The sequence below is a fragment of the Pelophylax lessonae genome (genome assembly GCF_965119305.1).
Source record: "Pelophylax lessonae genome assembly, chromosome: 4".
Classification (NCBI taxonomy): Eukaryota; Metazoa; Chordata; class Amphibia; order Anura; family Ranidae; genus Pelophylax; species Pelophylax lessonae.
Genome location: NC_138771.1, coordinates 154,584,753 through 155,161,468, shown reverse-complemented (window position 1 = coordinate 155,161,468; position 576,716 = coordinate 154,584,753). Strand labels below are relative to the sequence as shown.

The window sequence follows — 576,716 nt, the reverse complement described above, 5'->3', positions numbered from 1 at the left end:
AATAGGCAGCCAATAACAGGTACCAATGAAAATAAAATGGAAAGGCTCTGAATTGTGGTGATTTATCATAATGTGGCTAGAGCAAGAATTTGTGCATTGCCTACATAAGCCAAGGCCTAGGGCAGCCAATATCTAGGGGCTACAGACTGTCTCTTGTTTTACTAATTGATTTTCTTTCTTATATAACTCTGTGGTGGACAAAAACATTAGGAAATTAATATTACATTACAGAAAGAGTACAGTTTATAATATTGCGTGCCCACAAAAATGTCTGATTATAGGAAAGACACAGGTAAAATGAAAGAACCCTGTGGATTGATATATTGAAATCCAACCCAGATTGTAAAATTAGTTAAAAAAAAACAATGGAGAGATGGACAAAATCATCTGACCCCTCCCTTAAAGAACACCAAACGTTATGTTACCTAGAACTGACGCAGCATGGATCACATAGTCTTTGGTTACCAGGTGCATTATTGGGGTTTAACATCATTTAGAGGCTGCAAAATGTTTGTTTTTGGTAAGGTAACACACGTTTTGTTGGTAATTTGACATAAACTTGTACATGATAATTGAGTCAGCAATGTAATCAAGCTTTGTTTGTATCCAATCCCATAAAACATTGTTTAATTAGAGATGAGAGCTTCACATGGTCCTTATAACAAGCAGTATTTGTATAGAAAATCCCAGATGCTATTGTTCAGCAGCGCTGGGATTTAATATACAATGAAAGCAGATGTTTCCCAATACCCTATGAGTATTTAAGTATATGCAAATACAGGATAGATAGATAGATAGACAGACAGACAGACAGACAGACAGACAGACAGACAGACAGATAGATAGCTCTATACTGTTTTAATTATATCACTTCAAAAAACAACAAAATAAAGCTAAAATAAAAATCATAAACTTCACTATTTCGCAAAAGTGTCCGTGCTTGAATACGAATTCAAAAAGTGTCCATGCATTAGAACTTCTGATTTCTCACAAAGTGCAATGTACTGTGCCAGAAATAAACTCTTCCATTTGCCAGATACACTATATTGTCAAAAGTATTGGGACACCTGCCTTTACACGCACATGAACTTTAATGGCATCCCAGTCTTAGTCCATCGGGTTCAATATTGAATTAGCCCACTCTATGCAGCTATAACGGCTTCAACTCTTCTGGGAAGGCTGTCCACAAGGTTTAGGAGTGTGTCTATGGGAATGTTTGACCATTCTTCCAAAAGCGCATTTGTGAGGTCAGGCACTGATGTTGGACAAGAAGGCCCGGCTCGCAGTCTGTGCTCTAATTCATCTCAAAGGTGTTCTATCGGGTTGAGGTCAGGACTCTGTGCAGGCAAGTCAAGTTCCTCCACCCCAAAATCGCTCATCCATGTCTTTGCGAACCTTGCTTTGTGCACTGGTGCACATTCATGTTGGAACAGGAAAGGGCCATCCCCAAACTTTTCCCACAAAGTTGGGAGCATGAATTTGTTCAAAATGTCTTGGTATGCCTTAACAGTTTCCTTCACTTGAACTATGGGCCAAGCCCAAACTCTGAAAAGCAACTCTGCACCATAATCCCCCCCTTCACCAAATGATTTGGACCAGCACAAAGCAAGGTCCATGAAGACATGGATGAGCGAGTTTGGGGTGGAGGAACTTGACTGGCCTGCACAGAGTCCTGACCTCAACCTGATAGAACACCTTTGGGATGAATTAGAGTGAAGACTGAGAGCCAGGCCTTCTTGTCCACATCAGTGCCTGACCCTCACATATGCGCTTGTGGAAGAATGGTCAAACATTCACATAGACACACTCCTAAACCTTGTGGACAGCCTTCCCAGAAGAGTTGAAACTGTTATAGCTGCAAAGGGTGGGCCAACTCAAACCTAAACCCTACGGACTAAGACTGGGATGCCATTGAATTCATGTGCATGTAAAGGTAGGCGTACCAATACTTTTCACAATATAATGTAGTTCATGCATGCTCCAGTGATTCTCCACCATAAAACCAGAAAACTCACAAACTTTCTATGGCCACCCACTACAGGTAAGTCATACAGCATTTGTATTACAGAGGTTTCCACCATCCACAACAAGCTTGGGCTAGGTATTACTCCTCTCCTCACATCAATATATCAATGCCAATGTTTTGGAGGTATCATAAGGAAGACAAGGAAAGCCTCCTTAGTGTAAAACCTATTTATAGTGTTCTATTTATTAGAACACTAAAAAACTCCTCTTATACAAATGCCCACTCACATTTGATAGTGCTATACCTCATATAAAGGTAAACCACTTGTAAACATCATATAGATGTACCAACCCCCTAGGTAGATTCTAGAGATCGAGAGTATAGTTTTGGATCCTTTCTGCTTACCAGGAGGATTGCCAGGTAAATCAATATTGTTCTCTGCCTACCAGAGAGCAGGATCTGCTTGTGAGGTCTGCTCATGGTGCAGCTCAGTTTGTCTGAACTGTTTCACATTGATCCAATAGGGAGGCATATTAGACAGTTGGAGGAAATCTGACAAATTAGTGCACAGGCATTTAGTACAGCCCTGGTGATTGGCAGAGGAGAGTGCCTTTGTGCATGCTGGGATACTGTATAAATGCCAAGAGCACATGTGCTCTGGGTTTCTCAGCTGGAGAGCGGAGTCCCGGAGGGAGGGGCTGGCTGCCTCCTCCTCCTCTGTAGAAGTTGCCATGTGGCCTCAGGTGGTTGACCTGAGGGCCTAAAGACCTAGAGTTTAACTGAACCCGGAGGTTCTGTAGAGCTGACTGGAAGGGAGACACTGAAGGACCTGATTCTGCATATAGTAAGTACAGATCTGTGTCAAGGGGCCTGACCTGAGGGGGGGCCATCCCTGCAGCTAGAAGAGTCAGTGGATGGGTGTCAGTAAAGGGGATGCTAGAGAGTATCCTGAAGATAATTTAGTGCATCAAGTCTGTTGCTGGAGAAAGAGGAAGGAGACTTAACCCTTTCCATACATGTGGCAGTATGGTCTAAGCAGTGTGACTGCTTCCACAAAACCCTGGTGAGGCCAAGTGAGAGTTGTCTTTATCAACTGTAAAATGGTCCAGTTGTAGCATCCCACTATTCCCTTCTCCCATCCAAGTTCCACAATAAATACCAAAAAACTGACACCCGTGGACTGTTTATTGAGTAACAAGCCATTGGGAGTAAGGATAGATTTGTGAACTGTACCCTAAGTGACTGTCTGCAGGTAGTCAGGGGAGGCCCAGCAAGTCATCACACAGAATGCTCTACGGGAACAGTGCTACAGAGAGAGGCCAAGGTAACTGCTTCATAAACAATCTATGCAATCTGCTCCTCATCCTTCCTTCTCGATAATTGTGGATCCTTCTGGATGTATGATTGTCACTTCTGGGTGTGCAACGCCAGATGATGTCACTGTTGCTTTGCTGAAGTGTCTAATGCATGGACACTTTTTATATTTATATTCGAACAGGGACACTTTTGAGAAATATTGAAGTTTATGATTTTTATTTTAGCTTTATTTTGTTGTTTTTTGAAGTGATATAATTAACACAATATAGTGCTATATAGTTAGTTATTTACAGTATTTGTATAGACTTTACCTACACTCAGTGGGCACTGTATGAAGTTCAACTAATACCCATAAAGGGGTGCAATATGTTCAGTAACAATAGGGAGGTAGACTGTGGCATTCAGCTCAGGTGGGACTAATGGAACTAATAAGTGTTAATAAAACGTTCTATACACCACTACCGTTACGGCCTAGGCCACTGACACTTGAAAAGATGGATGCAGGGTATGTGTGTATGTATCCATCAGTCACTCCTGACTTTTGGCAGTTCTGTGGGCAAGATCTCTGGTCATCATAGATTCAGGGAGTGGATGGCAATTATGACCATCTGTACGTTGCCACAAAAATCAACATTCATAAGAGCAGGCAACATTTTTGCAAGCTTTGGTTAATCAATTTTGCTGATCCCACTGCCGATCCCACTGCCCACTGTAGCTTAAATTTGCTGTTCTCAGTGGGTATGAGTAAGACCCAGCATGGTCTGCTGCTGCTGTAGTCTGTGCTCTTCAACATTCTATGCATTCTATGCATTTTTCCTTCAGAAACACCCTTCTACATGCCAAAGATTTGAAGAGTGTTTTTTTTTTGAGCAACTGTGGACTTCCTGCTAACCTTTGCCCATTCTGCTTTGATCTTTCTCACTAACTTTGTTCATCCACAGAACTGCCACTCACTGGATATTTTTTTGTACCTTTTTCCCAGGAGGATTGACAGTTTTCAGATGCTGTAATCACAAACACTGACATTACTTTTGCAGCATGTCAATGCCCCAAACCATAAATGTAAAATATTGCAGCTTACCAGTCCTTGGATTAGGCGTCTACATTAGTTTTAATTTTTTTAGCCTTTTTTTGTTGTTTTCACCTGGTAATCCTGTGAACAACAACCTTTCTGTACCCGGGTGGTTAAGTCTACAGCTACACTGTATCTATGGAGGGAGCCATAGTTGCCATTCAATTTGAACTTTAAAGAGGAGCTCCAGTAGTTTTTGTAAAAAAACTACTAGCTGCTGACTTTTAGTAAACAGACACTCACCTGTCCCAGGATCGAGTGCTGTGCTCAACCAAGCCCTTTTTTCCATACTTCTTCAGACCCCGGTGCCAGCATCTGGCTGTGACAGGTTGCAGCTTCGCAGCTGGATGCTCACTCCACATTGTGAAGAGTTCTGCAATCTTTTGGGACCTGTGATGTGTCCCAGAAGACTGCGGGGAAGGAGAATGAGAGGATAACTTAGAAATTAGGTAAACAGGTAACCACCTCCCCCCTCCCCCAAAAAAGAAGTGCCATTTCTGAAAGAGGAGCGTGGCGGGAGGCCCTAAAGCAGAACCTCCTTTTTTGGGTGAAGCTCCGCTTTAAACATGTCTGCCTTTGTTCATCTCCATTACGGGGATGGGGGTGATGGAATTGGTAGCTTACACAAAAAAGATAACATTTTTTTACTTTCAGTTTATCTCATAGGAAGTGACAAGGATGCTAAGTTGCTGGTAGGATCACCAGGCATTTTCTGTACTTGGTAAATATGTTTTTAGCCTGAAAAATTAAAACTAATGCAACCCACACATATAAACACTGGGTAGCTTCAAATGATTACATTTTTCTTCAGCTATATTTTAAATTGTATATCTTGAATATCTTCCCAACTCTTTTTGAGTGAATAATGACTGAACTCTTGAACATTTCCATTCTAACTGGGAATGTATATCATGATTTTGATGGTAAATACCGGGTTTATGGAAGCAGCTAGCTGCCATAACCCCGTTTTTTCCCCTTAGGCGGCCAACTTTCAGATAAAAATGATCTCAGCTGCAGATTCGCTGCGAGATCACTTTTATAGGTGTTGGCAGTGGTGAAAGGTCAAATAAATAAGAACATTTTTGTTTACATGCCCCATCCCTCTGTGCTTGCTTGCCGAAGCGAACTCATATGTAAGTTGCGCCCACATATGTAAACGGTGTTCAAATGAGTGAGTGAGGACAATAATTCTACTGCAGAGCCCCCTCTTTAAATCGAAACAAGTAACCTGTAAAAATGTTTAAAGCGTCGCCTATGGAGACTTTGAAGTACAGTAATTTGTCGCCATTCCACGAGCGCGCGCAATTTTAAAGCATGATATCTATTTACTCAGGGTAACATCATCTTTCATATTATACAAAAAAAATTGGGCTAACTTTACTGTTTTATTTATTTATTTTTTTAATTAATTAAAGTGTATTTTATCCAAAAAAATTGAGTTTGAAAGACTGCTGTGCAAATGCAGTGTGACATATCGCAACAAATGCCATTTTATTCTCTAGGGTCTCTGCTAAAACATACATAATGTTTAGGGGTTATGAGTAATTTTCTAGCAAAAAAACACAGATTTTTACTTGTTATAAACAACAAATGACAGAAAAGGGCCTGGTCTTTAGCGCCCATTCAGACTAGGCGCGACACGACTTGCTGGAGCGACCTGTGATGTCGCGGTGCACCTCGGCGCAACTTGCAGGGACTTCATATAATTGAAGTCAAAGCAAGTCGCCTCCAGGTCGCCCCAAAGTAGTACAGGACCCTTTTTCTAAGTCGGAGCGACTTGTGTCACTCCTATTAGAACGGGTCCTGTATTATTCAATAGCGAGCGACCGACCGCGACTTGTCAGGCGACCAAGTCGCCTGACAAGTCGCGCTAGTGTGAATGGACCATTAAAGTGATTGTAAAATCTTGTTTTGTTTTTTTCTTTTAAATAACAAATATGTTATACTTACCTCTTACCTCCCGCAGTTGGTTTTGTACAGAGCAGCCCAGATCCTCCTCTTCTTGGGTCCCTCTTCGGTGCTCCTGGCCCCTCCCTACCTTCGTGTGCCCCCACAGCAAGCAGCTTGCTATGGGGACACCCGAGCTCAGCTGCAACTCCATGTATCCGTTCAGACACCGAGCTGGGGTTTGGCCCCGCCCCCTCTCTCCTAAATTGCTAACTGACTTTGATTAACAGCAACGGGAGCCAATGGCGCTGCTGCTGTGTCTCAGCCGATTGAGAAGGAGAGTCCCGGATGGCCGAGGGACTCGAGGACATCGCTGGACACAGATGGGGCTCATTAGTATTAGGGGGGCTAAGGGGGGCTGCCACACACAGAAGTCTTTTTATCTTAATGCAAAAAATCTTCTTCCTTCACAACTCCTTTAAGTGGCTAGCTATGGAAAGTTAAAAGTAAGTGTATCCAAAATCACAGACGAGAGTAGATAAAGTATGTTTTGAAATAAAACTAATTTTTAGGATTCCTGTATAGTTCACCTGGAAAGTATTTACAGCACCTCAATTTTTCCACATTTTGTTATGTTACAGCCTTATTCCAAAAGGGATTAAATTCATTATTTTCCTCAAAATTCTACAAACAATACAGAATAATGACAACATGAAAGAAGTTTGTTTGAAATCTTTGCAAATTTATTAAAAATAAAAAACAAAAAAAAATCATATGTACATAAGTATTCACAGCCTTTGCTGTGGAAAATTGAGCTCAGGTGCCTCCTGTTTCCACTGATCATCCTTGAGATGTTTCTACAACTTGATTGAAGTACACCTGTGGTAAAATCAGTTGATTGGACATGATTTGGAAAGCCACACACTCTATATAAGTCTATATAGTCTATGTAAGGTCCCACAGTTAACAGTGCAAAAAAAGGACCAAACCATGAAGTCCAAAGAAATGTCTGTAGACCTTCAAGACAGGATTGTATTGAGGCACAGATCTAGGAAAGAGTACAGAAAAATGTCTGCAGCATTGAAGGTCCCAATGAGCACAGTGGCCTTCATCATCTGTAAATGGAAGAAGTTTGGAACCACCAGGACTTTTCCTAAAGCAGGGCGTCCAGCCAAACTGAGCGATCGGGGGAGAAGGGCCTTAGTCAGGGAGGTGACCAAGAACCAGATGTCACCCTCGCTGAGCTCCAGCATTTCTCTGTAGAGAGAGGAGAAACTTTCAGAAGAACAATCATTTCTGCAGCGCTCCATCAATCAGGCCTGTATGGTAGACTGGCCAGACAGGAGCAACATGTGAAGGAACAAAGAGAAAACAGTCGCCTCTTGAGTAAAGGCTGTAAAAGTTGTAGCTTGAAAAAGGAGGGCGCTCTGGTTTTTTATCGCAGTGCGCATGCTCTGAAACGCGTCGTAAGCCGCCAAAAGATCCCAGGCGCCACCGTTGCGGCTCACAGTGCAGTCTAGGCCTCGGACCCAGCCTCCTACGTCACTTCCTGCCAGACAGGAACCGGACACCAGCAGAGACTAGCGAGTACAGCCGACCCACAGATAGTGGCCCCATGCCGTTCTAGGACACCAGGCAACCCCTAAACTGCCCTGAAACTGCTTTCATGTAAGTTCTTTATGAACTTTGTTTAACAAACTTTCACAGTCTTTTACTCAAGAGGCGCCTGTTTTCTCTTTGTTCCTTCCCATGTTTGGAGATGGCTTTCTGTCCCCACTAGGCTGGCGCTGAACTAGAGACTGTTTACCCATACATCTTAAGGACTTTAAGGGTGGTCTACATGACCACCTTATGGACATTATCAGTTCCCCAAGCTTGTTTTTCGCGCCACCTTGTATGTAATTTTAGACAGAAGCAACATGACAGCCCACCTGGAGTTTGCCAAAAGACACCTGAAGGACTCTTAGACTATGAGAAACAAGGTTCTCTGGTTTGATGAAACAAAGATTTGTAACGCTCCTGCGTTTTACGTATGATGTGGATTTTCAGCTGCAGAAATATTCCACTTCAGTAGTCATGTAGAGAAACGCTGAGACACCATTCCCAACTCTCAATGACTCATCATGTGTGGATGATCTCAATTCAGCAAGTAAATGCACACACTCAATAAGATGTTTCCTAGAGTGACTTATGTATATAGTAACACAGTGATGATAGGCTGAAGAGACAGGTTGGGTAGAGATGGTAGATGACAGACACTTGAAAGGAAATGTTCTTGAAAGTAAGATAGTAGCAGATGGGATGCAGATAGGTTTAGCAATCATGTATGGTAGTAGATGACAGAGTAGCAGGTGGACATACAAGAGAGATCAACCCAGTGCAAGAACAGGTGGTAGTAGGCTCAAGAGCTAGCAATCTTAGATAATGCAGATGTAGTAATAGTCCTTAGTATGCAGAGCTAGATAGTGTAAGCTTTAGTATAAAGGTTATAGAGGTTTCCCCTGTGGGGTACTTATCACTAATAGCAATGTAGCAGAGGAGAGGTTCGGCAAGAGCGGATGATCCGGTAGCGGGATACAGGGATCAGCGCAGCGTGGTTCCGACAGCGAGGTATGCTTGCAAGCATGTGAGCTTCAAGACAGGTTAGCATCAAGGCACAAAGCAGTTTGAACGAACACATGTGAGTGAGAGCCGGCGATCTAAATAGCCATCCAGTCCGGCGCTCAGTGATGACAGCATCAGTCTTAAAGGTGTATGCGCACCTTACCAAAAGAGAATGGTGGGGCGCATACACTTATGAAAGAGTAATTAGGGTACCCAAAGGTACCAGAACATTACAAGATTGAACTCTTGGGCCTGAATGGCAAGCTTCATGTCTAGAGAAAACCAGGCCCCGCTCACCCCCTGGCCAATACCATCCATACAGTAAAGCATGGTGGTGGCAGCATCATGCTGTGGGGATGTTTTTCAGTGGCAGGAACTGGGAGACTAGTCAGAATCAAAGGTAAGATGAATGCAGCAATGTACAGAGACATCCCTGATAAAAACCTGCTCCAGAGTACTCTGGTCCTCAGACTGGGGCGAAGGTTCATCTTCCATCAGAACAACAACCCTAAGCACACAGCTAAGATAACAAAGGAGTGGCTGCGGGACAACTCTGTGAATGTCCTTCAGTGGCCCAGCCAGAGCCCAGACTTGAACCTGATGTAACATCTCTGGAGAGATCTGAAAATGTCTGTGCACCGACGTTCCCCATCCAACTTTCCGGATTCACTGTAAATTACTATTTTTAGGCAACGTTTCGGTAGATTAAGCACATGGTGGTGGGATTTACCGCAAAGTATATTGTTTTTCTTATAAAAAACAAGAAATATTATCATGTACAATGTATTAGTAAAGCCAGTAGGAAAACTATTATTGTTTTTGTTTCTGACTTAAAGCTGGCCATACACAGCTTGAATTTGAATAGGAATCAGTGAGAATTTGAACCATGAATGGCCCTGTAGTCACCACCGAAGACGAGAAACCCAGAATGAAAGATTGAAGAAGCTGGATGAAAAATTGTTCGCTAATCAGTGATTGCATCCTGTCAGTCAACTGCAGTTGTCTGAATACAAAAGACGGCAGGGAAAATTCCTCCATCCACACTGTTTAGCATGAATGAAGCAATCCTTTAGGGGTTGAATGGAATAAATATAAACCTGTATGGCTAGTTTTAGCTGACTGAGCTAATATACCTATCATTTTGGTTATCAGTCAGGCTATTTGACTATCAGTTTTATGATCAAGTTTATTATGTATTTTACACAATGAATACCAATTGTCTTTGAAATCTAGTTATGATGATTGCATCGTACTTTTTTTGTTTAAAGAGTGAACACAGAGAACATTTTGTGAAGGTGCCCTACAGATCGTTGGCACTACATCCACCCAAGGGAATCATCATAGAAGAAGTGATTGGTCCCTTGGGTAACCATAAAGAATCTACTGCACAAATAGTGTGGTGTAATAACCTGTAACATTACCAATGATGTGGATAAGTGAACTTACAGAGAATGTCTTATCAGTGATATACTATTGTCTATTATTATTCATCACATTCTGGTAAGCAATTTGAAATACATGCTTATTATAACTGCTCACCCGATTTTATTATCGCCCATTACAGAAACGGAAAACTAGAAGATTTGAAAAACAGAATGTAACTAATTCCCTGAGACCCCACTTTTACAGGAGACCACCATCCACTGTCCTTGGGATTGAGTGAACTGAGCGGGAGCAGAGACTTCTGGCATCCAGCCTAGCTCTTCACCTGTCAGCTGGCCATACAGTGATCCGGACACTGTGACTGCTCATCCATCCTTTCCTTGTGACTGCTTTGTGGGTTGTGTGGGCTCTTTCTCATGCGCTCTCTCACTTCTTATTTTATGAGTGTAAAATACAGTGCACCCGGAAACTATTCACAGCGCTTCACTTTTTCCACATTTTATGTTACAGCCTTATTCCAAAATCGATTCAATTCATTATTTTCCTCAATACTCTACAAATATAACCCCGTAATGACAATGTGAAATAGGTTTCTTTGAAATCTTTGCAAATTTATTAAAAATATAAAACAAAAAAATCACATGTACGTAAATATTCACAGCCTTTGCCATGACACTCAAAATTGAGCTCAGATGCATCCTGTTTCCACTGATCATCCTTGAGATGTTTCTACTACTTGATCGGAGTCCATCTGTGGTAAATTCAGTTAATTGGAAATGATTTGGAAAGACACACACCTGTCTATATAAGGTCTTACAGTTAACAGTACAGGACAGAGCACAAACCATATCATGAAGTCCAAAGAATTGTCAGTAGACCTCTGAGGCAGGACTGTATTTACAGAAAAGATTTGGGGGAGGGTACAGGAAAATTTGAGTGGCCTCTCATAAATGGAAGAAGTTTGGAACCAAGAGGACTCTTCCTAGAGCAGGCCGCCTGGCCAAACTGCGTGATCAGGGGAGAAGGCCCTTGAAGTGCCCCAGCTAGAGCCCAGACGTGAGCCTGATTGAACATCTCTGGAGAGTATAAAAATGGCTGTGCACCGATACTCCCCATCCAACCTGATGGGGCTTGAGAGGTCCTGCAAAGAAGAATGAGAGAAACTGCCAAAAATGGGTGTGCCAAGCTTGTAGCATCATACTCAAAAGACTTGAGGCTGTAATTAGTGCCAAAGGTGCTTCAACAAAGTATTGAGCAAAGACTGTGAATACTTATGTACGTGTAATTTTTTTCGTTTTTTATTTTTAACCACTTTACCACTAGAGCATTTTGCTGTCTTACGTCTGGGCCACTTTTTTCGATTCGGCGCCGTGCGACTTTAACTGACAATTGCGCGGTCATGCGACGCCGTACCCAAACGAAATTTACGTCATTTTTTTCTCACAAACAGAGCTTTCTTTTGGTGGTATTTGATCACCTGTGCGATTTTTACTTTTTGCGCTATAAACAAAAAAAGAGCGTTTATTTTGAAAAAATAACAATATTTTTAACATTTTTTTATATGAAATTCCCCCCAAAAAAGATGTAAAAACCAATTTTTTTAAAAAATTTTTGGCCAATTTGTTTTCTGCTACCCATGTTTGGTAAAAAAAATCGCAATAAGCGTATTTTGATTGGTTTGCGCAAAAATTATTGCGTTTACTAACTAAGGGAAAGATTTTTGTCATTTTTGGTGGTTTTTTTTTATAACGAGTAATGGCGACGATCTGAGATTTTTTTGGCGGGACTGCGACATTGCGGCGGACAAATCGGACCCTTGACTGATATTTTTGACACTTTTGGGGGTACCAGTGACATTACTGCAGTAATCAGTGCTATAAATATGCACTGTTACTGTAAAAATGACACTGGCAGGGAAGGGGTTAATTTTATTGGAGAGGGAGGGGTTAATGTATGTCTGGTGCTTACTTACGTGTGGGGGGGAGGTGACTGAGTGAGTCAGGGACAGATTGGATGTTCAGCTATGCTGAACACTCTGATCTGTCACTCCCTGTCACTTAGGAGATCCGCCCGCTCTGTTTACACAGGCGGGCGGATCTCCAAACTGGATTCCCCGACGATTGGGGCAGAGCAGCGGCGATCGCTGCCGCTCCTCCCCTGGCCCGACTCCCGCTGTGAATGAAAACAGCGGGAGCGCGCCTCCGGCGGCGCGCGAGCGCCGCCTACAGGGGAGGAGTCTAGCGACGTAGGTCTACGTTGCTAGACGATAACGAGCCACTGTGCCGCAGTAGCAGCACAGTGGCTAGTGGGAAAGTGGTTAATACATTTGCAAAGATTTCAAACAAACTTCTGTGACGTTGTCTCTATGCGGTATTGTTTGGAGAAATTTTAGGAAAATACAAAATTTAATCCATTTTGGAATAAGGCTGTAACATAACAAAATGTGGATCTCTTTACTACACCAGAGGTCTGCGCTGTTTTCTCTCTTCCCTTGCTTTTGTCTTCACAGGCGGAGTTCCCTCTCCCTGATTACAGCAGCACTCCTCCTAGTTTGTAGTAGGTGTGTTTCTTAAGGCCCATACACACGATAAGAAAATCGTATGAAAAATACCGCTATCGAACAATTGTACCATAATCTGATCATTCGTACACAGCTTACGAGAGTCGATCACAACAGTTCATCCAAAATTATCCAATGGGTCAAACAAGAAAAATTTTCTCGTACTGTACCAGATTGTACAATTTTCACTACAGTATAATACAGTGCATAGAACATATACTGTACAGTATAGGTCCAAAAATACATGTTACATCACTTTCAAATTTTTAATCTGTCGTGGGAGAGTTTTCATAACTTTGGTAACCTCTTCATTTTAGATATGGAGACTAGCATGCAAAAAAAAAGGATGATCATTCATCCTATAAGTTCATTGTCTGTACCAGGCTTAAGTGTTGGGCTACTCGATCAGTAGTTCACATTATTTATTTATTGCTGTATCTATATTCATATTATAAATTTGATGCCATATGCATGTGACACATAGCCTTTTGGTTTATTATGGTCATTCCAGGGAGAGTGTAGCAGCATTACCTGAAAACCCTCCCGGGGAAAGGCTTTTTGTTGTTTTTGCCATTGGTCAAATTATGCCTGGCGGTCATTTTTTCAGGAGGTATCATTGTTTATTTCTTACATCTGAGTTCCCTTTTACTATCCTAAATAATATTACTGCCTTATAATAAAGATAAAGATCCCCCAAGCTGAGACCACCGATCTGTTTCATTCATCATATTATAGAGAAAGCAATTCTAGCTCTCTGACACAAAGGCCCGAAGAAGTAGGTATAACTGCCGATAAAAAGGAGCCTGGTATCTCTATAGGAAGCACTTGGTCGTAGAAAAGTATCCTTAGCAGGGCCTTCATTTTGAGGATTTGTCCCCTCAGAACCAAGTGAAGACCACTCTATCCCACTGTTTGCAGCTGAGCAATGGCAGCCTCTATGTTTCTTTCCTAACAGCAATGGTGTATTTGGGTTTTGTGCTGCCCTAGGCAAGACTAAAATTGGGCACCCCCCTCCTATATAAATTTGCCCCACTCCTCTATTAACGGATGTGAATCCCTCCAAAATTGAAGGACTACAAGTCCCAGCTTGAACCCCTGAGATCTCACGAGAGGGGGGGGGTGAGGGGGGGTTGGAGAGAGAGAGGGGGTGGGTGAGGGAGAGAGAGAGGTGGAGGTGGAGGGGAGGCAGCTTTTTTGCTGCCCCCCTGCAAAGTGCCGCCCTAGGCCTGGGCCTTGTTGGCCTAGGCCAAAATACAGCACTGAGCCTCAGAAAGACATGTTTGTAATTTAAAAAAAAAAAAACATTTTACAATTGCTTTAAGGGGGGGATGAGGTGATGGTAGTTAAAATGTGGCTCATCCATGTCTTTTTGCAGCAGGTGAAAATTAGGCCTTAAGGTTTTCGGTTGGCCTGACAAAAGGCTTGTGCCTGAAACTATTTCTAATATGTGTTTTGCTCTCAGAAATACATTTAAAAAGACCACATATTGAACCTCTGGTCAAGGTTCAGGTTGCTGCTGTTGATAATACTTAAAGCAGGTGCTCTTCAGCTATCGAATGACATATAAACATAAAATATATAAAAGTATAGTTTTTCCCTTTATTGTTTTAAGATTTACATTGGGTGGGGGACAAGCGATTTGAAGTTTGCATCTCTTTAAGGGACATTGTGAAAGGTGGTAATTGGGGTCTTCCCTGGAGGCAGAGACACCTGTAATATGGAGGGAGCTGCTTTGGTGGAGAGCTTAGCCATGCCTGAGAGCAGATGTTGCATGAGAAGCCGCCTTTGGTGTGGGGATGGTCCTTTGCATACACCTCTGAATCAGCACAACACCTGAGGGAGTTCATGCCTCCTGCACACAAGTATAAACACAGTCATGGAAATGATCTTGTTCTGAATGTATGGATGGCTGCATTTGTAAAGATTCAAATCTATCCCAAAGCACATGCTTATGGGGGGAGGGGAAACTCTTCCTTTTGCTTTAACCCCATCTGTGACAGTAGTATGCTCTATCCCACTCATAAGTAATCGGTTAAGAACACTCAGGCTGCTGGTCAATACAATAAACCTACTTCGGGGGGGAGATTAAAACAAGATTACTTCTGAGCTTGTGCCAATATGAGAATCACCTAACCGTAGGGTTGCCACCTCATCCCGTCTAACCAGGACACACATTATTTGCACAGGTTCTGTGGCTGATTAAGGTGGTAATTAAACTCACTTTGTGCCTCATGTGCATTATATTAGCCTCAGAACCTGTGTAATGTGTTCTGGTTTAACCACTTAAGCCCCGGAAGATTTTACCCCCTTCCTGACCAGGGCCTATTTTGCGATTTGGCACTGCGTGACTTTAACGGACAATTGCGCGGTCGTGCGACGCTGTACCTAAACTAATTTGACGTCCTTTTTTTCCCACAAACAGAGATTTCTTTTGGTGGTATTTGATCACCTGTGCGATTTTTTGATCATGCGCTATAAACAAAAAAAGAGCGACAATTTTGCAAAAATAACAATATTTTTCACATTTTTTTATATGAAATTCCCCCCAAAAAATGTAAAAATCAAAATTTTTTAACATTTTTGGCCAATTTGTTTTCTGCTACATATTTTTGGTAAAAAAAATTGCAATAAGCGTATTTTGATTGGTTTGCGCAAAAGTTATTGCGTTTACTAACTAAGGGAAAGATTTTTGTCATTTTTGTTGTTTTTTTTTTTAACGAGTAATGGCGGCGATCTGCGATTTTTTTTTCAGGACTGCGACATTGCGGCGGACAGATCGGACCCTTGACTGACATTTTTGATACTTTTGGTGGGTACCAGTGACATTACTGCAGTAATCAGTGCTATACATATGCACTGTTACTGTAAAAATGACACTGGCAGGGAAGGGGTTAACTTTATTAGTGATGCAGTGGCTAAGTGTGTCCCTAGGGTCGTGCTTCTTACTGTGCAGGGATGTGGCTTTTCATGTAACAGCAGAGATCTACAATCCTACATAGCAGGACCGTATGATCTCTGCTGTTACACAGGGGAGAATGACAGGCGGCTTTGTTTACATTAGCCGCCTGCCTTTCTCCCTCTGTAACGGATGATGGCGAGTGACCGGCGGACATCGGGTCCGCTGGTCACTCGCGCGGAGGTGTCCGTGAACGAGTGGGGGCGGGAGCGCGCCTCCGACGGGGCGCGCTCGCCTGCCCCCTATTGGCTCACAGACGAGTGACGTACCCATACGTCACTTTGCCTGCACGGGGCTGACCGCCGCAGTATATGTACTTGCGGCGGTCGGCAAGCGGTTAAAGGGTTGAGGTGGCAACCCTACCTAAAAGGACATTTTTGTCCACTATGCCGCAGGTCACGGCAGTGCATAACAGGAGCAGGGAGTTTCTCAGACAATATAAGAATTTAACCCTTTTAGGGTTTTCAGATCAAGGGACAAATAATTTATTGTATAAAAACATAGTAAGGATTGTACTCACAAAATTGTAACTGTCTGGAGGCTGGTGGCTCTGAAGAAGAGGAACTCCTCGAAACACGTCAGCCCACAGGGGTCTTCAGTTTCTGTTATATCTGTACATGTTGATACATTTGGACGGAACATGCTAAGATCTGAGATGCGCTTTTAACAATTACAATTTTGTGAATACTTACCATGTTTTTATACAATAAATTTTTTGTCTCAGGATAATGCACTAGGTCGGTGCGCCCTCTGTATGTTCTTGTATGGTTGCAGTGTTGTAGACTTCCCCAAGTCTTTTAGGGCAGCAAGACCATGGTTATCCACTTTCAAGTGTAATGAAGATCTAAACATACCTGTTTGGAGGGGCCATTTTCTTAAGCGCAGGAGGCATTGTGTTTGTGACAGTTTCAAAGGTTTCCAGATGCCCAGAGGTGGGGCAGGGTCTATGATCATATGACTGTCGTGATTGGCTGTCACTGCAGTCACATGATCAGAAAGCTTTCAATTAGCTGCCGGTAACTGTGTCAGGAGTGCTCAAGGCGTGCACTCTCAGCACAGCTGATTTTGCAATACTGAACGCAAATATGTGGCCGCTCGGCGCCAAGGTCCACCCACCAAGAGGCCATATATTTGCGTGCCATCTGTGCCAACAGGTTACTCTACTTTTGTTGAGAAAAAAACATTCCCCCCTGGTTGTTCTATGTGCATTGTAAGAATTTTAACCCCTTGGCACCAGCTGCCGCCGGGACTTTCAGGGATTTGCTATGCTGAGAGGCGCCCATGTGACTGACGTGATTGGCTGTCACAGCAGTCACATGATAGAAAAATTCCCAATCACAAACAGCGATTGGGAACTTTCCGTGAGCCGCTTGTCACTGTGCCTGGAGCATGGAAGGCACGCGCTCTCGGCACAGCACCATTGGCGCTATTGCACATAAATATGCGGCCACTAGGTGCCAAGGAATACCTGTTTGTTTGTCTGCATCCATGTGCACAGTGAATGTAAATGTGAGTGACTTTATAATTATCAGTCAGCTGCTGAATCTGCAGGGCTAATGAGGAAAGTGGCAGAGTCTGCATGCCTTTAGACTATGGTTTCCCCCTCATCCCTTGAATCCGGGACTCAGGTTCTGAGACTAATATAATGCACATAAAGTCCCGTACACACGTACCGATCGTCGGCATACAAACGTCGGCGGACGAAAGATCTGCCGATTGTACGCTTGTTAGTATGGTGCCTCCGACAGCTGTCTGCGCACATTCTTCGGACAAGAGTCTTTCTTGCAAGCATTTAAATTTTTGTATGCCGACACCAGAACGGACGATTGTTCGCCAGTCAGTACAGAATTCTGCCGACAGACCGCAGATTTGCAAGACTGGGCATGCTCAGAAAAGAAAAAACACACGGAAAGTTAACCATTACATGACATCACTTCTGCAGTCGGCTGTAGTCGGCGGACAAAATTCTTGGGCAGTCTTTGCACTTTTCAACAGACACCGACATCCCGGGGAGAAAAGAAGAACGTTTGTATGCCGACGATCGGTACGTGTGTACGGGGCTTAAGGCACTAAGTGAGTTTAATTACCACCCTAATCAGTCACAGAACCTGTGTAATTCATGTGTGTCTTGGTTTAAAGGGATGAGGTGGCAACCCTACTATAGACGTGATTTCCCTTTGAAAGTATCTCCCCAAAAATTACATTTTTGTTGCAGGGGGTGTAACTTGTATCTTACTGCAGACTTCTGGGAAAATCAGTGAGCCAATCACACAAGCAGGAAATTACATTTCTAGGGGTTGTTCCATATACCATGTGTGTACAGAACGCCTCCAGGTTGCCATTTTGCATTTGACAGAAAATGACAGCCCTGTAAAATGAAAAAGGTAGGTCATTATTTTTTAAAACTTGTTTTATTGTATATACACAAAAAAATACAAATAAAACCAAATTAAAAAAAAAAAAAAAATACATGTACATTCACAATGCAAAGTTGTGCTAAATCAAGTAGTTGACAGTATTATCAAATCAAGTGGTATCAAGTCAAACTTCACAAGAAAATACAGCACATATAGAAAATGATAAATCAGCTGTGCAGGGAATTCTGTAGGTGACATATACAATCAAATGATATTCAGTATCTCACAAAATTTCTTATAAATATTTTATTATATCTTTTCATGTGACAACACTGAAGAAATGACACTTTGCTACAATGTAAAGTAGTGAGTGTACAGCTTGTATAACAGTGTAAATTTGCTGTTCCCTCAAAATAACTCAACACACAGCCATTAATGTCTAAACCGCTGGCAACAAAAGTGAGTACACCCCTAAGTGAAAATGTCCAAATTGGGCCCAAAGTGTCAAAATTCTGTGTGGCCACCATTATTTTCCAGCACTGCCTTAACCCTCTTGGACATGGAGTTCACCAGAGCTTCACGGGTTGCCACTGGAGTCCTCTTCCACTCCTCCATGGTGACATCACCGAGCAACGTGGCTCGTTATCGTCTAGCGACGTAGTACTACGTCGCTAGACTCCTCCCCCTGTAGGCGGCGCTCGCGCTCCGCCGGAGGCGCGCTCCCGCTGTTTTCAGTCACAGCGGGAGTCGGGCCAGGGGAGGAGCGGCGGCGATCGCCGCTGCTCTTCCCCGATCGTCGGGAAATCTAGTTTGGAGATCCGCCCGCCTGTGTAAACAGAGCGGGCGGATCTCCTAAGTGACAGGGAGTGACAGATCGCAGTGTTCAGCATAGCTGAACATCCGATCTGTCCCTGACTCACTCAGTCACCTCCCCCCACACATGTCAGTAAGCGCCAGGCATACATTAACCCCTCCCTCTCCAATAAAATTAACCCCTTCCCTGCCAGTGTCATTTTTACAGTAACAGTGCATATTTATAGCACTGATTACTGCAGTAATGTCACTGGTACCCCCAAAAGTGTCAAAAATGTCAGTCAAGGGTCCGATCTGTCCGCCGCAATGTCGCAGTCCCGCAAAAAAATCGCAGATCGCCGCCATTACTCGTTAAAAAAAAACACCAAAAATTACAAAAATCTTTACCTTAGTTAGTAAACGCAATTACTTTTGCGCAAACCAATCAAAATACACTTATTGTGATTTTTTTTTACCAAACATAGGTAGCAGAAAACAAATTGGCCAAAAATTAAAAAAAAATTAGATTTTTACATTTTTTTGGGGGGAATTTCATATAACAAAATGTTAAAAATATTGTTATTTTTTTCAAAATAAAAACTCTTTTTTTTGTTTATAGCGCAAAAAGTAAAAATCGCACAGGTAATCAAATACCACCAAAAGAAAACTCTGTTTGTGGGAAAAAAAGGACGTAAATTTTGTTTGGGTACGGCGTCGCACGACCGCGCAATTGTCAGTTAAAGTCACACATCGCCGAATCGCAAAAATTGGCCCAGACGTAAGACAGCAAAATCCTCTAGTGGTAAAGTGGTTAAAGGGAGTTGCTTGCATCTTGACTATCTAACCAGGCACCCCAAATTTTATAAAAAAAAATTTGGACACCCTCCAGCTTCATAGGTTAGTTTATATAGGGGCAAATGTTGATTAATTAGTTTCTTCCACATAGTAATATGGAGGCATCCTGTGTGTATCCATTGGCGTGCCACTATTTTCCTGGTGTAATATGAAAGAATTTGTAGCAAAGTGTTTTTTGCACGACACTAAGATCAAATATCTTCAAAGACACCCAATAAGCACCACTTGGATTTACAAATATTGGGGAGTTTCTGAGGAGACCAAAAAGGAAAGGTAATTTTTAATAACATTCAATTACAATATGACTTGTGTAGCAATTGTATATGCTATATATATATTTTTATTTGCTATTTTCTTTTTACCCACAAAAATGGAGTTGCCCTTTAAATCATCACTTGATTTGTACCCCTGTGAAGTAAAGCCCCGTACACACGTACCGATCGTCGGCCGACGGAACGTCCTACAAATGTTCGCGGCTGGTGTGTTTGTTGTTTGTCTGTTGAAAAGTGCTCCAAACTTGCCCAGGACATTTGTCTTCCGACAGAAAATGACGTCACTACGTTCCACGCACGTTCGCCGCTACAAAAGAGGAAGTGAGTGTTTGGCCGTGACCCTTCTGGGCATCTCGCGCTGATTTCGGTAGCATTTGTTTGGTTGACGACATTTCGCTATTTTCCGAGACATCGTTCGAGAATTTATTATGGCGACCGTGAATTCGTCCGTTGCTGTCGTTAGTGTTGGAGTTTTGGCTCTGAGACGACGTACGAGCAATAGGAAGAAGAAGCGGACCTCCTGGACGAAAAATTGGTTGCTTAACCGTGATCAATTTTCTCATATGTCCTTGCTGAGGGAGCTCCAGGAAAATAATCCTGATGACTTCAGGAATTATTTGAGGATGACGGATCCCATCTTTTACCGTCTTCTTGCCCTGGTGTCCCCCTATATTCTGAAGCAGGATACTTGTATGCGGCTTGCAATTACTCCTGAGCAAAGGTTAATTGCGACGTTGAGGTATCTTGCAACAGGGAGAAGCCTGCAGGATCTGAAGTTCACCACAGGCATCTCCCCCCAAGCTCTTGGAGTCATCATCCCTGAGACCTGCTCTGCCATCATCAAGGTCTTGCAGAAGGACTATATCAAGGTATGTTTGATTTTTTACATTACATTACATGTATTACTAGTTTCACCCGAATTATGATGTTTTTGGATGTACAGCAATTGACACAGGCCATTATTTGTAAACTACCCTCTGTCCGCATGCACATAGTAGTAAAGATGTAGATTATCTTTAACCATTTGTAAAATTACCCACTAACCACCCCACCATTCTCTCCTATGTGTCCCTAAACGCATTGCCTGTTAACAGTATTTTGAATTTGGGTCATTTTATTGCTTTCCCTCAAACAATTATTCCTTGGCCAATGTTTTAGTACCTAGTTAATGATTTATCTAAAATACATCAGTCCATCCATTCCCACCTATGATTCTGTATGTTTATGTAATGATGTTAAAACCTTCACTGACCACAAGCCCTAATTGATGTATAAATGCCCAGTTTTACTTACCCATCCCCCACCCACATGCTAAATCTCAAAGTCAGCATATACCAAAGCTCAAGTTCAGAGGTCTTCAAACTATGGCCCACCAGTTGTTCACGAACTTCAATTTCCATCATGCCTAGTCATGTCTGTGAATGTCAGAGAATTACAAGGCCTCATGGGATGTGTAGTTCTGCAACAGCTGGAGGGCCGTAGTTTGTAAATCTCAGCTCTAGCTGGTGAGTATAATGGGCCATACACACTAGAAGATTGTCAGAACAATTTATCCTTCCGATTTACCAAAACCAAATAATATGAGGTCCAACAAACACTTTCAAATCCTATGCAATCTGGTAGGCCCTTGCACTACATAGAAAAGTTAAATCTGCACGAAAAAGTCTTCAGAGAATCTTCTAGTGTGTATGGCCCTTTACAATATAAGAACAATAGGAGGTTGAAAAGAAATGTATGTAGATGTTACATCCCCATATCCAAACCTTTGCCTTCCTGTTGTATATTTTTTTAGCAAGTTGCATAAGCATTTAACAGACAACTGTGTGTGTAATTAATAATGTGATGTGCTCAAGCACTAATTTTATTTTTTTTATTTTTTTTTATTTTTTCCCCACAGTTTCCTTCAAACGCAGAGCAATGGCTGGAGATTTCTGATCAATTTCTGGAGAAGTGGAATTTTCCCAATTGTGGGGGTGCTATTGATGGGAAGCACGTCCGCATTGTCCCCCCTCCGAATTCCGGCACATTTTATTATAATTATAAAGGTTTTTTTAGTATAGTCATGCTAGCCATAGTTAATGCAAACTATGAGTTTATTTTTTTGGATATTGGCAAAAATGGCCGCAATTCGGATGGGGGAGTTATTGATCAGACGGAGTTCGCTCGTCGTCTAAAGAACGGCACTCTGAACCTGCCATCCAGGGAGCAAACTGTTGAGGGTATGAGCTTTGTGTTTATCGCAGATGAGGCTTTTGCGCTTGGGGAGCATCTCATGAAGCCCTACCCTCAGAGGAACCTCACCCCAGACCAAAGGATTTACAACTACCGGTTGTCCAGAGCTCGCAGAGTTGTGGAGAATGCCTTCGGGATAATGGCCAACCGGTTCCGGATATTCCTGACGTCCATAAACCTGGCACTGTACAAAGTGGATAATGTGGTCTTGTGTTGCTGCATTTTGCACAACTTCCTACGCAGGAATGCACAAAATTATGTATTGCAGCAACTGGATACTGACCCTGCTATGCCAGGTACAAGTGGAGAGGCCCAACCTTCTAACCAAGTGGAGTCCATGACGTCAATGGAAGTTGGACGGTCAGCATTGGCATCACACAGGGCCCGTCAGATCCGCCAGGAATATCTGGACTATTTCGTGGGGAGAGGAGCTGTGTCCTGGCAGCAATCACTGTCACACACCCATTAATCTTGTTAAAGATTGGACACACAAGATAAATGTCAGAGATATATTATTTTTCAACACATTAAACAAAAATTGCAATGATTCTGTATTGTGGATTATAATCATTTGGGCACATATGCCAAACACAATTATTTGGGTTAATCATGTGTTATATATGTGTGACTTTGGAAGGGTTAATACATTCATCAGTGTGTTTCTTGACTGTAGTCTCTCACCAGCTGATCCAAAGTGATGATGGCCATGTGTTATTTTTTAGCCAGTGGTGTAAATACAAGGGCCTTCTGCACCCCACAAAATGTACACAAACCCTGTCACATTGAGAACTAGGTCACACCCAAGGTTCATCTAATGTCACCTTACATTGGTGTTCATTGTCCAGAAGTTGCCCATACTATATATTTCATATAATACATTAGGGTATTAACAAAGTACCTACACCTGTTATGTTGTGTTCATTTATGACATCCTTCTCACTGCCCACCAATGTTAGGATATGTCAGTGTTATGTGAAACTTGATCATTGTTCATCTCAAAGTGTTATATATATAGGTAATGGAAAGTGAACTAGAGCAACGAACAAGCAATACACTATAGATTACACTGATCTCCCTACACTGATTGCTACTGGCAATATCAATGCCATATTGAATCCTAGGACTGCTAGTACCTTGAGTGTTGAGTCACACTTATGCGATGCGGGAAGTCTGCGACTTTGCAGCCTTCCAGCATTGCATAAGGGTGACCCGCCACTTACTTTTTCCACAGGATTGTATTCCACAAGTGTTAAGCACTGTGCGATCCAATCCAGATACATCAGAAATAAAGGGTCATGTGCGACTTGTATGCGTGTTCAGTGCGAATGTAGCCATACAAAGTGTATGTCTCAATTCACACTGCACATCTGATGGCATGTAATATCGTAGCGCACTGCTCCTTTATTACATGCGATCAGATGTTCATGCGAAAATCAGCTATACAGTTTGTATGGCTCAATTCGCACTGCACTCGCACAAAAGTCGCACATGATGCATTTATTCAGCCGCATCAGGATAGGATCGCACAATCGTTCAAACTTGTGTGATCCGATCCTGTGTGAAATGTCAGATCGCACTGTGATATGCGTTAAAACTGGGGGTATCTTTAACATTTCATTGACACCTCCAGCAACTCGCATATGGCAGTGACCAAAATGCTTTCATTAACATGTAAATATGGGAATAGGACAGCCATCATACATTTAGTGCTTCTTTACACAGCTTTAGACCTCGACCCCCCAACGAAAGTCTAATAAAGAATTGAACACACATTGTTGAATGTAAAAACGTTTTAGTATCAAACATTCACAGGGTTAGGGTTAGGGTTAGGGTTAGGGTTAGGGTTAGGGTTAGGGTTAGGGTTAGGGTTAGGGTTAGGGTGTTGTAAAGTGCTTTTCCCAAACTTGGGTACACTCTTTAACATCTGAGTGTAATTAAAATGCCCTAAAACATTATAAAAAATTTGTAACATCAGGAACATCCCAATACAAACATTAAAAACCTAGTAAAATTGTGGCTTAAAATTTGCCAATCATGTCCACAAAATTGCGCATTTTGATTTGTAATGCCGTTGCAGTCTCCTTTATTTGTTCCAGGTCTGCGCAGCATTGGAGAGCCTCACGGGTCAATTTGGCTAATGTGCAACTATGTAAAACATGGTCTGTAAAAATTAAAAAAAAATGAGTCAATGTGAATCACCTACATGAGGTCATAATAATAGAGAAACATTTGGTGTCCAGGTAATCTTAAATTCCTCTCGAGTTAATACCTACCCTGTTCTTATGCTCTTTTGCCCTAGGCTCTTCTTCTTCCTCCTGTCCTCCTCCGATGCTGTTGCTGATGATTCTGCCGGTCTCCTGAGCTTACTATATATTCATTAGGGGTGTGAACGCATGATGACGTCATTGTGAGGGCATGGTTGTAATGTATATATATTAAGATGCAGAGACCAGAGACGGGCAGAATGCACGGCAACAGCATTGGAGGAGGACAGGAGGAAGAAGAAGAGCCTAGGGCAAAAGAGCAGACAACATAAGAGCAGAAGATTGGACAGCAGAAGAGTGGAGAGGAGAAGATCCAAAGAGCAGAGTGGAGAAGACCGGATGAAGATATTTAAGAACATTTCATAAACGTCTCCTGTCGTTATTCACATACACTTCCATTTATGTGGTTAATGTGTAGGGGTACTATGTACCCCATACCCATTCACATAGTGATTGGGGTCTGGGATCTGGGGGCCACCCTTTGTTAAAGGTTGCTTCCAAAGTCCTAGGAACCCCCTGGCCGCATGACCCCCCAAAACCACCAGACAGGGTTGTGGGGATGAGGCTCTTGTCCTCCTCTACATGGGAGTAAGGTGCTTTTGGGTGTGCGGTGCAGAGGCCCCCTGGCCCAAAGCAACAAAACCCCCCCATGTTGAGGGCATGTGTCCTGCTGTGGTCCAGGGGGTGTTTGGTCCGCTTGCTCGTTCTCTTTCCTGGCCTGACAAGCTGCATGCTTGTATAAGGGTCTGGTAGGGGTTTTGGGGGTAACCCACGCTGTCTTTTTGTTGTGGGCATACCCTCAAACTCAATACCACACACAAAAGGCCTGGTTGTGAACTTGGGGGGACACCCACGGTGGGTTGTTCAATTTTTGGGTGTAGTTCCCCCTCAAAAATCTTCACAACGCAAGTGGCCCCGCAAGTCAGAGCATCCTGATCCGACTTACGGTGCGACTTCCATTCAAATAAAGAGGCTCCCATAGGGAACTAGTGTTGTAAATTGGAGGCTAAAAATAACACTGATAAAAATCATTCTGAAAAAACCTACGTGGGCACACAATTGGCTCTTGGACACTTGGTCCTGGTTCCTCCACAGTTTCGGAACTGGCTTCCATGCTGCTTGGCAAGTTGCCAGGAGATCGGGCTTCTGACCTGGCTGGGGATGCCACATCCTGGCATGATGCAACATCTGCAATGTAAATTTGTAAGGGAATACAAGAATATAAGGTTAAACAATCATTGCAAATACACATATTTCTATGATACCACTACACAAAAATCTGTGACTACCAACCTTCTTGTTGCTCTGGTGTCTCATCACTTGTTGGCTCCACCAGGATTATTTCCGGAATAATGTCTTCATCTACATAATACAAAACATTGGCCATATCATAAAAGTCACAAGAGGTACATTTGTTAGGACATGGTGCCCTGCTTGATAGCTCTTTTAGTAACAAATATGAAGACATGTACATGGTTATCTACGAAAAATATGGTACATTAATGTTTGACAGTGCATAGGAACCAATTACCTTTAGTGGAATCTGTGCCACCTTCTGTGCCCATGTCCTCATCTTGTTCGGCAACTGCCGATGGAGCTGCCAGACCTCTCCTCCTCCTTTCCCATAGTTTGGCACGGAGTTTACGTTTTTCTCCTATTTAAAGGTTTGAATAATAATCTGTGATTAATAGGAATGTTTGCTGAGAAGATTCGTGCAGGAAAGAACGTTCGTTGCAACACAATACATATATTTTTAACTATGGCTTCCTGACTTTTAATGTCATATACTAAAACATCAACAATAGATCGATCAAATCACGACATGACAACTAAAATGAGTAATCTAACTTTTTACATAGACATTATAATCTAGACATGTTAATACAACATACACAAAATTATAAAAAACATATTGCATGATTAAAAAAATAAAGAAAAAATAAAACTTACTTTTTTTCAAAATCCGATGGATTTGGGAAAGCTGATCCTGCTCATGGTGTTTGAGGTCAGACCACCGTTTCCGAATCTGATCTTTCGATCGCTCGACACCGAATTTTTTGACCAAACAGGCCACCACCTTGTCCATGATGCCATCTTTCCTGGCATTGGGCCGATCGTAATTTGCCAACTTTCCATCGTAATCCATTTTTTCTAAAATGGAGACCATCTCCACCATTTCTGGCTTTGACATGGGTGTAGCCCTTGATTTTCGGGTGGCCCAATCACTTCGGCCCCCACTAATTGAGCTCCCAGATTGTTGAGACATGGTTCCTAATTAAACAATGATTATTCCACTGCCTCAGGTGTGAGTGTCGCATGTAGGCCTGATCTTCGGCACGTACACACCCCTGCACAAGCCCGCCACTGGAGGAGGAGTTGACGCCTGCGCTGTATTTAAAGGACGCCAGATCGTTCGGCCGACGATTCGCTAGCGGACATATCGAGAGTTGGAGCACGATCGAGCGGCGAATCACGACTTTTCCCCACAAACAAAGGTACGACTCTTTTAATAGAAAGTGTGTGTTTTGGGCCCTATACAGCTTTTATTAGGAATATCTTTATTATGTGCCAAAATACATGCTATTTTAATATGTTTTGTGTTGTTTTGTGTCTTGCAGGCATATACTGTCCTGCAATATGGTGGACAATTTCACCACCCACAACTTTTTAATAAGTTTTATTGATGAGTTCAGGCAACTGCCCTGTTTGTGGCAAGTCAAGTCCGCAGATTATAAAAATAGAAAACTCAGAAAACAGGCCATGGAACATTTGGTGGCCTTCTACAAGCCCGTCTGTCCTGGGGCAAATTTTGAGTATATCCGCAAAAAAATAAACAGTATTCGCACTGCCTACAGGCGGGAGTTAAAAAAAATAGAAGATTCCACCCAGTCTGGAGCAGGGGCACGGAATGTACATGTACCACGGCTGTGGTACTTTGATAACATGCGGTTCCTGGCAGACACCATGGAATCCAGGCCGTCAATTTCTACACTGCCTTCTACTTCGGCAGAGGGCTCAGTGTCTGTAGATCCAAGCCAGGATGAGGATTTCCTGGAGGAGAGTTTTACTCAGGTATGGCATTTCACAATATATTGTCTGCTAAAATGTAATCATGTAACAAAATTATAAGCTAAACCATAATTGACCCTTTATGTAAACGGGCATAGCAAGGGGTTGGCATGACAGGCAACCGCCAGGGGCGCAGGCCAAGGGGGGTGGGTCACAAAAACATTGGCATTGTTTTATTGTTTATTTTAACAATCCACTCAGCCTGCACACCCCAGAACCCCCAGTTTGCAGGCGGATTCATGCAGGTGTAAAACATTGAGAGCTGCTTCATGCAGGTGTAAAACATTGAGAGCTGCTTCATGCAGGTGTAAAACATTGAGAGCTGCTTCATGCAGGTGTAAAACATTGAGAGCTGCTTCATGCAGGTGTAAAACATTGAGAGCAGCTGAGCCAAAAGACCAGGAGACTGAGACTGCCTCTCACTGCATCCCCAGCACACCTCTGGTCTTACAAACACTGCTGCATCCCCAGCACACCTCTGGTCCTAACAAACACTGCTGTAGCCTCAGCATTCCTCTGGCTCAACCTTTTTTAATACAAAACTAACAGCTCCTGCAAATGATCCATCCATCCTTGCTTCCATGTCTCTGGTCTCTCACTCTGGGTCAGCAAGGCAGGTGGCTTCCTTATTCATGTTTCCCTGCACTGCTTCACCCTCAATGCCCTACATCAAGTCCTCTGCAAGTTCAGGCCCCTCTCTCTCTGCAACCCCCTCCTCTCTCTCTCACACCCCCTCTTTCTCTCCCTCTCTCTAGCTCTCAACCCTCTCTTTCTTTTTCACACCTGAGACAATGATTGCCCACTAGAGAGCTCTACACTGGGCAAACAAGGGGCAAATTAGAAACTTTTAATGCCCTTTAATTTTTTTTTGGGGGGGTGGGTTACAGTTTTACATTGATCTTGGGGGGGGGGGGGGTTGTTGCCAAATACAGCTCCTCAACAAGGGCACTGGAGACCCTAGATATGCCACTGTATGTAAAGTCTGCTATTTGTTCACAATAATATAACAAACATGCATTTTTATATACACTATAACATTCTAATCAATTGTTCATTTCATCAACAGGGAAGTGTCACTGAGGAGGAGCCAGGTTGCAGCCAGGAGCCTGGGGAGCCTGCGGAGCCTGGGGAGCCTGTGGAACTCTTTCCACCACCACCTCCTCCTGCCAAACGGAGGCAAAAGAGGAAGCACGTGGATGATATCACAGACGAGTTTATCCAGGAGGCCACCATAGCCCTACGTCGGAAACCGGAGGCCAATGAGTCCTTCGGCAACATGACGGCAAAAATTTTAGATAAGGTGGACCTCAGGCAGTGTCAGTATGCCAGAAAAATTATTCTGGATGTGCTGCAAAACGCAGAAAACGGCATACTTACTGAGCACAGCCATGCATGCCAGGAGCACCCGTGCCCTCCACCTCCACCTCCACCTCCACCTCCACAACACCCACCACCTCGCCAAATGCCACATGGCCAGTGGCAATATGGCCAGCATGATCCAAACCTGCCCTCATGGCAACCTGATTTCAGTTACCAGCAACTTTAATTTTTGTAACCCCCTATTATTTATTTTACCCCTGTTTGCCAGTTTCTAGTTTAATTTTGTCCAAATGGACCTTTTTTATGTTTAGTTTATTATACGGAAAGTATTAATGTTTGCTTTGTTTTTTTTTTGCTGAGATCCAAAAAATAAAGAAAATTGAAAATAAAAAATGGCCTATCTGAATTTGTTAACATGTTTAATATTGTGCATAACCTGAAAAATATGTTTTAGACATTAATTCATACAAGAATAAAGGGTCATATCAATAGTTAGATCTTTGGTGTGAAAATACAAAAATAATGGTGAAGAGTTCAAATTATTTAATTCTAAAATTTGATAGAACAGATAGAATAGACAAACATTATCTTCATCATAACAGAACACATGCCTTTTTATTAGAAAAGTATGGCATTATGAGCAGCATCTTCCTTCTTCTCACATTTATCAAGATGAGCATGTGCTCCGCATTTCACCTATTTCTTGGACTTCCGCGAGCCGAAAGTTCTTTCTGAATAAAATGTTGAGTTTACTAGAGAAAATTCTTCCGGGAACTCATTTGGTTTGATCATGCGTGTTGGGATTTGTAGCTGTGTGTCGGCAGAATTGTGTACTGACAGGCGAACAATCGTCCGTTCTGGTGTCGGCATACAAATATTTTCATGTTTGCAAGAAAGACTTTTGTCCGCGGATTGTGCGCAGACATCTGTCGGAGGCACCATACTAACACGCGTACAATCGGCAGATCCTTCGTCCACCGACGTTTGTATGCCGACGATCGGTACGTGTGTACGGGCCTTAACACTCCTTCAGTGGGAAACATTTTTAGGGATGCTCCTGTATATATTGTCTTGGTTTTGTTTCACATTATAAAGGACCTATTTAAAGTAAATGTCCAGCCCAAACTTGTTGTCTTAGTTTTGGATAGATTGGGGGAAGATTGGGAATGGATTTTTCTTGGGTGGACACATGGCTGAAGTGGCGGAATCTTTCTCTGAGTACAAGTGTTTGTCCAGTGGTTGTTTGGGTTTTCATCATGTCCATATCTCTTGGTTCAAATATTCCACCACTCATGTGGCCTACATACTGTATATACAGGACACATAACATATATACAAAAGGTTTTTATTAACAGATTGTAAAGACATACAGAGTAGGGTTGAGCGGACACCTAGATGTCCGTGTTCGACGGGTTCGGCCGAACTTTAAAAAAAAGTCCGGGTCCGTGTCCCGGACTTTTACCGAACTTTTCCCGGACACCGAACCCCATTGAAGTCAATGGGGACCCGAACTTTAAGGCACTAAAATGGCTCTAAAACACCAATGGAAAGGGCTAGAGTGCTGCAAATGGCAGCAAAACGTAGTTAAGAGCATGGCAAGTGCTCTGCAAACAAATGTGGATAGGGAAATAACTTAAAACAACAAAAAAAAAACAGAAAAATAAAACAATGTTCTTCATCTCTGAAGGACGAGGCCCATAAGGAGTAGGAGGGAGGTTGAGGTGGTGGTGGATGTGGCGGTGTCATAGGCGTGCGCACAGGTTGTGCCTGGTGTACCTGGGCACACCCTAATCACCTAGGGCACATAGCATTATCGCTCTGTTTGCCAGTGAGGAGATGGGAAAGATCTCCCTCGCACCTGCTCTGCTCTATTTCTCTTTGCCAGCAGGGAGAGTAATGTATCGGGGCCATGTACATGTAGGCAAACACATGCATGTGTATTTCAACTTTGGGGTGCACACCCTAATGCAATAGGCTGCGCACACCTATGGGCGGTGTAGGTGGAAGCGGCGGTGGAGGAGGACCAGGGCCGGATTAAGAGCATCATGGTCTTGGTGCTGAGGATTTTGAAGGGCCTTAAGGGCCGTGCCTTGGCATGCACCCAGAGGAGGAAGGGTGCAGCCATGCATGCCTAATTCAACATGGGATGCTGTCTCTGAAGCCCATAAACACATCCATGCATCGGCAACTGTCCCTCCTTGTCCGGCCTTCGCGCTGTGTGGGGAGGTTCTGAGGGTGCTGCCTGGGGAAGCGAGCATAGAAGCCAGACTTCTGTGTTTACAAGTGACAGAAGAGCGGTCACAGTGAATATGGCCAACCCGGGGCCTATATAAAAGGTAGGGGCCTGCATGGAGCTGCAGCTCCAATAGCCCCTACGTTAATCTGGCCCTGAGGAGGAGGATGAGGTAGCCAACACTGCTTCTTTTCACAAATTTTAAATGAGGGTACACCCCAAAAGAGTGAGAAAGAGCAAAAATGGAACAATGGCTGGGTAAGGTCGGTATCCATTGCTATTCTGCACAAGGTACGGAAAAGTCCCGTGGGATCCATGCCTGGTTCATTTTAATGAACGTGAGCTTGTCCACATTGTCTCTGGACAGGCGGCTGCGCTTGTCTGTTATAACACCCCCAGCCGTGCTAAATACCCGTTCAGATAATACACTGGCTGCAGGGCACGCCAGCACCTCCAAGGCGTAAAGGGCAAGCTCAGGCCATGTGCCCAATTTGGAGACCCAGAAGTTGAAGGGGGCAGACCCCTCATTCACTACATGTAGGCGTGTGCACACATACTGCTCCACCATGTTGGTAAAATGCTGCCTCCTGCTAAGACGTTCCATCTGAGCTGCTGGTGCTGCTGTTTGTTGTGGCGTGCTGACAAAGCTTTTCCACATTTCGGCCATGCTAACCCTGCCTTCTGAGGTGCTGGCGGTGCCCTGGTTGAGTTGGCGACCTCCTCCTCCTCCTCCTCTGCCTTGTGCTTCCACTGTGGCCCCGCTGTCAGATGGGAATGCCAGCAGCATCGCGTCTACCAGCGTGCGCTTGTACTCGCGCATCTTGCGATCGCGCTCCAGTGAGTGAATTAAGGACGGTACGTTGTCCTTGTAACGGGGATCCAGCAGCGTGGCCACCCAGTAATCAGCACAAGTTAGAATGTGGGCAACTCGGCGGTTGTTGTGGAGACACTGCAGCATGTAATCGCTCATGTGTGCCAGGCTGCCCAGAGGCGACGAAAGGCTGTCCTCTGTGGGAGGTGTATCGTCCGTGTCCTCTGTATCCCCCCAGCCACGCACCAGTGATGGCCATGAGCTGGCCTGGGTGCCACCCTGCTGTGAACATGGTTCCATCTCCTCCTCCAGCTCCTCCTCCTCCTCATCCTCCTCATCCTCCAGAACTGTGCCCCTGCTGGACAATTGTGTCCCTGGCGTTTGTGTGTGCAGGAACCCACCCTCGGAGCCCCTTGCGAATGACTGCCCTGAAAGCCTTTGAAATCCTTTGAAATACCTCTTCATCCTCCTCCTCCTCCTCCTCATCCTGTGCCACATCCTCTTCCATCATCGCCCGAATTGTTTTTTCAAGGAGGCATAGAAGTGGGATAGTTAAGCTGAGAACGGCGTCATTGCCACTGGCCATGTTGGTGGAGTACTCAAAACAGCGCAACAAGGCACACAGGTCTCGCATGGAGGCCCAGTTATTGGTGGTGAAGTGGTGCTGCTCCGCAGAGCGACTCACGCGTGCGTGCTGCAGCTGAAACTCCACTATGGCCTGCTGCTGCTCGCACAGTCTTTCCAGCATGTGCAAGGTGGAGTTCCACCTTGTGGGCACATCACATATGAGGCGGTGAGCGGGAAGGCCGAAGTTACGCTGCAGCGCTGCCAGGCGAGCAGCAGCAGGGTGAGAACGCCGAAAGTGCGCACAAACGGCCCGCACTTTCTGCAGCAGCTCTGACATATCGGGGTAGTTTTTAAGGAACCTCTGCACCACCAAATTCAGCACATGCGCCAGGCAAGGGATGTGCGTCAAACCGGCTAGGCCCAGAGCTGCTATGAGATTTCTCCCGTTATCGCACACCACCAGGCCGGGCTTGAGGCTCGCTGGCAGCAACCACTCATTTGTTTGCTGTTCCATGCTCCTCCACAACTCCTGCGCGGTGTGTGGTTTGTCCCCCAAACAGGCAAGTTGTAAAACTGCCTGCTGTCGTTTACCCCTGGCCGTGCTGAAGTTGGTGGTGAAGGTGTTACGCTGTCCGGATGAGGAGGCGGTAGAGGATGAGGAAGCGGAGTAGGAGGAGTTAGGAACAGGAGGCAAACTGAAGCGCCCTGCAATCCTCGGTGGTGGAAGGACATGCGCCAAATTGCTATCCGCCTCAGGCCCATCCGCCACTGCATTTACCCAGTGTGCCGTTAGGGAGATATAACGCCCCTGACCGTGCTTACTGGTCCACGTATCGGTAGTTAGGTGGACCTTGGCACAGATGGCGTTGCGCAGTGCACACCTGATTTTTTCCCCCACTTGGTTGTGTAGGGAAGGGATGGCTTGCCTGGAAAAGTAGTGGCGGCTGGGCACGACGTACTGTGGGACAGCCACCGACATAAGGTTTTTAAAACTGTGCGTCTCCACCAGACGGAATGACAGCATTTCAAAGGCCAATAATTTTGAAATGCTGGCATTCAGGGCCAGGGATCGTGGGTGGGTAGGGGGGTACTTCCTCTTCCTCTCAAGTGTTTGGGAGATGGAAATCTGAACGCTTCCACGGGACATTGTGGAGATGGTTGTTGGTGACCCAGGTGGTGGTGTTGCTGACAGATCGTCTGTTTGCGGGGTGGCAGGTGCCGGTATCACTACAGATGTGGCTGGAGCGGCCGAGACTGCAGCAGAAGAGGAAGCAGGATGAGCCAGAGACGTTTCTTGGTTTTGAAGGTGTGTACTCCACTGCAGCTCGTGCTTTGCACTTAGATGCCTGATCATGCAGGTTGTGCTCAGGTTGAGAAGGTTTATGCCTCGCTTCAAGCTCTGATTGCACAGGGTGCAAACCACTCGTGTCCTGTCATCAGCACATTTTCTAAAGAACTTCCACGCTAGAGAACTCCTTTGAGCTGACTTTGGTGCGCTCGTTCCCTTGCTGCGTTGGGCAGTAGCGGGCGTAGTGTCTAGGGCACGGCCGCTCCGCTTCTGCACCCTGCTCTCTCTTCTGCTGTGCTGGTGGCTCTGTGCGACCACCGCCTCTTCCTCCAAACTACTCAGGTCACCTGCATGACGTTCATTCCATGTGGGGTCGAGGACCTCATCGTCCTCCACATCATCTTCCACCCAGTCTTCACCCCTGCCCTCCTTGTCGGTCTCCACAATGCTGAACGCCGCAGCAGTTGGCACCTGCGTTTCGTCATCATCGGAGACGTGCTGCGATGATCCTTGCATGTACTCATCTTGAGAAATAAGTGGTTGGGCATCGCTGCACTCAATCTCTTCCACTTCTGGGGCAGGGCTAGGTGGATGGCCCTGGGAAACCCTGCTGACAGAGTCATCAAAAAGAAGAAGAGACTGCTGTATGGCTTGGGGCTCAGACTGCTTGCCTGATTTGCAAGGGGGTGAGGTGAAAGACGGTTGGACATCGGCTGCAGGTGCCAACTGTGACCTTTCTGCAGTAGACTGGGTGGGAGACAATGTGAAGGAACTGGAGGCACTGTCAGCAGCAAACCAATCTACTATCGCCTCCACTTGTTCTGGCCTCATCACTTCTAGGGGCGTATGATGCCCTACCAAATACTGATGCAGGTTCTGTCGCCTACTCACACTTGAGGAAGGTGTTTCACTTGTGCGTGTAGCTGGCACAGATCGACCACGTCCTCTCCTTGCAACAGGAGCTCTAGCAGCAGCACCACCACGACCCAGGCCACGGCCCCTATTTGACGCTCTCCTCATATTTCTGAAATTTAAGATCTTGCCCTAGAAAGGTCTTTATTGAATAGCGGAACAAAAGAACAACAGTATCGCACGGGTGTATCTCACAGTCAAATATGCAAACTATGCCGCAATTTAATGTTTTTTACACCAAAAGGGTGTGTATTGAATAGCGGAATAGGATAAAAAACTGTGTATCTCACACGTACAAACACAGACTAGGCCCGATTAAATTTTTTCCTACCCTAAAGGGAGGATGAGGAAGAGGAGTATGGAACAGGCAGCACCCTCAAATCTTCAGAAGTATGAGATGAACCCCAAAAACTTGGAAAGGTGGATCTCACACGTACCGACACAGACTATTCCGCAATTTAATTGAGCCCCAAAGGTTTTTATTGAATAGCGGAATAGGAAATATGATCAAAAAAAAGTGTATGTTTTTCACACGTACAGAAGCACACTAGGCCCCAATTACTATTGTTTGTACACCTAAAAGGATGGATGAGGAGGAGGAGGAGGAGGAGTATAGAACAGGCAGCACCCTCAAAGCTTCAGAAGTATGAGATGAACCCCAAAAACTTGGAAAGGTGGATCTCACACGTACCGACACAGACTATTCCGCAATTTAATTGAGCCCCAAAGGTTTTTATTGAATAGCGGAATAGGAAATATGATCAAAAAAAAGTGTATGTTTTTCACACGTACAGAAGCACACTAGGCTCCAATTACTATTGTTTGTACACCTAAAAGGATGGATGAGGAGGAGGAGGAGGAGGAGTATAAACAGGCAGCACCCTCAAAGCTTCAGAAGTATGAGATGAACCCCAAAAACTTGGAAAGGTGGATCTCACACGAACCGACACAGACTATTCCGCAATTTAATTGAGCCCCAAAGGTTTTTATAGAATAGCGGAATAGGAAATATGATCAAAAAAAAGTGTATGTTTTTCACACGTACAGAAGCACACTAGGCCCCAATTACTATTGTTTGTACACCTAAAAGGATGGATGAGGAGGAGGAGGAGGAGTATAGAACAGGCAGCACCCTCAAAGCTTCAGAAGTATGAGATTGTGTTCACTGTACCCCACAAAGATTGTGTTCACTGTACCCCACAAAGATTGTGTTCACTGTACCCCACAAAGGTTTTGTTCACTGCACCCCACAAAGATTGTGTTCACTGCACTCCAAAAGGATTGTCTTCACTGCACCCCACAAAGATTGTGTTCACTGTACCCCACAAAGGTTTTGTTCACTGCACCCCACAAAGATTGTGTTCACTGTACCCCACAAAGGTTTTGTTCACTGCACCCCACAAAGATTGTGTTCACTGTACCCCCCAAAGATTTTGTTCACTGCACCCCACAAGGATTGTCTTCACTGCACCCCACAAGGATTGTCTTCACTGCACCCCACAAGGATTGTCTTCACTGCACCCCACAAAGATTGTCTTCACTGTACCCCACAAAGGTTTTGTTCACTGCACCCCACAAAGATTGTGTTCACTGTACCCCACAAAGGTTTTGTTCACTGCACCCCACAAAAATTGTGTTCACTGTAACCCCCAAAGATTTTGTTCACTGCACCCCACAAGGATTGTCTTCACTGCACCCCACAAGGATTGTCTTCACTGCACCTCACAAAGATTGTGTTCACTGTACCCCACAAAGGTTGTGTTCACTGCACCCCACAAAGGTTTTGTTCACTGCACCCCACAAAGATTGTGTTCACTGCACCCCACAAAGGTTTTGTTCACTGCACCCCACAAAGATTGTGTTCACTGTACCCCACAAAGATTGTGTTCACTGTACCCCACAAAGGTTTTGTTCACTGCACCCCACAAAGATTGTGTTCACTGTACCCCACAAAGGTTGTGTTCACTGCACCCCACAAAGGTTTTGTTCACTGCACCCCACAAAGATTGTGTTCACTGCACCCCACAAAGATTGTGTTCACTGTACCCCACAAAGGTTTTGTTCACTGCACCCCACAAAGATTGTGTTCACTGTACCCCACAAAGATTGTGTTCACTGTACCCCACAAAGGTTTTGATCACTGCACCCCACAAAGATTGTGTTCACTGTACCCCACAAAGGTTGTGTTCACTGCACCCCACAAAGGTTTTGTTCACTGCACCCCACAAAGATTGTGTTCACTGCACCCCACAAAGATTGTGTTCACTGCACCCCACAAAGGTTTTGTTCACTGCACCCCACAAAGATTGTGTTCACTGTACCCCACAAAGATTGTGTTCACTGCACTCCAAAAGGATTGTCTTCACTGCACCCCACAAAGATTGTGTTCACTGTACCCCCACAAAGGTTTTGTTCACTGCACCCCACAAAGATTTTGTTCACTGCACTCCAAAAGGATTGTGTTCACTGCACCCCAAAAAGATTGTGTTCACTGCAGCCCACACACAGAAAAATGGATGTGGATCACTGACACCTGCCTATCTCCTATCCCACACCACACAGCAATATCGATTGTAGTTTGTAGAACACAGTTTCCCTAAAATTCAGCAGACTCTGTCCCTAACAGGATTGAGAAGAGATCGTAGATCAGGAGAACTAAGTGCAGACCCCACCCCACACAGCAATATCGATTGTAGTTTGTAGAACACTCTGACCCTAAAATTCAGCAGCAGCCTCTCCCTAACAGGATTGAGAAGAGATCGTAGATCAGGATTGAGTGCAGACCCCACCCCCCACACAGCAATATCGATTGTAGTTTGCAGAAGACACTGACCCTATAATTCAGCAGACTCTATCCCTAAAATGCCTACAACTCGCCCTGCCTAAACACTCCGACCTGTCCCTCAATTCTATCCGGACACAAATGGTTTTTTCCTGCCTATCTTTCCCTAATCAGCAGCCAGCACGTTGATGTGTGCTCTGTCCCTGATCTAAGCAGCATAATGACGCCGCTGCGGCTGCCTCGAACTTATAAAGACTTGGTCACATGCTTCAGACGGCCAATCACAGCTACTGAGACATTTGCAGGCATGGCTGGGATGGCTTAAGGCACACCAGTTAAACGATTGTTGATTGGCTGTTGAAAGCCCGCCATGAAAAGAGCGCCAAAGCATGCAAAACCCGGAAATAAAACGACCGAACACGGATTTTTACCCGAATATACAGTAAAGTGTCCGTGTTCGTGTTCGGGTAACAAAAATCCAATTATTCGGTACGAACACGAATAATACAGTCCTTGTTCGCTCAACACTAATACAGAGCCAACTGACTAAGCCAGTTATTCGGAGTGCAAAACATAACTCAGAGAATAGCTCCAACATGTTGGATTTTTCAGCTATTAATGGCTCCATTAGAGGGATTTATCCTGATCTCCTGTCCTGGTAGCAATGTTTTACCATAGGATAGGAAACACAGGGAGCTCACGAAGGTAGTTGTCACTTGCAGTTGGCAGACAGTAAAAAAACACATGGTTTAACCACTTAAGCCCCGGAAGATTTTACCTCCTTCCTGTCCAGGGCCTATTTTGCAATTCGGCACTGCGTGACTTTAACGGACAATTACGCAATCGTGTGACGCTGTACCTAAACAAATTTGGCGTCCTTTTTTTCCCACAAACAGAGCTTTCTTTTGGTGGTATTTGATCACCTGTGCGATTTTTTTGATCATGCGCTATAAACAAAAAGAGAGCGTCAATTTTGCAAAAATAACAATATTTTTCACATTTTTTTATATGAAATTCCCCAAAAAAATGTAAAAATCAAAATTTTTTAACATTTTAGGCCAATTTTTTTTACCATATGATTGGTAAAAAAATCGCAAAATGCGTATTTTGATTGGTTTGCGCAAAAGTTATTGCATTTACTAACAAATGGAAAGATTTTTGTCATTTTTGCTGTTTTTTTTTTAATGCGTAATGACGGCGATCTGCGATTTTTTTTGCGGGACTGCGACATTGGGGTGGACAGATCGGACCCTTGACTGACATTTTTGACACTTTTGGGGTTACCAGTGACATTACTATGGTAATCAGTGCTATACATATGCACTGTTACTGTAAAAATGACACTGGCAGTGAAGGGGTTAACTTTTTTGAGAGGGAGGGGTTAAGTGTGTCCCTAGGGGCGTGTTTCTAACTATGATTGGCTGTGGCTTGATGTGTAAGAACAGTAATCAACGGTCCTACATAGTAGAACCGTTTGATCACCATTCTTACACAGGGGAGAATGACAGGCGGCTTGTTTACATCAGCCGCCTGCCTTTTTCCCGCTGTCACGGACGATCGCGAGTGCCCGGCGGACATCGGGTCCGCCGGGCACACGCGCGGGGGGTCCGTGACCGAGCTGGAGCGGGAGCGCACATCCGGCGGCGCGTGCTCGCTCCCAAAACCCTTACAGGCTAGCGACGTAGCCCTACGTCGCTTTGCCTGTGAGGGGCTGACTGCCGACGTAAATAGTTGTGCGGCAGTCGGCAAGTGGTTAATAGTGTTTTTAACACCCCAAAACTACTCCCCCTTAAGCTGCAAAGACAGTGAAAGGGGTGTACATATAACGCGGCAAAAATTATCCCTGATGAATTACTGCCTGCCAATCGCAACCCATTCAACTGAATGAGAGTGCCCCAGTAACCACATGTCTTGCACTGGTGCGAGGTTAAGCTCCGGTTCACATTAGTGCGATGACAGACATTGCATGTGACTCGGAGAGCACTGCTCTGAAAATCAAATGCAATATCTGTGTAAAAGAAAATTCAGCCATACAGACTGTTAGATTCGGACAGAACACACACAGGACCCTTGTTTGGGTCCGCAGCAGAATCGGATCACATGGTTGTTCGAACCTTTGTGATGCGATTCATGTCCGAACTGACAGTTCGCACTGCGATTTGCGAACTAATCTGGGGGTGTCATTAACTTTGTATTGACATCCCCAGCGATTCACATATGGCACTGTGAACTGCCAGCGATTTGAATGCGATGTGGGAACCCGCAGTGGATTCGCAGGGTTCCCGCATCGCATATATGTGAACCGGCACTTAATCTTTTTGCTGCCGGAGCCGATTTTGCTTTTTTTGCACACAAGTTTAAAACATTGTTTTGGGCCTGAAGATTATGTATAAAAAACAATTCTGCACACAAATTATAAAAATCTAAGCTGCAAGCAAAAAAGTGATAAATGACCCCAAAAACGGGTGTATGTGTATGCTGCACTCCTTATTCAAACTAAAGCCCCGTACACACGTACCGATGGTCGGCATACAAATGTTCCTCTTTTCTCCCCGGGATGTCGGTGTCTGCTGAAAAGTGCAAAGACAGCACAAGGACAGCACAAGAATTTTGTCTGCCGACTGCAGAAGTGATGTCATGTAATGGTTAACTTTCCCTGTGTTTTCTATTTTCTGAGCATGCCCAGTCTTGCAAATCTGCGGTCTGTCGGCCGAATTGTGTACTGACAGGCGAACAATCGTCCGTTCTGGTGTCGGCATACAAAAATTTTCATGTTTGCAAGAAAGACTTTTGTCTGCGGATTGTGCGCAGACATCTGTCGGAGGCACCATACTAACACGCGTACAATCGGCAGATCCTTCGTCCACCGACGTTTGTATGCCGACGATTGGTACGTGTGTACGGGCCTTAACAAAAAATTCATAGATAATGAACTCCAATAAATATCATACAATCAATCAAAGATATAAATATGTGTCGATAAGCAAATAAATTATACTAAATGATTAAGCATAAAATACCAATGTGAAAACAGCAAATAAAGTTAATAAATGCAAAAAAAATAAGGTGCAAGTCCATGAGAAAAGTCCACCATAAATGCTGTATCCATTAAAGAGATGAATCCATGATGCTTTCCTTTTGGGCACACCCTCACCTTCTAAATATGACCCCCACAACCAAGGCCATAATGCGCTTTGATATAAAACACCCATGCCTGTGTTCCCTTCTGGATTGCTTACAGGAGTCCCACTCTCCTCCACTTGTTTGGTTCAACAATCATCAATGGCTCAGGTGGTAGTAGATTAACCAATTTCCCCCAAAAAAAAGACAAAACATGCATAGTGCTCACTGCAACATTTTTGTTAAAGACAGAAATTAATTTCACTTATATAAAACACAGCAACGTTGCTGCTTATCTGAATGGCTGTGTCTGTCTTATGTGTCTATCTATGTTAACTGCAAACAGCTCTCTCTACAGCAGGGGTGGAGAACCTTTTTTCTGCCAAGGGCCATTCGGATTTTTGTAACATCATTAGGGGGCCGTACAAAATGTATGCATAAATGTAATAGGCATTACCTTGCGGCAAAAAACGCTGTAAAAAATTGCGTGACTTTGAGGTCATAAAAGTGTGAAAGGTGCCTTCAGTAATCAAGGTATAGTGTGCCCCCATTCAATGCAGACTGACCACAGTGTGCCCCCTTTCAATGCAGACTGACCACAGCGTGCCCCCTTTCAATACAGACTGACCACAGCGTGCCCCCTTTCAATGCAGACTGACCACAGCGTGCCCCCTTTCAATGCAGACTGACCACAGCGTGCCCCCTTTCAATACAGACTGACTACAGTGTGCCCCCTTTCAATGCAGAGTGACCACAGCGTGCTCCCATCAATGCAGACTGACCACAGCGTGCCCCCTTTCAATGCCGAGAGACCACAGCGTGCCCCCTTTTAATGCAAAATGACCACAGCGTGCCCCCTTTCAATGCAGACTGACCACAGCGTTCTCCCATCAATGCAGACTGACCACAGCGTGCCCCCTTTCAATGCAGAGAGACCACAGCGTTCCCCCTTTCAATGCAGACTGACCACAGCGTGCCCCCTTACAATGCAGACTGACCACAGCTTTCCCCCTTTCAATGCATAGTGACCACAGCGTGCCCCCTTTCAATGCAGAGAGACCACAGCATGCCCCCTTTCAATGCAGACTGACCACAGCATGCCCCCTTTCAATGCAGACTGACCACAGCTTGCCCCCTTTCAATGCAGACTGACCACAGCGTGCCCCCTTTCAATGCAGAAAGCCAGTGCACTTACCTGCAGCGGCTGCTTCTCCTAGAGTCCTCCTGCCTCCTCCTAGACCAATAGCATGTGTTCGCCTTTCGGCCAATCAGGAAGCGGGTCTTGGACCCGCTTCCTGATTGGCCAGGAGGAGGATACGTGTGACAATAGCGAATTTTCATTCGCTATTGTCACACAAATGGGTGGACTCGGGCGCACTGCTCTGCGCCCCGGGTCCACCCTTTTTTGAGACTCACACTGTCAGGACGGAGTCATCGGCTCCGCTGGCAAATACAGGCTCAGCGGCAGGGGGGGGGGGCTGGACGCAATGATTGTGCGGGCCGCATGCGGCCTGCGGGCCACAGGTTGCCCACCCCGGCTCTACAGGATCGCTGTGAACCACGTCCAAACCACGTCCAAACCACGCTCTGGTGCGTGGGGTGGGTCTGATTAATGGCTATCCCCTGCAGAGAATCCACCGATGCCACTGTCTTCTGAAGAGAGTTCCAATGCAGATCGCTCATCAAAGGGCATCACATGTATAAACAAGCCCTAACAGCAACACAGATAGAAATAAAAATGCTTCTGCAACAGAGTAAGGGAAGGATAAAATAAGATCTTCCCTAATTTTCTGTCTGGTGAAATTGTTGTCATCAGAACAGGAAGTGCGGGTAGATCTCTCTAAGGGAGCCCTGCATAGAAGTGAAGATCCTACAAAAGATGTAATCACTCTCCACTCTATCCAAAACTTAAAAACATGTTTTGGCTTGGAATACACTTTAAACAGTAAGCAAGTCTACCAGGGACTGGCTGAATTTCAATCTGTGTGGCCGTCCCCTCTATACAGAAGTTGGTCATTTAACAGGTTGAAAAATGTTTTATGTTCAGATCCTGCAGCGGACGATCAGAGTATTCTGACAGCAACAGGCGCCACTGTCGGAATACAATGTCCATTCAGGGGGGATCCTTCCATCCTCCTTGTTTGTATGGAACGAGAATCCTGTTTGTTTTTTCGTTTGCCCACTGACTGAAATATCCAGATGCTGTGGTTGCAGGACCTAACAGGAAGCAGATATCCATATAATTGCTTGAATGTTTCATTGACTGGAGATCCTACTGATTAACAGGGATGAAGAAGGTGATGCCTTTGAAACGCGTAAGCCAGCAGGGATCCCGGTGAGATCCACATATATTCTGGAGACTGCTGAGTCTTGGATTTATGAGCCCTGCATAGTAGTAGAGATCCTACAAAAGATGTAATCATTCTCCACTCTATCCACAACCTGAAAACATGTTTTGGCTTGAAATACACTTTAAACAGTAAGTAAGTCTACCAGGGACTGGCTGAATTTCAATCTATGTGTGGCCGTTCTCTATACAGAAGTTGGTCATTTAACAGGTTGAAAAACTTTTCACGTTCAGCTCCTGCAGCGGACAATCAGAGTATTGCCTGCATGGGTCATTGACTTGAGATCCTACTGATTAATAGGGATGAAGATGGCGATGCCTTCAAAACACGTAAGCCAGCAGGGATCCCGGTAAGGTCCTCTTATATTCTAAAGACTGCTTGAGTCTTGGATTTCTGCGCTACGGACGAGTGGCTCAACAAGCAATTTTTTTTCATACATTTGTGAGTATATTTTTATAATAATTTTTAATAAAACTGTGGGATAATGCACTAGGCTGGTGCGCCCTCTTTTGTTTGTTTTTTTTGAATAGGGAAGTATCTCCACTCAGTGCTTCCATCCCAACATATCCTTCTAGTAGTGACGTTGGGAGAAAATGTCCCCTAGCCCAGTCCCCCCTAGCCAGGATGGATTTTACTAGCTAATTGTTATTGCTTGCCATGAGACCACAGTCTTCTATAGAATTCCTCCCCACTTAACTACTTGTCAACCGGCAGCAGTACATATACTGTCCCGTGAAACAACGTAACTGAACGTCATTTCGCGAGACTGCTAGTGGGGGCGCCAGCACGCCGCTGGAGACGCGCATATGCGCCGATTGGCTACAGAGAGAGCCAATCAGCGCGTTCAGCTCCCCGTGGAGACAGATTGACGGTCTGCCGTTGTAAACACGGCAGACCGCTGTTCTGTCAGTTATGAACACAGGGATCCTGTTTCCTCTTATTTAGGAACACAGGTCTCTGTGTTCATACAGCAAGTCCATCCCCCCACAGCTAGAAAGCACCCCCTAGGGACACACAGTACATAATACAGTAACAGTGCATATTTTTAGCACTGATTACTGTAGTATAGTCACTGGTCCCCCCAAAAGTGTTAAAAATGTCAGTTAGGTGTCTGATCCGTCTGGCGTAATGTCGCAGTCCCGCTAAAAATCGCTGATCGCTGCCATTACTAGTAAATAAATAAATAAATAAATAAAAATTACATAAATATTTCCCCTAGTTTGTAGACGCGATAGCTTTTGCGCAAACCAATCAATATTCGTTTATTGGGATTTTTTTTTTTACCAAAAATATGTAGCAGAATACAAATTGGACAAAAATTCTGAAAAAAATTAGATTTTTTTATTTTTCTTTATTGGGAATGTTATATAGCAGAATGTGAAAAATATTGTTTTTATTTTTCAGAATTGTCGCTCATTTTTTGTTTATAGCCCAAAAAATAAAAATTGCAGAGGTGATCAAATATCACCAAAAGAAAGCTCTATTTGTGGAAAAAAAAAAAGGACATCAATTTTATTTGGGTACAGCGTCGCACGACCGCGCAATTGTCAGTTAAAATAATGCGGTGCCATATCACAAAAAAATGGCCTGGTCATTAAGGGGGAAAACCTTCTGGTCCAAAATAGTTATTAGGCACAACAATGCAATGTAATGGAAATCTGTCCTGTGTACACTTAAGCCTAGTACGCACCGGACGAATGTTGGATGGCATCGGCCGGGTTCAATAGAAACTGGACGAAATTTGTCATGAAAAAGGTCTGTCGACTGCCTCTATTAGCGCTCTCAGAGTTTCCTGACAGGGGGACCATCCCCCTGTCTGAACACAATAGCACAGCAGGGGAGATCGCTGTACTAACATCGGATTGTTAGTACAGCGGCTCTGACCTGAGCTATCAGTTATTTTTCGTTCAACCCGAAAAAAAAATAGTAGTGTGTAGGAGGGTTCACATGTCTCTATGACAGTAGTACATATTAATGATCATGCAGCAGCCATTTCATGTGTGCATGGTTGGCCACCATCTCAAGTCTGTTGGCACTTTAAACTTCTCCACAGATCCACTGGTGTAATTTGTTTGTGGCGGCCTACCTGCCCCCAATGGGTTGCTGTTACAATGAAATTTGTGGCTGAAATATCCACTGTGGTCCAAAAGGAGCCTTGGAATTTGAGGTGGCCCCTGCATACTCATTACAAATTGGTAAATTGGGTTGGGTAAAGTGGATCACAGTTATGATCTTCGTCTCTATAAGTAACCAACAATGGCCGAACACTAATGAGCTTAAAGTGGAGTTCCGGCCTATTTTGCAACTTTACTGATTCCTGGAGTGCTCGCTATGCTGATCAACAATTGGGCATTTTCAATTTTTTTCGGGGTCCCTTACCTTATTTTCAGGGCATTTTTGATTGTGCTTCCTCCTTCTCCCCCCTCTGTGGCCAAGGCCAACGACATCACTTCCGCCTTTGAATTGCATCCTGGGAGCGGTTTGTCATCACTCCCAGGAGGCTGGAATCAGGAAGAACTCCCAGAACACTCCCTGGAATCAGGAAGAAGGACACAGCAGATTACACTGTGGCTTCAGATGCCCATATCCAAGATGGCCGTGCCCAGACAGCGTTTTTAAAAGTAAGATTTTTACTAAAATCCAATACTGTACACCTTGAAAGTATGAGAATAGCGGTTCTGTAAAGGGCGATGGATCAGTATTATAGGGGTATTTTTAGTTAAAAAAGGTATTTGAGGCCAGAACTCCGCTTTAAGTGATGGTGACAGCATGCCATTGTTATTAGGCAGACCTATAAAGCATTTTTGTAAAGTGTGTTTGTAAGCACTGGTCAAGTAACCTAAAATCTTTGTGCTAATATATGGGATGCTACTTTAGTTTTGCCAGTAATTCTTTTTTTATTGGTCATTTGTTTTCTGATGTTCATCTGTTGCTCACCTTATAAAAGGCTTACTTATAGTAGTCTTCTCATCTTTCTGTGAAGTACATATAGAAATGAATACAAAAGGTGAGGATGGTGGCCAATTTCAGGAACGTGTAATATATATGTTTCATTCAATGACCGTATGGCCTTTGGCTACTGGGTGACAGCTGTCTTGTGGTCTATATTAGTTAATACAATGGCAAAGCAGACAGACATTCACAGGATGTTAAGTGGTTGGTTTCACAGCTGGACAACTTCTATAAAATAAACCATTCAGAAGTTCATAACTCAGTATTTTATTCAGTAGCATCAATTGTAAATACTGGGTTGTGTAACGCCAACCTGAAAATTTGCATTTGACTTCCTCCTCCATTTATGCTGCCAGTGAATGAAACTCATTATAGCTCTCACAACAAATACAATTCAAATTACAACAACTACCTTCAAAGCCATCTACAACGCTTCCCCGAGGCTACATCACCAACCTCATATCATAATACCAACCAAACCATCCTCTTCACTTCTCCCAAGACCTCCTGCTCTCTAGTTACCTCGTCACCTCCACCCATGCTTGCTTCCAGGACTTCTCCAGAGCACCTCCCAACTTCTGGAACTCCTTACCCTAATCTGTCCAACTCTATCCACCTTTAGGCAATCCCTGAAACTCCATTTCTTCAAAGAGGCTTACCCCACCTCTAACTAATAAACTGTACTTTTACTTTCTCCATAAAGTCATCCCCCACAGTTATTACCTTTTTTTCACTTTCCCCTTCCTTTTAAGGCCCGTACACACAATAAGAAAATCTGTGGGGAAAATTCGTCCGACGACCGATCTGTCGATTTTCAGATCGTAAAGCCTCGTACACACTCAACGATTGTTGGCCGTGAATTTTCGGCCAACATCCGATCGGCCGATTGTCGGCTTGTTAGTATGATGCTTTCGACAGCCGACTGCGACTTTTCGGCTGGCAAAATCCTGATGTGCAGGCTATATAATTTTTGCCATCCGTCAAAACAACGTCCGATTTTTCGTCTCATTAGTACAGATTTTGACGGAAAAAAATCTTATGAGCAAGACTAGGCATGCTCATAGACGAAAGAACAAATACAAATCAATCCAACACATGACATCACTTCTGAAGTAGAATTCTGTTGTACGGGAACATTTGTATGAAAATAACCTCTTCACTTTCCACATCAGACTAACATGCCACAAAAAACGGACGACAGATCGTTCAATAATCTGATCGTGTGTACAGGGCTTTAGATTGTAAGCTCTAACGAGCAGGGCACTCTGATTCGTCTTGTTTTAAATTGTATTCTAATTGTACCATCTCCATCCATTTTGTAAAGCGCTGTGCAAACTGTCAATGCTATATAAATCTTGCATGAAAATAATAATAATTAAACACACCTAAAAAGTAGGCCTAGCCAGTGTGCACCATAGAAACATTTAATGGTCAATGAAGGACATTTACGACAAGTAATGAAACATGGCCATAATGACATTTAGTGCAAGCATTATGTTCCTTTATGTGTGAAAGTGGCAGTAAGCATTAGGGATAAATAATATTTGACAGGGTATGGGAGCTTATACAAAATTTGTGTTACATGACCAAATCTGCATTACATTTTGGGAACCAAAAATGAATATATCAGATGTTGATAACCCTCCTTAAAAAGTCCATACTGTAATGAATAATTAAAAAGGGAAAAAAATAGTAGTCACATTCAGTCTCAAGTGGATTTCCAGAAATGTATTGGACAGCTGGTTGCTCCACAATTACAGTGGGCGCAACGCATGGTACTATTAGTCTCTATAGGGAATTTGTGTAGTTGAGAAATGTAATGGTAATTGGCTAAAAAACAAAATGGTTATCATCGGCCCCTTTTTAAGTATAGATATACAAAATGGCTACTCAGCTGCTTGTGACAGAGCTGAGTTCATTAGATGCATCTCATAGGAATGGCATACTGTCCTAAGTGGTAGTAAAGAATCAGACACTATATACTGGGTATGTGAACCCTTCCTTTTTAAAAGTTAATTTTATTGTGAAATATATGTAAAAGATTTAACGATCCTGCAGAATGCTAACTATATAGCCACATGAAGACACGTTAAAATGGAAACGTAAGATGTAGATTTAAAAGACTATGGGCCTCCTACTTTAAATCAAATAAAGGGTAGGAAAAAAAAATTAACAAATTAAAAAAAAATATATATATATATATATATATATATAATTGCGACATTGCAAACTCATATGGTAATTGAATGTTATTAAAAATTACCTTTCCTTTTTAGCCACGTGAAGACACGTTAAAATGGAAACGTAAGATGTAGATTTGAATGACTACGGGCCTCCTACTATAAATCAAATAAAGGGTAGGAAAAAAAAATTAACAAATTAAAAAAAATATATATATATATATATAATTGCGACATTGCAAACTCATATTGTAATTGAATGTTATTAAAAATGACCTTTCCTTTTTAATCTGCAGAACTGTAAATTTCTGTAAAAAAAATGCACAGATGGTGTACAGTACGCCCCCAGATATGTCATTGCCTGCTTGGGTTATTGGCTCACTGATTTTCCCAGAAGGCTACACAAAGATACAAGTCAGATTTTGAGCATTTACTGCAACAGAAATATCATTTTTGGTTAAATCCTTCCAAAGGGAAATCATTTATAAAGGGATGCAGACCCTGCCACTTTCTTCATTAGAGCCCTGCAGATGCAGCAGCTGACTGATAAATATAAAACCACTCCCATACAGATTCACACTGCATATAGACACAGACAAACAAGCAGCTATTCCTTCAGTATAACAAAAGCAAGGAATCTTCAACAAAGTTTGTTATAAACCCTGCAATGTAGACAGATCACTCAGAGGGGAATGTTTTTTTCATCAACAAAAATGGAGTTAGCCCCCGTTTACACTGGGGCGACCTGTCAGGCGACCTGGTTGCCTGACAGGTCGCCGTAGGTCGCCTGGCATAGAGAAGCTATAGACCCCTTCTAATAGAAGCGACACAAGTCGCTCCGACTTAGAAAAAGGGTCCGGAGCTTTTTTGGGGCGACCTGGAGCGACCTGCATTGACTTCAATGTTATGAAGTCCGTGCCGGCCGCTTCGAGGTCGCGGTGCGAGCAGCGCGCCGCGACCTGTGAGGTCACCCCGGGAAGTCGGATTGCCCAGTGTGAACTCTTTAAACATAAATTTGTAAAGAGTCTCAATTTTTTATGTGAAGATTTTTAACTATTTTAATAAATCAGTCTCAGTATATGTAAAAAAAGATACGTAAAATACATAGTAGTAGGTAATTCGGTAAGGACAAAATGACTGCATGTTAAAGAAACTATTTCCCCAGAAAAAAAAGCATATCAGAGGATTTTGGAAGGGATTAAAACAATTTAAAAACACTTTTACATTTTTATTTATGTCAAGAAATCAGCAGTGGAAAATCAGTGGATTTGGCACCTTCTATAAATGGTTGACTCTCTAAAGTGGAAAATCAGTGGATTTGGCACCTTCTATAAATGGTTGACTCTCTAAAGTGAGCAGAATAGAGGCAGTTCTTGGCATGTCCTGGGACTGGACACTGTGAAACTGTCGATGCAGCAACTTGGACAGTCCCTTAACCACTTCAGCTCTGGAAGATTTACCCCCCTTCATGACTGGCCATTTTTTGCGATACAGCACTGCGTTATTTTGGCAATTGTGCGGTTGTGCCACGCTGTACCCAAATAAAATGTATGTCCTTTTTTCCCCCACGAATCAAGCTTTCTTTTGGTGGTATTTGACCACGTCTTTTTATTTTTTGTGCTATGAGCAAAAAAAGACTGACAATTTGGAAAAAAATATATATATTTTTTTAATTTCTGCTATAAAACATATCCAATTAAAAAAAACTGAAAAAATGAAAAGTCCTTATAAACTTAGGCCAATATGTAATCTGATATATATTTTTGGTAAAAACAATACCAAGAAGCGTATATTGATTGGTGTTCACAAAAGTTATAGTGCCCACATGTACATATGTGTTATGTATATTTTTTTACTAACAATGGCAGTGATCAGCGACTTATAGCGGGACTGCGATTTTACGGTGGAAATTCAGACACTGACACTTTTTGGGGATCAGTGACACTAATACAGTGATCAGTGCTAAAAAATATGCAGTGTCACTGAACAAATGACACTGGCTGGGAAGGGGTTAACATCAGGGACGATCAAAGGTCAACTGTGTGCCTAGCCAGTGTTTTACTACAGTGTGGGAGGTGCTTTTACTAGGGGAAGACATGAAACCTTTTCCCTGTTTTGCAGAGACACAGGATCCATGCCTTCCCTTCTGTCAGAATGGCGATCTGCCTTGTTTACATAGGCAGACTGCCGTTCTGTGTCTCTGCCTGATGATAGGCAGGTGCGGGAGGACATCCAGGCCACGGTATCTGCTGATTGGCTCCCGCATTCGTGCCTGCTACCTGGAAGAGCCAGATCACACACATATATCTATATCTATATATATATATACACCCGTTCGGGGCAAAACTGCTATATGGTGGTCAACAATTGGTTAAAGTGTATGTAAGTAAACCCTAGCAATGAACATATTTGCTTCCTTTTGATCTGTTAAATATACCATCAAAAGCATTTTGTTATTTCTGTTTTATAAGTGTGTAGGGCTTACCCCCAAAAGGGCCGCTGATTTGCCACAGGTCTCTTTCCCAGATCAGTGCAACAGCAGCCAAGCACACAGCAGCAGTCACTTTTCTGGCTCAATGAACAGTCTAGGGCAGTGATGGTGAACCTTGGCACCCCAGTTGTTTTGGAGCTACATTTACCATGATGCTCATGCACTCTGCAGGGTAGTTGAGCATCATGGGAAATGTAGCTCCAAAATATCTGGGGTGCCAAGGTTCGCCATCACTGGTCTAGGGTTTGCCTTTTTGATATTTATTGCTGAACAAACTTGGATAGGGCATAGGGAGCTGTGGGATACCTAATTAGCACTGAACAGTAATGAGATGACACTCTTCACCCTGTTGCTACTCCTTAGGTCGCTTTAGTAATGGCTCAGAAAATGGACAGCACTGAGACACAATCAGGGATATTCTAGGCCAGGCATGCACTAGTACTGAAACACAAGGGATGGCAGCAGCAACAGTCACCAGGATCCTGCACTCAGTTATGTACTCACAGTATCCCCGGAATACTTGGATGCCTCCTTCCAATATCAGGGAGATATTTCTCCAATGAACTCTCCAGACCAGATCCTCAGTGAAATCCTTTGCTTAGTTTCAGCAAACAGGCCCCCAGCTTTAGCATAGCTGGGACCTCGATGAACACATATAGAACTTCAGCTGGGCTGCCTGGAAGGACAGCAGCACTTCAGGTCAGGAACATCTACTCCTAGGCAAAAACAGGGCTGACCCAAGTCCAGGCTATTTATGTACTCCCCAGCCACCTACTGGGCACCCTTCCTCAGGGATGTCTGAGACAACATAAATGTTCAGGCTGTCGATTTCCAACCCACCACATTCTAGAATCCTCTAGAAGGCAGGGGAAGCAGTCAAACTTGCAGAAAGTGAAGCCTAGAACAGCCCAAAACAATCACAAGCTGCTCAACTGATTGCAGAGGAGCAAAACAAAATTCACTTAGCTTTTCTAGAAACCCATCTAGGAGGGTGCTACAAGTGCAAAATCTGTTCATCTCATCAGAAATTCATAAATGAACTGTGCTTTCTAACTGTCCTGTCTCAAAGAGACTATTTAGCCCTCTCTGTTCTTATCTTGGACTACAAGTCAATTAGTTCCAATTCCATTGTTGAGGACAAGAAGCAGGTGGGAGTGGCTGAGTAGTTTAGTCAAAGACAGCTGGACAGGCCTGACAACATAGTGCTGTGTTGTCACCCCGCAATAGGAAATTAAGTGCTGATCTTTTAAAGGGATAGAACATGGATAAAAATGTTCATATTTAGCAGGGATGTGTTGCATTTTTTTTATTTTATTTTACCCTTTAAAGTGTGTCTAAACCTAAAATGCTTTTTGTCTTGGATAGAGCGGAGAAGTGGTAAAACCCCTACTAGTTTGTCTATGTTTATGAGGAGATTGGGCAGCTATGTTTGTCTGTACTGTGCCGACAGATCTTCATTATCAATTGTAATTAGATATGAACACTGTCTGTCCTAACAAAGGGTTAAAGGTGTAGCGGATGGACTTCTTATATTGTATGTTAATAAGGACAGATTTGGGACAGGCTCACTCTAACATTGTTCAAAAAACCTTGCAGTCCGTCATAACGGCTCCTGGGAAACATCTAAAAGGTAGGAAATATTTGAGGTTTGTTTTTTTTTAGGTATGCTGTGTGAATGGGAAAACATAAAAAACTGGGCTTTCCTCAAATTTGACTGTAAAGGTGTTAATATGTTTTAAAGTTCCTCTTTGTAACTGCTATTCGATCAGTTTGCTCTGGCTTACTAAGCACAACAGACTATATACTGTATGTGGCTAACTCATTTCATTTCAGCTGATGTCATATGAAGCAAGGATGATGACAACAGTCCCTGATATACAGTATAGATAAACACTCTAAAGAGAATCTACAAATCTGTACATACAATACGTACAATGGATACCATCTGGAAACTATACAATAGAAAGCTTAAAAAATGTGGAAATTGCTGAAAAAAATTATAGTAAACATAAGTAAAAGATTAAACTGGCTTATTTAAGCTCCACTTTTGTTGAGAAAAAAAAATCCCTCTTAGTGATCTATGTACATTACAAGGATTTTACCAAACTTTATTGCAAATTCCTACCTTTTGGTATTCTAAAGAAATCCCTGTGTGTTTGTATGTGTCCATGTGGTAAGTGTATCTAATGGGAGTGGTTTCACAATTATAAATCAGCTGCTGCACTTGCAGGGCTCTAATAAGGAAAATGTCTGTGTCTGCATTCCTTTAGATGTGATTTCCTACAGGAAGTATTTCACCAAAATGGCATTTTTGTTGCAGAGGATGCCTGAGATCTGACTTGTATCTTAGTGCAGACTTCTGGCAAAATCAGTGAGCCAATCACACAAGCATGAAATTATGTTTCTGGGGGGAGTTCAGTAGACATTCTGTGTACAGAACAGCTCCAGGTAGCCATATTGCATTGCATTTTACAGAAAATTACAGTAAATTACAATATGACCTGAGTTCCAATTGTATATACTATAATATTTTTTTTTATTTGCTTTTTTTTCCCCCACAAAAGTGGAGTTACCCTTTAATAAACTGTGCAAGGATAAAAGGGCAAAGTAAATAGGCCAATTTCAGTGATAATCAATCCAAACACATCTTATTGGTATCATATTAGATCATTTCAATAATGCAACAATATATTAAAGTGAATTCTGGTTAGGTTTATGAATTACTGGTGGAATTAAATCAATGAGAAAAAATTAGGATTTGAATAAACGTTTGTTTATGTATTATCTACTGCATTCTATGGAATGCCTGCAGTGTGCTGACTCAGGTGCACATTACCTCCTAGCAACACCTATCCGGTGAATGTGCCGGGCATCTCTTGGGTGACTCCATTCCCATTACTCAGGGATTTGGAGTGATGCAAATGTTACACATATGAGATGCATTTGTTTGTACTGTCAACAAATATTATTTGAGAAAAGAACTTGCTGAATAAAAGAAAATGTAAAGATATAAAGTAAAAAAAATATACTAAAATGTATTTTTCCTGCATCTTACTCTAAAAGTAAAGTTCACACTTAAAAAAATAAGGGTCGTGTAGATGGTCATTTAAAGTGCTAAAGAGCTAAAGCAAAAACTTGTATTTATTTTTTTATGTAGAGCAGTGAGTAATTGGCAAACCTGGCAAGGTTTTATTGAATCCTCACCACATTATTGAGCATCCAAACACAACCTGGGTCTTTAGAGAAAGGAGAATAGTACCTACTGCAGGGAAAGTGAGGGATATGTTTACCACTTTAAGCAGCCTGCAAGATCGATAAATTATAAGGAGAAATATAAGATAGTTAAGAATGTTATTCAAATACATGCAGTATGTATATATATATATATATATATATATATATATATATATATATATATATATATACACTATTTCCCAAAAGTGAGTACACCCCTCACAGTTTTGTAAATATTTTAATATACTTTTCATGCAACAACACTGAAGAAATGACACTTTGCTACAATGTAAAGTAGTGAGTGTACAGCTTGTATAACAGTGTAAATTTGCCGCCCCCTCTAAATAATTCAACACACAGCCAATAATGTCTAAACCGCTGGCAACAAAAGTGAGTACACCCTAAGTGAAAATGTCCAAATTGGGCCCAATTAGCCATTTTCCCTCCCCGATGTCATGTGACTCGTTAGCGTTACAAGGTCTCAGGTGTGAATGGGGAGCAGGTGTGTTAAATTTGGTGTTATCGCTCTCACTCTCTCATACTGGTCACTGGTAGTTCAACATGGCACCTCATGGCAAAGAACTCTCTGAGGATCTGAAAAAAAGAATTGTTGCTCTACATAAAGATGGCCTAGGCCATAGGTGTCAAAGACACAAGGCCCGCGGGCAGAATATGGCTTCCCAGGCCATTTCATGTGGCCCTCGCACCTCTGCTGTAGCTGTGGTACCCCCCTTGTCTCTGCCCCCACCTTGTCTCAGTAGTCGGCAGCAGAGAGGACAAAACTCTTTTGCCAGATCCTGCGCTTCTCTGTGCAGCTGAAGAAAGTCTCTTCTTTGCCTACCCCTTTTCAGCAGTCTGCAGCAGAGAGGTGGGCAGAATTCCTTATATAGATCCTGCACCTCTCTGTGCAGCCACAACACCACCTTGTCTCTGCCTCCCCTGGTCTCAGCATTCAGCAGACTCTGGAAGCTGACTCCAGCCCCTGCACTTTCTTCTTCCCAGATCCACCTGAATCTTCTTCCTGGCAGTAGCACAAGGTAAGGGGGTGCGTTGTGATGTAAGAAACGGTGGGTGACTCTTGACTTATGAACATGGGGGGCTCATGACATCTCATGTATGGGTGTAAGAGAAGTGGGGTGCTCTGGACGTCTAATCTTACAGATATAACTGGCCCTTTGAGAGAAACCATAATTGTGATGCGGCCCATGATGAAACTGAGTTTGACACCCCTGGCCTAGGCTATAAGAAGATTGCCAAGACCCTGAAACTGAGCTGCATCACGGTGGCCAAGACCACACAGCGGTTTACCAGAAAAGGTTCCACTCAGAACAGGCCTCGCCATGGTCGACCAAAGAAGTTGAATGCACGTGCTCAGCGTCATATCCAGAGGTTGTCTTTGGAAAATAGACATATGAGTGCTGCCAGCATTGCTACAGAGGTTGAAGGGGTTAGCCTGTCAGTGCTCAGAACATACGCCGCACACTGCATCAAATTGGTCTGCATGGCTGTTGTCCCAGAAGGAAGCCTCTTCTAAAGATGATGCACAAGAAAGCCCGCAAACAGTTTGCTGAAGACAAGCGGACTAAGGACATGGATTACTGGAACCATTACCTGTGGTCTGATGAGACTAAGATAAACTTATTTGGTTCTGATGGTGTCAAGCAGTGTCTTGCCTACAGTCAAGCATGGTGGTGGGGGTGTCATGGTCTGGCGCTGTGTGAGTGCTGCCGGCACTGGGGAGCTACAGTTTATTGAGGGAATCATTAATGCCAACATGTACTGTGACATACTGAAGCAGAGCAAGATCCCCTCCCTTCAGAGACTGGGCAACAGGGCAGTACCCCAAACACACCTCCAAGATTACCACTACCTTGCTAAAGAAGCTGAGGGTAAAGTTGATGACTGGCCAAGCATGTCTCCAGACCTAAACCCTATTGGGCATCTGTGGGGCATCCTTAAATGGAAGTTGGAGGAGCGTAAGGTCTCTAACATCAACCAGCTTTGTGATGTCGTCATGGAGGAGTGGAAGAAGACTCCAGGGGCAAATTGTAAACTCCATGCCCAAGAGGGTTAAGGCATTGCTGGAAAATAATGGTGGCCGCACAAAATATTGACACTTTTGGCCCAATTTGGACATTTTACCTTAGGGGTGTACTAACTTTTGTTGCCAGTGTTTTAGACATTAATGGCTGTGTATTGAGTTATTTTGTGGGGACAGCAAATTTACACTGTAAGCTGTACACTCACTACTTTACATTGTAGCAAAGTGTCATTTCTTCTGCGTGGTCACATGAAAAGATAGAATAAAATATTTACTAAAATGTAAGGGGTGTACTAACTTTTTTGAGATACTGTATTTTTATATATATATATATATATATATATATATATATATATATATATATATATATATATAAATATACTGTATGTATTTGAATAACATTCTTAAATATCTTATATTTCTCCTCTCCTATTTATATATATATATATCTCAAAGATCTAAGAAAACCAGGATTCATCCATGAAGAGAATGTGAGCATTTGCCCACTCAAGTTGGTTATAATGACGACCTGGAGTCAGGTCAGGTTTGGGCCCCCAATGAGGACGATGAGCATGAGGATGAGCTTTCCTGAGACAGTTTCTGACAAGTTTGTGCAGAAATGATTTGGTTATGCAAACCGATTGTTGCAGCAGCTGTCCGGGTGGCTGGTCTCAGACGATCTTAGAGGTGAAGATGCTGGATGTGGAGGTCCTGGGCTGGTGTGGTTACACATGGTCTGCGGTTGTGAGGCTGGTTGGATGTACTGCCAAATTCTCTGAAACACCTTTGGAGACGGCCTTTTAGTAGAGAAATGAACATTCAGTTTACGGGTAACAGCTCTGGTGGACATTCCTGCAGTCAGCATGCCAATATATATATATTCTTATTTTTATATATATATATATATATATATATTTACACAGTATCTCACAAAAGTGAGAACACCCCTCAGATTTTTGTAAATATTTTGTTATATCTTTTTATGTGGCAACACTAAAGAAATGACACTTTGCTACATTGTAAAGTATTGAGTGTACAGCTTGTATAACAGTGTAAATTTGCTGTCCCCTCAAAATAACTCAACACACAGCCATTAGTGTCTAAACCGCTGGCAACAAAAGTGAGTACACCCCTAAGTCAAAATGTACAAATTGGGCCCAAATTGTCAATATTTTGTGAGGCCACCATTATTTTCCAGCACTGCCTTAACCCTCTTGGGCATGGAGTTCACCAAAGCTTCACAGGTTGCTCAATAGGGTTTAAGTCTGGAGACATGCTTGGCCAGTCCATCACTTTTACCCTCAGCTTATTTAGCAAGGCAGTAATCATCTTGGAGGTGTGTTGGGGGTCGTTATCATGTTGGAATACTGCCCTGCAGGCCCAGTCTCCAAAGGGAGGGGATCATGCCCTGCTTCAGTATGTCACAGTACATGTTGCCATTCATGATTCCCTCAGTGAACTGTAGCTCCCCAGTGTCGGCAGCGCTCATGCAGCCCCAGACCATCACCCTCCCACCACCATGCTTGACTGTAGGAAAGACACACTTGTCTTTGTACTAATCACCTGGTTGCCGCCACATACGCTTGATACCAACTGAACCAAATAAGTTTATCTTGGTCTCATCAGACCACAGGACATGGTTCCAGTAATCCATGTCCTTAATCTGCTTGTCTTCAGCAAACTGTTTGTTGGCTTTCTTGTGCATCATCTTTAGAAGAGGCTTCCTACTGGGACGACAACGATGCGGACAAATTTGATGCTGTGTGCGGCGTATGGTCTAAGCACTGACAGGCTGACCCCCCCCCACTCAGGGCTGTTGTTATAACTCATGGGGCCCAATACAGCCTACCTTTTGGGGCCCTTTTGACCCGCCCTTGATCCCACCCCTGGCCCCTCCCCTGTCCTGGCTTTCAACATGTAATGGAATGAAACATGACAGGTCCTCTTCATGGAGAGATCTGGGGTCTATTGGACCCCAGATCTCTCCTCTAGCCTTCAAAAGCATCTAATCATATTGAGATTTCTGCTCCTACAGGGCTTTAGAAAGCCCTGTTTGTTATTTTGCAGGAATTAAGTGTAGAGGACCCTGGGCCCCCTGTTAAGCTGATAGGGCTAGGCCCTGTATAACAGGACTGGCTGTGCTGCCTTATCAGCAGCTCTGCCCCCACCCCTTCAACCTCTCCAGCAATGCTGGCAGCACTCATACCTCTATTTTCCAAAGAAAACCTCTGGATATGATGCTGAGCACATGCACTCAGCTTCTTTAGTCGACCATGGCAAAGCCTGTTCTGAGAGGAACCTGTTCTATTAAACCGCTGTTTGCAGCTCAGTTTCAAGGTCTTGGCAATCTTCTTATAGCCTAGGCCCTCTTTATGTAGAGCAACATTTCTTTTTTTCAGATCCTCAGGGAGTTCTTTGTCATGAGGCGCCATGTTGAACTTCCAGTGACCAGTATAAGAGAGTGAGAGCGATAGCACCAAATTTAACACACCTGCTCCCCATTCACACCTGAGACTTTGTAACACTAATGAGTCACATGACACCGGGGAATGACACCAGGGAGGGAAAATTGCTAATTGGGCCCAATTTGGACTTTTTGACTTAGGGGTGTACTCACTTTTGTTGCCAGCGGTTTAGACATTAATGGCTGTACGTTGGGTTATTTTGAGGGGGCAGCAAATTTACACTGTTATACAAGCTGTACACTCACTACTTTACATTGTAGCAAAGTGTCATGTCTTCAGTGTTGTCACATGAAAAGATATAATAAAATATTTACAAAAATGTGAGTAGTGTACTCACTTTTGTGAGATACTGTGTATATATATATATATATATATATATATATATATATATAATATATTTATAATTTACATTACTGGAGGACTAAAAAATACAGTAGTCTTATTAAAAAGGGATGTATTTCTGTGTTATGTATGTGCAGTGTGTATATCTGCAAACACACATATATTTAGTGTGTGTGTAAAATCCATGTTGATCATCATCACACCCCATCAGCTCCGTTAGTAGCTTCTTCTTCCAATAACACCATCCCAAGGGTTAAGAACAATACTGCACTGTCCATGTTTCCCTGACCTCTTTTCCCAGCTTGCAGGATTATCCATGTCAGCTGGGCTGTGATCTAGAAACCTAAAACAGGAGCTGCCTTGCAGAGGGACTCTAGGATAGTGATTGCACTGTGAGGGGGTTGGGAAGACTTGGTCGTAATCCCAGGTTGCTGGCTTTTAGCAATATGATCCCAGCTCTGGCAGACCTTGCAAAAACTGGTCAAACTGGTTTTATTATCCCACATCCCAAATTCCCTTCTGGACACATTTTGTCTGTGGTAGCTCTGTTAGAAGAATCAGAATTCAAAATTCTATGTTATCATTCGTAGCTGGTAACTGAGCCGATATGATTCTGGTATTTTGTTCTGCTATCCTGGTAGTCTGGTTGAAAAATGGTTTGCGTCTCTATATATATAAGACATTGGTTATGGTTGTTTGGATATTTACGGTAATGAAAAGAGTATTTTTCATTTTTGTCTTGCATAATATGTATGTTATATTTGTAGGGAAAGTTTTGTTTGTAGATTTGCAGAAATGTGGTAGAATATAAATATATTTTAACAATTTACGTTATTAGGGTAATGATATCCTTGGTTGGCATAAGCTCAGCTGTTTGGTGTATGTTGCTGGCGGACCCTTGGGAAGTGTCTTGTAAAACATCAGTACCGGATTAGATCAACAGCTCAGTTTAAAGAGTCCTCCTTTAAAATGCATTTTACAACCCAGATATGCAGGGAGCTCAGAATCCTATCCAATAATAAATCTTCCCTTTATACCTTTATATAAATTAAAACTACTGATTGTCAAATAGGTAATATTGTGACAGCTTTACACAGCACAGATATCTTCAGTGCTTCAAGAGATGAACAAACATATTTGCATAATGTGAAAATATTCATTTTGGCAGTTTACAGAAGTCCTGATTTTTTTGAGTGTTGATGCACAGTGCCTTCTTCAGACACAATAACACTGAGGGCAGGGCCGGCCTTTGGGGTGTGCGAGCTGTGCGGCCACACAGGGCGCCATGGGCAACAGGGGCGCTGTGCGGCCATCACAGCTCGCAGATGATCAGGCCGCACATCGGGAGGTAAGCGGCGACCACGGCCTGGAGGTTCAGTGTGGGGGTCTCTGATGTAAGGGGGGCTCTGTGTGGGGGGGCTCTGATGTAAGGGGAGCTCTGTGTGGGGGTCTCTGATGTAAGGGGGGCTCTGTGTGGGGAGTCTCTGATGTAAGGGGGGCTCTGTGGGGGTCTCTAATGTAAGGGGATCTTTGATGTAAGGAGGGGGCTCTGTGGGGATCTCTAATGTAAAGGGGTATTAGATGTAAGGGGGGCTCTGTGAGGGGTCTCTAATGTAAGGGGGGCTATGTTATTAGTGATCATAAAAAAGAAAAGTCAAATAAAGTACAAAAAAGTGCAAGAAAATGTGCAGGGGGGGGGGGGTCACGCGCGCGGTGGGGGGCGCCACAGGATTAGCTCGCACAGGGCGCCTGAACACCTAAGGCCGGCCCTGACTGAGGGCTACTCTCATTCAGTGTTATTGTGTCATCATCATTCACCACAGCCATATTTGCTAATTGTCTTCTGAAATGGGATTCTTTTTTATACGCGGTGGTGCAAAACTACAACGAAAAAACCCGATAAGTGAACCAAAAAAGTGCATGTGGATCACACACAAAAAAGTGCACTTAGGGGTGTGCTTTGTCCACCCCCTGAAGAAGTAGGACCTCTACCCTGATCCCCCGGGGCACAAGGCTCCTGACAGGGACAAAGGGTTTCCAATGGTCTGCCTAGCCAGAAGGCCTGGCAGACCCCGTTCTTCTAGGCAGCCAAAGCCACCCCGAATACTAGGTCGAGGGGCTCCCCCGAAGAGAGACCCCCCAAGGGACAGGGGAGGAAGGAACCAGAAGGCCACACATCCTCCCCCTAGACTTCAGGGCAAGCCCAAGGACTCACACCCTCCATCCGTGAGAAGAAAACACACACATAAGTGAGAAGTGACAAACTTGAGAGAGAAATAAATTAAATAAATTAGTGGCTTGTTTAACATGCTGGAGTAACCTGTACACAATCTCGAGCTGTGCCCATGCAATGCAAAGCAACAGATTTATTTTAATGGTGGCCCAACTAATGATAAACATTCACCTTCTCAGGGCTGTTATTTGGCAATTGAACACTCAGGCGTCCAGTTCTGTTATTTGTTGATGGGGACAGAGTCTTCCGCCCTTTATAAGCTTCAAGAGGTTACACCAGGATCAACCATACCTGGTGTTATTACCTATAAATGTTAGTATCCAGTAAAAATTTATGCATTCAGGAATGCATCCAGCTCTTTTTTAAAACAATCTACTGGGTCTGGTACCCCATCTCTTTTGTCTATCCTCTTTACTCTTGAAATTTTGCATCCCTCTTATGGACCATGTTGCTGCATAGTAATGGTATCATGCATTACATTTTTATTTTTTTGACTTGTTTTAGTATTGCATGTCTTGTATGGGCTAGCCCGCTTTGGGATCTCTGCTGTGGCTTCGGAGTGGGTCACCCCAGTTGCTGTTTTCATTATGTGAGAAGCTGTTTATTTGCTATTCTAAGTTTTGTCACCAGTGCAATATCATGTTCCAGTGATTTCTAGTACTTATGGTATGTCTATCTTGATTTTTTTTTTTTTTTTTATTATTTTATTCTTCTTTGTACAACTTGTACATTTTTCAATTTATTTAAACAAGTATACCAAAAAAAACCCCCCAAAAAACAAAAAACAATCTACTGAATCATGCTCTGCTTGATCATGCTCTGCTTCAGTATGTCCCAGTACATGTTGGCATTCCTGGTTCCCTCAATGAACTGTAGCTTCCCAGTGTCGGCAGCACTCATGCAGCCCCAGACCATGACACTCCCACCACCATGCTTGACTATAGGCAAGACGCACTTGTCTTTGTACTCCTCACCTGGTTGCCCCCACACACGCTTGACACCATCTGAACCAAATAAGTTTATCTTGGTCTCATCAGACCACAGTAATGGTTCCAGTAATCCATGTCCATAGTCTGCTTGTTTTCAGCAAACTGTTTTCAGGCTTTCTTGTGCATCATCTTTAGAAGAGGCTTCCTTCTGGGACAACAGCCATGCAGACCAATTTGATTCAGTGTGCAGTGTATTGTCTGAGCACTGACAGGCTGACCTCCCATCCCTTCAACCTCTCTGCAGCAATGCTGGCAGCACTCATACATCTATTTTCCAATGACAACCTCTTGATATGACACTGAGCATGTGCATTCATCTTCTTTGGTCGACCATTACGAGGCCTGTTCTGAGTGGAACCTGTCCTTTTAAACCACTGTATGGTCTTGGCCACCATGCTGCAGCTCAGTTTCAGGGTCTTGGCAATCTTCTTAAAGCCTAGGCCATCATTATGTAGAGCAACAATTCTTTTTTTCAGATTCTCGGAGAGTTCTTTGCCATGAGGTGCCATGTTGAACTTCCAGTGACCAGTATGAGAGAGTGAGAGCGATAACACCAAATTTAACACACCTGCTGCCCATTCACACCTGAGACCTTGTAACACTAATGAGTTATATGACACCGGGGAGAAAAAATGGCGGATTGGGCCCAATTTGGACATTTTCACTTAGAGGGATTGGGTTGAGGAAGGGCAGAGACCAGGCCACTCTCTTCATACCGCCCGGTAAGTGACCCCAGTATAGGGAATCAGGGTGAATGAGTGTGACATGGAGGACCGGGGTCACCAGCTTCTGACAGGGGCCTGGGGTCACCAGCTTGTGACAGGGAACCAAGGTCATCAGCTTCTGATATGGGACCAGAGTCACCAGCTTGTGACAGGGCACAGGGGTCGCCAGCTTCTGACAGGGGCCCAGGGTCACCAGCTTCTGACAGGGGACCGTGGTAACCAGCTTTTGACAGGAGACCAGGATCACCAGCTTGTAGCAGTACACCGGTGTCACCAGCTTCTGACAGGGAACCAGGGTCACCAGCTTGTGACAGGGCACGAGGGTCACCAGCTTCTCACAGGGGACTGGGCTCACCAGCTTGTGACAGAGGACCAGGGTCACCAGCTTGTGACAGGGCACCAGGGTCACCATCTTCTGACAGGGGACCGGGGTCACCAGTTTCTGACAGGGGACCAGGGTCACCAGCTTCTGACAAGGGACCAGGATCACCAGCTTCTGACAGGGCACTGGGGTCACCAGCTTCTGACAGGGCACTGGGGTCACCATGTCCCAAGATGGGTCATGTAAAAAATGTTACCCCTTCCTAAGCACTCACTGTGGCCCTTTAGGTCTTAAAGCAGAACTAAATGCTCCTACCTTTACAGCAGTGGTGGTCAGGGATGAGCACTGGTGTGTTCAGACGTGAGTTCAAACCATCCTGAGCTATTCCGCACAAAAGCTGTCACGCAGACAGCAAATCATAAGCAGTGGAGGTATCCCCTGCCCTGCAGCCACACATTTTCAAGAGGTGGATATATATGTGACTGCAGGGCAGCTTCTTGGTGGGATAGCTCAGGCGGGTTCAGATTCTTGTCTGAGCATGCCTGAGCTCATCCCTAGTGGTGATCAATTTGAAAATTACAGAGTGCCTCAAGTGCAGCCCCCAACACTTCCAGAGGGCACAAATCAGTGCAATTCACACCTCAGTGCCCCTGCATTTTTATAACAATTCATACTGAAGACATTGAAGTGCAATAGTACCCAACATTAGTGTCAGTAAGTGCAATAATGACCCTCAGCATGCCTGGAACCAAAGGAAAGGGACCAGCGACTGATGGAAAGGTCCCCAGGACCAGTAAGTTAGGAGGGCCCTTCATGGTTTTCTGCGACGGGGCCCTGAAGGTTCTAGTTATGCCTCTGGTCTAAATGCCCCTTCATGTTAGTCTATGTGTCCATGCACACTATAGATATCTACAGGGGTTTAGAGGATGGGGCAATTAGGGGTAGAAAAAACCCCACCAAAATTGTTCAGGAGAAGAGCTTTTGAGAGGAAAAAATGCCTGACGTGCCTAAAAGCAGGTAAACACGTCTAAACGTGCCTAGGTGCTAGGCGCATTTAGCTCTTGAGTATTTTTTTTTTTATTTCAATGGCCAGAATAAATTAGAATTCTGGCCAATTAAACAAATAAACACCAAATTGCTTGACGTGCCTAAAAGAGTTTGCAAAAATGATGCTTAGGCAGCCCATAGACAGTGCAAATTTCTTACCTGCAACCCATGGTCGCAGGAAAGAAATTTGCATGATTCCCCCATCAACACAGACAGTGCTGCCAGGGGAATTGTCTTCTCCCGGCGGGGAGGCTGGGAGGCGGGGGTGTGCCAGGGAAGCTGTCCCCGCTGGGAGAAGACAGTGATTATCGCTAGTGGTTTTAGCAAGCGTTTGCGATAATCGGAAGGTAGTCGGGTAGGCTGGTTGTACCCAAGTTAATCCATCATTCAACTTAGTACATTTATCATGCCCATTATTGATTTGAACTGTGTATGGCGGGCCTTAGGCACGTTTTTGTAGGTGTTTTTCTCCCGCCAGGATAAAAGCATTTATAAAATCCCCAGTGTGCATAAAGCCTTGTGTACTGGTGTATCTGGGGTATTATATCCATGCATATATCTTTGGACCTTCATAATTCATTGAGGAAAATACAACTATGTCAACTGAAATAGAGAAATATATTTATACAACTATGGTTATTCTACTGTTGTTGATGCCTGAGAATGTGATCTGTATTATATGTCTTTTTACCAAAGTTCTTGCAAAATAGTAAAGTATTTTTGTCACCAATGGCCGCTAGGAAAAGAAAAACTACTTCTTGAAGAATGAGAAGATTAAGAAAGGTGGAAAGATCTCTGCCTGTTGCCTGTGCAGCCAGAACCTTTGCCTGATAATTGCATGACCTGCTTTAGAGACTGAAGAAGTGCATGTGCTTTTAAAACCTTCCTCTCCTTTTCTTATTGAGTTGAGCAAGCTGGAAAATTGCAGTTAATGATAATAAGCAATTCTGATGTCTCAATGTGTTAGGACATGTTCTGCCTGTGACATGGGAGAGCCACTGTAGATTTCCGTTGTAATTTCCAGCACATTGCAGATTGACCTATCCATGGCTGTATGCAGTTTATAGTAGAAAAGGATTTCATGGCTTTCTAAAAATAATACGGTCTTCCCTTTCTACAGATGTTGCCATGTAATGGCATCTGACAAATGCGCAATTGCCTCTGTGAGCAATATAATCATTTAGCAGTTACATTATGCACCCAAACAACATACAATGAAGCTTGTGGATCTTTGAACCCAGCCAAAAACAGCTGGTGAGGGATGCACGTTGTCTACGTCGGCCTCAAAAAGAGGCAACCAAATTCATCAGTAGAGACAACTACATTAATTATGCCATTTCCACATCTTTATGTGAGTAGAGATTCTGAACTTAATGCATTGAGGAAATTAAAGTGGTTCTAAAGGTTCTAAAGCTCCCCAGACCCCCTCCCCCTTTTTAATTCCTGAGCCCATACGGTCCAGCAATATGCATGACTGCAGCAGCTCCCGTCATTGTCTCTTTCCTCATTGGACAGATTGATAGCAGCAGGAGCGATTGGCTCCCATTGCTGTCAATCAAATCTGATGACACAGGATGGGGGGATGGGGCCAAATCCCGCTGTCTGTGTGAATGGACTCAGGAACGAAAGCAGCTTTCCCTGGGGGCACCCGATGAAGAGAAGGGGCCTGGAGCACTGGCGGGGGACCCCTGAAGAAGAGGATTAGGGTTGCTCTGTGAGATGGTTTAGAACCACTTTAACCACTTGCCGACCACCGCATGACTATCTACGTTGGCAGTCAGCCCCTCACAGGCAAAGTGACGTAGATCTACGTCGCTAGCCTGTGAGCCTCTAGGGGGCGAGCGCGCGCCGCCAGAGGCGCGCTCCCGCCCCCGCTCATTGCCTAACATGTCCATGTGAGTGACCGGCGGACCCGATGTCCGTCGGTCACTCGCGATCTCCCCATGGAGAGGGAGAAAGGCAGGCGGCTGATGTAAACAAAGCCGACTGTCATTCTCCCCTGTGTAAGAGCGGAGATCATACGGTCCTGCTATGCAGGATCGTATTTCTCTGTTGTTACACAACAAGCCACATCCCTATACAGTTAGAAGCATGCCCCTAGGGACACACTTAACCCCTCCTTCTCCAATAAAGTTAACCCCTTCCCTGCCAGTGTCATTTTTACAGTAACAGTGCTTATGTATAGCACTGATTACTGTAGTAATGTCACTGGTAACTCCAAAAGTGTCAAAAATGTCAGTCAAGGGTCCGATCTGTCCGCTACAATGTCGCAGTCCCGCAAAAAATCGCAGATCGCCGCCATTACTCGTTAAAAAAAAACAACAAAAATGACAAAAATCTTTCCCTTTGTTAGTAAACGCAATAACTTTTGCGCAAACCAATCAAAATACGCTTATTGCGATTTTTTTTACCAAACATATGTAGCAGAAAACAAATTGGCCTAAAATGTTAAAAAATTTTGATTTTTACATTTTTTTGGGGGGGAATTTCATATAAAAAAATTTGAAAATTATTGTTGTTTTTTCAAAATTGACGCTCTTTTTTGTTTATAGCGCAAAAAGTAAAAATTGCACAGGTGATCAAATAAAACCAAAAGAAAGCTTTGTTTGTGAAAAAAAAAGGAAGTCAATTTCATTTGGATACAGCATCGCACGACCGCGCAATTGTCTGTTAAAGTCTCGCAGGGCCGAATCGCAAAATAGGCCCTGGTCAGGAAAAGGGTAAAATCTTCCGGGGCTTAAGGGGTTAATGAAAACCAAGTTCAGCATTAGATATATTACACCAAATAAACAAACTTTTTCAGACACAAAATTCTGTCAAGGTTTTTAAAATCAAAATAAAAATACATACTTAAGACTCTAATGTAACAGGTAAAATAGATATAACCCTCAAATAGTTTTAAACATTTTGTTGAAATAGTAATTTCTCTCGGTAATACTGTATATAATATTTTCCCATGATAAGGTATACTTGTTCACCTAAATAATAGCCATGTATCAGGTGATATCAAAACTATCAACAATAAAATATCTTTATAATATACACTTTATGAATAACAATAACATAAATATGAATAAAAAGAAAAGGGGTTAATTAACCCCTTTTATTTATGGGGTAGTGACAGGTACAGTTAGCTTAGCATAAGTATTATAGGACCAGGGATATTTATAGGGAGTTTAAACCGGTTAGCTCATCCTTGAGCTGATTGGCTGTTCCTTTTACTAGCTGCCCCAGTATCCAGGCAGATTAGGCTTCCTACCTGCTGCATCCCGTTTTTCCCGCCTATTTTCCTCATCCAGGATTGGTTCGGAGCCCTCCTTCAGCCTCACTTAAGGGACCTCTCACTGACTGGACTTCAGTTCGCCTCAGGAAGACGAAGCCGAGCGGTTCCCCCCCCCCCCCCCATCCCTTGTTTGTCGCGGTCAGTTTATTATTTTAGGGTCACCTTTGCATGCTGCAAAGGAGGACGTTTATTCTTGTGATTGTATGTTCTAAGTTCGTTTGGATAATTATTTTGAAGTTTTAATTTTGCTGGTGGCAACCTGGGTCGTGGTGACTGGGTTGTTTTATGATGTTTTATATTGATATCTAAAGTTATTGGTTAATTTAATAAATAATAAACGGCCGCGGCCTCTTCAATTTCCAACCTTAAATTATTGTGGTGTCATTTATTTATCTTAGTTTAAGTTATTTAGCTATCCAAGAAATCCTGTCTACTACCCCATAAGAATAGCTAGTAGTAGTTAGTCACATTTAAAGTGGAACTTCACTCTCCCAATCAACATTGAATATTTTTAATCTTAATGCTGCTAGCATTTGTAAACAGATAGCAAAGTATATCATATTTACTTGTTTTAACCTTTTTTTTTACATTTCTTCTTGGTTTCTTGCCTAGGCAAATGATGTCCTACATCTCAGGAGTCTTCAGGAGAGGAGGAGGGGTCTTCCCATCATTCGCCCTTACTCAAGATGACCATGGCCAGAAATGCTAGTGGTTTGTTTTTCAAAGTGACTTCTCAACATAATAATGCATGGAGACATGAATGGATGAGGGAATTTGCTTTAAATATTTAAAATTAATTAAATAGTGTTTTTGCTTTGTGGTGCTATGATGCAGTGAAAATCCGTTTTAAGGTATTTCGCAAAGTATCCAAATTGCTTCTTAAGTTCTTAAAAATAGTAATTACAGTGAGTACAAAAGTAATTAAGTGAATACACATATTTGTATTGACTGATTACTGTTAGTTTAAACACTTGAGTACTAGCCTGTATATACCATACTCATTGCCGTTTTTTAGCGCTATAAAAGTTTGACTAACAATTACTCAATCATCCAATAGTGTACCAAAATTAATTTTGAATTATTCTTTTGAGACTTGATTAAAGAATTTAGAATTCCGCGCTTATCCTTGTGTTAGGGTAAATAAATTAATTTTGTAGTGTCGCCATCAGTTTAGGTATTGTGCTTAAATCAAGTGTGTAGTGTTTTGTGAGGCGCTACTACCTATAATATGTGATAGATAAAATTGAAACTAAATACAAAGTGCCTGTGTGCTTGATTAAGAAAAAAGTGCAAAAGTGCATTCAAAATATCATGTGCAAAATAAACATATACAGTATCTGTGCATGACAAGATAATAGATAAATGCTTATAATGTATACTTGAAATAATTTTTTAAAACTTCACGTAAAAGTATATCATTTATAAGTCTCTAGTGATAAAGAAAGAGGGGGGGGGTTATCCTGCATGTCCCCAAAAAGTGCTCCGTGCTTAGAACCACTAAAGTAAATGCCACTGGTTTATGTCACTTCCAGGCAAGGCCGCTACAGGTAGCGGCGTTTCCGAACATTATATACACAGGATTTTAAAGTTAGTGCTACTGGAAGCACTTGCAAATGTGAGTTTTTATATATTTTATTGGAAAAATAAATAATAATAATTTAAATAAATGATATCTGCGCAATGATCATTTTTAATTTTTTTTTCATGGGAATTCTAAATATTAACCGACGATTTGGCCAGCCACATCTGGATTGCTAAAACAAGCCCATTTACTGCTAAAAGGTGAAATATCGCTATACCAGAGAAGGTACACTACAGCTGTTTAGGTCCTGGGGGCCTGATTTGTTCTGGTAAGTGGCCATTACTTACCAAGGTGGTGGAGCACGAAGCACTTATATATCAACACTTTATTGGTTCTAAGCACGGAGCACTTTTTGGGGAGAACCCCCCCCCCTTCTTTATCACTAGAGACTTATAAATTATATACTTTTATGTAAAGTTTTAAAAAATTGTTTCAAGTATACATTATAAGCATTTAACTATTATCTTCTTATGCACAGATATATATATTGCACATGATATTTTGAACGCACTTTTAAAGCACGTTTGCACTTTTTTCTTAATGAAGCACACAGGTACTTTGTAGTTAGTTTCAATTTTATCTATCACATATTATAGGTAGTAGTGCCTCACAAAACACTACATTCTTTTGAGACGGACAGGGATTTCGTTTGGTGGTATTTAACAACCACTTTTGTTTATTTTTTATATGGGGGAGTTCTTCAAAACGTTTCTGCACTTTTTTAAACTCTTTTTATTAAGAATTTCATCACTTTTCTACATAGTCACCTTCCTTTGCGATGCATTTTTCCCCATATTGTAACAACTTTTTATTGCCGTCATCAAAACTCCTCCTACCCTCACCGTTTCCAACGAAAATATAAAAGTGCGGAAGCTTTTTGAAGACCCCTTTGTATAAAGAAAATAGCCTGAAAGTTCTGAGAATAACTAGTTTCCTTACTTTCTGTTATAAAACATTTTTTAGTAGTTTAAAGTAATGAGAAAGTAAAAAAGTCCCACTACCTGTCCCCCCCCCCTCCCCCATCCTCTCTCAATCTATGGGTCTATGGGTGCACACTCCTGTTGCTGTGGTATGCACAAAGCTGTTGCCTACGTCCTCCCCTGTTGGCGCCCTCCTCTCCTACGAGTGCCTCCTCAGCTAATTGTGTGCTGAGAGGGCATTTGTGCAAGCGCACTTCCAACTCGGGCTGTGTGCTTCCACAGAAACACACTGCCTGGTGCCATCCTGCCCCCCCCCACTCCCTTCTCACTGGATTTGACTGACAGCAACAGAAGCCAATGACTGCCAGTGCTTTGAGTGGAGCCTGTGAATGCAGGAAGAAAGGAGTGTGGGGCTGCCAGTGGGTACAGCACTGGAAAGAGATAGGATGCAGGTAAGTGTTTAGGAAGGGGGAGGAAAGAGCAAGTAGTAAGTCATTTTTTTACCCTAATGCAGGGAATGCATTAAAGTGGTAATAAAGCTTATTATTATTTTTTTTTTATAACAAACGTGTTATACTTACCGGTGGTTTTGCACAGAGAAGGTCCGATCCTCTTCTTGTCGGGTCCTCCACCAGCGCTGCTTGCTCCTCCCCCTTTGAGCAGTGCCACCAGAGAAAGCCACTTGTCCTGGGGGCACTGCTGCGTGCTTGCTCCCAAGCCACTGCTCTATGAGTCCATAAGACACATAAAGCCATGGCTCAGCCCAGCCCTGTGCTCTCTCCTCATTGGCTCACTGGCTGTGATTGACAACATTGGGAGCCAATGGGCTCCCGCGGCTGTCTCAGCCAATGATGAGGGAGAGTCCTGGGACAGTCGAGGCCATCATGAATATCGCTGGATCGAAGGGAGCTCAGGTAAGGATTGAGGGGACTAGGTGAGGGGGGGGGGGTGCTGCACACAGAAGGTTTTTCATAGAATGCATGAAAGTAAAAAACCTTCTGTAAGTCTGTATGCACATGGGCAATTAGCAGCTGGAATGAGAGGTATGTGCTGTGGCTATTCTGCTCATACAATGCAATAACAGGCTGACCGCAGTCACAGGTATCCATGATTGTTTGCACAACCAGGAATTCTGTTAAGGAAGGTAGTCTATTCATTTTGAGTAAAACCCTGTCAGCAAACCACAAAGCAGGTTTAATGCACTTGCACCTATTTTTTATTAATGTAGTACACCACAAAACATAGACGGTTCACATACTGAATGTTTGTCATGGTGCTCCAATACCTATGTATATTTTGGTGTGCTGTGTATGTGCATTGTGGTCCTGCAGCTAATAGCAATAAAAAAAATAATGATTACTAATCACTGAGCTGGGAGATGCTGGGAGCAGCTTCTAACTACAGCCCAGGAACTCAAACTGACAGTGGCAACTCCTGCTGGAGCCCAGTGAACAAGAAAGCAGGTAGTATGAGGTACAGTACATCTCTAACATAAGGGAGAGGTGTTCTGTAGTCCAGCAGGGAAGAACTCAAGCAGGGCTGCCAACACTGCTTGTGGAATTTCAGTGCAGCAGAGGCAGTGTTGTCAGCTCACTATAGGAAGTTGGGAGCTCCCTAAATTTATGTAAGGATGATCTCTACTTTTAGTGTTTTCAAAAGTAACAAAACATGGGGAAATGTGTATGTATTGCAGAAATGTACTGGATGTCACATACATAATTTCTGATTTTTAAGATATAGTCAACAGATTTTCAGATTTTAGTTAGGAGAATTATTCTCACCATTCAACCAATATCTAGGTGTCCCAGAGCAGTCGAAAGTTGAGTTTCAAGAAAAATAATTTTCTGCCTAGTTTGGTGAACAGCCTATGCAGCTGCATGTACTGAGATGTTATGTTCTTGCTGTATGTTACAACATAGTGCACAGAGATTGAGTGAGAGAGAGAGAGAGAGAGATAGGCACAAAGGACACAGCTACTGCTGGGCTGCTTCTTTAGAAAACCTGGAATGTTCTGAAAGTGCAGTCTCATAGGTGCACCCTGTATTGTATGTTTATTCATACGTTTTTTACATAATGTAACAAATTATATAAATCACCCATTCAAAAAATTAACTAAACTGTTACCCTTTAAGATGACAGCAAATCTGAGAAGAATGTATGCTTTTTGCACTGGTCCAAATCATTTGTTGGAGGGGGGATTATGGTGCGGGGTTGTTTTTCAGGGGTTGGGCTTGGCCGCTTAGTTCCAGTGAAGGGAAATCTTAAGGCATCAGCATACCAAGACATTTTGGACAATTTCTTGCTCCCAACCTTGTGGGAACAGTTTAGGGATGGCCCCTTCCTGTTCCAACATGACTGCGGACACCTAAACCTTGTGGACAGGCTTCTCAGAAGAGTTGAAGCTGTTATAGCTGCAAAGGGTGGGCAAACTCAATATTGAACCCTACAGGATAAGACTGGGATGCCATTAAAGGTCATGTGTGTGTAAAGGCAGGTGTCCCAATATGTTTGGTGATATAGTGTATAAAAGAGTAGAGCAGAAGAAGGAAGAAGAAAAGAGAAGGGGAGGAAGGCAGGAGGAAAGGATCCCAGAGGAAGATATGACCACTGGTAAAACATCTGATGGGGTTTAGGTATATCTTACCGCTACCACGGCATAAGGACCGTCTTTTTGAAGTCTGATGGTAAGCAGTGTTTTATTAACGGCTGCCAAGAGTACCTTTAAGTCCTCTTTTTGTGTTGATCAGATCAGAAGTTTATTTAATGGCTCAGTACCATAAAGGGCTTTATCATAATAAGTACCACCACCATGTAAAGCTAGCCACTGTAGTGTAGTGGAAGCAGGATACAACCACCCTCAGATATCGATGCCAGCCCACATTCAAACACAAACATTCACATTGGACGATTACTCATGTTAGACCTTTGGGGGAGGCCAGGGGAGGTGCCCTGTGCCCTAAACCTTGGTAAGCATAGTTTTTAATATTTTTAAACATCATACACCAAGCTTTTGGTGGGTTACTGTGTTCTAAAAAAAGGACAATCAGTAACCTAGAAAACCGGCAGAGTATGATTTCAAGTGTTTTTTTCAATTTGTGAAGCAAATTCTACTAAAATGATTTAACCAATGAAACTGCATACCAGTGGAAAATGAATTACAGTTTTGCTTAAGGAGACTTCTAGAAAAGATCCCTTGGAAAAAAAAAACAAGTTTATGCTGCAAAATATACACCAGCTTCATTTCAATAGGTGTCCATGTACCAGTGTAAGAGACATGTGTTAAGCTGCAGAAACCAACCATCTCATTTCACCATATCATTTACACAGTCCTGAAATGTAGACACAGCATCACCAGGATGTTCAGCTATAATAAGCAATAAATAAAAGTATACTGTATCTAAAATATACCTAAACGCTAACTGAATGACCTAATGTTTGGTCTGGTTCTGTATTTCAAATATAACATTTTGTCTTAAGATACTTTTTCAGATTTTATTTGCTTCTTAAGGCTTGTACACACTTGACGAAAATCGGACGAAATATCCTCCGATTTTCCTCTCTCATGCTCAGCGGTCATTACCGTTTTAGTTGACAGTGCATAATGTTCACGAAATTTCTCGTCCGATTTCGTCCGGGTCGTCAGAAACTTCAGATCATGCACGGTCTTTCGTATCCGATTTTTCGCGGACGTACTGCATACACATTAAGCGAAAATTGGTTGTGCTGGGGACGGACGATAAAAATTTTGGTGTTTGTCCCTCCATTTTTTTTTCGTTGAAAATGTCGGCATTGGCTGCTGAAAGTTGTGTACACACTAGCCGAAAATCGTACGATTTTACCTCGGACGGGAATTTTCGGCAGATTTTCTACTAGTGTGTACCCCACTTTAGTGCTGCTGATCTCCTTCAGCCTCACTAGGCCACTTGCTGTCTGAATGGACTTGCTACATTATCAGCTGCACATAATTGCTCTGACCGGTTACTGATAACGGTGGACCATATCTGCACAATTGGAAGACTGTTGTCACCTCTCATCAGGAAGTGAAAGGATAAGAAATTTCATAACAGGATTCTGTGGTATTATTTCAAATAAAGATGCATTTTTAAAATCATTTAAAACAACGTTGCAAATAAATATACATGCAAAGCCTTGATGATTTCTGGATTAAATATACTCATGGTTGGATAATGATACAGTAAGGTACTGAAAGTAAAGCAATAAAACAATAAAACCCATTATTCGATGCACTGTGTGCAGTCATGGTACATCATATATAGCATGTTTATTTGTTAAAAGATTTTTAATTAAATACTAAAAAACAAATATAAAGCATTGGTTTTAAAATGTATACATTTAGAAAATGAAAAGAAACCATTTAGTTTTTTCTTAAGTATCTGCCTCTGAATCTTTACGGATTGTGAGTTAACCTAAAAAATTATCATTGACATATTATTTAAAATTATATTTTGTTTATTAGTTATTTATTATTCATGTTGATGTTTCCTATGTACTAAAAGTCTAATAATCCTGCTTTTTAACTGCCTGGTGCAAAATCCAAGTAGTTTTTAATACTTTACAAAATGACAGCATTTAGATGCATTTGTAGGACTGTTGTGGTCCAACGATGTGCCTCATTGCATGCATACAGACTACAGGTATCTCTATGGCTGTAATCGATAAATGGATAGGTCACAGTGCGTCTCATTGTGCATAGGAAGACACGCTCTTGAAAATTATGCATGCTGAGTTATTCTACTACATTGACCCACATTACAAAATACAAACTGTATGCAAGCATCAATGTGCTTCTTCAGCATCAAGCCTGCTGTATGCATTAAAGTGCTTGTGTAAAGATGCAACCAACACTAAAATTAAAATAAGGTGTGTAAGTGAAGATACAAGGGATAGGCCAGATAGTGCAACCTAGCTATGGAATGTTTTTGCCCTTTGATTCCAAAGTTTTGTTTAATTCCATTGAAGCAGAATATGCAATAAAAGCAATATACAACATAAACTAGGCTAAAAGCTGCTCTTTTAGTAAATCAGTCATATTCTTTGTGTTGCAAAAAATAAATAAATATAATACTGTAAAATAAATTAATGAAATAGAATGTTCCATGAATTAAAACGGACAAGGAATACAATTAAATTATACAGAATTGCATATTTATTATTATTATTATTTCAGGTTCTTATATAGCGTTGTCAATTTACGCAGCGCTTTACATATACATTACACATTCACATCAGTCCCTGCCCTCAAGGAGCTTACAATCTAAGGTCGCTCACATTCATACATACATAGTAGGGCCAATTTTATACAGGATCCAATTACCTACCAGCATGTCTTTGGCATATGTATGGTTTCCATTTTTTTCATAATATGCACAGTATATTGTGAGTATACACTATTTATGTTAATAGCCATTCTATTTCTCTTAATAAAGAATTATTTTAAATAACAATATTTTGATGGGTCCTAACAAAAATGGCACTACCCTACAAAAGAGAAGCTGGAGATGAAGGATTGTGGGAAAGCTCAGGTTAGGTTCATCTTTGACAATACTAATTGCTTACTTTATAGATACATCCTGGCGCACCTTAAAGGTTCCTAAGGATCCCTGCTGATCCTTTATTGTTCCCAAATTGTATGTTATGTCACATTCTTGTCTAAACATTCATGAAGCTGTCTACTTCTTTTGTTGTAATTTCATGAATTTTTTTTTAAAAATGTATGATTTATTTATTTTTTTAAATATGTTTATGCAAAAAAAAAAAAAAAACTTTTATTCAGTAAAGAGTCTTTCAGTCTCCTATAGTGTTAGAGTGTATGGATACAGTCATGCTGATTTATTCTCTGCAGGGGCCAACGTCTTGTAATGAACTCCTTGGACACTATGTAAACTGTTGGTGTTATACTACCTGCTCCAGACTCCATTTAAAGGAAACAAACAGAGCTCTTGAAAGCTGCCCCCAGAGTTTATTGAAGCTTTTGTGGAGGGCACCTGCTGTGTACATGGGAGCTGGTGTAAGAGGATAGCACATGTCATTATAAGGCTGAATTGCAGATGCTGTATATCTGTCACTTTACTGGTGCCCCCTCCTTTATACTTACTACAATAACTGATAGCTGCCTGGGCTACAGCTCAGACTTACAAAATCCTGCATGTGCTATTTTCAGAGTTCACTCCTATCAAAGAATTCTAAAAACAAAACACAAAAATAAAGCATATAGTGCATCTAAACTGCTGATTAGATTTTTCCTATGCTGGCCATACATCTAACAATTATTAGATAAAGTGAACATTTTAACTCAAGAATCATTTCAAAATGAGTAGCAATAATGGATGGTTTGGTTAATTAATAGTCCATTTATTGAGCACTCTTGCTTTGCAGTACCATGGCCAACAGTGTGAATACTACCTACATCGAGTTTGCATGTTCTCCTTATTTGCTTGGGTTTTCTCCAGGTACTCTGGTTTCCTTTCCAAAGACATGCTGGTGGGTTAATTGGCTTCTGTCTAAATTGGCTCTAGAATTTGTATGTATGCATGTGAGGTAGGAACTTTAGATTGTAAGCTCCTTGAAGGGAAGGACAGATGTAAATGTACAATATGTATATAGGGTGGCACAGTGGTGTAGTGGTTAGCACTTTCACCTAGCAGCAAGAGGGTTGCTGGTTCGAATCCCAACCACGACACTACCTGCCTGGAGTTTGCATGTTCTCCCTGTGCCTGTGTGGGTTTCCTCCGGTTACTCTGGTTTTCTCCCACACTCCAAAGACATGCTGGTAGGTTCATTGGATCCTGTATAAAAAAAAAAAAAAAAATTGGCCCTACTGTGTATGCATGTGAGTTAGGGACCGTAGATTGTAAGCTCATTGAGGGCAGGGACTAATGTGAATGTACAATGTATATGTAAAGCGCTGCGTAAATTGACAGCGTTATATAAGTACCTGAAATAAATAAATAAAAAATAAATAAAAATACTGTATGTAAAGTCTTGCATAAATTGTTGGCGGTATATAAATCTCTCTAATAGATAAAATAAGGAAACAACTGGTCCTAGCATGAGGTATAAACCTTAGATTGTAATCTCCTTGAGAGAAGGGACTGATGTGAATATACAATACTGTACGTAAAGTGATGCGTAAATTGTTGGTGTTATACAAATAACTGCAATAAATTAAATAAGGTAACAACTGGTCCTAGCATTAAAAAAAATCATCATCACATTTTACCATGTTCTGTTTTTTGTGCTGTTGATCATTTTCAGTAAATTCATAATAACATTTGTGAGTTTATGGTGTGTGTGTGGGTAGCAATAGAATTGACCAGTAGATGAGTCAAATTTGCTAGCAGATACAATATGTGGTGAAAGGGACGACTAAACCACCAATGCAATTCCTATACAAATGGGAATTAAATTAGCGATTGGTAAAGGCTAGTCATGAACATTAGACATGTTTGTCAGACTTGGGAAAGCATGCTCATATATATGATTTTTTATGCAAACAATATCAATATTTTTTACCATAAATCCTATTTGTTTAATAAATTCCCATATATATATATATATATATATATATATATATATATATATATATATATATGAAAATGTACATATAAATATATAATTTTACCAGGTAACATAGAAATTGTTCTTCCTGGTACGAAAAATATGCATGAGAATTGTGTATGTCTGGAAAAAAAAGACAGCAAACAGATTTTGTGTCTTGCAAAACAGATAGCAAGAAACATTTATTTATAGAGTTTAAATTTTCTATGTGTATCTAAGAAAGCTTTTTCTTACCCTCTCCTTTGGAGCTCATACATGATGCAATTATAGTAATAAATTAATTATATGATATCACAATTGAGGGAGAAAGTCAAGAGCATTTACAGTATGCTCATATTTGATAAATCTTTGATTAATCTAGCATTACTGATTGATCTGACCAAAATTACTCCAATAAAATGCAATCAAAGAATTTACCATCTACTGCTATCAAAGTTGTATGTGAATCTCAAATCATTTTTTTTTTCAAGCTGCCAATTGCTTTTGTTGGGACTAAAATATTTATTTTCACATTAAAAAAAAACACGTAAAGGATTTTCTCTGATTCATTATGAATCTGTTCTATTAACAATTAATATGAACCTGTTTCTGTAAGGTTTGTGTCTCTGAAGTGTTTTCTTTTTTTCTCTTGTTTGCATGGATAAAGTTTATTTTTATGTCCACAGATATCTTCTTTTGCCATGGATTTCTAGCTTAAGCTCCATACTCACTGAGGATAGATTACTATCTGGATGCCAGGGTGCCTATGCTTTGGAATACAGAAAGATTTAACTAATTTTGGAAATTTTGGATATTTGACCTTCTAAAGTGAAAATGGCAAAAAAAAATCTTCTAAATTATTTTACAGCCAAGCAAACATTTCTTTGTCAATTTGATACATCACTGCAATTGGATCAAAAAAGATCATCTTTAGAATGCTTTGCTGGAGAATTATACATTGGGGTTGATTTACTAAAGACAAACATACTGTGCACTGCTAGTGCTCTTGCTCCAGAGCTTAGTAAATGAGATAAAGCTTCACTTTGCAAATAATTCTCACATGCAAGGAAAATAAAAAAGGAGCATTTTTGCTTGCACATGATTGGATGATAGAAATCCACAGATCTTCCCTTCAGATCTAAAGCAACTGCACTTGCAGTGCACAGTATATTTGTTACTAGTTAATCAACCTCATTGTGTTTAAGGCTGTTAGAAAATTTGGTTATGTATGTTCTCCTTTAGACATATGAATATTGGAATCACCCGCTGTCTTAGGTCTATGATTAGCCAAATTTGATCTAACAGATCAAATCCAAGAAAAATCTAAGATTTCACAAATCTTTTCTATAGATGAAAAATATGGCAAATCAAAATTGCTGATTTCCAATATATTAAAAAGTGTCACTTTAAAATAATGTAGGAATATTTTTTTAAACTTTTCTATTAAGTCATCAGCAAGGTCACATACTAGGTCATAGACCTAGAAATCATTTTACCTAATAATACTATTGGCAAGTAATCATTACTAGATAATCTGCTGTGTTGATGCTTTACATTTCTGACTGTGCAGTAGAAAGCTGGAGATTCACAACACTCCTCTGTGCCTCAGCACTGGACATAATTAGGCCCAATTTACCCATCCATAAAAAAAAAAAATGATTTACGGACTCGAACGCAACTGCATTGTTTTCAACTGAGACATTCACACAGTTGTATAAAAATGCACTGCTTTCAGATTTGTAATAAAATCCAAAAATCGCCATCCGGGTACATGTATATACACATCTACCCCTGACAAAAAGAACAGGACAATTTTTATGCATTTGACAACAGATTTATTTACGCAGAAACTCTTGTTCCTTGCCTAATTATCAGTAAAATTTTACGGCTGTCTTATGACTGCGTCAATGAGGCCTTATTTAAAACCATGAAGGCGTAACTGAACAATGACTAAAATCTAGAATTGAGCTTTTAGAGGTTACTTTATTGGACTGGCCAAATGTTCCATGCTTTTTAAAATTATGTAGACAAACTATAAAGAGTTATTTGGGTATGATATTTAAGAAAAAATAAAAAATAAAATATATATATATATATATATATATATATATATATATATATACTTTATACTTTTTTTTCTTTGTGTCTAAATAAAGCTGTATTTTAACTGTAACTGTAAAAAAAAATATATATATATATATATATATATATATATATATTATTTTTTTTCCCCCTTTGTGTCTAAATAAAACTGCCACTATAAAAAGCAGGAGAAAAAAGAAATCCCCCCCCCCCCCCAACCCTTTTATGAGTTTTGGTTTAATATACTTAAAAGGAAACCCTGCTTAATGCACCTTTGGTTTAGTATCCAACAAAGCACACTCTTTATATAGATGAATGGTAAAACATGTAAAACACATCTAAAAAGACACTGCACTACAATCTTTTTGCATGAAAAATACAGAGATGTGACATGTAACAACAGGAGCTCAGCATTTCTGATAACCACAAATAGGTAAGATGGTTGCCATTTCTTTATATATAAGGTCTGACTTGACAAGCACACTCTAACATATCACATGGGGTGGATTTACTGGTCCTACAACCAGGAAAATAGATGTTAAAACTAAGGGATGAAGTTATACCTCGAAGATAAATACGCCCCAAATTCTTAGCTAGCTTTGTTTGTGTTCATGTCAAAGTTCATGATATAAAGGTTCAAATAAACAAACCAAAACAAAAAAGAAAAAAAGATTTCTCAAATGACTAAATTATTACTAAAATAAATAAATGAAATAATAAATAAAAAAATGTATAAACTAATTAATAACATATGTTTTTTCCTCTTTTATTGTTTGAACTTTGCGTAGTTTTTTGAACCAGACAAGGCAACGTTGTATGTAATTATGTAATTAAAATTAAATAAAAAAATACACAATCAATCAAAAAACAAATAAATAAATAATTGCCTAAAAAAAAAAGAAGCTTTTGAAAAGCAAATTTTTGTCCCATGTTCAAATGTTATTCATTGATGCGTTGCATGTCATGCCATTTAATTGTTGTTATTCTTTCATTCTTAATTTACCGGGCAAGTTTAATATGAGCGGATCTGAGTGCAGAACTCACAAATGACAATGTAGTTTGACAAGCTAGGTAATACATCATATATTCTGGAAGATAAGGCTGACTCAATACAAAAGTGATATTTCAGTTATGAATAGGCACTGGTAGATTAAAGGAATTTGTTTACTGAAAGAAAGAGAGAGATAGAGGCTCCCATTGATGGCCTCTCTTTCTGGAAATTTTGGTTGGCCAGTACTTTCTGAGTCACTGAGCCAGAATAAGTAGGCAGCCCAGGGCTTCTGACTTCACTTTGACCCTACCTACTGCATGCTTGTGCCAGGCAACTAGCATTACAAACACAGAGCAGCAAAAGCAGTTTGCACACTTCTCTCGATCGCCCACTGGCTCTAATATTTCAGTGCATATCATCTTCCCATAAAGCCATATTGATGATGCCACTCTCTCATATGAAGATCCCCCTAGTGTGTATATATTCTGCATTACATAGAATCCATTATAGCGTGACTTCTTATTTTTGGCCTTATAATAGGCACAATTGATGTTTCTTGGTGGAAAATCTATCCACTGGAGCCCTGGTAAGAAGCCAGGAACTTATTTAAGTTTCCAGCAATCAGGGAATAAAATAATATATAGGTTTATGGTGCTATTGGCCTGTAAATCGGTAATAAACCCAAAAACTAAAATTTACTATATCGCAGTTTACTTGCCCTTAAAGTGGAAATAAATCCAAAAGAAAATATTTATTATATTCCGGATTACCAATTCTTAGATGTGATGGCTGTATTCATTTTCTTTTTAAGCTTTCTTTCTTTTTTATTTTCATCTGGTGTTCCAGCCAGTAAGTATGTAGTTTTTCACTGAACAAGCTGTCCTGCAGATATAGCAGTTAGAGGGTTGAGACAAACCAATTAACGCTGTCAGGGGTGCCTACAATGGTCAGCTTTTATTTATGTAAAAGCTTTATCCCAGAATAAAAAAAACTGTTTACTGCAACTGTTTAAAAAGCATTAGGTTTCTTTCACAAGGGCATTCTGATCAGGTACACCTGTCAGTTTTTCAGGTGGACCTGATTGGAAGCCCTACGGACATGGGGGTGTAAACAGACTTGTATTCATTTACATCCGCCTACCCCCGAGTCCATCCAGTATGAAAAAAACAGATCAGAGTTAGTTTGATGTAAATGGACAAGCAGAGTTCGTACACATCCAACCGCCTATAGAGCTGATGAGGATCCGTTCATATCAGTTCTGCAGAAACTGAATGGGCATGGATGTGACATCTATCCAGTTTGGCTCCGATCAGCAATGGATCTGCTCACAGATCCCCTGCTGAGCAGAGTCCTCTACATATGAAAGAAGCCTTAGCTGGATTTTGCTGCAATTTGTTAGTGTATCTAAATCTGCTAGTCCATCTAACACTACCCTCTCCCCACACTAACAATGCTGTTGTCCAAAGATGTCTCTATTGCATTGAATCGCACAATGATACCTGCGAAGGTGGAGGCTATTGGAAAAAAACAGATGCCTAAATTTGACAAAATTTTGCAACCTTGGATAAAACACTTTTCAAAAAGACGGTCTTAATGCTGTGGTAGCGGTAAGATATAACTAAACCCCATCAGATGTATTACCAGTGGACATATCTTCCTCGGGGATCCTTTCCTCCTGTCCTCTTCCCCTTCTCTTTTATTCTTCCTTCTTCTGCTCTACTCTATTATACACTATATTACCAAAAGTATTGGGATACCTGCCTTTACATACACATGACCTTTAATGGCGTCCCAGTCTTAGTCCGTAATATTGAGTTGGCCCACCCTTTGCAGCTATAACAACTTCAACTCTTCTAGGAAGGCTGTCCACAAGGTATAGGAGTGTGTCTATAGGAATGTTTGACGATTCTTCCAGAAGCGCATTTGTGAGGTCATGCACTGATGTGGACTAGAAGGCCTTCGCTCTAATTTATCCCAAAGGTGTTCTATCGAGTTAAGGTCAGGACAGGCCAGTCAAGTTCCACCACCCCAAACTTGATCATCTATGTCAGCCTTTATCTACCTTTTCAACACAGAGGAACCCTTGAAATAAATTTCTGGTCTCGGGGAAACCCCTGCTAAAAATTAAAAATCTACAACTCTACAACTGATACATTAGTGTGACAGTCAGTGGGAAGAATACTCCTTACTCTGGTCATCATTGGGAAGAATTCCCCCCTTACAGATAGCTGAAAGGAACAATGGTGTCATTGGAAACTTATCTGAGAGGCAGAAATCGCCCATTGCTCAAGGAACCCCTAGCAACCTCAGGAGGAACCCTGGTTGAGAAACCCTGATCTATGACTTTGTGCACTGAGCTCCCTTTACACCAAGAGTCACATAGACTATATGTTACATGAGATAATCTTTACTTGTTCTGCTGCAGCAATTCCCAATTTTTACTGTATTTCATTCACTAACCCAACTTTGGTTACTGACTTCTCTCTTATAGGCCTCACGGTTTTTTCACATGATTGATTTATGAATAATGGCTCCTTAATGTTACCTTTGTATACGACCTAGAAGGTTGATTTTATACATCTGTCTCATTGCACCTCAACAACTGGTTGCACTGAACTTATATTGGTACTCAGAGATGTATAGTAACTAAGTAGAACTACTTCACTACTGTACTTAAGTACCGAAAGGCGGTATCTGTACTTTCCTGGAGTAGAATTTTTTTCTCCTACTTCCACTTTTACTTCACTACATTTTTTCGATGATTTCAATACTTCTACTCCAATATTTTTTTTTTGTGCTGCATAGTTACTCGTTACTATTATAAAAATTACCACTGCCAGAACAGTAGATGGCAGGTTTCATGAAGCTCAAAACATGTGTATTATCAGCGCATACGAAAATAAATGCTACTATATGCATAAATAAAATGTTCCTGTCACTGACACCCACTGACAATGGGACATACTTCCTGCCACTGACACTGACAAGAGGGGCACTATTCCTCCCACTGACACTGACAAAAGGGGCACTATTCCTCCCACTGACACCGACAAAAGGGGCACTATTCCTCCCACTGACACCGACAAAAGGGGCACTATTCCTCCCACTGACACTGACAAAAGGGGCACTATTCCTCCCACTGACCCCGACAAAAGGGGCACTATTCCTCCCACTGACACCGACAAAAGGGGCACTATTCCTCCCACTGACACTGACAAAAGGGGCACTATTCCTCCCACTGACACAGACAAAAGGGGCACTATTACTCCCACTGATACTGACAAAAGGGGCACTATTCCTCCCACTGACACCGACAAAAGGGGCACTATTCCTCCCACTGACACCGACAAAAGGGGCACTATTCCTCCCACTTATACTGACAAAAGGGGCACTATTCCTCCCACTGACACCGACAAAAGGGGCACTATTCCTCCCACTGACACCGACAAAAGGGGCACTATTCCTCCCACTGACACAGACAAAAGGGGCACTATTACTCCCACTGACACCGACAAAAGGGGCACTATTCCTCCCACTGACACCGACAAAAGGGGCACTATTCCTCCCACTGACACCGACAAAAGGGGCAATATTCCTCCCACTGATACTGACAAAAGGGGCACTATTCCTCCCGCTGACACCGACAAAAGGGGCACCATTCTTCCCACTGACACCGACAAAAGGGGCACTATTCCTCCCACTGACACTGACAAAAGGGGCACTATTCCTCCCACTGACACCTACAAAAGGGGCACTATTCCTCCCACTGACACCGACAAAAGGGGCACTATTCCTCCCACTGACTCCGACAAAAGGGGCACTATTCCTCCCACTGACACCGACAAAAGGGGCACTATTCCTCCCACTGACACTGACAAAAGGGGCACTATTACTCCCATTGACACCGACAAAAGGGGCACTATTCCTCCCACTGACACTGAAAAAAGGGGCACTATTCCTCCCACTGACACTGACAAAAGGAGCACTATTCCTCCCACTGACACCAAAAAAAGGAGCACTATTCCTCCCACTGACACTGACAAAAGGGGCACTATTCCTCCCACTGACACCGACAAAAGGGGCACTATTCCTCCCACTGACACTGACAAAAGGGGCACTATTACTCCCACTGACACCGACAAAAGGAGCACTATTCCTCCCACTGACAAGAGGGGCACTATTCCTCCCACTGACACCGACAAAAGGAGCACTATTCCTCCCACTGACACTGACAAGAGGGGCACTATTCCTCCCACTGACACTGACAAAAGGGGCACTATTCCTCCCACTGACACTGACAAAAGGGGCACTATTCTATGGCTGATACGGGTCAATATTTGGCCTGTGTGTGTCAGCCTTAAAAGGTAATTTCACTTTTGTGGGGAAAAAAAAATAGCAAATAAAGAAAAAACAATGCAGCGTATACAATTGCGACACAAATCATATTGTAATTGAGCGTTATTAAAATTACCTTTCCTTTTCAATCTGCAGCTCTTGAAATTTTCTGAAAATGCAATGCAATATGGCTACCTGGAGCTGTTCTGTGCACAGAATGTGTACTGACCACACCCCAGAAACATTATTTCCTGCTTGTGTGATTGGCTCACCAATTTTCTCAGAAGTCTGCACTAAGATACAAGTCAGATTTCTAGCATCCCCTGCAAAAAAATGTCATCTTGGGTGAGATACTCCCAATAGGAACACGTCTAAAGGGATGCAGGCCCAGCAGCTTCCGTCATTGGTGCCCTGCAGCTGCTACAGCTGATAGATAATTATAAAACCACTTCCATTTGACCCACTCAGCACAGAGGCACAGAGGAACAAACAATGATTTCTTCAGAATAACAAAAGGTAGGAATCTGCAACAAAGTTTGTTGAAATCCTTGTAATGTACAGAGATCACCCAGAGGGGAATGTTTTTTTTCTCAACAAAAGTGGAGTTTCACTTTAGGCAGCAAAGGTAGCTGTATAGGGTTATACACATGCTGCGAGTGCAATGTTTTGTATGGCGGCACAGCAAAGCTTATCCGCACTGTCAAGTTTGGCGGACAGTAACACCTACCAAATGCAATCCATTTAGGTGATGGGAAGCCATTCCGCAACAGCCCTGCAACCATATGCATTGCATGCAAGGGTGCTGGTTATTTGTTGTTAAAAGAGGCAGTGAGGAGACAACATAACACCTCCTCACCATCTGTGAAACACCCTCTGAGTCCTGGTTCACACTGATGCCATGCGGGAACACTGCGAATCTACTGCAGGTTCCCGCATCGCATTCCCAGCGAAGGCTGTTCACACTGCCATATGCAAATCACTAGGGGTGTCAATTCAAAGTTAACGTCACCCCCAGGTCAGTTCACATATCGCAGTGCTATCTGACATTCGACATGAATCGGATCGCATTGGTGTGAACCACCATGCGATCCGAATTCGCTGCGGACCCAAAAAAGGGTCCTGTGCTTGTTCAGTCCGAATCAGATGCAAATTCAGCCATACTATCTGTATGGCTGAATTTGCATCGGACAGACATCGCATGTGATTTTCAGAGCAGTGCACTCCGAATCCAGGGCTGCTGATAGGGGGGGACCACCAGCCCTCTTGTAGGGGGCCCGAGCACACAGGGGGGGCCCACACAGAGAGGGGGATTAGTGATGGACAACAAATACAGAAATTTTCCTCCAGCATCTGAATCTGATCTGTCCCTCTCCCTGCTATCAGCTTTTATCTGCTAAGAGACAGTTGTCCCTCACTAATCCCCCTCCCTGTGTGGGCCCCCCTCCCAGCACTGGCTCTAATGTTATCTCTGCTCAGGAGTTTATTTGTAACTTTGTTTCTCTCTCTCTGTCTCTCTGATCACTGAGCTCCATCTGCCCAGCCTGCATATTTTTCTCATCTCATCTTCTTTTTTATTTAACATAATAGTGATTTTGTTGTAATTTTAGCTAAATATATCTTTAATATTTTCTTGGGGAGGGGGCCCTGCCAGGTAGTCTGTACGGGGCCCCACGATTTCTAACAGCAGCCCTGTCCGAATCACATGCAATGTCTACCATCGCATATATGTGAACCAAGCCTAAAAGAGCCTAAACTTCAATTTTTTTCAAAGGACGTTGAAAAATAACAGACTTACGGGCCAGATCAACAGGTGAAAATAAAGAAAAAAAGCCTAAAAAATAAAAATGAATGCAGCCACCACATTCAAGAATTAGTAAATTGTAATAGATCACATTCTTGTTTTGGGGTCTAATTTGGTTATAAATGTAAAGTGGTATATCTGTCTACTAATCAGTCCTAGTATTTTATTTTAATCCCAATGTAAGAACTAGTATTAGACCGCAGAATGTGTACATCCCCCCACCCCAGTATGGAATAATCCATCATTCTGTACTATATGTTCTGCACTGGTAGTAGCTCAGCATGAGCCAAGAGGATTAGACAGCTCAGCAGTGTCCAGTGCAGAGTTATGCCATGTCTGCTCCATTCACCAGCCTCTCCTGTACAGGTATCACACATCAGCAGCAACAAAGGAGACCTGATGCCACTGGGGTGCTTGTGTTACATCCCCCCACCCAACCTGACAGACAGCGAGCACAATGGCAGACGTCATGTGGAACAAGCCAGGTTAGGCACACAAGCATGGAGCACATGAAATATTTATGAGGGGCTTTGCTGCTCTCCTGTTCTTTCATTGAGACCTGAAACTCAGATGAGGTTTCAACTTCTCCAAAAGTTAATCAGCTAGAAACAAGGGATGTGGCAAAAGATGGCAGTGATGACTGGGAGTGTAAGGGGTGAGGGACTACTTATCTGATTGTTCCTGATCAAATGTTAACCTGCTTAATGAAGGCAATAAGATCCCATTACAGGTTTTCTTTTCACTTGATGGTAACTGGATCCCTGCAAACTCCTGCCACAGCTGGATCAGGTAGGGGGAGGTGGGCAATTTTTTTTTTCTTTTTTCTTGCTTAGCTTATTCTTTAGAATGATAAACAGCAGGTACATTGGGCACCAGAGAAGGAGGAGCCTGCATGCTTCCAGGGATGTATAAAGGGCCCCTGTAGGACCCCCATACCCCAGCATAGTCCAGGGCATGCCAATGTCTTGTGGATCTCTCTTTCCTCCTATGTGTGGACCTGGATGGGAGCCTGGGACAAGAGAACAATGACAGGTATGCAGCTTGATGGCTGGACAAGTTTCCTTCTGTTCTCTAAAGCCTGACTTATGGACAGCTAATAGGCTGTGTGTCCTTGTACAGATATATAAAGATATATATTGGGATTTTGGTAGCAGACATGGATTTCTGTGCTTTGTAGAGGTCTCTGGGCTGGTAGGGTGTCCCCCCTGGATGAGAGTCGTCTGATGCAGTTTAGACCATCTGGATACAGACACTTGATCCTCCTAAATTGCTGAGCGCAGGAAGCTTCTCTTAAAGAAACAGAGCCTTTGTATGCCATGTACATATGTTGTGTGCTGGGAGGGAGCAGCCTGCAAATCACATTCATTTAAATAAGTGCCATCAGATTTCCCCCCACACCTCTCATAGAGGGGATTTATTATCTTACTACTGCTGACCTACAATATCACAATGTCTCTTCTTTCTCCATCATTGTGTCATAGACCCATAGGAAACCATTGCAGCTCTCTCTGTATTGTATATATCTCTGATGGAAGATTGGCTCTTTGGACCTTAGAAATTTGTTTAGTACAATAGGTTTCATGAATCCCCAATATAGTACTGTTCTAGCAAATTATTAGTACAATGAGTTTCATGAATCCCCAATATGGGACTGTTCTAGCAAATTATTTAAGTACAATGAGTTTCATAAATCCACAGTATGGGACTGTTCTAGCAAATTATTTAAGTACATTTAGTTTCATGAATCCACAGTATGGGACTGTTCTAGCAAATTATTTAAGTACAATGAGTTTCATGAATCCCCAGTATAGGACTGTTCTAGCAAATTATTTAAGTACAATGAGTTTCATGAATCCCCAGTATAGGACTGTTCTAGCAAATTATTTAAGTACAATGAGTTTCATAAATCCCCAGTATAGGACTGTTCTAGCAAATTATTTAAGTACAATGAGTTTCATGAATCCCCAGTATGGGACTGTTCTAGCAAATTATTTAAGTACAATGATGTCATGATTCCCCTAGTATGGGACTGTTCTAGCAAATTATTTAAGTACAATGAGTTTTTTGAATCCCCCAGTATAGGACTGTTCTAGCAAATTATTTAAGTACATTTACAGTTTCATGAATCCCCAGTATGGGACTGTTCTAGCAAATTATTTAAGTACATTTACAGTTTCATGAATCCCCAGTATGGGACTGTTCTAGTAAATTATTTAAGTACAATTAGTTTCATGAATCCCCAGTATGGGACTCTTCTAGCAGAATGTCACCCGGTACCTGGGTAGTTCACCTCTGTACATTTTCTGCTGGAGGCCACCTCTATACTGCCTTGTGTTCTGGTGACAGGTCCGCTTAGTCTGCAGATCCCCACAGCATTTTATCAACTCAGATCAATTATATCAATGCACTTCAATATTATTGGAAGGCGTCTTAATACTAAATGAAATAAAATAATTGTAAATACTAAGACATTGAGAAAAAATATATATACTGAGCTGCCACATACTGGATAATAAAAGGCATCCATCTATGGTGTAAGCTGAGCTGCAAATAAAAAAACACTGTTCAATAATATAGATTAAATAATAACCATCATCATCATCGTAATCATCATAAAAACTATATACAAATGCCCTATAGGACTGAGCACAAAAATTAGATTAATTACAAACAACATTGTTAATATTATTATTCGTAGTAGATTGCTACCCTAAAAATTGCTAGTTTTAATCCATTTATATTTCAGTTATTCACCTATTGGATCAAATCACTTTATAATGTAAACATATTCACTATATTAATTTAGCGCCCCCAATAGAGCAAAACACAGTGGCCGATTTCCCCCATACATTAATGAGTATCATGCACACAGGATTTATTCAACCTTTTTTATTATTATTGTTATTATTATTATTAATATTATTGTTATTATCATTTTATTATCATAATCATCACATAGTACATGCTCCAATGATAATACAAAATTTTCGACAATAGATGTAATCAATCATATCGATATATCAAGAGCCCCTGTGCAATGGTAGAATACCTTACAAGGAATAACAATCATAGGCTTACTGACCCCATGCAACAATAATTGCAAACAGGATGATGATGATAATAATAATAATTCCCCACATATCCTATTATTAGCTCTACTGTTAAAATTATCGGGCCCTGTACAATGAATTATCACCTCACATAACATAAACAGAAGATTGACCCCCTATAATAATACTAATAGACCCCCCCTCACATTGAATTATTGATATTATTGGCATAAATAGATTAACAGAAAAGACTATTGATCTCATAGTAATAATAATAATAATAATAATAATAATAATAATTAATGGGCCCCCTCACACTGAATTATTGATATTATTGACATAAGTGGATTAACAGAAAAGACTTGACCTCATATATAATCATAATAATAATAATAATAGTCCCCACACACTGAAATAATTAACTTTATAGTAATAATACAAGGCCCCTCTTTAGAAGAGTGACAGACCCCATACAGTAAACACTTGGGATTATTCAGCCTATAGACTGCATTCAGTTCTATTATTGAGTCCCTCTACAATGGATTAAACGCCCACATAGAGAAGGAATGGACTATTGACCTCATATAATGATAATACGCATAATAATAAAAATAGGTTTTAGGATTGCCCAGACATTGGATTCATTCTTTATAACGATACAAGACTCAAAACTTTCATTTTACTATCTTATCAGTATTATTTAGCTGTGCTATATGTGTCCCCCCTATCCCCACCCATGAAATAGATAGGTGTACATGTATTCTGTAGTGCAGAGGCCATTGAAGTGGGATGAAGATGTCCTGGCATTGGATTGCACTGTGTAGTGTATATGGACATTTAGCCTAGGCACAGTAGTGACCCAGCGCTGCCATGCTGTAGGGTAACTAATCCCCTCCATCTCCCTCCCATATGCTCCTGTAGAATACCAGTGCTGGCAGCAGGCTGTGCATTATCCGGAGAGCAGTCGTTTATCCCCGGGGCACACATTTCTGAATGGAGCAGAGTTGTTTTCTAGCTGCTGATATTTCTGTGGGAAGAGGAAGGGGGTGGATAGATGACAGATGTGCATAGGCAGCCGGCCATCTCAGACACAATACACTCACACACTGATCTTTGGAGTTCTACCTGCTGCATGAATTCCCCTCACTGTCCTCCATCCAGACCTGCAGGCAGTGTCAGCACCCCAGCCCCATGTATCACTAGAATGGCTGCTAATATGTCCAGCATTGGCCCTGATCTCCTCTACCTGATCCCCTGCTGTGCACTGTGTGCCAGCCTTGGACTCTGTGCCCTGGGAGGCAGCAGCCTCTTGTCAGTGAGCTCTATGCTGGCCTACCTGTACACAATCTGCCTTTGTCCTGATCAGAAAGGTGCCCCTTTGTGGGATTTACTTACTGAAGCAGAACAAGTACAGGTGGATTGTTCACTGAGATCTCCTCGCTAATAGCCTGCAAGTACCAAAAAGCGGCTGGATATATGGAGAGAAAAAAAAAGGGCATGAGCTGGGACATGGAAGGACTCAGGACCCAGGGTCCAAGGAGCCACTGTCTGCTGGGCACACTGCAACCCCAAGGTACCCATCACACCACACATGGACAAGGGGATCAGATAGATTGGCACACTGCAACCCCAAGGTACCCATCACACCACACATGGACAAGGGGATCAGATAGATGGGCACACTGCAACCCCAAGGTACCCATCACACCACACATGGACAAGGGGATCAGATAGATGGGCACACTGCAACCCCAAGGTACCCATCACACCACACATGGACAAGGGGATCAGATAGATGGGCACACTGCAACCCCAAGGTACCCATCACACCACACATGGACAAGGGGATCAGATAGATGGGCACACTGCAACCCCAAGGTACCCATCACACCACACATGGACAAGAGGATCAGATAGATGGGCACACTGCAACCCCAAGGTACCCATCACACCACACATGGACAAGGGGATCAGATAGATGGGCACACTGCAACCCCAGGGTACCCATCACACCACATATGCACAAGGGGATCAGATAGATGGGCACACTGCAATCCCAAGGTACCCATCACACCACACATGGACAAGAGGATCAGATAGATGGGCACACTGCAACCCCAAGGTACCCATCACACCACACATGGACAAGGGGATCAGATAGATGGGCACACTGCAACCCCAGGGTACCCATCACACCACACATGCACAAGGGGATCAGATAGATGGGCACACTGCAACCCCATACCCATCATCACACCACACATGGACAAGGGGATCAGAGAGCCAAACAAACAAATAGATAGATAGATAGATAGATAGATAGATAGATAGATAGATAGATAGATAGATAGATAGATAGATAGATAGATAGATAGATAGATAGATAGATAGATAGATAGATAGATAGATAGATAGATAGATAGATAGATAGATAGATAGATAGATAGATAGATAGATAGATAGATAGATATTTGATGGACAGATATTTTGCCTGTAATAACATATAATATTTCTCCATGCCTGTACACCGAATTTTAGCCTATTTATTTCATCCTGAGCTTCCTTTGTGTTGTCAGACAGAGGCTTTGAATGGTTAAGTCTTTACATTTCGATATAATTGATCAATAAATGTGTTTATTCGTTTAGTTCGTTGGCAGATGATGTAACTGTATAAGGACAAAGTGATCTATGTCATATTTCGGACACATTCGATGAGTAAATATTGGTGTTTTCTGTTTTTCCAGCCTTGGGATAAAGGAAGGGTATTACTCTGCCCTCTTATAGTAACAGCAATGCCAATGTACACCCTGCAATAGTTTTATTTTCTTATCATTTTATTTTTATAAGAAGTTCTCCAGGCAATGATAGTAATACATTTTTATCATAGCGCCTGGGTGGTAAATTAGGGGTTAAATCTTTCATAGGTATCCAAAGGATGCTCAGATGGACAAACAGATCTCCATCAAAAGGCTTTGGAAATTACATCAGACAAGGAGGCTGGGGTTTAGTGGCAGAGACACCCCCATCAACCAATCTGCTGGCAGCTTATTACTAATTAGCATGTGACTGTCAAGGTGAGCCGCCCCCCTCCGCTGCCACCTTAAAAGGCACCTGGGCCGATGACATTGGAAAATGAGCGTCTCTCCCAGGCACAGGCTCTGTCTTGGATTATTTCCCAGGCTGGGGAGGTAAGGTGATTACCGGGGAATTATCTGTGTCTGCTGTGGAACATCTATAGGGACTCAGGCTGGAGGTGGGGTGGGCTGGGGATTTATCCGGGTCACCTGTTGATGGAGGCTAAGATGACAGTGTAGTGACAGGCAGCAGACTCAGTGCTGGGACTGCAAGTCATCCACAATATAGTGCATGGAGGGAGCCAGGCAGGTAACACAGGGCACTGCCCCGGGGCACCTCCTGTCATCTGATACAGGGAGGATTCACTAATGCTGTGCTGATGGAGACTGGGGCTCTTTTCTTTCTGTCTCTCTGATGTTCCTCTGATCTCCGCAGTCTGGGAGGAGGGGGACCAGTCAGACTGGAAGCTTCGCTTTCCTTTATGTTTTATGTCCTGTTCACAGAGGGATCTAGGAAAACAGGAAGGAGGCATGCTGGAGCTGGGAACAGACAAGGAACACACAATCAACTGCTGCTGATCATCCAGAAATATACATTCCATGAGAACAGACAGGTAACACACAATCAACTGCTGCTGATCATTCAGAAATATATGAGAACAGACAGGTAACACAAGATCAACTGCTGCTGATCATCCAGAAATATACATTCTATGAGAACAGACAGGTAACACACAATCAACTGCTGCTGATCATTCAGAAATATATGAGAACAGAAAGGTAACACAAGATCAACTTCTGCTGATCATCCAGAAATATATATTGTATGAAAACAGACAGGTGAGGTAACACACAATCAACTGCTGCTGATCATTCAGAAATATATGAGAACAGACAGGTAACACACAATCAACTGCCGCCGATCATCCAGAAATATATATACATTGCATGAGAACAGAAAGGTAACACACGATCATCTGCTGCTGATCATTCAGAAATATACATACGAGAACAGACAGGTAACACACGATCAACTGCTGCTGATCATTCAGAGATATACATTGCATGAGAACAGACAGGTAACATATGATCAACTGCTGCTGATCATTCAGAAATATACATTGCATGAGAATAGAAAGGTAACACACGATCAACTGCTGCTGATCATTCAGAAATATACATATGAGAACAGACAGGTAACACACGATCAACTGTTGCTGATCATCCACAAATATACATTGTAATAAGACTTTGATCAGATGAAATCTCATACAGCCAGCTCAGGACAGGTGAAAAATGTATGGGGGGTTCTATAGTCTTTTGCTCATCCGCAGATCTTTAGTCAATGTATTTGATATAAATGTGTTAATAGATGTTTATTAGATTGTCCTAAAATGTATATTGATAACTAAGAATGTACACCCTCATGTTTTGTTTTGTGGGGATATGTGAACAGTGGTATCGATGCTTCCATCTCTGAGTGAGAGATGGTTCTCTGTATATATATATGTGGGAATAAATGAACAATGGCAATAATGCCTCCGCATCTAAGATGACTTTGTGTAATAGAATATATGAAAAGTGGCATAGATGCCTCCAGATCTGACTGAGATCATGTATCTGAGATAGCGATAAAAAGAGAATATAAATATATATATATATATATATATATATATATATATATATATATATATATATATATATATATATATATATATATATATATATACATACATATAATATAGATAAATGTACAGTGGCATGAATACCAGAAATCTGAGAGCTAACTATTACATGTGAGGATAAATGCACAGTGGCATGGATGCCTCTAAATCTGAGTGACAGGCGAATCTTTTGTATGTGGGAGTATGAACATGGGGGGTTAGATGCCTCCAGATCTGAGTGAGAATGATTCTATGAGGTTAATATACTAAAGGAGTTGATGTATAGCGCTGTCATGATTGTTCTGGACAATGAGATTTCTCTTTTCGTTGTTTTTTTTGAGAACATCTTTTCCTAATAGACCAAATTCATTTAACAAAAAAAAAAAAAGAATCTTCACTTAATAAATTGTAGTTGCGTTCACTTGAAATACTTAAAATAAACAGGAACCTGGTGTTTATTTGATTGGATAAGTGAAGTGAATCTAAATCCTTTAATAAATCAGCCTATATTATTATTACACATATTATACATATAGTAGTATTATATGTGGGGATATATGAACACCAGAATTGATGCCTTCATATATGAGTGAGAGATGATCCTGGACATAAATGAACAGTGCCATAGATCCTCTATATGAGTGAGAGATTATTCTATCATAGGAGGGGATGTATGAATTGTGGCATCCATGCATTAATGTAATAGTGGGAGATAACTGTATTATAGTGGGGCATATATGAACAGTGGCATAGATGCTTCACTATATGAGTGAGAGCTGATTTTTATTATATGAAGTGATATATGAACAGTGGCATCAGTGCCTCCCTATGAGCGAGAGATGGTTCGATTATAGGTGGGGATATATGAACTAACGCCATCAGTGCCTCTATATGAGTAAATAATGATTTTATTATTGGTGGGGAAATATGAACAGGACTATGTGAACAGCGACATGGATGCCTCCATGTATGAGTGAGAGATAATTATAAATGTATTATATTTGGGGATATATGGACACTGGCATAGATAAGTGAGAGATTATATTTAGGGATAAATGAACACCGGTATAGACGCCTCTAGGTATAAGTGAGAGATTATATTTGGGGATAAATGAACACTGGCATAGATGCCTCCATGTATAAGTGAGAGGTTATATTTAGGGATAAATAGACACTGGCATAGATGCCTCCATGTATAAGTGAGAGATTATATTTGGGGATTTATGGACACTGGCATAGATGCCTCCATGTATAAGTGAAAGATAACTATTATATTTGGGGATATAGATGCCTCCATATATAAGTGACAGATATCTATATGTATCATATTTGGGGATATAGATGCCTCCATGTATAAGTGACAGATAACTATAAATGTATTCAATTTGGGGATATAGATGCCTCCATATGTGACAGAGAACTATTTGTATTGTATTTGGGGATATAGATGCCTCCATGTATAAGTGACAGATAACTACAAAATGTATTATATTTGGGGATATAGATGCCTCCATAGGTGACAGATGTATTGTATTTGGGGATATAGATGCCTCCATAGGTGACAGATGTATTGTATTTGGGGATATAGATGCCTCCATGTATAGGTGACAGATAACTATTACTGTATTATATTTGGGGATATATGAACAGTGGCAGTAAGAGATGATGCTAAGGCAGATGTCTAATCTGCAGTACATCTTGTACTATGCCAGTGGTCCAGTCTATTAGTTGGGAGGCAATCATTACAGGCTGTTATCAGGCTGTGTTAGGTTACATCTTCTCTTGTGACATCTCCAGCCATCATCGGTGATGGGGAAACTGAAACCCATCATATAACATTTCACTCCAGCCTGCAGATAACAGCCTGCCTCCTCTAACACGATCCGACTCCCATCACTAATATTACAATAGTCCAGAGTGCATAGTGCTAATCATTCACATATATGTATGATAAACATGTATATATATATATATATATATATATATATATATATATATATATATATATATACATGTAATCCCAAGTAAGAAAGCAATAGGCAGCTGTTTGATCAAAAAAATTAGGCATTATGTGGATGGTATGGACCACAGCTGTAAATATGTTTTTATTAAAAAACATTGGTAAAAGAGATTCGTTCGAGCAGCAGACAGGCGGATCTTTGGTGAATATTTCATTAAAATACATCCATCATAAATGAATGAATGTATATTGTGTTTTGTCAGGTCACATTTCCATACTGTCTTCTATGTAGTTGTTTATTTCTCCTTGTCATGGTGTATGGGAGTTCTATCCTATAGCTGGGGGACATTTCTGTTGAGCTCTCTTTGCATAACTATTTAAATAAATCTCTCATTTGTTTCTGAGAGCGCCGGGTGTATTTTCTGCTCTTACCTGCCGCAGAATTGGGATTCAAATGAGCAGCTATTCATCGGATGAATGGAGCTCAGGGGGGCTGTGCACACCAGGTGCAGCTCCTCAATGACACAGCCCTGTGCTGGCCCCTGGCGTCTAAAGGGTTAATACAAAGATTATGTACATAGGTGGCTGATCCTTGTTCTAGCTTATATTAGGAGTGCCCAACCAGCACAATGGAGGGACACCTGCCATCGCCTATTTGTGTGTCACCCCTGCAGTGCACCTTCTTATGGGGACTGGTGACTCCCCTGAAAGGAGACTTGGGTCACCCCCGTATGCCACCCCTGCAGTGTACCCGATTATAGGGACTGATGGCTCCTCTGAAAGGAGATTTGGGTCACCCCTGTATGCCACCCCTGCATTGTACCCGATTATAGGGACTGATGGCTCACCTGAAAGGAGACTTAGGTCACCCCTGTATGCCACCCCTGTATTGTACCCGATTATGGTGACTGATGACTCCCCTGAAAGGAGATTTTGGTCACCCCTGTATGCCACCCCTGCATTGTACCCGATTATGGGGACTGATGACTCACCTGAAAGGAGATTTGGGTCACCTCTATAGGCTACCCCTGTAGAGTACCCGCATATGGGGACTGATGAATTCCCTGAAGAAAGATTTGGGTCACCCTCTTATGCCACCCCTGCAATGTACCTGCTTATGGGGACTGATGACTCCCCTGAAAGAAGACTTGTACCCTCTTATGGGGACTGATGACTTCCCTGAAAGAAGACTTGTACCCTCTTATGGGGACTGATGACTCCCCTGAAAGAAGACTTGTACCCTCTTATGGGGACTGATGACTCCCCTGAAAGAAGACTTGTACCCTCTTATGGGGACTGATGACTCCCCTGAAAGTAGACGTGTACCCTCTTATGGGGACTGATGACTCCCCTGAAAGAAGACTTGGGTCATCCCCGTATGCCACCTCTGCAGTGTACCCGCTTATGAGGACTGGTAACTCCCCTGAAAGAAGATTTGTACCCTCTTATGGGGACTTATGACTCCCTGAAGGAAGGCTTGGGTCACTCCAGTATGCCACCCCTGCAGTGTACCCGCTTAACTGATGAATTCCCTGAAAGGAGGCTTAGGTCACCTTTATACGCCACGCCTGTAGTGTTCCCACATATGGGGACTGATGACTCCCCTAAAGGAGACTTGTACCCGCTTATGGGGACTGATGACTCCCCTAAAGGAGCCTACAGCCCACTTATATTTTTTTAACTGTCAGCTGCATTTACAGGCTGGATCTTTACTGTTTTCCTAAATGTTATATATTCTTATAATATATATAGGAGAAAGCACATCCAGTCTAATTGCAGTTCAATGGAACTCTGCTGTATATTTTTCAGCAATAATTCGTTTTGTTGGAAGGATGGAAGAGCGCCATATTTTATAAGGGGGGGTTAAGATAGCAATCATCTTGATTTAAATGAGCATACTGATGATGGTATTGTTATAGTAGCTGATGGCCTGTCCAGCACCTGTACATATACCTGTACATATACCTATACATATACCTGTACATATACCTGTACATATACCTATACATATACCTGTACATATACCTGTACATATACCTATACATATACCTGTACATATACCTGTACATATACCTATACATATACCTGTACATATACCTGTACATATACCTATACATATACCTGTACATATACCTGTACATATACCTATACATATACCTGTACATACACAATGTCTGGGTGTGATGGATGTAGGAGGGTGCAGGTACACACGCCCAGGACTGCAGTGCTGCTTTGTGCCTGTTATGAGAGTGGAACATGGAAGCTGGCTACTGAGGCATCATTAATCTTATACCCACAGGGGGTGTCATTTAATCCTAGTTGCAAAGGGAGAAGGTTTTTTTTTTGTCCCGGCTGATGAAATGATCTGGTGCAATTCTGTGTGAAAGCTGCGTGATCAGCCATGTACATTTCCAGGCTGGAGACCTGGCAGGTCTGAACCCCTGGCAGCAATATAATTGTCCATTCATTCCAGAGGCAGGTGGAGGGACAACCAGAACATTGCTAGGAATGGGAGGGCAGCATACATAGCAGCAGCAACCTGTACACAGAGGGATGCAAGAGTCACCCTTAGCAAATAGTTACTATTCAGCTTTATTCCCAAACCTGTTCTGGAAAATGAATGCGCAACTGATTTATCTATTCTACTTTTAATAACCCCCCCCCCCCCCCCACCCATCCACCCCAGCAGTGGAAAATTCAGGAGTAAATTTGAAATTGTTAAATTAACCTTTTGACTATAGGAAAAATATAATAATAATAATAATAATATATATATATATATATATATATATATATATATATATATATATATATATATATATATATATATATATATATAATAATATTATTAATAATAATAGTAATAATAATAATATTACATCTAAAAACGCAGAAGAGAATTATTATTTCTTGATGTTAGAGGGATTTGATGGAACTAGGTGATTATTTTATAAAAAGCCCCTAGGAGCAGTCCCATGCAATATCCCAGTGGAAATCCGCTTATGTGACTACAGGAGACTGCTAGTTGTCAAGAGGATTGCACACTATTTCTCCCATATTTGTCTCTCTCCTGCCCATGTACATATCTCTGGGCTAACACAACAATGTGATTTCTGCTGCCATTCATGCCCTCTGCCATCTGACATGTGCAATATTTTATAAAGCCTAGGATGTGGCACAGAATTGTAGCCATCTCTGATAATGTGCCCCACTGTGATCCCTAGCATAATATAGCCCAGTGATTGGATCACATTCGATGGCACCTTGGCATTTGATATTTCTGTTTTTGGAAAAAATAATTCTTTGCAGCAGATCTTAGCAGGGATATTGGACAGATCGTCTGCCTTGGAAAGTCTACATAAGATGTTCTATAAGAGTCTGCAAAGTGGGCTGAGATTGATTTAGCATGAGATATTAATGACTCCATTTCCCCGCATTGTACGTCTGCATTCCCGACTTCCGCACCGATAATGTATTATTAACCCCTGCCGCCCCACTGCAGTGCCAGCCACTCACAGGCTAACCGGATTCGTTATGACACAATAATGGCGCATTGCAAACGAAGTGCTTATTTGAACCTCATGCGGGTTTGAAGCATACAGCTGTCACTTTTTTTTTTACTTATATTGACATTGTTCCTTTATTTTTTTTTTATATTATAATGTTTATTAAAAGTAAAAAAAAAAATTCGTTAATTTGTATTTTATTTTAACGAATTGCTTATATAAATCACCCCTAGAATAAAAATCCGAATTACATTCGTTAATTCCAACCAGGAGAGATCTTAGGTCACATATTCTCTTTCTTTTCCTAAATCATTCGGGAACAGGAGAAAATCTAACATACAAGCTGAAATTCTAAACATTGATAGGTGAAATTTTTATTTTAGGGGAGTAGTACTAATCCTATCCGAAGTGCACAGATATGACATTCCCTATGTGGAATTGTATGGAGTAGGAATAAATGATGTGTGTGCAGATGACAGAACAAGGGATAATAGTAACGATTGAACATAAAGTACAAAGCTGGGGGAGGTAGACAGAATGTGCTCCCACTTCCTGAAATATTAATCATCTCTGATCTGCCTAAGTGATCCTAATTGATGCCCTGAGCTAAGCCTGGGATGGGGCAGAAGCTGGGGGGCTCTTGTCTAAGGACAGGCTTCTCTACATCCTTTTGACCCTGACTTCTTTTAGGAGATGTATTGATTGGTCCAGGAAATGTGCGAGAAAATGACCTGCAGCTAAGGGAACAAATGGGATACCTAAAAATCACTTACTGCTCAATACTAAAAGAAATAGTTCTTCTACCTCCTGTATTGTCATAAGACAGGGCTGTTTTGCTTTATGTCCCCAATATATCCAAAACGATATATATTAGCTATAGCAATGGAGGCATTTTTGAAAAAAAAAAAAATATATATATATATATATATATATATACATATATATATATGTGTGTATATATATATATGTATATATATATATCTATACACACACAGTAATACAGTATATACATATATATATATATATATATATATATATATATATATGTAGTGTATATATATATATATATATATATATATATGTAGTATATATATACTGTATTACTGTGTATATATATATATATATATATATATATATATATATATATACACAGTAATGCGGTATATATATATAATACTGATATACTGTATTACTGTGTATATATATATATATATATATATATGTAGATATACAGTATATAATATATATTTATATATATGTGTTTTATATATATATATATATACAGTAATACAGTGTGTATATATATATATATATATATATATATGCGTGTGTGTAATATATATATATATATATATATATATATATATATATATATACAGTAATACAGTATATAATATATATGTGTGTGTGTATGCGTGTGCTATATACATATAAATATATACACTAATACAATATTTTTTATATATATATATATATATATATATATATATATATATATATATATATGTGCCACAGGACAAAAACACCTCCTAAAACGTAAAAGGGGTATTTTATTACAAATATCCCTTCAAAAGGATGGGGTGTTAGATTTGGTACTATGCTCACAATGGTCATATGGCAGAGGACAAAAAAAAACCTGCAAAAAGGGGTATTTATTCCAAATATTTCATTTAAAAGCATGGGGTGCTGGATTTGGTCCTTTGCTCACAATGGTCCTAAATATTCAGCACTGGCTCCATAGAGCAGACCTGTACAAGGTGTATGAAGTTCAGTATCGTTGTGGGGTTATCTGTACATCGTCACTCAGCACAATCCCATTATTTGGATTTGACATTCCCAGACAATCTCCGTTTAGTTACGAGTAAATGACTTTTTCCTGCACGATCCAAGCTCTTTGGACCTTCCAGGCTGACTTTAGATGAAGCTTTTAGATCTTCTGGAGATAAGAAGTGTCAGTCCAACAAAAGGCTTGTTTTACATGCACAGTCCTATTATTTTCCAGCATGATGTGTTAGATTTATTAGATAGTTTGGGGTTTACGATCTCATCTGATCCCCTTCCTAAATGAATTGGCCATGTCCTGATTGATTCCCTACTATCCCACGCCCCTGCGACATTTTCCCCAGGATCGCTGACATTTCCTGCCATCGGATTTGCAGTGATCCTGTGGAGGGGAGCAAGTTGCTCTCTCTGGACCTTCACTTCCTATAATTGTCTCATCATTTGAAGATGTGAATTAGATAATCTGATTATAGATCTGAATCATCTGCAGTGCCTTTCAATGATGAGGCTCCGAAATAAGAAAAGCAAAAAAAAAAAAGCACTGCAGAGTCCGCCATGATGGATCCAGCCTCCCCATAGACGGTGTGTGACGTCATCACTGCCAAGGTCACTCCAAGGACACTGCTGATGGACTCCTCGTAGTAGTTCGATGACACCAGGCTTGTTTTCCTGGCTATGGACGGGATAAAAGCAGATCAGTTAATAAATAGTTCTGATCAATCAAAGATCACATTCCCCAAAGTTTCCAAACAATCCCCCTAACCGATTCAATACAGAGAGCTGGAATGTGGGGGTCGGTACACCCCATTAGCTGGAATATCAGTAGTGTATGCAAAATACACTGAGAAAAAAATGGAAAATGAAATATTTCTTTAAAGAAGTATTCCAAGTAAATAAGATATATCGAAGAGAGTGACATCTGAGAGAGCAGATTTAATAAATGTTCGGAAAAATCAATCAATATTCGGTAAAACTGTTTCAGTTGAAGAATATATATATATACACACACAAATTGTTTTTTTTATTTTGTGTGTGTGTGTGTGTTTTTCTGCAATCAGCCGATCAGATCCGATCTATGCGACTTTTGTCTGATGGTGACAGGACGATGCAATCTGAATTGGTTTAGACGCTATAATGTATAGGACTGCTTTATTTTACCAGACCAACGATAAGTGGAACTTAAACTGGGGAGGACTAGATTGAATACTTTATTTTCCTCCTATTTCAAGTTAGTCCAATTTTATAGCATCCAGGCAATATAGTATTTATTAATACAGCGACACAAACTCTGAAAGCTGTGACCTGACTGGCTGATGTGTGCTCCAATCTGCCCATACACATTACAATCTGAATATACAATTTCTGTACAATCCTCTTTGGATCTATTAAAACAATGTAATGTGAGGACCTACCTAAACTAGCCAATCATATTATATCTAATCAGGCAGACCCTTGCACAATATACAGTACTTCTTGGTGTATCTAAAGGAGATTGTACAATCAAATTGTAAAATGAGTGGTTGGTTTCTGTGGTTTGCTTTTCTTCTCTATACCAAGCCTGGCATTTGTTCTTCTCCCATTAATCCAAATAGAACGTGTTAGCCGGCCATTTCTTTATTGGCATATTATACAATAAAGGAACCATACCAATAGAAATAGTGTGCAATGAATCTGTTATTAACACTGTTATCACCTTACTGCAGTAAAAGCCATATTCCCCAATATCATACAGCACTGCAGCCCAGGAAAACTCCATTAAACCTTTCCGTTCTCAGCTTATTGCAGATTTCCATGTTCAAAGCCTTTAGGAGAACTAATCATTGATACTATACATTGTGTATAAATGTTGCATGTAAAAGGATGTATACATTGTGTAGAAATGTGTATAAATGTTGCATGTATAAGGATGTATATATTGTGTATAAATGTTGCATGTAAAAGGATGTATACATTGTGTATTGATGTTGCATGTATAAGGATGTATACATTGTTTGTGAAGAAATGTTGCATGTAGCAGGATGGATACATTGTTTGTGTATAAATGTTGCATGTAGCTGGATGGATACATTGTTTGTGTAGAAATGTTGTATAGCAGGATGGATACATTGTTTGTGTAGAATTGTTGCATGTAGCAGGATGGATACATTGTTTGTGTAGAAATGTTGTATAGCAGGCTGGATACATTGTTTGTGTAGAATTGTTGTATAGCAGGCTGGATACATTGTTTGTGTAGAATTGTTGCATGTAGCAGAATGGATACATTGTTTGTGTAGAAATGTTGTATAGCAGGCTGGATACATTGTTTGTGTAGAATTGTTGTATAGCAGGCTGGATACATTGTTTGTGTAGAATTGTTGTATAGCAGGCTGGATACATTGTTTGTGTAGAATTGTTGTATAGCAGGCTGGATACATTGTTTGTGTAGAATTGTTGCATGTAGCAGGATGGATACATTGTTTGTGTAGAATTGTTGCATGTATCAGGATGGATACATTGTTTGTGTAGAAATGTTGCATGTATCAGGATGGATACATTGTTTGTGTAGAAATGTTGCATGTATCAGGATGGATACATTGTTTGTGTAGAAATGTTGCATGTAGCAGGATGGATACATTGTTTGTGTAGAAATGTTGCATGTAGCAGGATGGATACATTGTTTGTGTAGAATTGTTGCATGTATCAGGATGGATACATTGTTTGTGTAGAAATGTTGCATGTATCAGGATGGATACATTGTTTGTGTAGAAATGTTGCATGTAGCAGGCTGGATACATTGTTTGTGTAGAATTGTTGCATGTAGCAGGATGGATACATTGTTTGTGTAGAAATTTTGCATGTAGCAGGGTGGATACATTGTTTGTGTAGAATTGTTGCATGTAGCAGGATGGATACATTGTTTGTGTAGAAATTTTGCATGTAGCAGGGTGGATACATTGTTTGTGTAGAATTGTTGCATGTAGCAGGATGGATACATTGTTTGTGTAGAAATGTTGCATGTAGCAGGGTGGATACATTGTTTGTGTAGAATTATTGTATAGCAGGCTGGATACATTGTTTGTGTAGAATTGTTGTATAGCAGGCTGGATACATTGTTTGTGTAGAATTGTTGCATGTAGCAGGATGGATACATTGTTTGTGTAGAATTGTTGCATGTATCAGGATGGATACATTGTTTGTGTAGAAATGTTGCATGTAGCAGGATGGATACATTGTTTGTGTAGAAATGTTGCATGTAGCAGGGTGGATACATTGTTTGTGTAGAAATGTTGCATGTAGCAGGATGGATACATTGTTTGTGTAGAAATGTTGCATGTAGCAGGATGGATACATTGTTTGTGTAGAATTGTTGTATAGCAGGATGGATACATTGTTTGTGTAGAATTGTTGTATAGCAGGATGGATACATTGTGTTCACATTGGGCTGAACAAAGAGAACAAGAAAATATGTAAAAACTGCAGCTGTTACCCAGAGCAACCAACTAAAAATATTGAATGAAAGTTTTGAAAAAAGATAGCTGATATTTGATTGGTCGCTATTAATAGCAACTTGCAAATGTGGTGCTCATTTCCTCTTCTTTAGAAGTCAGTAAATGTTTATTGTTTGCTATTTTGAGGTGAAAATGTTTCCATGTTAGACCATGCAATCAGACAACACACCTTTCTCTTCTATAAAAACATATGCAGCCTTTCTCAGCCAGGCACAGTGTGGACCCCCCTGGGGTTCCTCTAAAATTTCTAGGGGTTCCTTGTGCAATGAGCAATTTCTGCCTCTCAGATTAGTAACCACAGACACCAATAATCTTTTTAGCTGTCTGGAAGGGGATTCTTCCTAATGTCCCCAAATGTAAGGAGCATCCCCCCCCCCAAATAATAGTATAATACTTTGTGAGTGTATCTCAACGTGGGTGTCTATGTGTATATCACTGTATGAGTGTGTGACTCTGTGTGTGTCTATGTGTATATCACTGTATGAGTGTGTGACTCTGTGTGTGTCTATGTGTATATTACTGTATGAGTGTGTGTCTATGTGTATATCACTGTATGAGTGTGTGTCTATGTGTATATCACTGTATGAGTGTGTGACTCTGTGTGTGTCTATGTGTATATCACTGTATGAGTGTGTGTCTATGTGTATATCACTGTATGAGTGTGTGTCTATGTGTATATTACTGTATGAGTGTGTGTCTATGTGTATATCACTGTATGAGTGTGTGACTCTGTGTGTGTCTATGTGTATATCACTGTATGAGTGTGTGTCTATGTGTATATCACTGTATGAGTGTGTGACTCTGTGTGTGTCTATGTGTATATCACTGTATGAGTGTGTGACTCTGTGTGTGTCTATGTGTATATCACTGTATGAGTGTGTGACTCTGTGTGTGTCTATGTGTATATCACTGTATGAGTGTGTGACTCTGTGTGTGTCTATGTGTATATCACTGTATGAGTGTGTGACTCTGTGTGTGTCTATGTGTATATCACTGTATGAGTGTGTGACTCTGTGTGTGTCTATGTGTATATTACTTTGTGAGTTTGTCTCTTCATGTGTGTGTGTCTATGTGTATATTACTGTATGAGTGAGTGAATCTGTATGTCTATGTGTATATTAATTTGGGAGTTTGTCTCTTCATGTGTGTGTGTCTATGGTGTATATCAAGGTGTGACTGTGTCAATATGTACCTTTGTGTGAGCATGTCACTCTGTGTGTGTCTATGTGTATATCACTGTATGAGTGTGTGAATCTGTGTGTATCTGTGTGTATCTGTGTGAATCTGTGTATGAGTGTGTGAATACTTTTAGAGTTTGTCTCTACATGTGTGTGTGTGTGTCTATGTGTATATTACAGTGTGACTGTGTCAATATGTAGGTGTCTATTTATGTACCTTTGTGTGAGCATGTCACTCTGTGTGTGTCTATGTGTATATCAATGTGTGAGTGTGTCACTGTGTATGCCTATTTTATGTTACTTACTACTATATGTAATTGTGTCACTCTGTGAGTGTCAATGTGTGTTTCAATTTGTATATCACTTTGCAAATATGTCACTCTGTGAGTGTCAATGTGTATATCACTTGGTCAGGGTGTCACGCTGTGCGTGTCTATTTATATATCACTGTGTGAGTGTGTCACTTTGTAGATCACTGTGTAAGTGTATCACTCTGTGTGTGCCAATGTGTATATCACTTTGTGAGAGTGTTACGCCGTGTATGGCTATTTATTTATCACTGTGTGAGTGTGTGACTCTGTGTGTGTCAATCTGTATATCACTGTGTGAGTGTGTGTCAATCTGTATATCACTGTGTGAGTGTGTGTCAATCTGTATATCACTGTGTGAGTGTGTGACTCTGTGTGTCTCAATGTGTATATCACTTTGTGAATGTGTGACTGTGTGTATCAGTGTGTATATCACTGTGTGAGTTTGTCACCCTGTGTGTATTTATCTATATATTAATGTGTGAGGGGGTCACAATGTGTATGCCTGTTTTTATACTACTTTGTGAGTGTGTCACTGTGTGTATATTTATTTATCTGTGTGTATGTCACTCTGCATGTTTACTTGTATATCTCTTGGTGATTGTGTCAGTCTGTGTGTGTGTCTATGTGTAATTCATTGTGTGAGTATGTCACTCTGAGTGTGTGTCAATGTGTATATCACTTTGTGAATGTGTCACTCTGTGTGTGTCTTATGCGTATATTACTTTGTGAATGTGTCACTTTGTGTGTGTCTCTGTGTATATCACTGTGTATATGTCAATCTGTGTATATTATTAAGCAGTGAATGTATCACTGTGTGTTTTTGCATAGAACAGTCTTTAGTTTGAGGTTTTTATCGGTAGAATCTTCAGATGTGTCCTATTTACTGACAATGGATTATAAGCGTCCACTTCATCTAATTGGGGCTTGCTGTAAATATGGTGCCATGGTTCTTTGTATGATGTAGTTATAGATCTGCACATAGCAGAAGGGGAATGAGGTATCAATGTCCCAGTCCTGTTCCCTATTACGGGATATGATGTACACAGCAGCCTGTGCCATTACTGTGCTCCAGAGGGAGCTGCACACAGGCCAGCAATGCTTCCACATAATGGAGAGCTTGTTAGGAAATTGAGCATGCTGGAAATGTCTGCCTGGAATACATCATATGATGAGAACTCCAAACATGATTGGCTAAGCAGACAATTTTATTTGTATCCCATTACTGCATATCAACCATGTTATTCATAACCAATGCAGCTTTATGTTATGCACAAATCTGGACTGAGCTAATTGGCATGAACCAATCAGACTGCAACTAAGCAAGTCGGTTATTTTTCAAATCACATTAACAGACCAAACTATGCAGCAAAAGTGTCAATTAGAGGGTTGAAACCAATCATTTAACGCAGCGTTAGCTGGAATTTGGCTTTAGTGTCCAAGGGTGGCACCCTTGCCCCCCCATAGAGTAGGGACACTCCAAGACAGGCAGTGTGGTAATGCCTGGATCACCAAGTGAAAATAAAGGGAAAAAAACAAAGAAAATAAAACAAATGCAGCCACCACTATTAAGAATTGGTAACCTGCAACACATAATATTTTTGTTTTGGGTTCCATACTGGTTTAACTATATATATATGTATATCTATATTGTCAATGTTTTACATCATTGATATGTATGTAGATCGGTAGTCCCGTATCACATGCATAAGACCTATACCATGCACTCATGTCTACACTAGGTGTTATATATTAAGACAAATAACACGCACTCCTGCCTACATTGCATGTTATGTAATAAGAGATTTAACACGCACTCCTGTCTACATTGTGTGTTATGTAATTAGAGATTTAACACGCACTCCAGTCTACATTGTGTGTTATGTAATTAGAGATTTAACACGCACTCCTGTCTACATTGTGTGTTATGTAATTAGAGATTTAACACGCACTCCTGCCTACACTAGATGTTGTGTAATAAGAGATTTAACACGCACTCCTGTCTACACTAGATGTTGTGTAATAAGAGATTTAACACGCACTCCTGCCTACACTAGATGTTGTGTAATAAGAGATTTAACACGCACTCCTGTCTACACTGGATGTTATGTAATAGGACATAAAACATGCACTCCTCTTTTACAGCCTGGTTTACCTGGTAGTAGTATGTATTTCCTATTGTCTTAGAGTAGATAAATGTATATATTTTTAACCAGCTGGTTATAAACAACATCCATTACCACCAATGAGTACATGAATGCATCCAAAAATAGACAACACATGTTGCACAGATGTGAACTAGCACCATTGAAAACAATAGCTAACCTGTTTACATGGGTCAATTGCCATTAAAACACATAGGTGTGAATGGGCCTGTACACTGAGTAGGTATACCCTGTCAGGAAGTTAGGTATTTTTCCTTGTTTTGAAAAACATACAAAATCACATGATAAACCCAGTTTTGTGTGTTTACCATACATAGCAGTGGGCCTGCTTGATGTGCATAGTGTGAACAGCCCTAACTGCACGTGTTGGCTGGGCATTTCATATAGAAATGCTGTTTTCCAGCATCAGTTTCCTATACAGTTCTGTACTATTTATATACTGAAATCATTTTACCAAGGGTAGCATTCTTTCACATGGTTTACTGTAAATAGAACCAGTCCTTAGTAACCCCTTTCCATGTCATGAGCAGTTGGTGCCCAGCTTCTTTTTTACTCTACTAACCATAGTTATGTGTCTTCTCAATGGGCCTGATTTGCTAAAGTTCCCTCTGCCACAGTCTTAAATTACTTTAACCCATTCCACTGATTTACAAAGGGTAGGTGATGTAAATAACTGCATCCCAAAGGACTGAGTTAAGTAGGGTATGGGATGTGAATGACTGCATCTCAATCCAGTGCGTTTAATGGGGTGTGGGATGTGAATGAATGCATCTAAATCCATTGAGTTAGGTAGAGTACGGGATGTCAATGACTGTATCTGAATCCATTGAGTTAAGTAGGGTACGGGATGTCAATGACTGTATCTGAATCCATTGAGTTGAGTAGGGTACGGATATCAATGACTGTATCTGAATCCATTGAGTTAAGTAGGGTACAGGATGTGAATGATTGCATCTCAATCCACTAAGGTAAGTATGGGATGTTAATGACTGCATCTCAATCCATTGAGTTAGGCAGGGTATGGGATGTCAATGACTGTATCTGAATCCATTGAGTTAAGTAGGGTACGGGATGTGAATGATTGCATCTCAATCCACTAAGGTAAGTATGGGATGTCAATGACTGTATCTCAATCCATTGAGTTAGGCAGGGTATGGGATGTCAATGACTGTATCTCAATCTATTGAGTTAAGTAGGGTACGGGATGTGAATGATTGCATCTCAAACCACTGAGTTTAATGGGGTGTGGGATGTGAATGAATGCATCTAAATCCATTGAGTTAGGTAGAGTACGGGATGTCAATGACTGTATCTGAATCCATTGAGTTAAGTAGGGTATGGGATGTCAATGACTGTATCTGAATCCATTGAGTTAAGTAGGGTACGGGATGTGAATGATTGCATCTCAATCCACTAAGTTAAGTATGGGATGTCAATGACTGTATCTGAATCCATTGAGTTAGGCAGGGTATGGGATGTCAATGACTGTATCTGAATCCATTGAGTTAGGCAGGGTATGGGATGTCAATGACTGTATCTGAATCCACTGAGTTAGGCAGGGTATGGGATGTAAATGACTGTATCTGAATCCATTGAGTTAGGCAGGGTATGGGATGTCAATGACTGTATCTGAATCCATTGCGTTAGGCAGGATATGGGATGTCAATAATTGCATCTCAATCCACTGAGTTAAAGCTGAACTAAACTCCCCAGGATACCCACTGCCACCTTCCGGCAATGCAGTAGGTACATCCCTCACCAACCGTTTTTCCCTGATGTTGGGTTTTCGACCTCTTGATTTGCTCGAGGGGGATGATGTCATCCCACGCATGCGCACAGGGGTCAGTTATTCCAGCACTGCAGAAGTGTGCCAGGAATGTGTATGTGCAGCTCAGTGTACAATCATAGAAAAATGCTAGCAGGCAGGTAAGTTTATTGCTGCAGAAGACACATCTTGTCTCTTCTGCAATAAAATGCTGTCTGCTTGTAGTTTTCTAAAATGTAGGTTTAGTTCCAATTTAAAGTAGAACTACAGGCAATTTTTTATTTTATTTTATTTTAGATGTGGAGAGGGTATAGAACATCGGTCAGGCTTCTGTTGCTGTCTGTGCCCCCGTTAAGGAGATGTACCCTCTCTTTTTGTCCTGTTTGCCATTGTCATTGAAAATGAAAGAAAATCCCAAATTTTTGGTTTCCACCAGAACAGGAATAAATGGTAAATCTTTCAGTGGAGTGACAAGATCTTGTGACTCTGGTGACAACTGAGGATTCCCTCACTTTAGATGGATTTCCTCTCACATTCAGTTTTGGCTATAGGACAGAAAGTGAACAGAAATCTCCCAAATCGGACACAGGTGGAAAAAAAAAAACTTACAGGGGTTATAACCCTCCATTTTTCTATTCAAAATAAATACAATGAAAAGTTCTACCTTTATTTCTACTTTATATAGGACATGGGATGTGAATGGCTGCTACCCAATTCACTGAATTGTCTTGAGTATGGGATGCGAATGACTGCATTCCATTCCACTGAGTTAAATAAAGGATGGCTTTTCATACTGTACATCTACACATGAAGATAAGTATCCATTTGATTCTATTCATTTGGGGTGACAGCAAACTCTTCTACACACCCACCACAGAATGGGTGGTAATAAGAATTAGGAGGGACATGCACATTGCAAAGCATGAAATGGCTTACAGATGCCCATTGACTGTGATGGAAACTTTTTAGATTAGCTAAAGCTCCATTGGCCATACAACATGTATAAAATTATTACCCTTACATGACCACCATTTTTTCCAGCTTAGATGCCCAGTCCAAATTTCGCAGCTTCAGTGTGTGTCAGTTACCTTGAAAATAACTCTATGACTAATATTTCAGTTTAACATTGGGCCAGAGAACTAGGAATACACCTAGTTGCACACTCCTAGTTTTCTGCTGGAAAGTTAATGAACATTCTCAAGATAAGGGGAACTTTTCATGTGGACATATAAAAAAAAAAAAACAGCATTGTGGTCACCAAGGGGTTAATGACTACTCTGTTTAAAGCGGTAGTAAACTGTCATTTGTTTTTTAAAAAAACCTGCAAGAAAAAGTTATACTATGCATCGCATCCTAGCACATTATGTGAAACTTACCTTAAAACCAAGCCCCCCAGCGGCTCGCTGTCACCACTGACAGGGCTTCCATCTTCACCCGGTCTTCCTTCCGGTTTGGCAAAATCTAGTCTTTTGATTGGACGAGCCGCAATGACATCACTCCAGCGGTTTAGACTCTGAAGGAACGGCACGGGTATGCTGTTACTTCAAAGCGCATGTGTCGGTGAGGTTGCAAGTAAATATCTCCTAAACGGTGCATGTATAGGAGATATTTACTGTACCTACAAGTAGGCCTTATTATAGGCTTATCTATAGGTAAAAATCAAGTAAGGGAGTTAACCTTCAACTTTAAGAATATATTTCTTTCCTATTACAGTATGATTAAAGAAAAAAAAAAAACGATTTAACTATATATTAAAAACACATTTTTTGAATGGCATATCAGAGTCTCAGATTTGCATACAGTATAAATATATTTATTTTAAATTAAATTAATAAATGAATGCCAATATGTATTCTTCATTGATGCATTTATAAGCTCAATTTACAAAAATAAGGAGGTTATTATCTGATATTAAAGTTGCATTAAAGTACTTGGGAAGGGGGCTGTTACAGCCACGAGGACGTAGGCTTGAATTTAGTAAATTCTCATACACAAGTTGGTTACAGCCATGCTTTTATCACTCACATAAGTATGCTTTATTATAGTAAACCAAATTAAAGTATTCCTTCCTGCTGTCTATCTAGAGTTTGAGGACTTGCTGTGTGTGTCTACGAGTAATCAGGTCCACTGTGTACATTCATGACATGGCAGAAAATATTATATTGCTGGAAAAAATAACTAAAGTTCAACTTTTAGCCATTATATATTTTTATGTAAAATTACTGTACATTTAGGATAAGTGGCACATTTAGAATTTTAGATATCAAAATGTCATAGCTAAACTCAGAGGGGTCAATTAAGGGTATGCTCAATGGATCCATCATCCAAGCCTTAGAGGTATACCATCATAAATCATAAAGATTTGTTTTAATGGACAGTTTTAATGGATCCCAGCCTTAGAGGTATACCATAATAAAACATAAAAAATTGTTTTATTGGATGGTTTTAATGGATCCCAGCCTTAGAGGTATACCATAATAGAACATAAAAAATTGTTTTAATGGATAGTTTTAATGGATCCCAGCATTAGAGGTATACCATAATAAACATAAAACATAGTTTTCAATATATTTTGGGTAGATCAACCCTGCATTTGGACTTTTTTTCCTACCTCAAGCTAAAGTTGTCAGTTAACCTATACCGTAATTGGCATCATAGGGGTTGATTTACTAAAGCAGTAGAGAAAATATATATATATATACCCAAACATTTTTTTTTTTTTGATACATTGGGAAAGGTAAGAACCCCTGTTGGGTTTTATTGCTATCCAGGGCTCTAACATCTCACTTTCTGTTCTATTGGACATTTTACCAGACAGGAAGCAAGAGTAAATCTGAAACAGGGATACAGACAGCCAGGGCCCAGGACAAGGGGTCGGCAGGAGGGACAGTTGCCCTAGGTGCAATGGTTTATTTCAGGGATGGGGGGAAGCCTTGACCCTAACCCTAAGGGAAGGGGGGGGGGCGCAGTTTGGCATTCTTGCCCTGGGCGCTGGATGACCTTGTCCCTGCACTGAAGACAGCAATAAAAAGCTGGCAGAGGTTCTAACATTCACTTTGACCATTATGTACTCCTTTAGTAAATCATCTCAGTTTGTGCCTAATGGAATAATATATGCAGGGCATTTGATGAAGAGATTGTGGTGAATTAGCCTATTACTTATCTATATTTAATCAATCTCTACTATCACAGATTTACCAATAAGGACAAAAGAAGCAGTTATTGTTACTTGGTCTCTGAGCCCTAAGATTTAAAGTGATTCTAAACCTTACATATACCCACTTAAGTGATTAGTATCAGGTGATACACAGAGGTGAAACAAATTCTCCTATATAAGTCATATCCATTTATCTGCAGCACTCTCTTCTCTACAGCCTCCTTACGCACACATTTTACACAGCATCTCTGAGCTTTAGAAAGCAAGGGGAGGGTATCTGATGTCACACACTGCAAAGCATAGCGAAGAGACCTGAATGTAATCTTACACCTGAGTGGAGCGAGAGGACACCACCCCTCCACACATTCTCATAGGGAAACATGCACAGCTGAGGCTGTCAATCACCTTCTGTGTGCTTTGAGCGGGGTGGGGGGTGTAGTTAAAAGCTGTCAATTGAGACATGCAGATAGCAAAGGGAAGAGAAAGCAGATATAAGCCACACTAGGGGCTTTGGATTGAGGCTAGTACACACTATAGAGGGATATGCTTTGTACATTTTTTAATTTAGAGATTTGCAACCTCTTAAAAAAATTCTGATGCTAAAATGACATTCCCTTCGCACATTATTTCAGTATATGAACGTGTGGCTGATCTGCAAACTGGTTTTCTCAACTTTTATTAAACCTATGAAACATATGAGTTCAAAGTCTGTTTATAATAAAAGCAGCCAAACTGGTTTCCATCATGTTTTTGATTAGCGTTTCTTCATTTAATAGCATAGTGCTTCCCAAAACAGTCAGGGACCACGAATAGGCCGCATCTTTCAGATCTCCTGGTGTGACAATGTACTACATTAACACTGTGATCAACCTACGCTCAAAACATAAACTGTTGGTAGTCTTTGTGGATTGGAGAACACTGTTGTTTAAAGCCAATGTTCATGACTAACATGACTTTTTTTGCAGGGTTGCTGGTAAACATCCCTCCTGTTCTGTGTATGGCACTGGTAGAATTCACTGTGAAAACACACAATCAGTGAATTACCATAGGGCCATAAACAGAGCAGAGAAAGAACCACAGGAGGCTCCGGTCATGGATCACCAATGTCACTGGTCATTCTGGTCAGATTGGGCTCACAAATGTACATATCACTGTAATATAATAAATACGTATCCTTCATTCTACATGGACCTAGTCTGACTTTTGTGGTTGCATGTAAAGTGTGTAAATAATAACAAAAATTGGATGTTTTGCCATCTGTGTCTCATTAGGGGGAAATTCCATGTCACTTCCTGTCTTGTAGACTCAACTGTTTATACACACAAGCAGTAGGCCTCAAGTATGAAAAGTGTTCTAAATGGAAAATATTGTCCATAGCAACCGAACAGATCCCTTTTTTCATTGTCACAAACAAACTAAAATTGCTGTAAAGTGGCTTCTATGGGAAACACAAAGCTTAAAGCGTTCATACATGAAAGAAGATTGCATTGTTGCAAGGTAGCTTTCACTTTGACATTTAAATGCTCCCCTTGTTTAACAATTACCAGGGTAGTGTAGGTTATTTATATTTCTGACACAGAGCTGGGGTTCTCAACACTTACCTGTACCTGGACACTGCAGTTAAGTACCCAGAATGGCTGAACCCAGAGTAAATGTTGTATTATAAAGCAATATTCATTGGCCAGATAATGTTACTTTTTGTAATCAGTAATACTGTATGTTGCACATAAGTTATATATTTTAGTTCCCACAGGCTCCTAACCTTTGAACACTTTTCAGACATGAGGTCTATGGTAGCTAACATTATGCCATTGCCTTGTAGTAAGAGCTGTGATCTGTATTAAGAGCTTCTATTTCATTTCATAATAACATTTAGGCTGGGTTCACATATGTACGAATTGGATGCGGGGTTCTCTGCATCCAATTAGCATGACATACAAGTATGACCGCCTCTCAATGGAGCCAGTTCACACAGGTCCAAGGTGGCTGCGGTGCACATGCCAAAAAGGGTCCTGTGTGTTTAGGTCGGTTCAGGTGCCAATTCAGGCAAAAATTCGGACCTGATTCGCAGCTGAACCGGTGAACAGGAACGCACTGGGCTCAATGCTGGAAACTGGGGCCTGACATATGTGAATCCAGCCTTACAAAGGCTCTATATATAAAATGACCAATTTCTATTGACTTTGTTGGAAGACACGGGGATATTTCCCTTAAAGCATAATGAAGGCAAAACTTTTTTTGTTAGAGTAGAGGAGCATTATTATTATTACTATACAGTTTATATTTAGCGCCAACAGTTTGCACAGTGCTTTACAATATAAAGGGAGACAATACGGCAACACTAAAATTCAACACAAGAGGGCTAGGAGGGCCCTGCTCCTGGGAGCTTATAATCTAATAGGGAGGGGCTGGTGGAACAAAAGGTAATAACTGATAGGGATGAACTGATGGGAGAAATAGAAGATTTGGTAATTAGCTGAAGGCAGCATGGGTTTCCCTGAAGAAAGGAGTTTTCAGGGATCACCTAAATGTGGACAGAGTAAGAGATAGCTTGACAGGTTGGGGTAGGGAGTTCCAGAGGATGGTAGAGGCTCTGGATAAGTCCTGGAGACAAACATGGGAAGAAGAGACAAAGGAGATGGAGAGCAGGAGGTCTTGGGTGGAGAAGAGAGGTCGGTTTGGGTTATATTTGGATACAAGATTGGTGATGTAGCTCAGGGCAGAGTTGTAAATGACTTTGTATGTTATTGCTAATGTTTTGAATTTTATTTGTTGGACAATGGGAAACCAGTGGAGGGAGTGGCAGAGAGGGGTGGCAGAAAATGAGTGGTTGGTAAGGTGGATAAGTCTGGCAGCAGCATTTATGATAGACCAAAAAGAGGAGAGCCTGTGAAGAGGTAGGCCAATTAGGAGGGAGTTACAATAGTCAAGGCGCAAGATAACAAGTGAGTGAATAAGTTGCTTAGTGGTTTCATTGGTTCAAAAGAGGCCTATTGTGGAGATGTTACGGAAGTAGAGTCGGCAAAATTTGGACAGTGTTTGGATTTGGGGCTGAAAGGACAGGTCAGAGTCCAGGATTACATCTAGTACCCTGGCATGAGGGGAGGGACTGATAGTTGAATTGATCTTGATGGAGGAGTCAGTGGAGGGGACACAGACAGAGGGGAATATTATGAACTCAGTTTTAAAAATATAGAGCTTGAGGAAGTGGCGTGACATACATGCTGATATGTCTGTTGGTAAGTTAGTAATGCAAGAGGAGACTGAAGGAGTGAAGTGAGGATTAGAAAGATAGATTTGGGTGTCATCAGCATAGAGATGGTACTAAAAGCCATGGGAGTTTATCAAATGACAAAAGGAGGAGATGTAGATGGAGAAGAGGAGGGGTCCGAGGACAGAACCTTGGGGGACCCCTACAGAAAGAGAAAGTAGAGAAGAGGCGACAGAGTTATAGGGAACAATGGAGGAGCACTGTGATAGGTAGGAGGAGAACCAGGAGAGAGCAGAGTCTTGCAGGCCAAGAGGGTGGCGTTTTTTAAGGAGGAGGGGATGGTCAACAGTATCAAAGGCCGCAGAGAGGTCTAGTAGTATAAGTATGGAGTAGTGGCCATTGGTTTTACAAGTTAGAAAAACATTAGTGAGTTTTAGTAGGGCAGCTTCAGTGGAGTGTAGTGAGCGAAATCCAGACTGTAAGGGTCAAGAAGGTTGTTGTCAGTGAGGTAGGAGCTCAAATGGTTGTAGACTAACCGTTCTAAAAGTTTAGAGGTAAACGGAAGCAAGGAGATAGGTCTTAAGTTGTTCAGGCTGGTGAGGGCTGTGAGGGCTTTTTACGTATGGGGGTGATCAGCGCATATTTTAGAGGGGAGTGGCAGGTGCCAGAAGAGAGGGAGAGACTGAAAATGTGAAGGACAGAGCATAGGAAAGAAGAAAAGAGTAACCATATTAGTTATGAGGGAACAGGGTCCAGAGGAAATGTGGTAAGGCGGGCTTCTGAGAAAACTTTAGTGACCTCTTCAGTGATAGCAAGGTCAAAAAAGGAAAGTGTTGAGAGTGGTTTTGTACAGGGTATGTTAAGTGAGATAGATATCTGTGTAGTGGAGATGCCCCCACGAATTGCATCAATCTTGTTTTTGCAGTGATTTGCAATCTCGTGAGTGGTGAGCGGGTTACTGGGGAGCATTAAAGTTGTTGTCTTTTTTTTTTGCCATTTGTGTCTCATTGGGGGAAATTTAATTTCACTTCCTATCGACTCAACAATAAGTGTGAGGATATCTTTGTAGGATTTCCCATCTATTCTTGTTCCCGTGGCAGTTCAAAATTTTGGAATTTTACTCACCTTCTTTTCTGGTGACACTGGTGATTTTCCTGGGGCAATGGAGACAGTGAATCCCCCTAATGAGTACATAGACAGCAATGAAATAGGACATGGGTTCTAACCCCTCAATATTCTGCCCAAATCTAAAAAGTTTTGCCTTTAGTCAAATGCTCGGTAGAATGTAAAAAATATACACCACTTATCCTGGACAGTATGTGCCTGAATAACATAAGGAGTATTTTTTTTATTGAAACCCAATAAAGTTTAAGGCAAATTTGTATTTGTGGGAAACCTGAAACAATGGAAGTATTGTAAAAAATGCTGCTTTTGTAAATCTGCCCCTAAATGTTAAAGCTCCACTCCAGCCAAAGTTTTATACTTAATTCTGGCTAAAGTAGGGACAGCTTAGAGCCTCTGTCAAGTTTTCATTGACATTTGTATCCAAGTTAGGGAAATCGCCACTCACTTTTGGTCAGGTCAGTGGATACACAAAGAAATAGAGTAAGTAAAGAAATAACATATAAATAACAAATAAAGAAAAAACATTTGGCTGGAGTTAGTATTTAACTACTGAGTTTTAATGGCAAAATAACACCTTTTGTTTAATATCTAACAGTGATCTTCTACATTTTTAGATTTGTATTGTTGTTTTTGTAATTATTTATTGCTAGGAAAGAACTCTGTCTGGCCTGCTTTGGCACTAGCACATTTTTGCTTTTGTACATCTTCTTTGAGCAATTATGTGTAGTGCCAATATAGGACATCACAGGATAGACAACAATTAACGAGCCATGGGAGGCATATTGCAGCCAGGATGCTGCTTTAAAACTGCGTAAACTGAAAAATGTATATAGACAGTTTGTGTTTACTGCATGATTTTTGTTACATGTATTAGAGTTTCTTTACTAAGGGAGTGGAGACAATTCATATAGCAACCTGATTGTTGACTTAGATCAGTGGTCTCCAAACTGCGGCCCTTTGCTTGGCTTTATCCAGCCCTTGGGCCACTATTCCTCCCACTGATATGAGGCATCATTCCTTCCACTGACACCAACAGTGGGGCAAAATTCCTTCCACTGACACCAATGATGGGGCATAATTTCTCCATCTGACACCAATGATGGGGCCCCTTCTCCTTCCACTGATATAAACAATTGAAGCACTGTTCTTCCCATTGATACCAGTGATGGGGCACTAACTATTCCTTCCACTGATAAAAACAATTGAACACTATTCTTCCCACTGATACCAGTGATTGGGAACTATTCCTCCTCCTACTAACAGGAGCTATGACATTTATTTAATCCTGCTGACCATCTAAGCCTGAAACCTTGTCTACTCTCATTGGTGCTGGGGCATTTTTTACTCTGGCTAGTTATAATCTGGCCCCCCTAAATTCTGAAGAACAGTAAAATGGCCCTTTGTTTAGCCGGTTTTGGGACCCCTGACTTAGATTTTTTAAAAAGCTGAAGCTGAAATCCATTTATATACCAAATCATATGCCAGAAAAAAATACATAATTTTACTCCTCATAATTGGTTGATTAAAGAAAACGCAACTTCACTGTATTTACTAAGCTCGGTGAAAATTCGCCTTGCAACAGTCTATTTCTTTACAAAATCAAACTCTATTGTCTCTCATATGAACAACTGCCATTTAAAGTTACATCACAGTTTGGTAATACCTTTAATGGTATCCAGGATCATGTGCAGCATGATCTAACAATTTAAGCACTTGTATAATGAACTTTATCTCCCGTTTGCAATGTTTGTTATAATGTCAACCAGTGTATAGAATTAAAATAAGGCAAAGCAGGAGGTTTTATAGGTAAATGGCATGTTGAAAAGTACTGCCAAACAGCAGTAAAGAATCCTGGGTTAATATACCTTTTTGCCTTTCCTTGTGAGACTGGTGCATTTTTTCATGTTTTATGTTGTTTTTATTGATTTTGCAAATAAAAGATTACAAACCGTATCACCCATGCAGGGGCTTTGTAGAACAGATGAACATTCTTAGGTATACCATAGTAGTAGAAAGCAGTGTTAATTTTGTAGAGGAAAACATTTTCGTCATATTTTTTGTCAGCGGTATATTTTCAGTGACGAATATGAAAGGAAATTAACAGACCTCCTGACCCTCCAGAGCACTGTGTGCATTACATGCATCTTCAGACCACCGTCCACAGCACTGTGCAGCATTACAGACCTCATCAGACCATCCAGAGCACTAACTGTGCATTATAGGCCTCCTCAGACCATCCAGAGAACTCACTGTGCATTACAGACCTCCTCAGACCATCCAGAGCACTCAGTGGGCATTACAGGTCTCCTCAGACCATCCAGAGCACTCACTGTACATTACAAACCTCCTCAGACCATCCAGAGTACTCACTGTGATTTACAGACCTCCTCAGACCATCCAGAGCACTCACTGTGCATTTCAGACCTCCTCAGACCATCCAGAGAACTCACTGTGCATTACAGGCCTCTTCAGACTGTCCATAGGACTCACTGTGCATTATAGTCCTCCTCAGACCACCGTCCACAGCACTGTGCAGCATTACAGAGCTCCTCAGACCACCCAGAGCATTCACTGTGCATTACAGGTCTCCTCAGACCATCCAGAGCACTCACTATGCATTTCAGACCTCCTCAGACCATCCAGAGCACTCACTGTGCATTACAGACCTCATCAGACCATCCAGAGCACTCACTGTGCATTACAGGTCTCCTCAGACCACCCAGAGCACTCACTGTGCATTACAGACCTCCACAGACCGTCCAGGGCACTCACTGTGCATTGCGCACTGTGCACCCTCTCAGACCATCCAGAGCACTCACTGTGCATTACAGACCTCCTCAGACCATGCAGAGCACTCACTGTGCATTACAGACCTCCTCAGACCATCCAGAGCACTCACTGTGCATTACAGACCTCCTCAGACCATCCAGAGCACTCACTGTGCATTACAGACCTCCTCAGACCATCCAGAGCATTGACTGTGCATTACAGACCTCCTCAGACCATCCAGAGCACTCACTGTGCATTACAGACCTCCTCAGACCGTCTAAAGCATTCACTGTGCATTACAGGCCTGCTCAGACCATTCAGAGCACTCACTGTGCATTACAGGCCTCCTCAGACCGTCTAAAGCATTCACTGTGCATTACAGGCCTGCTCAGACCATTCAGAGCACTCACTGTGCATTACAAAACTCCTCAGACCACCGTCCAAAGCACTGTGCAGTATTACAGGCTTCCTCAAACCACCCAGAGCACTCACTGTGCATTACAGGTCTCCTCAAACCATCCAGACTGTGCAGTTTGTTCAAACCATAATACTATAAATAATAACATGGTAATAATACATTTTTTTTTCTTCTAGGAGTATATAATGAGTTTGGAAATCCATAAATAATGCATCACAATTAAATGAAACCCATTACATTTTAGTCGACTATGTTGTACTGCAGATTTTGGTAGACTAAATACGACAAACTAAAACAATTGCAGAAGACTAAAATTCAACCAAAACTAAAATGCCATTTTAGTCAAAAGACTATGACTAAAACAAAATCAAAATTTGGCATTAATATTACCACTGGCAGAGAACACCCAGTGGTTAAGTCACACACTGGGCTATCAAGATAAAGCATGCAAAATGTATAGATTGCCCAAGCGAGTCAAGGAGTTGGGAACAGGGGAAAAGAAATGGAAAAAGAAGGTACAACGTTCTAGTAAGGAATAATTGGGTCTTAAAAAAAGAGGGAGGAGACAGAAGGGACAGGCTAGTGACACAGGATACCCCCAATGGCTCAGAATGTAAAGAAGAGTTATGCATCTTAGGTAATTGTGGCAGGAAAACTTCAGAAAAGTGAGTGCATACCCAAATATATTTTTTTCATATTTCCAGAAAGTAAAAAAATATACTGTTTAGTGTCCTAAAAATCCTTTGTAAAGTTGATTTTTTTTTTTTCGTGCATTAACACTACATGAGTTAGACCATCTTATGATGATGCAGCTGTTTTCCATGGAGTCTTTCCCAGCATTGCTCCATAAATTAGATTAAATAAGCATTCACCATTTTCCTTAATTATTTAGGAATATCTAATTACAAGTGGGAAGTGGTGCATTAACAAATTCAAGCATGAAAATTCAATTTACACACGTGCCCAAAATCGCTCACAGACATCATCTTTGTCTTTGAATTTTATACCATACCTATTCTCTGCCTAAACCTGCGGGGTCTAAGCCAATGCAAATACTGACTTTCAGAAAGCCTGCATTTGCTTAGGTAGTTCTGTGAGGTTCAGGTTTGTTTTAAAGGGAGGAACACTTTACCTAATAAAACCAAATTATAGGGGTTGATTTGCTAAAGGCAAATAGGCTGTTCCCTTTCCAAAGGATGTTACACTTTGCTAGGGAATTTTCCCCAGAGCTTAGTGAATGTGGTGAAGTTTCACCATGCAAAGAATACCAAATCAAGTGCAAGGAAAGTAAAAAAACAGCATTTTTGCTTGCACATGATTAGATGATGCAAGTCAGCAAAGCTTCATCTCATTCACTAAACTGTAAGGATAGTTCTCTTGCAAAGTGCAACTTCCCTTGTAAAGTGAACAGTCTTGCATTTTGTAAATCAACCCCATAGTGGCTAGCATCCTGGGGAGAGGTTAGTTTCGTAGTTAAAAGATTCATTTTTAATTTGTTTTTTAGCAACCTATATAAATGTTGCCAGCAACGTATCTTGTTCAATAAATAAAGACAAAATATTAGTCTCAATTCAGTACCCTTAAAAGTAAATATATATTTTATTATTTTACAAAAATATAAAAATACAACAACAATAGGGACGTAGCTGCAATATAATACATATTTGCTTTTGGGTTTAATACTGCTGTAATGCACGTTATTTGCCATGATTATAGTTATTGTCAGCTGTTACTTGCTCGCATTGTTGAAAATAACTATTTTATGTCAAATAATGATAATTATAGCTTAAAGAATTGAGGCCATGTGATCCACATAACATGTAGGTTGCAACTGGGGTCTTTTAGGTAGTTTACACTCAATCTAGATTCCAGTGCTGACACTCTATCTGCTTTGCTCACGTAGCATTTATATACACCCACATACGATCACATAGCTCTAAAAGTAGCGCAATAGTTCTAACATTCTGTCTTCACCAGCACCTCCAAAAGATATCAATAGGAGGAATCCAGTCATCATATTTTTTTATTATTATCCTAAAAAGAATTGACATGGAATGAGTCAATAGAAAGTTGCTGTCCAATGATTGTTTATCAGCAATAGGAAATGTATCACTTGCATTTAAAAAGTCAAGAGAAGCAATTTGGAAATCTAAAAATTGTTTTGAAGCTAAGCGGTGCATTCTCATCAATAACAAGGGTTGAATATTGAGTAATTTTCCATTCAACAGAGGCAGCAAGGCCATCTCTTATCTGTCTGTATTACTTCCACCAACGTCTGGGCTGAGCTATTCATTAGATTAGGGCTTCTCGCCACAAGAAATGGAACCACAGATCAGTGAAGTGAGAGCTAATGGAAGGCTTCTTGGCTACAAATGTGCTCGTAGAGGTCACTCAAGCAGTTACTGAACTCTATTTAAGTGACATATGATGGGCTCAAGAAGAAAGAGATCTGCAACTTTATTGATGTAAAAAAAATCACAATTACCCAAACGCAAACTAAAGAGGGGAAAGCTGTAGATGCCAATTGATAATGCTCTTCATTTGGTTTAAATTCTTTGTATTAACCTTGAGTTGCAGAAGCCCATTTCTTCTATTTTCTTTTTTTAAACCTCTTTATTTGACCACAGTGTTAAGATTTTATTTTTGACTTCCTTGTTTTTTTCTCCCCTTCCTAGAAATCAAGACCTTCATCATGTTTGGAGCCTTCTTTTTACCAAAGGCTATTTTAGGCAGAAAAATAAATATGTTTCTCTTGTGATCAGAACTAGTAACTATATCAGTGTCTCAAAGTTTCCAACAAATTCATTAGGAATATGGAAAAATATTTATATAAGCTGGAGAATGTGACAAATTGAGTTGTTGGACTTGCCTGCTATTCAGATCGCATCCAGATTTTATGGTAAATGTTAGCAGTACGAGAAGACTTTTAATTTTAATTTCTGAATAAACTTTCATAAGTCTGGTCTTAGGGTACTAAAACAGCATAATAACTTGATGGTTTTCTGTGTTGATGTTGTCCACTTTTTTATTTCTCAGGCTCAGGACAGAAAAGATTGACTTCTCCGGCAGTGTTTGGCAATGGTAGAACTCACACTGGTGAGCTATGTGGATCCGGTGGTTCTAGACTTGCCAACTATGGCCTGGGAGGAATGCTCTCGTCAGGACAAATACAATGCTATACAAGCCTCAGCTCATCAGGAACATGGCATCAACGTACTGTTTACAGTAGGAACAACAATGGAAGCCATTTAGTTTTCAAGCCTCCTCAATCAGTGGCTGATGGTAGTGCAGTAGGACTGTTTTCATGAGCTCCTCTGCACACCTGAAGTTACAGGATATCACAGCAATCATTCAAAGAAAAAATGCCATCATTACACTTCAGCTTGTGTCGTGGGAAGGTGCTGGATAGGTTCCTAAGTCTGAGTGATAAGTATTCGGTCTCCTACTTATTGGCATATACATCTCACAGCCAGTAATAATATGATTGGTATACGGGTCAATGGCCATCCAAATCTTAGTGAATCCACATGCTTGCAACTCGAAAGTAGCATGTACCACTTTCTTCTACGCAAGACAACCTTTTCATGTTTCTTTTTTTTTTTTCTGTATACTGTATGTATTTTTCGTTTTTTTCATTTTTTGATTTTGTTCTACTATGTCTTCTTACAGTAATTACTCAATGTAAGGGTCAGCCTTCATTTTAATCATCTGATTTCAATAACTTGTTATAACTAGAAATACTGCAGTGTCTGCAAGCCTTATAGAGTATCTCACCAAAAAGCTGCTTCTATTGCAGAGGATGTCTAAAAATCTCTTTGTGAAGACATTTGAGAAAAGAAGGAAACCAATCACACATCATAGGATTCCTGGGCCATCTAGGTTGCCATAATGCAATATGTATTTTTTTTATTTTCTTGACAATGTTAGGTAACTGCATCTACAGAATGAAATTTATTTTTTTATAACATTACATAATAAAATGGATTCTAAAGCAATTATACTGTAAATGGCACATCAATAATATTGCAAAAGTTGAGCATCCATTTGTCATCTTTAGTTTACATGAGAGTTTAAGAATTAGTAGCAACACATTACCACTTGTTATGTGCGTTACTGCAATGTGGAAGTGTAAATCCAGCCCTGGCTCAGTTACCTCCTAATGTCTTGTTTTTGTCTTTGTAAATAGTCATACTGGTAATGAGCAAGTTTGTGTTGAAGTCCATATTCAACCATAATTTAAAATGATACTGAAATGATTAGAGGAATTAGCATTCAAAATGAATTGGCGGTCAATCCGTCCTAATTTTCCTAAAAACAGCATGTGACCCTTTTCCTTAATGCATATTACTGCAACACATGTAGATGCCATAGTGCGTTGCAGTGCCATTCAAAATGAATGACACTCAATGCAGTAACCCGTGTTACACGTTACTACATGTGGAATTGTGAATCCTGTTCTTCTTTTCCTTTTTTTTTTAGAAAATAGTCTAAGATGCTTTTCATACTAGTACACAGCAAGTGTGTGTTTCAGTTCATATCCAACCACAATGAAAAGTGTGATGCTAGGAAACCTTATGGTGGATTATCTGGCCATGAATAGGTTACTTCTAAAACATATTCACTACCAGTGGTTGGGCCTGAAAATGTCAGGTAACATTTCACCACCTCAGCAGCTTCCTCTATTATCACAAATGGAATCTGACATGACAAATAGTTTGCTTACTATGTTCATACAGGTAGAAGAACATGATGTAAAAATATGACTAGATATTCCTGTCACAGTTCTACGGCACTATATGTAAATATGCTCAGGACAGGGAAACTATACACATCCTATTAACAACATGTGATGCTGGTGGTGCTGTTACGTTTTGTGCGAAGCAGGAAGTGCTGAGACAGCATGATGTGGTGATTGTTGGGAGCTGTGGATCGAACCCCCACTGAGACCATGAGAGGCGGCGGTGGGTGACCAGGGGGACCAAGAGCGGCGGCAGGTGACACAAACCACTGAGAGGGCAGAACGGGAGTGACAGCGGGACTGGGAGAACGGGAGTGACAGCGGGACCGGGAGGCCGTGAGGTAATGGGTTGTTACTGTAGATGTCTATTGACAGGAGAGGCAGCGGGTAGGTGAAAACTACTGACCGGAGGAGGAGTGTGACAGGGAAGTGGCGGGAGCAGTGAGAGGCAGGCTGACCAAAAGAAGCTGCTGAAGTATTGCAAGTAATTGAGTATTGTTGAGTACCTGTGTATTGTTGTGTATTGTTGAGTACCTGTGTATTGTTGAGTACTGTGGCATAACTGAGTAGTGTTGAGTGTTGAAAACTGCTGAGTAACTGTGTGTGACTGAGGAGTAACTGTGTGCTGAGAAATTAGAGTCAGGAAACTAGTAAACAGCTAATCATACAGCGCTAAATTCCCAATTCCCTTTAGATTAGTTGGTACGATGCCCGGCGGGTGTAAAGATGCGACTCGATGCACATCTTGTGGCATGTATTCGTTCCTCGATCATGCGATCGAGGGCGAATACAGCTGCACAAAATGTAAGCACGTTGCTTCCCTGGAAGCTCAGGTTCTGGATCTAGGGAAGCAATTGACAACACTAAGAAGAATGTCCATACTAAAGGAGAGTTGGGAACATACCCAGGAGGTGCCGGCAGGGGCCAGCACAGATGCAGGTGGAGATACAAGGGTGCAGGCACCAGAGCAGAGTAGTTGGTTGACTGTTAGGAAGGGTAGAGGGAAAAGAATCATGGAGGCCGGTCCTGGGCTGGAACATCCCAATAAATACGCCCTGTTGTGTGATGTTGGGGAAACCAGTCAGGGACCAGCATTGCTGGAGCAGATCGACGCCCCTAGCTGCCAGGGTAAGAACTCTTCCAGCGAAGGTGAGAGTGAGGCTAAGGAAAGACAGGTTCTGGTGGTAGGGGACTCAATTATTAGGAGGACAGAGGGCATTCTGTCACAAAGACCGTAAGTGCCGAACAGTATGCTGTTTACCAGGCACTCGGGTTCGGCACATCACGGATCTGGTGGACAGATAATTGGGTGGGGCTGGGGAGGACCCAGCTGTCATGATACACGTGGGTACCAATGACAAAGTTAGAGGAAGGTGGAGAGTCCTAAAAAACGATTTCAGGGACTTAGGAGCTAAATTGAGGAGTACGACCTCCAAGTAAATATTCTCGGAAATACTACCTGTACCTTGAGCCACGCCAAAGAGGCAGCGGGAGATTAGGGAAATTAACAAATGGCTGAGGAACTGGTGTAGAAAGGAGGGGTTTGAGTTCTTGGAGAACTGGGCCGACTTTACAGTCGGTTACCGGTTCTTTAGAAGGGACGGACTGCACCTAAATGGGGAGGGTGCAGCCATACTGGGAGAGAAGATGGCCAAAAATTTAGAGGGGCTTTTAAACTAGGTTATGGGGGGAGGGTCCAGATGTAGAGCTAACCAGCTGGGAACAAGGTTCAGCAGGCAATATTGGGGGGGCAATAATGGTAGGGTGACCAGAGATCCAAAACCCAAGGTAGGTAAGTTGACAAATCCAAAATGCAGCCTCATAATATCTAACAAGGGTATAGTATGGGACCGGACAAAATGAAGTGGTTTGTATATGAAAGCTAGAAGTTTGGCTAATAAGATGGGAGAACTGGAGCTGCTAATGTATGAGGAGGATTTTGATTTTGGGTGAATTTCAGAAACTTGGTTTGACAGCTCTAATGATTGGCTGGCAACCATTAAGGGGTATTCCCTTTATCGCAGAGATAGGGAGGGTAAAAAAGGGGGAGGGGTATGCCTGTATATCAAGAACTATGTGCAAGTGAATATGAGGGACGATATCACTAATGGAGCTGGGGAGGAGGTGGAATCCCTATGGGTAGAGCTTCAAAGGGAAGATACTAAGGAGAAAGTAATATTGGGCATACTGTATGCTATAGGCCCCCCAACCAGAGGGAGGAGGGGTAGGTGTACCTCCTATCACAGCTTTAAATGGCAGCAAGGATAGGAAATGTCATTAAAATTAGGGATTTTAATTATCCAGATATAGACTGGGCAGAAGGAACCGCACATTCGTCTAAGGCTCGCCATTTCCTAAATGTTTTGCAGTACAACTTCATGGGTCAGATGGTGAACGCACCAACGAGAGACAATGCGTTACTAGACCTACTAATTACGAATAATACAGACGTGATTGCAGATGAAAAAAAAAGGGGCAACTCAGGAAACAGTGACCATAGGTCAATTAGTGTCAGTATAAATCACAGAAATGGGAAACATAAGGGAAACAGACACTGAACTTAAAAAGAGCCAATTTCCTGAAACTGCGTTCTATGCTAGACGACATTAAATGGGATATAATCCTGGGAACAGAGAACACTGGGGAAAAATGAGAGTGCTTTAAAAACATACCTAATAAAGGTATAGGCCAGTGCAGTCCGACAGGGAATAAGTTTAAAAGAGCTAAAATAAACCCTGGGTGGCTAAACTCCAACGTAAAAATGCATATAAAAACAAAGGAAAAGGCCTTAAAAAAATACAAAGCAAAGGGGTCATTGGCAGCATTTCAGCACTACAAAGAATGCAAAAAGAAATGTAAGAGCGCAATCAAAGCAGCTAAGATAGAACACGAAAGGCACATAGCAGAAGAGAGTAAGAAAAACCCCAAGAAATTCTTTGAGTATATAATTAGTAAAAAAGTGAGGCCAGAACATATTGGCCCCATAAAGGATGATGAAGGGAATCTGGCTATAAAGGACAAAGAGAAGGCAGAGGTTCTAAAAAAAATCTACTCCCTAGTCTTCACAAAATAATTGGGGGGATACAGTAACCTAGACTGTAATGTTAAAGTTAATAACACATCACAGAAAGCACCCTCATGTTTAACAGAAGACAGACTCAGAACCAAACTTGAAAAACTTAACATAAATAAGTCACCGGGACCAGATAACTTACACCTGAGGGTCCTTAAGGAACTCAGCCAGGTGATAGCCAGACCCGTGTTTCTAATTTTTAAGGACAGTCTACTGACAGGAAAGGTACCAGCTAATTGGAGAAAAGCCAATGTGGCACCAATATTTAAAAAAGGGCCCGAGATATATCTCTGGGAACTACAGGCCTGTTAGCCTAACATCAATAGTCTGCAAGCTATTTGAGGGGATGATAAGGGACTATATACAAGCTTTTTGTAATAAAAACTGTATCATTAGTAGTAATCAGCATGGATTTAAAAAGAATCGTTCTTGCCAGACAAATCTAATAACCTTCTTTGAAGAAGTGAGCTGCCATCTGGATAAAGGAAGGCCTGTAGATGTAGTGTATCTGGACTTTGCAAAGGCATTTGATACAGTTCCCCACAAACGCTTACTGTACAAACTAAGGTACGTAGATATGGACCATAGGGTGAGTACCTGGATTGAAAACTGGCTTCAGGGGTGATTCCAGAGGGTGTTGATAAATGGGGAGTACTCAAACTGGTTAGGGGGGGGAAAGTGGGGTCCCCCAAGGACCTGTCCTGGGACCAATCTTGTTTAATTTATTCATAAACGATGTGGAGGATGAGATGACCAGTACAATCTCTGTATTTGCAGACGGTACTAAGCTATGCAGGGCAATATCTTCTTCACAGGATGTGGAAACCAAAAAAACCTTTACAAAATAATGGGGTGGGTAACTACATGGCAAATGAGGATTAATGTTGAAAAATGTAAGGTAAAACACTCGGGTGCCAGAAATACAAACGCAAGCTACTCGTTAGGGGGAGAACCTCTGGGGAAATCTAAGATAGAGAAGGACCTGGGGGTCCTAGTAGACAACAAGTTCAGCAATGCCAAGCTGCTGCAAGCAAAGCCAAAAGAATACTGGCATGCCTAAAAAAGGGAATTCACTCCAGAGATAATATGATTATTCTCCCACTCTACAAGACTCTGGTCCGGTCGCATCTCGAGGAGGTGCAGGAACTGGAGAGAGTCCAGAAAAGGGCAACAAAAATAATTAGGGTAATGGAGGACATCATGAGGAAAGACTACAAGCATTGAACTTATTCTCTCTGGAGAAAAGACAATTGAGAGGGGATATGATATCAATGTACAAATACCTTACTGGCGACCCTAGCATAGGGAGCAAACTATTCAGCGAAAGGGAATTTAAAAATTGAACAATATAATAGTGTGCCCCCCAATATCTTTTTTGTTTTTTAGGGAATTTAAAAAGACGCGCGGCCATTCATTACAATTAGAAGAGAAGTGGTTTAACCTTATACTGCATAAAGGGTTCTTTACTTTCAGTGCGGTAAGGATGTGGAATTGTCTTCCACAAGCAGTGGTATCAGCAGGGAGCATTGATAGTTTAAAAAAACTATTAGATGGGCACCTTATTGACCACCACATACAGGGGTATACGATGTACTGTTAACTGCAAACATCCATACACACACTCATCATAGGTCGAACTGAATGGACTGGTGTCTTTTTTCAACCCCACTAACTGTGTAACTATGATCACTTTGGAAGCATTAGAAAGTATATTGCACACGATATATTTTGCATGTAATGGGACATCTTTTCAGCAGGCCTTTCAGTGTCCACAATGTAAAAATTAAAATTTTAAGGATGCAGCCATGTTGAATATTTATTCAAAGTGTGCTGGCACAGATCAATGGCAAAAGCTCCCAGCACTGTGTAATTTTCAACTATAGTATTAAATATTTAAACAGAAGGTGCCAGTACCACTGATTTTTCCCTGCTGAATTTTAAAAAAATGAAGCAATGTGAAAATGAAGGGAAATTGTTGGATTTTTCACCAAATGTAAACTGAAACACATTATTTAAATATTGGCTACAAGTAAAGGTGATTTACTTGGAGACAACTGACACACAGACTTGACATGATGTATTCATTCTCCTAATCCAAATTCCTAAACTTACAGATTTGTCACATGGAAAAATCAAATACATCCCAACCCCACTAATTTCAATGCATTAAGTTAGAATCAGGTGTTATTAATTGGAATCTAAAGGTGGAACCTGTCTTATTTAGACCTCAGATATCTAGGGTTCTTTTAGCTCTTGGGGTCTGTGCTATCACCATGCCAAGGTCAAAAGAGTTCTCTAAGGCTCTCAGAAAGAAAGTTGTGAAAGCCTAGGAGTCTGGCAAGAGAATTAAGAAATTACCAAATTATTTTGAATCAATAATTCCACAAAAAATACGTTTGGTCGTTTGTAAAACAACTGCTTGACCATTATATTCAGTTCAATAATTTTACCTTTTGATGCCAAAAGATGTCTCCAAGAATCCCAAAAAGTAATTGCAGGAATTGCAGGTAACTCTTGCAACACTTTGGATCAAAGTTCATGCATCTATGTACAGTCAAAACAGCACAAATTTAATCTTCATGGCAGATGTGCCAGGAAAAAGCTTTTGCTTTTTCCTGGCACACATTTGAGCAGGACCACAGACAGCCATTGAACAAATAAGCAAAGACCAAACCTTCTGGAACATTATAATGTCCACAAATAAATCAAAGATAGATTTGTTTGGCCACAGTAACAGTAAACATGTTTAATACAATAGCATTTCAGAAAAATATCATCATACCAACTGTGAAGCAGGGTGGCAGAAATGTTATGGCTTGTAGGTCCTTTGCTGCTTCAGGACCCGGGCTGTATATTCTATAAACAATTGACAGAATACAAGGGGTTCTGTGAATAGAAAATGAGAAATGGGGATAGATAAATTACATTATCGCGTTCCTGTACGACAGCCACAACTCTTATAGCCGAGGAAGTTAAAAAAGCACAGCACTAGCTGTAGTACACGGCATATACAAATTTATGAATTGTACAGTAAAGAGAAGAGATCCGCATATCAAATACACATGACTAGAGATTACCTTTTTTACACTTAAGAATTTATAAAGATGTGTGTCCCCAGAGTTACACTTTAAAGCAGCCCTGTCATAATGCAAACAAGAGTGAGTAGGCCTGGATCAATTTTTCAAAAACATTTCGAAATTTACAGAAAAAAATCAGCCATGATTTTAATATAGTATCGGGGAGAAGTCAAAAGTTTGATTTGTGTGCCTGCACAGTAGGAATCTTTTTAGACCCTCTGCCTTATCAATGGTAATTCTAGCTGATGTGTTTGCATCTCAAATTAGCACACGATAAGTTGACCATAGTTGGAGCGAATCTCAGCCAGTTCAGCAGGGACCGGCTGAGATTTAATCCACCGATGGGCAGGCTGGTTGTACTGAAGTCAATCCATTGATCGACTTCAATACAACAAGTCTGTCAGATTTTTATCTATAGTCGCTAGCAGTAATCATTGTGTTCTGCCGGCCAGAAAGGCTTCCCGCCGGCAGAACACAATTGGGCTGCAGGAGTAATTCCCCCATCAACACTGCTTGCATTGATGGGGGAATTGAGCAATTTTCTTTCCCTTCACTCGTGCAAGAAGAAAAGAAAATTAAATTGTATAATCTATGGCTTGCTTACTTGTACAGTTCTCACTATTCAGTCCTGGAGGATAATGGAAAATGTAATATCTGACAACACCCATCTTATGCAGTGCACAATCATAAAAAAAATTGCAAAAGCCTGGTTGCACAAAGAGAAGTTGTTAGATTCCAACAAGCCAGCTACTATAAAAAATGACACTGTTATTAAAGTGTTAAAAAACCCAGGACCCTGCATTCACAATATCTGGTCTCCAACGGTTCACATAACTTGGAAATGCAATTATTTTAGTACATATAAACTGCTAAATACCTTTTCTCATCAGCAGTATATAGCGGTCTTGTGACTTTTATCAGTGTCTGATTAAAGATGGTAGGAGCAGTTTTCATTCTGCTCTGACTGTCCTATGAGGCTGCAGGACCCCTGACCCTCTGTCTGGACAGTGTTGATAGGCTCTGTGCTGATCACATGCACCCTCCCAAAAAAAAAAAAAAATGTCTCTCTAGCAATATACACCAAACTGAGCATGTGCAGAGTGACCCCAAAGGATCTGCTCTATCAGGAGATGTATTGGGGGACAATGGAAAAAGAGGAGGATCAAAGAAGAAAGGCTTTTTACACAATGTGCAGAATTAACCCCTTAGGTTCCACAGTGAGTATAACAAGCATGCTTTACTGCATATATAGACAGATTTTACTGTTGTGGATTTAGTAACACTTTAATATTTGTGTCTTTTTTTCATTTGGTAATGATTCTGCTAGGCATAAAGCACCCATATTTGGTGTATATGTATAGAGATAGAAGAACAACACCTATAACCATTACACTTACTTTTAGATCTGTAATTCATAAAACCTTTTATTCCAATGCTGTGTGCGTATGTATGCCTTCCGCCTTTTCCGTACCTTTTCAATGCACTGCCTGCCTAGGGATATTTAGTTGCTGGTTTTTGATTCCTGTAAAGAATGCCCCAACCTGTATGTGCAGTTGCATTGTGTTATCAATATCTATTCCCTTGGTTTTAGGTTGCTGCATCATGTGACTGCACCCTCGTGTTCTTTGTAATTACATCAGTTGTTTGACATAGAACACGATGGCCAATATGCTTGCATGCAGATTAGTGTCAGTGTGTGGAAGGTATCGTATCTGCCACAGGCATAGACACTTTTCATTGTCATCAATAGGGATTTGTGGGAAGTGGGAAGGATGACTGCATAAGAAATCCAACTCTCAGGATAGCTTTGGCATTCTCAGAAGCATGAGGGGATTACCTTTAAAGCACACCAGGTTGTACTGTACAGAAGTATTGTATCTGTATCTGTGTGTGTCCAGCTAGATAGAGTTTGGTAAAGTCTCCCTCTAGTAGCACTGGTGAGACTTTGGATAGAGCACTGGTAGAGACTGTGCATTGATGTTTGTACTAACTCTAATATTGCCTGGTTTAACTAACCTGTAACAGCTAATGAGAGCAGGGTGTATGGTCTATGAAAGCGTGTGAACTAGTCTACTGGAGAGCAGAGTGTACAAACTAATGCCTCGTACACACACATCAATTATTGGCCGGGAATTTTCCGTCTGATCGGCCGTTTTTCGACTTGCTAGTATTAAGCTTTCGACAACCGACTCCGACTTTTTGGCCGAAAAAAATCTGGTGTGCAGGCTATAAAATTTTTGTTGGCCGTCAACACAACGGCCGATTTTCCGTCAGTCAGTACAGATTTCGGCAGACAAAAATCTGATGAGCAAGACTGGGCATGCTCAGAGAAGAAAAAACACACAGAAAGTAAACCAGCACATGACATCACTTCTGAAGTAGATTTTTGTTGGGCCAAGAAAATTCGTGTGCAGTCTAGGCACATTCCAACCAACAAAACACCACTCTGGACAAAAGTCGGACGATCGGTCGGCCGATAATCGTTGCGTGTGTACAAAGCATAAGACTATCAGAACCAAGGTTTCACACCATCTTGTCATTTGTGAGTGGTGGCAGTGTGGATATTAGTGTGTGTTGTTTTTTGGATGCTATCTGCGTCCAGATTGGGTAACTTTGGGTTATTGTTCACCAGTGTCGTGGCCAGTTTCCAATGACACACAATAGATGAATATAAAAAAAAAAAAAGTAAGGTGGAGGTTGCACTCTGTACCAGGCCTGAGAAGCGGAGGGGGGGGGGGGCGGGAAATCTGAAGGCTGTGATGCAAATGAGAAGAGCACTTCCTGTTGTTTTGTTGTTTGGCAGCCATAATCTGGCATGCACAGCTATCGGTACATGTGAGATCCATACCACCGTGAATGGGATAGGTCCATATTGTCCATGCATTGGAGCCAAGCCTGTGTGTCATCTGTATTTGGGAATCTTTACACCAGACCAACGGTTGAAAACGTACCCTCCTTAAAATCTGGTAAGAAGTAATCTCTACCACTGGGTGACACCTGTTAAGTCAAGCCATCACTGTAGTGAGGATTTTTTGGACACTTTATTTGAAGTATATTTCGGTAAGGGGCTACTTTTCTTCTTTTGGATTTGTGTCACGTGGTGTTTGCTTATCACTTCAATGGTTTGAAGACGTCAATCATAGTATTTATCGTGGTGTTTGTTCATCAATTCAAGATCTGAAGACGTCACCATATTATTTATTTGAGAGACTCTCTTGTTAGAAATATTTTTTTCACAACATTTATTCACATATCACTTTGGTGGTTTTGTGTATTTTACAACTAGTATATTGTTTATTTATTATTGTATGTAGTTTTTATTCATGCATTCTAATGCATGGTTTTTGTAGAGCGCACTATTTTTCTATTCACATACACAATAGATGAATACCTTTGCCCATTGCCCAGCCTGTTTCGTCCCTGTACCCTTAGAACCACTATCTGTGAGAACTCGATTCATTTAAAATGGGCTGCCAAAATATGTAAACATATGAGAGAAGGGCACATGCTTCCCCACATAAAAAGAACTGGGTATTGTGACCCAGTGCTGGATTACGAAAAAGGCAGAGTAGGCAACGACCCATGGGCCCCATGCCATTTAAGGGCCCCCTGACACTGAGTCAAAATAATATCAATTTGCTCTTCAAAGAAGATTACAATAAAGCTTTCATCAATTGTTTACAAAAGATAGAAAGAATGAATCAACTCAAAGAAAGGAAAACTTTACATTAAAGACTCAATAAAGAAAATACTGTATTAATGTAATGTAAAAAAAACTGTGCTAAATTGTAAACATGCCCTAAAAACGGCAACTGAGCTGTGAGATGGACACGGTGAAAAGATAAACTATTGCATATAGAGCTGCACTAAACACACATGTGAATAGTGTTAAACCAATCAAAACCAAATTCAAAAAATATAAAACATTGCGAAAATAAAGTCCTAATAATTGAATTGTCCCAAGAGAGGAAAATCTGTACTTGTATATAGGCACAAATGATTATCACATCACCCATGAAACAATATTGAATTTAAAAGAAAAAAAGTGAAAATATGGGAAAGGAAATTCTTCCAGTGTTATGGATATCCAATCCCCACAAATAGAGTGCAACCTCCACCTTGTAAATTGCATGCATACCAGTTGGCAAGGAACCCCTATCACAGAGGGTCAAACAGGCTTGTGGCTTATACACAGCCGGGGCCTTTAATCGTCCTGTTAGGGTAGATGGTATCACACACCACATCAGGATTTGCAATAAGTAGACACAGCAAGGATGGTGGTCAGGATGTCCACAGGGGAACTAGAGGCGAGGATCCTCTCTCAAACAGAAGGTCTCACAAGGGTTCCTGCCCAGCAGATGCAGCAATGTACTGCAGCAATCTGCTGTTCAGGAGTTTTTGCCTGTGTCCCACACCACCATCTAGATGCGTTTCAGTTGGCTGCCTCTTAATACAATGTACCCAATAACAACCTAAAGTACATAAGCCATAGACATCAGGTTTACATTACAAGATAGTGTTATAAATGGTGCCACCTATGGTTGAATATCATATTACAGCTGCCTTCAATTTTGGTGGACCAAAAATTAATATATATATATATAAGTTGTTTTTTGAGGCGCTGTTAGGAATGTATTCAGATCAGCCTTGAACTCCAATTGTATTGTATAATAGTGCAAAAATTATATAAACTCAAAAAATTATACAAACTCAAAATATATAATGTTACACAAAATTCCAATTTTCAACATTGCCCATAACAACTTAAATTCTTCAGATCACCCCGTGTGATAAGTGCTCTGTATTCCTCTTAAATATAGGTACTCCTTATTAGTGCTCCTCCACCTCTTTTCAAAAGGGCCACTCACTGGATAGTTGAGGGTCACCATGACCCGTACCATTTTGAATAGACTCCCTTTTCTCCAAAGCCGACTTAAATGCTCTTCAGTGTAAACCAGCCATTATATTGCCTCCTAGGTTTAATGGCAGGTTGGATGGGTGTCCAATCAGCAGTAGAAGTTTGTCTCCCAGATTTCCCAAAAATATAAAATAAACGGATAATCGCAAAATACAGTTTTATTAAGATAATGAATAAAAACGTTCAGTTAAAAACTCACACATACTTGTGCCTGTATGCAGCACCCCCTTAAGTCGCCTGGTTTATTTGAAATCGCCGCTCTGTGCCAGCGTGTGTTCTACCTGTGTTCCATGGGTCGGACGTGATGAAGTGATGCCGTTGTACTAAACCTTAATGCATTTCACTAAATGACGTCAGCAGGAAGTTGTCTCTTTAACTCTAACATGGGCTGGCAAAGGCCAAAGTTTGTGATCCATTGAAGAAAAAAAATTTCCTCCAATAATGTGTATGGTGTATTCAAACATTGAAATAAATATCACATTTTGCTATCCAGAGAATGCATGCACAATAGGGAAAAGCCTGATTTAACCCTGCACTCTAATTTTATTCATTAGAAAACAGCTTCCATTTTAATCATACTGGCCTAATATAAAACCGTCTTTATCTGACCATGGCAACTAACCAGACATAAGCTGTCTAATTCTAGCAGCTATCTTTTCAAAGGTTAGATAGCTGCTGGTTGCTACAGACCACACAAACTCTTCTCACTTCTCCTGTGTAGATAACGCAGAGCCCGCACTGGTTCATAACATTTTAAGCCCTCTGTAATCCACTGTTATGTTATATTAGAACATAGGATTTTCAGAGAACTTGCTTGCCCTAACACTAATCTTAACAATATTCACTTTCAAAACGTTTTTTATATACAGTATAAGAGCTTTTAGATCTCTCTAATCTCCCATTTCAAACTTTTTTAACATACACCCCCTTTTCTTTGAAATATGCGGTGCGTCATCATCTGCTTCCAGGTCTTGAAATAAAAACAATACCGTCACCAGCATCCCACACACAGCTCATCGGTACTTGCTAAGCCCTTTCTTCTACAGCGTGACTCACGGGTATTTAAGAACAGGCCTTGATAGCGCGATGGCCTAATTTGAAGGAGGCCTTTTAATAATAATAACTAAGGCTGCGATCCTTTGATCTAACGAAGGCTGCTTTACTAATGTATATATTTAAGGGGGAAATATAACGTATTTCTAGTGAACACATTTTGAGTAGTTGTTACCATCATAGTCCCATTTTTTAATGTTTGCTCCTCCATATTTGTTGGATGACCAATAAAGGGGTCACTGTATTTTAAAAGTATAAAAAAAAAAAAACACAAAAATTAGATTTTAAAGGTTGCCACATGTAATCTCATGTATGGAAAGAGGAGTGCCCATATTTTTAAAAGTATAAACGTTTATTGAAACAACATTCAGTATCTCACAAAAGTGAGTACACCCCTCACATTTTTGTAAATATTTTATTATACCTTTTCATGTAACAACACTAAAGAAATGACACTTTGCTACAATGTAAAGTAGTGAGTGTACATCTTGTAAACCACCATCATTAGCTTGTGTGGCCACCATTATTTTCCAGCACTGCCTTAACCCTCTTGGGCATTGAGTTCACCAGAGCTTCACAGGTTGCCACTGGAGTCCTCTTCCACTCCAACATGATGACATCACAGAGCTGGTGGATGTTAGAGACCTTGCACTCCTTCACCTTTCATTTGAGGATGCCCGACAGATGCTCAATAGGGTTTAGGTCTGGAAACATGCTTGGCCAGTCATCAACTTTACCCTCAGCTTCTTTAGCAAGGCAGTGGTCGTTTTGGAGGTGTGTTTGGGATCATTATCCTGTTGGAATACTGCCCTGCGGCCCAGTCTCCAAAGAGAGGGGATCATGCTCTGCTTCAGTATGTCACAGTACATGTTGGCATTCATGGTTCCCTCATTGAACTTTATCTCCCCAGTGCCAGCAGCACTCATGCAGCCCCAGACCATGACATTCCTATCACCATGCTTGACTGTAGGCAAGACACACTTGTCTTTGTACTCCTCACCTGGTTGCTGCCACACACGCTTTACACCATCTAAACCAAATAAGTTTATCTTAGTCTCAACAGACAGCAGGACATGGTTCCAGTAATTGCCTTGAGCAATCTGTTTGTGGGCTTTCTTGTGCATCATCTATAGAAGAGTCTTCCTTCTGGGGCGACAGCCATGCAGAGCAATTTGATGCAGTGTGAGGCGTATGGTTTGAGCACTGACAGGCTGACCTCCCACCCCTTCAACCTTTGCAGCAATGCTGGCAGCACTCATACATCTATTTCCCAAAGACAACCTCTGGATAGGACGCTGAGCAAGTGCACTTAACTTCTTTGGTCCACTGTGGCGAGGCCTGTTCTGTGTGGAACTTGTCCCGTTAAACTGCTGTATGGTCTTGGCCACCGTGCTGCAGCTCAGTTTCAGGGTCTTGGCAATCTTCTTATAGCCTAGGCCATCTTTATGTAGAGCAACAATTCTTTTTTTCAGATCCTCAGAGAGTTCTTTGCTATGAGGTGCCATGTTGAACTTCCAGTGAGCAGTATGAGTGAGTTGGAGTGATAACACCAAATTTAACACACCTGCTCCACATTCTCACCTGAGACCTTGTAACACTAACGAGTCACATGACACTGGGGAGGGAAAATGGCTAATTGGGCCCAATTTGGACATTTTTACGTAGGGGTGTACTCACTTTTGTTTCCAGCGGTTTAGACAATAATGGCTGTGTGTTGAGTTATTTTAAAGGGAACAGCAAATGTACACTGTTATACAAGCTGTACACTCACCACTTTACATTGTAGTTCAGTGTCATTTCTTCAGTGTTGTCACATGAAAAGATATAATAAAATATTTACAAAAATGTGAGGGGTGTACTCACTTTTGTGAGATACTGTATATAAAAAAATCACATAAAAAGCAAATTCACTAAACATGCAAGTCCCTGTATTTTGCCATGGTCCAATGTGAAAATTATACAAAACTGCGTGCATGTGATGCACAATGAACACCTCATGGACTGTAAGGCAGACTCATATTATAGAGTAAAAAATATATATTTTTTTTATTATTTTGACATCAACATCATTAAAATTAAAAGCAAAAGCTTGGAAACAACAGTTTGCCCCCTTCACGGAAGTTCATAGCCGTATAGACAACTTTTTTTTAACAAAAAGCTTTCTAGCATTCCCCTAGACACACATACGAAATTCTTAAAAACCTGGGCCCTGTGGACACAAGACACTTACCCCTCCATGTCCCCTGCCAGTTACACAATAGGCATTGAAGCCCTAGGTTTCTGGTAAGAGTGCCCCTGATGTCCTCCTTCTGCTCTCCTCTTCCTCTTTCAATCCTGTTCTATTTCCCTTCCCCTTTCTTTTCTCTCTGCTCCGCTGGGGAGCTTAGGTACTATGTTTCTTGACTATCTTCTGTACAGGACCTGACTCTCACATCAAATCCAAGAGTGTCCCCCGGTTAACGGCTGAAGCATGATTTACCCTCCCCCGCACTTTCCCTTTCCTAATTATCCTATTGTTGTTCAAAAATTGTGTATTGTTACTGTAAACTTAGCACGCAACATGCCATACATAACTTTACTTTAATCACCATCTCCTATGACTTACAGATGCACTCTGGAATTCTTTCATATATTGGTTACTTTTATACATTTCTATGGGTTCCCTTATGTATCCTATAAAACTTGAATAAAAACTTACTAAAAGTGAAAATAGAAAACATATCAAAATGTTTAAACTGAGAAAATGTACAATTTTTAAGATAAAAATAAAGGTAATTTTGAAATTGATGGCAACGCCTCTTAAAAAAATTGGGACAGGGCCATGTTTACCACCATGTAGCATCTCTTTTTCTTTTAAGAACACTCTGTAATTGTCTGAGAACTGCGGATACCAGTTGCTGGAGATTTGGAAGAGGAAAGTTGTCCCATTCTTGGCTGATATAGAATTCTAACTGCTCAATAGTCCTGGGTCTTCTTTGTCATATTTTTAGCTTCAAGATGAACCAAATATTTTCATTTGGTGAAAGGTCTGGACTGCAGGAAGGCCAGTTAACCACTTACCCACTGGGCACTTAAACCCCCTTCCTAATCAGACCAATTTTCAGCTTTCAGTGCTCTCACATTTAGAATGACAATTACTCAGTCATGCAACATTATACCCATATGAAAGTTTTGTTCTTTTTTTTCACACTAATAGAGCTTTCTTTTGGTGGTGTTTAATCATCATTGGATTTTTTTTTTTTTGCACTATAAATAAAAAAAGACCGAAAATTATGTAAAAACAAATGCATTTTTTTTTTGTTTTTGTTTTAAAATTTTGCAAATTTAGTAATTTTTCTTCATACATTTTGGCCAAAAGTTATACTGCTACATATCTTTGGTAAAACAAAACCCAAATAAGTATATATTATTTGGACTTTGTGAAGGTTATGGAGTCTACAAGCTATGGTGCCAATCATTGAAAATTGATCACACCTGATGTACTGATGGCCTATCTCATTTCTTGAGATACTAACAAGCCAAGAAAGTACAAATATCCTCCAAATTACCCCTTTTTGGAAAGTAGACATTCCAATGTATTTAGTGAGAGGCATGGTGAGTTTTTTTAAGTTGTAATTTTTCCCACAATTCTTTGCAAACTGAAGATTTTTTTCACAAAATTGTCATATTACCAAGTTATTTCTCACACACTTTATAGTGTGCACCCCAAAATACATTCTGCTACTCCTCCTGAGTATGGCGATACTACATGTGTGAGACTTTTACACAGCCTGGCCACATACAGATGCCCAACATCCAAGTAGCACCTCTAGGCGTTCTATGAGCATAAATTACACATATAATTTTCTGACAAACCTATCACACTTTTGAAGTCCCTGGAGCATCAGAACAATGAAAACACCCACAAAATTACCCCATTTTAGAAAGCAAACACCCATCACATAATCTAGGAGGCATAATGAGTTTTTTGAACATGTCATTTTTTTTCCAAAAGTTTTTGGAAAATGTGGAAAGAAAACAAAACTGCATTTTTTTTTTTTTTTTACACAAAGTTGTCTATTTATAACATATTTCTAACACATAGCATGTACATAGCAAAAATGACACCCCAAAATACATTCTGCTACTCCTCCTGAGTATGGCGATACCACATGTGTGAGGGCACTGATAAGCACTGTAGTGGCACTGATGTGTCACGGATAAGCACTGATGTGGCAAGAATGTGGCACGGATGAGCACTGACGTGACATGGATGTACATCATGGACATGATTGTACGCCCTCCCTGAATAAGCTGACCCCGTAGCCATCATTTGGCTATGGCCCAAAATGCTCTAAAATCTGAACATATCTTTAAGCATTGGTGGTGCCTTTCCAGATGTGCAAGCTGCCCATTCCAAACACAATATGCACCCCAGAGATGCGGGCTTTTGAACTGTGCACTGAGAACAAGCTAGAAAATTCATCTCTTCTTTAGCCTAGAGCACAAGTGTCAAACACAAGGCCCGCGGGCCGAATACGGCCCTCCAGGCCATTTTATGTGGCCCTCACACCTCTCCTGTAGCTTCAGGAGAGCTCCAGACCTTATACTTTCTGCTTTCCAGCAATGCCTCCAGCTTCTTCCCAGCAGCACCACAAGGTAAGAGAGGTGCACTGTGATGTAAGGGAGGGTGGGGGACTCAACTTCTGATGGTAGAGAGGCTCTTGACGTCTTATGTAAGGGTAGGGGATGCTCTTGACAACTAGTCTAACAGATACAACCGGCCCTTTTGAGGGCAATCATAATGCTGATGCGGCCCGCAATTAAATTGAGTTTGACACCTCTGGCCTAGAGGATGCTTTCCTGAAGCATTTTCCCAAGTCCCTTCGGAGATATAGTATGCTTTGATCGACTGCTGGAGGGCTTTGCATGCCTCAGAGAGAGATTATAGCTACTATTCTAGAGTTAATGGAGTATACACTAGAATAAATCTGCTATTTGTAGACCAAAGCACCCTAGACCTACTGGCAGACTCCACCATTGATCAAAATACCATCGCTGATCATGCTCCCGTGACCTTATTGCTTACATTACCCTCATATGACGACCAAATCCTGGTCATGGAGACTTAACGAAAACCTCCTGGATGACCCTACGGTGGTTTCGGGGGCAGAGGAGAACTTGACCCATTATTTTACAGAGAACACTAATGGGGAGGTCAGCGATGGTATACTATGGGAGGGTCACAAGGCAGTCATAAGAGGTTTCCTTATTGCTTGGGGATCCAGGATGAAGAAAGAGAGACAGGCAGACTTTCAGTGCGTTCTCAATGCGCTGCAACAATCAGAACTAAAACACAAGCATAGGGCTGACCTGGAGGCGCCTGAAGGAATTACGAGCGCTCTTCTCTAAACTGTTGGATAGACAAAATAGGCGACGGTTACGCTGTGTAGCCCATAAGTATTATGAGTGCGGTAACAAATGAGGAAGAATGTTGGCAAGGGCTCTCCGGAAACACCGTGCATCTGCCTATGTACAAAGGCTCCATTCTTCTTCAGGTGAGCTGGTACATCATAATTAAAAAATTGCGCCACTGTTTTGCGATTACTATGCAGCTCTATGTAATTTAGACTCCAACGTTTCTCGTGTAGATATCGCACAGAAAGGGGCAAACATTGAAGACTATCTCTTCTCATCTGGTTTCCCCAACTTGCCCCTAGAGCGGCAAGCGGATCTGGAGACTCCCATATCACAGATTGAACTGTTGGCTACAATGAAGTCTCTCCCTGAGGGGAAGAGCCCTGGCCCTGATGGCTTTACAAAGGCTTATTCCTCAAATTTTTTTTTATGCAGATACAGGCTCCTATGTGTGCCTTCTTTAATTCCTTAGCTACAGACAGGCTCCTTCCTCAGGGAACATCACTGGCTCACATCACTGTCCTCCTGAAGGAAGGAAAGGATCACACTCTTCCCCAGAGTTACTGGTCAATTTCATTATTGAACACAGATTTAAAGCTGTTCGCTAAAATCCTTGCCAATCGTCTTAAAGCGGAGTTCCGGGCACAAAAACGATATTTTTTTTTTGTGCCCGTCCGCTAGTTCTGCATAATCTGAAAAGGAATTGGATAGTTAGGATTTTTTTTTTTTAAAACTCACCTTGTAATTGAAGATCGTAAATACTCACCTCAGGGTACTTCCTCCCTCAGCGCCGCGGCTCCGCTGTCACTTCCTGTCTCGTGATGATTCCTGGGAGATGAACGTCATCGCTCCCAGGAATCAATGCGACCGCACCGGCCCCGCTCGTCACTTCCGGGCGACGCCGCATTCCCCTGCATGCCCAGAAGCTGTTTAGGAATGCGGCGCTGCACTGGAAGTGACGAGAGGAGCCGGTGCAGGCGCATTCTGGGACAAGAAGACGCGGAAGAAGACACAGAAGAGGACCGCGCCGGCTTCAGCTGCCCACAAGAGAGATGGAAACGCTGTGGAAGAAATTAAATAAGTAAGTATTTCTTCTAAAAGGTAAGTGCGAACTGGGACAGATCAGAGGCTAGCCATTGTGGAATGTGCTAGCCCTGACTGTCCCGGGGGTATGTTTGTTAAAAAATGACTTCTGTGCCCGGAACTCCGCTTTAAATACCTCCTCCCAGAGGGGGCTCATCCCGACCAGACAGGTTTTGTGGTGAGTAGAGAGGCCAAGTATAGTTCCATCTGGGCTTTATAGCTAATTCATTGGGTCTGTACACGCGATTCTCAGCCTCCTTACCTAAACCTTTTCACAGATGCAGAGAAGGCATTTGATTGTGTGGATTGGGAGTTCCTTAATGCGGTACTAGTAAACCTAGTGTAGCACCACCCCCGCAGGAGCTGCTGATTGGTTTATTGGGTCTACACCCTGCCTAACAACCCAATCAAATTGGCTTGATCCCTCCTCAGGCACAACTGACCCAGAATAGGACTGGACTATCAAATGGATACACAGATTGGAATACAATACTCCACTATGCAACAATACCTTGTTACCTTCTTGAATAGTAGTCCTTCTGGGTGACACAATGGAACAGCACACAGGATTATAATTAACCAAACTTAGTTTACTATATATCAAATTGAATAGGGGGAGATACAATATAATACAATACAAGTCCATAAAAGGTTATTTAAAACAGCTTTAAAAAAGGTAAAAGAATACCCCCACACTCCTCCTTCATTAAGGCTAGACACAGTACCAGATAGGTAGGCCTATCTGAATCCCTCCCCCAGAGTTCTCTTCTTTCTTGTTGATCTTCGCTAGCAAGGTTATTGAATAGAGCTCATTTGTAATCCAAATTTAGGAAATGAAGATCAAGAGAGAGAAAAACAACAAGCTGTTAGCTGTCACCGCAGGGTGTCTGCGTAACTGAGCAATAACTTCTGTAAGAGAGATAAGCCTCTGGCGACTCCTTTTCAGACCTTATTGTTTGTCTATGAGTCTTCTGAGAGAGGATGCTGATAAACCCCGGGGTTTTATCACCTCCTGTTGCGCTACCGATATCTGTAGATAAAACTATCTCTTCGGCAGATAAAGTCAGCTATTGGGCATGTGCCCTCTCACCAACAGAAGTTTCCCCTTCGCGCGCTTCCACTGCGGTTTCAGTCCTTTGGCTATGTGCCAGCCGCGCGAGGTCCTTCTGGCGGATGACTTCCGGTCTCTGTCAACAGCAGTTTGACTTCCAGGAATATGCCTCGTGCCTGAGATGGGACGGTTCCACGTCGTCCCTCCAGGCTAAAAGGCTTTGGCCCAATATCCGGCACCAGTCCTTCACTCTCGCTCGCTGGTTCCTCAGAGTCCAGCGCAGAAAAAGGCCCCCCTTCGCGCGCTTCTCTCTTCCTTTAAATAACTTCCCCCATAGTGCCGTGCGATGCAGCCGTGCACCCTGGATCTTGCAAAGCAGCGTGGGAGATGTAGTTTCTTCATCTTGTAAAAAGGAAGTCACAGCCCGGGAAATTCCATGCAGCTACCACTAGAGGGAGCCTAGTTCCTTCCCACATATCAAACAGTGTCTTTAGGCATTTTTAACCCCGCTACACACTCCCCCCACTTGAGAAACTTTGGTCCCCCAAAGAGGTCAACAGTATGTACCCTAGTGCATAGGTTGGCATTATACAACAAAAACATTAACATTTTGCTGAAATAAGTCAATCTGAATATATCCAATTTTTGTATTCTAATAGCAGTGCAACAGTAAAACGATAAAGTGCAATTAATAAGCAAATAAGTGATTTCTACAGTGTTAATATAGTGCTGATTTCTAGTGCTTTTATATAGTGCTCCTTTAAAAAGCACATGTGCATTTACAATTTTTTAAACACTTACATCTTAAAGTTTGTGTTGTAAAAAAAAAACATCAAAAGGTGAGAAAAAGAAAAAAACATATAGTGGGGTCAGAGCAACAAAATGTGCACAAACATTAACTCACAAAGTAAACCAAATTGTGGACATCAAAAACTGTGCTTATTATAATGACCAAACCCAATATCCTTATGTACAAACTTAAATGCAAACGTTTTCTACTTCAATACTTTGTTCTCATGATCTCTCACAGACCCCCCCGAAACTTGGGTGGCTTGTACAGTTGTGCCTGGGGGTGAGCTAGGGTTGTCCCCCACCAAATCTACAGTGGGAGAGCTAGGCTGGTCAGGAGATCTTTTGGAGGTAAAAACAGCTTCTTCCGAACATTTACCCAATTGATCATAGGTCAGTCTCTTAGGTGGGTGAATGACTCTCCTTTCCCTCTGTTCCCGTGGAGGCATACTCTCAGAGGTACTAGGATCAGGCACTTCTGAGGATTCTTCAATATCCACCTCCTCATGTTCCAACACAGAGGAACCTGATGGTTCAAGAGCGGTCAGTTCTTCTTCAGAGAAAGGTGCAACTTGCTCCTCAGGATCTTCATCCTCAGCTGCTTCTTCTGGAAGCATATGAAAGGGTATGAATTCAGGGGCTTCTGCCCGAAGGGCTCCTCTATCAGCCAAGTCAGATGAAGACAGGGAGGCAGGTGTGGGTTCTGGCAACTGAGATGACCACAACCAGTCGGGTACCTCCTCTTCATCTTCCAAATCTTCAGATAGAGAACTTCCCTCTCCCTCATCTGGGAGCGTCGTCTGAGATCTGGTAACCGGTCTGGACCGGCGAGAAGTCGAAGGGGCCTCTGACAAGTCTTCCACAGGGGGCATACGAACCGCTTCAGAGAGAGGCAGCAAATGGTTCCGATGCCAAACCTTCAATGGACCCACACTTCCCTCAGGCCGAATTTGGTACACAGGAAGGTTTGGCAGTTGCTTACAGATAACATAAGGTTGGGACTTCCAGCGGTCTGCCAACTTGTGTTTCCCTGGGACACCCAAGTTTCTCAACAAGACCCTGTCCCCTGGCTGCAGGTCATGGATCCGAACTTTTAGGTCGAAACTTTTTTTATTCCGCAGTCCACGTTGATCAGATGTAACCTGGGCCTTGTCATAGGCCGCTTTCAGACTCTTCCGCAGTCGGTCCACATATCCTCTATGCGATGCTGAAGAGGTATGGTCAGGCGAAATGCCAAAGGCCAAATCCACTGGTAACCGAGCCTCCCTTCCAAACATCAGCCGATAAGGGGAATATCCAGTAGCATCACTGACAGTGCTGTTGTAGGCATGCACGATAGCAGCTACATGCTTGCCCCAATGCTGTTTCTTCTCTGAGCTCAAAGTCCCCAACATATCCAAGAGAGTCCTGTTAAATCGTTCAGGCTGGGCATCCCCTTGTGGATGGTAGGGAGTGGTTCTAGTCTTTTGAATGCCCAACATATCTAACAGTCTCTTGATCAGTCTACTTTCGAAGTCCCTTCCCTGATCAGAATGGAGGCGTTGTGGTAACCCATAATGTACAAAGAACTTCTCTACAAGAACTTTGGCTACCGTTGAGGCCTTCTGATCCCTTGTTGGGAATGCTTGAGCGTATCTGGTAAAATGGTCTGTTACCACAAGGACATTCCCCTGGCCACTCAGATCAGGCTCTAAGCAAAGGAAATCAATGCACACCAGCTCCATGGGTCCCTGGCTTTGTAGATGGCCCATTGGGGCTGCTTGACGTGGCAGAGTCTTCCTCTGTATGCACCGGACACAAGAATGACAGTATCCTTCAACTTCGGCCCTCATACAAGGCCAGTAGAACCTGTCCCTGACAAGCTGAAAGGTTCTTTCGGGCCCCAGATGGCCATGATTATCATGAAGAGCGGCCAGAACTCCCTCTCTGTATTTAGCTGGTAAGAACAGTTGCCACTTCTCCTCCAGATCTTCAGAAGGACCTCTCCGGTAGGCCACTCCTTCTCTGATCTGTAACCGGGTCCACTCTCTATGTAACAGACGGGCCCCCTGAGAGGAGTCAGTTAGAAGCAACTCAGGGCTCTGGATCTCCAAGGCTTCCAAGAGAAGTTTTCCCAAAGGGTCTTCCAACTGCTCCTTCCGCAAGTCCCTTTTGGACAGCCGGGGCAAATCCTCCCCTTCAACCTGGGTCACCTGGCAGTAGCATTTGGGTACTCCGATAGCCGAAACCCCAATCTCTTCTGCTCTTGACCCTCCTCGGGATCGAAATTCAGTTCCCTGATATAGGGCACGCACCCCTTCTGGGGCCAAATGAGTCCATTCTTCCACAGGTTCCTGTGGAGCATGCAACCTTCTGGACAGGGCATCTGCATCCCTATTTCCGATTCCTGGCCGATACTTCAGATTAAAATTAAAGCTAGAGAGGGCAGCCAACCATCGGTGTCCTGTTGCATCCAGCTTAGCCGTAGTCAACAGATAAGTGAGGGGATTATCTGTCTTGACAACGAATTCAGCTCCGTATAGGTAGTCTTTCAATTTGTCAACCACTGCCCACTTCAAGGCCAAGAATTCAAGTTTGTGGGTAGGATAATTCCTTTCAGCAGGCAGTAGGCTTCTGCTCACATAGGCAACAGGTCGCAGATAACCCTCATGCTCCTGATAAAGAACCCCCCCCAGCCCATCTCGGCTGGCATCAACATGCAGTTCATAGGGTTTTGTGGGGTCCGCATAGGCCAACACAGGGGCAGTGGTTAGGGTTTTCTTCAGCTGGACAAAGGCCCCTTCGCATTCCGGGGTCCACTGATCCTGGATGGATTCCTTAGCCTTCCGGGGTCCCATGGTGGACTTCATCGGCTTTACCAACTCAGGGACATCATCTTCTTCATTCTTCTGGAGCTCATTTAGGGGTCGGGCAATCTGGGCGAACCCCTCCACAAACCTCCTGTAATAGGAGCAAAAGCCCAGGAATGACCGGAGTTCGGTCACATTTGTGGGTCTCGGCCAAGAAGCAACAGCATCCAGCTTGTCCGGGTCAGTGGCCACCCCTTCTCCAGACACGATATGGCCCAAGTAATGGACCGAGGACTGATAGAATTGGCACTTCTCAGGAGAAAGTTTCAGACCTTCTTCATGTAGCCTCTTCAAGACCTTTTCCAACCTCTCCTCGTGTTCTTCCAAAGTTCTGCCAAACACGATAACATCATCCAAGTATACCAGTACCTCTATCAAATTCATATCTCCAACGGTCCTTTCCATCAGCCTTTGGAAGGTAGCAGGGGCCCCGGACAACCCCTGAGGCATGCGATTGAACTCAAAGAACCCCACAGGGGTGATGAAGGCTGTTTTCTCCCGATCTTCAGGGTGCATGGGGATCTGATAATACCCACTCTTTAAGTCCATCACACTGAACCACTTCGCTCCTGACAGACTCTGTAGGGCATCTTCGATTCGAGGAGTAGTATACTGGTCTGGAATGGTTCTTCTGTTCAGCGTTCGGTAATCGATACAAAGCCTCAAAGATCCATTTTTCTTCCGGACTACCACTATCGGGGAAGCATACGGGCTCCTGGATTCTCGGATAATCCCGATCTTTTTGAGCTCTGCCAGCTGTTGACGTAGATCTTCTAAGTCACCTAAGGGGACTCGCCGGACTCTCTCCCTGAAAGGTTTGTCCTCACTCAGGCGGATCTTATGAGTGGCACTCCTGGCACATCCAACGTCAAACTCATCCTTAGAGAATATTTCCCTCCATCGAGCAAGTTGTGCCTTGGCCCTCTTCACCCATTCCGGCGGGAGGGCAGCGTTTCCAGAGCAGAGCTCCTCTATAACCGCTTCACCCTGTTCCTTTTCTTTGAAATCAATGGGGGCAACTGGGGTAGCCGGGTTGACTTGGCCCAGGAGCACTCTGGCCGGTACCTTCACCGGTGTAATAGAGGTGTTTCTGACACTCACTAAAACCCTTCCACGGTTTTCCTGTAACACCTTCAAAGGGATCACCTCAGGGATCACTTCTATCCCTCTCTGTCTCTCCTTTTGACCTGATTCAAAGATAATGAAGGGACCCGGCTGTTGCCATGTGAGTTTAACAGAAGCCTTAAAACAGGCCACCTCTCCTGGCTGTAAGACCTTTTCTGCTCTGTCCAGCTTCCAGAGTCGTCCAACTCCTTCTGCGGGGGTCTCTTGCTCCAACACTAATCGTTGGTAGGCCTGCCGTAGCATGGGATGGATCCTTGGCGCCTGAGCATCTTGTCCCTGGACCAGTTGTATCAAAAGGCGCCTTACCAGATCAGTGTTTGTTCCTACGATGAGAGAGCTTTTGTTGGCCCCTGGTGGACGAGGACAGACCACCGCTAAGGTGTCGAAGGTTTCCGCTTCACCAGCCACTGATGGATCAAAGGTCAACTTGATTGGCAGATACCCGTCATAAGGAAAACTTTGGGTCCCGATACCCCATATCTCCAGATCTTCCAACTTCTGCAAAGGTAAATGGGTAAGATATTTATCATAGAAGTCTCTATACAAAAGAGTCACCTGGGCCCCTGTATCAAGGAGGGCTCTTGCGTAAATTCCTTCTACCTGAACCGAGACCACTGGGGAGGGCCCGACCAAATTAGTTGGAAATTCTCTTGATGTAGCCTTGTTATCTGATTCAGTTCTCTGTACCCTGGCCCTCTTCTCTTTTTTCTTCCTTGATCTGGGCCCCCGCTGAACCCGGCGTGCATTGATTTTCCTTCCCTCAGTAACCCGGAGTCTAGAACTGGGGATGTTATATTTAGGCCTGACCCCCTGACTCGGTTTCCCTGATCCTGCACCACTCCTGGAGTCCCTTAAGACTGGCGGACGCCCGGTTGACTCCTTCACCGGTGTCCTCTGAAGTTTCCCGCTGGCTCACGAGGTTTCGTGGCAGCCTTTCCTGAGCTGGGACATACCCTTCTAACATGTCCAACTCCCCCGCAGTTGAAACAAGTTAACAATCTTACAGGCCGTGGCTCTGGATCTGTGCTGAGACTAACAGGTTCATCTGGCCTCTCCGATATACTCCCCTTGGGTAGAGTGGATACCTAACCAGTCAGGATAGACACCATTTCTATCAACTGAGACACTTGGGTCTTTAAGAGTTCAACTTGAGAGTCGCCCTCTTCCACACTTATCACTCTAACCCGGGCAGTTGAGTCAAACTGCCGACTTTTCTTCTTGTTGTCCAACATGACCTCTTCCTCTCTGACCATTCGAATCAGGTCGGGGTATTCTAGAATGCCGCCATCTTGACGAGTTCGTAACAGTATGGCAATGGGATCTAAAGGTTGAGCCCCTTTCAGAACCTGTCGTGCACGAGTCTCATCTATTTTCCGGGGGTCTATTCCTTTCTTTAACAGGATCTGGTGGATAATCCTATCCAGACGTTTAATGAATTCGGACAACTTCTCCCCCTCTTCTTGATAACAGTGGTCTAACTGGTAGAGGAGTTCAGCCGCGTTCTCCGTCCGACCAAACACATCTTGCAGAATGTCCAAATAATCCTGTGCAGTGCAGTTCTTCTTGCTAAGCTTTAGATTACGTACAGCCTCTAATGCAGGTCCCCTTAAACTCTCTGTGCTTCTCTGCTTCTTATGCTGTTCTGGTACCTCCCATTCCTCCAAAGCCTGAGTGGCGGTATCTAACCACTCTTCGAACCCATCTTCTGCCGAAGGCACAGGCTGTTTCCCAGAGAATGTCCGGAGCTTCCTGTATCCAGTCATCAGATAGCTCGAGGAGTCCCTACTACATTTTGCTACAATCTCCCCCAGAACAGCACACAGTTCTGAGCTAAAAGTCGACAAAGGTGATGACTCAGGATGCCCTTCTTGGACACCTTTTTCTTGGCTGGATACCCCAGGAGTAGTAGATGAGGGACCCGCAGTAGGAACTCCTGGATGTATCAGGAAAAGTTCTGTTTGGTCAATAGTTTTTACACTGTTTCCATTGAAATAATCAGGGACCCCTTTCCTCCACTCACACAGTGCATACGTGTGTGGGGCAGTGGTGTCAGTTTTGATGTCAATCACCCAGAATTTCCTGTCTGTGGATAGTGCCCTTAAAACAGGGAGGAGCTTTTCTTCAGTCCAGGCTTCTCCCTTGATTTCAACCACCAGGCCATTTTCCACTATGACATTCTCTTCCTTGCACCACTCAGCAGCAGCGGCAGGATCCATTTCTGCGTGGGAGGGGATTCTGGGGCTGAGAGGGTTGTGTTGCAGGACTGTAGAAATCCCAGACGAGCCCCCACGTGTAGCACCACCCCCGCAGGAGCTGCTGATTAGTTTATTGGGTCTACACCCTGCCTAACAACCCAATCAAATTGGCTCGATCCCTCCTCAGGCACAACTGACCCAGAATAGGACTGGACTATCAAATGGATACACAGATTGGAATACAATACTCCACTATGCAACAATACCTTGTTACCTTCTTGAATAGTAGTCCTTCTGGGTGACACAATGGAACAGCACACAGGATTATAATTAACCAAACTTAGTTTACTATATATCAAATTGAATAGGGGGAGATACAATATAATACAATACAAGTCCATAAAAGGTTATTTAAAACAGCTTTAAAAAAGGTAAAAGAATACCCCCACACTCCTCCTTCATTAAGGCTAGACACAGTACCAGATAGGTAGGCCTATCTGAATCCCTCCCCCAGAGTTCTCTTTTTTCTTGTTGATCTTCGCTAGCAAGGTTATTGAATAGAGCTCATTTGTAATCCAAATTTAGGAAATGAAGATCAAGAGAGAGAAAAACAACAAGCTGTTAGCTGTCACCGCAGGGTGTCTGCGTAACTGAGCAATAACTTCTGTAAGAGAGATAAGCCTCTGGCGACTCCTTTTCAGACCTTATTGTTTGTCTATGAGTCTCCTGAGAGAGGATGCTGATAAACCCCGGGGTTTTATCACCTCCTGTTGCGCTACCGCTATCTGTAGATAAAACTATCTCTTCGGCAGATAAAGTCAGCTATTGGGCATGTGCCCTCTCACCAACAGAAGTTTCCCCTTCGCGCGCTTCCACTGCGGTTTCAGTCCTTTGGCTATGTGCCAGCCGCGCGAGGTCCTTCTGGCGGATGACTTCCGGTCTCTGTCAACAGCAGTTTGACTTCCAGGAATACCAAATCCAACATTTTACCCATCACAATATCTCCAACCCTGTCCTTAGCTTCGAAAGGGGTTTTCCCTTTTACGTGAGCTTCCTCCTCTATGCGTACCTAGGTATCCAGCTCACTGGGAGCCTTGACACACAATTATATTCCCTTACTTAAGAAGATCTGACTAGATCTACAATCTTGGGATAAGGGGACTTTCACTTGGGTTGGGCCCAATTTGGACAATTTTACTTAGGGGTGTACTCACTTTTGTTATCAGCAGTTTAGACATTAATGGCTGTGTGTTGAGTTAATTTGAGGGGACAGCAAATTTACACTGTTTTACAAGCTGTACACTCACTACTTTAAATTGTAGCAAAGTGTCATTTTTTCAGTGTTGTCACATGAAAAGATCTAATAAAATATTTACAAAAATGTGATGGTTGTACTCACTTTTGTGAGATACTGTACCTATCCCCCCATAGTGCTCTCCCCCACCTTCTTAGTGCTGCCAAGCGTCTTATACCTATCCACTGGAAAAGCTCACATATCCCGAGTGAGGGGGAGTGGCTCCGGAAGGTGGGAGACATTATGGAAGCAGAAGATTAGCTTGGCACTTGCAGGGATACCCAAAAAAGATTTGACTCCACTTGGGCTCAATAGAAAAACCACACATTAGACTTGGCCCCAGTATCTTCTAGCCTAGATATAGCCCTAATAGCCTTGGCACACCTTACCTTTAAACAGTTGGTCCAAGCAGACCAAAATCTCACTGTTGACAATCGCTCAGTTACGGAACCAAACTATCTGTGAACCAGGTGTAAGCACTATGACCACGGCCTTATCAGGTGACGTGAGCCTAATCACTAAGTGAGCTAATATTGTTGGCGCTTTGTTTGTTCTCTGAGCTGTACACCCGAGCAGGAATGCATCCAGTTGGGTGGGCTCTCCACTCCTCTCCCAGCTGGGGTAGCAGTTGAGTCTATTGGAGACGAATGCCTGTGACCGAGGAGAACTGCTTTATATTGTCCAGCTCGGACATGGCTCTAAGCACTCACCTGAATTGCGAACGACAACATTCCTTTTTCTTTTCCCTTTCTTCTCTTTGGTGAAGCCCATTGCCTGATCCAGGAGGTTGTGGACACAGACCATCTGCGTTTTGCCCAACATACAGAGGGATACCACCTTGCTAACACAGAAGTTTGTGAGAGGCCACTGGCAAAACCCGCACTACATTTTAACAAAAAAAGGAAAGCGTTGCCTGTGAGTATTACAGAGCCAGTGCTTAAAGGGACCAGAGTCAGTGTTATCATCGGTGCTTAAAGGGATTATTATCATGAGCGCTTAGACATCACAATTGGGCCCCAATGAGCTGGACAGCAGAAACCATTATATGACAGATTGCTGAACTGTGAGGCTATATTACTACATTAAATTACTAGCACACAAACTGTGCCCAGCAGAGATCAGTATTATTTAATTATTAAAGTGTGCAGGGCTCACAGCTAGCTGCTTACAGGTGACAGAAACAGCTGCAGGAATCAGCAGATCACAAACAAACAAAATATTTCCAAGCACACTTACTGACCTACCAGTTTACAATAAAACCAGAAAGTTTTGTTTGCACACATTTGCAAATATATGTGTAAGCCACAATTGCCATGGCCACGCATGGCCACACAATCTAATGGTAATAAAAAGACTTGAGCTGCAACACCAGGAAATCTGTTCCCTGTCTTCAACATCTGCTGCATTGTCTAATGAATTCAAATTGTAGCTTAAAGTTTTACTAAACCCAGGACCCTACATTCACTATATCTGGTCTCCCACAGTTCACAGAACATGGAAATGCAATTATTTTAGTAAATACAAACAGCTAAATACCTTTTTTCTCATTAGCAATTAGAGCTGTCTTTTGACTTCTATCAGTGTCTGGTTAAAGCTTGTAGGAGTTTTCTACTCTGACTGTCCTATGAGGCTGCAGGAATCTTGACCCTCTGTCTGGACAGTGCTGATTGGCACTGTGCTGATCACTTACACCCTCCCAAGAAAAAAAAAAAAACTCTATAGCAATACACACCAAAGTGAGCATGTCCAGAGAGCCCCCAAGGCTCTGAATTGTCAGGAGATGGATTTGGGACAGTGGAAGGAGGGGAGGATCAGAGAAGACAGGATCAAACTGCCTTTTTACACAATGCACAGAATTAACTGCTTAGGTTCCACAGTGAGTATAACAAGCATGCTTTACTGCAAATACACACTGAGTTTACTGTTGTGGGTTTAGTAACACTTTAAAGTAACATTAGAATTAACATTAAAAAAACTGAATTTTTGTAAAATCTTACCTGTAAAATTCCTTTCTCTGAGTCCTCCGACACTCGCCGCCATCTTCATATTCGTCACAATGGGGTATTAGACTTTGCTCCGTAGGAGTAGCTAGGCAACAGAATATGTCAATATTAAAGCTTTTAACATATCCCCACCCCAGGGGGTGGTCCCCTCAGTCTATACCCTCCTGCTTCCTGTTTCCTGCTTCAGTTTCAGTGGAATAGCAGTAGAGTACCTAAACCCCAAAAGAGGGGCGGGGGCGGCGACTGTCGGAGGACTCAGAGAAAGGAATTTTACAGGTAAGATTTTACAAAAGTTCAGTTTTCTCTTACGTCCTCCGACAGTTGCCGCCATCTTCATATTCGTCACAATGGGGACGTCCCAAAGCAGTGCAAACATGAGGGGTGGGAAACGCAGCCGCGCCTAAAGGCAACGCAGTCTCCACATCAAAGAAAGTAACCTTACCAAAGGAAGGAAACCAGCTGGGCAACACGAGAAAAAATTTGCTCAACGGGAGCAATAACCCAGGAAAAAAACAAATAACCCAGGGATAAAAAGAAATCCCAAACAGCCCAAAGGACCAAAACCAGGAACCCTAAGGGACCGCCGCACTAAGAACCTTGCGGCCAAAGGAAGCATCTGCCGATGCTTGAACATCCACTACGTGGAACACCTGGGCCACAGAAGCCCCATGACGACAGGCCCAAGACGTACTCAGAGATCTGGTAAAGTGCGCCTCCACAGGCATAGGGGAAACTTTTCCCCGCAAAGCAGAGGCCTGTTCAATGGCCTGTCTGAACCAATTGGCGACGGCAGAAGCTGACGCCGCTACGCCCTTTCCGAGGACCCCCGGAAGGACAAACAAAGAATCCGACCTGCAAAAAGATTCAGACAATTTTAGGTAAACCCTAATCGCCATGAACAGCATCCAAGGAGTGCAACTCCACCTCCTCCGGATGTTTAGACTACGCGCAAGGCGAAGGCAAGACAATGACCTCACTGAGGTGAAATTCCGAAACCCTCTTCGGAAAAAAAGAAGGGTTAGGTCGCAAAACCACCTTAACCAAGCGAGTGACCAGATACGAACAATGGCAGGACAAGCTGCCAGCTCCGACACTCTGCGAGCCGACGTGATCGCCACCAAAAAAGGTGACCTTCTAGGACAACATAGATAACGAGATCTACCTGATCCGTTCAAAAAAGAACCATGTTGTAACACGGACAGAACAAGATTCCAGTCCCAAAGAGGCAGAGGCACCCTCCTAGGAGGGACCAGATGCCCCCGAACAAAAGTGCCAACCAAGGAGTTAGATGCCATAGGACGTTGAAAAAAGAACGGCCATCGCAGACACCTGACCCTTGAACGTAGCCAGCGCCACACGCTGGCAACACCCTCTCGAAGGAAGGACAACACCCCAGACACCGACTACGGGCGAGGTGAAGACCCCCTGGACTCACACCAGGCAAAATAGGCCTACCAAGTATGGTAAAAGACCTTCCCCGAGGAAAAATTCCTTGCGTCGATCAAAGTGTGAATGACCTCAGGGGAGAGACCCCTATCCCTCAGGACCTCGGTTTCAACAGCCAGGCCGGCAAAGCCAGCGACTGTAAGGCAGGATGAAATATCAGCCCTTGAGACCGGAGATCTTCCCGATGAGGCAGACGCCACGGGGCGTCGACCGCCAAATGCACGAGGTCTGCGTACCAGGACCGGCAAGGCCAGTCCGGTGTCACAAGAATCACTGTGTTTCGGTTCCGAGTCCAACCTGCGAAGGAACCTGGGCAGCAATTGAAAACGGTGAAAAAGCATACATCAGTCGGTACTGATGCCACGGAGCTACCAACGCGAATGACGCGTCTGCCCGAGGATCGCGTGGCCTTGCCACGAACCTGTTCACCTTGCTGTTCAGACGAGACGCGAACAGGTCCACCTCCAGAAGACCCCACTTCGCGCACAACATCTGGAGAACATCCGGACGGAGGGGCCATTCCCATTGGTCCAGGGATTGGCGGCATCTGATAATCCGCCCGCCAGTTCTCCACCCCCGGAATGTGAACCGCCGATATCGCCGGGACATGTGTCTCGGCCCAAGACAGAATGTCGGCCACTTCCCGAGCCGCCCGGGCTCTCTTGGTGCCCCCTTGGCGAAAGACGTAAGCCGCCGCCGTGGCAATGTCCATCTGCACCCGAACCGGACAGCCCTGCAGCCCGTCCGGCCAATGATGAAGGCAGAGATTCATCGCACGCAATTCCAGAATGTTGATCGGAAGGGAGGATTCTGCCTCCGACCAAGTTCCCTGGGCGGACAGAACGCCCAGAACACCACCCCAGCCCGACAGACTGGCATCCATGGTGACCACCGTCCATGGGAGAGGACGAAAAGACTTGCCCCCCGACACTGCCGGGGACTGGAGCCACCACAGAATATCCCTTCTGGTGCGATTGCCCAACGAAATCTGGATCCAGAGATTGCGGTCGCCCGTCCCACCTGGACAGGATCTCCGCTTGGAGACCCCGTGTGTGAAACTGGGCGAAGGGAATCGCCTCGAAAGCCAAGACCATCAATCCCAGACATCTCATGCGCGTCCGGAGTGACGAGCACGGAACGTCCCTGAGGGACCTGACTTCTCCTGAAGAGTCCTGAGTTTGTCGTCCGGTAGGAAGACCTTCGCCTGGACCGAGTCCAGAATCATTCCCAGGTAGGGAAGACGAATCGACGGACACAGCGTCGACTATGGAAAATCAATCGCCCAACCAAACTCCTGAGAGTCAGCATCGTGAAGGACAGGTCCTCCTCCAGACCCTGGCTGGTCGCAGACCGAACCAGATAACTTCCAGATACCCCAGGACAGAGATGCCCTGGGCTCTCAACAAAGCCATAAACCGGTGCAAGCACCTTGGCGAAAAAAACCCGTGGAGCCGAAGCGAGACCAAAAGGCAACGCCACGATTGGTAATGATCCTCAGCAATGGCGAATCGAAGTCACCTCTGGTGACCCACAAAAAAACGGGATGTGAAGGCACGCATCCTTCAAGTCGATGGAAGTCATGAATTCCCCCGGAGCCAGGGTAGCCACCACCGACCGCAGGGATTTCATGCGGAACTTGCGAACCCGCACAAAGCGGTTCAGAGCCTGGAAGTCCAGAATTGGACGTATCCTGTCCTCCTCCTTGGGCACAGTGAACAGATTGGAAGAGAACCCCCGAAATCTGTCCCGATGAGACACCGGAACCACCTGAGGGAAAAAATCTGCTCTCCGGCCGGGAGAGAAAACTCGATCTTGTAACCAGAACGAACGATTTCCTGAACCCACCTGTCCCGAACACGGGTCAACCAGGGTTGAAGAAAAACCGAGCAAGCGTCCCCCCACCCCAGAACTGGGTGAGGGTGCCCCTTCAGGCCGCATTGTTATGGGCAGCGGATCCGGACTGGCCGGACTTATGCTTACCCGACCACGGCTTCTTTTGGGAGCCTTGGCCTTTGAATGGTTCTCCCCTATAGGGCGACCGAAAGGCACGAAAGGACCCCTGAGAGGGCCGAAAAGAAGCATGCTACTTACCATGAGCAGCCTTAGCCTGGTGGGATCGGGGCAGGAGCGTGCTCTCACCACCCGTGACCCCCTTTATCAGTGCATCCCAGGATTCGCCAAAAAGGCGAGATCCATCATAGGGCAGATTGGCTAAGGTCTTGCGCGAAGATTGGGCCACAGACCAACACTTCAACCAAACCAGGCGGCGAGACAATACCGCCACACAGTGTACACGTGCAGCCAACGGTACTATATCCAGGTCCGCATCACACAAATACACGACACCCTGATGGATTTTATCCACCATATCCAATGTCACCGGTGAGGCTGAATCAGCCAAAAGGACGCGCCTGAGTGCCTGCGTCCAATTCGCGACAGCCTGGGCTGCCCTAAGCGAAGCAAATAGAGCCTTTAGCATAGAACCCGTAATAGAGTAAGCATGACGGGCAAGAGACTCCAGCCTCCTGCCCGTAGCATCCCGGAACACCGAGGTATCCTCTGCAGGAATCGCAGTGGACCTATTCATCAGTAGCGGGCGTGGAAGGATAACGCAGCCTGAACCTACTTGGTACAGCAAAAGGCTTGCGTATATTGCGCCATTGTTCCTTAACAGCGCGCTGAAAATCATCAGTGCAGGGAAAGACCTGCAATGTCTTGCGTCTTTTCTGCGTCCCATAAGCTGCCAGGGCAGCAGGAGGACGTGGTTCAACCCGTAAACGCAGTGTTTGCTTGATAGAAGCAACCAATTCATCCATGAGTGCAAGCTCTTCAGGCGAGCCAGGGGGAGAATTATCCACCCCTTCTACCTCAGCCTCCACCTCGGACCCCACAAGACCCAGGGAGGAACGGGACCCCGATAAGGAGACCCCAGCTATAGCAGCCCCATCACCAGCACCCTCTGTCAGAGGGGATTGAAAACTCTGGGTCGTTGTGTGGATTGAACAGCCACAAGCATTAGCACCTGAGCAGCAAGATTAGCCACAACCGCAGCCAAAACCCCCCCTGGGGGGGAAAACAGCCCTTGGTCACCCACCAAGTGGTAGGAAATTTGTGTCCCTGAGAATCCATTGCCCCAATGATAAGCCGGAAAATAAAGGGTTAACTGCCCCTTAAACAAGCGCGGCGAGCGCTGCCCCCCGCACACACACACTGGCACAATTTATACCCCCACCGGGAGAAAAACACAGGCAAGGATAAAGGGATAGGGAGGTAAAAACCTGTAGAGACCATCTCTGCTGCTGCTGCCTCGATCGGTGCACCCAGGGAGAGGAAGCGATGCAACACAGGGCGCTCCATGAAAGCCTATGGAAGGCTACAAGAAAATGGCCGCCCGCAGAGATACCATGCGGCCGGAGCGAGCGCTGCCAAAATGGCGCCGTTTGGCGCCGAAACCGCCGCTCCTCCACCTCAGCGAGGTGGACCAAACATAGCATAGCATGTAAAAACATGGCGGACCGCCGCAGCGGTCGCTGAAAGTGCCCCAAACATGATAAAAATCATGCCCCACAGCAAACAGCCGTTCACACATACACAAACTGACACAGACAGTGCAGCACAGCCCCCCCTCCTTGCAGCCCACAGCATGCAGCCAGAGAGATAGGGATTTCAATAGTGTGAACACAGGCAGGGTTACACAGTCCCAGACTGACACCCCCCCCAACAGACAGGTCCCCACATAGATACACTTACCTCCTAATGGCGTGGGGAACCCGCACAGGCGAACAAGCCGCTGCGCATGTGGCAGGGAGAGTCGCATCCAGGACGCAAAAATCGGGATTAAGAAACCGCACAGCGTCCAGTGAGGTAGCCACCTCACCAATCATCCCTGCACCGAACAGGGATGGGTCGTTCACTGTGCCAGGAGCGTTACCTGGCTGAACGCTCGACGGCAGGCTGGGAAGCCACTGACCCACATCCAGCGACCAGGGGGATCAGCCTGAGACCCAGCCCGCATGATCCTCTTCATCAGAAGAACTAACTAATGCTGACAAAAAGAACAGCTAAGTAAAGAAAGAGAAAAAACTCAAACAAAAAATCAAAAAAGAAGATAAAGGCTGAGACAAAATGCCCCAGCATAGAGAGATCCAGCTACTCCTGACAAGCTAGACATTGAAACTGAAGCAGGAAACAGGAAGCAGGAGGGTATAGACTGAGGGGACCACCCCCTGGGGTGGGGATATGTTAAAAGCTTTAATATTGACATATTCTGTTGCCTAGCTACTCCTACGGAGCAAAGTCTAATACCCCATTGTGACGAATATGAAGATGGCGGCGACTGTCGGAGGACGTAAGAGAAAAGAAGTAACACTTACCTGGTCTATGCTACAATATTGCACAGAAAAAACGGAATTTTTGTAAAATCTTACCTGTAAAATTCCTTTCTCTGAGTCCTCCGACAGTCGCCGCCTCTTCATATTCGTCACATATGGGGTATTAGACTTTGCTCCGAAGGAGTAGCTAGGCAACAGAATATGTTAACATTAAAGCTTTTAACATATCCCACCCTCAAGGGGTGGTCCCCTCAGTCAATACCCTCCTACTTCCTGCAACCATATCTCAGTTTTAGTGGAATAGCAGTAGAGTATACAACCAAACCCCAAAAGAGGGGCGGGGGCGGCGACTGTCGGAGGACTCAGAGAAAGGAATTTTACAGGTAAGATTTTACAAAAATTCCGTTTTCTCTTACGTCCTCCGACAGTCGCCGCCTCTTCATATTCGTCACATATGGGGACGTCCCAAAGCAGTGCAAACATGAGGGGTGGGAAACGCATCCGCGCCGAAAAGGCAACGCAGTCTCCGCATCAAAGAAAGGAACCTTACCAAAGGAAGGAAACCAGCTGGGCAACAGGTGCTCAACAGGAGCAACAACCCAGGAAAAGACAAATAACCATGAGATAAAAAATTTTCCCAACAGCCAGAGGTCCCCATAAGGGACCCTAGGGAATTGCCGCACTAAGAACCTTGCGGCCAAAGGAAGCATCCGCCGATGCCCGAACATCTACTTTGTAGAATTTTGTAAAAGTGTGTACGGTCGACCAAGTCACCGCCTTACACACCTGGGCTACAGAAGCCCCATGACGACAGGCCCAAGACGTACTCAGAGATCTAGTAGAGTGCGCCTTCACAGGCACAGGGGGAACCTTCCCCTGCAAGGCATAGGCCTGTTCAATGGTCTGCCTGATCCATTTGGCGATGGTAGAAGCCAACGCCGCCATGCCCTTCCGAGGACCCTCTGGAAGAACAAACAAGGAATCCGTCTTTCGAAAAGACTCAGTCGATTTAAGGTAAACCCTTATCGCCCGATCAACATCCAGAGAGTGTAATCTCACCTCCTTTGGATGTTTAGGCTTCGCGCACAGCGAAGGCAAGACAATATCCTCATTAAGATGGAATTCCGAAACCCTCTTCGGAAGAAAAGAAGGATTAGGTCGTAAGACCACCTTATCCAAATGAACAACCAGATACGGAGACTTGCAGGACAAAGCTGCCAGCTCCGACACTCTGCGAGCCGAAGTGATCGCCACCAAAAAGGCGACCTTTTTGGACAACATAGACAACGAGATCTCCCTGATCTGTTCAAAAGGAGCACGTTGCAACACAGACAGAACGAGGTTCAAGTCCCAAGGGGGCAAAGGATCCCTCCTAGGAGGAACCAGATGCCGCACACCCTGAACAAAAGTGCCAACCAAGAAGTTGGAAGCCACGGGACGTTGAAACAGAACGGCCAGCGCAGACACCTGACCCTTGATCGTAGCCAGCGCCAAACGCTGATCGACAGCCGTTTGAAGGAAGGACAGCACTCGGGAAACCGAGTAAGTGCGGGGAGAAAATCCCCTGGACTCACACCAAGCAAAATAGGCCTTCCAAGTACGGTAATAAACCTTCCCCAAGGAAGACTTCCTCGCGTTGATCAAGGTATGAACGACCTCTGGGGAGAGACCCTTCTCCCTCAGGACCTCGGTCTCAACAGCCAGGCCGTCAAAGCCAGCGACTGTAAAGCAGGATGGTATATCGGTCCTTGAGACAGGAGATCGTCTCGAAGAGGCAGACACCACGGGGCGTCGACCGTCAGATTCACGAGGTCTGCGTACCAGGACCGGCGAGGCCAGTCCGGTGCCACAAGAATCACCGTGCTGCGTTCCGAGTGTAAGCTGCGAAGGAACCTGGACAGCAACTGAATCGGTGGAAACGCGTACATCAGCCTGTACTGATGCCACGGGGCCACTAACGCGTCCGACGCGTCTGCCCGAGGGTCGCGCGTCCTTGCCACGAACCTTCTCACCTTGTTGTTGAGACGAGACGCGAACAGGTCCACATCCGGAAGACCCCACTTCGCGCACAACATCTGGAAGACAGCCGGGTGGAGAGACCACTCCCCCTGATCCAGGGTCTGGCGACTCAGATAGTCCGCCTGCCAGTTCTCCACCCCCGGAATGTGAACCGCCGTTATCGCCGGGACATGAGTCTCGGCCCAAGTCAGAATGTCGGCCACTTCTCGAGCCGCTCGGGCACTCCTGGTGCCCCCTTGGTGGTTGATGTAGGCCACCGCCATGGCATTGTCCGTCTGCACCCGAACCGGGCAGCCCCGCAGCTGGTCCGTCCAGCGATGAAGACAGAGATTGATCGCACGCAATTCCAGAATGTTGATCGGAAGGGAGGACTCCCCCTCCGACCAAGTCCCCTGGGCGGACAGAACGCCCAGAACACCACCCCAGCCCGACAGGCTGGCATCCGTGGTGATCACCGTCCACGAGATAGGACGAAACGACTTGCCCCCGGACACCATCGGGGACTGGAGCCACCACAGAAGGGCTCTTCTGGTGCGATGACTCAACGAGATTGGAAAATCCAGAGACTGAGGTCGCCCGTCCCACCTGGACAGGATCTCCGCTTGGAGACCCCGCGTGTGAAACTGGGCGAAGGGAATCGCCTCGAAAGCCGAGACCATCAATCCCAGACATCTCATGCACGTCCTTAGAGACGAGTGCGGAACGTCCCTGAGGGACCTGACTTCCTCCTGGAGAGTCCTGAGTTTGTCTTCCGGCAGGAAGACCTTCGCCTGTACCGAGTCCAGAATCATTCCCAGGTAGGGAAGACGAACCGACGGACTCAGCGTCGACTTTGGATAATTTATCGTCCAACCAAACTCCTGCAGAGTTTGTATCGTGACAGACAGGTCCTCCTCCAGACCCTGGCTGGTCGCAGACTGAACCAGAATGTCGTCCAGATACCCCAGGACAGAAATGCCCTGGGCTCTCAACAATGCCAGAACCGGTGCAAGCACCTTGGTGAAGACCCGCGGAGCCGAGGCGAGACCAAAAGGCAACGCCACGAACTGGTAGTGATCCTCCGCAATGGCAAATCGAAGGTACCTCTGGTGACCCCTGAAAATGGGGATGTGAAGATACGCATCCTTCAAATCGATGGAGGCCATGAATTCCCCCGGAACCAGGGCAGCCACCACCGACCGCAGGGATTCCATGCGGAACTTGCGAACCCGCACAGAGCGGTTCAGAGCCTTCAAGTCCAGAATTGGACGAACCTTGCCCTCCTTTCTGGGCACGGTGAACAGATTGGAATAAAACCCCCGAAATCTGTCCCGATGAGGCACCGGAACCACCACTCCCTGAGCCCTCAGGTCCCGCACCGCCAGGTGTAGGTCCCGCAAACGCTCTGGAGACAGTTGAAGATTTGAGGGAAAAAATCTGCTCTCCGGCCGAGAGAGAAACTCGATCTTGTAACCAGATCGAACGATCTCCTGAACCCATCTGTCCCGCACACGGGCCAACCAGGGCTGAAGAAAACCGAGCAAGTGTCCCCCCACCCCAAAACTGGGTGAGGGCGCCCCTTCAGGCCGCACTGTTATGGGCTGCAGATCCGGATTGACCGGACTTCTGTTTACCAGACCAGGGCTTCTTCTGAGAGCCTTGACCTTTGAACGGCTTGCCCTTGTAGTGCGGCCGAAAGGCACGAAAGGACCCCTGAGGGGGCCGAAAATTAGCATGCTTCTTCCCAGAAGCCCCCTTAGCCTTGGGGAAAGGGGGCAAGAGAGTGCTCTTACCCCCGGTGATCCCCTTAATCAACACATCCAAGGACTCCCCAAAAAGGCGAGACCCATCATAAGGTAGATTGGCTAAGGTCTTACGTGAGGACTGGTCCACCGACCAACATTTCAGCCAAACCAGGCGGCGAGACAACACCGCCACGCTGTGCACACGTGCAGCCAACGGAACCAGGTCCAGGTCCGCATCACACAGATACATGACACCCTGGTGGATTTGATCCACCATATCCAGGGTCGCCGGCAAGGCCGAATCGGCCACTAGGACGCGCCTAAGCATCTGCGTCCAACTTGCGATCGCCTGGGCCGCCATGAGAGAAGCAAACAGAGCCTTAAGCATAGAACCCGTAACAGAATAAGTATGACGGGCAAGAGACTCCAATCTCCTATCCGTGGCATCACGGAACACAGGGGAATCCTCTGCAGGAATCGCAGTGGCTTTGTTTAAAACCGCAATTGCGTGATCCACTGGGGGAGGCACACACCACCTTTCATCAGTGGAAGGCGAGAAAGGATAACGCAGCTTGAACCTACTTGGTACAGCAAAAGGTTTGCGCAGATTGCGCCATTGTTCCTTAACAGCGCGCTGAAAATCATCATTGCAGGGAAAAACCTTTTTCTCTGCGTCCCATAGGCCGCCAAGGCAGCGGGGGGACACACTTCATCCTGCAAACGCAGCATTTGCTTTATGGAAGCAATCAATTCATCCATGATTGCAAGCTCTTCAGGCGAGCCAGGGGGAGAATTATCAACCCCCTCAACTTCAGCCTCCACCTCGGACCCCACTAGATCTAGGGAGGAGCGGGACCCCGATAAGGAGGCCCTCGCCATAACAGCCCCATCACCTTCACCCTCAGAATCAGAGGAAAGAGCAACTCTGGGTCTCTTAGTAGATTGAGCAGCCACCAGCATCTGCACCTGAGCAGCAAGGCCAGCCACAATAGTGGCTAAATCCCCCCCTGGGGGGGAAACAGCGGTCCCCTGGCTTTCCACCAAGGCGGTAGGAAATTTGCCCTCCTGAGAATCCATTGCCCCTATAATGCCAGATAATAAACTGCCCCTTTAAGCAAGCGCGGCGAGCGCAGCCCACCGCACCACACTCAAGCACAATGAGACCCCCACAGGGAATATTCAAACTGAACACAGGCAATGGATAGCAAGAACAGAAGGATAAAACCTGAGGAGACCCTCGCCGCTGCTGCTGCCTCGATCGGTGTTCCTGGAGAAGAGGAAGTGATGCTGCCAGGGCGCTCTATGAAAGCCTATGGAGGCTACAAGAAAATGGCCGCCATGCATGTAAAACATGCGGCCGGAGCGAGTGTAGGCAAAATGGCGCCGTTTGGCGCCGAAACCGCCGCTCCACAGTGCAGTAATGCACACATGTCATCCATGTATAAGAACACATGTCAGATCGCCGCAGCGATCGCTGTATAATGCCCAAACATGCCATAAAACATGCCCCACAGCACACAGCTTCTCACACTGACCAGGCTGACACACACAGTGTCACACAGCTCCCCCCCCCTTGCAGCCCACAGCATGCAGCCGAGAGATAGGGAGACAAACAGTGTGAATAGAGGCAGGTTACACAGTCCCAGACTGACACCCCCCCAGACAGACAGGTCCCCACATAAATACACTTACCTCACACGGCGTGGGGGACCCGCACAGGCGAACAAGCCGCTGCACATGAGGCAGGGAGAGTCGCATACAAGACGCACAGAATGGGGGTTAAGAAACCGCACAGCGTCCAGTGAGGTAGCCACCTCACCAATCATCCCTGCACCGAACAGGGATGGGTCGTTCACTGTGCCAGGAGCGTTACCTGGCTGAACGCTCGATGGCAGGCTGGGAAGCCACTGACCCACGACCTGCGACCAGGGGGATCAGCCCGAGACCCAGCCCGCATGATCCTCTTCATCAGAAGAACTAACTAACGCTGACAAAAAGAACAGCTAAGTAAAGGTAGAGAGAAAACTCAAACAAAAATTCAAAAAAGAAGAAAGAGTCTGGGGCAGAAAGCCCCAGCACAGAGAAAGCCAGCCACTCCTGACAAGCTAGACATTAAAACTGAGATATGGTTGCAGGAAGTAGGAGGGTATTGACTGAGGGGACCACCCCTTGAGCGTGGGATATGTTAAAAGCTTTAATGTTAACATATTCTGTTGCCTAGCTACTCCTTCGGAGCAAAGTCTAATACCCCATATGTGACGAATATGAAGAGGCGGCGACTGTCGGAGGACGTAAGAGAAATATATTTATTCTTCTCAGCAGTCTCTGCTGGCACTGTAGGTTCATTTAGGTGCCTCATGTAGCAAGCCGGGTGCTACTACTTTAAAGCCTCATCAAACTTTCAGTGGAAATCAGCTAAATACATCTCAGATGCAACAAAACAAATGCTGTTCATTCTTTTACAGTCATTTTCTTTCTAAAACAGCTACAACCTGAGTAGAAAATCCTGTGTCCTGCCAGCTGCTGCAGAGAGGGACCTTTGCACTCTGTGTGGAAGCAGTGAACTCTCTGCAAAGGGCTAACATGCCCCCTACGGAGTTGGACCTATAGGTCTGCAAATAGAAAAATTCAATTGCCTGCTGAGCTCTGGCATTAACTCAGCAGAAGATACATCAGACCTCTCAAAGAGCCCACTGCTTCCCCACAGGCAGCAAGGGTCCCACCCTGCAGCTGCTGGCAGAGGGAATGTTTTTCTTCTACTCAGGCTGTAGCTGCTGTGGAATGAAAACTAACTATAAATCATTGAACGATTTTTTTTTAACCACCTGGACTGGACTCTTCCTCCTCCCTATTTAGACCTCTGACCAGTGACACCTTCCATACAGCAGAGCCGGAAAGTTTTATGCCCAAGACTTTCCTTACAGCTATATGTCTTGTGATGTGTTTGTTACGTGACCAGAAGCACAAAGTGAGGATAGAAGACTGTTCCACTCTCCTGCATGCGACTGGTCAGATATCTGGTGTATCAGGCTTAAATTTGCATTTTAATGCCTGATGCCAGATCATGGGGTGAGTCCAGCTGACCCCAGGATTTAGTTCAACACAGGACAGTCCTGTGGAAATCAAGATAGTTGGGAGGTATGTCTTCGACCTATGATTTAAGAATATTTCATAGTGGAGGGCTTCCTTGTGCTTTTCTGTGTTTATAAACTGTTTGAAGCCCAACCATAAACAAAACCTTTTGGTTTTGGATAGAGTGGAAAAGGGTAAGGCCGGGTTCATATATGTGTGGCCACAGTTTCCAGCCTGGGGTCCAGTGCGTTTCTGTTCACTGGTTCAGGTGTGATTCAGGTCTGAATTTTTCCTGAATTCACACCTGAACCGGACCCAAAAAGGCACAGGACCCTTCTGGAAACCACACCGCGGCTGGTCACACTCGCATAAGTATAAGGAATAAGTCCTGCGAGCGACCCTGAGGCTCTAAATCAATCAGTTATTTGCCGCAGACACTCCACTTCTCATAATAGTGTGCTTAATTGAAAGAAATATATAGTATTGTGCAAATAAAAAATTATTAAATTAATAAATTTTGTGCTTAAATAATTAAAAATCCAAAATATTCATATGTGACATAATAATTAAAGTGCCAATAGTGCTAATAAAGTAGTAAAATAGAATATAGAATATAATATTCATAGAAAAGAGAAAATATATAGATATAAAAGTCCAGTGTGCAAAGTGCAAAAAGCCAATAAATAAAGTCCAAAATGTAATCCTAAAGTGATCTCTGCTCCCAGAGAGAAGTGACAAGAGTATCACAGTGGACAGCCAGCCGTGCACACCCTTGTGAATGGGTGCTCACCTCAAATCCTTAAAAAGAGTGCATGGATTGTTATCCCAAAAAGATCATCCATCCATATCTTTCAGGGCTCCTCTCATTCACAGGAGTTGCAGCATCAATCAATGCAGTATATATGCAAACAAAGAGACTTGCAATAGTGTATGAAATCCCTAAACAATCAGCTTTTATTAAGTAAAGGTGGATAAATCTCACTCACATTTGTAGGGTGCAACACATGCACTTGGACAATAGCATCAAGTAAATGGTGGAAATCGTGGTGGTATAGTGGGAGAGACTGCACAGCGCCGCCGGTCTCCACAGCGTGCGCCGATAGCGGACAGCCTCACCTAGACAATAGTGTATCGCTCCGTCCGCCCTTGCCACACTCGCATGTCATGCGAAATAGATGCGGTGAAAACCATATTCAATTCGCACATAAGTGAACGCGACCTTAGAATTTCTTTTAACTGAAGTATTTAAATACTTTCTGTGTCCACATTAGACAGCAAACAATCCAGCCAAAGGTTCTATTGATTATATAGCATTCTCTGTGCCCAGTGGGAAAGGCTTACTTTTTGCCCATCATCCCATTGGAAATCTGGATACGGTAAAATTCTGATCATTCTGCAATCAGCTGAATTTGAAATGTTCTCACTGGGAACAATACATAGTTCAAAGTATAGCTAAAGCCAAAACATTTTTTGTCATCTTGGATAGATGAGGAAATGGTAAAAACCTCAGTTATTTTTATTTTTTTGCCAACTGTGTCCTATTCAAGAGATTTCTCTTCAGTAGACACAATAGGAAGTGACAGGTAGATTCTTGAAATTAAGGAAATTCTGTCTTAGAAAGTTGTCAGCTGAACAAATGACCCTATTGAAATATTTCTCATTAAGGCCCCTTTCACACATAAGGACCTTTCATTTCATCAGTTCAGTCACGTTTTTTTCTCATCAGTTCTTTTCAGTCAACATCAGTTTTACATTTGTCACCAGTTTTTCACCCGTTGTCATCCATTTTTCGTCTGATCCGTTTTTTTTAATGGATGAAAAATAGGGCTTGTTGACGGAAGCGGATGTAAACGAATGATCATCCATTTACATCTGTTTTTCCATAGGAGTGCATTAAAGTCCGTTTTTCATCTGTCGACGTAAGAATGAAAAACTGACGAACGGTCCGTATGTGTGAAAGGGGCCTTATTCCTCGTATTCTTATTTCTCTGCAAATGCATTGTAGCATGCATGCCTTCAGTCTTCTACAGAAAGGCTTAAAAAGAACAGTAAGCAGAGTCGCTTAGAAATCTTTTACTAATTTGACTGTAATAAAATGAAACTTTGTGGCTGTTGGTTAATTTGCATTTCACGTCACTCTTGACGTATTTATTACGCCCGATTGTAACATGCTAGTATGATGAAAAGACAATAAAATTATGATTGTTCTTCCCCCCCTCTTCATTTCTGGTAATTTTGCTATTTGTTGCAGGGATTCATGACCCCAACAGATGACTGAAAGGATGGTTGACATTGGGAGGGGTTTTGGATATTTTGTAACATAAGTTAACTTTTTAATTACTCTACAGACCACCTCGTGGATGCTAAGTATGATTGGTGCCTTAGGCCACATGGAACTCCTGCATTTTTTTGGTGCACCTCTTCAGATATTTTTCTGGATGGCCCTTTTCTATTCATTATTACCATGTTTTCTTTTTTCCCAAATATAATTTTTATTCTTTTTTCGAAACACACAAAAATTTACAACGAAGAAACATAAATAAAGGTAAATACATATCAGACCAAATTATCCTCCAAGAAGAGAAAATAGGATCAATTCATCCTGAAAACATTTTTTTATAATACAGATCCTCACTACCCCTGCCATGAACACTCGTAAGCGAAGCTCATTAGATTTACACAACTATCCATAGCAAGTGCTCACGGCAAGGAGCAGAGAACACCCTAGACTTGCCCGTCTATTCCAGATTTACCTCTCTTATTCAGGACATAACAAACAACACCCCTCTCCCCAAAAAAAAAAATAGTCGCCAGCTCCGACCGAGGAAATTTTCTCACCGTCTCCACCTACGAGTGCAATAGAGCCACACCCTCATCAGACATAATAAAGGTATTCCAGAGCTCCCAGGTCTCACAGTATAGCCCCCGTTTACCGTGTGCAGTCATCACCAAATCTTCCATTTTATTGATAGCCTCTACCCTCCGCAGCCAGTCTTTTACCGTGGGAGAAACTGAACTTTTCCGTAACACGGGGATACAAGCCTTCGCTCCATTGACTAGATGGCGTACCACCGATTTCTCATATCTCTGTATGGGGATATCGGATAAGTGGAGCAAAAAAAGGCCGGATCCCCCTGAATAGGAAATTCCGTGAATTGTGAATCATTATTACCATGTTGATAGACCATACTGTATAGTTTCCACCGCTTTTTCTGTATGTATGGTCTTCCTATTTGTATACAACTATGCTGGACCCACCTGAGATGGTTCATCCATGTTGTTGGGATGCTTTTTTTTATTCCCCTTTTTGTGCTCCTATTTTACTGTGTATATAGAGCTATATAAGAATTGTTTGATGCTCTGCTTTGTATTGTTTCTTCATTTTCTCATTTGAACAAGAAAAATCTAATAAAAATGATTGAAACAGAAAATGATGATTGTGCTGTATTTGGTGAACATCACAAGGCAGTCACGTGTCATGTTTGGAGCACTGCCCTCGTTTAGGCAGGTTTTGTGATGAAGCCATTAAACATGCATCTGTATCAGGGTGTCACACTCAGATCATGGCTCCCTCCCAGGCACGCTTGTGGTACACATTACTTAGCTTTGTTCCTCGGCTATTTAAACCTAACTCTGGATTAAACAGAGTTGTACAATGAGCAGAAGGTGGAAGCCAGCAGGTGGGCCTGACCCTCTCATTTAATAGCGATTAGTGAAGATTAAAGTCACCATTCATCTGTAGACAAGGAGACTCCCTACCCCCCCTTCCTCCCCTTGCATACTGACATGTTCAAGCACATATTGTATCATAACATCCATGAACAAGGGTGAGAATAATTCCTACATAAAAAAGGAAGAGTGATGTACACACCCAGGACTGGATATCAGTTAGGTGACCCCCCCAGACCAGTGTTATTGTGCCACCCTTTATAACCACAGATAGAGGAACACAGTTGTGTGTACTTCCAATGATATACTGTACATAGTGTTGGTAAATTATACTGTATATAGTGAAAAGTGTTTTCTTCCTCTTAAAGCTTACAGAAGACAGATATAGAAGAAAAAGAGAGACATTTTGCCTACCACCTAGCACAATTTCACATGTATATATTTTTCCAGATTTGTAGTATTACCCTTTATCTTCTGCAAGAACCATGCCAACTTGTTTCTAACAACAAACCTGAAAAAGGTGATATAAGTCTGCCTGTAGATCTGATACATCCACAAGGGAAATAGGTTTTCTGTCCTGTATAACCAAATCCTAAGATACATATGAGACAAAATAATTTTAGTAGCAGTGGATAACTGGGCATATAGTAAATGGTACAACAAAATAAATACCTAAAACCAAAACGTTTATTACACAAATATTAAAATTGTGTATAGCATCATATCCAATGTTTTGCAAAGTAGGGTTCACAAATTTTCTTTCAATTGAACCTCCACACGTCCATCAGGGGCACATGTGAACAGTATCCGCATAAGGAAACAGTGTAAAATCAATAAGTCTTCATACAATTTTCCAGGGTGGAGATTCTCAATTCTGAAAGGAAATATCCAAGGGGCATAAAGAAGGTAACTCAAGCAATATGCTGTCTCTCCAAAATAGTCCTCTAATTTTGTTATGCCAAAAGCACAAACTCCATAAATAACAAATAATATATTCATACAAGAATTTAAATCTATTCTGGACTACAATTAAACCCAGCCATCCATAGAAGGGAAAGTTAAGCAAACCCAGGTCTTTAGCCCAAACAACAGAGTGTCCAATCCGACGTGTCTGACAACAGATCAAAGTGTTCCAGAGACTCATTCCCCAGGTGTGTCCCATCAAAAAGATCTAAGGATATCCATTTATAGTTTTTTCTGTATACAGAGTTTAACAGAAAGTTTTGTTTTTTTTTTCTAATGTAGGACATAGCTGTTCTAAATTGGCTTTATGTGACCAAAGACTCAAAAATATATCTCCACTATTCATTCATCCATTCACTTGGACTTAAATGAACTGTACCTACACTGTTGGAGAAAAATCACAATAAGGGTATGGGGTGTTGTAACAGGGTGCTAAGCTCTTTAAGCATAGGCCTTATCTCTTGGGTACCTAGCAACAGGCTTGTCACTTAAAATCCCCTCTGATAGGCTATACATAGACAGGTGGGTGAAGTTAGTGAGTTGAAGTGCGGCCTGTGGAGTATGCTGCATCAGATTCTATGTGTACCAGTTTTAGTAAATCCCTCCCATTGTGACAGCTGCATCGTTTGTGTATGTAAAGGGTTAATTGCTCAGTTAACCTGCCCTAGTGATGATCAGTCTCAGTCAGCTGGTAGTTTGATTGTTGTCCTGCAAGCTGGAAAATATCTGCAAAGGGTGAGGCTCAGAGTATGTAACTGTCACACTAACCTAACTAATTTAAAGTGGAGCTCCCCCCAAAAGGGGAAACTCTGCTTGTTTGCACCCTCTCCCCCTCCACTGCCACATTTGGAACATATTGGGTAGGAGGGGGTACCTGCTCCTACTTCTGGCTCAGATCGCCACAATGAACTGAGCTAGAAGTCCCCCCCCCCTTTCCCTGCAGTGTTCTGGGACACATCACAGGTCCCAGAACACTACAAGTCCATTCACAAGGCGCAGTGCGACTCACGCATGCACAGTAGGAAACAGGCTGCGAAGCCGCAAGGCTTCACTTTCGGTTTCCCTTATTACAGAAGCTGCCATCTGCACCCGAAGTCAATAAATAATCGGCTCGGGTGAGGACATGGCGAGATCCCTGGACAGGTAAGTGTCCTTATATTAGCAGGCAGCAGCTACAGTATGTGTGGCTGCTGACTTTTCATTTTTTCTAAAGGAGCCTGGAGCTCCTCTTTAACAAAGCTAATGGTTACAGTACTCACAGGACCCCTGCTAAGTCTCCCAGGATTTTCCCAAGATCCCTTGTGGGTCCTTCCAGTATTCATTGCAAGATCCCTGCCACGATTTCTAGGACCTCCACCAAGAGTTCCCAGTAATGACACTGGGCATGTCCTCTGACTAGGATATTTAAGCTTCAAGCTCCCCAAGTTCTAAAGGCCTTTGATTCTTGCCGACCAAGCTAGACCTGACTACACTTGTAGTGCAAAGATAATTAATGCTGCGCTATGGTATTGAATAAATTATAACCAAAAGTGCTGCTGTGCATAAATCAAAGTGATTTAGTGAATGATAGTGCAAATGAAAAACAGCGCAAAAATGGTGTAACCAACCCCATGGCTGACTACACTTGTGCCTAAAGCTTCCCATGACCTCTGCCTGAATCTGAGTACAGGCGGTCCCTGGGTTACAAACGACTCCAACTTATAAATATAGAATGGGATTGGTGCAGCGCTAACACAATTGAATCCACAGTCCATACAAATGTTCAAATGGATCAAATACAAAAAGTGCAGTAAACAAAAGTTCATCAGAGAGTGCTCCAATAAAGAAGGGAAACTGTCCACCACTTCAAACTTGGAAAAAGCCCCGAGTGCAGGAACCGCCACCAAGATAATAAATGGCCTCTTACCAAATTGCAATGACCCCCATTACAAGGATCAAAGACAGCCTGTGTGATCAAATCAGTGCCCAGATCGACATGTATCGATTCCCAGTGTTCCCTCAGCAGCTCCGACCGGAACAAGTGAACATAAGGAAAAGAGGGACAACTCCAATAGTGAAGTACGTTCACAGGTTTATTCAGTAAAAGCAGAGTGGCAACTCACGTTTGCATGAAGAAATCACAGCATGTCTCGGAGCTATACTCTCAGAACCTTTGTTTCCAACCAATAAAATGGCCGCCGTGTCTCCTTGCTGGCCTCAGCACGACGAACCGCAGGCTCCTCCTCCGACCGGTTTCGTCAACACGTGACTTCGTCAGGGGGTGTGGCCTATGGCAGAACGTCTTTCCTTATATGCTGGGTGAGACAGGGCGGAACTCGCTGCGTCCAATCCGGAGCCAGCAGGAAGAGGTCATCCCAAACCATCAACAGGAAGGAGACCAACGACCCGGAACAGGATGTGTGACCTTTGAATGTCAACATCCGGAGCTAAACCCGGAATTGGAGACCGCAAACAGCGATAAACCGATCAAATATTAACATGATTGCACAAGAGATATATGTGCCTTTATATTTCAAAGGACTTCTAGTGCATATTTGATCTTAAGAAAGAAACCTTATTTAAAAGAGCTTCAAAACGGGTGAAACCTATAGGTAACCAGGGGAACAGTGCTCTACTCTAGCCGTGCTAGACTTTGCAGGGAAACACCGCCATCTAGCGGCCAGAAACAAAAATTCCCGAGAGTGCTCCATTACATAACTTACATTGACATGAAAGGAAAATTATAAATGTAACTAAAAATGTGAACTAAATATGATACACAATATGACAGTTTAATAGCATCACAAAAAATATAGAATAAAAACATTTAAAACTATCCCACAAATAAAAACAAAATAAAATTATGATAACCAACAGTGCAGAACATACTGAAAACCCCTTCATCAGGCATTATTGATAAAGGAATTAATATCCCAATCAATATTTAACCCGTGAGGGGCGTAGGTCTTCAACCGATAAATCCAGCTGGTCTCTAGTTGTGAGACACCTCTGGTACGGTTACTACCCCTCCAACTGCCTGAAAATTTATCAATGCCTAAAAAGACAGTGCCTTTGGGGTCATTCCCATGACATTCATCATAGTGTCTAGAGACACTATGTTTTGGGAATGCCTTCAGTATATTTGCCACATGTTCCTGCAACCGCACGTGTAACTTTCGTATCGTCCTACCCACATATTCACGGCCACAAGGGCAACGTAGTAGGTAGACAACGTGCCGTGTGGAACATGTGATGAACGGCTTGATTTTAACATTACGTTGTGTGGCATTGGAAAAGAACGTCTCAACCCTCCTAGACCTACAAGCATTAACCTTGCAGATGGCACAACCTCTACATGGATAAAAACCACCCCTCTCCTGAAAAAAAGAGATGGTCTTAGGTGGATCCACAATGTTGGGGGCCACTTGAAGCCTCAGCGGAGGCACACCCCTAAAAATGACTTTAGGAGCTTCAGGTAGTACAGGGCCCAGAAGGCTGTCGTTCTTTAGGATGTGCCAATGCTTCCTGATCAATTTTTTAACAGAGAAATGCTGAACGGAGTATGATGAAAAAAAGGCAAACTGAAAATCATCATTACTCTCACGTTCTCGTGGTACCAACAGGTACGCTCAATATATCACCACACACCCGCAACAAGAGGAATACATACCTCCTTTTCAGCCACAGGGACCCTATTATCAGAATAGAGGGAACCAACGGCCACAGACTTCACAGGGATACCACCAGCCTCCATCTGCCTACTCTAACCCTCCTGGGGGGCAAGGCTCATGGAACCAGCTTAATACCCCTTTTCACGGGGGCACCCCAAAAAACAAAAGGCAAAAGGAGGGCAGAGAGGGACTAGAGGGGGGCGGAGGGTCCGCGACAAAAAGAAGTCGGCGTTGAGGGATCGGGGTTTGTTTAATTCGAGTTCAGCTTCTCTTTCGGTTGAAGAGAAGCATGTGTTAAATCATGGACTCAAGTTTGCTCCCCCCCGACCTCTTAACAAATTCGACACTTTCATAGACCTTCAAAAGTTTGTGCGTAAAATGAGCATTAAAAGGCATATGATGGGGAACCCCATCACCCCTAGAGTGGAATATAATATGGGCATCAAGTCCACTTCATTTTCCAATGCCTCACTATTCAACCCCCCAGGTCCTTTGGCTCCCACTCTGACTGTGTTCCGAGATTTGGTTGCCAAGGACTTGGATAAGCTTAGCCTCAAAAAAGTCCATCAAACACATATGTTTGAACGGGGACTTCGCTCCTTAAAGGAGCGTAAGGACATAATTGTGAGGCCAGCAGATAAAGGGGGAGGAATAGTCATTCTGGATACTGTGGCTTATAATGTGGAAATGAATAGGTTATTGTCAGACCGGGACACTTATATTCCCCTGAGGGGTAACCCTACGACATCATACAAAAAAGAACTTGTCGACTTGGTGGAGGATGGCTTTCAGCGCAAACTCCTTACCAAGAAGGAGAAATCCTTTTTGGTACCATCCGCCCCAAGGGTGCCAATAATGTACTATCTACCCAAGGTGCATAAAGATGCGGTGAACCCACCCGGGAGGCCAATCATTAGTGGCATTGATTCGGTTACCTCCCGGGTGGGTAAATACATAGACTTCTTTCTCCAGCCCCTTGTGACCAAGACCCCCTCATTTTTGAGGGACTCTATGAAAGTCATTAATATACTTAAGGATATAGAGTGGAAGCACACCTACATCTTGGCCACTGCTGATGTTTCATCCCTTTACACGGTTATATCACACCAGCATGGAAGGGAGACTGTTGAGTATTTCTTGGGTCAGAGCACTTTGTTAGGTCTTCAGAGTCAATTTATCTTATCCCTGTTGGATTATGCTATGGCCCATAATTTCTTCTGGTTCAATGGCACTTATTACAGACAAAATAAGGGGGTGGCCATGGGCGCGAAGTTTGCGCCAAGTATGGCCAATCTGTTCATGGCCAAATGGGAGGAGGATGTCATCGGTGACGTTCCGAGACCAGAGATAGTTCTCTGGCGGAGGTACATCGATGACATCCTCCTCCTATGGGATGGTGACTCTGAGTCCCTTGAATCATTCATCTCTGCACTGAATGACAATGACAGAGGAATTAGATTGGTGCACGAATGCAGTAGATCTGAAATTCATTTTCTAGATCTTAAAATTAAAGTGGTTGGTAGTTCCCTTGAAACCTCTACTTTCTTCAAGGAGACTGACAGGAACGGATTTATTGACACATCTACTTGCCACCATGTGTCGTGGCTTAGATCCGTTCCTGTCAGTCAGTTCCTCAGACTCAAGAGGAACTGTTCCAATAGAGCGGACTTCCTGCGGGAGGCTAGCTCCTTGAAGTCCAAGTTTTTGGAGAAGGGGTATAAAGAACAGGATCTTGAAACAGCCCTTATGCAGGCAGATTCCCGTAATAGGGCTGACCTGTTGGTACCACGAGAACGTGAGAGTAATGATGATTTTCAGTTTGCCTTTTTTTCATCATACTCCGTTCAGCATTTCTCTGTTAAAAAATTGATCAGGAAGCATTGGCACATCCTAAAGAACGACAGCCTTCTGGGCCCTGTACTACCTGAAGCTCCTAAAGTCATTTTTAGGGGTGTGCCTCCGCTGAGGCTTCAAGTGGCCCCCAACATTGTGGATCCACCTAAGACCATCTCTTTTTTTCAGGAGAGGGGTGGTTTTTATCCATTTAGAGGTTGTGCCATCTGCAAGGTTAATGCTTGTAGGTCTAGGAGGGTTGAGACGTTCTTTTCCAATGCCACACAACGTAATGTTAAAATCAAGCCGTTCATCACATGTTCCACACGGCACGTTGTCTACCTACTACGTTGCCCTTGTGGCCGTGAATATGTGGGTAGGACGATACGAAAGTTACACGTGCGGTTGCAGGAACATGTGGCAAATATACTGAAGGCATTCCCAAAACATAGTGTCTCTAGACACTATGATGAATGTCATGGGAATGACCCCAAAGGCACTGTCTTTTTAGGCATTGATAAATTTTCAGGCAGTTGGAGGGGTAGTAACCGTACCAGAGGTGTCTCACAACTAGAGACCAGCTGGATTTATCGGTTGAAGACCTACGCCCCTCACGGGTTAAATATTGATTGGGATATTAATTCCTTTATCAATAATGCCTGATGAAGGGGTTTTCAGTATGTTCTGCACTGTTGGTTATCATAATTTTATTTTGTTTTTATTTGTGGGATAGTTTTAAATGTTTTTATTCTATATTTTTTGTGATGCTATTAAACTGTCATATTGTGTATCATATTTAGTTCACATTTTTAGTTACATTTATAATTTTCCTTTCATGTCAATGTAAGTTATGTAATGGAGCACTCTCGGGAATTTTTGTTTCTGGCCGCTAGATGGCGGTGTTTCCCTGCAAAGTCTAGCACGGCTAGAGTAGAGCACTGTTCCCCTGGTTACCTATAGGTTTCCCCCGTTTTGAAGCTCTTTTAAATAAGGTTTCTTTCTTAAGATCAAATATGCACTAGAAGTCCTTTGAAATATAAAGGCACATATATCTCTTGTGCAATCATGTTAATATTTGATCGGTTTATCGCTGTTTGCGGTCTCCAATTCCGGGTTTAGCTCCGGATGTTGACATTCAAAGGTCACACATCCTGTTCCGGGTCGTTGGTCTCCTTCCTGTTTATGGTTTGGGATGACCTCTTCCTGCTGGCTCCGGATTGGACGCAGCGAGTTCCGCCCTGTCTCACCCAGCATATAAGGAAAGACGTTCTGCCATAGGCCACACCCCCTGACGAAGTCACGTGTTGACGAAACCGGTCGGAGGAGGAGCCTGCGGTTCGTCGTGCTGAGGCCAGCAAGGAGACACGGCGGCCATTTTATTGGTTGGAAACAAAGGTTCTGAGAGTATAGCTCCGAGACATGCTGTGATTTCTTCATGCAAACGTGAGTTGCCACTCTGCTTTTACTGAATAAACCTGTGAACGTACTTCACTATTGGAGTTGTCCCTCTTTTCCTTATGTTCACTTGTTCCGGTCGGAGCTGCTGAGGGAACACTGGGAATCGATACATGTCGATCTGGGCACTGATTTGATCACACAGGCTGTCTTTGATCCTTGTAATGGGGGTCATTGCAATTTGGTAAGAGGCCATTTATTATCTTGGTGGCGGTTCCTGCACTCGGGGCTTTTTCCAAGTTTGAAGTGGTGGACAGTTTCCCTTCTTTATTGGAGCACTCTCTGATGAACTTTTGTTTACTGCACTTTTTGTATTTGATCCATTTGAACATTTGTATGGACTGTGGATTCAATTGTGTTAGCGCTGCACCAATCCCATTCTATATTGCTATTTAGATCTGGTATTTCTGATTCTAGATCAGGTGCTGGCTGCTTTCATTTGGTCTGTTGACTTTTTATTCATGTATGTTTTTATCTTTACATTTTAGCGCAGCAATATCCCCATTTTTATATTCCAACTTATAAATGGAGGGAGAGGAGACAACAGGAAGTGAGAGGAAATCTACCCCTAGGAAGGGGAAATTCACTCCTGTAAGAGTTAGCATGGGAAAAATGTGTCTCCACCGAAGCTTTATCACCAATCCTTGTTTCCACAACAACCCAAAATTTCAAAATCTAACTGTAACAGGGACAGAAAGTGAGGTGAAATCTTCTGAACAGGGGCACGGACAGCAAAAAAAAAAAAATATTACAGGGGTGTTAACTCTTCCATATGTTATCCAAAAAACTTAAAAATGAGTTTTTTGGCTGGAGTTACACTTAACAAATGTACCGGTTCTGACTTACAAACAAATTCAAATTGAGACCCTACAGACCCTATCTTGTTTGAAACCCGGGGACCGCCTGTACTCTTGTTTGTGGCATCGTAGACAGCCTCTTCGCCAGTTCTTCTCTATCCCAGCAACCGCTTGGTGGGGGGATCCTGAGTCTGAGACCTAGTGCCAGTGCCAATTTGCAGCAAAGAAGACCAAAAACCACTAGGCTTGTAGGTCCATCTCCACCATCGGGAGTTTTGAAGAAGACCAACTGATATTTAGACAACACTAGGTAAAGTCTCCCGTGTAATCACCCTAAAAGTTATTTTCAGGAATTCTGAATTTTTAGCTGTAATGGGAAAATACATGTACTAGAACTAGTAATAACTTATCCTCAACATGTTTCCTTTTTAGTACTGACTGTGTCTTTTTAAATGATAGTTCTTTCAACTGTGAACAAATCATTGAAGTGTTATGAATTTGCAGCATATAAGGAAAGATAAAAATAATAGCACTTGTAATGATATGATGTTTATGATACTATACTATTCTGCATTAAAAAAAAAAAAAAAAGAAACACAAGGATTTTTTTTTTTTTTTTAAAGAATAGAGAACAGTTAGAATATCTATTGTGCTTTCATTGCTGTCTGTGTCCCTGCTTGGTCCAAAAGTGTAAAAAAAAAAAAATTAAGGCTCCATTCACACTACCGCGACTTGTCAGCCTGACAAGTTGCGGTCCCTTGCGGTCCATGCACTGGTACAGGACCCGTTCTAATAGGAGCGACACAAGTCGCACCGACTTAGAAAAAGGGTCCTGTACTTCTTCGGGGCGACTTGCATTGACTTCCATTATGTGAAGTCTGTGCAAGTCGCGCCAAAGTCGCGGTGCACGGGACTTCACAGGTCGCCCCCGAAGTCGTGCAAATGTCATGCTGCTTCAGTGTGAATGCGGTCTAAAGGTTTTGTTTGGAATTCCTTTTTTTTTTTTAAAGTCTATTGGTTCATGACCTCTCTAATTACCTTAACCACTTGCCGACCGCCGCAAGTACATATACTGCGGCGGTCAGCCCCTCACAGGCAAAGTGACGTATCGGTACGTCGCTAGCCTGTGAGGCTCTGGGGAGCGAGCGCGCGCCGCCGGATGCACGCTCCCGTTCGGTCACGGACCCCCCCCCCGCGTGTGCCCGTTACACCGGGAGAAAGGCAGGCGGCTAATGTAAACAAGCCGCCTGTCATTCTCCCCTGTGTAAGAATAGTGATCATACAGTTCTGTTATGTAGGACCGTTGATCACTGTTCTTACACTTTAAGCCACAGCCAATCACAGTCAGAAACACGGCCCTAGGGACACACTTAACCCCTCCCTCTCAAAAAAAGTTAACCCCTTCACTGCCAGTGTCATTTTACAGTAACAGTGCATATGTATAACACTGATTACTGTAGTAATGTCACTGGTAACCCCAAAAGTGTCACAAATGTCAGTCAAGGGTCCAATCTGTCCGCCGCAATGTCGCAGTCCCGCAAAAAAAAAAAAAAAAATCGCAGATCGCCGCCATTACGCGTTAAAAAAAAACAACAAAAATGACAAAAATCTTTCCTTTAGTAAACGCAATAACTTTTGCGCAAACCAATCAAAATACGCTTTTTGCGATTTTCTTTTTACCAAACATATGTTGCAGAAAACAAATTGGCCTAAAATGTTAAAAAAATTAGATTTTTACATCTTTTGGGGGGATGTATTTCATATAAAAAAATGTGAAAAATATTGTTATTTTTGCAAAATTGACGCTCTTTTTTTGTTTATAGCGCATGATCAAAAAATCGCACAGGTGATCAAATACCACCAAAAGAAAGCTCTGTTTGTGGGAAAAAAGGACGTCAAATTCGTTTAGGTACAGCATCGCACGACCGCGCAATTGTCCGTTAAAGTCACGCAGTGCAGAGTCGCAAAATAGGCCCTGGTCAGGAAGGGTATAAAATCTTCCGGGGCTTAAGTGGTTAAAAAAGGGTTTGTTAATTTGAATCCCAACCCCAGCACTACCTTCTTGGAGTTTGCATGTTCTCCCTGTGTCTGTGTGGGTTTCCTCCCCCACTCCAAAGACATGCTGGTAGGTTGCCTAAATAGGCCTAGCATACTATATGTATGAATGTAAGTTAAAGCGGAGCTCCAGTCATTTTTGTGTTCATTAAAAGTCAGCAGTTACAAAAAGTGTAGCTGCTGTCTTTTAATAAACAGCCACTCACCTGTCCCACAATCCAGCGGTGCACTCATCCCACCGTGTCTTCCTTTGGCGGCGCTGGCATCTTTACCATGGGCACCCAGCTGTGACAGCTTGCAGCTTCACAGCCGGGTGCCAAGTGCGCAAGAGGCACTGTGCTCTGTAACTGGTCCCGAAGTCTTCTGGGACCTGTCATGTGTCCCAGAAGACTTCGGGAGGTGGGGGGGGAAAGAGAGAAACTTTGGCTTCCGATCGCCTGAGGCAACTGGAACAGAAAAAGGAGCGGGTACCTGTCAAAATCTGTGTACCCTTTCCCCTCTCCAAAAGCTCTGTTTCACACACAAGTGCCTGGGAGGAGGCATTTTCTTCTTTTGGGTGGAGCTCCACTTAATGCCTGGTACACACTATAAAGGTACACAGAAAAGAAAACATTCAGCTCCGGTTGGAGCTACTGTACTGATTCAGTGTTAGTACAGCGATCTTCCCACTGAGCTCTTGTGTTTTGACAGGGGGACAGCCCCCCGCCATTGGCTTAGAGCGTTGATCGGAAGCCAGTTGGCTGCTGGTTTTCCAGCATGCACATCTGACAGAAGCCAGCCAAATGGCAAGCTTCTGTTGGACCTGCTGGAATACACACTAGCCAATGTCGGCTGGCTTTTATTGAATTGGCCAATGTCTCCCAACATTCGGCCCGTGTGTACGGGGCTTTAGGGACCTTTGATTGTAAGCTCCCTAAGGGCACAGACTGATGTGAATGTACAATATACTGTATACAGTAAACCCCCCTCCATTGCGGGGGTTACGTTCCGGACCCAGCCGCGAAAAGTGAAATTCCGCGAAATAGAAAAACCCTATTAAAATGCATTGTAGGCATGTTTTTTTTACTGTCACTGTACGTGTAAAAGCATTTTAAGATCTTTAAACACACTTTTAAAACAATAGAAACTCATTTAAACACATAAAAGATACTGAGAGACATAGCAAGAGCTATGGAAAACACAAAAATATTTCATTTTTAATGATTTATATAGTAAAATAACATTACAAAAAAAACGCAATATACCGGGACCGCAAAAACTGAACCGCGATGGAGAGGGGTTTACTGTATGTTTATTGTTGGAACTATACACGTATATTTAATAAATAAATTCCCTAGTTTATCTAAAATAAGAAAACAAAATTGGTTTTAGCTAGACTTTAAGTCCATCTAATTAATGTACGCCACAGACAAGAGCCCAGCTTTTTATAGTTTAGCTTACATTTCCATGCCGCAGAAGCTGATAAGGCAAATTCAGAATTCCATTACAAGGCAAGTTAGCAAATCTGACATCACCTCTTTCTTCCAATATTCTGAGGATATATATCACCAGCAGGTCATGTAACACTGAACTTAACAGTTATTTATGAAACATTTGAGTGTTGTCTCTGTACATTACCGATACTACCTCTGCAGCTTCTCAGTGAGGCTCCTATGTAAAAGGCATAGAGGACTGTGTCACGCTCACCTATACACTCAAGTCTGTCAACACAGCACATGTATGTTTATTGGTTGCCCACAGCAGGTGAACCTTACCTCCCTTCACATCACCTGCCAGTACCTGCAAAGCCTTTGTTTTACAGCCTTCCATGGACTGGCAGCTGAGACAACACCAGGCTACTTTCACTTAAATCCCTATTTCCTAAACTAAGGCTTTGAATAGCACATTTTAAAAGATGACATTAGAACATTACGGGTAGAGCTAAACATATATTGCAAACACAATAGTAAAAGTGATTGGAAATCTGTTTGATAATGCATTATAACAAAAGGGAAAAGGTTCTAAACATTGCAATCGTATACTCCCACAAATACAGACCAGCATGTAGACACCACATCTCCTGCTGGTTTGGTCTCCATGGTTTTCAACAGGTAGAGTTAGGGCAATAATGTCACATTGCAAAAGGTATTTCAGAAACTCTTCCTATTATTATCAGATCCTATCTGGATCTGAGAATAAAACAATCTCCATTGTGGAGGTAAAATGTTTTTTCCCAAACAAAAACATACTAGAGAAACCCTAGTCAGATAGATGGGCAAAGACTAAAATAAATATTACAATTTTCTTGATAAAGGGCAAAGTAAAATCTTGGCACATACTGTAGCCCTTGGTAAATATTCTTTAAAGCGGTTGTAAACTCTATAAAAAAAAAAATAAACCTGCAAGACAAAGGCATAATGAGCTAGTATGCATCGCTTACTAGCCCATTATGTGTAACTTACCTTAAAACGAAGCTCCGACACGGACCCCCGGACACCGCTGCGGGCGCTGCCATGGTCCCTCGTCGTCTCTTCCGGGTTCGGCGGCTCCGGCGCGCTGATTGGCCGGAAGAGACGGCTCCGGCGCGATGATTGGCCGGAGCCGCGATGACGTCACTCCCACGCATGCGCGCGGGAGTGATTTTTCCGGCAAGCTCCCGGCAACCGTGCCGGTTTAGGAGATATTATTTGTACCTACAGGTAAGCCTTATTATAGGCTTACCTGTAGGTAAAAGTGTCAAAAAGCGGGATACTACCGCTTTAAGGAAACAGAGAATAAAAATAAAGGAAACTGAGAATAAAAATAAAACAGCTGTCATTGCTAACTTGTATTTAAAAGGTGCAGGATCCAGTACCATTATCCTGCTCCTGTCTTCACTAATTAAGGGTCTATTCATCAATGTTTTCATCCAAGAATACCCAAAATTTCAGTCAAGATTCATATGTTTTTCTAATTGAATCCTACATTAAAAAGCATGCATGACTTCCAGACTTCATGGTTCTTCCAAGTCAGAAATGAATAAAGTTAGTAATGGCAATTCCCACATTTAAATTGCACTTTTAATCACACATATGAAGAGGTCAAATATCATAGCAATGGCAACATTTCATCACTGGTTCCTCTCCTATATGTGGCCTTTTATTTTACTGGGTATTACGCTTTAGAAAAATTGCCCAATAAAACTTGGTAAGGTCATTATCCTCTAAAAAAAATACTTGCTCTTGTTGCATTCCTTGCATTTTATCTCAAAGTAATTGAACAGTATTATAAATGTCCTATCACTGCAGTAAAAATGTTCTGCCTAAAGCCCCGTACACACGCGTCGATAATTGGCCGTGAATTTTCGGCCAACGTCCGATCAGCCGATTTTCGGCTTGTTAGCATGATGCTTCCCACAACCGACTCTGACTTTTCGGCCGGAAAAAATCTGGTGTGCAGGCTATAAATTTTTTGTTGGCCGTCAACACAACGGCCGATTTTCCGTCAGTCAGTACAGATTTCGGCAGACAAAAATCTGATGAGCAAGACTGGGCATGCTCAGAGAAGAAAAAACACACGGAAAGTAAACCAGCACATGACATCACTTCTGAAGTAGATTTTTGTTGGCCGAGAAAATTCGTGTGTCTAGGCACATTCCAACCAACAAAACACCACTCTGGACAAAAGTCGGACGATTGGTCGGCCGATAATCGTTGCGTGTGTACGAGGCATAACTCAACTGGCCTTCACATACTCTTCAGCCCACAGACCAAGACTTGTTGGACTTTGAGGATAGGAGTCAGAGCTCAGTTATTTCTTCTAAGGACAAAGTAAAACAACTGAAACTGTTCCATCGCAGCCATTTTACATCTGATAGATAGCATGAAGTAGTTCTTGGTCCTTCTGCAGTTTTTTTTCAGAAGATGCAGAGATACGGCAGATTTTTTTCACTGCCTCTCAACTGGTCAATACATCCAAAACTTTTACCTAAGGGTCAATTATTTTATCTCTTCAGCTCTTGGACATCACAATATTTCCCATCCTGAAAATCATTTATTGGGTATTATTGGAGAGTTACCAATTTCTAAATATGCTATATTGCTATTACTTACACTTTATTTTTATGCTAGGAAGACGATTCTCCTAACGTGGAAAGGATCCTCTTACCTTTCAATTGAGAATTGGAAAAAAAATAATCACTGACAACTAACCATTGTATAAACTCACATCTTTGATAAAATATGGTGCAGGTAGGTTTAAACCATACATACAATTGCTTCACTGGGATCCAGGGTCCTGCATAGTCCTATATATAATACGGATTTTAAATGCTTTCTCCCGTGAGATTTTTCTTTACCCATGCTATGCTAGTAGCATTTTGATGTTATTATTATTATACAGGATTTATATAGCGCCAACAGTTTGCGCAGCGCTTTACAATGTGAAGGAAGACAATACAGTTACAATACAGTTCCAAACAGGAGGAACTAGAGGGCCCTGCTCGTTAGAGCGTACAATCTAGAAGTGAGAGATTAGTATGACAGTTGAAATTCTTGTTGTACTTTGTACAGGTTTTATTGATAAAAACAATAAATATATCTTAAAAAAGACTGACTTTGGTACAATAAAGAAAGGATCAACTGCAGATATAAATTGCAGGCACCTAGGGGTGTCTACACATACTTGCATATTTACAAAATTGGCTTGAGCTGCTGATCAGTGCATTATAACAGCAGCGGTTGTCAAAATACAACATCCTGGGGCGGGGAATACATCCACCCCATTTGTGATTAAGGTGGAATGTGTTGGTTTTTTTTTCTTTTTTTTTTAACCAGCAAGCTGAACAATAAAAAAAAAAAAACAACAAATAGCTGTATGGCCAGCTTAAAGTGATTGTTAATTTAAAAAATGTTAGGTTTACAAACATGTTATACTTACCTTCTTTGTGCAATGGTTTTGCACAGAGCAGCCTCGATCCTCCTTTTCTGGGGTCCCCCTGTTTCACCCCCCCCTGTCCATTGACACACACAGTGCAGCTCGGCCCCGCCCTGCTCTAGGCTGTGATTGACAGCATCTGAAGCAAGTCCTCAGTTCCTTGCAACACCCAGTCAGTAAAAAGGACATACAAGGAGTATTAAACCCAGAACCAAAAATGTAATATATTGCGTCTTACCAATCATCAAATGTGGTGGCTGCATCAGTTTTCCTTGTGCTTTCACCTGGTGATCTGGCCATTAACACACCTCCTGTATTTGAGTGCCCAGGGGCACGAGTGAGCACAGGGAGCACCTTTGGGCAGCAACATTGTCAGTCTAGTTGGGAGGGAAGTGTTAGATGAACTAGCAGATTTAAAGAGTCAAATCCACATTTTGGAAATCACATTTGTTGTGGATTCCTTTGTTACAGTGTGAATAAACTATCTTCTTATCTTGGGTGTCTATGCATGATTTGCTAAAATCTCACTAAAGTATAAACAGAAATACATTATGCCAGTAATTTTTTAAATGGAGGAGAAAAATAAAGGAGAACATTTGTTAATTTATGAGGACTGCCCCATCTTAGTAAGTAGATTTAGGCTGCCAAAAGACTTGGAACAGGTTTGGATGATAGGCACGATCCAATTGTTCTCAGGGGAAGCAGTCTTTGAAACTGTACAGCATGACTTGTAAACTACATTCACCGGCCACTTTATTAGGTATACCTGTTCAAGTGCTTGGTAACATAAATTGTTAATCAGTCAATCACATGATAGCAACTGAATGCATTTAGGCATCTAGTACGTGGTAAACAGGGCCGGCCCTACCATGGGACCAAGGCGGCACTTAGAGAAGAGCGCCCCCGGCCACCTCTTCTCTTCATCGGCTATTACGTCAAATAAAAAAAAAAAGGTCCACGGCCGGCCTGACATACACACTGCACATGCGCCGCCGCTCGGGAAAGCCGTAAATGTTCGGCTACTTCCGGGAATAGCCAAACATGTACGGGCTTTCCCGAGCGGCGGCGCAGTGACGTGTTGGCGCCGGGCGGCGCCATTTTTAAACCCTAAGGCGCCTTTAGGAACAGGTGAGACTGCTCCACCGCCACACTTCCTGCCATTATGCGGGGCTGCAGGCATACTACAGAAGATGCAGCACTGCATCTCCTGTAGTATGCCCGCAGCCCCGCATTCTCTTGTACCATGCCCACAGACCCGCATTCTCTTGCACCATGGCCGCAGCACTGCATTCTCTTGCACCATGCCCGCAGCCCTGCATTCTCATGCCCCGCATTCTCCTGTACTATGCCCACAACCCCACATTCTCCTGTACCATGCCTGCAGCCCCGCATTCTCCTGTAGCATGCCCACAGCCCCACATTCTTCTGTACCATGCCCACAGCCCTGCATTCTCCTGTACCATGCCTACAGCCTTGCATTCTTCTGTATTATGCCCATAGCACTGCATTCTCCTGTACCATGTCCACAGCACTGCAAGGCACTATAGACAGTAGAAAGCCTGGTGCGCTCATCTGCCCAGTGTCTACTGCTCTGTCCTGCTGTCACTCTGTACACACTCCTCTGACTGCTTTCATAGTCCTATAGAATGTGGGGGCCTCTTGGAGGGCGTGAATTTTTTTTGGGGGGGGGTGGCAAGATTTTAATTTTTGGACCCAGGCAGAACAATGTCTTGGGCCAGCCCTGGTGGTGAAGACGACTTGCTAAAGTTCAAACCGAATTTGGCATGGTTGTTGGTGCCAGAAGGGCTGGTCTGAGTATTTTAAAAACTGCTGCTCTACTAGGATTTTAATGCACAACCATCTCCAGGGCTTACATGGAATGGTCCGAAAGAGAACATATACAGTGAGCTGCAGTTTTGTGGACGAAAATGCCTTGTTGATGTCAGAGGAGAATGGGCAGATTGGTTCAAGATGATAGAAAAGCAACAGTAACTCTAATAATCACTCGTTACAACCAAAGTATGTAGAATACCATCTCTGAATGCACAACATATTGAACATTAAAGCAGATGGGCTACAGCAGCAGAAGACCCCACCAGGTGCCACTCCTGTCAGCTAAGAACAGGAAACTGAGGCTACAATTCCCACAGGCCCACCAAAATTGGACAATAGAAGATTGGAAAAACATGGGTCTGACGAGTCTTGATTTCAGCTGCAACATTCAGATGGTAGTGTCAGAATTTGGCCTAAACATGAAAACATGGATCCAGCCTGCCTTGCATCAACAGTTCAGGCCGGTGGTGGCGTTATGGTGTGGGGGATATTTTCTTGGCACCTTAGTACCAACTCAGCATTGTTTAAACACCATGGTCTACCTGAGTGTTGTTGCTGACCATGTCCATCCCTTTATGACTACAGTGTCCCCATCTTCTGATGGCTACTTCAATAGGATAATGCACCATGTCACAAAGCTCAAATCATCTGACCACTGGTTTCTTGAACAGGACAATGAGTTCACTCTACTCCAATGTTACCAGATCTCAATCCAATAAATCACCTTTGGGATGTGGTGGATTGAGAGATTCACATCATGGATGTGCATCTGACGAATATGCAGCAACCGTGTGATGCTATCATGTCAATATGGACCAAAAGCTCTGAGGGATTTTCCAACACCTTGTTGAATCTATGCCACTAATAATTAAGGAAGTTCTGAAGGCAAAAGGGGGTCCAACCCAGGACTAGAAAGATGTATCTAATAAAGTGACTGGTGAGTGTAAGTTGAAGGGTAGAAAATGGGAAGTGGTGCTGGCTTAACAGTAAGATGGCCAACAGTGATAAGGACAGATCATCTAACTTGGTGACTGTTCTTCACAAGTGATATTGTGCAAGGCTCCTATAGACAGACTGTCACTTGATTTACACAAAAACCATGTATGCAGCATTATATTACCTGGTGACACACACAAATGGGTTGAACAATTTATTTTTTTCCAATGCAGTGGATAATGAATGGGGAAAGTGGGTCAACTGAAATAATCAGCAGGGTACAGTGGTTTGTCATTCTAAAATTCTCAATAAAAACATTTGTGTTGCAGTAAACAAAACACTTTAAGTTATAAGAAAAAACTTTAACACAGATAAAAAAATGTACAAGCTGAGCCTATATGTATATAAATGATTCAGGACAACACACATTTTGTGAAACAAAGAATATCACTTTCATATATGTACAAAATACTAGAACTCCAGAGAAGTCCAGATTGCCTTTGGTGGGTCAGTCAAAGCTGCTGCATGCTCTGGAGTGGTAGGGGCATAGTGGGCACATAATAGGGTGGAATAAATGTGAGGCAGGTGTACAATATCATTTACTCAGGCATGACTAAATAATATTTCAGCCGTTTTCTGGAGCCAAATTAGGATGCAATAAAGATCTACCCAGACACTGGCAAGATACCGTAATTCAGGGATCCTCAAACTACGGCCCTCCAGCTGTTGCAGAACTACACATCCCATGAGGCATTGTAAAACTGAAATTCACAGACATGACTAGCCATGATGGGAATTGTAGTTCCTGAACAGCTGGAGGGCCGTGGTTTGAAGACCCCTGCTGTAATTGTTCTGCCTGCCTTTTATTCTGGATTCACAGCTAGCTTTCCAAGATATACTGTGGCTGTCTGAATTTGACCAACAAGCTCCTGAGTGCTACATAATTTTGTTAACCCTCTTGTTATGATAAAAGTCTAGAACAGATAAACGAATTTGTGACTCCATTTTAAACTGCAGTGTAAACATCCAGCTCCTTTGGTTCCCCTGGTGCTCAGTTCAAATTTGGTATTGTAAGCTCTAACGAGCAGGGCCCTCTAGTTCCTCCTGTTTTGAACTGTATTGTAACTGTATTGTCTTCCTTCACATTGTAAAGCGCTGCGCAAACTGTTGGCGCTATATAAATCCTGTATAATAATAATAATAGAAGATGGCCAACTCTATGCAATGTGCTGCCTGTACACTTGCCATGTCTTGGCCCCATTTAAAAAGATGCTACATCAGATGTGCAATGGACTAAATAATCCACCAGTAGGAAGAGGTAATTCAGTAGTGGAAATTGTATGATGTAATGCGCTCTTCTGACGGGCATGTAGAACTGTCAATCAGAAGCTCTTAACTGCTCTATACACAACTCACTATGAAAAGTGTAGAGCTGCGTTGTGTCAGTGGAGTACATTACATGATATAACCGATGTAGTCGCTTATATATCTAACTCTGCACTCTGGATAATGTGGCCAGAGCTGAGGAAGTGTATCCTGGGAGCATTAGAAATTAGTAAGGGATGGAGAAGTTTAAGCTATTTCCATATGCATAAAGGCTGACCCAGGATAAGAAATGTTTACTGCTGGCAGCAAGTCACCTCTGGGTTTTGATTTACATGGCAGCCATGGGACAGTATTGAAGCTTGCCACTTCTAAGCGCAAAACCTTTCTAGTAAAACGGTAACTCTTGGCCAACATGGAACTTTAAGTCCCCGTTTACACTGGGGCGACCTGGTCGCCTCACAGGTCGCCTTCCATAGGGAAGCTGCGGACCCGTTCTAATAGGAGCGACACAAGTCGCTTGACTTAGAAAAAGGGTCCGGAGCTTCTTTGGGGCGACCCGGAGCGACCGTCATAGACTTCAATGTTATGAAGTCCGTGCCGGCTGCTCCGAGGTCGCGGCGCGCTGCTTGCACCGCGACCTCGGAGGTCGCCCCGGGAAGTTTGATCCCCCCAGTGTGAACGGGGCCTCAGGTTACAGGTGAGATTACATAATTATGGCAACATTCTACGTTCTTACAACAACACTGAATGTGTCTGATATACCACTGCTTTAACCTTAGTACACATAAATGATGCCTCACTTCCGGAGTGAATTTAAAGTATATGTAAACCATCACCTTGTAAATCAACCCATTCAGTTTAAAATAGAAATTACAGGCAAAACATTGGTGTATAGGTATAAAAAAAAAAAAAAAAAAAAACACATTAATACCCTTTTTCTCCTTTTTTTTTAAATAAGTGATTACATAACCTCGGTGGGGTGGGGCATGTCAGCACTAGTCTAATCATTGGACAAAAGCAAGAGGAGTTCTTCGCACAGCTAGAGAACTGACCCCACTGTGCTCTCCTGCTTCGTGTGGTCGGTTTTTAATAGGAAATCTGAGGGACTGGCAGAAACACCAGTTATTTTAAAGACAAAGGAAGCAATAGAAAGAGAACAGGATACTTTATCATACAAATACATGGTACAGCAGGCACAAATCGGGAATATGAAAGGTTGGGTTTACATATTCTCTAAGATGAGGGAGCCTGCAGAGGTCCAGTTGTCACTCTTTGAACTATTATGTGCAAACATTAGCTACCATTCCATCACAATACTTTTGTGATCAAAAATACGTGCAGGAACAGTGTTTCAAGCATTTTTAACATGGTTCATTTTGAAAGAATGGAAGGTGTATTGGAGGATCAGGGATCTCCCTGATCTAAAGGGCTCCTTTTACCGTAAAGCCAGAACCACAGTAATATGGCCCTGAACATATACACTTATGCCTGTGACAACGGATTTGGAGTTACAGTAGGCACTGAAGCTCATAACATGAACCATTATCATAGTGAGCAAATGTTGCACCCAAAAAAGAAACAGGATTTGATTTACTAATAGTGGAGAGTGCAAAATCTGGTGCAGCTCTGTATAGAAACCAATCAGCTTCAAGGTGTTTATATATATATATATTTTTTTTTTTGGTCAAAACTTTACTGAACAAGCTTAATTTAGAAGCTGATTGGCTACTACGCACAGCTACACCAGATTTTGCACTCTCCGATTTTAGTAAATCAACACCACTGTAAACTAGTAAGGATTGAGGAAATTCTGTGCTTTGTCTAGGTTTCCTCTTAGAGCCTATACTGTATATTCTTATGTAAAAAACAGAAAAAAATGAAACCTGACATTTAAAATCAAATCAGGAGCAGAGCAAAAGTTACTAACTCGTAGCAACAATATGTATGTCAATTTGCTTAAAAGAAACAAAAAAGGGTGATCAGTATAAAAATATAATTTCATAATCCTCCTACTCCCTAAATAAGCAGCATGTATATGATAAACATACAAGGAATACGCTGTAAATCAAACTGCAGTTCTGAAGTCACAAGGTTTTTTTTTTATGAGGTCGGATGTGCTTAGAAACAGGGACATTCTTCTCAGATTAGGCAAGATATCCAAGTGCTCATCACCATGGCTGAAAAGAATGTACCATCTCCAATGAACTAGTAAAGTTAACGTTTTCCATTTTTTTTATTTTGACAGAAAATGTTACAGTTTGTTTGTTTTATTTATTAGCAATAAAATAAAAAACTGTCAAGCAGTGCTACCATATCTGGGGTGTGACTTACCAAGTGATGACATTAGAGGTGGTGTGACCAATCAGGTAATATGGTGGTAGACACCTTCTGGGGATTTCAGATTTATTTAAACAGTAGTAATAGCAGGGCCACTGCATGAGCTTATCATCGATGTATAAACTTTTACATATTCTTTGGTTCAATAAATTTTAAACTTACAACACTATGTTGAATCACCATTTTCTTTTTAAATTCTGTGTAATCTATGTAGTCTACTATGGAAATTTCCCTTCTGTTCTGTCACTGTGGGGGTTATTTACTAAAACTGCATGGTGAAAAATATGGTGCAGCTCTACATAGAAACTAATCAGTTTAGAGGTTTTATTTTCAAAGCTTAATTGGGCAAGCTGAAGTCAGAAGCCGATTGGCTACCATGCACAGCTGTACGAGATTCTGAGTGCGCCAGTTTTAGGCCCATTTCACACAGGCCGACCGTTCAGATCCGCCTGTCGGTTTTTTTGGCGGATCTGAACAGTCCCCCCCCATGCATTTCTATGGGGCATCGGATGTCAGCGGAGACATGTCCGCTGACATCCGATCCGTCAAATCTGGACGGATGAAAACCCTATTTTCTATTCGTCCAGCGGATCGGATGAGAATGGACCGACGGTCCGTTCCCATCAGATTTCCCCCATAGAGATGTATGGGGAACTGACGGCTGTGTCTCCGCACACAGCACACAGACACAGCTGTCATTCTGCTCAGCGGGGGATCGGCGGATCAATCCCCCGCTGAGAAAAGCGGAGTCCGTCCGACGGAGTGTGTGAAAGAGCCCTCAGTAAATCTCCCCCAGTGATTCAGGGAATTGCTGTGAACTATAATGACCAACTATCATAGCAATGTCCTTGATTGTCACTAAGAAATTAAGTGAAGGAACCCTCCCTATGCCATTAATTTACAACAATAAAAACAGAGGATTTGGTCTTTGGTTCTACCTTACATCACTGCATTAAAGTTTATGTATAGACAAGATTTAGTCTTTGTATAAGTATATATTAGAACTTCTGTCAATTTTTTATTTTGCTCCTGTCCTGTCCTAGTTAGGTAGATTCTCCATTTCTATTGGTCTGGGTGACCACTGTCAGAGACCAGAATGATGGGAAATAAAAAGGATTTGGCTGAACATACACTTATCCACTAAAGCACAGGTGTCAAACACAAGGCCCGTGGGCCGAATGCGGCCCCCCAGGCCATTTCATGTGGCCCTCGCATCTCTCCTGCAACTGCGGCACCCCCCTTGTCTCTGCCCCCACCTTGTCTCTGTAGTCGACAGCAGAGAGGACAGAACTCCTTTGCCAGATCCTGCACTCCTCTGTGCAGCTGTAGAAATGCTCCTCTTTGCCCCCCCAGGACATGGGATGCTCTGGGCATCTAATCCTACAGATATAACCGGCCCTTTGAGGGCAATCATAATGCTGATGCGGCCCGCGATGAAATGGATTTGACACCCCATGATTTGGCTACCCATAGTCAAAACTTTTTTTTCTCCAGGTTTGGATAGAATAGGAAGTAGATCAACCAGTCAGTTTTAATTTTCTTCCTGGAGATTTTTCCCTTCACTTTTCTTGCAAGATCCAACCAGAGAAAACTCAAAAATAAGGAGTCGTCCCCAAAACTGGTGTTTTCATTGGAAGATTTCCCGCTGTGTCTGGTTTTGCTGACAACTCAAAAGGTTTGCATTTTCCACTATCTGGCGTTGGGAAAGCAGTCAGCAAAACAAATGGAGATGATAAATAATTCCAGTGAGGATATAGATGGCAAAAAGACAGAGGTACTAATGTTTCCCTACTCTTTTCCCAAAAAATACCCCCAAAAACTGCTACAGATTATTTTACATATTAAAAAGGGACGGTCTCCACAAAAATATTTTATTTAAAAAAGGTAACTGCATGTTTACTGTGCCAAGCTAGCCCAAATGAACGGTTTTCTTCAGTAATTCATGCATTTGCTAGGAGCGAGGTATAAACGGTAGGTAGCATCAGCTATACACAGTATCGAGGAGTGCTGTGGTGCAGTAGCCGATTCTGCATACAGTTTATATGGTACACCAGCAGTCACATCTGTTAGTGAAGGACATGTTCATTTGGGCAAACGTACGGCACAGTAAATATGGGAGTTAGGCTTTAAACAAGGAGCCCTATATATCTTGGACACTCCAACAGTTAGCTCTGCCTGCCATAATTCCTGAATCTGTTCCCACCCACCTGACCTTTGAGATTTTTTTTGCCTACCATTGTCAGTTGCAGCTTTTTGTGTCACGTTTTCCATATGTGTAGCTCGGGAGCCATTTTGGCACAGTAGGCAAGCACACTTGGATGGGTGGAAGCCCCACCTCCTGACCTTTGACCTCTGGGACTACACCTTTGGAGGAGATCCCTAACACTATCCCTAAGTCCTGACCTTGGCCTTCCACAGAAAACGGATTGGACCCTGCAGTCTTTTACGGATGATGTCACGGCCAGTGATGATGTCACACCAGCTGACATCCAATCTAATCAGCTGAAAACAGACGGATGGGGATTTGTTCTCTATCCATCTGGTGGTTCTGATCAGATGGCAGTCGGGTGTAAATAGACAGGTGGTCTGTTTACATCCGACCACCTATAGAGGAGAGTGGGCTGTGTCTATGTTCGCTCTACATAAGTGGAGCAGACATGGACCAGCCATCTGCCTGCTCAACGGACAGATTCTCCACTGAGCAAGTGGACTTCAACAGAGCCTGCCCGTGTGGAAGAGGCCTAAGAGAGATCCCAAGAAATATTAGACTGTCAGGTTGCCTAACCACACAACACCTACCAAAAAATTAAATATGGGTTTTGGATGGATTGGGGAAGGCTTAACATGTCAGGTTTTTATTGCGGTCCACATCCCTGTTACACAGGTTAATTCAATTCGTCCTGGTGATAAATCTCCAAAATGGGACACAAGATGGGGGAAAAAAAAGACAGCAGTGCTTTTAATCATGTTTCTACTTTATCTAAGATTAAAATGTTTTGGCTTTAGATATACTTTAAAGCAGTATTAAACCCAAAACCAAAAATGTAACATACTGCAACTGATCAATCAGACATGGTGGCTGCTAGTTTTATTTTTTAGGCTTTTTTTTTTTTTCCACGCAGAAACAAGCCTCCTGTATAAGGGTCCTTTCACACGGAACAGAGCCTGTTCTGCTCAGCAGGGAGGGGATCGATCCGCTGATCCCCGCTGAGCAGGCGGATGACAGCTCTGCCCTTGCTATGTGTGCGGAGATGGAGCAGTTAGATTCCCGCTGTCCTCTATGGGGAGATTGGATGAGAATGGACCGCCTGTCCGTTCTCATCTAATCCCATCCGATCCGATATACGGATGGAAAATAGGGTTTCCGTCCGTCCTGATTTCCCGGACAGGATCGGAATCGGATAGCAGCGGGTGTCAATGGGGATGTCTCCGCTGACATCCGCTGCCCCATAGGGCTGCATGGAGCATCCGATCCGGTCCGCCTGAAAAACTGACAGGTGGATCGGATCGCCCGCGTGAAAGGGGCCTTAGAGTGTCTACACTCCGCATGAAAGAAAAAAGGACACACCTTTGGACAGCAGCATTGTCAGTCTGGGGGAAGGGGAAAGTTCAGATTTAGATACCTGGAGTCAAATTCTGTGGTAATCCCAGTTCCTGCAATTGAAAGATTCAAAAGGTTTTACTCAAACCTATTCACAGTTCCGAAGCCGAATGGAAGTATTTACCCAATTTTGGACTAAAATCCCTAAACAGGTATATGCTTGTCCCCAATCAATCTAAATCCAAACTCCACCTCACACTTTTTAAGCAGTTACAGCATATGTTCTGTTCATTTTGGAAAAAAGGTTTTACATAACTAAAAGCTGATCATTGTAAGCACCCCTGTCAGTGGCAAATGCCTATCTCCAGCAGCTCCTGAACATTACACTGCAAATATGAGACAATGTCACTTATTAAAATGGCAGCAACATTAGAATATAGATAAACTAAAAAAAATACCTAAAAATTAAATGACTATTAGGAATTAAAGAATCATTTATTTAAAAGATTAGTTCACCTTTGGAGGCATGTTACACCCACATTTAGGATGCAACGTGTAACATGCTTCAGCAGCCCCCCCTCCCCCCAGCAGGCGGGGGTTATTCTCCTTTCACCCACTGTCACAATTTAAAAACAGCGTGGGCGTGCGGGGCTCCACCCACACAGCCGCGCCATTCTTTCACATTTTTGTTTACACAGAAATATGTGCATCTATTATTTTTTTTTAACAAAAAGTGAACTTAGCCTTTAAAACAATACAGGTGGGAAAGGCAATATTGTTTTGGATGTAACACCAGCAGCAACAGTAAAAAAAAAAAAAAAAAAACACAAGTTCTCCTAAAACTCTGCATTTTGTTTTCATTCAGCAACCCCCATTCACTTAGTGATACACGTGGACCTGCAATGTTCAACAATAAAGCAAATTATTGCATAGCACCCTCCAAAACTGCAGTTATAGATGTGTATGCGGCTTTCTCCAATACAATGAGTCAAAGCAGGATCCTACATTTTCAAGTCTACAAAACAAAGCATCCGAATCAAGCATTATCTTCTGCAGTACCAGAACAGTAGAAAGACATTACCAGACCAACACAAAATCTGGTGCAGCTGTGCATGGTAGCCAATCAGCTTCTAACTTCAGCTTATTCAATTAAGCTTTGACAAAAAAAAAAACAAAAAAACAGAAGCCGATATCTATACAGAGCTGCCTCAGATTTTGCACTGTCCAGTCTTAGTTTATCAAATAGTCCCATTACATATACAGTCATACTGTCAAATCAACTTCTCGAATGGATGTACCATTGAAATGGGCAAGTTACACAACGCAATGGACTTTACTGCCTAACAACGCAAACTCACTGAAATTTATATGGAGCCAAAATTAATGTAGGTAGACAATTATGACCTTTTATTAGCTTTATGTTCTTTTACCCAAGCTCTGGCAGATATATTGCAACTTTATGTTGTTAATCTACAAGTTTCAGCAGTTAGCAATGTATGAAGGTGCCATTACAAATGCTTACTGGTTACTTTCGATTACAGACATTTCACGGTCCTAGAGAGGACAAAAATGACTCGTTTTCTAAAATTATAACCAATGTGTCCAGGCCTTGATTGCTAAAGTATATGATGAATGCAGCACATAAACCTATTTCAATATTAACATTTTAGTCCAAAAGTAGATTAAAACCATAGAGTCTTTGCTTCCAAGGAAATCCGTCATGTTATCTTTGATGGCAAGAAGCTGCTCCATAAATTAAACATTATCAGTTATCTTTTCCACAGTGTGCTGTGTGTCCCACTGAGTCTTTAAGGAGTTAAAAAAGCTGACTGATGCAAGCGACGCTTGCTTTATTGAAATAAATTAAATGCTTAAAGGGAAAATAGGACCAGTGTATGGGCAAAAACAAACTGAGATAAAGGCTTGGCAATGAGTCTTGTACACAGGAGATCCCTTCAGCGGCACAGGTCTTCAAGCAACAGAGGATGCCTATAGATACTCCTGCTCAAAACACTGAGGAGAGGAGCAGAAAAGGAAATCATATCACACATTTCCCCCTTGTAACAGTCATTGCTCCAAAGTAACCACTTCCACGGCTTGCCCATCCACTGTTACTGTAGAATCAGATATCCTTGCAGTGACAGGAGCCATGGCAACTTGGACGGGTCCATTACCCTGCGTCAGGCTGGTCACCACCGTCTGATACATACTGACAGGGATCTGAACTAGACCTGGAAGGAACCAGAAACATGTCAGTACTGATAATACAAATGCATAGGAATTAAAAAAAAAACTCAAACCCAAATATATGTTTTAAACACCAAAATTTATACTGGTGAGAATTCTTTTACTGGCCTCGAACAAATGTTTTTACATTTTTAATTAAAAATGAAGTACAGTACAAAGTTATATGGCATAGTGTCTATTAAACAAGTATGAGTGAAAAGCTCTTTAGAATAAGATGACACTGCAGAAGAATAAAGATGCATTTTCTGTACACCACAGATTACTGCAATACCTTACAATATTGATGACATTGGGGGCGAGATTCAGTGTGTTGTAGAGACGTGACTGTCTTTTAATAAAACTGAAAGGGTCTTAATCCCTCTCTTTGGATTATGGACATGTGCTGACTAGATTAGCCTAATCAAAGCCCCACGCCTGACCAGATGCTGTGTCGGGACAATCAGAAACCTGATTAATACTTGTCAAGGGCTTAATCGCTCCACTGTCTGTCCACTGAGCTTTAATACAGAGCTCTCTTGCCCTGTAGACCTGTCATTGCTCCACTGTAGGAATGTGCACAGAGTTTGCAATAAAAAGGACTCTTAGCTTTAGGCACATACTGGCAGAATGATCAAAAATGAAGCAACATAAAAGGTGACTACATATACGGTATCTCACCAAAGTGAGTACACCCCTCACATTTTTGTAATTATTTTATTATATCTTTTCATGTGACAACACTGAAGAAATGACACTTTGCTACAATGTAAAGTAGTGAGCGTACAGCTTGTATAACAGTGTAAATGTGCTGCTCCCTCAAAATAACTCGACACACAGCCATTAACCACTTCCGGACCACTTACATTATATTTACTGCGGCAGACTGGCTCATACAGGCAAAACGACATAGGTCTATGTCGCTCGCCCGGGGGCAGCTAGGTGGCGGGCGCGTGCCACCGGCAGCGGGCGCGTGCCACCGGCAGCGCCCTCCTGCCCCCGATCGTCAGCAGGGAATCAGATGTGGGTGATTGCCGCCTGACACCCGCGATCTTCCCTGCTGAGAGGAGGAGGCCGGTCGGCTGTTGTCAGCCTGTCAGTGCTCAGACCATACGCTGCACACTGCATCACATTGGTCTGCATGGCTGTCACCTCAGAAAAAAGCCTCTTCTAAAGATGATGCACAAGAAAGCCTGCAAACAGTTTTCTTTAGACAAGCAGACTAAGGACATGGATTACTGAAACCATGTCCTGTGGTCTGATGAGACCAAAATAAACTTATTTCGTTCAGATGGTGTCAAGTGTGTGTGTGGCAGCAACCAGGCGAGGAGTACAAAGAGAAGTGTTTTGCCTACAGTCAAGCATGGTGGTGGGAGTGTCATGGTGTGGGGCTGCATGAGGGCTGCCAGCACTTGGGAACTACAGTTCATTGAGTGACCATGAATGCCAACATTTACTGTGACTTACTGAAGCAGAGCATGATCCCCCTCCCTTCAAAGAATGGGCGGCAGGGCAGTATTCCAACATAACGACCCCAAACACACCTCCAAGACGACCACTGCCTTGCTAAAGAAGCAGAGGGTAAAAGGTGATGGCCAAGCATGTCCCTAGACCTAAACCCTATTGAGCATCTGTGGGGCATCTTCAAACAGAAGTTGTAGGAGCGCAAGGTCTATAACATCCACCAGCTCCGTGATGTCGTCATGGAGGAGTGGGAGAGGACTCCAGTAGCTCTGGTGAACTCTATGCCAAAGAGGGTAAAGGCAGTGCTGGAAAATAAAGGTAGCCACACAAAATATTGACACTTTGGTCCCAATTTGGACATTTTCACGTAGGGGTGTATTCACTTTTGTTGCCAGCGGTTTGGACATTAATGGCTGTGTGTTGAGTTATTTTGAGGGCACAGTAAAATGTACACGGTTATACAAGCTATACATTCACTACTTTACATTGTAGCAAAATGTCATTTCTTCAGTGTTGTCACATGAAAAGATACAAAATATTTACAAAAATGTGAGGGGTGTACTCACGTTTGTGAGATACTGTATACACACACACTAAAATATTCTATTCCAGACACCTGAGAACTCCCAGGTATCATTTGTGGCCAGTACCTGCTTCATACCCTCCACACTTGGATCTGCATTTATGAAAGGATCACTCCACCATGCAGCCACAGGGCTTGTTAGTCCTTACTTTTAATATAAACCGAGTGGGGTGCCTAATTTGACAGTAAAAAGACTGCCATATGAGAAGATGACCACAATGCAGGTCATACACAAATTTTTCAATAGCAAAAACAAGGAAACCCACTTGCAACAGATGCTATGTATTTAACCCCTTCTCGCTGCTGCCCCCTGGCCCTTTAAGAACTTCTAGATGTTGGGAGGTGGGCAATCGGGTCATGGGACTGCTGTAATTGGCTTCATAGCGGTCACATGATTGGAAAGCTCCAGCTCCCAAAGTGACATAAATGCTGCCTTTTTGCATTAAAGCCCACCCGCCAAGCGGCCGCATATATGCGTACAGCCGGCAGGAAGAAGTTGCTGTGTAACTAACTGAAAAAAAACATTTCCCCATTTTGAATACACTAAGGGAGGGTTTTAACCTGTGAGTTTTTTTTGCTTTTATTGCTGTGTCCCATAGGGGAGATTCCCCTTTATAGGCAAATAGGGAAGTGAGAGGAAATCCCTCCAAAGTGAGGGAATCCCAGTGTGTCATCAGAACTATTGTCCCCATTGGAAGATTTCCCCCCCTATTACTTTTTTGGGGACAACCCAAAATGTGGGTTTTTCTTTTACTTTAACACAGATAGCAATAAAAACTGACAGGCACTAATCCCTCTCCATTCTGTCCAAAACTGAAAAAAAAAAAAAAAATGTGCCTTTAGTTACACTTGAAGTATATTTATATGTATCTGGCAGGGATCCATATAATGGAGAAGGTGAGAAGAAATAATAAAAAGAAAGGTTAAGGAGGTTGACTAATTTGATTGTTTTGTTGAGTAACAGGTTGAAATTTGTAACTAAAAATAGCAAGTGTATGAGGTATGGGGGGGGGGGCACAACAAAACCACAAAAAAAAAAAAAGAGCATTAAATTACATTTATGGGGTAAATCAGCAAAAAAAGAAAAGAAAAAGGAACACGAAAACAAAGGTTTGTTTACTCATACAGCTTTGCAAGTGGTTCAAACATGCAAAAGACTATAAGGGAACGGCAAGGAATTGTACATTTTTATTAACCACTTAAGCCCCGGAAGATTTTACCCCCATTCCGACCAGGGGGTATTTTGCGATTCGGCACTGCGTGACTTTAACGGACAATTGCGCGGTCGTGCGACGCTGTACCTAAACAAATTTGGTGTCCTTTTTTTCCCCACAAACAGAGCTTTCTTTTGGTGGTATTTGATCACCTGTGCAATTTTTTGATCACGCGCTATTAACAAAAAAAGAGCGTCAATTTTGCAAAAATAGCAATATTTTTCACATATATTTATATGAAATTCCCCCCAAAAAAATGTAAAAATCAAAATTTTTTAACATTTTAGGCCAATTTGTTTTATGCTACCTATGTTTGGAAAAAAAACCCGCAAAAAGCGTATTTTGATTGGTTTGCGCAAAAGTTATCGCGTTTACTAACAAAGGGAAAGATTTTTGTCATTTTTGTTGTTTTTTTTTTTAACGCGTAATGGCGGCGATCTGCGATTTTTTTTGCGGGACTGCGACATTGGGGCGGACAGATCGGACCCTTGACTGACATTTTTGGGGGTACCAGTGACATTTCTACAGTAATCAGTGCTATATATATGCACTGTTACTGTAAAAATACACATGTAGTGAAGGGGTTAACTTTATTTGGGAGGGAGGGGCTGTGTGTGTCCCTAGGGGCGTGCTTTCTACTGTGATTGGCTGTGGCTTGAGCTGTAAGGACACTGATCAACGGATCTACATAGTAGATCCGTGTGATCAGTGTTTTTACAGTGAGGAGAATGACAGGTGGCTTGTTTACACAAGCTGCCTGACATCCTCCCTCTCCCCCGCCGATCGCCGAGTGACCGGCGGACATCGGGTCCACTGGTCACATGCACGGGGGGGTCCGTGACCAAGCGGGAGCCAGAGCGTGCCTCCGGGGGCGCGCGCTCGCTCCCTAGACCCTCACAACCTAGTGATGTAGCCCTATGTCACTTTGCCTGTGAGGGGCTGACTGCCGACGTAGATCGGCGTTAGGCAGTCGGCAAGTGGTTAAAGTAAAAATGTGGCTTCCCAGTAAAAAAAAAAAAAAAAAAAATGGCCTACAGAACCTAATTATAAAGGCATACGAGCTCATACGTTTTCAATGTTTCCCTACCAAGTCTTACCAATATTTGTTGAGCTTGCCAGTAACGTCCACTTAAGGATAAATTCACCCTTTTGTAACATGTTACACCCATATTTAGGGTGTAAACTGGTACAGATGGACCGGCCCCTGCACAACTCCCCCCCCCCCCTCCACCGAATTGACAGCGATCAAGCCATTCATTCAGAGTTCTGTGTATGTAAAAACTACAAGTACCAACAAACCTTAGCGGTTGTCCGCTTGTAGTTTTCTATGAACTACCAGGGTGCTGGTAAGCACTCTAGGTAGTTCATTGTGTCCTCCTGTCAGAGTTTAGGATTTTAACTGCCTGCCCATATTGGAGGTACAGGCAGAGAGCTACACAGTCCGCAGGACAGTGGCATTACACCCATGATCTGCTGATTGTGGGTGCAATGCTTTACAGGCTCCTAACAAAAAAAATAAATATATATAAATATATATATATATATATATATATATATATATATATATATATATATATATATACATACATATTTGTTTACCTAAAAAAAAAAAAGTGCATTATTTTTAAAGGTGAACTTATACTTTAATGCAGTTTTCTGTGATGTTGTGGTCACTGCTCCTGCATATTGAGCAGAGCTGCCATTCTCCTGTAGGCTGTGCCTGCCATTATTGTCACGGATGATTCACTCTAGCCTGTAGATTGTCAGTCAGTACTGGGCCACACTTATCTGCTTCTTGGATTGACAGCACTTATTTGTTTAGACTGCCAGGCAGGAGGATTTCATTGTATTTCAGTCCCATGGTGACTTCTGTGCCCAGATGGGTTTGTTCCTGCCCATCTTTAGGCCTCATTACTTGATTAAAATGGACATTTCCAGTCCTCCTGTTGCATCTATCATAATATACAAAATTCAATATACACAGTGGGACTACTCTCAGAACTGCTGTGGCAACTGTGTATATTCAAGAACCTAAACACTGAGATCTTCAAAAAAAATGAAATACTGAACAACAACTTCTCAGCATCTTCCAAAACTGAAATCTCAGTTTGTTATGCATTGACGCTAAGGCCCCTTTCACACTAGTGCAAATTGTCCCGCAATTTTGGACTGCAAAATTGCATGACAAGTCGTTTTACATTATTTTCAATGAGCCCCATTCATATCAGTGCGTTTTGAAGTTGCACCGACTTCAAAGTAGTTCCTGCACTACTTTGCCATGATTTTAATGCGTTTTGAGGCATATAGCCTTGCCATTGCTTTCAAAATCGCGGCAAAGTTGCGTCAAAATCGCGCCGCAAAATCGCGTCGCATAAGTGTGAAAGGGGCCTTAAAAGCAACTATGGCTTTCCAAAAAAGTATTGCACCTGCATTAGAAAACACAGAATACTTACTCCTTGGGTGGTTAGAGTCTGAACTCCTCAACCAGTGGAGTCTCTGGCAAAGTCTTTAGCATTCAACACATTTTCAATTGCTTGCACCCCTTACTGCATTGTTTCCACCCAGCCCCTATGATCCAAGCTAACCAACCAGCAGTTAGGCAAGTAATGTCTTTTATTGCAGAAGCAATGCTTTGCATATTTTTGGGAAGTGACAAACTAGATTTAAAAGTATAACTAAAGATAAAAATGTTTTTTTTTTGTTTGGATAGAACGTAGAAGGATTAGAACACCTTTCATGTTTGTATGGTCTGCATCCCCGTTAGGGAAATGTAACCTCTCGATTTGTCCTGATGATCGGTATTGGAAGAGTCAAAGAAAGAAAACCCACAATTTTGAGTTGCCACCAGAATAGGAGTAGAAACATATGGGGGACATTAGTTCTGCTGACAGCCTGGGTTTTCGTTACTTGGTGAGATTTTTCTTCACTTCCTGTCCTATAGCAATAGCAAGTAGTGAGAGGAAATCCCTCAAAAACAAACAAATGTAAAAAAAAAAAAAAGTCAGGGGTTATAAACCCTTCCCTACTCTATCCAAAAATGTGAGGGAAAAAAAAAAAAAGTTCTGACTTTTGTCCCACTTTAATGTAGACATGCAACAGTTTAGAGCAGAAGTTAACTACCGTGAAACCCACATGTTTGTTGTAAAGCATTTACAGAAGGTAAAATTTAAATATACATTTAGGTTGCCTGTGTCCCTGGATCTATGGATTGTTTTGCTATGAGGGGTTACACTGAAGGAAACTTCTCTCTGAAATGAAAAATGAACAAAGCATATTCTCATATAGCATATACTTGCCTCAGTCAATATTAAGTGTGGATCCTGGCTGCTCTCTTCCTCTGCATGAATCACTTATGACAGTTTTCCCAAAAACTCAGCAATCCATGGTGATGGTTCCACTCCACCCCCCCCCCCCCCACCAAAGCAGGAGATGATTGACAGCATCAGCTGTGCATGTTTCCCTATGAGACTGTGTAGAGGATTTATTTTGGGGGGGGGGGGGGAATTCATTCCTAACACTCAAATTACACTCTTTTCTTCTACTTTGAGCTGAGGGAGTGCAAGGTAAATGCCTGCCCATGCCTGCTGGAAGCTAAGAAATACCATCTAATCAGCCTACTTTGGAAGGCTGTGGAAGAGAGGGCTACAGATAAACAAGGAGAGTTTATATGGGAGGATTTGCTTCATTATTGTGCAGCACCTGAAGCTAGTCACTTTAGTGGGCTTCTGTATACGTTTTTTTCTTTATCATTGTAAAGGGAGTCTGACAGCGCAGAAATATAGAAATTGCCACTGGTGACTAATTTTTGATGGTTTGTCATTTGCTTAGTCACCGACTCACAACAAGCATGTATAAATTAAATGTCTTAGCATCTGAAATGCACCTGTTAATTTCGGATCTGTTAATTCTCTAGGAAACAAATGAAGGAGAAGGATGCCATAGACAGAGTACACCTTAAACAAAGCAGCAATTGTAACTCTTCTGTCATGACAAAATGCCCTTCAAGTAAATCTGTCCTAAACCAGGGCAATTCAATTTAAGTAGACTCTTTTTAAGTAAAATAAAAAAAAAAATCTAATATTTTATTAGGTTTACATTCTAATATAATATCCAAATAAAAATAAAAGTCTTGAAGCTGAACTTCAGGAAAACAGCTTAAAACACAGATTATTAAACCAGAACAAAAAGATTATTTTTGAGCTCTGCCAATTCAGTTCCGAGACATAAGCCTAGTACACACAATGAGATTATTGGATGAATTATCGTCCCTTTATTTTTTTTTTGCATGCTAGTCTCAAAATCGAAAATGAACAGGTTAAGTATGAAAGTTCTTGGACGACAGAATACAATTTCAGAAATGATGTAATGTATTTGTATTGTATTTTCGGACAAAAACTGTACTGGTTAAACGAATAGCTGTGTACTAACGATCAGATTATTGTATGATCGATATCTTTTGCATGATACTGCATACTAATGATCAGATTATTGTATGATCGATATTTTTTGCATGATATACTGATCGTGTATATTATGCTTTACACAGCACAGCCATTCTGGCAGGGCAAGGGAGCAGATTTATTTTTTTCTACTGCAGTTTAGTCTGCTTTAGGGTTTGGTCCCTCTAGCTCGAGACTTGACAATGAAAGGAGAAGTAGCACACGACCAAGTCTTTGTCACTTTGTTCTCTTCCTTTTAGCCCCTTATCACATGAGTAGGGCAGTAAAATGAATTGGCTTCTTGTGCTGCTTTTCCCTCTTCCAGTCTAAACTCTGCTGTACAGGGATTGAAAGAGGCAGATATAAAATCAAGTGTAGGTAACAGCATTGCTTGCAAAAAAAAAAAAAAAAGAAAGTGCAATTTTTGACTGTATTAACGTATGTGTGTAAAATTAGATATATTCTCCCCCCGATTAAAATGTGTCTGCAGCTACTGCTGGTCCTTCTAATCTATTTATGATGAAAGGGGAGTAAAAATGAAATTCCTACTGCACCCTGGGCATGGTTCCAGTAGTAGTAACAATTGATCAGAAACCATTACACACAACCCGCCCTCTACTAACTACGATCCAGCAAGGCACTGTTACAACATAATGCATTAAAAGCACTGCCTAACCGAGACAGGTCTGCAGTGCGGAACAATAGGCTTGATTCATCCTGCTATGTTCTTGCACAGCTGTTTGCTGGCTCTGGATTACTGCAGTCACATGAGCTGCTTTACAGCACAGCAAGCTGTCAGGGGCTGGGAAGGTCATGGGGAGGAGAGGGGAATCAGGACAGACTTGCTCCATCCACTCCGCACTGCGGTATACTGGGAGGACGACAGGCAGATCAAGGCCTGCTCCACACCCATTACAAAAGACTGCAAGCCAAGCTGCAAAACATAATAGTCAGACTAACCTATTGTAAACTGCACAGTCTATACATTGGTACCTTTCGGCACACACTCTAAAACGTACAGAATAATTGTGGCCTTGAATAATTCAAATGAACACTTTGCCAACTATTCTCAATTGCATACATTACCTGATGATGTCCCATATAGAAGTGCAGATCACAGAAGTGTTAAAGGATAAGTTCATCTTTTAACAAATAATAAAATGCACATTTTTTGCAGCTAAAAAAAAAAAAAAAAATGCATTTACTATATTTTGCTTTGGGAGCCTGTAAAGCATTGCACCAGTGATCAGCAGATCGCTGATGCCATGCAGGAGTCCAAAAGATCTGTCAGTGTATCTGCTTACTCGTACTGCCAGGTAGTTACACCGTGACAGGACAAGTGAATGAACTCCCACAGCACTCAAAAGCGCCGTGGAAGCTCATTCAGAACTACAAGCCCACAGCCGCAAAGGAGGTGGGGACTTGTAGTTTCCCATTCACAGAGGACTGTGATTGAATCCGTGGCCGGGTGTGTGGAGTCCTGCATGGCCACATTCGTTTCAAAGAGTGGCAGCAGGCGCCCGGAGAAGATGCCAGCGCACTGTCACTGGGGAGGGGGAGGGTTAGGAGGAATGGCTTCAGCTGCTTGAACAGGTTACATGTTCAACCCTAAATACAGGTGGAAGATGTAACATGTTCGAAAAGGTGAGCTTATCCTTTAAGCAATGGTCAACAATTTGCAAATAAAATGTTTGACCAAAGTGTTTTATAGTGAATGACATGACCAATTATGTAGAAATACCAGACATCCAATTGCATAGAAGAGTTATTGTTACAATTTACCACAGCAACTATATTACCAAATCATTTTAAATATATAGCTGACAGAAATAGCAAAATAGGATTTTTGTATTCAAAATCGTTTTCTTTGAACCCACTGAGGGAAGTCTACAGGAAGATTGAGCATTGGCAAACGGAAAAAAAAAAGTAAGGCAGCCCAGGATAACCCATCCTACTAACCGAATGCCTCAGTTTTGTAGTGAAGCAGTACAGAAATCATGATCATAAATATGAGGGGTGGGAACCTGTGCAGATTAGTGGACTCCAAGCAAAGGGTTTTTACAGAGATTAGGAAAAAAAAAATAGGATTTTTATACTTGCAATAAATTCCTTTTCTTAGAGTCGCTGTGAGGCACAGGTGGTCATAAACTACTGCCGCTTACAGGTTGGAACACTGGCTAACAAAATAAATCTGTAGGTCAGCCAAGGAAATAAATATTGTTGGGACATCCAAAACCCATAGGGGCAACAGCAACAAATTGCTAACAGGCCCAACAAAACAGAGCTGGAGACTGCCTGCAACCCAATAGTCACCTCAACGACCAATGTCTAAATCTGACACGGATTGAGGCTGACCTCCCTGCCAAAATGACCAATGACACTATGAACCAACCTTATCCGCAAAAACAAGAAAGAAAAAAAAAAAAGGCCACGAACTTAACAGGGAAGAGGGCACCAAACCATAGACCAGGCAATTAGCTGGACAGCCTGAACTCACCAAGGGTAGAAAACAAACCACAAATTCCCATTTAGGGAAGGAAAAAATCCACAACCAAATGTGGTTAATGTATATGTCAATGTAAAGGATATATATATATTTTTTTAATATACATGTCGCTTGGTTCATAGCTGCACCGGCTTTAGATATACATGTTCAGGGTTTGCTCCCCCAATTTTTTGCTTTTTTTATTTATTTATTAGGGATGCACCGAAATTAAAATTCTGGGCTGAAACCAAAAATGCAGGATGCCCTTGGCCGAAAACCGAAAATGACTTCTTCCCCCAAATAATTTTAAAATAGATAGAAGAGGGGCATACACCAAAAACAGGCAGCGACGTACACCTGTCGCTGCCACCCTGTCACAGTATATGTACTGTGACTGGTTGACAAGAGGTTAATTACCAATGGTATTTGTATTATGCAGCATGAGGGGGTTAATGTATTGCCACTGCTGGTCACTGATGCATTAGTGACCGACCAGTGGCAGTTAATTAACCCCTTTGTGCTGCATTAGTGCAACCAGTATGAGTGTTAATTAACACTGCTTGCACTGATACTGGTTGCACTAATGCAGCACAAAGGGGTTAATTAACTGCCACTGGTCGGTCACTAATGCACTAATGACCAGCAGTGGCAATACATGAACCCCCTCATGCTGCATAATACTAATACCATTGGTAAGCACGCCTCAGCTTCCCCCCCCCCACTGCCTCAGCGTCCCCCTCGGTAGTACACCCCCCCCCCCCGCCTCAGCGTCCCTCCTCATCCCAAGGATGCAATCTCCTACTCACTCAGCTCCTCCGGTGTCCTTCCAGTTTCAAAAGACGCGCCTCTGGCCGGTGGCCCGCCTCCCGGTGATGTCACTACTACTACGTTCTTGTGCATGAATGAACTAACACCGGGCGGGTGGGCGAGCGGCCGCTAATAGCTATAACTATGTGAGCGCTTCACTTCCGTCAGAGGAGATACCCGCATGATAGGGAAGTGAAGCGCTCACATAGTTATAGCTATTAGCGGCCGCTCGCCCGCCCTCCCGCCCGGTGTCAGGTCAGTTCATTCATACACATAGTCTTAGTAGGGACATCATTGAGAGGCGGGCGACCGGCCAGAGGCAGGACTTTTCAAACCTGCGCTGCGCCCTCCTCCTTTCTCACGGCGGCCATTAATTTCAGCATTTTTAACCCATTTTTGGCCTAAATGGGATAGGCCCATTTTCGGCCGAAAATTTCGGTGCATCCTAATATATATATATATATATATATATATATATATATATATATATATATATATATATATATACATACATACATACACACACATATATATATATATATATATATATATATATATATATATATATATATATATATATATATATATATATATATATAGAGAGAGAGAGATAGATATAAATATGTATATAAATAAAAAAGAAAAAAACACATGTAATGACAGTAGTCAATATTAATGACACAGCTCCTTTTTGCTGCAGTAACATGACCTCTCATCGCTCCTCTCCCACAGCTTGAATGGATGAAGGTAGAGAGCCTGAAGAGGCCGTTCAGCAGCTTCCACCAAATCTGCAGACAACATGGTTCCTCCACCTGTCAATCAAACTGTGGAAAACTGGACGGAGGTGTGAACTCTAAATCAGACTACAGGACTACTGGCAGAGAGTGTTCTGTAGCTCCAAAATAAGAAGTGATGCAAACTGGCTATGCTAAGATGGCTTCCGTGCCTAGCATGGCCAGTTTTAAATGCTAAACTGGCAGGATCACCAGGTATTTAGTAAAAACTAAGATTGACTCCAGGGCAGGGGATCAGCTTAAGTAAAACTAGGACCCCTGAAACCAAACTACTTCTCCTAAGGCATGAAGGACCAAAATAGTGTCCAGCGGTATCCAAACCAGAAGATCCGACTAAAGAAGGAACCACCTGTTCTGGTATTCCAGAATATAGCCCCAATTCTCAAATGAGAGGAACCTCCCAGAAATGGGAGGGGGGGGGAGCCTCTATTAACTGCTTGTTGCGAGACTGGAGTGGAGTGATCAGGTCTGGACAATAGAGATGGGTGAACCCCTGGCTGATAACAGATGGCATTAGGTTAAACGTGCCATAGCCTCCCTTACCATAGAACATGTTGATTGTCACCTACAGGTTTCCGGGGCAAATGCCTGAGGAAATCAGACACAGCTGGATCTTGGAGGTAATTAACCCATACAATGGGAATGTCATGAGAAGGTATAAGGAAAGACACTGGAGCCAATATCCTGAGTACTAGTTGTACAGAGGTGCCAATTCCACTTGAAAGAGCAGGCCAGAGGATCCCTCTGCAGAAGGAAATGAATGGTGAAACTGATGGATTCCAGGTACCATTAGCATCCCTACATGCCCCAATGGGCAAACTGCTGAGGGAGAGGGTGGAGGCCAGGGCATTAAAAACATAATTTGACCAGTAAACACTAGCAAAAAATGCTGGGTAGAAGAAGAGGTTGCTCTAGGCTTGTCTACAGATTTTTTGTTTGCCAATGTTCACTCCACCTGTAGGTGGCATACTGACAGTGCATTGCTTCCGATGTCCCTCAATGAATGAGAAAAAAAAAAAACTATTTTATTTTTTGTCCATTAGGCAACACAGAAGTTTTTCACCTTGAGATGTCCAAAGCAGTCCAACTGGGGGGTGGGGCAACTTTACAAAAACGCTAACACGCTCACCAAAACAAATGAAAACTGGGGACTTCTGCATCTTAAAGAGCTGCTTAAGGGACCTTATGCATAAAGCTGGCATTTGAATAGACCTGAACATTAACCTGGTAGAACTTGTGACATGTGAACAGAAGACCAGATGGCAGCCTTGCAAATCTAGAAAACAGTAGTCCGATACCAAAAAGCCCAGAAGGCAGTCACAGATCTAATAAAGTTTGCCTTGACAGGAAAGGGAGGAATCGGATTCTCGATCATAAGCCACTGAGAAATGGTGGAAAGAGAAGCTGGTGCACCTTTACAGGTACCATCTGGGATGACAAAGGTAAAGCAATCCTTTTGAAGGTTAAGAATAGCGAAGAAATACACTCTCACAGTCCAAACTACATCCAAGCAATGAGGGGAAATGTCTTTCTGGTAACCTGGAGTCAAACAGATGGATGAAAAAACAATAAAACAATACAGAAAAAAAATGGTCCAAGGAGAAGATGCACATAAAATTATGAACTGGCTGGGCTCAGTAGCCAAAATGCAGGGATTTAATATGGATTACTTCCCCAAGAGTATGTCTCTCCCTCTAGCTACTCACAGTCCAACAGCCCTACCAGTGTGTAAAAAGTTCCTCATGGTGTGCAATTAATCTGGATAATGCCAGGATGAAAAATGAAGTTTGGCTGATCGACTCCTACCACTTCTGAACAGTATTTACCACTTTTTGTAGATACTGTCAATAAAAGTACATTACAGTTCTGCACTTTATTGCAATTTCTCAGGTGTTATTCACACTGTGGGGGAGATTTACAAGAAGTAGTGCACGCAGAATCTTGTGGGTAGGAAAGTGCGCTGATTCAATATAGGGTGTGCTGCTACCTTAGAGTGTATGTTGTAGAATAGGTAAAGAAATCAGGTGCGCTGCCCTAGTGCATATGTGCAACATACAAAATGATGTAAACAAATAAACCAAAAATGCAATAATAATGCAAAAAAATGAAAACGTATGCAAATCGTGTAAAACAAAAAATGTCCAGAAGGTGACTAGTGATACACCAATGTGCAATAAACGTCCATATTATAAGTCCATAAATAAAGTGCAAAAAATGGTGACAAAAACTTCCAGCTTGGGGAAAGGTGAACTGTGATTGGAAGGTGCAAAGTCCCACCACCAGCTTGGCCTCTTACCAGAAGTTAAACGTTAAGGGCATATATGAATATGACCGCTCCAAAGGTCATGCAGCCAGGTAGAAAAGTTCCCAGAAATACAGAAGGCACTCTGACACACTCGTGCTCCCTAGACTCTTACCGGACAAAAGCCAAACAAGAAGCCTGGTTCTATGGTGAAGAGTGGTCCTGCCGGGGGTTACTGGACTCTAGGATGGCTGATGTAGTTGCTTGTGTCCAAGAGGAACAGACCCAGTCAGAAAGCCTGACGAAAGAAGATCCTGCCAAAGGTGGCTAGACTCTGATTGGCTGCTGTAACTCCTTAGTCTGGTCGACCTCAATAATAGGGGACACAACAGAGGGGACCGCAATGGTGCATTACCAACAGTAGATTTTTATTAAAACAAGTGGTTGCACTTACAGTTGTGAAGACAATAATAGCGAGTTCCCTCACGGAGGAGCTGTATGGCGGGGTCCGCCTGCAGTGCAGACCGCTGCCTGGTCTAGATGTGATGACGCGGCGCCTCCTCTCTGACGCGTTTCTCCCGATAGGGCATCCACTTAGATAGGAGGTGGATAGATAGATACCTCCTATCTAAGTGGATGCCCTATCGGGAGAAACGCGTCAGAGAGGAGGCGCCGCGTCATCACATCTAGACCAGGCAGCGGTCTGCACTGCAGGCGGACCCCGCCATACAGCTCCTCCGTGAGGGAACTCGCTATTATTGTCTTCACAACTGTAAGTGCAACCACTTGTTTTAATAAAAATCTACTGTTGGTAATGCACCATTGCGGTCCCCTCTGTTGTGTCCCCTATTATTGAGGTCGACCAGACTAAGGAGTTACAGCAGCCAATCAGAGTCTAGCCACCTTTGGCAGGATCTTCTTTCGTCAGGCTTTCTGACTGGGTCTGTTCCTCTTGGACACAAGCAACTACATCAGCCATCCTAGAGTCCAGTAACCCCCGGCAGGACCACTCTTCACCATAGAACCAGGCTTCTTGTTTGGCTTTTGTCCGGTAAGAGTCTAGGGAGCACGAGTGTGTCAGAGTGCCTTCTGTATTTCTGGGAACTTTTCTACCTGGCTGCATGACCTTTGGAGCGGTCATATTCATATATGCCCTTAACGTTTAACTTCTGGTAAGAGGCCAAGCTGGTGGTGGGACTTTGCACCTTCCAATCACAGTTCACCTTTCCCCAAGCTGGAAGTTTTTGTCACCATTTTTTGCACTTTATTTATGGACTTATAATATGGACGTTTATTGCACATTGGTGTATCACTAGTCACCTTCTGGACATTTTTTGTTTTACACGATTTGCATACGTTTTCATTTTTTTGCATTATTATTGCATTTTTGGTTTATTTGTTTACATCATTTTGTATGTTGCACATATGCACTAGGGCAGCGCACCTGATTTCTTTACCTATTCCACGCAGAATCTTGTGCAGCTTCCAGGTTTTATTGTCAAAGCTTACCTGAACAAGCTGAAGTTAGAAATTGATTGGTTATTCTGCACAGCTGCACCACATTGTGTGCACCAGTTTTAGTAAATCTCCCCGTGTGCTTATTGTATGTAGGAATTAATTGGCCTCTAGTTGTTGACAACCTATTTTATTATTTTTAGTGGCGTTTTCTGTAGGGAGATTACCTAGTTGTGATGTACCGGTAATATACAAAAGTTTTGCAATAAATTATTTTTTTTATGCATTATGGTACACAAGACTTTTCTTTATTCAGGTTTCAAGCTCAAGTTGGCGGGACTAGGTTGCACACCCTTGCCTTTATTCACTATAGTATCGCTACATGGAATAAAAACATTTTAGTTGTATTTTGTTGATGAAGGAACGATGTCCAGATCGAGGTGAAAGGCCGAAAGTACCTTAGGTAGGAAGGAAGTTCTGGGCTCAACATCACCTTGTGCAAGACCAGAAAGGGTTCTTTACAGGATAAAACCGCCAGCTCAGACACTCACCTCCCAGAGATGACTGCTACAAGAAGCACCACATTGTTGGTATGAGTGAAAAGGGGAATATCTCTGGAGAGTTAAAAAAGGTATGCTTTTTTTTTTCTTTTACATAAGTTTTATTGAGTTTTTAATAAACTAATACAGTTCAAGTAAAGCAGAAAAGTACAAAGATCTAGCGGCAAAAAGAAAGCACGGCAAAAAGGTGGCAAGATACAATGTGACTGAATAAACTGTCACATAGAAGGTATCCAGTCAAATATTTTTGGCAAACTGGTCTAAGAGCCCATTCACACTAGCGCGACTTGTGAGGCGACTTGTGTGCCCTCAAGTCGCCCTAAGTCGCTTGACATAACAAAAGCAATGTTAATCAATCAGTGCCGTCTTAATTGGCACTACTGAAGTCGCTCCGACTTCAGAAAAGGGTCCTGTACTACTTTGAGGCGACCTGTGATCCGACTTGTCCCATATACTTCAATGGGAGTCGTCTCCTTATCTTAATTGAAGCGACTTGTGATCCAACTTGTGATCCGCCTTCCCATAAAAATGGTCCTGAACAAGAAAAACACCATATTTCTTATAATTTTTATGAGCACATGAATATGGCTTCTCTCCACCTGGCCGTTTTTCTTGCAGGAATTTTTGGAGGCAGGCATGACTTTTTTTGGATTTAGTGTCTGGGGGGTCTAAAAAGTGTACCTGTGAAGTTTCAGCTCTGTAGCATGTCCAGAACCAGAAAAAAAAGACCATTTTTCTTATAATTTTTAGTAGCACAGGCATACGGCTTCTCTCCACCTGATCATTTTTCTTGCAGGCATTTATCGGGCATTTTTGGAGGCAGGCATTACTTTTTTTGGATTTAGTGTCTGGGGGGTCTAAAAAGTGTACCTGTGAAGTTTCAGCTCTGTAGCATGTCCACAACCCAAAAAAAATATCATTTTTCTTATAATTATTAATACAGCAGTGTGGCGGCTTCTCTACACCTTGCATTTTTTTTTGCTGGCATTTATCTAGCATTTTTTTGGCGTCTTTGGAGGCAGGCATGACTCCAAAGATGCCCAAAAAATGCCCGATAAATGCCTGCAAGAAAAACAGCCAGGTGGAGAGAAGCCGCCACACTGCTGTATTAATAATAAGAAAAATGCTCTTTTTTTTCTGGTTCTGGACATGCTACAGAGATGAAACTTCACAGGTACACTTTTTAGACCCCCCAGACACTAAAGACATGCCTGCCTCCAAAGACGCCAAAAAAAACCCCGATAAATGCCAGCAAAAAAAAAAAAAAAAAAAAACAGGAAAGGGAAATTAGATCACAACACATCATATTCTGATTGGCCAAATACAAAGTCGTACAAAGTCGTCTCGCGTAAAATAATTCACAAGTCGCGCTAAAAGTCGCCCCTTATGAGGCGACTTTAGTGGTCGCGGCAGTGTGAACCGGCACTTAAATATAAAACAAATAGTTACATAGTCAGGTTGAAAAAAAGATACAAGTCCATCTAGCTCTAACAATAAAAAACAAAAAGGACACACAACCATACAATCCCATATACACTATCTTAAACCCACAGTTGACCCAGACGATGGCAAAAAACCCCTCAGCAAAGCATAATCCTATTTGCTACAGCACAGGAAAAAAATTCCTTCCTGATCCCCCGAGGGGCAATCAACTTTACCTATAAATGTTAGTACCAGTTATATTATGTATACCTAGGAAAGAATCCAGGCCTTTTTCAAAGTAATCTACTGAGCTCGCCAGAACCACCTCTGGAGGGGGTCTCTTCCACATTTTCACGGCTCTTACTGTGAAGAAACCTTTCTGCATTTGGAGACTAAAACCTTTTCCTCTGGACGTGCCCCCTTTTCCACTGTAATGACCCTAAAGTGAATAACTCAACACCAAGTTCACTATATAGACCACTTAGGCATTTGTACATGTTGATCATATCCCCCCCCCCTTAATCTCCTCTCCTCAAGAGAATAAATTCAGTTCCTCCAATCTTTCCTCGTAGCTGAGCTCCTCCATGCCTCATCAGTTCGGTTGCCCCTTTTCTGCACTGTCTCCAGTTCCCTGATATCCTTTTTGAGAACTGCTTCTCAAAACCTACTGCATATTCCAGATGAGGTCTTACTAATGATTTGTACAGGGGAAAAAAAGATCTCTCTGCAGTCCATGCCTCTCAATACAAAAAAAAAAAAAAAAAAGGACTCGCTGCAGGAGGGGCAAAAAACAGAAAAACTGACAAAATACACTGACACCCCTCTTTGCCTATAAAGTTTGTGTGGCTGGGAGAGCATATAAATTCAATAGTCCTAACATGGTGAGATTAATAGTGCAATAGTGACAAGGAATAAGAGGAGGACATTTGGAGACAGACTGATTTTTATATTTTTTGGCACACCTTCCTTTTAACCACTTAAGCCCCGGAGGATTTTCCTGCTGAAAGACCAGACCCCTTTTTTCAACTTGGCACTTCGTGACTTTAACTGACAATTGCGCGGTCATGCAATGCTGTATCCAAACGAAATTTACGGCCTTTTTTTCCCACAAACAGAGCTTTCTTTTGGTGGTATTTGATCACCTCTGCGCTTTTTATTTTTTTGCGATATTAATAAAAAAAAAGAGCGAAAATTTTGAGGAAAAATTACATTTTCAACTTTGTCTTTTAAAAAATATCCAATATACTCAATTTATGTCATATTTTGGCCAAAATGTATTTAGCTACATGTCTGACAAAAAAAATCTAAATGAGCGTATTTTTATTGGTTTGCGCAAAAGTTATAGCATCTCCAAACTATGGTGTAAATACTGGAATTTACGCAGCTTTAATTTCTGACTGTCATGAAGTGCTAAAATGGCAGGGCAGTACAAACCCCCCCCCTCCCCCGAAATTACCACTGTTTGGAAAGTAGACATCCTAAGGAATGTCCTGAGAGGCATGTTGAGCTCATTAAATATTTCATTTTTTTGTCACAGGTGTTTGTACAAAAAAAAAAAAAAATTATATATATATATATATATATATATATATATATATATATATATATTTTTTTTTTTAGTCATTTTTCAAAGTTGTCATTGAAATGATATATTGCTCACACATGCCATGGGTATATGTGTAATTACACCCCAAAATATATTCTGCTGCTTCTCCTGAGTACAGGGATACCACATATGTGAGACTTTTTGGGAGCCTAGCTGTGTACGGGACCCCGAAAACCAATCCCCACCACCAGAATTTCAAAGGGCGTACATTTTTCATTGCATTTTCTCACTACCTATAACGGTTTACGAGGCCCTGAAATGTCAAGATACCACAAACCGCCCCCCCCCCAAATGACCCCCATTTTGGAAAGTAGACACCCCACGCTGTTTGCTGAGAGGCATGGTGAGTCCATGGAATATTTTATATTTTGCCACACGTTTTGGGAAAATTACAATTTATTTATTTTTTAACACAAAGTTGTCACTAAAAGATACATTTCTTACACATGACATGGGTATATGTGGAATGACACCCCAAAATACATTCTGCCGCTTCTCTTGAGTATGGGGATACCCCATGTGAGAGACTTTTTGGGAGCCTAGCTGTGTACGGGACCCCGAAAATCAATCACCATCTTCAGGTTTTCTAATGGCGTAAATTTTTGATTTTACTCCTCACTACCCATCACAGTTTCGGAGGCCCTGATATTTCAAGATAGCACAAAACCCCCCAAAATGACCCCATTTTGGAAAGTAGACACACCAATCTATTTGCTGAGATGCATGGTGAGTCCATGGAATATTTTATATTTTGCCACAAGTTCCGGGAAATATATATATTTTTTTTTACACAAAGTTGTCACTAAATGATATATTGCTCACACATGCCATGGGTATATGTGAAATGACACCCCAAAATACATTCTACTGCTTCTCCTGAGTACAGGGATACCCCATGTGTGAGACTTTTTTGCAGTCTAGCCGAGTACAGGACCCCGAAAACCAATCCTGACTTTCATGCTTTCCAAGGGCGTAAATTGTTGATTTCACTCCTGACCACCTATCACAGTTTCGGAGGCCATGAAATGCCAAGACAGCACAACCCCCACCCCCCCCCCCCCCAAATGACCCCTTTTCGGAAAGTAGACACCCTAAGCTATTTGCAGAGAGGCATGTTGAGTGTTTTGCAGATCTCACTTTTTGTCACAAAGTTTTGGATATAGAAAAGAGAAAAAAAATGCATTTTCCTGTTTTTCTTAATTTTCCCAAAAAAATGAGAGCTGCATAATACTCACCATGCCTCTCAGCAAATAGATTAGAGGGTCTACTTTGCAAAATGGGGTCATTTGGGGGGGTTTTGTGCCATCTTGGCATTTCATGGCCTTCAAAAATGTGAAAGGTAGTAAGGAGTGAGATAAACAATTTACGCCCTTAGAAAGCCAGAAGGTGCGGACTGGTTTTCGGGGTCCTGTACGCAGCTAGACTGCCAAAAAGTCTCACACATGGGGTATCCCTGTACTCAGAAGCAGCAGAATTTATTTTGGGGTGTCATTTCACATATACCCATGGCATATGTGAGCATTATATCATTTACTGACAACTTTGTGTTAAAAAAACAAAAAAAAAAAACAAATTGTCATCTTTCAGAAACTTAGGGCAAAATATAATATACTCCATGGACTCAATATGCCTCTCAGCAAATAGCTTAGAGTGTCTACTTTGCAAACTGGGGTCATTTGGGGGGGTTTTGTGCTATCTTGAAATTTCAGGGCCTCTGAAACTGTGACAGGTAGTGCAGAGGTAAAATACACAATTTACGCCATTAGAAAACTTGAAGATGGGGATTAGTTTTCGGGGTCCCATACACAGCTAGGCTCCCAAAAAGTTTCATACATGTGGTATCCCTGTACTCAAGAGAAGCAACAGAATGTATTTTTGGGTGTCATTTCACATATACCCATGGCATACGTGAGCAATATATCATTTCGTGACAACTTTCTGTAAAAAAAAAAAAAACAAATTGTCATCTTACCGAAACTTAGGGCAAAATATAATATACTCCATGGACTCAATATGCCTCTCAGCAAACAGCATTATATATTTCTTTAAAGCAGAGGCCCTATAGAACAAAATGGTGGATGTTGCAAATTTTTTTGTCACACGGTATTTATGCACAGATTTTCCAAACGCAATTTCTGCGAAAAGAAATACATTTTTTTAAAATTTATTGCACAAATACACTATATAATTCCAAATTGTTTGGTAAAATTTAAAAGATGATCTCATGCCGAGTACATAGATACCAAACATGACATGCTTTAAAAATTGCGCACGCCTGTGCAGCGGCAACAAACTACATACATTTTTAAAAGCTTTTAAAAGTCTTTACAGGTTACCACTTTAGACTTAGAGGAGGTCTACTGCAAGAATTACTGCACTCGACTTTATTTTTCTTTTTTATGTTATTTTGACACCTTTCCTTTCATTTTTTTTTAAATTATTTTATTGTTATCACAGTGAATTCAAATATCCCCTATGATAGCAATCTGTAGTGACAGGTACTGTTTTTAAAAATTGGGGTCTTTTAGACTCTAGATCTCTCCTCTGACCTTAACGCATCTGACCACACCAAAATTGGTGTGATAAGATGCTTTCCCAATTTCCCAATGGCGCTGTTTATTTCTGGCGAAACAGAAGTCATGAAATGCTCGTAGCTTCCGGTATCTTAGGCCATAGAGATGATTGGAGCCAGTCTCATCTCCAATCAGCTCTATGGTTAGATAACTGAACCACTGGCTGCACTCTCGGTTTAACCGGTGGGACAGGAGAGCCTGAGTAAAACCACGGAAGGCAGCGGTAGGGGGGGGAGAATGCCCTCCCACTGCATGTAAAAGCAGTCTAGCGGCCAATTATCGGCTAGGATTTCTTTTACATGTAAGCCGGCCGCTCGCTGTGAAAAACTATACCAAGGTAATGCCTAAATCTGCAGGCATCATCCTGGTATAACCACTCAAAGTCCAGCAATGTACCAGTACATTGCTGGTCCTTGTTTGGCATATAGTGTAGGTTTTTTTTTTTTTTCATGCAGCCTGTGGGCTGAACGAAAAAAAAGAGAACCTAACAGAAATCATCACAGGAATATTGTGTAGTATTACACACCATTAACCGCCCAAACAGCCACCCACTGATTTTAATGGTGGGTATACATGACAATATTCCACTTATACCTAAAAGGTATTTTAACTGCAGTGGTGAAATCAGCCTACCACAGCTGCTGCCATCAGAGGTATCCATATATGCTGAGCGCAAACGCTGTTTGCGTCAGAATATATAAAATCAGTGTGGCAGGCGACGGGTACCTGCAAGAGAAACAGGTTAACAAAAGAATGAAAAACAAACATCACTTTGTGTATATATAGTCACTGGCGCGGAGGTGTCTGAACGTGCGGAAATGTGCCTCCCGCGGCGCGCGCTCTCCCCCTATTGGCTCACAGGAGAGTGACGTACCGGTACGTCACTTTGCCTGCACAGGGCTGACCGCTGCAGTATATGTACTTGCGGCGGTCGGCAAGTGGTTAAAACACAAGTAGTGTAAGTATCTGAATTTGGCTGGGGATCAGTCTCCCTGTACAGCAGAGCTAAGGCTAAGAGTGTAAGAAGCATTACAATGGGCCAATTAATTTGCTGCTGTGCTCATGAGCCAACAAGGAACATGTTGACAGGAGGAGAGAATAGGCTGCCAAAGATTAGCATGTCAGTCAGTTTCTTCTTCTTTTATTGTCCGATCTCAAGCTGGGAGAGGGACAAGACCTGTGTTATTAAACTGCATCAAACACCTAAAGTACTTATATGACACTATAACCATAACTGCATGTAGGAAACTTTAGATGTGATTGGCTATAGATTTCTTATATTCTCTACCTTTTCTCTTTTCAGAAGCGGGTGTGATAGTGACATAAGAAAATTAATAATGTAACAGGGTTTAAAAATGTCAAGGACTGTAATTAATGTATGTGGACTTTTATAGATGAAAATGAAAAGGAGCACTTTATGTGCAAAAAAAAAAAAAAAAAATCCATGCCATCAAAAAACCTTGATATCATAGATCTTTACCTGAGCAGAAAGAAATCTTTTACTGTACAGGATTTTGTATGGTAAGGGAGCAGTCCTCTGGGATCACTGCCAACTTCCCTTTCATATCATATTACTTTTCCTCTATGATAGCTGCTATCTATTAATTGCTTACAGACATACGATGTACCCACGTCTGGGGAAGGGGATTGTCAGTTTTACAGATTTTTCTCAGAATCATGTTGTCTATGCAGGCTAAGGTGGGTTATTTAGTGTCTATAAGAAATGTAAACCAATCACCTATCCTGGCAAATTGGTGGTGGATTAATAGCCTCTGCTACTTCCCTTTAAAATCTGCTATTTTTTTTCTTTTAGGTTTTTTTTTGTGCCTCTAGTTCAACCTACACTAATTTGAGGCCCATGAATAGTAAAGCATCATTATATATATATATATATATATATATATATATATATATATATATATATATATATATATATATATATATGATAGTGTAATACAAATAACACAGACAGCTGGTAATATGAACTCCCCTGCGACTTATGAAGGTGTAGGTTTTCAAAGCCACCTGTCAAAAGTGTTGCTTGAGATGAGCAATTATTGAGGAGTTTAGCAAAGCATTTGACAAGGACAAAAATATCTAGTACTATACAGATGTGTACGATCTATGCAATCAATATTACAAACAATTATCATGATATCATCACTACAAACTAGCTAAATACATACATTTATTCATATATATATATATACAAATACACACACATACATTTCTCTCTCTCTCTATATTTATATAGAGAAATGTATATATCTATATATATATATATATATATATATATATATATATATATATATATATATATATAAATAAATAAATGTATCTATACACACACACATATACATATACATATATATATATATCTCTATCAAAAAAGAGCGGCACTCATTGGTCTTGAAAGGTGAGCGCACGATAGTGGTTTTAATCAACGTTTCGACGAGGGACAAGCTCCACTATGGTGCGCTCACCTTTCAAGAAAAAAAAAAATCAATATTTCGACAAGGCACAAGCTCGTAATCCTGAGGAAGATGAGCTTGTGCCTCGTCAAAACGTTGATTAAAACCGCTATCGTGCACTCACCTTTCAAGGCCCGTGAGTGCAGCTCTTACTTGATTTATATGTGCTGCAGTCTCTGCTGTGCACCTGGGCCCATTTTTTATCCCCGATTTGTGTGCGATGGCAGCCATTTTTTGTGCATGTATGTATATGTATATGTATATATATATATATATATATATATATATATATATATATATATATATTAGGGATAGACCGATATGGTTTTTCCAGGGCCGATACCGATATTTTGGTCACAGCGCATCGGTATCGGACGATATTCAATCACCCATCCAATGCAGAGTGACCAGTGCCCCCATCCAATGCAGAGTGACCAGTGCCCCCATCCAATGCAGAGTGACCAGTGCTGCCTCCACCCAATGCAGAGTGACCAGTGCTGCCCCCACCCAATGCAGAGCGACCAGTGCTGCCCCCATCCAATGCAGAGCGACCAGTGCCCCCATCCAATGCAGAGCGACCATTGCTGCCTCCACCCAATGCAGAGCGACCAGTGCTGCCTCCACCCAATGCAGAGTGACCAGTGCTGCCCCCACCCAATGCAGAGTGACCAGTGCTGCCTCCACCCAATGCAGAGTGACCAGTGCTACCCCCACCCAATGCAGAGTGACCAGTGCTGCCAACACCCAATGCAGAGTGACCAGTGCTGCCCCCACCCAATGCAGAGTGACCAGTGCTGCCCCCACCCAATGCAGAGTGACCAGTGCTGCCCCCATCCAATGCAGAGCGACCAGTGCCACCATCAATGCAAAGTGACCAGTGCACCCAACAATGCAGATTGACCACTGCATGGGGATTAGAGCGCCAACTGATTACACAAAGAGCAGGGTTCTTCTGCTTACCCGGCGCGGGCACTCTCATACGAAGTCCCGCCTCCTAGATAGACGTCACCAGTGTGCTGTCTATCATAGTTAGGAGCCGGTCCAGGAAGCAGGACTTCGTATGAGAGCGCCCGTGCCGGGTAAGCAGAAGAACCCTGCTCTTTGCATAACCAGGCGGTGCTCTAATCCCCATCCCCCCCTTCCCCTCCGGAGGCAGCCCTACCCTAAGAAAATATCGGTCATATCGCCCAAGTTTGTGGCAGATACCGATACTTTCAAAAAATTGAATATCGGCCGCAGATTATCGGCCAAACCGATAATCGGTCGATCCCTAATATATTAATCAGCTTCAGCTGCTTTGGTGTTAATAAAATTAACAGCTGCACTAGATGGGCAATAATGACAACTCTCAAAACCGGAATGGTTTTAAAAAGGTGGAGGCCTTTCTTTCATGTCATTTTTTCTTATATTTTTTTCACTAGTTTTGCATTTGGCTAGGGTCAGTGTCACTACTGATAGCACTAGGCGATACTTGAACCCTATAGAGGTTGCACAGGCAGTACAACTGCTCCATGATGGCACATCAATACGTGACATTGCCAGAAGGTTTGCTGTGTCTCCCACCACAGTCTCAAGAGCATGGAGGAAATTCCAGGAGAGAGGCAGTTACTCTAGGGGAGCTGGACAGGGCCATAGAAGGTCCTTAACCCATTAGCAGGACTGGTATCTGTCCCTTTGTGCACAGAGGAACAGGATTAGCACTACAAGAGCCCTACATAGTGACCTGCTGGAGGTCATTTGTGTGAATGTCTCTGACCAAACAATCAGAAACAGACTTCATGAGGGTGGCCTGAGGGCCCAACATCCTCTAGTGGGCCCTGTGCTCACTGCCGACACCATGAAGCTCCATTGGCATTTGCCATTGAATGCCAGAATTGGCAGGTCTGCCACTGGCACCCTGTGCTTTTCACAGATGGGAGCAGGTTCACCTTGAACACATGTGACAGACATAAAAGGATCTGGAGATGCTGTGGAGAATGTTATGCTGTCTGTAACATCTTCAGCATGACCGGTTTGGTGGTTGGTCATTGATGGAGGCATATCAATGGAGGGACGCACAGACCTCTACAGGCTAGACAATGGCACCCTGACTGCCATTAGGAATCGGGATGAAATCCTTGCACCAATCGTCAAACCTTACACTGGTGCAGTGGGTCTTGGGTTCTTCCTGGTGCACGACAACACCTGGCCTTATGTGGTGAAACACCTGGCCTTATGTGGTGAGAGTATGCAGCCAGTTCCTGGAGAATGAAGGAATTGATACTACTGAATGGCCCCAACGCTCACCTGAACTAAAACCAATAGAACACCTCTGGGACATTATGTTTCAGTTCACCCGATGCCGCTAGTTTGCATCTCAGTCTGTTTTAAGAGCTCAGTGATGCCCTTGGTCCAGACTTGGGAGGAAATAACCAGGTCTGGACCATTCGTCCAAATGGCTGCAATATAACAAAGAGTGAAAAATTTAAGGGGGTCTGAATACTTTTCGTACCCACTGTGTATGTGTATATATATATATATATATATATATATATATATATATATATATATATATATATATATATATATACACACATACATATACACACACACACACAGTACAGACCAAAAGTTTGGACCCACCTTCTCAAAGTTTTCTTTATTTTCATGACTATGAAAATTGTAGAGTCACACTTCAAGAGGTAGTCACCTGAAATGGTTTTCACTTCACAGGTGTGCCCTGTCAGGTTTAATAAGTGTGATTTCTTGCCTTATAAATGGGGTTGGGACCATCAGTTGTGTTGTGTAGAAGTCAGGTGGATACACAGCTGATAGTCCTACTGAATAGACTGTTAGAATCAGGGCTGTCTTTAACACAGGGCAAAAGGGGCAGTTGCCCCAGGTCTAGTCATTGTTGTGGGGCCCAAAGCAGCTGCCCCTTGAGCCCCCAAATAGTTGATAAGTGGATTCAAGAGGGCCCAAGAAAATTTTTGCCCAGGGTCCAATCAAGAATAAAGACAGCCCTGGTTAGAATTTGTATTATAGCAAGAAAAAAGCAGCTAAGTACAGGAAAACGAGTGGCAGAAGAGACTTGTTTGGGCTAAAGAACACAAGGAATGGACATTAGACCAGTGGAAATCTGTGCTTTGGTCTGATGAGTCCAAATTTGAGATCTTTGGTTCCAACCACCGTGTCTTTGTGCGACGCAGAAAAGGTGAACGGATGGACTCTACATGCCTGGTTCCCACTGTGAAGCATGGAGGAGGAGGTGTGATGGTGTGGGGGTGCTTTGCTGGTGACACTGTTGGGGATTTATTCAAATTGAAGGCATACTGAACCAGCATGGCTACCACAGCATCTTGCAGCGGCATGCTATTCCATCCAGTTTGCGTTTAGTTGGACTATAATTTATTTTTCAACAGGACAATGACCCCAAACACACCTCCAGGCTGTGTAAGGGCTATTTGACCAAGAAGGAGAGTGATGGGGTGCTGCGCCAGATGACCTGGCCTCCACAGTCACCGGACCTGAACCCAATCGAGATGGTTTGGGGTGAGCTGGACTGCAGAGTGAAGGCAAAAGGGCCAACAAGTACTAAGCATCTCTGGGAACTCCTTCAAGACTGTTGGAAGACCATTTCAGGTGACTACCTCTTGAAGCTCATCAAGAGAATGTCAAGAGTGTGCAAAGCAGTAATCAAAGCAAAAGGTGGCTACTTTGAAGAACCTAGAATAGGACATATTTTCAGTTGTTTCACACTTTTTTGTTATGTATAAAATTCCACATGTGTTAATTCATAGTTTTGATGCCTTCATTGTGAATCTACAATTTTCATAGTCATGAAAATAAAGAAAACTCTTTGAATGAGAAGGTGGGTCCAAACTTTTGGTCTGTACTGTGCATATATATATATATATATATATATATATATATATATATATATATATATACACACACACACACACACACACACACACACACACAAATAATCTATATATATATATTATATATATATATATATATATATATATATATATATATATATATAGATTATTTGGAGGGGGGATTAGTGTGGGGTTGTTTTTTAAGAATTAGCCTTGGACGTTGTAAATAGCCGTTTAGGAGCAGTTGGGCGTTTTTTCAGAAGCCCCTGAACCCACCTACATGTTATCTTATCTGTCCATGTACACAGGGTCGTTTACAGTCATTTGCAGGCAGTTGAGTTCAGGGAAGTTTTTTGGAACGCAATTATTTGCTTTCGAAAGTGTGTTTCCCGGTGTTTCAAACGCAAAAACGGGACCGAACGCGATGAAGTACGTTCAGCCACATTATGTTTTTTTTTCTTCCATTCAAAATCAATGGTTCCCTATGGGAGCCTATTGATTTGAATGGAAGTAGCACCGCAAGTCGGATCAGGATGATCCGACTTGCGGTGCAACTTGCGCTGTGAGAATCTTGAGGGGGGAACTCCACGCCAAAAATGGGAAAAAAACTGCGTGGGGGTCCCCCCCAGGTTCCAAAGCAGGCCCTTCGGGTCTGGTATGGAATTTGAGGGTAGCCCCACACCGAAAAAAAAGGAGAAGACCAGAGCGGAGAAGACCGGATGAAGATTTTTAATAAACTTTCCAAAACGTCTGTCGTTATTTACATACACTGCCTTTTATGGGGTGAAAGGAGTAGGGGTACATTCACATAGGGAGGGGGTCCGGGATCTGGGGGGCCCCCTTGCAGTGCGACTTCCATTCGAATCAATAGGCTCCCCATAGGGAACCATCGATTTTGAATGGAGGCAGAAAAAACGCTGCTAAAAGCAACGTGGCCAAACAGTTTAACAGCTGCTTTTTCCCAGCGTCAGAACTAGCTTTGCAGCACGTTTTTTCTAACGTCCCGTGTACATGGAGCCTAAGGCATTAGCAAACCAAGACATTTTGGACAGTTTCATGCTGCCTTGTGGGAACAGTTTGGGGATGGCTGCTTCATGTTCCAACATGACTGCACACCAGTGCACAAAGAAGGTCCATAAAGACATGGATGTATGAGTTTTGGGTGGAGGAACTTGACAGTCCTGCACAGAGTCCTGACCTCAACCTGACAGAACACCTTTGGGACGAAATAGAGCGGAGACTGCCAGCCAGTCCTTCTCGTCCGACCTCGCAAATACGCTTCTGGAAGAATGGTCAAACATTCCCATAGACACTCCTAAACCCTGTGGACAGCCTTCGCAGAAGAGTTTAAGCGGTTATAGCTGCAAAGGGTGGGCCAACTCAATATTGAACACTATGGACTGAGACTGGGATGCTATTAAAGTTCATGTGCGTGTAAAGGCAGGCGTCCCAATCATTTTGACAATATAATGTGTGTATGTGTGTGTGTATATATATATATATATATATATATATATATATATATATATATATATATATATATATATACACATACATACATACACACACACACATATATACACACACACACATATATGTTCGTACGCACGTACGTACAAATCAAGGATAATCCTGGAAAGTTGCTTTTAGCATTAGTATTATGCTGTTTAATACTGTAGACAGCCGTATTTCTAGTATCAGACACAATGACTAAAACCCGTATAAAGCATTAGAATGAAGAAAAAAAGCTAAATTTTACATTTATTGCTCATATAAACAGAAAAGCTAAGCTACAATACACAGTATCTGTAACACACTGTGTGTGATCACTTACACTCTCTCAAGGTGATAATGCTGCTGCATTACAGGCATCCTGTTGTAACATAGGTCAATATTAAAACTTGGCGCTGTGCCCTTGCAGGACTACTTGAAATCCAGGGCAAGTTGACACAACATCCCATCTCTACCTAGCACTAAAGATCCATAACCTGTCGATTCTTCTCTATGTGAATACAGAAACTGATTTCAAATGCGTGTACCCGCTGTGCCAAAAAAAAAAGGAAGCATTCCAGTTGAATTGGATGAAAGGGGACAGGAGAAAGAAGGAAAAAGAAAAAAAAGAGAAACTAAATAGAAGTTTTCATGCTTGGAGCCATTTGCTCTCACCTGAGTAACGCACAGTGTTAGTATAGCCCACTAATATCAATTGTGCACAGCATAAAAAAAAAGTATGCTTCATCCATAAAATGGGTGGTTCAGTTACCATATGCCATCATATAAAAAAAAGCAAAAGAAAAAAAAAAAAAGCTACTCAGCTAATGGTCTTGCTGGATTTATTGAGCCACACCTAGCATAGCTTTGTGTGTGAAGGCTTCACAGACCCAGATACATGGCTTGTAATATGTCGGCTTTATTCTAGTCCTTGTTTCCATTTTATGTGGCATCATTATGTGGCATCACACACAGACAGCAGAGTGCTGTGCACTGATCTGCTTTGTGAACTATATTTAGTGTGGGTTGATGGGCAGAGAAGGACAAATCATTAGCAGAGCTGATCTAGTTGTTCGTTAAGACAAAACACAGCAGTGCTACCAAAACATATCATTCGTTTTTGACAGAATGCTTCCATCTTTATGCTGGTGGACTTTAAGGCTACGTTCACATCTAGGCATTACTATTTTTACAGGTGTTTTAGAGGCGTTTCTTCAGGCGTTTTTAGGTTAAGTGACCAATGAAAAAAAAAACCCTTGTAATCTGCCAAAAAAGAAGCCCGTGTACTTTTTTGAGCGACAGAACACTCAAATGTGAACAGGGACCATTGAAATGAATGCGATTTGTCTTGTTGGGCATTTTTAGAGCTGAGGCTTATAGCAGAAAATCGCCCAAAAACACCTAGATGTGAATGAAGCCTTACTAGTGCTTTGGTTTGAATACAGATCCCAGAGTTAATGCAGCAGAATAGCAACAATTATATCTTTTGAATTTTACATTTATGTGAAAAAAAAAAAAAAAAGTTCTGATTTCTCTGAACTTGGATCAATAAATGTATGGCTAACTTCCTCTCTGTAGAAATATTACATTCTTTTGTTAAAACGGTCATGTGACAGGCTGAAATCCTTTTCTTGGAGCCCACTGAGGGACACTAATTCCTAAACAGTCTGGTTATATTATTTGCCAGAGGATAAAATTAGGCAGAAGTATAACTGGACAGTAAGAGGCAATTCCTGTGTCCCTTAAAAGACAATTAGAAAAAAAAGAAAAAAAAAAAGAAATGGGATTTTTGACTTCCCATAAAATCCATTTCTCTGATGTTCATTGACAGACACAGCTCCTGTCATTCTTGACCATTGGGTTATGCCGCCCACTACAGGAGTAGGACACTGGGCAGAAAAAACTTCTGGCTACACCTATGGGCAGTCCCAGGGTGTATACTCCCTCTTCCTGCTATAGTCACTCAGTTTTGTTACAAGCAGTGTCTGTCAGGAGAATCATAACTCCACAGAGGGGTGGGTGCTGTGTACGTCAATGAACATCAGGGAAATATATTTTACGGCAAGTCAAAAAAATTCCATTTTCTCTTTTGTTCTTTGACTGACACAGCTCCTGTCATTCTTGACCATTGGGACATCCAAAAGCAGTGTTAAACATGAGAGGTGGGAAACAGCAAAAAAATTCTCAAGGCTAAACATTTGCCAACCAGGCAACAGGAACTCAACCAAAACAACTGGAACCCACCTGAAAAAAAAAAAAATACACCTTCAAGTCCTCTTAACAGCAGCCTGCAAAACCTTGCAGCCAAAGGAAGCATGCGCAGATGCCAACACATCAACTTTATAAACCTTTGTAAAGGTGTCCACTGACAACCAGGTGGCCGCCTTGCAAACCTGCGTCACTGAGGCCTGATGACGGAAGGCCCAGGAGGCACCAAGTGCCCTAGTAGAGTGCGCCTTGACAGGGAAAGGAGGAACCTGACCCCTGATGGAGTAGGCCTGAAAGTCAGAGACCACCTAAGGAATGACGGACAGGGGCGAAGCACCACATCCTTGTGAATCACCATGTAAGGTGGACGAGAGGTTAACGCCGCCAGTTCCGACACCCTGCGAGCAAGAGGTAATAGTCACCAAAAAGGCCACCTTCTGGGACAGCGTAAGGGGAATCTGCCAAATATTTTCAAAGGGAGGCTTCAGGAGAGCTGAAAGCACCTAATTAGGATCCCAGGGCAGCAACGGAGCCCGCACTGGAGGAACTAAATGTCGGGACACCCTAAAGAAAAGAACGCACCAGGGAGTGTGGCGCCAAAGGTGGTTTGAAAAAGACTGCCAAGGCTGATACCTGGCCCTTGATGGTACCTAAGGCCAATTTGTGTTCAACCCCCCGTTGAAGGAAGGTTACGATCCAAGCCACTGTGAAGGAGCGAGGATGGAACCCAAGAGACTCACAACGCTAAGTACGTCTCCCAAGTACAATGGCAGATCTTCCTAGGAGGTAGATTTTCTAGCTCTTAACAACATAGGAATTACTGACTCAGACAAACCTCTATCACCTGGCATTTAACAGCCAAGCCGTCAAAGCCAGCAACTGTAAAGCAGGATGGAAGATCGATCCTTGAGACAGCAGATCCTCCCTTAGAGGAAGCTTCCAAAAAAAACGGCGATCAGCAGCACTAGATTAGCGTACCAGGCCCGGCAAGGCCAGTCTGGTGCCACTAATCAGGAATCCCTTCTGCCTCGATCCTGCGTAGGAGTCTGGGCAGAAGCTTGAGAGGAGACAAGGCGTAGATTAGACTATACTGATCCCACAGGGCCACCAGCGCGTCTGTGGCATCTGCCAGAGGATCCCCTTGACCGAGCCACAAACCTCTGCACCTTTCTGCTAAGCCGAGACACCAACAGATCCACCTCAGGGGTGCCCCACCAGAAACCCAGCTGCTGAAACACCTCTGGATGAAGGGAACACTCTCCTTGGTCCAACGCCTGCCGACTGAGGTAATCCACCTGCCAATTTTCCACCACGGGAATGTGTACAGAGGAGAGGGCTGGAAAGAACTGTTCTGCCCACCTTAGAATGTCAGCCACCTCCAGGGCTGCCAGGGCACTTCTTATGCCCCCTTGGTGATTGACATAAGCCACGGCCGTGGCACTGTCTGATTTAATGCGCACTGGGCAACCCTGAAGACGATCCGTCCAATGATCCAGACACAGTCTGATTTCCTCGGAGTTCCAAGACATTGATCGGTAGTCTGGACTCTTCCAGTGTCCAGATCCCCTAAATAGAATGCCTCCCGAGGGCGCCTCCTCAGCCGGACAGGCTGGCATCCATGGTGAACACTGTCCAATACAAGGGGAGGAAGGATTTTCCAAGCCGAAGCGCTGGAGAGCGAAGTCACCATATCAGAGACTCCTTTGTTCCTGGACTCAGCTGGAACTGAATGGACTGCAGAGGCTTGTCCCATTTTGTCAGACTCTCCCTTTGCAGGGACCACATAGGTGACTGTGCAAACAGAACCGCATCGAAGGTAGATACCATCAGGCCCAGCACCCGCATGCAAGTCCGGAGGGATGACCATTTGTTGGGACAGCAGGAGGTGAATTGCAGCCTGCAATTTCCGGAGCTTGTCCAGAGGAAGGAGCACTCTGGCTACAGCTGAGTCCAGAATCAGACCCAAATTAGTCCAGCTTCATGGACGGCACCAGGGCAGACTTCTGAACATTCAGAATCCAGCTGAACTCCCGCAGAGTTTGTGTTGTGATCTCCAGGTTCTCGACCAGAGCAGAGGGAGACTCCGCTCGCAGAAGGAGATCATCCAAGTAGCCCAGTACCACGATCCCTCATTGGCGTAGCAAGGCTAGCACCGGAGGCAACACTTTTGTGAAGACCTGAGGAGCAGAGGCGACACCAAAGGGTAACACCACAAACTGATAATGCTCCCCCCTACACGCAAAGAAGAGAAAACGCTGGTGACTGGCACATAATGGAATGTGAAGATAGGCATTTTTGATATCTATAGAGGCGAGGAAATCCCTGGCGCAAAAATGTCACCACCGTTAGAATGGACTCCATGCTGAACTTCTGTACCCGCGCAAAGTCGTTTAGCACCTTGAGGTCCAGGATTGGACTTGGCTTGCCTTCCTTCCTGGGGACTAAGAACAGGTTTGAGTAAAAACCTTGAAAACGTTCCAAAGTTGGAACCAGAACATTCACCCCTTGAAGGGACAGGTCTTGTACCGCCCCATACACACCCTGTATCCGATCTTGGGACAGGCGCAGGTTGGAAGGAAAAAACCTTGCTGGGGGACAAGAGCAAAACTCGATCTTGTAGCCGGACCAAATGACTTTGTGGACCCACTTGTCTTGCATCAGGGAAGTCCACGGTTCTGGAAACCAGCGAAGACGTCCCCCCCACCCCTGATATGGGTGAGCTGCACCTCCATGCTGAAGGAGCATTGTCCGCGGGTCTGGAGAAGCCCGCTCTCGGCTTACCAGACCAGGTTCGCTTGGATCCGCCAGAGGAGGCCCTGAAAGGTTTCGAACCCTTGCCAGTCAACCTTGAGGGACGAAAAACTTCTGAGCTGAGAAGGAAGGTCCACGTCTACGACGAGGTTCCTTGCCCTTAGTAGCCCACCGAAGAAAGGTACTCTCCCCCCCTGTGAGACCTTTAATGAGGTCATCCAGGGTAGCACCAAACAGGCGATCTCCTAGAAAGGGATGATCAGTCAAGGCAATTTTAGAAGGCAGGACTGAGCTTGTTCTCCCTCCAGGTCACAGCGTAGGAGCTTAGCCCACACTCTGTCAGAGTCTGCGACACCAGGGCAATGGTGAAATAGTGCCAAACCAGCCAGGGTGTACAAATTGCAGGCCACATCCTCCGCCTTCCCGTCAGCTGGGTCCTTAAGGCCGGGGACTTTTCAATCTGAATCACGGTTGCCTTGTTTAATCTGGGAACCACCGGTGGAACAGTCCACTTCTTAAGAAGGGACTCCTCATAGGGGTATCGCCTAGCAATTTGCTTAGGGACCCCAAGGAGACGCTTTGGTCGTCCCAACTCTTCAGTGACCATTCTGTCAAAATAGGAAGGGAAAGTGAACTCCTTTGCCGCTCTGGATTGCTTGTGCCAAAGGGAACCTGCACCTCCGTGGTAGCCACAGCTGTGTCCTCCAACGTAAAAGTCTCAAGCACAGGTACAATCAGTGCGTCGTCCAGCGCCTTTTTGTGCGCGGTTGCAGAAGCGGAAGAATGCTTACTATCTGAGGATTCATGGCGCGTGGTTGCAGACCCAGCAGGGTGATCCACGTCCGCGGCGACCGAATCAGATCAGGATCTGAGGAGACCGATGAGGCAGGGGGCGCTTTTTTGCCAGCCCATCACCCAAAAACAACCTCCACCCAGGACATAAAGGGACTCCAGGACAGCAGTCAGTACATGGATGGATGGATGGGACCCGGAGGGCCCCATAGCCCCAGGGAGGGGATCGGGTGGAGAGAAGTGCTCCAAAGACTCCATGAGTCACCAGGGGGACTCCACAAAAAAAAGTGTAAAACACTAAGGGGCAGCGCCACCCGTTTGCCAGTCACAGAGCACCAATCGCATCCTCAGCAGGAGAGGGAGAGGAACCTACCAGACTCACCACCCTGCAGAAACCAGGCACCACACCACAGTGAATCTGCACTGCACGAGTGGCGATCAGGAAACTAAACTAAAGGGATCCAGGAGTCTGCACCAGGGGATGAGGAGGGGCTCCCACCGCCAAAATCACCGCTCAGAGAGCTCCACTGTCATGGCAGCCGCTATTTTCAATGGCAAACCACCGCAAAATGGCTGCCGGACTACACAAACATGGCAGAAAATGGCAGCCCCGCGCAGCACCAGGAGGGACCCCTAGGCCTCAAGGATAGGCTCAGGCAGGGTGGGGGCAGGATAATCCCCTCAGCCCAGCCGATCGCCAGCAGCGCCCCCAGCCAAGGAGGTGGCCAAACCACCCACACAGCCCCAGCCTAAGTGGGGGGGGGGGGGGTGGGGGCAGTGGGAATGGGGGACAGATGAAGGGGGGTGCCTGATGGGAAGGAGGGGAACCCGGGGGGTGCGACCGTAACAAGGAGGGGCCTACGTCCACCCCAAAACCATCCAGGGGGAGAAGGGGGCATAGCTACTCGCCATACCAGGAACCAAACGGGCACCGCTTCACACAGAACGCCTCTCCATCGGAAAGGGGGGCTGTTGGCCAGGAGGAACGCTGCGACATGGGCTGAGATACGGTCGCGCAGGCCAGTCCCGTCCGGTGGGGCTACGTCGTGGTTGATCCAACGCGGAGCTGAGCCAGACTGTGGTGACCACTGGATCTAGATTATCCAGCCCGTTGCCAAGTCTGGCAGTTGATTGTAGATATCACAGGAAAAAAAACCAGGAGAACATTTTCAATCTATAAAAAAAATTACCGGGACCAGAGATCCCAGCACGGAACTAGGTCCTTACTCCAGACTAGGCAGAAAAAACTGAGTACCTATAGCAGAGAGGGAGTATACCCCCTGGGACTGCCCATAGGCATAGCCAGACTTTTTTCTGCCTAGTGTCCTACTCCTGTAGGGAGCAGTATACACAATAGTTATGAAGATCAGGAGCTGTGGCCGTCAATGAACGAAAGAGGAAAAAAAAGTTTTGCCTATAGTTTTACTTCAAGACAGTCTCAAATTTTGTCAGCAGAATCTTTGAACATCCTCTATAGCAAGGGTGTCGAACTTGATTTCATTGTGGGCCACATCAGCATTATGGTTGCTTTCAAAGGGCCGGCTGCATCTGCAAGACTAGACCACATGAAATGGCCTGGGGGGCCGGATTCACCCCCACCCAGTGCGCTCTATAGGTACAGTAAGATGGATGTTCAAGACTGGAATGCCAGAGTCTTCTACCAGAACAGACCAGTTCTTTGTTAACATTTCTTCCACTGGATAAAGCTCCACAATAATTTTCTCTGAGGGGTAACAATATTTTCTGGATTGCCCCAATCTTTATAGATTGCCCATTCTATTAGTTTATAAATGGGGAATGTCTTTTTTTTGACTAAGTAGATCTCTTAGTACTCAAAGGAGGCATTGCCAAATGGGGGGGGGGGGGGGATATCAGGTTTATAGGAGCCTGGGGGTGGAAAATCTTACACAGTCTCCTCATTCTCCTCTAGCATACCTCTTTCTACAGCAGGCATATCAGGCTCTGACTCAGGAAGAGACGATGGGGGTAGGGAAGGAGCCTGGTGCTTTGGAGCCCTGGATAGGGATTGCTGTATTAAAGCCATCAATCGTCTGAGGAAATGTGACAGTTGCACAAAAATTTGCCTTAGTTAGGTAGGCTGCGTGTTGTATGCCTGAGATAATTCTAGAATCAAATGCAGAGACCGGTGTTAAAATAAGGTCCTTCTCAAGTTGAAGGGTGTCATTAGTCTAGGCGGTCTGAGTATTTTACAAGCCTTTGAGAGAGCAAATGTTTATGGGAGCATTCATGGAGTAGGATGCAAAAATGTGGTAAAAGTGTCCGTAGAAGGAGTACACAGCAACCCGGGAGGTGAACATGCTGTATAAAATTGCATGTGAAAAAAGCGCCTGAGCACGTTATAAAGAGCTCTAGGCAGAAGTGGAGTGTGACCTGTGGTATTTTGTACCACCTGGTCACCCGCCTGTGACAAAACTCTGGGTGGTTGAATTGTATTGCCAAGTTTACAATTTTACACTGTATATGTGTGAATACATTCCAAATTCACAGTTTTCTGACAGTTCTAAGGTCTAAACGTATACTAACCAGGATACACATAAGTAATCTAAAGAGTTATTCAGTCTCAGTTGCTGTGGGACTAAAGTAATCAGAGACACAGGATGACCCTGTCTTACCTCTATCATTTTACTGGTCCCTATATAGGGTTCAGGCTTTGCCCGTCATAGTGGGCATACCCACAAAGGGGGTTTGCAGAATTTGGATTGCACAAGGATTAAACCTGAGCCTGGACTTGTATAGCACCTTGCTGCTAACTACACACATTGCACCAACTGCTGAGGTGAGGTCGGTGTTCTGGAGTGTGGGGATCTGTGGCATTTTTTTTTCTCTTCTTTCTTGTCTTTTTCTCCCTTTTAACCTCTCTCCTAACTTCTAACTTTGATCTGAATTTTTTAGACAGTACATTTAAGAGTGAGCTTCAAGGCTGCCCTTAGCCTTGTCCATACTTGTAAATGTGGTGTTCTTTGGTGTTCTAGTGTAGGCAAATTTGGTTCAAACACACAATTTTATCTCGCAGGACTTCGTTCTCCTCTCCCCTTTTTTTCCCCCTTTGTTTTTCTTCCCCTGCCTTGGAACCAAACACAAATAATGTTTCTGACTTGCCGAACATGTTGATATTCACATTCCTATGCCTGGAGAGAACTACCGTAACTATCTTGACTGTTGCATTATGTGCTCGCATGACACCATTTAACCTCCTTGGGAGGGTTGGTTATGCACACTATGATACGGTATAGTTATATTGTATCCAGAACATGTCGATTCCACTGTAACGCCATGGAGTGATCTGTTTTCATACCTCATTGTTTAAAAATCTTTTTCAATAAAAATTATTGGAACAGAAGACAGTGAATAGTTAATTGACGAATCTGAAGTTAAAATAATAAAAACTAGTTAAAGGAAACTTCACCTTTTGCATTGTACACCTGTAACACGTTCAAGTTGCATGTGTCCAATCATCTGAAGGTACCAGCCTAAATCCCAGGGTCCATAAACATCAAGCCTGTGTCATGTACTGTACGTTTAAGATAAAGAGCTTGATAATTCACATTGCAGAAAGGTTACTAAGATTTATATTTTTTTTTATAAGGAGCCTTTAGTACTAGTAGTACTTGTAATCATTGGGGGGGGGGGGGGGTTTAATCATTACATTTAGAGATCAAGTGTAGTTTTTAAAGAGAAACAGAACTCTGGAAACTGTCCAAAACAAAAAACAGAAAGGCAGGCAAAAGGCAAAGAACTAGTCACTGGTAGTCACATGTGGTCTCCATACAGCTGATCTCTCCCCCATTACCTATAATCCTACCTTGTTCTGCACTGTATCTCTGTGTGGTGCCAAGTAGCCACCTAGGTAGAGGCAGAGTTTTGTATCTGAGATCAATCAGATATCGCCAAATAGCACTCCATTACTTGAGACTAGAATTTAGAGGCAGTAGGGCCTTCGATCTCATAAATTTAAAGAAAAAAATGTGTAAGGATATTGTGTGGAGTGCTGGCCTATGCAGCCGATGGCTTTTGGGCACACCACAATTGGCCAATAGCCTGGAATAGCTCATTAATTGTGTGGGAATAGTTACATATGCACTTTGAAGAGAATTCCCCTTACACTATGTCCTATTGACCATTGTTGTCAATCACTACAGCTACTTCTTTATACGTACCATTGTGTGCTTATATTACAATCTGCACAAAATAAAAGAATACATGTTTTCTGTTTTGGTAGCAACCGCCAGACCATCTAACATGGATATAAAAAAAAAAAAATATGCTTTAATGGATAGGACACAATTTTTTGAGGTGTCAGTCTACAGGGAAATACAGTATAATTTACGCAGACATAACAAAGACCCTCAAATAGATTTGTTTGAGATATAAGCATCCTGTTTTAGGTTTTGCACATTGTGCCTTAGAGAAAGATGTATATAATCAAAAGAATGAGAAAGAAGGCTTGCAGGAGAGATTTATTTAACTTGACTTTTTTATCTGAATATTAGAAAGGTAGAACAATCTAGCTCGTAAATGCCAACATCTTTAATTACGAAAAAGGTTATTTATGAAATTACTAAAAAATTTTGTCTTCGTAGTAAAGAATTTTTGTTAAAGGGTTTAGGCCCTGTTCACACCTGAGTGTTTTTCAGCTTGTAAAACGCTCATCTCTGAAGTCTCAAAATGCCCAACAAGCAAAATCCCATTCATTTCAATGGCCCTTGTTCACATATGAGCGTTTTGTTGCCTGAAGCAGAACGCCTGAAGCTCAAAAAAGAGCTTCTTTATTAGCAGATTACAAGCGTTTTTGGTCAGATGTCATTGCTTGCCTCCAAACACCTGCAAAAAACGCCTGGAAAATGCCCAAAAAAAACACCTGAAAATGATACATTCAGGTGTGAATGGAGCCTTAGGGTTGTCAATGGACATTGCCGTGAGAATCCACATCAAACTGTTGTGTGCTGTGTAAATAGCTCAACACTGCGGATAAGGGCAATAGAATATAGACTACTAGATGGAGTGTGGTTACAAAACTGCACCAGTGTCCACAAAGCTGTAGTGTTGTTAAAAAGCCTGAAATACCTTGCACACATATCTGTCTAGCTAATGAAAAGGAAGGGGACTTGCATAGCGTTCTGTACAATAGCAGTTATAAAATACTGCAGGATGGCCTGCTCTTACCATTGGCATCTTGTACTCCAGTTAGAGCCCCAACAGCTGCAGCCGTTTCTCCTGACAAAACAATTTGTCCTCCTCCCTGAAGTGTGGCTTCAGCTAAGGTGGCTACTGCATGAGCCGCTGCTTCACTATAGTGAAACAAAAAGAAATGAGAGAAGCAGGCATTCTTTTATAGCATAAAGGGATTGTAAACCCTCACCTTGTAAAACAACCCATTCAGTTTCAAATAGAAATGAAAGGCAAACCAGTTGTGTATAGATTAAACAGATAAACATTATAAATACCTTTTTTTTTATATAAGTGATCAAATTCCCACTGTTCTCAACTGTATAAGAGCTAGGGGAGGAAAGACATCAGCACACTGATCTTCCCAGTGAAAGGCTGGGTGTGGGGTATCAGGACAAGTCTGATCATTGGAGGAGAGCAGGCAGAACAGGATACTTTTTCAGTGCATGCTACAGCCGGCACATATCAGGAATATGAAATGTTGGGCTTATGTTTTCTTTAAGTTTATTTTAAACTAAAACTAATAACCACACACAGAAGAAGATTCTTTAGAATACTAAGTACAATTCAATATTCTACAGGTAAACACTAAGATCAATGGTAAAGGATAGCCTATGTCAGATAAATATTGAGGTGTTACACAAGCCAATACTATGCAAATACTTGAATCAGCCATTATATTCCTACCCTCATCAGTGTTCTTATGTGTTTAAAATGGAACTTCCCCATAATGTGTTTACCATTTTTAGGTAAAGTGAGGAAAAGTAGAAACTGGAAATTTGTGCGGTGGGACACAACCATAAAAATCTGTCAAGAGGGGAAATCATCACAACACAAACAGCAATAAAAACCTGACTAATAGTTTTATACTTGCCCAGTCTACCAAAACCGTTATCTATAATGTCTCAATAAAAGGATATTCCTACCATTGTTTACACTCTTCACTAGGACATATATTTTTTACTTTTACTTCTCAACATATTTCATAAATCATCTGTATTCTGCTCAGAGACCCTAACCCTATATAAAGTTTGCCATAATTGTGGCGATTCTTCAAATGTTTTCAATCCTTCTATGCTAGAGTGTATATAAACATTATTGATACGGTACCTTAAAGTGGTCCTAAAGCCTTAAAATTTTTTACCTTTACCCCTTGGCACCGACAGTTCGCATTTATGTAGACTCTCGGAGAGGTGGGCTTTAAGGCCGAAAGGCTGCATATTTGTGGCCCTGTGTAAAAAAACTTACCGCGCTGAGACTGCGCTCCCTGCACACTCCCAGCACAGTAGCCGGAGGGGATAAGTAAGACCCCGATGCATACTTGCAATCAGGAGTTTTCCGATCATGTAACACTGACAGCCAATTACAGTGGCCACATGACTCGAATGCTTGCCTCTGCCTCTTGGCTTTTAGAACTCCTAAAGGGCCAGGAGGCAGTCAGTGAGAAGGGGGTAATGCATTGCCTGCATTAAGGTAAAAAATATTTAGGTAATGTTGAACAGATGATAATTCATTTCCATCCCTTCACCCATAGAAGTACATTGCTGTCCATTTTACATCGGTTGGATGAAAAATGGACAGACGGAACACCCTTGTGAAAGGACCCTTAAGGACTTTCTAGTCTATTCATGTCTCTTAAAGTGGTATTATACCCAAAATCAAAAATGTATTATATTGCAGCTTACCAGTCATTAGATGTGGTGGCTTCATTACCTTTTTTTTCTTTTGGCTTTTCTCCTGTTTTCATCTGGTGATCTGGGCAGTAACACAACTCTGGATAAATGAGCACAGGAGGCACAGCAGATAGCAGCATTATCAGTCGGGGGGTAAATATATTAGCAGATTTAAATACACTAATTGAAGCTAATACTTTTAAATCCGTTACAGCAAATAGTTTTTTTCCTTTTGGGATTTTGCATGCATAAAAGCGGATTTTAAGCACACCTGCCAGTGTTAAATGGTGTGTCTCATCCATGTAAACCTATACATTCTTTTGGAGAGCTTGAGCTTTTGAAAAACAGATTTGCTTGATGGATCAAAAGATAAAAATAGAAGAAAGCCTAAAAATTAAAATTAAATGCAGCCATCACATCTAAGAATTGGTAAGCTTCAATATAATGAATGTTTGCTTTTGGGTTTAATATTGCTTTAAGTACCCTCTATCATTACGGTCTTTAAAGTATAAACACTGCTTTGTTGAAAAGAAAAAAAAAAAAAACAAAAAACGTAAAAATGTGCACCACGATACCCTTCAAACTCAATGTATGCAATAACCTGTGTTCACTGCATGAATTTCAAAACTGTCTCAGTTAAAATTCAGCATGCAAGTGTAAAATTTAAAATGATCAGCATGCAAAAGAATCCAAAGCCAATTTACATTGCACGTGGCAATTTTGTTCTCAAAACTAGACTTTAAAGTTTTCTACATTGCAGAGAAAATAGTTAATTTACATACTGTACATTTTATTACATATTTCCAAGCCAGTCAAAAATAACAGTTAACTTCATGTACAGCTTACCCTAGTGTCCGGCTGGAAAAAAGGGGCTGGCAGGACCTATAGGATGTGTAAACACAAACTCAGAAGAAATAAAAATAACCATTCACATATCCAGCCATTTTCATGTAGAAGGTCTGCATCGGCAGTGAAAGTCAAGTCATAGGCTGCAGAATACTTGTATAATTACCTGTTTAGTGCCATGGTGACTGTAGCACCTTGTGCCATGTCATGTGATGCAGCAACAGCAGCTTCTGCTAGGGAAGCAACAGCTTGAGTGGCTTCAGATGCTTGTGTTGTCTGAATGGTCATCTCTCCACCTTGAAGTGTTGCCCAGTTTTGTTCTACCTGACAGAATAAATGTTGTACATTTCACTACACAATACATATAGCATTTCATATTAGACATCATCAGCCCTATAGCTTACATTCAAAACAAAATTTCTCTGACCCAAGTGCACATTTTAGTAAAGATTATAATGTAAATGTTGTAAAAAGTGTATTTTTAACTGCCCATAATAGTTTGGTTATGTGATCAACGTGTTGACATGTTATTCTCAGCAGAAACACACACACACACTCAAAAAAAAAAAAAAAGAAAAAAAAAAAAAAACCATGCCTTGAAAAGATGTACCATACAAGTGACAAGATACAGACTGGCAATTATGTACTAATGACACTTTGGAATACTATGTCACTAGTCTGTTCTTTTTCATAGTACTAAAATGCAGTATTTTCATTTTTACATACAGTATCTATCACAAAACAAAGAACGTGCATATGCTGCTGCAAACTGTTAATTTCACAAAAATACTTCTTACAATACCAAAGTTTGTGTTGTATGCTTTTGTACATATACAAAAGTGCATGTCTTACCTCCCCATCACTAACTGTAGAATAATTAACTTGTGCAACAGTTACTGTAGTTGGTAGCTCAGAAGCATCTGCCAATGTGGCAACAGTAGCACCTGTGCCAACCTGGGAGGAATGAACAAGATAGATATAAGAATTAGCATAAGAGCATATTACTAAAGTGGAGCCACAGCTCTACTGCCATCTTTGACAAGCTCTGTGCCATGGCCCCAAAGGCCTTTAAAAATGTAGATGCTGTTTGCACACAGACAATAGGTATATAACCTAGCCCTCTAGACAGCAACAGATAAATTACCATATTTTTGGAGCCTGAGACAAAAGGTGGTTTTGGCGCTGCCATTTTCGTGCCTGAATAGTGTTAAATAATGTTAGATAAAAAAACAAAAAATTAATATATCACAGTGTACCAAAATGCATATAACACAGTGCCTCATAATAAAAATGAATATGTGCTAGTGCGAAATGAAAGTGACCAATGCTAAAATATAAACTGTGTATTCCAAAATAGCATAAAGCCTAATGTGATTGGAAATAAACAAATAGATCAATACTGTCAAAATTTAAAAAAAGTGACCAGTGCTCAAAATAATAAATCCTTGTGTGATACAGAAGTGGCAATATTGCGTCCTTAGTCCAGTGTTAAACGTATCATGTATCCACACTAGGAGTCCTTCAAATGGTGCTGCTATTAAAACATTTATTGGTGGTGTTGCGACAGAAGAGAGTTCCACAAAATCATGCAGTGTGCCTGCTGTCTCCACACGTGCCCCCCTCTTGTTGCTTCACTCACCAGCAAGCTCTCCTCTCAAGGGGGTAACCAGCATTCAAAGCTCCACCTGGCTGTATGTGGATATCCAGGACCAGCCCCTAGAGTCTCTCCCCTTATCCTTACTTCAACTGCCCAAGCAGTCTCAAACATGCATGGAATCGCAAAAGCAAGCCCCATAGCGTAATACTGTAAAACGCAGTTTATTAAAATGAATAGTGTTGCACTGACATTTGCTTTAAAAACAATTGTGATGAAACGCGTAGGATGGAGCTACAGCATCATTGCATTGCTTCTGGTATTCAGGTTTGTGAAGCGCATCGTGCCCCGGACTTCATAGTTTCTTATGCTGATTGTTTTTAATGTAGCCTACATTAGGGACTCTTCCCAGGTTTTGGACACCTTGGCAAAATACAAATGGGAAGCCAACTATTCGTGGTTATCCTTAAGACGTATGTTCTCTCTACACATCCATCCCACATGAGGGTGGGTTAAGAGCAGTAGAATACTTTCTGAAGCGGAATACATGCATCCGCTTCAGTCTGAATTTATATGCTCATGTACTAAGTTTGCACTAGAAAGAAACTACTTCCAGTTTGATGGCTCATTTTATAGACAAGTTGCTGGCACAGCTATGGGTGCACATTTTGCGCCTAGCTATGCTAGCTTGTTTATGGGTTTCTGGGAGAAATATTATATCTGGACCCAGAACCCTTTTGCAAAGCATCTTGTTTATTATGGGCGCTACATCGACGATGTGATTATCATATGGGATGGTGACCTCAATTCAGTCTTTGAATTTGTGGCCTATTGTAACTAATCCCTATGGTATTAGTTTTACACATGTAGTCGATGCGCAAACTCTGGTGTTTTTGGATTTAGAGTTATCCTGGGATGTTGATGGAAACATCTCTAAGACACACTTCAAGGAGACTGCAGGCAACTCATTTACATCGTAAAAGTTGCCATTTACCTAAGTGGAAGGAGAATATACCCCACAATCAATTTTGTAGGTTGCGTAGGAACTGTACAGAAGTCTCAGAGTACCTGGTGCAGGCTGATATATTGAAGAGAAGATTCTTAGAAAAAGGTTACCGTGAGGAGCATATTGATGAGGCCATCGATAGGTATGCTATGGGTGGTGAGAGTAGAAGGATTAAGGGTAAAGGTGAAGAACACTCTAATGCTCTGTTCAGTACTAAGTTTACCAATCAACATTGGGCTGTCAAAAGGGCCATATAAAAACATTGGCCCATCCTTATGCAAGATTCCGCCCTATGTAGAGTACTTCCCACTAAACCTAAGGTAGTTTTTAAGCGGGCTAGAAGTGTCAGAAATATTGTGGCACCTAGCCAAATTAAAAACAAGAAACAGTCAGTAAATAGCATCCCTCAGCTTCTTAATATGGTGGGTTCTTATAGATGCAGACTCAGGAGGTGCATGACCTGCAATTTCATGCACCATGGGAAGAAGTACTTTACTGGTAAAGATGGGCGGACATTTAATATTCAACAGTTTATCTGCTGCAGCACGCAATTTGTTGTTTATGGTCTACGGTGCCCATGTGGATTATTCTACATGGGCAGAACAGTGAGGGCTACGAGAACAAGATTTGATGAACATCGCCAGTTCATCGAACAAAAGAAAGATAAACATAGTGTTCCCCGGCATTTTTGCCAAGTACATGGGGGTAGCACTGAGGGGTTAGAGTTATTTGGTATTGAAGCCATCCCTATGACATTATCAGAAGGTGAAAGATTTTCGCGTCTATGTATGCCGAAACGTATTGGATATTTATGCTCAACTCTATGTCCCCCGATGGCTTGAATGAGGAACTGGAGGTTGGCACCCTGATTTGAAGTCTCATGTCTATATATTGTTATATCTTTAAGGTTAACAGTTTGTCAGCATACATTTATATTCTCTTCTACTTCTATTGTTTTTTAATGTTATATTATATATACACTATATATATATATATATATATATATATATATATATATATATATATATATATACATACACACACACACATATACATACACATACATGCACACGTGTATATATATTTACTAAAAGTGTATGTGTGACCATTTATACGCACCCAGTAAATTCATGCTGATGCGTGTTGAGATACACATGCGTACATGTACGGTATATTTGGGTTGGTGGGTGTCATTTGATATTTTTGTTTTGTTTTCCACAGTGTCATGTAATGTATATATTTTTTTTTTCTTTATAGTATTTATTGTATTATGAATTTATTCATTTATTTTTTATTAACTTTTATCAAAATTGTACAATTTATGGATATAAATGTTTTGATATGATTGCCCTTAATTATAGGCTCTTTATTGTCATGTCCCTTTAAGAAACTGAGGGGAGGAGCCGTTATATCGTTATATATATATGAAGGCAAAAGATTTTTGGGGTGTTGAGACCTGAAGGAGGCCACGCCTCCGAAACGTTGTCCTTAGCAACCCCATGAATGTCATGTCCTGGGTCCTGATCGGGGATCTCCCCTCTGTGTAACCACACTGTCGGCTACAGCATCTGGCTCTTGGAGTGTGCAGTGGCGGCTGGACCGTGCGCAGGCGCACCGCATTGAGTTACCTTGAGTCATCTGAGGTGGTTGGCTTAGCCGGACGTTATCCACTCATTAGTGCGGGAACTAACAGCTGAGCGGCTGGCAAGGAGGAGAGTACCCTGTACACATCAGATCGGGGGATGTTATTTCCATGCATGACACTATACATGTGTGTGAGTACCTGTTTTTATGGCTTCTATTATTTTCATTAAATGGTGTTACACTAGGGCGGTGTGCGCTCTGTTTATTTTGTTTTCTGCTTAGTTTCACTGCCTCACAGCCCATGGAGGGTTAAGAGAGCTGCCACGCTTTTTCTTATGGGTTTCACCACTGGCCATACTACAAGGTTCCCCAGCTTGAGAATTAATCTCCAGGATCTGTGCAGGGACTGGTAATGTGCTTCTCTTTTGTGATTGTTTTTAAAGCAAGTGCAAAACTATTCCTTATAATAAACTGTGGTTTACAGTATTATGCTATGGGGCTTGTTTTTGCTATTTACATGCATGTTTGAGACTGCAGGGGTAGTGGAAGCAAGGATAAGGAGAGACACCCTAGGGCCCATCCTGGATATCCAAACAGTCAGGTGGAGCTGTGAATGCTGGAAACACTGGACTAAGGATAAAATATTGTCGCTTCTGTATCACACAATGATTTATAATTTGGAGCACTGGTCACTTTATATGAATTTTTGCAGTATTGATCTATTTGTTGTTCTTCTAATCACATTAGGCTTTATGCTCTTTCGGAAAAAAACAGTTTATATTATAGCACTGGTCACTTTCATTTGGCACTAGCACATATTAATTTTTATTATGAGGCACTGCATATGCATTTTGGTACACTGTGATTTATGAATTTTTGTTTTTTTTAAGTAACATTTTTTAACACTATTCAGGCATGAAAATAGCAGCACCAAACCACCTTTTGTCTCAAATGATCATATTAGACCCTACCTCAGTAGCCAGTCACAGTGGGGGCAGCAGCTACACACATTTATTATCCATAGCGTGGAATTACACAAACATATTATTCAATAATATGGTAACATTAGCACATGGCTCATTAAAGAGGACTGTATGATTATGGCTAAGCTGCAGCACTGCTATTGATAAATGGGGAGAACGTTCCAGAAGCAACATGCAATATATACATGTGTTAAGACAAGACAGCATTCTTCTCTAGTTCTTGCATGTTGCTAATAAAATGTGCAGCCTGTGCTGACAACCAGCAAATTAATAAGGACAGAGATAGAGCTCATCTAGAATATGGAGTTCAGTTTTGGGCACCAGTTCACCGTAAGGATATTGGTGGAACCAAAGAAAGCTACAGAGGAAAGTTGTGCCACCTGCCCCTTTCTGCCAGTCACAGAACTCCTACTCCCACAATGCACCACATTCTGTGAATGGGCAGTGGAATCCTGTCAATTAACTGCTCCACCACTTAGTCAAGCTAAAAATATTTCTACTGCTAAATTTATACCAACACTAGATTATGTGCACTAACAACAAACCTGAATAAGAGATACTGTGCCATCTGGATTGCTGATAGTCTGTACCACAGTCTGTGATGGAACTAGGTGAGCAATGCCATGTGCTGTTGCCACATGTTGCGTCTGCTGATCTTCAAATGCATACAACAGATCTTCCCTTCCATGCTGCTTGTAACAGTTCTTTACGATCGTTCTTAGTGCTTGTGTCCAAGAAACCTGTAAAAGTAGTACAATTCCATTTCTAATCAATAGAATCACTGACCAATATCAGTATCAATGACTAATATCAAATCAAATAGCTGGCATATTAACTTTAAATATACAATAAGGTGTGCGGGTGTTTGTATGTGTAATATAAATATATCTCGCTGAATGTCGCAAGATCGAAACAAAATTTTGACTTTGACTCTATATCCTGTAGTATAATTCAGGACACCAGTTAGTTAGTCCTAGATCCTGGGTTAGATACAGTGCATCCAGAAAGTATTCACGGCGCTTCACTTTTTTCACATTTTGTTATACAACAGCCTTATTCCATTCATTATTTTCAGCAAAATTCTACAAACATTACTCCATAATGACAACACGGAAGAAGATTGTTTAAACTCTTTGCAAATTTAAAAAAGGAAAAAAAATTGGATTTTTGTCTTACCGTAAAATCCTTTTCTCTGAAGAAGTTCATTGACGGACGCAGTCTCTGATCTCCATATCTGTAGGATTATGCTGCCCCCTACAGAAGTAGGACACTAGGCAGAAAAAAGTTCTGGCTATGCCTATGGGCAGTCCCAGGGGATAGGATGTCAGTTTTGTATCAAAGCAGTGTCAGAGAAAAATACCAACCCAACTAAAAATAGAGGGGCGGGTACTGCGTCCGTCAATGAACTTCAGAGAAAAGGATTTTACGGCAAGACAAAAATCCAATTTTCTCTATCGTTCATTGACGGCGCAGTCTCTGATCTCCATATCAGTAGGGATGTACCAAAGCAGGGCCATAAAACGAGGGGTGGGAACCGCAGAAAAATAAGTCCCCAAGGCCAAAACATAGCCAACCAGGCAACATAGGACTCATCAGAACAAGATGAGGCCCACCTGAAAAAAAAACAAAAAACAAAACATTAAACATCCTCAAGGAAGGCTAAGAAGTCCCCTTTAACAGCAGCCTGCCAGCATATCCACCTTATAAGATTTGTGAAGGTATGAACAGACGAACAGGTAGCTGCTTGCAAACCTGAAGCACAGATGCCTGATGGCGAAAAGCCCAGGAAGCACTAAGCACCTGAGTAGAATGCCCCTTAACAGGGAAAGGAGGAACCTGACCCTTAATTGAATAAGCCTGCATTACTGTCTGTCTGAGCCTTCTGGAAATAGTAGCAGCAGATGCAGGCAGCCCTTTCTTAGGGCCATCCGTGAGTACAAAGCGCGAATCTGACTTCCGAAAAGAGTCAGTAGTCGCCAAATACACCCTGATTGCCGGAACCACATGAAAAGTATGCAGTGCAAATTCCTAAGGATGTTTTGGCTTAGGACACAGAGGGTAACACGATGTCCTCATTTAAGTGAAAACTGGAAACCACCTTCGGAAAGGACGGACGGATCCCGGCAAAGTACCACTTTATCCCTGTGAACCACCAGATAGGGAGGACAGGACATTATTCTCCCACTTACAAGACTCTGGTCCAGCCACATCTGGAGTATGCTGTCCAGTTCTGGGCACCGGTCCTCCGGAAGGATGTGCTGGAACTGGAGAAAGTCCAGAGAAGGGCAACAAAAATAATTAGGGGAATGGAGGACATCAGCTACTGTATGAGGAAAGACTACAAGCACTGAACCTATTCTCTCTGGAGAAGAGATGATTGAGGGGGGATATGATATCAATGTACAAATACTGTACTGGCAACCCTAGCATATGGAAAAACCTATTCAGAGAAAGGGAATACAATAAGACACGTGGCCACTCACTAAAAATGGAGGAAAGGCGGTTTAACCTTAAAATACGAGGGGGGGGGGGGGGTTCTTCACTGTAAGAGCAGTAAGGATGTGGAATTCTCTTCCGCAAGCAGTCGTATCAGCAGGGAGCATTGATAGTTTCAAAAAACTATTGGATGGGCACCTTAAAGACCACAACATACAGGGGTATAGAATGTACGGTTAACAGCAAACACACATCATAGGTTGAACTGGATGGACTGATGTCTTTTCAACCTCACTAACCATGTAACGATGCCAATTCCGACACCGTGCGCGCAGAAGTAATAGCCAACAAGAAGGCCACCTTCTGGGATAAGGTAAGGAGAGGAATCTCCGAATACTTTCAAAAGAAGGTTTCTGAAGAACCGACACCACCAAATTAAGATCCCAAGGTGGCAACAGAGGACGCACTGGATGTACCAAGTGTGGCAACCCCTGGATGAAGTTATTCACCAGGGAATGGGTCGCTAATGGCCTTTGGAAAGAGATTGCCAAGGCCGAGACCTGACCCTTGATAGTACTCAAAGCCAACTTTTGGTCAAAACCTTGTTTAAGGAAAGCCAAGATCCGAGCCACCAAGTAAGAGCGCAGGGGAGGCCCCAAGACGATAGATCTTCCTAGAAGTCGCTTTCCTCGCTCTAAGCAGAGTGGGAATCACTGATGCAGACAATCCCCTGTCCTTAAGCACCTGGCTTTCAACAGCTAAGCCGTCAAAGCCATCGACGGTAAAGAAGGATGAAAGATTGGCCCCCGAGACAGTAAATCCTCTCCCTGAGAGGAAGTCTCCAAGGAGCGTCAGTGACCAGCCTGACCAAGTCGACGTATCAAGCTCGGCGAGGCCAGTCCGGAGCCACAAGAATGACCGCAATCCCTTCCACCTCGATCCTGCGAAGAAGTCTTGGCAGCAACTTGAGAGGAGGAAAGGCATACATCAGCTGATACTGACCCCACGGGGCCTCCAGCGCATCTGCCAGAGTTCCTGGTAGTGGGCCACAAACCTCTGCACTTTTCTGTTGATCCGAGAAGCCAACAGATCTACATCTGGAGTGCCCCAACGAAGGGACAACTGCTGCAACACCTCCGGATGGAGGGACCATTCCCCTGCATCCAAGACCTGTTGACTGAGGTAATCCGCCTGCCAATTTTCCACTCCTGGAATGTAAACAGCGGAGAGAGGTGGAACAAAGCGTTCCACCCATCAAAGGATGCCTGCCACTTCTAAGGCCGCAAGGACACTTTTGGTGCCCCCTTGGTGATTGACATAAGCCACGGCAGGTACTCAGTCCAGTGGACTAAGCCGGATAGCGCTCAGCTCCAGAACATTGATCGGTAACCTGGATTCCTACAGGGACAAGACAACCTGCCGAGAACACCTCCCCACTCGGACAGACTTGCATCTGTGGTGGCAATTATCCAATATATAGAGAGGAAGGATTTCCCTTGCTTGAGCATCGGAGACCAAAGCCACCAGATCAGGGACTCCCTGGTCACCTGGCTCAGCTGGATCTGACTGTCCAGGAATTTGGATTCTTGTTCCATTTGAGGAGGATTTCCTTCTGGAGGATCCTTGAAGAAAGAAACCATCAGTCTCAGGACTCTCATAGAGGTCCGAAGGGACGACCATTTGCTAGACAGCAACAGCTGAACCACAGTCTGGAGTTTTTCCAGAGGAAGAAACACCCTGGCTAAGTAAAGGCCAAAGTCAGGCCCAGGTAGTCTGGTCTCATGGAAGGGACCAGGGACGACTTCTGATGGTTCAGAATCCACCCGAACTCCTCCAGAGTTCTCATGGCGATTTCTAGATTTGTCACCAACACCCGGGGAGACTCCGCACATAGAAGCAGATCGTCCAGGTAACCCAGGTTCGATATTCCCAGCTGCCGTAACAGCGCAAGGACCGGAGCCAACATCTTCGTGAAGACTCGAGCAGCAGAGGAAAGGCCAAAGGGCAATGCCAAAAACTGACAGTGATCCTCTCTCATGGCTAAACAGAATCCATTGGTGTCTTGCACAGATTGGGATGTGAAGGTATTCATCTTTGATGTCTTTGGAGGCCAGGAAATCCCCCTGATGTAGGGAGGGCACCACCGTGCAAACAGATTCCATCTTGAATTTTTGAACTCTCAAAAAGCAATTAAGTGCTTTCAGGTCCAGGATTGGATGCACGTTGCTTTCCTTCCTGGGAACCGTGAACAGGTTTGACTAAAAGCCCTGAAAACGTTCCACATTCTACCAGGTCCTGTACTGCCCCAGAGAGCGCCAGCAAGCGTTCCGGGGACAGTCGCACATTGGAAGGCAAAAACCTTACCAGCGGGACAGATCGAAACTCGATCTTTTAACCGGACCGTATGACCTCTTGAACCAATTTGTCCGGTATCCGAGATAGCCACGGGTCCGGAAACCGGCAAAGACGTCCCCTCACCCCAGATACAGGTGAGGGTGCAGCTTAAAGCCGAAGTGGCCTTGTCCTCCGGTCTGGAGAAACTAGAGATTTCTGCTTGCCAGACCAGGGTCACATGAAACCATCCGAGGGAGTCTTGAAGGGCTTTGCCTTATCGACGGACACTGAGGGACTGACCCTGAGGGACGAAAAAACTTCTTGTGTGCTGAAAAGGAGGGACCCCGTCTGCGACGGAGGGTCCTTACCCTTGTTGGCCTGCGGGAGAGAGAGGTATGCTTACCTCCTGTGAGACCTTTGATAATGTCATCGAGGGTAGCCCCAAACAGGCGATCTCCTTGAAAAGGTAAATCAGTCAAGGCCTTCTTTAAAGACTGATTCGCAGACCAGCACTTCAACCATAGTATACGCCGAAGGACCACTGTCGAAACAGACAGTTGGCCCAATATGGGAGCAGCATTCAGCGCGGCATCACCAACAAATTGCAGCCCCTGCACCAGCTCCTCAAAAGGCAGGAGGGAATGGATTCCCCCTCCAGGTCACGATGTAGTAACCTAGCCCATTCAGCCAATGTTTGTGAGACAAGGGCAACCGTAAACACCGCCAGGGAGGATATATTGCGGGTTACAGACACCGCCTTCCTATCCGCTGGATTCTTAAAGGACGGGGAATCCTCCACTGGGATCAAGGTAGTGTAACGGAACCGACGACCCACACTGTACTTGTGGTCTTTAGTCAGTATACGGCTTCCTTGCAGTCATAAACATATACCAGATTTTCCCAGCCGCCCGCATACAAAGCTAGCCAACAACTTAGCTTGTATAAGTTTTGGAACCTTCTTTTATTGAACAGTTTCACAATCAATTTATACACACGAGCACATCCCCCTCCTGATTAAATTACTACACACAGGTCAGGGGTTGCCTTATTACATTATCCTATGCAGATGAAATTGTATACAGGAACAGAATTAAACTGAATTATCTGGCCATCTGGACAGAACAATGTGAGGTCATTAACATTTAACAATGGGACAGGCAGACTTAACACAATCCACATCCCTGCTCAATAGACAATAGGACAAGACTGCCAATGACAAGTCTGTCCATCTACTACATTGAAACACATGAAATACACATCTAGGTGTCACAAACTCCATGGCAACAGGCCACAGGTCTCACAGTGCAAAGTGGGATCAAATCTTCACATTTCTTGAGACACCGTTGACAAAATATCACTCTCCCATCTAAAGCCTCACTCCCAGTGACGGTGAACACCATTCACAGGTAGTTTTATTTAGTCTGGAGACCGGAGGGTCTACTGTAGGTTGCACAGTCCACTTCCTTACAAGGGACTCCTCAAAAGGGTAGCATCTAGCAATCCGCTAAAGCACCCCAGGGGGGAACGCTTTGGGCGGTCCCATTCTTTTTTGAGTATGATGTCAAAATACGCGGGAAAGGGAAAAACCTTTGCCGCTCTGGAAGGCTTGTGAGTGCCAAACGTAACCTGTGACTCAGTCACAGCTACATTCCCCATTTTAGAGTCTCACGCACAGATACAACCAGGGCGTCCACCAGTGCCTTGTCTTGCGCGGCAGTGGAGGTAGAAAGGTAATCCTCACTATCAGAGGAGACAGGGCGCGGTGGCTGAGTCAGACTCAGAATCAGAGACATTAGATGAGGCAGCGGTAGGTGGAGGACCTTTCTTAGCACCTCACCCTTTAAAGGCTACCTCCAGATGGGAAAACAAACGATTCCAGGACCGCAGAAAGTGCATCTATTGAGAGCTGGGATCCGGAGGGCCCTACGGCCTCCCTGAGGGAGTCAGGTGGGGACACATGGTCTGCAGGGTCCATGTTGCGCCAAGGGAACCAGTCAGCAAAAAGTTGAAAACATTTTTTTTTTAAACGTCCCACCGCGGTATAGCGCCCCCAAGAGGTCAGGCAGAGAGCACTTGAGACCCCCATCAGAGAGAGACCCTCCAGACTCACCACCCTACACCAAACATGCCCCAGGAGGCCCATAAATGTCTGTACAAAACGTGTCGGCAGCGATCTTGATCCAAAATGGAGATCTAAAGATCAGCATCAGGGTAAAGGGAGGAGCGCCACCCACAAAAAACGCCTCCAGGAACTCCCATTCCCTGATTCCTATCAGAGAAAAACACAGAATAAAGGCGGTGGGTGTACCAAGATGGCCACCGCTTCATGCAGAGCACATGATCTACAAGAAAATGGGAGCCCCGCGCGGCCTGCGGCGCTACTGAGGACCCTCGTAGGGACCCCCAGCCTCCCAAATGGGATCGATTGGAAGGTGGGCCCTGGAGTGGTACAGAGTGTGTGTGTGTGTGTGTGTGTGTGTGTGTGTGTGTGTGTGTGTGTGTGTGTGTGTGTGTGTGTGTGTGTGTGCGCGCGCGCACGCATTTGCTCACCATACCGAAAACAGGCGGGTGCCATCTCCTGACAGAACCCCTCTTCGCCAAAGTGGGGGAGTTGTTGGCCAAATAGGAATGCTCCGATTTGGGCCTAGACCCGGTCGTATGCGACCTGGCGAGACGTTTAACTCGCAGGGCCAGTCCCCGTCCAGTGGGACTATGTCGTGGCCGACCCAGCACGGAGCTAAGGTCTGCGCGTGCTCATTAGCCGGCTGGGGTGACCACTGGATCTATACATCCAGCCCGTCGCCCAGATCCAGCATAGTTGCTTGTAGACCTCACAGGAAAAAATCCGGAGAAAAGCTAACTTAAAAAAAAAATCATCTAGAAAAAACGTTGCCAGGATCAGAGATCGCAGCAAGGAACTAGTTCCTTACTCGTGACTAGGCAGATTAAAACTGACATCCTATAGCAGGAAGAGAAAGGGTACACCACCCCCTGGGATTGCCCATAGGTTTAGCCAGAACTTTTTTCTGCCTAGTGTCCTACTCCTGTAGGGGGCAGCATAACCCTACTGATATGGAGATCAGAGACTGTCAATGAATGATAGAGAAAATGACATGTACATAAATATTCACAGCCTTTGTGCAATACTTTGTTGAAGCACCTTTGGCACCAATTACAGCCTCATGTCTTTGATGCTACAAGCTTGGTACACCTTTTTTGGGCAGTTTCTCACATTCTTCTTTGCAGGACTTCTCAAGCTCCATCAGGTTAGGAGTGTCAGTGCACAGCCATTTTTAGACGTCTACAGAGATGTTCAAACGTGTTCAAGTCTGGGCCACTCAAGGACCTTCAGAGTTGTCTGTAGCCACTCCTTTGTTATCTTGGCTGTGTGCTTAGGGTCGTCCTGTTGGAAGTTGAACCTTCAACCCAATCTGAGATCCAGAGCGCTCTGGAGCAGGTTTTCATCAAGGATGTCTCTGTACATTGCTGCATTCATCTTTCCCTCGATCCTGACTAGTTTCCCAGTTCCTGCCATTGAAATACATGCCCACAGCATGATGCTGCCACCACCATGCTTCAAAGTTAAGATGGTATTGCAAACAAATAATCAGCCAAGCGCTCACTCCAAAGGGGAAGACTGGCGTGCTGCTTTCCTCAGGCAGGGAACTCCAAACGGATGCATAAAAAAAGAAAAGGAGGCGCAAACACCTAGTGCATTACCCGTGGTACTGTTAAAATTGGTTTAATAAAAATGCTGAATGCATACTCACAAACATGAAGAATAAAAATCGTATTGCAAATTCCCGTCACCCATGTGTTGGACCATGTCCTGGAAATTGCGACCGCTAGCGCGTTTCGGGAGTCAAGCTCCCTTCCTCAGACTTCTGATCTGAGGAAGGGAGCTTGACTCCCGAAACGCGTTAGCTGTCGCCATTTCCAGGACATGGTCCAACACATGGGTGACGGGAATTTGCAATACGATTTTTATTCTTCATGTTTGTGAGTATGCATTCAGCATTTTTATTAAACCAATTTTAACAGTACCACGGGTAATGCACTAGGTGTTTGCGCCTCCTTTTCTTTTAAAGATGGTATTGGCTAGGTGATTGGTGCCTGGTTTCCTTCAGACATGACGCTTGCCATTCAGCCCAAAGATTTGAATCTTTGTTTCATCAGACCAGAGAATTATGTTTCTCATTGTCTGAAAGTCCTTCAGGTGCCTTTTGCAAACTCCAGATGGGCAGTCATGTGCCTTTTACAGAGAAGTGGCTTCCGTCTGGCCATTCTACCATACATGCCTGATTGGTAAAGTGCTGCAGAGATGGTTGTTCTGGAAGGTTCTCCTCTCTCCACAGAGAAATGCTGGAGCTCTGTCAGAGCGACCATCGGGTTCTTTGTCACCTCCCAGACTAAGGCCCTTCTCCCCCGATCACGCAGTTTGGCCAGACAGCCTGCTCTAGGAAGAGTCCTGGTGGTTCCAAACTTCTTCCACTTACGGATGAAGGAGGCCACTGTGCTCATTGGGACCTTTAATGCTGCATACATTTTTCTGTACCCTTCCCAAGATCTGTTCCTCGATACAATCCTGTCTCAGAGGTCTAAAGACAATTCATTGGACTTCATGGTTTGGTTTGTGCTCTGACCTGCACTGTTAACTGTGAGACCTTATATAGACAGGTGTGTGCCTTTCCAAATCATGTTCAATCAACTGAATGTACCACAGGTGGACTCCAATGAAGTTGTAGAAACATCTCAAGGATGATCAGTAGAAACAGGATGCATTTGAGCTCAATTTTGAGTGTCATAGTAAAGGCTGTGAATACTTATGTACATGGGATTTTTTTTGTTTTTATTTTTAATAAATTAGCAAAGAATTCAAACAAACCTCTTTTAGGCTGTCATCATGGGGTATTGTTTGTAGAATTGTGAGCAAAATGAATTTAATCTATTTTGGAATAAGGCTGTAACATAAAAAGTAGAAAATGTGAAGCGATGTGAATACTTTCCAGATGCACTGTATGATTAGATATCGAATTCTCAGTTTAAAAGCAAGCAATGCATAGTAACATAGGAACAGAGAGGGTGTGGCCTGGGTCCTGTGTTCAAAAATATGGAACAGTGAAGTGAAAATTCTTTTAATCCTAATTGTATGGTATAGCATACAGACTGGATATTCATAGACCCTGGGATGTCCCAAAGCAACAGGGGGGTAGTAGGCCACAAAAAGGTGAAGCAAACTGAGCAAACTGGCTAAACAAAATAAACAAGGGTCAAGGGCGCAACTCAGTGCTGCTGAAAGAACCTTAGAACTGAAGGCTGCATCCAGAGGCCTGAACATCCACCTGGTAAAATTTGGAGAAGGTATGAACTGAAGACCAGTTGCTGGCCTTAGAAAGGTGGGCAACAGAGGCTTGATGTTGGAATGGCCAGGAAACCCCCACTGATCTAGTGGAGCGAGCATGTAAGGGTACTAGGAGGAGCCTTATTTCTTAAGCCAGGTACACACAATCTGAACCAGCCAACACTCGGACAGTGTGCACAGCTGCCTCTTGAACAGAAGCCAGTCTAACGATTGGCTTATGTCAAACAGTCTTGCTGGAAAACCAGCTTCTAATGAGCAGCTGATCAGCGTTTGCTGCCAATCAGTGTGTTCTTGTGAGGGTGGACAGTCCCCCTGTCTGAACACAAATGTGAGCGGAGGAGATTTCCACACTAACATCGCTTGTGTTAGTATGGCAACCTAACAGGTTTTTTTTTTAGACGTGCAGCACTCTGGGTTGAATATATATATATATATATATATATATATATATATATATATATATATATATATATATATATATATATATATAAAATAAAAAAACCTTTACATGTTTACCTAGCATTAGAGTATAAGCTCTAGCAATGAGCGGTCTTAATCAACCAGCTATAACGTATTTGGCTGCAGGGTGTTCTTTTCATGACCCTGAGGGCAAGACAAAGGAGAGTGTTATTCTGATAGTTTGTGAGTTTCAGATAAACAATGATAGCGATGACCATGTCCAGACAGAGAAGAGTAATTTCTTTGTGATGCTTAGGAGCAGGGCGCAAAGAAGGAAAGAAAGTATTTGAGGTGGATGGCCAATACCATCTTGGGTAGAAAAGAGGGTCTGGAGGCAAGACCACCTTATCTTTGTGAATTTGGAGATAGACACTAACTTAAATATATTGGACAGATGCGATAGCTACCAAGAAGGTTACTTTGCAAGCAATAAACCAAAGGGGAGTTCCCCAGTGCATTCAAAAGTTGGCAGGGGCAGAGAGAACCAAATTAGAATCCCAAGAAAGCACAGGGTGCTGTAATGGGGGATCTGATTTGTGAGACACCTCAAGTCTTTTACAAAAGGAAATTAAGCCAGAGGCTCATGGAATAAAATAGACAAGGCTGAAACCAGTCCCTTAGGAATACCTACAGCCAAATTCTGGTCAGGTCATGATTGTAGGAAAGTCAAAATGAGAGATCCATAGTAATCCCTGCATTTTTTTTAAATTTGAGCAATGTGGGAAGTGACAAATCAGGGATACCCATGTCCTTCAAGACCTGGGTTTCAATAGCCATACCAGTAAAGCAAGTGACTGAGTAGCAAGATAGAACAGGGCCTTGAGACAGCAGGTCTGACCCGCTTGGAAGAGGCCTTGGGTCATCCCCTAATAGTTTAAGTAGGTCTGTGTACCAGGTTCTTCTGAGCCAATTTGGTGCAATAAAAATCACTGGTTTCTTTTGTTCCTCTGTTGTACAGAACAATGGAGGAAGAATCTGCACTGAAGGAAGGCATACATTAACCTGAACAGAGTCCAGGAAATTACCAAAGCATCTAATACCAGTTACATAGTGTCACAATATATCAATGTACACTAGAAAAACAGTGAAAGAAGAGTCCGTGGAGAGGAAAAACGTCCAACAGGAAGCTCAGGTAGTGTGTTGAATAGATGTGACCTTCACCAAAACACCCAAAGTAATAGCCTCTTACCAGACTTATATGATCCCCATGACAGAGATCATATAGCGCTTGCAACAAGGGCTCCTCACACTCCACAGCACTCCTCGATTCTTGTACATGTAAAGGATCACCTCCAGCAAAGAACTGCCTTAGTACCATCAAACAATATCCTCTCGTGGGGACATATAGTCATGTCACATGTAGGAAAAAGAGACCTCGCATGGTGTAATACGTTCAAGATATTACTTTAATAAGAAGTAGATTTTACACTCACATGTGAATCACGACATATAGGCATCAAGTTATGGTCTTGCGGGGATCTCCAGATGAAATGTGCGGTAGCTGCAGCCCGGTCTCCTGAGTGAAGTAACAGGACACTAAAGGGTGTGCATAAAGCAGACGATCACCGGTCCCCTACCGGTTTCATCAAAATATGACATCATCAGGGGGCGGCGCCCCTGATGATGTCATATTTTGATGAAACCGGTAGGGGACCGGTGATCGTCTGCTTTATGCACACCCTTTAGTGTCCTGTTACTTCACTCAGGAGACCGGGCTGCAGCTACCGCACATTTCATCTGGAGATCCCCGCAAGACCATAACTTGATGCCTATATGTCGTGATTCACATGTGAGTGTAAAATCTACTTCTTATTAAAGTAATATCTTGAACGTATTACACCATGCGAGGTCTCTTTTTCCTACATGTGACATGACTATATGTCCCCACGAGAGGATATTGTTTGATGGTACTAAGGCAGTTCTTTGCTGGAGGTGATCCTTTACATGTACAAGAATCGAGGAGTGCTGTGGAGTGTGAGGAGCCCTTGTTGCAAGCGCTATATGATCTCTGTCATGGGGATCATATAAGTCTGGTAAGAGGCTATTACTTTGGGTGTTTTGGTGAAGGTCACATCTATTCAACACACTACCTGAGCTTCCTGTTGGACGTTTTTCCTCTCCACGGACTCTTCTTTCGCTGTTTTTCTAGTGTACATTGATATATTGTGACACTATGTATCTAATATAGATTGCTCATTTTTTTGTGTTTTCCACCAAGCGCTGCATACTCTTGTTTTCATTCTACTGGGTTGAGGTACAACAACTTTCTTATGCCAGCAGCTGGTAATATCAAAACACTATTTTTCTTTGATCTAGCGCAGTATATACCTGTTTTTATCTAATACCAGTACTAGAGGATCCTTAGAGGGAGATTAGGGGTGCAAGCACACTTGTTTTTAATCTGTGTGCAGGGGACAGGTCAAACAACAGACCAAAAAATTGGAAGTATTCGCCTCCTATGGTAAAGTGCAGAGAACGCTTATGAGGTGGGTAAATACTACCATATGTTTTGGTCAAGCACAGGAATAGCACGGTTTTGGAAGCAAGCATTTGAATGTATTATTGCCTGTCTTCAGTTGACCCTGCCATTGTCCCCGGAACTAGCACTGCTGGGCATTCAAAACTATGAGCAGAGGCCTTGATGTAAGAAAACACTGCTTGCCCTTTTATTGTACTATGCCAAAAAGGGGTTTTCAGAGCCTGGGAACCATAGGAATGAATTAAACGCTTACCTTGGCACTGAGGGCATTGTGTGTAAGCAGGATCCAGTGTTCTAACCAACATTACAGTGGGGGGGATATTATGGTGCCTCAGGCCAAAAGTTTGGGACTTTATGGGCAAGTGATCATGTACACAAGTTTATATATAAAATCAAAAGATAAATTTATTAACCACTTTACCACCGGAGGATTTTCCTGCTGTACGTCCAGGCCACTTTGAGATTCGGCACTGTGCGACTTTAACTGACAATTGTGCGGTCATGCAACGCCGTACCCAAACAAAATTTATGTCCTTTTTTTCCCCACAGAGCTTTCTTTGGGTGGTATTTGATCACCTCTGCGCTTTTCATTTTTTGCGATATTAATAAAAAAATGCGACAATTTTGAAAAAATAACAATATTTTTCTACTTTGACAGTTAAAAAATATCCAATTTTTTCAATTTTTGTCATATATTTAGGCCAAAATGTATTTAGCTACAGGTCCTTGACAAAAAAATTCTCAATGAGCCTATTTTTAACCGCTTTAAGACCGGAAGATTTTACCCCATTCCTGACCAGGCCATATTTTGCGATTCGGCACTGCGTTACTTTAACGGACAACTGCGCGGTCGTGCAATGCTGTACCCAAAAAATTTTTTTCCCCACAAATAGAGCTTTCTTTTGGTGGTATTTGATCACCTGTGCGATTTTTACTTTTTTGCGCTATATACAAAAAAAGAGCGACAATTTTGAAAAATAACGGAATTTTTGTAAAATCTTACCGTAAAATTCCTTTCTCTGAGTCCTCCGACAGTCGCCGCCCCTTCCCAATTCGTCACCAATGGGTATTGACCTTTGCTCCGTAGGAGTAGCTAGGCAACAAGAATTGTTAATACAAAGCTTTTAACATAGACACACCCCTAGGGGCTGTCCCCTCAGTCAATACCTCCCTGCACCAGCATTCCCAACTCAGTTTGGTAGCATAGCAGTAAGAGTAAACAAAAACCCCAAAAGAGGGGCGGGGGGCGGCGACTGTCGGGGGACTCAGAGAAAGGAATTTTACGGTAAGATTTTACAAAAATTCCGTTTTCTCTTACGTCCTCCGACAGTCGGCGCCCCTTCCCAATTCGTCACCAATGGGACGTCCCAAAGCAGTGTAGACATGAGGGGTGGGAGACGCAACCGTAGAAAGGCAACGCAGTACCCACATCAGAGAAAGGAACCTTACCAGAGTAAGAGAACTAACTGGGCAACAGGAAAAACGTGCTCAACAGGAGCAACAATCCCAGGAAAAACAAGCAACCCAGGGGTAAAACACCCCAACAACCAAGGGCCCATGAAAACAAGGGTCCCTAGGAGACTGCCGCACTGAGAACTTTACGGCCTAAGGAGGCATCAGCCGATGCCTAAACATCCACCTTATAGAATTTTGAGAAAGTGTGAACGGATGACCAAGTCGCCGCCTTACACACCTGGGCCACAGAAGCTTGATGCCGGAAAGCCCAAGACGTACTCAAAGATCTGGTAGAGTGCGCCTTCACAGGAAAAGGAGGAACCTTCCCCTTCAAGGCATAGGCTTGTTCAATGATCAGTCTGATCCATTTGGCGATAGTCACAGCCGACGCCGCCATGCCCTTCCGAGGTCCCTCAGGAAGGACAAAGAGAATCTGACTTGCGAAAAGATTTAGTGGACGACAGGTAAACCCTGATCGCCCGGACAACATCCAAGGAATGTAAGGCAACCTCCTTCGGATGCTTAGGCTTCGCGCAGAGCGAAAGCAAGACAATGTCCTCATTCAGGTGAAAATCCGATATCCTTTTCGGAAGAAAAGATGGGTTAGGCCACAGGACCACCTTATCCTTGTGGACCACCAGGTAGGGAGAATTGCAGGACAAAGCTGCCAGCTCCGACACCCTGCGAGCCGAAGTGATCGCCACCAAAAAGGCAACCTTCTTGGACAACAGGGACAACGAGATCTCCCTGATCTTTTCAAAGGGAGCCTGTTGCAACACGGACAAAACCAAGTTCAAGTCCCATGGAGGTATAGGGTACCTCCTAGGAGGGGCCAAGTGTCGCACCCCCTGAACAAAGGTACTAACCAATGAATTAGACGCCACAGGGCGTTGAAAGAGAACGGCCAGCGCAGAAATCTCACCCTTAATCGTGGCCAGAGCCAAACGCTGGTCCACTCCAGTTCGGAGGAAAGCCAACACTCTCGACACAGAGTATGAGCGAGGGGAATACCCCCTGGACTCACACCAGGCAAAGTATGCTTTCCAAGTACGGTAGTAAATTTTACCCGAAGAGGCTTTTCTAGCCTTGATCAAAGTGGGAATGACCTCAGGGGAGAGACCCCTATCCTTCAGGACCTGGCTTTCAACAGCCAGGCCATTAAAGCCAGCGACTGCAAAGCAGGATGGAATATCGGCCCTTGAGACAGGAGATCTTCCCGGAGTGGCAGACGCCACGGAGCGTCGACTGCCAGATTAACGAGATCCGCGTACCAGGACCGGCGAGGCCAGTCCGGCGCTACCAGAATCACCGTGTGCGGTTCCAAGGCTAACCTGCGAAGAAGCCTGGACAGCAGCTGAATCGGTGGAAAGGCATACAGACGATACTGATGCCAGGGTGCCACTAACGCGCCCGAGGCATCTGCCCGAGGATCGCGCGTCCTTGCCACGAACCTTTCCACCTTGTTGTTCAGACGAGACGCGAACAGGTCCACATCTGGGGAACCCCACTTCGCGCACAACATCTGGAAGACATCCGGGTGAAGGGACCATTCTCCCTGGTCCAGGGTCTGGCGACTCAGATAATCCGCCTGCCAGTTCTCCACCCCCGGAATGTGAACTTCCGTTATCGCCGGGACGTGCGTCTCGGCCCAAGACAGGATGTCGGCTACTTCCCGAGCCGCTCGGGCACTCCTGGTGCCCCCTTGGTGGTTGATGTAAGCCACCGCGGTGGCATTGTCCGCCTGAGCCCGAACCGGACAGCCCCGAAGTCGGTCCGTCCGTCCGTCCATCGCAGAAGGCAAAGCTTTATTGCCCTTAATTCCAGAATGTTGATCGGGAGGGAGGACTCCTCCTCCGACCAAGTTCCCTGGGCAGACAGAACGCCCAGAACACCACCCCAGCCCGACAGGCTGGCATCCGTGGTGAGCACCGTCCATGACAGTGGACTAAAGGACTTGCCCCCCGACACCGCCGGGGACTGGAGCCACCACAGAAGACCCCTTCTGGTGTCTTGGCTCAACGAGATCCGTAGATCCAGGGATTGCGGCCACCCGTCCCACTCAGTCAGAATCTCCCCCTGGAGACCCCGCGTGTGAAACTGGGCAAAAGGTATCGCCTCGAAAGACGAAACCATTAGACCTAGATATCTCATGCATGTCCGGAGAGACGAGTGTCGGTTGTCCCTGAGGGACCTGACCTCGTCCTGAAGAGTCCGGAGCTTGTCCTCCGGCAGGAAGACCTTCGCTTGGACAGAGTCCAGAATCATTCCCAGATAGGGAAGGCGAACCGAAGGACACAGAGTCGACTTCGGAATGTTTATGGTCCAACCGAACTCCTGCAGAGTCTGCATCGTGGCGGACAGGTCGGTCGCCAGGCTCTGACAGGCGTTTGACCTTATCAGGATATCGTCCAGATACCCCAAGACAGCAATGGGCCTGAACCGGCGCCAGCACTTTGGTAAGAACCCGCGGAGCCGAAGCGAGACCGAAAGGTAACGCCACGAATTGGTAATGATCCTCCGCAATGGCGAATCGAAGGTACCTCTGGTGACCCTCGAAAATGGGGATGTGTAGGTACGCATCCTTCAGATCGATGGAGGCCATGAATTCCCCCGGACTCAGGGCAGCCACCACTGAGCGCAGGGATTCCATGCGAAACTTGCGAACCCGCACAAAGCGGTTCAGAGCTTTCAAGTCCAGAATCAGACGCACTTTGCCCTCCTTTCTGGGCACAGTGAACAGATTGGAGTAAAACCCCTGAAATCTGTCCCGATGAGGCACCGGGACCACCACCCCCTGGGCCCGCAGGTCCGGCACCGCCAGGTGCAAATCCCGCAAGCGCTCCGGAGACAGCTGAAGATTTTAGGGGAAAAATCTGCCCGCCGGCCGTGAGAGAAATTATATCTTGTAACCAGATCGAACGATTTCCTGAACCCATATGTCCCGAACGCGGACCAGCCAAGGTTGTAGGAAACCGCGCAGACGTCCCCCCACCCCAGAAACGGGTGAGGGCGCCCCTTCAGGCGAAGTGGTATGGGAAGTTGAACCGGACTGGCCGGATTTCTGCTTCCCTGCCCACGGCTTCTTCTGGGAGCCTTGGCCTTTGAAGGGCTTGCCCTTGGACTGCGACCGAAAGGCACGAAAGGACCCCTGAGAGGGCCTAGACGAGGAAGTCCGCTTTCCACGGAAAGACTTATGCTTAAAAGACTGGGGCAGGAGAGTACTCTTGCCCCCCGTAACCCCTTTTATCAGGGTATCCAAAGCCTCGCCAAAAAGGCGAGACCCCGCATAGGGAAAATCCGCCAGCGTCTTGCGAGACGATTGGTTGACCGACCAATTCTTCAGCCAAATCAGACGACGGTTCAGTACCGCCATGCTGGACAGGCGAGCAGCCAAAGGAGCTAAATTCAAGTCCGCATCACACAAGTACATGACACCCTGATGGATCTGGTCCACCATAGCCAACGTGGTAGGCGGAGTGGAATCAGCCTCCAAGGTGCGCCTGAGCATCTTGGTCCAATCAGCAACAGCCTGCGCCGCCATAATGGAAGCAAAAATAGGCTTCAGCATAGAACCAGCCACCATATAGGCATGACGGGCAAGAGACTCTATTCTCCTGTCCGTAGGGTCCCGGAAAACCGGGGTATCCTCGGAGGGCACCGCAGTAGCTTTGTTCAAAACGGCTACCGCGTGATCCACCGGAGGCGCCACACACCAACGCTCGTCGTTGGCAGGCGCAAACGGATAAAGCAATTTAAACTTATTTGGCACAGTAAAAGGCTTCTTTAAATTGCGCCACTGTTCATTAACAGTATGGTGAAATTCAGCAGGGCAGGGAAAAACCTGCGCTGATTTGCGAGCCCTCTGTGTTCCGAAAGCAGACGTCCTAGCAGGATGAGTAGGCTCATCCTCCAAGTGCAAGGTGTCCTTTATGGATGCAATCAGCTCATTCATGAGTGCAAGCTCTTCAGGCGAGCCAGGGGGAGAAACATCAACCCCCTGCACCTCAGGCTCTCCCTCAGACCCCGCAAGGTCCAAAGATGAGCGGGACCCTGAGAAGGGCACGCCAGCCCCAGCAGCCATATCGCCCTCTGAATCAGAGGAAATGGATAACCTGGCCCTTTTTGCGGATCGTTCAGCCAGCAGCATCTGCACCTGAGACACCAAGAAAGCCACTACAGTGGTCAGATCGGCCCCTTTGGGGGGTGCAGCAACCCCCTGGTCCCCCACCAGGGCGGGGGGAAACTTGCTATCCTGAGAATCCATGCCCCAGTACAGAAAAGCAAGAAAGGTACTGGCCCTTTAAAACCACGGGCGAGCGCAGCCCACCGCACACTGCTGTATGCACTGACCGCGCAGGGAAAGACAAACACTGAGCAAGGAATGACAGGACAGACAGGTAAAAACCTGGAGAGAGCACACCAGACTGCTGCCACCGATCGCTGTTCCCGGGGAAAGAGGAAGTGATGCAATGCTGACTGATAGATATAGCCTATGGAAGGCTCCAGCAAAATGGCCGCTCGGCAGAGGAAAAAAGGCTACTAGAAAATGGCGCCGCCATGTGCATGGACAGTATCGCCCGCCAAAATGGCGGCGAATGGCGCCAAAACACGGCGCTGCATTGAGACAGGGCCGGTCACAGTATACAGTCAAATAAAAATGGCGGATCACCGCACACACACATGTCTGTACTCAAACTGCACCCAGAGCATAATAAAACAGCAGAGCAGGATGCCCCCCCCCCCCGCAGCCCACAGGCATGCAGCCACACAGGGATCTGATAGGGAGCCCGCAGTTACACAGACATGGAGGGTAAACACAGCCACAGACTGACACCCATACAGAAGGTCCCCACACAGAAGGTGCTTACCGTACCAGATGACATGGGGAGCCGTCTCCAGCGACAAACCGCTATCAGGGCAGACAGGGAGTGCCGCAGCCAGGATGCTTGTGGACCGCAGTCATGGCGTCCAGTGAGGTAGCCACCTCACAGGCAGCATCCCTGCAGCGAACAGGGATGGGTCGTTCAATGTGCCAGGGTAAAACCTAAGCTGAACGCTCGATGGCAGGCTGGGGATCCATCTGGCTATCAGCCCTGGGATGCAGGGCGGCCAGTCCGAGACCCAGCTCCGCATGATGATTCTTCATCAGAAGATCTGTAAACTAAGGCTGACAAAATAACAGCAAGCCAGGAAAAGAGAAAAATACTTGAAATAAAATCAAAGAAAGGGTAGAAGGCTGAGACTGAGCCCCAGCACAGGATAGCAGCTACTCCTAAGCTAGGCAAAGACAAACTGAGTTGGGAATGCTGGTGCAGGGATGTATTGACTGAGGGGACAGCCCCTAGGGGTGTGTCTATGTTAAAAGCTTTGTATTAACAATTCTTGTTGCCTAGCTACTCCTACGGAGCAAAGGTCAATACCCATTGGTGACGAATTGGGAAGGGGCGGCGACTGTCGGAGGACGTAAGAGAAAACAATATTTTTCACATTTTTTTTATATGAAATTCCCCCCAAAAAAATGTAAAAATCTAAATTTAACATTTTAGGCCAATTTGTTTTCTGCTACATATTTTTGGTAAACAAAAATCGCAATAAGCGTATTTTGATGGGTTTGCGCAAAAGTTATCGCAGCTACTAACTACGGGAAATTTATGACATTTTTAGTTTTTTTATTTAACTAGTAATGGCGGCGATCTGCGATTTTTTTTGCGGGACTGCGACATTGCGGCGGACAGATCGGACCCTTGACTGACATTCTTGACACTTTTGGGGGTACCAGTGACATTACTACAGAAATCAGTGCTATAAATATGCACTGTTACGTTAAAAATTACACTGGCAGGGAAGGGGTTAACTTTTATTGGTGATCAAGGGGTTAATGTATGCCTGGTGCTTACTAACGTGTGTGGGGGGAGGGGACTGTGTGACACAGGCACAGATTGCAGGTTCAGCTATGCTGAATCCTGCAATCTGTCACTGTTTGTCACTTAGGAGATCCGCCCGCTTTGTTTACACAAGCGGGCGGATCTCCACACTCGATCCCCGACGATCGGGGAAGAGCAGCGGTGATCACCGCCGCTCCTCCCCTGGCCCGACTCCCGCTGTGACTGAAAACAGCGGGAGTGAGCCATCCCTTCTTGGGGTTTCTTCCCTTAGTCAGGATAGTTTTTTAGGATGAATGTATGGTTCCAATGGTTTGTTCCAGGCAGCGCAGTCCTAGTCTTTACTGTTCCCTCTCTGCGAGAAAAGGGGAGAAACCCCAAGAAGTTCCCACTACATTGAAGCATCAAGGTGACTGCGACTTTGCAGCATTATCTGCCGCATCCATTGATTCCTGTTGCGATTTTAAGGACACAAAGACGCACACATGAAACAGGCAAATTGATACTGGGTGACTATTCCTTGAGAAAGGCTATAATTTAGCTGAAACGCGTTGGAAAATATGTGATGACCTCTGTGAAAATCTTTCCAAGCCCCCAAGCATGGAAAAACAGATAAACATCCATACTAAGTCACCGTATTCACACCTGTCACGGATTCTTTCCAATCTTCCTTTCTTACCTTTTTCACTTTTGGGTCTCTAACCAACACAAATTATGTGTGTTTATTTGAATTTATGTTCATTACTATTTATTTAATACATTTATCTTTTGATTTTATATAAAACTTGTATAAACACTGTACATGATCACTTGGCCTGAGGCACCATAATATCACCCCCCCCCCACTGTATATATGGACGGAGGCAACCAATACTGTTGTAGCTTTTCAGAGATCAAACCATACCCCCCTAACCAACATTACAGGCCATCCCTACAGCATGGCGTCAGGGTACAGTTCCAAGGCATTACTAAGGTTACACTGATTCAAATGCACTGCTTCTCTTGTTATAGTAGAAGGCAGTAAAAGGTAATTGAAGAGTTGATTAAAGAATTTGAAGTAAAATAAACTAGATGAGGATAGACCTTCATAGGGGAGATGAGATCCATTACCTAAAAACATCATCAAGAGTAGGGTGAGGTTATAGGAGTACACCTAGGGGCATGCCCAGCAAAGCTTTGCCAGTGTCCAATCATCGGAAGGTAGCAGCTTATAAACCGAAGGTCTATGAATATCCAAGCCTGTGTGTCTTGTACTGTACGATCAACCTCTTTGTGCCGAGGGCACCCAAATATGCAGCCTCTCGGCGGTCGGGCCCTGACGCTGAGAGGACGCATATTTTCATTCAATAGCACCGATAGAGCTGTGCCAAAAGTGCACGCCCTGCACATTCCCAGGACAATTACGGGCTGCTAACGGAAAAGCTCCCGTTCGCTGCTTGCGACTGGGAGCTTTTCGATCATTTGCCCGCAGTGACAGAAAATCGTGGTGGTCACATGACCATAAGCCCCGCCTCTCAGCTTTGGGCGCCGGCTCTAAGGGGTAAAAATTAGATAAAAAAAAAAAAAAAAGGGGGGGGGTGGATGGATGGTTGGGTAGGGGAGCCAACTGTAGAAAAAGAGCGTGAGCATGAAGCACAAAGTTGTACTGTGTCATTTAATAAAAATCGCCTTCTTGGTACAGTATAGTTCTATTTTAGGTAAATATTTTACCCTCTGTTTTTGTTCTTCTGTTCGGACATCACTACGGACATTAGCCCAAGGTATGTCATCAGGCCACCAGACAGGTTTACAGCTTTCTTTGCCCCAGCCTGGTTTACCTCGACCCGTGGAATACTTCAGCATCTCTGGAATGAAGGCACGTAACTGGGCCTAGAAGCAAAAAAGGATGGAAGGATAAGAGATTAGAAAGGATGCTTATCCTGGTGGAACATGATTTCTCTATAAAATTAGCTTAATAGCCTAACTGAATACTGTACATTTCGGTTTGTTAAAACTCAGTATAAGCATTACTGCCCTTTTTAAAAATAAAATACTTTTGAAAATGTTTTAACCTTTGTTGCATCCTAGTGCTGCTGATCTACTGCAGCCACTCCTGTCTACATGCATTTTTGCTGCATGTCTTTTTTTTTTAAGTTTAAGCCTGTTTAAGTGGCTGAATTATCACAGTAAATTTCTCTATAAGCAGCCATAAAATATCACCACATGGTGAGGAGAAAAGCCTGGAAAGAAGAAAGGGGTAGGAATGCACACAGGGGTAGGAATGCACACAGGCATTCATGGTAGTAAAGATACGATCCTGATAGAAACTGTCATAGGCTATTGGTCTCACATACGTGCACTAACAATAAAACCACATAGATATCCCCATATTATAGAATGCCCCCTAGACAACAGTATTAATATCGTAATGCTTACAAGGCAACTTTTTCTTTTTTTGCACAATTGTGCTCTATGGTTCACATCATGTCCTTTGCGTTACTCTGATCTGCATAGATAAACGAAGGCTCAAAGCAAGGCACAATGAATACAATAGTTGTTTGAGCATCCTGTTCACCCCACACCATATTGCTGCACTCTGTTGCAGCAAATGCAACTCACTGCGTGCCACCAGAATGTGCTGCAACACACTGCAGTGCATAGAATTGAATGATTAATTTGTGACTTTTCAATAAATTTTAAAAATGATAATGGAATATGCTAAGTAAAATTTGGTGCAGCCTTAGCCTTAACTGGAGATAGCTGGTGCCAGAAGCACCTGCCACCACTTTTGCTGCAGACTTCAGGTCACTCATGCTGCTAAAGTCCCAGCATAAAGTGAGCCCCAATAAAGGAATCTGGCTTATTCATGCTGCCGTGTGGGGTCACATATTCCATGCACTGATGCCTGATCCGCCCCTCTGCGTTCAAACGGTTATGCCCACTGGAAGTTCTGCTTCCACCTGAACAACAGCTGTCCTCTGAGCCTGAAAACTGTAAACTGCCTCACACAGCGCCAACCAGGGAGGGAGAAACAACCCCCCACCTTCCTCAGGGAAGCAAGACACCAGACAGTACTGGCCCTCCCTGGGCACTGAAGAGTGAGTGGATCCCTGGAGCTTCCTCCATCTGTCAGAGGGGATGCTGGGGTGGCTTGACAAAGATACTTAAAAAGACAAAAGAATTAGACAAGTACACCCCAGGACAGCACATGAGAGAAGTACCTTCTCAGTTTCTATGCCTTGGTCTACACTTAGGCTGGAGGAAACACTAGAACTGATGGGTCTGGCTGATTTTCTATAGGCCATAATGAATTCTCTCCTGGGGGGGTCAAGGGAGGAGAAACAATGAGGTACATGCTGCAAAAGCACCCTAGTGGATGTCTTACAGCACAAGCACAAGTCATGCCTGGTTTGCCCGGGTGTTTCACCAAAAACAGCTTTTATCACCAAGTCTGACGTTGATAAATCTAGGGGGCACCTTTGTGCCTTTCCCTATTAAACAGGTACATACTTTGTGTGTACTTATCACCAAGAATTCACAGGAAAGAGAAGAAATTAGATGTTCTTGGTTTTTCAATTTATCACTGGTTTATTAAACACCTCACTAGGGACTTGTCACGTTAAGCGCTGAAATGTCTTATCACACATATCATGTCTGAAGATTTCAAGCCCTGTGCTTGCAAATATTATGCCTCTCTACCCTGCCTCCTAAAACAGAACTTGGTTTGCTGGCCTGAACACCTCTCCAGCTTACCACCAATAAGTCAATCAGCAGGTTGGCTATAAAACTTAGATGCACTCTTATTTTTCAGCAGACATATCAAGTTACTACACACAAATATTAATCATTTTGTAGTCTTTTATACAAGGTATTTTAAAACCACTATGAAACAGCAAAGGGGCTATGAAAACAAAGTATACAAACCTAGTCTTATTTAAGGGCACTATTACCATTCCATGTTATATACAAGCCTGCCAGATGCACATTATTCCCTGGTTCTGGCTGGTGTAATCTTGCTCCCTAAGGTAACTGAGGAAATGCAAGACTGTGGAAAGATTGCACAACAGCATCATCTGGTACATAGCATATGTACACATTTTATATTTTTATTTTGTTATCGTCTTCTCTTATATATAAAGGTTGTGGAATTTCCACACAGTGGTCCAAATTACAAACTGCAAAAAACGGCCAGCGGCAGAGGAAGGTATATACAGTATATACCACAATTACCACATACTGAAGAACATAAACACACAGTATATACTCAAAGTATAATCTACATACAATAGGCAATAACAGAAATACCACAACAAAATATTTTTTTAAACTAAATTAACATGATTACATACTATATAATACAGTATATTAACATTGTAATTTTTATGCACTATAACACTGTGTGGTTTATAAAAAGAGCATATCACTCAGTAGTTTAATATTCAAGTTTTCAAAATGAAATGTTGATTTTTAGGGGAACACAATTTCAAAATAATGTCTGCATGCAAGAAACATGCAGGAAAACCGCACTCGTGAAGAGGATAGTAGTTGCAAGTCAATGCTCACCATCATGGCTAAAAACCCTAAAAGATCAGTTGCTAAATATCAAAATTAGTACGGAATTGAATGAGCATCTCTCTGACCCAGCCTCTACAGAAATTACATTTCAAGTTTCCTAAAATTGGAATGCCAGAGCTGCCTTTAGGAAGCACAACGCTGCAATATAAAAGAGAATACCCTACATTTTACATGCTGATAGATTTATAATCCCAAGCATGGATTTAACACACAGTGGGGGTGGATACCAAAACCGATGCATACAAAAACGGTTACAGCTATGCATAGTAACTAATCCGATTCTAAATTCGGCTTGTTCAGTTTTGACAATAAAACCTAAAACCTAGAAGCGGATTGGTTACTATGCACAGCTGCACCAGATTCTGTGTGCACCAGTTTTAGTAAATCCCCCCCAATAACTGTCGACAACTATGTGGATTCTTAGTATGTGTAGCTTTCACATGGCAGTCATTATACTCAATATTTTGTGCACAAGGTCATAACTGCCGAATAATAGGAACAGAACCATGGGAACTCAGGATTGCCACCTGTCCAGTATTCAACTGGGCAGTCCAGGTTTTGAATCATGTGTCCTGGTTTCAGTCCACCTGAAACCTGGACACCTTATTCAGACCAGATTAGGGCCAAAACAACGAATCGATTAATCGATTATGGAAATAGTTCTCAACCATTTTCATAATCGATTAGTTGGTCAGCCGATTAGTTGGCCTGCATACAGTATGCATTATTTGTTTACTGTACATATGAAATACAGCCAAGTACACCGTCCATACATGTCAGAAGACACAGTGCAGCACACATACAGCTCAGTACACCGTCCATACATGTCAGAAGACACAGTGCAGCACACATACAGCTCAGTACACCGTCCATACATGTCAGAAGACACAGTGCAGCACACATACAGCTCAGTACACCATCCATACATGTCAGAAGACACAGCGCAGCACACATACAGCTCAGTACACCATCCATACATGTCAGAAGACACAGCGCAGCACACATACAGCTCAGTACACCATCCATACATGTCAGAAGACACAGTGCAGCACACATACAGCTCAGTACACCATCCATACATGTCAGAAGACACAGTGCAGCACACATACAGCTCAGTACACCATCCATACATGTCAGAAGACACAGTGCAGCACACATACAGCTCAGTACTCCATTCATACATGTCAGTAAGTGCCTGAGAACTTGTGAATGTGCGAGGAGCAATGCCTCATGGGACATTAGCCCTGGGCAGGAACTTTTACCACTATTGTGCATTATATTTAAAATGATCATATCCATGGGGAAAAAAAAAAAAAAAAAAAAAGAAGGTCTTCATGTCTGACTCCTAGTTAAAATGCCCATATGTCCTACTTCTGGGCTGTATTGGTTTTTAAATATGAAATATTTTACTTTTCACTGTCTCACAGTATAAGTGAACCTCTTATAGTAGCAATTATCTGCTCTTTTTGTACTATAAAGGGCTATTTTTAGTTTTTTTTAATCCCATGACAGGTGATACTAAAAAAAAAAAAAAAAAAAACACATGCAGCTGCTACATAACATCCTAGGCCTGGTTCACACCTATTTTTCAGAAATGTACTACGGTTTATTTAACATGGTTTCCTTATGAGGCACGTTCACATCTATGCTTTTTTCAGCCGCTTTGATTTGGAAATGTGAAGGACTTTTATCAACGCAAAACGTTGCCTTTTTTTTGGTTCAATAGACTTCAATTGGGATGCTGCAGAAGAGCATTTAGTGTGTTTTTGCAGCCATTTGTTTTTTTTAATCTGCAAATTGGCCAAAAAAAAAAAAAGCATAAAAAATGCAAAAACGCAAATCACAGCAAAATCACGTGAGCAAAAACACAAAACAAAAAGCACTGCAGAAACGGATCAAAAGCAAACTGCATCGTTGTAAACTGAGCCTTAGGCTGGCCATAAACTTATCGATTTTCAGATGAGAATATTCATATGAAAAGTTTTTGTACATTTGCTGAATGAAAGATTGTTTGAAAATGGCACTTGCTTTTAACATACAGTTTTGAAATTAATGTAATTTCTGAACGAAAAATCATACACTGAAAATTCCTTTGACCAAGAAGTTTTCTTTTCTGCTCCTTCGAATTTTCCAATTACTGTGGTGGAAAACGAATGCCAATTTGATCTTAAAATTACATTTTTTTTGAAGGAAGACATTGTTTTTGTATGGCCAGCATAAGTAAAAGCAGGTAGGGAGCTTTTGTCAAGCCACCTGCCTATGACAAGGGAGTCTGTCATTATATTTCAGAGTCCTGTCTGAAAATCGGCAGTCTAAAAAATTTGATCTCCGAGTCTGATATTTACCAGATTCAACCTTGAACAGTATATATAGTATATCGCTTCTGTTATTTTCAGCATGGATTAGAGATTTTGCTCCCCAACTATATAGTTGGTTATTTTTATATTTACCACTGCAAATAGATATTTAATTGTTTTTTTTTTTTTTTTAAACTTTACATTTTAACTAAATTATACACCACACTTAAGGTTCTTATCCAATTAATTGAAAAAATAATCGGCCAACTAATCGATTATGAAAATAATCGTTCGTTGCAACCCTAGACCAGATTCTGGCTCCCCATGATTCAAGGGGCCGATGCGGCCTCCCTATCACACCTGAACAGGAGGGGTGGTGAGTAAGCATTTACTAGAGGCCATCAAATGATTTCCCGTTCCTGCTGGTGCCTGCCTGCCAGAAAGACTGAATATGCAGTGGGAGCATGAAATCAACAATTACTTAATTTTAGGCAAGTGCATAACAGAGATAGATGTACCCATCTATCTGCATCCTTTCTCCTCTACAGCCTCCTAAAGCACACATTTTACACAGAATTTCTAACCTCCAGAGGGCAGGGATAGGGAACTAATGTTGTGCACTGCACAGTATAGAGCAGGGAGCGAAGTTAATTCTGAAACACCCCCCACGCTACACAATCTCACAGGGAAATATGCACAGCTGAGGCTGTTAACCACCTATGCTGGAGGGGGTGGGGGAATTATTCAGGATTCTGTGCTGTCAGCATGGCCTGTCAGAAGTGAGGAGTGTTTTTTGATCATTTTAAAGGTTTACAACTTTAAAGCTAAACTCCAGTTTTTTTTTGTTTTTTTTTAAAAAAAGGTCCAAACCTGCAACTTGCAGGTCAGTCTACAATACTCGCCTTCTAATGCTCTCCCCCACAGTAATTCCCTTTTTACCACAAGATGTCTACAGTCTCTTGAGTTGAATGATACACATCATTTAAATTGGAAGACTGAGGACATACTGTGAGTACAGGGTGTCATGGACGCACCTCCAAGGAGCATTACCATGGACCAAGCACTTACAGAGTAAGGATACAAAGGGTGCCTAGTGCTGGAGGGGAAGGTGGTGACCATATGTGTCATAGGACCGTCCCAAAGTCATCTGAAAAATTAAGTTATTACCCGTTAACTTGAATTCCAGGAATCTTCCAGGACAGCTTTATGTGAGAGAGTGGCTTCTCCCACCTAGCACATGAAACACAAATCCACATTAGTAGAAAAAGAAAGGCACTACGCATGGTCGCTCAGTAATAAAATAAAAAAAGGCCTAACATGTACACCCCCCCTAATAACTATTACAAAAACATAGGGTGGGAACAGTCCCGCCCTGGAAGATTCCTGGAAATCAAGTTAACAGGTAATAACTTAGTTTTCCTAAGTCATCTTCCAGGACAGCCCTATGCGACATCATAGAAATACCTGTTAGGGAGGGACTAGTGCCTAAAGCTCTTTTCTCCCAAAAGCTTGGTCTATTGATGACAGAAGGTCCAGACGGCAGTGTCTTACCAAAGTCTGGAAACTTGACCAGGTGGCTGCTTTGCAGATCTGGATTGGGGTAGCCCCTGCTTTCTCTGCCTATGAGGTGGCAAAGGCTCTAGTGGAATGTGCTTTAAGCTTAGGTGGAGCTGGCAGTCCTGCTATGGAATAGGCTTCCTCAATAGCGGATTTCATCCATCTTGTGATAGTGGTTTTTGAGGCACCTAGTCCTTTCCTGGGACCTTAATACAGCAAACACAGATTGGGTAACTTTCTCCATTCTTTGGTTCTTTCAATGTAGCATAACAGGCATTTCATGTCATCTAATTTGTGAAAATAGTCTTTTTAAATTGCTTTCTTGTCCGCAAAAATATGGAATTACCATGTCCTGTGACCTATGGAAATCAGTGGATAACTTAGGGAGGAACCCCGGGTCCAGGGACAAAATTACCTTATCTGGAAAAATGGAACAGTAAGTTTCCGCTACTGATAAAGCTTGCAATTCACTCACTCTCCTGGCAGACACCAAGGCCACTAGGGGTATGGTTTTGTAACTTAGGAGTTTTAAAAAAGCTTTGAGGGGCTCAAACTGCGCAGTACTGCCTATAAGTCCCAAGGGGGAACCTCATCTTCTGGAGTTCTCCTCTTTCTTGAAACGGACTTGATGAACTGAACCTCTTAAGTAGAGTATGATATGCTAATCTTAGGTCTAGGAAAATGGATAATGCCACCACTTGCAATTTTAGGGTGTTGGGTGGAAGAACTTCATCTGTACCATCCTGTAAAAAATCCAGTACGGCTGGAATAATAGACCCGAAAATCCTGCCTTTTTCCTCCTCCAGCCGCAGAACTTTTTCCAAATTTTGTAGTAAATTACATTTGCGGACTTTTTCTACTTTACAATATGGTGCAGATTACTTTCTCTGAGAGACCTTTGCTTTTTAACAGCTCTCCCAGTAGCCAAGCTGTCAGAGAAAGATGGCCCACATGTTGGTGGCCCAATCTTCCTTGAACCAGTAAGTCCTCCCTTACTGGAAGCTTCCAAGGGTTTGAGATAGAGAGGTTCTGAAGAGCAGGACACCAGGTTCTCTTCGGCCAAAACTGGGCTATGACCTTTGCTTCTGTAGTTTGGATCTTCTGTAAGACTTTCGGAATGAGCCTGAAGACAGGAAATGCGTATAAGAGCTTCCCTGACCAGGGGTGGGTGAACGCATCAAACCCTAAAGTGCTAGAATCATTGTGTATCCAGAAGAATTTCCTTACTTTTGCATTTTTTGAGGAAGCAAAAAGGAACACTTCTTGATCCAGACTTCATTATGGGAGATCTGTTCTCCGTTTAGAAAATCTGCCCAGCAAAATATTATCCCAGCTAGTTTCCTGAGGATTGCTGAATGCGCGCCTCCTTGTTTGTTGATATAGGAAACCGCGGCAATATTGTCCGAAATGATTAATGCTTTGCAACCCTGGACAAAGCTGCATCCAGTCTTAGACATTTTTTCCTTAGTGATGAGTCTTCCTCTTTAAAAAGGGAAACCTTCTTTTGAGGCTTTTAGGGAGAAAAACCCTCTTCTCTGACTCTTTCCATTCCTGCAGGATTGTGTCCTTCAATGCTGCATGTACTAGGAAAGATCAAGTCTCTTTTGTATGTAACCCCGCATAAAGTTTGTAATGGATAGATAGAGCCTCTTTCTTCTCCTCTTCCAGCACTAAAGTAACGTAAATTAATTTTAGGAGCTCCTCTGTCTTATCAGAAGGAAAAAGGATCTTCTGAACTCTACTACTTTTCTCTTCCTCGATTTCCTCCTCCTCAGGACTAGATTCCCCGCTTGATCCTTCTCCCATCTCCACCAGCACCTGGATCCCCCTCTGCAGCCGCAGGGGTGGGAATGGGAGTTGCTGAGCTAGAACCGGAAGTTCTAGGTGTAGCAGTAGCCAGGGGTCCTGAATCTAGAGGTGTATTTCAGAAGTATTCAAACATTTTAATCATTTCAGTCTTCATGGTATTTAGAAACTTCTTGAACATAGAGATACTTTCTTTCCTGGCTAAGGGGTCTATGCATTCCTGGCATAACGCTTTTTTCTATGAGGACGACTTGTGTTTACACGAGGCACATATCTTTTTAGGGACCTCAGCAGGCAATGCTCCATTCTTAGCTTCGTGGCTCTTCCCCTGGGGAGGCACAAACGATAAAAAAGGAGCTGATTCAGAGAGCTGCCAGGTGTAAGGAAGAACAAAAGAAAAAAGGAAGGAGAAAAGGACACCCGTGTGACTCCCTGACCTCTCCAAAAAACAAGTTACTAAAACACCCCACTCCGTGCCACCGAGCGGAATGATGCAGTGTCATTACTTTCCTACCTTAGGGCTTGGATCCTCCTGCGTCCCCCGATCCTCTTCCTCTGCAGCAGCCACCTCCATAATGCACATGCAGGAAGTGGAGATCAGCGCAGGGTCCTTTAAATAAGCCAGTAACACCCAGCTCAGCCCATGTCTTCCAGTGGATCCAGGCCTGGCATGTGTGGACAGCATGCATTCCCCCTCCATCCTGCTGGGACAACCTGGACTCCATTCCAGCTTCTGCCCCATCCAATATGGCCACCGTGCGTTCCACGCCGCATCACTTCCGCTACGAGTACATTACTAGCCTGTACCAGAAGTGACATCAGCACTTCGCCCCCAGCCTACAAACCACCAGGAAGCCATCCCTGGCTTCACAGTAACACATAGGGGGAAGCTACAGGCAAGTGCACTGCACTAAATCCACAGGGGAGAGGGTTAGCCTCCTACAATGGCTGCCCTCAGGACCTACCAAAAAACACAGGGGAGCCCAAGCTAATCCTTCCATCTACCCAGGAATACTGCCCCAGGGGAAACTGATATTAGCCCGGGAGGCCCCTGTCATCTAACACAAAGGCCTGAAAGATGATAAGAAAACAAATCTGTGATCCTGTCTGGCCGGAGAAAACACAATAACTGAGAGACAATGCATAGTGCCTGTCTTTTTATATTAATGTGGATTTCTGTTTCCTGTGCTAGGTGGGAGGAGCCACTCTCTCATAGGGCCGTCTAGGAAAATGACTTGCGAAAAGGTTATCGATTTAATAAAAAAAACGCACAGAAGGGGGAGAGGGGCTGCCAGGAAGGTGGATCCTGAAGTTGGGCCTTAACTTATATACACCAATCGTTTTTGTTAGTCATGTTGCACCCAGAACCCACACATAAATCTATTTTTCTGTTCATATTGTATGCGCTTTTAGAGATTGTACACATCACGTACATATAATATCCTCCCACTTATTACCTAGCCAATAATTAGAGATTACCCTTATTGATACCACCACACTAAGATTGTGAAGTAGCAATTACCAGGCCTCAGTAGTTCACAGTCTTGTTAACTACAACCCCTGGAGACATGATCAGCAGCAGAAGCAGTCATACTAAAGCCTGTTCACCTGTAAGAAACTCTCTAATTAATAGGATGGATGATTCACATATCAGTAAGTAGGGAAATATGTAGCACACAAACACAAATTATTCTACATACAAACACTTTACAGAACACAACCTTCTCTACACTCAAACTGCTGCTCTTTAAGAAAAAGAGGGAAAATGGCTAATGTGCCATCAGAGAAAGCAGACTGGATATAGTCAGGGTCACATCTGATCAGTTATTGCTGATATGAAAGACAATGGAATAAGCATGTGGTGTTAATATCACACTCCTGTTTTTACCAGTTTAAAATCCCAAACTAAAATGCACTTCGAGGGACAGGCATACAGATATTGCATTAATAGTCAACTTTGTCTGAGATTGTCAATTTCCCATCTACCTAAGAAAAAGCAGACCCACAAAATACCCAAAATTTTCGTACTTTCCAGGCATCACACACTATACAAATCTCTACTTCCAAGTTATGACATTCTGCAATTCCTCCTGCATGCACTAATACCCAAGAAGATATTTTAAGCCCACCAGTCTTTGTCTATATGATTTTGAAAGCAGGTAAAAGTCTGATATAGTCAGTGCTTTCAGTCTTTAAAAACCATATAGCCCAAGCATACCATTTACATAAGAAAAACATTCCAGGGGTTAATAATGTGAAAGATCTAATGTTTTAGGCGTACAAACACATTGGATTTACAAGCTCATGACACCCTGACAGCTTCGTCTCCCTTAAGACAAGGACAGAAAATAGAGCAATTAAGGTTGTGTCACCTACAGCCAGAATAGCGAACTGCACACCTGAGCTTAACTTCACTTTTAATGAATCTCACTGATGAAAGGTTACTGGCAGCTCTAAAATTGCTGAGTAATCCCAAAGGAAATTACACTCTACTTGAACTCATTCATGGTTTATTTAATCCAGGCTGGACTGAAGACATCAAAATGTAATATTGCTAATCTCAATTCAGAAGTCAACGGTAGAATCCATCACGCTGGTAATACAGAATCCAAACTGCAGGTTTGCCCTCTGGTTCATTATTTTTCTGTTATTAGGAAATACAATCACAAAAAGGGCTCAGGAACTAAAGCTGTTAAAGCGGAACTTTACCCTTAACAACTTGATAAAAATAATGTTCTTTCGCAAGCAACAATTAACAATAATGCTACCAAAATTAGTGGGTGCTGTAAATTGCCTTCAGCATGGTTACGGTTTCTTCTTGCTGGAGGCTGGCATTTTGCTAAAACCCAGAGTTCCTGAAAAGCAGTAAATCTTTTGAGTGTCAACAGATCGGCCACTAAAAATTCAGCACATTGTCTAAAAAGAGCAACCGAGCATGCGCAGAGCAGGGTAAGACAATGTATTACTAGATTTTAAATCGTATAGGCCAGTGGTTCTTAACCTTGTTGGAGGTACTGAACCCCACCAGTTTCATATGCGCATTCACCGAACCCTCCTTAATTGGAAAAATAAAATATGATTTTTTCAAATTCAAAACATAGGTATATATTTATACATAGGTGCACAAAATGAACACAACCATTAAGAACAAAGAACAAAACCATTAAAACATGATTTTCACACAAAAACAAAAACAGAATAATGAATATTTACTGCAAATTAGTGTGACTTCTGCTGTTGTCTTTCAGAGACCAGTTCAGAAATGCCTGGCTTTATCCTGGCAAGTGCCACTCTCATGTCATTATGTCTCATGTCACCTCACCCTGGCCTGCTGTAAGGGGGGATCTATATGGGGGACGGGACCTCACCTCACCCTGGCCTGCTGTAAGGGGGAAGATCTATATGGGGGACGGGACCTCACCTCACCCTGCAATCAGATGACGTCAGTACGCTGTGTCCTTACGACGTTTCGTCACAGATGACGTTTTCAAGACCTTTTGAAAACGTCATCTGTGACAAAACGTTGTAAGGACACGGCGTACTGACCTCATCTGATTGCGACCTGGAAGTGCGGACGAGCGGAGCCGTCCGGCCGGCGGCTATAACTACATATGCTCTGTACTTCCTGCTATACTGTGAGTGTTACTCTTTATTTTTAATAAAATATAACGGTTTTACACTATGGAAGCTGTTTCTTTTTTATGGTGGCGATTACCCTGGCTTTCCTTGGAGTCATTTCGGGTCGGATTTTGCATCAGGTTCTTTCTATGAGGTCTGATATCTCTACAGGCGATTTGATTATTCCCATTGGGTAAGAGGCAAATGCTACTGGTGAAGGCTGGCACTGAATTTAGGTGACACATATGAATGTTCTGCTGCATTTTGGCCCAATTATATATTTTTCTGGTAAGAGGCGAGTTCAACCGGTGGAGGTTTATACACAGAAGATAGAGTTTCATTTAGGACCACTTTTATTTACTTTGGCGTTTAATTTCCTTCGCTTGGTAAGAGGCGATTCCAGCTGGTGAAGGATAGCACATATTTTTTATGCACTTGTTTTCATTCATTCTGGTAAGGGGTACCTATAGGTGTCCCACTGTAAGAGATTCCTTTCTCTTTTTTCTTTTCAATTGTTTGCCTTTGAGCATTCACATTGGTGGTGGTTTTTCTACACAACCTCAATTTTGAATTTACATCAATCACCTATTGGTGTTTAAGTCACCTATTATCATTTGTGTTGGGTTTTACGCTATTGCGTTTTTGTATTTATTTTATGATTCAACGACCACTGAATCAACACGAGTTTATTGGTTCCAGTCTGCTATCAAGGGGACAAGACATATATAGAGAACCTGCACATTATTTTACCATTTCTGGTAAGCACATATCCATAGGGAGCCCGATCAGAATATTGTGATCCTTTAATATATGGACTTTTATGGACTTCATTTTTCTATCATTTATTAATTAGCGTGACTTGTTATATAAATAAGAACCACTGGTATAGGCAGTTATTTTTAATGTTTTACATAGTTTTTACTGCAAAAGTCATCTAGCAGGACTTAATTTCCCGACAGGGGTTCAACTTTAAGGACAGGTTACATAAATAATAGAAAAAGTAGATTTTACACAAACAAGGTCTTAAATAAGAAGAAATCCCCCATAAACAGGCATTACCTTAGAAACAGAGAAAGTAATATATTCCTGTCACATGGCAATAACTATCTTTTACACTAAATTCCTTTTTTTTACCCATTCTACTACCTTCAGTGAAGCTGAAGTAAAACTACCTAATAGTTACCCTAAGCCAGTGATGGCGAACCTTGGCACCCCAGATGTTTTGGAACCGTAGCGTGCATGAGCATCATGGGAAATGTAGTTCCAAAACATCTGGGGTGCCAAGATTTTGCCATCACTGCCCTAAGCCAGAACTTAGCAAGAGCATTTAATCTGGCTATAAATCAGCTATTGGCTGCAACAATGAAAAACCCACTACTTTTTATGTGGCTTGACAAAACGGCATGCTTTTACATGATGCTTTAAGAAAAACACAACTCACCAGAATCATCTTACAGCTGCTGAATTACTATTCTGATAATGGCACCTTCAATTACTTTCAAACAATGACATTTTATTTTAATTTACATATTCATGTGTGTTAAGCACTACAGGAGGGAATGGTATGCTGATAAGAATGGCCAAGTGTTTTGACATGACAGAGCTGTTATGGGCAGAGGATAAATTCAATCAATCATTCTTTCAGTTGTCGTAGAGGAGTGCATTTCCCCACTGTACAGATTTAAAAACACATGGAATGAATATTTGAAGATTATAATATACCAGCAGCAGCCTCCTCACCTGTGTCATCTTATCCACAGATACTGGAATGCCATCTATAGTCAGGGGGGGCAGGTCAGAGTTGATGTCTTGTTGCACAGGCGCATGCTCCGCTAATGCAGTTTCCAGGTCCTCCAGGATCATACTCTTATACTTGCGTACCTAAGGGAATACAGAGGTGGTAAACAGAGATGAGAGCAGCTCTCTTCTTCCCAGCGCTTAGCTACATGGCTGCCCCAGGGTTTAAAGGCACCTCTGGTAACACAGCTGTCAGCTAAAAATATATATTATTCTGTGTCTCTGATGGTAGAATAGGCAGGAAATGATGATGAAATGTTAAGTAATACCATTCTACATTATAGCTGCAAGATGAAGAAAGCAATAAAGAAAATTGTGAAAAAGAAGAAAAAAAAAAAAAAAAAAGATTTTCAAGCTTTTTCACTTTACAATCCATTTTTTAATATAATTCCACTTACAATTAGAAAATGGCAGAGAAACCAGTGGTAGTGCGGTCAGCGCTTCCTCCCACTGGTCATACGAATTGAGGAACTTAATCTCTGGTCCAATTTTCTCCAGCTTGAACTCTGTCCTTGAAATTTGGTGTGGAGCATAGCAAACATTTGGTAAATAATTTCCCTTTTAGAGTCACTAGATAGTAGGTTGGCAATTGCGGACTGCAGAAGCTGCATGGTAGGAGTGCGCAATTGTGTCTGGATAGCATGTCTCAACATTGAAAACCTCCAGCGTATGTTAAATTCAGTGCATAGTTGCTCAGACTTTAAGCGGACCTTCAGCCTCCCAAGGAAGATCCTGCCTCTCCACCCCTCCTAACTTCCTCTGGCTGAATCGGACAATTCTGTAAAAACTTTATTTAAAGTCCGCCCCACTTGTCCATGCATGTCACTCGCCTTAGGCGAATGATGCACACACTGCCCGCTGTGCCTCATGGGATATGTACATCACATATCCCAGGAGGCATAGGCTTTCATTTGAAGAACAGGAGGAGGGGGCGAGCCTATCAGTGAATCATCGAATGGCCCGCACACTGAACCCGGAAGAGTCGGTGGGGCCTCTTAATGATGTCAAATAGAACATGATGGTGCGGGACGGAGCTATGGCCGGGCATGAGATAATCTCAGTGGGTTAATGATGGATCCACTGGATGGGTGAGTATCTGAAATGTTCAGATACCACCATCAGGTAAGAAGGGGGGGGGGGGGGCTTAGAGTTCCTCTTTAACAAGACAATTGTCATACAGTTGTGAGACATACCGCTTTGACATCTAGTTTCTAGGAGCGCCAAGAGGGGGTATTTTTAAGTACACCCGGTATTCAATCTAATAAGTCCTCCCTGTCCCATCCCAGTAAATGCTGGAGCTGTGAGGCAAAGAAGTAGGACCTAGAGTGGGGGATAGCTAAACCTCTGGCATCTTTAGCTAACACCAGTATGAATAATTTAATTCAGTGGTGCTTTTTTCTCCAAACTGGATCATGAAAAAGAGTGCAAACCCTTATATGTACCCAGTGAAGTGACAATCATTAGGCGATACACAGAAATGAAACAAATCATCCTATATAGGTTGTAGCTGTGTATTTGCAGTCATTTATTCTGTAGATTGTTCTGGAAACACACAGAAGACAGGATTTCTCTTTAGTTCTAGGAGCAGGGGCGGGGATCTGAAGTCTTCACATAGCAGTCAGCTCTGAGCCCTGATTGGAGGGAAGGGACACACGCCCTTTACACACACACACACCCCCTTTACATAGCACTGAAAACAATCACAGCTGTAGATAATCACAGGCTGTGCTGCAGCTCCCTCCCTTATTAGCATTTTAATTCTTGCTGCCAGAACTGAGTCATGCTGATAACAGAGGAAGCACGCACAATCAAAAGAAATCTGGAATTTGCTGTAACACCTTTTTTTGATCCTTCATGCAAAAGACATCAGACATGTGGGGTACACTAAAATTTCCCGCTGTAACTAGCACTTACTCGTAATCACCTTGGTGGGTTAGGAGTAAGCGCTAGGCACAGAGTGAAACGCGTAAGCTTTTACTGTACCCCTCTGTGATGTCTTTTGCATGAAGGTAAAGTGTTGCAGCAAATTCCAGGTTTCTTTTGATTGTGTACCGGCAGATGAGCTGTGCCGGCACTGTCACCTAAACCCTGGCTATGCTGTAGATCAGTGGTCCTCAACTCCGGTCCTCAGGGCCCACTAACAGGCCAGATTTTAAGTATTACCTTGGGGAGATGCAGACTAGAGTACTGCAATCACTGAGCAGCAAATGATATCACCTGGGATGCATTTCAGTTATCTTGCAAATCTGGCCTGTTAGTGGGCCCTGTAGGCCATGGTTGAGGACCACTGCTGTAGATTGATTGTCTAATGTGCTCATCTGGAGCGGCTTTCTCTTCAGTAGAGGAACTAGGCAGCAGAGAGAAATGACACTTAGTGCTTTGGAGAGAGAAGTACACAGTATAGAAGGATGTGCCTTTTTTATGTTTCATGTCTAAAGTTTACAACCATTTTAAGAGTAACAATCTTGCACATCTGTGGATATGACCCCTCAAAGACATTTAAAAGTTTGTCCTGTATGAAATTGGGGAGGCTCCCTCAGTAAGGGGTCCAGTAAAGGATCTATGGACAATAAAATAGACTTGCCCTAATAATACAAAAATCCAAATATGTTCCAAAAGTGTGAGATAAACGGCATCAGAGCTGTGCATCACCAAGAAACAGGAGGGCATCATTGGCATAAAGTGCCACCTTGTCCTCTCTCGTCCCCGGTCTCAATTTGCCTGTTAAAAAATAGGTTACAGGCAACAAAGACCTATTGTCATAAATACCTGGGAGCAAGCAATGTTAACCCCTTACTGTCCAGGCCATTTTTCAGTATTGTGATAAATTGACTAACATTAATCGGTAAACCAAAAGTGTACTTGAATAAATTTTATACTGAGTCTGCTTTTGGTCATATTTAATCACCACTGTTTTGTTTTCCTCCCAATGGACACAGTGATGAGTGTTTGTTTATAAATAGGCTGCAGCCCCTAAGTGCCGGTTCACATTTATGCGATGTGGGAATGCTGCGAATATACAGCGCGTTCTCGCATCGCATCCGTACAACAGGCAGTTCACACTGCCATATGCGATACGCTGAGGGTGTCAATTCAAAGTTAACGACACCCCCAGATCAGATCACATATCGCAGTGCGATCTGAAAGTTTGCACAGAATCGGATCGCACTAGTGTGAACCACCATGCAATCCGATTCTGCTGCGGACCAAAAAAAAAAAAGGGTCCAATGCCTGTTTCAGTGCGATTGCGGTGCGAATTCAGCCATACAAACTGTACGGCTGAATTTGCACCGCACAGACATCGCATACAATTTTAGGAGCAGTGCGCTCCGAATTACATGCAATCTCTGTGATCGCACAAATGTGAACCGGCACTAAGAGTGGTTTATCTACAATGGGCAGAAGCAAGGCTGCTGTTAGAAATCACGGGGCCCCGTACAGCCTACCTAGCAGGGCCCTCCAGCCCCCGAATGGGTCAAGACAATATTTTCACTAAAAATACACTAAAATCATAATTAGTGGACACAAACATAACAGAGAACCTATGTGAATCAGCCCTCTTTAATTTTTTTACATTTTTTATAAAATTATATATTTATTTTAAAATGTTAAAAATATGTTTACAACTATTTTATTTTACAATTTTTTAAAATTCTTTATTACGTTAAATTTTATTTTTTTTTACGATCCGTTATTTTTTTACAGGACAGGGAAGCAGAATTTCTTGGCCGCAAAGTTTATGGGGTCCGATCAGCCTTACTGATGAACAGGGCTGCTGTTAGAAATCACAAGGTCCTGTACAGCCTACCCAGCAGGCCCCCCGAATATTTTTAAGACAATATTTTCACAAAAAATACACTAAAATTTATTATTAGTGGACGCAAACATAACAGAGAACCTATGTGAATTAGCCCTCATGTTTTTCTTAATTTAAAAAAAAAAAAAAAAAAACAATAATAATAATAATAATAATAATAAATATATATATATATATATATATATATATATATATATATATATATATATATATATATATATATATATATATATATATATATATATATATTTTAAAATGTTAAAAATGTTTACAAATATTGTATTTTAAATTTTTTTAAAATTCTTTATTACAATGTTTAGGTATTTATTTATTTATTTTTAAAATCTGTTATTCTTTTACAGGACAGGGAAGCCCACAGCACTGTAGGAGGGGGGGGGGGGGTGGCACAGTGAAATATGAATTATTTTATTTTGCATATCTTTTAAAATTATTTATCACAATGTTTAATTATTATTTTACAATTTTTTTTTTTTACAGGCAGGGAAGGCTGCAGCACTGGGGGGGGGGGGGGGGCGCACAGCGAAAGGGGGGCATCGGTGAAAGGGGGGCACACTGGGAAGGGGCGTTCAGTGAAAGGGGGGCACACTGGAGGGGGGGGGGATCAGAAGCAGGGAGAACAGGGAGGGGGGATCGGTGTTGGAGAAGCAGTTACAGGAACAATACCCTGTGTCTACGTCTCTCCCCGCAGCAGGTGAAAGCTGTCAAGAGGGGGGAGGGGGGGCTTGCTTTCTGCTGCTGCAGAGAGCCACACTGGGCTTCCTTCTGTAATTGCCCCTCCGCCCGACCGCACCACTTTCCCGTGCTGTTTGGGCCCCCCTGTGTGCCAGGCCCCCTACAGGAGGACTGGTGGTCCCCCCCTATCAGCGGCCCTGGGCAGAAGGCAAGTGGTTAAAGAAACTAACGCAATAATCCTGATCCTAGCTTCATCACCCTAGAGTAAGCATGTAGCCTGCAAGGTCTTAAAAATCAATGACACAATAGTAGGATGACAGCCTCACTGCCTGCAATTTTGAAAAACTAAGGGTAATGGCAGTTCACATATTTTTAACCTTACAAATCACAAAACAAATCTTTTGGAGCAGGAGAAAAGCTCTTTTAATGCAAGTCAATGTTACAACTGTGAATTCAAAAAGAACAAACCACAAATCATACAACTTCTTTTTAAAAATAATGCCCAATTAGATAACACTGGTAAAATTGGTAAGTAACTCACAACATTCTCCAATGGAGCCGCTCCAAACACTTTGAAGACTGGATTGGGTTTGGAAGGAGAAATGCACAAGACAATGGCTTGCTGCCCTACTCTTGTAGTATACTCATCCAACGTTGCCCTCAGTTTCCTGCCAACAAAACCAAAAGCATGAGAAAAATCCAAAAAGATGCTGTAACAGAAGAAAAAATACTCAATGGAACTTGTATGCATAAAGAATTATGACTAGCAAAAAAGTGTGCCTGCTCCAGAATGGGCAAGATGGGTGATATTAAAAAAAAATGCTAAGGAAGTGTCTTAGCAGGCAGTATGGGCAAGGAAGAAAACCAAGGGCATGATGGTAGGCAGTGTGTGAAGGATGACAGTTTTTGCAGGTGAGAAGTAGGCAGTGCATGTAGGGCAGGGGAGGGGTGTGGAAGGTATGACAGTAGGTGGTACGTTCAGAAGAGAAAGAGGGTATGATGTTGGGCAGTATATGCACAAAAAGAGTGTGAAGGGTATGACCGCAGGCAGTACCTGCAGAAAGAAATTCATGGTTGTTACCAGGGTAGTCAGAACTAGTGTCCCCATCAGAACATTTTTCCTCTATTTGGCTCTGGTGACAAACCAAAATTTGGGATTGTCTTTTACATTCACTCTCAGTGATGACAGTAAACATGACAAATAGAGGGTAGAGTAATTAAAAAAAAAAAAAAAAACTGACCGGTGTTCTAATCCCTCTTCCTCTATTTTTCTTTAGTCATATTAACATTATTAACATATTCGGTTAAGCAATTCTAAACCAAAATATTTTAATTATGAAAGGGTTAAAGCCACCCAGAGTTGATACACTGTGTTTAACCTTTTTCCAGTCAGGGCAACCTGAAAGTATTTTCAGTCTTGAGGCACCCCAGTTAAGGCTTGGTTCACTAAATTGCAATAAAATGTACAATGTCAATCATGCATACCAAATAGTGTACAAACAATTTGAAACAATTTAAAACAAACGAAAATGTGAGTGAACAAAGTCTGTGGTTTCTCTTGCAAATCAATACAACGGAATTTTTGTAAAATCTTACCTGTAAAATTCCTTTCTCTGAGTCCTCCGACAGTCACCGCCTCTTCATATTCGTCACATATGGGTATTAGACTTTGCTCCGAAGGAGTAGCTAGGCAACAGAATATGTTAACATTAAAGCTTTTAACATATCCCACCCTCCAGGGGTGGTCCCCTCAGTCAATACCCTCCTACTTCCTGCAACCATATCTCAGTTTCAGTGGAATAGCAGTAGAGTATACAACCAACCCCAAAAGAGGGGCGGGGGCGGCGACTGTCGGAGGACTCAGAGAAAGGAATTTTACAGGTAAGATTTTACAAAAATTCTGTTTTCTCTTACGTCCTCCGACAGTCGCCGCCTCTTCATATTCGTCATATATGGGGACGTCCCAAAGCAGTGCAAACATGAGGGGTGGGAAACGCGTCTGCGCCGAAAGGCAACGCAGTCTCCGCATCAAAGAAAGGAACCTTACCAAAGGAAGGAAACCAGCTGGGCTACAGGAAAAATAATTGCTCAACAGGAGCAACAACCCAGGAAAAGACAAATAACCAGGGGATAAAAAACTTATCCCAACAGCCAGAGGTCCCTAACAAGGGACCCTAGGGAATTGCCGCACTAAGAACCTTGCGGCCAAAGGAAGCATCCGCCGATGCCTGAACATCTACTTTGTAGAATTTTGTGAAAGTGTGCACGGTCGACCAGGTCGCCGCCTTACACACCTGGGCTACAGAAGCCCCATGACGACAGGCCCAAGACGTACTCAGAGATCTAGTAGAGTGCGCCTTCACAGGCACAGGGGGAACCTTCCCCTGCAAAGCATAGGCCTGTTCAATGGTCTGCCTGATCCATTTGGCGATGGTAGAGGCCGACGCCGCCATGCCCTTCCGAGGACCCTCTGGAAGAACAAACAAGGAGTCCGTCTTTCGAAAAGACTCAGTCGATTTAAGGTAAACCCTTATCGCCCGAACAACATCCAAAGAATGAAGTCTCACCTCCTTTGGATGTTTAGGCTTCGCGCACAGCGAAGGCAAGACAATATCTTCATTAAGATGGAATTCCGAAACTCGCTTCGGAAGAAAAGAAGGATTAGGTCGCAAGACCACCTTATCCAAATGAACAACCAGATACGGAGACTTGCAGGACAAAGCTGCCAGCTCCGACACTCTGCGAGCCGAAGTGATCGCAACCAAAAAGGCGACCTTTTTGGACAACATAGACAACGAGATCTCCCTGATCTGTTCAAAAGGAGCACGTTGTAACACAGATAGAACGAGATTCAAGTCCCAAGGGGGCAGAGGATCCCTCCTAGGAGGAACCAGATGCCGCACTCCCTGAACAAAAGTGCCAACCAAGGAGTTGGAAGCCACGGGACGTTGAAACAGAACGGCCAGCACAGACACCTGACCCTTTATCGTAGCCAGCGCCAAACGCTGATCGACACCCGTTTGAAGGAAGGACAGCACTCGGGAAACCGAGTACGTGCGGGGTGAAAACCCCCTGGACTCACACCAGGCAAAATAGGCCTTCCAAGTACGGTAATAAACCTTCCCCGAGGAAGACTTCCTCGCGTTGATCAAGGTATGAACGACCTCTGGGGAGAGACCCTTCTCCTTCAGGACCTCGGTTTCAACAGCCAGGCCGTCAAAGCCAGCGACTGTAAAGCAGGATGGAATATCGGGCCCTGAGACAGGAGATCGTCTCGACCGCCAGATTCACGAGGTCTGCGTACCAGGACCGGCGAGGCCAGTCCGGTGCCACAAGAACCACCGTGCCGCATTCCGAGTGTAACCTGTGAAGGAACCTGGACAGCAACTGAATCGGTGGAAACGCGTACATCAGCTTGTACTGATGCCACGGGGCCACTAACGCGTCCGACGCGTCTGCCCGAGGGTCGCGCGTCCTTGCCACGAACCTCCTCACCTTGTTGTTGAGACGAGACGCGAACAGGTCCACATCTGGAAGACCCCACTTCGCGCACAACATCTGGAAGACAGCCGGGTGGAGAGACCATTCCCCCTGATCCAGGGTCTGGCGACTCAGATAGTCCGCCTGCCAGTTCTCCACCCCCGGAATGTGAACCGCCGTTATCGCCGGGACATGAGTCTCGGCCCAAGACAGAATGTCGGCCACTTCTCGAGCCGCTCGGGCACTCCTGGTGCCCCCTTGGTGGTTGATGTAGGCCACCGCCGTGGCATTGTCCGTCTGCACCCGAACCGGGCAGCCCTGCAGCCGGTCCATCCAGCGATGAAGACAGTTTGATCGCACGCAATTCCAGAATGTTGATCGGAAGGGAGGACTCCCCCTCCGACCAAGTCCCCTGGGCGGACAGAACGCCCAGAACACCACCCCAGCCCGACAGGCTGGCATCCGTGGTGATTACCGTCCACGAGATAGGACGAAACGACTTGCCCCCGGACACCATCGGGGACTGGAGCCACCACAGAAGGTCTCTTCTGGTGCGATGACTCAACGAGATTTGATGATCCAGAGATTGAGGTCGCCCGTCCCACATGGACAGGATCTCCGCTTGGAGACCCCGCGTGTGAAACTGGGCGAAGGGAATCGCCTCGAAGGCCGAGACCATCAATCCCAGACATCTCATGCACGTCCGCAGAGACGAGTGTGGAACGTCCCTGAGGGACCTGACTTCCTCCTGAAGAGTTCTGAGTTTGTCTTCCGGCAGGAAGACCTTCGCCTGCACCGAGTCCAGAATCATTCCCATTTAGGGAAGACGAACCGACGGACTCAGTGTCGACTTTGGAAAATTTATCGTCCAACCAAACTCCAGCAGAGTTTGCATCGTGACAGACAGGTCCTTCTCCAGACCCTGGCTGGTCGCAGACCGAACCAGAATGTCGTCCAGATACCCCAGGACAGAAATGCCCTGGGCCCTCAATAATGCCAGAACAGGTGCAAGCACCTTGGTGAAGACCCACGGAGCCGAGGCGAGACCAAAAGGCAACGCCACGAACTGGTAGTGATCCTCCGCAATAGCGAATCGAAGGTACCTCTGGTGACCCTCGAAAATGGGGATGTGAAGATACGCATCCTTCAAATCGATGGAGGCCATGAATTCCCCCGGAACCAGGGCAGCCACCACCGACCGCAGGGATTCCATGCGGAACTTGCGAACCCGCACAGAGCGGTTCAGAGCCTTCAAGTCCAGAATTGGACGAACCTTGCCCTCCTTTCTGGGCACGGTGAACAGATTGGAATAAAACCCCCGAAATCTGTCCCGATGAGGCACCGGAACCACCACTCCCTGAGCCCTCAGGTCCTGCACCGCCAGGTGCAGGTCCCGTAAACGCTCCGGAGACAGTTGAAGATTTGAGGGAAAAAATCTGCTCTCCGGCTGAGAGAGAAACTCCATCTTGTAACCAGATCGAACGATCACCTGAACCCATCTGTCCCGCACGCGGGCCAACCAGGGTTGAAGAAAACCGAGCAAGCGTCCCCCCACCCCAAAACTGGGTGAGGGCGCCCCTTCAGGCCGCACTGTTATGGGCTGCGGATCCGGATTGACCGGACTTCTGTTTCCCAGACCAGGGCTTCTTCTGAGAGCCTTGACCTTTGAACGGTTTGCCCTTGTAGTGCAACCGAAAGGCACGAAAGGACCCCTGAGGGGGCCGAAAATTAGCATGCTTCTTCCCAGAAGCCCCCTTAGCCTTGGGGAAATGGGGCAAGAGAGTGCTCTTACCTCCGGTGATCCCCTTAATCAACACATCCAAGGACTCCCCAAAAAGGCGAGACCCATCATAAGGCAGATTGGCTAAGGTCTTACGTGAAGATTGGTCCACCGACCAACATTTTAACCAAACCAGACGGCGAGACAACACCGCCACGCTGTGCACACGTGCAGCCAACGGGACTAGGTCCAAGTCCGCATCACACAGATACATGACACCCTGGTGGATTTGATCCACCATATCCAGGGTCGCCGGCGAGGCCGAATCGGCCACTAGGACGCGCCTAAGCATCTGCGTCCAACTTGCGACAGCCTGGGCCGCCATGAGAGAGGCAAACAGAGCCTTAAGCATAGAACCCGTAACAGAATAAGTATGACAGGCAAGAGACTCCAATCTCCTATCCGTGGCATCACGGAACACAGGGGAATCCTCTGCAGGAATCGCAGTGGATTTGTTTAAAACCGCAATTGCGTGATCCACCGGGGGTGGCACACACCACCTTTCATCAGTGGAAGGCGAGAAAGGATAACGCAGCTCGAACCTACTTGGTACAGCAAAAGGTTTGCGTAGATTGCGCCATTGTTCTTTAACAGCGCGCTGAAAATCATCATTGCAAGGAAAAACCTGCGGCGTCCTGCGTTTTCTCTGCGTCCCATAAGCCGCCAAGGCAGCGGGGGGACACACTTCATCCTGCAAACGCAGCGTTTGTTTTATGGAAGCAATCAATTCATCCATGATTGCAAGCTCTTCAGGCGAGCCAGGGGGAGAATTATCAACCCCTTCAACTTCAGCCTCCACCTCGGACCCCACTAGATCCAGGGAGGAGCGGGACCCCGATAAGGAGGCCCCGCCATAACAGCCCCATCACCTTCACCCTCAGAATCAGAGGAAAGAGAAACTCTGGGTCTCTTAGTAGATTGAGCAGCCACCAGCATCTGCACCTGAGCAGCAAGGCCAGCCACAATAGTGGCTAAATCCCCCCCTGGGGGGGAAACAGCGGTCCCCTGGCTTTCCACCAAGGCGGTAGGAAATTTGCCCTCCTGAGAATCCATTGCCCCAATTACAAATGCCGGATAATAAAGGGTTAACTGCCCCTTTAACAAGCGCGGCGAGCGCAGCCCACCGCACTACACACAAGCACAATGAGACCCCCACAGGGACAATAAAACTGACACAGGCAATGGATAAGAAGGATATAACCTGAGGAGACCCTCGCCGCTGCTGCTGCCTCGATCGATGTATCCTGGAGAAGAGGAAGTGATGCGGCCAGGGCGCTCTATTAAAGCCTATGGGAGGCTACAAGAAAATGGCCGCCATGCATGTAGAACATGCGGCCGGAGCGAGTGTAGGCAAAATGGCGCCGTTTGGCGCCGAAACCGCCGCTCCACAGTACAGTAATGCACACATGTTATCCATGTATAAAAAAAAAACATGTTAGATCGCCGCAGCGATCGCTGTATAGTGCCCAAACATGCCACAAAACATGCCCCACAGCACACAGCTTCTCACACTGACAAGGCTGACACACACAGTGTCACACAGCTCCCCCCCCCCCTTGCAGCCCACAGCATGCAGCCGAGTGATAGGGAGACAAACAGTGAGAACAGAGGCAGGTTACACAGTCCCAGACTGACACCCCCCCAGACAGACAGGTCCCCACATGGATACACTTACCTCACAATGGCGTGGGGGACCCGCACAGGCGAACAAGCCGCAGCACATGAGGCAGGGAGAGTCGCATACAAGACGCACAGAATGGGGGTTAAGAAACCGCACAGCGTCCAGTGAGGTAGCCACCTCACCAATCATCCCTGCACCGAACAGGGATGGGTCGTTCACGGTGCCAGGAGCGTTACCTGGCTGAACGCTCGATGGCAGGCTGGGAAGCCACTGACCCACGACCTGCGACCAGGGGGATCAGCCCGAGACCCAGCCCGCATGATCCTCTTCACCCGAAGAACTAACGCTGACAAAAAGAACAGCTGAGTAAAGGTAGAGAGAAAACTCAAACAAAAAATCAAAAAAGAAGAAAGAGTCTGGGGCACAAAGCCCCAGCACAGAGAGAGCCAGCCACTCCTGACAAGCTAGACATTGAAACTGAGATATGGTTGCAGGAAGTAGGAGGGTATTGACTGAGGGGACCACCCCTTGAGGGTGGGATATGTTAAAAGCTTTAATGTTAACATATTCTGTTGCCTAGCTACTCCTTCGGAGCAAAGTCTAATACCCATATGTGACGAATATGAAGAGGCGGCGACTGTCGGAGGACGTAAGAGAAAATGTGTTTTCCGTGAACAACGCCACCAGAAAAAAAACTAAATAGATGAATGTGCAAATAAAGTCCAGTGTTCATGTAAATTCCAAAAATAATCACTGGTGGCCGTGAGAAAACCAAGTGCTGCTGCAAATCAACGAACGTGACGTGAAAATCCCATCACCTGGTGAATTCACCGCTTACCAGCTTTAAGTAGATTTAGGGCAGATAGACAGAATATGAATCCAAAGGGACCTCTGTAGATAACCAAAGGGAGTGCTATGTTGGAATCCACCCTTGTGTGTGCCGGGGGGGGGGGGGGGGTCTTGGGGGGGGGGGGTGGGTTGGGGGAGCTGCTTACCAGATCCCACTGTTTCCAAACATGTAATGAGTGTAGACTCTCTCTGGATACGTAAATGAGGGACTCCTGGTGTTTCCTGGTTCTTCTCTCGGACTGACACTCATAAGGTGCACCATGAAAATGAGGAAGAGACTAATAGTGCATTACCTTTTATCACATTAGAAATGTAAAGATTGCACTTACAGGAAAAAACGAAGATACAAGTTCTGTCAGGAGAGCGGCGGCTGCCTGCAGTGCAAGCCGCGGCTGTTGTGATTGACGGTGCGACTCCTTCGCTCTGACGCATTTCCTCCCTATTGGGCTTCCACCTCCTATCTCCATGGAAGCCCAATAGGGAGGAAACGCGCCATCATATTCTGTCTATCTGCCCTAAATCTACTTAAAGCTGGTAAGCGGTGAATTCACCAGGTGATGGGATTTTCATGTCACGTTCGTTGATTTGCAGCAGCACTTGGTTTTCTCACGGCCACCAGTGATTATTTTTGGAATTTACATGAACACTGGACTTCATTTGCACATTCATCTATTTAGTTTTTTTCTGGTGGAGTTGTTCACGGAAAACATATTGATTTGCAAGAGAAACCAGAGACTTTGTTCATTCACATTTTCATTTGTTTTAAATTGTTTGTACACTATTTTGTATGCATGATTGACATTGTTCATTTTATTGCAATTTAGTAGCGCACTATTTCATTTATACACCTTTGGTAGCAGCACACTCACATTTATCAGCGCACTTTTTCATTTATATAAGGCTTGGTTCACATTTCTGCGTGTCAGAACAAATTTACGTGTTCCCGACAAGCAGACAAACGCACTGCTCTTTAGCAGACGCACAGGGGCGTCATTAATTCTTAATCGTATCCTCATACAAACTGTGCCTTTTTAGTGCGGCACAATTTTAAATTAAAAGGATCGGGGACTAGGGTTGGTTCATACCAGAATGTGGAGCGGGAGAGGTGTGCTCCATGTGCGTTTCCTGCACCGCAGGTGATTGCACTGCCCTTGAGATCTGCATGTGGGTGTCAATGCATTAATGGCACCCAAAACGCAGATTGCTTTGGAACGCAGAAAAATTAGTACATGCATACTGGTGCGCTTCACTTAATTTACATTTTCTGTTTGCAGCCCATTCAAATGAATAGACTGCAAAAATCACATTGCATGTTCCCCCCCTCTGCATCCCAATCCCACACTGCACACCTTTGGATCCCAATCCCCCAGCTAATCTCTGTAGCCCAAAATCTGATAACCTTGGCACAACCCACCTCTCTACCCCAAACCACCTCTCTGCTCACCTCTGTAACCCAAAAACCCTGATTGCACACCTTTGTACAACACTGTTTGCTAACCTCGGCAAGCCAACCCCCACCTTCCCTTTTTATCCCCTCTATGTACTACTTTCCACTCTAACTAGAGCGTCAGGGCAGAACTGTTCTTCGATTACAATCCACAGCTGTGGGCAGTCCTGACGGAGTGAAAGAGCGAGTGAACTGCAAGAGACAAATGGCTGGCTGCCGGGTTTAGCTCTGCATCAGTCAGAACCAGGGGCACTTAGTAGGATGTATGCTCCCTGCCCTCCTCTACCAGCCCTTTTCCCTCAGTTCCTTTTGAGACAGGAAGTGTTGGCACAGAATGTAAAACGAAAGTGTTTATCCCCGCAGGAAACGGAGGAAGATTAGAGCCTCGGTCAGAGTCTGCATCTTCCAGTCCTGGTAAAAAATAATTTTATTCTATATTAATTGCCCTGCTGTCACAGGACGTTAGGACAAATCTTGCAAATGGGGTAATTAATAGCATCATCTTGAAAAAAGCATGGTTTACTCTTCCCAAGTTGGGCATTTTCAAGCTGGAAAAATAGAGTTTTTGTAAGAACTTACCGTAAAACTCTTTTCTCTGAGTCCTCTGACAGTCGCAGCCCGTTCAGTATGCTTTCACCATTGCGCAATGGCGCCCTCTGCAGGAGTAAGCTAGGCAGTGAAAGGATTTAGCAAAAAACTTTACACCAAGACACACCTCTAGGGGGCTGTCCCTCAGACATTACCCTGAACCATTCAGTACTGTTCTCCAGTTTTGTAGCAAGCAGTACAGGAAGACAATCAACCCCAAAAATAGAGGGGCGGGGGCTGCGACTGTCAGAGGACTCAGAAAAGAGTTTCACGGTAAGTTCTTACAAAAACTCTATTTTCTCTTACGTCCTCTGACAGTCGCAGCCCGTTCAGTATGCCTTCTCCATTGGGATGGGAAGAAAAAAGGCAACGTGTCCAACATGGCAACAGAAGCTCAACAGGAGCCAACCCCAGAACAAAATTCTCCCCAAGAAGAGACAGAACACCACATCTCCTCAAACAACCGCCATGCTAAAAATGTTGCGGCCAAAGGACGCATCCGAGGATGCGATTACATCAATTCTGTAGAATTTTGTGAAAGAGTGCACAGACGATCTACTCCTGACGCTAGGCAGCAAGAAACTGGAGAACAGTACTGAATGGTTCAGGGTAATGCCTGAGGGACAGCCCCCTAGAGGTGTGTCTTGGTGTAAAGTTTTTTGCTAAATCCTTTCACTGCCTAGCTTATTCCTGCAGAGGGCGCCATTACCCAATGGTGAAGGCATACTGAACGGGCTGCAACTGTCAGAGGACGTAAGAGAAATTAAGTTTGTGTTTGAATGAGACACAGGAATTCAAAATAGGTGGGATAAATTGTTGCCTACAGAAGGAGTGAATTCTGACAAACAGAAAAATTGAAAGCTAGCTGCAGTATTAATTGCTCTTCCACTCAGGTTTTTGCTAGTCTCCTAGGAGGATGGATAGCTGTTCTTTAGCTCTGCTGAAAAAAGTCTAATAAATGCAAGTTGTTTTTCTTAAACTTTGTTCTTAAATTTTTCCTTGCGTAAGTGTTTCAGGTGTTTCCACAGAAGTCTATGGGGCCATAAACCTCAAAGACTGCCTCAAAAAGGTAAATCATGCAGATTAGAGCTATGAGTGCTCATATGTGATCACCAATGAAATACATGGGATTTTGGATGTTGTTTTGGAGTTTCAAACTACAAAACTCTTAGGGGTGAATAGAGCCTAAGCCCAGGTTTACACTGCGGCTGTTTTGATATTGTGCGAGTTCAGCTGAACTTGCACGATTATAAGCCGGCATTTCAGTCCGACTTTAGGGGCTTTTTCAAAGACCTCTCACAATGGCGCCAATTCAGAAGGTGCCGTTGCCAGCAATTGGCACCGATTTGACATGTCAAATCAGACCAATGTGAACGTAGGCTTTGTCTAATTTTTCAACTTCTTTTAAACAGAACAAGCTGACCAGCAAAAGTTGCAGTTAGAGGGTTAATACAAACCATTTAACAGCGGCAGGGGTCCTTACAATGGTCCTTTTTTATGTAAAACCTATATCCCAAAAAGGAAATAAACTGTTACTGTAAATGCCTTAAAAGTGTTGGATCGAGTACAGATTTAACTTAGATGCACTAGCAGATTTATGTGGGCTTAACAGTTCCTTGTCTCCAGACTAACAATGCTGCTGTCCAAAGGTTTCTCCGTTGCTCCTCCATCCAGAATAGAGACAAGTTAGGGAAATATGTTCCAGGCTGGATCATCAGGTAAAAATAAAGGACTTAAGCCTAAAAAGGGAGAATAATGCAGCCACCACATTTAAGGATCGGTAAGCTGCAATATATTACATTACATTTTTGCTTTGGGATTGACACCACTTTAAAGTCCGTGGCAACCAGCAGAAGCAGTATACCCTTGTGGATCCCTCCACTCCGTAGCCCCATACTGCTTGCAGCTTCGGCTTGTGTGGAGGTGTATTGCGGCGGACTGGTGCGCAGGCGGACTGGTGCGCAGGCGCACTAGTACTGATACGTAGTGACCCGACGGGGGAGCCGTGAGCAGGAAGTAAGGGAGAGCGGGGTCATAGCGGCGTCAGCTGTGAGAGAGGAGACCAGAGTTAAACTACCTGGAGGGACAGGAGGAGCTGCTGTTATGCCGATATGCTTTTGTAACAAGGATGAAAATGTGAGTGCATTTTAACTGTACTGTTTGTCCCCTAATAAAGCGATATTGCCCGAGGTCTGCTTGCGCTTCCCTCTATTACAGTTTGGAACCTGCTTTTTATCCGCCCCCCAGTGGAGTGTGAGAGGAGCTGCAGTGACCAGGCCATACCAGCTTAAAAGGCATACGACAAGTAGGAAGTGGACACATGATCAGCGCCATAGGCTGGTGAAGTATATCCCTATGTATATGCTGTAATGCAGCATGTGCAGGGGTTCTTATTGATCTCCAGCCATGGGTCTGTTCGAGCTCATACAGCTTCAAAGACTTTTCCACTATATACACTATTTGAGGTATTCTTCTATGTGTACTGAAAGCGCTCTCAAGGGTTCTGGGCACCTGCCTGAGTGTGTTTGAATGGTTTCCCCTTAAAAGAGATTCATTTTTTAAAGTGATCTATTTCCACTGTGGTTCCACCAGTGACCCACCTAACAGGAAGAAAACCAGACAGGTAGAACGTGTATTTACCTTTAAGGATTCTACTAACCTGCAGCTAGGATCCCTCCTTAAAAGGCATCATTCACCAAACTGCCTATGCAGATAAGGGGTGTCTGAATAACTGTGCAGCTTTGACCAAAGTTGAATGTCCTTGCTATAGGTGTGGGCCATTTATCTACCTCCTGAAGCCTGACTGAAAAACTCCCAGAGATAGCAGCATGGAGGAAGACAGGAAGGAATGATGCAAGGATGTTGCTAAGAGACCCAGTGGGGCTATGTCACGGCCGACCTAGTGCAGAGCTGAGGCCTGCGCGTGCTCGCTGGCCAGACTGGGGTGACCACTGGATTTTAAAAAATATCCAGCCCATCGCCCAGTCCAGCAGTTGATTGTAGATTCTCACAGGAAAAATCCATTAAAATTGAAAAAAATTGCCAGGACTGAAAAACCCAGCAAGGAACTAGGTCCTTACTCTTGACTAGGCAGAAAAAGAAACTGAATGACTATAGCTGAGGGTGGGAGTATACCCTCTGGGACTGCCTACAGGCGTAGTCAAGCTTTTTTCTGCTTAGTGTCCTACTCCTGTAGGGGGGCCAGTATAACTCAATGGTTAAGATGATCAGGAGCGGTGTTCGTCATTGAAGGACAAAGAAAATCCTTTTGCTTAAAGGTTTACTCCCCTTCTACAAAAAGGGGGGTGGGTCATTGAGTAGTCTTCTGGGACACATCACAGGTCCCAGAAGACTACGGGACAATTGCTTAAAGGTTTACTCTCCTCCTACAAATAGGGGGATGGGTCCTTGAGTAGTCTTCTGGGACACATCACAGGTCCCGGAAGACTACGGGACAATTCACAAGGCGCAGCAAGACTCGCGCATGCACAGTAGGAAACAAGCCGTGAGGCCTGTTTCCCTTACTACAGATGCTGGCGCCTGCACTGAAGAATCGGCCCAGGTGAGGACATCGCTGGATCCCTGCACAGCTAAGTGTCCTTATATTAAATGTAAGCAGCTACAGTACAGTATTTGTTTTTTCTTAAGGAATCTGGAGCTCCTCTAAGTATAAGAATACTACTTACAAGTATATCTTGTTTAGGGTAATTTTGTACAGCATCAGGGGCACTTTACAGTTGAATCCAACTACAGAGCCATTGTACTATGATCTAGAAAGACTCAAATATTCTGTGAATAAACCAAATGAAGGCATATTTTTGATAAAGTAATCTTTTTTTTTATTCTGGTGGTTATTCGCTAGTTTGCAAACAGCTACTCACCGTAGAAGTCTTGTTTGCTGTCTTTTACGTATTGAAGGGTTGGACTCGAATATATGAGGCCTCTTGCGCTTTTTCCCTGTGGCTACAGCCGCAGCAGCAGCCATTCCCACAGGCCCTACAAATACAAAAAAAAATAAAAAATTACCACAGAGTACAAAATTGAACAGAGAAAAAAAAAATAAATAAAAAAGATCCATTAAGAAAAAGGTTCTAAACCATAAGGGCCAAGATGCAGAGGAGACCTTTATCGTTAAAGGGAACCTGTATTAGGAACATACATAGGCTATCACTAATAAAGTCTTTCGAAAACACAGTGATGCTGCTGTTATATTAATGCAAAGGATTCTATATTTCCCAAGTCCTAAATCGGAACAAGTATGCAGATTAACAGTTCTGATAGTCCGCTACTTTTTGCAAGCTTGTTTGAGATCAGTACCCTAAAATATTGAAATAGGAAAAAACCCACAGGGGGTGCAGCGCTACTTCACCAACAGATTAAAGGTTTACAATATATAAATACAGTCCAGTATTATGCAGCTTTCACATGGAGGAGTTTTTCAAGCACTTTTGCCTTAAAAGCTCAAGAAAAGGCTTCCTTTTAAAATCAATACACTGGGGCGGTGTGCTTCAGTTACAGTGAAAAAAATCCTGCTTGCAGCATTTTTAGAGCATGTTTGGGGAGTTTAAAGCACCTTACCACTAAAAGCAATGGAAATTGCAGTAAAAACGCAACTGCAATGTGTTTTTGGTGCGATTTTTGAGTCACATGTCCTTTAAAAACCGCACCACAAACGCAGTAATAATATGGGAAAAACACATGCGTTTTGCTGCGTTTTTGCAGCAAGTCAGTGTGAAAGCAGCCTTAATATTATTGGCAATGTTTCCCACCATTTTTTTTATTTTATAGTTAGAGAGACAATCAGGGAATAGAATTAGGTTTTATCACATCACCTGTACAATATACACATAGGGATTAGGTCCATCCACACTCAATAACAGAAGGGTCCTTACATGGAAGATGTTAGTTTAGAAGTGTGTATACATATTGTTTTAGCAAGAACTCACTATAATAATAACTTCTATAGAATTGAAAGTCAGGTCACAGTCATATTATGGACCACAAAATGGGGCCAATTTAGGAGTTCACATTTTGGTGTAATAGTTGGGGCTAACTGGTTAAAACCGCAAATGTGATGCTGGGGGATACTTGCTTCTTATGACATCCTTTACAGATGACGAAACATGTTGGGCGGGAACTTCCTGTGACATATCTGCTCGGTGGCACACACGCTTCTTGATTCAGCAGTTCTTCCTGATACAGGCAATCAATATGTACACTGATGTAGGTGCATTCATTTTTTATTCAAAAAATAAATTCGATCCTTTCCTTGGCATTGATCGTTTTACCTCATATGCAGTACATGTGAAAACTCTGAAGCAGATCCCTGGGAGTTACTGATGCTTGATTTGATCACTTGACAAAACAAGGAGTCAATAGTGTCTGGTGAGAGTGGGAGAAGTTGGGAAGACCTTGGAAATAATACAAGCACTGAGCACTTTATTGCACTTCTAATAAGCATTATTATTGTGGGATTGTTTATATATTTATATATATTGTTTCGCTGCACATGGAGTCTAACTGTTGGGGATGTAGCGTTCCACCCCCTTGTGGGGGTTTTAACTATTTCAGCCTCAAAACATTGAGGCCAGATTAAAAAAACTGGGCAAATATTTTTTTTAGAAGGTGGTCAGCAACAGTGGCCTGTGCTTCTCTTGGAGCAGATTTCCTTTAAAGAGAAATAACTAATATACACCAGCAATAGTAATTAAAAGCAGGCATCAGAGGGTTCCTGCACTGCCTAAAAATGCCTTATGAAGAACCCTGGGATCCCTGAAACTCAGGGTTCCCTAATATCCAAATGTTTTCCTCAGACAGGTGATAATTGGCCCCTACCCTGACTAGCTATGAGTTATTCTCCTTGCTGGCTATGCCTATGGGCAGTCCCAGGGGGTATACTCCTCTCTGCTATAAGTCTATAAGTACTCAGTTTTGTTACAAGCAGTATCAGAAGAATTACAAATCCACAGAGGGGTGGGTGCTGTGTCCGTCAAAGAACAGAGAAATGGATTTTACAGTAAGTAAAAAAATCCCATTTTCTCTTTCGTTCATTGATTGACACAGCTCCTGATCTTCTTAACCATTGGGACGTCCCAAAGCAGTGTTAAACATTAGGGGTGGGAAAAGCGAAAAAGAAACTCCCAAAGCTAACTATAGCCAACCGGGTCAACAGGAGCTCAATCAAAACAACTGGAGCTCACCTGAAAAAAAAAAAAAACACAATACACCCTCAAAGAGGACCAGGTCCTCTTAAATAGCAGCCTGCAAAACCTTGCGGCCAAAAGAAGCATCTGCAGATGCCAACACATCCACTTTATAGAACTTTGTGAAAGTGCGACTGCCTTGCAAACCTGCATCACTGAAGCCTGATGACGGAAGGCCCAGGAGACACCAAGTGCCTGGACAGGGAAAGGAGGAAACTGACCCCTAATAGAATAGGCCTGAATACTGTCTGTCTGATCCATCTGAAAATTGTCGCAGAGGAAGCGGATAACCCTTTCCGAGGCCCATGTGTGAGCACAAATCTCACAAGTCTGACTTCCTAAACGACTTTGTAGCTGCCAGGAACACCCTAATTGCTTGGACCACATCCGAGGCATGCAAAGCAATTTTCTTTGGATGTTTTGGCCTGGGACACAGGGAAGGCATCACAATGTCTTCATTCAAAATAAAATCAGACAACACCTGAGGAAGGTACGACAGGCAGGGAAGAAGAACCACCTTATCTCTGTGAACCACCAAGTAAGGTTAACGACAGGATAACGCTGCCACTTCCGACACCCAGCACGCAGAGGTGAAAGCCACCAAAAAGGCCACCATGTGGGGACAGCGTAAGCAGGGGAATCTCCTAGGTTTCTGGAGGACAGAGCACCAAATTGAGGTCCCAAGGCTGCAACAGAGACTGCACTGGATGGGTCAAGTGTCTTACTCCCCAAAGAAAAATTATGCATCAGGGAGTATATGGTCAAGGGCCAAGAAGACCGCTAAGGCTGACACCTGACCCTTGATAGTACTCAAGGCTAGTTTCTGCTCAACCCCCTGTTGAAGGAAAGTCACGATCTGAGCCACCGAAAAAGAGCGAGGATGAACCCCACATACGATGGTAGATCTTCCTAGAAGTTGCTTTCTTAGCTTTTAACAACATTGGAATCACCGACTCAGACAAACCTCTATCCATCAGCCAAGCAGTCTATGCCAGCAACTGTAAAAGCAGAATGGAAGGTCCTTGGGACAGCAGATCCTCCCTTAGAAAAAGCTTCCAAGGAACGTCAGTTACCAGCCGCACCAGATCGGCGTACCAAGCCTGGCGAGGCCAGTCCGTGGCCCCCTAAGATGACCGAAATTCCACCCCGGGAATGTGTACGGCCGATAGGGCTGGGACGAACTGTTCTGCTCACCTTAGAATCCTGGCTACCTCCAGAGTCGCCAGGACACTTTTCGTGCCCCCTTGGTGAGTTACATAAGCCACAGTCGTGGCATTGTCTGATTGAATGTGTACTGGACATCCCTGAAGATGATCCGTCCAACACTCCAGACACATTCTGATCGCTCGGAGTTCCAAGACATTGATCACTAGTCTGAACTCTTCCAGTGTCCAGATCCCCTGAGCAGAATGTTTGCCGAAGAGGCCTCCCAGACAGGCTGGCATCCGCGGTGAGCATTTGCCCAATACAAGGTGAAGAAGGATTTGCCCAGCCGAAGCGGCAAAGAACAAAGCCACCATATCGGGGACTCTCTCGTTCCCCTGCTCAGCCGGATCCGATTGTCCAGAATCTGCAGATTCTTTTCCCATTAGGCCAGAATCTCCCTTTCAGGGACCTCATATGGAACTGTGCAAACAGAACCACCTTGAAGGTAGACACCATCAGGCTAGCACCCGCATGCAAGTCCGGAGGGACAACCATCTGTTGGACAGGAGGAGACGAATTGCAGCCTGCAGTTTTGGGGGTTTGTCCAGAGGAAGGAGCACTCTGGCTAAGGCGGAGTCCAGAGTCAGATCCAGATAGTCCAGCTTTGTGGACGGAACCAGCAGACTTCTGAAAATTCAGAATCCAGCCAAACTCCCTCAAGCTCATATGGTGACTTCCAGGTTTTCCACCAGAGCAGTAGGAGACTCCGCTCGCAGGAGGAGGTCGTCCAAGTAGCCCAGTACTGTGATCCCCCCATTGGCGTAACAATGCTAGCACCAGGGCCAACACTTTTGTGAAGACCCCAGGAGCAGAAGTTAAACCAAAGGGTAACACCACAAACTGATAATGCTCCTCTCCTCTTCTGCACTCACACAAAGCAGTTCAGCGCCTTGAGGTCTAGGATTGGACACACTTTGTCTTCCTTCCTGGGGACCAGGCCATTTTTTTTTTGCAATATGGCACTGCGTTGCTTTAACTGACAATTGCGCGTTTGTGAGACGCTGTACCCAAATAAAACTGATGTATTTTTTCCCCCCACAAATAGAGCTTTCTTTTGGGGAAATTTGATCACCTCTGCGGGTTATTTTTTACACTATAACAAAAAAAAAAAAAAAAAAAGGAGAGTGACAATTTTTACATAAACTATAAAAACATTCCCAATAACATTTTTTTAAAAAAAATACAATTTTTTCACCAACTTAGGCCAATATATATATTCTGCTACATATTTTTAGTAAAAAAGCCTAATCAGTGTATTTTGATTGGTTTGCACAAAAGTTATAGTGTCTACAAACTATGGGATAGATTTATGGCATTTCTAATATTTTTTTAATTGTTTTTTTCTAGTAATGGTGGCGCACAGCGATTTTTAGCGGGACTGCGACATTGTGGCGGACAAATCCGACACTAGGCGACACTTTTTTTTTTTTTTTTTAAGTGCTGGTAAACAAAAAGGACTGTTACTGTATAAATGACACTGGCAGGGAAGGGGTTAACACAAGAGGTGATCAAGGGGCTTAAGTGTGCTCCTAAGGAATGCTTTCCAACTGTGTGGGGGATGGATGTGCTAGAGGAAGAGAGATCTGTGTTTCAGCTTAGCTAAAACACAAGATCTAATGCCCCGTACACACGTGCAGATCGTCTGCGAACGATCGGCCGTCTTTTGTCCCCGGGCTGTCGTGTCTGTTGAAAAGTGCAAAAGACTGCACAAGAATTTTGTCCGCCGACTACAGCCGACTGCAGAAGTGATGTCATGTGATGGTTAACTTTCCCTGTGTTTTTTTCTTTTCTGAGCATGCCCAGTCTTGCAAATCTGCTGTCTGTCGGCCGAATTCTGTATTGACTGGCGAACAATCGGCCGCTCTGGTGTCGGCATACAAAAATTTTAATTTTAAAACAGATTCTGTTCGGCCGAAAGTGCGCTGTCGGCAGCATAATACTAACAAGCCTACAATCGGCCGATCGGTCGTCGGCCGAAGCTTTTCGGCCGACAATCTGCACGTGTGTATGGGCCTTTACTCTTCGTTTGTGACAGAACAGCCATCTGCCTTGTTTACATAGGCAGACGACCGTTCAGTCATCCTCCATGATCGCAGGTGGCCATCTGACCAGCTGATTGGCTCCTGCTGTGACTAATCACAGAAGGAGCAGTGCTCTGGCGGCGCACGCGCGCCCTGAGAACCCCTGCACAAACTCACCTATACGTGATTTTGCTCAGCCAGGCCACCCTGCCACAGTATATTATATATGTGGTGGGTGATCCGGAAGTGGTTAAAGTAAAAGGTCTTGCACATCCCCAAAAAGGAGCCTGTAAGTGGACTTGGGACAGATGCATGTTGCAAGAAGGAACCTTATGGGAGGGCAAGAACCAAACTTGTAGCCGGACTGAATGACCTCATGGACCCACTTGTCTTGTAACAGGGGAGTCCACAGGTCCGGAAACCAGCGAAGACGTCCCCCCCCACCCCAGATACAGGTGTGGGCACACCTTCATGCTGAAGGGGCCTTGTCCGCGGGTCTGGAGAAGCCTGCTCTTGACTTACATAGTTACATAGTTAGTAAGGTTGAAAAAAAGACATCAGTCCATCCAGTTCAACCTATGATGCGTGTGTGTGTTTGCTTTTAACCGTACATTGTATACCCCTGTATGTTGTGGTCTTTAAGGTGTCCATCTACTAGTTTTTTGAAACTATCGATGCTCCCTGCTTATACGACTGCTTGTGGAAGAGAATTCCACATCCTTACTGCTCTTACAGTGAAGAATCCCTTACGCACTTTAAGGTTAAACCGCCTTTCCTCTAGTTTTAGTGAGTGGCCACGTGTCTTATTGTATCTCCTTTCTCTGAATAGTTTGTTCCTTATGCTCGGGTCACCAGTACAGTATTTGTACATTGATATCATATCCCCCCTCAATCGTCTTTTCTCCAGAGAGAAAAGGTTCAGTGCTTGTAGTCTTTCCTCATAGCTGATGTCCTCCATTCCCCTAATTATTTTTGTTGCCCTTCTCTGGACTTTCTCCAATTCCAGCACATCCTTCCTGAGGACCGGTGCCCAGAACTGGACAGCATACTCCAGATGTGGCCGGACCAGAGTCTTGTAGAGTGGGAGAATAATCTCTTTATTTCTGGAGTGAATCCCCTTTTTTATACATCCCAGTATTCTGTTGGCTTTGTTTGCGGCGGCTTGGCATTGCATGCCACTGCCAAGCTTGTTGTCTACCAGTACCCCCAAGTCCTTTTCCATCCTAGACTCACCCAGAGGTTCCCCCCCTAGTGAGTAGCTTGCTTTCTGGTTTCTGGCCCCCAAGTGCATTACTTTACATTTTTCAACATTAAACCTCATCTGCCATGTAATTGCCCACCCCGTTATTTTGTTCAGGTCTGCTTGCAAGGTTTCCACATCCTGCATAGAAGATATTGGCATGCCTAGTTTAGTATCATCTGCAAATACTGAGATTGTACTCGATATCCCCTCCTCTAGATCGTTTATGAACAAATTAAACAGGATTGGTCCCAGGACAGAACCCTGGGGGACCCCACTTTCCACACCCGCCCAATCCGAGACCAAGTTAGCTTGGATCCTCCAGAGGAGGTCCCCGAAGGGCTCCGATCCCTTGTCCGTTGGCTTTGAGGGACGACAAAACTTCTTATGAGCCGAGGAGGGCCCACGTCTACGACGAGGGTCCTTGCCCTTAGTAGCCTGTGGAAGAAAGGTACTCTTTCCCCCCCCCTCCTGAGACCTTCAATGTCATCATCCAGGGCAGCACTCAACAGGCAATCTCCTTGAAAGGGAAGATCAATCAAGGCCTTTTTGGAAGTCTGGCCCGCAGACCAGCACTTGAGCCAAAAGACACGCCGAAGGACCACTGCCGAAACAGAGCCGAGCCACTAGGGAAGCTGCATCCCAAAAGGTATCGCAGATAAGACTGCAGCCCCTGGACCAGCTAGTCGGCCAGCTCAGCAAAGGGGGGGGGGGGGAGACGTACACCCCCTCCAGGTCACGGCGCAAAAGCCTAGCCCATTCGGACAGAGTCTGTGACACCAGGGAAATGGCGAATATCGGCCTCAGCCAGGGTGTACATATTGCGGGCCACAGCCTCCACCTTCCTGTCAGCCGGGTCCTTAAAAGGCAGGGGACTCTTCAACCGGAATCCTGGTGGCCTTGTTTAATCTGAAAACCGGAGGGTCCACCACCAGTGGAACAGTCCACTTCTTAGAAGGGGCCCCTCATAGGGGTATTGCCTTGCAAATTGCTTAGGGACCCCAAGGGGTGGCTTTGGTCATCCCCACTCTTTAGTGACAATTCTGTCAAAATAGGAGGGGAAAGGGAACACCTTTTCCGCTCTGGGTGGCTTGTGAGTGCCAAAAGGGAACCTGCGCCTCCATCGCAGCTGCTTCCTCCATCTTTAAGGTCTCACGCACAGCTACAATCAGTGTGTCCACCAGTGCCTTTTCATGCACGGTTGCAGAAGTGTGGGAATCCTATCTGAGGATACAGGGTGCATGGTCGCAGACCAAGCAGGGTTACCCACGTCCGCGACCACCAAATCTGATTCAGGATCTGATGAAACAGACGAGGCAGGGGAAGGCGGGGAACGCTTTTTGCCAGCCAATCGCCCAAAAGCCACCTCCACCCAGGACACAAAGTACTCCAGGACTGCTGTAAGTGCATCGATGGATGGATGGATGGGACCCAGAGGGCCCCGCAGCCTCAGAAAAGGGTATAGGTGGGGAGATGTGCCCCCACAAAAAAGTGTAACACACTAAGGGACAACCCCCACCGTTCTGGCAGCCCACCCGGTTGCCAGTCACAGAGCACCAATCGATCCTCAGCAGAGGGAGAGAGCCCCACCGGAATCACCACCCTACAGAGACCAGGCACCGCAGCCACCAGGAGAATCTTTACTGCACAAGTGGCGATCAGGAAATGAAAGGATTATGGCCGCCAGACTACACAAACATAGCCGCTGTGCATTGTAGCACAAGGCTACAACAAAATGGTGGTGCCACAAGGCTCCCAGGGACCTAGGAGGAATCCCTAGGCCTCAAGGACAGGCCCAGGTAGGACAGGGGGCCCAGGCAGGAGCCCCACCAGGTACAAGCCCATCGTCCGGTCGCTGGAGGTGCACCTTCCCCACCACCCCCGGCTCCCATCTGCATAAGGCCCTGCCCCCGCCCCAGGAGGTGGACCAGACCACCCACACAGCCCCAGCATAAGTGATGGGGGGGGGGGGGTAGGATGAGGAGAAAGATGAGGGGGGTTCCTTACGGGAAGGAGGGGAAACCAGGAGTCCGACCGTCCCATGGAGGGGCCCACGTCCACCCCGAAACCCTCCAGAGGAAGAGGGGGGACAGCTACTCACCATACCAGGAACCTGGTGGGCACTGCTCCAGACAGTACCCCTCGCCATCTAAATGGGGGGCTGTCCGCCAGGAGAAAAGCTGCGAGATCCGGCCAAATGCGATCTCGTGAGGCGTTTAACTCGCAGGCCAGCGTGGAGCTAAGGTCTGCGCAAGTTCGCTGGCCAGACTGAGGTGACTACTGGATCTACATTATCCAACCCGTCGCCCAGTCCGGCAGTTGACCGTACATCTCACAGGAAAAAAAACAGGAGAAAAAAAAAATCTGAAAAGAAAAAAAAAATTGCCAGGACCAGAGATCCAAGCAAGGAACTAGGTCCTACCTCCTGACTAGACAAAAAAAAAAAAAAAAGTACCTATGAGTACTTATAGCAGAGAGAGGGAGTATACCCCCTGGGACTGCCCATAGGTGTAGCCAGACTTTTTTTCTGCTATATGTCCTACTCCTGTAGGGGCAGTATAACCCCAATGGTTAAGAAGATCAGAAGCTGCATCCGTCAATAAAAGAAAGAGAAATGGTGTTTTTTGGGGGTTTTTCCCCTTGCATGTAATTGAGTAATCTTTGCAAGATAAATCTTCACCTCATTTACCAAGCTCTGGAGCAAGTGCACTTGCAGTGCACAGTATATTTGCCTTTAGTAAATCAACCCAAATGTGTTTTCCATAAAACTTTGTAATTGCAATGTCTTTAGTAGAAAATCTTTGCCGATGAGACTCCATTAAGCAAGTTTATGTTGGATCTGCGCCCTCTACTGGCGAAAACTGTATTAAAGAAACATTGTGAGGCTGCACTTTCTAATGGATGCAACAGCATTTAACAAAAAAAGCTTTCATAAATTGTATAAAATATGTATGATGCAACATTACATTCAATGTATAACTGGTGCTGAAAATATGAACTCTTGTTCAGCATGTGGACTGTGGACTGATCTGCTGTTCACTTGTGACTTTAGTGAAGAGGAGCAACACAGCAGCAAATTACGATAGCTCTTTGGTCAAATAAATGCCATTGCAACAAAATCACTTCATCCGACTGCATTTCATTTGTTTGGTACTGTTACAGATATTAGGACAAACCACTAAACATACAGTTGAAATAGGCGTGAAATGTTTTACCAGCCACAATACTCTTATTTGAGTAGCCACAGTACCAGCTATAAAAACAAGCAAAATTGTAGCGCTAAAAATTAATAATAAAAAAGTCCATAAATGTAAAAAGTCTTTAAGATCAATCCAAGTGTTGGATAACCACGTGCAAATGGAAACGTATAATAAGCAATCCTTTCCTTCAAAGGCCCGCCGTTTGACCAGCCTACCGCTGTCAGCGTACAGCGATCCGGAGAGTAAGTACAATCTATAGCCATGGGAAAAAGTAAGTACACCCCATATAGACTGTTGGCTGAACATGTTTAAACCGGTAACATGCAGTTATTTGGACTCAATCATTCCACTGTAAGGAAAACTATCTACTAGCAGCATTCATTTTAAAAAGACTACTTTGTCCAGGACTAGCAAGATTTAGTCCAAGAGCTAATCATTTAATGGCAAAAGTCTCTAACCCTAAATTTAAATTGCAGGTTCTGCAGGTAATTCTTGCAACAGCCGGTGTCAATGTGCATGAATCTACTATCAGAAAGGGAATACACTAGTTTAACCTGCATGGTAGGTGTACCAGGCAACTAAGATTTTTGTACATACCATTTTTTTTTGTTTTTTTAGAGGGACACAGGGATATAGTAAGTTATATGTTCTGTTGCTGCATTCAAGAGTTCGCCAATGGCAAGCAGAAAATAAAACATTGAAAGTCTGTCTTAGTTTTTTGAGGAAGCAGTGCATAGAGCCAAGACACAGAGGGAGCGGAGCTTTGTCCCTCAATGGACTCCCAAGAAAAAGACTTTACGGCAAGTACAAAAAACTGAATTTTTGTAAAATCTTACCGTAAAATTCCTTTCTCTGAGTCATCCGACAGTCGCCGCCCCTTCCCAATTCGTCACCAATGGGTATTGACCTTTGCTCCGGAGTAGTAGCTAGGCAACAAGAATTGTTAATACAAAGCTTTTAACATAGACACACCCCTAGGGGCTGTCCCCTCAGTCAATACCTCCCTGCACCAGCATTCCCAACTCAGTTTGGTAGCATAGCAGTAAGAGTACACAAAAACCCCAAAAGAGGGGCGGCAACTGTCGGAGGACTCAGAGAAAGGAATTTTACGGTAAGATTTTACAAAAATTCCGTTTTCTCTTACGTCCTCCAACGGTCGCTGCCCCTTCCCAATTCGTCACCAATGGGACGTCCCAAAGCAGTGTAGACATGAGGGGTGGGAGACGCAAACGCAGAAAAAGGCAACCGCAGAAAAAGGCAACGCAGTACCCACATCAGAGAAAGGAACTTACCATAGTAAGAGAACCAACTGAGCAACAGGAAAACGTGCTCAACAGGAGCAACAACCCAGGAAAAACAAGTAACCCAGGGGTAAAACACCCCAACAACCAAGGGCCCATGAAAACAAGGGTCCCTAGGAGGAGACTGCCGCACTGAGAACTTTACGGCCAAAGGAGGCATCAGCCGATGCCTGAACATCCACCTTATAGAATTTTGAGAAGGTGTGAACGGACGACCAAGTCGCCGCCTTACACACCTGGGCCACAGAAGCTTGATGCCGGAAAGCCCAAAACTTACTCAAAGACCTGGTAGAGTGCGCCTTCACAGGAAAAGGAGAAACCTTCCCCTTCAAGGCATAGGCTTGTTCAATGATCTGTCTGATCCATTTGGCGATAGTCGCAGCCGACGCCGCCATGCCCTTCCAAGGTACCTCAGGAAGGACAAAGAGAGAATCTGACTTGCGAAAAGATTTAGTGGACGACAGGTAAACTCTGATCGCCCGGACAACAGCCAAGGAATGTAAGGCAACCTCCTTCGGATGCTTAGGCTTCGCGCAGAGCGAAGGCAAGACAATGTCCTCATTCAGGTGAAATTCCGAAATCCTTTTCGGAAGGAAAGATGGGTTAGGCCGCAGGACCACCTTATCCTTGTGGACCACCAGGTAGGGAGAATTGCAGGACAAAGCTGCCAGCTCCGTCACCCTGCGAGCCGAAGTGATCGCCACCAAAAAGGCAACCTTCTTGGACAACAGAGACAACGAGATCTCCCTGATCTTTTCAAAGGGAGCCTGTTGCAACACGGACAGAACCAAGTTCAAGTCCCATGGGGGTAGAGGGTCCCTCCTAGAAGGGGCCAAGTGTCGCACCCCCTGAACAAAGGTGCTAACCAATGAATTAGACGCCACAGGGCGTTGAAAGAGAACGGCCAGCGCAGAAATCTGACCCTTAATTGTGGCCAGCGCCAAACGCTGGTCCACTCCAGTTTGGAGGAAAGCCAACACTCTCGACACCGAGTATGAGCGAGGGGAATACCCCCTGGACTCACAACCAGGCAAAGTATGCTTTCCAAGTACGGTAGCAAATTTTACCCGAAGAGGCTTTTCTGGCCTTGATCAAAGTGGGAATGACCTCAGGGGAGAGACCCCTATCCTTCAGGACCTGGCTTTCAACAGCCAGGCCGTTAAAGCCAGCGACTGTAAAGCAGGATGGAATATCGGCTCTTGAGACAGGAGATCTTCCCGAAGTGGCAGACGCCATGGAGCGTCGACCGCCAGATTTACGAGATCTGCGTACCAGGACTGGCGAGGCCAGTCCGGCGCCACCAGAATCACCGCGTGCGGTTCCGAGGCTAACCTCCGAAGAAGCCTGGACAGCAGCTGAATCGGTGGAAAGGCATACATCAGACGATACTGATGCCAGGGCGCCACCAACGCGTCTGAGGCGTCTGCCCGAGGATCGCGCGTCCTTGCCACAAACCTTTCCACCTTGTTGTTCAGACGAGACGTGAACAGGTCCACATCTGGGGAACCCCACTTCGCGCACAACATCTGGAAGACATCCGGGTGAAGGGACCATTCTCCCTGGTCCAGGGTCTGGCGACTCAGATAATCCGTCTGCCAGTTCTCCACCCCCGGAATGTGAACTGCCGTTATCGCCGGGACGTGCGTCTCGGCCCAAGACAGGATGTCGGCTACTTCCCGAGCCGCTCGGGCACTCCTGGTGCCCCCTTGGTGGTTGATGTAAGCCACCGCGGTGGCATTGTCCGTCTTAACCCGAATCGGACGGCCCCGAAGCCGGTCCGTCCATCGCAGAAGGCAACGCTTTATCGCTCTTGATTCCAGAAGGTTGATCGGGAGGGAGGACTCCTCCTCCGACCAAGTTCCCTGGGCGGACAGAACGCCCAGAACACCACCCCAGCCCGACAGGCTGGCATCTGTGGTGAGCACCGTCCATGACAATGGACGAAAAGACTTGCCCCCCGACACCGCCGGGGACTGGAGCCACCACAGAAGACCCCTTCTGGTGTCTTGGCTCAACGAGATCCGCAGATCCAGAAATTGCGGCCGCCCGTCCCACTCGGTCAGAACCTCCGCCTGGAGACCCCGCGTGTGAAAACTGGGCAAAAGGGATCGACTCGAAAGACGAAACCATTAGACCCAGACATCTCATGCATGTCCGGAGAGACGAGTGTCGGTTGTCCCTGAGGGACCTGACCTCGTCCTGAAGAGTCCGAAGCTTGTCCTCCGGCAGGAAGACCTTCGCTTGGACAGAGTCCAGAATCATTCCCAGGTAGGGAAGGCGAACCAAAGGACACAGTCGACTTCGGAATGTTTATGGTCCAACCGAACTCCTGCAGAGTCCGCATCGTGGTAGACAGGTCGGCCACCAGGCTCTGACTGGCGTTTGACCGTATCAGGATATCGTCCAGATACCCCAAGACAGCAATGCCCTGTGCTCGCAACAGGGCCAGAACCGGCGCCAGCACTTGGTAAAAACCCACGGAGCCGAAGCGAGACCGAAAGGTAACGCCACGAATTGGTAATGATCCTCCGCAATGGCGAATCGAAGGTACCTCTGGTGACCCTCGAAAATGGGGATGTGTAGGTACGCATCCTTCAGATCGATGGAGGCCATGAATTCCCCCGGACTCAGGGCAGCCACCACTGAGCGCAGGGATTCCATGCGAAACTTGCGAACCCGCACAAAGCGGTTCAGGGCTTTCAAGTCCAGAATCGGACGCACTTTGCCCTCCTTTCTGGGCACAGTGAACAGATTGAAGTAAAACCCCCGAAATCTGTCCCGATGAGGCACCAGGACCACCACTCCCTGGGCCCGCAGGTCCCGCACCGCCAGGTGCAAATCCTGCAAGCGCTCCGGAGACAGCTGAAGATTTGAGGGAAAAAATCTGCCCGCCGGCCGAGAGAGAAATTCGATCTTGTAACCAGATCGAACGATTTCCTGAACCCATATGTCCCGAACGCGGGCCAGCCAAGGTTGTAGGAAACCGCGCAGACGTCCCCCCACCCCAGAAACGGGTGAGGGCGCCCGTTCAGGCGGAAGTGGTATGGGAAGTCGAACCGGACTGGCCGGACTTCTGCTTCCCTGCCCACGGCTTCTTCTGGGAGCCTTGGCCTTTGAAGGGCTTGCCCTTGGACTGCGACCGAAAGGCACGAAAGGACCCCTGAGAGGGCCTAGACGAGGAATTCCGCTTTCCACGGAAAGACTTATGCTTGAAAGACTGGGGCAGGAGAGTACTCTTGCCCCCCGTAACCCCTTTTATCAGGGTATCCAAAGCCTCGCCAAAAAGACGAGATCCCGCGTAGGGAAAATCCGCCAGCGTCTTGCGAGAGGATTGGTTGACAGACCAATTCTTCAGCCAAATCAGACGACGGTTCAGTACCGCCACGCTGGACAGGCGTGCAGCCAAGGGAGCTAAATTCAAGTCCGCATCACACAAGTACATGACACCCTGATGGATCTGGTCCACCATAGCCAATGTGGTAGGCGGAGCGGAATCAGCCGCCAAGGTGCGCCTGAGCATCTTGGTCCAATCAGCAACAGCCTGCGCCGCCATAATGGAAGCAAAAATAGGCTTCAGCATAGAACCAGCCACCATATAGGCATGACGGGCAAGAGACTCTATTCTCCTGTCCGTAAGGTCCCGGAAAACCGGGGTATCCTCGGAGGGCACCGCAGTAGCTTTGTTCAAAACGGCTACCGCGTGATCCACCGGAGGCGCCACACACCAACGCTCGTCGGTGGCAGGCGCAAACGGATAAAGTAATTTAAACTTATTTGGCACAGTAAAAGGCTTCTTTAAATTGCGCCACTGTTCATTAACCGTATGGTGAAATTCAGCAGGGCAGGGAAAAACCTGCGCTGATTTGCGAGCCCTCTGTGTTCCGAAAGCAGACATCCTAGCAGGAGGAGTAGGCTCATCCTCCAAGTGCAAGGGGTCCTTTATGGAGGCAATCAGCTCATTCATGAGTGCAAGCTCTTCAGGCGAGCCAGGGGGAGAAACATCAACCCCCTGCACCTCAGGCTCTCCCGCAAGGTCCAAAGATGAGCGGGACCCTGAGAAGGGCACGCCAGCCCCAGCAGCCATATCGCCCTCTGAATCAGAGGAAATGGATAACCTGGCCCTTTTTGCGGATCGTTCAACCAGCAGCATCTGCACCTGAGACACCAGGGAAGCCACTACAGTGGTCAGATCGGCCCCCTCGGGGGGTGCAGCAGCCCCCTGGTCCCCCACCAGGGCGGGGGGAAACTTGCTATCCTGAGAATCCATGCCCCAGTACAGAAAAGCAATAAAAGGTACTGGCCCTTTAAAACCACGGCGAGCGCAGCCCACCACACACTGCTGTATGCACTGACCCCGCAGGAATAGACAAACACTGAGCAAGGAATGACAGGACAGACAGGTAAAAACCTGGAGAGAGCACACCAGACTGCTGCCACCGATCGCTGTTCCCGGGAAAAGAGGAAGTGATGCAATGCTGACTGATAGATATAGCCTATGGAAGGCTCCAGCAAAATGGCCACTCGGCAGAGGAAAAAGGCTACAATAAAATGGCGCCATGTGCATGGACAGTATCGCCAGCCAAAATGGCGGCGAATGGCGCCAAAACACGGCGCTGCATAGACAGGGCCGGTCACAGTATACAGTCAAATAAAATGGCGGATCGCCGCAGCGATCACCGCACACACACGTCTGCACTCAAACTGCACCCAGAGCATAATAAAACAGCAGAGCAGGATGCCCCCCCCCCCCCCGGGGATCTGACAGGGAGCCCGCAGTCACACAGACATGGAGGGTATACACAGCCACAGACTGACACCCATACAGAAGGTCCCCACACAGAAGGTGCTTACCGTACCCGATGGCGTGGGGAGCCGTCTCCAGCGACAAACCGCTATCAGGGCAGTGCCGCAGCCAGGACGCTTGTGGACCGCAGTCATGGCGTCCAGTGAGGTAGCCACCTCACAGTCAGCATCCCTGCAGCGAACAGGGATGGGTCGTTCAATCTGCCAGGGTAAAACCTAAGCTGAAGGCTCGATGGCAGGCTGGGGATCCATCTGGCTATCAGCCCTGGGATGCAGGGCGGCCAGTCCGAGACCCAGCTCCGCATGATGATTCTTCATCAGGAGATCCCTAAACTAAGGCTGACAAAATAACAGCTAGCAAGGAAAAGAGAAAAATACTTGAAATAAAATCAAAGAAAGGGTAGAAGGCTGAGACTGAGCCCCAGCACAGGATAGCCAGCTACTCCTAAGCTAGGCAAAGAAACTGAGTTGGGAATGCTGGTGCAGGGAGGTATTGACTGAGGGGACAGCCCCTAGGGGTGTGTCTATGTTAAAAGCTTTGTATTAACAATTCTTGTTGCCTAGCTACTCCTACGGAGCAAAGGTCAATACCCATTGGTGATGAACTGGGAAGGGGCGGCGACTGTCGGAGGACGTAAGAGAAATCCTTTTTTCTTTAAAGCCAATTGAGGGACACAGGGATATATTTGTCAACCCAACTGAGGAGTGTGCAACACAAAGATCCAATCAATGTGTAAATCTTACAGGAAGGGTATCTGAAAAAAAAGAATTGGCTGAAAGGCAGGATAAAAAAAAAAAAAAAAAAAAAAAATGAGGGAACAATATTGAAATTACTACTAAGAAAAAGGCACCAGGAAGAATCTGGAGTTCCAGAACAGGACAGGTAGCACCCTTAAGGGAAGCCTTATATAAAAAGGATAATGGACCTCAACAATAAAGTGGAGGACAACCCAGTAACTACCACTGGGAAAACATAAGGAGGTTCGTGAGGTAACGGCTGAAGCCTAAGATACCTAACCCTGGCGCGCAGAGATGGAATGTCAGGTAACTAAAGAATGCCCCAACCAGAATCTGTGAACAGTTGGGGGTTAAAGAATACCCGTAACCCCTAAATGTAGGGAAAGGTAAATTCAAAATAAAAAACAGCCCTCTCTAGAGTAATCTAAAAGGAAGAGCGAGAGTAGAGGAGACATTCAATGCAGGATAGAGAGGACCACATTGAGTTACCAAGAAGCACAGGGTGCTGTAATGGGAGTCTGATCTTTAAGATACCTTGAATAAAGCTTTTTATGGGGGAGAAGCCAAAGGCTTTTAAAATAGGATGGACACAGTGAAAACCTGTGCTTTAAGAATGCCTAGAGCCAAGTTTTGGTCAAGTCTTAAATGTAGAAAAGCCAGAATAGGAGGTACTGAAATGCCTCTGAGGTTTAAATGCCTATGTTTACACAAGACAAAAACCGGACAAAAAGACAATTACCGGAGATGAGGGAAGTTACAGCGATAGCAGAGGAGATGATCGATGTTGCAGCCAAAGTGTTTTAATGTACCTGCCGCAAGTATTACATTAGACACAGTGCCGTGAGAATTTCATGCCCACTGAGCATGCGCACTTGTCAAATTCTTTCATGTTCATTTACGTATCCGGGGCTCTGAGCATGCGCACTGCTCAGCTGTTTCAGACCGGAAGTGACGACGGTATGGTTTCTCCACGGGGTATGGTTTTTTAATGTTACACTGGCCTGTTCGGAAGAGGTAAGGGGTCATCTTCTAAAAGTTTGAGTACATCTGTGTACCAAGTTCTTCTGGGCCATTTTGGTGCAAGGAAAAGCACCTCTTCCTCTATATTGCAGGGCAGTCGAGGAAGAATTCACACTGGAGGTAAGGCATATATTAACCTGAATGGAGACCCTGGGATCACCAGAGCATCTGATAACCATGCTAGAGAAAATCCTTGGTCCTTTGCCACAAACACAGGTAAAATGTTGAACCTGAAAGCCAGGATGTCCACATTTAGGATCTTCCATTTCTACCATAACAGGCTAAATATGTCAGGGTGAAGAGCTCATTCCTTTGAACAGGTTATAATGACTGAAGTAATCTGCTTTTCAATTGTCCACTCCTGGGATGTGGACAGCAGAGATCGCTGGACAGTATTTTTTTGTCCATGAGTAAATCGGACTTACATCCTTTAAGGCTTTCCTGACTCTTGGTTTCACCCCAATGACTGATATAGGTGAATGCAATGACATTGTCTGATTGCACCCCGATATGGTGCTAGCGATTTCCTTGGTTGCCTAAAGAGAGAAGCATAGGGAAGTCAAGCAATGGAGACTGTTTCAGGCCAACAAAATGTTGTATTGGAGGGGCCTTGAGTGGAATTGAGCTTTGAATGAGGCAACCATGACGACTGCAATTCCCTAGCACGTTGCTGCCATTGCCATCAGTGAGGGTATTTTACCTGTGTGGTACTCATGAGATGAAACAAAGCACCCCAGGTGTTGACTGTCTTGTAGCGAAGTCCCCTTGGCAAAGGGCAGGAGGAAGCACATTAGTACATTAGTACCTTCTGGACAGAAGTTGGTGGTAATAGTGCAACCTGTGGTGTGATAAATATCCACCTGAAACTAAGCTCTGAATGGTGAAATATTATTGCCAAGTTAGAATATTTTAACACTTAATGAGTAAATAAAAAGTCACAATTCCTGGCTTCCTGAGTTTTAATCGTAAAAACAAATCCTATTCAGGAGACACCAATAAAAGTGCATGGCAAATAGCGGAGATATTTCATCGGATACTTGCCTTTAGGGCTTCAGTAACTGTCTGATAAAAGGAAGAACCTATCTTACTTATCCACATTGCAACATTACAGGCCACTCCTATAGCAGGCGGTGCTGGTAGGATTCCCAAGGTTTTACTAAAGTTACATTGATGCAGAGGCACTGCTTCTACTGTAGTAGAAGGCAGTAAAGAGGTTGATTGACGAGTTGAAGTGATTTGAAGTAAAAACTAGTTCTGCATAGAAACTTCTCCGTAAGGGAGATGAGGTCTATTACCTACAGGACACTAGCAAAATACAGAGGTCTCAAGGAGTGGGGTAGTTATAGGGGTATGCCCAAGGGCAGCATGTGTAAAAGCTTTGCAAATGTCCAATAACCTTAAGATTGCAGCCTCTGACTATCCAGCCTTTGCCCTGTAGGATTAATATACCAAGTTGTCTAAGAGAAGAGATTTCCCAAGGTAAAGCAAAGTAAATGAACATCTGGTGCAGGGATTTGAAAACAAGAATTTGAGATATGCATTGCATAGCTTATAGACTATTAGACCACTAATACTGTACAGCAGTAGTGAAGGGGGGGGGGGGGTCAATGCAAGATTGACTCGTACATCCAGATAGAGAAGGTTTCTCAATGAAGGAGATGGGAGGGGGTTATGCCCATCCTACTCAGAAAAAACATAAGAAAAATTAGATCTGTTCGATCAAGGACTTTTTGTGCATGGTCCAAAATCCAGAGTCTGAAACTCAGGCTTTATAGCAAAACAAGTACTGATGAATTATATGAAGTAAAGTATGTTAGAGCAGATCACATAAGGGGTAATTAGGATAAGGTTCTTAATACTGAAGAGTAAAGAGGACACTTGGCATCACAGGAAGTTTTCAGAAACCAGGACACTGTACATTTTCAACTAAAATCTATGAAGCGTCTCACAATGGGGAAGCACTGTGACATAAGTGCTGTAACAGAAACTCAAAATGTAGGCAATGTCAATCAACTGTGTAGGTTGGGGTACCAAAATCTTAAAGAAATAAATAAATAAAAAAATCTTCAAAAATCAGTCACCTGGAGTAAAAGCTGCAGGAAAACCAGGGCATTCAAAACGGAGACATGGCTTTATAAATTAAATAAAGACGCTGACAGAATAGGGCAGAGAGTCGCTCCAGCCACCTAAACTGAGACTTGAAACAGAAGTCAAGCCTATACCCTAACTAAGCTTAAACCTGCTCCCACATCCCTTCAAAATTCTATTCTATCTACCCCCCTGTGAAAAGAAGAACACAGTGCCTTGAAAAAGTATTCATAGCCATTGAAATTTTCCATATTTTGTCATGTTACAACCAAAAACAAATGTATTTTATTGGGATTTTATGTGATAGACCAACAAAAAGTAGCACATAAATGTGAATTGGAAGGAAAAATGGGATTTTTGACTTACCAAAAAATACATTTCTCTGATGTTCATTGACAGACACATCCTGATCTTCATAACCATTGGGTTATACTGCCCCCTACAGGAGTAGGACACTAGGCAGAAAAATAATCTGGCTATGCCTATGGGCAGTCCCAGGGGGTATACACCCTCTCTCTGCTATAGGTACTCTGTTTAGTTACAAGCAGTGTCAGAATAATTACAACTCCAGAGAGGGGTGACTGCTGTGTCTGTCAATGAACATCAGAGAAATGTTTTTTCCTACAAGTCAGAAATCCCATTTTCTCTTTTGTTCATTGACGGACACCACTCCTGATCTTCGTAACCATTGGAACATCCCAAAGCAGTGTTAAACATGAGTGGTGGAAACAGCAAAAAAAATTCCCAAGGCTAAACAGTAGCCAACCAGGCAACAGTAGCCAACCAGGCAACAGGAGCTCAACAAAACAACTGGAGCCCACCTAAAAAAACAAATACACCCTCATAGAGGATCAGGTCCTCTAAACAGCAGCTTGCAAAACCTTGCGGCCAAAAGAAACATCTGCAGATGCCAACACATCAACACATATTGTGCCGAAAACCGGACGCATTATTACTGCCCCCCCTCCCCCACGGTGAAAACCCACGGGGGGGGGGGGGGGGCAAGGGGTACGCCAGTTAGGCTTCCTTGATGCCAGGGAACCCCTAAGGTCCGACCATTCCAGGGAGGGGCCCGTGCCCAACACCCGACCTCCAGGGTTAGTGGGGGGACATGTTACCCACCATACCGCTGAACCAGGCGGGCACCTCTCCCAAACAGATCACCTCCCACCAGAGATGGGGGTGCTTTTAGCCAAGGGGAGGCTGTGACTTAGGGCATTCCAGGTCTGCTTCCCAGCGAGATGATCCACTGGCAGGCTTATCCCCATCCATCGGGGGCACTGTCGTGGCATGGCCTAGTTCTATACTATAACCTGCCCGCGCTCGCAGGCCAGGCTGGGAGACCTTAAGGATCAATATATATCCAGTGCGAAAACCACAGCCGGTTGTTGCTTATAGTTCCTCTGGATCTTGGTCGTCAGGAACTAACTAGAAAAATAAAAATCACAAACTTTCCCTGTTACAGCCAAGACAAGTCCCAGCAGGGAACGAAGTCCTACTCCCATCACTAGGCAGAACAAACTGATTATAACAGAGCCTGAGGGGTTATGCCGGCTGGGACAGCCCCTATAGGCATGAACAAGCTTTTTCTTCTGCCTATCCCTAGTGGGAGTAGCATAACCCTACAGTCTATGATTAAGCAGAGCTGTGTCTGTCAATGAATGATAGAGAAACTGACATTTTTGGCCTAAAAGCAAAAACGCTATGTGTGGTGGAAAATGAACACTGTACATCACACTGAACACACCATCCTCACCATGAAACATGGTGGTGGCAGCATGTTGGGGGGATGCTTTTCTTTAGCAGGGACAGGGAAGCTGGTCAGAGTTGATGGGAAGATGGATGGATGGAGCCAAATACAAGGCAATCTTAGAAGAAAACCCGTTAAGAGTCTGCAAAAGACTTGAGACTGGGGCGAAGGTTTACCTCCCAGCAGGACAATGACCTTAAACAAAGCCAGAGCTACAATAGAATGTTTTAGATCAAAGCATAGTCATGTGTTAGAATGGCCCAGTCAAAGTCCAGACCTAAATCCAATTGAGAATCTGTGGAAAAACTTGAAAATTGCTGTTCATAGACGCTCTCACTGCAACCTGACAGAGCCTGAGCTTTTTTGCAAAGAGGAATGGGCAAAAATTTCACTCTAGATGTGCAAAACTGGTAGAGACATACCCAAAAGGACTTACAGCTGTAATTGCAACAAAAGGGGATTCTACAGTATCTACAAGTATTGACGCAGGGGGGCTGAATACAAATGTACGCCACACTTTTCAAATATTTGAAAAACATTTATCATTTTCCTTCCACTACACAATTATGTGCCACTTTTTGTTGGTCTATCACACAAAATCCCAATAAAATACATTTATGTTTTTTTGTTGCAACATGAAAAAGTGAGGAAAATTTCAAGGAGTATGAATACTTTTTCAAGGCACTGTATATACAATACTTATCTTTTCTGAGAGTGATCTGGTACAGTCACATGAACTCCTCAGTGTCCAGTTTCAGTGCAGAGGAGAGATTGCGGACAACCGCTACATGGCCTGGGTGACGATGTCACGCATAGGCTTACTATGGTGCATCCGTTGTCAGTTGTTCCTCCTCTACAGTGAAGCCACCACTAAAAGCTGATCATTGGACTGGACCACTCTTAGAATAGGTAATTGTATACACATCTTCCTTTCACGGGGTAAAAATAATAGGGTTTAGAAGGGGATGGGAGCAGATTTAAGCTTAGTTAGGGATTGGCTAGACTTCTATTATAAAACAATGATCCTGAGCATCAGTGAAGTCCCTAAATGTAACGACAATATTCACCAAGTTGAGATGATGTCCATTAAGATGAAGATTCCACTTACCAAGATATCTGCATGAAAGGGAGACACTAGAGACACATTAAAGTTTGTGCCACTGCTGGAGAGCACTCTGTGGCTGACATGGTACCCAGAGGTCTAAAAAGCAGTGTAATGCAGAGCCCTGCACCTGAGGGTCACATTCAAGTAAATCTTTGTCCCATCCTTGAGCTTACTCAAAGACTGTTCAGAGAGTGTTTAGAGACTGGTACTGGGCTTCAGAGACTGACATAACCTGCGACAGCTAGAAAGCAGTACAGATTTAGCAAATATTGTGCAGAGCTTTTCATGCACGTTTATTTCAGGAATGCATGATTTATGAACTAGGTTATGACATTTTTGGAAATCTGTTCTTTCGTATATGGAATTTTTTTGTAACAAATTCACTTTTAGGTATTAGCACTGCATAATATTTGATACACTTGCACTGTAAGTTGTGTGAAGTTTACACACACTAGAATCATTTTCATTTTGGTTCCTGTTGTATGGATACTTTTTATATTTAGCTAGAAAAGAGTACACTAGGTCCATTGGGAGCACCACAAGCTGAGCCTGGTGCTAGAGGGCCATATTACAAGTAGACCCCTGTAATCTTTGGGCTCAGCAGGTGCCAGTCCAGGGTTCTGGGTGGATCCTGACCATATGGTCATAATCCTTTTAGAGCCTGGACCGGCTCTGTGACTTCAGTCCGCTGTTGGCTGTAAACGGGTCACGAACGAATAGAAATACAGCCAAAAAAGCTTTGACTATACTTCTCCTTCAAGGACTTACATCAGTTTAAAATGTCAATTTTATTTCTTTTTGATGCATTTTTGTGTGCACATTTACATAGATTGATAATAAAGCGACAGATAACCATTAGAGCTCAAGTAGATGGACGTTTAGCTGCATAAAGCTGGACACACACTAGAACCATGGGGTTGCACAAAAAAAAAAAAAAAAAAACACTATCAGCTACGGATTGAGCCGCTATGCTAACAATGCAAGGTTAGTTCAGCAATCTCCCCAGCTGAGCTGTCATGTTCTGAACCCCCCCCCCCCCCCCCGCCAGAACACTCCGATCAGTGCTCTCTGCCATTGTCTGAGAGCGCTGATCGGGAGTCAGTGGGATGTTGGCTTTCCAGCATGCACGTCCGACAGAAGCTGGCTGAACAGACAGACCGACATACACACAGGCTGAATGTTAGACTATTTTTTTTTTTTTTCTAAAATCTTCCGTTGTCTCCCGACATTCAGCCCATGGATGTCAAAAATGGATGTAAAAACACAGATCACCAAATTCCCAGTCTCATTGCATTTCTTTGAATGCAGCAGGTTCTATTGAGATAAATTTGCACTGTAGTAAAATAGGTCAAATGCAGCCTTTTGAATTGAAATGCATGTGCTCGAGCAGTGCTGCATTTGAATGCAAAAGGCAGCATTTGACAGCAAAGCTCACCACACAACTAAAACAATGATATGACTAAGCAGAAACAGCATTTATCACTACTTCGCTCCTACCAGCAGCTGCCAGATGGGCAGTTATCTCATCGGCTGCAGTAGAGTTGAGGATGTCCGAGTCATCATAAGAGGTGTCTTCTGGAGAGGATGGAGAATCTTCATCAGCACTTAACATACTGTGCTCTGTGTATGTAGCAACATGGACTTGCTGGACTTGTTGGGCTACAGAATGAGCCACAGTGTGAGCCACTGTATGCGCTTCAATGGTTGTCAGGTTATCCGTCTGTGTAACTGTATGATCCTCCATGGTTGCCAACTGTCTACATAGATCATAAGATTCTATAATGAAACAACATTACAATTAAGGAAAGTTCATTATGAAACTCCACGAGACAGAAACACCTTTACAATGGGATTATTTACCATAAGGTTTAGGGTATTGGATGCTATAATTTGAGCCTCACGCAAAAATTAGCTTTTTTCACACTGTCAGAGTATCCTTAGGGCTCTCATTCACACTGGCGAAAAAATGCTGTGTTTAGATCTATACAGCAGATAGTTTTGTGCACCTCTCAGTCCAGCACTATAGCAATCAATAAGCCTATGCACACAGCTGCGTCTACATATGAAAATATGAACTGCATTTATACATGCACAAAAAAAAAAAAAAAATAGGACACAGCCGCATATTTTACTCACACACACATATAAATGTGTATAAATGCTCAAACGCAAATACTTTAGGCTCATATTTTATACGGGATCTTTCATGCAGAAAATATACATCTAAATGCAGCTTTTTTTTCTGCCTTTGAATGAGCTCTAGCCCGTCCAGCAAGAACCTCTGTTTCATACAGAAAATACGCATCAAAACGCAGCGTTTTTTCTGCCCATATGACTATGTCCTTAGGTAAGGTGGCTGAATTCATTTTTTTTTGTTTTCATCAGGTAATCCTGTAAACACCACATTTCCTGTGCCAGTCTGCCTGTGTTAATTTCTCTTATTGTATCTATGGAGCAAGCCATGGATGCCCACCCAGGCTGGACCTCAAATGTGTCTGCCCATCTTCATCTATATTACATTGTGGCTGATGGTATTTGTAGTTTACACAAAAGTAGATGAGATAATTTTTGCTTTATTTTCAGCCCACAGGAAAATGACAAGGACACTACATTTCTAGCAAAATCAATGGGTATTTTCTGAACTAGTGGAAATGTTTTTTTTGGGGCGGGGGGGGGGGGGGGGGTTTAGTAGCATATTCTTTTACATTGTCAATCTTTGTTAAATACACACTTGGGATCAGACTTGTGAGACCCCAAAGTTGCGTGACATGTGAAATATCATTAAATCGTGAAGGCTCCCGCGCTATCACTAATGCTAAATTGGATATAATAAAACATATTAACAGTCGTCCAACACCAACTTAGCAAACCCTTAGCTAATAAAGTAAAACACAAAAATATGTATTTGGTACTGCGCTACTAAAGTGATATGCACTGTGTATTACTAAGAATACCTTAATAATGTATGAGAATCTATATTTAGCACAAAAAAAAAAAAAAAAAAGTGAAATCAAAACTGTGCAGTGAAAAAATATATTTAAAAAAAGTGTAAATAATGGGGTATCTGCAAAACTGGGTAAAAGTGAATATAGAGTGACAGATAAATGTGTTACATAGTTACATAGTAGTTGAGGTTGAATAAAGACAATAGTCCATCCAGTTCAACTTGTGTTATACAATGAAAGCAAATAAATTCAAATACTATTAAAAGTGTTTAGTGATAAGTCCACTTGGAATATAAATCATTCATATGGGTACAGATAAGTTCATTCTTAGAGATATAGGACATATCACAATGTGATATGGGTGACTATTACACAGTGACTCCAATAAAAATTTTCAGTGTAGTGACACCTCTGTGCTCACAGGCCACTCACTTATCTTTCTGCTGTAAGGTAACAGCATTGGGTTGTAGATCTTTAAATGCAAATCCTTCGCTCTTAAGTTGTGTTAAACGACCCTAGGAATAGTAAGTCACCTCTGCAGCCCTCTTACCTCCTTAAATGGCTCCATTATATGTGTAGGTATAAAGAGGGATTATGCATTAACGTTTAGTTAATGCATAATGCATTAACATTTAAAGGGTATATTTAAAAGAACAACCTGGGTACTCACTTTTAAAAAACAACAACCATATCATCCACAAAGCTCGTTAGACGTCACTTTCAGTATGCCTGTTCCCTACGCATTACGTCACGTGGCACATAGGGCAGAGGCATACTGGAAGTCTCACTAGCTCGGTGCTTGTGGATGAGATGACTGACACAGAGGTGACATACTATTCCTAGAGGCGTTTAAACACAACTTAAAAAAGGGCGAAGGATTTGCATTTAAAATATATAACCCAAAGCGGTTACCTTACAGCAGTAAGGCGAGTGGCCTGTGAGCACAGAGGTGTCACTACACTGAACATTTCTATTGGAGTCACTGTGTAATAGTCACTCATATCACATGGTGAAGAGAAACCTTGTGATATACGTCTTTCTCTCTAAGGATGACTCCTCTGTACCCATATGAATGGTTTTCATTCCAAGCTGACTTATCACTAAACACTTATTGTTTGAATTTATTTGCTTTAATTGTAGAACAAATTTATGTGTCACTCTATATTCACTTTAACCCAGTTTTGCAGATATCACGTTATTTAAGTTTTGCTTTATATCGTTTTTTCTATAGTTCATTGACGGACGCAGCCCTCTGATGCATATCAGTAGGGTAATACTGCCCCCTACAGGAGTAGGACACTAGGCAGAAAAAATTTCTGGCTACCTTATGGGCAGTCCCTGGGGGTATACCCTCTCTCTTCCTGCATAGGATGTCAGTTTTAATCTGCCTAGTCAGGAGTAAGGACCTGGTTCCTTGTTGGGATCTTTGGTCCTGGCATAGAAGTAATTTTTTTATGTAGATTTATTTTTAGCTAGTCTTTTTCTCCTGAACATTTTTCCTGTGAGATCTTCAAGCAATTGTGCCGGGCTGGATCCCTAAATCCAGTGGTCACCCCAATCTGGCCATCGAGCGCGTGCAGGACTTAGCTCCACGCTGGTTCAGCTGCGACAGTCTCAATTGTCGGGGACTGGCCCTCGCGAGTTAAACGTCTTGCCAAGACACACACGACAGGGTCTAGGCTTATGTCGCAGCGTTCCCGTTTGGCCGACAGCCCCCCCCCCCCTACTCTGGTGGCGTAGGGTCCTGTCATGAGATGGTGCCTGCCTGTGTTCCTGGTGATAAGGAAAATGGAAGCAGCCATTTTATTTATCAAACATGTATTTATGATTAAGCAGATATATTGGATGTATATGTTGTGAGAAGTCATATTGTATAACAGCTGTTGTATTCAAAAGCCATTTACAACTCCAGCTGTTAAGATTGCTATCTCGACCTTTGAAGACCTGTTTAGCCAACAAGCTTTGGAAGTGACACATCTATGTGAAATGTCCATCCACAAATCAAAGAATGTCACCAAAGACTCAGATGTGACTTTAAGGAAACTAGATAGCTAGGTTCCACCCACTTTGGAATGTATAAATTGTATTAGGTGTCCCAGCCAGTTAGAGCAATGTTTATCAAAACAGAATGTATGTACTGAATTGCTCTCCAAACATGTACCTATATGTTTGTCTAAATAAATAATTTTCAATCTGGCTTCAATAGTCAAAATGTTACTGAAACCCATAAGTTTTGGGGTTTCCCTTACACCTTCCAATGTCCGCCTATCCCCAGATCGCTTGCGAGCGCTCTATGGGGCAGTTCAGGACTTGCTACAGCTTTCACGGGTTTTATTCCAACCTGTTCACGGTTCCCAAGAAGGAGGGCAAGGTGCGTCCGATCCTGCACCTATAGGCACTAAATGTGTTCGTGCGCGCTCAAAAGTTCAAGATGGAAACTATTCGCACGGTGGTGGTCTCCCTACATGAGGGGGACTTCCTGGCCTCAAGACATCAAGGATGCCTGCCTTCACATTCCAATCTGTGCTGCTCACCAACAGTTTCCCTGTTTTGCCATGGGAGCGGATCACTATCAGTTTGTGGCGTCACCCTTTGGTCTCGCCCCCGCCTCTCAGGTCGTCACAAAGGTGTTGGCCCTGGTCCTGGCGTTGTTACGACAGCGGGGGATATACTGTCTCAGGGGCCTATCTTCCATCCTGCTTTACAGTCGCTGGCTTTGACGGCTTGGCTGTTAAAAGCCAGGTGCTGAAGGACAGGGGTTTTGTCTGCTTCGGTGATTCCCACTCTGCTAAAAGCGAGGAAGGAGACTTCCAGGAAGATTTATCATCATACATGGAAGTCTTATGTTGCGTGGTGTCCCTTGGGACCCACCCTCACTCCTATTCGGTGGCTCGGATCTTGGCTTTCCTTCAACGGGGAGTTGATCAAAAGTTGGCCTTGAGTACAATCAAGGGTCAGGTCTCGGCCCTGGCTATTTTCTTCCAGAGGCCATTGGCCGCCCATTCCTTGGTGTGTAGCTTCATCCAGGGGGTGCGACACTTTGTACTCCGGTGCGACCTCAGCTATTGCCAGCTTATTGCCAGGGGATCTTAATTTGGTGCCGTCCGTGCTCCAGGGGCCTCCCTTTGAGAATATTCAGGAGGTTCCCTGCTTACCTTGTCTCAGAAGGTGGCTTTCTTGGTGGCTATCACTTCTGCGTGCAGGGTGTCAGAGCTGGCAGCGCTGTCCTGTCGTTCTATCTGGTGGTTCACAAGGACAAGGTGGTACTTCGGCAGGATCAGTCTTTCCTGCCGAAGGTGGTTTCCAGTTTTCACTTGAATGAGGACATTGTGTTACCTTCCTTGTAGGGATGCACCGAAATTTCGGCCACCGAAATCATTGGCCGAAAATGAGCCTATCCCATTTCGGCCGATAATGGGTTAACATTGCCGAAATTAATATGGCCGCCGTGAGGAAGGAGGAGGGCGCAGCGCAGGGCAGGTTTTAAAAGTCCCGCCTCTGGCCGGCCTCTCAATGATGTCCCTACTACTACGATCTGTGCATGAAGTGCATGAATGAAGGGACATACCAGACGGGAGGGTGGGGCGAGCGGCCACTATAAATATAACTATGTGATCCTTCCCTGTCAGCTCAGCGGGACTGTGTGTGAATGAGAACTGACCTGACAGTAGTGCAGGCTTATTCCATTAAGGGTCAGGTTTCACCGTTCCCTGTCAAGGCTCACTCTATTCTGGCACTTAGTGCTTCCTGGGCTTTTCACCATCAGGTGTATGTGCTTCAGGTGTGTAAGGCGACGACCTGGTCATCCGTTCACACCTTTGCCAAATTTTATAAGGTGGATGTGATGGCATCAGCAGATGCCTCCTTTGGCCGCAAGATTTTGCAGGCTGCGGTTTAGGGGGCCCCTTGGCTTCCTTGAGTGTGTTCTCGTTTGTTTTGAGGTGGACCTCATCTGGTTGTTCTGATGAGTTCTGTGTTGCCTGATTGGCCATGTTGGCCTTGGAGACCTTTTTTTCTTTGGTCTACTGTTCCCACTGGGTACTTTGGGTACTGTTTTGGGACGTCCCTACTGATATGCATCAGAGGACTGTGTCCATCAATGAACGACAGAGAAAACTGGATTTTTGACTTACTGTAAAATCCTTTCCTCTTAGGTTCAGTGACAGACGTAGTACCCACCCCTCTAATTTTTTGAGTGGGTTAGTGTACTTTTCTCTGACACTGCTTTGATACAAAACTGACATCCTATGCAGGAAGAGAGAGGTTATACCCCCAGGGACTGCCCATAAGAGTACCCAGAAATTCTTTCTGCCTAGTGTCCTACTCCTGTAGGGGATGATATTACCCTACTGATATGCATCAGAAGACTGCGTCTGTCAAGGAACCTAAGAGAAAAGGATTTTACGGCAAGTCAAAAATCCAGTTTTTCACTTAACAGTTTTGGATTTACCTCACGCTTTTGTGCTATGTGCGCTATATATAGATTCTCATACTTTATTGGGGTATTAGTTATCTTATTCACTTTACTAGCGCAGCACCATATACATATTTTTTTTATGTGAAATCCCATAGTAGTCAATGAGAGCGATCTTAATTAGCACTACAGAAGCCGCTCCGCTCTTAGAAAAGGTTTCTGTACTACTTCAAGGTGACTTCTATCAGACTTGTGCCTCAAAGTAGTACACAAGTCACCAGGAAGGCTCCTGGCAGTCTCACCATTTTTACTTGCATATCCCTTGGCAGTCTATTACTAGATGAGGGATAAAAATTTGGTTTGGCACATGCAAAATTCCAAATTGTAAAATAAAAGGGTGAGGGAATGAAGGCGTGGATTAAAACATCTTAGGGTTAGCTAAAATTTTAACTACATTCCCACAGCACATAGTATTGAGGGTGTTGGGCACTCATCTGGGAGCAGGACAACGGGGGGGGGGGGGGGGGGGGGGAGAAGATGGAGGAGGATACAGAGCAATAACAGAACAGGGGTGGAGGGGATTTAGCGGTATGGAAAGAGGGGGTGCTGTTTGAAGGGAAGGATGGAGGTGACAGAAGAGGGGCAGTATCACAGGCAGTGGAGAAGCTCTGCAGAATGGAAGAATAAGAGTAATGGGGTGTAGTGAAAGGGGAGGATGGGAAATCATGATGAAAGGTGAGGGTATATGGTGATGGCAAAGATGTTCTGCAGGGATGGGAGAAGGGCAGCACAGCACTGCTCGTACACCCAGGACCTTGCTACAACAGAAGCACTAAGCTGACCATATACTCCTGTGTTAACCGAAAATAAGACCGGTCTTATATGAATTTCGGCTACAAAAACCACACTAGGGCTTATTTTCAGAGGATGTTTTATGTCTTCTCTCCCCATCGGCTCAGGAGTCATCATTATGACATCTTTAATCCAAAAAATAAGTCATTGTAAAAATATATAACCTGTTTTGTAAAATGATTATACAATGTCCAGTGTGTGTCGTTTTATAACTTTATAAAAATATTATATAAAGTCCAGTCTTCTTTTGTAACTGTCAAAAATACCTTATTTATAGCACCACTGGGCACTCACGTGATCAGCCAGAGCGCGTCTTCCCTGCTCTGAGCACTGCAGAGGGAAGGGCAGGGATCCCCACAGACGTCAGCCCTGCTCCGAGTACTGCAGAAGGAGGGGCCTCCGGCGTCAGCCGGGAGGAGAAGAGATGATGTTTATTGACGGACACAGCTCCTGATCTTCATAAACAATGGGTTATACTGCCCCCCTGCAGGTGTAGGACACTAGGCAGAAAAAGAATCTGGCTGCGCCTATGGGCAGTCCCAGGGGTTATACTACCTCTCCCTGCTATAGGTACTCAATTTTTTTAAAGTAATGTCAGAAGAATTACAACTCCACAGAGGGGTGGGTGCTATGTCCGTCAATGATCAGAGAAATATATTTTACGGTAAGTCAAAAATCCCATTTTCTCTTTCGTTCATTGACGGACAAAGCTCATGATCTTCATTAACCATTGGGACATCCCAAAGCAGGGCTAAACATGGGCGAGAACAACAAAAATTCCCCAGGCTAAACAGTAGCAAACCAGTCAACAGGAGCTCAAGCAAAACAACTGGAGCCCACATCCAAGCCATGCAAGTTCCTTCGGATATAGAATGGGATTGGTGCAGCGCTAACACAATTGAATCCACAGTCCATACAAATGTTCAAATGGATCAAATACAAAAGTGCAGTAAACAAAAGTTCATCAGAGAGTGCTCCAATAAAGAAGGGAAACTGTCCACCACTTCAAACTTGGAAAAAGCCCCGAGTGCAGGAACCGCCACCAAGATAATAAATGGCCTCTTACCAAATTGCAATGACCCCCATTACAAGGATCAAAGACAGCCTGTGTGATCAAATCAGTGCCCAGATCGACATGTATCGATTCCCAGTGTTCCCTCAGCAGCTCCGACCGGAACAAGTGAACATAAGGAAAAGAGGGACAACTCCAATAGTGAAGTACGTTCACAGGTTTATTCAGTAAAAGCAGAGTGGCAACTCACGTTTGCATGAAGAAATCACTTTGAAGCTCTTTTAAATAAGGTTTCTTTCTTAAGATCAAATATGCACTAGAAGGCCTTTGAAATATAAGGCACATATATCTCTTGTGCAATCATGTTAATATTTGATCGGTTTATCGCCGTTTGCGGTCTCCAATTCCGGGTTTAGCTCCGGATGTTGACATTCAAAGGTCACACATCCTGTTCCGGGTCGTTGGTCTCCTTCCTGTTGATGGTTTGGGATGACCACTTCCTGCTGGCTCCGGATTGGACGCAGCGAGTTCCGCCCTGTCTCACCCAGCATATAAGGAAAGACGTTCTGCCATAGGCCACACCCCCTGACGAAGTCACGTGTTGATGAAACCGGTCGGAGGAGGAGCCTGCGGTTCGTCGTGCTGAGGCCAGCAAGGAGACACGGCGGCCATTTTATTGGTTGGAAACAAAGGTTCTGAGAGTATAGCTCCGAGACATGCTGTGATTTCTTCATGCAAACGTGAGTTGCCACTCTGCTTTTACTGAATAAACCTGTGAACGTACTTCACTATTGGAGTTGTCCCTCTTTTCCTTATGTTCACTTGTTCCGGTCGGAGCTGCTGAGGGAACACTGGGAATCGATACATGTCGATCTGGGCACTGATTTGATCACACAGGCTGTCTTTGATCCTTGTAATGGGGGTCATTGCAATTTGGTAAGAGGCCATTTATTATCTTGGTGGCGGTTCCTGCACTCGGGGCTTTTTCCAAGTTTGAAGTGGTGGACAGTTTCCCTTCTTTATTGGAGCACTCTCTGATGAACTTTTGTTTACTGCACTTTTGTATTTGATCCATTTGAACATTTGTATGGACTGTGGATTCAATTGTGTTAGCGCTGCACCAATCCCATTCTATATTGCTATTTAGATCTGGTATTTCTGATTCTAGATCAGGTGCTGGCTGCTTTCATTTGGTCTGTTGACTTTTTATTCATGTATGTTTTTATCTTTACATTTTAGCGCAGCAATATCCCCATTTTTAAGTTCCTTCGGATGTTTCGGCCTGGGATACAGGGAAGTCAACACAATTTCTCCATTTAAATAAAAATCATCCTTTGCGGGGGGGACATGGGCGAAGAACCACCTTATCTCTGTGAATCACCAAGTAAGATGGACAGGATAATGCTGCCAATTCCGTTACCCTGCATGCAGAGGTGATAGCCACCAAAATGTCTCCTTCTGAGACAGTGTAAGCAAGGGAAAATTTCTCAAAAGGAGGCTTCTGGAGGACCGAAAGCACAAAATTGAGATCCCAAGGTGGCAACGGAGACCGCACTGGAGGAACCAAATGTCAGACACCCTGAAGAAAGGTATGCATTAGGGAGTGTGTGGCCAAGGGTTGTTGGAAGAAGACCGCCAAAGCTGACACCTGGCCCTTGATGGTACTCCAGGCCAATTTCTGTTCAACCTCCCATTAAAAGGTCAAAATTCAAGCCACCGAAGATGAACCCCAAGAGACTCACACCACGCAATGTGTGTCTTCCACGTACGATGGTAGATCTTCCTAGAAGTAGATTTCCTAGCTTTTAACAGCGTTGGAATCACTGACTCAGATAAACCTCTATCAGCACCTGGCGTTCAACAGCCAAGCCATCAAAGCCAGCGATTGTAAAGCATGAATCAAGATTGGTCCTGAGAGCAAGCTTCCAAGGAATGTCAGCGACCATCCGACTAGATCTGTGTACCAAGCCAGGCGAGGCCAGTCCGGAGCCATTAAGATGACCAGAATCCCTTCTGCCTCGATCCTGTGTAGAAGTCTTTGCAGAAACTTGAGAGAAGGAAAGGCGTAAATCAGACGATACTGACCACATGGGGCCACCAGCGCATCTGTGGCATCTGCTAGAGCAGTGGTCCTCAACCCTGGTCCTCAGGGCCCACTAACAGGCCAGGTTTGCAAGATAACTGAAATCCATCCCAGGTGATATAATTTGCTGCTCAGTGATTGCAGCACTCTAGTCTGCATCTCCCCAAGGTAATACTTAAAATCTGGCCTGTTAGTGGGCCCTGAGGACCGGAGTTGAGGACCACTGTGCTAGAGCAGTGGTCCTCAACCCTGGCCTACAGGGCCCACTAACAGGCCAGATTTTAGGTATTACCTTGGGGAGATGCAGACTAGAGTACTGCAATCACTGAGCAGCAAATGATATCATCTGGGATGTATTTCAGTTATCTTGAAAATCTGGCCTGGTAGTGGGCCCTGTAGGCCAGGGTTGAGGACCACTGTGCTAGAGGATCCCATGACTGAGCCACAAATCACTGCACCTTTCTGTTGACCTGAGACGCTAACAGATCCACCTCGAGGATGCCCTACAGGGAACACAACTGATGAAACACCTCCGGAAAAAGGGGCCACTCTCTTTACTGAGGTAATCCCACCTGCCAGTCTTCCACCTCAGGAATGTATACAGCAGAGAGGGCTAGAACGAACCGTTCTGCCCATCAGAGAATGCTGGCTACCTCCCTAGCTGCCAGGGCACTTTGTGACCCCTTGGTGATTGACATAAGCCATGGCCGTGGCATTGTACGATTGAATGCGCACTGGACATCCCTGAAGACAATCCAGGCACAATCTGTTCACTCGAAGTTCCAAGACATTGATCAGTAGTCTGGACTCTTTCAGTGCTCAGATCTCCAGAGCAGAATTTTTGCCAAGGATGCCTCCCCAGCCGGACAGGCTGGCATCCAGGGATACCACTGTCCAATACAAGGGGAGGAAGGATTTGCCCAACCGAAGCATCGGAGAACGAAGCCACCATATCAGGGACTCCTTCGCTCGCCAGCTCAGCCGGATCTGATTGTCCAGAGACTGCATCCCATTTGGCCAGATTTTTCCCATTCTAGAGACCTCGTATGGAGCGGTGCAAACGGAACCGCCTCAAAAGGTAGACACCATCAGGCCCAGCACCCGCATGCAAGTCCAGAGGGATGACCATTTGCTGGACAGCAAGGGGAGAAATTGCAGCCTGCAATGTCTTGAATTTGTCCAGAGGAAGGAGCACTCTGGCTAAGGCGGAGTCCAGAGTCAGACCCAGATAGTCAAGCTTTGTGGACGGAACCATAGCAGACTTCTAAAAATTTCCGAATTCAGCCGAACTCCCACAGAGTTTGTATGGGGGATTTCCAGGTTTTCCACCAGAGCAGTAAGGGACTCCGCTCGCAGAAGGAGGTGGTCCAAGTAGCCCAGTACCGTCATCCCCTGTTGGCGTAATAATGCTTGTACCGGGGCTAACACTTTTGTGAAGACTGGAGGAGCAGAGGCGAGACCAAAAGGTAATGCCACAAACTGATAATGCTCCTCTCCCATGGCAAAGCAGAGGAGACCGACACATACTGGAATGTGAAGGCAAGCATCCTTGATGTCGATAGAGGGAAAAAAATATACTCCTGATGCAGGGATGCCACCACCGGTCAAATGGAATAAACAGGCTACAGCAAAATGGTGGCCCCTAGGCCCCAAGCAGGAGCCCCAACCAGGTAAAGCCCCCCCCCCCACACAGCAGATCGTCTGGTCGCCAGCGGCGCACCCCCCCCCCCACCAGCACAGTGCCCTGCCCCCACCCAAGGACCAGTCCACCCAGAAAGCCCCAGCATAAGTAGATGGGGACAGATAAAAAAAAGGGGGGGCCTGGCGGGAAGGAGGGAAACCCATGGGTCCGAATGACCCACGTCCACCCGAAAACCCTCCAGGGGGAGAGGGGGGGGGGGGGAACAGCTACTCTACATACCAGGAACCAGGCGAGCACTGCTCCAGAACCCTTTGCCATCGAAATGGGGGCTGCCGGCCAGGAGGAATGCTACTCAGGCTGAGACCTGGTAGTTTTTGCGACCTTGCAAGGCGTTTAATGCGCAGGCCAGCCCCCCGTCCAGTGGGGCTATGCCGCGGCCGACCTAGCATGGAGTTGAGATCTGCACGCGCCCACTGGCCACACTGGAGTGAACACTGGGTCTAGATTTTGCAGCCCGTTGCCCAGTCCGGCAGTTGATTGTAGATCTCACAGAAAAAAAAAAACAAAAAAAAAAAAAACACAGGAGAAAAACATTTCCATCTAAAAAATAAAAATTTGCCAGGACCAGAGATCCCAGCAAGGAACTAGGTCCGTACTCCTGACTAGGCAGAAAAAAACTATAGTACCTATAGCAGGGAGAGAGAGTATACCCCCTGGGACTGCCCATAGACATAGCCAGATTCTTTTTCTGTAGGGGACAGTTATAACCCAGTGGTTATGAAGATCAGGAGCTGTGCGTCAATGAACAAGAGAGAAATAATGAATATAATCCATTTTGGAATAAGGCTTAAACATAAAATGTGGAAAAAGTGAAGCGCTGTGAATACTTTCCGGATGCACAGTATACACATGCAAAAAAAACTGAACTCTGAAGTTCTTATACTTGTCCAGAGCCTCAAGTTGTCAGCAGATGCAGTCAGACCGAGAAGTAATAGGGATAGATTAGCTGAATGATGGCAGACTAAGCAGATCACATGTGTTTAAATATGTTGATGATGCACCAAGCGTTATGCCAGATATTTTTACATGCTTCTTCTGTAGAAGTTCTAGCGTTGACATTTAATGCAAACATGCTCATCAATATTTTGTAGCCTGGTGGGCAGGGGTTTTTAATGGGGTTTGTCATCATTGCTTATAAAAGTTACAGTAAAGTTACCACTCTATCTGTGAGCTACAAAATACCATGCATTTTGTATAACCTCCTTAGGTTATGGAGAAGAGGATAGAAGGGGTTGTTTATCTCAAAACACTTACCGGTGTGACAATACTTCCCCACCACAGATCTTGTACAGTGAGTGATTTGTCACCTAGGACATAAAGTGTCTTACTGTCAGTATCATTAGGTGAAGTGTGTTAAAAAGAAACAAACATCCACCGCACTGAAGGACAGGTAATCTGCATTTTATTAACATTTTGATTCTTGGGTTTGGATGTTAAAGTGCATCCTAATCCAAGAATAAAAATAGAATATAGATTTCAGCTTACTGGACCTTAGATACTGTGACTGCATTCTTTTTTCCTTTATTTTCATCCGGTGGTCCTGCCAGTAACACCAATAAGGTGTGCCAGTAAGGTGAAACGCTCGCTCAAGCTGCCTTATGGATATGCAGTGTCTTCACTCTAGGTGAGACCTATAAAAACACATTCCCCAGCCTCTTCTCCATACCATAGAGGGAAGAAGTCCCTTAGTCCAAAGAGAAAGCAAATTGAAAACAGTCAGCACAGGCAGAGATCAATAGAAGTGATTTTGTCACAAGAGTTCTGTAAGAATTAACAGGTATTTTTGCACTAATTGAAGAGATACAATAGAACACATGCAGGGCTTTTTTTCTCAGAAAATAGGTGCAGGAACTCAACCACGACCACACTGTAGGTGGCTGCGACTCTCTCACTTGCAGGGAGATTATCCAGTGAAGGTGTTGGCATCCGCACGGCACCTGCATCCCCCTTGTCCCCATCCTGCACTCAGTAAGAGCCGCTCAGGAGATCCTATCTGTGGGGGCCATTGGGAAGACAACCTGTCTTCTGGACTTCTGGCTTTACAAGTGATATTGTTAAGCAGGGAGCAGAGGGCCTGAGCCAGAGGTGGTGGAACTGAGTTCCACCAAGTTCCAGCTGAAAAAAAGCCCTGAACACATGTATTGGTATATTTAACAAACCAAAAGAGAGAAATTAGGATAAGTTCATACTTAGGAGTTTATATACACTTTACCAGTTCCTGTCTAGAGCAATTGTTTTCATGTTTTCCCCAAACATGTTTGCCTGTCAGACTGTGCTGGAACTGGGCCATGACAGGAAGGTTGCTGTGAGTATGTGCAGATCGGTGTTAATTTTGGCAGCAAATTTCAATTTAGTTTTAGTCTTATGCCTCGTACACACGTACCGATCGTCGGCCGACCGATCGGCCGTCTTTTGTCCAGGGCTGTCGTGTCTGTTGAAAACTGCAAAAGACTGCACACGAAGTGATGTCATGTGATGGTTAACTTTCCTTGTCTTATTTTCTGAGCATGCCCAGTCTTGCAAATCTGCTGTCTGTCGGCCAAAATCTGTACTGACTGACGTACAATCGGCCGTTCTGTTGTCGGCGTACAAAAATTTTAATGCCTGCACGACAGATTCTTTTCGGCCGAAAGTGCGCTGTCGGCTGTCGGAAGCATCATACTAACAAGCCTACAATCGGCCAATCGGTCGTCGGCCGAATATTTACGGCCGACAATCGGTACGTGTGTACGGGGCATTAGTCTTAGGACTAAAATGGCATTTTAGTTTTAGTCGTATTTAGTCAACTAAAACTCCAGTACATTTTAGTCGACTAAAACTCCTTTTAGTCATCTATAATCGAATGGGTGTAGTTCAATTGTAATTTGTAATGCATTATTTAAGCATTTCTCTAAAATTTCCAAACTCATTATATACTACTGCTGGTCCTGGAGTGAAAAATCTAATATGTTATTATATATGGTATTAAGCTTTGAGCATGCACTAGCACAGCACTACACCAGTGTTAATTTTGGCAGCAAATTTCAATTTAGTTTTAGTTATAGTCTTAGGACTTAAATGCCATTTTAGTTTTAGTCGTATTTTAGTCATCTGAATTGTTTTAGTTTTAGTCGTATTTTAGTCGACTAAAATTGTGTTCATTTAGTCGACGAAAACGTTTTAGTCGGTTTTAGTCGACGAAATTAACACTGGTGCAGATAACTCCTGTAGCACGCAGAGCAGAAGATCTTTATTCAGACTATGGATTAAAGTCTAAAGACTAAAGTCAGCTTGCGATGCTGCTCTGCACAATCAACACTGAATCTGCATATGTACAGTTTGTGTGGGTTTTATCACTTTGTTTGCACAACGTATCTGAAACAGCTAACTTTAAATATTGAACAAAAAGAAAAACAAAACTGACATCTGTTGATTACATAAGTACCCCCTTGTCAATACTTTAATAAATGTCCCTCTTGCCTGAAATTACAGCTGTAAGTGCCGGTTCACATTTGTGCGATGCGGGAACTCTGCAAATATGCAGCGTGATCCCGCATCGCATTCGCACCTCTGGCAGTTCACACTGCCATATGCGATACGCAGGGGGCGTCAATTAAAAGTTAACGACACCCCCAGTTGCGATCACATATCGCAGTGCGATATGCAAGTTGGCACAGAATCGTATCGCACAAGTGTGAACCACTATGCGATCCGATTCTTCTGCTGCGAATAAAAAAAAGCCTCATGTGCGAGTTTAGTGCAGATGTGGTGCAAATTCAGCCATACAAAGTGTATGGCTGAAATTTGCACCGCACATGAGATCGCATGTAATTTAGGAACAGTGCAGTCCGAATTACATGCGAATCGCACAAATGTGAACCGGGGCTTAATCTCTAAACAGCAGGAAACTGCAATCAGCCCTTACTCCACTCTCAGCCCAGGATAAATGCAGGACAGTGATGGACAACAAGAGGAGGCAGTTATAGCTCTGGCACTTTTGGGTTTAGAACTTAGGCCTTGTTTTCACTTGCAGGTCCTGCCCTGCAACATCCCATTGCGGTCATGTCTGCCAGACATTTGCTATCTGATCTAAGGACAGGTCTCTGGCCTTTGCAGTGGATGCTTCAAAGACTGTGGGATCTTTACCATTCCTCCTCTGAAACTTCACCCTCATCTACTTGGATCAGAGATGAAGAGAGTTCTAGCGATTCTCTACACATCGAACTTATCCAGAAGGACTTTGCACTCAGACCTCAGACTGTGGACCTTTCCAGTCATCCGAATCTTCTGTCCCAAGGACAGATATGCCACCCTGCTCCTCATTCTAGCTGTTGAAAACCGGGACCTAAGGCAAAGGGGCCTGTTCAATTCGATTATCCCTACTTTCTTAAAAGGTAGGAAAGCATATTCCTCTTGGTGCGAGTAGAGCTGCAGGATTCTGAATAAAATGAGTCAATTTTTTTCGCTTAGAATAAAGATCACAATTCTCAGTCTAACATCTTTCACATTATACAAAAAAAATTGGGCTAACTTTACCGTTTTGTTTTTTTTAATTAATTGAAGTATTTTTTCCCACAAAATTGCTTTCGAAAGACAGCTGTGCAAATATGGTGAGACATATTGCAGCAACGCCATTTTATTCTCTAGGGTCCCTGCTATAAAAACATATATAACGTTTGGGGGCTCCAAGTAATTTTCTAGCAAAAAATATTGATTTTAACAAATGGCAGAAAAAAGCTTAGTCTTTAAAAGATGTATGGCTTGTTTTTTCCCCCAAGTTATACTTACATAGGTGGATGCAGCATCAGTCTGAGCACAATTAGGCTCACACTTAACCCCTTGATCACCCCCAGTATTAACCCCTTCCCTGCCAGTGTCATTTATACAGTAACTGTTCATATTATTTAGCACTGATCACTGTATTGGTGTCACCGGTCCCCAAAAGGTGTCACTAAGTGTCAGATTTGTCCGTCGCAATCCCACAAAAAAAAAATCACTGATCACCGCCATTACTAATAAAAAATAAATAAAGTCCAAAAATCAATCCCATAGTTTGTAAATGCTATAACTTTTGCGCAAACCAATATACGCTTTTTGAGATTTTTCTTATCAAAAATATGTAGCAGAATACAAATTGGCCTAAACTGATAAAAAAAATTTGATTTTTTTTAATTTTTTTTATTGGGAGTGGTTTATAGCAGAATGTAAAAGTGTTTTTTTTTTTGTTTATAGCGCAGAGGCGATCAAATACCACCAAAAGAAAGCTCTATTTGTGGGGAAAAAAGGACATCAATTGTATTTGGGTGCAGTGTCGCACGACCGCGCAATTGTTAAAGTAACGCAGTTACTTTAAGTACCTTTTTTTTTGTTACCTTCACTCTGTAAGGAAAAATTGGAGTTGGCAGCCTTAGAGCCCTTTCACACTGAAAGCCTTTTAAAGCGCTTTGGCGCCAATAAAAAAGCGCCTGAAAAGCTCACAGAAACCAATTCCCATTAAAATCAATGAATGCTTTCACACTGGGGCGGGGCGCTGGCGGGGGTCGAGAAAAAAAATTATGCAAGTAACATCTTTGGAGCATGGTTGGAGCACTAAAAAATGCGCCTCAAAAAAGCCCCCTCCTATGAAATGAATGGGAAGCGCCTAAAAAGCGTTTTGAAAGCACCCGAAAAGCGCTCAGTGTTATTGCAGTTTAGAAGCGTCTCAGTGTGAAAGAGCTCTTATACTGTAAAGAACGTATTCGTGTGATACAAAGACACTAGGTTGTTTTTAGGTTCAGAGCCTCTTTTCTTCGGGGTTCATTTTTTTTTTTACAATAATAAAGACGTCATACCTGCTCTGTGCAATGGTTTGGCACAGAGCAGCCCCAATCCTCCTTCTTTGGTTCCCCACGGGGACTCTCGGCTTTATTTCCCTTCCGAGTGCCCCCCTGGCAAGCCACTTGCTATGGGGGGGGCACTCACGTGGGCTCGATGAAAGTCAGAAGCAGACATGCTGGGATAAAACCAGCGTATCCAATAAGGTAATGAATAAAAAGAATGTTGATCCAATGACACTCATGAACGTAGGGTTACTTGGATGTCACTTGTTTGATTCTCCCTGTACCACAGTTTTCTATCTGTAGCTCCAATTACAGCTCTGCGTGTCTTTTGCACTGTCAAGTGAAACAGGAGATAGATTGGGGAACCAAGATCTTATATCAAATTAGCATTTAGGAGCTGTTTGTGTGCAGCCAATGCCTCTGTCAAGTTAGTGCCAACATATACATGTGGACAACAAGCTTTATGGTAAAGATCTTAAATGTTGGTCACTCCGCCTCATGACACACAGAGTTGTTCTCATAGCCAATCATATTAACATGAGCAGGGACAATGGAGCCAATGTGTAAAGCAAGTCATATACAGCTCATATTTCATCCAAATCCTCGAAATTCAAGCTGTGGGTGGCTCTGCTTACACCAGTCGGCTTAAACTTCGATTGAGAAATTGAAGGTGCTGAGCAGAAAAAAGACAAACACAAACATTGGCTAAACAGTGCCAGAATCCAATCAGCTGCAGTCAATCAGCTTAACCGCTTGCTTACTGGGCACTTATACCTCTTTCCTAAACAGGCCAATTTTCAGCTGTCGCACTTTGAATGACAATTGCGCAGTCATACAGCACTGTACTTGTATGGAATTTTTATCATTTTTTTCCATACAAATAGAGCTTTTTTTTTGGTGGCATTTAATCAATCAGGGTTCGTAACCGCAACCCACACTGTACTTGTGGACTTCCGAATACGGTTTCCTCCCTATCGTGAACGTAGATATCAGATTTTCCCAGCCGCCCCCATACAAAGCTAGCTGACAACTTAGCTTGTATACGTTTTGAAACCTTCCAGAATAAGAACTGTTTATTGAAACACAGGCACAAAGAGATATACACTGTGGGACAACCCCCTCCCCCTTAGCAGCCAATCCACATACACATATACATCCCAGAATAGGTTGATCTTAAGGCAGACAGAAATAAAACAATGGGATATAGGCACTTAATAACAAACCCCACGTCTATGAGAGACTCCAACAATATTCAAGCAATCTGAAAAGTCAAATGGTTTATCTTTATATATTTCTTGAGGGATATTGTTCAGAAATATTATCCCAACTGAAAGAGGCCCTTCATTCTTTCAACACAAACCACAAATAGAACCCAGGATAACCGGGGTAACACAAAATGCGGTGAGGTTGTACAGTGAGTGATTAGTGCAGACCCGACTAGGGTTCTTGGTCACCCTGTGCCCCAAATAGACACAGGGTGACTTACACATAAGAGGGGCTGGGGAAGCTGGACAAGTAGTTTTCCGATCTCTCTAAAGTAATCTGGGTTCCATGAGCCCCCCATCCAAAGTGACTCTTGTCACAGGGTTTTTTGCTAAACAAACTAAATAAAGATGGAACGTTTTAAAAAAAACAAAAACACGTTCTAAGTTTCTGTTATAAATTTTGCAAGTAATTTTTCTCCTTCATTGATGTGCGCTGATGAGGCTGCACCGATGATCAGTGCCCTGATTATCTGTGTGCATGTCCCGTCAGGATTGCCGGTGTTCTGCCAAAAACTACAACCATTTCACTTCCAGTGATTACACCAGGAATAATTGGAGCAGCCTATATACTCCGGTACACGATAAAATGAGTGGACACTGGAGGCGGCCATGTTGTTGGTTACTAGCGGGTGAACTTACAATGTCCACTCATAGCGAAATCCCCAATTATTCCTTGTGTAGAGTCACCGGAGTTGGAGTTTTCGGCAGAACACCGGTTACTGGCACTCCTCACGCTATGAAAGCATGTGAGGAAAGTACTGGCGATAACCAGCAATTCTGTTTATCACGTGATCAGCTGTGTCAAATCACAGCTGATCACAGTGTAAAGAGCCACCAGGACACAGAGATCACAGAGAGCACAGCATGTGCACCCCCAGGAGATGCGCGAAGGGCGTGCTTCCAGGAGGACGTCCTCCCGGAACTAGAGAGTAACCATTCAACTATAAGACGGTAAAGGGAGTGGTTCAAGTGAAATTCCAGCTTACACCAAACTAGCTCCTTTTGCAGCATTTTACACCCTACACTCTATTAACCCTATGTGACAACGAACTGGGGTTCCCTCCCCTATACCAGTTTTCACATTTAAAATATCATTCGCAGCAATTTGTGAATGAATAAACTACAAGTCCCATCTTCCACCGGATTGTAGTTCTCAATGAACTAAGAGCACTGATCCGCTCCCTCATAGTTTGACACTTCCTCCAGCTTTCTAACAGAAAGCCTGTACAGAGGTATGGGCAAGAAGGCTAGAATAAGTGTCTGCAGGAGCCTGACATTACACCTGTGATCCACTGTTGCAACGCTTTGCAGGCTTCTTGAAAAAAAAAACAAAAACAAACAAATGCACATTTGTCTGCAAAAATATCTGCATTTCTTATTTTTTTCCCCCCAAAGGTGAATTTAATTTAGCCTTTAAAAAACTGTCCCCACCCTCCCAACACCCGGTCCAGTCTCATGATCCAGCTCCTCTGTGTCAGGCAGCAGTGGCTTCAGAGGAGAGGGAGTGCCAACAAAGGATGGGCCAGAAAGCCTATAGGTGACATCACTGCTCCAGGCTTTACTAGCTGTTGTCAGAGCACTCTCTCCAGCAGCTGCTGCTGACTGACTCTGGGGAGATCAGGGGACAGGAGTGGCCAGAAAAAATCCAAGTATATACATCTTTCTTAACCACTTGGGCCCCAGGCCTTTTTCTAACTTTTGTATACATGTAAAAAACAGTATTTTTGCTAGAAAATTGATTAGAAAACTCAAACATATTTTTTTTTAAAGCAGAGACCTCAACTGAGATGAAGCGGCACACTGAGGTGCCCCCTAAGGTAATCAGGAGTGCCACGGCAGCCTGCCTGAGAATGTCCTTCATATTCAACTGAGCTCCCACTGCTCTGGTGAAGTGTACATTGGCACAACGGGGGCTCGATCAAGGCAGGTAGAAGGAGCAGCTCTGCCAGTAGACCAGGTGCTGCAACAACCAGGAAGTGACAATCCCGCTGGCAGCAGCTGAGGAGGCATCTGGATGAGCGGGAAGTCCAGGCAGATGGAGATAATGAAAACGCTGCAAGATTTATATGGAGGCAGATGTGATGCAGAGAGCGAAGTTAGAAAGAAGAATACTGACAGAACTAGCAGCGAAACAGGTGGCATCAGTGGTCTGCACCAGGTGAGGCTGATGAGTGCACAGCGCAGAGGTGACAGGCAGGGACAGTGCCCAAGACAGCCTGCTCTGTACTCTCTTACACGGAGGCTGCCATTGCTGTGATAATTAGGTATAGGTTGCTTCAGGTCTGACAGGTGAGGTGCTGGTGGCATGGCAACAGTGAGAGTAACAAAGAAGCTGTGTGTGTGCTTACTGACAAGGACAGATTTATACTTTTACCCCTCCCCACCCCCTTCCTAAGACAACTGTCTTGTGTCACTCTAATCCCCTGCTCAGTATACAGTATGTACAGAATCTCACAAAAGTGAGTACACCCCTCACATTTTTGTAAATATTTTATTATATCTTTTCATGTGACAACACTGAAGAAATGACACTTTACTACAATGTAAAGGAGTGTACAGCTTCTATAACTGTGTAAATTTGCTGTCCACTCAAAATAACTCAACACAGCCATTAATTTCTAAACCGCTGGAAACAAAAGTGAGTACACCCCCAAGTGAAAATGTCCAAATTGGGCCCAAAGTGTCAATATTTTGTATGGCCACCATTATTTTCCAGCACTGCCTTAACCCCCTTGGGCATGGAGTTCACCAGAGCTTCACAGGTTGCCACTGGAGTCCTCTTCAACTCCTCCATGACATCACGGAGCTGGTGGATGTTAGAGACCTTGCGCTCCTCCACCTTCCGTTTGAGAATGCCCCATAAATGCTCAATAAGGTTTAGGTCTGGAGACAGGCCTGGCCAATCCATCTTTTACCCTAAGCTTCTTTAGTAAGGCAGTGATCATCTTGGAGGGTGTTTGGGGTCTTTAAGTTGGAATACTGCCCTGCAGTTCAGTCTCTGAAAGGAGGGGATCATGCTCTGCTTCAGTATGTCTCAGTACATGTTGGCATTCATGGTTCCCTCAATGAACTGTAGCTCCCCAGTCCTGGAAGCACTAACGCAGCCCCAGACCATGACACTCCCACCGTCATGCTTGACTGTAGGCAAGACAAACTTGTCTTTGTACTCCTCAACTGGTTGCCGCCACACACGCTTGACGCCATCTGAACCAAATAAATCCTGGTCTCACCAGACCACAGGACATGAGTCCAGTAATCCATGTCCTTAGTCTGCTTGTCTTCTGCAAACTGTTTGTGGGCTTTCTTGTGCATCATCTTTAGAAGAGGCTTCCTTTTGGGATGACAGCCATGCAGACCAATTTGATGCAGTGTGCGGTGTATGGTCTGAGCACTGACAGGCTGACCCCCCCCCCCCCACCCCTTCAACCTCTGCAGCAATGCTGGCAGCACTCATACGTCTATTTCCCAAAGACAACCTCTGGATATGATGCTTAGCACGTGCCTGTTCTGAGTGGAACCTGTCCTGTTAAACTGCTGTATGGTCTTGGCCACCGTGATACAGCTCAATTCCAGGGTCTTGGCAATCATCTTATAGCCTAGGCCAGCTTTATGTAGAGCAACAATTTTTTTTATTCAGATCCTCAGAGAGTTCTTTGCCATGTTGAGCTTCCAGTGACCAGTATGAGCGAGAGCGATAACACCAAATTTACCACACCTGTTCCCCATTAACACCTGAGACCTTGTAACATTAACGAGTCATGTGACTCTGGGGAGGGAAAATGGCTAATTGTGCCCAAATTGGACATCATTGCTTAGGAGTGTACTCACTTTTGTTGCCAGCGGTTTAGACATTAATGGCTGCGTGATGGGGAGAGAAAATTTGGGACTTTTGAGGGGACAGCAATTTACACTGTTATACAAGCTGTACACTCACTACTTTACATTGTAGCAAAGTGTCATTTCTTCAGTGTTGTACCATGAAAAGATATAATAAAATTTACAAAAATGTGAGGCGTGTACTCACTTTTGTGAGATACTGAATGAATATGTATGTACAGTATGTTTATATGCATGTATGTACATTACATTTTAACCCCTAATCCTGTATAATCAGAATTGCTTTTTAAGGCCTCATTCACAATGGTGGCAAGGACAGTGGATGCTCTGAAAACCAATCCTTGACGGATCTCTTTTCAGAGGAAACTTGACAGAGGGTGCCTCCTCAGTGCCTATTTTATTCTTTTAAATGCAGAATCACCATACCACAACCATGTGCAGTTGCAGGGAAGTTGCAGCATGGTCCCTTTCACCTGGTGGTATACTTCTTGCCGCAGCATGTATATGACCATGGCTGCTAAATTGGAACAGATGGTTAGGGGGAGTAATAACGCCGCTCAACCTTGGGGTTTTACTGCCCCCTAATATCACGTGTGAATGAGCCCTATGTTCACATCTGTGCAGCCCTATACAAAGAAACGTAGGTGGAAGAAGCCACTGACCATTTTTTTAAAATTACGCCACACCAAAAAAAAAAAATAAATAAATAAATCACTGCATTTGCCAGTGCGTGGGGGTACCATTAGGAATAATTGTCACCCCAGCACATCTGGTAAGGAGCAGCGTGATTGTGTGTCGGGAATATGGTACTGTGAACCAAGCCTTGGACTGAGGTGCCCCGAGATTGAAAATACTTTTCAAGGGCGCCCTGACTGCAAAAATGTTGGGAAACACTGCTGCTCTAAAGAATAAAATAATGGGTTTTGCAATTTTTTATGTCACACAGTATTTGCGCAGCGATTTTTCAAATATTTTTTTTTTTTTTTTTAAATACCGGAATTTTAATGCAAACAAAAAACACAATACATAACTACATTTTTGGTAAAATATAAAAGATGATCTTACACTGTAAATAGATACCAAACACGCCACACTTTAAAATTGCGCATTATGTAAATTTTACTATCCATTGGCGGCGCTTCAAAAGCATTTACAGTTTACCACTTTAGATTAACACAGGAGCTCTGGTGGCCATGTTCGAATGTTCACAGTGATACCTCACGTATCACACCTTTGCATGCGAGCACGAGGGGGGAATGGGTACTCAAACAATTTTTAATTGATTTCTTTTTTTTTCCACACTGTTGCTTTATGTTTTTTTATCACTTTTATTGCTGTCACAAGGAATGTAAACATCCCTTGTGACAGCAATAGGCAAGTGACAGGTACTCTTTATTGAGAGATCTGGGTCATCCCTCCTCTGATCTTAAAAGCATTGGATCCCATCAAGATCCGTGTTCTCGTATGCTTTGGATTTTTGAAAATGGCGCTGTTGGCATCTAGGTAAACATGATGTCAGGTCATCTCTTCCGGGTTATTATAGCCCAGAGCCAAACAAAGCCAATCCGGTCTTTGTTCCGCTCTCTGATCAGCAGGCGGAAGCGCTGGCTGGTCGTTCAGGTCACGTCTTGTAAAAGCAATCCAGCAGCTAGTTAGCTGCTAGAATAGCTTTTACAAGAGAGCTGACCACCTGCTCTAAAAAAAATGGTACCAGAACTTTCTGGTATAACCACTTGAGGTATAGTGACGCATTGGTATGACGGTCGGCAAGTGGTTAAGCTGTGTATACAAGTGGTTTTTATTTTTCATCCCAGAGGGTTGAATGAAAATGAAAAAAAAAAAACTGATAGATTCCCACATCAACACAAGTGATGTTGATTCAGGGATCTCTCCCTCTGCGTCTTTGTATTCTGACAGAGGGTCCTCCACCTACCCTGCAACAGAATACACTGATTAGCATTTGCAGCCATTGGCTATATGCGCTGATTGAATGCTGATTTTTCAGCATGACCATTAGACTGACTTCTGTTGAAGAGGAAGAGTACACACATAGCGAATATCGGTTAGTTCCTGCTGAACCAAGTGACTCAGTATGTGTGCACCCAGCTTTACACAGGTTAGTTAAAAAGGAACCAAACCCTCTTGTTTTCAGCCAAGAAAGCTGTCATCTTGGCCTCCGATCTTCAACTGTTATGGTGCTACACATGCAATCAGTTATGACACCAGCAATTTGATGGTTTGACAGTTTGGTTGAGAGCACAAGCAAATGAGACAGTTAGCATTCCCAGAAACTTTTTTTAAACTGTTAAAAAGATGGGTTTAGTTCCACTTTAAGATTGGTTTTGGGAGGGGACAGTTTTAAGGCTAGTTAGGTGTATAGCCAGAATTCCACATTAAGGGCTCGTTCACACCATATGTGCATGAAAACTGATAGGAAATCGGCACCGATTTAATCTTCAGAGACATGAGTTTACATCATTTTCCATGAATGTCAGTTATGTGCCCTGTTCACACCAATGTTGATGTCATGCTGGCTTTTGACCTGTGCAGAAAACTGCATAAATGTTAGATCCCTGTGTAGAAAAAAATCTGCACGTGTTACCATTGTTGTGTGAACAGGGCACATAGAGAACTGTTTTTTTTTGTGTGCCCTTGCAGAAAAACTGATGTCTCTGCACCATGGTGTGAACGAGTCCTAAAGGATAATTCCACCTTCGGGAACATGAGACGCTCCACCCGTTCTTAAGGTGGAACATGTTCCCGCTTGGGCATCCGCTGCCTCTGTGTGCGAGCAGTACCCCATACCAGCAAGTACCCACACGGCTGCATCATTCATTCACAAAGTTCTGTAAATGAACTACAAATACCAACATCATTTGCGGCTGTCAGCTTGTAATTCTCAATGAACTACCACGGCACTGTTGAGCGCTCTGGTAGTTCACTGATTGTGTCAGTGTGAAACTATCTGCACATACAATGTATGATGTACAGGCAGACAGCTAAAGCCCCGTACACACGTACTGATCGTCGGCCGAACGATCGGCTGTCTTTTGTCCAGGGCTGTCGTGTCTGTTGAAAACTGCAAAAGACTGCACACGAATTTTGTCGGCCAACAACAGCCGACTGCAGAAGTGATGTCATGTGATGGTTAACTTTCCTTGTCTTTTTTCTTTTCTGAGCATGCCCAGTCTTGCTAATCTGCTGTCTGTCGGCCGAAATCTGTACTGACTGGCGAACAATCGGCCGTTCTGGTGTTGGCCAACAAATATTTTAATGCCTGCACGACAGATTCTGTTCGGCCGAAAATGCGCTGTCGGAAGCATCATACTAACAAGCCTACAATCGGCCGATCGGTCGGCGGCCGAATATTCACGGCCGACAATCGGTACGTGTGTACGGGGCTTTACACTGACAATCTGCAGGAGACCTGCATGGCATCAGAAATCTGCTGATCCCTGGTGCAATGCTTTCCTGGATTGTAAAAGAAGAAGAAAAAAAAAAAGCAAACGCACTTTTTTTTTTTTACCTGCAAAAAAATGCATTTTTTTTTTTTCAGTGAATCATCCTACCGTCACACACACACACAGGGCAATCTACAGAACAAAACAGTAAATATGCCTTCTATATTTCTTCAGGTGACTGCATTCCACTGAAATCAAGAGGAAATTAGATTTCCACATATATAGGAAATGTCATCTCTCAACCACAGAAGATGTATAAAGTAATAGGATGGAGAGTGCCCCCATGCATTGTGTGACTGTACATTACAAGAGGCCACTATATTCAACAAGATAGAGAAGACTTACAGCACTTCTCTAACTGGGGCCTCCCTTATCCAAAACATGGATCATACTCTGTATATGGGGGAGCCCCATTCCTCCCAGCACATTATTCATCCCATGTATGACACGGAGGAGACAAGCGACCCTCCTGCTGGGGGTACAGCAATGCCTGTGCCCCTATATAGTGCAAGGCCCGCAGGGGTGTCTGTATACTGTATAATACACAGTGCAATGCACACAGGGGTGTCTATACAGTATAATACACAGTGCAATGCAGAGGTGTCTGTATACAGTATAATACACAGTGCAATGCAGAGGTGTCTGTATACAGTATAATACACAGTGCAATGCACACAGGGGTGTCTGTATACAGTGCAATGCACACAGAGGTGTCTGTATACTGTATACTACACAGTGCAATGCACACAGAGGTGTCTGTATACTGTATAATACACAGTGCAATGCACACAGAGGTGTCTGTATACTGTATAATACACAGTGCAATGCACACAGGGGTGTCTGTATACTGTATAATACACAGTGCAATGCACACAGGGGTGTCTGTATACAGTATAATACACAGTGCAATGCACACAGGGTTGTCTGTATACAGTACAATACACAGTGCAATGCAGGGGTGTCTGTATACAGTATAAAGTGCAATGGACACAGGGGTGTCTGTATAAAGTATAGTACACAGTGCAATGCACACAGGAGTGTCTGTATACAGTATAATACACAGTGTAATGCACACAGGGGTGTCTGTATACAGTATAATACTCAGTGTAATGCACACAGGGGTGTCTGTATACAGTATAATACACCGTGTAATGCACACAGGGATGTCTGTATACAGTATAATACACAGTGCAATGCACACAGGGGTGTCTGTATACAGTATAATACACAGTGCAATGCACACAGGGGTGTCTGTATACAGTGCAATGCACACAGAGGTGTCTGTATACAGTATAATACACAGTGCAATGCACACAGGGGTGTCTGTATACAGTATAATACACAGTGCAATGCACACAGGGGTGTCTGTATACAGTATAATACACAGTGCAATGCACACAGGGGTGTCTGTATACAGTATAATACACAGTGCAATGCACACAGGGGTGTCTGTATACAGTATAATACACCGTGTAATGCACACAGGGATGTCTGTATACAGTATAATACACAGTGCAATGCACACAGAGGTGTCTGTATACAGTATAATACACAGTGCAATGCACACAGGGGTGTCTGTATACAGTATAATACACAGTGCAATGCACACAGGGGTGTCTGTATACAGTATAATACACCGTGTAATGCACACAGGGATGTCTGTATACAGTATAATACACAGTGCAATGCACACAGAGGTGTCTGTATACAGTATAATACACAGTGCAATGCACACAGGAGTGTCTGTATACAGTGCAATGCACACAGGGGTGTCTGTATACAGTATAGTACACAGTGCAATGCACACTGGGGTGTCTGTATACAGTATAATACACAGTGCAATGCACACAGGGGTGTCTGTATACTGTATAATACACAGTGCAATGCACACAGGGGTGTCTGTATACAGTATAATACACAGAGGTGTCTGTACACAGTATATGGGCTGTGTGTGTACACCCCTGTGTATTGAAGAGGTGAGAGGCCCTCTCTGCTCATGGTAAGCACAGAGGCCATGCACACTGTTACTCTCTCACACACACGACTTAGGCCTCTCGCTCCCATCCTCCCCGCTCCAGCACAGCATGCGCACAGGCCTAGCGCGGCCTGCAGCCTCCTCCCCTCCTTTTCCGAAGCCCCCAGACGCCTCTCGGCTTCCGAGCTCCCGCTGCGCTGCCCGGCCAGAGCTGTGCGGGGCGGAGCTGCTGGCAGAGCCCCGGAGCCCGAGCTCCGTGTTGCGGCTGCGCCAGCAGGGCTGAGATAGCTGGAGATTGCGCGGTAGGGCACTCACCTCAGAGCGGCTGCGCTACACCGAGCCTGCGCCGTGACACTCTGACTGGGACCTCTCTGAGCTGCAATGGCTGCGGGAGCCCACGCTGCACACGGCCGCGGCTGGAGGAGCTTGCGTCATCGCCGTCATGACGACACCGGCCTCTTTGTGTGCGTAACGTCCGCTCCCGGCAGCCATGTTAGGAAGGTCTAATGTTCTATGGAATGCGTGTCCGGAGATATAAAATATAAGGTTTTCTGTTTTACGCATTCTTTATCCTGATAAACAAAGCTGACAGAGCCGATTATTACAGGGGGCGGCTTCCATTCCAGCTTTTATCATCTAATCGGTCCTGCTGATTTGTTCTAAAGTTCCTGGAGGCGGGGCATCCGCTGTCACTATAGCAACCACTGCAACACTGTAACTTCAGCAACAGTACATGCAGCGAGGAGAACGGCTCCAGCAGTGACAACCTCGGAGAACCCGGCTCTGTGTATGTATTCATCGTATGAGCGATGATGATGGAGGGCATGCAGCTCAATTCTCTTCCCCCAAAATGTATTATATCGCAAATTACCAATGAGCTGGCTGGATGACTTATGCTGGCCATACACGTATAGATTTTTGGACGAGAATATTCGTAGAACATTCGTACGACAATTCTTTGAACATTCGTTGAATAGACGAATGTCGTTCGAAAATTGTCTTTTGCTTTTAACATTTAATTTTAAAATTAATGTAATTTCTGAACGATAACCACATCCACTGCCCGAAAATTTGTTGATCGAGAAAAGTTTTCCCTTCTGCCCCTATGAATTTTCCCATCGCTGCAGTTGAAAAGGGACATCGGTTTAACCCCACTAACGATTAGAAAATCAAACGAATTTTCTTGAAACGAAAATTTCCCAATGAAAATCTATACGTGTATGGCCAGCCTTAAAGTGGGGTTCCAGCCATTTCACTCACCTGTCCAACGGTCCAGCGATTCGGCCGCCCGAAGCCTCGATCCTCTCCCTCGGCGCCGGCATCACTGCTGTTGGCACCCGGCTGTGACAGTTTGCGGCTTCACAGCCGGGTACGCACTGCGCATGCGCGAGTCGCGCTGCGCGTCTTGATTGGCCGGCAATCTTCTGGGACCTCTGATATGTCCCAGAAGATTGCAGGGAGGGAGGGGGAGAGGAGAACTTCTGTTCAGGGCGCCGTGGCGCTCCGAGCGGAAGTGGGAGCGGGTACCTGTCAAAACTAGGTACCCGCTCCCCCCCCCCCCCAAAAAAATGACATGCCAAATGTGGCATGTCAGGGGGTTAGAACTGCCTAAAGCGGAAGTTCCACTTTTGGGTGGAACTCCGCTTTAAGTTAGGGTGTCACCACTCTGATGGAGGGGCAACAGAGACACCTTTGGCTGGCAACATTGTCAGTCTGGGGGGGGGGGGCAGAACTCCAGCTCACACCTAATGACACCCCAAAAGCAGGTCACAGAACACAATTACATAGTTAGTCAGGTTGAAAAAAGACACGAGTCCATCTGGCTCAACCAATAAAAAGAAAGCAGTGTGTCTGCTAGAATCGGATCGCATTGGTATGAACACATTCTGATTCCGGCGCTGCCAAATAAAAAAGGTGCCTGCCCCTTTTTTCGTGCGGATGCAGTGCGATTTAAGCCATCCAAAATGATGGGTTGAAATGGCATCACACAGAAACACATGTGAATTGCACATGATCGCACCGCACCAGTGTGAACCCACCTTTCCTTTCCTGGTAATACAGATAATGATACAATAACCTCCACTACTCATGTCTTCTTAGAGCACACAGAAAAACACCGTACTGGGAACCCCCACAATATAAAGAGAAGAGAGATAGTAACAAAAAGGGTTTACTGTTCTCGGTACAGTGAAACTAAAAATCAATACCTTTATTTCTATGTATCTAAAATATAAACATCCTCAATATTTAATAAAAAGATGTAGGCTCCTGAACATCTCAAACAAGCAAGAAACATTATAGTGTTATATGTACCCCAATCACACTTGTAGCGAAATATTCTAATAATGCACAATAGGAGGTGGAGGTAGACCCACCCATGTAATATATATATATATATATATATATATATATATATATATATATATATATACACTATGATTTTAAGTATTGGGAGGCCTGCCTTTACATGCAGATGAACTTTAATGGCATCCCAGACGTAGTCTGTATGGTTTAGGATTGAGTTGGCCCATCCTTTGCAGCTATAAACAGCTTTAACTCTTCTGGGAAGGCTGTCCACAAGGTTTAGGAGTGTGTCTATGGGAATGTTTGACCATTCTTCCAGAAGCGCATTTGTGAGGTCAGGCACTGATGTAGACAAGAAGTCTCTGCTTTTGTTCACCATATTGGGCTGAGGTCAGGGTTCTGTGCAGGCCAGTTAAGTTCCTCCACCCTCAAACTCACTCATTCATGTCTTTATGGACCTTGCTTTGTGCACTGGTCCAAATCATTTGGTGGAGGGGGGATTATGGTGTGGGGTTGTTCTTCAGGGGTTGGGCTTGGCCCCTTAGATCCAGTGAAAGGAATTCTTAAGGCGTCAGAGCATACCAAGATATTTTGGACAATTTAATGCTCCCAACCTTGTGGGAACAGTTTGGGGATGGCTCCTTCCTGTTCCAACATGACTGCGCACCAGTGCACAAAGCAAGGTCCATAAAGACATGGATGAGCGAGTTTGGGTTGAAGGAACTTGACTGGCCTGCACAGAGTCCTGGCCCCAACCCAATAGAACACCTTTGGGATGAATTAGAGCGCAGACTGCGAGCCAGGCTTTCTTTCCAACATCAGTGGCTGACCTCACAAATGCGCTTCTGGAAGAATGGTCAAACCTTCCCATAGACATACTCCTAAGCCTTGTGGACAGCCTTCCCAGAAGAGTTGAAGCTGTTATAGCTGCAAGGGGTGGATCAACTCAATATTGAACCCTATGGGCTAAGACTGGGTTGCAATGAATGTTCATGTGTGTGTAAAGGCTGGTGTCCCATTACTTTTGACAATATAGTATATATATATATATATATATATATATATATATATATATATATATACTGTATATGTGTTGAAGATTAATTTTACAATGAACACACCACATAAGTGCATATTGCTCTGTGTTGTATGCATCCATCAATATATTTATAATAATTTATAATACATTGAAGCATCCCTCAAGGCTGCAGACTAAGCACTTCATCCCAGAGGGATCCTTGGATGCACATAGAAACATAGAATGTGTCGGCAGATAAGAACCATTTGGCCCATCTAGTCTGCCCAATATATCTGAATCCTATGAATAGTCCCTGGCCCTATCTTATATGAAGGATAGCCTTATGCCTATCCCATGCATGCTTAAACTCCTTCACTGTATTTGCAGCTACCACTTCTGCAGGAAGGTTATTCCATGCATCCACTACTCTCTCAGTAAAGTAATACTTCCTCATATTACTTTTAAACCTTTGCCCCTCTAGTTTAAAACGGTGTCCTCTTGTGGTAGTTTTTCTTCTTTTAAATATGCTCTCCTCCTTTACTGAGTTGATTCCCTTTATGTATTTAAAAGTTTCTATCATATCCCCTCTGTCTCTTCTTTCTTCCAAGCTATACATGTTAAGGTCCTTTAACCTTTCCTGGTAAGTTTTTTCCTGCAATCCATGTACTAGTTTAGTAGCTCTTCTCTGAACTCTCTCTAGAGTATCTATATCCTTCTGGAGATATGGCCTCCAGTACTGCGCACAATACTCCAAGTGAGGTCTCACCAGTGTTCTGTACAGCGGCATAAGCACTTCTCTCTTTCTACTGCTTATACCTCTCCCTATACATCCAAGCATTCTGCTGGCATTTCGTGCTGCTCTATTACATTGTCCTCCCACCTTTAAGTCTTCTGAAATAATTACTCCTAAATCCCTTTCCTCAGATACTGAGGTCAGGACTGTGTCAAATATTCTATATTCTGCCCTTGGGTTTTTACGCCCCAGGTGCATTATCTTGCACTTATCCACATTAAATTTCAGTTGCCAGAGTTCTGACCATTCTTCTAGTTTTCCTAAATCCTTTTCCATTTGGTGTTTCCCTCCAGGAACATCAACCCTGTTACATATCTTTGTGTCATCAGCAAAAAGACAAACCTTACCATCGAGGCCTTTTGCAATATCACTTATGAAGATATTAAACAAAATTGGTCCCAGTACAGATCCCTGAGGTACCCCACTGGTAACATGACCTTGTTCTGAATGTTCTCCATTGACTACAACCCTCTGTTGTCTGTCATTTAGCCACTGCCTAATCCACTCAACAATATGGGAGTCCATGCTCAATGACTGCAGTTTATTGATAAGTCTTCTATGTGGGACAGTGTCAAAAGCCTTACTAAAATCTAGATATGCAATGTCTACTGCACCTCCACCGTCTATTATTTTAGTCACCCAGTCAAAAAAATCTTTAAGATTTGTTTGACATGATCTCCCTGAAGTAAACCCATGTTGTTTTTCATCTTGCAATCCATGGGATTTAAGATGTTCCACAATTCTATCCTTTAATAGGATTTCCATTAATTTGCCTACTATTGATGTCAGACTCACTGGTCTATATTTGCTCGATTCCTCCCTACTACCTTTCTTGTGAATGGGCACGACATTTGGCAATTTCCAATCTTCCGGGACGACTCCTGTTACTAATGATTGGTTAAATAAATCTGTTAATGGTTTTGCCAGCTCACCACTAAGCTCTTTTAATAATTTTGGGTGTATCTCATCAGGACCCTGTGACTTATTTGTCTTCACTTTAGACGGCAATCTTAGAACGTCTTCCTCTGTAAAGACACATGCATCAAACGATTCATTAGTCATCCTTTCAAGTGGAGGTCCTTTTCCTTCTTTTTCTTCTGTAAAAACTGAACAGAAGTATTCATTAAGGCAGTCGGCTAGCCCTTTATTCTCTTCTACATACCTTCCGTCCTTTGTTTTTAATTTAGTTATTCCTTGTTTTAATTTCCTTTTTTCATTTATATATCTGAAGAATGTTTTATCCCCCTTTTTCATAGACTGAGCTAGTTTTTCTTCTGCCTGCGCTTTAGAAGTTATTATAACTTGCTTGGCCTCTTTCTGCCTAATCTTGTAGATTTCCTTATCTTCATTTCTCTGGGTTTTTTTATAATTACAAAATGCTAGCTTTTTATTTTTAATGATTTGGGCCACTTCTGCTGAGTACCACAGTGGTCTCTTCCTTTTTTTGCTTTTACTGACAAGTCTAATGCAATTTTCTGTTGCCTTCAATAATGCACCTTTTAAGTAGTCCCATTTCTCCTGGACTCCATGTAATCCGTTCCAGTCTGATAAGGACTCATTTATGACTAATTTCATTTTTGAAAAGTCTGTTTTTCTAAAATCTAAAACTTTTGTTTTTGTGTGGTGTGACTCTTTCACAGTTCTTATATTAAACCAAACTGACTGGTGATCACTAGATCCCAAGGTTTCGCCTACAATGACATCATATACCGAATCCCCATTTGTGAATACCAAATCCAAAATGGCCTCCCTCCGGGTTGGCTCCTCAACCACTTGTTGCAGAGACAACCCCAGTAGGGAATTTAGAATATCTGTACTCCTGGTAGAACTTGCTATTTTGGTTTTCCAGTTTATATCTGGAAGATTGAAATCTCCCATAATGATAACTTCTCCTTTCATTGTCATTTTAGCTATTTCTTCAACTAGTAGATCATCTAGTTCTTTACCTTGACCAGGTGGTCTATATATCACACCTACACGAGTTACTGCATGATTAGCAAACTGCAACGTAACCCAAACTGACTCTATGTTGGCCTCACCAACTTGTATTAGGTTAGATTTAATGCTATCTTTCACATATTGTACTATTCACAAATACTGTATCCCAGTGTTGGGTTGCAACAATGTATTATTTCCACAATTCAGAACCTATCCAGACACAAATGCAGCTTTGTCATAATATGCAAACATCACATAAGAACACATTGAAGTAGTAGTTCAGCACATGCACACACAACAGTGTATTTGTAATCACTTGTACCATGTTGGAACATCCCCCAAAATGAATGCATGTAATGATTCTGGAATCTTTTAGACCGACTGCTCAGTTCTTATCTCCGGGAGATTCTTGATGTGTATATGGTAATATCAACAATACAGCGACTATTCACTATGGAATTGTATGCTGGATACAAAAACACAACAATGTTTGTCAAGAGAAGCCAACCTGCCTCAATGCAGTGTGACAGATGGAGTGAGTCTGCCTAGGAGACGCCAGAAAAAGAAAAGTAACAAATGTATCATGTAAATTTGCTACAATTCTGGGAAGACTGGAAATCATTTGTTACAAAAGTGATTCTGGAAAATCCACAGGCTGATACTTTGTCAAATATCCTCTAACAAGAAACAAGAGTTGCTGCTCTGAAATATAAATCCTCTTTTTTTTCCTAATTCTCTGGGTCAGACCATAGTTATTAAGCATTGTCTGGAGCAGTGGCGGCCGGTCTATAGGGGGCGCAGGGGCGCCGCCCCCTAATCTGTGGCCAAAGAAAAAAAAAAATTACCATTTTCTGCCCACTAGGGGCGCCGGACCTACTGGTGGCTATGGGGGGGTGGGGTTTTGCACCCCACGTGCGGCAGGCAGAGGCGCCGATTGGCGGCCTTCTGGGGGTCATCGGGGCGCAGAGTAATGCGCCCCAACACTCCCCACTTTAGTGCTGTCCTCGCTGTGATTGGTCCAGACTCCAGCCTGGACAAATCATACAGGAGGACATCCCGGCTGACGTGACGTGTGGGGGCGGTGTGTGCATCAGTCACTCACCGTCCCAGTGTCACGTCATCACCTTCCCGCCCGCCGGCGCCGTCAGACCAGAGAGGAGGGCCGGCGCGGAAGAAGACAGAGGAGGAGGTCATCTCGTGTTCGTCTCAGACTCAGGCAGTAGTACTCGGGCCGACTCCCGTCAGCACTCAGCAGCAGCACGCGGTGACGGCACCAGGCAGTGTGTGAGGTAAGTGAAGTCAGTGATGCCTCAGGGGGGGGGGGCCCACACACTGCTTTGAAGGGGGCACGCACACTGGTCTCTGCATTGATGATGGGGGCAGACAAGCTGGTCTCTGCATTGATGATGGGAGCAGACAAGCTGGTCTCTGCATTGATGATGGGGGCAGACAAACTGGTCTCTGCATTGATGATGGGGGCAGACAAGTTGGTCTCTGCATTGATGATGGGGGCAGACAAGCTGGTCTCTGCATTGATGATGGGGCAGACAAGCTGGTCTCTGCATTGATGATGGGGGCAGACAAGCTGGTCACTGCATTGATGATGGGGGCAGACAAGCTGGTCACTGCATTGATGATGGGGGCAGACAAGCTGGTCTCTGCATTGATGATGGGGGCAGACAAGCTGGTCTCTGCATTGATGATGGGGGCAGACAAGCTGGTCACTGCATTGATGATGGGGGCAGACAAGCTGGTCTCTGCATTGATGATGGGGGCAGACAAGCTGGTCTCTGCATTGATGATGGGGGCAGACAAGCTGGTCTCTGCATTGATGATGGGGGCAGACAAGCTGGTCTCTGCATTGATGATGGGGGCAGACAAGCTGGTCACTGCATTGATGATGGGGGCAGACAAGCTGGTCTCTGCATTGATGATGGGGGCAGACAAGCTGGTCTCTGCATTGATGATGGGGGCAGACAAGCTGGTCACTGCATTGATTATGGGGGCAGACAAGCTGGTCTCTGCATTGATAATGGGGGCAGACAAGCTGGTCACTGCATTGATGATGGGGGCAGACAAGCTGGTTACTGCATTGATGATGGGGGCAGACAAGCTGGTCTCTGCATTGATGATGGGGCAGACAAGCTGGTCACTGCATTGATGATGGGGGCAGACAAGCTGGTCTCTGCATTGATAATGGGGGCAGACAAGCTGGTCACTGCATTGATGATGGGGGCAGACAAGCTGGTTACTGCATTGATGATGGGGGCAGACAAGCTGTTCTCTGCATTGATAATGGGGGCAGACAAGCTGGTCACTGCATTGATGGGGGCACGGCACGCTGGTCATGTCTAAGGCCTACATACACAGGGTATCTGTGGCCTATAAATATTAACAGCCTGTGTACAGTATATACTGTATATCTGTGTTGGAGTTACTTCATGTGCAGACCTTTACTAATTTATGAGAATTCAGTGTGCAGGCTCTAAATTATTTTACTTTTTAAATGGCATTGCTTTTTATAGGACAAATACTCCTCTTCAGAATATTAACTTTCTGTTTTAATAATTTTACTGAGTTTTATACCATCTTATACCAGGCCGCTGTGTGCCATTTACTATTAATAAATATATTGTGCCAGGCCAGCAGCCTGCTTAGCAGTGAGTGTACACAGTATAAGACAGTGCAGGCCAGGCCAATTACATTGTACATCAGGTAAAGTGCTATGCTAACTTAGCATAGCACTTTACCTGTGTACAATGTAATTGGCCTGGCCTGCGCTGTCTTATATTGTGTACACTGATAAGCAGGCTGCTGGCCTGGCTGGCACTATATATTTATTAATAGTAAAAGGCACACAGCGGCCTGGTATAAGATGGTTCCCAAGCTGGTCAAAGTCACGCAATTTTTTACCGCGTTTTTTGCACTCCCCCAAAAATTTTGAGCACCAGCCGCCACTGGTCTGGAGAACCGGCCGTGGCCATTTTTTTTCTTTCAGATTTTAGCAGCAGATCTTTTTAATGCAGGGGGGCACATGTGCCGCCGCCGCTCGGGAAAACCCGAACATGTTCGGCTATTCCTGGGCAGGCGGCGCGTCCACGGTGACGTAATGACGCCGGGCGTCGCCATTTTCAAATGGAAGGTGCCTCAAGGTAAGTGAGACTCGGACTCCTCCGCAGCAGATGCCGGTGCTGCGGGCATGGTACAGGAGATTCTCCTGTACCATGCCCGCAGAACCTGCATCGGCTGTACTATGCTGCCCACAGCCCTGCATCTTCTGTATTATGCTGCTCAGTGCCCACAGCCCTGCATTTCCTGTACCATGCTGCCCAGTGCCCACAGCCCTGCATCTCCTGTACCATGCTGCCCAGTGCCCACAGCCCTGCATCTCCTGTACCATGCTGCCCACAGCCCTGCATCTCCTGTACCATGCTGCCCAGTGCCCATAGCCCTGCATCTCCTGTACCATGCTGCCCACAGCCCTGCATCTCCTGTACCATGCTGCCCACAGCCCTGCATCTCCTGTACCATGCTGCCCACAGCCCTGCATCTCCTGTACAATGCAGCCCAGTGCCCACAGCCCTGCATCTCCTGTACCATGCTGCCCACAGCCCTGCATCTCCTGTACCATGCCCGCAGCACCGCATCTCCATGTCTGCAGCCCCTGCACTATACCCGCAACTACTGCATCTCCTGTACCATGTCCGCAGCCCCTGCAAATTGCCAGCAACCCCTGCATCTCCTGTACCATATCTGCAGCCCCTGCACTATGCCCGCAGCCCTGGAAGATTTTCCCCCTTAATGACCAGGCCATTTTTTGCGATTCAGGACTGCATTACTTTAAAGGACAATTGCACGGTCGTGCAAAACTGCACCCTAAAAAAATGAATGTCCTTTCTTTCACACAAATAGAACTTTCTTGTGGTGGTATTTGATCACCTGTGTGATTTTTATTTATTGCGTTATAAACAAAAAAAGAGCAACAATTCGGAAAAAAATATATATTGTTTTTCACATTCTGCTATATAACATTCCCCCATAAAAATTTAAAAAATTTGTCATCCTTTTAGGCCAATTTGTATTCTGCTACATATTTTTTGGTAAAAATCCCAATAAGTGTATATTGATTGGTTTGTGTAAAAGTTATTGTGTCTACAAACTAGGGGAAAGATTTATGTCATTTTAATTTTTTTTTTTACTAGTAATAGCGTCAATCTGCCATTTTTAGCAGGACTGCGACATTGCGGAAGACAGATTGGACCCCTAACTGACATTTTTGACACTTTTGGGGGGACCAGTGACATTACTACAGTAATCAGTGCTACAAATATGCCCTGTTACTGTAATAATGACACTGGGAGGGAAAGGGGTTAACCCGGGGTGATCAAAGGGTTAAGTGTCAGCCTAGGTGGTGGTTTCTAACTGTATGGGGGAGGGGCTTGTGAAATGACCATAGAGACCTGTGTTCCTATATAGAAGGATCACAGGCGCTCTGTGATCATTTCAGGGAGAACAACGGTCAGCTGTATTTACAACAGCAGGCCGTCATTCTCTCTCAGCGGGGAGCGATCGCGGGTGCCCGGTGGCAATTGCGGCCGCTGGCCCAGTGGATTGGCATCCCCGCTGCCTAGTGGGGGCCCCCAGGAGCGCTCCCACGAGCCAATGTACCCCTACAAAACAACAAAATATACAAGTAGTTACTTTGTACCCACTTTTAATGTACAGAGAGGAAGAGGTGGAGCCTAAAGAGGAAGGGGTGTGGTTTAAAGATGATAGGGCGGGTCTGAAACAGGAAGGGGTGTGGCATTGACAGGAAGGGGTGGGTCATAGGTAAATTAGGAGGTGCACGAGTTTAGTCCGGCCTAGGGCAGCACAAAATCTAAATACACCACTGGTAACCACACCAGCCCAGGACCTCCACATCCAGCATCTTCACCTCCAAGATCGCCTGAGATCAGCCACCCGGACAGCTGCTGCAACAATCGGTTTGCATAACCAAAACATTTCTGCGGAAACTGTCAGAAACCGTCTAATGGAAGCTCATCTGCATGCTCGTCGTCCTCATCGGGGTCTCGACCTGACTGCAGTTTGTTGTCGTAACCAGATTGAGTGGGCAAATGCTCACATTTGATTGGCGTCTGGCACTTTGGAGAGGTGTTCTCTTCACGGACGAATCCCGGTATTTACTGTACAGAGCAGATGGCAGACAGCATATATGGTGTTTTGTGGGTGAGCGGTTTGCTGATGTCAACATTGTGGATGGAGTGGCCCATGGTGGCAGTGGGGTTATGGTATGGGCAGGCGTATGTTATGGACAACGAACACAGGTGAATTTTAGTGATGCAATTTTGAATGCACAGAGATACCGTGAGGAGATCCTGAGGCCCATTGTTGTGCCATTCATCCATGACCATCACCTCCTGTTGCAGCAGATAATGCACAGCCCCATGTTGCAAGGATCTGTACACAATTCCTGGAAGCTGAAAACATCCCAGTTCTTGCATGGCCAGCATACTCACCGGACATGTCACCCATTGAGCATGTTTGGGATGATCTGGATCGGCGTATACGACAGCGTGTTCCATGTTCTGCCAATATCCAGCAACTGTGCACAGCCATTGAAAAGGAGCGGACCAATATTCCACAGGCCACAATCAACCACCTGATCAACTCTATGCAAAGGAGATGTGTTGCACTGCGTGAGGCAAATGGTGGTCACACCTGATACTGACTGGTTTTCGGACCCCCCCCCCCCAATACAGTAATTAGAGTCCATTCACACTAACGCGACTTGTCAGGCGACAAGTCGCGGTCCCTCACGGTCCATTGACTGCTACAGGACCCGTTCTAATAGGAGCGACACAAGTCGCTCCGACTTAGAAAAAGAGTCCTGTACTACTTCGGGGCGAACTTGCATAGACATTCATTATATGAAGTCCGTGCAAGTCGCGCCGAAGTCGCGGTGCATGGGACTTCACAAGTCGCCCCCGAAGTAGTACAGAGTTGTGCCACGGTAGTGTGAATGCGGGCTAAAACTGCAAATTTTAGAGTGCCCTTTTATTGTGGCCAGCCTAAGGCACACCTGTGCAATAATCACACTGTCTAATCAGCATCTTGATATGCCACACCTGTGATGTGAATGAATTATCTCGGCAAAGGAGAAGTTCTCACTTACACAGATTTAGACAGATTTGTAAATATCATTTTGAGAAATAGGCCTTTTGTGTACATAGAAAAAGTCTTAAGGGCCATACACACTATAAGATTTTCTGAAGACTTTTTCCTTCAGATTTACCTTTTCTATGTAGTGCAAGGGCCTGCCAGATTGCATAAAAATTGTAAGTGTTTAGGTTTGACCTCATAGTATATGGTTTTGGTAAATCTAAAGGAAAAAGTCTTCAGAAAATCTTATAGTGTATATGGCCCATTAGATCCTTGAGTTCAGCTCATGAAAAATGGGGGCAAAAACAAGTGTTGCATTTATAATTTTGTTCAGTGTATATGAGGACAATAGATTTGTTGAAGGCATATGCATATGTAACTCCAGAAGGCTCCTTTCAGTATAGGGTAATGGCCTGTGGCTTATAAAATGCCACAGCTACTTTTCCTGGTAGAGCCATAGATCCTATGCTCCAACAGAAGTATGTAGCTGCGTATCTGGACAATGCCATCATTCATATTTCTGACAGGGCCCCCCACATACCTATACCTACCTAACTGACTGAAAGCAGTTTTAGATGCCTTACATGAGACTTGAATCACTGCAAACCCACAGAGCCAGAGGAAGCCAAATAATTGGGTTATACCACTATGGGATGATAATATTTCAGACACCATCCAGAGGTGGCCAGATCTTGCCAATAAGAGGCAGATTTGGGCCTTTTTGTGTATTGTGGTGTACTGTAGAATATTTACAGACTTCGTAATGATTAAGTGCAAAGCAGCCATTTGTAGCCAGCCAGTGTTCTATTTTACTGATTTAAAAAACAGGTATTGTCTAGACCAGTGGTGTCCAAACTTTTTTCAAAGAGAGCCAGATTTGATGAAGTGAACATGCGTGAGGGCCGACCATTTTGCCTGACATTTGAACCATTAAAATTAAATATACACACACACACATATATTTTATATAAATATATATATATATATATATATATATATATATATATATATATATATATATACATACATACATACATATACACACACAAATATATATATATATATATATATATATATATATATATATATATATATATATATGAAATAATAAGCATCAGTGCTTTATGAATAAAATCACTTACAGAAACAGGCAGTAGGATTGTAGAAGTGACACCTCCTTGGTCAGCTCCACAAGATCCTTGGTCGGCTCCTACAGGTGGCTGTGTGCTGTGAAGGAGAGAAGGCGAGAAGGCATGCAATTTTCAAATTCATTCCGCACTCCCGCGCAGTCATGGGTGGCGCCGGGCAGATAGAGCCAAGCGGGGGGCGGAGCAGGACTCGGCAGGACTCGGGAGCAGCCGAGCTGCCGAGGGAGGCCAGAGGCCCCGTCCCCGAGCCATCGCATCGGGCGGAGATGTGAGGAGTCTCAGAGAGAAAGGCATTGACAAAAGTCAGCTGTGTCTCAGGGGGCCATATAAAACTGAAGGAGGGGCCGCAACTGGCCCACGGGCCGGACTTTGGACATGACTGGTCTAGACTAATGCCTCAGATGTTGGTTTGGGGTGGTATTGTCCTATGTACAGTACAGAATGGAGAACATTATTCCGTAATCATTTTTAGTAGAAAACTAAACAAGCATGTGGGAAATGATGTAGTCTTTGGAAATAATGGTAATCCATCAAGGGGTGTTGGATCCTATCTGCTAGGAAGATAGTGTAAGCTGGTGACAGATCATGCCTCTTTGAAGTGGGTGGCCCAGATAAAAGGAAACTAATAGATGGATAAAATGCACTACAGGATTTTAGCTTCACAGTTTAAAAAAAATGAGAGAATTACACTTGCTACTCACCAGCTGTATTTTAACTGGTCCCACCTCAACATTTGTTTCATATTTTAGCTCTATATTTCTTGTCATTACCATGACCCACCATCCAAAAAAAAAAAACACCAAAAAAACTTCTCCTACTCCTGATATTTGTGGCAATGTCATATACACTATATTACTAAAAGTATTAGGACACCTGCATGAACACCTTACACGCACATGAACTTTAATGGCATCCCAGTCTTAGTCTGTAGGGTTCACTAATGAGTTGGCCCACCCTTTGCAGCTATAACTGCTTCAACTCTTCTGGGAAGACTGTCCACAAGGTTTAGGAGTGTGTCTATGGGAATGTTTGACCATTCTTCCAGAAGCGCATTTGTGAGGTCAGATACTTAATGTTGGATGAGAAAGCCTGGCTCGCAGCCTGCCCTTTAATTCATCCCAAAGGTGTTCTGTGTTCTATGGGGTTGAGGTCAGGACCAGTGGCGGCTGGCGCTCCATGGGCCGGCAGACGGACCACACCATACCCCCCCCCCCCCGGACCACACCAGGCTGCACATCATAACCCCCCCCCCCCGGACCACAGAGAGACAGGACAGGGGAGACAGGAGAGGACCCGACCCCCCTCACTCACCATGCCTGAATGCAGCAGCAGGCGGCGGCTTCGGCTTCTTCCCACTGTCTTCTGCGTCTCCTCCCTCCTCCTCCATGCCCATGGGCATGGCTTCTCCTTTCGGCCAATCGGGAAACGGGTCTCAAAACCCGCTTCCTGATTGGCCAGGAGGAGGATCCGTGTGAATTTTCATTTGCTATTGTCACACAACTGGGTCGCCCCGAGCCCACCCTTTTTTTTAGCCTGTGAGAGCCTCTGGCTCTAATCACATGGTTTAAAAAAAAAAAAAGCCCCATTGACCTCCATTCGTTCCGGCGCCCCGCATGTAGATTAGGGGGGCAGCACCCCTTCGCCCCATATATACCAGCCGCCACAGGAAGGGGTTATCCCCAAATTGTTCCCACAAAGTTGGGAGCATGAAATTGTCCAAAATGTCTTGGTATGTGTATATTATTTGATGTTTGTGCCCATGGAAGGGCCAAGTAACAATAGTGTGTGCTTTTTCTTCTAATTTTTTAATACTACCTAAACACACTGACACTAAATAAAAAAAAAAAAACAACATTTTTTTCCTAAAGTATTACTAAACAGTAAAATCAGTCTGTTTATGCAGTAAAGAATGCTTGTTATACTCACTGTGGAACCTAAAGGGTTAATCCTCTGCATTGTGTAAAAAGGCTATTTGATCCTGTATGCACAGATCCTCCTCTTCTTCCACTGACTCCAGAACATGTCCGGATAAGACTGTTACTGGAGTCAGGCTACACATGCTCAGTTTGGTGTGTATTGCTAGAGAGTATTTTTTTTCTTGGGAGGGTGCATGTGATCAGCACAGGGCCAATCAGCACTGTCCAGACAGAGGGTCGGGGGTCCTGGATCTTGATAGGACAGCTCAGTGCAGTATGAAAACTCTTTCTACAAGCTTTATCAGAAACTGATAGAAGTCACAAGACTCCTCTAACCGCTGATGAAAAAAGGTGTTTAGCAGTTTTTATTTACTAAAACAATAGCAGTTTTTATTTACTAAAACAATTGCATTTCCATGTTATGTATACTGCAGGAGACCAGATATAGTGAATGCAGGCTCCTGGGTTTAGTAACACTTCTTTTTCGTACAACCAGCGTGTTGAATGAAAAGGAAGCCCAGCATACTGAACGAAAACTGCACTGTATTATGACAGCGGGAACTCAACCCCCCAAAGTCAGAATAGACTGATCAGCACTGCAGCCATTGGCTGCACACTCTTGATCGAATGCTGGTTTTCCAGCAGGACTGTTCTAATGACCGGCTTCTGTTTAACAGAAAGGGGTCATATTTTACACACAGACTTTTTTGTTCTCAGGCTAGGAGAAAAAGATACAATGGGGGGGGGGGGGGGATATACCAATGCTGGAGGAGACAGAATCTGAAACAGCTGTGCATAGTAACCAATTAAAGGGTAATTCAACTTTCGTGGGGATAAAAAAATAGCAAATGAAGAAAAAACAATATAGCATATACAATTGCGACACAAATCATATTGTAATTGAATGTTATTAAAAAATTACCTTTCATTTTCAATCTGTAGCTGTTGTAATTTTCTGAAAATGCAATGCAATATGGCTACCTGGAGCGGTTCTGTACACAGAATGTGTACTGACCACACCCCACAAACATAATTTCCTGCTTGTGTGATTGGCTCCCCAATTTTCCCAGAAGTCTGCCTAAGATACAAGTCAGATTTCTGGCATCCCCTGCAACAAAAATGTCATTTTTGGTGAGATACTCCCAATAGGAACACATCTAAAGGGATACAGGCCCAGCAGCTTCCCTCATTAGAGCCCTGCAGCTGCCACAGCTGATAATTATGAAACCACTCCCATTTGACCCCCTCAGCACAGAGGAACAAACAATGATTTCTTCAGAATAACAAAAGGTTGGAATCTGCAACAAAGTTTTTTTAAAAACCTTGAAATGCACAGAGATCACCCAGAGGGGATTTTTTTTTTCTCAACAAAAGTGGATTTACGCTTTAAGTTTTTAAGATAAAAGATAGAAGCTGATTGGTTGCCATGCTTAGCAGCTCCAGATTCTGTCTGCTCCAGTCCTAGTAAATTCTGTATCTTTTTCTCCATTCAGAAGGAGAAAACTAGTACAAGGGTGGGTTATCACTGTGATAACCAGTCACAGGTGAATAATGTGATTGGAAACCAGTCCTCCTAACTCCCGATTGTTAGTAGGGGACCTGGAGCTGTCGATGACAACTCAGTCTCTGAGCTGGGAGCGTGCTTCCAGCATAAATGCTGATGTACAAATATGCAGTGCCTCAGAAGAAGGCCCAACTGAACTGGATAGCCTCTGAACTGTCCCGGGTCGCACTTACCTGTAAGAAGAAATACTTACCTTGAAAAGTTCTTCTCCAGCGCTGCCATCTCAGGTGTGGGCAGCTGAAGCCAGCGCGTCCTCTTCGGTGACGTCGGAGTCCCACAATGCACTGCAGCGGCCCTGCTCGTCACTTCCGGTGCAGGCGCGGCATGCCTGCACAGCTTTTGGAAGTGACGAGCACGGCCGGTGCAGGCACATTGACTCCTGGGAGCGATGATGTTCAGCTCCCAGGAGTCATCGCAAACCGGAAGTGACGGCACGGGCCACGGCCGCAGAGGGAGGAAGTGGAAGGAAGGTAAGTATATTTTCTTCAATATCAAGGTAAGTGACCAAAAAAAAAAAAAAAAAGATTTGGAGCATCCATTTCTTTTACAGGTGGCCCTCAGCAAGCGGATGTCCCAAAATCGATTTTTTTGATTTTGAGGCCGGAACTCCGCTTTAAGAAAAAATAATGCTTTGGGTTTGTGACGAGACCCTTGCTCGCTCCGTCCGCTCTCCCGACACTCCTCTGTTTCTAGTAAGTCAGCTTGCAGATCACAACGTCTGATGGTTCGGTCAACCAAGGATCCGGGATCTGAACTACAGCTATGTGCCGTCCGGAATCCATTAGAACAAACACCAAGCAAGTTGTATGTAAGTTCAAACAGGAAGACAATTTATTGGAAGAACACAGCACACTTTTATACAGAATTTGGAACATCCTGGCCCCAACAACCGCTTTCCTATTGGTCAATTGTAAAGTACCTGCAGTTCCCATTCAGGTCCTCTCCAGACATGCAAATGAGGGCTCGAAAATGAGTCAGTAGTGATTGGTCAGATAGCTTTGACCAATGCAAGGAGACAGAAGCCCCAGGGGGAAATCAATGTACACAATAGTCAGACACCGAACAATGGTTCCCTAACGAGCCCTCAATACAAATTCCTCTGAGTGTCAATACCTCCCATAGCAGACAACAGGTGAGGTCATTAGCACACCCGACAATAGGTGAATGGGGAGCCACCTTAGACAGTCCGTCTCTTCAGAACTTCCTGGGATGACCATATTAGGAATGCACTTCCTGCTCAGAGACCTCATGAGAAAGGGAACAATTGAACTTGCTGACAAATATGAAGCAATTCAACCTATCACCCATCTGTCCTTAAATTCCAGTGATGGTGAACACCATCACAGGGTTAAAAAGCTTTCTGTCTATACAGACTATTTTAATAGGAGCATCTAATACAGCTGATGCATTTTGGGGGAAAGAAGCCTCTCCCTTCTTCGAGGATCGAACAGTCAATGTTAAAAAAAATCACAACAGAATGTGCTAAGGAACTTTTGTTAAAGTGTTTGTAAAGGAAAAAGTTTTTGTTTTTACCTTAATGCATTCTCTGCAAAAAGGTAAAAAACCTTCCAATATCAGTGCCCCTCTGCAGGCAGCTTGCAATGGGAGTATACAGAGAAGAGGAGGAGCCAAGAGTGACAGTGAAGGACCCCAGACAAGGAGGTTCAAGGCTGCTCTGTGCAATAAGATTGCACAGAGCAGGTAGGTCTAATGTTTATTTAAAAAAAAAATAAATACCCTTACAATCACTTTAAAGTCTAGTACACACCATGAGTTTTTTTTTTTTTTAATTCCACCCAGTGGGTTAGTACAGCGATCTCTCCCCGCTGAGCTGTTGTGTTCGGACCGTGGGATGGGATGCCCCTCCCCCCTCCACAAGAACACTAAGATTTAGCGCTCTCAGCCATTGGCTAATGCCTCGTACACACGCAACGATTATCGGACGTCTTTTGTCCAGTGTTGTTGTGTTGGTTGAAATGTGCTCTAGACTGCACACTAATTTTCTCGGCCAACAAAAACCAACTTCAGAAGTGATGTCATGTGCTGGTTTACTTTCCGTGTGTTTTTTCTTCTCTGAGCATGCCCAGTCTTGCTCATCAGATTTTTGTCTGCCGAAATCTGTACTGACTGACGGAAAATCGGCCGTTCTGTTGACGGCCAACAAAAATTTTATAGCCTGCACACCAGATTTTGTTCGGCCGAAAAGTCGGAGTCGGTTGTCGAAAGCATCATACTAACAAGCCGACAATCGGCCGATCGGACATTGGCCCGAAAATTCACGGCCAACTATCGATGCGTGTGTACGGGGCATAAGAGTGCTGATCGGAAGCTGGTTTTCCAGCATGCTCGTTCGACAGAAGTCGGCTTCTGTCGGACCAGCTGCCATACACACAGGCTAAATGTCGGCCGGTTTTTAAAACCGGCTGATGCCGCCCAATATTTGGCCCGTGTGTACTAGGCTTAAGGCTTGGTGAAGACTAGCCTCTCCTGACTGCCACATAGAGTGACACTGGCATCAACTGGTTAACTTCTCCCTTTTGTTTCCTCCTACTTTAATTTCCAAAGATGAATTAGTTCTTTTAATTGTATTTCTCATTTTAATTCATAATTTTCTCCTAAAATCTTCAGTGCAGGGAAATAAATATTTATTTGATGAGAAATGTGGTTATTTTTTAAGTTTAACTGTTGAAAGACTTACATTATTTTCTCATAAATTTCTTTTAGTATATCTTTATCACCACCTCAACAGGCTCATTTTCCTGCTTTCCTTGGCAGACTCACTAAAACTCACAAATATCACCAGGCTGAATCTAGCTACATATTAAAGTGGTAGTAAACCCAGGATTTTGCTTTTTACCTACAGTTTAAATAAATATCTCCTAAACGTGCAATGTTTAGGAGTTATCCGCCTGGCTGGCAGCCAATGACATCACCAGCGCATGCGCTCTGAAGGAACGGCATACCCACACCATTCTTTCAGAGCCCTATGCCGTGGGCATGGCTCCCGCGTGCATGCGCGGGAGTGGTGTCATTGCAGCTCGGCCATTTAAGCGGCCATTTGAAGCTGGAAGGAAGACCAGGTGAAGATGGAAGCTTCTGCAGCAGTGATAGACAGCGTGCTGCTGGAGGGCTTCATTTCAAGGCAAGTATTTCATAATGTGCTAGTATGCGGTTCATACTAGCACATTATGCCTTTACCTTGCAGGGGAAAAGTTTTTTTTTTTTCCCCTACATGTTTACTACCGCTTTAAAGTGTATGTCAGGGCAAAAAGGAAAAGAAAAACAGCTCTGCAGTGCTTGCACCTTTCCCCACTGTTTTCCAGTGTGCTCCCGACTTCCTGTTCAGGCTGACAACACAGTGTCTTTGCTGCACTAAAATTTCAAACATCGTTGTCAGCCCTGCCTGCCTGTACTACAGAATTCTACCTATCCCCTCGCCTCTCTCCTTCCTTATCCACATGCATGCATTTCTTTCCCAACAACACAATGTTTCTGACATTGCTTGAAAACACCTGAGTACACACTATATATAGGGTAAGGGCTCTGGGGAGATATACTGTAGTTCTCTGTAGGCAAGAACTGAGCTCCGCAGCTGCCCCTGCACAAAGCCTGCAAATGAAATCACAGCGAGTAATAAGGACAGATTCTTGCCTCAGGAACAAGGCAAAAAAAAAAAAATAATAATGCTGGAGCATGCTCTAGTGTGGGGAAGGGGGGAGGCAGGGGCAAATTGGGTAATGCCCAGACATGCACTTTAAAAAGCGATAAAGCACGCAATCGTTTAAACCCTTGTTCACACCAGGGCGACTTGTCATGCGATTTGACAGTTCCAAATTAAATGACAAGTCACACCCCATTGCCTGCAATGGAACCGCTCACATTGCACTGACTCATGTCGCAGCGATTATGAAAAAGGTTCCTGCACTACTTTTTACCAATTTAATTGAAACTTGCATAGACTTCTGTTAATTGAAGTTGTAAGGTGCAGTGAAATCGCCAGTGCAAATCTCACTTATGTGCTGCTTTTAAATCGCACTGAATTAGCACAATTTCAAAATCACACTGGTGTGAACCAGGGATAAACCAGGCTTTTTTTTTGTTTTGTTTTTTTGCTTTTTAGTATTTAATCATTGTATAAATCTTTGTCAAAAAAACACCAACATCTTTATAATCCATACTTTACAATATATGTATTTACTATCAGCTCAGAATAATTTTTCTCCTTTTTTTTTGCAGGAAGTGGGATCATAGAAATGTAAAACCTTGCTCACGGTGTCTTCAGTGTGCTTAACATGGTAATACATACAATGTAGTGACTTTATGTGTTAGTATTGCTTTGTGTTCTTATTCAGCCTCACTTCCAGTAATAGTAAGAACTCAATTAGCCAGTACTACAGTGACTAATTATAGGATCAGCATGGGTACTGGTAGACAACAGGCTTGGCAGTGGCATGCAATGCCAAGCCGCTGCAAGCAAAGCCAACAGAATACTGGGATGTATAAAAAAGGGGATTCACTCCAGAAATAAAGAGATTATTCTCCCACTCTACAAGACTCTGGTCCGGCCACATCTGGAGTATGCTGTCCGGTTCTGGGCACCGGTCCTCAGGAAGGATGTGCTGGAACTGGAAAGAGTCCAGAGAATGGCAACAAAAATAATTAGGGGAATGGAGGACATCAGCTATGAGGAAAGACTACAAGCACTGAACTTGTTCTCTCTGGAGAAGAGACGATTGAGGGGGGATATGATATCAATGTACAAATACTGTACTGGTGACCCTAGCATAAGGAACAAACTATTCAGAGAAAGGAGATACAATAAGACACGTGGCCACTCACTAAAACTAGAGGAAAGGCGGTTTAACCTTAAAGTGGGTAAGGGGTTCTTCACTGTAAGGATGTGGAATTCTCTTCCACAAGCAGTCGTATCAGCAGGGAGCATTGATAGTTTCAAAAAACTATTAGATGGGCACCTTAAAGACCACAACATACAGGAGTATACAACATACAGGAGTATAGAATGTACGGTTAAAAGTAAACACACACACACATCATAGGTTGAACTGGATGGACTGGTGTTTTTTTTCAACCTCGCTAACTATGTAACTGTTACATATGCAGGATTATTCAGTAAAGCCTAGTATACATGGGCCGAATGTCGGGTGACATCAGCCGGTTCAATAAAAAATGGCCCGACATTCAACCCATGTGTATGACTTCTGCCGGACGAGCTTGCTGTAAAACTAGCAGCCAGCCGGCTCCCGATCAGCGCTCTCAGCCAATGGCTGAGAGCGCTGACCGGAGGGAGCTGTCAGACCGCTGGGTTAAACTAAAAAACTAGTAATGTATACTAGGCTTTAGGGCCCGTTCACACCAGTTGAGCCCATTGTAGTGTGTTTACTGAACTTGCATTAGTGTGTATTGTGTTAAGACAGCCCATTCATTAGAATAAGCTGCCCAAAGCACCACATTGTACCAAAAAATAGAACCTGCCCCATTTTTGCTAGTTTAGTGCATTTGTTGTGAAGGTGCATTGGGGTGTTGTGAATAGGCTACAAAACACAATGCTGAAAGCCTTAAAATTTTGTGTTGAGATATGTTGAATGTGCTCCTGGATGCATTGCGTCTTAATGCGTACTAACGTGTGTTGTGGTGCGCTGAGGAGTAAGTGGGCCCTAAACCCATGGCGGGGGCAAAATGCAGCAATTGATAAGAATGTTGTACAAGTGTGAAGGCAGGAAGGGAATTCCATTTGTCTCCCTCCATTTGCTATTTGCGCTGCTTATAGAACAAATCTGCTGTGGACACTTCACAATCCGCTCGATTCTTCCCAAGCCAGTTTTACGGACATAGGTTTTGGTTGGGGATCTATTACAGCTCATATCTGTAGCTTTGACAGGTACGGAAATTTACATTGTATTCAAATATATTAAAATAGGGATATTACATTATATAACAACCAATTATGTAAAAAGAAGCAGTCTGGACTGTAATTGGTGGCATAAGTTCTGGCAGTTGACAGGGCTTCAATTGTGTAAAGTCATGGGGGGGCCTCACGTCTCTGACTTTTCTGCTGGCCGTACATTAGGAGAGTTTTTTTTTTTAATTATTTCATTTTAAGAACAATCTTTTGACGTTTTTAATTATTAACCACTTCAGTCCAGGCCAATTCGGACATTCTTCTCCTACATGTAAAAAACAATTTTTTTTTTTTGCTAGAAAACTACTTAGAACCCTCAAACATATTTTTTTTTAAACTACAAAAATGTTGGGTGTTGCATTTTTTTATGTCACACGATATTTGAAATAAATAATACCCTTTAATCATTGTAAATACACAAAAATACAATATAATACCCAATTGTTTGGTAAAATATAAAAGATGATGTTATGATGAGTAAATAGATTCCAAACATGTCCTGCTTTAAAATTGTGTCCGCCCGTGGAACAGCGCCAAATTAGAGTACCTAAAATTTTTCATAGGTAACCTTTTAAAAGCCTTTATGGGTTATCACTTTAGAGTTACACAAGAGGTCTGGTGCTAAAATGATTGCTCTAGCGTTGACGTTTGTGGCGATACCCAACATGTGTGGTGTGGTGTTCACATTTGCACATGAGCACAAGGGAACGGATGCACTTTTAAAAAAAAAAAATTACATTTTTTTTATTTCCATTTTTTTTCATCAACTTTATTGCTATTATAAAAGGATGAACAACATCCCTTGTAATAGCATGGGCTGTGAGAGGTCCTCCTATTGGAGGTTCTGGGTCTATTAGACCCCAGATTTCTCCCCTAGCCTCAAGTGCAGCTAATCAGACACAGATGGGTCTGTTTGGCTGCTTTATTGGCCGTTAACGGCCACCGAAACAAAGACCCGAAACCAGAAGTGACTAAATCCTCAGCGCTTCCAGTTTCTGACGTCATACAGTAGACGGAACAACATCTGTTCCTCTCACTGTGTGCCCAGAGCTGGATGCCGCTGGTTGCATCTTTACCAGGCTCTCTGATCGCATGGGAGAGCTCGGTATACGTGGTGGTGGTGGCAAGAGGGGGGTGGGACCCTATTCTGCCACCTGTAAAAGTAATCCAGTGGCTTGTTAGCTGCTAGGATTACCTTTACTTTGTAGGGAATCACTAGCCCTAAAAGATGATATCCTGATCATTGCTGCATTGATGACTGAAATATCACACTTCCTGTTCCGAAGCCATTCATAAACGTACTGCAGATGGGAAGTGGTTAAAGGCATAAAAAGCACAGCAACAAGAAAATGTTAAAAAAGCAGGATATAAATTTTTTCTTGAACAAACAAACTTCTAACTGTGTAATCCAGCTTTAAACTTCTCCACAACAGTATCTCGGACCTGCCTGGTGTGTTTCTTGTTCTTCATGATGCTCTCTGCACTTTAAACGGACCTCTGAGACTATCACAGTGCAGGTGCATTTATACAGAGACTTGATTACACACAGGTGGATTCTATTTATCATCATTAGTCATTTAGGTCAACATTGCATCATTCAGAGATCCTCACTGAACTTCCGGAGAGAGTTTGCTGCACTGAAAGTAAAGGGGCTGAATAATTTTGCTCGCCCAATTTTTCAGTTCTTTATTTGTTAACGTAGTTTGAAATATCCAATAAATTTCGTTCTACTTCATGATTGTGTCCCACTTGTTGATTCTTCAAAAAAAAATTACAGTTTTATATCTTTATGTTTGAAGCCTGAAATGTGGCAAAAGGTCGAAAAGTTCAAGGGGGCCAAATACTTTCGCAAGGCACTGTAAAGTGTGCACAGTAAATGTTTGCAAGTATTTGTAAAGCTTTCAGCAAGCTTCAAGCAGAATTGGTAAAACCTTCGCTCAGCTCCTGGTTGAAGACATAGCATAGTGGCAGTCCTGACTTTAACTTTACACCTGAACTCCAGGAAACTGAAGTCCTGCCTTTCAGTGGGCTGTGTCCACACTGCAACGGTTAACTGTTCACTTATGTCTAGGAGACTTAGTAAAACATTTTTACTGACCTGATCCTCCACTACTGCAGACTCCTCTACACTACAAGCCTGGTTCCCCCAGCCCTTCATCCCTATGAGTCAGTGGTCTAAGGTCCTCTGATATTCTCAAGACCGATGCAAGGACCATAGCCCTGCATTGGACCTGAAGATGTTTAGGAATATTACACTGAAGGAGCATGGTGGAGCAGAGGATCAGCAAAGTAAAAGCACATTTACACCCCTAGACATAAACCGTAAGCTCTTACATTGTGGGTGCAGCCCCACTGCAAGGGAGGGCTTTGATGTTTCCTGGAGTTGGGCTTTAAACAAAGTTCTAGCTGGCATTAGTAAACCTCAGTACTGATTGAAGCTTGTTGAAAGCCTACTGCCACATTTCGCAGTGTTTGGGGGGGGGGGAGCGGGTACCTGGTTTTGGCAGGTACCTGCTCCCACCTTCTGCTCAGATTGTCGTGGCAAACTAAGCTGGAAGTTCGACCCCCCCTCCTTCCCCCGCAGTCTTCTAGGACGCATCACAGCTCCCAGAAGACTACGGGGCCATGCGAAGGCTCAGTGCGACTCGTGCATGCGCAGTAGGAAACCGGCTGTGAAGCCACAAGAATTCACTTCCTGTTTCCCTTCCTTTCTATTCTGGTGCCTACACCCAAAGCTGATTGAAGAATGAGCTTGGGTGAGGACATTGCTGGATCCCTGGACAGGTAAGTGTCCTTATACTAAAGGTCAGCAGATACAGTATTTGTAGCTGATGACTTTTTTTTTTGGGGGGGGGGGGGGGAGCCTGGAGCTTTACTTTAAAAGGAGTTCTACTTTAAAGTGACTCCCAATATTATCTATCTTTAAAGCCAAACTCCATCTTTGCTGTCACTTTAAATAGTTTTTTCATTTGGCCAAGCAGGTCCAAACCAACTATTTTCTTTACTAATCCATGTGCCTACTGTCAATGCTCTATAAACCGTACATATTAGCTACATTCAATATAGAGCGCTGTGTTCCAGCAGCGGTATGTCCCATTCCTAGAACAAAAAGTCTGGTTGAGCACTACTCTGCCATTCACAGGAAGCTTTGTATTTTATCGATGAATACAAGGCTTCCTCTGAATGGCTGAGGTGGAGATCGTGATGTCATCTGCCAGTCTCTCCACCTCAGCCATTCAGAGGAAGACTTGTATTCATTGAGAAATTAATTGACTTGATTTTGTTCTGGGAATTGGACGGGAAGTCCCCATATCACTGCAGGAACACAGTGCCACATACTGTATGTAGCGGAGTTCCCTTAGTACATTGTATATGGCGATTTGCTTGAAGATCAACTACAGTACATTATTTAGTGTCTGTAATATACTTGTAAGACTACTACAAGTTGTTTAACAAATGGATTACTTTTTTTTAGCCAACTAAAAGTGCCAAATCGAAGGGGTCTGCCAATCCGAAGAAAACAAAGGGAAAGAAGTCAAAGAAAACAAAGAAGAGTAAAGAGCCCAAACCTGAAGTGGACATACTCAGCCCTGCTGCCATGCTGAACGCTTACTATATCTCTCACAATGCTGTGGACTGTTTAGAATTTCGAGGCTTTAATTGGCCTGGAGCACCAAAAAAGAAAGGGAGGAAAGGAAAGAAAGGAAAGAAAAAGAAATAGTTGTATTGTATTTGGTCGCAACAGTTGAATATTGGTGCCAAAATGATGAAAACTGGATGACCTATGAATTGTGATGACATTTAATCTTCCTTAATGTTATTATTAGATGCCACTCTGGCTTCTTTGACTTTAGAACAATAAATTGCAGTGCCAATTTAAGTATCTGGTGTATTTTGATCATGTTTAGCTTTTTTATATTCAAAGAATTGTTCTATATTTCATTTCTAAAATCTTTCTCCAGTCCAAGGACTGGTTGCATCCTTCTCATCTAAGTAATTTCCTCTTTTATGTTAGCACAAAAAAATTCACCCCCACGGACAGAAAATACGTATAGACTAGGATTGGTAGGCAGCTGGTCCAATTCTGATCAGGTAGGCCTTGTTTATCACCCTTTTACAATTAACGTATATGTAAACCCAATCATTGGAATCTCATATTAGCTTTAATATAGCAATAAGGAGGAACTGGGTCTTTATAGCCCCTGTGTGTATCTCATAGTTTGGGAGCTAAACTTTTCACCAGCCATCTGAAAATAATTAGGAGGAAGAATTAGTCAATTCTAGCCTCAGTCCTGAGGATTTTTTCTTTTTAAATGTGTAAATGCAGGTCCAGTTTTTACATGTACATATTAAAAAAAAAAAAAAAATATATATATATATATATATATACACATATACATACATATACATATACACACACACACACACACACATACCCTTTTTATTGCTTTTTTTGTGTGTTAAGGCAGCAAGATTTAGCTGGGCTGAGTGCTGCTCAGCTATTCATTGGAGGCTTTGTATTCTACTAATACAAAGCTTCCTCTGATTGGCTGAGTTGGTGATATCTTATCAAGCCTGTCTATCCCTCTTAGGCAATCAGGGGAAGCTTTGTATCCATTTATAGAATACAAAGCTTCCTCTGAATCGCTTATTTAAGCACACTTTAATGCATGACGCCAGGTATCATGAATATGCGTGTTTTTGGGCTTTTTTTTGTACAGTCGTGCTACATGCATAGGACAGCCCAATCTTTTCAATGGGCTGCCTTATGTGTGGAAAAGTAGCTCATACAATTTTTTTAAGCTTTGAGCTTTTTTGCCATGCTTTGGCATATTTGTCATGCGTGTTTTTTGTTGTGCAAGAAACATGCGTCTGTTCTACGGTGTTTGGGGTGCCATTAACCACGAATGGCATTGCAAGCACAAAACGTGGGTTTTGTAAACGCACACAAAATTGCGCAATTGTTCATGAAACACTGACACTACAGTGTGAATTCAGCCTCAAAACACATGTATACGCTTTGCTGGCACAGTACTCTGCTGCATCTCAGACACTAGTTAAGTCCCATATAAATATATTGAATATGATGGGATCTCTTCCTTGGGGAGGGTAACAGAGCTCACTTGCCATGTCAAGAATAAAGAGGGGATCTGCGCTTTGTCACTTTAGAGTGTCACTATATTGATATATATTTATTTTTATGTGATATTTAGAGCCGTTTCACATTAGAGCGATCCGACTTGCCGGGGCGACCTCACAAGTCGCGGAGCGCTGCTCGCACCGCGACTTCGGAGCGGCCGGCACGGACTTCATAACATTGAAGTCAATGCAGGTCGCCCCAAAGAAGCTCCGGACCCTTTTTCTAAGTCGGAGCTACTTGTGTCGCTCCTATTAGAACGGGTCCACAGCTTCTCTATGGCAGGCGACCTACGTCACACTGGTCGCCTGACAGGTCGCCCCAGTGTGAACTGACTCTAAATGTGTCACAACTTATATTTCGGATTTATTGTTATCCACTTATTTATAAACATTTATTGCCCATTACCTTTACACATCTTGAGGCAGCGCCAATACCTTCCCCTTTTTGTTTTCTTGTTCACTTGCCATTTCACCTACTACAATTGATAAATCTCAGTAGAAAATGTTCCCCTCTGCATGAGATTACCATCTCATCCAAGGACTAGTGTATAGCTGGCCACTAAGAGAGATCTTTACCTGCTATTAACAGATTGGAGGTTGTATATTAAATCCGGTTTTGGATGATTTTAAACAAATGTGAAGAAAATTGACAACAATTTCAGAATGCTGCAGTCGGTCATTGGGTTTCATGTTTTTTTGTATACATAAGAAATTTAATTTTAACACGGTTTTCAACAGCCCATGTATGGTCACTTATTTTTATCTATTTCAATTGTTCTCCAACCTCTCCCTCCACATCCAAAACAGCAGAAGCCATTTCTCTGATTTGTGCAACATGTAGGGCTGTTCAGAAAAAAATAAAAACAAAGGCTTTAAAATCACTTTTATATTAAATCAAAACTTCACATTTCTAGAGTTGCTTTACACACGTAATGTGGAAAACACACAAAAAGACAAGTTTATCTGACAAACTGCTATAAACCAAAAGCTTTACACTGATATTAGCACTAATTACCCGACTAGTATGGCATCCTAATAAGTCTAGGCACTTGAATCAAAGGCATCAGGTAATTGGAGCCTGTGGACGGGATGCATGTCATCAAACAGATCTGTTCCCACTAAAACAGAGCGCTGGCAAAAACCAGAGTCATTCCACTTCCGTGCAAATAGAAAAAGGACTCTGACCTTTCCAAAGCTCTCTTTTCTTCAAACTAGACCCATAGCAGAGAAAATGCCTGCAAGTTACTCATATAACTCTGAGTTTTCCCTTGTTGCACAGTGTCAGAATAGCACCATATAGTACAACAAGATGTGACTTAATGGCTACATTTGGCAGTCAGGAATACTGCAGTAGTTCTTCCCATTGGATTGGCCTGGAGAACACTTCTCTTTCAAGCCAGAGCTCATAGGTATAATGAAAATCGTCTGGGAGCTCAATCCTCTGGCCCAACACGCTCTGCAGACAGTTGTCTACAGGGGCAAACTCCCAGTTGGGGTTTTTCTCATATCTTCGGCTGTTAAAGCTCTCTATGTTACCCCGTAACGTGCACTCTTCTGCCTGGAAGTCCCAAGGTCGGGCATCGATATCTAAAGAAAATATAGTCAAAGAAATCATAGCTTTAAAAACCATATTAAAGATAACATATGTAACAAATGAAGTTTATGGCAGGAAACTGTATTGATTATTTACCATGGCAGACAGTTCACATTACAGTGCTACTCCAGCACTTACAGTAGTTTCTATTGGTAACTAATCTAATCATCAACCACTGAGGTAGGGAATCTTATCATACATTTTTAGGGCCTCCACTAAGAGACAGTACATAGCTCTATTCATGCATCTGTTGCAGCACAGGCACCACTGTAATCACACGTGATGAATTGGTAAGGTAGCCAAAAAAATTAATAATTTAACCAATCAAAATGATTATTATTTTTTTTTTTGTTATTTAAAGTGGTTCTACAGGCTGAAGGTTTTTTTTTTTACCTTAATGCATTCTATGGATGAACTAAACTGTGTGCAGCAGCCCCCCCCCCCCAATCCTTACCTAAGCCCCCCTCCAATCCAGCAATGTTCACAATAGCCTCTGCTGTCCTGGGACTCTTCCTCCTCCAAACAGCCAGTGAGCCAATTGAGAGTGGAGGTGGGGGGGGGGGGGAATGAAGACACATAGAACACGTGGCTCGGTAGTGAGCAGGCAGCGGTGCTCCCAGGGCAAGCGGCTTTCCCTGGGGCGGCACTGCTTTTTTTTTACCTTAATGCATTCTATGGATGAACTAACCTGTGTGCAGCAGCCCCCCCCCAATCCTTACCTAAGCCCCCCTCCAATCCAGCAATGTTCACAATAGCCTCTGCTGTCCTGGGACTTCTCCTCCTCCAAACAGCCAGTGAGCCAATTGAGAGTGGAGGTGGGGGGGGGGGGGGGGGAACGAAGACACATAGAACACGTGGCTCGGAAGTGAGCAGGCAGCGGTGCTCCCAGGGCAAGCGGCTTTCCCTGGGGCGGCACTGCTCGAGGGGGGAGGAGCCAGGAACCCCCGGTGGGGGACCCAAAAAGAAGAGGATTGGAGCCGCTCTGTGCAAAACCACTGCAAACAGCAGGTAAGTATAATATTTTTGTCATTTAAGAATAACAAAAAACAAAGCTTTAATACCAATAACTTTGCACCCCAATCTAAAACTACATTATGGCCAAAAACGGTTTTGTTCTCCTCCATAAGGTTTTTTTTTTTCTCCCCTTACCTTGCGAAGCAAGATATTCTCACTCAAGGCCTCCCCAAGGTCCCACACCACTGCACTCATGCAGCCCCAGATCATGACATTCCCACCACCATGCTTGACTGTAGGTAGGAAACACTTGTCTTTGTACTCCTCACCTGGTTGTCGCCACACACGCTTGACACCATCTATACCAAATAGGTTTATCTTGGTCTCATCAGACCATAGAACAAGGTTCCAGTAATCCCTGTCCTTGTCTTCAGCAAACTGTTTGCAGGCTTTCTTGGGCATCATCTTTAGAAGAGGCTTCCTTCTGGAAATGACAGCCATGCAGACCAATTTGTGCCAGTGGTTTGAGCATTGACAGGCTGTCCCCCCCACCCCTTTAACCTCTGCAGCAACGCTGGCAGCACTCATACATCTATTTCCCAAAGACAACCTCTGGATATGACGCTGAGCACGTGCACTCAACTTCTTTGGTCGACCATGGCGAGGCCTGTTCTGAGTGGAACCTGTCCTGTTAAACCGCTGTATGGTCTTGGCCACCATGCTGCAGCTCAGTTTCAGGGTCTTTGCAATCTTCGTATAGCCTATGCCATCTTTATGTAGAGCCACTATTCTTTTTTCAGATTCTCAGAGTTCTTTGCCATGAGGTGCCATGTTGAACTTCCAGTGACCAGTATGAGAGAGTGAGAGCGATAACACCAAATTTGACACACCCGCTCCCCATTCACACCTGAAACCTTGTACCACTAACGAGTCACATGACACAAGGGAGGGAAAATGGCTAATTGGGCCCGAATTGGACATTTTAACTTAGGGGTGTACTCCTTTTGTTGCCAGCAGTTTAGACATTAATGGCTGTGTGTTGAGTTATTTTGAGGGGACAGCAAATTTACACTGTTATACAAGCTGTACACTCACTACTTTACATTGTGGCAAAGTTTCACTTCCTCAGTGTTGTCACATGAAAATGTATAATAAAATATTTACAAAAATGTGAGGGGTGTACTCACTTTTGTGTGAGATACTGTATATATATCTATATCGGACCAAAGTAGCGCATGAACTGCGGCTGCAACTTAAGTTGCATTAATATGAACAGTACTCAATGGGAAACATGGGGTGCAAATTGTCATGTGACGATAATGTCCAAAGTCACACGACAAGTTGCACAAGTGCGAATGGAACCTAAGAACAGTAACCAACATTATATACCCCGACATACTATGGAGGAGTTCTTTCCATGACCTGTATTATAAGCACTTTGCCTGCAGTGTTGTGATTTTATAAAAACACAGGAGTACCTTTGTTAACTTACAATATACTGCAAGGGTGTGTACATTTATGCATTATATTCATTCTGAAAGTTAATTCACAAAGGTAAATGTATGATGTATTATGGGTTTTACTTACCATTGCCATAGGCCCAGTCATCATTCATTCTATGCCGCACCATTTGGTAGATAGCAGACATAGTTTTCATATTGCTCTTTCTCCACTGTCTCCCCAGGTACTTGGTCTGGAGCTTCAGCAGCCTCAGCACATATAACTGCATCATGGCCTGCTTAACCTTCAGTGCTCGTTTTAAGATGGGAGAAGACTTGAACACCACCAGCATCTATAACGAAAAGTAACATCATATCTGGTTACACTTTAAAATACAGTAAAAATGGGACAAAAGCTTGTATCCAATTCACAAAAAAACTGCATCAATAACCAAACTCTTTTTCTTTGTTTTGAATACAGTATGGATGGGTTAGAACCTCTGGAAAGATTTTATTGTATTAAGGAGATTTACAGTCTTTTTTGGTCACAGGGGCAGACAATGATGGAAAAGTCAAAACGTTGTCACTAAAACAGGATGTTAGGGAAAATGTTCCAATTGAAATACCAGCTCCAGTGACAACGGTCTAAGAGTGGACTCCCCCCCCCCCCCCCCCCCCCGCCCAAAAAAATACACAATGTATAGGAGATTCTAATTGGCAACTACAGATTTGCTTTTAGATTTAAAGCTCCTGTTTCTAAATATAGCCACAGTCCAGAGCAAAAATACTACGGCACACAAACTTCCAGTATTAATAGACACCAGGTTGTTTTCATAAGGCATATGGAAATTGATATATGAAATGAATGCAAAAAGAATATGTGACAGCTTCAAATGCACCAATATACCCCAGGACTGAGGAACAACCCTACTAAACATCCATATGGATGGTTTGCAGGATTTTACATCATTTATTTCTGCATGCAGATGGATAAAATTAGCAGGTATTTTGCTGTGTTTATCAGTAGGATTTGTGCATGGATCATTTAGCATGTGCAATCATTTTCCAGATTCTTTGAATCTAGTGGTGCATCCTATGGTCTTTTGGTTGGACGCTTACCATTGTCCGGGAATGTTTCCACTTGGTGAGCTTGTTAAGGATTCTCAGTAAGTTGATGCAGGAGAAAAGATTCCTCCAACAAAATTGGTTATTGTCTCCGGACTCCTGAAAACAAATTAAAAACATATGCTTACACAGTCTAATATTAGAATAAAACCCAATAAAAACCTCATCCTTACAATACTCCAATACTGACCTTGCTGCTACACACTGTTACCAATTCTGTTGCATAGCAAGGCAGTGCAAATCCGGAGAAGAGATATTAAGTGAGATTTACTACAACATTTCAGCTTCATTCATAAATTACTTTTTCTGGCTAAAAGTAGCACCATGTCATAAAAAAATCTACTTCTGATCTTTTTAATTTACATGCATTTTGAATAAAAATCTCCCATCAACAGTGGTAAATTTGTCTCAGAACTCCGCTAAACTGTCTCAACTGGCTGTCCTGGATCAGAGGGTTTGCCAATACACAAATGACTCTCTCTCTGTCTCATACTACCAGCCACGCTAAGAGATCTTCTATATGGAAAATTCCCTCAAATGAGAAGTGGATTCACTGACTAAGACATCGTAATTATCTTGGGGTAAACCCGTACAAATTCATATTTGGCCACTTGATGTTCTGCTGAGAAAGGTCTGATGAGAAACGTCAGGAAAGACTGGAAAGGGTGTGCAAATCTACAATTGTTCCTTGGTCCGACATCCACTGCACAGATCATGTTGTGTCTTTTGTCACATTTATTCCAGGGTCCCTTCTTTTTTAATCCATTACCTTTTAATTTCTTTTGATTTCAGTATCATTTGACTCAATATGATCATTAAATTCTTAGCATGAATGAAAGTGATCTTACTTGACGTATCTCTACGTAACATTTCAATCTCCCTCACTCCTCGTGCAAAGGGCTCATTCTAATCGATTCTAGTAAATGCCAACCCACCAGTCCAGTGTGACTGGGAGGATGCACAAGCCCCCTGGAGCATGGGCGAGGTTCACCATTGCGACCCCTAATGCTACGGCCATAGCTACAGATATACACTATATTACCAAAAGTATTGGGACGCCTGCCTTCACACACACATGAACTTTAATGGCACCCCAGTCTTAGTCTGTAGGGTTCAATATTGAGTCGGCCCACCCTTGCAGCTATAACAACTTCAACTCTTCTGGGAAGGCTGTCCACAAGGTTTAGGAGTGTGTCTTCGGGAATGTTTGCCCATTCCAGAAGGGCATTTGAGAGGTCAGGCACTGATGTTGTAGAGAAGGCCTGCCTCACAGTCCGCGCTCCGTTTCATCACAAAAGGTGTTCTATTGGGTTGAGGCCAGGACTCTGGAGTGGAGGAACTTGACTGGCCTGCACAAACTCACTCATCCATGACTTTATGGACCTTGCTTTGTGCAGTTGTGCGCAGTCATGTTGGAACAGGAAGGAGCCCTCCCCAAACTGTTCCCACAAAGTTGGGAGCATGAGATTGTCCAAAAATGTCTTGGTATGCTGATGCCTTAAGTGTTTTCTTCACTGGAACCAAGGGGTCAAGCCCAACCCCTGAAAAACAAAACTGACCTCACAAATGTGCTTCTGGAAGAATGGTCAAACGTTCCCACAGACACACTCCTAAACCTTGTGGACAGCTTTCCCAGAAGAGTTGAACCCGTTATAGCTGCAAAGGGTTGGCCAACTCAATATTGAACCCCAGTTCATGTGCATGTAAAAGCAGGCACCCCAATACTTTGGTAATATAGTGTATGTCAATACCTGGTGTTTAAGTGGCAGCGTTTTTAAACCCTTACAGCCATTCTTCCGTGCCTGTCATGAGTAGAACAATGGGCACCACACAGTGCAGCACACACAGGAGTGGTAGCGTTGTGTTAAAAATTAAGCAGCATGTCCCTTTCATGAGGCATCAACGCTTATCAGCCGCCTCTATTGATTTCAATGGTAAGGTGCTGTAACTTCAACTATAGCATTTAAAGTTTTGTGAAGCTTTTTTAGAGTGTTAGCTGGGTGCTGAGGGAGAGGCATTGGAGGTCATTGCATTCCAAAATGCACTGAGTAATAATCATGAACTATGACACAGCAGCTCAAGACTCCTTTGAACTTGACTCCTCAAGACTCCCCATTGAAATGCTTTGAAAACGCAGCAAGAACACATCAATAACCCACCCATGTTAAGTTTTTGATGCCGTTTTAGAGTCACGTGATCTATAAAAAACAAACCATAAGCACGGTAAAATCGTGACAAAATCGCAGTGAATTAGTCGCAAAATTTGTGCATCTTTAGCGCCCTTATGAGCACTATTTTCACTTATTGGCAAAATGCCGATAAGACCATTTTCGCCCGATATGTTTCGGGAGCATCTCTAACCACAACCTAACCACACTTCAAAGCAGATCATTTCCTCTACATCACTTCCACTTTAAACACTTCCCACTAGAAAAAAAAAACACTTCTATTCTTGATGCTTTTGCAACGCTTAAAAAAAACACCATGAATGCTTTCAGCTCATTAATAAGCGTTTCTTCATAAATCGAATGTGTAAACGAGCACTTACAGATCATTTTTGACCTTGCAATCATTTTTTTACAAGTTCATACACTATTAATGCTCTACTTCTACTGTGCCAAACAACCTACTAAAGAATACAGCAGGTCAAATCCACAAGTCTTTCCCCAGTCCCAACAACCAGATACAATTAAGAGCTGTAGTTTAAAGGAGAAGTACAGCCAAAGCTTATTTGGCTGTACTTCTCCTATGGATTGGATTACAGGAGTGCAGTTCATTCTGCACTCCTGTGACCTGTTTTCAGCAGAGAGCAGTCTGCTCTCTGCGGACATCACAGATGTCGATTCCGGCACGGCGTCATGACCACGGAGTCGGGATCCGCCCACATGCCTGGTCCAACACCCGGCTCAGCCTCTCAGCGAGCCGCTGAGAGCCTGAGCCAGCCGCTCCCTACCCTTCCACAGCCCAGCGCTCCAGTGAGCGAGGAGGGGGCAGAGCGGAGAGCTGCTGACTATCAGCAGCTATCTGCTCAGGGAGCTGTCAGAACCGAGCGATCAGCAGTGTTCGATCGCTCGGTTCTCAGTGTAGAGGCACCAGACCGATGCTGCATCCACCTAGGTAAGTATAAATGGGCAATAACCCCAAACCCCATACTTCTACCCCATAATATTGTAAGTTTCCTCTTTACCGGTTTCCATGATGGTCTTCCTGCTTGGATTGGTGGAGGCTTTGGCGCCAGCTAGGGCTCAACGTACATTACTAAATTTGTTGCTGTATTATGCCCGTAAGGCAATAATCTTATTTTGGAAAAAGCCTACCACACCTATCTCCTACTGGAAGGGATTGGCTAATAAAATGTTACTGCTCTATAGAGCTAAGTACCTGGGCAGGGGTTGTGGCAGAGCTGGCTTGATAGCCCTAAAATAGTTGCTCAAGAACTCTAGGGATGTGACAATTTGAATATGCTTGCTTGAGTGGGGTGCTGGTTGCCGGGGAAGTATGTTGGAGTTCCTTCTCACCTATTGGTATAAGATCCCTACCAGATGCCAATCTAATCTCCTGCTCCTGGGTCCGCATTAGCTTGGAATGCTCTCCCTTGGAAACCGCTCTTAATATGTAGGCATAGGCAATTCCAGCCCGTCCCTCCATGTCTTTGGTTGTAATAATCTTATGTAAATGCATTTTCTTTACTCCCGAGGGACACATAGCATTAGACAATGAGAAAAGACTTCCTGGGATGGTGCCTGGTAGAGGGGTGGGGGGTTGGGTTGGTGCCTTTGTATCGGAAGACTTTGTTTCTGTACTAAGTCCTGTGTGGCTGAAAGTTTGTGGTCTTATTATTTCTTTCAAAATAATAAAAATAAATTTATAAAAAAAAAGAAAAAAAAATATTGTAAGTTCCTCATCAATATACTACTTTTCTGAATCTCCTTAAAGTAGAAGCTCAGGCAAAACCTAACTAATGCTAAACCTACTCTCTGCCACATTCTAAACCTAATCTAACCCTGTAAAGCAAAAATCGCTATACTTACCTATTTTTCAGCCGATCCGGTTCGGTCCCAGCAACAGCTATCAGCGGCGGCTTCAGTGTGGAGGCGGGTTCAGGAGAGGAGAAGCAGCCAACAACAGAAGCCCCATAGTAACTCTATGGGTGACGTCACTTCCCAGACATTTCACAGCCGTTGTCAGTCCTCTCCCACAGAGACCTTCCACCGCTGCAGACCAGATGGCTGCAAAATAGGCAAGTACAGCGATTTTTTCTTTACAGTCTTAGATAGATTAGGGATAGAATATGGCAGTGACCCTCACAAAACGTGTATATAAGGCAATGTCCTGAAATTTCAGCAGATGCATTCCTTTTCTGGGTCTTTGACTTGCACAGTAAAAAAGGAGGAAATTACATTCTTAGAGATTATACCTTCAAAACAACTGAGCAGTGGCAGCTCCCACTTCTATCCTGACCGGTTTATTTCACGTGCAACCTCAAAATCTTTCTGAAAGTGTATTGAACCTTGGTCCACTAAACTTATCTGACAATAAAACTACTGAATCTAAACATCTTTTGTATGTGGTATCTCCCACCACTTCTTTTATTTTATAAGCAGCTTTAGGCAGAACTCCTGTTACTATTCTTAAATGTATGTTTTCATGTTATTGATACAACAATCATATATCCTTCCTTTGTACGGTGCTGCAAAGCGACACCTGACAGGACATTCATGCCAGGTATATATATATATATATATATATATATAAATATAAACAACAGTGTATAAGTAAAGTGCTGTGCAAAATAAAATAACAAATCACTGGAAGTTGAGTGGGTGAAGAGGTTTCACATTAGCAGTTCTCCTGTAGGGTCAGCCTTGCACAAAAGACTGACTGCAGTACACCAAAATGCCCACTTGATGTCAGCATAATGCAGCAGTTTGTTCCTCCAGTGCAAAAGCAGAGGTTTTATTATTAGGCTGGCTATAGACTGATATTTTTCTCTTTTTGATCAGCCAGTGAAAAGTCCCCCCCCCCCCCCAATCCACACAAGCGAGGTAGATGGAGGAATACACTAATCAGCAATTGGCTGCAGCTACTGACCGAGAAAAGTTTTCAAACATTCCCATTCAACAGAAGTCAATCGTTCGATCATGAAAATGGCCATACAAGGATTGAAATTTGGCTGGTTCCAACTGAATTAGACAAATTTCAATCCATCTATGGCCAATTATTGACATAAAATTGCAAAGGAATGCAAATGTTATTTTCCTGAAAGTTAAAGTGTTTATAAAATTTTTTATAAAAATAACAAAACATGCCATTACTTACCTGCTCTGTGCAATGCTTTTGCACATAGCAGCCCAATCCTTTTCTTCTGGGGTCCCCCGCCGGCGCTCCAGGCCCCTCCTCTTCATTGGGTGCCCCCAGGAAAAGTGACGAAAAGGAGAGAGACATTGGCAGGAGCCGCTGTGCTCGTGCACTTCGCTGGATCGGATGGGCTCAGGTAAGGAAAACGGGGGGGGGGGGGGGGGGGGGTCCGCTGCAGTAGACAAGGTTTTTCACCTTAATGCATAGAATGCATTAAGGTGAAAAACCTTACGGCTTTAGAATCACTTTAAGATTACAAATGTTTATAGTAGTTGTAAAGTCCAGAGCAAACAGATAATGTCAGAAGAGATCCAAACAGATAATGTCAGAAGAGATCATAAAATGAAAAAAAAAGAAAACATATGCAAATAGCTTAAAAAGTTCTTCTCATCTTAGGTTTCAAGTGAATTTACTGCTTGTGTAGAATCATAGTCCTCATAATTGTAATTTACTGCACTGTGTATGGCACAGTCACCAACCCAGGTACAGTATGAGGCCATTGCCCAGTTTCTACAAATCAGGTGACCTGATGTGTCTATGACATACAAGACAATCACAGGAATAAAAAAAAATTGTAGTGGGACATTTCTGGCATAGATCAATGATCATTCCTTCTTACCAACAGAACGTTAATTGTGTCTCCCATCTCTCTTTCTAAGCAATAAGGGAATCATCTGTCATAGATTGCTAGCCGATTATACTTCAAATACTCAAAATATAAAAAAGGTAATTAAATCAATGTTCAAGAATGTAAAAAAAGATTACCCGACACAGATAGCATTTGCAGCAGCTCCCAGCAACTCCATAAAAGATACATTTGGGGAAAAAACTTGCCCTATTCATCACCCACATTACAGGTCAGAGGATATCAGCTTTTCAGTGAAGCCACAATCCAAGCACAACACACCACTGCCATATTTTTGGACTAAAATAACATACTGGCTGAAGCCTTGTAATAAGAAATCCTGCTTTTCATGCTCTACACCAGTACTTCCCTATTAGTTGCCCTGTCAACATCTGTGCTTAATTAAACACTGTGAGACGGACGCACAAAAAGCAGCAGAAGTGGAAAGTTGTGATACCTGTTGAGATTTGCACTTTTGTTTTTTTAGGCAGATAAGACTTAACACCACCTTTATTGTAATATTTTTGTTTTTTAAAATAGGCCATACTTTCAAAAAAAAAAAAAAAAGAAGAAGAAGAAGAGGCATACACTGTAGCTTACATGAATGGAAGGTAACCCCTATACCATGAAAAAACAAATTTAAACCCGCGCTGCACAATAGTAATAAATTATTCAGTGAAAAAAACTGTGAAAGTGTGCAGCTGCTGCAAACACTAAGAAAATTCTTAGAATAAATTAATAAAAGCAAATTTATGCAGCGCTAGCAACAAATTTGTGACAAAAATTAATCAAGATGAAACCAATCATATAAATTCAATATATATTAATAAAATATATCAATCACATTAAAGACGCTGTGTGTGACGGCGAAACGCGTTGACGCACTTCCGGTTGCGGACGTAACGTCATTTCCGGTCGGGAACTTCCTGTATGTGGAACGCACGCTAATAGCGGCGCCACTTGCTTTGTTTGCTATATGCCATTTTTTCGTTTTTATCTTGTAAGTATTAAATCGCTTTTGGGGGAATAAAATACACCTTACGTACTTCACAATGTATGGCCCTCTTTTCTTTTAATGGTGATATCGGGGACGATTTCAACTCGGAGGTCACATCGGAGGAATCCCACATCAGATCCTGGGCAAATGTGCAATAAAACCAAGGGCTTTTATACAATCTAATTCCGGTGAGTGGGGAACCAAGAGGGCACCTTCACCTCACAAGCACCTTATTCACTTGGCACTTTGGCACCTTTTCGGATCATCAATAAGGACTGTATTTCACCATTTATGCACTTTAAATCTTTCACCTGGAAATTATATTTATTAATGCAAATTATATTTATTTATGCATTTTAAATCTTTCACTTGGAAATTATATTTATTAATTTTAAGTTTAATCATGCACTATATTTTATCATTATAGAATATTTATGCACTTTAATGTGATTGATATATTTTATTAATATATATTGAATTTATATGATTGGTTTCATCTTAATTAATTTTTGTCACAAATTTGTTGCTAGCGCTGCATAAATTTGCTTTTATTCAACCCCTATACCATGGCTGAAATGTACTGGGATCTACAAATTTCTTACCAGACTTTCAGCAGTCAGCTCTGGCAATTCGTGCACGACACAGGACGGAAAGTCAAGCAGAGAGATGCTAAGAAAGGAAGAGATATAAATAAGACAGGGAATAAATATAAAATATAAATAAGACCCATATGTCAAGAGATTTTAGCAATGCCCCAATCTATCCCAAACTAAAAAGAAAATGGGTTTGATACACTTTATTTCAAAGTCACACATTGTAATATGAACACTTGCCTAGCAGCATCAGGGTCATAGGTTCGAATCCCAACCATGGCACTACCTGCATGGAGTTTGCATGTTCTCCCTGTGTCTGTGTTGGGTTTCCTCTGGGTACTCCAGTTTCCTCCCACACTCCAAAGACATGCTGGTAGGGTAAAGTGGTTCTAAAGGCTCAGGGTTTTTTACCTTCATGCATTCTATGCATGAAGGTAAAAACCCTTCTCTGAGCAGCAGTCCCCCCCCCCCCAGTCCCCCCAATACTTACCTGAGCTCCATCGTGCACAAGAGCCTCGGCTATCCAGGGACTCTCCCTCCACATTGGTTGGTTGAGCCATTGGCTCCCGCTGCTGTCAATCACAACCAGTGAGCCAACAAAGAGAGGGGACGGGCGGAGCCGAGCCGCAGCTCTGTGTTTGAATGGACGCGCAAAGTCATGGCTTGGGAGCGAGCGTTCTGGGGCGCCCCCCCCCTTCAAACAGCTTGTTCTGGGGGCACTGGGCAGGAGGGAGGGGCCAGGAACTTCAGCAAGGGACCTGAGGAGGATCGGAGCTGCCCTGTGCAGTGGTTTTGCACCGAGCAGCTCCGATCCTCCTCTTCTCGGGTCCCTCGCTGGCATTCCTGGCCCTCCGTCCTGCTCAGGTCCCTCACTGGCGTTCCTGGCCCTTCCTTCCTGCCGAGTGCCCCCAAAAAAAGCTTCTTTCAATGGGGGCACCTAAGTAGGCTCGCTCCCGAGCTGTGGCTCTGCATGTTAACATTTTAAGGAACACTGCCTGCTGTACACAAGGCTCTTTGGTAAAGCCTGTGCAGTTTCTCTAACAGGTCACTATAATGCTTGCCATACAGCATGGTGTAAGTGCATTTTTTTTTTTTTTGCACATCATCGCACTATATGCACAGGGCAGCCTATTTAATTTACATGGGCTGCCCTATGCATGGCAAAGTAGCTCATACATCTTTTTTGAGCTTAATGTTCTAAAAACATGGTTCAAGCATGTATTAACACTCGCCAAATCAAAGTCTAAACAAGCATTTACTGGCAGGTTCACCAGGTGAAATTAAAAAAAAAAAAAAAGTTAGAGAAAATAAAAACCAATGTAGTCACCACATCTAACCACTAGTAAGCTGCAATATATAACTTTGTTCTTGGGTTTGGATACACTTAAAAAAAAACAACATTCAGTACATCTCTGCAATTCATTTCCCCATGAATCAGCACATCAAAGGACTGATCAGCTGCAATATATACATTTTGGAGTTTTAAACACACCAAGCCCTGGGCATACTTCATTGAAATGGATGGTATAAATGGAATAAGGCACTAGAGAGATATCAGCACTTTGCTTTCTTTGCATTTCAAATTAGGATTACATACCCAACTCTCCAATGAGGTTTATCTAAATTTAGGACTGTTAGAACTCACGTCTAGTACTTTTATTTTTTTGCTCTCTGTGTCCCCATTGGGAAACTGCACTCGAGACAGTTGTCACTGGAACAGAATGTAATGTGAAATTCAATATTTTACATTTGTTACCAGAGGGAAACCCTTCCAAAAGGAGAACCTGTTAGGAGGACAATAGACCAAGAGATTTTTCCACAAACTTTGATGCGTCTTGCGGACAAGATGCCAACAGAAATCCTTACAATATGTAAAATAAACTAAAAATCCATAAAGGAGTATGGCACTCACTCTAAAATCTACATCTCCAGGATGCTGGTAAAATATATCTTTTCAAACATTTAGACCCCATTCACACTAGCGCGACTTGTCAGGCGACTTGGTCGCCTGACAAGTCGCAGTCGGTCGCCTGCCATTGATTAGCACAGGACCCGTTCTAATAGGAGTGACACAAGTCGCTCCGACTTAGAAAAAGGGTCCTGTACTACTTTGGGGCGACCTGGAGGCGACTTGCATTGACTTCAATTATATGAAGTCCGTGCAAGTCGCGCCGAGGTCGCGGTGCACCGCGACTTCAGAGGTCGCCCCAGCAAGTCGTGTCGCCCCTGTCTGAACGGGGGTCTTAAAGGAATATTTATAAATGTGACATTTACTAAACATGGACTGTGGGGGGAATCAAATGCTGTAGTTTAAAAACACATGCACTAGGAAATTTCACCTGCAGTGAATGTTTGATAAATGTCACAATCACTGCTCTCTTCCCACAGAACCATACACTTTAAATCAACTCTATACAGAGCTATTGGTCCTTGTATGTAAAATGTGGTTTCAACAAAAAAAATAAACCTTTATCATAAAGAGCAAAAATAAAGTGTCAATTTATCAAAATTCCACAAACAGTTCATTAGTGCAAATATCTCCAACAAATTCAGGCTCTATGCCCTTAATACATTGTCCGTATCAAGGATCCCATAAAAGTGCTCTCATGTTCACTTCTTGAATCCATACAGATAAATAACGCAGTGTGCTCCAGTGCTCTTCCACCACCAACACAGAGAACCAGATTTATATGACCACCCGCTACAGGTCAAAAAAAAAAAAAAAAAAACACTTGTTATACAGGGGTTAAACACCATCCTATTTTTCCACCAGGACAACTCCTTTTCTCTCTTCTTGCTGATGTTATAATCTTATAGACTCAAGCAACATAAGGGAGACAGACCACCATAGTGTGAAACTTTAAAAATGAAATCTTTTTTTTGCCAACTTTATTTACACTTCCACGTTGCCTACTCACATTTAAACGTGCTATGCCTTGCACCAAGGTACATTCGCTTGTCTGCTGACACCAAGAGTACTGCTCCATATGCTGTGGCCTCAAGTGGTCCCTTCCACAGTACACGCAGAAGTGACGACTCATACACCCGGGGAAGAGTAGGAAGGGACCACTCATGGCCATAGCCTATGGAGCAGGTACCCTAGTACTCTTGATGTCAGCAAACAAGCTAATGTACCTTAGTGCAAGACATAGCACTTTTTAATGTGAATAGGCAATGTGGAAGTGGTCCCATCATTGGTGTCAGTAGGAGGAATATCATCTTGTATCAGTAAGAGGAATAGTATCCCAAGGGCCAGAAAAAGGCAAGCAAAGGGCCACATCCAGCCCGCAGGCCGCAGTCTGGAGACCAATGCTGCAGTCGGTGGTCGTATAAATCTGGGGAGTTCTCAGTGTTGGTGGTGGAGAATCACTGCAGCACTGAGTTTGTCTGCATGTATTCAAGAAGTGAACACAAGAGCACTTTTATATAATCCATGATTCAGACATTGTATTAAGAACATAGAGCCTGAATTTGTTGGCGATATCTGCACTGTGTGAAATTTTGATAAATGGACAATTTATTTTTGCACTATTGTAAAATATATACAATGGGTTATGCTACCCCCTACAGGAGTAGGACACTAGGCAGGAAAGCTTTACCACGCCTATGGGGCAGTCCCAGGGAATATACTATACACATTGAGTTTTTTTTTTCCTGCCTAGTCAGGAGTAAGGACCTAGTTCCTTGCTGGGATCTCTGGTCCTAGCGTTTTTTCCTTTTTAAATCGATTTTTTTTCCTCTTATTTTCTGTTCCTGCAAGAACTACAATTAACTGCTGGACTGAGCGACGGACTGGATATTCTAGAACCTTAAGGTCTCCCCAGTCTGGCCAGTGAGAGCGAGCAGGCCTCAGCTCCACGCTAGGTCGGCCGCGACATTAGCCCCACTGGACGGGGACTGGTCTGCGTGTTAAAAGTCTCGAGAGGGCGCATACGACCTGGTCCCGGCCTGAGTCACAGCGTGTCTCTTGGCCCGCAGCACCCCCCATTCCGATGGTATGGTGGTCTGCCTGGAGCAGTGCCCACCCTCTCCCCTGGTGGTCTTTTGGGTATAGACGTGGGCCCCTCCCTTCCCCCCCAAGCCCCTCTAAATGATCACTGTGGGTCTTTCAGGCCCCCCACCCCACAACCGCTTCTATCTGAGTGCAGTTGTGAGCTGGCTTTGCCACATGCTCCTATGGGAGGGTTGGCTGTAGTTGCTTCTAAACGAGCTACTGATGCTAAATCGGGCTGCTGACCAGGCAGAATGGGGGTTGAGGAGGGTTCCCTGCCATCCTGGGGGTTGGAGACTAGGGCAGGGATGTCCTCGGGGCTCTCTGCGGTGGTTGTTGGGCTGGGGGAGCGGATGTTTACCATCCACAGGTATGCGGCCGAATCCGGCCTAAAATTTAGGCTGGGACTTTGTGGCCTACTCGGCGGAACCTACGTGAGGCAGCCCCTTTGAGGATGGCTGAAGCTACTGCCTCCTGTGTGGGCATCTGCCATCCCCTGCGCTGCCATGAGTGGTCGGATCCGCTGGCCCTCGAGTCCTACTAGGCCATGCAGCTGAGTTGGGTGCCACCCTAGGGGGCGGAGCCTGCGTACCTGACGTTGTACTTTCCCTTTGTCCCAGCTGCATGTGTATCTGTCTGCATTGCGTGCACCGCTGAGTGCCGCTAAATGTGAGTACCTTTTACTATATCTAATAAAGACATTGGTATTCAGACGGAGAGCACTATATATGTCCCCTTTGTTTTATATATACACCGATTTCTGAGTTTGATTGGAGTTCATCCATCCCCACCTGAGTGATCTATGTTGGGCTGTCCGAGAGAGCTAGGAGAGGATAATCCCAGGCTGCTACAGCTGATATATGCGATCTTTGACCCTTTATGGGTCTGTGGCTGAGGTGAGAGACCAATCTAGCCGGTGGCGGGATATATGCACAGCGGTGTTTGTGAAGAAATTTTTACGATTTTCTTACCACCTTTGTTTATATATTAAGTATTTCTGGCGCAGCACTTTTATAGGTATTTGCATATTATTTGGGAGGTGTTACACAATTTGTGTTTGCAGCCGGATTATTGCACTGATATTTGTATACTTATTTGCACCAGTATTAATTTGCTGTTTCAATTGTTTATACCATCTTTGGTTTTGATTTTTTCACTAGTTGGTTGCGCTGATAATTTATTGAAGCCCCCAACCCCCCCCCCCCCTCGGGGGATGCCCTGCCTGTGCGTCCGTGTCATGGCAGGCAGTCCACCTTTAAGGGGGGCTATGTTCTATTATGTTCTCTATGGTGGGATCTTAAGACGGCCCCCTTGTCTTTTGCGGGGTATCATAGGTGGTCCATTTATGGACCCTTGGCTGGCGTCCCCTTGCGGGATCGCAGTCGGCGGTCTCCCGATTGTTATGTTCGGGGTGAGCTTAGTATGTAGCGACCCTACTTTGTCTGCGTCCATGCACTTTGAGTGCTCTGTTAGTGAGGAGGATTCCTCTTCTACTGCAGCCGCGCACGAAACGGCGCTGGTGGATGCACTGATTGTATCAGTGCGGGCAATTTTTAAAAATGGAGGATGCAGCTGCGTTGGAGGCGCCGGTCCTCTTTGGTACCCACAGCTCCCCAAAATCAACAAAGGTATTCCCTTTTCCCACCTATGTTGACAAAATTGTCAGAAGTCAGTGACCTAAACGTGAAAGGTCAGTGTCTAAGTATTTTGCAAGACAGTATACCTTTGAATAGTTTCTGTTAAAAAAAAAAAAAAAGTGGACAGTCCCACCTGTGGTGGATTCTCAGGTTCCAGGCTGAATAAATCCACTCTAATCTGGTGGAGGAGTCTCCGGCTTTTATAGACCCCTTTGACAGGAAAGCCGAGACTTTGGTCTGCCACATGTTTACTGTGGCCGGTTCGGTCCTACGGCCTGTGTTCACCATATCATTGGTGTCAGATACTTTAACGGAGTGGGCAAAGCTTCTGAGCCAGGATTTGGAGGGGGGGAACAGCTTCCCCCTGCCCTTCTGGAGTTGGCGGACCAGTTGGTCCAGGGGTTGCAGTTTGCCTGTTATGCCTCTCTGCTTTCAGCTCCCTTAACTTTCTAGGCTGTCTGTGACAGCAGTGGTCCTTCAATGCATGATATGGATGATATCATTAGGGTCCATTTGGGGGGGGGGGGGGGCGGTGGTTGTGGGCAAACGTGGGCCCTTTTTGTCGCGGCTCCAAGGCTGTCAGGACCTCCTCCTCCTCTGGTAAGCTGAAAGCGGGTTCTTCCAGACCTGCAGACTAGCCCTCTTCTGCCTAAAGGGGCGCCCTCACCCGTGTCTGAGGTGGGGGGGCGTCTTCGATTCTTTCCGGACCCATGGACTTCTCTGATTCAAGACAGGTGGGTCCACCAGCTGATTCAGTCTGGCTACAAGATCGAGTTTCAGTCTTATCCTCCAGTGAGGTTCTTTCCTTCCAACCTGTGTTTATCCCTGGACCACCTGCGGGGTCTCTTCGGGGTGGTGCAAGACTTTCTACTGCAAGGGGTAACCGTTTTGGTTTCAAAATCAGAAAGTTTTCAAGGTTTCTAGTTAAACCTGTTTACAGTTCCCAGAAAGGAAGGCAAAGTACGTCCAATCCTGGACCTCAGGGCTTTGAACCGCTTTGTGCGGGTACTGAAGTTCCGAATGGAGTCCATTTATGTGGTAGTGACATTCCCACATCAAAGGACGCTTACCTTCATATTCCAATTAGGTCGGTCATCAGCATTTCCTCTGCTTTGCCGTGGGCGAGGAGCATTATCGATTCATGGCATTACTCTTTGGTCTCACCTCAGGTATTCACAAAAGTGTTGGCCCCGGTGTTGGCATTGTAGCGGCAGCGGGGGATTGCGGTACTGGGTACCTGGACGCTCTTCTGCGAGCAGAGTCTCGGACTGCTCTAAAGGATAACCTAAAAATTACTGTACAGGCTCTGCAGGAGAAATTAAACTTGCAAAAATCTGCTCTGGTTCCGTCCAAGTTGGACTATCTGGGTCTGACTCTGGACTTGGCCTCAGCCAGGGTGTTTCTTCCAGGGGAAAAAAACTCCAAAAAGGTGCAGGGTACAATTTGGCTCCTGTGGTCCAGCATTTGGTAATTTTTCAGGACTTACATGTAGGTGCTGTGCCTGATGGCGTCTACGTTTCGAGGTGGTTCCGTTAGCACAGTTCCACTCGAGATCTCTGCAAAGAGAGATTCTTGCCAAGGGCGACAAGAATCCACAGTCTAGACAACCTGATTCTGTTGAGCCAGGATATGAGAGGGTTCCTGATATGGTGGCTTCGCTCTCCTGTTCTTCGACAGGGCAAATCCTTCCTTCCCCTGTACTGGTCGGTGGTCTCCACAGTTTCCAGCCTGTCTGGTGGGGAGGGGTTTGGGCACGGATGTGCTCAAGGGGTCTAGACTCTGGAGGAGTCAAGACTACGGATCAATCTACTGGAACTTTGGGCGATAAGATTTGTCTGGGTCATTGGACAAATCGCCTTTAGAGGTGCCCGGTAAGGATTCCATGGGACAATGCTACGACCGTGGCGTATGTCAATCACCAAGGGGGCACAATAAGTGTCCTGGCGGCTCGGGTGGTAGCCGGCATTCAAAAGGGTCAGCTGTGTCTTTGGTAGGGAGCTTCCGAAGTGGACCTGTTGTCCTCTCATCTCAACAGGAAGGTACATAGAATTGAGGCAGGGTCTCGGGATCCTCTGGCCGATGCCACAGAAGCACTGGTGGCTTCTTGAGGCAAGTATCATCTGATATACGCCTTTCCCCTCGCTAAAACTTCTGCCGAGACTTCTGCAAAAGGATCGATGCAGAAGGGATCCAGCCACCCTAGTGGATCCAGACTGGCCTCACCGGTCTTGGTACGCCGATCTGGTAAGGACGGTTGCCGATGCCCCTTGGAGACTTCCTCTCAGAGAAGATCTGTTGGCCCAAGGGCCAATTTTCCATCCTGCTTTACAGTCGCTGGCTTTAACGGCTTGGCTGTTGAAAGCCAGGTGCTGAAGGATAGGGGGGACGCTTTCACAAAATTTTATAAAGTGGATGTACTGGCATCTCTGCAGGGGCTGCTTTTGGCCGCAAGGTTTTGCAGGCCGCCGTTTGCCTGGACCTGGTCCTCTTTGAGGGTGTATTGTTTTCAGGTGAGCTCCAGTTGTTCCTGGTTGAGCTCCATGTTACCTGGTTGGCTAGGTTTAGCCTTTTGGGAATTTGTTCTGCTGTGTTTTTCCCACCCCTCATTTTTAACACTGCTTTGGGACTTCCCAATGGTTTAGAAGATTCTGGAGCTGTGTCCGTCAATGAACGAAAGAAATTTGTATTTTTACAACAGCACCCACCCCTCTTTTGAGTTGGGTTTTTTTCTTCTGACACTGCTTGCAACAAAACAGAATGCCAATAGCAGAGTGTGGGAGTATATCCCCTGGGGCTGTCCCATAGGCATGGTAAAGCATTTTTCAACCTACTGTCCTACTCCTGTAGGGGGCAGCATAACCCAATGGTTAAGAAGAGTCTGGAGCTGTGTCCGTTAATGAACATCAGAGAAAAGGATTTTACCTAAGACAAAAATACAATTATTTTTTTTAGTTGAATGCACATAAGATTTGTATACACTGATCAATAGCACCGATAAGAGTTGATCAAAATATGTAACAAAATATTATATTGCATTTTGGATACAACAGCTTTGGTAATTTTTTTAGAGATCCAAGTGCTGGTGGATGTTATTAGAGTACACAGAACCATATGTCATTTAAAATTTTGTATTCAATTTGGATAAAAGACAGAACACCCTCACTCAGCGGAAAATCGTGTTACAACTCAGACAGTATGTTATTTAGGTCACTAAATAAGATCTTGGTAAAAAAAATTCTGCTCCCACCTGTTCTTGGCACAGATGTAGGACATAATATTCTGGTTGAAGAATTTCAGGATCAGAGGGATGCAGTTAGCAAACACCAGGTGCTGGGAGACGTATTCAAACTACAAAACAGAAGAAGAGAAGCTGAGCAAGGCTACGTACTGCTGGGCAACACATGGACAGGAGGATTTAAAATGGGATGTCTTCAAAAACTATCTAGGATGATTTCTTAAAGCTTAACTTTTGACAAAAATGTATTTTCTAAAGTCAGTCTAACAGCTGGAATCTCGTCATCTTTTTAATGACATCGCTCAGAGGTCCATCTAACAAAAAACCAGTGTAACCAAACAAAGGGGATGCTATACTAGACTTCTCCAGCAGACGGCATCTCTCCTGCTTTTTGCATTCTTCAAGGTAATGTGTGTATTGTATATATATTTATTATACATACACACACACACGTTTTCAATCCAGGTACTCACCCCATGGTCCGTACCTACGTACCTGTGTATATCTAGTGCTTTCATGTGTTCCTTATACATGTAACATAGACTGTAGCGGATAACTGCTGTGGAACCTCTTTCTTTGTTGCTGTTGTATTATCCTTCGGCAGTGTGAACAGGGTAAAACTAAATATTCATTGGAAGTGCAGCAGCCACCTATAGAGGATTAGTTCAACCTTAAGACTCATGCACACCAGACGTTTTTGCAGCTGCCTCTAAAATTTCCAGCATGTATCCTATGTGTCCATGCACACATAGGCTTGTAGTAGGTTTAGTAGCAGGAGCTTTTAGAGGCAGAAAAAAAAACCCCACTGCCAGGGTGTCCAGAAGCAGCATAGTTTTGGCAGAAAAAAACGGAAGATCCTTGTAAATACGTATAAACGCACCTTAACACTAAGTGCGTTCGCCCCAGAGCATTAATTAATTTTAATGGCCAGAATAAATTATTTTAGCCAATAAAATAATTAAAAACCAAGGGCTTGATGCATGTGAATATGCCTAAAAATGCTAGTAAAAGCGCTTACAAGCTTCAAGTGTTTTTTTCTGCAAAAACACTGCTGCCTGGAGGAAAGACTTCTAGGAGAGTTTTCAAAACGTCCTGCGTGCATCAGGCCTTACCCAAAAAACTGCCTATGCAAATAAAGGGTGTCTGTAAATAAAAACAAACTGCAGCTTTGACCAAAGTTGAAATAATAATGCCCTTACTATAGGTTACATAGTTAGTGTGGTTGCTGTCAATAGTACATAGTATACCCCTTAATGTTGTGGTCATTAAGGTGCCCATCTAATAGCTTTTTGAAACTATTGATGCTCCCTGCTCATACCACTGCTTGTGGAAGAGAATTCCACATCCTTACCGCTCTGCCAGTAAAGAACCCTTTATGCAGTTTAAGGTTAAACCGCTTATCTTTTAATTTTAGTGAATGGATGCGTGTATTTCACTGAATAGTTTGTTCCCTATGCTAGGGTCGCCAGTACGGTATTTGTACATTGATATCAAATCCCCTCTCAACCATCTCCTCTTCAGAGAGAATAAGTTCAATGCTTGCAATCTTTCCTCATAGCGGAGATCCTCTAGTCCCTTTATTAGCTTTGTTGCCTTTCTCTGGACTCTCTCCAGTTCCAGCACATCCTTCCAGAGGACCGGTGCCCAGAACTGTATGGCATATCCAGATGTGGCCGGACCAGAGTCTCGTAGAGTGGGCGAATTATCGTTTTATCTCTGGAGTGAATCCCCCTTTTTATACATGCCAGTATTCGGTTGGCCTTGCTTGCAGCAGCTTGGCACTGCATGCCATTGCTGAGCTTGCTCTGCTAGGACTCCCAGGTCCTTTTCCATCTTAGACTTCCCCAAAGGTTCTCCCCCTAGTGAGAAACTTGTGTTCATATTTCTGGCACCCAAATGCATTACCTTACATTTTCCAACATTAAACCTCATTTGCCATGTAGTTGCCCACCCCATTATTTTGTTCAGGTCTTCTTGTAAGGTTTCCACCCCATCCTCCACATGGTTTATGAATAAATTAAACAGGATTGGTCTCAGGACAGATCCTTGGAGGACCACACTTTCCACACCAGACCATTCTGAGTCATCGCTATTTATCACCACTCTCTGGACTTGCCCCTGAAGCCAATTTTCAACCCAGGTACTCACCCTATGGTCTATACCTACGTACCTTATAGTTGGTACAGTAAATGTTTCTGGGGGACAATATCAAATGCCTTTAAGCCAAAGTCCAGGTACACCACATCCACAGTAGAAATGTGCCAGATTTCGATAATGCGATATACCGCGGTAATGCATACTCACGGTATTGTTACCGTGGGCATTTTTTAAAATACCGCATTTTTCGTGCCATTCACTGCTGGGAAGCCCTTTTTTAAATATTGGTGTCATGTTGGTTTTTCTTCAAACAGCTGGTACCATTCCCGTTAGTAGACTGTCCATAAAAATTAAGAACAATTGTCTGGCTATCACCTGGCTGAATTACTTAAGGACCCTTGGGTGTAAGCCATCTGGTCCCAGTGACTTATTTATGTTAAGTTTTTCAATTCTAATTCGGAGTGTCTTTTGTTAACCATGAAGGTGCTTCCTGTGACGTGTTATTAACATTACAGTCTAGGTTGCTGTATCCCCCTGTTTGTTTTGTGAAGACTAAGGAGAAGAATTTATTCAGAACCTTTGCCTTCTCTCGGTCCTTTATAGCCAAATATCTTCATCATCCTTTATGGGGTCAATATGTTCTGGCCTTACTTTCTTACGATTTATATACTCAAAGAATTTATTGCTTTTTTTCCCCCATACTCTTTTCAGCTATGTGCCTTTCGTGTTCTATGTTAGCCGCCTTGATTGAGCTCTTACATTTCTAATTGCATTCTTTTAATGTTGGAATGCTGACAGTAACCCATCAGCCTTGTATTTTTTGAAGGCCTTTTCTTTGGTCTTATATGCAGTTTTACAATGGAGTTTAGCCACTCTGGGTTTATTTTACCTCTTTTAAACGTATTCCCTGTTGGAACGCACTGGCCAATACCTTTATTTAGTATGTTCTTAAACACTCCGAGTTCTTTGTCCCTAGGTTTCTATCCCATTTAATATCATCTAGCAAAGTGTGCAGTTTAGGGAAGTTGGCTCTTTTGAAACTCAGTGTCCTTGTATTACCCTTGTGTTTCCTATTTCTGTGATTTATACTGAAATTAATTGACTTGTGGTCACTGTTTCCTAAGTTGCCCCGTATTTCTACATCCGCAATCAGGTCTGTATTATTCATAATCAGTAGGTCTAGTAACGCATTGTTCCTCATAGGTGCGTTCACCATCTGACCCATGAAATTGTCCTGCAAAAAACATTTAGGAAATGGAGAGCCGCTCCGCAGTTCCCCAACTCCACACGTCACACTGTCTTAGTGACAGCATCTGCACTTCCGCTTCCTCACAAAAATGTAACAGCACCACCTGCTAGTTTCACTGCCAGTTGATGGTGAACAGAAACAGCTGGACCTCACTTACCATTGTCCTGGGAGTTTTCAGGGCAGGTTTCTTGAGATACATAAATTATCTACACCAACACTAGGGGCATTATTCAATTTTGGTCAAAGCTGCAAAGTGGTTTTCATCTACAGACATCCCTTATTTATATCCCATAGACAGTTTTTGATAAAGGTGAACTAACCCTTTAGGCAGATCACTTTGCTAGTCTATGGAGTGTCTAAAGTGCAAGGGCAATCATCTTGGATGGGTCTGAAGGATGGTGACTGGCTAATGCAATGTGGAAGGTGAACTGGGCTGCTGAAGAGAGGAAGCTCTTGTGCCATTGGCCTGCAGAATGCATGGAGGTAGCCACGGTGGCATCCATGTGCTGCTGAAACTATCTTCCTGTGCTGAGCAGCTGAGAGGGGGCTCCACGCTCCACAAGACTGTAATGAAGGGGGAACAGTGGTGTGTGGCCAGAGTTGGTTGGCGATATCGGATTCTGTGCTGCCCAGGAGAAGAGACTGCTGTTGACATCGTACTTTGTGCAATCATACATGTGAGGTGACGGTTCTAGAAGCAAGCAGGGTGTGAGGAAAAGGAACTGAGCTGCTGCTGGTTGAATAGATCCCTGCCAAAGCTGACCACAATTGGGTGAGAACTCAGAAGAAAACAGAGAACCTTTTCCCTGGAACAGTGTTATTTGGGTGCCTGGTAAGATCACACTAAAGAGCAGAAGAGCAGTCCCACCACTTGTAAGGAAGCAAAAGAGGGACTGTCTCAGTGGGGTTGAAAGAGAGAGATCATCAGCAACTTCTATCCAGGCCTGACTTGAACTGGACTTTTACTGAATCAGTGCAAGTGTCCGAAGGCCCAGAAGAGGGTGCCCTAGGACTGGCAAGAGACTGATATCAGACAAGTTAAGATGATTGTAAAGTCTCTTTTTTTTCCTATAAAAATACCAAACATGGTATACTTACCTGCTCTGTTGCAGTGGATTTGCACAGAGCAGCCCAGATCCTCCTCTTCTCGAGTCCCTCCTCTGTGATCCTGGTCACTCCCTCCTGTTAAGTGCCCACACAGCAAGCAGCTTGCTATGGGGGCACCCAAGCCAAGTCACAGCTCCCTGTGTCCATTCAGACACACAGCCCTGACCCAGCTCCGCCCTCTCTCCCCTGATTGGCTGGCTGGCTGACTTTTATTGACAGCCGCGGGAGCCAATGGCACCGCTGATGTGTCTTAGCCAATCAGGAGGGAGAATCCTGGATGGCTGAGACACTTGTGGACATCACTGGACAGAAAGGGACCTCAGGTAAGTGTTAGGGGGGCTGCTGCACATAACATGCATTAAGACAAAAAAACATCTTCTGATTTTACAACCCTCTAATCTATAGTCTGCTTGGAATTGTTGCGCTTTCTTCAAGGGCACCAATTTTGCTTGCTAATTTTTGCTTTTTTTCAAATCGCTGGCCAGTGGGATAAAACTGGGACTGTTATAGCAAGTTAGGACTGTCTTTATTTACGGTTGCTAAGTAGATGCAGCTCAGTTCTTTTAATTACTCTTAGTCAGAATACTGCAGGTGTTTACCAAACCTCTCGGAGTAGCATTATTATCTTTTTGTTTGTAAAGTACACTTGCTAATCCGGTCTTCTTTTAAGGCTACAGTTGTATCTTTGAAATACTTCAAAGGGTGTCGGTAAGGCAGCCCATACGTTATACGTTACACGTCTTCTTGTACAATTGTCCTTTAGATTTACCAAAACCATATAACATGGGAGGTCAAACCTAAACACTTTCAATTTGTAGGCAGTCAAGCAGACCCTTGCCCAAAAGTGGAAACTCCGCTTTACTTCCTGAACCCCCAACCCCCACCTGTTAAAGCCAGGTACCCGCTCCAACTTCTGTGTAGGGGCGCCGCAGTGACCTACATCATTTGTGGCCCCTCCTCCTTCCCCCTGCTGCCTTATGGGAGACACACACAGGTCCCAGAAGAAAGCGGGACTATTCAGAAAGTGCAGCGTGACTCTTGCATGCACAGTAGGAAACAGGCTGTGAGGCCCCAAGGCTTCACTTCCTGTTTTCCTTAGTAACGATGCAGGAGCCTGCACCCAGAGCCGATGGATGGGTTGGCTTTGGTTACCGACATTGCAGCTACAGTATTTGTAGCTGCTGACTTAAAAAAAAAACATGAAGGGCCCCCCTGACTCTCAGTACCCGAGGCCCTCCCCTCCGAGCCTGGGCCGCTTCACTCCCATCGTGGGGCCTTATATTACGACCCCACAGTGGGACCTTTTCACATGTTCTGCAGCAGGCCCCCCTTCCTGCCATCTTGGAGCCCACCACGGCCTGGTCCCAAGTGTAGATCTTTGCGACCCTGGTAGTCGCGACACTGGGTGAAATACTCTGCAGTGTCATGGGATAGCTGTAATGCTCTGCAGTGTATCATGGGATGAAGGTAATGCTCTGCAGTGTATTAGGGGGGTGGGTGGAATGCTCTGATCTGTCTTAGGGGATAGGTAAAATATTCTGCAGTGTGTCATGGGATGGGTGGAATGCCCTGCAGTGTGTCATGGGATGGGTGGAATTATTCTGCACACATACAAACGGATAATAAAAATACACATACATACATATATATATATATATATATATATATATATATATATATATATATATATATATATATATATATATATATATATATATATATATATATATACATACATACATATACACACACACACACACATACTGTACAGACCAAAAGTTTGGACCCACCTTCTCATTCAGAGTTTTCTTTATTTTCATGACTATGAAAATTGTACAGTCACACTTCAAGAGGTAGTCACCTGAAATGGTTTTCACTTCACATGTGTGCCCTGTCAGGTTTAATAAGTGTGATTTCTTGCCTTATAAATGGGGTTGGGACCATCAGTCGTGTTGTGCAGAAGTCAGGTGGATACACAGCTGATAGTCCTACTGAATAGACTGTTAGAATCAGGGCTGTCTTTAACACAGGGCAAAAGGGGCAGCTGCCCCTTGAGCCCCCAAATAGTTGATAAGTGGATTCAAGAGGGCCCAAGAAAAATTTTTCCCAGGGTCCAATCAAGAATAAAGACGGCCCTGATTAGAATTTATATTATAGCAAGAAAAAAGCAGCTAAGTACAGGAAAACGAGTGGCAGAAGAGACTTAAAAAAAAATAAATAACAAAAAAACTATCAGCGCAAAACCAAATATGTGATATAACACTCAAAATAGGTAAAAACACTGTGCGTGAATAATGTACTGAAAAAGTGCTTGAATATCACTGTGCATAAAGCAAATATAGCCGGCAGCAAACACCAATCGTGTTCACATCCCACAATAACTCAAAATAAATACAAAAAATGTGCTGCGCCAGACGTGCACCAATAAACATAAATGATGTTAATATAATCAATAACTGAAGTCCATACAAGCTGTGATTGTGCTCAAAATCCAATAAATGTGCATTAGTGTCCAAATCAGAAATGCAATCTGGTGAAAAGTGCACACCAATCTGTGAAATCCCTCCACCTGCTAGATTGGCCTCTCACCTCCAAACAGGACCCAGACGGGCCAGCAAAAGCATGTACTGAGGATATCAGACTCCTGGAAAGACACTCCAGCCTCTCACCTCCGGAGGGTCTCAAGACACGGGACATGCGATGCAAAATATAAAAGGGAAAATATAGTGCTCTCCGTTTCAACAATCAGGCTTTATTGAGGAAAATAGAAGTTTACTCACATGTACGGGGCACTTCACCGTGCCTGCTGTTATGGCAATAGTAATAGCGTGTGTCACTCGAGAGATGTTCGGCGTCGGTCACGCAAGCTCCGCCCCCCATACGCGTTACGACGAGCGTATGGCTCCAACGTCTTCCTCGGTAGGGGTGGCTTGTGCGTGCCAAGCCTCTCTTTAACCTCCCTGGCGGTATGATTCTTTTGGATTTTAGGCGCTGAAAGCGGTGTGTGTATTATATATATTACATACATACATATACATATATTTACATAAAAAGTACAGTAAAACTGCAGGAAAGGGCACTGGGGGGCAATGTAATGTGATTTTATTTTATTTTGAACGGTATCAGTGTGTTTGGTGTGTTTTACATTTGAATTTGCCGCCGGTTCCACCCCCCGGCGGACGTCACGTCGCCGGAGACGGAAGCCGGGGCTCGCAGACGATCGGGAGAGAGCTCCGCCGCCGCATACCGTCCGCAGTCTTCGCTGGATCCCGGAGAAAAGGTAAGTAAAACCTCCTCCAGCATCCAGCGATCTTCTTAGCGCTACCCCGAGTGTGACTCGGGGTTACCGCTTTTGGCACTAAAATCTTACCCCGAGTCACACTCGGGAATACCGCTAGGAAGGTTAAATAAGTATGCCTAGAGGTAGATTGGTTAGTGGACCTCTGCTCCTCCCATTGTTCCTAGCACTACACTGGACACCAGAACCGAAGATACAGGCACTTCCTCTTCGGTGTCACTGGTTAATAATGCTAATGGGGCTGTTTTATTCGATTAGCGGTGCAATGCACATATATTAATCAACTCGGAGATCGCGTGTCATCGCCCACATCTCTCTAGTGCTATATATAATTTAAAACATAATATAACAATGCCAAATATTAAAATACATATATTTATATAAAAACATCTAAAATATATATATCACGCTACAATCCTAAAATATTAAATACTCATTTCATCCGGTTTGCGTTTAGTTAGACCATCATTTATTTTTTAACAGGACAATGACCCCAAACACACCTCCAGGCTGTGTAAGGGCTATTTGACCAAGAAGGAGAGTGATGGGGTTCTGCGCCAGATGACCTGGCCTCCACAGTAACCGGGACCTGAACCCAATCGAGATGGTTTGGGGTGAGCTGGACTGCAGAGTGAAGGCAAAAGGGCCAACAAGTGCTAAGCATCTCTGGGAACTCCTTCAAGACTGAGGGCAGAAATGGGGGCATTAGCGGTAGGGTGTTCGGAGCCCCTATACCCAGGGTGGGTACGGGGAAAAATCAAGAGAGCAGCCTAAAAACATCAAAATTACGAGGCTTATATACCAATGCCAGAAGCCTGGCCAACAAGATGGGAGAGCTGGAGCTGCTGATGTTTGAGGAGGACTTAGATTTTGTGGGGATAACTGAGACTTGGTTTGACAGCTCTCATGACTGGATGGCGACCATTCAGGGGTATTCCCTTTATCGCAGAGATAGAGAGGGTAAAAAAGGGGGAGGGGTATGTTTGTATATTAAGAACAGTATACAGGTAAATATGAGGGATGATATTAATAATGGAGCTATGGACGAGGCAGAATCCCTATGGGTAGAGCTTCAAAGGAAAGGCACGGTGGGGAAGGTAATATTGGGCGTATGCTATAGGCCCCCAAACCAGAGGGAGGAGGGTGAGGTGGACCTCATGTTACAGATAGGATTGGCAGCAAGGATGGGAAATGTCATTATAATGGGGGACTTTAATTATCCTGATATAGACTGGGCAGAAGGAACCGCGCATTCAGCCAAGGCTCGGCAGTTCCTAAATGTTTTGCAGGACAATTTCATGGGTCAGATGGTGAATGCACCGACAAGAAACAATGCGGTACTTGACCTACTGATTACCAACAATACAGACCTGCTCACGGATATAGAAATACGGGACAACTTAGGGAACAGTGACCATAGGTCAATTGGTTTCAGTATTAATTACAGTAATAGGAAACACAAGGGTAATATAAGGACACTGAATTTCAAAAGAGCCAATTTCCCTAAACTGCGCTCACTGCTAGAAAATATCAAATGGGATAGAACCCTGGGAACAAAGAACACGGAGGAAAAATGGGAGTGCTTCAAGAGCATACTTAACAAGGGGGTGGGCCAGTGCATTCCACTGGGAAATAAATTTAAAAGAGCAAAACTAAACCCTGGGTGGCTAAACTCCAACATAAAAATGTATATTAGAGCTAAAGAAAAGGCCTTCAAAAAATACAAGACTGAGGGGTCATTGGCAGCATTTAAGCACTACAAAGAGTGTAATAAGAAATGTAAAGATGAAATCAGGGCGGCTAAAATAGAACACGAGAGACATATAGCGGAGGAGAGTAAAAAGAACCCCAAGAAATTCTTTAAGTATATAAACAGTAAGAAAGCGAGGCCAGAACACATTGGCCCCATAAAAGATGATAAAGGAAAAATGGCCACTGAGGACAGAGAAAAGGCGGTAGTGTTAAATAATTTCTTTTCTTCAGTCTTCACAAAGGAATCGGGGGGCTACATGAACCCCGCTTGTAAGGCCGAACTAAATAATACACCTCAGGAAGTGCCGCCATGGCTAACAGAGGATAGACTTAGAGCTAAACTAGAGAAACTTAACATAAATAAATCCCCGGGACCGGATGGCTTGCACCCAAGGGTTCTAAATGAGCTCAGTCAGGTGATTGCCAGACCATTATTCTTGATCTTTAAGGATAGTTTACAGACAGGTATGGTGCCAGCTGATTGGAAAAAAGCTAACGTGGTACCAATATTTAAAAAGGGGCCGAGATATATCCCGGGTAACTATAGGCCGGTCAGCCTAACATCTGTAGTCTGCAAAATTTTGGAGGGGATGATAAGGGACCACATACAAGACTTTAGTAATGAAAACGGTATTATAAGTAGTAATCAGCATGGATTCATGAAAAATCGTTCATGCCAAACCAATCTATTAACCTTCTACGATGAAGTGAGCTGCCACTTAGATAAAGGTAAGCCTGTGGATGTGGTGTATCTGGACTTTGCAAAGGCCTTTGACACCGTTCCCCACAAACGCTTACTGTACAAACTAAGGAAGGTAGGTATGGACCATAAGGTGAGTACCTGGATAGAGAACTGGCTCCAGGGGAGAGTGCAGAGGGTGGTGATTAATGGGGAGTACTCGGATTGGGCGGGTGTGGAAAGTGGGGTCCCCCAGGGTTCTGTCCTGGGACCAATCCTGTTTAATTTATTCATAAATGATCTAGAGGAGGGGATATCGAGTACAATCTCAGTATTTGCAGATGATACTAAATTAGGCATGCCAATATCTTCTATGCAGGATGTGGAAATCTTGCAAGCAGACCTGAACAAAATAACGGGGTGGGCAACTACATGGCAGATGAGATTTAATGTAGAAAAATGTAAAGTAATGCACTTGGGGGCCAGAAACCAGAAAGCAAGCTACTCACTAGGGGGGGAACCTCTGGGTGAGTCTAGGATGGAAAGGGACCTGGGGGTACTGGTAGACAACAGGCTTGGAAGTGGCATGCAATGCCAAGCCGCTGCAAGCAAAGCCAACAGAATACTGGGTTGTATAAAAAAGGGGATTCACTCCAGAAATAAAGAGATTATTCTTCCACTCTACAAGACTCTGGTCCGGCCACATCTGGAGTATGCTGTCCAGTTCTGGGCACCGGTCCTCAGGAAGGATATGCTGGAACTGGAGAAAGTCCAGAGAAGGGCAACAAAAATAATTAGGGGAATGGAGGACATCGGCTATGAGGAAAGACTACAAGCACTGAACTTGTTCTCTCTGGAGAAGAGACGCTTGAGGGGGGATATGATATCAATGTACAAATACTGTACTGGCGACCCTAGCATAAGGAACAAACTATTTAGAGTAAGGGAATACAATAAGACACGTGGCCACTCACTAAAACTAGAGGAAAGGCGGTTTAACCTTAAAGTGCGTAAGGGGTTCTTCACTGTAAGAGCGGTAAGGATGTGGAATTCTCTTCCGCAAGCAGTCGTATCAGCGGGGAGCATTGATAGTTTCAAAAAACTATTGGATGGACACCTTAAAGACCACAACATACAGGGGTATACAATGTACGGTTAAAAGCAAACACACACACACATAGGTTGAACTGGATGGACTTGTGTCTTTTTTCAGCCTCACTAACTATGTAACTATGTAACTGTTGGAAGACCATTTCAGGTGACTACCTCTTGAAGCTCATCAAGAGAATGTCAAGAGTGTGCAAAGCAGTAATCAAAGCAAAAGGTGGCTACTTTGAAGAACCTAGAATATGACATATTTTCAGTTGTTTCACACTTTTTTGTTATGTATATAATTCCACATGTGTTAATTCATAGTTTTGATGCCTTCAGTGTGAATCTACAATTTTCAGTCATGAAAATAAAGAAAACTCTTTGAATGAGAAGGTGGGTCCAAACTTTTGGTCTGTACTGTATATTATATATATATATATATACATACATATACATACACACACGCACAGCCTTTCAAAAAATCAGCAGTACAGTACAGTCACACAGCTGTGTACTGCACTGTAAGGTGAAGCAGGGAGCACAGCACTCAGGAAGACTGCTCTACCTCCTTTGCTTTCACAATGCTGGATGTGTCGGCACTGGGAGTTTGATCTGGCAACCTCTATGAGCCGCATGTCCCCCCCCCCCCCCCCCCGGAGCAGGGGCGAGGTCACCATTGCGACCCCTGTAGCTAGGCCACTGGTTTAAAAGGTAAATCTAAAGGAATTTAAACAAGAACATTGTATAATGTATGGCCAGCTTTAGTGATGGGTAAGAGTGGTGTGTCATCTTCAGGTGTACAAAGAAATCCAAAAACATTTTAGGGGATCCTATGGGGGTAGCGCTTCATACATACGTGGAGTAAACATTACACACAATTGCAGGCTCCTGTTATAGATTAGTAACGTAAATTGGGAGTCTGATTCTGTAAGCGCCCTTCACTAAAAAGAGAACGAAGTTTCTGGCATGTGCAAAACAAGCTTGAGTGTTTTTAAATAAACGTCTCAAACCTAATTAATGAAAAATAGGCAGACTCCTCTCCTTGTCCAATGCAAGGGTTTGTAATGGAGAGATGTAGAAAACAGAAATATGTATTGCTGTCACACATTTCTGGGCACTATACCTGGTAGATGTGGTTAAGCTTGAAGTGTTTGAGCATCAGTACCAGCAGCACAGATACACTCTTCACAATGATCTCTTTGTGACGGTTCACGTCGATCCCCAGTTTCATACTCTGCAGCACAGTGACCCTAGGGGATGAAAGATAACGTGAAACAGTCACATGCAAGTACGGAAATAAAATGTCCACACCCCCCCCCCCCCCAAAGGGTTTAAGAATGATTTTATTTAAAGTGTTACTAAACCTACACATTAAAATCAGTCTGTATATGCAGTAAAGCATGCTTGTTATCCTCACTGTAAGGGGTTACTCCTGCACATTATGTAAAAAGGCTGTTTGATCCTGTCTTCTCTGATCCTCTCCTCCTTCCACTGTCCCCAAACCATCTCCTAATCCCTGGGGGCACACTGCACATGCTCAGTTTGGTGTGTATTGCTAGAGAGTTTTTTTTTTTTCTTGGGAGAGTGCATGTGATCAGCACAGGGCCAATCAGTACTGTCCAAACAGAGGTTCAGGGATCCTGCAGCCTCATAGGACATTCAGGGGAGAATGAAAAACTCCTCCTACAATTTTTAACCATACACTGATAGAAGTAACAAGAATGCTCCAACTGCTGATGAAAAAAAGGTATTTAGCAGTTTATATTTACTAAAATAATTGCATTTCCATGTTCTGTGTAATGTGGGAGACCAGATATTGTGAATGCAGGCTCCTGGGTTTAGTAACACTTTAATCGTTTCAATATTTGATGTTACACATTTTACAGTCACTGCCACAGAATAGGTTACTGATTAACTTCACTACTCACAAAGCAGAGATCAATGACTTATGTTGAAAAATTCAGTGCTCATGTGGATGACAGGCATTTTTTTTTTTAGAAAAAAAAAAAAAATATTATATTATATATATATATATATAAAAAATAATATATATATATATATATATATATATATATATATATATATATATATATATATATATATATATATATATAAAATAATATATATAATATATATATATAAAAAATAATAAATATATATATATATACACACATACACACACACACATTATATATATATATATATATATATATATATATATATATATATATATATATATATATATATATATATATATATATATATATATATATATATATATAAAACAACACAACTCCACCCACCCAAGATCATTTTAAAATTGCCAGTAATACTTTGTCTTTCCTTTTGCGCTAGTTTAATCTCTTCCTGCACCTGCCTGTGCTGAAATATACACAATTAACTGGCATCAAAGTTCTGGGGAGTAAGCATGCGTCTACCCATACATACACACCCTTCAGTGACATGAAGGATCATGTCAGTGACACCATTACATGCTCTGTCTGGGAGCCAGTAGCTGCAGTTCACAGTGGATATCACTCATTTCATAAAGCAGTATTCACTAAATGTTGCTCAAAAATCTGTCTCTACTGTGTGATCAGACACGCAAATTATTTCCATCACAGTGCATAACCCTTTACAATGTGCTGCTGCTGGGAAGAAGCTGGAGGCAGAGTTGGAAAGCAGCAACTGCAGGGTCTGGAGGAAGGCTGGAGTCAGCTGCCAAAGTCTGCTGAATGCTAAGACCAATGGAGGCGGAGAGGAGGGGGTTCAGTGGCTGCACAGTGAGGTGCAGGATCTGTAGGAGGAGTTGTGTCCTCCTCTCTGCTGCCAACTGCTGAGTTGGGGGGGGGGGTAGCCTCTCTGCAGCTGCAGGGGGGAAGCAAAGGATCTGGCAGAGGAGTTCTGCCCTCTCTGCTGCGACAAGGTGGGGGCAGAGATGAGGGAGATGCAGCAGCTGCAGCAGAGGTGCAAGGGCCACATGAATTAGCCTGGAGGGCCGGATTTGGCCAGCGACCTTGTGTTTGACACCTGTGGTCTACAAGCATCACAGAGTTCACTGAGTAAATACAAGGTAAACATGTATAGCTTCATTATATTTTACCATTTCTGTTTCAATTGTTTTTATTAATAGGTTTGAAGAGAGCAAAGAGTAATTATTCACTTGACAGAGTAGCAAACAATTGCATGCTCTGTACATGCAACAAAATTGGAACATAAATGGGGGGGGGGGGGGGATAAAAGAAGAATTTGGCAAACGGATTAGGTCTTACATAAGGCCCCGGATGCATACTTGGACATAAACAGGGAAAGCTTGCATTGCGCTATAGACTATGTATGTATGAGATAACATTAACATCATAAACACTGGGAGGTAGCCATCCAGACAACTGCCCAGTTAATCAGAATATGAAAACAATATCTGAAAAGGACCCTGAGGTCCAGATCGAACTAAAGCGTAGTCACTGTAAATAGGTCTATAAACCAAGAAAGAATTTATCCAGTGATTATAGCTTCCAAAATACTATCCATTGTCCAGCAACATGACGGTTTTATATTGGGACTCCAATCCCCCCTAGTGCAAACAAAAGCAACTTAAATAAGGAAAAGAGAAAAAAAGCTATTCGAGCATGATGCCAAGGAGAAGGGGAAAAAAAAGACGAACCTGTCAGGGAATCCTCTATCGATCATCCAAAAAGTAAGTTTCGTTTATTCGGGACCTGTAACTAAGCAAGCCAAGGGGACCATACTTTGTCAAAGATGGATTTATTTATCCCGTAAGACACTCACGACTTCTTCATTCAACGTGATCCACGCAAGTTTCCGTTTGACTAGCGCAATGTCTATAACAGCTCTTTTCCACACTGACGCTATAGCAATTTTGGCCGCTAGGAACATAAAGTAAATGAAGGTCTGAGTATGTCGCAGTGTATTTTCAACAAGCTTGTTTAGTAGGGCGACTCTTGCGTCTTTAGTGATATTAACCATTGTGACTGGGAAAATAAATGAGTGAACCCTCATCCAAAAGCAATGAACCTTACGGCACGTCCACCACACATGCATCAATGGTTTTTTACCATTTCATTCATGTGTGATCTTTAACCGATATCATATGCATATCAAAGAAACCATACAAGTTAACAAAATTAAAAAAAAAAAAAAATTAAAATATAATAAAATATTATTAAACTCCTTATTAACCCTGAACAGCCCCAGTTACCTCCCTCTCTGCCCCTGCATAGTTTTTATCTCCATTTTTTCTTTTGTTTATTGGACTTTTAGATTACATAAAAGAAAAATGTTCAAAACTAAAAAAAAGGAAAATCCAAATGACTTTGCAACAGAAACATCATTTTGGTGTCACTTTAAATGAGACATTTTTTAATAAAATGTATACTTTATATTTAAAATAAAACTTTTACTTTTAAAACAAGTGTAAAAAAAAATGTCTGTTACCTCTTTATTTTTTATGTCTTTTATATAGAAAATACATATAAATTTTTGAAAAACAATACTGTCAATAGATTGCCTAGTCTGTCCCCAAAGAGGAGTGTCTGTATCATTTTGTTTTCTTAATCCCCTAGCAGCTGAAGGTAAAACAAATCTTAATGCCCAAGCATAATTTTGCAACTTTGACATGCGTTCGTAAAATTGTACATATCACAACTACTTTGCGCAAATAGTTGGATTTTACCTCGTTTTTTTTTTTTCAGGACAAATTGGCTTTCATTTGGTGGTAAATGGTAATCTTTTTTTTAATTATCAAAAGGAAAACTGGCCCAAAAAAAAAAAAAAAAAAAAAGATTACAGTAATCCCCCGCTCCATCGCGGTTCAGTTTTTGCGTTCCCGGTTATTTTACTATATAAATCATCAACCACTTGCCGACCGCCGCACGACTATCTACGTGGGCGGTCAGCCCCTCACACGTCGCTCGCCTGTGAGGGTTTAGGGAGCGAGCGCGCGCCGCCGGAGGCGCGCTCCCGCTCCCGCGTGGTCACGGACCCCCCCGCGCGTGTGACCGGCGGACCCGATCGCCGCCGGCCACTCTGCGATCGGCGGGGGAGAGGGAGAAAGTCAGGAAGCTTGTGTAAACAAGCTGCCTGTCATTCTCCTCTCTGTATGAGAGATGATCACATGGATCTACTATGTAGATCCATTGATCACTCTGCATACAGTTGAAGCCCCAGCCAATCACAGTTAGAAGCACGCCCCTAGGGACACACACAGCCCCTCCCTCTCAAATAAAGTTAACCCCTTCACTACCAGTGTATTTTTACAGTAACAGTGCATATATATAGCACTGATTACTGTAGAAATGTCACTGGTAACCCCAAAAGTGTCAAAAATGTCAGTCAAGGGTCCGATCTGTCCGCCGCATTGTCGCAGTACCGCAAAAAAAAAAATCGCAGATCGCCGCCATTACGCGTTAAAAGAAAAAACAACAAAAATGACAAAAATCTTTCCCTTTGTTAGTAAACGCAATAACTTTTGCGCAAACCAATCAAAATACGCTTTTTGCGATTTTTTTTACCAAACATAGGTAGCATAAAACAAATTGGCCGAAAATATTAAAAAATTTTGATTTTTACATTTATTTTTGGGGGAATTTCATATAAAAAAAAGGGAAAAATATTGCTATTTTTGCAAAATTTACGCTCTTTTTTTGTTTATAGCGCGTGATCAAAAAAATCGCACAGGTGATCAAATACCGCCAAAAGAAAGCTCTGTTTGTGGGAAAAAAAGGACGCCAAATTCGTTTAGGTACAGCGTCGCACGACCGCGCAATTGTCCGTTAAAGTCACGCAGTGCCGAATCGCAAAATACCCCCTGGTCAGGAAGGGGGTAAAATCTTCCGGGGCTTAAGTGGTTAACAATGAAATATTTTTGTGTTTTCCATAGCTCTTGCTATGTCTCTTAGTATCTTTTATGTGTTTAAATGAGTTTCTATTGTTTTAAAAGTGTGTTTAAAGACCTTAAAATGCTTTTACATGTACAGTGACAGTAAAAAAAACATGCCTACAATGCATTTTAATAGGGTTTTTCTATTTTGCGGAATTTCACTTTTCGCGGCTGGGTCCGGAACGTAACCCTCGCAATGGAGGGGGGTTTACTGTAGCTGTATATTTCTTTCTAATACCATAACCTTCCGCCAAAAAACAACCCAAAATAAATTCTCCTGCTCCCGACAATCACAGCGATACCACATGTGTATGTTAGTTGTTGTTTGTACTCGTAGTACAGCCTTGAAACAATCGTGCGCATTTTGCTTTTTTGTTTTTATCCTACCTAAAATCACGTTTTAAAGACAGACTTAAAAAATAAATAAAACAAAACTCCTGTCCATAAAAATACTGACCATGACCTTTGACACTGACTTTGACCCAAACACTGACCTAGATCAAACCTTGATCTAGGTATTTTTTATTTATTAATTTTTTTTCTCTCTCTCTCTGCAAGGAAGGAGATACAATGTTTCACTCTCCTCCATTCACAAAAAGAAATAACATGGGGGCAAGCTTCACAGTGATTGATCATTGTGGTAACCTTTCAGAGGCTAATCGCAGTGATCAGGTGACCCAGAATCGGGTGTTTCTGGTCCGATCGTTCATACAGGGCTCGGGGCTCCCGGTGAGACCCGGTCTCTGTGGTCGGAGCGCGCTGTGCTCTCCCAGCACAAAGTGGTACGCAAATATGTGGCCCCACAGAAAAAAGCCCAGTCTAATGGGGCCGCATATTAGTGGGAGGTCAGCATCAAATAATGAAAAGTCAACACCAAAACAGGAAATATAAAAATTGCTATGGTCTGTAAGGCAGCCCATACATAAGTCAGTTTTTTTTGTTCAACCTGCTGCTGAAAAAACCTGACCCAATTCTGCAATTCACACATTCAAAGTGGATTGGGGAACCCTCCAACTGAGCTATTGTATTTAGACAGGAAAATAATCCGAAAACACTGATAAGAGCTGCAGTCTACAGCCTGTGATGCTGGTCGAGCGGGGAAAATCCCTTAGTGTGGTTGTACAGAAGTCGGTTGATAGATCCACTGCTGTACAACCACAATGCCCTTCTGTACAACCACAATGCCCTTCTGTACAACCACAGGTCCCTGCTGAACCACCCGAATTTCAATCCATGTATAGGCAGCTAAGTAGTATACAGGTTTGAGAGCTGAAGTGCCTTAAAAAAAAAAAAAAAAAACCTTAAGCTATATAAAATTAAAAGCAAAAATTGTGAATATTACTTAGATAATCTGTCTGCACAAGCCCTTAGAGCTGACGTTTAGGTAGGTATAGCAATTTTTAAAAGGAGTTTAATAATATTTTATTATATTACATTTTTTTTTATTTTGTTACTTTGGTCCAGTTTTTCCCAATGTAAGTATGTATGTGCTATACTTGTGGAAGCTGGAAATCACTGAAGTAGGCACCCACCACTACTACAGTGATCTCCATGAGGTTCTGGGACCCATTCTCAGTGGCTGCCCTGCAGCATTGTAAACAAAGGAGATCGCTCACTCAGCACAGGCACCATTCAGGAAACACTTTGCAATTTCTCAATGATGGCAAAACATTCTCCGATTGGATGAGGTGGCGAGGTGGGGTGGGTCTGTCTCAATCTCCAATTCATCCAATCAGAGAACACTTTGCATTCACTGAGAAAATGCAATGTGTTCTGTGAGTGGTTCCCATACTGAGTGGGCAATCTCCCATGTTCAGTAAGTAGGAGGGCAGCCCCTTGGCACAGGACCTAGAAGCTAGCAGCAATAACCACTGTAGCGGTGCCATCTACAATAATTTCCAGCCTCCACAGGGATTACACAGGCATAGCACATATATACCTACATTGGGCCAAGCTGGACCAATAGAACTATAAAATTTGCAGAAGGATCCAGTACTACAAAATGCTGGATCACCATTACAGAAATGGTTGTCATGATTTAGCGGTGACCTGCCCCTTTGCCTACAAATTGTCACTGGCACAGCCATACTAGCCAATATTGGTGAAGGGGAGCAAGAAAGGTGAACTACAGCTTAGCCAAGACAACTGTGGTTGATGTTTCCATAACACAATGACCTTGGGCTTGTTCAGAAGAGAGGCGCCCCTAAATGTAGCAATATGGTTACATTTAATGAGGGTACAATATTTAGCAACTCACATGGTTGATGATTAAAACAGGCACATCTAAGAATGCAGGCACCAGGGATGAATCTGTCCATATAGACCATCTTCGCATCGTCGGCTCTCACCGTTTTCAGTCTGCAATTGTGACCAGGAAGACTACCCTGCAGTAGAGCGATCTGAAAGCGAGGCTTGAAGCGCTCGTGGAGTGCAGCGTGGAAGGGATGACGTTGATGGGGGTGCAGAGGATGGTTTATGTGGATAGCCTTACTCCAGATGCTTGCATACTTCGATGTGCCTGTTTTATTTAATCAACCATGTGAGTTGCTAAATATTGTATTTAAAATTGTATGGAGAGGGGTGGGCTGCATAACAAGTCAATGGCACCGTCCCCTGAATCATATTCCAGAAAAAGATAGAATCCAGGTGTGTTAGTGGAATACAAAGGGGAATGGGGGAAGGAAGAACTGGGGAAATTGTATCTAACAAACCTGTACGGTGGGGATTTAAATGTGCCTCTTAAATATTACAAATATATATATCCACATGTGATGGAAAAAACAATGTAATGTAGATTTTATTTAAATATACATACAAACCACTAAAACGGATACAATCAAGGTTGACAGTACATATGCAGAGCAGGTCCGAAGGCCTGAATTTGAATGGTATAATCTACTGATGGATCAACGCGTTTCGCTGAAATAGCTTCTTCAGGATCCAAACATTGTATTCTTATCAGACAGATTTACAAAATATGGTATCTATCGATGGAATCAAACGACAGACTTCTTACATAATATGGTAGCAAGTGACATCGCCTTAGCGCCAGCTTTATCAGGAGAAAGGGAGGAAAAAACTCCACTTAGAAAGAAGACAGTCCCCAGAATGGTCAACGGGCTCCCAGGAGGGAGGGAATACACCCCACCAAGGGTCCGGAAATAAAGAGCAGGAGATGGATAGAGAATCTCCAACAAGCTGCCAGGCTAAGGGAACAACCAAGATAAAAACGCCAACAAACCAGTATCGCCTTCAGACACATAGCATAGAGTATTAGAACATCCAGTCTTAACTCGCACAGCACATGCAAACTGGAAGCAGAATAAAATGTATTCTGCTTCCAGGGGTGGCCCGTTGACCATTCTGGGGACTGTCTTCTTCCCAAGGGGAGTTTTTTCCTCCCTTTCTCCTTGCTAAATATTGTACCTTTATTAAATGTAACCACGTTGCTACATTTAGAAGCGCCTCTCTTCTCTTTTATACTCAGTTGAGACGTGACACTAATTGTATATCAAGACATCACTTGTTTATCAAGTCAAAATTTATAGAAAAAAATTTTGCTCGTCTTGCAAAACGCTCTCAAACCAAGTTTCTCTCAATCCAATGTTTTACTGTATATATGCATTTTTCTTAAGAGCCACATTACCAAAGCAATTTTGGGGAACTTGAACTTCAATAAGTCCAAGCAATGCAGTATAAGGCTTGGCATGATGCACTTCATCAACTGTACAGATTTACTGAGCTTTATTAACTAGAACATTGCGGACAGTTGCTTTTATATGATAAGTTTACCCCACTTCAGTACTACTCACGGCATTTCCTCAGGCAAAACATCAGCCAGAATATTAATGGAGTCGGTCTTGGCTTTGGAAGTTGGAGCAGCTGCCAGAAGTATCTTCAACAAGGCAATCTGCCAAAACAGGCACAAACTTATACACATCATAGATAATATGCCACATATACAGCACCTATTCTTCTAGAGCATGTCTCATGGTAACCCCTAAACCTTATATCCCCATATAGAAGTTTGCCTAGTGATTGTCTCCCTCCACCCCTGACATATCTATGTCCTGTACAGTGGGGCACCAGTAGAAAAGACTATGCCTGCTTAAAGCACATCTTGATTGGACGATGAATATGTATCCAATCTAATACTTGGTAATCCAATTTGAAGTGTGGTTGGTGGGTTTCCTTGATGCTGCAGTGGCTGCCTAGGGAGTGATGGTGCTGGTGTCTCCTTGTGCCTGGGGTGGCTTGCACGTAGTGAATGCATGAATGTATTGAATATTGACATATATGGATACTGTATAATATGTTATTGTCTTTTCTTAGGCGAGTGCTGTAATGTCTTCATAGGCCCAGATAAAGCAAAGTCTGGCGAAACGCATCGGCATATGAGGACTTACTTTACCAGCATTCTCTTTTGGTGTATGATGATACACAGTGAACTCTATCAGTACTAGAATTGTTTTTAACAAATATGTACATTGGATGAAATTCTTAATATTGGTTATTGATCAATTGTATGATTTTATTACAAGCGGTTTAATCCTTGTGTGGCCTGTACAGTCCGAAATAGTTTTTTTGCGCGTTTTCATAACTATACAGTATAGATGATGTCCATAAGTGCACCTAATTGGTGGATTAAACAGACGTCCAATCCATTATCAGTTATGGAAAAGGTTATCCATTATAATTCTTCAGACGTTTTATATTGCTCCATTTCCATTTCTAATAAGAAACTAATACGGCTCACCAAAGTTTCCAAGAAACACAATGGAATGATCAGAGTTGCATGTAAAAGGTCTGAATAAACCAGACCGTATTGTTTGATATAGATAGCATTCTGCTTGGATCCTGACAACTACTTTGGATACTGAAAAGTGAGATTATCCGTCAACTGGAAACATGAAGCAACATCATTTTGAAAGCGTATCTCACATAGGGAAATACAAAGTATCAATTTCAAGATGCCTACAACTGATAATCGGATTGTACAATTGTTTAGATCTACCAACAACTATGTAGCGAGAGACACTGCCCAAATAAAACTAAACAGACTCTGTATGTAGGCCCTTACAATGCATAGCTGTTGGATCATTTAAAAGAAGATTATGATATCACAAAGTACTATCAGATTTAAACTTGTGTGGCCAACTTAATACAACATTAAGGCTGGGTTCACACTATTGCGACTTGAATGTGGGTCTAGAAAAAGGAATTGGAAAGGAAGGAGTTGCATTTATGGCTCAAACTCTGGCAATTGGTTAATAAAAAACTACTTTATTGGAGAAAAGCAAGATAAAATCATACACAACACAAATAAACTTTCAATGGAGGTAAAGTGACATGAATAAAAACACATACATGTATGTAAGAGGTCCGCCTTGGTGGCAACAAAGTACCTCACTCAGGCTCCACCCACCTACCAAAATACCCCAAATGATGGGAGGTGGATAGTACCCGTTATACCGCTAGATAGCAGCCCTGTGCTTGGTATAGTTCATGAGTTTATATCACATATAGAAACAGCCTTGGATCTCCATATATGGTGATATTGTCAGGTGCCTAATTAGGTACAGGGCAGAATTGAAGTAATGGGGCCAAAGGGAAGGCAATGGGAGGTTCAAAAAACTTGTGACGTCCTGAAGAAGCGTGCTGCGTCACGTGAAACACGTTGACGTCAGACGCACCATAGACCTCACGACGACAGCTCCACCCACCTTACCCGGAAGGCACGCCGACATTATCCTCGAGCGCGGGAGACAAACTTGCTTGATCATGCAGCAAACAAATACCGCACGTTTTTTCCAAACCATGGGAAGTTGATCGGCCATCTTCCGTTCACCTGGCTAAGACATCTACTTTAAAACCAAGCGCAACTATATCAAGGACTTTCGGACAACCTTGCATTAATAGACAGAGACATCTGGAGGGATTCGGCACATATACATCCTATCCGGACACGTGAGTTTAGGATATACATATATCCACATAACCAGTCCTGTCAACTGCTTGCAAAATATGTCTGCTACCTTAGACTGCTTTTGATACATCTATCAAACATATGGGCAGCCTCCTCTCCGTGGCAAAAATCTTAAATGAGGGTCCACATACTCTCTATATGCGAGTGGAATAATACCTCACTACAGACAATCTTTAAAACCAGGAGAGTAATAAGGCAAAACAGAGTTTGAATAGCAATCGGCTAATTATATGTGCTTCATGTGCTGCTGCTTTCATGTTGTCAGTCTGTCTTATGAACCATCTGCTAATTGATGCACTTTTACTCTGGTGAATCTCCCATGAACAATTCATCTGTGGAGGGTCCACACTAATCAAGTTTGGTGGAATAATTCCTCCTAATGAACTGTCTTTGACATTGGACTCGGTGTTCTTTCAAGTAATGTAGAGTGCATAGACATAAAAATGAAAATCAAATGTTACTACAATATGCTATGAATTAACTTACCACACGTAAAAGGAACAAACCCCTTGATATTATTTGCTGCAATATTTTTCATATATTTTTTCCTGAATACATAATCTGGAATGCACCATGATATTTGATGTAGCGAGTTGATGATACGGTTAAGGAACATAGCCAATTGTATCAACTACATGGATGGAAAACAAGTTTTTGAACCTCCCATTGCCTTCCCTTTGGCCCCATTACTTCAATTCTGCCCTGTACCTAATTAGGCACCTGACAATATCACCATATATGGAGATCCAAGGCTGTTTCTATATGTGATATAAACTCATGAACTATACCAAGCACAGGGCTGCTATCTAGCGGTATAACGGGTACTATCCACCTCCCATCATTTGGGGTATTTTGGTAGGTGGGTGGAGCCTGAGTGAGGTACTTTGTTGCCACCAAGGCGGACCTCTTACATACATGCATGTGTTTTTATTCATGTCACTTTACCTCCATTGAAAGTTTATTTGTGTCGTGTATGATTTTATCTTGCTTTTCTCCAATAAAGTAGTTTTTTATTAACCAATTGCCAGAGTTTGAGCCATAAATGCAACTCCTTCCTTTCCAATTCCTTTTTCTACATGCTACATAGTTGCTTGGCTCACCGGCAACACGCCGTTTGGTAATATTGGTATTACTTGCAATTCATGTCACATCCCACTATATCCTTGACTTACTAAGGAATACAGGGAATTCTATTGGTCCTTCCCATTCCCCTTCTCCCTTCATTTTTTGATTGAATGTGGGTCTCCCCGCATCCAATTTGCATGTCAGAAAATTGTGACTGGCTTTCTATGGAGCCGCTTCACATAGCGGCGGTGCGAATTGTACAAGAGTCCTGTGCGTCTTCTGGTCCCTTTCAGGTTCAAATTCAGCCAAAATCGCAGACTGAAAATCGGACCTGAAACAGTGAACAGGGACCCATGCTGTGAGTCACTCCATGCGGCAGTGTGAACCAAGCCTAAAGTACAACTATAGGCAAAACTTTTTTTTAAAGAATTTTGGCTAGAGCAAGGGAAGGTCAAAACCTTTTTTTTTTCGCCATCTGTGTCCCATTGCAGAGATTTCCCCTCACTTCCTGTCCCATAGCCAAACAGGAAGTGAGGGGACATCACTGATTAAAAAATTAAGGGAATTTCCCCCAGCTCACCAGAACTAGTGTTCCCATTGGAAGATTTCCCCTCTATTACTTTTCAGGGGACAAGCCAAAATGTGGGATTTTCTTTTACTTTCACGTTCATTGATAATGGTTAACAGGGCAAACAGTGAAGTTGTATCCTTAAAGAGGAGTTCCAGCCACCTATCAAAAGGATAAAATAGTCAGCAGGAAGAAAAAAAGTGTAGCTGCTGACTTTAGTCCGGCTGTGCACTCAGCCCAGCCATCTTCATCCTCTATCCTCCCTCGGTGGCGCCGGCATCTGCACAATGGGCACCTGGCTGTGACAGCCGGGTGCCCACTTGCCCATGTCGCGCTGTGCATTGTGAATGGTGGATGCAGACTTTTGGGACCCGTCAGTGTCCCAGAGGACTGCAGGGGAGGAAAGAAGAAGAACTTCCCCTGCCGAGCGCTTGGAACAGAAGTGGGAAGCCGTTCCTGTCAAAATCGGGTACTTGCTAAGCCCCCCCCCACCGCTCCTCAAAAGTGGCAATTGTGCAAGAGGAGAGGGGGGGACAACAAGTCCTTAAAGCGGAACTTCCAATTTTGGGTAGAGTTCCGCTTTAACTAAAAACTGACAGGAGTTCTAGTCCCTCTCCACTTTATCCAAAACTAGAAAAAAAAAAAAAAGTTTTGCCTTTACTTCTTCTTTAAGCAATATGAGGACAGAGAAATATTCTCTCACTAAATGATTTCCAAATTATTGATGCTCAGATAGGAAAAAAAAAAAAAAAAAAACACACATAAAAATTGCTGGGCTCTGCAACCAAGATTTTTTTGTGCACATGGTAGTTCTGACTCAATTGACAGTGAAACCTTACTATATAGAATAAATTATCACATAAATTAGGGGATATACAGTATTAGGTTTATGTTGACCAAAGCAGCACACTACAGTCCCACAGCTTCCCATTAAGTCCCATCAACTCTTTAGTGGTCTCAAATGTCAATCGTCCAACATTGGTATGTAGCTATGGTTTTAGCTAAACTTTCTACACAAAGCTAAGCGAGCTGCAGGCAATGTATTCAAAAATGATTTCTGAGCACTGACCCAAGTTAGAGAACTTACCATGTATTGAGGTATGTTAAACAACATGGCTTTATATAGACATTCTGTTGCAGTCTCCTCCACCATCTCCTCTCCCTGTAAAATTCAAGCAAGATCATTTGTGTTGTGTTTAACAATTACATTAAAAGGTAGACTGTTCTACTTGATATATCAAATTATATTATCCATCCAGCAAGAGATGCTTACAGGAAACCCTTTCACTAGAAATCTAAATCCCTTCAGCATTAGTGCAAAATTAGAGACAACTACATGAATGGAGCGTACTTTAAGAGTCTTGATGAAAGCATGTAAACCCTAGAAGTCTTAGTTTGATGTTGCATTGTCAGGGAACTCCTGAGACAGGGACCATATCTTATGACAAAGCATCCTCTGCTCTTACGGGTGGCTCTATATAGGGGCAGAGTGGAGTTAAAGGGTAACTCCAATTTCATCAAAACAAATTGGAAAAAAAAAAAAAAATCTATCTATACACACACATATAGTATAATATAGCATATTCAATTGCTACACAAGTCATATTGTAATTGAATATTAAAAATGACATTTCCTTTTTTAAACTGCAGTGCTGTATTTTCTTGTAAAATTCAATGCATTAGGACAATCTAGAGGTGTTCTGTACACAGCTGGTGTATGGAACGCCCACAGAAATGTCATTTTCTTGCTTGTGTGGCTGGCTCAGTGATTTTTCCAGAAGTCTGCACTAAGATACATGTTGGATTTTAGGCATCCACAAAAATGTCATTTTTGGTGATATACTCCCACCGGGTTAATAATTTCATCATTAGAACACTGCAAGTGCATCACCCGATTAAAGTCACTCTCATGCAGGTTCACTCTGCGTAGAAAAACAGCTTGTTTTTCAGAGCAGAAACAGGTAGGAATCAGCAACAAAGTTTTATAAAGCTCTTGCAATGTACATCAATCACCTAGAGGGGAATGTTTTTTTATCTCAACTGGATTTACTCTTTAACCAAGGAATTCCATTTGTCCAAAGTTGGAGGCGATGGAGATTTCAAAAATGGAGTACAATTGCTTTCCTGGCATAAAGTAGCAATAGGCCAAGTAGTGTTCTTGATGATTTCTGAACTGCCGTGGGTTCAGCGAGGCCTAATAAGCAAACCCCATGATCTTGGGGTATTGAGACATTGGTCAAAGCAGTAGTAAAAGTAGCACTTGACATCTGCAGCGGTTACTAGAGTAGCTGGTCAAAAGTTTCCCAATTGTGCTGGCGTAAGCTAAAAGCAATGTATAATTTTAAAATTGTACAAGTCTGTCTCTGACATGTAAAAACGGGTAATCCCAACCATCGTTCCAGCCATCACTTTCTAAGCTTATAACGTCCGGAGACCATTTCTCTTTACATGGCAGGATCCGGATCTGAACCTAGTTCCTCTGTGGTGTCTAGCCTTAACTCTTCTAGCTGTGCCACCTAAAATACTTAACGGCCCCTTCTTTATTCTCAGACATTCCTGCTTTCTACCTGGTCTCTGTTGAACCTTGAACTCTTTGCTCCTTCTCATGAACTTTATATTCAAGCCATGCCTTTGCAATTCCTGTTTGCCAGATTATTGTGCTCTCTCCAAGCTATATTTTGCTCCTTGGCTTGTTCGACTACACTTCCACATGATCCCATCTAACCGCTACTCATTACTGACCTTTTGGCTTGTTCATCGACCAGAAATTTTCCCCCAAACCTGGCCCTAGGACGTCTAGGGGCCGTCTTGGAAGGAGAGGAATACTGTCAGGATCTGGATCTGAACCTGGGACCTATGTGGTGACTGGCTGTGGCTCTTCTCATTGTGCCACTTGCTGTCCTTTTCTTCGTTACCACTTATCGACCCATGGCTTGTTCATGGACTATGCTTCCGCCCAATACCATCTAGTTATTACTTATGGACTACACTTCTGCTTGTTCCAGACCGCTTGTTTTCTTCCTGCTGGGGCAATTCAGAGGGCTGCAACCTTGAATCAGCACACAGCAAAACCTTACTGCACCATGAGGAGCTCCGGTGAAGACCAGCTAGTGTTTAGACCTTGCATCATTTGCTAGGGTGAGCTGCCTGTGTATTCATCCAGCCGACTACTGTGTGAACATCTCATACTACAGCCACTGGTCTCCAAGCCTGATCCCAGACTAGAATACTAAACTACTTTATGGCCGGAAGTGCTGGATTTTCAAAGGCCTTATAAAAGGTTTGAATAGACAATGGGCAGCAAGGTCTGCATGGCATAGTACCCCCTAAAAATGACAGGCAATTTCAAAGGCACCCCTAAAGTTCAAGTTCAGATTAAAAGATTAGATAAGTTATTAACAAGAAGGGCAAAATTCCTGACCAGGTAAAGCGAGTCAGAGTTCTTTCAATAAAGTAGGGGTAACCATAGGAGGGGGTCAGCCTGGTCATATATATTGGAGCCGAGATATACCAGAGGCAAGCTAATCTTTCTGGATATTCAATTTGTAACCATCATCCAAATCTGACTGTAGATGGCAGATTTGTATAGCAAGTAATGCCCTTGCAGGGCTATTGAACGGATCATTTAACTATAGCCCCGTACACACGCACCGATTGTCGGCCGACCGTTCGGCCGTCTTTTGTCCGGTGCTGTCGTGTAGGTTGAAAAGTGCTAAAGACTGCACACGAATTTTGTTGGCCAACAACAACCGACTGCAGAATTGATGTCATGTGATGGTTAACTTTCCATGTGTTTTTTCTTCTCTGAGCATGCCCAGTCTTGCTCATCTGCTTTTTGTCAGCCGAAATCTGTACTGACTGACGAACAATCGGCCGTTCTTTGTTGGCCTACAAAAATTTTATAGCCTGCACACCAGATTTTGTTTGGCCGAAAAGTCGCAGTCGGTTGTCGGAAGCATCATACTAACAAGCCGACAATCGGCCGATCGGACGTTGGCCAAATATTTACGGCCGACAATCGGTACGTGTGTACGGGCCTATAGGTCAAATTGAAAAGGGTGGCGGGGATCAGTGACCAGATATTTATGTATACAAGAATGAATCAGACTAAGGGTTAAAATTCCATTAATAATAAAAGGTGGATATGGCTTACCAAGTCCAATGATTACTTAGCATCCTCAGGAGGTATCAAAAAATGTAGTTGATCCCTAGTAGACCACCCTGAGCTTGTTAGGATATATCACGCTACATACAATACCTTTTTTAACCTCCTACTCTAAAAAGCTTCTCTGGCGCTTATAGATTTCAGCTAGGAAGTTGGGGAAAAACAAGAGGATTTTATTTTCAAATTTAAGTTGTGGTTTCTTGCAGATGCTGCAGCGCTGCAGATAAAATGAGGTCCCATCTCCACAAATAAGTAGTCTCACCAGAAATGGCCTGAAATTCACTTCCAGCAAGACATGGTGGGCACCTTCCACAAATATAAGCTGGGGAGGCATTGTCCAGCTGAAGATCCTTGAAGAGCTCTTCAGCAAATGACTCCAGGTACGAGCCCTCTCCTTCCTCCAATAAGTCCAGCAACCACAATATTTTTTTCTGAAGATAATTCTCTGCATCCTCAGACTTTACAGAAAATCTCAGTAGCGGACATTGAAGCGTCTCAATGCCAGGGGCTGGGAAGCAATAGGCCAACAGAGCATAACAGAATAGACAAAACTGACCTTTAATGGAACACAAGGCCAGCGCCATCTCTACACCAGACTGAAGAAATGCCAAAATGCACCCCACACAACCTCATCCATGTCATTATGGTTATATTCTGTGGTCATGTGACCACATAGTAGGCAGACAGGTGGGCAAGAGCAGTCCAACCAATCATCTCCAGGACTTACCGCCATTGTGCTCTGGCTGGAGCAGATCTCTTTGACTTACTAACTTTTGTTCGTATTTGAGTGTCCATTTGCTTATGTGAATTCAATAAAAAATTATTAACGGTAATGCACAAGGTGGTTGCGCCCTCCTGTGTGTTTTTTTGCAGCGTGTTAAAAGAGGACTTCCCAGTCGGAGGAGGGCTGCACCCTTGATGAGCGCTGTAGAAAAAAACTTGGATGGAAGATTTCCCCTGGGTCTAACGCCGAGTTTTTTTTGGACTAGAGTGTGTGATGCCACACACAGCGTGGAAGTATAGTACCCATCTTTGTGCTTTGCAGTTTTGACAGCGAGGCTCCTGCTGAGAGCCGCTTTTAATCTGAATGGGGACATAGCATCTACAGTTAATACCAGGGACACAGGCACATTATCTTCCAGGTGCAATTCAAGGGACATCAGCTTAGCAGGGATGGTTGGGGAATGTTGCACCTTTACTGACTACAGAAAATACAGGCAAGCCATTCATCGGCATGGCATCCTGCATCTCCTAGAAACAATCCCAAAAACGCAAGCTGACAATGCCAGCATTATCTGCTTCCATGCTTGGTATGATCAATTTGATAAAGTAACCAAAAAGGAACTGGCAGGATTTCCAGGTAATTTACCAACAAAAAATGTAAATAAAATGTACAAGCTACATTTATTAGGCACTATTCGAATAGACCAAACGCATAGGAAACTTTTACTTATAGGGCAACAAACATTTTCAAACTTGGACACCTCCGGATCAAGGGCCCACCCACCAGGTTCAGATTCTGGGGACTAAGTCCACTTGCCAGATTTCCACACTGGGAATGAGCATGGCAACAGGGCCAAAACATGATGTGCTGTCCACACCAGAATCAGATTAACTTCTGCTTGAGCAGCCTGGCTTCCAATTCCTCCTGGGTGATGGACATAAGCCACAGTTATAGGGTTTTTTTTCTGCACTATAACCAGTTGACCCAGGAGGTAGGTAGACCAATAAAGGAGACTTATGAGGATTACCCAAAGTTCCAGAATGTTTATCTGCAACTACTTCTCGTTTGACAACCATGTTCCCTGAACTAAGATTCTCCAATATGCCTCCCCAGCCCCAAAAAGCTGGTATCTGTTCTCAGGACTTTCGAAGACATTAAAAGAGTGACTTTCCTATCTCCAGTGACTGTGTAAAGAGCCCCCACTCTAGAGACACAGATTTGTCTTGGGAGATAGGAGCATGGGAGAGTCCAAGTGGGACAGGAGACATTTCCTAAGTAGTAACACCTTTGACTGCAACGCATCACATACATGGCCCAGGTATTCCAAAAACTGTGTTGGTTCTGATGTCGACTTTTTTGGAAGTTCAGAATCCAGCCAAACAGTTCATGACCTGCACTGCTTTACATGGGACAATAATGCTCCCAAAGGTTGTCTACCCGGGTTACAAACATCCGACTTACAAACGACTCCTACTTACAAATGGAGGGAGACAACAGGAAGTGAGAGAAAATCTCCCCCAAGGAAGGGGAATGTACTCCTATAAGAGTTCTCATGGGAATAAAGTGTCTCCATTGAAGCTTTATCACCAATCCTTGCTTCCACAACCCATAATTTTCAAAATCCAGTTGTCATAGGGACAGAAAGTGAGCTGAAATCTTCTTAACAGGGGTACAGACAGCAAAACAAATGGTACAGGGGTGTTAACCCTTCCCTATGCTATCCAAAAAAACTTAAAAATTAATAATTTGGCTGGAACTAAACTTAAAAAAAATTTACCTGTTCCGACTTACAAACAAATTCGACTTAAGAACAAACCTACAGTCTCGGATCTTGTTTGTAATCCGGGGACCACCTGTTTAGGAATACTCTGACCTGCCAACAATCGCAGGGCTGAAGCTTTCTTAAACACTCTTGGAGCAGTGGCGATGCTGAATGACAATGCCACAAACTGGTAATGATGAAAATCAGGACATGCGGATAGGCATCCTTGATGCACACTGACACAAGGAAGTCCCCCTGTGGAAACAAAGCCACTACTAACTGGATGGAGTCTATGCAGACTTTTTTCATCCACAGGAATCTAAGGAGGCCCTTGAGATCCAGAATAGGCTACACATCCAGGCTTAGCTTGGGAACCGTGAAAAGATTAGTAAAACCGCTAAAATCCTTCCACAATCGGACAGGAGCAATAACCCCCAGAGTAAGCAACATTTCCAGGACTGCAAAAATAGACCGTTCATTTCTGCAAATCTAAAAAGGCACAATGGAGTGCATAAAGCATGGAAGGGGGGGGGCGGAGTCTTAAACTTTATCTTGCACACACCTGACACCCCGTTATGGACCCAGGCTTCTTGAGTCCAGACAACAATGAAGGCCATCAAGCATTGGCTCACTTGAGTGAGTGGGGATGTCCTTTTAATGGATAGAGGACATCTCTCCAAACTTGAAAGATTGTGATTCCAATTCTTCTTTGACACTGGGGGTAGGTTTCTGCTTAAAACTCAAAGCTTGAGAGTGACAAAATAAATGATGCTTAGTCCCAGAAAAGGTGCTGGTTTTTGGCCAGAGGCCTTTGCCTCCTTCTTAAGAGTAGCAGTGTGCTCTTACCCAGGGAACCTTCAAGGAATTGTTGAACATCCTTGCACTCACAAAGGGCAACTGTTCCAGCTGCTTCTTGCAAACAAGTTCACCTGATCAGCAACCACAAAATTCTGCACATGAGCACAGACATCAAGCCCAATATGGAAATCTGTTGTATGGAATTGTCCAAGGCATCCACAGAAATGTGAAAAGCCCTAAGGAGCTTTTCCAGATGTTGACAGAATAGAATCCAGTGGGTCACCACCGCAGCCACCAATAGCAGCAAGGCTGCAACTGCCAAGGAAAGAGGCCTTAATAAAAAAGGGCTGAAATGGTTTGTCAGTGACATCCTTCATACACCCCAGGAAGACCGCATTTCTTAGGAAGTTCTGGATTACTGCTGGGAAAACCATTTGGGCAGCGAAAATGCCTTCTTCAGATTGGTTCAGTCCGCATACACAACCTCCAGCAAATGGGGGTATATCAGGAAGACATTGGGTGCTTAAGCAACTGCCTTGACCAGTACTTTGTAACCTTTTGACAAGTAGACTCTGGCTGAGGCAATTGGCCCTAACTGTTTCTGCTAATAATCCCACAGTAGCTTTTAAACATCAGGCATGGCTCCCAAGCCCCATTGGAGAGGAAACCCTTGCAGAGAACATCTGAATCTTACCTGCCGCCGCCTCCTCATCGGCGTGACAATCCCCATAGGCCTGTACAAAGACTGGTTTTGAAGGAGAGCGTTGCATTTGTGACCAGTACCTTTCAGGGCCAAAGCACCCAACAACTGATCCCACAGCCCAGCCTTGGCTGGCAAGAACACCTTCCTGAACAAAGTACCCAGTGGAATGTTCCCCGGGAACAGAAGAGACACTAAATAAGCGCAAGGAGTCAGAATAAAAGTTGGCTATGAGAGGAGTCATTACAGGGTGATCTTAGCAGGGGGCCCTCCTTAACTGATGCAGGGATCTTCAAGTTCACCTGCTCATGCCAAACTTCACCCCTCCCCATTAGCCATTTTTCAAGGCTTGCACCAGTGGAGAAGCTAGATATTCTTTCACCCGGGGTGAAGATGTCAAACTGCCAAAAATGCCTTAGCAGGCCCCTAAAATCTTAGATAAAGAAAGGGGACAGATTCCCCAGTCCCTTTCTCTGCAGCCTCAGTTGCATTGGACAGAGAATGAATGGGAAGTGCTCTGTGCTGAGCAGCTTTCTGTTCATTCACAAACTGATGCATAGCAAACAAAACTGTGTTCATTCAGAAAAAGGGGCGGGTAAATTACATTTACCAGCCTCTTCACATAGAGCGCAGGGGTTCGCGCTGTCTACGGCGTGCAGGGGCTTGTGCTGTCTACTGTACAGCGTGCAGGGGCTCACGCTGTGTACAGCGCGCAGGGTTCAGGGGGTTCGCGCTGTGTACAGGAGCGCAGGGTTCAGGGGGTTCGCGCTGTGTACAGGAGCGCAGGGTTCAGGGGGTTCGCGCTGTGTACAGGAGCGCAGGGTTCAGCACTGTGTACAGGAGCGCAGGGTTCAGGGGGTTCGCGCTGTGTACAGGAGCGCAGGGTTCAGGGGGTTCGCGCTGTGTACAGGAGCGCAGGGTTCAGCACTGTGTACAGGAGCGCAGGGTTCAGGGGGTTCGCGCTGTGTACAGGAGCGCAGGGTTCAGGGGGTTCGCGCTGTGTACAGGAGCGCAGGGTTCAGGGGGTTCGCGCTGTGTACAGGAGCGCAGGGTTCAGGGGGTTCGCGCTGTGTACAGGAGCGCAGGGTTCAGGGGTGCGCTGCTACGTGCAGGGTTCAGGGGTGCGCTGCTACGTGCAGGGTTCAGGGGTGCTATGCACAGTGTGTAACTGTGTAGTGTATGTAGCTGATACAATAGGCAGGATAAGAAGCAGCTCAATAAGGCATGAACACCAGAAAGTCCCAGATTCCCAGGCAATAGCTGTGCAGTCAGCTGTATGGCCCCGTACTAATCTGGTACCCCTGCCCCCCTCCCCCCTTCGGCTGGCTAGCTGTGCAGTAAGCAGGTGGGCTGAATAAAAGCATAATCCTCAGCATGGACAAGTTCAGCATGATCAGTAATACCGCTGCAAAAAGTAGTAGCAATATAACCCTACCCGGCAATTGTTCTCCTGGTCTTCCCTTCCCCGCTCTTCTCCTGCCGGCTGCTGCGGGGAATCTTTTCAGGATAGAGAGCGAGGAAGGGAGAACAAGGATAACGAGTGCCAAGAAAGGTTGTGTTGCAACTATTTTGCAGCTGTCTTACAGATCATGCTGAACCTCTCCATGCTGAGGATTATGTCTTTATTCAGCCTGTCCACTTACTGCACAGCTAGCCCGGAGGAGGAGAGGAGGTAAGCGCTGCAGGGGGAAGATTAGAGGAGCATGGGGGGCAGGGGACCAGAGTACAGGGGGTCATACAGCTTAGGAAGAAGGGATAGACAAGAGTGAAAGCTGGGGTGGCATACTGGTACCAATTCCTGTATTTTCCTCCTGTAGAAACTGAATGCTGACGGGAAGAAGGAGGAGACGAAGGCTTTCAGCTGCTGCAGGAGGATCGGTACAAGCCGTTGCGCCCTGGCTTGCACAACAAAGGCTTGTCCTAACTAGAAAAAAGGAGGGAGGCATGGGAGGGGCAGGGGAACAAGGCAGGCCCACCTTGCAAGAGAGGGGGGAAAAAAAAGAAAAGGGGGAGGAGGGGGAATTTGTGAGAATACCATGGACACTCACCATCTGCTGCAGCGCTGCAAAGAGCCCAATCTTTCCACATCACAGTGTCCATAGCCTCAGAGGCCTTCAGGGTCTCTACTACCTCTGCAGGGGATTACTGCCCCGAACCTATATAGCACCCTGCCAGCAAATCATTCTATACAAAGTACCCAAATATTCCCTGCCTGCAGGATCAAGTGCCAACCAGCAACCTTACAGGCTTTTCTGATCTTCTATAGCGTGGATGGGGTACGTTCCCTCTTGGCCCAGGACTGTAGGTGACTGATCCAGAAAAGCCAATCCTTTTCCCCACCAGGGGAGCTAAAAATGAGGCTTAATACAGAAAATCTTCACCTTCAAAAACTGAGGTGTGCTGAGCTGAAAGAGGTCATGTTAGGGTAGGGATTCATGCCTTTTGTGGCAAATATTCATTCACCTGAAGGTGGCATTATCACAAAATTGTTAAGACTCTGAACATGTCCTGTGATGTATGACAGAAAAGTTACATTTTTGTTCTTGAGTTTAGGCATATTGTAAGTGAGATTGGTATTTAGCTATGCTATATATGGCACAAGCACAGTCTACTTATTCTGTACCACTAATTAATTTGTAGATACCACTGAATGATGCCTAACATACTGTTTTTAATAAGAGAATATCATGGAAAGGACTAGTATAGAACTGAGGATTTACCACTCTACGAAAACTCACTGTCAGCCTTTAGTTTGGCAGGTCTACCTTGTTCAAAAGAATGTCATCAATGTTAAATGTTGATCTCCAATACTTTTCTTTTTATTCTGTTAGAAAGACCTAAACATTTTTGGATCAAGGAACTTACCCCGATACCCTCATCGTCCAATCTGGGAATCAATTCCTCAGTTTTTTCTCACTATGCACAGTGTGTCAGGTGTCTCAGTTCTATTAGGGTAAATGCACATATTCGGCAGCACACCACAGATCCTCATTTACTTCCAAATCTTTATTGAAGAATGATCGCATCACAGAAGACATAATGCAATGTTCCGTATTCGCGCAGGAACCCTTCGTCAGGCATATAACGAAGGGTTCCTGCGTGGCTTCTGAAACGTCGTGCTATGTCTTTGGTGATGGATCATTCTTCAATAAAGATTTGGATGTAATTGACTATCCGTGGTGTGCTGGCGAATATGTGCATTTGATCTGTGACGTCTCCAGTTCCAGCTGGTTGTTGCTGTTGCGCCCACCACTCCTAAAGCCTTACCAGGAAAGTGTGCAACGGGAATAAATATACTACTCAGTTCTATTAGGGCACACCTGACGCAAAACAACAAAGTTGGAGGTGCTTGGCTAAGAGCCCTGAAACTGAGATGTACATAAATGGATTTTCACACACATTTCCAACAATTGTAATATAATGAAAAACTATTCTCTTACCAGTGACATGGGACATTTTTCCAGCTCTTGTTCATTTTTAATCTGAACATCAGAAATTGAAACATACTTGTGCTGGAAAAGCAAAGATAAGCAAAGATAAAGTTGTAAAGTGCCATCATTATGTTGCATCATATAACCCAAATAGAGTAATCTAAAGCTGAGCACTGTTGAGTCAAACACTCTTTAGCCTGAATTATTCATGACAATGCAGGGAACAGCTGACATGGAAATCGGTAGTCTCAACAGATATTGGAAGCACATATCAAACGGCATTTAAAAGCATAATGTCAATATATACTGTAACTAAGGATTTATACAATATTCAATGACTAATATAGGTAATATTCACTCCGGATTATAGACCATCTTCCCCATCTACTAGCCCCTCCAATACTTAAGAGTTTATTGTAGCTGTTCCTGGATTATCTGACAATGAATTTACTAAAGGATTTAAATATGTTCACACAATAAAAATGTGAGAAGATTCACTTTGGATTATCCAATCATGTGCATATGCATTACACAAACCAGAAATTTCTTTTTATGCAATTGGGGAACTGAAATTTGAACATTCAAGTAATTTAGTCAATCAGACTCAGTATGCAAATCAGTGCCATTCTATTAAGCAGCAGGTTATCTGCTTAGCTTGAAAAATAACTACATTAATGGAGCTATACCCCATATGCTTTAGGCCCCTTTCACACGTGCTTTCCAATTCGGACCGCCTGTCAGTTTTTTAATGGACCAAATCGGATACTCCATGCAGCCCTATGGAGCAGTGGACGTCAGCACGGACCTCTCCGCGGACACCTGTTGCTATCCGATCCGGTCCGTGAAATCCGAACAGATGGAAACCCTATTTTCCATCCCTCTGGAGGAATGGATGAAAACAGACAGGCGGTCCGTTCTCATCCGATCTCCCCATAGAGGAGAGGGGGGTATTGACAGTTTGTCTCTGCACACAGAGCGGAGACAGAACTGTCATCCGCCTGCTCAGTGGAGATCGATTCCCGCTGAGCAAAACGGAGTCCGTTGGGCGCACCGCCCATGTGAAAGGGGCCTAAGATTGCCAATCTATACCTGCAGCTAGAGATTATTGGAACACCAAGATCATATACAGTATTCACTAGATGCACTAGCAATTTGCATTTACTCCAATTATGGAGGAGACAAAACTTGCCTGAAGGTTTCTCTACTACAAACCCTTGAGAGACGAAACCTAGACCAACCTCCTCTTTTGGCACAGATTCTAACACTTTCTAGTGAACCAACTCTCCTAACAGGGACAAAAGTGATGAGGCTTTCACAAGGTCTCGCGGAGGAAATATAAGAAGAAAACATTGAATAAGGTTTGAAGGCAAACTCTATGAGCCTCTGATCATACACATTGGGAGTAATGCTGTGCCTATTCAGTAGGAACAGCGTCAATCTTCCTCCTACTGGACACAGTGATTTATTGAGGTTTCCTGGCTTTTCCAGCAGGAATAAACGGAATCCCCTGCTTCACCTTGCCTTGATTTCCCCACCATTTTTTTCTGGCTTGATTCCTTAGAATATTAAATCTGTGCGTTTTAATAAACTTTTTGTTTTTAGCCTTTTAAGTATTTTGCCATGTTGACAAATACAGAAGATACAGAAAAGTACAAAAAGCATCAGTATGAATGTGCATATGAATCTTCAATAAGGTAGGTAGGTAGGTAAACTCTAAATGCGTTTGCTCCAAGTATACAGTATATGTGATCAGTAAAGTACATCACATCTGTACACATGAACCACAAAAAAAAAAAAAAAAGCAGAGAGATAAAATGTGATCTGTGTGACCTTTCTTGCGGTGCTTAGCTGGTGCGATTGGTTCCCGTTTCCATGGTCACTTTCTCCTCTCCCCAGAGCATGGAAGCAGAGGGCAGAGTGGAGAAAAAAAAATAGGCACTATAAAGTCCTGCCAGGAATCAGAAGACCACAATACCCGAAGGACTCCAAACTAGAAGGCCCATCAGTTCCAACAATGCAAAGAAATTTGGAATTAGCCATATGAACCCACAACCCTATGGGGTCTGGGCTCTGGGAAATCCTAAATATCAATGCATCATGTAGCTGAGAAGGGAGCACTGGACTGCACCCTACTCCAAACCCAGAGGTTGATGTGAGAGTGAAGAAGAAAGGTGCTCCATGACGGCTATAGAAGGTAAGCCACCAAGATCCACAGTAAAAGGGGACAGTACATGAGAGATCTTAACTACCTCCAGCACACCTCAAACAGTAGGCTTTCCTCTAATGAAGGATACAAATACTGATGGACTGGACTACGCTGGGAGACCACCTTTTAAAGTCTTCCTGTTGCATCTCCTACCCTTAGGGGGGTGCAATCATACTCTCTCATGTGCTATCCTGGGCAGACGCTGGAGAAAAACAAAATACCTTTTCTTAAATGGGCACTAAGAAACCCTTAGATTTTACAATCTTCGAGAAAAAAGGACCATTTGTGTATTTCTCTTGGATTCTTTAAAGGGGAACACCACAAACTGAAACACTATTTAAATAATTTCTATTGTTCGAAGCAAACTCCCCCATCCATTCATGTCGCTACGCTTTATTTTAAGATTGAGAAATTACTTTGAAAAACACCTTCCTAGCATTTCTAGTCGCACCCATTGTGAGTAAACACAGGTGATAAATTTGGCATTTACTTCCTGGAATTCATTTACCCTTAGCCCAGGCAGGCAGGAGAGTGTACATAGCTAAGAAAGCCCCTCCCCACTCAAGGTAAAAAAAAAAAAAAAAAAAAAAAAAGCCTAGGCCAGAAACCAGAAGGGAACTGAATAAAAACTTACCGTTAGTGTACTGGTAACGGCCTCTCTCTTAATCCTTCCAGGACGGCCTACATTTGAGAGATTGTGGCTCCGCCTCACAGGAAACACAACTAATTTGCAGCTGTTTAAAAGGGTCCCACCCATCCTTGAGCTTCAGTAATAGAAAAGTAGTTTCCAACCGAACTTTCAAGGAATATAGTTATTCAATAACATACAGCTACACATATATACTTATACATTATATACATATTTTTTAGAACTCACCACCATCTTGGGCGGGAAGTAGGCCGGCCGTCCAGGAAGGATTAAGAGAAAGGCCGTTACCAGTACACCAACGGTAAGTTTTCTCCTTTCATCCTTCCAGGACGGCCTACATTTGAGAGGATGATAAAGGAATCCATACTGGCCTACCTTAGGGTGGGACCACTGCCTGTAAAACCTTTCTGCCAAAGGCAAGGTCTTGTTGCGACAGTACTTCCACACGATAGTGCTTTAGGAAGGTATCTTGGCTGGACCAGGTGGCAGCATGGCGGATCTGCTCCCAGGATGCTCCGGCTTTTTCGGCCCAGGAAGTTGCCATGCCCCTTGTGGAATGTGCCTTTAGACTTGTTGGTGTGGGGGTACCTGACACCTTATATGACAAACTAATGGCTTGTTTAATCCACCTAGAGATTGAGGGTTTTGATGCTTGTAAACCCTTCCTTGGTCCAAAATGTAGAACCAATAGGTGGCTAGATCTTCTAAAGCCCTTGGTTCTTTCTAAATATGCTAGAAGACATCTTCTTACATCTAAGCAATGGAATTTTTGTTCTTTTGCACATTTAGGTTTCTCACAGAAGGATGGGAGAACCATCTCTTGATTCCTATGAAAAGATGACACTACCTTGGGTAGGTACAGTGGATCTGGTTTAAGAATCACCCTGTCTTGGAGAATTCGCATAAAAGGTTCTTTTATGGATAAGCTTTGCAAATCTCCCACTCTCCTGGCTGTGGTGATTGCCAACAGAAATGTTAACTTAATTGACAAAATGTTTAAATTCATTTTGTTCAAAGGTTCAAATGCTTCACTAGATAATGTCTCTAGTACTAGCGTTAAGTTCCAGGCTGGAACATTAGTTCTGTTAATTGGAGATACTCTTCTCCGGGCTAACAGAAATCTCTTAATTAAAGGTTCTTTGGCCAAACTTTTGTCTAAAAAAACAGAAAGTGCCGCTATCTGTACTTTAAGGGTGTTCACCGCCACCCCCTTATCTACCCCATCCTGTAAAAAATCCAGGATCCTTGGGGTTGAGGCAGAGGAATCCTTCTTCTGACTCTGCCAAGTACAAAATGTTTTCCAGGTTTTGGAATAAATTTTTCTAGTTACTGGCTTTCTACTTGAAAGGAGGGTCTCAATGACTTTGTCTGAGCATCCTTTCTCTTTTAATATTTGGCGTTCACTACCCAGGCTGTTAATTGAAAAAACTGCGGTCTGGGGTGAATCAGAGGTCCTTGTAGTAACAGGTCTGGAATGGTTTCCTCGTTTTCCCTTTTCAGGACCACCTTTCCTGGCCCTAAACGGCCTTAGGTTAGTAAAAAAACAAACGTTCCGATGTGAGGTTGGAAACACAACTGAACTGAAGCTCAAGGATGGGTGGGACCCTTTTAAACAGCTGCAAATTAGTTGTGTTTCCTGTGAGGCGGAGCCACAATCTCTCAAATGTAGGCCGTCCTGGAAGGATGAAAGGAGAAAATGGGATTTTTTTTACTCACTATAAAATCCCTTTACCTGGGTTCATTGAAGGACACAGCAGATATTCATAAGGGATGGATCTGAGGTCAACACTTTCAGGAGAAAGTCGCTAGGTGCAACCAAATCTAAAAAGTCACCCAAGGTGGGTAACACAGAGCTCAGTTTGTAGCCAGCAGTAACAGGACAATAAACACTGAGACAGCCAAACAGAACACTGGGCAGGTGATGTGTCCTTCAATGAACTCGGAGAAAAAGGATTTTATAGTAAGTAGTGTAAAAAAATTAAATTTTCTTTCACTGAAGGACACATCAGATCTTAATGAAGGATGGGATGTCCCAAAGAAGAAGTACTAGAAAGAAAGAAGGGTGTGCCCAAAAATTTAAACAAGAACAAGTAACTCCACCCCAGCAGTACTTAAACTGCCGTACATAAAAGTTTCCATCTGCTCAGGCAGCTACGTCAACCTTGTAGAACTTAGTAAAAAATTGTGAACAGGCAACCAACCAAGTAGCCACCTTGCAAACCTGAACAGCAGAAGCCAAATGATGAAACATCCAGGACAGACTAAGCAACCTGGTGGAATGCGCAGGAATGGATGTTCTCAGCCTGTCAGGGCATTGGTCTGAATCACGGTTTGTCAATTCCATCAAGGAATAGTGAAAGATGAACATGGCTGTCTTTGTCTAGGATCATCTGGAACGAATACTAAGGAATCAGTCATCTGAATGGAGGCTGTAGCAGAGAGGTAGACTCTAATGACCCTAACCACATCCAGGGATTGGGGAGCAACTTCTCTCCAATGGGATGGATGTGGACACAAGGAAGGTAAGACAATATAGTCTTTCAGAAAAAAAGGTTGAAACCACCCTTGGCAAGAGTGCCAGCATAAGACAAAGTACCACTCTGTGCTTGTGTAGCACCAAGAGTGAATGCTTACAAGAAAGAGCTGCAAACTCAGATACCCAAATTTCTGGAGTGATAGCCACCTTTTTTGGTACAGTTGAGAGGGGAAGATCTTGGATATTTTCAAATGGAGGCTTTTGCAAGCCTGAGAAGGTAAGATTCAGGTCCCATTGTGGTTAAGGGGGCCAAGAAGGGGGAAACCCCCATGGGACCCCCTGAAAAAAAAAAGTGAGAATCAAGGAGAAAGAAGCCAAGGGAAGTTGAAAAAGAATTGCCAAAAGCAGAAACCTGGCCCCTTACAGAACTGAGAACTGCTAGAGATAAGGTGCTGAACGATGGAGGCCTGTTCTTTAAAGCCAGCGACCATAAAGCAGAGTGGAAGATAGGACCCTGAAAAAGAAAACCTGGAAGGCTATACCGTGCATCTGCAACCAACCGAAAGAGGTCCGTGAACTGAACCCTGCATGACCAGTCTGGAACCAGGAAGATAATAAAATGTACAAGCAGCAACCTGGGAAGGAGATTCAGGGGGGAAAAAAAGGCATACATCAGAGTACTCATGCCATGGAGAAACTACAGCATTTGACGCATCGGCCCAGGGATCTCTTAACCTGGGAATCTTATGATAGAGTCTGGATGCAAAGAGATCAATGTCTGGGGTGCCCCAATGTTGATAAATCTGGAGAAACACTTTGGGATGCAGGAATCATTCCTCCAATCTAGACTCTGGCGGCTGAGATAGTTCACTTGCCAGTTGTCCACTCCCGGAATGTGAACTGCCAATAGGGCTGAGACATGAATTTCTGTCCAACATAGAATCTGAGATGCCTCCTCCTGGTGCCACCCTGGTAATTGGTGTAGGTCACTGCTGTGGCATTGTCACAGTCGTCCAATGGAAAAGAGGAGAGACTGGCATCTGTGCTAAAAGTTTTCCAAATGAGGAAGAGAAACAACTTCCCGGCCAGCAGAAGTAGGAGGAGCTAAGTAACTATACTAATGACACTTTGATTGGGTGGGATAGGAAAATGAGCTGATACAATGATCCAGGGACTCGGTTTCATTCGCCCAGACTGTTTCGCTGTAGAGACCTGGAATGGTGTTGCCCATATGCGACCACATTGAAGGAAGCTACTATGAAACCCAGAATCCTCATGCAAAAACAAACAGATGGATACGGTCTGTAAAGTAAGTAAGCAAATTAAAGGGATACGCAGCTTCCAAATTTTTCCTGCAGGAAAAAAACCTTTGGCCACAGGGGTGTCCAGAATAAGTCCCAAGTACTCCAAGCGAAAATAAAGATGCAGACTGTGCTCACAGGAACAGGCCATCCAGATAGCCCACAATCAATATCCCGTGGAGGTGTAAAAAGAGCCATGAGCCAGTATTTTGGTGAAGACTTGTGGCGCCGACACGTGTCCAAAGGGAAGGGCTATGGACTGGTAGTGTAGCTCTGCCACGGCAAACTGAATAAATCTTTGGTGGCTGTGGCAAAAGGCGATGTTGAGATACATGGCCTCGATGTTGATTGAGGCTAGAAAAGTTCCTTGATGTAAGGAAGCTACCACCGAGTGCACCAAATCTGTACAGAATGTACGCACTTTAAAAAGGTGTTCGAGGTCTTTTAAATCAAGAAAGGGACAAATTTTGTCCTACTTTGGAACTGTAAAAAGATTAGAATAGATGCCCCTCATTTTTTCAGGGGATGGTACTGGGGCTATCACTCCCAGATCCAGGAGGAGACCTTTAACTGCAGAATCCAAGTCAGCTAGATGCGGAGAAGGACGTAGATTGGATAGGAAAGAACGATCTGGCATAAAAAAATCTTTTAGCCGGAAGAGATTACCTCCAGGACCCAATTGTCTGAAATGTGTGCTAGAAAATAGTCTCCAAACATGTGATGAGGTGGAGGAGCTTCTCTGTGAGCTGGAGGCCCTGGTTTGCCAATTGAATTTGGCTCCAGAGGAAGAGGAGGGTTTGGAGGCCTTGTCCTTGGAGGAGGAGCCTTGGATTTCAAAAAGACACTTGTGAGTGGAGGAGGGTCCTGCTTTGTGACGTATCTCTTTATTCTTCCAAGCTGGAGGTTGGAAGTTACCCTTGCCACCAATGAGGTTTTTGAGGATTTTTTCCTGGGACACACCAAAGTGGCAGCCTCCCACAAAGGGCACTTAGTAAGTACTTCTTTGAAAGTCTGGCTTGCAGACCCGCATTTAAGCCAGAGGAGATACTCTAAAACAATGGCTAAAACAGTCAGAGGAGAGACCATCTGGCCAGAGTCGAAGGCTGCGATACATAGATATTGCAGACCTTGGACAAGCCGATCCACTAATTCCATATAAAAGAGATACCTGCTCAGAAGTCAAACCCTGGCTTGGTATCTTTAGCCCATTTGGTCAAAGTTTGAGATAACATAGCAGAGGAAATGACCAGGTTAATTAAGCTCCAGAAACCAGGTACACTGAATGCAGAGTGCATTCTGCCTACCTCTCAGGGGGGATCTCGAAAAAAGGAAGCTTCTTTGGGAGGAATAACAATAATAGCATTGTTTAGTCGGGAAATGGGAGGGTCCACCACTGGGGAAGTAGACCACTTTTTGAAGAACACGTCCTCAAAAGGATAGACAGAAAAGTGTGTGGCAAGAAAGAACAACTTGGCTGCATGTGACCAAGACTTGGTCAAGATTTGGGAGTCCCATAGAGAACTTAATCTATGCTGGCATGGAGAATTTCTCATCTCCAAAGTTTTTATTACTGCTGTAATGAGAGGCGAGACCAACTCTTTTGCCAATCTTACCTCTGGCAATTTCTATCCACTATTTGAAGGGAGAAATCTGCCTCAGGGGGTCCCCGAAGCCAAAGAAGGTGATTCTTCAGCGTCGACTCATTGGAGGCAGACACAGATGGAAGGGGATGCTTGATAGCAGTTTTTCATAGCAGGGCTCTGTCCATGAGTGATAAAAATCCTTACATAGCGGGAGAAAAGGGGTCAAAAGTCAAGGGGGCACATGACTCGTATCTGAGGATAAAGCTGAGGACTCCAGGAGCAGAGGAGTCTGGAAGGCTAGATAAAGTAGTTCTGCTGAGGAAAAGCTTCCCAGGATACACATTTAGCAGTGGGTTCCTTACCAGTTGGGATCTCTGCCTTTTTACTACCTGCCAGCAATGCCTTGGCCATGCTGGCACCTGTTGCAAATAGGGATCTGCCTTCAAGATCACACTCACCCCTCTGACCAGCACCCACTTCACAGGAAGATAGTAGCTGTCACACTGTAAGATGGTTAAATCCTGGCAGAGATAAAAGCCGTCTGTAGCTTGGTAAGAAGGCAATAGTTCACTATGCTCAAAGCAGCGGTTGCCCTGCTCTGCTCTCCTGTGAAGCGGTGACTGCCCCCTCTAGGAAGCTAGACCAGCAGGAACAGCACAAGAAAGTGCCTAAAAATTAGTGCTCGAGGTGCCACCCCTAATGTACACACCACCCTGGCACTGAGCGCTCACAGTGACTCAAAAACACTGGCCATCTCTGCACAGCTCTGCTCAGAGATGAAAGGTGTACAAGTAGTACACCTGAGTAGTTCACTGAGAGCACTGCCCCTAGTACAAACATTGCCCCAACAATAAAAGTATACGGAGAAGGAGTGGGGTGTGAACGAAGAGAAGATGATCTAAAACGTAAACCGATGCGCACCCATACCCATCAGGAGAATACTCATGGTCCAACAGAGGCAAATCTGGGACTTCTAGTTCTTTGTTCAACAAAGTATTTCCAGGTGGGTAGATGAACACCTCTGATCCAATGTTGATCCAAGATCATCAGCCGAACACATGGCGCCTCGATAGAAGTCCGACAGACGTCCACTTGGGTGTCAAAATTCTTCCTGGCCAGAGACGTTGCAGCCCGAATCCCCCCCCCCCCCCCCCCAACTCCAGGCGAGGGTCTGTGTGCCATCAATGGCAGTGCTAGGGGGACTACCCAAATCTATTATATCCTGCTGGTCACTCAGCACCACAGTTGATTGAAGTTAAAGAAATCTAATCAACTGGAACAAATGCGCTAAAATAAAAAAAGCAAAAAAGAGAAGGAGAAAAAATTTAAAAGGGTCCTTACTCCTGAAATTCTAGGTAAAAAAAATAGCTCTGTGCTGAAAATGGGGCGGGAGGTTTGACACCAGCAGGGGGCCACCCCTTGTGTGCATATTTAGCTTTGCTTTCACATAGCGTCCTGCTCCTGCAAATGGCAATATGAAGATCTGCTATATCTAATAAAACAGAAGCGGGGGAACAAAAAAAGGTAAAAGCAAGGAAATATATTATACCTTTCTATCTATTTACTAATGCTAGCAGCATAAGGATTAAGTTAATGTTGATTTAGAGAGTTTAGTTTCATAGAGAGTTTAGTTTCACTTTAAAAGTGACAGAGTGATCTGTAACCGATAGCAGCCATCTTCTTTTACTGTTCTAACTTTCATTAAAGAAAGAAGGTGCGTGATGGGTTGCAATGGATTACTGTTCTTAGCAGGGCTTTACTGAATAAAATTACATTTATAAGCACCCTTTAAAAGTTGGCAATGAAGACCAAAACAGGATCCATTTTACTCTTAATTACACTTGGTAGATATGAAAGGACATGAATTATTGTTACCTGCTTTAAAATCTTCACACTCTCATGGATAGGCCGCGGTAATCCCACCAACGTATCTATGTCACTACACAGGAGAAAATGCATCACAAACAGGGACTACTGGTACACAATAGAATGCAGGTGAGAACACCAAGATTATTATACTCACTGTCCTAATGTGAATCCAATGAACTTGTTTCGACTCATCTCCAGGAAATTTTCAATGTCTCTCTCTCTGAAACAAAAATATATGGATAAGGTTCTATTTCTTCAAACAGAAGCTGCAACTGATAACCAGCATAGTGCAGTTTAGGACAACTAGCACCCTAACCCTTTTTCAACCCGATACCATTGACTCATAAGATACCCAGGTCAAATTTAGCAGCATCTGAACTAATGAACCTAATAACTCTAGGACTTCCTGCACATCTAATAAAAAATGTATACACATTTTTGTGAATATATAAAAAGGTTTTTATTTGCTACACTGTATTTGTAAAAACAACCCTGCCCCGTTTTTTAGGCTGACAAATTTGCAAATATAAATATACATTTTTTTTAATTAGGGCAACAAAAATATATGGCAGGGCAGATTAACCATGCAGCCTGCATATGATCACTATATCCGTGACAGCCAAGGTCCCCACTGGTGATCAAAAATGAATCAAAGTAGTTCCTGATGGTCAGGGGGGAACCCATCAGTGAGTTATTGAAAACCAGCAGCTCTTGGAAGTGTTGGCTGTGGGTTCACATAGGGGCAAATGCATAGTAATGTATACTTGGCCTGAGACAGCAGGACAGGGAACAGTATTATACAGATTGCAGGTGGGAAGAAATTAAGCAATTTTTAACAGAAAGGACTTTTTCACCATGAAAATATGAATGGGATACAATGCTTCACATGTGAAAAGCAGACTTGGGTGAAATTTGCTACCTGCAAAAATGGGCCAAGTTAAAAAACATACAATATTTCATATTCACATGACCAAAAAAAAAGCCCATGGGCTTGCCTCCTATATACTAAGGAGCATGTTTAATAATATTTAGGAGGCAGTATATGTCACACAAGACAAGGATAAGGTTTGATGATGTGCCTAGAGCTTGTGATGGAAAGGACAGAAGGATATTGGTACAGGCACAGGGTTGTGGAGCCGTGAAACCAAAACACCGCACTAGTGTGTGTGTGTAACCAGTATACATTAAGGATGACTGTCAAAATGTAGTTCTTTCACCTTACTTTAGGTGCCCAAGGAAGACCCTTAGGGAAGCATACTCGCTCTGTGTGGATTCTCAGACAAGCCAATGGCTGTGACATGACATCCCTTTCTTGTACATCAGACTCTGCCTCCACCATGTTCTCTGCATCCTCATTTTCATCCTCTTCTGCCCCTGGGAAAGGGTCTCTCTCATTATAGAAATCAAGGCTGTCCTGTTTAGAAATAATGAAGCAAAAATGTTTAACAGTAGGTAAAAGATGCGCCAGTTAAGCACAATGCATAAAGGGCAAAACATGACTCATTCAGATATTCCTGTGATGCAAAGGGCCTTACTTCTGCAGGTTGGGATTTACCTTAGGTTCTACTCTACTGTCGGAAAAGTAGAGGAAAATTAGTCCCATTTTTTCTAGTTAATAAACTGCTGACACAACATATACTTTCTCCCTTACTTTGTAGAAACCTGGAAGTTTGCATTCAACTCATACAGTGCCTTGAAAAAAGTATTCATACCCCTTGACATTTTTCACATTTTGTCATGTTACAACCAAAAAACATAAATGTATTTTATTGGGATTTTATGTGATAGACCAACACAAAGTGGCACATAATTGTAAAGTGGAAAGAAAATGATAAATGGTTTTCAATTTTTTTTTACAAATATCTGAAAAGTGTGGGGCACATTTGTATTCAGCCCCCTTTACTCCGATACCCCTAACTAAAATCTAGTGAAACCAATTGCCTTCAGAAGTCACCTAATTAGTATATAGAGTCCACCTGTGTGTAATTTAATCTCGGTATAAATACAGCTGTTCTGTGAAGGTTTGTTAGAGAACCTTAGTGAACAAACAGCATCATAAAAGGCCAAGGAACACACCAAATAGGTCAGGGATTAAGTTGTGGAGAAGTTTAAAACAGCGTTAGGTTATAAAAAATATCCCAAGCTTTAAACATCTCACGGAGCACTATTCAATCTATCATCCAAATTGGAAAGAGTATGGCACAAATGAAAACCTACATGGCCCCCCTAAACTGACAGGTCAGGCAAGGAGAGCATTAAATCAGAGAAACAGCCAAGAGGCCCATGGTAACTCTGGAGGAGCTGCAGAGATCAACAGCTCAGGTGGGAGAATCTGTCCACAGGACAACTATTACTCATGCACTCTTCAAATCTGGCCGTTATGGAAGAGTGACAAGAAGAAAGACATTGTTGAAGGAAAGGCATAAGAAGTCCCATTTGCGAGAAGCCATGTGGGGGGCACAGCAAACCTGTGACAGAAGGTGCTCTGGTCTGACGAGACCAAAACTAAACTTTTTGGCCTAAAAGCAAAACGCTATGTGTGGCAGAAAACTAACACTGCACCTCACCCTGAACACACCATCCCCTCTGTGAAACATGGGGGGGGCAGCATCATGTGGTGGGGATGCTTTTCTTCAGCAGCGACGGGGAAGCTGGTCAGAGTTGATGGGAAGATGGATGGAGCCAAATACAAGGCACTCTTAGAAGAAAACCTGTTAGAGTCTGCAAATGGCTTGAGACTGGGGCAGAGGTTCACCTTCCAGCAGGACAACGACCCTAAAAAATACATACAGGAAAGTGCAGAGCTAAATATGAAGTGAATCCATATAGCTATGATGAAAACATCAAAACAATACAATATCAGAAGTGAATCTATAAATTCATACAACATGGTGGAAAAACGTTGAAAACCACAAAGTGAAGCTTTAGTGTTCTAGTGTCCAAACCAATCAGTGAAGACAAACCCAGCACCAATGTAAAAAGGCAAATGCGCTCACCAGAAGGTATGGACCCAGATATATTACAGTAGATGGGTCAGAAAAGCCAGAAAATCCTTCCAAGGGATAAAAGCTTGACAATGGATGGTGGTTGATCAAATAAAACCTTAGTATTCTGGATTAGATTGTCTTGGTCTCCAGGTGGCACATCGATCGAAAATAAGCCAGAGTACACAAAGAGTGTAAAACGGCTTAATTAAAATTTATTCCAATGGTAAAAGCACTTACAAACATCTGTAGACAGCCAGCATGTATAAACCAAAGTGATAGAGGACAGGAAATATTGACCCTAAACATACAGCCAGAGTTACAATGGAATGCTTTAGATCAGGGCTTCCCAAACTTTTTTGGGCCGAGACCCAGTTCTGCATACAGTTATTTTTCGGGACCCAGTTGCTTGTAATTGAATATTGTAAAGTGCTACAGAATTTGTTGGCGCTATATAAATGCAAATAATAATAATAATAATAATAATAATAATAATAATAATAATAATAATGCATGCTTTAAAGGGTGGGGGATGGTAAATTAAAAATATCAATTTACTACTTTTTAATTTATTATTGAATACACTTAATATATAAATAAATATAAGGCTACATGGCACTTGTTTGCCCTCTCCATGTCCCAGCACACCTCACCCAGTCTCCATGATGAGGAGCTCTATGCTGGTCTTGGTGTCCTGGCTCTTCTCCTTCAGATTCTCTGCTGGGGTCACAGAAGCTGCCATGAACTCCTGACACCGCCGGGCCAGCTGGTCCTCCTATGACACCAAGACTGCCGTTTCTGCCCACTATAGCAGTGAGAATCCCACCGCCAGTCTAGCCACCACCGCTGCCACCAGCAGGACCGAGGAGCTGGCTCTGCACCCCATGAACATATCCTACTAACAGCCCACATATGTACTTACTGATGCAAGTATCCTCCTTGCATAAATGCAGACCAGCCTCCGTAAACTGCATGGGCGGAGTCCTGAATCCATCGCAATTTGACTGCTTTGGCTCTCTGCAATTTGCGTGGGCTCACACAGCATTATTTAAGCGGCCCGCTCTCAGTGATTTCCAACTCATCGCGACCCACTCAAACGCAGCTCGCGACCCACCAGTGGGTCCCGACCCACAGTTTGGGAACTCCTGCTTTAGATCAAAGCATATTCATGTGTTAGAATGGCCCAGTCAATGTTCAGACCTAAATCCAATGGAGAATCTGTGGCAAGACTTGAAAATTACTGTTCACAGACGCCCTCCAGCCAATATGACAGAGCTTTTGAGCTATTTTTAAGAATGGGCAAAAATTTCTCTTTAGATGTGCAAAGCGGATAGAAAAATCCACAAAAAGACTTTTCAGCTGTAATTGCAGCGAGAGGTGGTTCTACAAAGTATTGACTTGGGGGGGGGGGGGGGGGTCTGAATACAAATGCACACCACACTTTTCAGATATTTATAAAAAATGTTATAAAAAATTTCCATTTTCCTTCCACTTCACAATTAGGTGCCACTTTGTGTTGGTCTATCACATAAAATCCCAATAAAATACATCTATTTTTTTTGGTTGTAACATGACAAAATGTCAAGGGGTATGAGCACTGTATACAACTTTCTGGATCATAAACATGCCAACACCCACCTCCCTCCCTTCCAATAAACTGCCACCATCCCCTGAAAGCCACATGCAAATACCAACCAAGATAATAGTGCCACATAAATGTACTGTTATTACGTACGTCCCCATAAATAAAAAACATTCCCGATTTAAAGTGTATCGGTGCTAAAAATGAAAAATCCTATTTAAATTATTTCTACTCCTATTAATCTGTCCAATCTTGAAGTTTGTAAACTTACTTTATGATTCTACACATTTGCCTTCTTGAATTCACTATGCTTTGTGAGTAGAGCCTGCTTTCAGGACTACAGAGGAGCTAAGGAGGAGTTTCAGGAATGGGTGTCTGTACAGGAGTGGCTACTTGCAGACAGCAGGGTACCATAGGATATGTAGTCCTTAGACATTCAAAGTAAAAAGCATGGGAGATGCTGAAAAGCATGCAGGGAATTCAGGAAGATGTGAAAAGAGATGGCGAGCAGAAAGGCAGCACTCACAACATGAAAGAAGTTTTCTTTATTTAAGTAGGTTTATAATAGATTGCATACTTCAATGCTGATGTTCTAAAATGAAAGTATACTGGGACCATTGATCTCTTTTAAATTGAAAAAAAACAAAAAAACACAAAGAATACCACCTAAATGTATTGCCTAATATTGGTTGACTATATCTCCAAGTAAATGACCAGAAATAATCATATCCCCTGACATGCAAATAAAAGTACATATCTAAAACACTTATACAATGAATGGGCAATAAACACTATCTAACTGAAAATAAGGAACAGGAAATATGCACACCCCCCACAAGTTAATATATTAGTGTGACAGAATAGGAAAACAAAGTCTAAAGAATATACAGCAAAGTGAAAATTTGCTGCAAAAAGCAAGAAAAATAAAAGTTCAAAAAGTGAGCCTTGAGATAAGGAAGAAAAAGGCAACAACTCACTAAGAGATAAAGACAACAATAATTTTTTGCTCCAAGAACTCATGCAGTATGTATCTCATAGTAATAAATTCACTAAAAACGCAATGCCTTATTTAAAAAGATTAGTTAAATATTTATGTTTTACAATACTTAGAATTTGAAAGCGATATTAAAGTTTTACTAAACCCACAACCTTAAAATCAGTTTATATATGCAGTAAAGCATGCTTGTTATACCCACTGTGGAACCTAAGTGGTTAATCCTCTGCATTGTGTAAAAAGACTGTTTGACCCTCTCCTCTCTGATCCTCCCATTTTTCCACTGCCCCCAATCCATCTCATATATATATATATATATATATATATATATATATATATATATATATATATATATATATATATATATATAGAGAGAGAGAGAGAGAGAGAGAGAGAGAGAGAGAGAGAACAGTCTTGAGGGCAAGCTGCACATGCTGTTTGGTGTGTATTGCTAGAGATTTTTTCTTTTCTGGCAGAGTTCATGTGATCAGCACAGGGCCAATAAGCACTGTCCAGAGGGTCAGGGGTCCTGAAGCCTCATAGGATAGTCAGAGTAAAATGAAAGCTCCTCCTACAAGCTTTAACACTGATCCAAATCATAAAACTGCTCTAAATGGTGATGAGAAAAATTATTTAGCAGTATAGATTTACTAAAACTACTGCATTTTCATGTCCTGTGAATTGTGGGAGACCAGATATAGTCAATCAGGGTCCTGGGTTTAGCAACACTTTAACCACTTAAGCCCCGGAGGATTTGGCTGCTAAACGACTAGGGGGTATTTTGCGATTCGGCACTGCGTGATTTTAACGGACAATTGCGCGGTCATGTGACGCTGTACCTAAACGAATTTAGCGTCCTTTTTTTCCCACAAACAGAGCTTTCTTTTGGTGGTATTTGATCACCTGTGCGATTTTTTGATCATGCGCTATAAACAAAAAAAAAAAGAGCGTAAATTTTGCAAAAGTAGCAATATTTTTCACATTTTTTTTATATGAAATTCCCCCCCCAAAAAAATGTAAAAATCAAAATTTTTTAACATTTTCGGCCAATTTGTTTTATGCTACCTACGTTTGGTTAAAAAAAAAAAAAAAAAAAAAAAAAAAAAAAAAAAAAAAAAAAAAAATCGCAAAAAGCGTATTTTGATTGGTTTGCGCAAAAGTTATCGCGTTTACTAACAAAGGGAAAGATTTTTGTCATTTTTTTTTTTTTTTTTTTAACGCGTAATGGCGGCGATCTGCGATTTTTTTTGCGGTACTGCGACATTGGGGCGGACAGATCGGACCCTTGACTGACATTTTTGACACTTTTGGGGTTACCAGTGACATTTCTACAGTAATCAGTGCTATACATATGCACGGTTACTGTAAAAATACACTGGCAGTGAAGGGGTTAACTTTTTTTTTGAAAGGGAGGGGCTATGTGTGTCCCTATGGGCGTGCTTTCTACTGTGATTGGCTATGGCTTCAGATGTATGAACGGTGATCAACGGTTCTACATAGTAGAACCGTATGATCATCTTTCATACACAGGGGACAATGACAGGCAGCTTGTTTACACAAGCCGCCTGACTTTCTCCCTCTCCCCCGCCGGTCACACGCGCGGGGGGGGGGGGGGGTCCATGACCACGCGGGAGCGCGCCTCCAGGGGCGCGCGCTCGCTCCCTAGACCCTCACAAGCAAGCGACGTAGACCTACGTCAGTTTGCCTGTGAGGAGCTGACCGCCGACGTAGATAGTCGTGCGGCGGTCGGCAAGTGGTTAAAGCTTCATCTTTTATTAAAATAATAAACATGTAATTTACCTGCTCTGTGCAATGGTATCGCACAACCTTAATCCTTTACTTCTGAGGTACCCTGCTGGCGCTCCTGGCTCCTACCCTTCTGCGAGTGCTCCCATAGAAAGCCACTTTTTTAATGGGGGCACTTGTGCGCGCTCGCTCCTGAGCCACCCTGTCTGCACCTAAATACACCTCATCCTCGTCACAGGATTTGATTGACAGCAACAGGAGCCAACAATAAATGGATTTTTGTAAAATCTTACCGTAAAATCCTTTTCTCTTAGCTCATCGACAGACGTAGTCCTCGGTGATACACCACCTTCGGGTTATGTTACCTCCGCAGGAGCAGGACTAGACAGGAAATTAAAAAGCTCTGGCCACACCCTAGGGGCAGTCCCAGAGGGTATATCCTCTCTCTCTCTGCCTCAGCAAATCAGTTATGTGAAAAAGCAGTGCTTAGAGAATTTAACCCAACCCAACTCCAAAAACAGAGGGGCGGGGACTACGTCTGTCGATGAGCTAAGAGAAAAGGATTTTACGGTAAGATTTTACAAAAATCCATTTTTCTCTAGCGCTCATCGACAGACGTAGTCCTCGGTGATACACCACCTTCGGGACGTCCCAGAGCAGTATCACAACTGAGGGGTGGGAAAATGGAAATCAAATCCCAATCTAGAAGGCCCAACCGGTGCCAACTAGAAGTTTACAATGCTCATCCTTAATGATGAGACTCAACAAAAAAATTTTTCAAACAGAAAAAAACCCTCGAGGTAGACCACCGGTCTCCTCAAATTGCGGCCTGCAAAACCTTGCGGCCAAATGAGGCATCCGCCGATGCCGTCACATCAATTTTATAGAATTTAGTAAAGGTATGTACCGACGACCAAGTGGCCGCCTTACATACCTGGCCCACTGACGCCTGATGGCGAAAGGCCCAGGAAGTACTGAGCGCTCGAGTGGAGTGCGCCCTAACAGGGAACGGAGGACTCTGACCCTTAATAGAATAAGCCTGTACCACCGTTTGTCTAATCCATTTGGCAATGGTCGCGGCAGATGCAGGCAAACCCTTTCTGGGGCCATCCGTGATCACAAAAAGTGAATCCGTCTTACGGAATGATTCCGTAGCTTTCAGGTATACCCTGATTGCCCGAACCACATCCAAGGAATGCAACGCATGTTCCCGATGATGCTTGGGCTGAGGACACAAGGAAGGTAGTACAATATCTTCATTCAGATGAAAATCTGAAACCACCTTAGGAAGAAAAGATGGCTTAGGATGAAGTACTACCTTATCCCTATGAATCACTAGGTATGGGGACTGGCATGATAATGCAGCCAGTTCTGACACCCTGCGAGCAGAAGTAATAGCCACCAAGAAGACCACCTTCTGGGATAAAGTAAGCAAGGGAATCTCCCTGATGTTTTCAAAGGGAGGTTTCTGTAGAACCGACAAAACCAAATTAAGATCCCAGGGCGGTAAGGGCGCGCGGACTGGAGGAGCCAGGTGCCGCACCCCCTGGATGAAATTCCGCACCAAGGATTTGGTCGCTAAAGGTTTCTGAAAGAAGATTGCTAATGCTGAAACTTGACCCTTGATGGTGCTCAAGGCTAGCTTCTGCTCAACCCCTTGTTGCAAAAAGGCCAATATTCGAGACACCGAATAGGTACGTGGAGGAAATCCTAAAGATTCGCACCACGCAATATAAGTCTTCCATGTGTGATAATAGACTTTGCTGGAAGTCGCTTTCCTTGCTTTAATAAGGGTAGGAATGACAGAAGTAGACAAACCTCTGTCCTTCAGTACTTGGGTCTCAATGGCCAGGCCATTAAAACCAGCGACTGTAAAGCACGAAGGTAAATAGGTCCTTGAGACTACAGACACTCCCTGAGACGAAGTTCCCACGGAACGTCTGCGACTAACCTGTCCAAGTCGGCCAGGCCGGCTTGAAGAGGCCAGCCTAGAATTTCTAGGACCACTGGCGCTGATTGGATCTGAACCAGGCGTCCCTAGAGGTATCTGGCCCCGACCATCCGAGAAAGTCTGGTCGTTTTCTGTTCCCACACATTTATCAGATACCTGATAGTTATCAGGCAAGGTGATCTTTTCTGGTTGAACCTCAGGGACCGAAGTCACCCGACTAAAGGCTACTTGGCCTATCTGGTCAATCAGATCCGATTCCTGTGAGGTATCGGGACTAATCTTAGGAAAAGGTAAAGGAAAAGATCTATACAGGGAACGGTAACTACCGCTTCCTGTACTTAAATGTTGGAAGGGAAGAATCGCACCGGTAGTAGTGGTTGATGCTCGATCTAATGTCCTGAATACCGGTGAAAACGTCCCCCCACCCTGAAATTGGGTGGGGGCGCACCTTCAGGCTGTGTACTCCTTTACTTCGGGTTTGGCTGGGTTGGTCCTCTGCTTGTCCGACCAGCCCTTCTTGAACCCTCCTGGAGGAGTCTTGCCTTTCCCGGAAGTACCAGCCGGGCGTCCTTTATGGGCGGTAAAGAAAGGTCCTCGCTTGTTGCGAGGTTCCTTAGCTTTTGCAGCCTGTGGCAAAAAAGTACTCTTGCCCCCGGTGGCATCCTTAATGATTTCATCTAGGTTGGCTCCAAATAGACGATTCCCCTGGAAAGGGAGATTGGTCAAAGTCTTTTTGGAACCTAGGTCAGCTGACCAGCATTTTAACCACAGCACACGTCTGAGGATCACTGCTAACTTAGATGCATGCCCTAACAAGGGAGTAGTGTCCAAGGCTGCGTCACAGATAAACCGTAGCCCTTGTATGATCTGTTCTATCAAATCAGATGTCTCCTGGGGAATATCTTTTCCCCTAAGATCTTGGCGTACCATCTTCGCCCATTCTGTAAGTGTCTGGGAAACTAGACCAATAACAATTACTGGTCTAAATGCTGACCCTATCAGAGAAAAGATAGTGCGGGACTCCGCTTCTATCTTTCGATCCACCGGATCCTTAAAGGACGAAGTGTCCTCCACTGGAATAACCGTGGCTTTATTCAGCCTGGAAATAGGCGGATCCACGACTGGTGGTACCGTCCATTTCTTAATGATGGATTCCTCAAACGGATAGCGTCTAGCAATACGCTTGGAAATAGTAAAGGTACGTTTAGAATGCTCCCATTCTCCTTTAATCTGATTTCCAAAACATTTAGGTACAGGAAAAGCCTTTGCCGTCTTGATGGGCTTATTAGTCCCAAAAGGCCTCTCTGTTTCAGTTGCCTCTGCCGGTAAAGCCTCAAGTTTTAAGGTTTCTTGCACTGCCACAACTAGTGCGTCCACCAATGCTTCTTCCTGAATTATAGCAGGAGAAGAAGCGTCCTCCTCACTGTCTGAGGGGGCTTTACCTGGGATAGCAGCCCTTGCAGAGGAACCTGCAACTGCAGTGACCATCTCTGAATCAGAGTCAGAGGTGTCAGATAGTATAGGGGTAGGCGGGGGTCGCTTCCTTGACCCCCGTCCCTGACAGGCCGCCTCCACCCGAGCCACCATAGACTCCAAAATTGCTGTAAATGACTCTATACTCTGTACACCGGCGGGTCCCGAGGCCCCCTCGAGGGAAACAGGTGGGGGAATCTGTGTGGCAGGGTCCATAATAACTCCAGTTACTTCCTGGATGATATAATTCAAAGTAAAGAAAAACTTTTTTTTTTTTTTTTTTTTTGACCCTCAGCGCCACAAAAAAACCCCTTAGTGTTACCTGCTAGGGATCCCTATCGATCGAGAGAGAGAGAGATAGACCCCCAGGCTCACCACTTGATGTTCAGAGTTGAACTGCAACAGCTTACAGCGCTGTCTTAGACAAACAGGAAGTCTTTTGGCTGGCTGCCCAGGAAGAAAGGAGGCGGCTCCGCCCCTCTGTACGCCTTCCGGCGCCTCCCCCAAGCTCCACGAGGTGTAGAATCACCTAAAACATGGCCGCCCCCATGCTGGAGACACGAGGCTACGCCAAAATGGCGGCTCGTGCGATCCAGCAAAAAAAATGGCGGCGGCCTGTGCTGACTAGCGGTGTGCTGCAGGCACACAACACTCTCTCTGCATGGGGATATGGCGTGTTTGGCGGTACCGGCCCTGGCGGACCGCATGGCCGTTCGGGAGGCCTGCTATTAGCTGGAGATCTGACTTGGAAGGCAGTCTACATGTCCATGGCTTCTGACTGGTAGGTAGCTTATACTTAACCCATAAGATTCCCAGAATGCCACAGATTACATCTTTAAAACATGTATACAATAGATTGTTAGCTCCCAAACCAAGCCTCCTGGCTTTTGCACACATAAAATCACACTCAAAGTAGGAGGATTTGTGACATGTTATAGGATAGAAAGAAACTCTTTCTTACCATACAGAGAGGGGCCCGCGTTCACCACAAAACCCGTCAGGGAAAACAGGGGGAACATACTACTCACCATACCGGAACCAGGCGGGCACCAACTCCTGACAGTACCCCTCTCCACCGGGGCGGGAGGGCTGTCGACCGATACAGACGCCGTGACTCATGGTCTTTGGCGTTTCAGCGAGACGTTTAACTCGCGGGTTCAGTCCTTTAATGGGACTTTGTCGCGGCCGACTCAGCGCGGAGCTATGGCCTGCACGCGCTCGTAGGCTGAACTGGGGTGACCACCGGATCTCAACATCCAGCCCGTCGCCCAGTTCAGCTTTCTTGCTTGAAGATCTCACAGGAACACTGGAGAAAAAAAGCTGTCCAAAAATCCTTTTAGAAAAAAATTTCTTGCCAGGACCTAAGATCCCAGCAAGGTATCTAGGTCCTTACTCCTAACTAGACAGAAAATAACTGATTTGCTGAGGCAGAGAGAGAGAGGATATACCCTCTGGGACTGCCCCTAGGGTGTGGCCAGAGCTTTTTAATTTCCTGTCTAGTCCTGCTCCTGCGGAGGTAACATAACCCGAAGGTGGTGTATCACCGAGGACTACGTCTGTCGATGAGCGCTAGAGAAATATGTATATATACTTTAACTGTGTACATGTATACAATTTATTATTTTCATATACAAAGTACTTTTATTTCTAGTCAGCTCCCATAGAACACATCAGGCTTTCACTTGAGTTTTCAGCAAGGAAAAAATTGGGTACATGCATTGGACCGTGAAGCAGCAGGGAAAGCAGCAGCAGTCAGCTAGACTTAAGTCCAAAATGTGAGGAGTGGAACATAATTTCTTTAATACAAAAAGGTGGGGCTAGCGCTTTCTTTTTTTGTTTTGTTTTTTTTTTAAAGTGAACCCTTTCATTTTTGTACTGTTCTGTTGGCAGTCATATGAACTGCAATGCATTCACTTACCCCACACAAATAAAAACCGCTTATGGAGACAGATAGACAAATAGTACTTAGGTTTATGCATAGCATACCCTGCGGCTACGTCGCCCCCTCTTTTGCTGCTCGCCAAATTCTATTCCATAGGATGGAGGAGCAGTGGCCCTCATGTTCTTCATCACTTGTATACTGTCTTCCTGCAGTGGTGGCAGACCCAACTCTGCTCTCTTTCTCTCCTTCATCTTCTGCAGATCAGAGAATCCCCCTAATGTAAACTAAGTACAGTACATCCATTAGTGAAAATTACCTTGTGTATGCGTTCAAAGCTGCTTAGTAATGAGATGCATTAAAATTACACCTGTGGCCAAAAGTTCTGAGAATGGCACAAATAATATTTTCACAAAGTCTGCTGCTTCAGTGTTTTTGGATCTTTTTGTCAGAGGTTATTATGGTGTACTAAAGTATATTTACAAGCATTGCATAAGTGTCAAAGACTTTTATTGATAATTACATTAAGTTTATGCAAAGAGTTAATATTTGTAGTGTTGACACTGCTTTATCAAGACCTCGACAATTCGCCCTTGCATGCAGTCAATTAACTTCTGGGCCACATCCTGACAGATAGCAGCCCATTCTTGCATAATCAATACTTAAGAGTTTGTGGGGTTTTTTTGTTCACCTGCCTCTTGAGGATTGATCACAAGTTCTCAATGGGATAAGGTCTGGGGAGTTCGCTGGCCATAAACCTAAAATGTTGATGTTTTGTTCCCCAAGCCACTTAGTTAACACTTTTGTCTTATGGCAAGGTGCTCCATCATGCTGGAAAAAGCATTGTTCGTCACCAAACTGTTCTTGGATGGTTGGGAGAAGATGCTCTCGGAGGATGTTTTTGAACCATTCTTTATTCATGGCTGTGCTCTTAGGCGAAATTGCGAGTGAGCCCATTCCCTTGGCAGAGAAGCAACCCCACACATAAATGGTCTCAGGATGCTTTACAGTTGTGGCATGGCACAGGACTGATGGTAGTACTCACCTTTTCTTCTCCAGACAAGGTTTTTTCTTCAAGATGCCCCAAACAATCGAAAAGGGGATAATGACTTTACCCCAGTTCTCAGCAGTCCAATCCCTGCAACTTTTGCAGAATATTAGTCTGTCCCTGATGTTTTTCCTGGAGAGAATTGGCTTCTTGCTGCACTTCAGATGCACTCACACCTGTCTGCTACCATTCCTGTGCAAACTCTGCAATGGTAGTGCCCCGATACAGCAGTTGGATCAACTGCAGGGGAGGGTCCTGGCACTTGCTGGACTTTCTTGGGCAGCCTGAAGCCTTCTTCACAAATGCAGTGGAAATGTTTTTTTATGGGATTAAGTTCATTTTCATGGCAAAGAGGGATTTTGCAATTCATCTGATCACTCTTCGTAACATTCTGAAGTATATGCAAATTGCCATCATAACATCAAAACTGGGGCAACATCCCTAAAACTTTTGGCCAGGTCTGTACATATACTATATAAAATAGTTTAAAACATCTCAAGGTACTTAATACTGTACATACCAAAAGAACTTTCCAGAGCAATAGGAGGACCTTTTTCATTGGGAAATGTGGAGAGTGGCCACTACAGAACTTGGCAACCATTGTGAAGAGGAGATGAGCAAATGGTTCCTCGCCATTAGATGGAAAAGCTAAAACACATACATTAGAAGAGTTGCAATTTAGGATATACACATGAAATAAAAGGTAAGGAGATCAGCAATACTGATATATACATGAAATCTGAAAGAAGATGTGCAAGACATAGCTTTTTAGAACAGAGGATATTTGCAAAAAGAAAAATTGCCAATCATAATTGTTTGTTTTAACATTTTAAGTGAACCAGTAAGAACTGGGCTTAAGCAAAAATATGAAGATTAAGTCTTAAATAAAAATATTAACAAAAAAAAAACAAATTGGATTTTTGAACCATAAAATCCATTTGCATTCATAGAGGGATGAAGCAATGAAGATATGTCTGCAAATAAAAGCTTTGAACACAGAAAACTAACAGAAAAATTGTCAGCCAGCTGAGCCTAATCCCTTGAACTCTGTCTCTGCGTGCCTCAGTTTTGTAGCAAGAGTGTACCCAGAGCATAATCATAAGCAGAATCTGTGTCCCTCAAACAACTCCATGAGTAGATTTTATGGTAAGCTTTTTTTCTCACTCATTGAGAGACAAAGCAATTCAGATACAACTAGGATGTACAAAAAAAGCAGTCAAATTAAGGGACTGGCAACAAACAAAATACTAATAGATTAGACACACACACAAACAGAAGTGGGGTCTGCCTGGCTCAAAGAGGACCACCTGCCTCCTGAAAGACCTTACGCATGAAGACGGCATCAGATGAGGCTTGAACATCAACCCGGTAGAACTTTGAGAATATGTGAACAGAAGACCAGGTGGTAGCCTTGCAAATCTGGGAAACAGTAGCCCAATGCCAATTCCAAGAAGCATTCACAAATCTAGTAAAGTTTGCCTTGCGAAGGGTGGAGTCTGATCCTTATGACCAGAAGTTTGAATGACCGTTTGTCTGAGCCACTGAGTAATAGTGAAAGGAGAAGCTGCTTCTCACTTCTGATGACCAACAGGAATGACGAGAAAGAGTCTTTCTAAAATGGGCAGTGGCTGCCAGGTACACCCTCACAGAATAAACTTCATCCAGGCATAGGAGATCTCCTCCTGCTGAACTTGATTTTGACAGAAGGATGGAAGAATGAAGGTGAAGAGCCAAAACTATCTTAGGCATGATGGAAGTTCTGGGTCTCAACACCACTATGTCCTTGTATAAGACCAGGAAGAGCTATTTCCAGGATGAGGCTGCCATTTCAGTCATTCGCATGGCAGAGCTGATGGCAAGAAGAAACGTAACCATGTGAAAGTACGAAGGGGAATATCCCTTACAGGTTTAAGGGGTGGTTTTTGAAATGCCAAGAGAACCCAGTTCAGATCCCACAGAGACAGACGGGAGAACACACCAGCAGCCACATGGCAGACATTCTTTACAAAGGTCTTGATCAAAGAAAAGGCAGCCAAGCAGACTCTGGGACAGGACCGCCAGTGCAGAGACCTGATCCTTGATGCTACCAAAGATCAACTGCTGATCTAGGTCAATTTGCAAAAAAAAAAAAACACAGGGTTCCGCACACAGATAATTTGCTGGGATGAAATGTATTGCCTTGCACCAAGGGAAAGATGCCTTCCATCTGCAAGGGTAGACTTTGTGGGAATAAAACCTTCCCTGCTTTCATTGTTGTAGGGATCACAGATGCCTCTGTCTCAGAACCTGGACTTGTAAAGCCAGTGACCCTGAGGCAGGGTGGCAAACAGGTCCTTGTGGCTGAAGATCTGTAAGATGTGATAGAACCTACAGCAAATCTAATGGGAGTATAAGGTCGAATTATCACATCCACCTGAGCCAGCTTGGGCTATGAGGATCAATCAGAATGCCCTCCATCCTGATCCTGCAGAGCAGATGGGGAGTTTCAGGGGAGAATACAGACTGTGTAATACAGGCTGTATTAACCCCACAGCGACATCAGAGCATTTGCTGCTTCTGCCAGAGGATCCCTGCACCTGGAGACAAACCTGTCCTGTGTGTTGTTAAACCTGGAGGCAAAGGAGGACCAAATCTGGTGGCCCCATCTCAGGTCCAAGAATAGCCCAGAGCGTAGGGACCATTCTCCCAGCTCCAGGATGTGCCAGCTGAGGAAGTCTTCTTGCCACTGGTCCAGGCTTACTATGTAAATGGCCCACAAGGCTGGAAAGTGAAGTTCTGCTCAGGATGCTTTCTACCTCTCTTGCTGCAGCAAGACTTGTGAATCCTCTCTGGTGGATGATGCAAGCCAAACAGTGGAGTTGTCTGACTGAATTATGACTGCATGACCCTCCAGATGGGGAGTCCAGTGTCTACAGGGACAACCAGATCACCCTAAGTTCCAGAATGTTGGTTGGAAGATGAGATTCCTCAAATGTCCAACACTCTTGAACAGACAAGGTGCCCTCCCCAGCCCAACAGGCTGGCATCCAACATAAGGCTCTTCCAAGAGATCGAAAAAGAAAAGAACTTTCCCAACTCCAGAGCAAGATTACTAAACCACCAAGCAAGGGCAACCTCCCCTTCAGAGAAAGATTGACTGACTTGTACCACTATGACAAGATCCTGTGCTGTTGGGACTGAGAAAAGCTTCCTCAGAAGAGGCTACCATCAGCCCTAGAATTTTTATGCGAAAAGCAAAGAGTTAGGCAACTCCTGGACTAAAGAGTGTGAATGGAAAATTTGAAGCTTCTTCTAGGGAAGAAGAAAAAAAAAAAAAATACGGATTTGAGCTGTGTCTAAAATTAGACCCAGATATTTCAAGCCCATAAGTCTGGTTCCAGTGCTGACTTCTGAAGGTTCCCTCTTCAGAGAAATCACCTAATAAAAAATGTGCTGGGGTACATTTATTTGACAGGGATAACTGTTCCTTAATAGACTAACAGCAGACCAAAACTGCCTAAAATCTCGGACAGTGCCAAATCATATGGAAAAAAAAAAAAAAAAAAAACACACCAGTGTCATGATGACATCTTTATCATGCTTACATGGATAACCTTCCCATTCTAGATAAGCTGTATAGAGTGAAATAAATTCTGGGTAAATATTGTAAATATTTTAATAGAATGCATTTGTCTCTAGTTGACTAGGATAGTCAATGCTTCGTTAAAGTGGTTTTAAACCTAAAAAACAAAAATATATTATATTGCCACTTACCAATTTATAGATGAGGTGGCTGCATTCAATTTTCTATTTTGTAGGCCTTTTTCCTTTTTTTTTTGCCTGTTGATCCTGCAAGTGTTTTTTTTTTTTCAGCTTCCTTTAACACATTTGCTATATCCACCACTCTTTTTTTTTTTTTTTTTAAACAAAGTTTGAATGGCTGACAGACGCTTGTCAGAACTTTACCAGTCTCAATAAAAGAAGAACTGCTGATGCACCAGAAAAGTCTTGGCTTTCTTGGGAGCTCTACAGGAGCCTAGATTTGGGACAGCACTAGTAGAACCTACCAGCTGTTTCTCAAGTTCTTAAAGTGGTTCTTCCTGCATAATAGTGGCTGAAACAGTCTCCTTTAATTTCGGTGATGACAGAAGAATGTGATAGCTTTGATGTAGGTTCATCTAACAAGGACTTAAGAGATTTAGCATCAGAGACAGTATTGGTAGCGTAGAGCAGATTAAATATGGATTCTGCAGGAGAAGGCACTGAAGAATGTATATGGCCCTTGCAGTCCAGAGTCAGCAATTAAATACTACAGTGAAATCCTCCTGAGGTATAGCCGAGGAGGCGGCTATTACCAAAAGATCCAAGGATAGCATAGACTCTAGCACAGGATAAAATTCAAGAGCGCCCGTATCAGCAACCTCAGGGGGTACACTATCAGGAAGCACCAGAGTCATCAATGGAGTGTTTTCTGGAGCCAATCAGCACAATGGGACTGTCCCCATGTCTCTAGAACCAAGAATGTTGCAGTGCAAGGTGGAATGCAACACAACTCCGGGTATGTGGCTAGGCCTCATATACTCATACTCACCAACCTGGCTGCTGTTGACCAGGAATAGTGACAAGTGGCCGAAGGTAAACAAGTCCCTGTAAGCAGGCTGCAGAGGCGACCCATTGAGAAAACCACATCACTTGTAATCAGGAACAGAATCAAGAAGGTGCTTCCTCAACAGTGAATGGCGGGACACAAAGCGAGCAGCATGGGCAACACTTTACCCAGCAGAACGTCCGTATTCAATCCCTAAGCGTTAACCCTTTGCAGGGTAAACCAACTGAAAGTAGGAATTTTAAATAATGCCCAGAGGTCCTAGTAATGAAGTAGCACCCAATGCTGGGCCCACACAGCCTACTGCTGGTGCTGTGCCACAGCTTTAGACCTTGAAAGTAGTCTGTGGCTTAACCATTATGTTCTGGTCTGGAAAATTTCACAATGCAGAGCCCAGTGCCCCAAGGTCTTATTCCAGGCTGGTCCAAAAACTTCTGATCTAGTGTGGTCTGGGTACAGCACTTCAAAGTCAAGCGGAGGAAAGCTAGAACTAGAAAGATTAATATAGAGCCCTTCTCAGCAGCAATGTAGCAAGAATCTTGATTGAAGATTAAAAAATAGCTAGGACATTAGCAAAAAAACTGAGGCATTGTGGCCAAAAATTTGTTTTGTTTGCCAGTGTCCAATCTGCTTGTAAATAGCATATAACTCAAAAGCATCGGACTTCCTGTGTCTATCAATGAATGAGAAAAATTCTATTTGCACCTTTATTTAGTTTAGTGTACTTCAAGCCTGACTCTTAAGCTTGAAAGCCAATAGGTCACCCAATGCTTGAGCTTGCTGCCCATTTAACTGCTTCTGAACCTGAAAAACATTAGGGTTCAAAATCTGGTGCAGCTCTGTGAGGTAGCCAATCAGCCTCTAACTTTAGCTTGTTAAATTAAGCTTTGACAAAAAAAAAAAAAATCCTGGAAGCCGATTGGTTTCTATGCAGAGCTACACACGATTTTGCACTCCCCAGTTTTAGTAAATCAACCACACTGTTTTAGAACATCTTTAGCGGTTTACAATTCCCCTAATTAGAGGGCTTTTTGGGCACTAGTATGAATTCTCAGGGGCTGGGAGAAAACTTGTGATGTCAGACAGATTAATGGGGCAGTATCTGTCAGAGTAAGTAAAGCGGAATGTGGAGCGAAATAGAATACTGCAAGATCATTTTGAAGGATTTAGAACAATGGAGACTAAAAATTCAGAATCCTGCCCAAGTGCAATAATGACTGGTTCTCTGCAAGAACTGCTGTTGCTCACCAATTTCAGTGTGGAAAGTCTGTCTCTGAATACTCCATTCTGGATCATCTTCTGGTGACTTCTGCCTTATATTTTCCACCAGGAGATACATGACACTTAGAATCACCCTAGGCAGAGACAAAAGGGTAGAATTCTTCATACCGTGTCAAGTACTTGAAGCGTGTATGACAACACAATTACATCACCCATTTGGACTTACCTGAGTTCAGTGCTGTCTGCCAATGACAGAGCAGGCTTCCTTAGAGCACTGCTGCAGGCCTGGCTGTTCCTAGAACCAAAAGATATATACAAAGTTCAAAAGTCCCTGAAAACGGAATGCAACATACATAGGCATTATTTATATACATGGTTCGAGAAGCAATGAGGGAAAATACCCTTTAGCAACCGAACAGAACCTTGTATACTTCAGAAAGGAGAACATATTGAATTGCTACAGATTACTGAACTCTCCTCCTCCTTCCTTGTATAGAAATATCACTGGTATACAAATGGCTATGGTGTCCATTTATGAAACTGTGAATTTTTTTCACCGTTCACTTCTCGGCAGTTCTCCGGGGAAAATTATTTCCTCTGGCACCCTTTTTATGAAGTGGTGAACTTCAGTTCTCACAGGGTGAACAGAGGAGAAGTTTTTCCTCGGAGAACGGCTGAGATCTGTGTACAAGTGAATGGGCTGCCTGTAATCTTGTGAGACAAAAGCGAGATTACAGTATGAGAAACCGTTTAGAAAGCAGTGATAGATTATCACTGCTGAGTACATGTGCGTTCGACCCCCACTAATGTTAATAAAATAATTAGTCCCCCTACATAAATTTACATATAGACTGCATACACACACATATATATATATATATATATATATATATATATATATATATATATATATATATATATATATATATATATACACACACATACACACACACACACACATTATATATATACACATATATATATATATATATATATATATATATATATATATATATATATATATATATATATATATATATATATATATATATACACACACACACACACACACACACACACACATAAATATGGCAGGGGGACAGGATTACTGTGTTGGGGGGTCTGAACGAGGAAGAAGGAAGTCGATAATCTTCCTTTTTCCCCCCTCAGTTCTCCCCCGATTCTGTCTTCTCTCCCCGATTCACCACCTCCAGGCTGTGTGTGAATTCTGACCCAGATCACCAGTGAAGTGTGGAGATCGCAGCTTCGTAACCTGGCCATTTCTGTGTCTGTCAATGACAGATTCTCCATGTGTAGAGATGATCAGCGGAGAACATGTTCTCCCCCGATCATCTCTGTTTCATAAACCAATAAAGATCGGACATGAGCTGCGATCAGCAGGATCACTGCTCATCTAGGTTTCATAAAAGGACACCTATGTTAGATAGTAATACTCTTCAATTATTTATCCTACATTTGGTTGTAACTTTTTAAGAATAGGTTAAGCTCCAGTCAACTTCCCTTTTCAGTTTTGGATAGATTTGGAAAGCTTAGATTGCTGGTCCCTACCTTGCTGGGGATGTTTTAGCTAACTTCTAACCACAAAAATTGTGTTTTGTTGCAGGGTCTATAAACATAAGCGAGATTTTTCATCACTTCCTGTCCTGACAAGAAGTGATGGCAAATCTCCCAAATAGGAGTACAGACTGCAAATAAAACCCTGACAGAGGTTCTATCACTTCCAGCTCAGAGTTTTGGGTGGAGTTGGGTGTTTTGCTTGGTTCCTGTTCCCACAGCCCCTAGTATTACGCAAATAACCAGTGTTGGAAACAAGCTGCCAAAAAGATATGCATATGTGGTAAAATTAACAGCAAATATATTTTACTAGAAAGAACAGCAGAATTGTAATTGTTATGCATGAGAAACAGCTCTTATTTTATTTTCTTGGACATTCTGAAGAAGAAGTCTCTGGACAGCAATACAGACAGATACATCCTTGGTCAGACAGCTTGATATAAGACAACAAGGGAGGAACTATGAAATATATATGAGTTTTTGTTTTCATATATTCATAAGTTCATTTAAAAAAAATTGGATTTTTTACTTACCGTAAAATCCTTTTCTCTGCAGTTCATTAACAAGACGCAGCTCCATATTCTTCTTAACCATGTGGTTATGCTGCCCCCTACAGGAGTAGGACACTAGGCAGAAAAAAAAAAAAAAAAAAAAAACTTTACCACGCCTATGGGGCAGTCCCTGCAGGCATATACCCACTCACTCTGCCATAGGATTCAGTTTTGTTGCAAGCAGTGTTAGAGGAAAAAAACCCAACCCACTCAGAAGAAGAGGGACGGGTGCTGCGTCTGTCATTGAACTTCAGAGAAAAGGATTTAATGGTAAGTCAAAAATCCAGTTTTCTCAACCGTTCATTGACAGACGCAGCTCCATATTCTTCCTAACCATTGGGACGTATTTGCATGAGGGGTGGGAAAAGCAACGCAGAGAAAGAACGTAATTCCCCAAAGGCTAGACTTAGCCAACTAGTTAACATGGAGCTCAACCAGGAACAACTGGAGCTCACCTAATAACACATACACCCTCAAAGTGAAACATTTCTCTTCTAAACAGTAGTCTGCAAAATCTTGCTGCCAAACCTTGCTGCCAAAAGAAGCATCCGAGGATGCCAACACATCCACTTTGTAGAATTTTGTGAACGTGTGCACTGACGACCAAGTTGTCTGTACCTTCTCGTTGAGCCGAGAAACGAACAGGTCCCTCACCGGACACACACACAACAGGTGAAACACCTCCGGGTGCAGGGACCATTCCCCCTGATCCAACACCCAACGACTCAAGTAATCCGCCTGCCAGTTCTCCACTCCAGGTACATGCATGGCGGAGAGGGCTGAATCAAAATTCTCTGCCCATATAAAGATCTCGGCCACCTCCCGGACTGCCAGGACACTCTTGGCGCCCCTTGATGATTGACGTAAACCAAGGCCGTGGCATTGTATGATTGAATCTAAACTGGACAACCCTGATTTTTCCAGTGACTCAAGCAAAGCTTTATTGCTCGGAGTTCCAGAATATTGATCGAAGTCTGGACTCCCCCCCCCCCCCCCACTGGCATCCGTGGATACCACGGCCCAATACAATGGAAGGACTTGCCCCAGGGAGCCGGGAACTTGCTCAAAAAAAACCCCCGTGTGCGATCTGGACAGGTAGGAGCAAGTGGCAAAGCTAGCTCCTACCTAACCCCAGGAGGGACATGGGGGTAAGTTTGGGCCAAAAGACCTCCGTGACTGTTAGGGGGGCGGGGGGAAATGGAAGGGATCCCGGGGGTCCGACCATCCCAAGGAGGGGCCCACGTCCACCCCGAGACCGCAGGAGCTATGGGGGGACACTACTCACCATACCAACGACAATCGGGTGGGCGCCACTCTGGACAGACTACCTCTCCACTCGGGGTGGGGGTGCTGACGGCCAAGGGGCAACGCTGCGACTCAGGCCGAACCAGGTCGTGTTTCACTCACAGGCTGGGAGGGGCCCTGTTGTGGGTAGGCCTAGCACTGGTCTATAACCTGCACAAGCTTGCTGGCCGGACTGGGAGACCTTAAGGATCTAGGATATCCAGTCCGAAAACCCAGTCCAGCTGTTGACTGCAGTTCTCTCAGGAACATAACTAGATAAAAAATTAAAAAAATTTAACAAAGGTTCCCTTTAAAATAAAAAAATAGGTTAAGACCGAAGTCCCAGCGGGAACTAGGTCCTACTCCTAAACTAGGCAGAAACAAACTGAATCCTATAGCAGAGTGAGGGGGTGTATGCCTGCAGGGACTGCCCCATAGGCTTGGTAAAGTTTTTTCCTGCCTGGTGTCCTACTCCTGTAGGGGGAAGCATAACCCAATGGTTAAGAAGAATATGGAGCTGCATCTGTCAATGAACGATAGAGAAACATGTTTATAAAGTATTAAAATACACTAATAAAATATACTAAACAAATACAGAATGTTACACGGAGAACTTCGCTATCTTACGCAATTTCCATGTTCAGAAGTTCCAAGAAGACGGCAAAAGTCCCCATCTGGTAAAGGAGGAAGCAGTTGTATCGAGACCATTGGAGGACATCAGTCTCATTTTCACATTCTCCAAACACCCCTGGCAAGAGAGAACAACAGGTGTCATTCACTTATGTTGGCCATACACATACCAATATGAAACCAGTGGCATGTTTTTTAAAGTTATGCAAGAAAGCAAATTTGATGCATTCTCTTCCCAGTCATTTGTATTCATCACATTTCAAAGTACAAAACAAGAAGAAGGCATAAAAAAACTTTTAAGAATGGGCCAGGTTACACCAAACATAGTTTACTCAAAAAAACATAAGAACAAGTGTCCATAAGACAAAGCGAAAAAGGGAGAAAGGAAATTGTTAGAAAATAAACATTACGGAGAAATCCCTACTATGCTGGAGGCTGGAGGGGGTGTAACTTGAATATGGCACATATCTGGTGGGAATGCCCAAAGTTACAAATATACTGGCAGAAGGTACGAAAATATATAGGGGAGATTGCCAAAACTGAGATTGTAGATGACCTGTTGCTCTGTTTTTTTCCATAATACAGATAGACCACTAAAACAATATAGGAATATATTAGTACCATACTTATTGAATGCAGCAAAAGCAACAATCCCTAACAAAAATGGTTAGAAACAAGAGAGTCCTACCACTGAGGGATTGGTTTAAAAGAATGGAATAGATAGATAGATAGATAGATAGATAGATAGATAGATAGATAGATAGATAGATAGATAGATAGATAGATAGATAGATAGATAGATAGATAGATAGATAGATAGATAGAATGGAATATCAGTGCAGTAGCAGAGCAGATCAATTAGAGACTCTCATATATGGAAAGGATGGGAAGAGTTTAAGAAAAAAAAGGAAATATTTGGAAATGTAGGGAGAGAGGGAGGTTTAGGGATGGGGAGAAAAAGGTGTGAGCGGTTATACTAGTGGGAGAGATGGAAAGGGAAAGGAGGGGTTTTCTTTGTAATTTTTTTTTTTTGCACATGAAGGATTAAATGTGGGAATTTATTGTATATGAAAAATCATATAAAGAACAAAAAAAAAAAAAAAAAAACACATTACACGTTATCCAATCCAGGGGCACTTAGTCTTGACATATTAAGTATCACCTATTAAATAATTAATCCAGGGCTTCCATGTTTTCTCAAATAGTGCAATTATGTTGTTTGATCGCAATTTGATGCATTTTGACCAAAACGCATCTGCAGTAGAGATGAATGGAATGGCATGGAAATACATAAAATGAAATTTAATGCAGAAGGTACAACCTTTCCCTGGAAAAGGAAGCTTGAAACGCAAACAAGACATTTTGAAATGCAGCAGTGTAAGGCCTGCTTCATATATATATATATATATAGAATGTGTGTGTGTGTGTGTGTGTGAGATCGACCGATATCGTTTTTTTTAATGCGGATACCGATATTTTGGTCATCAGATATCGGTATTGGCCGATATTGTCGGACATGTAAAAACTTTTTTTTTTGTTTACTTTTCTAAAGGTACTCCTTGTGGAGGGATCTGGGGTCTAAAAGACCTCAAACCCCTCCTTGGCACCAAAAAGCATTTAAAAATGCCAAGTTTGGCTGTTTTGAATGCTGTCATTTTTTTTAATTTGGCGCAGAGTACCCGGAAGTGATGTCATGACATCACTTCTGGGTTTTTTACATGGATCTTCTCTTCGGCTGCGGTGGAGGTAGGATGCCCGGGTCTCCCGGTGGGACAGGAGACTGGGGCGAGCCGCAGAAGGCGGTAGGAGGGGGGGGGGGGGGCTCCTTGTACACATACACATATATACATACACACATACATATTTAAAATGAAACTCACTAGCTTGAGAAAAACAGACTAAGCCCATTCAGTAAACAACAGGAGGAATATTCACCTCTCTGGGGAGTGGGTACATTTTTGCTCTCATGTACTGCTGCTATCCAAGGCCAGCCATACATGGCTCAAAGTTCCTCTTGTTCGGCAGAAGAGTTTTCAATTCGGACAAATTTTCAATCCATGTATGGACAGGGGGGTTGCACAGATTTCGATCTACTGATCAACTTCTGCACAACCAGCCTAACACATTGATGTGTGCTGATAGCATGTTGCCCACTTGGCACTATGGTTCCTCCAACAACCCCCAAATGACTTCACATCAGAATGAATCTGGTAAACCTATCTTAAGTTACAGTTTCCCTTTAAAATGAAAAGTATTACATAATACATTGTTACCAGCCCTAATATTCATCATAGAAAAACTATACCCTGCAAGTGGAATTTATTTTTTCCCAGGATTTGTTTGGGTTTTTCTTTTGTGCACTTAAAATGTTTGTGTTTGATCACAAAATCCCAAATCCATACAGGATACTAAATGGCTCTTATCTAAAATGACTCTTATGCATGTGACACCATGACTAACACGAACAAGAAAATACAAACTTCTTTGGGAGGGGGGACTAATGTGAATGGCTGTGTTCCTTGAAAAGCAGTAAAGAATTTGTTTGAGACACACAAAGCAATAAAATAACTTTACATAATGGGATGGGCTTGGTGGAACAGAGGAACGATGAGTGTGGTGTAAAAGGTGAGCCATACAAGGAGCAATTTTTTTAAAGGAAAGAATTTTGTTCGATTCCCCCATCAACACAGTCAGTGTTGATGCAGAAATTCCTCCTGCCAGGCCATTGTCTTTTCCCGGGGGGGGAGGGCAGGAGAATACAGTGATTATTGCTTGCGGCTATAGCAGCTGCTAGCTACAATCACAATAAAATCCATCAGCCTGGTTGTACCCAAGTTGATCGATCAATCAACTTGGTACATTCAGCCTGTCCAATAACGGATCAAATAGAACGATTCCAACGGTGTATGGCCGGCATAAGTTACACTGTTTTGATTCTAACCTGCTGGCTGAAAATTCCAGTGTCATCAGACTGTTTATTAGTCCAGAACTACAAATGTCACTAAAGAGATGAGCAGTTTAGACAAAACAGCCGCACTACAGTACAGAAGCCTGATGAAACAACACCCCTTCGTTTTCCTGATTCCCACCTTGTGCCAGGTAGAGGATAGCTCTAGCGGCCGACAGACGCTTCTCCCGAGACACCACCTCCAGTTCATCAAGGAGGTACATGACTTGAGTTGTGTGCTGCTCTGCGTCCAGGGACATCCATCTTGCCTCTCCTATTGGCAGAAGAAACAGTATTAAGCATAACCCAATCTTTGTAGCAGAAACAATTGCATTTTACCAATGTTCTCTTTCCAGATACAATACAAATGGCTCTCTAATGAACATACTCATTGTAACACATTTATTACTATATTCAATAAACTGCCTCCTAAACTTTCTATACTGATTTGCCAAAGGGACTAGGATCACTACCTCACAATTGAATGGGCTGCCAAATACACCAAAAAAAAAAGGTGCATGCAGCATTTTTGGCAGTGCACGACAGGATGTTTGTGTTGTGCTGCGTTCAGAAGGTGTGCCGGGATGCCATTTATAATGTTGGCTTTAGGTAATGCACTATGATAAAGAGCATGTTACCACTAACAGTATGAACAGGCTCTAAAGCCGGGGAGGCCGCTGCAGGCAGGGCTCAGAATTTCTGAAGCAGCACATGACATGAACTCCATATCTGGGGTATAAAGCAGCTCTTAAGCCGTATACCATAGGAGGTCTGCAATGTGCTTTTTCCTCTGTCTGCATCCTGTATCACTTTGAAATTTTACGGCTGATTCTTATTGGTGGCTGCAAGAACCCCATTAATGACTTTAACGTCAGGATTTTTTCTATGTCAGTAGATGGTAGCCATTTGGGTGGCTGCAGAGTGGTAGGGGTCAAGTCCAAGCTCATTTCAAAATCAAAAGTTTTGCATCTACTGATCACTTTGTCATTATAATCTTCCAAAGGTAACCTTTGCCTAGGTATTATTTTGATCAAATGGTTAGAAGAGAGGGAAATATTTTGGCTGCGGACCTCCTTTTGGAAGGTACCAGAAAGTGTTCATTGGATTTAATGGGTATAGCAGACCTTTGTGTGTAGCAGTAAAAAGCATGAAGGAATTAACGGCTATAATTACAAGCGACTTAACACAATTTTCTTTTTCCATTCTTGATTTATAAATTTTTCAATGTATATAAAAAAATAAATAAAAATAATATATATATATACACACACACACACACACACATATACATATATATATATGTGTGTGTGTGTGTGTGTGTGTGTGTGTGTATGTGTGTGTATATATATATATATATATATATATATATATACACACACACACATATACACATATATACACACACACACACACACACACATATTATATATAATCAGTGCTAAAAATATGTACTGTTACTGTACTAAGGACACTGGCAGGAAGGGGGTAACACCAGGGGCGATCAAATGGTTAAAGGTGTGCCTAGGGGGTGCTTTATAACTGTGTGGGGGATGGACTCACTAGATGAACATAGAGATCTGGGTTCCTGAATAGCATAGAGCATCCCTATGGGGCAGCGGGTGTCAGCAAAGACATCTCCGCTGACACCCGCTGCTATCCAATTCCGATCCTGTCCGTGAAATCTGGACGGATGGAAACCCTATTTTCCATCCGTCTGGAGGATCAGATTAGAATGGACAGGCGGTTCGTTCTCATCTGATCTCCCCATAGAGGAGAGCGGGGATCTGACAGTGCCGTCTCTGCACACAGAGCAGATACAGAGCTGTCATCCGCATGCTCAGCGGGGATCAGCGGATCGATCCCCCGCTGAGCAGAATGGACTCCGTCGGGCGGTGCGCCCGCGTGAAAGGGGCCTTAGCATGTGCAGTGAGATCTCTGATGTGTCTTGCAAAGTTCCCAGAAGTGCAAGAGTCTGGCTTGGCATCAATAATGCACATTGTGATGTCTATAATGAAGGCATGTAAAAATGTAAATACAGAAGAAAATAGACCGTAACACACAGTCTTGTTTTTTTTTTTTTAAAAGATCTTTATTGATATCCAACACAGTCATACACAAAATGGAAATGCACGTGACAAATTATCCATCATCCTTAGTACATGTCAGAGATACATCCAAACCATACAGTAAAGCAGTATTATGTATACAAAATAGCAGAGCAGTATCCCCAAGCATTTGTGCGTTGGGCAAAAAAAAAAAAAAAAAAAAAAACAAGTTGGATATAGAAAGTTTTTTTTTTTTTTGAAAACACAACAAATCCACACACCTAGGCTTCCCCTCCTCTCCCCCCTAACACGGAGCAAAAGAGGGGAAACATAGAATGTGTCGGCAGATAAGAACCATTTGGCCCATCTAGTCTGCTAGAAGCTTTCCGGGCAAATCTTAGCCGAAGTCTCCAGTGTAACCAAAGTGCAGGAACTTCCCATTCGGTCAGCAAAGAGATAACTAAAAGTATAACAAATAGTGAAGAGCACAGACAGGTAGAGAAAGTAAAACCCTCCACTCCCTGTCCCCCACGTAGTGTGTGGTTGGTAGTCAATCAATTAATTAGGGCCCTGTAGATCCCACTCCCCCCCCCCCCCCCCGCCAAGTAGAACCGCACCAGTCTAGTCGTCAGTCTCCCCCACCAATGTATCAGCAGAGTAAACCCACCTATACTTGGGAGATCCCCTAGCATCATATGTCATCCGATACATGGGTATATCAGCATTTACCACCCTCAACCACATAGGTAGCGTTAAAGTATCAGTATAGATCCACCGTCTAGCAATCAGCTTTCTCACACAGAAAAAGAGGATACGCAAGAAAAGTTTCATTGCCGTGTTCATCCCATCCACCTATATAACCCCCAGGAGACATACCAGAGGAGAGCAGACATTGGGAAGACCGAATTTCTCCTCTATAAATTTAGTGACTTGAGACCACAAGGGCTGCACCCTAGAGCATTCCCATACCATATGAAGAAAGGAGCCCTGTCCCGCAGAGCATTTAGGACAGACATCCGAGTCCCTGTGATGCATATTAAATAAACGAACCGGTGTACAAGTTTGATGCAGATAGCGCAGCTGAATCATCTTATCTGTCGATGATATAACTGTGCTAAGGTACATCTCAAGCACCTCCTCCCAACTTTCTTCAGACGATTCAGGTATAATGTTCAGCCATCCATCTAGCCCTAGCACGATCTCCCGGGCCAGGACCCCCAGGACACAGCGCCCCATAATATCTAGAGACCTTCTTAAGCGGATCCGGGTCCAAAAATCACAGCTTCAAGAGAGGAGTTAGCCAAAAGAACTGCCTCCCCCCCGAACTGCGCCCTCACCGCATGTCGAAGCTGCAGATACCGGAATCGCCAGGTCCCAGGTATCCCAAACCGTTCCCTAAGTCGCTCAAATGACTCCAACCTCCCCTCATGAAATAATTGATGGAGATATTTAAGACCATATTGGGCCCATTTACCCCCATCTTGCAACTTAGCTAACTCACCCAACGACGGATTATACCATAGCGGATTGTTTGGAGACCTCATCAGAGAACCATCCCCAGCATGGCGGGCAGAGATACGAAACACCCTTCCCGGTAAGGCCATTACTGACCCCAATTCACTGCCAGGAACCCCTTTCCGGTATAAAATATTGAGCAGCGTTTCGAAGGAGGAGGCCAGAGCCCCCTCCAACTCAATAGTTACATTGGGAACCTGAGGAAAAAACCTCCAATGTAAGTATATCAACTGAGAGGCAAAGTAGTATGAACGCAAGTCCGGGACAGCCAAACCCCGCCCCGAAACAGGGCGCTTCAGCACGGCCAAAGCCAATCGAGGCGGCCGTGAACCCCACAACAGTGTGCTAAGAATGGCATCTATGCACTGAAAAACCTTCTTTGGGATATATACACAGGTGAATTTGAGAGGACATATAAATATTTGGGCAAAAAGATAATTTTATATATATTCACCCTACCCATCAAAGTGAGAGGAAGGGTTTGCCACCTGAGCACACTGTCCCTAAAGGCTTATATAATCGGAGTAAGATTGTTCTCCAAAAACTTGGCTAAGGGGAGTTGGAACAAAATCCCCAGATATTTAAAGGAGCGAGTTAGAGGAATTGGGCACCCCTCCGGGATCGCAATCATCTTGTCCAGTGGGAACAAGGAAGACTTAGACCAATTTATACAGAATCCCGAATAGTCCCCAAACTCCTGAATCACTTCAAAGGCATATCGCAAAGAAGGGCCCGGGTCCTGCAGATACAGGAGCATGTCATCCGCATATAATGAGACGCGCTCCTCCATCTGACCCATGCGTAACCCCCGAAAAGCTGTACTCACTCTCAGCCTTATTGCCAAAGGCTCCATAGCTAGGGCAAACCGCAGGGGCGACAAAGGGCACCCCTGTCTGGTTCCCCTATACATGGGAAAGGGTTCGGAGATCAAACCATTTACCCTTATCCTGACCAAGGACTCCGTGTATAACAGTTTCACCCATGCCAGAAAAGCATTTCCAAAGCCATAAGCTTCCAGCACCCGAAAAAGATACGGCCATTCAACGGAATCAAAAGCTTTCTTTGTGTCAAGGGATGCTACAATCCTCTCCCCGGAATTCTCATGCTGGGTCTGAATATTAAGAAAGAGCCTCCGAATGTTCATCTGTGCACACCTACACGGCATAAATCCCGTGTGATCGGCCTTCACTAGTTTCAATATAACTTTCTGCAATCTCAGGGCCAGGGCCTTAGCCAGAATTTTAGTGTCCTTATTAATCATGGAGGGGGGGGGGAACGCCCCCTTCCCTCGCGGACTCATAGACCAGCAATAAATGCGGTGTCAACAAGCCACCAAAGGTACCATACCATTCAGAAGGCAGGCCGTCCAGTCCAGGGGATTTCCGTGGAGCAATAGCCTTCTCAAGCTCCTCCAAGGAAAGTCCCCTGTCCAAAAGAACCCTGTCCTCCTGACAACTGCGGGAAGTCAATGCCCTGCAAATAGTCAGTGAGGTCAGAGTGATCCCAAACGGCACACGACCTGTATAGTTCACTATAATAGAATAAATACCTGCAGTATCCCAGCGGGGTCCGTAACTTCCTGCCCCCGCACCCCAGTAATACATCTGACATGCACTGGAACATAATCCGGGTGGGCAAGGTACGACAACAGACGACTATTCTTGTCCCCAAATTCAAAAATCCTCCGCCTCTGGGCTAACATCGTCTTTATAGACTGATCTGTCAAAACTAGCTGCAGTTCCCTAGTCGCCTGTTGCCAACAAGTTAGTCTGTGAGGGTTAGGGTTTCACACATATTTCGCTTCGGCCCGAGAGACAGCAGTTTCTTTGTCCACCTTGGTGGAGGCCAGCTGGCATTGAAAACTCTTCAACTCTGTTAAAAAAACTCCCCTTAAAGTAGCCTTAAAGGCCTCCCACTGAAGCGGGGGAGACCCATAAGCCCCATTCTCGACCCAGTACTTAGCAATAGCTTGTTCACATTTAATCTTAATGTACTCCTCCTGCAGCCAGCTCGCCTCCATCCTCCAGTGTCGAATACCTGTCCGAATCCCCATTTGAAGAGTAATAACTAAAGGTGAATGATCCGACAGGACTCTAGTTAGATATTCAACAGACTCAACCAATTCAAGGCCCAGCTCCTCAGCGAGAACCGTGTCTACCCTGGACAGAGATTTGTGCGTCTCAGAATAGCAGGAACACTCCCTGACATCTGGGCGGGTATACCTCCAGACATCTCAAAAACCATAGGTAGCCAACCCATCTCGCTAAAGGAGTCGGGGAGCCAGAGGGGGCCCTCATCCTATCAAGTGAGGGGTCCTCCACCGTATTGAAATCTCCCATAATAAAAAATTCTCCCCTCCGCCACTTCCAGAGTAGCTTTGAGAAGATCATCGAGAGGAGAGATCGAAAATGGAGGGGGTATATATACACACATTCACTATCGTCAGTACCCTATTGCATACCTTAATGACCAAAATCACATATCTCCCAAACACATCAGTTTTAACCCAATAGGGCCCTGGCACCTGTCCAACCAAACCACACCCCCCCCCAGAAAAGAAGGAAGTCCCCTGGTCACCTGTAACAGAAAAAACATCCCAACATATCCCCCAAACCACCCACCCTCCCTGCACCCAGCCCCAACCTGCCAAGTGCTTCATGCTCCGAACCTAGTAACAGAATAAAACTGTGAGACGGGGAGCTAAATTGTCACCCCCGAACAAGGCCCACCAGGCCTACAGACCCACTTTACCGAGTGCTGTCCAGTCTCTCCGGAGCAAAAAAAGAAACCCCAAATTGAACCAAAAAAAAAAAAAAGGGGGGAAAACAAGGCATGGAAGTCAGCAAGTCCCCCACCCCTGCAGCTCCAAGTCAGAGCAGAGAGCACTCCACCTCCGCTCAGGGCGAGGATCCCAAAGGACCAAAGAAAAAAGTCAAGTGCAAAAAAGATCCCCCCTAAACCCCAGCAGAAAAAAAAAAAAAAAAAGGGGGGGGGGGGAGAAAAATAAGGGGGTGGGCGGGTATAAGGGAGGCAAAAACAGTCCAAGAGTCAAAGAAAAGAGGGGGGTGAAAGAAAAATTGGGTAAGAGCAAAGTCTAACCGTCCGCCTGTGGTGCAGTTCCATATTCTTGAGCAGACTCTCGTTTGCATCCTTATGTCAGCAACAGCATACCGTCAGTACCTCTTCAGGATCTACGGAGACTCTCCAGGATTGCGATTTCCACGAGCATCAAGCCATCTGGAGACCTCAGTGGGGCTAGTAAAAAAATGGGTTTTGCCTCTATTCACCACACGCAGCTTGGCCGGATAGAACATACTGTACATCAGATTAATCTCTCTGAGACGTTTCTTCACCTGCTGGTAACTGGCCCGTTGTTTCTGCGTGGTCACCGAAAAGTCAGGATATATGGAAATGCGATATCCATTATATTCCAGCTCAGGGACCATTCTCGCCACTCTCAGAATGTTCTCCCTGTCCCGGAAGTGTAGAAGCTTAGCTATCATAGAGCGGGAAATTGCTCCACTTGGAGGCGTCCTGGCAGGGATTCTGTGAGCCCTCTCAATGGCAAACAATCTAGTGAAGGTAGTCGCCTCCATATTGGCCTTCAGCCAGCCCTCCAAAAAATCCTCAGGCCGTCCAGCTTCCGCGCCCTCAGGGAATGCCACAAGTCTGATGTTATTCCGGCGCATACGATCCTCCATATCTGCCATCTTAAGTGTATGTTCCAATATTGCTTTTTTAGCCACCTGTACCGTGGTCTCCATAGGCCTAACCACATCCTCCAAATCACTGATTCTCCACTCTGCAGCATTCGTCCACTCCTTTACTTTAGCCAATGTCCGGTTTCAGAAAGGAGAGTTCTATCTTAAGGCCATCAATCTGCTCTGTGAGGGAGGACCCGCAGAATTGTATAGCCTCCATTATCTTTGACAAAGATGGCTCCCCTGACCCGGATGTCTCTGGCACCTCCTTACTCCCCTGCGTGGCCAGCCTGTCCATCGATCTTCCCTGTGTTAAACCCCTTTCCTCCTATTCTTAGGGGTGACAGGAGGTATCTCAGGGGGGGGTCCCAAGTAACCTGCCCAGGCTCGATATGGCTCCTAGCATGCGTCTCTTCCACTGCCTGTCCGCCGGCGCCATCTTGGGAGCCCCAGGCAAAACGAGCCAGCCTGTCTCCCGGGGGTGTGGGGGCCATTCTCCTGTACTTTACCTTCAGGGGGGTCACCACCGCTTTTCCCAAGGTCCTCCCCAAGTACTCTGCGGCAAAAACGAGCAGTCTGTATGCAGGATAACGGTAGGATCTCAGGCTAGAAGACGGAGCTCTCTCCCCTCACGTCCTCATGTCCGGCGCCGGCTCCGCCCCCACACAGTCTTGTTTAAACATTTTGGTTATATGCACAGTTTTGCAAAAGTAATAGGTCTACTTCAATACACAGTACTATAACTTCAGCAACCTCTTTCCCTCTTCAGTGGATGGAACACTTCAAATATTTGGGAATCAAAGTGGACAGATGTACATTATTATCTTGCCCCGAACCTCACCCACCTCCATTAGCAAATGTGAGCAAAAATGTTTTCCCCCGGTTGACATTGATCTTTATGGGGCTGATCAACAATATTTATCCCCAAATTAAATTAGGTCTATATTGCCCCTTTGAATTCCCAGGAGGGTCTTTCAGGAGATTAACAAATATGGTTTCTGTCGTTACCTGGGCCAGGATCCCAACAAGAATGGCAATGGCTACCATGCACTTGTCCTTATAGAAAAGTAGCATAGTGCTACCCGACTCTGAACTTTACAACTAGGCTTCCTGCGATTGTAAGATGGCAGTTTGCACAACTGAAATACAATATGCCAGTTCACGTGAAGGCCACTCTTGTGTTCCTTCGGATTTTATGCTTAAAGTGGATATAAACCCCATTCATGAAATTTGACCTGGGCACAAATATTTGTAGTGTTTACCTATTGCTCTCCAAAGCCCTAAGTCCCGTGTTTTTCTGCTGCTCCGTTCCTCTATCAGCATGATAACTTCTCCGACACAGGAGATAAAAGAAGCTGGAAATTTGTGTTGGGGTGGTTGCATAGAGATAGATTAGCAGAGAGCTTGTCTATTCACAGCACAGAGCACAGCTCTGCATGTTTCTTCATTCCTCTGCCTATGTGGAGGGGGGGGGAGGGGGTTTGTGTCTTTCCTCCGAACAACTGTCACACAGTGTATTCCAAGACTCCACACCCAGTGCTGGAAATGGAAGAAAAGATTCTAACACGATGTGCACTTTCTAAACAGTGTAGAAAGCTGAAGACATCAGATATACAAATAAAATGTAGGGAGATTTGTTTAATCTCTGTGTATCATCTGAGGCTGTTAACTTCACTGGGTATATGCGAGGGTTTAAATCCACTTTAATAGAGAAATTCAATTTTTTCAGGATCTCAAACCCAAATATGACCTACCAGATTGGATGCTGTTGCAGTATATCCAAAACGCACCATACATCTCGCTCCCAGTTCTTTTAACCGATTGTCCTCCAGTCAGATACTAAAACACAATTCTTATTTATGAAGGATCTTAGGAAACCCCACTCTTTCCTTTATGCCTGCCTCCTTTTCACCACTTTGTCCAAACTTGCTGTAGATTGGAGCAGTGGCAGGGATATACCTACCCTAGATGAATAGGGTGGAGAGAATGGTCTTGGGAATTGCAATGGGGTATATTTTACAGCACAGCGATTACATAAGATCAACCCCCCCAATGCCCCTCATGTGCTTTAGATGCAAAACAGAAACTGGTACTTTTCTACATATGTCACGGACATCCCTCCAAATACAACAACTTACAGGTTATAGGTCTTTAAGCTAACAATTCTCCACTGCAACTTGTTTTGTAGCTGTGACCTACTCTGACACTATTAAATTACTAATATTCTATGACACGGCTTATCAAACTTGCTTAAAGGTTAAGAGCCAGGTGGGGGTCAGGGGGCTGTCCGCTGTCACACAGGTGGCAGGACTTGTTGACTCTGGTCTGCACACAGTACTCTTCCGGGGGGAGCCGCATATATTGGTGGCCACCGTCACGTTGAAGGCCGCATTGACGAACTCCAACATACAGCATTATGGCCACTTGCCCTCGTCCCCTCCGAACACTCTAAACATGACCACCTGGACACCCTGCAGCAGTAGTAGTATGGACAGGGCGATCAGTGTGGGAAGCCGCATCCTCTGCTCCATGAGTTCTCCGGCAGGGATCGCTGTGTGATGGGATGCGAGCCTGTGGTGTTCTCTAGGGATCTGGCTCTCATAGGGCTGTGGAGGGAGTTAGGGGAAGTATGCACCAGAGGACTCCACCTGGACTCTGTACATGGAGAGGGATGGAGGAGATTACGGGTGTCCCAGGACACTGGACGAAGCTCGCTCTATGGGGCAGAAGAGAGTGGCTGAGGGCACGGGGTGTGGAATGAAAGATCTCAAAGCAGTGTGGGCTGGCGGGGTCCACGTGGGGACCTGGTGCCTGGGATTTGTCCAGCCCTAATCTGTGATAAAACTTACCTCGCTCGATAAAATTACTAATCTATTCACAGCATTATGCAAAGTGAGAGTACCTCCTTCACTGGAAATCACAGATGCTGCCTCAGCTATCCTCATGGGAATGCAATGTTATGTCTGTTACTACCCTAAACTAAAAGTAGAAATTGCCCTAGAAATGATAGAATTCAGATGCCAAGGTGAGATCGATTGACCAGCCTACCCCTCCCTCTACCTTTCCTCTTTCTCCTGGCATAACGTACGATTATAAAGAACCCAAGGCTAACATCTGTATTACCAAAATGTCTGTAGATCATTGTACAAGGGACCACACTGGAATCCATCTTATTTAAAATTGTTTTGCGCTTTGACAATTTACAACTAATAAAGTTTATTCATAAAAAATATAATAATAATAATAATAATAATAATAATAATAATAATAATAAAGAGATAACCATTACCTTGAGCGTTAAACCTTTCCTCAAAACATCTGCGGTTAAGGTTAAACTCGGGCTCTTCCGTGTAGCTGTAAAGTTCTGTGAAAGGCATAAAATACTGTGTAAACATTTAAAGGCTAACTCCAGTCAAAACCCATTTTTCTAGTTTTGGATCTAGTGGGGAAGAATTTGGATCTAGTGGGGTCATGTCACACACAGATAATTCTGTTGCTGGAGACACTTTGCCAGTGGCAGAATCACTAACAAGGAGTGGCGGAGCGACCTGTCACTGGCTCAGGCAACAAGGAATCATTTCTGTTGCTGGTGAGTCCGTTGTCGATGACAGAATTGCCTGGGTGACATGGTCCTTCGAATCCTTAAGACATTAACTGTGTCCCCAGTGGGGAGCTTCTGCCCTTTACTTACTGTCCACTCAACGGGGCAGGAATTAAGGAAAGGTCTCTATAAAGTAAAGTGATTGTAAAGTCTCTTTTATTTATTTTTTTAAAGAAAAACATGTTATACTTACCTACCCTGTGCAGTTTAGCCCCGTACACATGTAGCGATCGTCGGCCGAACGATCGGCCGCCTTTTGTCCAGGGCTGTCCTGTCGGTTGAAAACTGCAAAAGACTGCACACGAATTTTGTTGGCCAACAACAGCCGACTGCAGAAGTGATGTCATGTGATGGTTAACTTTCCCTCTGTTTTTTCTTTTCTGAGCATGCCCAGTCTTGCAAATCTGCTGATTGTCGGCCGAATTCTGTACTGACTGGCGAACAATCGGCCGTTCTGGTGACGGCCAACAAAAATTTTAAAGTCTGCACGCCAGATTCTGTTCGGCCGAAAATGCGCATCATACTAACAAGCCTACAATCGGCCGATCGGTCGACGGCCGAATATTTACGGCCGACGATCGGTACGTGTGTACGGGGCTTTAGTTTTACACAGAGCAGCCCAGATCCTCCTCTTCTCGGGTCCCTCTTCTGCACTTCTGATCCATCTCTCCTGTTGAGTGCCCCTACAGCAAGCCGCTTGCTATGGGGGCACCCGAGACACAGCTTTGTGTGTCCATTCAGACCCAGGCCTGCCCCCTTTCTTTCCTGATTGTCTCACTGACAGCAGCAGGAGCCAATTGCGCTGCGCTGCTGTGTTAGCCAATGAGGAGGGGGGAGTCCCGGGCAGTGGAGACACTCCTACATTGCTGGATAAAGATGGCCTTAGGTAAGCATTAGGGGGGCTGAGGGGAGCTGCTTAATAGGATTTTTTTTTATCTTAATGCATAGAATGCACTAAGATAAAAATAAAAATAACCTTCTGCCTTTACAATCTCTTTAACCCCGGAAGATTTTACCCCCTTCCTGACCAGGCCCTATTTTGTGATTCTGCGTGGTCGTGTGACGCTGTACCTAAACAAATTTGACATCCTTTTTTTCCCACAAACAGAGCTTTCTTTTGGTGGTATTTGATCGCCTCTGCGATTTTTTGATCATGCGCTATAAACAAAAAAAAAAAAAAGCGCCAATTTTGCAAAAAAAAAAAAAAAAATAATATTTTTCACTTTTTTATATGAAATTCCCCCCCAAAAAAATGTAAAAAATCTAAATTTTTTAACATTTTTGGCCAATTTGTTTTCTGCTACATATGTTTGGTAAAAAAAAAAAAAAAAAGTAGCAATAAGCGTATTTTGATTGGTTTGCGCAAAAGTTATTGCGTTTACTAACTAAGGGAAAGATTGTCATTTTTTTTTTTTAACGAGTAATGGCGGTGATCTGCAATTTGTTTTGCGGGACTGCGACATTGCGGCAGACAGATCGGACTGACATTTTTTGGGGATACCAGTGACATTACTACAGTAATCAGTGCTATACATATGCACCGTTACTGTAAAAATGACACTGGCAGGGAAGGGGTTAACTTTATTGGGGAAGGAGGGGTTAAGTGTGTCCCTAGGGGCGTGCTTCTTACTGTGCAGGGATGTGGCTGTTTGTGTAACAGCAGAGATCTACAATCGTACATAGCAGGACTTTATGATCTCTGCACTTACACAAGGGAGAATGACAGGCGGCTTTGTTTACATTAGCCGCCTGCCTTTCTCCCTCTGTAACTGACGCTCGTGCTGAGGTGTCCGTGAACGAGCGGGGGCGGGAGTGCGCCTCCGGCGGCGCGCGCTCGCCCCCTATTGGCTAACAGGCTAGTGACGTACCGGTACGTCACTTTGCCTGCACGGGGCTGACTGCCGCAGTATATGTACAGTACTTGCGGAGGTCGTCAAGCGGTTAAGACATGTGCAAAGAAAAAATAAATAAATAAATAGTATTCTCATTGGAAGATTTCCCCTCTATGTCCCCGTTCACACTGGGGCGACCTGGTCGCCTGACAGGTCGCCTTCCATAGAGAAGCTGCGGACCCGTTCTAATAGGAGCGACACAAGTCGCTCCGACTTAGAAAAAGGGTCCGGAGCTTCTTTGGGGCGACCCGGAGCGACCTGCATAGACTTCAATGTTATGAAGTCCGTGCCAGCCGCTCCGAGGTCGCGGTGCGAGCAGCGCGCCGCGACCTATGAGGTCGCCCCGGCAAGTAGCGTCACCCCAGTGTGAACGGGGCCTATTACTTTTCTGGGGGCAGCCCGAAATTTGGGATTTTCATTTACTTTCAATGGGGACGGTAAACAGGACAAATAGAGACGGTGAATCTCCTTAACAGAAGCACAGACTGCAATAAAAACTGACAAGGTTTCTAATTCCTCTCCACTCCAGCCAAAACTAAAAAAAAAAAAAAAAGTTTTACCTTTAGTTTTAACACTGCTAAGGGAAAGTTAGTAAAAAACGTAAAGCTGTGTTTTCTCAGAAAACCCAATCTTGTGCTAGAAAAAAAATATTTTAAATGTATTTCCTTTGCTCATGATTGCATATTCAAAGTAAATACAGTTTTTCCTTTTTCATGAACATTTACTTTACAAAGTGAACATTAACTTTGCTAGGTGGAAATCCTCTACGCCTTTAGAAAAGCAACCCACTGTGTCAGGGTGTGAAAGGTATAAGGAGTGGAGGGACATCTCACAATGGAAACAACAGTCATAGACAACAATAGAACTTGGAATTGGAACAAAATAGACACACAAAAAACAAAACTTTGCACGATATTGGATCATATTAAAGTGGAACTTGACTTTCTCAATCAGCATTTACTAATTTTTATTACTTATGCTCTTAGCATTAATAAATAGGAAATTCCATCATATTTACTTGTTTTTTTTTTATTTTTATTTTTTTTTACATTTCTTCAGTTACTTTCTGGTTTCCAGGCCTAGGCAAATGATGTCATACATCGCAAATGATGTCATACATCCCAGGAGTCTTCAGGAGGGGAGTTCTCAGCTAAGTATACCTCCTGCCTGCATGCTTGAGCTAAGGGCAGATGGATTCCAGGAAGTAAGGCTGAGTTCACACTGGCATTAAAATCAGCCGTCAGAGAGGCGTTAAACATCAAACGCCTATGCACAAGATACCATAGACAGCACTATTTAAACATGAATCGTAAGCGTCACTTCAAAATTAAAGCCTCATGCCGAGCCTTTCAAAGCCTCCCATTTAAGTCTATGGTAATGCTTCACAAATGCTCTGGCAGACAGTTGCAGGGCGTTAAGATTAGCTTATTACCTGTAATGGAATAGGAGTTTGTGGAGCAGTTTTAATGCGCCTTAACGCTCGTCAAATGCTTTAGAACTGCCCATAGGGCGTTTGGGGAGCGTTTTTAATTTCTCATTAACGCTTGTAAAGCGCCTGTGTAACGCCCATAGTAAAGCTTATTAAAGTGAGTCTAACGCCCATACTAACGCTATAGGAGCTGTTGTTAGCCATTAGAAATTTAGTCAAGTGTGAACAAGCCCTAAAATGCTACATGAATCATCTGCCCTTACTCAAGATGGGTGTTTTTCATAGTGATTTCTCAGCAAAAAAAAGCATGGAGACATGGATGTTTGAGTTGCTTTAAATATTAAAAATGAATTAAACAGCAATTTTGGTTTGTGGTGCTCAGATGCAGTGTAGTTCTGCTTTAGGCCTGGTTCACACCTATGCAGGTTGCAGATTGCATTTTTCCAGGTGCATTTTTCAATACATGTTTTGAACAATTGAAGTCTATGGAACCAACCAAAAAAAGTTCCTGGACCTTTTCATAAAATGCTCAAATGTGAATGTGACCCATAGGAATCCATGTTAAACAGGGCAGCCATCAGAAATTTTGGGGTCCCTTATGCAGCTTTAGGCCTGGGCCCCCCCCCCCCCCCCCGGACCTGACCATCAACATTCCCCAGGGCCCCCCACTGTCTGTCCCACCAAGTCCCATCCCATGCCCTCCTCCATCCCATGCCCTCCTCCTTCTCCATCCCATCTCCCCAATCCAATGTATTCCACCTGCAGTCTCATTCCCTCCATTCCATGTCCTCCTCCTCCATCCCATCTCCTCTCTCTTGCACTGTGCACACTTCCTTGTTGCCAGGGGCCTGGTCCCCTCCTGACGCTCAGGCCCTGTAATGGTGCATCACCTGTACCCCCCTGATAGCGGCCCTGATGTTAAAATTAACCGTAGTGCATATCAGCAAAACTGAAAACACAGTAAAAACTGCATAGGTGTGAACCAGGCCCTACATGAAAAGGGTAAAACTGTGCAGGATTCCAGACTGACGATGACATGATTATACAGAGATAGAAGCAATGTTGCCCCTGGGTAATGTGTTCATGCCTCACCTGCTAACTCTGCAGACAACTGGTCTGAATCATTGTATTCAAATTCCAGAGTGGGACCATCTACCAGGCTCTGAAGATACAGGAAATCAATTAGCAAAAAAAAATAAAGGCAACATGACAGGAAAACAGCATGAGGACATTTTGAAGGATTGGAGACAGCTGGATGGAGATGACACGTCTAACTCCCTCCCCCCATCTCCAAAGCATTTATATACTGACACATACATAACATTGGAAGACATATTCATTAAACCAAAAAGGATTTTTTTAAAGAATGGATTAGGCTAGTTTTGGCACATTTTAAGTGCTCATATTGTTTGTTAGTGTAGACAGTCATGGATGTCACCATTATGTTTGTAGACCTCTAATAACCCCACTTCCTGAAGTAGCGAGAGTGTCAGCTGAGGGCTTGGAACAGACAGAAGTGCACAGGCTAAAATACATTTTCAAGAAGCTTCAGCTGACTAAACCTCTCTGTGTAAAGCTGTGATTGCAGTGGTGCCTAAACTGTATATGAACCTTAGGCTCGGTTCACATCTATGAAGTTTGCTTTTGATCCATTTCTGAAGTGCTTTTTGCATTTTTTGCACATGCTATTTTACCACGATTTGCGTTTTGCATTTTAATGTTTTGCCCAATTTGTTGCTGGGCAGATAAACCACAAATCACAGCAAAAAACGCACTACATGCTTTTCTGCAGCTTCTCCGTTGAAGTATATTAAATAAATTTAAAAAGCACACTTTTTCGTTTAAAAAAGCTCCTGACCCTTTCCAAAATCACAGCCTCTGAAAAAAGCATAGATATGAACGTGTCCCATTAGGAAACCATGTTAAAGCGGAGTTCCGGGCACAAAATCAACCTAATCGATTTTGTGCCCATCCGCTTGCTTTGCTTCACCTGTAAAGGAATTGGATAGTTAGGGTTATTTTTTTTTTTAACTTACCTCGTAATTGTAGAAAGAAATACTCACCTATTCTCCACTTCCTCCCTCTGTGGCTGCGGCCCGTGCTGTCACTTCCGGTTTGCAATGATTCCTGGGAGCTGAACGTCATCGCTCCCAGGAATCAATGCGACGGCACCAGCCCCACTCGTCACTTCCGGGGCGACGCCGCATTCCCTGCTAAACAGCTTCTGGGCATGCCCAGAAGCTGTGTAGGAATGTGGCGCCACACCGGAAGTGACGAGAGGGGCCGGTGAAGGCGCATTCTGGGAGAAGAAGACGCGGAAGAGGTCGCAGAAGAGGATCGCGCTGGCTTCAGCTGCCCACAACAGAGATGGCAACGCTGTGGAAGAAATTTTATAAGTGAGTATTTCTTTTTGCAGGTAAGTGCGAACCGGGACAGATCAGAGGCTAGCCATTGTGGAATGTACAAGCCCTGACTGTCCGGGGGGCATGTTCACTGAAAAAATGTTTCTGTGCCCGGAACTCCGCTTTAAATGAACTGTAGTGAGTTTCTGCAAAAATTAAAAAAGCACCAAAAAAATGCATAGGTGTGAACCAGGCCTAAGAAAGGAGAGAAAAGGTTCCTTATTTGTTCCCTGTTACCTACTGCCTTTACCATTGAGTCACCCTTGAGATGTCTGGAAGATTTCCTCAAACAAAGGTCTGTTTCCATACCGGTAGAATGGGATTTCAAATGTGGTAACAGAAAGAAGCCGCTCAGGTGAGGCAAAACACTCCGGTGCAGGTCGGATCCGCCATCCAGTAGTCCAATAATCAACAGAGAAAGTTGTACCGCACTCAGGAGAACTCATAACCAATGAGTAAGCGATTTGTGGAATCGTGAAACGCGTCAACCTGTCCCATGTCTGTGTGAAGCATTGTATGTATTCAAGTTTTATGGGGAATAAAACACTTCCATTTCATCTTCTCCTGAGTGCGGTCAAACTTTCTCTGTTGATTATTAGAATGGGATTTCATCTTGGTCTACCACTAGCTCAGTGTATGCCTCGTACACAAACTTGGCCTATAACTAGAAGGAAGTCCTGGCCTGTGTGTGTTGGGCCTGTTATGGATAAAGCCTCGTACACGCGATCAGATTATCGGACAAATTTACTTTAGTTTTTTGTTGCATGCTAGTCTCATATCTAAAGTGAAGAGGTTACTTTCATATGAAAATTCTCAGACGACAGAATTCAACTGCAGAAGTGATGTCATGTGTTGAATTGTTTCGTATGTATTCTTTCATTTCTGAGCATGCCTAGTCTTGCTCTTATGATTTTTTTCGGACGAAAACTGTACTAATTAAAACGAAAAATGGACGTTGTGTTAACATATGATAAAAAATTTATAGCCAGCACATCCAGTTTTTGTCGTCCGAAAATCCATCAACTGCTGTCGAAAGCACTATACTAACAATCCGAAAATCGGCAGATCGTTCGTTGGACGAAATTTAACTTGATTTTCTTATCGTGTGTACGGGCCTTAAGTCTAAGGTCTAGTACACACTATTACATTGCACCATTTGGGACCCACCAACAAAATATGGACTGAGCTACATGTCTCAAGCAATGAAGCATTTCTTAGAATTTACGCCATGAGTAAAATGAATTTCTGATTTTGAAGGTATTCCTTAACCACTTTACCACTAGAGCATTTTGCTGTCTTACGTCTGGGCCACTTTTTGCGATTCGGCACTGTGCGACTTTAACTGACAATTGCGCGGTCGTGCGACGCCATACCCAAACGAAATTTACGTCCTTTTTTCCCACAAACAGAGCTTTCTTTTGGTGGTATTTGATCACCTGTGCGATTTTTACTTTTTGCGCTATAAACAAAAAAAGAGCGTTTGTTTTGAAAAAATAACAATATTAACATTTTTTTATATGAAATTCCCCCCAAAAAAGATGTAAAAATCGAATTTTTTTAAAATTTTTGGCCAATTTGTTTTCTGCTACCTATGTTTGGTAAAAAAAAAAAAAATCGCAATAAGCGTATTTTGATTGGTTTGCGCAAAAGTTATTGCGTTTACTAAGGGAAAGATTTATGTAATTTTTGGTGTTTTTTTTTTTTAACGAGTAATGGCGGCGATCTGCGATTTTTTTTTGCAGGACTGCGACATTGCGGCGGACAGATCGGACCCTTGACTGACACTTTTGGGGGTACCAGTGACATTACTGCAGTAATCAGTGCTATAAATATGCACTGTTACTGTAAAAATGACACTGGCAGGGAAGGGGTTAATTTTATTGGAGAGGGAGGGGTTAATGTATGCCTGGTGCTTACTGACGTGTGGGGGGGGGAGGTGACTGTGTGAGACAAGGACAGATCGGATGTCCAGCTATGCTGAACAGTCCGATCTGTCACTCCCTGTCACTGAGGAGATCCGCCCGCTCTGTTTACACAGGCGGGTGGATCTCCAAACTGGATTCCCCGACGATCGGGGCAGAGCAGCGGCGATCGCCGCTGCTCCTCCCCTGGCCCGACTCCCGCTGTGAATGAAAACAGCGGGAGCGCGCCTCCGGCGGCGCGCGAGCGCCGCCTACAGGGGGAGGAGTCGGGCGACGTAGGTCTACGTCGTCAGACCTACAAGAGCCACTTTGCCGCAGTAGTACTACGGTACTCAGCGGTAAAGTGGTTAAGGTCTGTTACAGATCAGTGATCGTCCCCTTCCATTCAAGAATCCAAGGGATCATATCGGCTTTAAAAGCATCCATGCACATCACACAATCACATCTATCAGTACCTACTGGGCAAGTAGCCTGCCCCAATCACTAAAGTGTTCCCTTAGATAAGTGAAGTCAGTAGCATCTGACAGAGCAGCTAATGTCCTCTCATCTCTTCACATGGAAAGGACAGGCCTGCTTTGGACCAAGGTTTTGAAGCTCATTCATTCTTTGTTAGGCCATCCTCTCCCCATCGTTACTAAAGCACTAAAACCTGCACCTTGCCATCCAACCATCACACAACAAAGCCATTAACCCTCACTAAAGTTCTGGCATCCGATAGTTAAAGCAGAACGAATCCCTCCTATCCCTTTTCAGGCAAGGAAGCTGCCATCTTGGCCTCGGTTTGATCTGCAACTGCCATGAGGCTGCACATGTGATCAGTTAGGATACCAGCCAAGTGATAGTTTTGTTGACTGCTGACTGCACATGGCTGCAAATGTGACAGTTAGCAATCCCATCATTCCTGGAGAATAACAGTTTTTTGAAACCGTTAAGTCCCAGTTCACACTGGTTCATTGCGGGAAACCCTACGATTAAGTGCCTGTTCCTGCATCTGAATCGCACACTGCTTCACACTGACATTTGCAAACCACTGGGGTAAAGTTAATGACACCCCCAGAGTGGATTGTCAAATGGTGCAGGAATTGGATCGCATAGGTGTGAACCCCCACGTGATCCGATTCCAGTGCGTATCGAAAAAAAAAAAAAAAGTTCTGCAAATGTGATTTCAGTCATAGTTTGTATGGCAGAATTTGCATTGCACAGACATTGCATGTGATCTGCAACAGCAATGGGGTGAAAAATCACATGCGATGTCTGTGATCGTACAAGTGTGAACTAAGCCTGAATCGATGTGTTTAGTTCCGCTTTAAATGATGGAGCAGGATTAGAGGTGCACTGAATGGAAATTTCGGTGCCGAAACTTTATAATGCACTTAGCCAAGACCGATCATTTAAAAAGAAAAAAAAAAAAAAATATATATATACATTATATATATACATATATACACACACACACACAGTATATATACACACATACATACATATATACACACACACACTTAACTTTTTAATTAATATCATGAATTTAAATGAATATGAATTGTCGGTCATTATGTGCACCTTTAGCGCCAAGAAAAGCTCAAGAAATATATTTCCCTTTAAACTCGATGTATGCCTTCACACTGGTCCATTGCACTTCAAATTGTAGTGTTAAAAATCTTGCTTGGTCAGTTAAAAAACGTACCAAAAACTCACCTCACCATTGAAATGCAGTGAAAACGCAGCAAGAACGCATCAATAATGCATTGGGTCACATTTTTTTATGCTGTTTTTGAGTCACATGACCTGTAAACACACCATAAGCACAGTAACATCATGGTACAATCACAGCAAAATTGCGTGCGTTCTTGGCGCCATTACCGGCACCCTTTTCTCTATCTGCAAAATGCAGAAAACACCATTTTAAACCGCCAAAATGTTGGTGCATCTCTAAGCAGGATCGGACTCCTAGGCACCAAACTCCTGTTTGATAGTTGTGATGGCATTTATTTTGAAAGGCACCTCAATGTGCCAAGACAACATGGCTTCAACTCTACGTGTTCCAGTGTGCCGCAACGCATGGTAACATACTTCTGTGCGCTGTGTTACACTGCAACTGCTTTGTGTCTATTCTTGTACATTTACAGCCCATTCAAAATAATTGAGCATTCTTACCACAACGCACAAGAACAGTAGGGAGACCAGTTGTCACCAAGTAACAGGAAGTACTTGAACATTGACCTTCATGGCAGGATCCACCAGATATTATAATGAAACATGATCTATGAATTGGGAAGTTGGACCTTTCAATCGTGCAGCCATCCTCCATTCATAGATCACATTTCATTTACAGAAGCTGTAGTACGACTTCTATGAATGGAGAAGCTGGGCTGATGGCGGAGCATAGTCAGGCACTCTCAATGACAGCAAATAACACCTCCCATGGTTCTAATAATGCCAGCTGCACTGAAAGATTACAGTGGTGGTAGTGGGACTGGAGATGATGGATAGGATTTCAACTAACAGAAGAGGAATCAGCACAAGGAACACGTTACAAGTACGTTTTTGTCCGTTGTGCTTTTATTTTTTACTGCAGTTAGGCTTTAAAAAGGATCAGATCTATCCATAAAAGATGGGCTTTGCGTCGATAATTGCTAAACCTGCACTACCTGATATCTAAAAAAGGTGGGGGGGGGGTAGAAGCTGCTATCAACATTTTTTAAACCTTAATGCAGAGAATGCATTAAAAAGGTAAACACCATTTATTTACCTTTAGAACCACTTTAAAATCAAAGGGAATTACAATTTGTATCATAATTACAAATTTGTATCACATTTGATTAGGAATCATATCATTATTTTAAAACATAAGTGGTTATAAGAATACAGTCATGGCCAAAAATATTGGCACCCTGGCATTTGTCAGAAATTGCACCACTTCACCACGAAAATTGTTGCAATGACAAATATTTAGGCATTCTCATGTTTTTTTTTTTGTTTGTATTGGTAGGACACAAAAAAAAGTGTAGAAAAAAAAAAAAAGCCAAATCTGACACATTCCATGCAAAACTCCAAAAATAGCACCTTCTAAAAATTGTATGAAATAATTGCATTCCAAGTTTGTGATGCTCCTATAATTTGTAATTAAGCTCACCAGTATCAATTAACAATATAGAAAATCACACTGGCAGCCAGTTAAAATGGTAAAAATTTGATTCATCCTTTCTGTTGTGTGCCCCTGTGTGCCACACGAAGCATGGAGAGAGAAAGAGCAAAAAAGGATTGGAGAACAGAAATTTTGGAAAAGCATAGACAATTTCAAGGATACAAGTCCATCTCCAGAGATTTTAATGTTTTGGTCTTCACTGTGCACAACATTGTCAAGAAGCTTACAGCCCATGGTACTGTAGCTAATCTCCATGGACAAGGATGAAAGAGAAAAATCAAAGATTGCAACAAAGGATTGTTTGAATGGTGGGTGAAGAACCTTGATCAGCTTCCAGACAAATTTAAGCGGACCTTCAGGCACAGGGTACAAGTGTGTCAGCTCCCACTATACGTCCCCATTTGAATGAAAAGGGAGACCCAGGAGGACCCCACTGCTACCACAGAAACAGAAAAAAGCCAGATTGGAGTTTTCCAGAACTTACCAGAGGAAGTCAAAATCCTTTTGGGAGAATGTGCTGTGGTGTGGACTGAAGAAACAAAATTTCTACTGGTTTCAGAAAAATAAATAAGGCCTTTAAAGAAATGAATACGGTCCCTACAGTCAAACATGGTGGAGGTTCACTGAGGTTTTGGGGGTTGCTTTGCTGCTTCAGGCACTGGATGTCTTGACCATGTGCATTATGAAATCTGAAGACTAGGTCCTGGGTCTTACAGCAGGACAATGACCCAAAGCATACGTCAGAAAGCACCCAGAGGTGGTAGAAGACAAAGCGCTGGAGAGTACTGAACTGGACAGCAATGAATCCAAACCCAAATCCCATAGAGCACCTGGGGAGAGATCTCAAAACCGCAGTTGGGAAAAGGAACCCTTCCAATATGAGACTTGGAGCAGTTGGGAAAAGGAACCCTTCCAATATGAGACTTGGAGCAGTTGGTGAAAGAAGAGTGGTCCAATATCCCAGTAGAGAGGTATAAGAGACTCATTGATGGTTACAGGAAGCCATTGATTTTAGTTATTTTTTCCAAGGATTGTGCTACCAAATTTTCATTGAGGGTGCCAAAAAATTTGTCCAGTCCATTTTTGAATTTCTGCATGGAATGTGTCAGATTTGGCTTTTTGTTTTCCCATTATTTTGTGTCATACCAATACAAACAAAAGAAATAAACATGAGAATGCCTAAACATTTGTAATTGCAATCATTTTCTGGGTGAAGTGATGCATTATCTGACAGAAATGTGGGGGTGCCAATATTTTTGGCCATGACTGTACATGCCTGCTATTGGATATTAGTCTAATACAGCATGTGTGCACCACTAGTGACCTGTGCAGCACAGTGGCTCAGTTGTTAGCACTTCTGTGAAGCATTGTGAGCATAGTGTGACACCTCCGTTCTCTGACATGGCAGGGGCCTCCAGTGAAGCATTGTGAGCGTAGGGTGACACCTCTGTTCTCTGACATGGCAGGGGCCCACAGTGAAGCATTGTGAGCGTAGGGTGACACCTCTGTTCTCTGACATGGCAGGGGCCCACAGTGAAGCATTGTGAGCATAGTGTGACACCTCCGTTCTCTGACATGGCAGGGGCCTCCAGTGAAGCATTGTGAGCGTAGTGTGACACCTCTGTTCTCTGACATGGCAGGGGCCTCCAGTGAAGCATTGTGAGCGTAGGGTGACACCTCTGTTCTCTGACATGGCAGGGGCCCACAGTGAAGCATTGTGAGCGTAGTGTGACACCTCCGTTCTCTGACATGGCAGGGGCCTCCAGTGAAGCATTGTGAGCGTAGTGTGACACCTCTGTTCTCTGACATGGCAGGGCCTCCAGTGAAGCATTGTGAGCGTAGTGTGACACCTCTGTTCTCTGACATGGCAGGGGCCCACAGTGAAGCATTGTGTGCGTAGTGGGACACCTCTGTTCTCTGACATAGCAGGGGCCCACAGTGAAGCATTGTGTGCGTAGTGGGACACCTCTGTTCTCTGACATAGCAGGGGCCTCCAGTGAAGCATTGTCAGCGTAGGGTGACACCTCTGTTCTCTGACATGGTAGGGTCCTCCAGTGAAGCATTGTAAGCATAGGGTGACACCTCTGTTCTCTGACATGGCAGGGGCCTCCAGTGAGCCATTGTGAGCGTAGTGTGACACCTCTGTTCTCTGACATGGCAGGGGCCTCCAGTGAGCCATTGTGAGCGTAGTGTGACACCTCCATTTTCTGACATGGCAGGGGCCTCCAGTGAAGCATTGTGAGCATAGTGTGACACCTCCGTTCTCTGACATGGCAGGGGCCTCCAGTGAAGCATTGTGAGCGTAGTGGGACACCTCTGTTCTCTGACATGGCAGGGGCCTCCAGTGAAGCATTGTGAGCGTAGTGTGACACCTCCGTTCTCTGACATGGCAGGGGCCCACAGTGAAGCATTGTGAGCGTAGTGTGACATCTCTGTTCTCTGACATGGCAGGGGCATCCAGTGAAGCATTGTGAGCATAGTGTGACACCTCTGTTCTCTGACATGGCAGGGGCCTCCAGTGAAGCATTGTGAGCGTAGGATGACACCTCTGTTCTCTGACATGACAGGGGCCTCCAGTGAGCCATTGTGAGCGTAGTGTGACACCTCCATTTTCTGACATGACAGGGGCCTCCAGTGAAGCATTGTGAGCGTAGGGTGACACCTCTGTTCTCTGACATGGCAGGGGCCTCCAGTGAAGCATTGTGAGCGTAGTGTGACACCTCTGTTCTCTGACATGACAGGGGCCTCCAGTGAAGCATTGTGAGCGTAGTGTGACACCTCCGTTCTCTGACATGGCAGGGGCCCACAGTGAAGCATTGTGAGCGTAGTGTGACACCTCCGTTCTCTGACATGGCAGGGGCCCACAGTGAAGCATTGTGAGCGTAGGATGACACCTCCGTTCTCTGACATGGCCGGGGGCCTCCAGCGAAGCATTGCGAGACCCTCTGTTCTCTGACATGGCAGGGGTCTCCAGTGAAGCAGTGTGAGCGTAGTGTGACACGTCTGTTCTCTGACATAGCAGGGGCCTCCAGTGAAACAGTGTAGGCATAGGGTGACACTTCTGTTCTCTGACATGGCAGGGGCCTCCAGCAAAGCATTGTGAGCGTAGTGTGACACCTCTGTTCTCTGACATGGCAGGGGCCTCCAGTGAAGCATTGTCAGCGTAGGGTGACACCTCCGTTCTCGGACATGGCAGGGGCCTCCAGTGAAACATTGTGGGCTTACGGTGACACCTCTGTTCTCTGACATGGCAGGGTAAGGCACTGATTCACAAAAAAGAAGAAAGAAAGGAAAGCATGTATCCACTTAAATCTAGGAAGTATCTATGGGGACCCACTCGCTCATGTGTAGTACAGAAAAAGAAAAACTAAACCAGCGGTACTCATATGCCAAAAAAAAGGGGGACAGGTAGACCCCTGTGGGCTCTATAGCTGGGTGATGATGGGGGACGGGAAGTCCTGTGGGCTCTATAGCTGGGTGAAGATGGGGGACGGGAAGTCCTGTGGGCTCTATAGCTGGGTGAAGATGGGGGACGGGAAGTCTTGTGGGCTCTATAGCTGGGTGATGATGGGGGGACAGGAAGTCCTGTGGGCTCTATAGCTGGGTGATGATGGGGGGACAGGAAGTCCTGTGGGCTCTATAGCTGAGTGATGATGGGGGGGGGGGGGTCCTGTGGGCTCTATAGCTGGGTGATGATGGGGGGGGGGGGTCCTGTGGGCTCTATAGCTGAGTGATGATGGGGGACAGGAAGTCCTGTGGGCTCTATAGCTGGGTGATGATGGGGGCGGGAAGTCCTGTGTGCTCTATAGCTGGGTGATGATGGGGGACAGGAAGTCCTGTGGGCTCTATAGCTGAGTGATGATGGGGGACAGGAAGTCCTGTGGGCTCTATAGCTGGGCGATGATGGGGGACAGGAAGTCCTGTGTGCTCTGTAGCTGGGTGATGATGGGGGACAGGAAGTCCTGTGTGCTCTATAGCTGGGTGATGATGGGGGACAGGAAGTCCTGTGGGCTCTATAGCTGGGTGATGATGGGGGACAGGAAGTCCTGTGTGCTCTATAGCTGGGTGATGATGGGGGACAGGAAGTCCTGTGTGCTCTATAGCTGGGTGATGATGGGGGACAGGAAGTCCTGTGTGCTCTATAGCTGGGTGATGATGGGGGACAGGAAGTCCTGTGGGCTCTATAGCTGGGTGATGATGGGGGACAGGAAGTCCTGTGGGCTCTATAGCTGAGTGATGATGGGGGACAGGAGGTCCTGTGGGCTCTATAGCTGGGGGGGGTAGATCTTTGGGCTCTATAGCTGGGAGGGGGGGGGTAGATCTTTGGGCTCTATAGCTGGGAGGGGGGGGTAGATCTTTGGGCTCTATAGCTGGGAGGGGGGGGGTAGATCTTTGGGATCTATAGCTGGGGGAGGGGGGTAGATCTTTGGGCTCTATAGCTGGGGGAGGGGGGTAGATCTTTGGGCTCTATAGCTGAGAAGATCATGGATTCACCAAAGGAGCAATCGATCATCCAATCAAATCCCTTCGTTCGTTCTATACTGTGATTGGATGCCATGGAAGACACCTTCACTCACTGCTCCATAGAACACCCATGCTGTCCTCTGCTCACCCCGCCCTCCTCCTGTGAGAACAGGGTGGCAGTTGTCTGTAAGCTCCCGGCTCGCTCATTGTTATGAGCCCCATGGCTGGCACACACACCCGTTCCTAGGCACTCAGTGCTACCAGTCCCCCTCCAGAAGGGGGTGCTATCCCCCCTGGCGGTCATACCCGGCTCACCTCGGACTCCCTCCTCCTTCCCTTGCTGTTCCCCTCCATGCCGACTCCCGAGTCCACAGCTGTCACTCCCACTCCCAACTCGGTAACACACACGTGCTGTGTAGGGGCGGGCTTAGGCTCCACCCCCTGCATTTCTAACTAGCTGAATGGTTAGCGGCGGAGGGGCGGGGAGAAAACTTGTTTTTCTGCACTCTCATTGCGCAAAAGTGAGAATAGGGCGGGGTTGTGTGACGGGACGCTGTTGTTCTGATAGTTGAGCTGAGGGGGGTTAGGAGGAAGGGGAAGGGGCGGGGACAGGTTTAGATACACTTCCTGCCTCTTCACCTTTCTCACACAGGAGATAGATGACTCTTCGCTTTATTACTCATAGATTGCACATAGATAGATATACAACCTCCCATACAGTCACCAAAATTATATAATAGGCAGAAACACCTCAAAGCAAAGTACACTCTGCTTTTCAAGTAGCACTTTGATTTTAGATGGAGTAATGAAGGGTTACAGCCTCTGTCAGATTTCTTTCCCGCCATCTGTGTCCCATTGCAGAGATTTCTCTTCACTTCCTGTCCCATATCCAAACAGGAAGTGAGAGGAAATCCCTGCAAATTAAAGGGAATTCCTTGGGGTCCCGCACATCACCAGAACTAGTGTCCACAATATTACTGATCTGGGGACAGCCTACATTTGGGATTCTCTTTTACTTTCACTGTTAATGATAATGATAATGGTAAACAGAACAAGTAAAGGGAGAATCTCCATTACAGGGGGCACAGACTGCAATAAAAATGTTCTGATCCCTCTCCACTCTATCCAAAAAAAAGTTTGCCCTTAGTTGCATTTTAATTACTTGCCATTCAGGCCAATTATGACGTTTCTATTATACAGTATCTCACAAAAGTGAGTACACCCCTCACATTTTTGTAAATATTTTATATCTTTTCATGTGACAACACTGAAGAAATGACACTTTACTACAATGTAAAGTAGTGAGTGTACAGCTTGTATAACAGTGTAAATTTACTGTCCCCTCAAAATAACTCAACACAGCCATTAATGTCTAAACCGCTGGCAACAAAAGTGAGTACACCCCTAAGTGACAATGTCCAAATTGGGCCCAAAGTGTCAATATTTTGTGTGGCCACCATTATTTTCCAGCACTGCCTTAACCCTCTTGGGCATGGAGTTCACCAGAGCTTCACAGGTTGCCACTGGAATCCTCTTCCACTCCTCCATGATGACATCACAGAGCTGGTGGATGTTAGAGACCTTGTGCTCATCCACCTTCTGTTTGAGGATGCCCCACAGATGTTCAATAGGGTTTAGGTCTGGAAACATGCTTGGCCAGTCCATCACCTTTTCCCTCACCTTCTTTAGCAAGGCAGTGGTCGTCTTGGAGGTGTGTTTGGGGTCGTTATGTTGGAATACTGCCCTGCGGCCCAGTCTCTGAAGGGAGGACATCATGCACTGCTTCAGTATGTCACAGTACATGTTGGCATTCATGGTTCCCTCAATGAACTGTAGCTCTCCAGTGCCGGCAGCACTCATGCAGCCCCAGACCATGACACTCCCACCACCATGCTTGACTGTAGGAAAAACACACTTGTCTTTGTACTCCTCACCTGGTTGCCACGACACACGCTTGACACCATCTGAACTAAATAAGTTTATCTTAGTCTCATCAGACCACAGGACATGGTTCCAGTAATCCATATCCTTAGTCTGCTTGTCTTCAGCAAACTGCAGGCTTTCTTGTGCATCATCTTTAGAAGAGGCTTCCTTCTGGGATGACAACCATGCAGACCAATTTGATGCAGTGTGCAGCTTATGGTCTGAGCACTGACAGGCTGACCCCCCACCCCTTCAACCTCTAAAGCAATGCTGGCAGCACTCATACGTCTATTTCCCAAAGACAACCTCTGGATATTACACTGAGCACGTTCACTCAACTTCTTTAGTCGACCATGGCAAGGCCTGTTCTGAGTGGAACCTGTCCTGTTAAACCGCTGTATGGTCTTGGCCACCATTCTGCAGCTCAGTTTCAGGGTCTTGAAAAACTTGTTATAGCCTAGGCCATCTTTATGTTGAGCAACAATTCTATTTTTCAGATCCCCAGAGAGTTCTTTGCCATGAGGTCCCATGTTGAACTTCCAGTTACCAGTATGAGAGAGGGAGAGCGATAACACCAAATTTAACACACCTGCTCCCCAATCACACCTGAGACCTTGTAACACTAATGAGTCACATGACACCAGGGAGGGAAAATAGCTAATTGGGCCCAATTTGGACATTTTCACTTAGGGGTGTACTCCCCTTTGTTGCCAGCGGTTTAGACATTAATGGCTGTGTGTTGAGTTATTTAGAGGGGACAGCAAATTTACACTGTTATACAAGCTGTACACTCTTTACTTTACATTGTAGCAAGGTGTAATTTCTTCAGTGTTGTCACATAAAAAGATATAAAATAATTACAAAAATGTGAGGGGTATACTACAAAATACCCCCACAAATGAAGGCCATTGATTGCAACCAAGCTTTGTTAATTTGCACACATATATTTAAGACCATGTTGCAAAAATGAATACACTCCAATCAAAGTCTTGGGCCGGGTTCACATATGTGCGAATTGGATGCGGTTTTCACCACATCCAATTTGCATGACCAGGAGCAGTACAAGGTGGGTGCTTGGGCACCTCCATAGTACCCCCATTATTTTGCCACAGCCACCCATAGGCTATAGGCAGTCCACTACTCTATCGGGTTGCAAGGAGAACTGGCATGAGCAGCATCTGACTTTGTCTCTGGCTGCAGTGCCCAACCATTAGCTGCCTAGGACTGGCAGCCCATAAGGACTCTCATATGCCTGTAAAAAAGTAGATTCTCCTGGGCCGATCGAGCTGGTGGGCGAGGTGTGTGGCTGACTCACACATTGGTGCTAAGATTTAAAAAAAAAAAAAAAAAAGGTGGTGTTTGAGATACGTCATTTCTGGTCAGCTGGAACGCAGGTGGAGCACAAACCAGCGATTCCTATACAATAAATGCTGATCCCTGTCTTCTTTGATGTAAGTGCAATACAACCTTCTTTTTAAAATAAATGATTTTATATACTGCACCATGAGAGTGTTTCTTCCTCTCCCTCTCTATATGGCAACACTGGAGCTTTGAAAAAGCTATTTATATACATATTGAATGGATGACAGCAGCGGTTTGAAATCATTCCTGTGACCTCATGTATGAAATCTTGGATTTTCCCATATGCGCAATTTGACTCCCTGTAATAGGGGTCAATTAAGTCTGGTGAGTGCTTAGTGCATCTGCATGCTGGTGGAGAGGAACCCCTCCTATACTCACTGAAAACGCTATTCACGTGTGGGATTATATATGGACTTCACAATTTTTATGTATTTTTTTATCATTTAAATTAAGACGTATTTAATTATTTGTCTATTCAACATTGTTTATTCACTATGGTGATATGTAAGAGTGTGGTTTCTTTGTTTTTTTTCAATGGTATAGTTTTTTTTTACACTTTACAACACGCAGCTCTTTATTGTAGTTTATTTTGTTTTGGGTTTTTGATTTGCGTGGGTTTAGGACTGATTGGGTTCCTATATTTTCTTTTATTGGTGCTCTCTATGGCTGAAGGAGAGGAGTCGAGATGGCAGCCTCAGGTGTCTTTGCCTGCAGCCATGAGGTCCCTCCATCTTTATTGCTTGAGCTCCCTAATCTGCACACACAGCTGGGATCTGCTCTCAGGGGTGCCACACACACTGCCCCCACTTAATATTGCCCCCACTATGTACTTTCCCCACTACATACTGCTCACTGCCCCCACTACATAGCTCAATCACTACATACTGCTCACTGCGCCCACTATGTACTGCAATCACTATGTACTGCCCCCACTACATACTTCTCACTGCATACTGCCACAGATACATACTGTGCACTGCCCCACTAAATACTGGCCCACTCCATACTGCCCAACTACATACTGAATACTGCTCACTGCCCCCACTGCACACTGCTCCACTACATACTGAAGGGGGCACACTGGCTGCTATACTCCTGGAGGTTAATCATTGTGTAGTTCTGGGGATTATTAATGCACAATTCTGGGGTTTATTTCAGTGCTGGGAGTTACTATGCCATGCTGGGGTTTATTATTGTGCCTTGCTGGGAGTTAATGGTTGTGCCATGCAAAGGGGTTAATTATTGTGCATTGTTGGAGGTATATGGTTGTGCAGTGCTGTGGGTGTATTATTTTACCATGCTGATGGTTAAGTGTTGTGCTATGTGTTAATTTTTCTTCTGTGATTGGGGCTAAGTATTGTACTAGGCTGAGCATGTATTTTATTTTTGTTCCATGCCAGGGGTTATTTTTGCCATTCTGGCATTTACGCTTGGTGGGGTTATTGCTGATGCTGATACTTGTTGGGGGAGGGGGCAAGGGGCTATCATTCCTGGTCCCGTTTGGGTTTAGTTTACTCCAACAATGTTTTTAGTGTACTCCAAGGCCCTATTTTGTCTATACAATGGACCATGAAAAAACACCCACTTTTGGTCACCCCTACTATTGACCACACCCTTTTTTTGGCCATGCCCACAGGAGCGCAGCGGGCAGCACGCTATTGTGCAACACCACATGTACCAGCTGCCCGTATGATGACCAGAAAGGCCGGGAAAACGCAGTGGCCTTGGCGGTATCAGACATCCAAGATGGCGCCCGCCAGCCTCTGCAGCAGCATCTCCCATGCGGCAGGGAGAAGCCCAAGGACACTGTAAGTGGCACCCCAGGGCCCCCAAACAATCTGGGAAAGACCTCCTGAGAGATGTTATATTTCACACAAAAATTATCCAGCAAAGTGGAGTCACAGACCTCGGGGAGGCTGGATTCTACACAGGCCCCAGAGCCTAGATGTGTGGATGGGGCTGAGGCCTTGAAGAGGGAGAGTCGGCTGGAGGGAGCTCAAGAGCTGGAAGAAGAACAAGTGGTATCTGGGCGAGGATGAGCAAATACAGCCTACCCTAAGTGTAATCCTCCAGGCTGTTCAGAAATGCACAGCATCAGTAGAAAACCTGAAAGAAAGCTTTGGGGGTCTGCGTGAGGAAGTTTCCATCCTCCATCAGGACTTACAAAAAATTAGAGAGCGCACCACTGCAGTGGAGGGCAGAATAAGCGATTTGGAAGACCAGCTCCTCCCTATTGCACAAAATGCCAATATGGCGGCACAGCAGGTCTCTGCTGTAAATGCATGAGTGGATGATATTGAAAACTGTCTCAGCCGAAAAATAACGTACGTATCATGGGGCTCCCTGAGAAGGTGGAGGGATGAGACAACACAACCTTTGTGGACAAATGGCTAATAAAGATGTTTGGCAAAGAGGTCTTTACTCCCCTTTATGCGGTGGAAAGGGCAAATCGCACGCTACCCACACCGTTACCACCTGGAAATCCTCCTCGCTCCATGTTGGCACGTATGCTGAACTACAGAAATAGGGGAATTATACTTTGTTTGGCCAGAGAGAAGGCTAATATACAATACAATGAGATGAAAGTATTCTTGACTTTTCTCTATCCCGACTTCTTCCTGAGGTTCAATGCAGAAGGGCCAAGTTACAAGATGTGAAAAAAAACATCTAATCCGTTGACAATTACCCTATGAAATGCTATATTCTGCTAGGCTAAGAGTCCCTGCCCAGGGTCATACCCACTTTTTTGAATCCGCTATAGACACAGCCACCTGGCTAGATCATAGTGAGCAACATCTGAGGAGTCATCGCAATGATGGGGAGGATGGTTGACTGACGTTGGAGCCATGGGCAGGGTACTGCACATATACAACCTTTCTGGCTATGTCCCTTCTACCCGTTCCCCTTGATACCGGAGGGCCACTAACCTAGTGGCATGCAGAGAGCTAATTTTACCACGACTGAGCTTTTCAAATGTTTACCTACTACTACCACGGAAGGATGGTTAGCTCTCTGATTCAGAGATTAACCCCTTTTTGTTTTGCCTTTGTTTTATTTTTCCCTCTTTTTTTCTTGTTGCAAACTTCAAGACTTCGTTTGTCATGTTGATGATGGTTGACACGCCAGCCTCGGTTAGGCAGGCTCTGATTATTGTCTATTTCTACCATATAGTAGGGATGCAGTTGCCAGAGGCACTGGACTGCTACAATGTACAGTGCTCCACTGTTTGTATGCGATGCCCTCCAGAGGCATTTTTTTCTTTACTTCCACAGATTGCCGGCACGGACCTCTGCATTATTGCTTTATTTTCTACCTACATTTAGGAAAACCAAACAATATGTGTAAGACTGAACTGCTACCTGTGAGGGTCTTAAAAAATGTATACCATGATGCTCAAAGGGGTATATCTCTACATAAGATGATATTTTGGTATCTCCATGGCTGACCTGTGGTGTCCTGGAACGTCCGGGGGGTTCATGATCCCCTTAAAAGGACCATGATATCTTTCTGTTTTACGCAAATTCCAACCAGCCATAGTGTGGCTCCAGGAGACCCACCTGACTCATTGTCATGTCTTAACTACTCATGGACACTTAAGCAATACCACTCTACGCACACAGTTAATTCGCAGGGTGTGAGCGTCTTGATACATGGGGTGCTGACATTACGCAAATTGGACTCCAAAGTAGACCCTTTGGGTCGATATGTGTTAATTTATTGCAATCTGTTTCTTCTTACTGAAGTAATGGCATTTAAATATAGCCCTCGTCCGTTTTCGGGAGGAGTGCTGATGGAGCTCATGTCGTATCTGGCTGATAAACCTGACACTCTGCTATTGATTATGGGTGACTTTAATTGCTACTTAGACTCTAATCTAGATAGACACCCACCCATATGTGGAGCTAATGGGGGCAGGATTACAGCTTTAAGTAAAATCTTGACAGAAGTGGGATGGATAGACATGTGGCGTCTTAAATATCCCCTTGACAAGCAATTCTCATGTTTCTCTAAAACCATGGGTCACTCTCTAGAATAGACCTGTGTGTTGGTAACACCCAGGTCGCTTCTTATGTATTCTGTATTGAATACCTAGCAAGAGGGGTGTCTGATCACTCTCCACTGGGCCCCATGGAAATTGAATGCTTTCTGGCTGAAACTGTTCCCTTCGCAGGAGCGTATCATGGCACAGATACACTCATTCTTTATGACCCATGCCCAATCAGGGGACGTGCTTCTGAGATGGAAGGCGTTTAAAGCCTATCTTCATGGGGTGTTTATCTCAGAAATTAATGCAGTCAAACACTCTTGCTCTGAACTTATTCAGCGCGTGGAAGGCCAGGTGCGACAATTAGAGCTGCAATATGTCACTTCCTCCACTGTGTCCACCAGGGACAAATGGATAGTGGCCCAGGATTCCCTGGACCTGTTGAAATCCACAGACGTGGAAAAAAGCGAGGAGGGTGAAAAGACAGGTCATCTATTTGCCAAGATAGCTCAATCCCAACAGTCCTCTCCAACTATAGGGCCCATTAGTACAGTGGGGGGTTGCATAGTTAATCATCCCAAGCAAATTACTACAGAACTGGGCGATTTTTATTCCACGTTGTACCAGTCCCAGAAACCAATTTCTTGAGGAGGACTTATATGCCTATTTAGATAACATAGCACTTCCCACACTGTCTCCTGACCAGAGGCGGAGCTTGGACGCCTCTTTGATATTAGAGGAGTTACAAATGGTTGCTTCCTAATTTCCTAAATACAAGGCTCCAGGGGATTCGGGAATCCAAATGGAGGTTTATGCAGAGTATGGGGGGGCCATCCTTCCACATCTGCTATGGCAAGAACCAATGTGGTTCTGCTCTTGAAACTGGGAAAGGACCCCTGGATCCAGGGTCCTATAGACCCATCTCTTTACTGCAGAGTCACATTAAAATCCTAGTTAAAATACTGGCTACTCGCTTAAACAAAGCCACTCTTAATATTATACATCCTGATCAAGCCGGATTTATGCCACTTAAATTCAACGCTGTAAATCTCAGACGGCTGTTCCTAAACATGCAAACACCAGCGGATAATATGGGCCAGAGAGCATTATTGTCACTGGATGCTAATGAAGCATTCAACAGTGTCGAATGGCAATATCTGTGGGCAGTTCTGGCTAAATTTGGCTTTGGAAACCGGTTTATAGCATGGGTTAGGTTGCTTTATAGTGCCCCCAGGGCGGCTATTAGATGTGCAGACAGGACTTCACCAGCTTTTGCCTTGGGTCGGGGCACTAGACAGAGTTGTCCCCTGTCCCCATTGCCGTTTGCAATAGCAATTGAGCCTGCCCTGGTCCGCACTAGTCTGGAGATTGTTGGCAGGTTCAGGTATGGAGACTTGCACGAAAAAATAATGTTATATGCTGATGACATGTTACTACTTTTGGGAGACACCACCCGATCGTTGGAGGCTGTCCTGAGCATAATTGTGGAATTTGGTCATTTCTCCGGCCTTACCATTAGTTGGATGAAGTCGGCTTTGATGCTGCTGGATAACGGATCAGGGCAGCTGGTGTCAACAACCTGCCCAGTCCCAAGGGTTAATTCCTTAAAATATTTGGGAATCCATATATCCCCTAATCTATTGGATTATAGTCAATTAAACATACACCCTTTACTAGCCCAATTTAGGGATAAAGTGAACACCTGGAGTAAACTGAAACTGTCAGAAGCAGGTAGAGTCAATCTAATTAAGATGATTCTGATGTCTCAATTGTTATACCATCTTCATAATTCTCCAGTGGTTATACTCCTCAAAACATTTCAAATAACGCCGTCCATTTAACGGTCTCTGATTTGGAATAGTCGCCCCCCCCCAAGAATTAAATTAGAACAAACTACAAAAACCAAAATGCGTGGGAGGTCTGGCACTTCCCAATCCATGGCTATGTTTTATTGCTTCTCAGATGCAGCATCTGGTTGGGACATTCCATCCAATCTCCACCGCTACAGTAGGCTCCTTATCTTCTGCCACGAGCATTATGCTGCAGCTTACTAAAGTAGCCTCTATCCCTGAGGGGCTGGAGACGGTGGAGTTTGCTAAGCCTCACAAGTATTTTCCCACCTATCATTTTTTTGCAAAAAACGTGGAATAAGGTCCAACAATTACAAAACGTGGAGGGGTTTACATCATACAGTCCAATATGGGGTAACTAGAGGTATGAGGAACTGACCAAGTTGCAGTATAGTGGTAGATGGATAACACGCGGTGTGACTCACCCAAATCAAAATTTCCACCAGGGATCCCTAATATCCTTCCAAATTTACAGGAGAGTTTCTCTCCCCCTAGATATATGCATTTTCCCTATATCCAATTGCAACACAGACAGAGCTCAGGGACGCAACACACAATGGACTCGGTCACCCACAGCTTTATTTCATCTTCTCTCCTCAGTAACGAATGCCAAAGGCCTTATATCTCATTGCTATAGAATCTTACTGAATGCACTCCATGACAATCATCATTCTGGGGTGCAACAAAAAGAGAAGATGTAGGTACACTGTCAGGGGACCAGTGGAATGAGGCCCTGCAAGCAGTTGTAACAAGTTCTGTGATTTCCTCAAAGAGATTATCCCAACTCTATATCATTTTGAGAGTACATTATACCCCTACCAAGCTTCATTATTTGGGAGTCAATGCAGATCCTGTCTGCTACAAATGTCAAAGGGACAGCGGGTATCTCATTAATTTGCTGTGGCAATGTCCTAAGCTCCACTGCTATTGGACAGAAGTTATAAACACTCTTAACAGGGTGTTCCAGACTAAAGTGCCACTCGATCCTAAATATGGTTTATTGAGCATCCTTAATGACATCATCTTGGAAGAACACACTCAAGTAGCTTTTACTGGACCTTTCTTTCAGGCCCGTAGAGTGTTGTTGGTACAATGGAAAACCCCGGGTTCCCCCTCCTCTCAGCAATGGGTGACAAATATGGGACATGCACTTGTCTTTGAAAAATTTGTATATCAACGTAGAGGATGTTTGGGCAAATTTTAAAAATGATGGGCACCATGGCTTGACACCCCAGGTCTCAGTCTTCAAGAACTAGTGCAGATGCGGCTGATGCAATGTCTGGCAAGACCTGCACGGGTACATTAGTCATCCGAAACTAACTCATATTTGGGCACGCCTTATGGGTGATTGTTATATAACTACAAGATAATGCATGGGATTCCAAAATTACAGTTAATACTGCTTGTTAATGGCGAGATAATAGCTGCTATGGACCTGTTTGCTATAATGTAAAGCATATCTGTCTAAACTGCTCCAAAACATGGTTGTTAGAGATTGTACCATAATATCATAGCCTTATATATGGTTGTATCTCCTCTTTATTTTTTACAATAAAAACCTGTTTGATTTTAAAAAAAAAAGTATTCAACTACAGGCGAGTCTAATTATTCATTAACCCTTTCTGGACCGGAAGGATTCGCCCCCTTAATGACCAGGCCATTTTTTTGCGATTCAGGACTGCGTTACTTTAATGGACAATTGCGCGGTCATGCGACACTGTGCCTAAATAAAATTAATGTCCTTTTTTTCCTACAAATAGAGCTTTCTTTTGGTGGTATTTGATCCCCTGTGCGATTTTTATTTATTGTGCTATAAACAAAAAATGTGATAATTCTGGAAAAAAAAGAAACAATATTTTTCACTTTTCGCACAGCCGAGCAGGCCTGCCGCAGTATATCTGCAGCAGGAGGTCGGTAAGTGGTTAAACATGTGTCCAGCAGACAGTTGATTATAAAAGGGCGTTACTTTACAAAGAAAACCCCCTCCCATTTCATGCTGTCAGCAATGGAGCACCAAGCACCACATGGAAGAGAAATGTCACATGGCCTGAGAAAGAAAATAATTTCTGTACACAAGAAAGGTCAAGGCTACAAGAAGATCAGCACAGCTTTACTCATCAGTCAGAATACTGTAGTAAAAGTGATACAAAAATTTAGCAAAGATGGAACTGCAACCATCTCACAGAGACGTCAAGGCTGTCCAAGGAAGTTACCACCTCGACCGGAGCGTTTTCTGATGAGAAGGGTTGAAGAAAATTGCCATGTAAGTTCACTGCAGTTAGCTAAAGAAGCAGAAAGCCAAACTGGGTGGATTATTTTCTGTGACACAATACAGCGTACAGTGCAGAGGAACGGCATACATGGGTGTCAATCACGAAGGAAGCCTCTTGTAAAGCATGCACAAAAAAGCCTGCCTATAATTTGCCGGGTGCCATGCTGAAAAAGAAGAAGACTACTGGGACGCTGTACTCTGGAGTGATGAGACCAAGATAAATGTTTTTGGATTTAATGGCTTCAAAACTGTATGGCGTTGCAAAAGTGAGAAGTACAAGAAAAATGCATGGTGCCTACAGTGAAACATGGTGGGGGGCAGTGCCCTTCTGTGGGGCTGCAGGAGTGCTGCTGGTGTTGGGGAGTTGCATTTCGTTGATGGTATCATGAATTCACAGATGTACTGCTCTATATTGAAAGAGAAGATGCTAAGGAGGCTGAATGGAGGGTCCTGACTAGGGATGATCGAACTTTTCAAAAGTTTGGTTCGGCCAGAACATTCGAACTTCCCGAAAGTTCGGCCCGGATTTCAGAACCCCATTGAAATCAATGGGACCCAAACTTCGGTAATCAAAAAACACCATTTTGAAGCCCTAAAACTCAATAAATGCCCCTAAAAAGTGCCTAGGGTTCTGGGTCATGCCCCAGGGACTATTAATCACACAAAAAAAAGTTCTTAAAAATTGTCATTTTGATAGAGAGCCAATTATTAAAAAAAAAAAAAAAAAAATTCTTTTGATTTAGTGTCTGGTGGGTCTAAAAAGTGTACCTGTGAAGTTTCAGCTCTGTAGCATGTCCAGAACCAGAAAAAAAAAGATTGTATGTATTAGAATCAATATAGAACAGGGATATGTCTCCGCTATTTTCACACCTTGCCGGTTTAGTAGCAAGTGTTTTTTTGGGCATTTTTTGGGGGACTTTGGAGGCAGGCAAAACATCTGAACTTCTGTGTAGGGGTATATATACATACACCCATGTCTGTATCTATACACATACACATATATAGGTGTGAAAGTAGCAGAACACTATGCTTGCGCTAATGAAATAATGAACCCCAATATGTCTCCGCTCCTATCACACCTATATATGTGTATGTGTAAAAATACATATAAGTGTGTGTGTATATATATATATAACCCTATACAGAAGTTCAGATGTTTTGCCTGCCTCCAAAGACCCCAAAAAAATGCCCAAAAAAACCGCCAGCTGCAAAAACACACCTGGGCGTTTTTGTAGCTGGCGTTTTTTTGGGCATTTTTTGTGGGTCTTTGGAGGCAGGCAAAACATCTGAACTTCTGTATAGGGGTATATATACACACACACTTGTATGTATTTATACACATACACATATATAGGTGTGATAGGAGCGGAGACATATGCCTGTTAATTATTTAATTAGCACAAGTATATGTTTCTGCTACTTTCACACCTATATATGTGTATGTGTATATATACAGACATGGGTGTATGTATGTATATATACCCCTACACAGATGTTCAGATGTCATGCCTGACTCCAAACATCTCCTCAAAAAAGCCCTATAAACGCCTGCAGCAAAAAGCATGCTCACAGGCGAGAAGCCATATCCCTGCTCTGAAAGTGACCTAAGAGAAACAATCTTTTCTCTATAGCGGTCACCCTGACATGGAAGGGTTTTGTCACCCTGCCATAGCAGTCAGAGTCAGTTAACCCTACACTACACTACGGTCCCCTTACACTTAACACTTTCCCTACAGAAACTAGATTATTAAATCTAACTATAGTGGAAAATAGTACCCTAACTACACTAGATATCCCTTTCCTCACACTAATAATTGCTAAATGACACTTTGTAGCAGAAGTCACAGAACTGCTTCCACTCTCTTCCATGTCCCTGTATAACAATGCTAGGAATTTGGCGGGGGGCTATCTTATATACTGGGGGGCGCATTCACTAATGATTGGCCTATGGACCCCCTAGTTACTCCAATCACATTCCTAGCATTCTCCTGCCCCCTCAATTGGCTTTTACTGATGGTTCTGGTCCAATCATGGGCTTTTAAAGCCCAGTTCCTGTCCCATTGCATTTTGGTCAGTTCTGGTTGCCGAATTCTGAACTTTTTCAGCAAAAAGTTCGGAATTCGGCCGAACCTCGAACAGCCATCCCTAGTCCTGACCCTATAGAGGAAGCAGTCTCGCTTCATGGATACTTAGACAGGGTGGATGTTCTATTCGGAGGAGATCCCTAACAATTAGTGCACTGGGGGGGGGGGGGTTGTCAATCATTGCCTGGAACCCAGGGATTACTCCTTACCACACTGCTACCTCTAGGGCCGTGTTTCATCTAGGCTGTTTTGTTCTATCGCTCTCTCCTTTCTTTCCTTCTACTATTCCCTTGGCCCCACTGAGGCCTAGTTTTCTTGTTTTTCCGTTTGGTTTCTGTGTTTATGTTCTGTGTCTGCTGCTTTTATTATTTCAATATGCAGTAGCTGCAGCAACTATGCATGGTGATGGAGGTTATTGGGGGCATCGGTCATGCGGGGCCCACCCGGAGGTCTCTCTCCAGGGCCTGCCCCAGCCAGTGGGACGGGGGTTGGTTGAGGTTGGCCTCCGTTTGGCCAAATAGGCACACTGTACATTATGATAAACCTGTCTTATATGACGATGTCTTTCAGTTATTGTCTGCTTCGTAACCATTGTTATGTATTCATGCAAGCTGCATTTTCTTGTTTATCACTCTGTTTTGTACCTTGTCTGGTTGTGTTTGTAACTTGCAAATTGTGAAAATAAAGATGATTTAAAAAAAAAAAGAAAGAGAAGATGCTACCATCACTCCTTGCCTCTGGTCCTCATGCACTTTTCCAACAGGACAATGATCCAAAACACACATCTAAAGCCACTGTTGTATTTCTGAAGAAGAGCAGGGTTAAAGTGATTTGGTGGCCACGTATGTCTCCCGATCTAAACTCAAACACCTATGGGCAATTCTGAAGAGACAAGTTAAGCATCACTATCTATCCAGGATCCAGGCTCTGAAAGTGGTAGTTCTTGAAGAATAGAAAAAGATAGATGTTGCAAAATGTCACCAACTTGTTCATTCCATGCCTAGAAAACTTGGTGCTGTCCTTACAAATTATGGAGGTCATACAAAATACTAGATGTAGTAGTTTTTGTTGTGAGGTGTATTCATTTTTGCATCAACTAATTTGAGTTAGGCTCCATGTACACGGGACGTTGTTAAAAGTCCCTTTGAATGCTGGAATTTTTAGGACGTTTGAAACGTCCGTTCGGTCACGTTTGTACCCGCGTTTAGCGGGCGTTTAGCGGCGTTTGCGTTTAGAAGCGTTCCTAGAGGTCAAAAAAATTATTCCCCTTTAAAATGGAAAAACGCGAACGCTAAACGCGGGTCATTGCGTTCAGACGCGTTTGTGCATTTGAAACGCCGGGAAACACACGTTCGAACGCAAATAATTGCGTTCTAAAAAAAGTCCCTGAACGCAACTGCCTACAAATGACTGTAAACGACCTGGTGTACATGGACAGATAAGATAAAATGTAGATGGGTTCAGGGGCTTCTGAAAAAAACGCCCAACTGCTCCTAAATGGCCATTTCCAGCGTCCCGTGTACATGGACCCTAAAACTGAAGATTTCGTAATCTAAGTTATATTATTAAGTTATATTACTTTCATATAGTGAGCTAAAATGTTGTATAACACTCAGTTTTGTCACAATTTTGGAAATTGTTCTGGTGTTCATTGAGATATTAATTAAAATCTTACTTTTACTGTACTCATTTATGCTGAGCACTGTATGTACCCTGGACAGGAAGCAGTTAAACTTGTGCCTTCAGGTAGGTATATCTTAGCTGTAGGAATATCTTCTAAATTTGTGCCCATGACATCACTGTATATGCTCCATTATGCTCTGGATTCGAGGCACACTTAACCACTTAAGCCCCGGAGGATTTTCCTGCTCAAAGACCAGGGCCTATTTTGCGATTCGGCACTGTGTGAATTTAACAGACAATTGCGCGGTCATGCGGGGGCTGTACCAACATGAAATCGATGTCCATTTTTTCCCCACAAACAGAGCTTTCTATTGGTGGTATTTGATCACCTGTGAGATGTTTACTTTTTGCGCTATAAACAAAAAAAGAGTGACAATTTTGAAAAAATAACAATATTTTTCACATTTTTTTATATGAAATTCCCCCCAAAAAAATGTAAAAATTTAAATTTTTAAACATTTTAGGCCAATTTGTTTTCTGGTACATATGTTTGGTACAAAAAAAAATCGCAATAAGCGTATTCTGATTGGTTTGCGCAAAAGTTATTGCCTTTACTAAGGGAAAGATTTGTCATTTTTATTGTTTTTTTTTTTTTAACTAGTAATGGCGACAGATCGGACCCCTGACTAATATTTTTTACACTTTTGGGGTTACCAGTGACATTACTACAGTAATCAGTGCTATACATATGCACCGTTACTGTAAAAATGACACTGGCAGGGAAGGGGTTAACTTTATTAGTGATCAAGGGGTTAAGTGTGTCCCTAGCGGCGTGATTCTAACTGTAAATGGGCGTGGCTAGTGATGTAACCACAGAGACATACAATCCTACATAGCAGGATCGTATGATCTCTGCAGTTAGATCAGGGAAAATGACAGGCGGCTTTGTTTACTTTAGCCGCCTGCCTTTCTCCCTCTCCACCGGGAGATCGCGGGTGACCGACGGACAACGGAGCCGCCGGTCATTCGTGCAGGCATGTCAGGGAATGAGCAGGGGCGGGAGCGCGCCCCCGGCGGCGCGCGCTCACCCCCTAGAGGCTCGTAGGCGAGCGACGTAGCCCTACGTCGTTTTGCCTGTATGGGGCCGAATGCCGCAGTAAATAGTCGTGCGGCGGTCGGCAAGCGGTTAAGCAGTGTACATTATGGCAAAACACTGCAGGGGGCCATAGAGAAAAAAAAAAAGAGTTCACTACCACTTTACCAATCCAAGTCGTATGAAAGCACAGGCATGTCCTTGTAGTGCATAGGTTGGTGGTGGATGTAAAGAAGATTGTACAATCAGATAGTGTAGTGCACAGGTGTCAAACACAAGGCCCGCGGGCCGAATGTGCCCCGCAGGCCATTTTATGTGGCCCTCGCACCTCTCCTGCAGCTGCGGCACCCCCCTTGTCTCTGCCCCCACCTTGTCTCTGTAGTCGGCAGCAGGAGAGGACAGAATCTTTGCCAGATCCTACAGTCCTCTGTACAGCTGCAGAAAGGCTCGTCTTTGCCCACCCCCCCCCCTTCTCAGCAGTCTGCAGCAGAGAGGAGGGCAGAACTCCTCCTACAGATCCTGCACCTCTCTGTGAAGCCGCAACACCACCTTGTCTTTGCCTCCCCTGGTCTCAGCATTCAGCAGACTCTGGAAGATGACTCTAGCCCCCCTATGTTTCTCCTCCAGACCCTGCACTTCTTCCCAGATCCCCCCACATCTTCTTCCTGGCAGCAGCACAAGGTAAGGGGTGCATTGTGATGTAAGGAAGGGTGGATGACTCTTGACTTTTGATGGTGGGGGAGCTTTTGACATCTCGTGCAAGGGGGTGGGGTGCTCTGGGCATCTAACAAGCCCTTTGAGGGCAACCATAATTCTGATGCGGCCTGCAATGAAATCAGGTTTGACACCCCTGGTTTAGTGCATGGACACCTCAGGAATAATTAGTGAAGGTCTCTGCTTGGTCCTGAAGCCCAGCAGAGCCCTTCAGCACATCTGTGCAATGTAATTCTTGCCTAAATGAGAAAGGGGGGAGGGGGGGGGGGAGTACTGCCTTACTGCACAAAAAATGTAAAGGCAGGAAAAAAAATATCAAATTGTTGGAGAGAGAAGGGGGACTGGAGCTGTGTGCACACATATTGTCTTTTGGGGTGAAGGTCTGCTCTAAGTACTCTTTGATCTGTTGCCAGGACTTCCTCTGAGATAAGGAGGCTCAGGTCTCATTTATATTTTTGTGTTATGGAAACCATCATGTAAGATATAAGATCAGTTTGGATTATTTATTTTTTTCTATTGATTTATTGCAGTAGTGGGTACGAGTCTGCCCTTGATGTGATCTCTGTTGGTTTTCTCCTTTTATCGGTCAGATGTTTGCACAATACTGTGGCACTTTATATTATGTTGGCTGGAGACAAGTCCAGGTACATAAAACCTTGACAGTTGTTTTGAGATTTGGATAGGGCTCTTATGCTTATATACAGATGTATTATCAGCACTTTTGTTCAGTGGGAACACAGTTCTGGCACCTCCAGCACTAAATGTATGTAATGGCAAAGAGTGGTGGGGTGCACTGGAGGATCGGTTGTTGCTGGGAGGGATAGATTGTTGAGGGAGGGGTCTATTGCTGGTAGGGTGGATCTATTATTGCTGGAGAGGTAGTTTGCTGTGGGTGTGGTTGCCAGGGAATCTATTGTTACTGACTGCAGGGGATCAATTTAACTGATTTTCTTGTTATTAACATATTCCATACAAATTATTTAACACCACAAAATTATACTTAAGCCCCGTACACACGTACGGATCGTCGTCATACAAACGTCGGCGGACGAAAGATCTGCCGATTGTACGCGTGTTAGTATGGTGCCTCCGACAGCTGTCTGCGCACAATCCTCGGACAAGAGTCTTTCTTGCAAACATGAAAATTTTTGTCTGCGGACACCAGAATGGACGATTGTTCGCCTGTCAGTACAGAAATCAGCCGACAGACCGCAGATTTGCAAGACTGGGCATGCTCAGAAAATAAAAAACACAGGGAAAGTTAACCATTACATGACATCACTTCTGCAGTCAGCTGAAGTCTGCAGACAAAATTCTTGTGCTGTCCTTGTGCTGTCTTTGCACTTTTCAACAGACACCGACATCCCGGGGAGAAAAGACGAACGTTTGTATGACGACGTTCCGTACGTGCGTACGGGGCTTTAGTTCTGAATTCTATGAAAGAAGGGGTACTGGGAACCAAGGGACAGTGTGTAGGGGGTAGAGACAAAGGGATGACCCCCCAAGGGGGGGCGTACCTGCACCTATTCTCTGAGGGGGGGGGAGCCCTTTGTATTATAGGTTTGTAATTGTAGATCATAGATCAGGGGTCTCCAAACAAGAGCCCAGGGACCACATCCAGCATGCTACAAGATTTTATCTGGCCTACCCTCTTGGCTCTGTTCATGGGCTAAGGATTCAGATCAGTTAGTCTGCGCTTCTGATGGGGACCATCATGTATAGGAGCGATCGGATAGGAATCCTAATGTAAAAGAGGATGGGAGCCTTGATGTAAGGGACAACCTCTGATCGACATTCCACTGTAAAGTGGAGACACTAAAGGAGACCCTTTAGTAAGAGGAACTCGAAAAAGAATCCTGATGTAAAGGGGGCTGAAGTAATAGGAGAGGCTGTTGAGGTTAAGGTGGGTGATGGGAAGGCTTCTGATATGAAGGTACAGTGCTTTGCGAAAGTATTCGGCCCCCTTGAACTTTGCGACCTTTTGCCACATTTCAGGCTTCAAACAAAGATATAAAACTGTAATTTTTTGTGAAGAACCAACAAGTGGGACACAATCATGAAGCGGAACGAAATTTATTGGATATTTCAAACTTTGTTAACAAATAAAAAACTGAAAGATTGGGCGTGCAAAATTATTCAGCCCCTTTACTTTCAGTGCAGCAAACTCTCTCCAGAAGTTCAGTGAGGATCTCTGAACGATCCAATGTTGACCTAAATGACTAATGATGATAAATAGAATCCACCTGTGTGTAATCAAGTCTCCGTATAAATGCACCTGCACTGTGATAGTCTCAGAGGTCCGTTTAAAGCGCAGAAAGCATCATGAAGAACAAGGAACACACCTGGCAGGTCCGAGATACTGTTGTGGAGAAGTTTAAAGCTGGATTTGGATACAAAAAGATTTCCCAAGCTTTAAACATCCCAAGGAGTACTGTGCAAGCGATAATATTGAAATGGAAGGAGTATCAGACCACTGCAAATCTATGAAGACCTGGCCGTCCCTCTAAACTTTCAGCTCATAGAAGGAGAAGACTGATCAGAGATGCAGCCAAGAGGCCTATGATAACTCTGGATGAACTGCAGAGATCTACAGCTGAGGTGGGAGACTCTGTCCATAGGACAACAATCAGTCGTATACTGCACAAATCTGGCCTTTATGGAAGAGTGGCAAGAAGAAAGCCATTTCTTAAAGAAATCCATAAAAAGTGTAGTTTAAAGTTTGCCACAAGCCCACTGGGAGACACACCAAACATGTGGCAGAAGGTGCTCTGGTCAGATGAAACCAAAATCGAACTTTTTGGCAACAATGCAAAACGTTATGTTTGGCGTAAAAGCAACACAGCTCATCACCCTGAACACGCCATCCCCACTGTCAAACATGGTGGTGGCAGCATCATGGTTTGGGTCTGCTTTTCTTGAGCAGGGACAGGGAAGATGGTTAAAATTGATGGGAAGATGGATGGAGCCAAATACAGGACCATTCTGGAAGAAAACCTGATGGAGTCTGCAAAAGACCTCAGACTGAGACAGTGATCTGTCTTCCAACAAGACAATGATCCAAAACATAAAATCTAAAGCCCCGTACACACGTACCGATCGTCGGCCGACAGAACGTCCTACAAATGTTCGCGGCTGGTGTGTTTGTTGTTTGTCTGTTGAAAAGTGCTCTAAACTTGCCCAGGACATTTGTCTTCCGACAGAAAATGACGTCACTACGTTCCACGCACGTTCGCCGCTACAAAAGAGGAAGTGAGTGTTTGGCCGTGACCCTTCTGGGCATCTCGCGCTGATTTCGGTAGCATTTGTTTGGTTGACGACATTTCGCTATTTTCCGAGACATCGTTCGAGAATTTATTATGGCGACCGTGAATTCGTCCGTTGCTGTCGTTAGTGTTGGAGTTTTGGCTCTGAGACGACGTACGAGCAATAGGAAGAAGAAGCGGACCTCCTGGACGAAAAATTGGTTGCTTAACCGTGATCAATTTTCTCATATGTCCTTGCTGAGGGAGCTCCAGGAAAATAATCCTGATGACTTCAGGAATTATTTGAGGATGACGGATCCCATCTTTTACCGTCTTCTTGCCCTGGTGTCCCCCTATATTCTGAAGCAGGATACTTGTATGCGGCTTGCAATTACTCCTGAGCAAAGGTTAATTGCGACGTTGAGGTATCTTGCAACAGGGAGAAGCCTGCAGGATCTGAAGTTCACCACAGGCATCTCCCCCCAAGCACTTGGTATCATCATCCCTGAGACCTGCTCTGCCATCATCAAGGTCTTGCAGAAGGACTATATCAAGGTATGTTTGATTTTTTACATTACATTACATGTATTACTAGTTTCACCCGAATTATGATGTTTTTGGATGTACAGCAATTGACACAGGCCATTATTTGTAAACTACCCTCTGTCCGCATGCACATAGTAGTAAAGATGTAGATTATCTTTAACCATTTGTAAAATTACCCACTAACCACCCCACCATTCTCTCCTATGTGTCCCTAAACGCATTGCCTGTTAACAGTATTTTGAATTTGGGTCATTTTATTGCTTTCCCTCAAACAATTATTCCTTGGCCAATGTTTTAGTACCTAGTTAATGATTTATCTAAAATACATCAGTCCATCCATTCCCACCTATGATTCTGTATGTTTATGTAATGATGTTAAAACCTTCACTGACCACAAGCCCTTATTGATGTATAAATGCCCAGTTTTACTTACCCATCCCCCACCCACATGCTAAATCTCAAAGTCAGCATATACCAAAGCTCAAGTTCAGAGGTCTTCAAACTATGGCCCACCAGTTGTTCACGAACTTCAATTTCCATCATGCCTAGTCATGTCTGTGAATGTCAGAGAATTACAAGGCCTCATGGGATGTGTAGTTCTGCAACAGCTGGAGGGCCGTAGTTTGTAAATCTCAGCTCTAGCTGGTGAGTATAATGGGCCATACACACTAGAAGATTGTCAGAACAATTTATCCTTCCGATTTACCAAAACCAAATAATATGAGGTCCAACAAACACTTTCAAATCCTATGCAATCTGGTAGGCCCTTGCACTACATAGAAAAGGTAAATCTGCACGAAAAAGTCTTCAGAGAATCTTCTAGTGTGTATGGCCCTTTACAATATAAGAACAATAGGAGGTTGAAAATAAATGTATGTAGATGTTACATCCCCATATCCAAACCTTTGCCTTCCTGTTGTATATTTTTTTAGCAAGTTGCATAAGCATTTAACAGACAACTGTGTGTGTAATTAATAATGTGATGTGCTCAAGCACTAATTTTATTTTTTTTATTTTTTCCCCACAGTTTCCTTCAAACGCAGAGCAATGGCTGGAGATTTCTGATCAATTTCTGGAGAAGTGGAATTTTCCCAATTGTGGGGGTGCTATTGATGGGAAGCACATCCGCATTGTCCCCCCTCCGAATTCCGGCACATTTTATTATAATTATAAAGGTTTTTTTAGTATAGTCATGCTAGCCATAGTTAATGCAAACTATGAGTTTATTTTTTTGGATATTGGCAAAAATGGCCGCAATTCGGATGGGGGAGTTATTGATCAGACGGAGTTCGCTCGTCGTCTAAAGAACGGCACTCTGAACCTGCCATCCAGGGAGCAAACTGTTGAGGGTATGAGCTTTGTGTTTATCGCAGATGAGGCTTTTGCGCTTGGGGAGCATCTCATGAAGCCCTACCCTCAGAGGAACCTCACCCCAGACCAAAGGATTTACAACTACCGGTTGTCCAGAGCTCGCAGAGTTGTGGAGAATGCCTTCGGGATAATGGCCAACCGGTTCCGGATATTCCTGACGTCCATAAACCTGGCACTGTACAAAGTGGATAATGTGGTCTTGTGTTGCTGCATTTTGCACAACTTCCTACGCAGGAATGCACAAAATTATGTATTGCAGCAACTGGATACTGACCCTGCTATGCCAGGTACAAGTGGAGAGGCCCAACCTTCTAACCAAGTGGAGTCCATGCCGTCAATGGAAGTTGGACGGTCAGCATTGGCATCACACAGGGCCCGTCAGATCCGCCAGGAATATCTGGACTATTTCGTGGGGAGAGGAGCTGTGTCCTGGCAGCAATCACTGTCACAAACACATTAATCTTGTTAAAGATTGGACACACAAGATAAATGTCAGAGATATATTATTTTTCAACACATTAAACAAAAATTGCAATGATTCTGTATTGTGGATTATAATCATTTGGGCACATATGCCAAACACAATTATTTGGGTTAATCATGTGTTATATATGTGTGACTTTGGAAGGGTTAATACATTCATCAGTGTGTTTCTTGACTGTAGTCTCTCACCAGCTGATCCAAAGTGATGATGGCCATGTGTTATTTTTTAGCCAGTGGTGTAAATACAAGGGCCTTCTGCACCCCACAAAATGTACACAAACCCTGTCACATTGAGAACTAGGTCACACCCAAGGTTCATCTAATGTCACCTTATATTGGTGTTCATTGTCCAGAAGTTGCCCATACTATATATTTCAGATAATACATTAGGGTATTAACAAAGTACCTACACCTGTTATGTTGTGTTCATTTATGACATCCTTCTCACTGCCCACCAATGTTAGGATATGTCAGTGTTATGTGAAACTTGATCATTGTTCATCTCAAAGTGTTATATATATATATAGGTAATGGAAAGTGAACTAGAGCAACGAACAAGCAATACACTATAGATTACACTGATCTCCCTACACTGATTGCTACTGGCAATATCAATGCCATATTGAATCCTAGGACTGCTAGTACCTTGAGTGTTGAGTCACACTTATGCGATGCGGGAAGTCTGCGACTTTGCAGCCTTCCAGCATTGCATAAGGGTGACCCGCCACTTACTTTTTCCACAGGATTGTATTCCACAAGTGTTAAGCACTGTGCGATCCAATCCAGATACATCAGAAATAAAGGGTCATGTGCGACTTGTATGCGTGTTCAGTGCGAATGTAGCCATACAAAGTGTATGTCTCAATTCACACTGCACATCTGATGGCATGTAATATCGTAGCGCACTGCTCCTTTATTACATGCGATCAGATGTTCATGCGAAAATCAGCTATACAGTTTGTATGGCTCAATTTGCACTGCACTCGCACATGATGCATTTATTCAGCCGCATCAGGATAGGATCGCACAGTCGTTCAAACTTGTGTGATCCGATCCTGTGTGAAATGTCAGATCGCACTGTGATATGCGTTAAAACTGGGGGTATCTTTAACATTTCATTGACACCTCCAGCAACTTGCATATGGCAGTGTCCCAAATGCTTTCATTAACATGTAAATATGTGAATAGGACAGCCATCATACATTTAGTGCTTCTTTACACAGCTTTAGACCTCGACCCCCCAACGAAAGTCTAATAAAGAATTGAACACACATTGTTGAATGTAAAAATGTTTTAGTATCAAACATTCACAGGGTTAGGGTTAGGGTTAGGGTGTTGGAAAGTGCTTTTCCCAAACTTGGGTACACTCTTTAACATCTGAGTGTCATAAAACTGGCATAAAATATTATATAAAAATGGGAACATCCCAAAACAAACAGTAAAAAATTTTAAATTAATTTTTTTTAAAATTTGGCAAGCATGTCCACAAAATCACGCATCTTTCCTTGCAATGCCGTTGCAGTCTCTTTTATTTGCTCGAGGTCTGAGCAGCATTGAAGAGCCTCACGGGTCAATTTGGCCAATGTGCAACTATGTAATACATGATCTGGAAAATAAAATACAACGGAGTCAATGTGAATCACCTACATGAGGTCATAATATAGAAACATTTGGTGTGCAGGTAATCTTTAAATTCCTCTCGAGTTAATACCTACCCTGTTCTTATGCTCTTTTGCCCTAGGCTCTTCATCTTCCTCCTGACCTCCTCCAATGCTGTTGCTGATGATTCTGCCGGTCTCCTGAGCTTACTATATATTCATAAGGGGTGTGAACGCATGATGATGTCATTGTGAGGGCATGGTTGTAATGTATATATATTAAGATGCAGAGACCAGAGACGGGCAGAATGCACGGCAACAGCATTGGAGGAGGACAGGAGGAAGAAGAAGAGCCTAGGGCAAAAGAGCAGACAACATAAGAGCAGAAGATTGGACAGCAGAAGACTGGAGAGGAGAAGATCCAAAGAGCAGAGTGGAGAAGACCGGACGAAGATCTTTAAGAACATTTCATAAACGTCTCCTGTCGTTATTCACATACACTTCCATTTATGTGGTTAATGTGTAGGGGTACTATGTACCCCATACCCATTCACATAGTGATTGGGGTCTGGGATCTGGGGGCCACCCTTTGTTAAAGGTTGCTTCCAAAGTCCTAGGAACCCCCTGGCCGCATGACCCCCCAAAACCACCAGACAGGGTTGTGGGGATGAGGCTCTTGTCCTCCTCTACATGGGAGTAAGGTGCTTTTGGGTGTGCGGTGCAGAGGCCCCCTGGCCCAAAGCAACAAAACCCCCCCATGTTGAGGGCATGTGTCCTGCTGTGGTCCAGGGGGTGTTTGGTCCGCTTGCTCGTTCTCTTTCCTGGCCTGACAAGCTGCATGCTTGTATAAGGGTCTGGTAGGGGTTTTGGGGGTAACCCACGCTGTCTTTTTGTTGTGGGCATACCCTCAAACTCAATACCACACACAAAAGGCCTGGTTGTGAACTTGGGGGGACACCCACGGTGGGTTCTTCAATTTTTTGGTGTAGTTCCCCCTCAAAAATCTTCACAACGCAAGTGGCCCCGCAAGTCAGAGCATCCTGATCTGACTTACGGTGCGACTTCCATTCAAATAAAGAGGCTCCCATAGGGAACTAGTGTTGTAAATTGGAGGCTAACAATAACACTGATAAAAATCATTCTGAAAAAACCTACGTGGGCACACAATTGGCTCTTGGACACTTGGTCCTGGTTCCTCCACAGTTTCGGAAGTGGCTTCCATGCTGCTTGGCAAGTTGCCAGGAGATATTGGTTCAGACCTGGCTGGGGATGCCACATCCTGGCATGACGCAACATCTGCAATGTAAATTTGTAAGGGAATACAAGAATATAAGGTTAAACAATCATTGCAAATACACATATTTCTATGATCCCACTACACAAAAATCTGTGACTACCAACCTTCTTGTTGCTCTGGTGTCTGGTCACTTGTAGGCTCCACCAGAATCACCTCAGGCATAATGTCTTCATCTACATAATACAAAACATTGGCCATATCATAAAAGTCACAAGAGGTACATTTGTTAGGACATGGTGCCCTGCTTGATAGCTCTTTTAGTAACAAATATGAAGACATGTACATGGTTATCTACGAAAAATATGGTACATTAATGTTTGACAGTGCATAGGAACCAATTACCTTTAGTGGAATCTGTGCCACCATCTGGGCCCATGTCCTCCTCTTCTTCCACAACTGCCGATGGAGCTGCCAAACCTCTCCTCCTCCTTTCCCATAGTTTGGCACGGAGTTTACGTTTTTCTCCTATTTAAAGGTTTGAATAATAATCTGTGATTAATAGGAATGTTTGCTGAGAAGATTCGTGCAGGAAAGAACGTTCGTTGCAACACAATACATATATTTTTAACTATGGCTTCCTGACTTTTAATGTCATATACTAAAACATCAACAATAGATCGATCAAATCACGACATGACAACTAAAATGAGTAATCTAACTTTTTACATAGACATTATAATCTAGACATGTTAATACAACATACACAAAATTATAAAAAACATATTGCATGATTAAAAAAATAAAGAAAAAATAAAACTTACTTTTTTTCAAAATCCGATGGATTTGGGAAAGCTGATCCTGCTCACGGTGTTTGAGGTCAGACCACCGTTTCCGAATCTGATCTTTCCATCGCTCGACACCGAATTTTTTGACCAAACAGGCCACCACCTTGTCCATGATGCCATCTTTCCTGGCATTGGGCCGATCGTAATTTGCCAACTTTCCATCGTAATCCATTTTTTCTAAAATGGAGACCATCTCCACCATTTCTGGCTTTGACATGGGTGTAGCCCTTGATTTTCGGGTGGCCCAATCACTTCGGCCCCCACTAATTGAGCTCCCAGATTGTTGAGACATGGTTCGTAATTAAACAATGATTATTCCACTGCCTCAGGTGTGAGTGCCGCATGTAGCCCTGATCTTCGGCACGTACACACCCCTGCACAAGCCCGCCACTGGAGGAGGAGTTGACGCCTGCGCTGTATTTAAAGGACGCCAGATCGTTCGGCCGACGATTCGCTAGCGGACATAGAGAGTTGGAGCACGATCGAGCGGCGAATCACGACTTTTCCCCACAAACAAAGGTACGACTCTTTTAATAGAAAGTGTGTGTTTTGGGCCCTATACAGCTTTTATTAGGAATATCTTTATTATGTGCCAAAATACATGCTATTTTAATATGTTTTGTGTTGTTTTGTGTCTTGCAGGCATATACTGTCCTGCAATATGGTGGACAATTTCACCACCCACAACTTTCTCATCAGTTTCATTGATGAATTCAGGCAACTGCCGTGTTTGTGGCAAGTCAAGTCCGCAGATTATAAAAATAGAAAACTCAGAAAACAGGCCATGGAACATTTGGTGGCCTTCTACAAGCCCGTCTGTCCTGGGGCAAATTTTGAGTATATCCGCAAAAAAATAAACAGTATTCGCACTGCCTACAGGCGGGAGTTAAAAAAAATAGAGGAGTCCACCCAGTCTGGAGCAGGGGCACGGAATGTATATGTACCACGGCTGTGGTACTATGATAACATGCGATTCCTGGCAGACACCATGGAATCCAGGCCGTCAATTTCAACACTGCCTTCTACTTCGGCAGAGGGCTCAGTGTCGGTTGATCCAAGCCAGGATGAGGATTTCCTGGAGGAGAGTTTTACTCAGGTATGGCATTTCACAATATATTGTCTGCTAAAATGTAATCATGTAACAAAATTATAAGCTAAACCATAATTGACCCTTTATGTAAACGGGCATAGCAAGGGGTTGGCATGACAGGCAACCGCCAGGGGCGCAGGCCAAGGGGGGTGGGTCACAAAAACATTGGCATTGTTTTATTGTTTATTTTAACAATCCACTCAGCCTGCACACCCCAGAACCCCCAGTTTGCAGGCGGATTCATGCAGGTGTAAAACATTGAGAGCTGCTTCATGCAGGTGTAAAACATTGAGAGCAGCTGAGCCAAAAGACCAGGAGACTGAGACTGCCTCTCACTGCATCCCCAGCACCCCTCCGGTCTTACAAACACTGCTGCATCCCCAGCACACCTCTGGTCCTAACAAACACTGCTGTAGCCTCAGCATTCCTCTGGCTCAACCTTTTTTAATACAAAACTAACAGCTCCTGCAAATGATCCATCCATCCTTGCTTCCATGTCTCTGGTCTCTCACTCTGGGTCAGCAAGGCAGGTGGCTTCCTTATTCCTGTTTCCCTGCACTGCTTCACCCTCAATGCCCTACATCAAGCCCTCTGCAAGTTCAGGCCCCTCTCTCTCTGCAACCCCCTCCTCTCTCTCTCACACCCCCTCTTTCTCTCCCTCTCTCTATCTCTCAACCCTCTCTTTCTTTTTCACACCTGAGACAATGATTGCCCACTAGAGAGCTCTACACTGGGCAAACAAGGGGCAAATTAGAAACTTTTAATGCCCTTAAATTTTTTTTTGGGGGGGTGGGTTACAGTTTTACATTGATCTTGGGGGGGGGGGGGGGGGGGTTGTTGCCAAATACAGCTCCTCAACAAGGGCACTGGAGACCCTAGATACGCCACTGTATGTAAAGTCTGCTATTTGTTCACAATAATATAACAAACATGCATTTTTATATACACTATAACATTCTAATCAATTGTTCATTTCATCAACAGGGAAGTGTCACTGAGGAGGAGCCAGGTTGCAGCCAGGAGCCTGGGGAGCCTGTGGAACTCTTTCCACCACCACCTCCTCCTGCCAAACGGAGGCAAAAGAGGAAGCACGTGGATGACATCACCGACGAGTTTATCCAGGAGGCCACCATAGCCCTACGTCGGAAACCGGAGGCCAATGAGTCCTTCGGCAACATGACGGCAAAAATTTTGGATAAGGTGGACCTCAGGCAGTGTCAGTATGCCAGAAAAATCATCCTCGATGTGCTGCAAAAGGCTGAAAACGGCATACTTACTGAGCACAGCCATGCATGCCAGGAGCACCCGTGCCCTCCACCTCCACCTCCACAACACCCACCACCTCGCCAAATGCCACATGGCCAGTGGCAATATGGCCAGCAGGATCCAAACCTGCCCTCATGGCAACCTGATTACAGTTACCAGCAACTTTAATTTTTGTAACCCCCTATTATTTATTTTACCCCTGTTTGCCAGTTTCTAGTTTAATTTTGTCCAAATGGACCTTTTTTATGTTTAGTTTATTATACGGAAAGTATTGATGTTTGCTTTGTTTTTTTTTTGCTGAGATCCAAAAAATAAAGAAAATGAAAATAAAAAATGGCCTATCTGAATTTGTTAACATGTTTAATATTGTGCATAACCTGAAAAATATGTTTTAGACATTAATTCATACAAGAATAAAGGGTCATATCAATAGTTAGATCTTTGGTGTGAAAATACAAAAATAATGGTGAAGAGTTCAAATTATTTAATTCTAAAATTTGATAGAACAGATAGAATAGACAAACATTATCTTCATCATAACAGAACACATGCCTTTTTATTAGAAAAGTATGGCATTATGAGCAGCATCTTCCTTCTTCTCACATTTATCAAGATGAGCATGTGCTCCGCATTTCACCTATTTCTTGGACTTCCGCGAGCCGAAAGTTCTTTCTGAATAAAATGTTGAGTTTACTAGAGAAAATTCTTCCGGGAACTCATTTGGTTTGATCATGCGTGTTGGGATTTGTAGCTGTGTGTCGGCCGAATTGTGTACTGACAGGCGAACAATCGTCCGTTCTGGTGTCGGCATACAAAAATTTTCATGTTTGCAAGAAAGACTTTTGTCCGCGGATTGTGCGCAGACATCTGTCGGAGGCACCATACTAACACGCGTACAATCGGCAGATCCTTCGTCCACCGACGTTTGTATGCCGACGATCGGTACGTGTGTACGGGCCTTAAATCTACAATGGAATGGTTTACACATAAACATATCCAGGTGTTAGAATGGCCAAGTCAAAGTCCAGACCTGAATCCAATCGAGAATCTGTGGAAAGAACTGAAAACTGCTGTTCACAAACGCTCTCCATCCAACCTCACTGAGCTCAAGCTGTTTTGCAAGGAGGAATGGGCAAAAATTTCAGTCTCTCGATGAGCAAAACTGATAGAGACATACCCCAAGCGACTTACAGCTGTAATCGCAGCAAAAGGTGGCGCTGCAAAGTATTAACTTAAGGGGGCTGAATAATTTTGCATGCCCAATTTTTCAGTTTTTTATTTGTTAAAGTTTGAAATATCCAATAAATTTCGTTCCACTTCAGGATTGTGTCCCACTTGTTGTTGATTCTTCATAAAAAAATCACAGTTTTATCTTTATGTTTGAAGCCTGAAATGTGGCAAAAGGTCGCAAAGTTCAAGGGAGCCGAATACTTTCGCAAGGCACTGTATTTTTGGAGCATGTTTATTCATTTATTTAAATGTTATTCCTTTATTTACACAAAAATAAAAAAGTGTTTCTGCCTGGTAATATCTGTAAAATATAGGATTGCAGCCCTTGTACTGAAAAATTTTAAAAACCTCTGAACTAGGACTACACTATATTGTCAAAACTATTGGGACGCCTGCCTTTACACACACATGAACTTTAATGGCCTCCCAGTCTTAGTTCGTAGGGTTTAATATTGAATTGAACCACCCTTTGCAGGCAATAACAGCTTCAATTCTTCTAGAAAGGCTGTCACTAAGTTTAGGAGTGTGTTTGACCATTCTTCCAGAAGTGCATTTGTGAGGTCAGGAACTGATGTTGAACGAGAAGGCCTGACTCACAGTCTCTGCTCAAATTCATCCCAAAGGTGTTCTATCAGGTTGAGGTCAGGACTCTGTGCAGGCCAGTCAAAGTCCTCCACCCCAAACTCGGTCATCCATGTCTTTATGGACCTTGCTTTGTGCACTGATGTGCAGTCATGTTGGAACAGGAAGGAGCCCTCCCCAAACTGTTCCCACAAAGTTGGGAGCATGAAATTGTCTTGTATGCTGACACCTTAAGCGTTCCCTTCACTGGAACTAATCAAGCCCAACCCCTGAAAAACAACCCCACACCATAATCCCCCCTTCTCCAACTGGTTTGGACCAGTGCACAAGGCAAAGTACATAAAGACAGGCATAAGCGAGTTTGGGGTGGAGCAACTTGACGGGCCTGCACAGAGTCCTGACATCAACCCCAAAGAACACCTTTGAGATAAATTAGAGTGATGCCTGCGAGCCAGGCCTCCTCATCCAACATCAGTGCCTTACCTCACACATGCGCTTCTGGAAGAATGGTCAAACATTCCCATGGACACACTCCTAAACCTTGTAGATAGCCTTCCCGGAAGAGGAGAAGCTGTTATAGCGGAAAAGTTTGGGCCAACTCAATATTGAACCCTACAGACTAAGGGCCCTTTCACACGGGCGCTCCGTATGTCTGCAAATCATCCTATTTTTTTGCGGATGATTTACGGACATAATAAGTCAATGGCATTGCGGATGTCAGCGGAATACCATCCGCTGATGTCCGATTTTCTTTCTTTCAGTACTGTTCCGTTTTTTGGAACGGAACAGAACCCTATTTTTCCTCCGTTCAAAAAACGGAAAGGAAGGAAAATCGGATGTCAGCTGTGTCATCCGCAATGCCCATAGACTTACATTATGTCCGCATATCATCCGCAAACGGATGGGATGATATGCGGATATACGGAGCGGATGACACAAATGTCATTCGCTCCGTGAAAAAAAAAAAAAAAGTCCCGCAGCGGAGCAAAACACCGGAGCGGCCGTGTGAAAGAGGTCTAAGACTGGGATGCCATTAAAGTTCATGTGCGTGTAAAGGCAGGCATCACAATACTTTTGACAATATAGTGTATATCTAAAGCTAAAAGTAAACAGAGTTCATGAAATACATTGAGAGAGAAAAAAATGGATTTTTGTAAGAACTTACCGTAAAATCCTTTTCTCTTAAGCTCATTGACAGACGTAGTCTTCTTGATTCTCAAGAGCTGGGTTATGTTGTCTCCGCAGGAGTAGGACTAGGCAGAATGACAAAACGTTCTGGCTCCACCCTAGGGGGCAGTCCCTGAGGGTATATCCTCCCTCTCTCTGCTACAGGGAATCAGTTCTGTTTAAAGCAGTACAGAGAAATTAACCCAACCCAACTCAATGATAGAGGGGCGGGTACTACGTCTGTCAATGAGCTTAAGAGAAAAGGATTTTACGGTAAGTTCTTACAAAAATCCATTTTTCTCTATCGCTCATTGACAGACGTAGTCTTCTTGATTCTCAAGAGCTGGGACATCCAGAAGCAGTGCCACAAATGAGGGGTGGGATTGACAAAATCAAATCCAATCTAGTAGGCCCAACCGGTGCCAAACTAGAAGTTTTAAAGGCTCATTATAAACAAAGAATGAGACTAAAGAAAAATTTTCCAACGGAAAAAACCCTCGAGGTAGACCACTGGTCTCCTCAAATTGCGGCCTGCAAAACCTTGCGGCCAAATGAGGCATCAGACGATGCCATTACATCAACTTTATAATGTTTAGTAAAGGTATGCACCGACGACCAGGTAGCCGCCTTGCACACCTGGACCACTGACGCCTGATGGCGAAAGGCCCATGACGCACTAAGTGCCCGAGTGGAGTGCGCCTTAACAGGGAACGGGGGCTCCCGACCCTTAATGGAATAAGCCTGCACTACCGTCTGTCTGATCCATCTGGAAATGGTCGCGGCAGATGCAGGCAACCCCTTCTTGGGTCCATCTGGGATCACAAAAAGTGAATCCGTCTTGCGAAACGAGTCTGTCGTTTTCAAGTATACCCTGATCGCCCGGACCACATCCAAGGAGTGCAAAGCAAATTCCCGAGGATGACTGGGCTTAGGACACAGGGAAGGTAATACAATTTCTTCATTCAGATGAAATTCTGAAACTACTTTTGGTAGGAAGGATGGATTCGGACGAAGAACCACCTTATCTCTATGAACCACCAGATATGGTCAACGACAAGATAATGCGCCCATTTCTCACACCCTGCGTGCAGAAGTAATAGCCACCAAGGCCACCTTCTGGGACAACGTGGGTAGAGGAATCTCCCTAATATCTTCAAAGGGAGGTTTCTGAAGAACCGACAACACTAAATTAAGATCCCAGGGGGGTAACGGCGCGTGCACTGGCGGAGCCAGATGTCGCACCCCCTGGATGAAATTCCGCACCAAGGAATGAGTAGGCAAAGGCTTCTGAAAGAAGATGGCTAATGCTGAGACCTGACCCTTGATAGTACTCAAGGCCAGTTTCTGCTCAACCCCTTGTTGCAGAAAAGCCAATATTCGACTAATCGAATAAGACCGAGGACGGAACCCCAAAGGTTCACACCATGCAATGTAGGACTTCCATGTGCGATGATAAATCTTTCTGGAAGTCGCTTTCCTTGCTTCAACTAGAGTAGGAATAACTGAAGCTGACAAACCTTTGTCCTTCAGCACCTGGGTCTCAATAGCCAGGCCGTTAAAGCCAGCGATCGTAAAGCAGGATGGAAGATCGGTCCCTGAGACAGTAGATCCTCTCTGAGAGGAAGTCTCCACGGGACGTCCGCCACCAGTCTGACCATGCCGGCGTACCAAGCTCGACGAGGCCAGTCCGGAGCTACCAGGATTACTGGGATTCCTTCCTCCTCTACCCTGCGAAGAAGTCTTGGCAGTAACGCGAGAGGAGGGAAGGCATATATTAGCTGGTATTGCCCCCACGGGGCGATCAGTGCGTCTGCGGTTTCTGCTAGAGGATCGCGGGAGCGAGCCACGAATCTCTGAACTTTCCTGTTGAATCGTGATGCCAACAGATCCACATCCGGGGTGCCCCACCGTAGGCACAACTGGTGGAAAACGTCTGGATGGAGGGACCATTCCCCCTGATCCAGGGTCTGACGGCTGAGATAATCTGCCTGCCAATTCTCCACCCCCGGAATGAACACCGCAGAGATTGCTGGAACAAATCGTTCCGCCCAGCGAAGAATGCAAGCCACTTCTTTGGCCGCTCGGACACTCTTGGTGCCCCCCTGATGATTGACATAAGCCACGGCCGTGGCATTGTCCAACTGGATCCGAACCGGGCTGCCCTGGAGCTGCTCGGTCCAGTGAATCAGACAAAGTCTGATCGCTCTCAGTTCCAATACATTTATCGGTAATCTGGATTCTTCCGGGGACCAAAGTCCCTGGGCAGATAATTGACCGAGAATTCCTCCCCATCCGGATAGACTGGCATCCGTGGTCACTATCGTCCAATATATTGGCAGAAATGACTTTCCCTGGCTGAGCATTGGAGACCGAAGCCACCAAACCAGAGACTCTCTGGTCTGTTTGCTCAATCGTATCTGATTGTCCAGGGATTCCGGATTCCGATTCCATCTGAGAAGAATCTCTTGCTGAAGAATTCGGGTATGGGACTGGGCAAATGGGACTGCTTCGAATGAAGCCACCATCAACCCCAGAACCCTCATGCACGTCCGAAGGGAAGACCAGCTGTTGGACAGTAACAACTGGACTGCTGATTGAATCTTTCGAAGTTTCCCTACCGGAAGGAAAACTCTCGTCCTGACTGTGTCTAGAATTAGACCCAGATATTCGAGCCTCTGGGTGGGAACCAGAAATGACTTTTGCTGGTTCACCAGCCACCCGAATTCCTGTAAAGAAATCATAGTAATCTCTATGTTTTGTAGCAAGGTCTGAGGAGATTCTGCATGAAGCAGAAGATCGTCTAGGTAACCTAGAATCGATATACCTCTTTGGCGCAGAAGTGCCAACATAGGGGGCCAACACCTTTGTGAAGACCTGCGGAGCCGTGGCGAGACCGAAAGGTAACGCCACAAACTGATAGTGGTTCTCCTCTACGGAAAAGCGTAGAAAACGCTGATGTCCTGCGAAAATGGGAATGTGAAGATAGGCGTCCTTGATGTCTATGGACGCTAGGACATCCCCTGGATGCAGGAAGGCTGCTACCGTGCGAATGGACTCCATTCTGAATCTTCTTATGTTGACGAAAGAATTGAGTGCTCTTAAGTCCAGAATTGGACGCACTTTGCCCTCTTTCCTGGGTATTGTAAATAGGTTTGAATAAAACCCTTGAAACCGTTCTGTCCAAGGAACGTGGACTACCACTCCTTGTTGTAGTAGATCTGTGACTGCTCTCCGCAGATCTTCTAGACGATCTGGAGATAGTCGGATATTGGAAGGGAAGAATCGCGCCGGTGGGAGAGATCGAAACTCGATCTTGTACCCTGACTTTATGACTTCGCAAACCCATTTGTCCGGGATTCTGGAAAGCCATGGATCCGGGAACCGGCGAAGACGTCCCCCCACCCCAGTTATGGGTGGGGGCGCACCTTCAGGCTTTGGATGGTTTATCTTCAGGTCTGGAGGGGGCGGGCTTTTGCTTGCCCGACCAACGACCCCTGACGCCTCCTGCAGGAGCTTTGGAGGACTTAGTTTTTTCACCCGCTGGACGAAAAAACCTCTTGTGAGCAGAAAAAGAAGGCCCTCGTCTTTGACGAGTTCCTCAACCTTTAAAATTTTGCGGTAAAAAGGTGCTTTTTCCACCGGTGAGATCCTTAATGATCTCATCTAAGTTGGCTCCAAATAGACGTTCTCCTGAAAAGGGGATATTAGCCAATGCTTTTTTGGAACCTTGGTCGGCTATCCAACCTTTTAGCCACAGTGTACGCCTGAGAACCACTGCTGAGACTGATGCTCGCGCCATTAATGGAGTGGCGTCTAACGCCGCATCACATACAAACTGTAACCCCTGTATCATTTGTTCCAACAAATCTGATACCGCCTGAGGGACTTCTTCTAAGTCCCGGCGTAACCACTTGGTCCATTCAGTTACAGCCTGCGAAACCAGACCAATAGCAATTATTGGCCTGAAAGCTGATCCAATCAAGGAAAACATGGTGCGAGACATAGCTTCTATCTTGCGATCCACTGGATCTTTAAAAGACGGAGCGTCTTCTAAAGGAATAACCGTGGCTTTATTCAATCTAGCAATTGGTGAATCCACCACAGGTGGTTCTGTCCATTTCTTAATAAGGGTTTCCTCAAACGGATAACGCCTGTCAATGCGTTTGGAAATATTAAAAGTGCGTTTTGGCAGACGCCATTCTTCATCGATTGGATTGCCAAAACATTTGGGCAATGGAAAAACCTTTGCCACTTTGATGCGCTTTTTAGTCCCAAAAGGGATCTCAGTTTCAGCTATTTCTGATGGAGTACCCTGTAACCTTAAAGTCTCTTGAACAGATACAATGAGTGCGTTTACCAACGCTTCCTCTCGGGCTATGGCAGATGCCGAAACATCCTCCTCACTGTCTGAAGAGACAGGACCCGAGACACCAATACCAGATGAAGTACCTGCAACTGCAGAAATAGGCTCAGAGTCTGAATCCGAGGTTTCAGATAATAAGGGGTTAGGCGGGGGTCGCTTTCTTGCGCCCTGTCCCTGACAAGCCACTTCCACCCGGGACACATAAGTTTCCATAATGGCTGACAAAGATTCAATTGTCAATGGGGTGCTGGAGGATCCCGCAGACCCCTCGAGGGGATCCGGAGGAGATACATGAGTGGCAGGGTCCATGTTAATACAGGACACTTTTGCCAGCAATAAACAAAAAAACTTTTTTTTTTTTTTTTTAATTTTTTTTTTTTATGTGTCTCCCCCTAGCGCAATAGCGCCCCTCAGAGTACCTGCTTCTCGATCCCACAGAGAGAGAGAGGGACCCCCAAGGCTCACCAACCGATGCAGTGCAGTTTCCAACAAACTGCAGCCAGCGTCTGTCTTTACAGACTGGAAGGAGCTGTTTGCTTTTTCCCGGGCAGAAGGCGTGGCTCCGCCCCCTGTGTACGCCTTCCGACGTTCCCAGCCCTCCACGAGGAAGCTGGGCTCACAAAACATGGCCGCCCCCATAGAAGAGACATAAGACTCCAAAAACATGGCGGCCGGCGTGACCTGAGGACATACATGCATTCGGTCTACGGCAAAATGGCGGCGGACCGCCGATATCGTCTTCCCAGCACATCCACCTGCACTCTGCTGAGAGGTGACATATGGATCTACAGAGATACACTGCACATAAGGTAGGATTATACCTCCTATGTTTGCTGTAATGTTACAGTCTGCTGGGTAGAGTGTTAGCTCTTGAACCAAGTCCACTTCCCACAAACACATGCTGTATTACAAGGGGGACTTGTAAGTGTCAGATATATACTGACCATATATGGAGGGGCCCATAATATATACTGCCTCATAAATGAGGAAAAAAGGGAACGTTTTACTCACCATACCGAACCGACAGGCACCCTCTCTTCATAATACCCTCTCCACCGAGGTGGGGGTTTGTGGACGCCTCGACTCTCTGGTCCTGGCGTCCAAGCGAGCTTTTAACTCGCAAAGTCAGTCCCTTTACTGGGACTCCGTCGCGGCCGACTCAGCGCACTGGTCTGCACGCGCTTTTAGGCAGAAACCGGGGTGACCACTGGATCTCACATCCAGCCCGTCGCCCGGCCCCGCATACTTACTTGAATATGTCGCGGCCGACCAAGCGCAATGCCTGGTCTGCACGCGCTCGTAGGCCGGCTGGGGTGACCACAAGTGTCGCCCAGTCCGGCATTTTTGCTTGAAGATCTCACAGGAAAAAAACACTGGAGAAAACTACCTAAAAAATGTCTTTCTTAAAGAAAAAAAGTCTTGCCAGGACCAAAAGATCCCAGCAAGGAACTTAGGTCCTTACTCCTGACTAGACAGAAAAAAACTGATTCCCTGTAGCAGAGAGAGGGAGGATATACCCTCAGGGACTGCCCCCTATGGTGGAGCCAGAACGTTTTGTCATTCTGCCTAGTCCTACTCCTGCGGAGACAACATAACCCAGCTCTTGAGAATCAAGAAGACTACGTCTGTCAATGAGCGATAGAGAAATCCAGGTTTATGAAATATTGGAATCATCAAAAACATTATTAAATCAAATATTGATTATAGGTAATGCCAGTCAGATCTGGAAATTGTTATGGATTGTTAAATTGCTGTGAATGTACTGTACTTACCAGCTGAGATAGAGATTGTAATATGTATAATGCCCTTATATGATGTAAAGTTAAAAGTATGAGATTTTAGAAAAATATGTTAGTATTCTATATGGATTATGATGAGGTACCTATAAAAGTTCCATTCAATACTTCCTTTCTAAGATAAATTATACAAGGGATGTTGGTTGATGTAGATAGGTTTGCTTGGGGTGGTCCAAGAAGTTGATTTGCTATTTTGCATTACATAGTAGAGAAGAGCTAGAAAAACCACGTGACTGGTTTGGTAATTTTTGACATGGAAAGCTGCAAGAATAGATAAAGCAAAATACAGAGGTCAGAGTCATGTAGGACAATCTCCCCATTGCTCTTAAGAGTCACCCTCTTTGGTAAACCCAAACCCTCCTATTCCATAAGTTTGTCATCAGGCCTCTCTACGTAGACGATTTAGGCAAAAAAAAAAAAGTCTGTGAAGCTGTTGCAAAGTTTCTCAGCTGTAGATCAATCCTGTAACGGCACTTCCTTTTTCAGACTGACAACTCTAAGGCCCCTTTCACACAGGCGGACCGTTCAGATTAGCCTGTTCGTTTTTTTTGGCGGATCTGAACGGTCGCCCCATGCATTCCTATGGGGCATCGGATATCAGCGGAGATATGTCTGCTGACATCCGACCCAATCCGATCCGTCAAATCTGGAGGGATGGAAACCCTATCTTCCATCCGTCCAGCGGATCGGTCTGTTCCCATCCGCTTTCCCCCATAGAGATGCATGGGGAACTGACAGCTGTGTCTCCGAACACAGCGCGGAGACACAGCTGTCATCCTTCTGCTCAGCGGGGGAATCGCCAGATCGATCCCCCGCTGAGAAAAGCGTTTGACGGACACAGTGTGTGAAAGAGCCCTAAGCAACTGCCATGCAATTAGATGCAGCATTGGCAGCCTGTCATGCACACTACCTCAGCTGTCCCTTGGGTTGCCTCTGTACACCTGAAAGGGCGTTCAACAGCCGACTAAAGACACACATAGAGCAGGCTGACAATGCTGCTCGTTGGCACTGTCACCTTGACGTAAAAATGGAAAATTGATATCAAATACTTACCGTAATTTTCCTTTCCTGATGGACTCCATGGCAGCATACATATCGGGTTTAGCCCCGTCTCCAAACCTACCCTATAGGACAGGGGTCTTCAAACTGAGGCTCTCCAGTTGTTCAGGAAGTGCAATTCCCTTCATGCTTAGTCATGTCTGTGAATGTCAGAGTTCTACAATGCCTCATGGGATGTGTAGTTCCACAACAGCTGGAGGGCCGTAGTTTAAGGACCCCTGCTATAGGACATCCACTCCCATAAATCTTTGCACCTGTTCAGCACACGTATTCTGTAACTATCCTCAGTCACTGGGAGGGAACTCCTGCTGCCATGGAGTCCATCAGGAAAGGAAAACTACGGTAAGTATTTGATATCAATTTTCCATTTTCTTGACAGATTTCATGGCAGCATACGTATCGGGAAATAACTCGCCGTACACAAACAGGGTGGGCAGCTGCTGAACAAAAGTTTGAACAGAAGAAAGAGCCACCGGCTCAACACAATAGTGAGACAAAAAGGTATTTATGGATGACCAGGAGGCTGCTCTACAAATCACTTCAGGCCCGACATGTCTGGAGACTGCCCAGGAAGTGGAAACACTCCGAGTCGAGTGAGCCGTAACCGCCACAGGAGGAGTCAAGCCCTGTAAGCCCATTGTATGGCCTGGATGATTGAGGAAGAGATCGATCTTGATGAAGCTTGTGAACCCTTGTTCTTCCTATTGAAAGAGACAAATAGATACTCTGACTGCCAGAAGGGAGCCGTAGCTTCCAGATATTGCTTGAGGCAATTACCCACATCCAGCGGATGGACAGGTGAGCCCTCATCCTGCCTGAAGGTAGGCAACACAATTTCTGCATTTTCATGAAAGACAGAGGTAATTTTTGGTCTTGCTTCCAACATAGGTATTAGGACAACTCTGTCCGGAAAAAAGGTCAGGATCTAAGGCCCCAATCACAGATATCCTCTGTGCAGATGTAATGGCTACCAGAAAAACGGTCACCTGTGCTTACTTTTTGACGGTAAGAGGCTCAGATGTATCATGAATGGGTTGCGCCAAAAAGTCCAGAACTAAAGGGAGATCCCATTTGGGAAATCTTGGCTTCTTCTGGGGCCTAATTCTTACTGCCCCCTTGAAGAATTAACGCACCAGAGTATGACTAGCCCAAGAAATGCCAGTAAACGCTGAGATGGCCGATACCTGAATGAGCTCACCGACAGTGGAAGATCCAGACCAGACTGCAGAAAACTCAGCACATCTTGAATTTTAATAGAGGAATGAGGATCAGGCCTCGCTGTTAGATGTGAGGAGAATCTTGACCAGATCCTTTCGTACACTCTATTAGTTGAACTCCTCCTAGCACTCAGGAGTGTAGAAATAGGCTCCTCAGGGCATCCTATGGCTTGTAACGTTCTCCTCTTAACCACCACGCCTTCCGATGTAGCCGAGCAGGGCAAGGATTGAGTATGGAGCCCTGAGATAGCAGATCCGGCCTGATGGGCAGCAGGATCAGATCCCGAACACTGAAGAGTGACAGAAGAGGGAAACACAGCCTGTTGGGCCAGAAAGGTATCACGGCCACTATCTCTACTGCCTCTGACCTGAGTCTCCGGAGAAATTATAGTATTATTGGGACTGGAGGGAAGGCATAAGCCCTGTGGAACCTCCATTGATCAGTGAGAGCGTCCACTCCGAGAGCCTGGGGATCCCTGAACCTCATATAGTAACTCTGCAGCTTGCGGTTGCAGGGAGAGGCAAAGAGGTCGACTTCCGGGGAGAATCCCAGGGACAGGATCCACCTGAAGACTTTTTCGTGGAGGGACCACTCGTTGTCCAACTGCACACAAGACAGGAAATCAGCTTGGACGTTCTGAACTCCTGGGACATAAACTGCCGACGGGTTGGACAGGTTCTTCTGTCAGACAGGTTCTTCTGTGCCTATGTCATAATTGGTTCCACCTCCCGCAGCAAGGACCAGCTGCGTGTTCCACCCCGTTTTCCTATGTAGGCGACCGCCGAGGTGTTGTCCAGCCTGAGCATCACTGGAAGCCCCTTTGTCAAATGGTGGAACGCTTGCAGGGCTTGAAAGGCTGCCCATAGCTCCAGAACATTGGACACCATCCCCTGAGAGGAGAAGTTCCACCTGCCCTAAGCCACCTCTGTGAGACAGTGAGCACCCCATCCTGTGCTGCTGGCATCTGAGGTCACCATCACCCACAATGTTGGAACAAGAGAATGGCAGTTCAACAGATGTTCTGGATGCAGCCACCACGGAAGACTCGCTCTCATGGCTGGGGTCAGGAAGATGGGTTGATCTAGATGCCATGTGTCCCACTGCTGCAGGAATCCTTTCTGAAAAGGTCTCATTCTCCATAATGCCCATTTCACCATGGGAGCCACTGTGGCCATATTACCAATAATTTTCAAGCACTGACTAGCTTGGAGATGAGAGGTTGAGAGGGCATGAAGAATTCTGTCCCGGACCACTGAGACTTTCTCTTCTGGAAGAGACAGCGTTGCTCTCGCTATATCGAACAAGGCCCCGAGATAGATGAGGGACTGGGTTGGCATTAAATGGCTCTTTTCTACATTCAGCAGCCATCCGAATGTCTGGAGGGTAGACACAACATGATCTAGGTGTTCCAACAGCTGATCTTTGTCTTGAGACAGAAGGAGGAGGTTGTCCAGATAATGATGGAGCCGAATGCCTCTTGTCCTCAGCAGAGCTACCACAGCCAACAAGACTTTTGAAAAAGTCCTTGGAGATGTGGAAAGCCTGAATAGGAGACAAGTAAATTGCAGGTGTGAGTGACCTATGGCAAACCGGAAATACCTCTGAAATTCTTCTGCAACAGGGACATGAAAATAGGCGTCCTTTAGATCTATGGACACCATCCAGTCTGCTGGCTGGACCGCCTGCTGCATAGATAGAAGTGTCTCCATCTTGATGTACCAATTCAGAAAGGTCAGATCGATAACTGGTCTCCTAGATAAAAACTAGCTGCCATGGAGCAACATAACCCACATTAGTACTCACTGCCACCAACGCACTGGCCATCAGGGGATCCATTAGCCACCAGGGATGGACACACCGGACTTCATATGGGGAACAGGCCACCCGCAGCAGCTGGGTTCTCTGGCCAAGGCTGCAGATACAGAATAACAGAATTAGCCCGACTCCATACCCCGCAGCAGAAAGGGCTTATTGGAGAAAAAACTCAATACCGGAATGGCAGAGTCATCCATCTCCTGGGATCCACGGGTAGGATACAGGTAATCCGTAAGAGGACAAAAAAGGAACACGTGTGCTGAACAGGTGCAAAGATTTATGGGAGTGGATGTCCTATAGGGTAGGTTTGGAGGCGGGGCTAAACCCGATATGTATGCTGCCATGGAGTCTGTCAGGAAAATACAGTTAATGGATGGATCACCAGGCATAAAAGTTTAAAGTGCAACTAAAGGATTTTTTTTCTTTAAATAGCAAACATCATACTTAGCTGTTCTGTGTAATGGTTTTGCACAGAGCAGCCACAATCCTCCTCTTCTGGGGTCCCTGGCGCTTCTGGCTCCCACCCCCAGTGCCCCCCATAGCTAGCAAGGGCACTCATATGGGCTAACTCCTGAGCTGCACTGCGTGTTCATTGTCACACACAGTGCGCCTCAGCCCTACCCCCTGCTCTCTTCTCGCCAGCTGCTATTGACAGCAACAGAAGCCAACGGTTCACACTGCTGCCTTGATTTCCGATACTCACTTAGATCTGTCCAAACAAGAGTCTAGTAGACATCCCAGGTATGATAAAGTTTGAAACAAGAAATCATAAATTATAATATAATAATAATAAATTGTATTCAATAATCTAATCAAACCAAATCAAAAGGTCATTAGACTTCCATCTATGGTGATGTCTCTTACTGGCACATAGCTCTGTTGGAAATTCTGTAGAATCATTTGATATACTTCCCAAATTTTCTTTAGTTTTGGTGCAGGATGAGTAGTGTCAAATTCTTCATTGTTTCCGGAGTGGAGATATTTCACTATGAGGGAGAATCTGTACTCTGACATGACCCTGCCAAAGAATGGAAAGGCAAGTAATGTATTGGTTGTCCAATACCACTTCTGCAGGGGTTTCCCCACCACTCCCTGAAGAATTATTAGGCCCAGAAATTTCCCAATGTAATCTTTGGTCACTGGTTCCCACTTTCTGCATCTTAAAAACTTCTGATGCGTAGCCAATTGTTGCTCTTTGTACCAGTTTGTCCCGGTAACAATTTTTTTCAATAACCTCATTGGTCAGAAATAATTGTAGGTAGGGGTTGTCATGGTCAATGTCATCTTTCATACCAGGTGCTCCAGTAAATGGGAATTTTGAGGAGCGCTACCCAATCCGTACCGCAGTCAATAGAGGACCAAGCTGTCACATCGCTGTGCTCAGTCGCAGAATTGTCGCTGTCGTCCCTTTCAGTACCCGATGACGAATTTTCCAAAGAATCACTATCACTCAATTCTTTAAATAATTCTGATTCATTGTCGCCATTTTCCTGTTCGTCTAAAAGCGATTTTGAGCTAAAAGAACGCTTTTTGGACGCCATAAATTTTCCAGGCACAAAGAACCGCAAAAGTACAGGCAGGGCACTAGAAAAGCCACTAGGTGAAAGCTTGTGGTGAAATGACTTGATACAAAATTGTAATCCTAACAGATTACACTGTATCATGTCATTTGTTTTATTTTTTTCAATTTCCTGCCGGTCGCGGCGCTCGCAGGGAAGGGAACCGGAAGACAGGTGCCGGTATCAGCCGGATCACACAGCGAGGACGGCAGGCGATCGTAGCGGAAGGTTAGTGTGATTGTTGGGTAATCCCAAGTGTGGCTCGGGGTTACCACTTTTGGCACTGTATATTAACCCCGAGCCACACTCGGGAATACCCCCAGGGAGGTTAATGCAGAGAATGCATTAAGGTAAAAAAAAAAACTTCTACGGTTAGCACCATTTTAATCAGACCTTCTCCTAAACGTTAAAGTTCCCTCAATATCTCACCTAAGCTTATTAGAAAATTGCAGTGTTTCTTTTTATTTATTTTTTCCCAGGGAGTGGCACCTGCTTCTGCTCGCATTCCTTGAACAGACTAGGATGATGTACCCTCAAGTCCACCCGCAGGCTCATAAAAAAAATGCCACACATGCCAAAAGGCTTAGGCTTGAATTTACACAAATGCATTTTTTCATGCCTTTTGCTGAAATGCATTTCATTTTTTTACATGGGTTCCTATGGCACACGTTCACATCAATGTAGTTTTTTTTCAAATTTTATATTCAAGGAAAAAGTTTGACCGCACTCAAGAGTAGATAAACTTGAAGTGTTTATTTCCATAAATTGGAAGCAACAGTGCATCACACAGACATGGGGATGGTTGACGCGTTTCACGACTATGGGTCTCTTACTCATGAGTAAGCGACCCATAGTCTAGCCCTGGGGTCTCTTTACCCAACAATCTCATCTAATTTACCACTCACCCTCCCTGCACAAACGTGCGCCTGTGCTGCCAGTCTTAATAATTTAAATGTTTTAAGGGTTTCGAGGGTGGTGGTGGTGCTGCTGTAGGTGGGAAAATGTATTTAATTTTCAAAGGAAGGCCCTCCCTGATACATTGATTACATGGTTTGCAGCCTCAAATCACAAAGCTTTAACACCAGCTTTAGGCAATAATTTTCTCATCTAAATATAGTTTTACAATTTAATTGGGCTTAACTGAAAATACTGGTCACTTAAAGCGGAATTCCACCCAAAAGTGGAACTTCCGCTCATCTGCTTCCTCCCCAGGTGCCACATTTGGCACCTTTCAGGGGGGAATAGGCACCTGTTTTTCACAGGTACCTTCCCTACTTCCGGGAGACAGCGCCGTGGCGATGTCTTTTGGAAGTTCCGTGGGGAAAGGCCTTCCCCATCGCCGAGCCAATGAGAATGCACAGCATGATTTGCGCATGTGCAGTAGGGAACCGGCTGTGAAGCCGAAAGGCTTAATTGCCGATTTCCCTTAGAGGGAAGAGTGGCGGCAGCCAATCAGTAAATCAACTTGGGATGCTGACATCACAGGCTCCCTAGACAGGTAAGTGCCTATCTATTAGGTGAGCAACTACAGTATTTGTAGCTGCTGACTTATTTTTTTTTTCCAGAGCTGGAACATCGCTTTAAAAAGGTAATACCCAACATGTCTCAGATTGCAATAGTATAAAATTTGGAATAAAGTGTACTGTATCGCTCTTCAATAATTTCACACTTGGGTAGACCAGATTACATTTATTTACACAGTCAGGTAGCAAGCAACCCATAAAAAAATACATCTGAAACCCTGTTTGGGTTCTGACTCAGCTTGGAAAACTCAGAAAACACTGCTGTAAAAAGGGAACAGCTCTCTCTTCTCTTTGCCTGTCTGTATGCATTTATACAATTCCTTATGATAAATCTAGGCCTGGGTAAAGAAGACAGCAGCCTGCTACACTGCATATACAGATGCATCTAAAAAAAATTAGAATATAATCAAAAAGGTAATTTATTTCAGTAACTCAATTCAAAAAGTTAAACTCCTTATAATAGCTCTTATTTCCATATATCCAATGCATTGGGAACACTGCACAGTCTATTCCGAATCAAAACATAAGGAAAATGTTTCAAATGTGTTATTACTTTACAGAAAGTGAATAAAAAGGAGTGAAAAAAGAAAAAAATATTAGACTTAAAAAAAAAAAAAAGTGTCTGCATTTTCTTTACAAACTCAAACATTTACTGTATAAACCATGGGTGTCCAACCTTTTGGCTTCTCTGGGCCACATTGAGTGTAGAGAAATTTTCTTGGGCCGCATATAAAATATATACTATAGTTAAGGTATATATGTAATAAAACGCCCTGCCACGCCCTTCCCGCGCTGCTGCGCCCCCCCCCCCCAGGACTAATTTAACACAACTAGTGGATGATCCCCTCCAAGGCAGCCTCTACCTACAGTTAGCTGGAAGCCGCTGTGGCCGTGCCCCCAACTCTACTTCCTTCCTCCCCAGCAAAAAAAAAATAAAAAAATTGTCAGGGGGCAGTGGGCCACATTGCCTGTGGTTCTGGGCCACATGTGGCCCCCGGGCCGCAGGTTGGACATGCCTGGTATAAACTGAAAATGCTTGAAGATTCAGCTTTTCTGTGAATCACTGAACTAATATTTAGTTGTATAAGTACTCTTCCTGAGCACTGCTTCATCTGCGTTGCAAGGAGTCAACCAACTTCTGGCCCCTGTGAACAGGTTTTCCAGCCCAGGACGATTGCACTACATTCCACAATTACTCTGCATTTCTTGATTTTACCTCAGAAACAGCATTTTTGAGGTCACCCCAGAAGTTTTCTATTGGACTAAAGTCCGGGAATTTGACAGGCCACTTCATAACATTAATCTTGTTGGTTTGGAACAGAGATGCTGCTAGCTTACTGGTACATTTGGGTCGTTATGTTGAAAAACCCATTTCATCTCGTCGGTACAAGGCAACATGACCTCTTCAAATATTTTAATGTATTCGAACTGATCCATTAACCCTGGTATGGGATAAATAAGCCCAACCCCATAGTATGAGAAACATCCCCATTTGTTGTTTGAACCACCATGCTTTACAGTGTACTGTGACTTGAATTCAGCATTTGGGGGGCCTCTGACAAACTGTCTGCAGCCCCTAGAACCCAAAAGAACAATCTTGCTTTCATCAGTTCACAAAATGTAGCACTATTTCTCTTTAGGCCAGTCAATGTGTTCTTTGGCAAATTGTAACCTTCAGCGTGTCTTTTTTTTTTTTTTTTTTTTTAATGGGACCTTGTGGGGGCTTCTTGCTGATAGCTTGGCTTCAGATAGGAGTTTTCTAATTGTTGCAGTACTCACAGGTAACTTTAGAACTTCTTTGATCCCCCCTGGAGATGATCATTGGCTGAACCTTTGCCATTTTGGCTATTCTTCGATCCATTTGAATGGCAGTTTGCAGTTGCTTTCAAATGGCATCCAAAACCAGAGAGACATTTGAGATCATTTTTAGCTGAGAATCCTATCAGTTTCTGCATTTTTGTTTTCCCCTATAATCAAAGTACACTGTTCTTCTGAACAATGTCTAGAACAACCCATTTTACTCAGATTTTAAGAGGGAAATGCACTATACCCAGCATGTACATTTGCTGCCTTCGTCCTTAACCACTTAAGCCCCAAAGGATTTGGCTGCTCAAAGACCAGGGCCTATTTTGTGATTCGGCCCTGCGTGATTTTAACGGACAATTGCGTGGTCGTGCGACGCTCTACCCAAATGAAATTTACGTCCTTTTTTTCCCACAAACAGCTTTCTTTTGGTGGTATTTGATCACCTGTGAGATTTTTACTTTTTGCTCTACAAACAAAAAAAGAGCGACAATTTTGAAAAAATAACAATATGTTTCACTTTTTTTATATGAAATTCCACAAAAAAATGTAAAAATCTAAATTTAACATTTTAGGCCAATTTGTTTTCTGCTACATTTTTTTTTTTCACCAAAAATATCGCAATAAGTGTTTTTTGATTGGTTTGCGCAAAAGTTATTGCGCTTACTAACTACAGGAAAGATTTATGTAATTTTTATTTTTTTTTTAACTAGTGGAAAAAGGAGAAGTGCTTGGCGCTGCCAATATATGCGTTTAGAAGTGTGGAAGGTAGAAGCTAATATAGACAACACAGATGTCACAAATATTATAACTATTATGCACGTTTGAAAAAATGAATATTAAATAAATAAGTGAGGTTTTAAATGAGGTAAAAACAGGAATAAAGTGTAAGAGCGTAAAACCTAGAGCCCAATATTTAAATGTATAAAAGTAAATAGGTATGCAAAAAAAGAAGGTGACATATACATCCACAATATACTCTAATAAAGGATATATATATATATATAGTGCCCTTCAAGTGAGGGTGAAGTAGTGGTGTATAAGTGATAATAAAAAGATAGAGTAGAAAAAATTAATATATATAAATAATTTTACAGTGACTTGAGTGACCATAAAGTGACATGTGCAAAAAAGGAAAAGAGACCTCAATCCCAAGCCTGGGAAGAGAGAGTGCCCAATGTGGTTCCCCAAAAATGACAATGGGGTGGGCCACAGATGGAGGAAAATAAATCCAAAAAATAAATAAAAAAAATGCTGAAAAAAAAATATATAAAATGGTGGCTAAGTGATTGATACACAGAATATCTCAAAATCAATAGTGTGCTAGTGAAAAAATGCGCAAAGAAAGTGGTCAAAAATGCATAAGAAAAAACATCCACTGAGTCCTTAAGAAGCGCATAGAGGTATATCAGTCCAAAATAGTGGTGAGGTGCCAAAATCACAGGTGCGACCGGTTGAATGATTCTTAGAGTGAAGACTAAGGTGCTCCCCTATTCAGTGGGTCCGGTGCTCCCCTTTCTAGTAAATACCGAGCTTACCAGAAAGTACTACCCCTACAGGGGTAGAGCGCAGATCGATAATTGTAGGGATCGCTCCCAAAGCAGAGGGGTCCGGTCACCTGGTCCACTTCTAATATTCCAATTGCCCGAGTCACAACTAATTGGCGTGTTAGTAGGGGTGTTCCAACATTAATGCTCCAACCAAGCCATTCCAGGACATGTATATAAATAAAGAAAGATGCCTCCAAATGGTGAAATACCGCTAGACTTTTATTAAAAACATCCAAGATAAAAGCAGGTACTCACATAAAAAACAGTGCTAACGTTCCCTCAGGACTTAGGAGCCGCAAGGTCCTCTCTGGCGGTGGGGTGATGAACGGTAAGCGTTCTCCCGACCGGAGCTGCGTCCCAAGCCGATCAATACAATGCAAGCGGAAGTGATGCGGTGCGCACTCTACATGTTTCGTCGTATGACGTCATCAGGAGTAGTAATGGCGGTGATCTGCGTTTTTTTTTTGCGGGACTGCGAGATTGCGGCGGACAGATCGGACCCTTTACTGACATTGACACTTTTGGGGGCATCAGTGACATTACTACAGTAATCAGTGCTATACATATGCACGGTTACTGTAAAAATTACACTGGCAGGGAAGGGGTTAACTTTATTAGAGATCCAGGGGTTAAGTGTGTCCCTAGGGGCGTGATTCTAACTGTCAAGGGGCATGGCTTTTGATGTAACCACAGAGACATACAATCCTACATAGCAGGATCGTACGATCTCTGCAGTTACACCAGGGAGAATGACAGGCAGCTTTGTTTACATTAGCCGCCTGCCTTTCTCCCTCTCCACCGGGAGATCGCGAGTGACCGGTGGACATCGGAGCCGCCGTGAACGAGCGGGAGTGCGCCTCCAGCGCCGCACGCTCACCCCCCTATGGGCTCGCGGGCGAGGGACGTGCCGATATGTCATTTTGCCCAGGAGGGGCTGACCGCCGCAGTATATGTACTTGCAGCTGTCGGCAAGTGGTTAAATAAGGGTCATCTGTTTTTTTTCACATACAGAATGACCTCACTAATTGAGCTCCACACTGCTTTTATTTTGAATGCACCCCATTCAATTACACAGAATCAGCAGCATGCATGTCATGACTGTTGGTTATCTATTACTCTACTATACCTACTAGTAAATTATTTGCCAGGTAGAAATATATAATTTATAGATAAACCAGTGATTGATCTGGTTAGTGATGTTGGACTGCTATTATTTTGAACACAACTGTAAATTCCCTCTTGCCAGTGACCTCTTCTGTGTATCAGAGGCGCCAAAGGGCCCAGTACCCATTTGCATCAGTGCTTTGTGAGAGGGTTTTCTTTCCTGTTATCGAGACCAGTCTTTACGCAAACAAGTAAAGGACAATTGGACTGGGCTATTTGCATAGGGAAGCTAAGGCCAATGCCAGATGTATCATGCTGTAGAACATGTAAATACAAAAGGATAAGCAATATGAACAGGCTTGCTTACACATTCACTGATCATGTGCATCTTACCATACATTACATAGGCCCAGGCAACTTTATAAATAGCATAAGTATCCATGCAGGGCACTGATTTGTACTGTATTAAACTATATTGTAATTGTACAGTGTGTCCTTATGTTGTAAAGCACTGCATAAACTGTTGGTGCTATATAAATCTTGTATAATAATGCCTTTTGTGTCACTTTACCATGTAAGATCTAGGATTAAAGCGGTATTAAACACAAACAAAAATGTATTATATTGCAGTTTACCAATCCTTAAATGCGGAGGCTGCATTTGTTTTTCTGGTATTTTCACCTAATGATCTGGTCAATAGCACTCTTCCTTTCTTAAGGTGTCTCCACTCTGACTGGATGAGCAATGAAGACATCCTTGGCCAGCAGCATTATCAACCTCTGGTAAAGGGAATGTTTGATAAAGTAGCATATTTAGATGGACTTGACCAACAAACAAAAATGTCATTCTCCATCGAATACTAAAGTGGAACTTTAGTCAGAAAAAATGGATTTTTGTAAAATCTTACCGTAAAATCCTTTTCTCTTAAGCTCATTGACAGACGTAGTCCTCGTTGATTAACAACAACTCGGGTTATACTGCCCTCTACAGGAGTAGGACTAGACAGGAAAGAAAACGTTCTGGCCACACCCTAGGGGCAGTCCCAGAGGGTATATCCTCTCACTTCCTGCTACAGCAAATCAGTTATGTCACAAAGCAGTGTTTAGAGAATTTAACCCAACCCAACTCAAAAAACAGAGGGGCGGGTACTATGTCTGTCAATGAGCTTAAGAGAAAAGGATTTTACGGTAAGATTTTACAAAAATCCATTTTTCTCTGTCGCTCATTGACAGACGTAGTCCTCGTTGATTAATAACAACTCGGGACGTCCCAAAGCAGTACCACAAATGAGAGGTGGGATAACAGGAATCAAAATCCAGAAGGCCCAACCGGAGCCAACCAGAAGCATCAAGGACTCATCGAGCAAAAAGATGAGACCTAAGTGAAACACCCAACAAACCCTTGAGGTAGACCAACAGTCTCCTCAGATTGCGGCCTGCAGAACTTTGTGGCCAAAAGAGGCATCTGACGATGCCATCACATCAACTTTATAAAATGATGTAAAGGTATGAACCGACGATCAAGTCATCGCCTTGAAAACCTGGATCGCTGACGCCTGATGGCGGAAGACCCAGGAGACACTAGGCGCCCGAGTAGAGTGCGCCTTAACAGGGAACGGAGGATTCCGACCCTTAATAGAATAAGCCTGTACCACCGTCTGACTGGTCCATCTAGATATGGTCGCAGCAGACACAGGCAACCCCCTTCAAGGGCTATCCGTGATCACAAAAAGTGAGTCCGTCTTACGAAAACAAGTTCGTAGTAGTCAAGTGTATCCTTCTGAACCCCATCCAATGAGTGTAATGCCAACTCCCAAGGATGGCTAGTCTTAGGACACGGGGAAGGTAACAATATTTTTATTCAGATGAAAACTCTGAAAACCACTTAGGAAGGAAGGATGGATCTGGAAGAAGAACCACCTTATCCCTATGAACCACCAGATATGGGGAACGTCAAGATAATGCGGCCAGTTCTGACACCCTGCGTGCAGAAGTAATGGCCACCAAGAAGGCCACCTTCTGGGATAATGTAAGCAAGGGAATCTCCCTAATATCTTCAAAGAGAAGTTTCTGAAGAACCGACCACACTAAATTAAGATCCCAGGCGGTAAGGGTGCGCGCACTGGCGGAGCCAGATGTCGCACCCCCTGGATGAAATTCTGCACCAAGGAATGATTAGCCAAAGGTTTCTGAAAGAAGATTGCTAACGCTGAAACCTGACCCTTGATAGTGCTCAAGGACAGTTTCTGCTCAACCCCTTGTTGCAGACAGACCAAGATTCGGGTCACCGAATAGGTATGTGGGGGAAATCCAAAAGATTCACACCACGCCATATAAGACTTCCATGTGCTGGAAGTCGCTTTCCTTGCTTTAACTAGAGGTAGGAATAACTGAAGCTGACACTCCCTTGTCCTTCAGTACCTGGGTCTCAATGGCCAGGCCATTAAGCCAGCGATTGTAAAGCAAGATGGAAGATCGGTCCCTGAGACCGCAAATCCTCCCTGAGAGGAAGTCTCCAAGAGGCGTCCACGACTAGCCTCACCAAGTCGGTGTACCAGGCTCGACTAGGTCAGTCCGGAATTTCCAGAATAACTGGAATTCCCTCCACCTCTATCCTGCGAAGAAGTTCCCGCAGTAACTTGAGAGGATGGAAGGCATGCCGTAGCCGATACTGCTCCCACGGGGCGATCAGCGTTTCTGCTGCGTCCGCTAGAGGATCGCGGGTGCGAGCTACAAACCTCCGCACCTTCCTGTTGAGCCAAGGTGCCAACAGATCCACATTCGGGGTGCCCCAATGAAGGGACAGCTAGTGAAAAACCTCTGGATGAAGAGGCCATACCCCTTGATCCAGAATATGATGGCTGAAATAATCTGCCTGCCGATTTCCCACCCCCGGAGTGAACACTGCGGGGAGATCCGTAACAAACTGTTCCATCCAATGAAAGATGCTAGTCGTTTCGATGGCCACCAGGACACTCTAAGTGCCCCTTTCTTGACATAAGTCACGACCGTGGCATAGTGCGATTGGATCCGAATCGGGCTGCTCTAGAGCTGCTCGGTCCAGTAAATCAGACAAAATCTGATCGCTCTCAGTTCCGATACCCTATTGGTAACCTGGATGCTATCGGAAGGAATGACTTCCCCTGGTTGAGCATCAGAGACTTCCTGGTCCGCTCGCTCAACCGGATCCGATTGTCCAGGAAATCGGAATTCTGATTCCATTAGAAAAAAAATCTCCTTCAGGAGAATTCGGGTATGAGACTGGGTATACGGTACTGCCTCTAAGAAGGCCACCATCAGTCCCAGCCAATTGACGGACAGCAACATCCGAATCGTTGACTGAACCTTCTGGAGTTTCTCCGCAAGGAGAAAATTTCTTGCCCAGGATGTATCCAACATTAGGCCCAGATAGTTCAGTCTCCTGGTGGGAACCAGGGATGATCTTTGGGAAAGCGAAGAAAACGCTGATGTCCTGCGATGATGGGGATATAAGGATAGGCATCCTAAATGTCTATGGACGCCAGGAACTCCCCCTGATGCAGGGAGGCCACCACTGTTCGGATGGACTCCATCTTTCCCCAAGTCCAGAATTGGACGCACCTTGCCCTCTTTCCTGGGCATTGTGAACAGGTTTGAATAGAACCCCTGAAACCGTTCAATGTTAGAAGGGAAGAATCGTACCGGTGGAAGTGATCGAAACTCGATCCTGTATCCTGACCGTATGACCTCGCGAACCCCTTAGTCCGGGGTTCTGGCAAGCCATGGATCCGGAAACCGGTGAAGACATCCCCCCACCCCAGAGATGGGTAGGGGCGCATCAGGCTGTATTCTTCAGGCTTGGCTGAGCCGGACTTTTTGTTTAGCCGACCAGCGCCCTTTGAAAAACCCTCTGAAGGGGCTTTGGAGGGTTTCGCCTTATCGCCCGCCCTCGCGGAACGAACAAACTCTTTATGAGCAGAAAGGGAAGGTCCTCGTTGGTTACGAGGTACTCCTTATCCTAACAGTCTGTGGCAAGACAGCAGGTGGTACCGTCTATCCTTTAAAGAGGGATTCCTCAAACGGATAGCGCCTAGCCATGCGTTAGGAAATAACAGGGGTTCGTTTCCAAACGACCCCATTTGGGTAAAGGAAAATCCTTCGCCCTTTTGGTAGGCTAACAAGTACCAAAAAAGAATTTCAGTCTCAGCTACCTCTGCCGGTGTAACCTCAAGACTAAAGGTTTCCCGGACGGACACAACTAGTGCATCCACCACTCTTGTGCTATGGCGGAGGCAGAAACGTTCTCCTCACTGCTGAGGAGACATTACCTGAGACAACAGCCCCATAAGAGGGACCTGCAGCTGCATTGACCAGCTCCGAATCTGTATCTGAAGTATCAAATAAAAAATAGGGGTAGGCGGGGGTCGCTTCTTGACCCCCGTCCCTGACAGGCCACCTCCACCCGGGATACCAAAGACTCCAAAACTGCCGATAATGCATTAAAAACAAGTGGGGTACTGGAGGGTCCTGCGGCGACCTTGAGGGGATCAGGTGGGGATACCTATGCGGCAGGGTCAATGATTATACAAGACATTTACCAGCGACAAAAAAGGACACAGTAAAAAACTTTATTTTTTTTTGTATCCCCCAGTCGCAACAGCGCCCCTCAGTGTTACCTGCCTTATTGGACCCCACAGAGAGAGAGAGAGACCCCAAGGCTCATCCCTGATGCACAGAAGTTATCAGCTTGCTCAGTGCTGTCCTGTTACAGACAGGAAGTCTTTGGCCCTTTTTCCTGGGTAAAGGAGGCGGCTCCGCCCTTAACACGCCTTCCGGCGCCTCCCCCTGGCTCCACGAGGTGTTTGGTCACCTCAAACATGGCCGCCCCCATGCTGGAGACACGAGGCTATGCCAATATGGCGGCCTCGTGTGCTCTGCAAGACAATGGCAGCGGCCTGTTAGGATAGCGGCGGCTTAGCAGCGGCCTGCTGTATTCGGCCTAGCGGCCTGCGGGAGTGCATTGGCCCCCCAAACTTCACCCTGGATGGTGATCAGCCTGGCCGGCGGTACCGGACCCTGGTGGGCCGCATGTGGTCCGTGGGACGTCGGAAGGCAGCCTGCCCTAGCTGGAGGAATGCGATCTGGACTGCAGTTATACATGCATAGACATCGCCCTGTGAACCTCTGACAGGTAGGATACCTTATGCTACCACAGTAATATTCTAGTACAGCCACTGACTTCAGTCATCTTTACAGTTTTGAAATGACATTAGATTGTCAGCTCCCAAACCAAGCCTCCTGGTTTCTTGTTCACAAAAATCACACTCAAATAGGGGGATCTGTGACATGTTATAGGATAGAGGGGAGACCCATCCTTACCATTTCAGAGAGGGGCCCGCGTTCACCACAAACCCGTCAGGGGGGAAAATACTACTCACCATACCGGAACCAGGCGGGCGCCAACTCCTGACAGTACCCCTCTCCACCGGGGTGGGAGGGCTGTCGACCAATACGGACGCCGTGACTCATGGTCATTGGCGTTTAAGCGAGACGTTTAACTCGCAGGGTCAGTCCCCGTTCAGTGGGACTATGTCGCGGCCGACCCAGCGCGGAGCTATGGCCTGCACGCGCTCGTAGGCTGAACTGGGGTGACCACTGGATCTCAACATCCAGCCCGTCGTCCAGTTCCAGCTTTCTTGCTTGAAGATCTCACAGGAACACTGGAGAAAAAAGCTGTCTAAAAAAATCTAAGAAAAAAATCCTGCCAGGACCGAAGATCCTAGCAAGGCATCTAGGTCCTTACTCCTAACTAGACAGAAAAAAACTGATTTGCTGTAGCAGGAAGTGAGAGGATATACCCTCTGGGACTGCCCCTAGGGTGTGGCCAGAACGTTTTCTTTCCTGTCTAGTCCTACTCCTGTAGAGGGCAGTAAAACCCGAGTTGTTATTAATCAACGAGGACTACGTCTGTCAATGAGCGACAGAGAAAATAGATTCTGACAGATCACTTTAGGCTGGCCCCTTTTTGGAGCTATATCTATGTAAAACATTAAAATAAAGTGCCAATAATGTATAAAATTCAGTAACACATTGCATTTCAATACATTAGCCATAGTGCATTGGGCATTTGTTCTGCACCATACAGTATACCACCACTCCCATGTGGTACTCCTAGGATGACACGCCAATGCTCTTTGCTGTCAAGACAATGAGGTCCTGAGGACTCAATTAGATGTGAAATGCATCAACCTCTTGAAATATATAGCAAAGACTTACTCTTGCAGTCCGATTATATGGCCTGTATCTTATAATTCGAGCACTCCTTTCATGTTTTTGTGACTGTTTTTTAATCATAATCTGTAATAAATACACTGATCAAAATATTAAAGGAACACTTTTCATTCAGAGTATAGCATCAAGTCAAATAAACTGGTATATTGATCTGGTCAGTTAAGTAGCAGAGGGGGTTGTTAATTTTATTAACACCAAAGCAGCTGAAACTGATTAACAGGTGCACTAGATGGGCAACAATGAGTCAACCTCCAAAACAGGAATGGTTTTACAGGTGCAGGCCACTGACATTTACCCCCCCCCACTCGTCTTTTCTGTTTTTCACTAGTTTTGCATTTGGCTAGGGTCGGTGTTACTACTGGTAGCATGAGGAGATACCTGGACCCTATAGAGGTTGCACAGGCAATCCAACTCCTCCATGATTGCACATTAAAACGTGCCAGAATGTTTGCCGCATCTCCCAGCACAGTCTCAAGAGCATGGAGAAGATTCCATGAATAAACGTTGACCACTGTAAACGCTCCTGTCTCAACCCTCTAACTGCCACTATTCCTGGATAGCTAGGTCTGATAAAGAGTTGTTAAAAATAAACCGACTTATGCCTCGTACACATGCAACGATTATCGGCCGACCGATCTTCCGACTTTTGTCCAGAGTGGTGTTTTGTTGGTTGGAATGTGCCTAGACTGCACACGAATTTTCTCCGCCAACAAAAATCTACTTCAGAAGTGATGTCATGTGCTGGTTTACTTTCAGTGTGTTTTTTCTTCTCTGAGCATGCCCAGTCTTGCTCATCAGATTTTTGTCTGCCGAAATCTGTACTGACGGAAAATCGGCCGTTGTGTTGACGGCCAACAAAAATTTTATAGCCTGCACACCGACTTTTCGGCCGAAAAAAATCTGGAGTCGGTTGTCGGAAGCATCATGCTAACAAGCCGAAAATCGGCCAATCGGACGTTGGCCAAAAATTCCCGGCCAATAATCGATGCGTGTGTACGGGGCTTAAAGCTGGATACACACTATCCAACTTCTGCTGGTAGATTTCCTTCAGATTTACCTTTTCTATATAATGCAAGGGCCTGCCAGATTGCATACAAATTGAAAGTGTTTAGGTTTGACCTCATATTATATGGTTTTGATAAGTATAAAGGAAAAAGTCTTCAGAAAATCTTAAGTGTGTATGGCCCATTACTGGCTGTATTATCAGGTGGGAATGAAGGGCGAGGGGGAAACTAAAATTCATGATGTGAGAATGTGGTGGGAGTAAAATTAGTAGTCAGTAAATCAGCCTATACCAGATAACTAATACAAGTCTTGTCAAATAATACACCATATGCATCCTACGTAGCTTGATACAGGATAGTGCATAATTTCACTTGAACACATACCCTGAAACCATAACCTTGAACACATACCCTGATCCCTAAAAAAAAAAAGTATGTGAAGCCATAAAAACTTTCCTTGGTTTTTGAGTGGGGAAAGGTTAAAACCTCAGGTTTTCACTGCTTTCATGTCTCCTTGTAACGTCCATGTCTCCTTGTCTCCCAACACTCTCCAGTTCCACACCTGTATTAGTGAGACCACTTTGGATACAGCAGCCTTGTCAGCTTGGGGGAGGGTAGGGTTAAATGGATTAGCATACAGTGGGTACGGAAAGTATTCAGACCCCCTTAAATTTCTCACTCTGTTATATTGCAGCCATTTGCTAAAATCATTTAAGTTCATTCTTCTTCCTCATGAATGTACACATAGCACCCCATACTGACAGAAAAACACAGAATTGTTGACATTGTTGCAGATTTATTAAAAAAGAAAAACTGAAATATCACATGATCCTAAGTATTCAGACTCTTTGCTCAGTATTTAGTAGAAGCCCCCTTTTGATCTAATACAGTCAGGAGTCTTTTTGGGAAAGATGCAACAAGTCTTTCACACCTGGATTTGGGGATCCTCTGCCATTCCTCCTTGCAGATCCTCTCCAGTTCTGTCAGGTTGGATGTTAAATGTTGGTGGACAGCCATTTTTAGGTCTCTCCAGAGATGCTCAATTGGGTTTAAGTCAGGGCTCTGGCTGGGCCATTCAAGAACAGTCACGGAGTTGTTGTGAAGCCACTCCTTCGTTATTTTAGCTGTGTGCTTAGGGTCATTGTCTTGTTGGAAGGTAAACCTTCGGCCCAGTCTGAGGTCCAGAGCACTCTGGAGAAAGTTTTTGTCCAGGATATCCCTGTACTTGGCCGCATTCATCTTTCCCTCGATTGCAACCAGTCATCCTGTCCCTGCAGCTGAAAAACACCCCCACAGCATGATGCTGCCACCACCATGCTTCACTGTTGGGACTGGATTGGACAGGTGATGAGCAGTGCCTGGTTTTCTCCACACATACCGCTTAGAATTAAGGCCAAAAAGTTCTATTTTGGTCTCATCAGACCAGAGAATCTTATTTCTCACCATCTTGGAGTCCTTCAGGTGTTTTTTAGCAAACTCCATGCGGGCTTTCATGTGTCTTACACTGAGGAGAGGCTTCCGTCGGGCCACTCTGCCATAAAGCCCTGACTGGTGGAGGGCTGCAGTGATGGTTGACTTTCTACAACTTTCTCCCATCTGACTGCATCTCTGGAGCTCAGTCACAGTGATCTTTGGGTTCTTCTTTACCTCTCTCACCAAGGCTCTTCTCCCCCGATAGCTCAGTTTGGCCGGACGGCCAGCTCTAGGAAGGGTTCTGGTCGTCCCAAACGTCTTCCATTTGAGGATTATGGAGGCCACTGTGCTCTTAGGAACCTTAAGTGCAGCAGAAATCTTTTTGTAACCTTGGCCAGATCTGTGCCTTGCCACAATTCTGTCTCTGAGCTCCTCAGGCAGTTCCTTTGACCTCATGATTCTCATTTGCTCTGACATGCATTGTGATCTGGAAGGTCTTGTATAGACAGGTGTGTGGCTTTCCTAATCAAGTCCAATCCGTATAATCAAACACAGCTGGACTCAAATGAAGGTGTAGAACCATCTCAAGGATGATCAGAAGAAATGGAAAGCTCCTGAGTTAAATATGAGTGTCACAGCAAAGGGTCTGAATACTTAGGACCATGTGATATTTCAGTTTTTCTTTTTTAATAAATCTGCAACAATGTCAACAATTCTGTGTTTTTCTGTCAGTATGGGGTGCTATGTGTACATTCATGAGGAAGAAGAATGAACCTAAATGATTTTAGCAAAATGGCTGCAATATAACAAAGAGTGAAAAATTTAAGGGGGTCTGAATACTTTCCGTACCCACTGTATATAAATACAAGTGCAAGCCAAAGCTTGGAGATAAAAGTGTTTTGCAAAACTGATTGTTAAAAAACAAAACTAAATTATGTATTCCTAAATCAAAAGTACCTTAAATTGGTTTCAGCCTCCTCCAAAACGTTTTGCTGCTAGGATTCAACCTCCTGTTAAACAGAAGTGCAAAAAGCACTTACAACTGAAGATTCTAGAAATCACCCTACAGTCCTCAGAGCTGCAAAGTGTCAGAATACAGATATTATAAGCCCTCTTGAATGGGCAAATTCTTTTGAAGGAGCCTTCAGGGACAGGGTTCCACCAGTGGGTGTACGTTCTGTCACTGAGTCGCACAGTACACTACATGTATGGAAAGCACACCTCACGCAGAGCCTATTTCCTTAGGGTCACATAACAGACTGGCCCCACATTTACAGCATTGCAGGGGTTTGATTGTGACCTGCAAGGCTATGCAGAGGACCAGCTGATGCAGAACTTAGTTCTCTGGCTCTGCAGTAAGCGAAGCAACTTGATTTAAAGAAAAATTTGGATTTTTGGTTTATCTGTAAAATCCTTTTCTTGGGACTACATCACATTGCACAATAAAGTTAATATTCATGAGGACTTGTTTTTCGGCCATCTTCAGGTGAATTGGCTAGGAAAAAATGCAGGTATCCCTGTTCACGTATAACCAGCCAAGTCTTCATTTTGTAGAAAGCAAAAAAGGAACAGACTAAAAAATGGTAGGGAATGGTGTCCTGTGAAAAAAAAAATCCTAAATTTCCTAGTCCTACATTCACAGGACACAGAGTATTTAAAACTTTATGACTACTTGAGAGTTCCTAAAGCAATGAATATGAGATGTGAACAGCAGCAAAGCCAAGATGTCCAAAACGGAAGAGAACAAAAATACAAAGTCGCATGCAAGACCTTACACCCAAAACTGGTGTTGGCAGAGATGCAAGCTTCTGCCTGGTGGATTTAAAAAAAAAAAAAAAAGTGAGAAGACCAGGTAACCGCTTTACAAACTTGAAAAGAAGCTTCATGATAAATAGCCCTGGAAACCCTGACACTCCTGGTAAAATGGGTCTTCCTGGGAAAGAAGGAACTTTGTCCTTGATATCAAAGGTCCGAGAAACAAGCTGAGGAATCCACCTAGCAAAAGTCGATCGAGAAGCAGCCCAACCTTTAGGAGGACCTTTCAGCAGAAAACAGACTGTTGAAATGAAGTTGCAGACTTCAGTTAACCTTGAAGATCCAAAAGCTTGAGCTTCAACATGCTGTCAAAGCCAGTGATCATAAAGCATTATGGCAGATCGGACACTGTTAGCGAGTCTGCTAATCTGAAGAACCCACAGGTCATCTGCCAATAGATTTACAATGTCTGCATACCATGTTCTTAGCCAAGCATGTAAAGTCAGAATGACTGAATACTCTCCACGTTTATCTTGCAGAACAGACTAGGAAGAAGCTGCAGTGGAGGGAAGGTATAGATCAGGGAAAAGGGATCAGAGAACATCTATCGCAAATGCTTGAGGATCCCTGGTTTGATAAACAAATCTGTCCAGGTTGTTCAATCTGGACACAAAGATCTGCAGTGGGCATCCTCCACTAGACAAATTTCTGCAAACACATGAATAGCCCATTCTCCCAGTTGCTGATGGCTGAGAAATGCCACCTACCAATTTTAAGTGTTGGGAAATGTGCATGGCAGAATGTTCTGGAATGTGCAGTTCTGCCCAAGACCGTATCAGATCTGCCTCTTCCTGAAGATTCCGACTACTTGTCCTTCCTTCATAGTGGACGTATACTATACTGACTAACATTCCCTGAATGGAGGGGTTCACCAGAACAACTCCCCAGCCCAACAGGCTGGCATCTGTCTCCACGACCCTCCAATTCATCAGAATGGATGTTGCATAGATATTCACCATTCCAACCAAGAGCTGACTTGGTCTTAGGCGTCAGATGCACTGGCAGCACTAAGAACTCTTGACATTTGTCTCAGAGACAGGCTATTGAGCTTCAATGCTTTAGAGTGAAATTGGGCATTGGGGACATTAGAACCTTCATGCAGGTGCAAATTCAGGGACTTTCCAATAACCTCAGGGACTCCACCTAAGCTCGAAGAGGCAGGCATTTCCCCTGCAAAAGCAGTACTTTCGCCCGTGCCATGTGAGTACTAGATCTAAGTACTCCATGCATTGTGTTGGAACCAAGGCAGACTTCTGAAGGTTCAGCACCCAGACAAACCTCCCCAGAAACCATCAGTTAGGTCTGAAAATTGTGATGTGTAGGTAAGCATCTTTGATATACACTGATCGCAGAAACCTTCAATGAAGTGAGTCAATCACCAACTACATAATTTTGAATTTTTGTGCCTTTAGGAACCTGTTGAGACCTCCTGGATGCAGGCATTGAAGGACAGTCTAAACAAGAGCTTGCCCTCAAAGGGTAACAGCTCAGTTTGTTTCTGGAAGAGATGTTCCACCCACCAACACTTTCTTATTCAAGTACGAAATAGCCGGGTCAACAGCTGGGGAGCCATATTTCTTGTACAATTTCTTCTCCATGGAGTATTGGTGAGCAAAAGGCTTTGGAGGTGAACCCGATATACATACACCACTTCTTGTGTGGGTGCACTTTTGGACATCCACCAGGATCCAAATACAGTGACTTTAGGGGTAGAGGAGTTTGGCAGTGGTAGCTTAAGGTTAGTGTGTACCATATCTGCCAGAAAGCCCACCATGGTCTTCTGTGTCTGAGACAGCCCTGGACCCTGTAATTCCTCCTGGGAAGGCTCCTGATCCTCTGCAGCTTTTACTTCTTCCTCATCCTGATGAACTTTCCTCCAACGCCTTATCCTCCTTAAAAAGGAGAGAAAGAGAACCCATTTGCATTTCATGCTAGTGAGAACCTTAGGAGCTGGGTCAAAATATGACTAGTTCCTGCTCTGACCCAACGTGGAGGATTGTACCCCCAAAACAGGGTAACTACCAGAAAAGGCCAGGGATTCAGAGCTAAGCTAACCCTTTGGAAGCAATCACAAGTCAAACTTTGCAGGGGGTCCTCCCTACCCAATACAGGGATTTGGAAGGCCACACCATTGTCTGTCTCCCCGCCTGTTTGAAGCCATGACTTGCTGAGAGTTAAAAACAGCCAGTGAACCAGAGGGAAGAGGCCCCCCCAAGCTCAGAGGGGTGTCAGCCTAAACCATAACGCCTATGTTGTGGTCATACCCAGTAGATAAAGTCCCAATACTTGCTGTGCCTGGAATAGCTACACTTCTGTGAAAACTGTTTTGCAGGTCCAGAGGCCCCTAACTAAAATCTAGTGGAACCAATTGTCTTCAGAAGTCACCCAAGTAGTAAATAGAGTCCACCTGTGTGTAATTTAAAGTGATTGTAAGCCTTTTATTTCCTATAAAAACAAACATGTTATATTTCCCTGCTCTGTTGCAGTGGATTTGCACAGAGCAGCCCAGATCTTCCTCTTCTCAGGATCCTCTTCTGTGATTCAGACCCCTCCCTTTTATTGAGTGTCCCCACAGCAAGCAGCTTTCTGTGGGGGCATCTGAGCTGAGTCACAGCTCCCTATGTCCATTCAGGCACAGAGGGAGAATCTTGGATGGCTGAGATACTGGTGGACATTGCTGAACAAAGGGGGAGCTCATGTAAGTATAATTGGGGCTGCTGTACACAGAAGGATTTTTATCTTAATGCATTACGATAAAAAAAAAAAAAATGACTTTACAACCCTTTTAATATCAGTATAAATACAGCTGTTATGTGAAGCCCTCAGAGGTTTATTAGAGAACCTTAGTGAACAAACCGCATCATGAAGGCCAATGAAAACAGACAGGTCAAAGATAAAGTTGTGTAGAAGTTTAAAGCAGGGTTAGGTAATATTAAAAATGGAAAGCATATGGCCCAACTGCTAACCTTCCAAGGTGGAAGGTCCGTCTACCTAAACTGACAGGCTCGGCAAGGAGAGCATTAATCAGAAAAGCAGCCAAGAGGCCCATGGTAACGCTGTAGGAACTGCAGAGATCTACAGCTCAGGTGGGAGAATCTGTCCACAGGACAACTATTAGTCATGCGTGCCACAAATCTGGTCTTTATGGAAGAGTGGCAAGAAGAAAGCCATTGTTGTAAAAAAAAAAAAAAAACCATAAGAAATCCCGTTTTCAGGTTGTGGGAAGCCATGTAGAAGACACAGCAAACATGTGGAAGAAGGTACGCTGGACTGGTCAGATAAAACCAAAATTGAATTTTTTGGCCTAACAGCAAAACGCTGTGTGGTGGAAAACACTGCACATGACCCCGAACACACCATCGCCACCATGAAACATGGTGGTAGCAGCATCATGTTGTGAGGATGCTTTTCTTCAGCAGGAACAGGGAAGCTGGTCGGAGTTGTTGGGAAGATGGTTGGAGCCAAACAAAGAGCAATCCTAAAAGAAAACCTGTTAGAGTCTGCAAAAGACTTTAGACTGGGGTGGAGGTTCACCTTTCACCAGGACAATGACCCTAAACATACAGTCAGAGCTACAATGGAATGGTTTAGATCAAAGCATATTCATGTGTTAGAATGGCCCATTTAAAGTCCAGACCTAAATCCTTAGCTGAACTGGGAGGGAATTCCTGCATTTTTTGGTCAGTGCCAATTCACCTGAATGTAGCAGCAAAACCCAAGTAGTCAAGAATGTGAACTTTTCTGTGACCTATGATGTAGCTTTAGGTAAAAGGATTTTAACAAAAGCAGGTCTAGTGGAATAGGGTTTCGAAAGCTTCTCAGAGAGTGGATGTCCATTCTCCCAAGACACAAAACTGAAGCATTACAGGAGTGGGGGATTATACTGGCTAACAGCATTGTCTGCTAGTGTCTACTCCACTGAGAGGCAGTGGTATAGTCCTCTTGTTTCAGAATTAAGTGTCCCCCAAATGAATGACAATTTATTACAGCCTTTTTCTATACTCCTGGACTTGCAGTGCAGAGGGAGGGAACTGCATGTTTATTTTTATTTTTTTACAAACATCCCTGGAGTTTAGCTTTAACTTTTTTTTTAGTATTAACTTTTTTTTTAGTAAGCGAGACTCATTGTTGGAGCTTGGTTTTGTATTATGTACCTAGTCCATGCTACAGAACACTCCTATGAAGCTGTAGGTACACCTGCCAGTGCAAAATGATCTCTCCCAACCACTAACTGCCACCTTTGCTCAACAGCTTGACCTGACACGTTAACTGTTAAACAGTTCAAATGGCAGGACCACCAAGTAAAACAAAACGTTACAGAAGGGCACTCAGAAAAAAAAATGCTGTATTAATGCTAAAAAGTGCATAAAAATGCTTAAAGTGTCTGTATAGCCATTTTAAATTTTGCAAAGGGTAAAGGTTTAACCCCTGCCAGGTTTTTTTTTTTTTTTGCCATGTGTCCCTTCGCCATGTGTCCCTTCGCCTCTCCTCACCTCTAGTTCAGACGATCGCTCTAAAAATGTTGCCTTTCGCCTTTTATTTTTGTTACCAGAACAGAAGGGTGAAACTCTCCAAATGGGTCACAAGTAGTTAATTTGAGAGAGCGTCTAACCCTTACTCACTATCCACAACTTAAAAACAATGTTTTCTCTAGACATACACTAATAGACTGCATCATATAATTCATATAATTTTTGTTTTTTACCTCCAGGTTACACCTAAACAATACACTTAACAGATTTATTTGATAGCATTTTATTCATGTTTAAGATTACAGATTCCTTATTGCTGATCTAATACAATCACTCATACGTTAAAAAATGTAAAAGACTCTTGGAGACTGCTTTTCTGAACACTGCATTTTCATACTGCAGTACAGGTCAATAAATACATACTGTCCAACACCTCAGCCGCTGGTGATAAAGTCTACAGTGGATTGTGCATTGCAGGCTTGACCAACAGCATTAGTTGTATACTATCAGTGAGCAAAAGGTTAAGTTTTACTGTAAGTGTCTATAGTTTGCTGGTATTTTATATCCAGCTAGTCCGGAAGGATCTCGTTCATTCTTAACTATACAAAGAAATGTAAATTACTGAAACAAGACATTGCTGATTAACAAAAGCTGGAGCTGTTAACAGACTGCAATTTTTTAATGAAACTTTGGGAGTGTTTGTCCACGAAACAGGCTGGCTTAGGGGTTGATGATCCAGCTTATAAAATATGTGCTTGTTACATTAGGTAGTGCAAGGTTAAACTATATAAAATTGCCTAATATTTAGCAACCAGATTTTAGTTTACCATTAGAAAAGCAAATATTCTGACAAACATTTTACTAATTTTTCCTTGCATTGCTGACAAAAACATGGCAGTGAAGCAGTTTACCCTGGACCGAACCAATATTACACTAATTCATTTTGTAAATTGTAGATTTAACTCCATTTACTTATTACCAAATCTAAATTTGGTAATGTGTAGTTTTGCATTGCCAATTATGAGAATACACCAAAAAGTCAGGTCAAGCTGTTTAACCTGCAAGTATGAGGCCTACTTTTGGAAGAAAATGCCTTACACCTCAGTGATCACACTTGGAGGTAGTTACCGGATTGATTAAATTCACCTACAGTATAGCTATATAAATATATATATATTGATTTAGTCCAGAAGCGGTCTTCACCGCCCATGTTGCTTATAAGAACTACCGCTTACAGAATGAATAGTGATCGTGACAGACATGGGAGTGATCCAATGTATTGCTGGCAAATCACCATAGCTGAAACATTCATTTCAAGGGGAATACCAACAGGATGTCAAATCACCCACATACTTTCGACTTTGATGCGTTTTAGAAATTCATATTTACTCTAACCTTTACCTCTGTGGTACAAGCACCAGAAACAAATGTTTCTACTTTTAGCAAAAATGGCAAATTTAGAGGCAGACCTAGCAGATTTTAAATCAGAAAATTGCACACTTTCACAAGTATATTATGTGCGTATATAGGACAGATATATACAGCCATGCTGTAAATGCTTGTGTATATACACAAACACTGGTACTGAGGCAATGTTCTCCTCTGCACAGCACAAGATTACAACACAGTTCAAGATACAGTGGTTATTTAGCAGCAGTAGCAGAATACCGCAATATGCAGTTTAAAAAAAAAAAAAAAAAATGCTGGATCTGTATACATCATAAAATCTAAATTAAGTAGTCAGAAAACAGAAGTAATCAAGTTCAAGATCAAATATGTATTTAAATGTTTTGTGACAGAAAATCAAAAAGTTAAAATATAAGTTATTTAAAAGTTTAAGGAAAACTCTGGATGTTCAGTCTAAAGCTGGCCATAGACTGGTAGTTTTTTTTTTTCTTCTTCATTCCGCTTAATGGAGAGAAAAAAAAAAAAAAAAAAAGGAGGATGGGTGGATTTTCTCTCATGACTCAGAATACAGCATTCAGCAGCTAAAGCCACTGATCAACAAATCCAGCATGTCCCAAAAGTCAACCAATTGTCTTCTGTCCAGAGGGGACAGCCAAACAGTGATCGAATCGGCCACATTTTAATCAGTCTATGGCCATCTTAAACAAAGTGAAATGGCTATTAAAAGAAAGAGCTGTCTACTGGATCTTGCACTGGTGGCTCCTAGAGAAGGTATTTGGGATTCACAGCTTAATCAGGGAATGTACACAGCCTATGGGCATAAATCAGCCAGTGGACTGTGGGTACAGAAAAGAAAATATAAGACAATAGGCTCTCTGAAGCATCTGTTTCAAGAGACACTTCAAAACTTCATTGTGGGGGGGACAATGATTTTGCATTAGTGCACCATCATTGACATGCCTTTTTTTTGTCAATATACACTGAGTATGCCAGTGACTCCTTTACTCGCTGGTGTGCACTTCCATATTTTACATATAACATTAACAAGCGATGATAGACAAAAAACAGTAGCAAACTGCACAATGATGCATTTATAATATAAATCAGAAAAGCCATGGCACAGAAAAAGTAGTTTTGACCATGGCAACACTGGAGTCCTCCTTTTCTGCTTTCATAGAAAACTTATAAAGAGTGAAGGAAGAAAATGCCTGTGTGCATGAGCCCAAACAACTCGGATTTAATGCACAAAATCAGTGGGATGTAAACCGCTTCTTAGGTACTAATTACCAGAAGCTTGCGATTAAACACTGCCATGCTGTATACAGAAGAGATTGGACAAGTTAGCATGTAAATGCAGCTTTACGTAATAGTACCACAAAACACTGGTGCTCAGTTTTCCTTTCAATTACAGCAGCATGTAGTTTGTACTTCTGTTAACCTACTTTTAGCCTATAATAGTTATTTACTTTTCATGGCAGCAATATAATTTACAGGCTTGCTCTGTTGTAGAGATCCAGAGTACCAGACTAAACAATGAATCAATGAGAGGAAAAGAAAGTAAAAATTAAAAACTGTATCCTTCATGCCTTCTTAAAAAAGGACTTAATTTTGTATTTCAAAACTTTATACAATTAACTTTTTTCCCCAGGTGACATTGGCACAAGTGCCTAAGGGCTCATGCACACTGTGCATTTTGCCCCAGCGCAGCATTTAGGTGCAGGTGGAAAGCACGGGCACACCATTTAGCCTCGCTGCCAGGCAGTCTACAAAAGAGGCTGAAAGCTGCTGCAGCTAGGCAGTGTGCATCATTGTACTAATGTTTAGGGCAGTAAGCACTCAGGAACAAATGCTTGATATGCAAGCAGTCTGCACTCCTAGCATTTATCCCTGGGAGAGTACTGCCCTAAGCGTTTATACCAATCAGTACAGTGTCCAGCCACAGCAGCTTTCAGCCTCTCAGTTTTACAGGCTGCCAGGAGCAAATCTGGATGGTGCACCTGTACCCGTCATCCACACGCACCTGAGCGCCAATGTCTCATGAACACCCAGTGTGCATGAGGTCTTTTAGGATCTTCTCTGCATCTACAAGATACATTATGGGGTCTTAAAACTGCTTCAGTTGACACAAGGCCTTATACAATGCAGATTTCTGCATACTAGAAAAATGTGTTTTATTGTACAGCAGAAATTTCTTTGCAGGACATTTTCATTCAAGATTAGGTAACTTTGCACTTAAAGGTTTCAGATTTTCTGTGCACCATAGGTGCACTAAAAAGTGGCACTTCTGTGCAGCACCCAGTACAATGGAGCAGCATGTTTGATATAAAACCTCTCATTGATTCATCCTTAATAATGGAATACAAGCCTAAGCCTTGTTGGAAAAAAAAAAAATAAAGCAGTGGAGATAGGGTATGTAGATAATGCAGTGGGGCTACAAGCATAAACAAACCAGCTTTTGGGTGACAATCAGATGGCTGCTAGCAGCAATCACAGTTTAGTGAATGACCATTTAGTGTCCTATTGTTTTGGAGTTATTACAGCAGCAGATTAATAGGAACATCATTCTTTGTCAAAAGAGGGGGGAAAACAAAAACTATCACTATTGAAAACCACAATAAAATAGATTTAGGTCACTTTTACATGTTTCATTAAGACATCCACGCTTTGCATCCTTCAGGTAAATCAATATTAAAAGAGAAATAAAAATGCAAGTTAATGCAAAATAAATTCATTTGTAAATTCAGATTTCATGCTAGTTAACTTGTTCCCCTTCCCATGTGCTGCTGGGATAAGCAGTGTTAAGAGATTGCTATAAGCCTGTAAGTACAGCATGACATGGGGTGGGGGGGGGGGGGTGTTACTGTTACAGTCTTACAGGCACAGATCCCCCCCATAACCCAGCAAACTGTGGGCTAGCACAGAGAGCAGGTAAAGTCTATTCTAGGCGGCTTTTCTTTAATAAATAAAATGTTTACTAATATGGCAGAGAGTCCAGTTCTTGACATAAGAGCTGGCTGTACAGTGGCTGTGAAAAGCTTTAATTTTCTTATTTTTATTCCAGATTTCCCCATTTTCCAATATCTCCTTGATTGCAGAATTCACATGAACTCAATACCTAAAAGAGGAAAAACAAAATGCGAGTTAAAAGGGGAAATTGCACATATCAGGTGAGCTCCAATGCACTCGCTCATCCTCTGTCTGCTTTGACAACTCTTCATTGGGTGGCCTGCTCAAAATAGTGCTGCACCTTAAATCTTCACTGTTGGGGGCCTTCTGTGCATGTGTGCCTTAGTCTCCATTCATTTTAATAAACTCCTCAAAGATCTGAATGGTGCTTGTGGCGCACAATGGAGGAGATAGACCAAATATAAATAATTTTGAAGAAAAAGCTGTGCTGCATAGCAAACACTCGGAGTGGGGACACTGATTAGTAAGTGGGCATCAGTGTCCACCAAGGTTAACTACTGTAACTGAAGTTACAGTATAAGGCTAAACTGCAGCAGATGTTTAAGGTACTAGACTGCTAAGGTACTTGGATCCATTTTCACAATAAAATATTTTATAACGTCAAAGAATAGCTGCTCAGGAGGTAAAAGCCACAACAGGTCCCAGAGCAGTAACCGCATGGGCATTTTCAAGATGGCAGAGCAGGTAACAAAGTACCTTGACATTGAGGTAAAAAAAAAAAATTGCATATTATTCTAACATAAATGATATTGGGGTAAGATTTCTTGCGACAGTTAAGTTCTTGCATGCTTTCAGGGCATTATGTATTTGCGCAACCACTATTTTGCAAGTAACAACTCCTAGATGCATAGTAGCCTTCATTCACATGCGTGCTATGATGGATGGCTGTACACAGCTCTAGAACATCCTAGGGGACCAGAGATACATAGGGCACCAGAGATATAGTGTCTTTACGCTGCATGGGAAAATGAGCCTATGTGCATGAAGCCCTAACGTATCATTAAATTCATGAAACCTATGCCAGTGTTCACTCTCCCAAAGCCACGAAATCATTCATTTTTCTTAGAGTGAAAAATACCTTGTTGATCCTGCCTTCAGCTGTTCCCACTCGCCTTTCAGTTCCCTTCTAAGCTCCTAATTTCCTCCTTTTTTCTTATCTGTGCAGCCCACAACTATAGAGTCACACGTGGGTTTATATAGAGTAAATTACACTCCCCTCCCTCCCAATCCAGAATGTCCTCCCACTGCTAAACACTATGGGGGTGGGATATAGCATGTTGATGGATTACATTCAAATCATTACTAAATATATCTAATCTGACTACGAATAACCAAAAAAAAAAAAAAAAAAAAAAAAAGCTTTGGGTGTAGATGCAGTCTGAAGTGAAAGCTAGCGTCAATCATCTTTGACTCTGCCTACACCACAATAATGCACAAAAAATACACATTTGATGTTCAATAAAGACTTATAAGGAGCTGTAAAACAGTTATTTGATATGTAGAATCTAATTTGAATTGCTCTTTTGAATTTTATGAGTTGTGACTGGCATAGCACCAATCAGGGCTGGTCAAACACAGACCCTCACTGTAGAGAGCATACATCAGCAGAGTAATAGAAGCCTCTCCCAATCTTTTTTGCAGATGTCAAAAGATGACCACACAACAGTGCCAGGAATAAAATAGAGGATTAAAAAAAAAAAAAAAAATAATAATAATATAGCCAGGATACGATTTACTTGAATTTTGGCACTTAAACACTTCTCTGTTTAGTATCACTTTAGATTGAACTGTAACAGGCTATGGGAAATCAATTATTTGCAAATTCCTAACAAGCAGTAAAAACAAGTTTATTAACAGCAGCTCATGGACTTCTGTAGCTGCATACACTGTAGAGTTACTCATTCTGAAAGTTCATAGTACAAGACCCTATAACATTCTCAAGCATGAGGTTGGGCAACAACCTAGCAAGCAGAACTGTGCCAAAAGATCCAACAAGGGTCAACAGACCCACCTTGTTGGCTAACGTTGCATCTGCAGAAGACTGGACTAGAACTTTGAGAAGGTATGGGCAAAGGACCACTAGGCAGTTTTACAAAGCTGGGCAACTGTGGCTTGATGTTGGAATGCCCGGGAAACACCCACTGATCTGGTGGAATGAGCACGTAAAAGAGCAAGAGGTGTTTTTCCCTTTAGAGCTCTGGCAAGATGTCGTCTTACCCATCTAGCAAATGGTGGACTTGGAAGCAGGATGTCCCTCAAGGGCCCTGAGGGTAGGAAGAATAGGGAGTCTGTCTTCCTGAAGGAAGCGGTAAATTTGAGGTAGACCCTGATGGCTCTGACTATGTTCAGACAATGAAGAACAACTTCCATTGGATGCTTTGGAGTAGGGCACGAAGGGGGAAGGACTACATCTTAAGGTGGTGATTTCCACATCAGTGAAGACAAAGGGAAACTCTTGAGTGCAGGACTATCTTGTCCTTTTAAAGAATGAGGAATGACTCCTTACAAGACCAGCCTCTATCCCAGAGACATGTCAGATAAAACAGCTACCAAAAGCATAGATTAGCCTGAACTGAGACTAGGGAATTATTAGGAGATTCAGAGCTAGAAGATCCTTCGTCCTGGCCACAAACTGAGGTAGTTTGATGTAAAATCAAGAGGCAAATTATGTATTCATCCTATACATCAATGGCTGATGTAGGTACAGCCGTGGCATTGCAAAGTTCTACAATTTGATAATGAACTTTGCTTCTGTGCATGATCATGCAGCCAAGCCAGAGAAAGACTGGAATACTCCCCAGCCTGAGACTGGCATCCACTTCCAGTGATAAGGAAGTGAAGACTTCCCTACTGTTATGATTGAGCTAGAGATCCACCAATTTAGGTAACACCTTGCTGAACTGGGCAGCGGCATGGGTAAGTCAAGAGAAGGAGAATGCTTATTCCAGGTTAACAAGATGTTGTGCCGGAGAGGTCAAAATTGGGCAAATGGTACAGGCTCAAAAGGAGGCTACTATGAGGCCTATAACTCTTGTGGAGAATCTCATTGTGGGATGTCTCCTTGATCCTAAATCTTGAGCTGTGGGTGTCTGCTGACAGCTATAAGGGAGAGGAGTCATTCAGGCAAATGTAATCTAGATAACCTGCGACCTTGATGTCCCAAGTTCCCGAGATGGGCTAGGACCTTTGCAATTACTCTAGACCGAAAGGCAGCATGACAAAGTGGAAAAGGTTGTCTGCCACTGCAAAATGCTGAAAGGGCTGATGAGGTGGATAAAAGGGAATATGTAGTTGGGCATCTTGGATGTCTACAAATGTCAGGCAATCTTGTTGTCTCAGGGAACGTATTGTTGACCTTGCAGACTCCATGAAAAAGGTATTCGTTTAGGGATTTTTAGGTCCAAAATAGGACAAATACTCCTGAACAGGCTTGATTAAAAGCTTGAACCTGTCTTGTGATGTACTGGCAAAAATGCTCCCTGGGACAAGGGGTGGTTCAGGGCATTCTGCAGACCTGACTGTACTTGGGCAATACGGAATGCAGAAGCCATCATAACCTAAGCGCTGTTCCTCTGAATGGGTTAAAGAAAAGTACAACATTAAAGATAATAAAAATAAACTCCCCTTTCCTGTGCCTATGTATCTGCTTTGTGTGCTCAGGACCGCATGTTGTGTATAACCAGAAATGATCCAAATTACAGGGAAACCTCATCTTACCCCATCTACGTTGCTAGGCCCATTAGAGCCTAGCCTTTCCAGCCCTGTACAGGCGCAAAAAACAAAAATACCACCAAGATTGCAGCTGAGATTTTAATATAACCACTTGAAGACCCTGACATACCAGTACATCATATGGTACTAAATAGTTCAGGGCTTGCTCATGCCACATACCTTGGGGCTACAATAGTAGCCATTTCCAATGCAACCCCAACGCACAGCACAAAGCAAAATTATTTTTCTCCTATGTGGTCAGTTTACACCACAGCACTGGTGCTGTGAGCTAAAAAAAATATATATATATATATATATATATATATATATATATATATATATATATATATATATATATATATATATATATATATATATATATATACACTGCATACAGTTTTTTTTTTTAGTGTAGTAAGGTTGCGACACGAACAATCACATCACAACACTGCTGCAATGAATGTCCCTTGTGACATTTCAATAAAGTTCTGTGAAAAAAACCTTAACAGTGATGCATTGGGATCGACATGAACAATGTCCCCCAGTGCAAACCAGCAGGGATACATTCAGCCCAGCTCACTGGTATAAACAAGACCTAAGGATGTCCTCTACTGTGCCTGTAGCTACAGAGGTTAGTGAAGATTTGTTTTAAGGTCTGCTATATGATGCAGTAAGCTGAAAAGTAAGTTTTATTTTTCATTGATTAGCATACTGCAGTGAATATGAAATGTTTAGTAACCAATGTCTTACAACACTAACAAGATTTTCAACTTTTGTAAAAATGAGGTCCATTAACACCAAACCACATCAATAACATCAGCTGTTCAAAATTTTCTATGTAAAGTTTGTTTTAAGCACTCGGCACATACCTGTAGTAATTTGGTTTAAAAGGTCCATTCTTGTTCAGACCCAGGTACTTGGCCTGCTCATCTGATAGCTCAGTAAGGTGGGCATCAAACGTAGGAAGATGAAGGCTGGCCACATATTCATCTACAGGACAGAAATTACATGAAATTAGAGAGAAGACAACAAATTCCAAATCCTAACATTTCTAAAAAAACATTTTCTCAAGACACTCACCCATCTTCTTAGGCAACAGGTAGACATCCTGTTTATAGCGACCCTCAGGGGCATTGTAGAGTTCAATCAGAGCCAGTGCCTGGGAAAAGACAGATTTATTTCTTGCACTTCTACACAACCAACTCATTGTATAGCACTTATACATTACCATTAGGCCCTACTAAAATGCAGCTTACAAACTAACACATGCCCCTGTCATTCAAGCATGGGCATACATACTTTTGGGATGGACAGGTCAGATGTCCGTTTACCTACAAGCAGGTTTCTTGATAGTGGGAAGAAGCAAGAGCACTCAGAGTAAACGCATGGACTCACAAGCAAAGAATCAGTGTAGCAGTGAACCCAGAAATAAACCTCCTTTCTCTTTTAAAGAAATATTCTGCAATGGTTTTGTTAGTGTTGTAGTGAAGACTTCAATAACCA

At 43.7% G+C, this 576,716-nt stretch overlaps 4 protein-coding genes across 7 annotated transcripts in view; 1 reads left to right on the top strand and 3 right to left on the bottom strand.

The window, feature by feature from the left end:
- Positions 1-199,448: 199,448 nt before the first annotated feature.
- On the bottom strand, positions 199,449-354,775 carry NRF1 (nuclear respiratory factor 1). Of its 4 annotated transcripts, XM_082255983.1 has the most exons (13): positions 354,646-354,775; positions 326,484-326,739; positions 302,193-302,307; positions 289,088-289,214; positions 283,980-284,120; positions 270,118-270,276; positions 248,546-248,740; positions 243,686-243,787; positions 243,000-243,157; positions 242,834-242,869; positions 240,312-240,436; positions 239,306-239,382; positions 199,777-199,915 (listed from the first exon to the last, which is right to left on the bottom strand). In XM_082255983.1, the coding sequence occupies exons 2-12, from the start codon at positions 326,728-326,730 to the stop codon at positions 239,321-239,323; spliced, it is 1,467 nt and encodes a 488-aa protein (XP_082112109.1). In that variant the 5' UTR covers positions 326,731-326,739; positions 354,646-354,775; the 3' UTR covers positions 199,777-199,915; positions 239,306-239,320. The 4 variants fall into 4 exon arrangements, with proteins under 4 accessions (XP_082112106.1, XP_082112107.1, XP_082112108.1 ...); XM_082255980.1 differs by lacking the exon at positions 239,306-239,382 and having other exon boundaries at positions 199,449-199,915; XM_082255981.1 differs by lacking the exon at positions 239,306-239,382 and having other exon boundaries at positions 199,449-199,915; positions 326,484-326,762; positions 354,646-354,743.
- Positions 354,776-354,964: 189 nt separating this feature from the next.
- On the top strand, positions 354,965-380,859 carry SMKR1 (small lysine rich protein 1). The gene is made up of 3 exons (XM_082254710.1): positions 354,965-355,121; positions 375,410-375,468; positions 380,569-380,859. Exons 2-3 carry the CDS (start codon positions 375,466-375,468, stop codon positions 380,812-380,814), a joined length of 249 nt encoding a protein of 82 aa, XP_082110836.1. The 5' UTR covers positions 354,965-355,121; positions 375,410-375,465; the 3' UTR covers positions 380,815-380,859.
- A 2,244-nt stretch (positions 380,860-383,103) lies between these two features.
- Positions 383,104-503,210, bottom strand: STRIP2 (striatin interacting protein 2). The gene is made up of 21 exons (XM_082255298.1): positions 503,118-503,210; positions 491,962-492,031; positions 487,237-487,311; positions 476,829-476,960; positions 473,737-473,857; positions 469,926-469,994; positions 469,727-469,833; positions 464,414-464,541; positions 462,953-463,132; positions 451,454-451,650; positions 450,391-450,456; positions 450,243-450,306; positions 440,162-440,233; positions 429,660-429,734; positions 424,766-424,863; positions 416,178-416,304; positions 403,793-403,893; positions 394,927-394,993; positions 387,339-387,443; positions 386,368-386,572; positions 383,104-383,819 (listed from the first exon to the last, which is right to left on the bottom strand). Exons 1-21 carry the CDS (start codon positions 503,154-503,156, stop codon positions 383,569-383,571), a joined length of 2,349 nt encoding a protein of 782 aa, XP_082111424.1. The 5' UTR covers positions 503,157-503,210; the 3' UTR covers positions 383,104-383,568.
- A 67,791-nt stretch (positions 503,211-571,001) lies between these two features.
- AHCYL2 (adenosylhomocysteinase like 2) overlaps positions 571,002-576,716 on the bottom strand; it is a 205,250-nt gene continuing 199,535 nt past the window's right edge. Inside the window, exons 15-17 of the mRNA XM_082256714.1 lie at positions 576,294-576,372; positions 576,083-576,203; positions 571,002-571,650 (exon numbers count right to left, since the gene is read on the bottom strand). Of these exons, the coding sequence (XP_082112840.1) occupies positions 571,644-571,650; positions 576,083-576,203; positions 576,294-576,372 (207 nt within the window). The 3' untranslated portion in view covers positions 571,002-571,643. The remainder of the gene's footprint in view (positions 571,651-576,082; positions 576,204-576,293; positions 576,373-576,716) is intronic.

Bases quoted from the DNA above. Each gene is read 5' to 3' on its own strand.
- STRIP2 (XM_082255298.1), bottom strand. From the start codon at position 503,156: ATGGAGGGGAACAGCAAGGGAAGGAGGAGGGAGTCCGAG. The intron at 451,651-462,952 runs GTATGCTATGCA...ATTTCTAAACAG, and splicing joins GGGGGCGACGTAGCCGCAGG to GACAGCCTTGATTTCTATAA. The intron at 424,864-429,659 runs GTAAGTTCTCTA...CTGTTTTGGCAG, and splicing joins TTAACATACCTCAATACATG to ATTGCCTTGTTGAAGATACT.
- NRF1 (XM_082255980.1), bottom strand. From the start codon at position 326,730: ATGGAGGATCATACAGTTACACAGACGGATAACCTGACAACCATTGAA. The intron at 302,308-326,483 runs GTAGGAGCGAAG...TTGTATTTGTAG, and splicing joins TGCCCATCTGGCAGCTGCTG to GGCCTGTGGGAATGGCTGCT. The intron at 289,215-302,192 runs GTGAGTAGCTGT...TTTTGTTGGCAG, and splicing joins CAGCAAACAAGACTTCTACG to GAAACTGAGGGCAACGTTGG.